Consider the following 533,172-nt stretch of genomic DNA (forward strand, 5'->3'; position numbering starts at 1 on the left):
AGTTGTATTTTTTAAAAGAATTAATCCATTTTGCAAGTTTTAAAACTTGTCACAAAGTTGTTCGTAATAATCATTTTCCATTTGTTTAATCATTACAGCTTTTGCAGTTATGACACCTTTTTAATTCTTAATATTGTTTATCTCTTTAGTTTTTTTTCTCTCCCGCCTCTTTATTTTCCCCTGATGAATCAGTCTCTTGAATTCTAATATAAGCAATTAAAGGTATACATTTTCCTTTAAATATGACTTTAGTAGTACCCCCAGAATTTTTATAAGGAATAATTTTGTTATCGCTTATTCATATTTCTGTTTTCTAATTTCCGCTGGAATTCCTTCTTTGACCCATGAATTTTTCAGTATTTTAAATTTCCAGGTATCTAGGTTTTTAATGGGTATATTTTTGTTATTAAATTTCGTACTTGAATATATTAGGGCCAGAGAATATGGTATTCTTAGAATTTGTTGAGGCTAACTTGATGGTCGAGCACATAGTCAATTTTTATAACTATTTCATAAATGCTTTGAGATAAATGTTTATCTTCCCATTGTTGGGTGCAATATTCTGTATATGATCATGAGGTCCTTTCTGTACTATTCAAATTTTCTATATTCTTAGTAATTTTTTGTGGGCTTGACCAGTAATTGAGATGGATGGATTAAAAATCTCTCACTATGACTGCATTTTTCTATTTCGTCTCGTATTTTTGATTTTATATTTTGAGCTTTGTTTTTGGTGCATAAAAGTTCAGAATTGTATTTTCGAGATGAATGAAACCTTTTATCATTAGGTAGAAAGTCTTTTTATTTTTAGGGGTACTTTTTGCCTAAGTCTATTTTATCTACAATAGCTACAACTGATTCTAATGGTTTAGTTTAGAAAGGATACAGAAAACAGTTGTTAAATAAAAATCGTATTTTTATGTACTAGCAATGAACAAATGGGAATTGAATTTTTCAAAGTTTTTGAAGTACCATTTATACAATTACTGAAAACCTGAAAATATACGTGCAAGGTTTATATGCCAAAACTACAAAGCATGGATGAGAGAAATCAAAGAAGATTTATGGCTTTTGCTTTGTAGGAGGGAAGGGCCTAGGGAACATGGATGGGGCTTTGAACCTACTTCTTCCTGCCCCTGGCATTTTGAGCCCTGTGGGTGAAAGGGTTTGCGGTCCCTCCACTGATGACTTAAGAGTTTGCTTTGTAGGAAAGAAGGGTCCAGAGAAATGACTGAGTTTTATGCCTTCCTTGCAGGTGATCACCTCCTGCGGGTCTGCACCACCGTGGGGACTTTCTCAGGCATCCTGCTCTGCCCCAGATCTTTCTCTCGGAGCACCTGGTAGGACTCGTGGGAAACAGCTTGTGAGTGACACAAGCTCCTATGTTATCACATTGCTCCCAGCTATTTCAGATTGAGACGCTAAACCACACTTGGCCAGGAGTTCTTTAAAATTTTAGCAGAGTTTTCTTACTATATATATGCTGTAGTAATAATACAGCACCTCTTCCTTCCACGTTCTGCCACAAACCAGATAATTCATGTGTCTCTTCTCTCCTTGGAGGGACTGGTTCCTTTCTGGATTTCAGGTTACTTGGTTGCCTTGTGACCTCAGCTCTCTGGAGGGTTCAAGGACATTTCTGATTCTGTAATTTATCTAACTTTTTCACGTTGTTAGGATTAAGAGTAATTTTTTTTTTTTTTTGCAACTTCCTACAAACTAAGAGGTGGAAGGTGCCAAACATCTTTTCAAGGCACCAGTTCTCCTCTCCGGGAATAGCAGCAAATTTTAAGTAGAACTTCCTGGATATGAAAATGTGTGCCTTGCAAAAAAAAAAAATCTGAAAGTGCTCAGCTATTATCTTTTTGAATTGTATCTTTTCCTCATTTTTTTCTACCATCTCCTACTGAGATTTTGATTAGACATTTTGATGTCTCGTTCTCTTTGACCTCTTTTTTTTTTTTTCCTTCTGGAGTCCCAACAGGGTAATTCTGGGGATCTTTGACTATTGGCCACCATATTCCTTAGAACTTTATAAAAATTCTAGGAAGCGTGTGGAAGTAGAGTTTCCCAGAGGGAACTTGTATTTGTTTCTTCTTTGGTCTCCCAAGCTTGGACAAGTTTAAATTTGATCTTCCTCTTTTGGTCTCTTGGACTACAGGTCTCTTGAATTATGACCACGAACCCACAAGAGGACTAGCTCACGGTTACCAAGTCTCAGGTGAGTTTATTTTTCTCCCTCCATCCAATGCCAAGGTTAAGCAAGAGGGGCACGTTTCCTCCTTGTCTCCCAGGCTGGGAGGACCTCTTTGAGGTCCCAGATTGATGTGAGGTTCTTTATTTTTTTTTTTAATTTTTATTGGAGTATAGTTGCTTTACCATGTCGTGTTAGTTTCTACTCTACAGCGAAGTGAATCCGCTCTATGTATACATATATCCCCTCTTTTATTGGATTTCCTTCCCATTTAGGTCACCCCAGAGCACTGAGTACAGTTCCCTGTGCTACATAGGTTCTCATTAGTTATCTATTTTATACATAGTATCAATAGTGTATATATGTCAATCCCTGTGTCCCAATTCATCCCACCCCCTGCTTCCCCCTTGGTATCCATATGTTTGTTCTCCACGTCTGTGTCTCTGTTCCTGTTTGGCAAATAAGATCTTCTATACCATTTTTTTGGATTCCACATATATGCGTTAATATACGATATTTGTTTTTCTCTTTCTGACTTACTTTACTCTGTATGACAGTCTCTAGGTGCATCCACGTCTCTACAAATGACCCAATTTCGTTCCTTTTTATGGCTGAGTTATATTCCATTGTATATATGTACCACATCTTCTTTATCCATTCCTCTGTTGATGGACATTTAGGTTGCTTCCATGTCCTGGCCATTGTAAATAGTGCTGCAATGAACACTGGAGTGCATGTGTCTTTTTTTTTTTTTTTTTTTTTTTTTTTTTTGTGGTACGCGGGCCTCTCACTGTTGTGGCCTCTCCCGTTGCGGAGCACAGGCTCCGGACACGCAGGCTCAGCGGCCATGGCTCACGTGCCCAGCCGCTCCGCGGCATGTGGGATCTTCCCAGATCGGGGCACGAACCCGTGTCCCCTGCATCGGCAGGCGGACTCTCAACCACTGCGCCACCAGGGAAGCCCTGAACATTTTTTAAAAAGGAAGTTTCTGGACAATCCATTCCAGGTTTAATGCACCCACCAGGCAGGGGTCGGGGGATGCAGGAGACAGAAAGTGGGGAGGCCAGATGGCGGCTGTTGGATGAACACCTAGGACAGATTGACCATTGCAACACTCAGACCTTTTGGCGTTGTTCCAGGTGTTTTAACTCCTCTCTACTCCCCTGATTCTTTCATCCTCAGGCTCACCTTGGGGCCCCAGGTGAGGTTGGAAGGTGGCTAATCACCAATGACTCATCTCCAACAAATCACGGACGAGATGCTTCCCCCACTGTTTTATCCCATAGTCGCGCCATTCCTACAGCAGAAAGACTGGCTTTCTTTATCCCCAGGCTGAGCGCCACTGCAGAGGAGGCTGCAATCACCAGTAACTTACTCAGAACTTGGACTCCCCACAGCCAGGCTTCCAAGGTCATGGGAGGGAGGGGCCTCCAATCATCTCTGACCTCTGAAGGTCCTGAACTGGTCTCTGTGGTAGATTGATTGTGTCAATGGCCCTGTGAATGGCCTCCCTGTGTCCAGGCACTCTGGCAGTGACCTTCCACACTCCCTAAGAGTCTCACGTTGATCATGTGACCTGCCTTGGCCAATGGGACAGTAGAGACAGTAGCAAACTTGATTTGAAGTGCTTGTGCATTTCCACCATGCACCTGTGCTTCCGTCATGAGAACACACCCAGGCTACCTTGCTGGAAGGGTGTGAGAGGTATATGAAGGAAAGCCAAGTTGTCACAGCCCAGGCCATTCTGGACCAGCCAGCCACCAGCCAACCCAGGTCACAGATACGTGAGCAGGCCCAGCTGAGATCAGCTGAGCCCAGCCCAGTCGACCTATAGACTCATGAGAAATAATAAATGGTTGTTGTTTTAAGCCACTATTATTTGGGATGCTTGGTATGCAGCAGCAGCTGACTGATACATATATCTCCTTCATCAATACATTAAAGCCATTCCAGAGATCAGCTTGAAGGAAGCCAGGCTGGGCCCTAGAAGAGACTGTATCTCTGATGTCCAAGATTCCATTTATGAAATGAGCCTGGAATTGTTCTATGATGAGCCAAAAATCGAATTTAGGCACTGAGAGTTGCTAGGATCCTCTTAAATTCTACTTATTCCAACGTTTTAGATTTTATCAGTTTTCATCAAATCGCATAAATAACACATGCCCTTTAGGTAACAAACAATATAAGAATATATAAAGTTAAAACTTCTACTTTACTGTGCCACCTACCTTACCCCTTCCTCTGCTTGTCCCCACTCTGATTTCATTCCCTAGAGGGAATTATTGTGAACAATTAGATGTGTGCCTTTCCAGATATTTTTCAAGGCATACACACAAAAATATAGAATTCTTTGTTTTGCAAAAACAGAATAACAATGAAATATTACTCTGAGACCTGCTTCTTTTACTTAATGGACCTCTGATAAGTCTATCTTGTTTGTTTTTAATAGCCGTACAGTCAGGGCATGGATGTGCTGTAATTTACCACATCCCTATAGATGTTTAGATTGATTCCAGTTTTGTTACAGTTATGAAATGAATTTCTTTGTATATGACATCTTTGTGCATGTCTGGTGATATTCCTACAAGTGGAACTGCTAGGTCAAGGGTAACCTCACTGTTTATTTGTAATACATATTGTCAAACCGCCTTCCAAAAAGAGCAGATGGCCTTCCATACTCTCACCCATTCTGTCTAGTAACAAACTTATAAACTTTTTGCCAATCTGATGAGGAAAAAAATTCATACCTGGTTTTAAATTATTCTGATTATGAGTGAGCTTGAAATAGCTTCAGATATTTATTGGCAATGTGCGTGTTGTTTTTGCTGAACTCTTGTTTGTATAATTTGACTATTTTCTCTATCAGCTTGTGAGATCGGCTTTTCTTATTGAATATGACCAGTCTTTATATATTATGGCTATAAACTCTTCACTGTATACATCCCGAATTTTCCTAAACTCATCATGCCTCTGCCTCTTGGACAGACAACCCCATTAAAAACCCCAGAACTGTGGGTCTCAATTTATCCTCCAGGCATATAGGCTCTTTGTTAAGATATTATGGTAGGAATATCTGGAGAAGCCAAAGCAAGAGGATATGCTTCTTCAGCTCATTCGCGCTTCTGCCAGCACCACCAGGTTTATTTAAATCCCTCTGTGGCGTCGGCTTCAGTGATGTTAGGGATTTACAGCAAGGGCTCTTCATATTCCATCCCATTACCTCCCAGCCCATCCTGAAGTTCACCCAAAGGCATGGTGGGCAGCTCCTGCTTAGGCTTTGGCCTCCGACCTCTGTGGCTCCTCTGCTTTTCTACCTTGAGATCTTTCCCTAAAGCCTGGGGCTCTTGAACAAAACACGCAACTTGGGTACAGGGCCGCCTAGAAGTGTCGGGGGATTTACTGCCCGAGGAGTGACCCTCAACCAATGCAGGACAAGAGTCAGAGGACTATCCTTTGGCTTCCCCAACCCTTGGGGGTGGGGGTGGGTAATCCCAAAGCACCCTCTTCATGGTTCCTCAGCAGGTCCCCTGTGGGACTGAGAGTTGGTTGCTGTATTAGTCAGGGTTCTCCAAACAGAACCAATAGAATGTATATATCTAGCTAGCTAGCTAGCTAGATAGATATGTATAGAGAGAGAGAGAGAGAGGGAGAGAGAGATTGTTTGTAAGGAATAAGCTCACATGACAGTGGAGGATGCCAAATTTCCAGGATCTGAAATTGGCTAGAGGAAGACCTATGAGAGCCAGTGGGGGAGTTCCAGCCTGAAAGCCACCAGGCTTGAGATCCGGGAACAGCCAATGTTTCAGTTGGAAGCAGGAAAAAGACCAGTGTCGCAGCTACAGGCACACAGACAGGAGGAGTTCCCTCTTACTCAGCCCTTTTCTTCTGTTTAGTCCCCCAAGGGATGGGATGAGGCCCACCCACATCAGGAAGGGCCATCTGCTTTACTCAGTCTAGATTTAAATGTTAATCTCATCCCAAAATACCCACACCGACAAGCCCAGAATAATGTTTAAGCAAATGTCCGGGGTGGGGGGGGGCACCCCATGGTTCAGTCAAGTTGATACAAAATTAATCTGCATGGGTGCCCGCAGTGGTTCCCCCCACCCCAACAAGGATTTTTCTCTCCTCCCTGCCTCAAATTCTCCACCCACTGGCTTATGCTTCTTGGGACCACCCTCCGAATCAGCTGCCCGCACCCAAGTCCCTGGCTCAGGGTCTCCGTGTGAGGAAACCCACCCTCGGGGAACAGAGGGCAGCAGAGCCACGTATGGATTTCTGTGACTTTGTTGTGCTTTTATATCCCTCTAACAAAAGCAAGATATTTCTCAAGCTCAGAGTTGGAGCTAGAGCAGCTTTTCCACTTCATTTTTTATTATTATTTTTTTAAAGAGTGTGAGCTGCTTTGTCTGCGGCCCTCCAGCTCCCTCAGTCTCCTTTGTTTTTATTTTTTTGGCTGTGTCACGCAGCATGTGGGATCTTAGTTCCCCGACCAGGGATCGAACCCGCATCCCCAGCATTGGAAGCGCAGAGTCTTAACCACTGGACCATCAGGGAAGTCCAGCGTTTCCACTTTAGATGAGCCAACCTGGAGCTGGAGACACAAGCCCATGGATAAAAGACAAAACAAAATTCAAGCCAGCTTTGGCCCCACCGTCTGTTCTGCAGCCCAGTGTGAAAGAGAGGAGGGGTCCCTGGCCACGTGTCTAAGGGCTACAATTGCCCAAACTCCCAACAGACGTCGGGCGTGCTGACATCAGAACTAGCAGAGGGTCTGTGGGCAAGGAGGCTTGGGGAAGCCCAGCGTTGGGGAGGAAAAACTTCCTTCCACCCTCTTAGGTTCTGTGACTGGACTCAAGAATTCAACTAACATAAGATACATTAAAAGAAGAAAAGTGCACAAGTTTTATTTAGTATTTTTTACATGCACACAGGAGTTTTCATAAGGGAAATAAGACCCAAAGAAGCAATTAGGTCCTAAAGCTTATATACCTTTTTTAAACAAAGAACAATAAATTGTGGGGATGTAAAAGGACAAAGGGGCTTGGGTTTGTGGGACAGGGACTGGGAAATATACAGGGGAAACTAATGGACGATCACAGTTGTTTTAGTAGGTTTGTTTGAGGGTCCATTTCGGCATTGACTCCCAGTGTCGGGCGATAAGAATGTTCTCATCCTGGTGTAGGGAGGGCGTTTTTCTCATGGGAAAGGTTATGACCTGCTTTTAGGTAGGAGGAAAGAGGTCAGAGAGCCCTGCCTACATCTGCTATTTCTCAAGCGTCTTCAGCTCAAAATAACCACTATGACAAAGTGGGGCGACACTTGACAATATTTGGGGGTGGCATGTCCTGAACCCCTTCACAGGCATCGTGCTGACCCCAGAGACCCCAGAAAGCTGGCTACTTTGTGTCCCGAAGGGCGACATGTCCGCTGGCCTCTCTTGAGTTCTTCTGGCTGCACTAATTATGTACTTGACACAAGACCGATTAACAGCAGAAAAAGAAACAAATTTTCATTTGCGCACATGAAGGTGTCATAGAAAATAGGACCTGAGGAGTGGCAGAGGAGGAAGTTTTCATACTTCCTAGATAAAGAAACAATACATTTGGGAGGAACTGACAGGACAGAGAAACTGGCTTTGGGTGCTTAATGGGTGAAGAAGCTAAGCAGAGTTTGGGCTTTTGGGGTAATAAAGTCAAGAAGTAACAAGGTTGGTTTGTATAGGCTTCTCTCCGCTCCGAATTCCCCACCTCTGACGCTAACAGTGTTTTTCTACCTTCAGATTCAGGGAGCACACCTTTCATATGAGAGAATTTCCTGCTTTCAAGGGGACAGAGGAGGTTCAGAGCTGTATTGGCTGCTTCTCAAGCAACTTCAATTCAAAATAATCAATATGCCCTTGTGGCATATTTGGGGGCAGCCCTGAGCCCCCAACACTTGGCCGGCCAGAGGAGGGGCAGCACTTAGACCAACAGGTCCCGACAGATGTCCCAGAGAGAGACCCCCACCCCCCCACTTCTGAAAGTACCAACTGGGTGAGCCTGACCCTACATGTGTAACCGGAACAGCAGGGGCTAGAATTGCCTGCAAGTCCTGGGCCTGGGACCCCTCAGACAAAATCACCCACCAGTCCACCCTACATGGATGCTGAAAGCGTTTGCACATGACGATGGGAGGAGGACGTCAGTCCAAGAATTCAAACTGCTACAGTATCGTCAAATAGCATCAGGCACTGGATTGCCCAGCCTGCAGCCCTGATCCACTGTACCGGACAGCCTGGGGAACCAAACATGTCTTGTCCCCAGGTGGCATTTGCTTAGGAAACCCTCGCCTGGGTAGGGCTCTCTGGCAGCAACTTTATCCCAAGACGTAAGCTGTGGATTGCAACGACGTAGAATGCCCAGTCCCTGGCCAGCATCTCCCGTGACTCCATAGGCAAGGTGGGAGTTTGTGGCCTAAGATATTGCTTCCAGGGTTGTGTCCATCCCCAGCATCGGCCCCTTAGGCTGCAGCCAGTCCGCTTTCGGGTTCCCCCTCATTCACCTTCCTCCCAGCTAGACTCCCTCCCAGTCACCACTTCCCATTCCTGGGCTGCTTAGGGAACCAGAACTTCCTTTATTTTAGGAAGAAGCAAAGCAAGTCAATGTTTTTTTGTCTCAATCTTCTCCCACGTACATGTACCCAGGGGCCAAAAGGCCCATTAAGGAGTTTTTCCCAAACAAAAGAAGGAGTAAATCTTCCACTGTCTGGGAGTAAAAGGTTTCTAATGCAGCCAGCTTTTAAAATAACTGTTTCTGGTCTCCCTGCTCCCTGCAGCTGCAAAGCACTTACTAGCTGCTAGGCATGGAGTGGGCCCAACATGCAGGAGCTCTAGGTAGGAATAGCAGGTGAGGGCACCGCAGACGAGATGCTTACTGAGCTCTAGGTAGGAATAGCAGGTGAGGGCACCGCAGACGAGATGCTTACTGCTGGCATGGGGAGATGGAGGCGAGGGGTATCGGCGGGACACCCCGGTCAGCCACAGAAGAGCTAGGGGGAAGCCTGAGAAAACGCAGGCACAGGGAGCCCCGGGGGTGCTAGTCAGACAGAGGCAGGGCCTCTGAGAGGTGGGCAGGAGGGTGGGGGGGTGGACACCTGGAGTCTGGTTCCTCTTTTCTTTTTCTTGGAGGAATCCAGCCGGCTGGAGAGAATGTCCTCACAGCCTTGCCAGGAAACAGACTCCTCTGAAGCCAACGGCAGGCCTTGGGCATCACCAGCTCACCTGCCCAGGCCAAAGCAAAAAGCCCCTTGGGAACAGGAGGAGGCGGAGGCCTGGGTGACCATGGGCAAGCCACCTCCCTTCTCTCGTCCTCCCAGCTGGCCTGGAGCTCCCTGGCTGGGGAACCGAACATCTAAGAAGGTGGGAAAGTAAGGAGAGCTGGGAACTACCCTGGAGAGAAGCCCCCAGCCACTCCCAGCCCCCTGTAGGACCCAGGCCCCCACTGGAGCCCAAAGCATCTTCACCTAATTGCAGCCGGCTGGGAGGGGCCCAGCAGGAAGGAGGGGGGCAGGGGGGCTGCAGAGCACCGAGGGGCCGGGAATCCGCCCGCCTCTTTAATGAGGAAGTAATTCAGTTAGCCCAGATTTCCCTGTCAGCAGCTTTTATTAAATGCAGGAACAGCGGTGCTATTAAGGACGCGGAGAGGCGCTCAGAAAGAGTGGGCAAGGCTTGGGGGGAGGGGGAGGGGCGCGGAGGGGGGAGGCGGGCGGGAGCGAGGCAAGTTGTTAAGCAGATTAGCAGGGGCAAGCGTGAGAAAAATAAAGAAAATAGAAAAAGGGAAATGGGGCCGCAGAGAAGGAAATGAAGCACAAAGCAGCCCAGATGAGGCAAAGGCAGGGGGCTGCTTTCCGGGCCGGGCGCCTCTATTGTGTTCTGCACCGTGTAATCAGGAGCTAATACAATCCCGCCTCATTGGAAAGGCCAGCATGCCTTTCAGGCCATCCCCAGCAGCACCGCTCTGTGCGGAGAGAAGCAGCATAATAGCCACGCTGATAAATAATAACACAAGCAGTCCGAGGTTTGCGGACTCCCAGACAAGAGGTCACGGTGATGTGCTTACTGACGCACCCAGAGGCGGCTGCTCTGGGCTGGGGGGCAGGGTGGGGATTTGCCACCAAATCCCCAGCAAAATGAAACCAAATGAAAACATTTATCGTGCAGTTTTAGTACTTTCATCTCGGTATCAATTCTCAGTGAACCTATTTCGGTATCATTATCCCCATTTTACAGAGGAGGAAACTGAGTCTCGGGACGGTTAATTCAGGGATTAGTAAACGATGGCTTATAGGCCAAATCTGGCCCACTTCTTGTCTGTGTGAATAAAGTTTTATTGGCATACAGCCGCATCTGTTCTTTCATGTACCGTCTGTGGCTGCTTTCTTTCACGCTGCAAGGTGGAGTTGAGTAGCAGTCACAGACCGTGTGGCCCCCCAAAGGCTAAAATATTTCCTCTCCAGTCCTGTACAGAAAATGTTTGCCGACCCCTGGGTTATACGGCCTGTTTGAAGTTACAGAACCGGAAAGAGGCAGAGCTGGCGTTTCAATCCAGCTTTGTTCCTGAAGCTTTGTAACAAAGGGGGGCTTTAAAGGCCCCAAATGGGAGGGGCTGGGTGGCAAGGGGAGCCATTGTGATGGGGGAGGGGAGAAAGTAGAACCAGCTCCGTTCCAGCGCAGCCCTGGATGGTGACGGGCCGGGGAGCGGAGGACCCAGGCAATTGGAGGTCTCCAGGGAAGTGAGGCTCTTCCTAACCTGTCCGGCAATGCCAGGACTCAGCCTTTCTCAGCTGCAGAAAGACAGACCAAGGTCTCAGCTTCTGCCACCCCCAACCCTGGAGCCTAGAGTGGGTCCAGAGAGCCTTGAGTCAGCCTGGCCAAGACAGCACTGACCCCGGCCTGGGTTTCCCTTTGCCCTCGTCTACCCCACTTTCAGACCAGCCGGTGTCCTCCGGACTGGAGTTTGCCTTGGGCTTTTCTGCCCAGGCCAGGCTGGCTGCATAATTAATGCTCAGTTGAAGCTGGAGGGGACTGTGTGTGACCAAGAACGGGCAATGGAGAGCCCCGCTCCCAGCCTTGAACGCTGGGCAGGGCTCTCGGTCCTCGTGGCTACTCCCGTTACGGTAATCGCATCAGAGGAGCTTGGTGCCAGGAAATGCCACGAGTCCATCTGGAAAGCTGCGGGCTGAGGCACCTCCCAGGTGGAGAACACCCGCCCTCCCGAACATAAAACCTGTCAAAAGGCACGGGGCGGCGTGAGGAATCAGCTCTGAAAACATCCCAATGTGCTGGGATGGTGGTCAGTTCATTCCAGACATGGCTGCTAACAATGACAGTGTACACCACGAATCATTACCGCCACGATGCTAGTTACCATTTCATTCATTCAGGAGGTATTGATCGAGCACTGACCACATGGCTGGCACTGTGCTGGGTTCATAGGAAACAGTGGTGAGCAAACAAGTCCCCGACTCTGAAACTCACCTTTCAGACAGGGACCAAAAATCCAACCCAATCCAATTAATTAATGCATGACCTAATTTCAGGATGTAGAAGTATTCTGAAGAACTAGGGAGGGAAGGGGCTAGAGCTGAGATTCGAGTGAAGCAAGGCAATGAGTCATGCGAAGACCTAGGGAAAAGTGTTCCAGGCAGAGGGAACAGCCAATGGGAAGGCTCTGAGGTGGGGAAGAGCTTGGCATGACAGAGGAACAGCGGAAGGCCTGCGTGCTGGAGCGGAGTCGGCCCTGTGAAGGGCAGTGGAAGATGGGGTACAGCAGTCAATGGGGCCTGGGGGTCATGGGGCAGGGGGAGCAGGGACTTTGGTGGTCACTGAGTGAGAGAAAGCCCTAGAGGAGCAGAGCCATGTGCTACTAGCCAGGGTTGGGGGGGGGGGGGACCTGGGAAGGTTCTGGGTTTTTTCTTTTTAGAGATGGAGCTCTTATGCATGTTTGGTGCTGGTGGAAATGACCCAGGAGAGGGAGGGACGATGACGCAGGAGAGAAGGGGAGTGATTGCAGCCTCAAGCCCCGTGCAGACAAGGGAGCAGGGGACAGCAGATGTGCTCCTACAGCTAGTTCCAGGAAGGGATCAGTGTTTCCCATTTGCATCCTGACAATGTCCCCGTGAGGAAGGTGACCACACACCTCCCAGACTTTTCTGGAATGATTCCCTATTAGGCCTGTTTCCTGCCATAATTAACTCTCATTACTGTCCCAGTTTGGACAATAAATTGCGTGGTCATTCAATCCACGAGGTAAGGATTGTGAGCTGAGTCGCTTCTGAGCTGGGCGTTTAATTGCTAAGGCTTATACAGACTCCCTGTGTGTTCATTTGAGCCGCACACGTACCTCATGAGGAAGACATTATAATTATGCCCATTTTGCTAATGAGAACATTGAGATCCAGGAAGTGTAATGCACCTGCCCAAGGTCCTAAAGCAGGTGAATCAGGTCAAATCAGGATTTTTTTTTAAAAGAAGGTATTTAAAATATTTTTTTAATTAAAAAATATTTTTAGCATCTTTATTGGAGTATAATAGCTTTACAATGTTGTGTTAGTTTCTGCTGTATAACAAACTGAATCCGCTATATGCATACATGTATCCCCATATCCCCTCCCTCTTGCGTCTCCCTCCCACCCTCCCTATCCCACCCCTCTAAGTGGTCACAAAGCACGGAGCTGATCTCCCTGTGCTATGCAGCTGCTTCTCACTAGCTATCTATTTTACGTTTGGTAATGTATATATGTCCGTGCCACTCTCTCACTTCGTCCCAGCTTACCCTTCCCCCTCCCCGTGTCCTCAGGTCCATTCTCTACATCTGCGTCTTTATTTCTGTCCTGCCCCTAGGTTCTTCAGAACCGTATTTCTTTTTGATTCCATATATATGTATTAGCATACGGTATTTGTTTTTCTCTTTCTGACTTACTTCACTCTATATGACAGACTCTAGGTCCATCCCCCTCACTACAAATAACTCAATTTCGTTTCTTTTTATGGCTGAGTAATATTCCATTGTATATATGTGCCACATCTTCTTTATCCATTCATCTGTCGATGGACGCTTAGGTTGCTTCCATGTCCTGGCTATTGTAAATAGTGCTGAATGAACATTGTGGTACATGACTCTTTTTGAATTATGGTTTTCTCAGGGTATATGCCCAGTAGTGGGATTGCTGGGTTGTATGGTAGTTCTATTTTTAGTTTTTTTAGGAACCTCCATACTGTTCTCCATAGTGGCTGTATCAATTTACATTCCCACCAACAATGCAGGAGGGTTCCCTTTTCTCCACACCGTCTCCAGCATTTATTGTTTGTAGGTTTTTTGATGATGGCCATTCTGAGTGGTGTGAGATGATATCTCACTGTAGTTTTGATTTGCATTTCTCTAATGATTAGTGATGTTGAGCATCCTTTCATATGTTTGTTGGCAATCCGTATATCTTCTTTGGAGAAATGTCTATTTAGGTCTTCTGCCCATTTTTTGATTAGGTTGTTTGTTTTTTTGATATTGAGCTGCATGCTGCATTTTTTGTTCTAGTTCCGTAAAAAATGCCAGTGGTAGTTTGATAGGGATTGCATTGAATCGGTAGATTGCTTTGGGTAGTTTAGTCATTTTCACAATATTGATTCTTCCAATCCAAGAGCATGGTATATCTCTCCATCTGTTGGTATCATCTTTAATTTCTTTCATTAGTGTCTTATAATTTTCTGCATACAGGTCTTTTGTCTCCCTAGGTAGTTTATTCCTAGGCATTTTATTCTTTTTGTTGTAATGGTAAATGGGAGTGTTTCCTTAATTTCTCTTTCAGATTTTTCTTCATTAGCGTATAGGAATGCAAGAGATTTCTGTGCATTAATTTTGTATCCTGCTACTTTACCAAATTCGCTTATTAGCCCTAGTAGTTTTCTGGTAGCACTGTTAGGATTCTCTATGTATAGTATCATGTCATCTGCAAACAGTGACAGTTTTACTTCTTCTTTTCTGATCTGGATTCCTGTTATTTCTTTTTCTTCTCTGATTGCTGTGGCTAAAACTTCCAAAACTTTGTTGAATATTAGTGGGGAGAGTGGGCAACCTTGTCCTCTTCCTGATCTTAGAGGAAATGCTTTCAGTTTTTTACCATTGACAGCAATGATGGCTGTGGGTTTGTCATATATGGCCTTTATTATTATGGAGGTAGGTTCCTTCTGTGCCTACTTTCTGGACAGTTTTTATCATAAATGGGTGTTGAATTTTGTCAAAAGGTTTTTCTGCATCTATTGAGATGATCACATGGTTTTTATTCTTCAATTTGTTAATATGGTGTATCACATTGATTGATTTGCATATATTGAGGAATTCTTGCATTCCTGGGATAAACCCCTGTTGATCATGGTGTATGATCCTTTTAATGTGCTGTTGGATTCTGTTTGCTAGTATTTTGTGGAGGATTTTTGCATTTATGTTCATCAGTGATATTGGCCTGTGGTTTTCTTTTTTTGTGACATCTTTGTCTGGTTTTGGTATCAGGGTGATGGTGGCCTCGTAGAATGAGTTTGGGAATGTTCCTCCCTCTGCAATGTTTTGGAAGAGTTTGAGAAGGATAGGTGTTAGCTCTTCTCTAAATGTTTTATAGAATTCACCTGTGAAGCCATCTGGTCCTGGGCTTTTGTTTGTTGGAAGATTTGTAATCACAGTTTCCATTTCAGTGCTTGTGATTGGTCTGTTTATATTTTATATTTCTTCCTGGTTCAGTCTCGGATGGTTGTGCTTTTCTAAGAATTTGTCCATTTCTTCCAGGTTGTCCATTTTATTGGCATAGAGTTGCTTGTAGTAATGTCTCATGATCCTTTGTATTTCTGCAGTGTCAGTTGTTCCTTCTCCTTTTTCATTTCTAATTCTGTTGATCTGAGTCTTCTCCCTTTTTTCTTGATGAGTCTGGCTAATGGCTTATCAATTTCGTTTATCTTCTCACAGAACCAGCTTTTATTTTTATTGATCTTTGCTACTGTTTCCTTCATTTCTTTTTCATTTATTTCTGATGTGATCTTTATGATTTCTTTCCTTCTGCTAACTGGGGTTTTTTTGTTCTTCTTTCTCTAATTGCTTCAGGTGTAAGGTTAGGTTGTTTATTTGAGATTTTTCTTGTTTCTTGAGGTAGGATTATATTGTTATGAACTTCCCTCTTAGAACTGCTTTTGCTTCAGCCCAAGGTTTTGGGTTGTAGTGTTTTCATTGTCATTTGTCTCTAGGTATTTTTTGATTTCTTCAGTGATTTCTTGGTTATTTAGTAGCATATTGTTTAGCCTCCATGTATTTGTATTTTTTACAGTTTTTTTTTCCTGTAATTGATATCTAGTCTCATGGAACTGTGGTCAGAAAAGATACTTGATAAGATTTCAATTTTCTTAAATTTACCAAGGCTTGATTTGTGACCCAAGATGTGGTCTATCCTGGAGAATGTTCCATGAGCACTTGAGAAGAAAGTGTATTCTGTTGTTTTGGGATGGAATGTCCTCTAAATATCAATTAAGTGCATCTTGTTTAATGTGTCATTTAAAGCTTCTGTTTCCTTATTTATTTTCATTTTGGATGATCTGTCCATTGGTGAAAGTGGGGTGTTAAAGTCTCCTACTATGATTGTGTTACTGTCAATTTCCCCCTTTTTTTTTTTTTTTGCAGTATGCGGGCCTCTCACTGTTGTGGCCTCTCCCGTTGCAGAGCACAGGCTCCGGACGCGCAGCCTCAGCGGCCATGGCTCACGGGCCCAGCTGCTCCGCGGCACGTGGGATCCTCCTGGACCGGGGCACGAACCCATGTCCCCTGCATCGGCAGGCGGACCCTCAACCAGTGTGCCACCAGGGAAGCCCTAGACTTTATTTTAAAGTCTATTTTGTCTGATATGAGAATTGCTACTCCAGCTTTCTTTTGATATCCATTTGCATGGAATATCTTTTTCCATCCCCTCACTTTCAGTCTGTACGTGTCCCTAGGTCTGAAATGGGTCTCTTGTTGACAGCATATATATGGGTCTTGTTTTTGTATCCATTCAGCCAGTCTATGTCTTTTGGTTGGAGCATTTAATCCATTTACATTTAAGGTAATTATTGATATGTATGTTCCTATTACTGTTTTCTTACTGTTTTGGGTTTGTTTTTGTAGGTTTTTCCTTCTCTTGTGTTTCCTACCTAGAGAAGTTCCTTTAGCATTTGTTGTAAAGCTGGTTTGGTGGTGCTGAATTCTCTTAGTTCTGCTTGTCTGTAAAGGTTTTAATTTCCCCATCGAATCTGAATGAGATCCTTGCTGGTAGAGTAATCTTGGTTGCAGGTTTTTCCCTTTCCTCACTTTAAATATGTCCTGCCACTCCCTTCTGGCTTGCAGAGTTTCTGCTGAAAGATCTGCTGTTAACCTTCTGGGGATTCCCTTGTATGTTTTTTGTTGCTTTTCCCTTGCTGCTTTTAATATCTTTTCTTTGTATTTAATTTTTGATAGTGTGATTACTATGTGTCTCAGCATGTTTCTCTTTGGGTTTATACTCTGCGGGACTCTCTGCACTTCCTGGACTTGATTAACTATTTCCTTTCCCATGTTAGGGAAGTTTTCGACTATAATCTCTTCAAATATTTTCTCAGACCCTTCCTTTTTCTCTTCTTCTTCTGGGACCCCTATAATTTGAATGATGGTGCGTTTAATGTTGTCCCAGCGGTCTCTAAGACTGTCCTCAATTCTCTCCATTCTTTTTTCTTATTCTGCTCCCTGGCCGTTATTTCCACCATTTCATCTTCCAGCTCACTTACCCGTTCTTCTGCCTCAGTTATTCTGCTGTTGATTCCTTCTGGAGTGTTTTTAATTTCAGTGATTGTGCTGTTCACCACTGTGTGTTTGCCCTTTAGCTCTTCTAGGTCCTTGTTAAACGTTTCTTCCATTTTCTCCATTCTATTTCCAAGATTTTGGATCATCTTCACTATCATCACTCTGAATACGTCTTCAGGTAGGTTGCCTAGTTTGTCTTCATTTATTTGGTCTTGTAGGTTTTTGCCTTGCTCCTTCGTCTGCAACGTATTTTTTTGTCATTTCATTTTTTTGTTTTTTGATGGGTGGGGCTGTATCCCTTCTTACTGTTGTTTGGCCTGAGGCCTCCAGCACTGGAGTTTGCAGGCAGTTGGATGGATCCAGGTCTTGGTGCTGAGATTAGGACCTCTGCGGACCTCATTCCAATGAATATTCCCTGCGGTCTGAGATTCTCTGTCAGTCCAGTGGTTTGGACTCAGAGGTCCCAGCACAGGAGCTCGGGCCCAACCTCCAGCCTGGGAACCAAGATCCCACAAGCTGGGTGGCGTGGCAAAAAATAAAGAAAGAAAGAAAGAGAGAAAGAGAGAGAGAGAGAGAGAGAAGCAGTACAATGTCAAAGAATAAAAAACAAAATAAAACTAGAAAGATAAAAAATATATTAGGAAAAATAAAAATATAATTGAAACAGCTGCAATGAGGTAAACTAAAACCACAACAAAAAAAGGAAAGGAAAAGTGGGGGGGGGAAGCCAAAAGGAGAGAGCAATAACAAAGTATAAAGAATAAAATAAAATTAGAAAAATAAAAGATTTATTAGGAAAAATAAAAATATAAATGATCAACAACAATGAATCAATAAGGTAAAACAGAACCGCAATCTAAAAGAGGAAAAAAGAAAGAAAAAAAAAATGGTGGGATGAATGGAGAGATTGGGATTGACATATATACACTAATGTGTATAAAAATAGATAACTAATAAGAACCTGCTGTATAAAAAAATAAATAAAATAAAATTCAAAAATTCAAAAAAAACCACCCAAAAATAAATAAATAAATAAAAGAGAAAAAAAGGAAAAAAAAAAGCCATGGCTATGGGGGCGGAGTTTAGACGGGGTGGAACTTATGCAGGGGTGGGGTTTAGGGTGGGGCGGGACCTGGGTCGGTGGGTGGGTGATGTTTGAGCGTGGGGCGGGGCCTACACTCAGGACCCAAGTAGCCGGAAAAGGCCCTGGGGATGGGGCCTAGGCAGGGGGACGTTCAAGCGTGGGGGCGGGGGGCTTCTGTTTAGGACCTGCATCAAGGGGAGAGGCAGCACGTGGAAAGGAGGGTCTCCAGAGTGTGGAGTTGGGGAATTTGGAAGAACGGCCCTGAGTGAGGGTGAGTGGGTGGGGTTTAGACCCCGTGGGCGTTGGAGGGGGTCTCAGAGGGGGGTCTCCGAATAGAGGTCAGGCCCTGGGTGGGTGGTAGGGGTGGGGCTTGGGTTCTGCGTGGCAGAAGGGAGGCTCCGAGGGCAGAACATTAGGCCCAGGAGGCTCCCCGGTGCCTAAGTGGACAGGGAAGGCACTGGCCACGTTCCCTTCCGTTCCTTCATGCCCCTCCCCACCATCTCCCCCAGGGTCTCCCCTGACGCCACTGGACCCCTAACCATGCGAGGGTCCCGCTGGGTGTAGGCACTCCTCCCATCCCCCAGCCAACCCCGAGGGGTGCCGGTCCCGGAGATCCAGCCTTTACTCTTGCTCCCCCTTCCCTCCCTCCCACTCCCTCAGGACCCGCATGGCTGGAGGGGGCTTAGGCTTGCAGAGGATCAGGCCCGGGATCTCAATGGCCTCCCGGGGGCCCAGGTGGGCAGGGGAAACCTGGCCACGCTCTCTTTTGATCTTCTGCCCTCCCAGTGGTCCCCCAATTTCCCCTTCGGGTGTGGGATCCCTTCCCCTCCCCCAGCTGCCCCTCAAGGACGCCAGTCCCTCAAGGACGCCAGTCCCATCCCGCCTCCACTTCTCCTCCTTCACTCCTCCCACACCCCACATCCTACCCGGTCCCTGGAGGTTCCTCCCGTCCCTTTAGGTGTCCGTGGTCCCCCACCGGTGCCTGGTAGGTGCCCTAGTTGGGCGGAGACGAGAATTCCGCGTCCTCCTCGTATGCCATCTTGACTCCGCCTCCTTAAAGTTTTTCACGCTGGAGAAAATGTGAAATTCTTTTGATTTTTAATCCATGGAGAGTTTACTCCTTGTGTGGTCACCTGCTTTTCTGGGTGACTCGTTGCCCTTTTGCACCTATGAGACCCTCCTGATTAGTAATTGGTGCTCAGTACTCTATGCGTTAGACATTCCTGTATCATGTTCAAGTATTTTTCATGGACAATAAAGTGTTTGATGCAGTAAAAATATATATATATATATATATATTTATTTATTTATTTAGGCTGCCCCAGGTTTTAGTTGTGGCATGTGGACTTCTTAGTTGTGGCATGCAAACTCTTAGTTGTAGCATACATGTGGGATTTAGTTCCCCAACCGGGGATCGAACCCGGGCCCCCTGCATTGGGAGCACAGAATCTTACCCACTGGACCACCAGGGAAGTCCCTCGAATCAGGATTTGAACTTGAGCAGCCAGGCTCCACGTCTGCGCTGTGACTGTGCTATGGTGTGACGTCCTGCTGGAGATACTGCGTGTCTCTCGATGCTAATACTGCACAGCAGCCGGATGGGGGCAGGGAGGGATTGGGACACAGAGGGAAGTGCAGACAAGCAGTTTTCTGAGGTGGGCGCTGTTGGCTGCCTGCCCTTCCAACTGCTACTGACTCCCTCTCCCCCACCCCACAGCCATCCCTTTCTCACCAGCAGAGACCTCTTTTAGTTAATTAATTAATTTGTTTATAGTAAGGTAACAACGACTTATCACATTATATAAGTTTCATGGGTACGACATTATATTTCTACTTCTGTATTCCCCTACAGCGTGCTCACCACCCCAAATTTCATTTCCATGTATCACCACACGGTTGATCGCCTTTACCTATTCCCCCCCCAGCCCTCCCCCTCTGACCACCACTACTCCTTATCTATGTGTTTATTTTTGGTTGCTTTGGTTTGTTCATTTATTTTGTGGGTTTTGTTTCTTTGTTTTTTATATTTTGCCTATGAATGAGATCACATGGTACGTGTCTTTCTCCATCTGACTTATTTCACTTAGCATAATACCCTTGAGGTCCATCCACCTTGTCAAAAATGGTAAGATTTCATCTTTTCTAAGGCTGAGTAGTTTTCTTGTGTGTGTGTGTGTGTGTGTGTGTGTGTGTAGCACATGTTCTTTATCCATTTATCTATCAGTGGACACTTGGGTTGTTTCCATATGTTGGCTATTGTAAATAATACCACCATGAACATAAGGGTGCATGTATCTTTTGGAATTAGTGGCTCTTGATCAAGTGTTTTCAGGGGTGGTGATCCCCGCCCACTGGCCCAAATTCCTAAGGTTTGAATTATGATGCAGGAAAACCTATCTGGTTCCCTTCTCTGGTGTTTGGTTAAGGTATGGACATGGGACCAAGTGGACATGAACCAGGGAGCTTTGAGGAGGGTTTTCCTCAATAATAAAAAGGATACAGGTAGTGGGGAGAGAGCAAGGGAGTGTCACTTTACAGCGGAGAAGCCTGGCAAACACTGCCTTGCCCAGTGATCCAGGTTTGCATCATCAGCGATAAGTCGCGTGCTATCAGGTACCCGCCCCCCCCGATATGATGTGACAAGGCCATTCCACACCTCTGCAGTCTTCCCAAAATCATATGTCCAGTCTAACCATGAGAAAAACATCAGACACTCAAATTGCAGTACCTTCTACAAAATAGACCAGCGCTTCTCAAAACTATCAAGGGCGTCAAAGACAAGGAAAGATGGAGAAGCTGCAACAGACACAAGGAGACTGAGGACACAGGATGACTAAATGCAATAAGTATCCAAGATGGGACCCTGGATCAGAAAAGTGAGTGCAATTCGAATGCAATTTGCAGTTTAGTTAAGAAAAAGAGGAGCTGGGTGAGGTGTATACAGGAGCTCTCTGTGCTACCTTTGCCACTTTTCAGTAAATCTAAATTTATGCCGAAGTAAAAAAAAAAAATTTTTAAAAAAGTAATGGGGGGAAAAGTTGCACAGAAGGAAGGACCCTCCTCTTTGTAAGACCTTATCCTGTGTCAAGGCCATCCTGACACCATGAAGGGTGACATTAGTCACCTGCTAAGGGCAGCAGGGTGATGAGAGAAGAGAGAACCTGAGTATCTGACCATATCGTCAAGCCTTGGAACTATCCAATTTTGTAACCCCCACCTGCCCCCACCTGCTTCTCTTTATGTGAGATAATAAACCCATTTTGTTAAAGTACTTTTAGGTTGAGACAGGTTTTTTTTGTTTTTTTTTTGTTTTTCCTGTTACTTGCAGCTGAAAGCATCCTACCTGGTCCATTTCAAGGCCCAGACTTGTCCCCTTGGCCCAGGTGGGCCTAGACCAAACTGTTGCCTGTTATTTACCTGTGCTGCCGTCCCTTGGTCACAGATTGTGTTGTCTGGGGCCAAGGCACCCTCGTGCCAGTCCGCTTAATTAATCTTGTGTGGAGCCCAGGTGCCAGAGTGATCCCAGCAGGGCCTGGGAGATGATTGTGCTGGAGCAAAACAAAGGGGAGCCGCTAGACTGTGACAGCTGATATTAAAATGACTACAACTCACATCATATCCAGACTCAATGCATTATATTCCTAATAAATAATGGGTTCCTGCAGGTTAAGTGTCTGTTGCCACATTCCAATTGTTGATATTTAATTAGCTCTAAAATTAAAGCTTTCTTTTATTGCCACACCGCTAAGATGACTCTCTCCCTAATTGATTGAGATTAAAGTACCTCCCAAAGATCCCGGCATTCCTTTGTCAGCCCAAAGTGTGAGAGGATTTTAATGAAAACGTTTGACATTTCAAAGTGTGGTGTAAATGTCTTTAAATTAAGCAAAAGATGGTGTTTTTGTTCTAGTTCGCAATCAGGGTGCTGATGGGCAAGGGAACACCTTTTAATAGGGATGAGGTTATATGGGTGGGGTGATGGCTCAGGGATGATTCAAGTTGGCTATGACAGGGTTGTGGAAGGGGCCAGTCCTCACTTATTGGGGAGATAGTTGGCTTGGAGTTATTTTCCAGGTTTGAGACATAGGGAAGGGAGGCAGCCAAGAGTGGCACTATCTCAAGGCCCCTCTGCTTGTCTGCAGGGTGGGGGGATTGGAGTAGAAAGAGGACTGGCTTTGGGGCCCAAAGTTGGTTAGAACCCAGCTCTGTCACTTAACAAGTTGGATGGCCTTCAGCGAGTTACTTCGTCCTCTGTATTTCAGTTTCCTAATCCTCAAATAAGGTTAATGGCACCTACGTCTCAGGGCCGTCACTAGAATAAATTGAATCATGTTGGCAAAAGAACTGAGTCTGGGCCATAGTAGCTGCTCAGTAATGGCAGCTGTAATTAGCTCCATTAGTTAATTAGGGCTTAACTGACTTACCCATCTATGAGTAGGGCAGAGTGAGACTCTCACTGGCCTTTGAGAGTTAGGCTAACTGCTCCATCCAACTCCAGATCTCTCTGCCTGGGTGACGTCTTGGGAAGGTATAAGGTGGCCCCAGCCTGGCTTGACAGATGAGCTGACCAACCCCTTTGCCTAAGCTCCTGTTAATGCTCTCTATCTAAGCTCTTTGAGCCAGAGGTTCTTGGCTTTTCTCTGTTTCAAAGTCTTTCATAAACTGAAATCAAGGTGTTGGCCAGGGCTGAGGTCTCATCTCAAGGCTTGACCGGGGAAAGATTGACTCCAAACTCACGTGACCGCAGATCGGGAACTAAAGCCTAACCCCAACCTCCTTAGCACCGTGGTATAAAGAAGGAGCCAACTTAGGGGTAACTAAGTCCACAACAGGAGTTTCCATATTGCCCCCTGCCTGACCCCAACCTCTGAACTTAACCTGTCTCCTGATTTCAGTTTTTCCTTTAGACTGCTCAGTCCTACAAGAATCTGAGTGACCAGTCTTTATGACAAGGATTATTTAGCATTAGGTGAGTGATGAAAGCTGATTTAACTCATTTGGAAGCGATCTTAAACACGTCATTGTACTCTAACTATGGCTGTGCCACCTCCCCTGGTGGGCCATTCCTCCCATAGAAGTTTCTGGAAGTTTGCAAGTTCTTCCTTAATAGAATCAAATCTGTCACCTCATTGCTTTCACCAGTCAGTCTCTCTGAGCTGCTTTAATTACCTTCGTGATAACCCTAACTGCCATTTGTCCAGTATTCTGCACACGTGGTAGTGTTATACTAACTGGCTCCTATGGCTGGACGGACCCAGGTGACCACTTCTGACCAATAAGTTGAGTCACTTCTGGGCTGAGCATTTACTTACTAATGTGAGATCCACTGTGGCTCTTTTCCCTCTGCCGTGGTGATCAGCAAAGTTTCTGTTGGTGGCTCCTCCGTCTGCCTAGATTCCAGAGCGAGGACAATGACAGTGCAGGGGCAGAGGCCCAGAGGGTATAGGACAGGAATTAGAAATAGACTTTGAATGTTTATGCAACTGAGATTTTGGAGTTGATTGTTAGTGGAGCCTCACCCATCCTATCCTAACGAATACACCCTGCTCTTCAGTACTACACTCTAGTTTAGTTGTCCTGGCCATTGCGGGAAGGGCACGCTGGGTAAACACTAGGGAAGCTGGGATATTTTCTTGCAAGACTACAGATGTTTCCTCTGTTGGTAGTCACTCAGCTACAGAGGCACAGTATGAAGGCTGTGGGAAGCCAGAGGTAACAAGCTGCAAACCTGTATCATCTTATTTCCCACTGAACATGGCATGCAGCCTACCAAGGTCCTCAAGACAAAGAACATAGCCTCCTGGAGACTGCACGCATGCTCAGACCTGATCCGGGCCGGCACGGGCGTCAGGTCCCCTCCCCTGCTGCACATCGGCTCTCTGTTAGCAGGCCCCGAGTTGCAGGGAGAGCAACGCCGCCCCCGTGCACGGCATGCTGTCCTCCGAGCACACTAGGATCAGCACATTCATCAAGTGGAAAACAATTCCTGGCTCCAGAGCAAGGGGGCTGATGGGTAGGTGGGGGCATCATACTCCTGTTTCATCTTCCTTTTATAACTTGGTCATTTGGTTGAGAAGGGATATTGGGCCAGATAAGATACGAAACGTATTATTCTCCGGGTTTCTGACTCTCTGCTAAAGTAAGTCTCTTGGCTTGTGAAATTCAAGCACACTTATGAAAAAAGAGCAGATGCCTGTTAAATTTGACAATTAGCTTTGGGACTAGAAAGCTAATCAGAAGCACAGCCCTGACAGTGGTGATTTGATCCTATCTTCCTGAGGATACCTACTGATGCTCACCAGCTACAACACACATAGCCGCGCGCGCACACACACACACACACACACACACACACGCTGGGTCCCATGTGGCAGCAGGTACTCGCCTGCTGTTCATTTCCTAACATCTCTGAACCATCACCTTGAGGGAACAGAAGAACAAAGGCACATACGTTCACATCCCAGGGGAGACCCAGGCGGGACACCAGAGATACCAATCCTCAGAGGCATCTGAATGCCCACAAGCAATTTAAAAAAGTAAATGGGAGTCAAACTCTATCAGGGGAAACCAGTGACAGGATCTCCATGGCCCGGGACATAAATTGTGCTCAGACTCTTGCTCTGAGAATGCATTCTTCCTTCTTAGCTTGTCATGCAGGATTTCCATCTTCTCTCCAATCCAAACCCCGGCGTCCATGCCTGGCCTGCAGACCAGCTCATCGGTTCAGGATGGAACAAATTTCCCAGTGCAAATTGGGGAAATCCCCAAGGTACAGAAGCCAAGGTAGGCCCTTGGAGAAGCGGGATGGAACCTTTCCCAGTGGCCACTCCCCAGCTCACTTCCCCGCCCCCCCCCCCCCCACACACACACAAAGGCACCTGTGCTCTAAGAGCCTTTGCTATCTGCCAGGCTGCCCCTAGGACTATGGTGATGGCAACAGGAGGAACCATTCTAACTCCAGAGCAAACTCTTGCGGCTGAGTCTGCCCTAAACCAGCACAGAGATTTCCCCTTGAAGATTCTCTCCCTGGACATGGGTGGCTGTGCTGCCGAGAGCAAGTGTGGACCCCTCTGGGCTGGAGGGACCGCTCAGCTGTGAGCACCCACGGCAGCGGAGCGATGGCTTTATGACTACGTTGGCGTGTTCCAGTTATCCATAATGGGATTTAATTGTAATGATTAGGTATTGAATTCCCCTTAACAACCAAGGGGAATGGATCCTGACTGTTGGTAAATGTGTTTTCAAATAGGGGAATGATTAGACCTGTGTGTGCAACTCCGCTCTTGGTGTGCCAAGAGCGGGGGCGGTCATGACACTGGGCAGAGGGAAGGAGGTGGGCTCTGAGGATGTGGGACTCCAGACATGGCCTTTTAGTCTGTGGTGGGTGGGTGTGGAAGGCTGCTCTCTGCCCCAGGGTCTTCCCTCCATGAGCCTGTGGTAGAGCTGGGTTATGTGGGTGGCGTGTGATCAATTGTATGTACTCATACAGTTGGGAACTTAAGCCACAATGGTTTAGAATAACAAACATCATCAATACTTATGTGATATAATGGACAGCAATAAATATTATAAATATTACTACTGCTGTAAGCATGTTACATGTACGATCTACTCTAATTCTCACAAAAATCCTACAACATAGGTAATGCAGTTACAGCCCCAATGAGAGAGCAGGTGCTAAGTAATTTGCCTGAGGTCGCACAAAGTAGCAGACTGGGATTTGAGCCCAGGCCTCTTGACTCTAGAGGTCGTGGATTAACTACTATTCTGTACTGCTAACCATACAGTTTAATATGACCTGGTGTCGATCAGAGATTGGGAGAGTGTATCAGTTATCTGTTGCTGTGTAACAAATCACTCCAAAACATAGCAGCTTAAGACAGTATGCATTTATTGTCTCGCAATTTCTGTGATCAGAAATCTGTGCGTGGCTTAGCTGGGCCCTCTGCTTTGGAGTCTCTCACAGGCTGCGATCAAGGTGTTAGCTGTGGGTGAGGTCCCATCTAAAGACGCGAATGGGAAAGGACTCACTTCCAACTTCACATCTGTGGTTATTGGCAGGATTCTGATCCTTGATCGTCGTTGGGCTGAGAGCTTCAGTTCTCAGTGGGCTGTTGGCTGGAGGTTGCCCTCAGGCCCTTGTCCCACAAAGAAGTCCAGCAAGAAAGAAAGTCCACTAGCAAGAAAGAAGCTACAACCTTTATAAACTAACCTCAGAAGAGATGTCACATCACCTTTGCCAAACTCTATTGGTTAGAACAAGTCACCAGGCCAGCCCACACTCAAGGGGAGGAGATTACACAAGGGTGGGGATCACTTAGTCCATCTTAGAGTCAGCCTGCCACAGAGGAGAGAGGGCAGCAAACCCCACTGCCAATCACCCAAGTCTAAGACTAGGTAAGCATTCTGCAAATCGTAGGGGCTTGGGTTTCCTCCCTGTGCCTAGAGCAGTTCTACTCCAAAGCAGCTCCTTGACAGTGTGACCTCCTTAGTTTTATCCTCTGTCTCCTTCTGTAGGAATCAGAATGAGTAGATGGAATCTCGTCTCTGAAAATGGTGCTGAGCGCTGCTATATGGTCATCAGTTTAAAACAATTTCCCACTGGCATGTCCCTGACTCTCTGTCTACCCCTCCTTATTGGGAGGTTGATCCATTTGTTAACTGACATTTATTGAGCATTTACTATGTAATTGGCACAGTGCTTGCTAGTAAAGACCTAGAGATAAAACACACAGTTTCTGGCTTTAAAGGAGCTCAAGTGCCATTATCCAGGCAGAAGATCTTCTTCAAGCACAACACAGCTCTAGGCAGAGAAGGCTAAAAAGAAGCCTTTGCAATGATAGCCCAGGTGACAGGAGTTTCAGTTGAGGTTAGTGCAAGATGCCATGGGAATCCAGAGGCATGAGCTCATCCAGGCTTGGAAGGAGCTGTGCTTATGGGGTTTTTCTCAGGGGAGGTGATGTTTGAGCTGGGTCTGGGAGCATGATGAAGAATTGGGGAGGTGGGCTTCCCTGGTGGCGCAGTGGTTGAGAGTCCGCCTGCCGATGCAGGGGACACGGCTTCGTGCCCCGGTCCGGGAAGATCCCACATGCCGCGGAGCGGCTGGGCCCGTGAGCCATGGCCGCCCCTGCGCATCCGGAGCCTGTGCTCCGCAACGGGAGAGGCCACAACGGTGCGAGGCCCACATACCGCAAAAAAAAAAAAAAGAAAGAAAGAAAAGAAAAGAATTGGGGAGGTGATGGAGGAAAAAGATGGAATCTCCAGACAAAAACCACAGCCCATACAGAGGTCTGGGGGCTTAAGAGAGCTCAGCATTTTCTGATAATGAGAAGTCAGTTGGTGGAGTTCAACTCAGTGCAGAGGGATGAGGGTGCCACAGGTCATTAAGAACATGTCCCGGGGATGCTGGCTCTATGAAGGAGGCTTTTGTCCCAGCAAGAACATTCACTATCAGTACTACTTCTTGAGTTCTTACTATGTACCCCACATGGTCCCAGGCCCTGGGAAGACAACTGTGAACAATACCGCAAAGGTCAGAGGTCCCCAAAACCACCTCTGTCTGACACCAACTACAACATTTGGGGGTCTCCAAGACCCCCCCTCAGGTTTAATGATTAACTAGAAGGACTTGCAGAACTCAGCAGAGCCGTTAGACTCACGGTTATGGTTTACTACAGTGAAAGGATAGAGACTGAAGTCAGCACTGGGAAGAAGTACACAGGGCAGCGTTCAGGACAGTCCTCTCCCAGTGGAATTGTGCAGACAGCATTTGCTTCTCCCAACAACAATATGTGACAACACTCAGGGAGTTTTGCCAACCAGGAATGCTTACCGGAACCTTGGTGTTCAGAGATTTTATTGGGACTGAGTCATATAGATATGGTTGACCTTAGTCTCCAGCCTCCCAGAAGTCAAGCTGATACCATATGGCAGAAGCCTCCCTCCCCAGCCCATAAATTACAATGAAGTGTAGACTATCTTGCTGGCCCAAGGTCCCCAGGTAACAAGGACAATCTTATCAGGCAGGACACTCCAGGGGCTTAGAGGTGACCTCCCAGGAGCTGAGGGCAAAAGTCAGATCTCTCTTTGGGCAAGATTAACCCTTTACTGCACAAATACAGACTAGGTTCCTGACCTCAAGGAGTAGGCATTCTTGTGGGGAAGACAGATCAACACACAAACACACACACACTCACACTCACGCACACACAGTACCATCAACAGTAATTAACCAACGATGTAACTACAGATGGTCCTAAGTTCTGTGAAAGAAATAGTCAGGGCTATCTCAGGGTGCTGAGACAAGAGCAGAGAGAGGCTTCATGAATAGGACGGAGAAGGAAGACTTCTCGGAGAAGGTGACCTCTGAGTTAAGATCTGAAGAAAGCATCATGCAAGGTAAGAGCTGGAGTGAAAGAATCCAGACAGATAGAAGAGCAAGGACACAAGTGTAGGGAACTTGATGTGTTCAAGGAACAGGAAGGAAACTGCTGTGGCTGGAAATAGGGAGGCAGAGGGAGAGGGGTACGTGATGGAGCTGGGCAGGTTCATCATGCACAAGCTTTGCAGGTCAGCATAAGAAATTGGAAATTTATTCCAAGAGCAATGGAAATAAAACACACGAGTGCAGCCAGCGGTTTGCATATGATTTCCAACTCCAAGGAAAAGGGCGATGCGCAAGGAGCATCTTAAAAACAAACTCCTGCACAATCAGTTATCACGCAGGGATGCACCCCGGGGAAAGGGTCTCAGAGAACCAGCTCAGAAGACCCTCTGGGGAGAAAGAAGAGTGATAGATGAGAAGCAGAGGCTCTTTCGAAGGCAAGAGCGAGAATCAAAGACCCTTTTCTCTTTGCAGAGCTAGAAAGCACTCTGTGTGTGTGTAGTGGCTGGGGGTGGGAAGTCTAATCTCTTGAGCCAATCTCTGAAATTATGTGAAATTTCATAGTCTCATCGACTCAACTTTTTTTTTTTTTTTTTTTTTTGCGGTACGTGGGCCGCTCACTGTTGTGGCCTCTCCCGTTGCGGAGCACAGGCTCCGGACGCGCAGGCTCAGCGGCCATGGCTCACGGGCCCAGGCGCTCCACGGCATGTGGGATCTTCCCGGACCGGGGCACAAACCCGCGTCCCCTGCATCGGCAGGCGGACTCCCAACCACTGCGCCACCAGGGAAGCCCCGACTCAACTTTTGTAGACAAGTCTGGGCAAGATGGAATGGCAAGATCTGCATGTAGAACCTCCCCAGGGGCACGGAGGGACAGCTAGAGAATCTTCTGGCAACAGCTGCACTGCCTGTAGCTCTCCACGAATGACCAGAGGAAGAAGGGACTGTGGCAGCCTCAGCTGTGGTCATTTCTCCCAGCGGCTTCCCCTCCTCTCCAGGGAACTAGCAGAGACCGCTTAGGGGAGTGGTGGTGACCCTCACGCGTCACAGAAACTCCCACTGGCCCAGGACGTGTCAGTATCTTGCAGCCATGATGCAGGTCTATCCCATATCTATCCCATCCCCACTGTAGCCTGGTCTTAGGGGAAGATCGTTCTGGTTCCTTCTTCCTTCAGGGCTGCAAGGATGCATCTGTGGGAGGTCATGATGGGGGAGAGAAATAAAGCAGGATAAAGGATAGAGGGTCAGTGGGAGGTCGAGCCTGGATATTTCCGGGTTCTGCTCCAATGTCACTTCATCAGAGGGTCTTCACCAACCACCTTACACAAAACAGTGGCAGCCCCCAGCTGCCTCTTCTCCATTCGACCCTGCAGGTCCCCACCCCATACTTTCCACCCTGCTCTGTGTCACAGGAGGCTGATGGAGGAGACTGCCCCCTTGCCCTCTGCCTTCCAGTTGGGCTTGGCCAATGGAAGTCGCTGGAAGGTGGGAGGAGAATCAGGTCTCTCCTTAGTGGGCTGGTCCGGGGTGATGCGCCCTCCCTGACTGCTTCCTCTTGGCCCTTCCCACGTCTTTGTCCCTTTGTGAAATCTCGTCTATTATGCAATTGAGGAACTGTCTGCTTCCTGCCTCGTCCCTGACGGACGCCTCTCCTCCCACAATTTTATCTCTTACCCTGTTTATCTTGCTTTGAAGGCTGATAGTTACCTGACACTGCATTATATAAGTATCAGACTATTTCTACGGTCTTCTGCCCCCACTCTATGCAGGCCGTGTGAGGGCAGGAGCCCTGCATTGTTCACTAGGGTATCCCTGGTGCCCAGGATGGAGTGCACAAGAGCTGAATGTTTGCTGAGTGAATCACCGATGGGAGAACCTGCACCCTGCTTCGTCATCCCTCTACCCCACTGGGCTTTTGGGAACATCCGCAGGGAGCTGGGGTTCGTGGAGGGGTGGGCCTCTCAGGAATACACGTCCTGGGGGACCTCAGAGGATGCAGGAGCCAGGGAGGGCGCAAGTTCATGGTGGGGGAGGACTTTCTCGCAGTCTGAACCACACGCAGACAAGGAAATAAAACGCTTTCCCCTTTATTAGCACTGATAAGAGTAATAGTCCATTGTTCAGGCTTTTAAATTTTACTCCATCATCATTTTCCAAGCTAAGCTGCTGAGCATTGCAAGAACGACAGGCTTGATGAGGGTTAAATCATGCTTGGTGGCTGGAGCTTCTGCCAACACAAGACCCTAGGGAGGGCCCAAGCCTTCTCTCTTCACCTGCAGACCACCTGGAGGAAGAGGAAGATTCCTGAGGGCAAGGGCTAGACCAGTGCTTTTGGACATTGTATCTGTGCCCCCAGCTTGACCCAGCCCAAAATATAACAACAATGGCAGGGGTGAAGCCCATGGGTACCAGGCCAGACTGCCTGGGTTCAAATCCAGGCTCTGTACTTATTAGCTGTGCAACCTTGGGCAAGTTACTTGACCTCTCTGGCCCTCTGTTTCCTCTTTTCTAAAATGGGGAGATAATAATGCTAGGTAATCATGAGACTATTGTGGGGATTAAAAAAGTCCCTGGAGATAAAGTGCTCAGATCAGCTTTGCCTGTTTAATGTTTGGCTATGAATATTACTAATTGGGAGCTCACTCCGTGTCAAGTATAACCCAGGCAGGCTCTCATCATCTCTAATAACCAGATAAGGACATTAAAGCTGGTGGCGTTACTCACTCACATCCAAGGTCACACACACACACCTTGCTGAGGGCAGAGCCTTGATTTAAGACAGGCAGGAGGCTTCCTGGTAGCTATCCCTGTTAAGTTGCCTTAGACACCGCTCCCCAAGGTGAGTGGCAGGCTGCAGATTGAGGGTGGAGCTGCTGGGATTCAGCTGAAGCCCTGGGGAGGCAGAGGAGGAGTGGGGCTGGGGACCCACAGGGCAGGGGTCCCTTCTCCTGGGAAGTGCGCATCCCAGTGTCCCCTGCACCCATAGGGACCACACGCCCACTTCCTTGGGATCAGGCTCCTTTCCCGAATGTCTTGTCCCTTCTGGAATGGCAAGATGGGCTAAGTGAAGGAACAGAGCGCAGATACAAATACGATGGGGAAGGATGGGGGTTGGGGGGTGGGAGGGAAAGTGAGGCCGGGAGCCGGGGGCCCACATCCCCGAGCGCAGAGGAGCAGGGACACGCGTGTCCCTCTGCAGACAGCACCATTCGTATTGATCTACCATATTTTCAGAAGCAAATTAATCTTGGCTTTTAACAACTTATTTAGGACAGAGAAGCTTCTCGGAAGCCTTTTCACGTGGTAGACTGCCTGGGGTACTCGTGTGTGTGAGAACACAACCACGAGACACCCTCTCCTAAGTGCCAAGGTCAGTGGAAAAGCCTCCAGCCTCAGCTGAGGCTTCACACCAACAGTGCCAGCAGGGCTGGAGTGTCTGCTCTTGCTTCTGACAAACCGATTTTCCCCAGAGGGCCTCAGAGCTCATGGCTGGGGAGGGAACGGGAGTCATCCAGGAGGGGCAAGATGTGGAGATTTGGGGGAGGGTTAGGAAAACGAAGACGCCTCCCAGTGAGGCAGTGCCTTGGGAAGGACTAGGGCCCAAGAGGTAGGTTCAGGTCAGACCATCCTGCATGACAACCTGGTCTCCCCTGTCCAGAAGATCGGCCCTGGGGCAACCATCTGCCCCTTGGAGCAGAGCCTGTTGCTAAAAATGTCAAGACTATTTACTTACAGAGCAGGTGGCAAGAGCGCCTCTCTCCAGTAATTAAGCAGGACGGGGCATGATATAGAGCGAGCATCCTGTGTCCCTGGGCAGAATGACCTGGGCCCCACGGATGGGGGGTCATGGTGGGGCCCTCCTGGTCCCTCCAGTGGTTGCCATGGCAGGGAAGCTGCGGTGGGTGGGCTGGAGGCCCACAGGGAGGACGAGGCCCTCGAGCTCTGACACCTGGGGCATGGCGTGTGCACAACTGTGCCCTCCCCGGGCCGAGAGACAGGCCGTGTCTCTTTATAAAGGGAGGGAGCTGAGAGTTATTACCCGTCACATGAACCCAGGATGAAAGTTAGCCGCCCTAGGTGGGCATTCACCACTGATAAAAACCTGTCTCCCTGCCGGCCTTAAAGTGCTGTTTAAAAAGCTAATGCATAATTTAAACTGTGCCACTTGGGACTGGGCTCCCACCAGGCACCGGCTAAGACTGCCCCATAGGCCCTGGAGGAACAGTCCAGAGTTGAGGAGGGGGGAGGGCGGGGAGGGAAGGTAGGGGCTGGTTCTTTAAGAGCAGGTGACCAAGGTGTGGAGGGGCCAGACAAGGAGCTGGAGTGTCTCAGGGCAGAGTATCCCTGGGATACCCCAAGTCTCCAAGGAGCAGTTAGAAGGGACGTCCCTGGCCTCTGAGCCGTTGCCATGGCGTTTCACCATTTACAGTAGGCATCCCTGCCCTGCAATGGCTCCCTGGAGCAGGCAGGACCAGTGTCACCAATCCTATTTTGCAGATGGAGAGACAAAGGCCTGTGGGAATAGGACCCAGGCCTGGCTTTCTGTGCCGGTCTCAGCCACAAGCAAACTGTGACACCAGGCAGGATGCGTGGTGATTCTCAGAGTCCCTCAGGCCCGGCCTCTCCTCACGCTACCTGGCTAAGCTTGGCCAGAGTCAGGTTGGGCAGCTGGCATTCATGTCCTGAGGCTCTCCCTTTGTCTCACAGGCACCAGGCTGATGCCCTGATCTCTCCTGGATGACAAGGGCTGAGCGCCTCTCCCTCCGCCCTTACCGCCACCCTCAGCTGCCCCGAGACAGGAAGCCGCGCTCTCCTTTGTCTCCCAGACGCCAGCTCCAACTTAGGAGGCTCCCCGAAGGCAGCTAAGGGGCCCTTGGCTAGTCGCTGGCGGTGTAGCATGGGTACCCCATAACCACATCGATAATCATAAAAGGAGGTAAAGTTTATTGTTTGGGCTGTTTTCGATACCGGAGGAAGAGAGCAAAGCGCGAATGGCAACCATGAAAGATTTACCGCATCTGTCAGCGCAGATAGAGGGGTTGGCTGGAATTATTGCAGCCGGGAAGAATTGTGTTTTAGGAGCTGCCCCAGGTATTAATTTGTGGCAGGCTTATCCTGTCAGGAACATACAATGCTCATGGTGTCGAGAAGTAAGACTTTAAAGGGCCTGCACGCCAATTGGATGCGAGCTGGAAGTCGGCGCCTGGAAGGCAACTGATCCCCTTAGCGAGGTTTTCCATAAGTTCCAGATGAAAAGCGTGAGGTTGCGGAGTAATGTCATCTTCGGAGACTCTCAGACTAGATCTGTCCCCACCCATTGTGCCAGCTCGTGGATTACCCTACTCCCTGGTGCCCGGAGCACCGCCTTCTCTCCCGCTCACCGGCGTCTGGCAGGCTGCAGGTACCGGGGGTCCCAGCCCAGGGCCTGGATTCCTGAGTCCCCTGTGGAGGTAGGGCATGGTGAGCTCCAAGTGGTCCCTTGAGGCTCCGAGTCCCACAGCCCTCCTCTCGCAAGTTCAAGGGAAAAGCAGAGACTGGAGTCAGGTCCCTGCAGCCCTCACACTATTCAGGAGAGGACGTTCCATGACCCCCAGCCACTCACCCTCAGTCCCAGGCGTGTCTTTTCTCGCAGCCTGGAGATGAGGTCTGTCCTGCTATCGCCATAGAGCCAGCAAGTCCTTGGTCTCAGGGGCGTCCAGTCCAATCTGATTTTTGCCAAATGCCACATCCCAAAACGGGAAGCGGTTCAGAGGCCTCTATGGCCTGCACTCTCTCCTTTCTAAGCCTTTTCAAGTTTGCATCTTCTTATACTCTAAAGCTTTACGTACCTCGTGAATTGCGTCCTGTTGCCACTTCCTTTGGTCCAGGCCGTCCTGGAGCTGAGGTACACAGTAGAGCCTGGAGCAGGGTGGGGAGGAAGCAGATGAGAAGGCTGGAGTCCCCGGTGTCCTATGGGAGCCGCCAGTCATCCTGCCAGGCCCCACTCCCATATTCTTTCTCACAGCAGCGAGGGAACCAGCTGAAGTGGGAGAACCAGCCCCAGGAAGGACCTTGCAGGAGGGAAGGAGTTAAAGTCCACGTGGCTCTGGTGGGCGCTTCCTGCCCGGTAAAGGGAGGATGTTCAGGGGCCAGCTCAGCTGAGCCGTCTGGTGTCTTGGAAACCGTCTGACGACCCAGGCGGCACCAGGCTATGGGCGTCCCCGGCCGATGAGGAAGGTGTACTTGGAGAAGCTCCATGGTGCTGAGTCAGGGCTGAGTCCTGGCTGGATTGGTTCACGTGGGCCAGGAGTACTCTGGAAGTTCGGCTGTCTGTCTGCCTTCAGAAAGTCTCTCTTCTCCATCAGGGCAGAGCAGCAGGAGGGTCCCGCTGAGCGCCAGCCATTGGGAGGGGAGAAGAAGCAAGTCTTCTCCACCGGAAGTGCTTGCCTGGGGGCAAATCGGCTCCTGGCCAGCGTCCCACGGGGCTGGAAAGGTAGCCTGAGCAGCCTGGCTCTGAACCTGGCCTGGGTTCTGAACCTGAAATAAACTGATACCTTGGAGTGTTCCTCGCTGCCATACTTGGGCCACAGTGGGCCGGGCTGGAGTGACACACGTGGAGAGTGGCCGGGGCTGGAGTTTTATCCTGGCGTCCTGCTTGGGATACAAGGTGGACACTCACGTTTCAGAAGCTGCGGTTGGGAACGGGGCTGGATCAGCTCCTCTGAGCTGGAGGCACGAGCCAGGGCTCCCTGTGGATGGGAGGTGAAGAAGGGTCGCTTGCTTTCTTGATGAAGCCAGGGCCACTTTCAAACGGTGACCGGGGCCGTTTGAAGGAGGGGAGCTCTCACCCACGTCACCCGCGAGCTCACCAAGGGCTGAGTAGCTGTGAACACCAGCTCCCACTCTTTCTGGGGCAGCAAAGCTCTCCCTCTCCACCAAGAGCCCCTGGGGCCACTTCTCAGGGGGCTTGTTAAAGGCCACAGCCCCTGCTGCTGCCTGGGAAGGGGCAGAAAGGGCTGCGATGGGGGAGGAGGGCAGGCGAGGTTAGAGAAGGCAGCTCTGGTCCCGGCATAACTCTGTCCTCTGGTTTGGAGCCCAAAGCAGAACAGCTGTAAAGGGTCCACGGGGTGCAGGTGTCCTCGTGTCCAAAGAGCAAAATGTAAACCTGAAAAAGCACAGTTTTCTCACATTGATCAGATTCCTCCAAGGCGTGTTCTGAGCCCCCTTCATGCCCCTTCCTTGCCATCCCCGCCCTTTAGACGCAAGGAAAAGGCATCTCTTTCCGGTAGGTCCCCTGCACTGCGGCTTCAGGGCTGCACCGGAGATGCCCTTGGTCTCTGAAGAAATCTGACCTCCAGTGCATGAGGAAAGGGAGGTGGAGGCGGGGGAGGTAGGGTCACCTGTTCCTAGAAATTCAGTGGCTGGGTTTTATTGGCTGGGTCTGCAGTTTCTGGGCCCAGACCTCCACTGGGCTTGGAGGAGTGACGATTTGTCACAAACTTGGTCCCGTCTCTGAGTTTGGAACCAGTTGAGAGGTGGGCCCAGGCATCAGAGAAAGTAAGTTCAAAATCTCAGCTTCATCCCCTGAAAGCTGAGCTGGCGCGGGCGCGGGGCCATAGTGGGCCGGGCCCAGGAGCTGAGGTGGGAGAGGGCGGGTCCAGAGAGGCTCAGATAACAGAATGCGGCAGGAGAGACTGAGATGACGCTCAGATGAGGGGTGAGAAGCCCAGTGTGAGGGGTGTGCACAGGATGCAGGAAGCTCTAGGGAGCTCTGGGGACTTTAAGGAAGGGTCTGGCATGTTTCAGCAGCAGTGAAACAAAAAGGGTTCTGCTCTAGTCAGGGGCCACCTTTCCTCCTTGGCTTCCAAACACCCCCAAATGAGATCCTCCCTCTGTGGCATTCTTGGGGCTCCCTTACTGTTTATTCCACTCTTCGGAGAACGACCTTTGGTGGTTGTCAATTCCTTAATTCACCCTGGAGGCAGGATTCCCTGAATCCCCTGGGGCTGGGGGAGGGGGAGTAATCCAGTGCTTGCATGGGGTAGAAACCCAGTAAGTGATTGTTGAATGAATGAATGAACGAGTGAATGAATGTTACAGCTTTTGTTGCCACACCACCCCTTCTTCCCACCTTCCAGTCCATATCTGAGTTTTATCTCTTTACACCTAAGTTTTCTGGAAGCGCAGGTCCTTTTCTTTTTTATAAATTTATTTATTTATTTATTTTTGGCTGTGTTGGGTCTTCGTTTCTGTGCGAGGGCTTTCTCTAGTTGCGGCGAACGGGGGGGGGGGGCCACTCTTCATCTTGGTGCACGGGCCTCTCACTGTCGCGGCCTCTCTTGTTGTGGAGCACAGGCTCCAGACGCGCAGGCTCAGTAGCTGTGGCTCACAGGCTTAGTTGCTCCACGGCATGTGGGATCCTCCCAGGCCAGGGCTCGAACCCGTGTCCCCTGCATTGGCAGGGGGACTCTCAACCACTGCGCCACAAGGGAAGCCCCGCAGGTCCTTTTCTGCTTCATCCCTGGGTCTCTCCAGTTTGGCTTCTGCTGGAAACAGCTGCCCCTAGTGGCCATCCTCCCCTTTAACCACGCTGGAGCCCCCTCTGGCCTCCGTCTACCGCTAGGAATGCTGATGGCTTCATATTTACTTTCTCCCGCCCTTCCTCCTAGCCTTTCCCCTCCACAAATCTGCTCTGGAACAAATTATCCGTCTTCCCCTTGACCTCCTTTTCCTGTCTGAAATCACCATTTCCTAAACAGCAACCCCTGGATCTTGACAACCCTCTCACCCCCTCCCTTGCTCAGCCCATCAGCTAGACTCACCCGCTTGCTCCATGGCCCCCTTCCTCTTCAGGGGCCCCCAGCACACGTTTGCTTCATTAAAACCATCCCATCTCTCTCTGGGAAGTCCCCACCATCATCCACCACCGCAATTAACGTTTTTAAAGGCTCCCTATTTATATATAAACGTGAGTGCCAGGCCTGCCTGGGGAGATCCCTTAATCCACAATTATTTTGATGGAGCAAGGGAGGCACTTTTGTCACCATATGATCTAGAGCTGAGTTTAGTGTTGTTTAGAGTGAGATCGCAGGACGCAGAGAATGGACTTGACGACACGGGGAGGGAGAAGGGTAAGCTAGGATGAATTGAGAGGGTAGCATGGACATATATACACTACCAAATGTAAAATGGATAGCTAGTGGGAAGCAGCTGCATAGCACAGGGAGATCAGCTCAGTGCTTTGTGACCACCTAGAGGGGTGGGATAGGGAGGGTGGGAGGGAGACGCAAGAGGGAGGGGATATGGAGATATATGTATACATATAGCTGGTTCACTTTGTTAAAGAGCAAAAACTAACACAACATTATAAAGCAATTATACTCCAATAAAGATGTTAAAAAAAAAAGGAATTTGAGAAAAAGAAAAAAGAATTGCTAGAACAATATCATGGGGTAGACAAAAGCATTTAATTCTTTATGAGAGAATTGATAGTTTATATCTAGTAAGGGAGAATATTTGGGAAGGGTGCATGGGTAGATATGTGTGATGGGTATGAGACAGGCCTCTTCTGACTGCCTTGTTTTCAGGGATATAGAGCAGTATCAGTAGACTGTGTCCTACAGACAGGAACTGGTCCACCACCCATTGTTTTCTGGCTTCCCAAAATGAGGACATAATTGAGAGTATGTGTTTAGAAATTATTATGACAATTTGTCAGAGTATTCTTCCATGTCTTCTGAATCTAATATTAAAAATTTAAGGTTCAAAAAAAAAAAGAATGAGATTGCAGGACTTCCTAAGGGGTAGAGCTGTCTGCAAATGACATGGGTGGGAGTGAGCTGCCCGTGGCTGGCTGTATTCAAGTATCAGGTGGCCCCTGAGAGGCCTTTGAGAGTTAACGGGGGTGCGCTGAAAATAACGATGGCAATTTCAAATCAGAAATCTTTGGCTAGGAGGGAAGAAGCAAATCCAGGCACACCTACGAGGATTTAGCCCCTTGCAGATGTGGGGGAGGGTTTCTGGGGCCAGGAAGAGCCTTGGTCCAGCTTCTGTGTGTGAAGGGCAGGAGCGGCAGGGGTCCCTGGCTCTGCTGGGGGAAGATGAATGGTGGTGTTTGGGCTGTGCTCAGTAGGAGGGGCTGGCAGGGACCTGGGACCCTGCTCCGTGGGGGGCTGTAGACACAGAATTTCTCTTCCTCCCGTGGACTCAGTGGCTGCCCTCGCCACGTGACAGGAGCACAGGCTCAGCCAGACCCCAGGTTGTCGTGGCAACACCATGGAGCATTCACCTTGCCCTTGCTGGGGGCGAGGGTGAAGACGCACAGCTTGTAAGGAAAGGTGTAAGCACAGATGTAAAGGTGATGGCCAGATGTAAGGAAAGGTGACTGCTTCTGAGGGAAAGACCAGGGGCCAGGGGCTGCCCCCCTGCACCCTCTCCCCCGGCACCCAGCTTCTTTAGGCTGCTTCTCCCCACAGCGCCCTTACAGCTGCCGGCACTTTTAAGAGATAGGAGAGCCCCTAGTGCAGTACTGGGCATGCAGTAAGTGCTCAATAAATATTGGTTTTTAAATAAACGAATTTGGTTAGATTGCTTAGAAGGAGCTGGTGCAGCACAGACTGCCTGGTCTAAAGACGGCCCTAATAATAGCTCCCACTCCACAGGCTGTTTTTTTACAGTCTGACCTTGACTCCAGCCCCCACTTCCCCCAGAACCTGGGAGGACCTTTTAGCTGTCTTGACGGGGAGAGTATATGGAAGTGACACCAAATGACTTTTGAAACGAGACTATAAAGATGCTACGCGCTTCCCCCTTGATTCCTGCAGACACTTTGCTCTTGGAACAGCTGCCATGCTGTTGGGAAGTTCAAATTAGTCCACGCAGAGAGACCCCATGTAGGTGTGCTGGCTGACAGCCCAGCTGAGGTCCCCGCCAACAGCCGGCACCAGCCACCAGACCCGTGAGGGAAGACGCCTCCCAGTGCTTTCAGCCTCACACTGTCGGGCTGCCCCCCACACCCCCATCTTCTAGTCTTCCCAGCCAAGTTCCTGACCCTCAGAAACTGTGAGAGATAACAAAGTGATGACTGTCTTAATCCAACTAGTTTTGAAGTGACTTGTTACCCAGTAACAGACCACTGATGCAATCAGCACTGAACACAAGCACCCTTGCAGGCCTCCTCTCTGTCTGGTTTACCCATAACTGCTGTTGGGCAGGAGTGTGGTCTCCCCTGCCAGTCAGTGGTTGCCAGGGTAACTGGGTCCCCTGCTTGAGGTGTGGGAGTGGACTTTTCAAGGAAGCGCCCATGGCTGCTTTTCTTGGAAGAGAACACTTGCGTTTTCAAGGCTTGATCAGTGCAAAAGACTCTAATGCTCTTCCTTCTAGTTCTTATTCCAGCACCAATTCTGACGATTTCAGGCCCATCTGCTGTAGACTGAATATTTGTGTTCCCCCAAATTGACAGGTTGAAAGCCAGTCCCCAAAGTGATGGTATTTGGAGGTGGGGCCTTTGGGGGGGTGATTAGGTCATGAGGGTGGGGCCCTCATGAATGGGGTTAGTGCCCTTATTAAAGAGACCCAAGAGAGCTCCCTCCCCTCTTCAGCCATGTGAGGACACAGCAAGAGGAAGCCATCTATGAACTAGGAAGAGGAGTCTCACTAGTTACTGAGTCTGCTGGCACCTTGATCTTAGACTCCCAGCCTCCAGAACCATGAGAAATGAACGTTTGCTGTTAAGCACGCTGGTCTGTGGTATTTTGTTATAGCAGCCCAAACAGACTAGCACCCCGTCCCTGGCTCCAGAGCTGTGTAAAGAGTAGGTTGGGCAGAGTGAGCTCTTGGGTGTCTCTTGGCTCCAGGCTTGTGTGAGTCAATTTGTTGACTCGACAGTGTGCATAGTTTCTGAATTCGACCATGAGTGTTTCAGTACTTGGTACAAGGAACGGGGGAGAGGCCAGTGACTCCATGGAGGAAGGGCGTCTCTCCTTCCTTTGGCCATTTACTAAACATTAAGGTGCTAGGTCCTGGATCTGAGTAATTAATAACGCTCTGAACACATTGGCTTTCTTTATTATTTCCTTGTCTCTGTTGATGGTCATTTGCAGACGATTAATCTAAATCACTATTTAGATTCTAATCATGCTTTCAGACCAACATTGCTACCCACAGCTGTCTAATCTGTCTGAGCGGTGATCATTTTCCTTGGGAGGGCTGGCTTTTTGATGTTCATCCTACTAAGAGGAAGGGTGACCCCCAGAGTCAGGAAACTTGTGTTGACCATGGCTTCTGCTTCCCCATCTGTAGAATTTCCCACCAGGGGACCCCAGAGTCAGGCTGGTTAAAGAAACTGGTCTCATATTCACTTCTTAGTTATGTGACTTGGGAATGTCTTGCTCTCTCTGAGCTCCAGTTCCTTGAAAAATACTGTCCCCTCCCTCGGAAAACATTGTTTTTGTATTTTGCCCTTCTTTAGTCCTAAGCTGGCCAGCTCGTATTCATCCCTCAGACCTCCAGTTCCATAGCACTTCCTCCAGGAAGCCTGCCCTGAATCCCTCCCCAGCTACTGCTGCCAAGGCTGGGAAAGCAGCCCACCTGCGGGCTCATGTGTGGCAGGTACCCGGCCTGTCAGGGCTGCAATACTTGCTTCTCCATCCCCCCAGAATATAGATGCCTTCAAGAGCAGAGACCGAGTCTGCTGTGCTTCTTGATCTGTTCCCAGCCCCCGACACTGCCCCTGGCTCATAGTACGTGCTGAATAAATATTTGTTGAACAAAGGAATAGAGATGATGCCCACACCCCCGTCTGCTTCTTGGGATCCTGCAGCGTGATGTACGGGCATGCTCTCCTGCGGAACGGGACACCAGGTGAAGACATCATTATCATTAATGATGATAAGCAGTCAGATGCTTCCAATTCCTCCCATGAAGAAAAAGCTGGCATCCAAAGGCAACCTGGATCTTATTCAGACCTGCAAACTCTGAACAACTTGGATGAAAATGTGGCTCCCCCACAGGTGCGGCCAAGGTTCTAGAGATGGAAGAGGGCGATATGGTGGCTCCTAAACGCTATGGAAAATCTTCCTTGAGAAGACAGGAGGGAGAATCAAAGTGGGCTCTTCCATCCGGCTTTACCTTTCCACTTCCTTAAGGAGGAAGAAGCCACACTCAGCAGGGGCTACGGGGCGTGGTGTCTGGGGAGGGAGGAGGCTGTGTTCTGCAGGGGGCACAGGACATTGAGTCTGGGGACGAGCAGGAAGTTGTGTTCCCCCATCTTGGGACTGCCAAGCGAGGGATGATTGTAAGTAGCTTTTCAGGAGATAAAGGAGGAAAAAGTGGCCATGTTGTGGGGTGGAGTGGGGTGAGGGGAGAGGTAAACTGTGAACTTCCTAAGTAATGTCCATGTGGGCTGTCTGTGGCTTCTAGGACACCGGGGAGGCTAGGCAGAACTGTGGGTGTCGTCTTGAGGACACCTCGAAGCCATTTTCTGCAAGAGGCAAGCTGCCCCTCCCCCGCCCCGTCCTAGGCTCCAACTTTATAAACTCTATCCAAGTAAAACCCCAGGGCATAATCGGGTGTGGAAGGGAGAGTCAAGTGTGGGTATTACGCTGTGCAAACCCCTAACTGCCTGGCCTGGCAAATGAATTAACTTGTTAACCAAAATGCATACATCTGCACACATTTGAATACATGAATAAGATCGGCTCAGACCCTGCCCAGGTCCAACTTCTCCCGGAGGGAGGAGGAGGGAGAAAAAAAGAGGTGGGTCCCGGAAAAAGAGGCTTGGACCACTCCAAGGCTGCACCTTAAACAGCCCTTGCCTTTGCAGACTATTTATAGATTAAACACAAAAAGCATCTCCCTGCTGCATTAAAAATTACCCATCAAGGCCGAGGACTCGGTGGGGCAGTAAAATCAATCTCATTGCATAAAGACAACAGCAAGCAATTGGCATGACATTTTAAGTAAATGCTACAGCCATTTGTAAATGTTCATTTTCCAGGAGACCCCATCTATTATATGACAGCTATTTTCTTAGCATCCCAGTGTGAATTCAGTCGGTTTACAGATAAGCCCGTTGAGGAGAATGGATATCAAGATGTAAAGTGCTATAATATGGACAATTTGTTACCTCTGCACCAAGTCGATCTGTCATAATGTATCTTCCTCTTGCAGGGGTTGGAAACCGGTGGGCTATTTTTGCAGGTTGGCATTCATGAGCAAGGGAGTCTGAATTGGGTGGAGAAGAAGCCAGTGGGGACGAAGGAGGCAGCCCTGCCCCTGAGGTGGATCACAGACTACAAACTCGGAGGCAAATGGAGGAGACGATGTGGTCCTCGGGGTGGGGACTTGCCCTTTCCAGATGCTTCTTCCCCAGAGAGGCCCAGGTGGGAGAGACGGTTCCTACCCCAAGCCTGGTTATCAGCAAGGTCCCACTTCCCAGAAGAGAGGGTCCATCAAAGGCCGGAAACATCCACTGCGAGGCTGACAGTTCTGCCATGCAGATGCCCATGCTTCCCAGGCACGTAGCTAAGATTGGCTCCTTGGGCTGGACTCGGGAGAGGATGCCCTCTCCTGGGGTTCCGTCCCCAGCTCCCCATACCTTCTGGCAGAGGTGGCCCGTTGGGGCCGGGGGACATCCTAGCAGTGCCGCCCGTGTTGAAATACGGCTGAAGAGAAACTGAGGGTCTCCCAGCCTCATAACTCACTGCTAACTCCGACAATCCAGATGTTTCCAGGGAGGAAAGAAATGACCCGTCAGTAAACCTGGAGTTGAGCCGAAGAGGTGCTGAGCAGGGCAGGTGACGGATCATACCGGGCTCCCCAGTGGGTGGTCGATGGGAAGGTACCCGGCTCTCAGGTGGTGAGAAAACTACCTGGAAATTCAAGTCCCATTTCAAGAAGGACAGGAGTGCAAAGAGATGGACCGCGGTACTGGTCATTTAAGGCACAAACCTCGGGGACCTAGTTACCAGGCAAGACCCTCCCAGATTTTATTGGCCCCTGGGGGTTCAGCAGGTTTTCTTTTGCAACTTGTTTGTTCTTTCATTCATTTAACAAACACTTGGGACCATCAGGTCTTTCTAACAGGCAATCCTGACCCTCCCTGGGCTTTGCTTTCAGCCCAGGGCAGGTCGTTTAGCTTGTTAACTCTTCTGGGGCCCAAACTCTATCCTCTATGCCTATGGCTGTCTGACACATAGTGGGACACAAAAGGCTGTTAAACACATGAATGAAAAAATAAAAGAATGAATGAACGAATGAATAAATGCATGCATCTACTCCTCAGGTACTGGTTTTCCCAGGTGGCAGGGCCACCTCTCGGGGTTAGGACACAATTCCTCAACAGGCACGGCTCATGGCCTGAGTTTTAACCCGGAAAGAGACCTTCCAGCAATTATTTATTTTTTATTCTTTTTGTCTGTGCTGGGTCTTCATTGCCGCGCACGGGTTTTTCTCTAGTTGAGGGGGCTACTCTTCGTTGCGGTGCGCGGGCTTCTCATTGCGGTGGCTTCTCTTGTTGCAGAGCACGGGCTCTAGGCGTGCAGGCTTCAGTAGTTGTGGCACGTGGGCTCAGTGTGGCACGTGGGCTTCAGTGTGGCACACGGGCTTAGTTGTTCCATGGCATGTGGGATCTTCCTGGACCAGGGCTCGAACCTGTGTCCCCTGCACTTGGCAGGCGGATTCTTAACCACTGCACCACCAGGGAAGCCCCCGCTTCCAGCAATTCTATCCTGTGACTCCAGCAGAGACGGGAGAGGCCGAGTTGGCACCTTCAGGGTTAGGGGCCTCTGAAAGCAACACTGTGTCTGGCCCAAGGTGTCCTCAGTGGAGATAGCTGCCGTTTTCATCACTTAGGATCCAGGCGAGGCAATGGCCGTCACTCACAGGCGAGTCGTGAGTCTCCAGAAATGCCCATCTGGACTCTGATCAGGCTTCTGGAAGCAGTTGGCTCAGAACTGCCCTTTCCTGGCCCCGTTTTACCCCACCTTTCAGCAAGAGTGAGGGTCCACTTGGTCTCATTCCAAGAAACTCCTCGAGGGGTGCAAGGTACTGAAGGTGGGGGACCCCAGTCCTGTGAGCTACCTTGGCAATGTCCTCCCTGAGCCCAGCCCTGTGGCTTCCGGGGCACTCGGCCCGTGAGGAGGGCGTGTGACTGTGGAGGGGGGAGGGTGACACGTCACAGGTCGGGCAGCTCCCCGCAGAGGGGAGTGGTGGTGTGATAGTCATTTGAAGGTGAGGAAAGGTCGCGTCCCTAGGCAGCCATGTCCAGGCCAGCCTGAGCTGGGAAGTGTCCGGAGTTCATGAAGAAGTGTGTAGGTGCAAACATCAGTTCTCCTAAGATAAATAAATGAACAACTGCTAGCTGAGGTGCTACCGTGAGTACTTAGGTTAATCAAGCAGTGTCATCCCCCAGGTAATTTAGCGCCTCCATTCATTACCGCACCTTCATCCTCTCTGTGTTACCACCACTAATAGTTCTCTCTCGAAGGCAGAAAATTGCCAAGCAAACTTTGAGTCATGTCCTCACGTCTACCCAACCCGCTCTTGCATCAGAGGCGGAGATGATATTCCAAGGGGGTGACAGCCAGGGAGGCCCGAGGACTGACCAATCAGAAAGGCCACTGGCCGCTCTCACAGGTTAGCTTCAGCCAAACATTAGACTGGGCAGAGGGGAGGTGGGGAGGGACCCCTGCCTTCCCTGTGGCTGGAAGCCCTTAAAAACGATGAATTCTCGTTTTCGCAGCAAACTTTGGAAGGAGAACTAAAGTGGACATGCTTCTCCCATTTCATACCTGGGCAAACTGAGACAGGAGAGAATGGCAGTCATCTGCTCTGCTCTTTTTTGTTTGTCTATTATTATTTTTAATTTTTATTTTCTATTTGAGTGTAGTTGATTAACAATGTTATGTTAGTTCCAGGTGTACAGCAAAGTGATTTAGTTATACATACACATGTATCTATTCTTATCCAAGCTCTGTTCCCACTTAGCTTGTTACAGAATATTGATCAAAGTTCCCTGTGATCCACTCTTTATGGACCACGGTGGGTTTTGAAAACTCTCAGGCTGGATTCAAACCCTGGCTCTGCTACTCAGGAGCTGTGTGACCTTATGCAAGATCGCAATCTCTCTGTCCCTTCCTTTTCACTTCTGTAAAATGGGGCTGATGGCACCTACTTCCCCGGACAGACATGAGACGATGAAGTGAGAATCCCTGCACCTGGACAGAACAGACATTTAAAAAGTGGGAGCTAAGTGATGCCAGCAAGATGGCAGGATAAGCAGCCCTGGACCCTCCTTCCCCCTGTGACCACACCGACTCACCCACAATTCACAGACCACTTCCTGTTGTAAGAAGGGGTCAGCTACAGACAGGTGGGGTGACTTTGCCTCAGGTCACACTGTGGGTCTGAGTGGGTGGCGGGGTCCAGAATCCCAGTCTCAACTCTCCTTCCAGTGGTTTCCATAGCAACAGATCCCAACCTGGTGACGAGTCGGGGGGATTTTATGACACCCCAGAGTATATAAAATTACCCGAAGGCTATCACAAAATAATCAAATCGTATGCTCTGCTGTGCTTTCTCTTGGCAGGGTTGTCATAAGGATTTGACAACCATGACAAGATGTCAGTTTGGTTCCTAAGGAGTCAGGCATCCCAGGTTCAGCCCGTTGAGATGATTTTTGCCTTAAACTCCGATATGGGGAAGTTCAAGTCAGATTGAATGATTTGTGCCTAGCTAATTGACCCCCAGATGCCCAAAACCAACTGTCCCACGTCCTTCGTCCCTAAATGTCCCACAAGTTTCCCCATCACCCCGCAGCTCCGGTCCCTTGCCTCCACTCTCACAAGCTCGCTCCTATCTTCTGCCCACCAGACCCGAAGAGAGTGGCAAAAACACAACTTTAATGGGTGAAGGAAGCACCTGGGAAGCTTGCAGAAATGCTGATTCTGAATCAGTAGGTCCTGGGGGAAACTTACGATGCTGCATTCTTAACAAGCTCCCGGTTAGATGCTGCTACAGGATGGCATTTTGAATCCAACGTACTCAAGCAGTGATTCTCCCACTCTGGGGTGCACTGGAATCACCTGGACGACCTGTTCAAACAGATCCCTGGACTCTTCCCCTAGAGTTTCTGATTCAGTTGGTCTGGGGGAGGACCTGAGAATTTGCATTTCCAACAAGTACCTGAGTGATACTGATGTTGCTGGTCCAGGGACCACACTTTGAGAACCACTGCACTAAAGGGTGGATGTGGCCAGGTGATGCAGAGAGCCTCCCCATCCTAGCTCTCTAACTTGTCACCCCTGTGCACGGACCAGGTATCTCTCCATGGGGCCCCCAGTTCCTTCCCCACATCTCTCCCTGGATGAGGCTTCCTCAGTGAGACCATCTCCAACGGCAGGGCAGAACCATCGCTCTGTCCCTGCGTCACGTACGTACAGAGACCTGCAAGGAGAGAGCCCAATTCAGCAAAATCGTCTGAATTTATGTTTCCCCAGCAAGAGAAACGTTGCCAAGTGGAAATAAAATGCAGGATTCCTGGGCACTTCTATTACCTCTTCACGTCACTGGCAGTGACTGATGGCGAAAAGTAAGATTGCAAACGGAATCGCTTTCACTTTGCCCAGAACACACTCCACCCGGTGACGGAGCCTCCTGCAAATCTGTGGTTCTCCCAAGTGTCACCGGCAGCTGCTGTGACGGAACCGGCCAGGAGAGCCGCCAACGTGGAAGACAGAGCCTTCACCCAGCCCAGGCCCAGGGGCCGTCCTTCACCTAAAAGCAGGGGCCCCTGCAGGCAAAAGGGAATCCAGTTTGATTTAATACAGTTCATTTTTCTTCCTCATTTCATTTATTTGTTTATTTTTTTAAATAAATTTACTTATTTTATTTATTTATTTTTGGCTGCGTTGGGTCTTCGTTGCTGCACGCGGGCTTTCTCTAGGTGCGGCGAGCGGGGGCTACTCTTCGTTGCAGTGCGCGGGCTTCTCATTGCGGTGGTTTCTCTTGTTGCGGAACGCGGGCTCTAGGTGCGCGGGTTTCAGTAGTTGGAGCACATGGGCTCAGTAGTTGTGGCTCGCGGGCTCTAGAGCACAGGCTCGGTAGTTGTAGTGCACGGGCTTAGTTGCTCCGCAGCGTGTGAGATCTTCCCGGACCAGGGCTGGAACCCGTGTCCCCTGCACTGGCAGGCGGATTCTCAACCACAGCGCCACCAGGGAAGCCCTCTTCCTCATTTTAATCAGAGAGTAATAATAACAATTAACTCACCTTTATATAGTGGTAAACAACTCCTCGGACAGCCAGCAGTGGGAAATGAAGGGGTTTGAAAAGGAGAAGGGAAAAGGAAAGAGAGACGCTCTCAGGTAAGATGTGAGCTGAGCCAGGGGGTTCGGGGTACAGACAGAAGGATGGGGTGTGGGCTGCCGAGGGCGGTGCTCCTGGGACGGAAACACTGAGGGGGGAGGTACGTGGTGTTGATTAGGGATCAACGCTGTGTAGGGAGGGGAGGAAACAGAGTGGAGCAGAGGTAGAAGGTGGGCCCACATGGCCAGACCTTTAGACCCCATCTGGTTGGTCACTGGATGCAGGGCTGCCCCAGAAGGTGATGGCCCCAAGGCATCAGCTGTCTGCCCCTGAGGCTGAGGCTGCCTGCACGTCCTGCTCCAAGCCTTCCGTGGTGGGGCATCTTTGTGTCCCCACAGCTACGGCCAGTGCATGTGTCCTGGAATCCGGCCTGGGAAGGAGGACCTTGAAAAGAAGGGAAAGTTGAGCAGAAATCTCTCTCAACAGATTGACTACTCCTCCCTGGGCCTCTAGCTGGTGTTGGGCTGGAGGGACCAGCAGTGTCAGAGACACGAGGGGAGTGGACGGGAACAAGGGACAGGCACCTGGCCCCAGAGACAGGACTTCCCTCTTGCTCTGTCCCCCTTGGCCATGGTACTGACTGGAGAATTAATCAGTGATAACACCAGCAGGCTGCGTTTCTCCCCTGATCGTTTTTTGCCTGGCGATATTCTAAGGGTATGGAATTGACCCTTGAACAACGCAGGGGTTAGGGTGCCAACACCCATGCCATCAAAATCCACGCCCTGCTATTTCTGCCTCAAAAATAAAGGAATTGATAAATGACTCGCCCAAGGGCAGGAAGCTGAAAGAGTTTGGGTAGAATCAGGACTCAGACCCTACTTCTTTTGCTTTCACATATTGTGATCTCTAATCGAACACAAACTTCACCAAATTTAAAGATCTGTAAAATGAAAATACAGATACTATAGTTATTGAAAAAATAATCTGTGTATCGGTGGGGACCCACCTAATTCAAACCCGTGTTGTTCAAGGGTTGACTGGATTGCCTTTCTTTTTTTTTTTTTTTGCGGTACGCGGGCCTCTCACCGCTGTGGCCTCTCCCGTTGCGGAGCACAGGCTCCGGACGCGCAGGCTCAGCAGCCATGGCTCACGGGCCCAGCCGCTTCGCGGCATGTGGGATCTTCCCGGATCGGGGCACGAACCCACGTTCCCTGCATCGGCAGGCGGACTCTCAACCACTGCGCCACCGGGGAAGCCCCTGCTGCTTTTTTTGTATATAACATTTTAGTGGAACATACCCACGCATTTTCCCATTGTCTGTGGCTGCTTTCGTGCTCCAATGACTGAGGTGAGTCATTGCCACCGAGACTGTTTGGGGCACAAAGCTGAACATTTTACTCTCTGGACCTTGACAGGTGATACTTGCAGACCTCTGCTCTGGAGCCCATGGCTCCTGAGAAAGCTGGCTGGAGGATGCTCCCAGGGCCAAGGTTAGGGCTGCCTACTCAAAGTCCAGATCTTAGGTCCTGCCTGGGGGAGACCTTGGCTGGTCAAGCAGTGTTGCTGCCTGCCTGACAGACCCCATCGTGGATGGAGAGAGAGCTGGCACCAGGAGGTAGAGAGTGGGGGCCTCCAGCTGGTCGAGGGAAGCCAGGCCCTGGCCCGGCCCCAAGCGTGGTGACCAGGCAGGGACAGGAAGTCAAGCCAGGGCCTGCCCTTCTCATCAGGCTCTTGGTGGGGGACACAGCCCAGCTGATGTCAGGTGCCTTCCAATCAGATCTTTATGGAGAAGTGAAAATTGTTTCCCCAACACACTCCCGTTGGGAGGGCCTGGCGGGTTCTCATCTTTAGACCCAGGCGGAAACTTAATGGTAGGAGGAGAATCCATGTGCCTGAAACACTCTCAGTGCTCAAGAATGCCAGCTCTTACTACTGTGAACTGTTATAATTAGAAGTCCAAAAGTCTCCTTGCTAATTCGACTTACTGACCCTCATATAATCTTCTAACAATTTAGAATAAATCTACTCCCTTTGCAGTAGGAAAACTTTAAAAAAGATGTGAAGATCTCTGCCTCCCATCACTAACAGGCAGGTGGCAGCTCACCCCACCCGAGTTCTAGCAGTTTCCATCGGACGGAGTCACCTCCCTATAAATGATCTGTTTCATTGTCTCAGAGTCGGGCAGATCTACGGTTGAAATGGATAAATATATCTCAAGTATATGCAACCTTTCATTAGAACGACCTGTTCGCAGAACTTTCTGGATACATTGAAACTTATGACACCCCACAGAGGGCTTGAGTTCTCAGCTGATCCTTGCCACTTAGAGTGGAAAAGGAAGCAGGTCAAAGTAGGCAACGGAGGTTTAATTCAGACGTTGCCTCTTTCTAGCTGTAACTATACACTGACTCATAGAGCTTGAGGTAGACACTTACCTATGTGCAGCTGAGATGTGAGATGGAAATAATACCACCTGCCCGTGGGGTTACAGGGAAACGTCTGTTCACGACTGCCAGCCTCCTGACATGTGCAGTGGCGGTGCTGGAAGCGGCCGCGTCTGGGTTTGCCGGCCCACGCCTCTCTGCGGTGCAGCCCGTGTATTGCTTTATGTGTACCTTTGATAAATGGCTGCACTTTTATATTCTAATTGGTAATAGAAACAGCACCTCAGAGGCGCAGGAGAAGTCCCGAGTCCCAGATCAAACAGAAGATGAAAGGGTTTCCAATGCGAGGGGAAGATGGTTACAAGGAAAAAAAAAAATGCAGGAAGCAGTTGGGAGAATTCTCAGAAAGTGGGGATCTGGGGAAAGCTTGTTCTTAAAGACAGGAGGTTGGGCTCCCCGGGCCTAGAAAGCAGACAGAACAGCTGCATGCTTGGGGGTCAGGGGAAGGGTGCGGGATCCCAGGAGGAGAATTCCTCAAGTGGGAGACCAGCCTTCTTGAATATCCAGAGAGAAGGCAGGGATGAGGCCAGACACAGGTGATGTCCAGCCCGGGAGGTCAGCATGTAAAACACTCCATAAGCCTGATCAAATTGGCCCAGACGCACACCGAACCCACCCAGTTCCGCTGGGTTTCTTAACACCTGGGACACACATCCTCATCCCCCTACTTCCACCCCAGCCCCCCCACCCTCCCGGAAAGCAGCATCTGTGCTCAGGGAGAGGGCAGATAGCGCAGTGTGGTCGGTCGCTGTCCTGCACAATCGTCACCAGAACACACCGCTGAGTCCCCTGGGGTCTTTAAGTTGCGTGCGCAGATTCCAAGTCAGTACCTGGTGGTGGGCTAGGACTCTGCCTATCTAACAAGCTTCTAGGTAACGCTGGGTGTCATGGCCACCTTGAGGGGCGAGGGGCAGTGGGGAGCAGGGCTGCTAGGAGGATGCTTTTTGGAGTCAGTCAAGGGTTCAAGTCCTGAGTATGCTGCTTACTTACTGGCTCTGTGACCTTGAGCCAGTTACGTAACCTCTCTGGGCCGAGGTTTCTTCATTAGTCAAATGGGGATCACATAGCATCACAGGATGGCCGGGAAGATTCAGTGACACAGCACATGGAGCTCAGAGGCTGGGATGTAATAAGCTCTCAATACATAAGAGGGTTTAAGTTATTACCAATAATACGTTATATCAATGTCAAAGCTTATTAGGAAGATTCGTGCAAGCAGGAAGAAGTGCGGTCTCAAGGCTACTGCCACAGGAGGTCACCCCAAGCTCTGAGCAGTGACCCCAAATGCTCTGCTCTCCCTATAGCTTCGGTGTCAGGGAGGGTTGGATCTCAGGGACATGGCACACACCAGCCTCACCCCCCGGGCCTGTTGGCCACCGGCCGGTCACAGAAAGATGTCTGGTCCAGAGCAAAGCCTGCGGGCATGGGCGCTGAGCGGGGTGGAGAATGACCGTGACCAGCTCCCGCCCACCACATCCCTGCTTATAAGGTGGATTTCCAGGGACCAAGTAAGAGATCAGGCCTTCAAGAAGTAGTGGAAATTTATCTCATGCATTTATTTCTTTACTACCTACCAACTGTTTAAATCGCAAAACTGCTGGGGCAGCCTGCGCGGAGTGGCATCATCACGGTAAGTACATGAGACCACGCCCCACGCCCACCCCGCCTCGAGGTGAACATCCTGCCCAAGCCAATCCCCAGCCCTGTCCGGACTCACCTAGCGCCACATCGTTTGGTACACGCGTGTGCCCGTGTGCACCTGCGTGGTACGGGAGGACCTCGGCAGATAGAGAACGCGCTAATTTGAGGACCGGGTGCAGATGGGAAAAGCCAGATGAGTCCACCTGGAGGGGGTCAGCCTGGGCACCTGGCTCTCCGTCAACAGTAGGATTTCTCAAGCCGGGCTCTATCGGCATTTCGGGTGGGATCATCCCGCGTGGGGGAGGCTGCCCCAGGCGCTGTAGGACGTTTAGCAGCACCCCTGGCCTCCACCACTAGGTGCCAGGAGCATCCTCCCCGAGTCATGACAACCACAACTGTCTCCAGACTCTGCCAAATGTCCCCTGGGGGCTGTCACCTCACTTGAGAACCACCGCTGTAGAGTCTTCAGACATCTTCTCTTTGGACCCAGATACCTCCGAAGGAAATGGAGTGGGAGGCCGAGGGTCCGTGAACTTGGCCATGGGCGAGGGGTTGAATGGACAGATGAGCTCCATTTCCTCTCTGCAAGCTCCCGGGAGTCCGGGCCTTACAGCATCTCTGAAGGCTTCCGAGCTGAGGACTCCGCGCTCGGCCGTCTGCCCGTCGGCTTCCCGGCCTCTGCTGGCTCCGGTTGGAGAGGTGAGCTGGGGCAGTGGGGGAGTCGTGGAGGAGGCCGGGGAACAGGGGAGCCTGAGGGGAGGTATGGGCCCGACAGGCAGCAGCCTCCACCCCACTCGCAGCACGCAGCTCTCCAGGGGCCCTGAGGTTCCCGGGAAAAACATCTTGTGAAGGGGCAGGGCTGGAGTTGGTGCCGGGAGTCCTTGCTGGAGAAGCTGCGGGCTGCAGAGGCTGAGTGGGGGAAGAGAACGTTATCACAGAAACCTGATTTTTCTACACACTATCAGCTCCCCATCTGTTTCTTGATTAAATGTATTACTGTGCTCCCTCCCCACATGGCCGCTGCCAGGACGTCTCCAGAGCCCTGATTACGTCTGTGGAGAGAGGCTCAAACCTCACAGATGAGCAGGCTATCGATCAGCCTGGCAGATGACGTTCATTTTCAAAACAAAAGTGGGGGCTGCCCTGGTGGCGCAGCGGTTGAGAGTCCGCCTGCCGATGCGGGGGACGCGGGTTCGTGCCCTGGTCCGGGAGGATCCCACGTGCTGCGGAGCGGCTGGGCCCGTGAGCCATGGCCGCTGAGCCTGCGCGTCCGGAGCCTGTGCTCCGCAACGGGAGAGGCCACAACAGTGAGAGGCCCACGTACCGCAAAAAAAACAAAAAAAAACGTGGGGGTTCGGACCAGGAGCAGAGCCAGCGGGGTGAGGGTCTCGGGGGTGGTGTGTGCTCTTACCCCAAAGGGAAGGCCCCCCATCCTCTTTCTCACCTTGACAAGCCAGAGCCCACCACTTAGGTTGGCATCAATACTGATTCCTAGGTCTGTGACCTTGGACGAGCCTCTGCCCCTCCTTGGCCTCCATTTCCTTCTCTGTGTCATGGGGGTGTCAGAGCAGGTGATTTTAGAGTTTCTTCCAGAAGCAACAGTTCACGGCTTGTGATTCCAAGCCTGGTGCATGGTTCAGCACGCCAGGCATCCCCAGGGAGCTTGTTAGGAATGCAGGCTCTCAGGCCTGGCCCAGGCCTGGTGAATCAGAGTCTGCCTTTTAACAAGACCCCCAGGGGCTCCACAGGCACATTAAAGTGTGTGAAGCCTGCTTCAGTGGCTCCGTTCATTGGGTTACTGCAGAAATGAACATGTACAAGAACTCTCTCGGGGGAACGATTCACCACCTTCTCTGGCCTCAGAAAACTTGCGTAGAACTATTCTTCCTGCACAAGAACCTTAACCTTGAAAAGGAATTTTCTCTGAAGTCCCAGCCAGCTCCTGTGGATTGAGCCCCAAGATGCCAATGTTCATTTAATCAACCATTTCATAAAAGTCTGGGGATAAAAAGACAAGCAGGACCCACTTCCAGCCCTCAGGGAAATTATTCTCCAGTAGGAATAGGTAGACCCCCCCACTCCGGGTTAAAAAGATGCCTGAGAGAAAAGCTAAGCCCCTGTGATGATCACCAAGCATCTTACTCTCTCTTCGGAGTCTGAGCGAATCGCCGAGAGCAGCCCCAGCCTCTATGACTGTCTGCATCAGTTTCCCAGGGCTGCTGTAATAAAGTTCCAGAAACTTGGTGGCTAAAAGCAACAGGAGTTTGACTCTCTTTTTGTTCTGGAGAAAAGACATGGACAGGGCCGTGCTCCCTTGGGAAACTCTAGGGAAGGTTCGTCCAGCTTCCGGTGGCTCCTAGCATTCCTTGGCTTGTGGCCGCATCACTCGGATCGCTGCCTTGTCTTCATGTTCGCCTCCTCTTCTCCGTGGATGTCAAAGCTCCTTCTGCCTTTTTCTTACAAGGACAGTTGCAATGGCATGTAGGGTACACCCCCGGATAATCCAAGCTAACCCTGCCTCAAAACCTTCAACCTAACCGCATCGGCAAAGGCTTTTTTTTTCCAAATAAGATCACATTGGCAGGTCCAAATTTGGCGTGACTATTTTCGGGGGGCTTTTGTTTCAGCCTGCCACACGCTCCAATCAAGATATGACCTCCCTGTGGGATCTTGGAGGGTCCCTCTACATGGCTGAGCCTCAGTTTCCTCTCTTGCAAATTGGTACAGTAATTCCTCTAGGGGGGGCTGTGTGCCCAAGTGCGCATTGGCATTCCCTGGAGGACTTGTTAAACATAGCCACGGGGCACCACCCTAAGTCTTTCATTCAATGGGTCTGGGAGAAGCCTTAAGAACTGGCGTTTCTAACAGGTTCCCAGGTGATGCTGCGAATCATTGGATTAACAAAGTGGTGATTAATAGAGTCCCCACCAAAACAAGTACTGAAGAAATCAATGTTGGTGGACAACCAACAAAACTGACACCCCCCAGGGCCACTTGGTAAATGGGGGAGACAGTGAGTAGAAGGGCTCCTCTCCCAGGAGAAGGGGAGCCCCTTAGGGGCAGGGCTGTGTCTACGCATCTCCATCCATAGTTTGCTGCCTGTGGCTCAAGACTACATCTGGTCATCAGCCATGAGCCAGGTGCTGTGCTGGGCGGGGCCTTGCCAATATCAGCCTTCGCCTGCCAGGGGCTTAGCACGTGGCACTTAGATGCAAGTCAATGCAAACATGCGTGGACCGAATGTATAGGAAGGTATGGAAATCCTACGGAGGAGCGAGTGTGATCCCTTCCAAAGGAGGCCCCAAGGACGTGGCGACGCCCACAGGGTTTTGGGGGGGAAGTAAATCGGGCAGAAGCTCTGGAGAGAGAGAGAGGTGCTCCAGGCAGAGGGGACAGCTGGTTTGGTAGTAGGAGACGTCAGTGTGGCTCAGTCACCCAGCCATGAGCTGGGGAGTATGTATGGGAGGTGCGCTGGGGACCTCAGCTGTGCCAGGAGGAGGAGAGCTTTTCCAGCCTTACTGGGAGCAAGGATCCGTACCCTGCAGGCACCGTGGGGACAGTCCAGGACTTTCTTCGGGAGGGTGACTTGTTTTGCTTCCCCGAGATTGCCCTGTGCCAGTGTGTGTGGGGGGGGATGGGTTGAGGAAGAGACCGGACACAGGAAGATCATTCAGGCAGCTGGTAAAACAATTCCGCCAACAGATGACGAGGGTCTAGACTAAAGCACGCGCTGTGCACTCGTCTGGCTTGATGGATGAAGGCGTGAATGAGCAAAACAGCAAATCCTCAGCTGAGCCAGCTTTACTGTGTCTTGGAAGATGTAAATTTGGGGGCCAGTGCCAGGGATGCCCTGGCGTCCTCGGGCAATTTACACGGGAGCAGTGGCTCTGCCTTCTCAGGGGAGGATGTCCGCACTTCCTAGGCACCTCTGTGCTTCCACCCTCCTCCCGGGGAAAAGGCACATCCTCTGTAATTGTGTAGCCAGAGTTCTGCCTAGCATCCCCCAAATGTTAAACTAGTTCATTTCTGTGGGGATTTTTCTTTAAGCCAGCATGACACAGGCTTTAAATCAATTTGAAATCCATTGTCTACAGATCCACACGGAGAGGGTCTGTGGAGGACGGGCAGGCACAATTATTCTCATCAGTCAGTGGGGACAGGAGAGGCTGTGATGGGTTTGGGCTGTGGTGGGGAGACTCAGGTTTCCGTTACGGGGGAGAGTTCAGAGGCCCGAGGCCACACCAGGAAGGCACAGTGCTGAGCGCACGAGGACACTGCCTAGGATGCAGGGGAGGGGCCCCCAGAGTGGGGCTGAGTGACAGATGGAAAGTTGTTTCAAAGGGCTGGGTAAGGTCTGGGGACGCTGAGGTCCCCACCACGTCCAGAGACTTTGGCCCTGGCTCTCACTGTCACGTTCCCTAGGATTCTTTACATGAAATACAACAAGTTGATAAAGTAGGGAGAAAGGGGCAGGGTTTGGTTAGGGCGGTGGCAGTGGTGGTGGGCAGAGGGAAGGTCAAAGGGACCCACTAGTAGCCACTTGCAGCCTGCTTTGGCACTCAAGATCACCGAGAGCATTCATGAACAAGATCAATCTTTCCCCCGGTACAAGGAGACAAGACAAATTCACCGGCTCCATCTTCCCGTCCAAATGGCTCTCTTCTCCTTCAGAATATTGCTCTGTAATACAGCCCATCCTGCCATTCTCCCACCCCAGGGAGGTTTCCAGTTTGTCTGCCTTAAAGTGAAGGACTTGGGACGTTGCTAACAGGACACTGACCTTGGCCAGACCAGCAGGTCAGCAGGGGAGGGGGTAAGGGGAAAAGCTTCGATGAGCTGCCCACTTTATATATCTGGGGTAGCCTGCCACTGTGGGCAGTGTTGCAAGATACAATTCTGCTCCATCCATTCCTCAGCCCAAAAAAGGGACCCCCCCGGACCCCCGCCTCCCCGCTTCTCCCTGATAGCCAAGGTCAGTCAGATGACCTGGCTTGGCCAAACCCAACATCCGGAGCCCAGTCAGGTGACCTGGCTTAGCCAATCTTGACAGCCAGGGTCCAGTCAGGTGAGGCAGCTTGGCCAATCCCAACAGCCAGGGCCCAGTCAGGTGACCTGGCTTGGCCAATCATACACTCCGCTTTGACTTTGGCGTATGTAGTAAAAGACACAAGGACAGTTAGAATATTTTTGGTGTGGCCTCTTGGGGAGGAGACATGGCCAGTGACCATAGTGACAAAAGTGTCACAACCAACCAGATCCTGCTGCCCAGCTTCCAGGACCCCCTTGCTCCTTACTTCCTAGGTATCTCTTCATCCTCTCAGTGATGCTGTGCACCCCAATACCCTTCCAAAACATTCCCTGAGTCTAGGTTTCTGTTGCTTGCAACCAGAACCCTGATGGATTCGGAAGGAAGTTCTCCAAAGTCTGTGAAAGGTAGAAAAAATATGTCCATGTGGAGGGTGGAATGAAATGTCCTTCACCTGCACAGAGGCTGGAAGGCAGTGCTGAGCCACCCAATGCCCCTTCCTGCATTTCCTGCTACTTTGATTCCGTCCTGGAGGGTGGATAGCAGAGAGCTGACTTTGGTTCTTCTTTTTCTCCCTAAAGAACATGAAGCTCTTTTATGCCCACTTCTTGCTTGTGGTCATGATGCCACCAGTATAGGAAGGGAAAGCTAGGGTTCCAGACTGCCACCACAGCAACTCAGAGGAGGCACAAAGACCGAAAACAGAACGTTTCCTCCCCACCCGCGGGCAGCAGCCTGGCCTTATTTGTGGCAGTGGTGGTCTCAGAGAGGTCGGTGGGGATGAATGATAACACCTTACCTGTCCAGAGCTCTCTTCCAGGTATGATTCCAAGCACTTTCCGTAAATGAATTCATCTCATCTTCCCCTCAGGTCCATGCAGCGGGTGGTGCTACTGTCCCCATGTTAGAGATGAGAAAACTGAGGCATAAAGAGGTTAGCTAACCTGCACAGGGTAAGCCAGGGTCGGGGGGGAATGTGGGGGGATTTGGAGCAGTGGGCTGCACTGGGAGCTGGCAGAAAAGCCAAGGAGGGAGGACAGGATGGATGAGGCCTCGTGAGCCTCGTGGGACAGCACATCCTGGTGTGGGTACTGGGGGAGGAGGGGGTCTCCCCGGCTTCTCCACTGACCCTCCTCAGACCACAGTGGGTCACACCAGGTCTGTGGGGTGCCTCCCCACTGGCCAGAGCCCAGCACCCCTCGACTGATTTGACACGTTTAACTAATGACTTATCAGCGTCTAATTTGGAAGTGGCCATGCGGTTGGTACTGTCATTGTCTGTTAGCAGGTGCAGTAACAGTCTTTCCGTTCCAGGCCTGTGCTGTCTGTTTAACTGACTTACACATGGCTCTTGACCTGGGGCAGGGAGGGGGCCCGGGGTCATGAATCCCAGGCAGCTGGTCCTTTGCGGTCAGCCTCCCCCCACCCCTACCCCGGCCTAATTCAGGGGCACGTACGCTCTCCCCAGAAGGGCGTTCGGGTCTGTGCCTGGGACCATTTGCACTGAATTTTAGGGAGGAAGGGGGACTGAGTCAGCATCTGGGAGCCCTCAGGGGTCCCCAGGGGTCAAGCAGAGCAGACAAAGAAGCAGATGTCAGATGGAGTCTTGAAATCTAGAGGAAGTGACCCGTGCCTCTTTTATACCCCAGGGAGGCCACATCCACGCCCTCGTGGTTCCGTCTGGCTCTGGAATCCTGTTTCAGTGGGTCTGACTTCACTTCTGGACTGAAGACCCACCTACGTCCCGTGCACGTCGTCCCGGACCAGGCAGGTCCTTTCTGAATCTCCATCAAATAAAACAAAGTCACCCTTCCTCCCCCTCCTTCAGGTTCTCAAAGCCATTGGGGTTTTGCAGAGAAATCGAGCAGTGCTGCAAACAGCTCTGCAACTTCCTGGTCACAAAGTTCTTGGGCCAACACGACAGTGTCGGTCTCCATCAGTCATTTTGTCCCCGGTGGTGCTCAGGCCTCCTCTCTCTGTCTTGCTGGCTCTTTTGATATTTCTCCTTCCCATCTCTTCCTAGTCTCCGTCCCTCTGACCTCAAAAGCTCTACATTTTCCTGTGACCATGATTTCATTTGACCTCATTACAGCTCCGCAAGGTGGCTGCCGTTCACCGTCCCGTCCGCAAAGTCTAGGCTCAGAGGATGCGACCTGCCCAGGGCTCGCTGCTGCAAAGTGGCAGAGACCAAAGGTGCTCCGGCTGGATTCCGAAGCGCGTTTTGCAGGAGACAGGACTAGGGGGACGGCAGCTGCAAGGCTTGCTCAGGAGGTGCAGATGGCATCTGGGTCCTGGGAGCAGATCTCTGGGGGCGGGGGGGGCGGGGGTCCAGCGACCAGAGAGGAGGCATCTGCGAGAAGGACAATCAAACTGCAGCCAATGGCAGTGAGGAAGGTCAGAGGTCAGAGATCAGAAGAGAGAGGCCAAGGGGAGCATGGAGCACGGAAGGGTCAGAGGCTGGCAGGGGGGAGGGGGCGGCAGGGAGGGAGAGCCTGGGGGTGGCCAGGCTGGGCTTGGGAGGCCCGTTCCTCGAATACCAAGCGCTCTCGATGTGCTGCCCTCGATCCTGTAGCTATGCTCCAGCCACATGGCGCCGGACATGGACCCGCAGTCTCCCCGGGGCTCCAATGACCTGCAAAACTAACAAACCTGGCACCCAGCTGCCCCCAACTTGGCCACACAGCCCCCTGCATCCAAGCCCTGCCCTTCTGCACCTCACTGGCTTGGATCCCCGGGCAGTGTCAGCGGAAGGTCTTCCAGATTCATCCTACTCACGCTTCGCTCCAGCCTCTCCTGGCAACGCGACTGGCAAATGAAAAACCCAAGGATCGATGCCAGAAAAATGACTGTCTCGTCTCACCCTCACCAGAGAAGAGGCTTTCAACTCACCCACCTTGGGTGTGAGGAGGGAGACGGAGTGGCGGCAGAGGACTCTGATTCCTTAAATTCTGTCTTCTCTTGGGGCAGGAGTCCCGAAGCTCGGGGCCGACTCACTTGTTTATCTGTCACCAGCCACTGAGGTGGCCACGAAATATTGAAGTGGCCATTGGGGTGTAAGGGCGGACAGTAAAACCTGCCCCCGGCCGGGGATGTGGGGCTCACTCCCAGCACCTCCAGCATTGATGCGCCTCTGTGTTAAAGCAGTTTATCGGATGCCATGTGGACCGCCCGCGCTGGGATGAACGCCCGGGCCCCCTGCAGCTTTTTCTCTCCGGCTTGTGAATATACGTTAGGGCTGCGTTCTCGCCACAACTGGAGTCAAAGAGCTGCCGACGCCTCCTTGAAGGCTTGGAGGGAAGCGTTTAGCTCAGAAACCATTTGGCTCCCAGGCCCAACTCTGCACAATGGATTTTCTCCTTCTCCTTCGCTCGTTGGTATAATTAAGGTGGTGGGGAAAGAATCCAGGGAGAAAACGGACATCGTGACAGCTAGAAACGCAGACTCTGAGTCACCAAGACTTCGGTTTGCATCAGAGCTCCACCCAAAGCTCTGTGACCTGGGCAAAATTACACAACCTCTCTGAACCTCAGTTTTGTGGCAATTAAAGCTGCCTTCCTCAAAGGCCTGTGGAGGGGGGGTGGGGTTAAGGAGATCACGTGGGTAGAATGCTGACTGCCTGAGCCAGTGTTGGTTACATCCGTGAGTGTTCTAGGTACAACACTGATGATTCTGGCTCGTTTAAGCGGCAAAGAAATTGGGTGAGAAGATGCAGGGAGGGCCAGGCTTTGCGATGAAGCAGTCAGAACCACGGCCGAAGTCACACCCCAGGACTGGTCCAGTGAGGATCCTCCACCTCCACGGAGTACCCGGGGCCTCGGGGTGGGGGCCTTGCATTCAGGGCAGCCCTGAAGCCACCACACGATGCTGTCCTCTGGGAACTGGATGGTGACCGCTGCCACCACCACTTCACGTTCTCCACGCGTCCTGCTTGTCTGCATGGCCACCTCCAGATGCAAAGTCCCGGAAGGGCGCATCTGATCGCCAAGTCTGGTCCTGGGCAAGGCAGGCTGGCGAGCGAGTTACTGGCGTGTTTACATTCTATACTGGGGACGTCTTCCAGACACAGGGAGGGGATTAGGATCCTGGATGGTCCCACGTAGCCACGACCTCGATGTTCTGTTGTCACTGGAGGTGGGCAGACCCAAGGCTATTTTCACCTGGCGTTTGTGTCCCGGGCCAACTCGGATCGGTCCAGCCTGTTAAGTCACCGCGGTCAGACCTCCAGCTGCTCTTTGCTGACACGCATCTCCAGGGCAGGCCTCCGCCAGTGGCGTCCCATTGACGGGGAAGTGGTGATGTCCTTGAGGAAGCTGAGCCCTTTGGTGTTCGTGAGGCAAAGCACACAATCCCATTCTATTAGATGAGATTCTCAGAGAAGCAGAACCCACAGGATGTGTGTGTGTGTGTGTGTGTGTGTGTGTGTGCGCGCGCGTGCGCGTGCCCCCGCACACAAAGATATTTATTATAAGGAATTGGCTCCCACGATTATGGAAGCCGAAAAGTCCCAAGATTGGCAGTCGGCAAACTGGAGATGAGGCAAACCCATGATGTGCTCGCAGCCCAAGTCCTAAGGCCTGAGAACCAGGAGACCCAATGGTGTGAGTTCCGGCCCGAAGCCAGCAGGCTCCGGACCCCGGAAGAGCCAGCGTTTCGGGTGAGTCCGAGGCAGGAGGAGTTCCCTCTGACTCAGCCCTATTTAGATCTTCAAGGGCTCGGTTGAGGTCCACCCACATTAGGGCGGGTCATTGCTCAGTCTACGGACTCAAATGTTAATCCCATCCAGACAACTCTTACACACTCACCCGGAATAATGTTTGACCAATAGTCCAGGCACCCCACGGCCTAGTCAAATTGAAACAAAATTAAGCATCACACCCACCCGGGGAAACATACCCAAGGTCTAAGCAGAGGGAAGCAAGGAGGAGAGGGAGATGCCAATTTCCAAGATCAACGTCAAGGGCGGTTGCTAGCCCTCTGGATCCAGCCTGGCCGAGTTCAGACCCCATCCCTGAGATGTCTTAGGTTCCTGCAGGCGAGGGAGGTGAGCTCTCTGTGTGTCCATTTCCTCGTCCATAAGGCGGGGATAAACCGCCACCTTCCTCACGGCTTTGTGGACAGAGGGGTTAATATCTATAAAATACTCACAACACTGCTGGGCAGGCCGTAGGCACACAGGAAATGTAAGTTATCATTATTCTCCTACAAGAAGCAGGATGTTAGCATGTCGGGTGACAGCTGCTGTGACGGGGTGCGTGGTGAGGCGGGGACGGTGAGGGCTCGTGATGAGTTTGCACGGAGGTGTCGGGGAGCTGAGGCTGGAGAGCGTGCACCCCCACCCTTACAGCCTGGACGGAGACTCCGGGACCAGAAGGTCTAAGCGTGGGAGGGTTCTGCCTGGTGACTCAGGCGCAGCCCTGGCTGCCTTGGGAAACATCAATTCCAGTTCGGCTCCTGCCTTGTCTTCCCGAGGTGTCCCCGTGAGCACGGGGGTCTGGCACAAACTGGAGAGATGTCGAAAATGCTTTCTAGAGCCTGCTTGAGTCTGTTGGCCCAAGCGTGCTTTTTCGTCTCCCTGATCTGGCCCTTGACCATGGACTTTTGTGATCCTCCTAAGGTCTGTCTTTTCCTAGCTGCAGGTCCAATTCCTGGCCAGTACTGACCCAGGATAATCTGCTCTCACCCTCTGCCTCGCTTCTCAGAGTGCTGTCCTGACAGCTGTTTTAACATAAAATCTCAGAGTTCTGATTCCTGATCCCATCAGATCATGAAACAGGCCGGCGCTTCTATCCACAGGGCCTGAATCCTACGTCAACTCTTACCGAGAGCTTAGGGGACGTCAAGGTCACGAGCATCTTCCATCCCAGCTACACGTGCCAGAGGGACCCTCACACGTAGATCCAGAGGCAAGAGAGAGGGTGATGACTCCTGGGGAGACAGACATCCGCGGCGTCCAGAATTCAGGTCCCCAAGTCTTTCTCCTTACTTTTGGAAAAAGGGGCGCTGCCCCTGTAGAACATTGTAGCTGAAGACATATGAGCCCCTGGGCCACTGAGCCACCCTGCTTTATTCAGAGAACGTCCGCTTCCACATAAGCCGGTGCCCACACGGCACTCAGGCGAAGCCGCGGCGGAGGGAGCCTCACGTTTGAGCTTCCGCCAAAGCAGACCCCGAGATGAGGATTTGGGTGCAGGTAGTTTATTTGGGAGCCAATCCAGGAAGTATGTGATATCGAGACGGATATCAAGACGGGAGGAAGGAAAGCTGGTGAAATGTCAGGGAGCGGGTTACCACCGCAGCAGGCACCCGAGGTTCATCCCGAGGGGGCTCTGGGTTGGGGGGTTGCTCCACTCATCCATCCGCTTGGGCTGAGAGTTGCCCCTGGAGGATGAGGAATTAGCTCCTGGGACTTGCAGGCCACTCTATGCCAGAGACGCCTTCAGGCCAGGAGGCATGGGAAACCAGGGCCAGGGTGGGATCTGCCTGCAGGGGGCCTCTGCAGCAGCCCAAGGGGCTATAGGGGGGGACTGGCCACCTCTGCTAGGGGACGGCTCCGGAAACTAAGGGACATTCAGACAGGTGGCCAGGAGTCATTCAGGACCTGCCCCGAGCAGGCCCAAACAGTGAGTCCTGGGTAAGACCATTCCTCCTGGTTTCTCTCCATCACCACCTCCCCCCTTGGGTGACCTTTCATACCGCCAAACCCAGGGACATTTTGGGTCCCAGGAGTGGTGGAGAAGCTGGCAGATGGCAGGAACCCAACCTCCAGAGGCCAAGGAGAAGGAGAGAATGGCAAAGGAAGAGGTCTTAAAATACGCCTCAACTGTTTAAGGACTGGAGATCTGCGCTAAATTTCGAGAAAAAGGAGTAATTACGCTGTCAGCAGAGGTGATACAATTCTTAAGACTCCACAGCCGTAATTTTTCCTCTTCCTCCCCGTGTACCCCCCGGGGATTCAGGGACGAATGACCTGTCAGTTTGCTGAGAGGTGCTGTTCCCAAGCAGGAAGGCATCACCTGCTGTGGCTTCTGGAAGCGATACTTGACAGCAGGTGTGGCTGGGTGGGAGGAGCTGACAGCTGGGAGGGGCGCGCTGTCTGTAGCTGGAGGCGAGGGTCCGGAGCTTCAGGTAGGAGCCCTGGAGGACAAAGCACGGCTGGACCCTGACCAGCCCTGAGTCAGGGAGTGCTGTCCCCATCTTTTCCCAGTAAGGAGAACACTGCCAGCGGCGTGGGGTGAGGGTGGGGGGAGGCAGCAGCAAGGGGCTGGGGTCTCTGCGCAGTGGAGGGTCTTCTAACAGAACTCAAGCATCTCAGGGCGGGCCAAACCCTTCGAGTCCAGTATGAAGTGGCCATAGAGAGGGAGTGGTAAGAACGGCTATAAATGCATGGGTTCTGCAGTGGGATTCAGCCCAAAGGGAGCCCAGCCCTGTGTGACCTTGGGCAGTTACTTAACCTCTCTGTTCCTTAGGGGGAAAATGGGCTGTGGGTGGAATCCAACTTATCCGTTCGTTGGTTATCACGATGTGGTCCTACCTCTTTCTAGTGCTTGATTCTTGCCAGGGGGTCACCCAGCCTCTCTTGAATACCTTGGCGGACAGGGAGCTCACTAGGTGGAGAGGCAGCCCAGGTCCACTTTGGCCCACTTGGCTGACCCTGACCGGGCCAGAGTCTCGCCTATGGTGTTCACCATTGGTGTCATTATAACCCTCAAGGGTCACTTGTGTGGCCCTTGCCAAACTCTAGGGATCAACTGTGAACACCATCAACCCCTCCCCATCCGCTAAGTGGAGTTACATGGAGGTTGCCTTTGGTCCTCATGCCTGAGAAACAGATTCTTCTCTGCCAAGAATGTCCGCCGCCCCCTGGCCTGGGTGACCTGACTCTGGGATACCCTCCCTGGATGTCAGTCCTGAACTTAGGATACACCTTTGAGGATCAGTGGGGTCATTTCATCTTTATCCCTTTCCGCACTTTCTCCTTGTTCCTGAAGCGCCAGGAATTCTTGGAGCCTCTTTCTAATAGAACATTATTCCAGAGGTCCAAACAGCTTGGGCTTCCTTCAGGCTTGGGCTCTCCCAGGATGTGTTCCTGTTCCAGCCAGCAGAGGACGCTGTGCTCCATGTCATCCTGCACCCCCAGGCTGCTGGGGCACTGCTGGGAGTTGGGGATTCAGGGATGGTCAAGACCCACCAGGAGCTCACTTCTCCTTTCGGGACCCCTCGTCTCCAGGAGCATCTTGTGGGAGGGGAGTAGGCTCTGATGAAGGTGTGGGCACCTTGGCAGATATCAGCCGGTATTAGCACAATATAAAGCCAATATTCTGCCACTAGAGCCTCCTTCCTTGCCCTTCTCCCAGGCAGGGCTCAGCTCCCTCATCAAGATACAACAGAGCCAGGGCTTCCCTGGTGGCGCAGTGGTTAAGAATCTGCCTGCCAATGCAGGGGACTCAGGTTCGAGCCCTGAGCCAGGAAGATCCCACATGCCGCGGAGCAACTAAGCCCGTGCACCACAACTACTGAGCCCACGCACCTAGAGCCTGTGCTCCGCAACAAGAGAAGCCACCGCAATGAGAAGCCCGCGCACCGCAACGAAGAGTAGCCCCCGCTCGCCACAACTAGAGAGAGTCTGTGCGCAGCAATGAAGACCCAACACAGCCAAAAATAAATAAATAAATAAAACTTATTTAAAAAAAAGAAAAAGATACAACAGAGCCTAGTAGTGAAGATCAGGGGATCCTGGAGCCAGACCATCTAGTTCAAATCCTCACTCCCCTGCTCCCAGGCCATGTGCCTCAGTTTCCCCATCTGTACAATGGGATGATATCAGGGTTCTTGTGAAAGTTAAATGAGTTAATACACGTGGCGCATTTAAGGAGTGTCAGCCCATATCACGACCGTTTGTAGCAACTTGTCAGTGACCCCAGACTTACATGCCCCTCAGGAATGCAGAAGTCCTGCAGGGAACCGCACCCCCCCCCCCCCCCCCCCCCCCCCCCCGCTTAGAGAGCAGTCTCATGATCATGGCCACTCAACTGTGCCCACCCTCCCCGAGCTGCTTATCAAAGGATTCCCTCCACCCTCCCTGGATTTCTCTCTTGGTGACATTCTACTGACTTTTACTGAGCCTTGTGGATTGGGCGTTTGGACACCTGCCCTATTTAGCTGACCTGCTTGCCCACCTGGCCCCTGACTGGGAGGGTTCACGTCCTTTGGGAAGCCTTCCTAGGTATGTAGGATGAGAGGAATGGGCTTCATCCATAGTAGACTCTGCATTGCATCCTGGTGGGACTTATATTTGTTAAGCTATTTGTTAAGCTATTCGTTGTTGGAGTCCTTATAGACCTGGGATTTGAACCCATGGCGTGAGTTACTCTTCCGTCCTATAACTACCTTTCCTTCTCCCCATCCGCTCCACTCCCACATAATTGCATGGGTTCAAACACACAAAGTCATGGAAGTCACTCATTTCTTTGAATTTTGTGATCTGGGTATTTTAGAGTGTTAGCTTCCTACCTCAGACTGTAGGTACTGTTTGAATTGCTGGCTGTGATCAGAAGGTTTTTTCACTGGAACATCCATTGCAACACCCATCCAAGTCAGCAATGGAAGGATTGTCTAACCCGTACTCCTTACTTTACAGGTGGGAAAACACTCTCCCTGTAAAAGTCACACGATCTGTCAGGGCAGAGTCAAGACCAGGACCCTTCACTTGTTCTGGGCTCCTGTTACCACGCTGGGCTGCCTTGGTGGTGGGTCCCACGAGTCCAGGTGGGTGTTTCCTCCCTCTTGTGGGTCTGAGGACTCACGGTCTGTCTTCTCTTGGTCTCACACCTCTGGCTCTTCCATCTCAGGCAGCTCTCCTTGGCCTAGTCATTCCCTCAGACCCAAAAGAGAGAAAGCCACAAAAAATGGGAAGGGGTACGTAACGGAAAGTGCTGTCCTCAAGCAACCCCTTCTATGTCATCACATCCTTCAGGTATTGCCCAAGAAGAGGAAGAAGTGGTAAGAGATGGAGAAGACTGGGGAAGGATGAAGAAGCTAGGAAAGCTACGTGTAGGATAACGAAAACTGTCAGCACTAGGAATTGGGAAGGGTTTTTCCTTCCTTCCTCCCACCTACCCACCCACTCACCGTTTACCGATAAGACACACCAGGATCCAGCGGACTATCTTTCCCTCGGCCGGCGAGTTGGGGGAGAATTGGAGTGGAGGCAGTCTTGGCCATCACCTACCTAGAACCCTTCCTTAATCAGAGCCAGCCTCTCCCAGCTTGAGGCTTCTGGTTGAACAGACCAGAGTGGTTAAAGGTATTGGCTTTGAGTCAGGCCAACCTGGGTTTACTCCCCAAGCTGGTGGCCTGTGATCTATATGACAGCTGTCATGACCTCGGTTCTATATCAGTAAAATGGAGATGAATCATGTCTGCTCCACGTGGTTACGGAGAGATTTAAATGTGACAAGGCATGCCAAGCAGCTGGCATGCTTAATAAATGTATGGTTTCTATTTTTACTGGAAAGCAGAAGGAGAGGACAGTTTGCCTTTATTTCTCTACTCCCCACATCTCAGGGTATCTGACTGCAGCCAGGCAGGGACACTCAACTTTCTGGATGGGAAACAAAGCAGGGACCCCCTCCCTGGTACCTGAGAGCCAGCACGGCTCCTACAAACCACGGGAACTGGGTCCCTTAACATCATGCATGATTGAGACAGTGGGGAAATTAATTAAGTGCTAACTTGTCATTTTTTTAAATGAAATCCTGGAGTTAGAGATTTATAATTGCTAATGAGCCGGGCTAATAATTAGTTGTTTTATAATAAAAGCGATGATCACTCAGACAGAGGCAGAGAGAGCCAGGCTCTGGCCTAATTTTTCTCCTGTAATTATGTGACATGCCCAACTGCCTGGAACTCCTCTCACCCTTCCGTCCTCCTGCTCCAGTGAGGCGCCAAGCTGCCCTGGCACTGTCGCCGCTTCCCACCACCCTCTGGCTGCTGGACCCTCGTGTCCGCAGCCTCCTGCCAGGCAGCCGTTTCCCGGGAGGGTTGGGATTGAGAAGATACCTGTCTCTGGGCTTCTCCCAAACTCCTGCACCCACCCTCCACCTTGGAGAGGGCGTGGGAGCTCCTGTCCTTCATGGGGGCTCAGAGTCAGAAGGCAGCTAGCAGTAGGTTTGCTCCTACAGCAGGCAGAGGGGGGTCCTGAAAATGCCATGCGTTACACCATGGCAGGTGAGGGGGCAGAGTAGTCAGCAGGGACAGAAAGCCAGTTCAGAGAATAGGCCGCCCACCCTCACCCTCAGGAGTCTTCCCAGCTTCTCCAAGGCAGGATGGAAAGAGCCCTGGATGGGAAACCGTAACACATGGTGTAGAGCCCATGTCAGCCAGCTAATGGCGGGCAAACCGCTTCACATCTCAGAGCCCAAACTGGCCTGGGTGTAAAGTGACAGAGCTGGACTAAAAAGGCTAAGGTCTTCTCCAGCCCTGAGCCTCTGGGGGTTGAGGGCTCCGTGCCATGGGCGTGGCTTTAAGGAGAATGCAGGAGTACACAAGCATATCCGCCTGCAGTGCGGGAACTGCCAGCAGCCCTTGGGACGTGGGAGCTCAAGGAAGGGAGGGTCCCAGGGGAGCCAGTGAGGGAGCTGATAGAGACAGACGCAGAGGGAGACCCCTCTCTCACTGTTTGCTTGCGGCCCCAGACTCAGGAGAACAGATATTTCTACTGCTTGGGGGTAGACCAGATGTCTGAGCAGTCTGTGTCTTTATCCTCAGGTGTTTGGCTTCTATTTTGAATCAAGCAGGTAAACCATCACCTGGAGAGTTCATTCATTCTTCCATGATGGGAATGGTGATCACCCCCGCCTCCAACCACACCTCCCGGGGTCTCCCAAGTCTAAGAGGGCTGCTCTCTGTGACGTGACTAGGAACTAGTAACGAAACAGACACTATGTACAAACCACAGAAGATCCACTCACCGGATGGGGGCTTGTATCCTGGGGTCCATGATAGAATTCAGGGGGTCTGTGAACTTAACTGGGGAAAAATACATCCTTATTTTCATTAACCTTAAATTAAAGTTATCATTTCCTTTAACTGTGAATATAGGTGACAAACCACAGAAATATTAGCAGCACTTGAAACTTTTGCACCGACAGAAAACACAGATATTTTCACTTCATATTTCATATATCAAACTCTAGCTGTGGCAGGTATCTCAAAACATTATTTATGCTCATCGCTGCTTTGAAACTATGGTAGTTATTAGACCTGCAGCTAGATCTTGTGTTTAATGTATTAATGAAAGAGCACATGAACTGCCATACATTTGTTTTTCAAACTACAAATTGCTACAGGTTTGGTGTGGTTTTTTTTAAATAGTTGATAACCATGTTTCCATATAATTGCTTTTTCAAATAATTCTATGTGTTTTGTCCTCCCTCCTCTCTCTCCCCACCCCACATTCAAGATCCGCCCTTCCTTCCCCTATCCCTTTACAACAAGGGGCAGGTTAGAGAATCACTGTGGATGGCGATTGACAGCTCATGCAGGGGGCATGACATAGAGGAGAGCTTCAAGAGGGAATGAGGTATTGATGCGACCCAAGGACGGGGAGGAGAAGACACAAGGGAGAAGGCTGGGGCTGAGACCCCTGACGCTGCTGGCCCCCTGCCGGCTGGGGTGGCAGCAGTGGGAGGACAGTAGGCTAAACTCCAGCCCACCGGGTCCTGGCCCCCACCACCTTTTGGATCCTGTACATGTTGGACTACATTGCTGGAACCAGAAAAGGAAATAGATGAAGTGCAAGTATACCGGGCTGTGGGATTTGGGGCAGGCGTTGAGCGCTCCCACTGAAATTCACCGCGGTTGTTGAATTCCTCCAATATGACGGCCATTTGCAGAGCGAGCCACTCGGGGGCCCAAACGGATAATAAGATTTCTCAGTGCTGACTCTCCTGCCCACTTCCTTCCAAGATAAAGAGCATGTTCCAGAGATAAACATTTGTTCACTCGTTCAGCAAATATATTGAGACTCTTACTAAGAGTGTGACACTGCATAGCCCTTGTTATCAAGCGCTCAGGATAAAGCTGGGGAAGAAAGCCATGAGGAAATAGCACACCAAGAGTTAATGACAGTTAATTAATAAATAATAATGACTAATCACTGCTGTCCAGGGCCATGAGCGACTCCGATAGAGAACGGTATGTCCTATGACAAGCCCAGCTCTCAGTGGGTCCCCAGAGACTTCCACTGTTTTGTGTTACTTGCTTCTGATTTTACGTTTTGCAGCAAACTGAAAACTTCAAGGTCAGATTCCCTGGACTTACCATGGTACCCACACATCCTGGATTTTTTAGAACAGCTCTGATTTCAAGAACACTGTTCCTTTGTGCCCACAAACCATTGACATTCCAGTATTTCAGCAACCGAACAATGTCTCTTAGATTGCCACCTCCCCAATATACTCACATGCAAAGCCTCCCAGGCTGTGGGTCCTGATTTGGGGTTTGGAAAGCGTATTGCTGGGGTATTATACTGCTCATCCACTCTGGCTTCTTCCCCTCCACCTCCCATCTATCTCAGAGCTATTGCAGGAAATGAAAAGTCATTCTGAAATTCAAGGAAGCAGAACAGATGAGGAGGTAAGGCTGCAGCATAAGGAGGTCAGAAAGTACATTCCTGAGCCCAATAGGGAAAGAGTTTCTTCCCTGCCATGTGTATAGACAAATGAGCATTTCCTCTTCCCTCCCCCAGTACAGTCCTGCTTTAAAGACTCTGTGTGTGTGTGTGTGCGTGTGTGTGTGTGTGTTGGAAGAGCCTAAGTTGTGAGCAGGTGGGGTAATTGGACAAATTAAGCCTGGATGTAAAACTCTTTCTGCTGGGAAGGTGTGGTCTCTGCGTGGGCTCCGGCAGGGGTGATTTGCTGTTGCTTTTCAAATAAGGACAAAGATTTCTTTACCAAGGGCAGTTGTGGATTAGACTTCCTCTAGGGAACCGCCCTCATTCATGGTCATGGGTCATAACAATGGGGGCTCACAGCTGTCGTTTATTGAACACGTACTATGTGCCTGGTCCCCAGGACAGCGTTTTATATGGGTTACCTCATTTAACCCTGATGCCCTAGGAAGCGTGCAATGACACTATGTCTTTAATGAGAAACTAAGAATGAAAGGGTTAAATATTTCATTCAATTTCACACAGCTGGGAGCTAAGATTTGAATTTCGAAGTCTGATCCCCAGCCCTCATTCTGAGACACTGCACTGTGCTGTTAAGGGCAGGGCTACCCCAAATTTAGTAACTTCTAGGCAGAAGGAAGCCTCTGGAAGCGATAAACTCCTGGGCAGATTTTAGAGAGCAGTGTCGCCTGGCAAAGGCCGATCGGGAAGAGAGCGGAAACTGACACTTGTCTTTAGCTCATGTATACTTGGTATTGTGCCAGAAGATTACCCACACTTTTATTTAATTCTGAAGATGATCACTGGAGTTAGGTGATAGTCCCACTTTATAGATGAGAAAACTGAGGCTATACAATAACCTGAGGTTATAGTCAGTAAATGGAAGAACCGACCTCCTGGTGCTAATCCCCATATTCTAGTCATTCCTTCATTTAACAAGCCACAAGATCAGAGGGAGAGGGGACGAGTGTGGTAAGGAACAGTTGGCAGAAGCATTAAAAATTAGGTTAAGAACTGGTTCCAAACGCCTCTTCTGGCAAGCCCACGAAGATTGGAATCTGCTTGGATTTGATACCATCCAAGAGCCTTGAGCTCAGCAGGTCCCTTAACAAAAACACTTGTTGAATGAAACTGGTGGAAAAGGGACCGAATGAACACACACCTAGTTTAATATCACATTAAAAAGAGCGGGTGCCCTCTCTTAATTGGGGTCATCCCACCCATCTCTTTGGCCCTGACTCTGTCTTGTCTCTTTCTGCCCGTCTCTTATCTATCACTGCCAAATTTCCTGTCTTATCTCATTAAGAGCTAGAAGGGAAAGATGCTACTCCAATTCTCAGCTGCCTCCTCACTGCCAGGTTAGTAAATTACCCGCGCGCTCACTCTTTAGGCAAAACGGACATCCCAGGTCTGCAGAAAACTGGCCATGGTCCTTTAACGGTGGAATTGAACAGAGCAAATGGTTGCACTTTAAAAGAAAGTTGTTCCCATTCAGACAAAAAGTTCAGCCTATTGCTCAGGAAATTTCCAGTTCACGGCCCATTTCTCTCCAGGTATAAAGGAGGAAATAAATACCCTTGCAAGGCAAGTATTAACTTCAGCCAGCACGTTCAAGGTTCCCACTGATGGCTGGCTCTTGGGCTCTTAATAGGTGTCCCTGGCCAAGTGGGGGGGGGTCCCATCTCCGGGATTTCAAACTGGCAGCTTCTTGGTGTCCACGTGGCTTTGGGGTGCAGGAGGAATAGAGCATTTCTCATGCTCCGAAAGATGGAGAGGCTGGTGGGCAGCGACTACTCATTTTTTCCTAAATCTTGGCGGCTTTGACCCTGGCTTTTGTTACTATCACCACTGTCACCACCACCTCCATACGTTTAATAGGCACCACTGTGTGCGTGAGTCCACATGAAGGTGACTGTGGAGGGATGCTTGAAGGCGCACGGGTGTGAACGCACTGGTGGATTCAGCAGCATTGGTTACTATTTCTGAGGGTGGCTCAGAAGATGTCCAGATGACCAGCTCACTAGCGGATGGTCCAGCCCTTAAGCCACTCGCTTTTGTTATACTCAGCAGCCCCCACAAGTGGTACCACCTTCCTCCATTGGCCTGGAACCAACCACATCTTGTGAGTCAGTCACCTGTTGCTGCGTAACCAATGACCCCAAACCTGGTGGCTTAAAACAATAACTATTCAGTCTGGATTCTGGGCTTAGCTGGTCTGGAGCTTCTGCTGATGTGCACCAGGTTTCCCTGAGCTCAGGAGCTCAGCTGGGTAGCTTAGCCAGGAGCTGCTTGGTTCAGAGTGGCCCCAGGGGCTTCCCTGGTGGCGCAGTGGTTGAGAGTCCGCCTGCCGATGCAGGGGACGCGGGTTCGTGCCCCGGTCCGGGAAGATCCCACGTGCCGCGAAGCGGCTGGGCCCGTGAGCCATGGCCGCTGAGCCTGCGCGTCTGGAGTCTGTGCTCCGCAATGGGAGAGGCCACGGCAGTGAGAGGCCCGCGTACCGCAAAAAAAAAAAAAAAAAAAAAAAAAATACAGAGTGGCCTCAGCCAGGCCATAAGGGATGATGGGAGCCCCTCACCATGTTGTGTCTCATCTTCCTTGGGCTTGTCCACGGGTGGTCTCAGGGTTCAGAGGGCAAGAGCAGAAACTTCACAGCCTTAGATCTGAACATTGTCACTTCTACCACATTTTCTTGGCCAAAGCACGATACAAGGCCAGTTCAGAGTCAGAGGGTGGTTGAATAGGGTTTCTCCAAAATTCACTTCCCCCTGGAACTTCAGAATGTGACGTTATTCGGAAGGAGGATTTTTGCAGATGTAATTAAGGTTCTCCAGATAAGATCATTCTGGATTTAGGGTGGGCCGTCAATCCAACGACTGGGGTCCTTATTAGAAGAAGAAAAGACACAGGGACAGAGAGACACGGTGGGAAAGACATGTGAAGTTGGAGGCAAAGACTGGAGTGAGGCACGTCCAAGCCAAGGAACGTCAGACCTTGATGGCAGCCCCCAGAAGCAGGGAAGAGCGTCTCCCCTAGAGCCTTCGGAGGGAGCATGGCGCTGCTGGGACCTTGGCTTTGGACTGCCGGTCTCCAGAACGCTGAGAGAAGAAATTCTGTTGTTTAAGCCGCCCGGTTTACGGTGATTTCTTCCAGCCGCCCTGGGAAACGCATGCAGGTGGGAGATAGATTCCATCTCTGGATGAGAGAAGCCGCCAAGGGTGAGGATGCAGGAAGGTGGGAGAAATGGAAGCACAGCCGCAATCTTACACCTCGGCTCACCAGTCCTCCCTCTGTTCCTGGCAGGCGCCTTAAGACCGAGGAACAGCCACAGCGCGCCAGGCACCAGACATTCACGACACCAAGTGGCTCTACCCTGCCCAGGCTCCAGAGGGAGGGCGTCTCTGGGAGCTGACGCTGTGTCGCCTACAGATGCCTCGCCTCCTCCAGTTCCAAGTCGCCTCCATCTCAGCACGGGCCAGGGAAGGCAGACAGCCAAGAAATCGAGGTCATCAGCGCACTGGGTACAGCACCTCCGGAGCATCTTCAACGGCTCCGGTCCAGGGGGCTTGGGAAGACCGGACCAGACACTCCCACAGCCTCTCCCCTGTACACAGGAAGGAGCATCCCTTTGGATTTTCTCAGACATCCTGCTGGAAAGGTGTTTTGACAGAGGCTCGTTTCATTCCACAGACACCTCAGAGAGAGGCTGCTGTCTTGGGGGTTCAGTCTGCAACTCCTGAGGAGTTAGCCCACGTGTTTTCTGACTACCCATCTGGCGTCCATGCTCGGCCTGGTGCGGGGTGAAGGTAGGGGGCTGGACCACCAGACCCTGCCTTTGAGAGGCACTGTCACTGAGGCTGTCTAGATGGGCTGGGGTTCCGGGCACCATCCAGGGATGGGTACAGGGTGAGGGGGGGTCACCACCCAGGCTTCCTCCCACTGGGTCTTCTCTTACTCCTTCTAAATTCCTAACAAGTTGCACTCCGTCCAGAAAGAGGCAAAGTCACCAGCTAAGACTGAGAAGGGGCAGGGAGGGCAGGTTAGGGGAGAAAGATGGTGTGAAGATGCCGTGAGAGAGCCGGATCATTAGGGGAGGTCATTTTTGCCCAGAGTCTCGTTCATTGTTTGTGTATTTTATTCAAGGGCTGTTGAGGGGAAAACGGATGCACCTCAAAGAGGAGACTATTCTTACTTCTGGAAACACAAAGGAAACCACCCCCCTCTCCCAACTCAGAGTAGACTCTAGGGGGAGGGGGGAGCAAAAGGGAAACCCCTTGGGCACAGCATTTAAGGAGGCACCTACTCTCAGGGTTGTGCAAGGGAGGGGCGGCCCCCGAGAGGGAGGTGCTTCCTTAAATGCCGCGTCCTCTAAGCCTTGTCCCAGCCTCCATCCCCACTGGGAACCTCCCCAGGCAACCCCTCGTGGGGACCTCTCTCCGGCCAGCTGGGGTATGGGCTCCTGTCTTCCCTGTTGGGCCACTGATTCCTTTTCCAACCCGGAGGCTCCTGAAGACAAGGATGTGGTTTCTCTTTCCTCCAGATGTGCTGGTAGGAAAGGCAGGACAAGCTCTGATGCACAGATCATTAGCAAAAAGGCTTCCGGTCCCCTTTAACTGTAGCCCGCTTTGCTTTACTTTTTCCTTTCCCCCACTGGCCTTTCTTCTCCCTTTTGCCCCTTCATCCCTGCAGACCCCTTCCCGTGCTTTGATTCCTTGGTCACAACTGTGAGACTTCCAGAAATCTCCCTTCTCGTAGGGGTTCAGCCTCCTCAGCCAGGACCCCAGTGAGCTCAGGCCTCCTCTCGTCCGAGCACCCCAGCACCCCTCCCTCGTCCTCTCGACACCAGGGGTCCATGGCCTTGGCACTGTGGATGTTAGGGGCTGCATCATTCTTTGCTGCAGGGCCGTCCTGCCCACTGTAGGATGTTTCCTGGCACCCTGGCCTCTACCCACCTGATGCCAGTAGCATCCTGCCCCAGTTTGACAATGAAACATGCCTCCAGACCATCGCCTCTGTCCAGGTGAAGGCCTTGACCTCCAACTTCCTGAAGCCCCTTCCTCAGCTGGCAGAGTAGCATCGATTTCCCAGAGCTCCTTTCCTCTTTTAAACTGGCCTGGATTGGATCCTGGGAGATCTGACCTGAAGGGTCCCAGCTGACCCCGGGTCTCCTGCTTCCTGTTTTCCAGGGTAAGATCCAGGTGGTTCTCAAATGCTGAAGCAATAGCTCTCAACCCCGGTTGCACATTTTAATCATTTTTCTGAAAATATTGAAGCCTGATGCCCAGCATGGAAGCTGATTTCCTCGGTCCGGGGTTGAGGCTCGGGCACGGGTGCTGTTTCTACTCCCGCAAGATGCTGATGTGCACCCAGGTGAGAAGCAGTGCTCTAACGTGGGTACCAACGCCCTGCACAACTTTTGAAGAATCAGATTCCTGCCCTCCAGAGATTCTGCTTCCGGAAGTCTGGGCTGAGGCCCAGGGATCTTTAATAAAACAGCCCGTGTGGGCATCATGAAGCACACGACGGAGCCGGAGAAACATGATACTCAGAGCACGGTGTTGGGGATTCCATGACCTTCACTTTCACCTGTCTCAGCCCCGCAGACCCGCAGCACACTTCCCTGGGCTGGTCTGAAGTCTGGGCCCTCTGTACCTGTGCGGGTCCTAGGGGAGGGATGCACAGGGCGGGGCTGAACTGAAGCTGGAGACCGGACTGGGGAGAGCCCAGCCTGCCTGGAAGGCTGAGGAGAGAGCCGGTGGGTGCGGGGCAGAGCTCAAGGGCCTGGGACCGGGGCCTGCTCTGCTCCAGGCTACTCCCTTCCCAACCTTGCCCCAAGCACCATCAGAGCCCCCCGGGGATTCTATCCTGAATCACTTTAAGGAGGAGGCCACAGAGGAGGGGGACAGAGACTCCTGCCCACCCGCCACGCCTGCCCGGAGTAAGGCCTCATGGGAACTAGAGGACGTCAGAAGAACCCCTCCGAGCCTGCGCCCCTCACTGGGTCCCGCAGAGAAGGTGAAGGAGTCAGGGATGGAGGATCAGGCAGGTGTTCTGGGAGAGGCCCACCCTGAGCCAAGTCCAGGACTTGGGTCCTCCTCCAGCCCCATTGCCTAGAGCATCCCGACTGTCATGTCAGAGAGAAGCAGGTGGAACCGTTAACTTGACAAGAGCTGGCAGGCACCAGAGTAACGGTTAGATCCGCTTCAGATCCTTTTTGTGTTTGTCTTGTCGCCCAGGCCCTGGCTGGGCTGCTGGCACGTGCAGGGAGCCAGGCCAGAAAGCCACCATTGGTCCACCCTGCGCTGGGACAGCTGCCACCCTCCAACTCCGGCTCCTTCCTTGTCCCCGACGCCGGGCCTGGGACCAGGATGGGACCAGAAACCGGGCCTACCTGACCTCTTAGAGCCACGACACCAGAGGAGCCACCTACAGCATCAGTGGAACCACCCTGCTTTCAGATACGAAAACCGACACCCAAAGCTAGTTGGTGGGCAGGCTGGAAGCAGAACCAGCCTCTGGCCCTGACGCTGGTATCCCGCCTGTGGACTCAACATCCATCCTAATCTCAGAGGGAGGACACAATCCACAAGGTCTCAGTTCTGGGCTGCACTGTTGGATTTGAATCCAAGCTCTGCCACAGACCAGCTGTGTGACTCTGGCCATGTGTCTCAACCTCTCTGTGCTCAAGTGTCCTCAAATATAAATGCTGATTGTAATAAAACCTACCTAGAGGGTTGCCATGGGGGTTAAATCTGGCCATTTCATTTGTTTAACAAACACTCCTGCTAGCGTTATTCATGCCTGATACTGTTCTAAGCACTTTATAGAAGTTTAGCCATTTACAGCGACCCTGATGAGGTAGGGCCCACATTTTAAGGAAGCTGAGTCACAGAAGGATTAAGGCTCTACAGCTGGGAAGTGGCAGAGTTGAAATTTGAACCCAGCTTCTGGCTCAAGGATCCAGGCTCTTAACTTACCCTCCACTGGAACTCCTGAGATAAATATCAGAGAACGGAAGCTATCTAATTGTTTACAGCATCCGTTTTGATCATCAGTAGACCTGGGCTGCAGGAGCTGTGGCCAGTGGTGGCTCTGACCTGTGGTCATTATCCGGTGGGCCTTCTTCAAGCCCTTTCTGTCCCGATCTTGAGAAAGGAGGCAAGCCTCGGGACACCTCTGCAGCTGTCTGCCTGTGCGCTGCTAGCATGGGACACAGGGTCCTCCTCACCTGTTCCATGAGAGACAAATTGCACTCATTTCATCCAGGCCCCTCGCCTCTCTGTAGCCCCTCTGCAGGCCCCCAGCACCATCTTCCCTAGAGGCCTGGGAGGTGTTTTGTAAAAACACCCGGGACAGAGCAGAATAGCATCATTGTGAAACATGTAAGAAAAAGGAAGCAACAGGAAGGCAGCATCACTGGAGTACACGTCAGGAGATTGCTCTTCGCGGGGCTGGGGGCAGCTGGGCGAGGGCTGTAAGTGGAAGCAGAGAAGGTGACTCACAGGTTCTGGTGGGGAAACCAGGTGGCCTCTTCCTGCTCCTCGGGCTGAGTCATGTTTGTGTCCCCTCCTTTCCTAGAGTCGCGGTTGACGTGGGGGTCAGGTAGCCTCTGTGGATGAAAGATCACAGGAAGGGGAGAGGCCACACGATTTAGCCCTAGAGGTCCCCAGCATCAGGTAAGGATCCAAGGAGCTAAATCGCTCTCTCCCCACGGCCCCCCTCCTCTGTCTCTTCCTCCCCACACCCAACTCCCTCCCTTTCTCTCTCTTTTCCGCTCCCCTTAATTGCTCTGGAATTGGAAAACGCTCCCAACACCTTGATCCCTGGTGCCTTCCAAGAAGCAGTAAGACCAGGGACAACTCAGCACCCCCCAGGCTGTCCCCTCTGTCCTGCTCCAGGCAGAACTGACTTTTTTCTCCTCCAAGGAAAGGGGAGCGGCCCGTTTGGATTCTCAGCAGGCACTGCCCTCTCTGCCGTCTGGGCCTGAACTACCTTGGAAGAGCCATGCGCATCAGGGCAAAAGTCAGCCTGGGTTCCAGGGACGGGACACGGGCGGAGACCCCCAGGGAAAGCAGGCAGCTCAATCCTGGCTTCCCGGGGGGTGGGGGGCGGGGGGCACCCGCGCGCTCACACCTGCCCCGCGCTTAGCTGGGCTCTTCCTTGCTTTAACACTCTGGTGTTGCCGTCTCGAAATTTTAAATCATGTTTTGCAAGAGGTTTTGCATTTTCATTTTACGCTGCTGCCCCTCCCCCAACGAAAGTTGCTACGGAGCCAGTCCTACCTGGCCCCACAGGCCCAGGACATTGAAATCAAGGGGCTCCGTCCTCTTCCCCGTGTCCCCATTTACAGTAGAGCTCCTCACCTACGGCACTGTTGACATTGGGGCTGGATAATTCTCTGCAGTGGGGACTGTCCTGTGCTTCGGGGGATGTTTAGCAGCGTCCCTGGCCTCCACCCACCAGATGCTACTAGCACCTCTCCTTCTGGAATGTGACATGCAAAATGTCCCCAGAGGTCCCCTGGGGGGAGGCAGAGCCCCCAGGGTTTACAGGCTCTGGCTTTGGGACCCCCACGGGGGGAGAAGTAGAGAGGTGAGCTCTTCTAGGTTAACACAGAAAATCCCTTGCTGGTCTGGCCCTAGGTTCACCTGACAGCACTGTAATAAGGAATTAACTGAGGAAGACCATATCTTCCGGACAAAGAGAAGACCTAACACATTTCTGGAGACCCCCAGGAATGTTCCAGAAGGCTGGGGAAGCAGTGGACAGTCAGTTCCCAGAGACCTGGACTCCCTGAAGGAGCCGAATCCAGCTCCTCTCCTCCCTCTCCTCGGCCTCTGAGCATCAGGATGGCAGATGGGAAACCACCAGGCTTTGATGGTGGTTTCGGAAGATGTGGGTTTAAATTCCACCCACCAGCTGGGACTACCCTGGTGGCGCAGTGGTTAAGAATCCGCCTGCCAATGCAGAGGACACAGGTTCTAGCCCTGGCCCGGGAGGATCCCACATGCCATGGAGCAACTAAACCCGTGCGCCACACAGCCTGTGCTCTGGAGCCCGTGAGCCACAACCACTGAGACCGCACACCACAACTACTGGAGCCCGTGAGCCACAACCACTGAGACCGCACACCACAACTACTGAAGCCTGCACGCCTAGAGCCCGTGCTCCGCAACAAGAGAAGCCACCGCAATGAGAAGCCCGCGCACCGCAACAAAGAGTAGCCCCCGCTCGCCACAACTAGAGAAAGCCCGCGCGCAGCAACAAAGACCCAACACAGCCAAAAATAAAATAAATTTATTTTAAAAATAAATAAATAAAACTAAATTCCACCCACCAGCTGGGTGACCCTGAGCTAGTTTCCTGAACTCTCTGAGCCTGTCTCCTCATCTACAAAATAAAGCAAATAATACTTGGGGCGGGTGCGGGGTTCTAAGATCAAAGAAAAACGTGTGTGAAGCCGCGGGCGCAGGGCTCAGGGTCTGGCAGCTGTTAAGTTTTTTCTAACCAACTACTGCAAATCCCTGACCCCCTGGAGCCCTCATTTATCCACCTCAGGGCCATGGAAAAATAGATGACTCACCCAGCGGAGCAGTGCCTAAAAAGAGGAACTTTCGTAATTAAAAGCCGTGTATGGTCTCCCGAGGTACCGCAGTGAAAGAGCTGTCACAAAATTAGCTTCAAAGGTGGTGGCATTCCCCAGATGTTTGCTCCAGACTCTTGGCTTCTGGCATTGAAATTCCCATTAAGGAGCTGCCCTGGCAGCCGGCAGGCTGGGCTCACTCTTTCCTTGAAAGAGAGCAAATCCTCTCTCAGAAACTTGATTTTAATTGTGATTGTTCTTATTCTTCTTGAAATTCATTTGAGACCATAAATCCACTTATCCTACTTCACTCTCTTAATTCTGTGAGGATTAAAGTGATGGAAAAAAATCATACTTCCGAAGGTTCTGAATTTGGGCACGAGTTGGCCCACGCAGAAGAGGGTCCTGAAAATCAGGTGTTAAAGGTTCCAGCGTCTGCTTTCAAGTTCAATTACGGGCTCCGCTGGTATGGGCTCAGCCCTTTCAGATGCTGCTGGGAATCTAAAAGAAGCCATGAAGGAGTTTACAACCTAAAGTTTTTAGGGAATGGGTGCTGACCGGTTCTCCAGCTCTACAGAGAGCAAAGCAGGAGAGAATCTTCCAGAGAGAAGCAAGTTGGATGGAAGAAACTTTGTTCCTGCAAATTGCAGAACCAGCCGAGTCCTGCCTGAAATGTCCTTTATTAGCTCATGCCCACCTACTCCTTCACTTGCAAGAATGACTCCTCTTTATTCTTCAAAACCCCGAAGTGCCACCTCCCCTGGGAAGCCTTCTAGGAATACCCCCAAGGCTTGCATTAATCTCCCCGTCTATCCTTCATTTACTTATTGGTGCTTATGTCTGTCTCCCTATTCATTCAGGAGTTCCTTACTGACTGGGATTTGTGTCTCACCTGTACCTTTGGCCTTTATCTGGTAATTGAATTAGACTGTTGAGCCGCTTAGAGATGGGACCCTGGACCGATGACTTCTGGAGGTCTTTGCATCCTCCTGGAGCCTCAGAATTGCTCCTTCTCCACAAGATGAATACGTTGGCCATTTAGTGAGGAAAGTGAAAGGATAATTTCCTGACCTTAATATGCAAACTGAGATTTTTCTCAGCGGCTAATGATCTAAGGGCTGCCCTGCCCTCCCTAGGCACGGGAGTGGGAAGGTTCTGTAGCTCCCAGGCTTTGTAAATGGCTTTAAACATTGCGATAGCCCAGGCTTCTGTAATTAAATTTATACGTTCATCTAGGAGGGATCTCTCTGAAGCGCTCCCTTTGAGCCCTGCTAATTCAGTGAAGCCAGTTAGGGCACAGCCTCTGTGGAAAATGGAAATTGAATGGCCACCACCCGCAGGTTGGGCGTTGAAAGGGGCCATATGCTAACGAGTGTGCCCCAAGGACCTTGAGGGGCATGGTGGGAACACCCTGTGTCCTGCCAGTGGGCTGTCACCCCACAGGAGCTATCACCTGCTCAGCCCCCATATTGCCAGGACCTTGGGCAGCTCAGCCAGATGGGCATGGTGGGAACACCCTGTGTCCTGCCAGTGGGCTGTCACCCCACAGGAGCTATCACCTGCTCAGCCCCCATATTGCCAGGACCTTGGGCAGCTCAGCCAGCAGAACTGTTGCAATTGGTTCAGGAGGATTCGATGACTCACTGCACCCGAATATCAGAATGAGTGGGAGCAACTCAGGTGAGCTCCGTAACTCCAGCATCTGGAAGTATTGACTAGGTTAAGAGTCTGTTGAGTGCGGCTGTCCAAGGTACCAGCATAACTAAATCAAGTCTCCCTCTGCGTATGTTGTAGCAACCCATAATTCTAGACCTTTTTTTGTTCTACCCTCATCCTACCACTCCTTCCTAGAAACTTAGAAGAGTGAAAGCCTCAGCCCCAGGACCAGGGACCTTGAAATTGCTTTGGGGCTGTTCCTTAAGGAAACCTAGATGGCTTATGCTTTCCTTAAGAAGCACCTCCGGACGCACAGGCTCAGCGGCCATGGCTCATGGGCCCAGCCGCTTCGCGGCATGTGGGATCTTCCCGGACCGGGGCACGAACCTGAGTCCCCTGCATCGGCAGGCGGACTCTCAACCACTGCGCCACCAGGGAAGCCCTTTATTGAGTTTTTCATTATAAATGACATCATGCAGCTGAAACATTCACTCTGTCCTCCAAAACTCTTGGACATCAACTCACATTTTTGGACAAAACAGAACAAAATGATGACAACTGTTTGGGGAAAGAGGAAGTAAGTTTTCTTAAGCGTCTCACCTAGAGCGGCGGGCTAGGAGCCCCATGTGTGAAATCTCATTTACTCTTCCATCAACCCAAATAGCTGGACATGATTATTACTCCCATCTTAGAGCTGAGAAAATGCAAACTCTAGCTGAGGTTAATGAATGGTTCAAAGCTGCATGTGTATGATCAAGCAAGGACTGAAATCCCTCTAGCCCGTGTTCTTTGCATCGTGTCCCTTTGCCTCTAGAATACCACTGTATGGGCTCACTGTAAACACTTTGACCCATTTGTCCAGACTGGTTGAATCCAGCGCCAGCAGGAGTGTCCGGAGTGGGTGATGAGAGACCGTGAGCGCACACATTCATTTTTCCATCCACCGAATATTGCTACCGGGCACCACGCTGGGCATTGCTACAAAGACGACACTCCCAGGCCCGCCCTGCCCTCCCCCAGGCCCCTCGCTGCTTGTGCCTGGTGTGAACTATGAACTCCCACAGGGCACTAAGGACTTGCCCAGACGCTGTGCTTAAGGAACTGGACCAGACTTCAGCCCAGCTTCTAGCTGGGCTATAGGGTGACTCCTGGTCCCGTGTTGAGTTTCTGCTCAAGAAGATGCAATATGGCCAAAATTCGTATTCAAAATGGGCCTTTTCACTTCCCCATAGCCCCCTTTGTCCCCTCTCTGTTCTCCCTTTAAGAACCTCAGTCATCTTTGTCTTAGCTGGATTTGAGCTCACTCTCTACTAGAGAAGTTGTCTGAATCAAGTCTGTCTTGCGCCTTTAACAAGAGTCTCTAACAAGAGTCTCTAACAAGAGCCTCATGCTGTATTCCCTCGACACTGGCTTCCTTTGGAACACAGAGATGACGTCAGAGAAGGCTCTGAAAACTGGATGCAGGTCTTGGACTCCACTCTAAGGCGTCTGGACCTCACGCTGTGGCCAGGGGATAGTTCTGCATGGGAAGCCATGCAGAACAAGTTAACATCCTCTTACCTGAGGACTCTGAATATTAACAAGAGGCAGCTAGCGTTCCCAGTCTTCTCTGCTCTGCATTAAACGCCCTGGTTTCCAACAATTCCTCAGATGATACGGTTCTGAGCCCCTCCCCATCCTGGTGTCCTCTCCGGATGCACTAGGATTGAGGAAAACCTCCACTGTCCTCTTAAAACGGTCTTGTTAAATGGTCCTTCTGTGCGGTGATACATGTTAAAGTTTTGGGAAATGTGACCTTTATAAGGAAGCATCTGTCTGCATCAGAAAACACATGTATTGACTCAAATATGGAAAACGGCTCGACATAGAAGGGGTTAAAGGGTTAACCAACCTGTAACAGATTTGGGATGTCTTCTAGTGCCCCTTCCCTACAACCTGGTCATGGACCCAGCTCCCTGAGTGAGCCAATCCTGGCTCTTTATCCAAGATGAAGCCATGAGAAGACTTTCTGGAGATCTTCCATACCGAGGCTAGGTGATAGACACCCTCTTTCCTCTTGGGTCTCTGTGAAAATGAGGTAATCCTAAAGCTGCCTATGGCCGTATTCCCCAGCAAGGAAATATAACTCATTTGCAATAGAGGAAAAGAAGCCAACAGGCAGACAAGATCCTGAATTGGGATAGAGAAGGGTCTGGACTTTAAACAATAACAACTGCCTTTAACCCAAGGAACATCCAGCTGTTCTGATTCCCAGAGATTTGGCGTAGAGGAGGTGGAGAGGGCGTGTTTGCAAAGTGGACCACGAAAACTCTTCTTTAGAGAAAGCAAAGAGGGTTGCCCCGAATTCCACGCTGGGAAGGAGGCACAGGGTGACTTTCTGCTCTTGCTTACAGCTGCCGTTGTCCCCGGATGGGTTGGGTTTTCCTTTATTGATATAGATCAGCTTAGCAGGAAAGTGCTTGTCGAAGGTGGGGAGAATCTCAGTGACAGCTTCAAAACATCTCAAGGTAGTAGAGACAAGCACCTACTTTCAAAAGGGAGCTAAGTTCAGAAGGGAGCCTGAGTGAAGACACCTTCTACATAGTCGTGGGCTACATCTGGGTCCCTCAGCCCTGGCTGTGCGTGAATCACCTAGGAAAATTTAAAAGAAAAAAAAAAAAGTCTCTTCCCTCACCAGGCAGATTGAGTTGCTTTGGGGTAAGGTCCAGGCAGTGAATAGTTTAAAGTTCCTCAGGTGATTCTCAAAGGGAGTCAAGGTCAAGATGCAGCCGGCATTTCTCATAATTCAGCAAACATCCAATTCACCTGGAGGGCTTGTTCAAACACACTGCTGGGCTCCACTTCTGAGTGACTGATTCACCCAGTTTGGGGAGGAGCCCAAGAATTCGCATTTGGAACAAGTTCCGGGCTGTTCGGAGAGCCACTGGCCTTAACTGTGATTGACAAGTTAAGACTCAATTACGAAGGTAGACAGGTGTCTTGATTTCTCTAAATATTGTTTTCATTAGGTATCACTATTGACATACAGTAATTCATGATCCTAGACTATCTTTTTTTAGCTGTTTCAATAAAACACTATAGTTTCTATGTTTTCAGGAAGGATACCTAGGGGGTGCAGAGGACTCATTTCTCTGCTAGCCCTGACTATGGGAAGGCGCTCCTTGACTCACCAGGCTGAACTATAAGAAGTCTCTCCTCCCCCGGGGTTAGCTTGCCTGAATTGCAGACAAGATACCACACAGGAAACATTTCTGAGTGCTGGGCTTCTGAGTCAATCCCTAGTGTTGAAAACACGAGCATTCATGAAAACAAATATAGTGAACATTGGCCATTTGTTAGCTGTCCAGAACATCTGTAGTCCCTTCTTAATGGACAAGAATTCCCCATTGTGAGTCCCGGTGGGTGGCAGGTGACCAACTTTTCCATTCTCCGCCCTAGAAGTAAGGTGAGCACACATGACTGGGGTCAAGCAATTCAGTGCTTTCAGAGGGAACTTGAGTATTGAGAGAGGGATGGATGCAGGCTCATGGGGAAAGGAGGGTCGTCATTACAACAGCACCAGCACTGCGTCCTGGGGCTGGGGGGTAAGTACTGGCCATGCAGCAGTGCCCCAGCTGTTTTGTCCCGCCTGCCTTTCTTTGGTTCCTCTTTATTTCCCCAGCCTGGTTCTCCATCCTTCCCATCAAACTCTGTGAGCTTCCTGCTTTCTTTCCAAAGCAATCACTTTCTGCAGAAGTTAGCCAGGGCTGGTTCCTGTGGCTTGCTACTCAGAACCCACTGGATGCACTGGAAAGGTTCGTGGTGAGTGAATATCACGACAGTGGCATCAGAATTTTCAGATGGCCGTGGCATGGGGGGAACAGAGCCAATGGGTAAAGAACCACCCCCAAGGATGCTCGTGATTTGTTGTTACAGAGGAAAGCCTGCAGGCGGGGAAGCTGAAGAGGCCGATGGAGGTCACTTGACCAAAAAGCCAGGGACTAGCCTTGGCCATACAGGGATGTGATATGAATACCAAGTATCCAGAAAGTGGTACCTAAGAAGCTCCTGGGCAGCTGAGCCCTCCCCAAATTGATGGCTGTGCGAGGTGGAGCATTCTAGGGTTGGGGTAGTGGCAGTGGTGATTTAATTAAGCCATTCCTGCTTTTTCTCTTCCTCCCTCAGCTGGTAGGAGGATTAACGTTTCTCCCTGTTTGTAATGTTGGTTAAATACCAGCAGGGCCTCACAGGAAAGCCGTGAGTGAAACGCTATCACCATGTTTCATACAATCTGAGACACCAGCGATGATAAGATGAGCCGTTATTTTATGGACCAAGAAGAAAAAAACACTGCCAAATAAATTGCGACAGCGACTGTAAAATGAGCCCAATTCCGGAAATATTAAAGTATGAAAAAAACTGTCTTAAAAATCAGTAAAGTATGGTCATAATAATAAAACACAAATCTCAGCTCTTATCTATTAAGCTCTATGCCATGTTCGTTGCCTCTGTTTTCTCATGGAATCCCTCAGGAGTGCTATGTAGCAGATGCAATTATGATCCAGCAGAAACAAGGTTGAAAAATCTGAGTCAATTGGTCTCCCGGCCAGTAAATGATGGGTGTCGAAGATTGGGCTCTCTGGCTACTTTGGAGTGAGCCAAAGGAAGATTTGGAGTCAAGAAAAAAAGAACCCCGTCTCATCGTATATTGCTAGAAACATCAATGCTCAATAAATAATTGAAGGGAATGGCTGGTCCAAACAGGTAAAAGATAGTCAACTGATTTTTGATGATGGAACAAACTCTGCTCACCTCTGCTGTTCACTCTTCCTGAAAATCTAAGTACAAGGGAATACGTGGCACACTCTCCTTTTGAAAAATTAAAGCACTGTAGTTAATGCTGAAGTCCCTTTGACCACTTACCTTAATGGCAGTCCTCTCCCCTTCTCTCCCCATTGGTCAGCAATACAGCCGTTTTGTTGTGCCTCTTTCTGGATATCTCTATACATTTATGTACTCACGTGGAAATGTGTATATTTCCACATATATGAAAATTATATGGTATCATACTAAGGGGTTGTCCTATTCACTGTTAAAGATTACCTTTATTGAGATACAATTTACGTGCAACAAAACGTATTCAGTTTGCTCAGTTTTTTTTTTTAATTAATTAATTTATTTATTTTTGGCTGTGTTGGGTCTTCGTTTCTGTGCGAGGGCTTTCTCTAGTTGCGGCGAGTGGGGGCCACTCTTCATCGCGGTGCCCGGGCCTCTCACTATCGCGGCCTGTCTTGTTGCGGAGCACAGGCTCCAGACGCGCAGGCTCAGTAGTTGTGGCTCACGGGCCTACTTGCTCCGCGGCATGTGGGATCTTCCCGGACCAGGGTTCGAACCTGTGTCCCCTGCATTAGCAGGCAGATTCTCAACCACTGCGCCACCAGGGAAGCCCTAGTTTGCTCAGTTTTGACAAATATACACAACCATGCAACACAGCTCCCAAAACCAAAGAACAATATAAAGTACCCTCATGACTATTTACAGTCGATCTCCATGCCCACCGCCAGCTCCAGGCAACCTCTGATCTGCTTTCTGTCACCACAGATAGTTTTGTCTTTTCTAGAATTGCATAGAAATGGAATCCTACAGCACGTACTCTTCGGCGTCTGGGGTCTTTCACTCAGCATAATGTTCTTGGAGGGGTATAGTTGTTGCACACATCAGCAATTCGTCCTGAGCAGCGTTGAGCAGAGTTTCATTAGGTGGATACGCCACGAGTTGTTTATCCGTTCTGTTGATGGATAAGTGAGTCATTTCTAGTTTGCGAGTTTGATGAATCAAGCTATTAGAAACGTCAGCATACACGTCTTTGGACACATTTTCACATGTACCTATTTACATTTCTAAATATGTAGAAGTAGAATTTTTGGATCATAATTTCAGTGTATGTTTGGCTTTATTAGAAACTGCCAGATTATTTCCCAAAGCGGTTGGACCCTTTCACCAGCAATGCATGAGCGTTCCAGTTGCTCCACATCCTCAGCAACACTTGGTGCTAAGTATGTCTTTTTAATTTTTGCCATCCTCGGAGATATGCATAGTGATATCTCATAGTGATTTAAATTTGCATTTCCCTGATGAATAATATTGTTGAGCATCTTTCAACAATGTGCTCCTTTATTTTGGTGAAGTGTCTGTTTAAATCTTTTTCCTTTTTTTCTATCGGATTGTCATACTGTTGAGTTGTAAGAATTCTTTGTACATTCTGGATACAAGTCTTTTGTCAGATAAATGTGTTGTGAAGATTTTCTCCCAGTCTGGTCTTTCCTTTTCATTTTCTTAATGATGTTCTTGAAGAGCAGAATTTAAAAATTTTTGTGACGTATAACATCAATTTTTAAAAATATTTTGTAGCCTAAGAAATCTCTACCTAACCTAAGGTTACAAAAGTTTCTTTTATGTTTTATTCCAGAAGTTCTATGGTTTTAGATTTGACATTGAGGTCTCTGATCCATTTTGAGTTACACTGGAAATAAAAAGATGACAAGATTCTCTGTATTCAAGGAGTTCATGGCTTAATGTGGGAGATACATAAGTCAACCAACAATTATCATACAGTGTAGGAAGTGCTAGATAGAAGTGTCCACACAAACCTCACTTCCTTTAATTAAATCGCCTAACTATAAGTGATTGCACAGAAAAAGCTAATAGTACAGGGTGTGGTTGCATCTGCTTGGTGTTGACTGAGCTGTGTATGGTGTGAGGTAAGGGTCAAGTTTCACTTATTTGCACCGTGCTGCCCCCTGCTGCCCCCATTCACTTTTCAATCCCTCCTAACTGGCTTCTAAACCTGCTGTCTGAGATAGGACTCCCAGTACCCTCCACGCTGACAAACTGGCCACCCTTCCATCCTCATTTTCCTTGGTGTCTCTGCAGGATTCCACCCCAAGCACCAGTCTTTCCTGCACCGTCTCTTTCTTCACTTCCAGCGCATCATGGTCCTCTTTCCTCCCACCTCCGTCTCCTTTACTGGCACCTGTCCCCACCAGAGTGCAACAGTATGCTCACCTCCTCTCTGTATCTGCTTCTGTCCATCACTTTGTCTCCCCTCTGTTTCTCCTGATCTCTCACTCTCTCTCATCTCTCTCTTCAGATGTGTCTCCTCCAGTCTCATGGTTTTACATATTATCCATATGCCAAAGACACCCCCATTATACCAGCACCAGTCCATATATAATTCCTGAACTCCCAAACTCTCTACCCAAATCCATCCCCCTCCACGTGGTTATCTAGCAGGCAGCTCAAACTTCGCATGTCTAAAGAAGGACCCCTGAATCCACTTCTTGCCCTCCTTGCTGCTCCCTGACCTCCTGAATCTCAGTAAATGGAACGCATCTCCTGGCTGATGGGACACATCAGGCTTCTTTGGGCTGAGCACCATGGCTGGGGAACATTAGTCGGGCAAGCTAACTCTGGGCATGCACACGTCCAAAGAAAGGGGGTGGAGTCTCCATAACTTTGCCCCTCCCCTTCTCTATCATCATTGTTTCGGGGCATCTTGAATTCCCTGGAGATGGACCAGCACGCTCATGATGCTGGTCTGCTTCCCCGATGGTGCAGGCAACCTGGATGCTCTTGGGTGGGGATAAAGAGGAGTCAGTATTCTGAGTATTGGCTTTCCTGAGTTCGATGCAGGGAAAGAAACCCACCTCTTCTCTCCCCAGTCCCAACTCCCACTCCTCTTCACTGCCTTTTGAACTCCCACCCATCCATCAGAAACTGTCTTTCCAGTGAACCTGCCGGGACCACCGTGTGCCATGGTGGGCTTGCCCATCTCAGAACAGTTCTAGCCTTTGCTGTCTGCACCGCTCGCTCAGCACCAGGCAGCTCGTAGGTTGTAGCCCCTTTTTATGTGCAGTCACTTAAATTTATGTGATTAAATTAAAGAAGGTGATGTGTGTGCATGCCCACCTCTCTCTAGGGCTTTCCACGCTGTATCCTAATTGTTGATTGCCTCGCGTGCCTACCCTTTTAAGCTGTGAGCTCCTTGCATACAAAGATGTCTGTATCCTTTATCTCCCATGCCTGGCATCCAGTAGGTGCCCAAGAACATTTGAACGCACGACTGTTGAAACGGTAATGCACGAAATACTCTTGGAGCAAGGTGATGACGACTTTCGATGGTGCTGTTTACAAGTAACCTCCCCAGAGAGGACTGCACTGCCTTCTTCCATGAGCTCATCCCAAGATGCACCAGGTTCCCACGCACCTGGTGGGCCGTGCCTACACCTGCCGAATTCACGTTAAGGAGACTCTGGTTGCCCCCACGTGTCCTGGCGTATCTCTCAGAACGTGCAGCCAGGGCTCGAAGCCGGAAGCAGACCAGAAGGGTCCTGCCCTGCTCTGCCACTTACCAGCCGGGTAACCTAGACAGGTCCCTCGTCCTGCTCCCCCATCTTGGTCCCTCAACCTCTTGGAGTCTGCTTTCTCATTTGAAACATGAGAGCTGGACAGATGGACCCCGAGGTGCCCCGGACAACCTCGCATCTCAGCACGAGGCTGTGTCACCAGCAGGGCCCAGGGAGGGCTGGGATGTCCTATAGATATTCACAAATGCCACCTCTTCCACAAGAAGCCTGGGGAGACGGAGGGCAGAGCAGGGGGATCGGTCCTCAAGAGCAGCCTGGCGGTGACAGAGAGGAAGCTCTGAGCAGAACCGATCCCCCTGTAAACTTCCAGACCGGCGGCGTGTGCCTTGGAGAAAGCGCAGGTAATTGTGCCTTCAGCTGGCCTCCCCCAGCTCCCCCACCCTCACCCCCACCCCACCCTGCTCGGCGCTGACAGAGTTATAATAATTGGGTGCTTCAACTTAAACTCACCAGCTCCGGCTTCCTGAAAGGAAGGTCGCAATTAGCCATCCTCACCCTGTAATAAAGTCTTTAATATCCACTTTCATGGATCATATTATGGTCATTCAGGGCCGTCCCCTCGCATGCAGCCTGTCAGGCGGGGGGGCTGGGTGCCCACGAGGGAGCTGCCCCGCTGAACGGCTCGGCAAACAACCGCTCCAAAGGCCCAACCTGTGGGCCAGGCAGCTGGGGAATGATGCCGGGAAGTGAAAAGGGCTATTTCTGCCCTCGCTGGCTCCAGAGGGCCGATGAGGTCGGGGGCGCAGGGGGGAGGGCACAGGAATGCTTGGCCCTCCACGAGCCGTCCAAGCTTCCCAGCGATGAACCTTTCCCTCTTCCGTGGGACGAGCTTTCATTCCACTTCTGGGCATTTTAAAAAAGCAGCAAGAAGGTGGAGGTGATACTGGGGTTGAATGGAAGATTCTGGACGCAGGGTCCATACCTGTGCCTACCTGGTGGGGCAGGTAACAGACCTTGAATGGGGGAGGCTGGCTGCCTCTGAACGGTGGCAGTTGGGGCACGGAGGTGCTGGGGCCTCCGGCCACGTTCACCTGAAGAGTGGCCATCCTGGGAGGCACCTGGCCTGCTCTGGAAAGAGAATCCCCCTGACAGCGGGACACGGTCATCCTCAGCCTCTCACTAATTCAGTCATGAATTTGCAGACATTTAATGAGCACTGACTATGGGCCAAGCACCAGGGTGAATAGAATACAGACCGTCCCTTCAAGGGACCAGACAAAAAATAAAAAATAATTGCAATACGTACGGTGGGGAATACAAGAGGTAGGCCCAGGAGTCGCCTGGAGGAGGGAAAGAGGCATCCAAGGGCTTCCTGGAGGCAGATTGTCTTTTTCCAAAGTGGCCACAACATCATTTCCATTCCGGATGCTCTCTCAGAACCTTGCCACTCCCTCAATTCAGAGATGGAGCCTGTGCCCTCCTTGCCCTGAAACTGGGCAGGCCCTTGTGACAACCTCGATGAATAGAATGGAGCAGAAGCGATGCTGCATGACTTCCAAGGTTATAAAAGGCCAATGAAGCTTCTGCAGTTGCCTCTCTTGGAATGCTCGTTCAGCAGATGCCATGTTGGGAGGAAGCCCAGGCCACACGGGGAGGCTGGCAGCCGGCATCATCAACTCTCGGACACGTGAGTGAGAGAGCCCTCAAGGGGACCCCAGCTCCAGCCACCACCTGACTGCAGCATAGAGAGACCATGAACAAGAACCAGCTATCTGAGTCCAGCCAGGCCCAGAACTGTGAGATATCGTAATACAATGATTGCTATCGTTTTATGTCACTACGTCTGGGGTGATTCATTGCACAGCGATAGTAACTAAAATACTGATTCGTAAGGTACGGCAGAGGCTGACCAGGTGGCGGGTGAGTGGTGTTCCAGGCAAAACGAACAATACACGCACAGCACAGAAGCACGAGTTACAGCCTTGTGATAGAGACCCACAGGAGCTGGTGTTGTGGGTGTCTGGTGCACAGGGGGTTGGAGGGTGGGAAAAGCTTCCAAGATTGGACAGCGCAAGGGTGGGGCTTTAGTCCTGTACGTCACAGGGAGTTTTTGAGGTTTTCAAGCAGAAGGAAGACCTAATCATCTCTGGAATTTGGAATGAGGACCAGTGGACAATGGAATGAAGAGAGATAAGACTGATTCAGATCTCTGTTACCATCCACCCAAGTGCCGTCTCTGGGTCAGACCCACAGGGCGGGTAGGAGGCTACTCCACAGATCCGTTCAAGAAAGATACGCAGCAGCGGTGAAGATAGAAAAGAGAGCCCTGGGTATTTACAGAACCAAATCAGTGGTATGGCCAGATGAATAAGACAGATGAAGGAGGGGAGGGATTTTGGAAGGTTCCTTGGATTTCTGAATTGTGGGAGCAAGACGCCAGTCCCGGAGACAGAGGACAGAAGGACAAGAAAGTTTAGGCAGGAAGATGAAGGGTGTGATCTGGGGCACACTGATTCTTAAGTAGATGAAGGTAACCCACGGGCATCTGGATTTACAAATTTTGCAGCTCAGAAGAAAGGGCTGGGCTTTTAGGACAGATATGAGATTTAGCTGTCCCCTCAAGCCATAGGAGGGCCAAGGGCAAAATCCTGGAGAGAGCCCGTGTTTAAGGGTGGAGAGAGGAAAAGACAAGGAGGAGCAGTGGGACAGCTGGGATGTGGCCAGACGACAAGGACAAAGGACGGAGGGCATGCAGGAGGGAGTGGCCAGGATGCCACGCCACGCGAATGGCGGCTTCCGGTTTCCAGTGATGGTGGGGAGGACACAGCATTCCTCTCCAGGGAAAGAGTAGTTTGGAGGCCTATCTGTTAAGGCGGGCTTTCCTAACTGCGGAGGAAAAGGGCCAGATGTGATGGCAAGAAACATCTCTTGTCTGAAGTGACTGGTGTGCAGAATGCGGGGCAGTTAGAACGTTGGAGGCCAGGTGCCCCAGCCGCCCTGCACGGGCACCATTTGACAGGTGAGGATACTGAGAGCCAGAGATGCAAAGTGCCTTTTGGTCTTTGGTCCAAAAGAGCTAGGAGGGGGCTTCCCTGGTGGCGCAGTGGTTGAGAGTCCGCCTGCCGATGCAGGGGACACGGGTTCGTGCCCCGGTCCGGGAAGATCCCACATGCCGCGGAGTGGCTGGGCCCGTGAGCCATGGCCGCTGAGCCTGCGTGTCCGGAGCCTGTGCTCCGCAACAGGAGAGACCCCAGTAGTGAGAGGCCGGCGTACCGCAAAAAAAAAGAGCTAGGAGGACCAGAACCCCGGGTCCCAGCCTCCAGGGCCAATGTTCCCACCCAACTTTGCCACGAAATCCCAAGAGCAACATGGAGGCTGAACTTTCTCCCCACTAGGCTGGTCTTGAACTTGGGCTGATTGTTTTGGCTCCAGCTCCCCTCCCCGACCCATCCATCCTGCTTCCTCCGTTATCTCCGGCTTCAGTGGCAGCCACTTCCTCTCGGCCTTCATACGCTGGGGGGGTGGCGGGGGCGGCGGGTTCCAAGGCTACATCCTTGCCCCTCCAGCCCACACCAGCTCGCAGAAGTACCCAGCAGCGGGTGACGGTGGGCTCAGGAAGGCAGGAAAAGGAATGGAAGGCGGAGGACTGAGGTGGGCTTGGCTGGGGGCGGGCAGAGGGCAGGGGAGGAAGGGCATTGGGCGCGTAAAGCTGCAGTGCTCTCCCAGGACGCCCCTCCACCTGCCTCGCCGCACCCCACCAGCCTGCGTCTTTCCCTTCCCTCCCCAGTACCTTGAAACCAGACCGCGTGAAGGGGAGCCGGGCAGGTGCTTACTTAGCGCCTCTAACGGGTTCCATTACAAATGCTCCACAATAAGGTAATTATGTTAGAAAATAACAAACGTGTCAGTTTTTCTGGAAATATTTTTACTTCGAGCGAGGGAGAAACAGCACTATTGTTTTTCAAGTGCATCTATCCGCCTGTACATATTAATTAACTGCACTCGGGCTCTACCACCTCTCGGCATTTGTATTATTCATAAATGTCTTGGGGCTGCAGGAACTTATGTACTCCCCGCCTCGGCTTGGAATCACTTTTAATTTCAAGTTCTTCTTTGACTAATTGCACTTGTGTTTTGTGCCTCCTGTACCAGAGAACTATTCCCTGGCTGTTGTTTCCCTCCATTCTTTTCCCTTCCTTCTCACCCTGCTTCTTCTAGGGTCTCTGACTTACAAAATCCTTGCCAGGTCCAAGAAAGGGGCAGATTTGGGCTTTGAGTGGGGAGGAGTGTCTTTAAGAAATTTGGGGAACTCACAGTGGTCTCCCCCTCCTTCTCCTGTACTTCACTCTCCCCCTCTTTACAACTCAACCCTTTCCAGGAATTCTGCCCAGAATTCTCCCACCCCCTCATTATTTCTTTACCTTACACTTCCCCTTGCACTTAAAAATTTTTTTAATAGACTTTATTATTTTGAGCAGTTTTAGGTTTAAAGAAAAATGGAGTGGAGGAAGTTCCCTGGTGGCCCAGTGGTTAAGACTCTGCGCTTCCACTGCAGGGGGCCCGGGTTCAGTCCCTGGTCCGGGAACTGAGATCCCGCAAGCCACACGGTGTGGTCAAAAAAGACAAAAATGGAGTGGAAAGTACAAAGATTTCCCACCCCAATTTCTTCTATCATTAACACCTGGCATTAGTGTAGTGCATGTGTTACAACTGATGAACCGAGGTTGATGCAGAATTATTAAATAAAGTCCGCAGTTTTCATTAGGGTTCACTCTGCGTTGTACGTTGTATGGGTTTTGACACAAGCACAATGTCCTGTATCCGCCATTCCAGGGACATACGGAATGGTTTCCCTGCCCTAAAAGTCCCTCTTCATCCACCTGCTCTCCTCCACCCCCAACCCCAGGACCCCTGATTTTTTTTTTTCACTGTCTCATAGTTCTGCATTTTCCAGAATGTTCTACGGTAGGGGTCCTACAGTCTCTATCTATTTAAGATCCCCTGGCACTTTTTGATTTGATCTTAGTTTTTGAGTTGGTGGGGTGTGGAGTCTGCCCTTCACCCAAGATTCAGACTCCCAAGGGTCAGGGACCACGTCATCTTGACGGCTCTTTCTGGCTCTCCCTGGAAATATGTAGGTAGGTGTACAGCAGGGTGCTACGGGCTGGAGGGTTCTGGAGGGGACCCCACCCTGCACTGGATGGCTGGGCCAGATGGCTTTTAAGCTCCGAGGTTCTGAAGCTAAGGCAGGAGGGTGGTCACAGCTCAGGATGACTTCCAGATGTCCTTCCCATCCCGATTAGCCTGAGGGGATAAGCGATGTTAAACCTCCGAGAGGAGCTGGTTGTGACATAGTTAATTTACAGGGGAGCAAGTGGGTTGGTGATTATAGCTGAGCTTTCTTGTGTGTGACGTAATGGGGCACGTGGTTCTCGGGCTCTGGATGAAATTCACCACAGTTGCCCCTCCTCTCTCTCCATCTCCCTGACTATTGCCTCTTGACAACATCTCTGGAAAGGGGACAATATTTCTGACCAAGCTAGATCTCTGCTCCATGATCCCAGGGAGCAAAGAGAAAACTGTTCTAGAAACAGCAGCCGTTCCTTCACGTTTTGTTTTTAAACAAAGTTGTGGGTCTGGAGAATCTAAGGGCCGAGAAGAAGCATGGGTATCTGCCTGGTTCTGTGCTTTTCCCCAGATGATGACAAATCCTTCGGAGTTTAAACCTCTCTGGAGACCAGGTGCGATACTGTTCTTGACAGTATCCATTTCAGGACCTTCTCGTTGAGAAGTTCTTCTTGACTGAAATCTGTATCCGTCATGCAAACACCGAAGTGTATTATTCGTTGCTCTGCTCCCTTTGGAGTAGAAACAATGGCTGAGAAGCAATAGCTGATAAGACTCTGGGAGGACTGTAAATCCAGGAATCCAACTAAGTGGGTGGATCTGAGATACTCAGATTCTCAAGTGTAGAGAAACCAGCTAAGACAAGTTTATTTGCAGAGTCTAAGTCCAGGTTGGAAGAGTTCTAGAGAACAGGGTGGTGAGCTCTGGCCCAAGGACACACATGGTTCTCTCTCTACCCTGACCGACCCTCAGAGCCTCCTGGGTCAACACTGTTGGCTGCAAAGGTGTTGAGTCCAGGAGAGGACTCTCCCTTACTGACTCTGGGATTTTTAAGCCTTTACACTCTAGGCAACTTCTCCAAGGGTTCTGTTCTCCCACTGCCATTTTTGTTTTCCCATAAGAAATGAACCTCTGGGTGATGGCTGAGACAGCTAGAGGGGAAGCAAAGGCTTTGGATCAAATGAATCTCGGTCAGTGTCCCCAGAGTCCCTCTATCAAAGGACGCGAGGAGGGCAAATAAGGTCCTGCTGCCCCACGAGTGCACACTGGTGTTTCTTCTTTGGGTTGGAGCGTCTGGACGAGGCTTCTTCCCACCCACGAAGACTGGATTACAAGTGGCAAGAATCCACCAGGGACAGCTTCTAGCTGAGCAGCTGCCGCGGCTGGGAGGAAGGAAGACCACCCCGCACCTGGCGTGCGCAGCTCCGGCTGCCTGTGGCTGAAGCAGGGGCCCAGCTGGTATCCGCCCTTCTGGATCCCTGGTCAGTCCGAGCCTGACACCCTCCAGCTCAGCCTGGCTCAGCCCCTCCAGTTCTGGGAGGAGGTGTGGATGGAGGTTGGGGGAGTAGGGGTGGAGGAGCCATGGCCCTCCCCATTGCCCCCAGTGCCACCCCACTCACTGGCGAGGTGAGGGGTGTGCTGCTCTGTCTACTCTGCCCCCAGCTGGCCCTGGTTATAGTCTGGGTGCCGAGGTGGAAGCATCCCTCGGACCTGCTTTTCTGTTCGCCCCTGCACGGCTGCTCGCCCAGCCGCCCACGTGGGAGGAGACCCGCTGGGAGCAGCGTCTCATTCCAGAGCAGATGGACGGGGACCCGAGCGGCAAGCGGCGTGCGGAGTCACCCTGTGGTAGGCATGGCCGCTTTGGGATTCCAGGGTTTTCCCGCTGTGCTGCAGAGGACGACCCCTCAGCTTTGAAGCCCCAGATCCTTGAACTCCAATCTGACTCAGCTACTTATGGGTTTTGTAGATTTCAGGCAATTTCGACTCTTCGACCATCAGTTTTCTCATCTGTAAAGTGGGAGTAGCCGACCGGCCTTGGAAGGATGTTGTGAAGATAAAACGGAATGCTGTCCGTCTGCAGAGTCTCTAGGTGAGATCTGGGTAAGTAGGAGCTGCTCAGAGTGTCTGTTTCTTTGGACTCCCTTCTTCTGAGGCTGAAAGGTGCCTCTGTCTTCTGTTCGACCCATTGCCCTTTTCTCCCCTCTGCCTGCCTTTCTCCTTCTCTACTCTTATCCTACAGCCTTTGTATTTCACTGAGCAGTATAGTTTTGCAGCTATTTTCATTTGCTTATCCAATAAATGTTCATCAGGTGGTTACTCTGCAGCAGGCCATGTGCTAGGCACTGGGGTTACACCTATGAGAAAGACAGACACGCATCCTGCCCATGCAAAACTGATAGCCAGGAGAGGAAGAAGAAAGGAGAAGGGACTTTGAATTCCTTATCACGGGACAACAGCCCCTCTGGCAGGGCAGCTCTGCTTTCATCCATCTTATAACTCGGGATTGCTAGCGAGTTCCTTAAGGTCTCATTTGAAAAAGAGTTTCTTCCGCTAAAGCAATAACTAAACCACAAAACAAAAACAAAGCCCTCCAAAATACTGAAGCCAGTGATTGAGACAAGGAACCAGCCACTGGCCCAGTGAGGTTCTGTGAACTGCCCACTGGCCCAGCCCAGCCTTTAATCAACCCTGAGCAGCAGAGAGTTCAGGCTCTGTTTTCTGACCCAGCAGGGCTCTGGGGTATGGATTTTCCGTTGCCGAATACGAGTGATTTGGTTGCTTTGAATGGCCCACGAGAAAAAAACCAAACCGAAACAAAATCATGTGCTAACATTTGAAGAAGATCCATCGCCTGGTGTTAGGCTTGGTATTTACCAGGGGTTGACTTGCCCCCTCTCCCCGCCAAAAAGATACATGGAAATCTTTACGCCTGTATCTTGTGAACTGACCTTACTTGGAAATGCGTCTTTGCAGATGGAATTAAGTTAAAATCAGGTCATACTGGATTCAGGTGGGTGGGTCCTAACACAATGACCCGTGTCCTTATAAAAAGGACATTTGGACCCAGACAGACACACAGAAGGCCATGTGAAGAGGGAGGCAGAGACTGGAGTGACGTGGCCACAGGCCGAAGAATACCTGGGGCCGCCGGAAGCTGGAAGACGCAAGCACGGAGCCTCCCCTAGAGGCTTCGGACGGAGCACGGCACTGCTGACACCTTGATCTTGGACTCCTCGCCTCCAGAACTGTGAACCAATAAATCCCTGGTGTTTTGAGCCCTCCAGTTTGTGGTGCATCATGACAGCCCTCAGAAACTGACACAGTATCCTTTTATGAAACGTCAGGCTCCCCAGTCCAAAATGTCACCCGCGGACAGCATCCCAGAGGAGCGGAAGTATCTAGGAGCAGGTCCTCCATAGGCAGGGGCAGAATCTGTCCTAAGAAACCATCAGGGCTGTAGTCACTGGGGCTAATCACAGCATCTGGGCTGTCGCTCCCTCTGGGAACTCGGCAGGATCGTGTACCCCACCTGTTGGGTCTCGTCACGTGACCTGCTTTGGCCAGTGACGTGTGAGCAGGAGAATGACTGTCATTTCAGGGCAGAAGCTCTAAGAGCTGGCGCACGCTTCGCCATGTTCCCTTTTCCCTCTGCCGTGAAGACGGCAAGTTTCCACACAAGTGGGTGGTCCGGCAGCCTGGCTCCCAGATAGGGTGGCGACAACGGGGGGCTGAGCCCCAGCTTGGCTGCATGGGCGTGTAAACCAGGGGAGACATACCCTTGTGTTTTTAATTGACTGAGGTTGAGGGGCTGTTTGCTACGGCAGCATAACCTCTCCTGTCCTGGCGAAACAGCCTGGCTCTACCCTGGCTGGGGAACCTTCAAAGTCCCAAGGTTTAACAGGATGACTTGAGTATGACTGTTTTTCAAAGCAAGAGTTACCAGGTCCTCACCATGGTCATCAATAAATGTCCAATGAAGATCACGCTTCCTCTGATTTTAAGGGGCGGAGCTAAATGTAAATCCTGCAGGGCAGTTACAACATGCATCCTTAGGTAACAAAAGAAATTAATTTGGAATATAGAACTACTGGGATAGGAACCCCTTCTGCTGGGTGGGTGGTAGGCGCACCTACCCAACACAAGCCACTTTGTTTCAGACTAGTTATTCTTAAGCCAGTCGTTCTGACAGTAGTTAAGTCATAGAAGCTGCTATCAGTTGGGTCCACTTCTGTCCTGTGACAATGAAGTGATAGCAAAGCAAACAGGAAGCTACTCACCCGTTTTCTATTTTCTGTAAGAGGAGGGCATGAATTGAGATAATCCAAAAGGAGTCTCACATCGTTAAGATATATTTTCACAAGGAAGAGGCCTGAGCACAGTCTTCTTTTCCATGGCTCAGAATCGTCTCCAGATCTGCTGGGTGACTTTTCCCGTTGCGTCTGACCCTTAGACTATGACCAAGCCGCCTCCATTAAGCTCATAACTGTTGGCCAGGAACCAACTTCCACGAAGTCAGTAGTCACGGCAGGTTGATAAAAGCCCCAAACCATCTGAGGTGCTTCTTATTCGATTTCCCCTCGAAATGAAAAAGGGCGTCAAAAAGTGATCCAGTGGTTTATCAACAAACTATTGAACATTATTTATTGATCAGTAAGCCGTTGACACCCCTTCTGCCCCGCTGGGACAACTACCAGTTTGAGAAACCCAGATTTATAGTGTATCTAGCAACCTATTAAACCTGTAGTTTTAGGGAGAGTCGCAAATAGACACTTCTTAAAATGGTAGAGACGGAATTCCTATGTCCACTCATACGCCGGCAATAATGAAGATGAGGGCTCCCCTGGTGGCGCAGTGGTTGGGAGTCCGCCTGCCGATGCAGGGGACGCGGGTTCGTGCCCCGGTCCGGGATGATCCCACGTGCCGCGGAGCGGCTGGGCCCGTGAGCCATGGCCACTGAGCCTGCGCGTCCGGAGCCTGTGCTCCGCAACGGGAGGGGCCACAACAGTGAGAGGCCCGCGTACCGCAAAACAAATAAATAAATAAAATAAAATAATGAAGATGAACAGATTGGCATCAAGTCTCTGACCAAATCCAATCCAAGGTAGCAAAGTTCCCTGATCTGCCGTGTTATTTCTTGGTTATAGCTTCAACTGGAGACACATTCAAATTAGGTCATTTGGGGAGGGTTTGCTTACAAGGGGATTAACTTCCAAGGTGAGGGCAAGTGGAAGCCAGGATTCCGGGATGGATGCAGTGGAGCTGTGACCACCCCAAGCTGAGAGGACAAGGGGAGGGGCCAGTCCACAGCTCAGGAGGGAATCTCTAGGGCAGAAGCTATCACGAGAGGAGCAGTGACCTTTGGTGGTGGGACCTCGGCGCCCTGAGCTGACCCTGCAGGGTGGCAGCCAAAGCAATGAAGACCTGGCCTCATTCTCCTTCCCTCTGATCTGTGGCCAGGGTTCCATCGGCTGAACCCAGCTGGAAGCCACAGAGCACGGGAGCCCGTGGGTGTGGTCCATTCGGGTGAGCCTCCCAGGGCCCAGAGCAGGGTGGCCAGAGGAAACTCCCTGGCCACCCTTCGGGGTGCCTTCTTCAGGGATTGGGGAAGGGGCGCTGGAGTCTCTACGCCCCTCCCTGGCTGGGCTCAACATTCAGGATTTGTCAAAGGACCACGGTGGTGGCTCACACGGGTCCCTTGGTGACTCCCAACTTGGAAGTGAAAGTGTGGGCCGGTCTGGGAGTTTCTTCACCGACATGTATATGTATTTGGGAGAAAAGAGGAAATAAGGTAGAGAGGAAGAGCTGATGCCTGGGTGGGAGGGAGGGGGAGAGAGCACAAGCATGGAAGGGTGAGAAAGAGAGAGAAATATCACAGATTTTAAATATAGGAGTATAAATAGTTGAAAATCTGGGGAGCTGTACATGTGCGGAAAATGCAGATTGGGGATTTGAAGTCAGATACCAGAAGCAGAAATGTTCATTCTCTTGAAATATTGTGAAGGGAAGACTGTCTATTAAGGAATCTCACACACACACACACACACACACACACACACAAAACATGTGCAATGACACCCAAACATAGAGACATAGAAATACATTAAAATACATACAAGGATCTGCCTTTTGCCCTAAGGCATCCATCCATCCATTCATTCACAAATATTTATCGGGTGCCCCCCCTGTGTGTGAGGGACGCTGCTGGGTTTTGAGGATACAGTGGTGAACAGGACCGCAGGTCATCTCCTAAGTGAGCTCATAGCCTACTGACGTGCTGAGACATAATGCCACAGAGGCATGGAGCTAGAGGAAGAGGCTGCTAAGGAGGTGGGCGAGGGAGTCTAGACCACAGTGGACTCACGCGTACTCTGAGGTCTTTGAAAGGAGGTGAAAGGTTTGCATATCTGTCACTGTCTCATTACCATGGTACGCACAATGCCTGAGCCATGAAGATGAATGAATGAGTTCAAGAATGAATGAGTAAGTGAGTGAATGAATGAATGAACATTCTGCCAACTAGCAACAAGGTAGACATGGCCTTGGGCTGCCCAGAACTCTGACATTCCATTCCATTCCTGGAGAAGAGGCACCCCCAAGGCGCTCAGCTTTGAAAGGATCAACCAGGGAAGGTGACTGGTCTTTCCAGGTCAGCCAAGCTACCTGCCAGCCTCTGAGCCCCTGTGATTGTGGGTGGGGCGGGGGAACAGGCTGCAGCTTGAAAGCCAGACTCTCTAACGAGCTTTGCAAACCTGAGGTCCCTTCCTCTGGACCCAAAGGGATGGAGCTCATTCCTTCCTCTGTCCTGGAGCAACCCCACCCTCAAGCAATCTTGTCTGGCGTTCTAAATTCTCTGCAAAGCCTGGTGGCAATCCTGCCAGCTTCGGAAGTAAAAGGTGTAGGTAGAAGATGGAGGGAACGCCTTGCTGCCCCCCGCATTACTATGGAAAGGTGAGCACTGATTATTGTCAGCAAGAGTGGAGCCTGGGGATGGAGAAGCGCGCTCTACTGAGGCTGTATCCCCACCCTTCTCACTGTGTGTGCATGCATGTGTGTGTGCATGCGTGTGCACCTGGGCACGCAGGAGTTAGAACAGGGCCAGGCTGCAGCAGCTGCTGCGAGTACCCATCTGTATCCCTCAGACAGGACCATTCTGTGATCCCTCGCCAACCTCCGACGCAGTATCTGCATGTTTCGGCCGGAGGGCGACAGGAGCACAGCAGGCCAGGAGAGCTGAGGAATGAATACCCTCTGCGAGCAGCCCTTAACCAAGGACTCTTGGGAGTTGGTGTTTAAACCCCTGGGCAACCTCATCCTCCGGCCGGGGGGTGGATAACTCTGAGGTGTGTTCCCAGTGTCTCCTGGAGTTTACCTACACCAGCGAGAGCTGGTCTCACACCGGGACAGCTGGCTTCCTAGAACACTGCTTAGTGGTCGCCGTCCTGTCCCTGTGCCCCTTCCCCATGCCCGCCCCACACCACCAGCGGTCCCTGTATCTCCCAACTCATCTCCGAGCACCCGAATCCTTTTGGGGAACCCAAACTAACACGTACGCAGACCTCGCTCCTTGCAAAGTCAGATGGACCCTAGTCTGATACTGACAAGACCCTCCTTGGGCAAGGTCAGCTTCCCCAAGGAGCCAGCCCTCACGGGAAGGACTAATGAGAGGCTCCTTCAGGGGGATGGGCTATGTCTGAGAGGAGACAGAGAGGGCTGCTCTCTGTCCTAAGGTGTGAGGTTTGATTCCAGGCTGGAGGAAGTTTTCTGGGGTCCCCATCCTTTTCACCATCATCCCAGACCCAAGAGCTACCTCCTGGGACCAGGTACTAAATGCAGTGACACAGCCAGCTGGGGCTCCCCGTGGCCTTTTGAGGTTCTTCTTGGTGGTCTCTGGGCAGAAGGAGGAACAAAAAACCAACCCCAGGGAACATCAGCGAGAGGCACATGGGTTTTTTGGGGAGTGTTTTTTTGCGACTCAATCTCTCAGTAACCCAAAGAGGCAACCAGTTACCAAATGCATATTAATATCCATTGATATTTAATATAGAGGGAAGAAAAGGCTTGGCTTTTTTTAGAAAGAGACTTGGTTAGAAGGTAGTTGGTTAAGGTTTAGGGGGAGGATGGGGCGATGAGGGTGGTAACTAGAGTGTACAGGGTTTCTTTTGGATGTGATGGAAAAGTTCTAAAATTGACTGTAGTGAGGGTTGCACATATCTGAGAATATACTAAAACCACTGAGTCTTACACTGTAAATAGGTGAATTGTATGCTATGTGAACTGTATCTCAAGAAAGCTGTTTACAGAAAGGGCAGTTGGGTGTACAAGGAAGGAAAACTATAGCTTTGGGGCTGGATAGACACGGCTTTGAGTTCCAGCTTTACCACTTCCTAGCTCCGATGACAAGACATTTAACCTCCCTGAAACCTCAGCTTCTTCGAGTGAAAATACTTAGGGTTGTTGAGTCGATTTAAGATACCTTATAAAGCACTTTAAAACTTCCTGGCATATAAATAGTAGTTTTAATAATTTTAATAATAATAATTAGCAGCTGAAAATTATACCGAAGCTGCTACTAGAAATTACCGTTGCATATGAAATTCTCATTCATTAGAAGAGGAGGTAATTAGTAGAAAAGGAAGTGATCCTTTCAAAAGTGTTTTTACCTAGCAACTTAGTTGGTTTAAGAACTGGGTAAGAAAAGGGCTGAAAGAGACTCAGCCTGGCCATAAGCTGTCTTTTAAAGATTCTGACCTCAAAGGGGAATGGTCACCAATGAAGGGGCCAGTGGTGTTAATACCAGAAGAAAAACCATTTCTCCCGGTCTGGAAAATAGGCAGGTAACACGGGGTGATCGTCTTCTGACGACAATAAGGTGAGTGGGGTTTGGGTGGTGAGGCAAAGCCAGGACCCAGACTTGCTTATCAAGCCTAGAGGCTGTTTTGATGGGATCAACTGAAATGTTCTTGAGAGAAAAGAGCAGATCGCTTAATCAAGTTCAAAATCAAGTGGACTTTAGAACCACCAGGTACCGTATGCGCCCAAGGTTTACATTTCTTTTAACTATTGATGCAGGTTGAATTTGTTCATTCTCATAGAAAGGGAGATGGGAACTGATTTGTATTATTATTTTCTATCTAGAGGAAAAGCAGTCATCGATCTGAAGTATGTATTTTGTTTTGTTTTAATATCACCTCTTGTTTTAATGCATCTCCTAAGTGCACCAGGTTTTAAAACAGATGTAGATTAAGACGTCCAATCCACCCCAAGTTAACAAGTTAGTCTGCCCTGCCACAGTTTCCTTGATATTAGCAGAATCCTTGATATTGAAACTCATGGGTCAGAGACACAGGAGAGTTTATCACAGCAAGAGTGATAGCCAGAGTGTCATTGTCATTGTTTTGGCATCTGTTCCTCAAGCCACAGCTCCCACAATGCAGTGCAAAGAGGGCCAGGTGACACCTGGGCATACACAGTAGGGTGTGTTACAATAGAGGACCCCTGAGCTTAGGGAAGCTGAATCTTTTATAATGGATAGTAAGCATGCCTACCCTTGGCTCCAAGAGGGTGACATTACGGCTTCCAATGCTGTCTACCATGCAAACATCCTGACAAAAATCAGAACAAAGGCAGTCTGCATCTCTGCTTGGAAGATAAACAGAAATGTGAGAGACCCAAAGAAGACCGTCTCCCAGTACTCAACATCTGTGTCTTCATCTCTGAGCCTCAGTTCCTTGATCTGTAAAATGGGGATAATACCCATCTGGCTGGAAAGAATAAATGAAATGTCAGTGTAGTCTTTCAAGCACAGTTCCTGCTGCACAACAGACACTCAAGAAATGTCGGTTATTTCCTCCTGCTGCCTCCCCCTGAACTAAATGATAGTTTGGTAAAGACTTTATTCTCTACGAATCCCACCCCTTCCTACCAACTCACATTAGAATCCATAAAATAATATCCATATGAAAACTTTGCCACCATTATTTTGTTTCAAGACGGCAGCCTACCAGCCAGATAGAATGTTAAGGGTGCCCTGATCCCATTAGCAGAGTATCAAACTTGATCCGTTTCAGCCCAAAGACTCACCATTAAATAGTTCAAAAATCCTAAATCCTCCAGCTCAGCAGTTCTCACTTTGCTGCATTTTTAAGTCATTGGGGAGCTTTTAAAAAAATTCCACTGCCTCCAATACTAGTGAAATCTTACTCTCTGGGGTGGGGGGACTCGGGTACCCGTAGTTTGAAAAATTCTCTGGGTGACGCCAATATGTAGCCAGGGACAGAAGTGTTGCTCCCGGTCTCACTCAGATTAACTAGAAGAGTTTGAACGTGCTACTTCGCAGTTCTTAAACTGTTTCACTGGAGTGTCATTGGTCTAACTCCCAAAAGGTCACCGAGCATTTGCAAGGACTTCACTGAGCCCAGCGGAGCTGCGGCCTGGGCAAGGGGAGTGGGCTCACAGAAGAAACTGAAAAGGGGGGTCAGTGGTCCATTCTCTAATAAAAGATAGGGGAGGGCTTCCCTGGTGGCGCAGTGGTTGGGAATCTGCCTGCCGATGCAGGGGACACGGGTTCGTGCCCCGGTCCGGGAAGATCGCACGTGCCGCGCAACGGCTGGGCCCGTGAGCCATGGCCGCTGAGCCTGCGCGTCAGGAGCCTGTGCTCCGCAATGGGAGAGGCCCCAACGGTGAGAGGCCCGCGTACCGCAAAAAAAAAAAAAAGATAGGGGAGTGCCCCAGAAATTTGGAATTCGAAGGAGCCTTGAGAACAGGACTCTATACACTCTGAGCACCCAAAGGATGCTTTCAAATGGTGTCAGGGTTCTGGGCTTCACCCCCAAGCAGCGAGCATTCTGCATGCATACTCCAGCTTGGAAATAGCTTTATCCTTCCTTTCTCCCCAGCAGACTAGATTATAGGATTAACTCTTCATCTCCTGGCTGGGCTATCGGGAATCCTTTCTCCTCTCTTTCCTTAGGTATAAACAATCAATAACAAAGATTTTTCTCGCTTTCTTCTCCCACTTTTCTTTGGAGCCGTTCTAGGCAGTTGCTTTGGGTTTTTGACAGATCCTGGAGGAGAAACTAAGGCAAGGTCCAGCACCGGGATGGGTTGGGCCCCCTCTGTCGCCTGCTCCGGGGTTACGCGATGCCACAGGCTTCCTCTGCCCCTCGTTCTGTCTGTGGCGAGCAAAGGTGCACGGGAGGGCTTCGGGGCCTCCAAAGTCAGAATTTTCCATTTGCTTTGAGCTGGTTTTCAATCCCCCTCACTCATAAACATGCAAATTACTCAGGTAATTGGGACACCTGAAGTCCCACGGAGCCTAATTTGTCTACATAATGCAGGCTGCAAGCAAATTACCTGAAACTCAGGTGAAAGTGGGCTTTTCAGACCAAGGAGAGCCTGCTGTCCAGAGCCTTTGTTTCCACAGGGAGGCTGCATTCTCGTCTGGGAACGTGGCGGGAACAGAAGGGACCAGAAACAGGGGAGGTGGAGGCACGGCTTCCCCATCACTGAACTAGCAGCCGTGGTCCCAGCTGGGGCTAGCTCTGACAGCCACTTGGCAGGGGGCCTCCTACAGAACCCAGACTGAGGAGGGAGCCCTGGAGCCCGCTTCTGCTGGAGGTGGGCCCACGAGCTGACCACGGCAGTCTCCCTTTGCATCACACCATCAGAAGGTGCAGGGCAGGCTGCGGGAAATGGCTCACTGGGGGAAACTGAGTCCCTCCAGGACTCAAGAGGCTTTTAAATCGTAGCTGTTCTGGTCAGGAGTGTGGGGCAGGGGCTTTGGGAAGGCTCTCTGGCTTCCACAGCGGAGCCAGGGCCACGTCAGAGCAGGCGAGGTTAGGCAAGGCTGCACCCTCCCTCCCCAAGTTCCAGGTAGGGCGATGGCATAGAAGCTAGAGCTTTGTTCTTTCCCTCTTCCTGGGCACCTGCTGTGCCCGTCCTACCCACCTGAAGGCTCACAGGCCTCCACGAGTGACATCACAGGCCTGTCGCCGCCGAAACGGGCAATGAGGTCAAGCAGCGGGGATGGGGGTGGGAGTGGGGGGTTGGGGGGTGATGGCTTCAGGCAGGGAAGGAGGGGCGGCGAGAGCTGGGGGGCCAGGATTGCGGGAGTGGAGCCCAGGGGGGGATTCATTTTGACACCTGACATCCAGAGAGCTGAAAACGCAGCCCGCGACCTTCCCCAAACAGGGGCAGATCCGGAAGGCGCGGCCCCGCTGGGAGGCGAAGATGATTGGTCACTTCCTGCAGAAGCCGCCCCCTGCCCAGGGCCACCCCCCAGAGCCTGATGGTCCATTCGGAGCTGGTTCTACTTGTCATTTGTTGCCACAAAGGTCGGAATGGACTTCTTAGAAAGACGGACTTCCTCTGGCCGTTCCTTGAGGACTGAGCTCTCGAAACCAATTGGCCCAAATCTCAGCCCGGTTTGGGCTTTATATTCCCACTGGGGGTGGGCGAGGCTCACAGGGAAAGGGCAAAATGAGCAGCCAGAGACCAGGGCCAGGGGCACGTGTCCAGAGGGCCAGGGGCACGTGTCCAGAGGGCCAGGGACACGTGTCCAGAGGGCCAGGGGCCAGGCTGTGTCGGAGACAGGAGGGACAGAGAGGCTGATGAAGCCCCAGGAGGCGAGGAGAGAGGGCACTTTACAAATCAACGGCTCCCTTTTAAAACTGGAGTTTAACCTCCCTTAGGTTTGCTTTCGAATTTATTAGCAGTTTCATTTCCTTGGGTAATAATTCATTATCTCATTCCCAAGCCTGGGGAGCAGCGCTGGCCTAGAAGTGGCGTTTGCCTTCCACAACTTTAGGTGGTGCTTTTTTAGCTGTGTCATCCTCAGATCACTCTCAGCCCTGGCCCCATACTGTTCCTGCATCCCCACGTACCCCAAGGAGCATGTCGACGCCTCCCTAGGTGCAGGCTGACTGATGCGCCCTTAGAGGGGTGAACCCCCCCGTCCTCCCCCTCCCACCCCCCAGCACTCCAGCCCATCTGTATTCTGATGCTATTTACATCAGGCTCTCTCTGGGGCCCGAGCCTCTCTCTTGTGAAGGGAGACAGCTGCAGGCTGCAGGGAGGTAGAGCTGTCCTGTTGGAGTCGAGATAACTGCTGCTGGGATGGAACCCAGTGGAGGAGTGGAGGGGCCCCATGTGTCAGCTTAACGGGAGGATCTGGAAAAGCTATTTCCATCCCGTCTCCAAGTGGGAAACTGGCAGATGTCCTTCTGTGGAAGGAAAGTTTTTCTCTTCCTCTCCATCCTCTCTGCCAAGGCAGAAAGCTTGATTAACAAGGGGCGTGAGGATGCTTTTTCACTAAGAAAAAGTCCTTTTCACAAATCCCTTCTCTCCTTCCATCCCAGAAAAGACCGCATTGTCACGCCCAACGTGGCAGGCTGGGCATGAGGATGGGGCCCTGTCCCCATCACCAGCCAAAGCCCCTTCCTCCATGTGTTGGTCCGTTGCTGCCTTCTTTCAGCACCTACTGTGTTCCAGACACTGGACACTAGATATAAAAAATGTAAGAGCCGGGCTTCCCTGGTGGCGCAGTGGTTGAGAGTCCGCCTGCCGATGCAGGGGACACGGGTTCGTGCCCCAGTCCGGGAAGATCCCACATGCCGCGGAGCGGCTGGGCCCGTGAGCCACGGCCGCTGAGCCTGCGTGTCCGGAGCCTGTGCTCCGCAACGGGAGAGGCCACAACGGTGAGAGGCCCACGTACCGCAAAAAAAAAAAAAAAAATACAAGAGCCAATGTGGTCCGTACCCACGGAGCTTACGGTCAAGTGGCATGTTTTTGCTGCTTAGCAAGTGACCTGGAATGTGTGGCAAATGGTGAGGAGAGAGAGGTTCTTCGTTAGTAATCTCCTGCATTACAGTACAATTGGCTGGCTGCTTACTCTGTAATGAGAGGTTCCCGATTCACCTCTGCCAGTGTGTGCAGCGGGAGGTCAGCACCACCTTTGTGGCTCCATTCTACAGATGGATATGTGGAGACTCACTGGATCAGCAACGTGAGTCCAGGTCTGTCTCCCCAACCAGACTCCATCCTCTATAGCATCGGGGCCTACACCTGCTGCATGGTGGAACCACCTGATGCCCAAGGCCAATAAATCAGAAGCCCTGGGAGTGGGGCTGGACATTGGTATTGTTAACGTGCCCAGGTGATTCCGACACGGGGCCACGTCTGAGGATCATTGCCCTCCAGTCTTCCGCCTTAAGTGTGGGCTGGGACCTCAGCCTCACCTGGGAGCTTGTGAAAAATGCTGGCTCTAAGCCCCACACCAGGCCTGAGGCATTGAACAAGATCCCCAGGTGACAGTTAAGTATCTTGCCGGAGCTATGGAGATCCCCTGTAGAGATGTAGCCTCGCCCCCCGCACCCGCCCCCCGGCTCTATCAGCCCTGCAGTGCCATATGTGGGGCCACAAGTTCCCAGGACAGGAGACACATCTTCCTCCTGGGTCAGTCATCAGCTTGCTCCAACTCAGCGCCACAGAGAAAGGGAGAAAAGGGGTAGGGAGGGGAGAGGGGCCCTCCAGACCCAGCACGCAAATCACACACAAATCAGCCTCCTGGCACCTTTGGGGATCGGGGCTGGGGAGAGTCTTGCAACCCTGCAGGTGAGATTAAAAACTGATGGTAAGGTTGGGGTCTGCCAGCGCCCCAGAATCTCCTCCTCCAGGTCATCAGCTCCCTCCGGCCCAGGACTGGCTACGGAAGCGTCCCCAGGCTCCTTGCAGAGGAGCGGCTGCCTGTGCCAGGCGTGTCTTGGCCAACGCCCCCATTCTGTGATCTTCCTTACTCAAGCCGGCAGATGTGACTGGACTGGGGGCTCTTGGCACCTCGGGCATTTGGGTCCTGTTGGTCACAATTGTAGCACGATGTCAAGGCCTTGATGGCTGAGTGGTTCCTTCAGATGGGTGCCTGCCCGCCTGTTAATGGGCAGCACCTGTTTTCTCGGCTGCCGGGAGGAAGGGCAGGGATGGAGGAGGGGCTGAGGAACAGCCCACCTTGTTCAGCTCAGTCGGGGGGTGGGGGGGCCCAGGCCACGGGTGGGCCGGAGCTGGGTGGCACTCCTGAGCCACAGGGAGCCGCCCAGGCCAGAGATCCGGGTCTCCAGCCGCCGAGGGCCGCTCTATGGCAGATTCCATCCCGACTCGGCGATCAGCTGGCTGAGCCCGTCTGGACCTCTTAGTTGGGTGTGTTTCTATCACCCCCACAATACGCATCACACATCCGTGGCCTCATCTGCCTGTCAGACGCCTTTCCCAGCCAGTTTCCTCCTCCTCAGATTCCTCCTGCTAAGGTTTCTATCCCCACATCGGCTTCCAAAAGCAATGGAGAAAGCAGAACATTGAAAAGGACACCCAGAGGTCAGAGTTCAAGACCAGCTCTGTCACTTACAAGTAACGTGGCCTTGGGCAAGCCATGTACCTTGTCTGAGCACTGGTCATTTCATCTTCCAAAAACCGGAAGAATGAGGCTGGCTTTGCTGAGCTGTGGTGAGAAATAAAGTGATATCTACGTGATAGCGGCTAACACAGGGGCAGGCACATTGTCAGTGCTCATCTCTGGGTCCAGTTCTAGATTTCGGCAAATAAAGTCTGAGTCTGAGTGATCCTCCAAGTGTGGTCCTCATACCAGGACCAGGGGCATCGCCACCAGCGAGCTTGCTAGAAACGCGCATCCTCAGGCCCTGCCCCGGACCTACAGAGTCAGAAATGCTGGGCGAGGTCCAGCAATCTGTACTAACAAGCCCTCCAGGGTGAGAACCATGGGTGAGACCACGAAATGCTACATCTATTAAGCCATAAATCCCTCCGCTACCTTCTAAGTCACGTGGATTTGGAGGAGAAATCACATGCGTTAGAGTTCTTCAGAGTAACAGAACCAACAGGAGAAATAGGTAGACAGGTAGGTGGGTTGTAAGGAATTAGCTCACATGATTATGGAGGCTGATTAAGAGACTTTCCATGATCTGCTGTCTGTAAGCTGGAGACCCAGGGAAGCCAGTGGTGCAGTTTGAAGGTCTGGGAGCTGGAGAGCTGCTGATGAAGATTCCAGTCCGAATCTGAAGCCCTGAGGACCAGAAGTGCCGAGGTCAAGGGAAGATTGATGTCTCAGTTCTAAGTCAGGCAGACAATGAATTCAAGCCCTCCGCCTTTCTGTTCTCTTCAGGCCCTCCTCAATGGCTTGGAGGAAACCCACCCACACTGGGGAGGGCCATCTGCCCTGCTTGGTTCACCAATTCAAATGCTAGTCTCTTCCAGGAATACTCTCGCAGACACGCCCAGACAGAATGTTTAGCCAGCAATCTGGGCATCCCGTGGCCCAGTGGACACATGAAATTAACCATCACACAAAATAAATAGTGAGAAGAGCAGCTTCCTGTCCACAGACCATGTGTGAGGCACTCTCCCATCAACTCACTGAATCCTCACAACCACCCTGTTACACAGATATTAGCCCCATTGTACAGAGGAGAAAACTGAGGCACCCGGAGGCAAGTTGGTGGGCTCTGAAACCAAGCATTCTGGCTCCAGAAGCTGTGGGCGGGGCCCACCCCACCAGCAGGCAGCCAGGACCTGTGGGATCCGAGGGGTCAAAGGCCAGGACCTGGTGGAGGAGGAGGGTGTGTGTAACACAGACAGATGGGGTCTTAGGGAAGCCGGTTTGGGGAAATTATTTAAGCTCGCAAGCTCTCCTGTGTTATACTCATAGCTCCCCGCATGTCTTTTCATGTGTTTATCACAAATGAAAATCAAAGATGTATTGTGTTTTTATGTGTTCAGTGTCTCCATTGCCTGCTGGGCTATAAGCTTCATGAGGGCAAGGGCCACATGTGTCGTGACACGTGGAATCCGTAACATAGCATGGTGCCTGGCACACCGCAGACCACAGTTGCTGGGTGAAAAAATGAATAAACAGTATGCCTACCCCTCCCTCCCCACTGTAATTACTTTCACGTCTGTTTTCCTTCTAGACCGAGACCCCGACAACTACATAGACTGTCTTATCCAGCTCTGTACACACAGTCCCTAGAACAGTGGCTGGCTTTATATGTGCTTTTTGAGTTGAACCCAATCAAATTCTGAAGCCCGGTGGACCCTGTCACTAATAAGATCACGCATCGTTCTCGCTCAGGGAAGAAGGGAACGCCAAATTCGGAGTCTCCCAAAAGCTGGACTGGGTTTTCACAAGCTTCCTTTATCATGGAGTACCCACAGATTATAATTCCCTGAGGGTAGGACCCAGCATCCTGGCTCCTGGGTACCAGGACTAAACCAGGGGAGGACTCAGTCTTCCCTGGCAGCTTAATCTGCACGGTGGAAAGGCTGGAGCTTTGAGGTAAGTAACTGCTGTGAAAGGGCTCCACTTAACCCTCTTTTTTGCAAACCTAAGACTGTGAGTCAATCTTCAATTAACCTCTTCTCCCAGATTCCACTCAATGCAAAAGGTTTTACTCCGAAGACGGGAAAGCTCTCTTGGGATTACCTTTGTGATGGTATTGATACCAAACCAGAATCACTCAGTGCCCTTCCTGTGCCGCCAGAGGTACGTGGTCCGAGTCGTCAACTGGAAGTAAAACGCCAGCATGCAGGGGAAGGCTGTCGCTGGGCGCCCTCCCCAGCTCCCCGAGCCCCTCTCCCGCATCTCCTTGGGGCAACGGCAAGGAGGCGTCAGTATTTTGCTTAGAAATTCTGTTAAAATAATGAACACCACCCACATCTTCTCTATTCGCTTCTACTGGCTTTCAACATTTCCAGTCCGACCCACACGCCATTTTTTTTTTTTTTTTTTTTTTGGTACGCGGGCCTCTCACTGCCGTGGCCTCTCCCGTCGCGAAGCACAGGCTCCGGACGCGCAGGCTCAGCAGCCATGGCTCACGGGCCCAGCCGCTCCGCGGCACGTGGGATCTTCCCGGACCGGGGCACGAACCTGTGTCCCCTGCATCGGCAGGCGGACTCTCAACCACTGCGCCACCGGCGAAGCCCCCACACGCTATCTTTGTTGGCCAAATGGTACATTCTCCCACAAAGAGACAGACAGCAAACCCTAGGGAGGTCTAGTTTTGGAAAATTATTAAGCTCCTATACCAACCATATTTTTATCCCAAATTTATTTTTTCATGAGCTAATAGGTCAGTTGGCTCTGCTCAGGGCAACTGGCAGGAAAGCGGGGGTGGGACGGGGGGAGACACGGAGACCCAAGTGAGATGACGCAGATAGCTGAGTGCATGTCATGAAGCTGAGGGCGTCTGCTCCTCCAAGGAGGACGCGTCATGGAGATATTGATTGGCTTGGTCTGTGTCCTCTTTATATTAATGAAGCAGCGACTCTGATATTCTCCGAAATGTTCCTGATATACATTCACTGACTGGGGACGGTGAAAGCCACCATTTCTCATCCAAGTAGCTAAGGTATTAATGGCCAGTGATGAAGAGGGTGAGGAGGAATTGTGGAGGGGGTGGATAAATAAATGATGGCATAGCCATGAAGGAATATTATGCAGCCATTAAAAATACATATGCAAAGAATATTCAATGACATGAGAGATGCTCACAATATAATATTAAGTTAAAAAAACCCTAGAACTTAGAACTGCATATTTAGGAAAAGCCATATGTTGAAGGAGGATCAGAAGAAATACACCAGAAGTTTCCTTCTTTATACACGTAGGGACTTTCCATCTCCCCTGCAATTTGCCTTTATCCCTTCTAGTTTAAAATTTTTCTTTATTTTAAAACCTTTTTAAAGTACAAAATAGGGCTTCCCTGGTGGCACAGTGGTTGAGAGCCCGCCTGCCGATGCAGGGGACGCGGGTTCGTGCCCCGGTCCGGGAAGATCCCACATGTCGCAGAGCGGCTGGGCCCATGAGCCATGGCCGCTGGGCCTGTGCTCCGCAACCGGAGAGGCCACAACAGTGAGAGGCCCACATACCGCAAAAAAAAAATAAAGTATAAAATAAAACATTCTCCATGTAGAAATAAATTCAAATTATATTGTAAAGGAAAGCTGTACCCTGCTATAACTATTGTTAGTCATTTGATATATAGTCTCTAGAACTTTATATATAATATCTATTTACCTATGCATATCATATACATGTATGTATAGATATTACACATATGGTAACGTATATAGGTATGTGTATATATATATGAATTTTAACACTAAAGAGAAAGTAATGAGATTAAACTATATGTATACATGTTATTTTATGAGCACATCATCAGGCTGCTTTTCATAGTAAACATTGTTTAATTTTTTTTCTGAAAACACAAGCAATTTATGTTCCGTGCAGACCACTGAACCGCCCTTTTCCCCTCGGCTCTCACCTCTACTTGCCAGGTTCATGGGAATGCCTGTGGCCATCCACTCAAGAGCTTCCTTCTGATTGAGGGAGTAAGGTAGGCACAGGCCAGAAGGGCCTGACGGTAAATGACCCTGGTAGCCCTCAATCCATATCACCCTAGGCGGGGGCTGCAGCCCATGTTCTATCCCAGGGGCTTCTCCGACTTCTACGAGCAGCAGAATAGCCTTTGCGTTTTGGGGGCTTTTCCTGGCCATGCCACAGTGCGCAGGATCTCAGTTCCCTGACCAGGGATTGAACCCGTGCCCCCTGCAGTGGAAGCACAGAGTCCTAACCACTGGACCGCCAGGGAACTCCCAGGGCTTTGTGTTTTTACCTGGTTCCCCAGGTGAGTTCCTGCTATGGACTGAATTGTGTCCCCCCCCAACCCCCAAATTCAAACGTTGAAGCGCTAATTCCCAGTGTGACTATATTTGAAGATAGGACCTTTAAAGTGATAATTAAGGTCGAATGAGATCATATTTTCTAGCAAATAAATGACTTGCACTGGAATCCTTAAGTGGTAGGCAGAATGCTGGCCCCCCAAAGAGCCCACTTCCTAATCCCTAAAACCTGTGAATATTTTATCCTCATGGTAACAGGGACTCTGCAGATGTGAATGAGGTAAGGATCTGGAGGTGGAGAGTTTAGCCTGGGTTATCCAGGTGGGTCCTTACAGGAAGGAGGCAGGAGGCTCAGAGAAGATGTGATGAAGAGGGGAGAGGGGCAGGATTGCTGGCTGGAAGGGAACCATAGCCCAGGAAGGCAGGGAGCCTCTGGAACCTGGAAAAGGTAAGGAGCAGATTCTTCCCTAGACCCTCCTGAAAGGCAAGCTCTGTGGATACCCTGATTTTAGCTGCACGAGACTCATTTGGAGCTTCTGATCTCTAAAACCCTAAAAGACTTGTGTTGTTTTACACCCCCAAATTTGTGGCAACTTGTTCAGCAACCATAGGAAACTCACACGCCTTCTTATCTCAGGGCCAGCTTTTGGAGGACCCCATCCCAAGATGCAGAATTTCAGTTAATTCCCTTCTGTTCAGTATGGCATCTCCAACTGTGCCTGGCCTCCCGCCATGGGAGCTTTTCTACATACCTTACTTATATGGTCAGAAAGACATTCTTTTTCTTTTAAAAAGTAAGTAAAATGATTATAATAGGGGGCACGAGGGACTGTATTCGTTCACTCCACAAATACTTTGCTGAAGGCTATGTGTTTAGGGGCACATCCGTGAACAAAACAAAGATTTCTTCCCTCTTAGAGCTTCTGTTCTAGCCATTCTGTTTGGGGGAGACAGATAGTAAGTAGTAAACGTAAGAAGCAAGTCAGGTAGGAAGTTAGAGGGCATCCACGGCAATGGAAAAACAGTAAAAGTACAGCAGAGGAGGGAGATTGGGGGTGGGGAGGTGGGGGTGAGGACCTGACTGCATGTGTAAATAGTGTGCTCGGTGTCAGCCTCATTTGATTCGTTCCTTTAGTAATCATTTATTTCACACTTGCTTGGTGTCAGTTTCTAAGAACTTTACGAATATTACATCATTTCATCTTCCGAATAGCCCTATGAAGGAATGCCATTATTATCTCCACTTTACAGATGAGAAAACTGAGGCACAGAGAGATGAAATAATGTTGGCAGCATGGGCAAGTGGCAGAAAAGGGATGTGAGCCAAGGTGGCGTGGTTCCAGTCTCTCCTCTTATCCTCTATACCAGGGGTCCCCAACCCCCCGTACTGGTCAACAGCCTGTTAGGAACCGGGCCGCACAGCAGGAGGTGCGTGGTGGGCAAACGAGCGAAACGTCATCTGCTTTTCCCCATCACTCCTCATAGCTCGCATTACCGCCTGAACCATCCCCCCGTAGAAAAATTGTCTTCCATGAAACCGGTCCCTGGTACCAAAAAGTTTGGGGACTGCTGCTCTATACAACAGTGCCTGATATTTGAGCAAAACCCTCAAGGCCATAAAGGAGTCAGCCGTGAAGATCTCAGTGAGAAAAGCATTCCCGGGAAAAGGAGCAGCCAGTGCAAAGGTCCTGAGGCAGGAGCATGCCTGGGTTATTTGGCCATCCTGACAAGGCAGCCAGTGTGGCTGGCAGGGATGAGCAGGGGGATGGTGGTCAGAGCTGTCACTCAGGCCACAGTGAGGACTTGAACTTTGCTCTGGGGAGAGGGGAGATGTGTGGGATTTTAAGCAGTGGGTGGCTTGCTCCAGCTGCTGGGTTGAGTTGTAGGCTGTCAGGGGCAGGGATGGATCAGGAAAACCAGCTAGAGATGCCGGTGGCTCTGCCAGGATGGCGGCAGTAGGAATGGAGAGGACCAGTGGTGGGATCGTGGACAATCTGAAGTAGAACCGACAGGATTTTCCAGTGCGTGGGAAGTGGAACGTGGGAGAAAGAGAAGCAACCCTGATAGCTCAGAGCCGCGGCCTGAGGAACTGGCTAGAAGACAGCGTTGCTTCTCCACGGAGACACAGGGAATGTCTGTTTTCTAACAAGTGTGGCAACTCCCTCTGAAGACAAAATCTCAGCATAACATGTTAGAATGATAATAACTGTCTTGCTAGGGAGGTGTTATGTCCAAGTGAGAGGGCTTTCAATGGAGTCTGGGATAGAAATAATAATAATGATTGCTTGATGCTTTCCATATCCAACAGGGCAGAAGGCCTCTGAGCGTGTCAAGAGGAACATCAAAGAACGCAAAGGGCTCAAGGCCAAGACCCAGTTAGCCTCCTAACAGTCAGCCTTGGGAGCTAGCAGGAAACCTCTCCTAATTGTCCCCTGGTTGGGAGCTGGGCAAATGGTACCATAGGACCCCAAGCTCAAACCCAGCTTCCACTGTTAGCCACATCTTGCTTCTGCCCACAACCCATCCACATGACTGCATGGGAATTGTTCCAGCAGTCAAGCCTCTGAGCTGCCACTGTCAGGGAAAGGGGTGGGAATTGTCAATGATTTTTAAATTGGTTACACACAGCGTTACTTCTTTCTTTGCAAAGGGGGTGGGAAGGAGGAGACATCTTCAAGTTGAACTCTGAGCAGAAGAGACTTTTTATGCCTAAGACACTTAAAACTCCACTCCCATCACCACCAAGCTCCAAGAATTCTGATTGTGGCAGAAAAAACACAGCCAGTGAAGACAGTCCAAAATAGGACAAAAATACAACACTCAGAGTAGAGAGACAGCTGTAGGGTCTCATTGTCACTGCCAACGTTTACAGAACATGCGGCAGGAGAGGCAGAGCCTGTCGAGGAAATTAACCCCCTAAGGAAATCAGTACTCACGCATCAGACACTTTGAGTCCATAAACAGGGACGAAGACTTACTAACAAAGGCTTCAATGCAGGGACAGAAGGCCCAGTTCAGACCTTGTACAATAGAATAATATGGGGGTCTCAAGGGAGGACCTCACGTTGCCAGCCCAGCACAGCTCTGTTGGCTGTGGTGATCTATACGAGTACATAGAATAAACTTTCCTTGCAGGGTATAGCAATCTATGATCATCACGATCTGAATGTGTCCTCCCTAAATTCATCTGTTGCAATCCTAACCCCCAAGGTGATGGTATTAGGACGTGAGGCTTGTGGGAGGTGATTAGCTCATGAGGGTGGAGCCCTCGTGTACGGGATTAGTGCCTTTTATATAAAAGAGACTCCACAGAGCTCCCTTGCCACCTTCTGCTGTGTGAGGTCGGAGAGAGAAGTCTGGGACCCAAAAGAGGGCCCTCACCGGACCATGCAGCCGCCCTAAGCTCAGCCTTCCAGCCTCCAGAACCGTGAGCAATAAATGTCTGTTGTTGATACGCCACCCAGTCTGTGGCATTGGATTAGAGCAGCTTGAATGGACCAAGACTGTGGACTTCAACCATCGCTTTCACCAACTCCAAGAATCTCCAGGTCAAAGAACCCCGCTAGGTACCAATACCCATTCCTTCAGGCAGTCACGTGATGAACATTTACTGAACTTTTCCTATGTCCCGAGCACAGCAAAGTTCACAGCGATGAGATGTCAAGCCAGGTGTTTCCTCTGACGGTGCCTACAAGTCTAGTTGATGGAAGGGACCATTTTTGACAAATTGAGTCAAGGTGCTGGTGTCCAGAATGTGATACCTGAATAAGCGACCATCTCTGACACAGATGTCTCAACGGGGCATGACGCGTGTTACCCAGGACCGTCCCTCTCGGCTTCCCCCGTTTGGGGTAACTCTATTCTTTCTCTAGAGGAGGGGCTTGGGTGAAGGGTGGGGAAGAAGTTTCCCCACTTCTTGGCTGGATCCTGCTCTAATCTCTTGCTTCCCCCTTACTGCTCCCCGTTTGTGCTCATGAGGACAGAGTGAGTTTTGGGGAGGGGTGGGAATCTTGAAAGCTTTCTGTTTATCAATCTGTGAACAAGTATCTATCTATGGCTTACTTTGTGCCAGGCCTGTGCTAAGCACTGTCATATAATAGGCTCTCAGTAAATATTTGTAAACCTTGTAAAGGGATGTAAACCTTGTGAGCCTACCTGGGCAGAAAGCCAGCTTCCATCTCCAAGTGTTTCCAGACATCTTCCCTTGAAGCGGTGTCTTGGGAGAGAGGGCAGTGGGGCACCCAGGACAGGAAGGGATGAGACCCCAGGTTCTCTGCGCTGTGTCCTCACACTGGGCGTTTGCCAAGCTTGCTACGGCAGTGATGTCTCTCCCTCCCTGTCAGTTTTCCATCCCTCCAGGAAAAGCACACTCCAGCCAAGGGTCTTTGTAAGTATCATCTCTCAGCTCCAGGCTTCACCCCTAAGCCTGACTCCTTGCCAGCACTCGGGCCTCAAGTGTCTGCTCGAGGGAACTTGATCTGCATGTGTGACCGGCCTGTCACATGGGTCCCAAGTCTCATGCTTTAGAGCTGATGGATCACATCTTGCTGGATAGGTGCCCCCACCTGGGCAGACGCATATCCGTGCAGTCACACTCAGTTATAATATCTATAGAGTACAATACCAAATAATTGTGGGGCATATTTCACCCTGCCTGTTGAACACATTGCAAGAAAGGAATTGATCCCTGCTGTTTCATTTATTAGATGGTGTAATACCACAAAAATCGTTTCCACAATATCCCAAACTAAATCATTTATTCTTGACAAAAATCCAATAAAGAGCTCAATCCTTCTCCATAGGCAGATAAAGCAGAGATTAATGGGTCTACCTAGATCAAAAAATGCCGGGAAAATGAAAGCAAGATAGAGAGAGAAGGCCCCATCTTCCTCACTTCCCCAAGGCTGCCCGGGCTCAGAGTTTTATTACAAAAAGCCGCCTAAGTATTACAGGCTAATCCGTAAATCCCAGCCTAGAAAAGTATGTGACGGATTTGTAAATTGTGCCCTTTACAAATCTGATTGAACTTTTTCTTTTTGCTGGGAGTTTTGCCTTTCTCCTGTTTCTCTTCTCACCTTTCCCACCACTCTGGGGCCCCGGCAGCCCGGGCTCTCATCCCTGACGAGCTCAGCCCCCTCTGTGACCCCTCTCTGACTTGACTCACGGAAGGTGGAGATTTTGGGGGGCACAAGAGGCTGAAAACTCTATCAGTCTCTTCTCATTCTCTGTCTACGGGGATATCAGATTCAGGTGTGGTCAGGGTGAGGGCCAGACGTGGCGGGTACCAGGGGCTCGGGGCATCCTTACAGCCAAGTGTTGGCCGGTAAAAGACGGCAGGGGCGGGGCTTATACATCATTTCTAGCGGAGAAAGGAGGGGATCAAGCTGGTGGTCCTCAGAGCCACAGATGAGCTGTCTGGTAGACACTTGGCCAGCAGCTCTCATCCTGCCCATGGACTTGAGCCTTAAACAACCTTAAACCCCCATGGCAGGTGGGTGGGTCTCCAAGGCCCATCAAAGTACCCATCCCACACTCTGTGTGCACCCCATCTAGGACGACCAACCATCTCCGTTCTCCCGGGACCGGGGGGCTTTCTCAGATGCAGGGCTTTCAGTGTTAAAACAGAAAAAAAGCCCCAGGCCCACTGGGATCAGTCACCTCCTTTGCACCCTCTGCCAGAAAGTTCTGGTCCGTCTGCCCCGACAAGAGCTAATTGCTCAGGCCGGCTTTCCTGTTTCTTTGCCTCAAACCACTTCCCTCACAGGGTCTGGGCCCAGCATTCGTCACTTACTACCTGTGCACGCTGGCAAGTTCCATAGCTTTCCTCAGCTTCAGTTTCCCCACGTGAAACATGGGGATAGAACTACCCACTTCGCGGCACGGCTGTGCGAGTTAGAGCGGTAATGCAAGTGAAGTGCTGAACGGTCGCCGGAAGAGAGTGAGCCCATGGCAACGTCATCGCCGTCATCATCAGGACCGTCATCTGAACACATCTCTTTAAGCAAAAGGCCATGAAAAAAGGAAGAGACTGGGGAAGGGCCCCTCCTGGAAAAAGTGACACCCCTCCCTCACCAGCTCACAGCAAATGCAGCCCTCCACCCTCCATCTGAGCACTGGCTGAAGCCCAGATGTTGAGTCTTTAAAGAAGTCACTAATGCAGGCAGCTGCGACGCAGATGATGGGCTGGGACCAGGGCCTTCTGCTTGGCGCTGTAGGCCTTGCATAGTTTTGATGCCGTGGGGCCGCATCCCAGCAACCCAGGAAAATGACTGCTTCCTCTCCTTGAAGGTTTCCAAAGGCAGAGGAAAGAGGGAGTTGCGATGGTCGCCCTGGCAACTTTACTCACGCCCCTCCCCACACTTCGCCCGGAAACTGGGCTGGAGAGGGGGCGGCTCCGGGGGGGGGGGGGCAGCAGTCTGGAAGGGCATTTTGCAGGACAAAACAGTAAACTCCTGAGAACAAGAGCGCCCCTCCCTGAGTCCCAGCTCATCCCCATCGAAGTCCCTGGATGCAATTGTCCCGAAAATTCCAGAGTGACGGCTGCTGGGAAGTTCTTTCTCCTGTTCCACCCGCATCCTTTCAAAGGAGAAAAGGATGCCTTTGGAGCAAGAAGTGAAAGGCTCAGCCCAGCTGCTGACCCCTGCCGACCACAGGACCTAGTGACATTGCATCTTGCTCGGGTCCTAAGATGGACCTCCTGCAGTCCCCGGGATGCGTGAGAAAACAGAGATGCAGGGGAAGGACTGGGTTAGGTTCAGAAGAGATGAGAGCCTCTTGGCGGGTCCCACAAGAACCACAGATAATCCAAGCTCTTGGGGGGAACAGAAAATAAGAGCAGAAGCTGTAATGAGGCAGGTGATCCAGGCGGTCTAAGAACAACTTGTGGATACGGCTTTTGCTCTCCAGGCACATTCTAGAAGAAGCGGGGCCCCCGTCTGCTGGGTTTGTAAAACCAGGAGAGCAGACCACGTGACCTCAGGCTGCTCCCACGGAGCTGAGATGCTGCCCTTTCGTCCCTGGGAACGGCCAGTCTGTGTGTACTCCCCTCCTCCCTCATTAACCTTTACCCCCCCACACCCCGTTTCCTGCCGAGGTTTAATCCTATTACCTGCATTCCAGGAATTTAGTCTGGCGACCCAGAGACCCACTCAGCCGTGCCTTTCCCATGCCCCCGTCTCCGCCGGGTGAGCTCAGAGAATGGCCTCCTGCAGTTGCCGCCCTGGATGGTGTCTCCCCAGTGGTGTCTCCTGCCCTTCTGGCTCCTGACCTCAAGATGCAATGATGCAAGTTATATCGTTGAGGTGGTGGTGGTGTCAGTGGTGAAGAAAGCAAATGATGAGCAGTGGGGTGCAGGGGCGGTACCCTGAGTTGTGTGCATCTGTGCACGTGTGTGTGTGGTTGGGAAGGGGGAGCCCACTACCCTTGTGGAATCGGAGGTGAGCCAGTCAATGCAGACATCCTCTTCTGTGGGCTCAAGTTTTAGGAGTATTTGAAAATTACCGCATAGAGATACATCTCCTTTTCTGGCATTGAGGAGGGGTGGCATGAAAGGGGAGGTTCAGAAGTATTGGAGGATGGGTTCCCCATTCCCTTGATGTGACATGATGTCTACCCCTCCACCCACCATTCAAAAGGCCCAAGTTGTCAAGACATGGGATTGGGTCCGTGCGGGGGTGGGGAAGAGGTCTCAGTAGGTGACACAACCTGGGGTCTGGGTGCAGGAGTCCCCTTTGTCACAACCTGGTCCCCATTTGCAGCCCCTGCTGCTGCCCATTGGGGCCCATAGAATGACCACCCAAGCTCCATTGAGATCACAGGGATCTGGTTCCCTCGTGGAGGATTTTAAAGGAAAGGAAGGCAGTTTGCAAGCCCCCGGGGCACAAGAAGCAAGGCTGCCGGCACACCAAGGCTCTTCTGCGTGGGGGTCGGCAGCCTGGTCTCCATGAACCCCTGTCATCCTCCCGCAAGGCCTATGGTCAGAACCCCAGAGGTGCAGGCAGCTGGGCTGCAGGCAGCGCCCGTAGGACCACGGGACGTGAGGGCGGAGGCACCGGCTGCACCAAACCCAGCCGAGTCAGGGGGAGCGTGGCAGTAACGCCTCACTTACTGGACTCCAGCCCCACAGTTGCTGTTTCTGCTCAATATTTCATTTTTGTTGCACCTGTCCAGGCAGCAGAGCTGCAGGCATTTTTGATAAATGGATTGAAAGGTTTGTCTAGTTTTGCTGAAGCTTCTGTAAGTGCCTCTGTATCTTCCACTGAAATTATATTTCTCAACTTCCTATGGTGATTTCTCTCCCCCAGCGACTCCTCTCTCCCTGTCTGCTGGCTCTCATGTACTCTCTTCCCTTCTCCCTCTCTCAGGCACACACACACACCCACACACACACATGCACGTGCACAATATGCAAAGATGCATATACCCACACACTCACAAACTTACTTGCACACATGATGACTGCAGGCACCGACATACGAGGAACCAGGGAATGAATCTTCCCATTGATAAGGAAGCACACAAAACAGCCATGCACACGGGCACACGCCCTCACGTGCACAAATGCAGATCCCGTGAAATCCCCAGGCTGCCTTTTCTGAGCCCATCTGGTCTCTGTGTTGTGAATGGGCGACCCCGAGGGAGGGCTGCAGAGATCAGAGGCTCACTCAGAGCAAGGGTGGAGAGGGGTGGGTAGACACTAAGAGGAAGGAGCCCAGTGATCCCTGCCCCCGCCCCCAGGGAGGCTTCGAGAAGCCCCCCACCCCACCAGCTGGCTGTCTCTTCCAGCCTTCCTACTTCCATACCCGCCTGCCCAGCCCTGGCAGCCCCCCACCAGACCAGCTGGAGGCTTCCTCCCAACCACGTCTGAAAGAGCTCAGGAGCTGCTGCACCTAGCCGCCAGCCTTTTCCATAAATAACTTGCCAGGCCTGGCTCCTTGCCCTCCTGGTGATGTCATTGGCCGTCGGCCCAGCCGGTGAGGTCACAGGCTTCCCTTCCCGCTGCGCTCCCTCCCTCCCTCCCTCCCAGGTGGAGCGCGAGACCCTCATCGCAGAGCCTGTCTGTGTGCTCGTCTTGCTCCAACGCAGCCAGGCAGCTGATGTAGGTTCTCCGCCATCTGGGACCGGCTGCGTGGTGATGCCAGACACAGCCTTCCCCCTCTTTGTCGCCAGTGACAGCCTCCCCGCTTTCCATGTCCTCTCGTCACGAGGTAGATTCCAGGTGACAGCAGACTCTCCAGCTTCCAGGGCCGTGGTGAACGGCTGGCACCTCGGTGGGTCCTGATTCAGCTCCAAATCCCGGGCACCCCACCGACGAGCTGTGTGACATCAGGCAAGCGGCTTAACCTCTCTGTGCCCCCTTTTTCTCATCTTTAAAGTGGAGATAATAAAAAATAATAGGACCTATATCTCAAGGGTGGTTGCGAGCCTTACCTGGACTCATGCGTGTAAAGCACAGTGCCTCGCACTTTAGAAAGCAGTGAATAAACTGATTCTGTGATCACATCTCTATGTCCGGAGACGGTAGGAAGTGCCCGTGTGTTGGGGAGAAGGGGGGCTCTAGCTTTGGGTCTTTTCAAATATGTGATGGGCAGAAGCATGGGTGATCTCTCCACCATCGCGGAAGCTGCCACTTTCCCAGCTGGACGTCTCCCAGGCTCCTCACTCTAGGCTAATGGTTTCCTCGGCTCCATCCTAGAACCATGGCCTTGGTCCTGGCATTGGGAAGAGCGTGGCTATTAGAGGCAGTTCAGGAGTAGGTTCTGTAGGGGGCGCTCTGAGACCCCACCCCTCCTGCTGTCCAACTCCCACCCCACCCCGCAATCACCTCCAGCTGCTTCCCTCCCTGGTCAGCACGAAAGGAATCAACACAAACCCGCACCATGAGACAACTTGACCAGCAGGCAGCCCTTGGCCATTGTTTCCAGATGTGTGTGTTTGGAGAGCCACAGGGAAATGGACCATCTCTGGATCCAACAGAGGAGAAGTTTCACTCAGTGATTTTTCTATTGCAGCACCGTCTGATAGGGTAGCCATAGGCCACGTGTGGCTAGTGAGCATTTGACATTGGGCTAGGGATGTGCTGCAAGTGTCAATCACACACCAGATTTCCATCACTTAGTATAAAATAGAGAATGCAAACTAGCTCATGAATAATTCCTTTAGAGTTATTACATGCTGACATGATACTATGACAGTATTTTGCCTATGTTGGGTTAAATAAAACATGCTATTAAAATTAATCTCACCTGGTTGTTTGTTGTTTACTTTCTCCGTGTGGCTAGTGGAAAATTTTAAACTGCATTGTTCTCCCCATCCTGAGGATTCTGACTTGGTTAGCGTTGTGCCTTCAGAAGTGGGGGACTGCTGGATTCAGCTAAAATATTCCCCCATATTTAGTGTTCCCATGGACAGGGCAGCTGAGCTGATAGACTTGCCTGCCCACCACCCAGGACCCTGAGCTCACCCTTACACATTTAAGAGGGTCTCGCCAAAGTTGGCCAAGACACCCCAGGACACCAAGCCTCCAGTGCCAGGCGGCCCCCTCTAGTCTTGCTGTCGCACCTCCATGGTTTTGCTCATCCTAGAGCCCCCGCCGAGAAGTTTTGCCCCTTATCTCCACCCATGTGGGTCTTATTTCATCCTTTAAAATCTAGGTCAGAAGTCACCTCCTCCATGAAGCCCTCCCAGACTGCTTCAATGAATGAATCACTCTGGGCACTCATAGAACCTTAGATAGAAAACCCTACGTGCCACGTCTATTCATATAAATCCTCAGAACAATCTTAGGAGATAGCTACTCTGGTTATGCCTATTTTCTATGTCAGGAAACTGAGGCACAGAGAGATTAGCGTCTTGTCCCAGACGGCAGAGTTCATAGTACAGGAAGTAGAATTCCAACCCCCAGGATCTGGTTCCCTGGCTACACTCTATCTAACATGCCTGATGGCCCCCATCACTGCAAGCATAATTCCTGGTACCCCAAAAGACAGAGGGTCTTGAGAGCAAGAACCCCAGTTTATCCATCACTATAATCCCCATGGCAACAAGCCAGGTCCTGACACGCAGTAGGTGCCCGATAAATGTGTTTACCCGCCTTTAAAGCCCTTGCCTAACTTGCTTTGAAACGGGGCTCCAGCGCCCACACCTTCCAGGACCAGCCCACAGCCTCCCACCCCTCACCCTACCCTCCTCTGCTCCTCCTTGGCCCGGCTGCCTCTTCCCTGCTCCCCCAGGGTCTTCTCTGCCTGTTTAAAACTCAGTGACTGTCGCGTGACCTCTGTCAGCCGGGAATTAATTCCCCAGGTTACCACTGCATAAAAACTAAACTCTCTTTTCATGGTCTCTACACAGCTTTGCCCTTTCCTTTTATGCAGGTCCCTCTGTACTTCTTGGGAATAAATAAATACAGTGTAACTTTTCTCAGCCTTGATCGGCTGGAGCCTTCGGGGCTGGGTGGAGTCTGGAGCTGCCTGGAACCCCAGCCTCAGGTGGAAGGAAGTTGGGGAGGGGGCGCATCAGGTCACCCTGTGCCCTTGAGCCTCATTCATTTCGTCCTGGCCCCCTGGGTCTTCACCCACCAGGCATCGCTCCCTCTTTGGTCCTCAGGTGCCCCCTCCTGCCACACGCTCCCTTGAGAAGCAGCCAGGTACCCCTGCTCGCATCTTACCAACCGACCCCTCGACTGTGAAGCGATTTGGAGCAGCTAAGAAGGAATGCCTGCTACACTTCAGTTGTGGGTCAAGACCCAGCGCTGATGGAGGCCAGGCCAATGATGCAGGGTCTGTGTCCACCCCGGGGAATGAGGGTCCCTCCCCATGTTCAAGCTGGGAGTCAACAGTCCCAGCACAAGCTCCCTCTTGCTGGTGCGGGCCCACCTGGGCTCCCCAGGCAGAACCTGACTTGACTCATATGCCTGCTAGCTTGGGGGCAAAGGCCTGTAGTCCCTGATGATGTTTTCCATTGGACAAACAGAGACCATCTCTGTTTTCCTGATTCCCATGGAAAGATCTATGTGAGGATCCAATACTCTGTTGGAAAAGGGAATGGGAACGATCCTGTCAACGTCATTTTGCAAAGCAACATCCCTGTCGACCACTGTCTTTTTTAAAAAAAAATTTCCTATACAGTAAATGATTACCACCAAAAACCAAGGGCCTCTTTCCCCTTCCTTTCTAGCTTTCTTCTACCTGAATCCAAAGGCAAAAAGTCACCTTGGCGGTTTGCCTAATACACACACCCACCTCGAACTGATTAACGAGGAACTCTCTGGTTTTCCATACGTCCTTCCGAACTAAAAATGTCTAGATCTCCAGCCTAGATCCCTTGGGCTGTCTGGGTTGGATCCAGTGACTGCCTAGGGACAGATAATCATTTCCTTGCTTGGGAATTGTGGGGAGAAGGTATGTGGAGTGTGGACCCTGGGTAAAGAGGCCAGATTTCGCAAGTAAAACTACAGAACGCCTAGTTAAATGAAACAACAAAACAATGAAACAGTGAGCGGGTCTGGGGCATAGGACGCCCTGTGCGGTAACTGGGGCATAAGGACGCCCTGTGCGGGTCTGGGGCACACTTGCATTACACATTTTCCCGTTGTTTATCTGAAATTCCAGTGTATCGGGGCCTCCTGTCTTTTCTGGCCAGTCCAGCCCTGGGCTGCAGGTTCAGCTTCCAGACTGGTTGGGGCATCTGTGGGTCGTCTGCCTCTGGAGGAAGGTTGAGCCCTTAACTACTCCCACCCGTGACTGGATGAAGTCTTTGCAGGAAGACGGGGTGAGCCTCGTGCCCCAGGACTGGCTCTTCAGGGTGGTCCAGCTCTGCCCTCCCAACAGAAGAACGAAGCCCACCCCACCCCCCTTTCTGGCCTCCAGAACTTCCAAGCCTTTTGTCGCTCGCCCTTGCCTGCTAAAAAGGACCTGTCCCCACCCTGAATCCAGGTCTTCCTTCTCAGCAGCCTTGGTGGGCTCAGGTCTCCTGTGATGAGTTAGTTGCCTTGTGCGTGTTTGGCTCGCGGGATGGCAGGGTTCGAGGCGGGTCGTGTCACTTTCCAGCGTGCCTTTGATGTCCACTGCACTCTTCCTGCCGCTGTGTCCATCGGCGGAGAAACTCACAGTTAGGGTGTTTCTACATCCGGGACTTCCCAAAAGCTACACCTCTGTCTCGCTCCTCGCCACCCTCCACAAGAAAAGTTCCTGGAGATGCGAGCATCTCTCTCCGAGATAATTGCTTAATTAGGGGAAAATTAAATTGCAGCAGCAGCAGCCACTGTGCCATTCCGACTATAAAAGCCTCTAAACCCAGCTGCCTTCCAAAGGAGCTCGCTGCCCACACAACACCCACTCCTGCTCTCCTGGAGCTGGATGTCACCGACGCTGTCGGGGCCATTTGCACACTGGCTGGCGCGCGTACGCGCCTACCTGCACACCACCCTCCGCGTCACCTCAGCTGAGCTCTGCGAGACTCAGGCAAGCTGATGGTTTTATCAAAGGCCGAGAGCTGACACGCTCTTCTGTCCAGGGTCAGAGAGTAAATCCTGCAGGTATGAGGAGCCATATGGTCCCTGTTGCAACCATTCAAGTCAGCGTCGGAGCACGGGAGCAGTGCATAAATGAACGGGCATAGCCGTGTTCCAACACCACTTCATAAAAACAGGTGGCGGGGCGGATGTGGCCCATGGGCCAGTCTGCTGAGCCCTGCCAAAGGCTAAGTGTTGGGGACACAGCTGGTGTGACTGGCTGAGGCGGCTCTTGGTGCCACGGGGCAAGGATCTCTGTCTGCAAGCATCCCACACCCACACCAGCCCAGGGAGCGCTGAGTATGACTTTGCAGCTGTGCCTTGGCAGAGTTGCAAATATGGGTTTTGAGAGGGGACAGCCCCCATCTCCAGTCTTTGCTGTGTGAACTTGACTCAGACACTAAACTCTGAGTTTCCATTTTCTCATCCCCAAATTGATAATGATAATCATTTTTCCTCCCGGGAGATGGTACACGTGAATCTGTGTTAGGTCTGGCGTAAGTGCTGAGCGGGTGTCAGCTTCTAGGGGTGATTATAATAGAGTGAGTTTGGCCTTGGTGTTTTGACTCTCAGAGGGGAGTCCTTGCAGGAAGGTTTTAGGACTTTTGTCCCCTTTACTCCCAAACGTATCGTAATCCTATCTTCCCTTCTGATCATGCTTCTGGGGGCCTGCTCTGCTCTTCCAAAGTTTCAGAGATGCACTTCCCTGGCGGTCCAGTGGTTAGGACTCCGCGCTTCCACTGCAGGGGGCGCAGGTTTGATCCCTGGTGGGGGAACTAAGATCCCGCATGCCACGCAGCGTGGCCAAAAAAAATAATAAAATAAATATGTCAAAGAGAATCGAGTGGAAAAGCACAGGGGTGGGTTCTGCCGAATGGCAGCACCTCTGGACTGCCTGCCAATAGAGGCAGAAGGTGGCCTGGGCGAGCTGACTGCCATCCCCTGACGGCTGCCCTTGCTTTGCTGACCTGCCCTGACGGCCCCCCACCTGCAAAGGGTGTTGTCCCTGCCGGAACGGCCGCCCAACAGGATGCCCACAGGGGGCGCTGGAGAGCAAGCACTTGGGCCCTGCTCCTTCCAGCACCCACATCCTCCTATGCTCTGTTTCATTCTCCCCTCTCTCTGGGCTGCTTCCTGCCCTCCAAGTGTCCTCCAGACAGGGTCACCCAGCCAGAGACACTCCCCTATCTCCCTGGGGTCCCAAACAGCCTCCTTTACAGTTGCCGTGGGCTGGGGAGAAAGCTTGGACGGTGAAACATCACTGGGCTTTAGAGCCCAGATGTCCCTGCTAAGGTGGGTACCGGGAGTGATGGTGCGCACCCGCATAAGGGCCGCTGCTAAACCTGGCACAGATGGGGGCAGAGAGGGAACGGAGAACCCAGTGGTGAACACGAGCGGGAGAGTGAAGCAGGACAGAGCATGAGGCAACTTGGCGCCGTGGGATCAGAAAGTCTGAAAGCAAGAACAATTCCAGGACCTGAGATCCTGGGGGTCCAAATGCTAAAAAATGAGTAGGTTCAGCGGATGGAGATCTTGCAGCCGACCCCAGAGAAGACACTGCACTGCCCTGGGGTGTTTCTGGGGAAAAAAAAATACAAACCGTCATAGTAATAAGGGAAGAGAGGATTATGACTGTTCTCTCTTGCAGAACCGTTTTAACCAGGAATAACAGTGCTGAGATTGAGACAGGCAGAACCCTGGCTTGGAGTAATACTTACGCACATTATTGGCTGGCCAGTATATACACAGACACCAGTCCGCTGGGGAGTCCATTCCAACGTGAGCTGAGAAACTGTGCTTCAAACTGTAACTAAGGGATGTCCAAATACCGGCTTCCCTTCAATCGCAGTTAAATATTTCCTGTACGTGAAATAAACTGTCGAGTGGGTCACAGGCAAGAACGCAATGGAGGAGGACGGATCAGGACTCAGGGTTAGGGACATGGCCTTGGGGACAGAGGCCCGAGAACCAGGAAGTGGGGAGAGGTGTCTGCCTGGGCTCCCTTAGCTGATAACTCTTGGCCACACCTTCCTGAGGTCTGTCTGCTCCCCCGGTCTCCCCAGCAGCCCTCTTCTCTGCTCCCAGGCTACTGCCAAAGCAAATGGGAGGGACCTTCTGCTGCTCTGACCCCTCCCAGGAGATGCTCCCTCCCGTGGCAGTCAGGCCAGCTCCCGGATCTGAGGCTTTTGGGCTAGGTCTGAGCAGGGCCCCTGTCACTGGGGATCTGGCCTTGGATGGAGGCTGTGTGCTTTGATGCTCCTGGGCCTGGGATGCAAACCACGGCCCGGCAACAGGGCGTTTTCACTGGGCTGGTGCCTCACCGCACACAGTGAGTCAGATTTTCTCCCACCTAGTCTGCTTGATTCACTGCCCTTGCATCCTCCTGACCTTCAAATCCAGGCCCATCTGCAGCTGCCACTGCCTCCCAGACCTGAAGTCTAACTGAAGGCGGGGGAGGTGAATGAGGCCCCAGCTCAGTAACCTGAGCTGGAACTCTGACCTCAGCCCCAATATCTGGCTTCTCGCCTTGTTTCCCAAGGAACTAAGCCTTGCATCCCACTTCTGATTTCCCTGCTCTGTGCTTCTTGGCCTTTGTCCATCACCTTCAGCAAATCCAGGACCATATCACGATTCTGCTACCCACTCCCCAACCTGCTGGACCAGGAACTCTGGGGGCGTGGCCCGGCATCCGCCTTTCAACAAGCCCCCAGGTGATTCCCATGGGCTCAGAGTTGGGAACCCCCGTGTTTAGCACATCCTCCCTGCAGCTTCCAGAGCGTTCTTTCTGAAACCCAGGCCACGTCCTCTCATTTTCAGCACCAATGTATAAACTCTCCTGTGCCTTCAGAATTAATTTTCAATTAACTTGTTAAGCACAGCGTTCAAGGCCTCTCACCGTCTTCCCCAAACTTTCCTTTCCAGCCTCCCTCGCCCCCTACGCCCAGCCCTTAACAGAAGTTAAGCCTCCGCCTCAACCTGCAAACTGAACCATCCCCACGTAGGTAGTTTTAGTAGTTGTAGTAATTTTTCCAGTGGGGCCTTCTAGGGGTTATTTTCACCTGTCAGTGGACTCCACCTTTAGGTGCATTTGGCGAATAAATGGGGCCCAGGCACGACACAATGGGGCTCTTGCCGGTGGCTCAGGCCCAGGTTGGGAGCCCCAGTGCATTTACGGTGGGGAAGCTCTGGGGTGGCACTGCCCCTTCAGAACTTGGTCCAGACCCTGCTGAGCCCTGAAGCCCCTCCCAAGAGCACCACGCCCTGGCAGTCCCTCCTGTGTCCTTCAAAGCCCAGCGTCCAGCATCCTTGGGGAAGGGAACGTGTCGTCCTCTCTCCATGACCTCCTGCGGCTCAGCTGCGTCACATTACGTCTCCATCATGGTTAAACACACCCGCGCCAAACCCACGACGATCCACAGGCAAACAGAGCCAGCCTGGGTCTCTACTGTAAGTGAGAGGAGTCTGCCTGGCCTCAGAGTCCATGGCACAGGCCCTGCGGAGACACGCCGAGCCCCATTCTATGCTGTGATGGAGACCAGCTCAGTCCTCACTCCCCAAATCTCCCACTCAGGTCGCCTAGCAACCTAGACAGGCAGCCAGCCTGGCCAATCACCTGTGGCTGCCGACATCCACCTGCTTCCCGAGGATGAAGAAGCCTGAAACTAAGCGCCTCCCCCGCCCCCGTCCGCCACCTCTCAACACCACCTGCCCCTTCAAGGCCCCTCAAGAGGCAAGCATGGCGTTTCTCACCTCACTCTCTGCTCCCCACCCGAGACCCATTCTGCGGCTTAATCGGTGACATTTAACATAAATAGTTTTCTATTCCCAGCTGACCTTTAATGGCTTTTATCATCAGCTGTGGTTCCTGGCAGCCGTACAAGAGCTGCTGCCTCAGTCTCTTCCAGCGCAAGGCTCGAAGAGGCCGCACGGTTTTCGCCGTGTGAAGCCAGGGCGCCCCTGGAGATGTCTGCCCAGACTTGGGCCTGCCACTCTCCGCCCGGAAATATCGTTCGTGTTTCAATTAGAATTAGTGGGGAAGTCAGTTATTAAGTGGTTAGTTATTATGGTAATGGAGACACTCCACATTAGCTGGCGCAGGCCTCTCGTGCTCTCTTCTCATGGCCACTTTTTAACCCCCCAATCCCTCGCCGATGCTCAGTTGCAAGTGGGGCAGGAATGGGAGACAGGAGGCCAGACAAGGTGGGTATTGCATCCCACCACTCTGCACCCTCTGCACCCCTCCCCCAACGGGCACCATCCCCAGGAAGTGACATGCTGTAATGGCATTAAATAAAACTTCCACCCGAAATCACAAGTCACAACCTCAGGCCACCAGAAGCAGAAGCCGTTGTCAAAGCCACCGTCACCACCACCACCCCTCAGCATCTTTCCTTCTGCTCACAGATGATGTGCTATCATCACAGAAAGGGTCCTACAGGACTTCTGCAGATACTGAGGGTTCAGAGGAGGGCCAAACAACCCTTAGGCTGGAGAGCAGGAGAGCCAGGCTCTAGTCTCACCCTTCCAGGTTATCTTGGGTAAGTCACATGACTTCTCAGAGCCCCAGCCCCTCCCTGTGTAATGAATTTTCTTTTTTTTTTTTTTTTTGCGGTACGCGGGCCTCTCACTGCTGTGGCCTCTCCCGTTGCGGAGCACAGGCTCCGGACGCTCAGGCTCAGCGGCCATGGCTCACGGGCCCAGCCGCTCCGCGGCATGTGGGATCCTCCCAGACCAGGGCATGAACCCGCGTCCCCTGCATCGGCAGGCGGACTCTCAACCACTGCGCCACCAGGGAAGCCCTGGGTCAGGGGTTTCTGACTGTTACCCTGCTCCAGCACACCTGAAGGGTGTGGCATTCCCTGATCAGGGATGATGGTCTGCTATGGACTGAGTTGTGTCCCCCCAAATTCATGTTGAACTCCTAACTCCTAATGTGATAGTATTTGGAGATGGGGCCTTTGGGAGGGGGTGGGGGGATTAGTGCCCTTATGAGAAGAGATACCAGATCTCTCTTCCCCCAAACTGCTCCCCACCCCGACTCAGGGCTGCACAAAGAAGAGGCCGTGTGAGCACACAGTAAGAGGGTGGCCACCTGCAAAGCAAGAGAAGAGGCCTCAGTAGGAAACCACCTTGCTGACACCTGGGTCTTGATTCCTCCAGGACTGCGGGAATAAGTGTCTATCATTTAAGCCCCCCAGTCCATGGTATTTTGTGATGGTAGCCTGAGCTGACTAAGCTAGAATCCATTGCAGCAGAAATTCTCCACCTCAGGCAGGCATATATCAGGGTCTGGAGTGGGGAGGTCCTGCTACCCTGGTCCCTCTCCCCCAATGCCTGGTCTTCTCTGTCTGAAGGAGATGCTCTCAGAGTTGATTTCCAGGCTTGCTTTCAAACATTCCCAGCCATCTCTTCCTCCTGCGTTACCCAGGCTAGAACGCGGACAGCAGGTCAACAGCCACCTGTGCTGTCAACAACTGAGCTCGTAATCCTGGTTCCAGCCCTTTCCATCCATGGGACCTGCAGCAAGTCACCACCGAGCCACCAAGTGCCAGTTTCCTTATCTGATGACATCTGGTGAGGCTGAATGAGCTCTCGCAAGAGATGCGCTCCACACAGGGCTTACGAGATCTAAGTGCTCAAGAATGGGTCTTTCTTACTGCTGTTATGATTCCAAAGACCACGGTGGGGCATGCAGGTAGAAAACCGAAAAGCACACAGTGGCTTCTTTTTCCTTGAGATCTGGTGGGTATTTAAGGAGGGAGAGAAAAAGAGAGGCAGGAACCCAACAGGACATGAGAAGGGGCAGAATGAAGTGAAGACAGCTAGGAAGGAAAAGTGAGAAGGGAAATCAAACGATGAGAGAAAAAGAGAAGGAGAGAGAATGAACAGGAGGAAAGTTTCCTGCTCACGAAGGGCTGTGCGTGGCGGGGTCGGGAGGCCATGGAGGGAGAGGTGCTTAATGGGTTTTCTTCTGCTCAGCTGTGCCAGCAGAAAAGAAGATGAATCCGAGGAGCCCTGACAAGGCCACCAAGATGCAGTGCTGGCGCACAGCTACTGAAGGCAGCTGCGGCAGGCCTGGGCCCCGTGGAAAGTATCTTCCTGACCACCAGCTCGGTACCGTGATCACCTCCGCGCAGCGGCCCTCATTCCTGGGGGAGGGGTTGCTGGAGAGCCACTTGGTTTGATTTCTTTAATCTTTGGACACTGCCTGTCGCAGAGGAGAGTGCAACGGGGACGCCCTGTACCTTCCCAGCAGCTCAAGCCATTCACGCCTCGCGAGATGAGAGCCGGTGACGCCCCAGCTGCCGGAACGAGCTGGCCTTTTAATTGGCTTATTTGCTTCTCTTGGAGTCTGTCTTGTTTTTCTAGGGATGAAGCTAATCCCTGGACCTCTGTGGGGATTGCCTCTCTCAAAAGGGACCAGGGACCCTGCCGTGATGCTGCTTTGGGGGTGGAGTGGCACCATCAGTGGCCCAAAGCCCCAGCTGCAGAACTGTCTACCCACCAGTGGCCCGAGAGTGCACCCACCTGCTCCTTGGAGCTCCTCTTGGCCACAAAGACTTGGCCACTCGTAGGTCTGAACTCCCAGCCCGGGAACCTGCCGCTTGCTCTAAAGAACTAACTGTGGAGCAAGGTTTTACTTTTTTGTGGGGAAGGTAGGGGTCAGCCTCTTGTTTTCCACAAGCCCCTTGAGCTGGCCAAAGGGTTGTGGCAGGGAGGGTGTCATTTGGGCAGAGCATTTCACAAAGGAAGTTCCCTAAAACAGGGCTGGGACTAGGGCGAGGCAAGTGAGGCATCCAGGATGAAAAATTTAAGGCAGCCTCACTCTCGGGGCTCCTGCAACTACAGGGTTGGCACCTGAAGTTGGTCAAGGCCTTCAGTTTGCACGCTGGGCGGGCTTCCCTGGTGGTGCAGTGGTTGAGAGTCCGCCTGCCGATGCAGGGGATGCGGGTTCGTGCCCCGGTCCGGGAAGATCCCACATGCCACGGAGCGGCTGGGCCCATGAGCCTGCACGTCCAGAGCCTGTGCTCTGCAACAGGAGAGGCCACAGCGGTGAGAGGCCTGCGTACCACAAAAAAAAAAAAAAAAAATTGCACGCTGGGCACCTCCCTCTTCTCCAGAGTCCTGGCCCTGCCCTAAAGAAGCCAAATGGGATGATCTCTACTTCCTTCTTTTGAGAAGTGTTCCAGAACTGAGCCACGGACATGAGGGAAGCTGCCTGGGAAAGGGAGGGGGCAGATTCCCTACACGTCTTCTGCAATGCAGCCCCCAGGTTCCCCACCAGGTTCCCAGGGGTCATGGCTACTGTCCCTGCCCGGTGCAGAGTCGGGGAGGATTCTGAGAAGAGGAAAGGAGGCACAGTGGTGAACTTCCTTTCCCTAGGAATTATTCGCTGCATTATTCACAAAGCATCGTAGTGCACAGGGATGGTGCCCCTGGCGCTGGGCAGTGGACAGATTCTGTGGTCATGGGGGGTGTTCCCAGGCAGAGCACACAGGCCTCCATGTCCCTTCCATGGACCTCAGCCTCTGGAGGCTGAGGGTGAGTCTGGCCAGCGCGGTGCCCTCCAGTCTTCCTGCGGGTGGTCCCCTGCTGCCACACCCGGTGGCAGGTCCCTGGAAGTTTATGTACCCTTCCTGCTTCTCGCTCACCCTCTAGGGCTGTGCTCATCATCTGTACAGCTCTTTAGCAATTTGCAAAGCAGTTTTCACCTCCCCTTCAATTAGACCTTCACAGTGACCTTGACATTCTTTCATTAGCCCCATTTAAAATGATGAACTTGGGGCTTCCCTGGTGGCGCAGTGGTTGAGAGTCCGCCTGCCGATGCAGGGGACGCGGGTTCGTGCCCTGGTCCGGGAAGATCCCACATGCCGCGGAGCGGCTGGGCCCGTGAGCCACAACTACTGAGCCTGCGCGTCCGGAGCCTGTGCTCCGCAACGGGAGAGGCCACAACAGTGAGAAGCCCGCGTACCGCAAAAAAGAAAAAAAAAAAAGATGAACTTGCTCAGGGACCGAGTAAGCTGGCCCAGGCTGCACGGCCCGGAACGGGGGCTCAGGCCTAGAATCCCTGTCTCCTCCTCAGGACAAGTGCTGCTCCGCCTGTGCCAGGCGTCTTGGACTACATGCCCGGCAGACGTGCCCAGTGAGTTCCAGCGGCAAGAGCGGAGAGCCGCGGGCGCTTTGTCCAGGCGCCGAGAGGAGGAATCAGTGAAACACAGGCCTGCAACCTGCAGGAAACTTGCCGAGAAGCTCAAGGAGACAAACAGCAGGTGTGCAGGCCGCGAGGGGCCAGGAGGCGAGTCTGCTGGTTTCCCGGTGCCTCTCCGGCTGCAGAGCTGCGATCTCTCTGATTTCACTTACAGTCAGCTCCTACCCGCCTGAATGTCTCCTTCCTGGAAACAGCTCACCGATGGACACACCCGTTTCTCAGTCTCCACGGACACGGGGCTGGCATCGCTTCGAGCTCCGTGTTCTGCGCTTTCTAACCTGGTCCGGTCCATGGGACAGAGAGAACTCTCCAGCTCTTTCTCCCTGGTTGGCCTCCGGTTCTGATGGCCAGGTGCCTAGAGCATCCGGCAGGATGGGCTCATCTGAAACTGCTTGAGAAGCCCCAGGGGACGTCTCTCCATCCGAGCTGGTGAAGTGAGCGTGGGCCCCCGCCTGGGCCAGACTCGTCAGGATAAATGCCACCTGTGGGTGCCTGGGCTCCAGGGCAGAAGGGCCTCTGAGCTGTGCTGAGATGACTCTTGCCTCTGCTGCCAGCTACAGCCGTATCCATCTCAGGGTGCAGGGGGGCCCAGCCACCCCTGGTCCTCGGGCCTGGTTCTTTAAGCCCACCTGGGTTTACTTCTCCGCTCCACGACTTACTGATTGACCTAAAACCAGTGACACAACTTCTCTGAGTGTAGGTGTCCTCTTCTGTTAAGTGGGAATAATGATGGGACCTCCCACCTCACCAGCTGTCATGTGGATCAGACGAATAATTGATGGATGGAAAAGTACTGTGCATCTGTTAAGTGCCTCACAAAAGTGGCTGCTGTCAACGTCATCACTGTGTATTAGAAGGCGTGGGCTGGACAGCACCAGTCCCCTCTGCCAGGGACCCACCTTTCTGCCCCCCCCACCTTCAGGATCCCACCAATGACCAAGTTGCTGGTCACAATGCTGAGATCCATTGCTATTGCTATGGGTTGAATTGCGTCACCCCCAAATTTGTACGTTGAAGTCCTAACCCCCAGGTCCTCAGAATGTGACTGCATTTGGAGATACGACCTTTGAAGAGGTAACTAAGTTAAAACAAGTCCTTATGGGTGGACCCTAATCCAGTAAGACTGGGGTCCTGGGGTCCTTTTAAGAAGAGGAAATGTGGGCACACACACAGGGGCAGCGAGAAGGTGGCCTAGGAGAGAGGTCTCGGGAGAAGCCAACCCTGCCGTCACCTTGATCTCAGTCATGCGGCCTCCAGAATTGTGAGAAAATAAATTTCTGCTGTTTAAGCCACCAGTCTGGGGTACTTTGTTATGGCAGCCCTAGGAAACGAATACGGCTGTTACCACCGTACTTGCGGGGAACGCTCATTCTGTAGGGCGTCCACTGGGTGTTGTGTCAAAACGCGGCTCATTGTCAAACACGTTTGGGAACCACTGGGTTGAGCAAAACTACGTGGATTTCTTGTTTACCGCCAGACTCCTTGCAGCTCTGACCATGCTCGCAGCTGCTGTGACTTGCTGTCAACAGGGGGCGGGGTAGGTGGCATTTCCTCACTTTCTGGACTTACTTGGGCATGAAACCCTTCCACTGCAAAGCAGCCAGGAGATTTGTGTTCTGGAGAGCATCCTTTCTGGCTCCAAGGATCGTTCTGCATCAAGGACTTGCTTTCTGCCCCCTCCCCCCTCCCCCTCCCCACCTGTTGGGGATCATTTGGGGGAAGGTCCAGGAGCTTGGACCAGTGGGGGTGGGACAGTGGGGTGGGGGACTCTGGTCCCGCGCCCTCTGCCTGCTACCGAGAGGGTGGCTCTCGCTTATCAGACAGGCAGCAGGGCCCGCCAGAGCTCTGTTTTATGGTCCTCTCATGTGTGAGATCTCGCCCATTAGGGAGAAGCTGTCAATGTAAAACAGATTTCCAGACATACTTTCTACTCCGGGATTATAAATAACCCCTCCGACCATTAGAGCCAGGGCATTTTTTAAAAATCCAATTTGTTTCCCACCTCGAAAACCATTTGCTTTGTTTCCTGCCTTCTGTGTTAGGAAGGGAGGCTGCAGCCTGGAACCTTCCAGAACCCTGGCTCCAAAAACCTTGCCCACCCAGAAAGAGGGCAAGCCCCTCATGTGAAACCTGCATTTTGCCTGCAATGATCTGTTATCCATTTCCCAGAGTGCAGCTGTGTGTTTCTGAGGGAAGCTATCCTCTTTATAATCAGACAGAGCTGGGCAGAGCCCTGCGGATCAGGCCAGCGTCCCCGAGAACAATGGGAGTGACCCAGGGGGCAAGAGTGCGACCACGGAGGGGTGGGTGGGGACATTCCCTTCTCTCAGCAGGGAGATTTGGGAAGGTGCTGATTTGGGTTTGGCAATCCTAAAGCCAGGCATAAATCCAAGAATTAAAGAAAGGAAAACTATTAAGTAGGCAAAAGGGCATGAAAAATCTCCCTTTCTGGGCTTCCCTGGTGGCACAGTGGTTGAGAGTCCGCCTGCCGATGCAGGGGACGCGGGTTCGTGCCCCAGTCCGGGAGGATCCCACATGCCGCGGAGCGGCTGGGCCCGTGAGCCATGGCTGCTGAGCCAGCGCATCCGGAGCCTGTGCTCCGCAACAGGGGAGACCACAGCAGTGAGAGGCCCGTGTACCGCAAAAAAAAAAAAAAAAAATCTCCCTTTCTGGCTCTCTCCTCACCAGCCGGGGCTTCTAGAAGAAGCAATGTATCCTCCACCTCCCTAGCTTCGTGAGGCCTCATTGCTCTGCAGTAAAACCTGACGTGAGAGATTCATCTCTCTGCCAGGAACATGTGCCCTGGTCCACCTCCCATCAGCCCACCACAGGGACAGGCGTTGTTCATCTTCCTTCTGGCTCAGCTTGCAGCCTCCAAGGCATGGGTGAGGGGCACCTTGCCTGACTCTGGGATCAGATGAGGCACGGATGTCCCTCCCCAAAGCTGGCACCCTCCAAAGTCAGTTTGTCCACTGTCTCAGGCCAGGCTGGAGTGGCCAGTATCTTCTCAGCAGGCAGGACAGCTCCCCCGGGAGGATGGAACTGCGGGGGTCCGGGCCAGCCTCTGCTCCGTCCCTCCCCAAACCCTGCTTCCTGCCCACCTGGCCCTGCGCCGTGCTCTGGAAATAGCAGTGAGCCAGACACCCTCCCTGCCCTGGAGAAGGTCAGTGTCCTGGAGGGAGAAGGATGCAGAAACAGCTGTTTACAAGACCTCTCAAGTAATAGGAGGGAAGACAGGAACGGCCAGGAGCCCGGAGGAGGACGGGACTGGCCACTGGAGGCACCTGGGAAGTGTCTGAAGAGGGTGCCTGAGCCGGGCCTTCACCCCAGCAGCAGAAAGGACGGGCTTCCCCTGTGGCACTTACGCTCCCCGAAATGACCTCATGTGTGTCCTGTGACTCAGTGGTTGTCCTTCCATCCCCCTAAAATGCCTGAAATCTCCATGCTCATAAAACAAACTCCATGGAACCACAAGGCCTTTGTCTATTTGGTTCATCTGTGTGTCCCCAGGGCTTAGCTCGGCCTGGCACAGGGCAAGTCCTCAAAAAGATGCCTGGAATGCTTGGGAATTAAGGCAGAGGGAAGTAAGGCAGGTGGGAGGGGCGGGGTGAAATGGCTCTGGCGGAGTGCCAAGTCCACCCCCACCCCACCCCCCACTGTCCTACGGGAATCTCCTCCAGGCTTCCCACCCGTGCAGGTACCAGGATGGTGTTGCCAAGAGATCAATGACCCTGAATTGCTTCCCTTCACAACTCCAGGTGCACGGCTGCTGCCATGAGGGGCCCAGGTGAGGTCCCGGGCTCCGCCCTCCCTGCCAGCAGGAATGGGATGGAGGGTGGGAGCCGCTGGTTGCCCCTGCACCCTCTCCATCACCTGTGTGGTCCAGCCCAACATCTTGGGCGCCTCTGGGCTCCCATTTCTGCCTCTATTAAGCCGTGGTCCCTTTTAGCTCTCATTTGTAAGTGGGCCTCAGCCCAAGCAAAAGATGCAGCAGGAATCCGGCCGGATTCCCAGACGCTTAATTGGAGCCGGGCTCTTCATTACCTGCACACCTGTTTCCCAGCACCATATGGTCTGAGGTAAATAGACTGTATTTGTTTATCCAGATTCAATTCTGCAGTAAGGGAGGGAGTGGGTATGGGGGCCGCAGCCCCCAGCTCCCCCGCCATCGTTCCCGCTGCGGATCCCTCCCCTTCCCCAGGCTGCTGAAGGACAGAACCCCCCGGCACAAGGTGAAAGTGTTTGCAGCTGTGGGAGCAGAGCCACCTTCCACATCCGGGGCCCACTTTGGAGCAGCTTCTCCACCGACTCCAAGGAAAGGGCCCTGCCCGGCCATGTTGGCTGTCGTGAGCTTGGCGGCCTGGCCTCTTGCCCTTGCCGTGAGGCTGGGCCGGCGGGCACCTCTCAAGGCCTGGGCTCATTTATCCCTTCCCCTTGGAGGCTGAAGGATGTCTGAGAGGCCTGGGCTTCGGGGCCTGGCAGGCCTGTGCTGGGTCTTAGCCTGCCAACCTCTTAACTCGGTGGCCTTGAGCAGGCCTGAATATCTCAGAGCCCTGGCTACCTCTAGCAGAAATAAAGGCAGCGACTTCCGCATCCCAGGGGTGTTACTAACGGATAGAGTGAACATTTAAGGGGTGCATCCACTGGTCGGGCAAGCTGCCGGGAGCTCTAGACCTAGGACGCCGCCGGGACCTCTAGACCTGGGACGCCGCCGGGAGCTCTAGACCTGGGACGCTGCCGGGAGCTCTAGACCTAGGACGCCGCCAGGAGCTCTAGACCTAGGACGCCGCCGGGAGCTCTAGGCCTAGGACGCTGCCGGGAGCTTTAGACCTGGGACGCCGCCGGGAGCTCTAGACCTAGGACGTAGCAGCTCTTGGAGGGACTTTGATTAGTCACCCTTTACCGATGAACACATTGAGGCTTAGGTGGGTTAAATCACTTACCCAGGGCCACCCAGCCAGAAACCAGGGGAGCTGGAATCCTACCCCAGCTCTGCTGACTCAGGAACCCAAGCTCTTGACCGTCATGCTAGATTCACGTTAGGAGATAACACATAAAAAAGGCCTGGCCCCGGAGCACAGAAGGGGATCAGTCAATGCCCATCCCCTTCTCTCTGCCCTTCCTGCTGTGCGCAGAGCTCTCCCCCACCCCAGCTCAGCCGGCTTAGCGCAGCATCCAGCTTCAGGCTGCTCGCGTGCCCTCCCCCCAAGGTATCCCTGCCCCCTCCCCAATCCCCTTGTCTTTGCTCCCCGGGCCAGCCTGCCAGGGAGCAGTGGTCCTTCCCCAAGGCATGGCTAATCCCTGGTTGCTGGCAATGCAGGAAGGGCAGACAAAGGAGAAAGATGGCTAGCAGTGTCGCAGACAGAGGTAGGCTCCTGACCTTGGAAGAAGTCCAAAGACTTGATCTTAAGAAAGACCCAGGGCCCCTGAGCATTTTCGGGGCTCTGGATGAAAAGAGGGCCCCATGCAGGAAGCAGAGCGCTCAGCACCTGGCAGGGAATCAGAGCCGCCAACGAGCCAGGCACTACAACCCCCTGGGGCCTCATCTCCAGGCTCAGGAAAAGGACTCCTTCTCACCAGGTCGCTACCTGGGTCCTTTCCCTTCCCCGCCGAGAGCTCCCCAGCCTGCGCCACCCCCCACCCCAAGCGGCTCCAGGAGGACGGATGGTTTCCCCAAACCCAAGAGAAGGGATGCCACGTCCTCTTAATCTGCGCTGAATTGGTCTTTAATAGGAAGAAGGGCTGCCAGGCCTTTAGGCCCTGATGGATCCTTTCTGCAGCAGAGACACCGGCTCCTACCTGGAGCCTGCCCGGGCTGGGCAGGCAGCCTCGTGGTGCGCTTGGATTAGGCCTTACACGGCCCCCCGCCCCCCAGCCCTGCCAGTTGGCAGCAGCCGCCCCTGGGCCCAGGCCTTGGATCGGGCTCTGCAGGAAGCTCGGAGGAAGGATGGGGCCCGACTCCAGTCCTCCGAGACGCTTTCATCCCTCTGGAGAGATGGATGTCAATTTCCCCACTCTACGCACATGCTTTTCAGACCTTGAAGACAGTCCCCCAAGTCAGGCATATGGCCGCCAGAAGCCCGCAAACCAGAGAGGCAGCAGAGAAAGCAGAGAAGGGATGCTGGAGGTGGTGAGGTAATTATGGAAGACTTCCTGCAGGAGGTGCCCCCAGGGGGCTGGAGGTGTCTGATTCCCGGAGGCTCCCTGATTGCTCTCTGGAAGCCAGGGGCTGAGGCAGGAGCAAGAATTCTGTGAAGGAGAAAAAATATGTCAGAAAAAAGGAAAAGAGCTTTTCCTAGCAAGTTTTCCATCTGCCCATGGGGGATGCCCTTTGAAGAAAAGCCTCAAGCCATGAGCGGCAATGGCAGACTCTCACGTCTCCAGGAATGAGAAGGAGTTTTAAAAGATATTTATGCTTCTGCATAAATTGGCCCCTCAGGGGATGCCGTGTGGTTCTGCCTCGGCCTGGTGAGTATGGGGATATTTTCAACCCCAGGCATCAGGAGGGAGGCTGTCAGAGTAGCCGGTCAGGGGCATGCCCTGCCCTCTGCGTGGAAAGGGTGCACAGTGTCCCGGAAGCGGGGAGTCCCTCACCCACCCCGGGGAATGTGAGCCTCAGAGGAAATTCTTGTAACTCGAAATATTCCAAAGAGGAAGTGGAGTCCTGGGTGCCGGTGCGGGAAGGGGTGGAAGGGAAGGGAAATTGACACGCGCTGGGCCCTCGCTCTGTGGCAGGCAGAGGACCAGGCGCTCTGTGGACAATACCTCACTCAATCCTCAAAAACAACCCTGCAGGGCTGTATTGCCCCCATTTCACAGGTGAGGAAACCAAGGCTCAGAGAGAATAAGTCACTCGCCCAGGCTTACGCATCCAGAGGCGCCAGAACTGGTACTTGAACCCGAACCACCTTCTGCGCCTCTCCTTGAATATGCTCCGCTTGGGGCAGGATCCAGGCAGGGGGAGCAGCTGGACAGGGTCCCTGGTCCTCCCCGCACTGGCCCGCACGATATTGGGCCAGGATCAATCTATAGAGATGCAGGGACAGTCAGGGTGAGCAGGGAGTGACGGGAGGAAGAAGGCCCCTCGCCCGGCCTTGTCCTTCAATCAAAACACCTGTTTCCAGACCCCACGGCCCATCCGTCAGCCACTGCCATCTCCTGGCCGCCCGCTGGACCAGCACCCGTGAGTCCCCAGCTGGGGCTTCTCTCAGCCCAGACAGGGGCGCCAAGGTCAAAGGGCTGGGAGCTCGAGCCCCTGGGAGCTCGGAATCAGAGGACAAGAGCTCTAGCTTCCTCGATCCTTGGGTGGAATAACTTTGGGGTGACCCTCACCCTGTCCCCACTTCCCCAGTGGAGCTGAATGTTCATTGCCCATGGCAGTGACCTGCCCAACAGTGCAGCATCCTGTATTGGCTTCCTTCCCTTCCTGGTCCCAGGATCACCTCCCCACACACACTCCTTGCACGCAGCACCCTGCCTCAGGCCGGCTCCCTGGGGGACCCCCACTAAGATCTCCCCTGTGTGTCCTTCCTCCAGCCTGCACACCCCCCAACCCCAGCCTCCTGGCCACCCGACTCCCATCTATCAGGAGAAAGACAATTGGTTTTCTCCTTGAGGAGACATAACTAATAACCAGATCACAAGGGACCAAAGACACAGGCATCAAGTATTACACAGACCCGAGCTAGATCTGTATCTCTGTATCTGTCGCACCACGCTTTATCGTTCCGGCTGCGGCCGCCCGGCCCTCTCATTGATGAAGTGCGTTGTAAGTGCTAAGTACTAATAATACCGTGGAATGCCTGAGTGCTCAAGCAGGGCTTTGAGCTCCAGATAAAATGCCAGACAGATAGATTAGCAGGCGGAGGAAATGCTCCGGGAGCCGCCTCCCCACAGCTCCCCGGGCCCAGCAGATAGGTCCAATCAGACCACTTCAATTACGACCCGGGGACTAACGGCCAAGAGTCTGGTTAGACGCCTTGCTCGGGCGCCTGTGCTGTGCAGAGCTGGTGACAGCGGGCGGTGGAGAGGCAGGGGCAGGGCGAGGCTGGGAGATGTGCTATCCCACGGGGCGGGGGCTGGAGGGGGGCGCGGCCTGCAACCTGAGCTGATCTGGGAATCATCCACCTGTGGCCCCCATCTGGTCCTTACTGAGGTGCTCAAGGATGCAGCAGGGCCAGCATCCTTTTCCGCGGTCCTTGGTCCCCTCCTCTCCTCGGGGCTCCAGGGAGAAGGCAGGAAACTTTTCAACCTCTTAGAAACTTTCCATCAAGGGAGATAGGAGTTTCTGTCACCTCTAATGAAGAGAAAAGGAAGGGGCTGGACAGGGTCAGGGAGAACCAGAAGTACGGGCCATTTGCTTGTCCCGGGAGGACAATTTAGGAGAAGGAGGTGGCTTTGTCTCCATGGAGAGCCATCAGAGCTGAACCCAGGTGGAGGGGCACCCAGGTAGTGAGCTCAGAGGTAAGCCGGGCAGAGAGGATGTCTGCCAGCCAGGTCAGAGGTCAGAGAAGGGCCCCATGGGGTGTGGGCTCCAGAGGCAGGACTTGGGCAGGGGCCGCGGGCTATGGGCGGGAGGGAGAGGTTCTGAGCCTCAGGGACAGAGTGACAGGTGGTAATGCCCCGGAGGTTCCAGCGGGCCCAGTGCCTGGGTTCCAGCTCCTCCAACCACCACTCCCTCTGTCCCGCCTTCTCCCCTGCAGGAAACGTCAGAATGACCACGGCTCCACGTGTCTGAGAAACAAGTGGGAACTGATCACGTATTTTGCTGAACCAAAGACCCTTTTTCCATATGGGGCCAATGACCCTCAGAAAAATGTCTGACTCAAGGTACGTATTAAAAAAAGGAACGAGAGAGGGGGAAGAGGGAAGAGGGGGAAGAGGGAAGAAGGAAGAGGAGAAAAAGGAAGAGAAGGAGGCAGCAAAAACCGTTTACACAAAATTTATATTTGAGAGAGAAAATAAGAAAATGTTTGATTCCTTCCTAGTCCTTCAGAGAACAGAACTGGGAATGTTGCTGAACACATACTTTTTTAATAAATGAGAAACAGAGAATTGAAAAGCTCAAGGACTAGTATTGGAACGCTCACAGCTGGGTTCCTTGATCCTCCAGGATGGGCCAGGAGGAGATGCAAGCCAGAGGCGAGGGGGAAGGGCATCCGGCAGACGCCGTCAGGGAGCACCAGGCCCCACGGGCAATGGAGCCAGAGAAACGCACCCCGTGTCCCCCCGTTCGGGAGGAGCATGGAACACGCCCCAGAAGGAAACTGAACTTCTACATTCGAGTGACTCGTGAGCCAGAGATGAACTGACGGGAAACAGAAGCAGCAGGAGCAGGGGATGTGGCGGTGCGGGGCTGTGGACCAGGGGACGGGAGGGGCCCAGATGGGAGAGGAAGCCAAGGGCGGGAGGAACCAGAACCGGGTTGGTGAAGGCTGAGGGTACAAGCGGAGGACGGGCAGCTGGAGGAGGCGCCGTCTAGGAAAGAGACCAGCAGAGCTGGACAGCTAGTTCCTCGCGATGGACACAAAAAGCCACGAAGGAAAGGCTCTCCTTATTCCAGAGGGTCTGAGAGAGGAGAAGCGAGGTCCCGTGGAGTGGGCCCAGCACACCCTGCCTGGCGAGGTGAGACTGGGCAGGGTTCAAGCTCTGGCATCACACAATGGTTTTCCAGCTCGTGCAGGTCCTGACGAAGTCCAGATTCCCCACCCACCCTCTTCCGGGCTTTTATTCTAGTAGCAGGAGGAACCACACTTGCATGCTGCTAGTAGGAGCAGGCTTTCCACCTCTCCCCACCTGCTCCACTCTTTTCTTTCCATCCACCTGTTGCAGCCCACAGGCCCGGTCAGCTGTCAGGACGCTGGGCTCGATGATGTAGTCGTTTGCTCAGGCTGCCCTGACAAAGTACCACAGGCTGGCAGCCTAAACAAACAGAATGAACTTTCTCACAGTCTGGAAGCTGGACGTCCAAGATCAAGGTGTTGGCAGGGTTGGTTTTTCCGAGGCCTCTGTCCTTGGCTTGCAGACGGCCGTCTTCTCCCTGCGGCTTCACGTGGTCTTCCTGCCGTAAGTGTCTATGACCTAATCTCCTCTTTCCACAAGGACCCCAGTCATAGGGACTAGGGCCCACCCTCGTGACCTCATTTTAAATTAATCGCCTCTCTAAAGACCCTGTCTCCAAATCCGGTCACATTCTGAGTCGCCGGGGGATAGGGCTTCAACGCTCTCTTTAATGTGAATTTGGGGGGACACAGCTGAGCCCATAAAAATGCACGATAAAGGAGGCACACAGCCGGGGTTTTAGGGCCTGATGCCCACACTGAAGTCTGTTGGGGACCCTCCTTTCATCCCCCCAGTGGCGGCGCCGCCTGTCACCAGGGCAGAAAGCAGGCAGCCCCTCACTCAAGGAGCCCCAGCTTCCAGCTCGTTCTCTTTTTTCTCCCTCTGCTTGGGCAGGGCCTGCCATGTGTGTCATCTTATGTCTCAGGCAGCAACTGGGACAGAGGCCCCAGAAGGGGGACTGGGCTGCTGTCATCAATGCTCTCCTCTGCCTTCTTGAGTGATTTTCCAGCACTGCCGTTTGCAAGTGGAAGACAAGGAATTTTAACCTGGACTTGTCTGACTAGCCAGCTCTTTCTTTCCCGCCTCACGACGCCAACCTGTCTCTGCCATTAGGTTCCTAAGCTGGAGGGTGGCAGTCGTCACACTGAGGCTGGAGATCGGTCATCTAGGATGTCAGGGCAGGTTCGGAAGAGCCGGCCCAGAAGTCAAGAATCTGGGCTGATGGAGATGTTCGGATGAGCAAGCAGGTCTCCCAGATCTCGACAGAAAGGCTAATTTAATCAAAATTGCAATTGTGGGAGCAGTGGGGTGTGCACCCCAAGCTCATCTGAGTGGGTTTCCCTCTAATGGTGCCGGGATGGAGTCTGCTCGGGGCCTGGTAGAGAACACCAAACCCTGCTTGCAGCCAGATCGTTCTAGACGAGGGACTTGGAGGTGAGACCAGGACATCTCAAATGCACCTGGCAAGAAGATGCTAACTCTCCTTCAGGGACTAGCCCAGGTGAGAACAGGGAACAGGAGCACGGGCAGGATGCAGACAGGTTACTCAGCCTCGACCCGGCGCTGCCATTGCCCTTGGAAGCCATGCGTTGTTGGGATGACCGGGACCAAAGTTCTTAACGGGAGCTGGGGTGTGACTGGGGTCGGCCAGGGTCTCTCGCTTCCTCTGGAAGGGTTCCCAGGGCGCTGCTGGCTGGGGGAGGGCTCTCAGGGGCCCATTTCCATCCAGTGTAATGGTCATGACAAGAGGACAGGTGCCGGATGGCCTGGGTTTACTGTGTGACCTTGGCCATGGGACTCAGTTTACTTGTGGCTTAGTTTTCTCATCTGTAAAATGGGGCAAGGACCGCACCACGTCACTGAGAGGATCAAATGGGTCCATACATGAAAAACCCATACACGGTGCCTGGCCAGAGGCAGGACCGCTGCGCGTTAACTATTAGCTTGTACGGCAGGATGGGTGTTGTTTCATTCCCTGAGCAGCTGGTAGAAGATGCCTCTTAGAGAGAGACCTGCCTTCGTAAGGCCACTCGAGGTAGAAGCTGTAACTTGGGAGCCTGGTGGGGGAACAGTCGCCTTGCAGGGACAGAGGAGGAGTTTGCCGGTTGCAAGGATAGAGGATAAAAGGAAGAGCCAGGATCGGGGAGAGGGTGGGGTGACCCAGGGAGCATGGAAGCCCGGGAGGTTCCCCCTGCATCCCTCAAGTCTTACAGAACTCACAAAATTCCTAAAGCCAGTGGATTGGCTTTTATGCTCATTTCTGCCCAGATAATGTCCCCAGGGGTGGCTGCAGGCACAACGTTGGGGGTCTGAGCCAAGTTTTCTGAAATCTCCGAGGGGCAGAGGGTGATGTATTCACCACGGGGCATCAAAGGGTCTGGATGAATCAGCCGGAGGCCAGAAAGTGAGCGAGGCAACAAAGGTGGCTTCCCACGGACACGTCCGCAAGGGGAAGGCTAACATCTCAATAACACAGAGTAGACTCCAGCGCCGAGGTCTCGGCCTCTCGGGCAACAGCACGGCCCACGTAATTCTCCTCGAATCGCAAATGGAAAAGGCAATTGAATGTCAGAGACGGTCTGAGTCTCGGCTCAGACCCAGACAGGTAACTTCTATGGAATTCCGGTGCGAGAGCCCCCAGGCTGGGGAGGCCAGTGGCAGCGAGCTCCTCCCCAGTCTGCCGGGAGATTGAATCCAGCCTGATTGTGTCCCCGGGCCCATGATGGAATTTCATCAGGGATACCTGGGACTGGAGAGCTAATTTGCAGCCTTCTGCCACCAGCGGCACCAGATAAAGAATGCAGAGTGTGTGCTGAGGTGTCGGAAACCGCGCCTGGCCACCATCCATCATCCTGTCAAAGCGTCACCTCGGAGAGCCCGGCTTCAAGCAGAATCGGGTGGAGGACTTTCCTTCCGAGAATATCAAACTGCAGCAAAGTCAGGTTAGGGAGTCTTTGCTCCCTCAGTCCCTTCACTACAGGTGAAGGAGTTCAGGGTTTTCCCAAGTCATCCCGACAGACAGCATCCCCTCCCTCCAGGTTCTCAGGGCCTGGGTGGCAAGAGTCATCAACCCTCATTTGGTTCTAGAAGCCTGTAAATATCACTGTGGGTTTCTGTCTTAGCAGGTGGGATATAGAGACTGGAATGATAGAAATTCTTTGCACACAGAGAGCATTTATAAAATTCATCCACATGCCTTGTCCTTACGGCCACCCTATCAGGGAGGTATTGTTATTTGCCAATTGGCAGATGAAATGAACGAGGCTCAGAGAAGTTGAGTGACTTCTCCACGTCACACAGAGTCGGGGAAGGTGGGGCTTGAATCCAGTTCTTTTGACTTCAAGTCCTGCACTCTTTCCGCTCTCTACATGACAGCTAATCTTTCCTCCCAGACTCTTCCTCTCTCCCAGCCTCTCTCGTGCCGTCTGTCCTGCCAGACCTAGTCCCCAGGCACGGAGGGAGCGGTCGGCCATCCCAGTGGTAGAAGGGCACAGATCTTCAGCCCATCTGCCCTCCCTCCTCTGAGTCACATCCGGCTGGGATGAGGGCGACAGGAGCCATTTCAGGGTGGGGGGTAGGCGGTGGTCAAGTGATTCTCTTTGATCTGATAGATCCAGGAGGTCAGGCCACACAGTTCACTTCCTGGTGAACGCGCAGGGAGACACAGGGGCTGGGGCCTGGCGCCCAGGGAAACTGTGACTCATCCGTTTGAAAATGGTACCAGCCGCCCCAATAGGAATCCTTCTGATGGAGTGATGGGATGCCCCGAGTTTCATGCTTGCTTATTCCAGTGACATGGGGCATCATTTCCAAACCCAAATGGTACCATGGACCCCAAAATGAGGGAGAAGAGGAGGGAGTCGGGAAACAGGAGCAAACCTGCCTCCAGCGTCACTGAGCGAGAGAGGCTACCAGACACATCACTCCCACCCGTGGACCTTTGAGGAGCGCTCATCTCATATAATCTGTAGGGGCCAAAGGGGAAATGGTAGGCAGAATAAGAGCCCCCCAAAGATACCCACGTCCTAATCCCTGGAGCCCGTGAAGGTTCCCTTACACAGCCAAAAACGAGGTGGGGCGGGGAGACTCTGTAGATGTGACTGTGTAGATGTGACTAAATTTCCCTTCTTGAGAGGAGGATACGATCCCGGATTGTCTGCGTGGGCCCTGAATGCAATCATAAGACTCGTTTAAAGGGAGGCAGACAGAGATCTGACCACAGACGGAACAGGAGGATGCAACGCGACCACAGGGGGAGAGACTGGAGTGGTGCAGCCCCAAGGCGAGGATGTGGGCAGCCACCGGGAGGCAAGGAACAGATCGTTCGCTCGAGCCTCCAGCGGGAACGTGGTCCTACTGACACCTTGACTTTGGCTCACTGCAGCTGACTCTGAACTTGCGGCCTCCAGAACTGGAAGAGAGTACATTTCTATTGTATTAAGCCGCCCTGTTTGTCACAGTTTATTACAGCAGCCCCAGGAAACCAATACCAGAGAGACGAACAGCACGGATGGTGACCACTGATGCTAGCAGATCTGTCCAGTAGAGCTGGGGCTGCATTCACAGAAGCAAAGCCCCGCGGAGAGCAAAAGGTCTGCACGTCCGGAGGGAGAGATGGCAGTTAGGTGAACGGCAGGCCTTCCACTTCAATCCTGTTGGCTGTGTTTCTCTCCTGTCTGTCCCACTCATCCTTCTCCGTCCCGCGGCTTCCCTGACGTTCACACCTGAGTGTCTCCACTTTTGCTCTCTCTACAGTGAATCAATACAGTCTACGTCTGTGTCTGTCTTACGAGACCTCATCCTGGAACACGGGTCCCAATTGTGTATCTTCAAGTCTGGCCTGGGGGATAGCTGTCCTCTTCACAGCCATCCCCGTGTCATGGGGCGGGGAGTGTGGCTGGCACACCTGCTTCATGCGGAAGCCCTCCTTGGACTCAGGACCCGCCCAGGGTCTTGTGGACCTTTCCCTTCACACACTCAGAGGTCAGGAGGCCCTTCTGGCAGGCCTCGGCCCCTGGTGGGGATGGTGACTGGAGGGGCACGTGGCAGGGAGAGGAAGAAGGGGGAGCCATTCAGCTGAAGCAGGTGTGCAGGTGGCATGGGGAGAAAAGAGAAAAGGTGGTGGGAACAGGAGCGCGTCAGGGGGAGGTTTCCGGGGACTCAGCTGGACCGTGGAGGGGGCGGCCTGGGGCCACTGGAGGAGAGTTACAACAGAGGGCGGGGCCAGCTAGGAGTGAGAATAAGGAGCCCGCATGGTGACACCGCGTGGAAGAGAAAAGTTCATCTGTGGAGGAGGAGATGGGCAGATAGAAACTGAGCAGCCTCCAGAGGTGCTTGGCGACAGGTGGCAATGGTGGAGTCTGAGCGGGTTGGGCAATGGAAGCACAGGGAAGCCGGTCATTCACTCACTCGTTCATCCATCCAGTAAAACACCCGTGGAGCTCTGACTCTGAAAGGCATTGGGCTGAACTCTGGAGACGCACAGATTGAGAGGTCCGATAGGGAGGCGGCGACAGGGCCCTGAGGTCTAGGAAGCAATGAGGGGTGGACGCTGATGCTATCAGCAAGCACATGGTAGCGGAGAGAGTGGATGTCTGAGGTTATCCGGGGGGGAGTGGAACTACGAGAAGAGCACAGGGCTTGAGCAGAACCCCAAGGAAATGCCATTTAAGGACGAGCGTGAAAAGATGCCTTTTCCCAAAGGACAGGTCAGTGAATGAATGAATGAATGAATGAACTAGGGTTGTATCTCAGGACCAATGGAAGGAGAGAATACAATCCAACAAAAGGGCTTCCCTGGTGGCGCAGTGGTTGAGAGTCCGCCTGCCGATGCAGGGGACGCGGGTCTGTGCCCCGGTCCGGGAAGATCCCACATGCCGCGGAGCGGCTGGGCCCGTGAGCCATGGCCGCTGAGCCTGCGCGTCTGGAGCCTGTGCTCCGCAACAGGAGAGGCCACAGCAGTGAGAGGCCCGCGTACCGCAAAAAGGAGGGGGAAAAAAAATTCCAACAGAAACCCCTTGCACCCCCAGACTGGCCATGTGCAGTGCTGGGCTCTGCGGGGGACCCCAGGGGCATAATCACAGCATCCGCCCGCAAGGCTAGGAGAGAAAAAACAGTGCCTCAAGGCTGCATGGTGCATGATTAATTAACAAATGAACTGCGCAGGCTAAAATCGCATAAAAGTTCAGAGGACAGAGAAAGCGCTCAGGGCTTCAATTGTCAGGGATGGATTTGCTGAAAGGTAAGATTTGACCTGGGTTTTGAAGAAGGTGGGGTAGAATTAGTGCAGGAAAAATGTAGGCTGGGGGCTGGTCAGGACCCGCCAGGCCACGGGAAGTGTGGGAAAAGACCAGAGTTCAGGGTGCACTTGGGGTTGGGGGCGTGGAGTGGGTGCTCAGGGGTCGGGCCTCAGAGACCTTGGTAGAATGGGGTACGTGAGGGGCCTGTGTGTCTGGCCAACGCTCTTGGACTTGGTACAAATAGAAAATTTTTCAATAGGAAGTGATGTAGCGAGGCAGGACCCATCAGAAATCCATGGCAATCGCTGGATGGGGAGGCGATGAACTGAACTGTATGCAAATGGGATGCTGGCCGCGGGAATGCAAAAGAAGAGGGTGGACCGAAAGAAGGCCCTGGAGGAAAAGCGGATGGAGAGAAAGGCTAGAGGTGCCGGCTGGGATTCTCCTCCTCTCTCTACACTAAGACCCTGTCATGGAGAGCCCCACAGATGACCCAGTCCTGCCCCACGGGGGCACTTTGTCTGCTTTTATCTTACGTTATTTTGTTTTAACTTATCTTGGATTTTTGCCCTGATGTAGACCAGCAGGGCTGGCTCAGAGCTCTGCTCAGTAGCAAGTGTCCAGGATGGTCCTCAGGGGCCGCGTGAAGAGTCCCAGCGCCCAGGGCTGGGCGGTGCCCATCCCCACCCTCTCCAGGTGACCCCAGAGGAAACACCTCCCTTCAGAGACCTTGGGGCACAAGGCTTCCACTCCTTAACACCTTCTGCGGTAGACATACTGGAGCAGGAATGGGAAGAAAGAAATTCATTCGCATTTCCTCTCCCCAGCTCAGAGCAGTATTTTGCCCGCAACCCTATTTTCCAGTCTCTCCTCTATTTACAGCTGTGTGTGTGGACAGAATGTGGAGTGTGAGAGCTTGTCGGCCCTGGGAGCAGAGGTTTAGGAGAGCTGTCCCCGACTTGAGGACCCACAAATCCACAGGGGCTGCCCCCAGGGCCATTCCCAGGAGCCCACCTGAGAGGGTCCCTGGCGGTGATCCGGTCACCTCCCTTGTATGCACCCAAGGTTCCCCTTGATTCTCTCCACATCCTGCATCTCCACCAACCCAACCCCAATCACTGACTGCACTGCTTGACTGCCAGGACCAATTTGCCTTCCTTCATTAAATTGTTTTTCCCTATGGGTATATTCGTTATCCACTGCTGCATTTTTAAAATGCCCCAAAACTTAATGGTTAAACCAACACGTTTATCACGTCAAAGTTTCTCTGGGTCAGGGCATGGCTTAACTGGATCCTCATGTCTAGGTCTCACAAGGCTGCAGTCCAGGTCTTGGCCAGGGCTGGGGTCTCCTCCGCAGGCTGCCCTGGAGCAGGTTCCACCTCCAAGCTCACTCTGTGCTTGCCGGCAGGATTCAGTTTCCGGTGGGCTGTTGGGCTGAAGGCTTTACTTACCTGGTACCTCAGCTGTCTTCCAGGGCTGCGGAGTCCTTTGCTAGGCTGTCTGTGTCTGGTTGGGCTGCCAGGGGAGGGGAGGAGCCTTCTGGGGGCCCAGGTTTGGAAGTGGCAGCATCCCTTCTGCCTGGATTCCAGAGGCCAGAACTCAGTCACCTGGCCCACCTGTCCGGTGGTGGAGACGTGGGGGAAGCCCAGAAATGTGGGGTGAGAAGGGAGAGGACAGACACACAGGTGAACAGTCCTCCAACCTCTGCCCCACGCAGGAGCTCACGCAACAGAGCGTGATAGTTAGTTTTATGTGGCAGCTTGACTGGGCCATGGTGGGCCCTCTGACGGCTGCCTAGACGGTATTTCTGGGTGTGTCTGGGAGGGTATTTGGGGAAAAGACTAGCGTTTAAACTGTTGGACTGAGTAAAGCACACGGATGGGTCCCCTCCAATCGCCCGAAGGCCCAAGCAGAACGTAAAGGCAGAGGAAGGGAAGATTTGTGCTCTGACTGTTTGAGCTGGGACATCCATCTTCCCCTGCCCTCAGAGCTCCCGGTCACAGGCTTGCAGACCCAGAATGGAACTGACACCACCTGGAACTGACAGCTCTCCTGCTGTCAGGCCTTCAGACCATACCTTCAGACCATACTATACCTTCAGACCACACCACTGGCTTTGCTGGGGTCTCCAGCTTACAGACGGCAGGTCACGGGAAGTTCCACCATCAGCCTCCACAATCAGTGCGCCAATTCCTCATAATACACGTCATTATATTTAATGATATACATATCCTATATAATATAGATATTATATGTAATATTATATATGCTTTTGGTTACATATCCTATTGGTTATGATATATATGGTTTTATATATTTGTGTGTATATATATATAAATAGTATACATGTATATATGTGTGTACATATTGTAGCACGTGTATATATAAGTAGTATGTATGTATACATGTGTGTAGTATATATGTATACGTGTAATATCTGTGTGTATATATATAGCATGTATATATGTGGGTATACAGTATAGATGTGTACATATAGTATGTGTGTGTGTAGATATATAAGCAGTATATATGTATGCATGTGTGCTTTGGTTCCGCTTCTCTGGAGAGCCCTAATACATAGAGTAAGAGGAGTGGGGACAGCCAGACCCTTCCCAGCCCAGGTCCTCCTCCCTCCTGCCCTCCGTCTCCTGGCCTCACCTAAGATGTCCTTCCCCAGCACCTCCACCCCATCCCCATCCCTCTGACCTCCTCCTGCCAAGACTGTCGACTGTAGATGCAGGTTCTCAGGTTCTGAGAAATGGCCTCTTTCACAGCCGCCGCCGCTTCCCCACCACCACACGCGCCCTCATCCTGGTGAAGCCTCCGCAGGCCGACTCTGTCTCATTGTCTCACTAGCAAAACGAACGCAGCACCAGGCTTGGCGTCCAAAATCCAACTTCAGGTCTGGCTGCTGCCCTTCTCTCTCCAGCTTCTAGGTCTTGCTCTATTAAACGGGGGGCGGGAAAGTGAGGGCGGAGATTTAAGCTAAATGATGTCTAGACTCCCTCCCTGTGTTTCTCACCTTAACTGACTCAAGCTTCGATCTTTCACCGGATGTTCTTAGGCAGCTACTTCCTGAGTGCCCCGTGCCCCTCCCCCGCCCCACTCACAGGCTCCCGAGTTCCCACGCATGCGTCTGTCACTTGCACGTTTGCCGTAGACACCCACCCTCCCTGCCACCCAAACAGGGAAGCTGCTGTTCGGTGAGAGCAGGGGCTGGGTGGGGACATCCACCACCCACGGCTACACAATGACCACTAGACCCACGCTGCCCAGCAGAACTTGCCCCGATGATGGAACCGTTCTATAATCTGCACGGCCCAGTATGGTAGCCACTGGCCACCTGTGCCTGTTTGGCACTGAGATGCACCTTCTGGGACTGAGCCACTAAAATGCTTCATGGTACTTTGTTTCCACTGCTTTGCATTTAACTTTAATAGCTACGGGGGACTAGTGGCTGCCGCCTGCCTTGGATAACACGGCGCCCGAAAGCAGGGGCTGGAGCTTAGCCGTCTGACTTGCGCCTGAGGTTCTCTCTCTTGGGTTCTGGAACCTCCGTGGAAGCTCAACACAGTCGGGGGAACAGAAACGCCCGCAGGCTGAAAGTGACCCTAGCAGTGCTTCGCAAACATGAACGTTGAAACAACCCATTAAAAAGCAGATTCTAGGGCTTCCCTGGTGGTGCGGTGGTTAAGAATCTGCCTGCCAAGGCAGGGGACACGGGTTCGAGCCCTGGTCCGGGAAGATCCCACATGCCGTGGAGCAACGAAGCCCGTGAGCCACAACTGCTGAGCCTGCGTGCCTAGAGCCTGTGCTCCGCAATGAGAAGCCTGTGCCCCGCGACGAAGAGTAGCCCCTGCTCGCCACAACTAGAGAAAGCCCACGCGCAGCAACGAAGGCCCAACGCAGCCAAAAATGATAGATAAATAAGAATAAATAAATTTATTTTTTTTAAAAAAAGCTGATTCTGATGCATAGTCTGGGGTCAGCCTGAGGTCTGCATTTCTAACAAGGTTTCCAGGTGATGACAATGGACCCCACCTTGGGTAGCAGAGCACTGAGGTCTCCGTCTTTCTGGCAGGCAAATAGCACCCCTTCCATCACCCCACCTGCCCAAACCGCTATCTTCTGCTTTTTCCCATGTCTCCCTTTTGAAGAAGAGAAGCCCCAAACACTCAGTGTCCCTCCCCTGGAGGCCTGGACCCAGGCGGAAATAACAGGAGAGGGACCTCCAGGTCCCACACCCCTGGCTTCACTCAGATTTGCGCATCAGCCGGGCTGTTTAATAACAGTGCAGCGTGGCCTCACCAGCCCAGCCTCAGCCAGGCAGTCCCACAGGATCTCTGTCTTACTTATACTCCTGGCCGCAGGACGGAGTGTTCACAAAAGAGCTCTAGAGACTTCCATGGAAAGGCTTATTTGAAACTGCCCAGCTCAGGGTTATAGGCTCCAGAAATCACTGGCCCAGCTGCTGGACTGAGTCCAGTGGTCCAAGATATAAATCCCAGATTATCCTTCCTACAACACGCCAAGTGGCGATCTCTGCATGTCACCAGTTTATCTCAGCCTCACCACCCCCCGTGCGGTGGGTACTGCCATCAGCTCCTCTTAACAAATGCAGAAGCCGAGGCACAGAGAGGTTGAGCATCTGGTCTGAAGTCACACAGCAGAGCCCAGGATCCAACCCACACAACTTGGCCCTAGAGGAGACCCGCCTACCTGCTACATTGTACCTCTCCTGTTAAATGGAGATCTCCATGGTAACAGCCTTACCTGCCGCCCAGGAAGTTGGGGAAGATCCGAGGACACATGACATGAAAAGCCTGGTGGTGTCGAAGCACTAGGGAAATGTCGGCTACTGCTGGGTGGGGCTTGTAGGTTAGATGTTCCCAGGGAACAAGTGAACACCCTGACCCCACACACACACCCATTGACCCCCATCTGCTGCCCTCGTGAGGCTGCACCCCAGTGCTCTCTCTGAACAAACCCTTCAGTGTCTTCCTATCTGCACGTGTGCATCTTCCTTCCTCTGTCCCACGGGCGCAGGTTTCTGGACACACCTCCATCCAAGAACTACTCTCTGACCCGTCCAGGTTGACACTGTCCCAGTTAATGGGCAGGGATGGTTCCTGGGGCCACCCAGCACCCACTCCCATTCTCAGGTCTCGGGCAACATCACCTTTCCCCCATCCTGTTTCCTGCGGGTTTGATCCCACCTCCAGTTCCAGGAAGTGGCAATCAGTAGATACAGGCTTTGTTCCTGGATCACCATGTAACTCAATTCAGGCCGAAGAGAATCAGGCTTGGAACCTGGCTTTTATTGGTTGAGGAGGAAAAACTCACTCTTTTCCCCAAGGCAGGGAGCTGGGAGCCGTCACCTTGCTTCAATTCCCTGAGAAATGGGGACAGGCCAAAATGACATCATCCTGATGACAGCATCCAGGCACCTGGGTCCAGCCAGGCATGGGTATTTTAGTGAAAGGAATCGGGAAGAGATATCCCCTCCCTTTTGGTTTCTCTTAAGCTGTTTTGAGGAGGGTTTCCTTTCACCTCTGATCAAGATGCCTGATATAACCTTTTTCTCTCTCTCCCTGCTCTTCCACCAGCCCCCCTCCCAACCCCACGCACAGTCCCCAGCCCACATCTGCTGACCTGGGCTCCGTGGAGGGAGGCCTGAGCAGGTAGGGTTTGCCGTAGTTCGATGGGCACTGAAGGTGCGGGGCCCAGGGAGTTGCCCGCTGCCCTCCTGCTGTTCACTTGGCCGGACTCAGCCGCTCACTACCAGAGGTGGTTGCACTTCCCTGGAAAAACAAACAGGGTGCATGCCCTCTGCAGGGAGGCACGCTGCCCACCTGGCCAGCCCCCTTGCACTCAACGTCCTGGCCCTGGGGCGTCCGGTCAGAGAGCAGTGACCCCAGGGACCCTGGGCACCAAGCAGGTTGGTTCTTGCTCCTTGCTGGGACCTTAATGAAGGTAAAGCTGCCTTATCGATCCAGCTCCGGGACATCTACCAAAACCCCTCAGACTGGGAGTCAGTAGCCTGCTGCATTCCGTGCCCACGTGGTCAGGAGCACAAAGAACTGCAATGCTGCCGTGTGTCCCAAGGCCCACCTGCTTCCCCTCAGCCTGGAAAATGAATAACAGCCCCAGGTGAGGAAGGACACGGGGGAACCCATCCTCCCAGCAGCTTTCTTAACTTCTTCAGGGCTGAAAACCCACTGGTCTGGAAGCTTGTCTGTCCTTACTCTGCCCGAGGGTGACAGAATCGGGGAGCCCCCAAAGCAGAGAGAAGCCTTCAGTCCTAGTGTGCTATTTACCAGCTGAGGGACCTTTCTAATTAACCTCTCTGTCCTCAGTGCAGGACTTCCAGCGGGGAGGAGGGAGGTGATGCAGGGGAAGGGGAGGGAAGGCAGCCAGAGGAGCGGGTCACCACACCAGCTCCCACGTGGGCAACTGGAACTTCCTGCCGTGGGGATCTCCAGGACACCCGTAGGAGGGACGCTGCCGAGTCAGCCCAGCCCAGGGGCAAGGCGGCTGGGGCACTTCTACGCTCCCTCCCCTCAGCCACTGTCGAGGGTTGCTTTGGAGGTGAGAGTTCATGCTCCCACTTGTGGCAAAACAAACTTTCAGGGCTTCAGAAAAAACCCATAAGCAAAGAGATGGAGCTCCCAGCAGGTAGAAGGCAACAGGAGACCCCCGAAGAGGTGAGGCCAAGGGGTCCGGTGGGCACCTGCTACTTCACCTCGTTTTCTGCCGTTGTGTGCCTGTCCTGTTCCAAGGGAGATTTGTATCCGCCCTTTTGCTCAATCCCAGTGGCCTCTGCACCCCTACTATGCCCTTCTTCCTGCTGCCACCTGGACCACAGAAGGCCGTAATACGCTTCTAGAAACATCTTGAAAGTCCTTAAATCCGGGACCCACATGCAAGTGCTCCTGGAACTGGAGACACTTAGGAGTGGTTACAAATGGGCCGCTGTCTCCTTGGCTTTCTGGCGGCAGATGTTGCTGTCACGTGATCTGAGAAGTCCAGATGCGTTTGCTCAGGAAACAGAGCCAATGCCTCCCAGGATCAGGAATGAAAGAGCAGAGACCCAGCAGCTGGTCCACAAGAAAGGCTGGTGCAAGGCGTGCCAGGTGGGCTGGGTGTTTCTACGGAAAAGGAGCCTGAGCTGCAGCACGAGGCAAAGAGGAAGCAGCCCCCATAGGCGCCTGGGCCCCGAGGTGGTGTTGGATGGCCTGGTCTCTGAGCCCAGGGCTAGGAAGGTCGCCTCGGGCTCTGGGCTGGAGCACACTGAGCCGGGGTTCACAGTGGACAAGGGCTGGGGGGGACCGGGCATGAGAGCAGGTACTTTCTTGTTTGCTGTGGCATTTGCAACCCAGAGACCAGTGCCAATGACACCTCAACCAGGGAAGGCAGGAGGATGCAGGGGATTGACGAAAAAGACAGTGTGACCCATCATAGCACTGGGTAAGGGGCCGTGAGGTAGGGGTGGCATGTGGGGAGCCCCTGGGACAGAGCTGTGGGTTAGAAGTGACATTCCCCCCAAGGTTCTTGCCCAGCTTTCTCCACCTTAGTAATCGGCAACTCTGCCCCCATCCCACCCACAGTTCTTGAGCGAAAACCAGAGAATCATCCTCCACGCCCCTCTTTCCCCTCTACCCCTCACCCTGAACGCTCCACCTTCAAAATACACTTAGAGTCTGGTCACTTCCTCTGTTGGCACCATGGTCCAAGCTGCCACCATCATCGTCCCTGTACAAAATCGATGCCCACGCCCACCCTCGCTCCCCCTTCTCGGGTTTAGGCTGTCCGTCTTCACTGGACACATGCATATTCCTGTGTGTGTGTCTTCCTGGCTATGGTCACCGTCTCTCTTTCTTCCCCGTAGAATGGAGGCTCCCCTAATCCTTGGACTTTGCCTCCTTTGGCCTTTTATGCTTCCCCGTGCCTAGAACAGTGCCCGGCACATGGGCAATAACTATTAGTTGAATTAATTTCAGCTGAAGACTCAAGACCCCATAGACGTCACTCTGTCACGGATTCATGTCGTCCCCTTGCTCGAGGGAAGCTCTTCCTAATCTTTTCCCCCTCGTGCAAGGAGGAAGAAGCAATCCTAACAGATACACGCACCCCAACATTCATAGCATCACTATTTACAATAGCCAAGACATGAAGCAACTTAAATGTCCATCAACAGAGGAATGGATAAAGCAGATGTGGTGTATATACAACAGAATATTACTCAGCCATAAAAAAGAATGAAATAATGCCATTTGCAGCAACATGGATGGACCTAGAGATTATCATACTAAGTAAGTCAGACAAAGACAAATATCATATGATATCGCTTATACATGGAATCTTTAAAAAATGATACAAATGAACTTATTTACGAAACAGATATAGATTCACAGACATAGAGAACAAACTTATGATTACCAAAGGGGAAAGGGCAGGGAGGGATAAATTAGGAGTTTGGGATTAACGTATACACACTACTATACATAAAATAGATAACCAACAAGAACCTGCTGTAGAGCACAGGGAACTAGTCTCAGTATTTTGTAATAACCTATAAGGGAAAAGAATCTGAAAAAGAATATATATATAATGAATCACCTGAAACTAATACAACATTATAAATAAACTATACTTCAATAAAAAATAAACAAATAAAACTTTAAATGTCTTTCCCAACCGAAAAAAAAAAAAAAGAAGCAATGTTCGACGGTGATAAGCAACGCAAGGGTGGAGACACTGTCGCTCACTGCTTTTGTCTCATCCCCATGGGGACTAGCGTAGTGAAGATGCTCTGGACACTTCTGTTGAATTGAGTTACCCACGTCCCTTCTCGTAGCCCAGGCCGGCTTCTTCCACCTCTGTGTTCTCTTTCCTCCCAGAGTTTCCTTCTAAGTTAATGCGTATGACACTGACTTAGAGCATGACTCCTGGGGTCTACCTGGTATCTCTAGGTCCACGTGTCTGACACATGGCAGGTGCTCAGTATTGCCAAATGATGAATGAATGAATGAATGAGTGAATGAATGAGTGGGTGAAGGAGAGAAAAAGCAGGATGGTGGACCCCAGACCAGTGTAAAAGTCTCCTAGAACCAGCTGGGCACACTCTACCCCCCAAAGCTGGGTAGGATTAGACGATCCAGGGGAAAGACACGCCCCTGCCCGGGTAACAGGAGAGGCAGACGCCCACATGAAGGATGCAGGTGGGTACTTCCAACAGCCTCATCAGAGCACAGGCGTGACTGAGGGCAGCTGCTCAGAAACAAGAACACCCCGGGACATCAGCAGGTGACAGGCACACCAGAGCCATCCAGAAAGGCTTCCTGAGCCCTGGCAGGTCCCGTGCAGGCAGAGCCCTCACTCTGCTCAGTTGCGATCTGTGTTTATGGGCCCATAATCAAATGGAAACTGAGAGTTTCTCGTGAGAATCATCTGTCACAATTGTGTGGTGTCCAGACCCCGGGCCGGGAGACTGGGTTATAAATACTGAGCTCTCTCCAGCTCTGCTCTCTCTCTGGGGGCTCGTGGGTCATTTTTCAGCCCAGCACTAATCCGAGGAACTCGATCTTCCATCAAACACTGTGTCTAACAGCCTGGGTATTTGGGATCCTGATCGTCCCCAGCGGATCAGAGGTAAGAGCGATCACAGGAGATGAATCCATGAGCCAGGCTCACCTCTGCCTGGGCAGACCAGCTCCCATGGCTCCCTGCGTCCTGGATGCAACCCGACGGCTGCCTAGCTCTGAAACAGACATCCTCAGGCGCCCACGAAAGCACCTGTCCCAGAACCGTCTTTTTGAAAATGGTCTTCCTTATGACAAATGGTACTTGATGCGGTAAACGTGGAAAGCCAAAAAGCGCAAGGAAAAGAAAAACTGCCCCTAAATCCATCACCTGGAGAAAAACTCCACAGCATTTTTGATACATAGATTTTCCAGACTTCTTTCTCTTTCCCCCCAATGTTTTTTCTTTATTATAATACTTAATATTGTCATACTGTTTTCCAGCTAGCTCTCCTGCCAAGCTCACTAAAGGCTATATTGCGACCTTCTGCCCCATCCCTATCCTTCCTACAGCATGGTTTTTAATCTCCACATTAATTTTCTCAGTCTCTTTTACTGAACATTGGTTTGCTTCCAATCTGCCGATAGTATAAAAGATGCCGTGAAGAACATATTGTACATAGATCTTTGTACAAATCAGGTTATTTCCTTAAGATAAATTCATAAGAGTGAAATTATGCCAAATTAAATTCTTAAAGATGTACATTTTCTAAGTCTTTTGATACCTTCTACACTCTCTCTTACTATGTGTCTTTAGGACTAGCCAAATATTTCTGGAATAACTTTGACCGGTAACCACTCCAGGATAATAACGGAGCACGGAAAGTAAGTTACCGTCCATCACAGACATGGCCGAATGATTCATCTCTCTGCTTACACTGGCTCTTTTCGGAATCATTGTTTATCTCCGTTGGCTACAGAAGAGCTGAAGGCAAGGCTGTGGTGGAGAAGAGTGATTCCTCTTAGAAAATTAACTCTGAGCCTCCAAACTCCTCTTCTAACTTGGTTGGAGCTTCAGAATGTATTTAAAAGGTAACATCAGACCTGCCCTTTGCTCTCTAAGACTATGACCTGAACATGATTTCTTAACTGGATGATCTGGGGAGAGACCAGTCCGGGCAAAGGTGACGGGAAGATGAATTGGCTTTGCTGGGGAAGATCCCACAGAAGGGTTAAGAAGCACAATTAGGTGAGCACCGGTCTGGAATTCCCTGGGACCAAAGAGAACCCAGAAGCCTCTTTTCCGTTGCCGAGCTGTGTGTCAGCTTGTGTACACATGTTGGTGATTGAAAGCTTAGGGTCTGCGTGGGTGGCCCATTTCAATGCACCTAAAAAGTCAGGGTTGGGGAGGGAAGCAAAGCAAGTTTGGCTCAAAGCAAAAAGAACTTTTTCAGTTCTTAGGCTTTCAGACCAGAGAGACCCGTGCCCCCAGTCCCAGCTCTCGCTTCACTGTGCAATCCCGGACCAGTTACTAAACCTTTCTGATCCTTGTTTGCTCATCCGTACAAATGGGGAAACGATGCTTGCCTCACTTCTTAATGCTGTTGTAGGGCTAAACAAAATGCCTAATAAATGTGGAAATGTCTGACACACTCCTTCCACTTAATAGATGCTCATGGAACATTATTTACCATTTTTTAAAATCTCCAAATCTGGGGCTGCCATTCCCAGGAGGGCTCTGAACCCTGTACTGTGGCCCCGGCTCCAGCCTGCCTGCTCCAGTCACTTTGGAAACGGTCAGATCTGCTACAAGAGGCTAAATGTTGGTACTGATTTGTATTTCTTTAATTGTTTAATGAATTGCTGGGCATTTAAAAAATTTGTTTCTTGGTTCATTGTGTCTCTTTTCAGACGCACTGCTTGCCCATGTCCTGTGTACCTCTTCATGTTTGGTTATTTTAATTCCTTTTTCTTATGGTTGCCTTAGCTCTTTGGACATTAATAAATCGACTTCTTGTCCTCTGATTTGTACTGTAAGTATTTTTCCCTGTTCGTCCCTTGTGTTTTGACCTCAATGTGTCCCTTGTTTCCTTTTTCTCACCCTAAAGTTTAGTTTTTCTGTGCTAGATTAATCAATCTTATTCTAAATGGCTTCCAGATCTTGTGTCCCACTTTGAAAGCTGGTTTCCAATGCCAAGGTTGTAAATCTATTTACCCACATTTCATCCATAACTTTCATTGTTTCATTTTTCTCTTTCACGTTGAAATCCTTCTCCATCGTGAATGTATTTTGGTGTAAATAGTTAGGTGGGAATCAGCTTTATGTTTTTTTCCCCAAAAGGTTAGCTAGTTATCCCAATACCATTTATAGGATAATCCTCCTTTCAGACACATTCTTTAAACAAATCCTCTTTCAAGGGGGTCGCAGAAGCCTTTGAGAATCTGACGGGAGCTATGACCCTTCTCCTTAGGAAAAGAAAATGTACATATAATACACACTAAATTTCACAAACAATTTCTGTGGAGCCCATGGACCTTTCAAAGCACGTTCACTGACTCCCGAGGGGTCTGTAATCACTGAAAATCCCTTACTTTAGATGGAAGAAACAGTGTTTATGTGGTGAAGACCCCTCGGCTGACCCTCAGGGCTGTGAGACAACCCAGGATGCCACCAGCCCATGTCCTTGGAGTTCAGAACATTTCACGTTCTCTTCTTCTGGCTCAGAGCATCCAACAGATGCCATAAAAGCCTCCCTCCTGAGCCCACGGTGGAGACAAGGAGAGGCTTCATGTGACTCAGTTTCCCTTGATTTGACTTAAAGGCTCAACCCATTTCAGACTCTTTTTTTTTTTACCCCAAATCTGCCTACCCTTCCCAGGGCCTGCTCTGTGGGGTCACGCATGTCCTTTCTCACATACGCTCACCCTTAATTCTCCCTCACCCTCATTAGCAAGCCCATGTGATTCCTCTGTCGACCAGAAGCGGTCACTGCTTCCATGTGCCCCTAAACTTCCTGGGCAACGGGGCTTGCCTCCAGCTCAACTCCATCCCAGCAGCAGAGAATCTAGTCTTCCACACCACACCAACGGCCACGTTACCTCCAGAGAGACGCGGCTCCGGATTTCGTCGAGCAAGGATGGCCGAGGGGCTCCACGCCAACAATGTTCTCATCTTACCAAACCATTGCCCTTTACTAGATTGTGGTCACAGTCTGCGGATGGAGCCTGGCCATTCTCATGGCTATTAAAAGCATGTTTAAATAATATTATGGGATCATCTTTTATGCCATCAAGATTGCCGCTTAGAACAGGCAGGGGAAATGAGGCCAGCTTGTCCTCTCGCCAACGCCTTCGTCATTCCAAGAGACGCCCCAAATCCAAGAAGGATTGAAACCAGCTTCTTGTCTTCTGCTGGAGGGACAGGCCTGGGTGAAGGTGTGTAAATAAACGGAAGAATGTCAACAATCCCAATGCCCGTGCCTGTGGCAGGCATAACTAATGGAGCCCCTATCTTTTTCCCCCGAGTCCAAATGCAGCCTCGCATCCTTTTCAACAAGCACTCCCAGAGTCACCACCAGGTTATTCATGCTAGAATTTGATATGAAACTATTTGCTATCCGAGGTCCAGATTAACCTTTCAGAGGCTGAAACCAATTGTGGAAAAATGGTTTTCAAACCACTAATCTGGGCATGAAGCACAGAGAAGCACATAATAATCGGTACAAAACACTGTGAAGTACTGAGACAATGGATTTAAGTATGCAATGCCATGCTAAATCATAGCGGATTTCATGTGAGATTCTGATATTGATGATAGGATGATGAGTCAAAAGACCAAAAAAATTGGGAAACCAAGCCAAAAAATCGAAGAAATTATACATACAAATGTATTCTATCTACAAATTGAGAAAAAAAAAAACCAGTCATTATCCTATTTTACCAGTAGAACAAGCCTCTCATTTCAGCCTGCAGTCCCCAAAATTGTTCAGAGCAGAGACCAGAAACCACAGCATCGAGGAAAGAGCATGGAATTTGAACTCAGGGGGTGGGATTCCGGTCCAAGTCCTGCTAGGAATAAATGAGACCTTGGGCAAGAGGCTTACCATCTCTGTGTCTCAGTTTCCTCATCTGTAAAATGGAGACTATAATGTCTACTTTGATTGGCTATTGTGAAACGTAAGAGCAACAACGTACACAGAAGTGCTGTCTGAGTCCTGAGTTGCTGCTTCCTGGCTGAGATGCGGACGCGACCCTGAGCTGAAGCAGAGAAGACAGGTGACCTCCTAGTGCAAATGAGAGATCCCTGGGGTCATGCGGCCAAGGATGGTTGGAGCACCTGCCCCTGTCCTCACTTTCCCGGTGGAAGACAGGAGCACAGTCTTGCACACCCTTCAGGGACAGGATGGGTCTGCTCAGAAAGGGTCCCATCCATCTCCTTAACCTTAACACCTTTGCAAGTCTTCTCTTTCTTCTCCTTCCTTTACATCAACAGAACAAGCAGGCATGGGGGCCACTAGGAGGTGAGGACCCAAGAGAATCACAGATGCCTGGAAAATAGAAAGAGAAACCTTTTTGGAGGAGTAGAGGGAGCCTGTGGACCACCGTTCACACATGTCCCACATGGCTCACATTCCAGCCTCCCTTACAGCTAGCTTAAGCACATGTATCACCTGTGACCAGTGGGACCTGAGGGAAAACTTTGGGGGCTTCTGGAAAAGGTTTTACTCCCTAATCTAATGACATGGAGGAGTAGAAACTGCGGTTGGATATGGCTGGGTGTGAGGTCAAGATGTTCAGAGCTATGGCAGCCACTTTGCAACCATGAGGGCACAAAGAGTCATGCTGAGAAGGGCAGAGCACAAAGATGGAAAAAACCTGAGCCTGTGATCACATGGCTGTATCATGACACAACTCTGGAACCACTTTGCCTGCAGACTGTGTGTTAAGTGAAGAAAGTAAATAACTGGCTTTTAGGTCACCTACAGTTGGGTCTTCTGTGACGCTGTTGCCAGTATCTCTGCTGATATGTTAATGCGGTAGGACTGGCCTGGGCAAGTGGACTATTGGGTGTTGGTGGCAGTGGCTCACCACTGTATCCCCAGGACCCTGTAGAATGCCTGGCATGTGGTAGGTGTTCACTAAATGCGTGTTGAATGAACCAGTAAAGATCGGAGGGACCCATGCCATGGGGGTGAACGCCCACTGCCACCTCACCCTTTTCTCTTCCCCTCTCCTGGCAGCTCTGAGAAACTGCATCTCCCTGTGGGAGGACCAGGTCAGGGACTGCCAGAGCATCTTCGGGGGCGAGCGCAGGAAGGCCAGGCTGCTTCGCACGTACAGGTGACTCATAAAGACAGTTTTTACCCCCTTCAAATGGTGATGTTCCCGTAATAAAGAATTTAATAACCCGCGGTGCCGATGTGGGGAGAAAACTCATTTGTTTAACAGGCAGCAGTTTGGCTTTGTCATGTTCATTTAGTTTTTAATGACACACAGTTGTGCCAATATTGATTTTAGCTTATAGGGGCTCAAAATTTTACTGTCTAGATGGATTCAGGATGTAACGATTTTTTTTAATTTCACCTGCTCTGAAGACACTCTCCACTGCCCCTCACCCCCCCGCCCCGGACTGGGAGGGGCCTGGCGGGCTAGGGGCGGAGGTGCTGGTCCAGAATGGATACCCTCCTTGTCTCATCCTGGATGCCCTGCCTTTTCCACGTTCCGCCAGCCTCACCCTTCGCCCTCATCAGACAGGAGCGAGGCTGCTGCTGGGGGCGGCGATGTGTTTTTCATCTTGGAAAGCAGAGCAGGGCCGTGTCAGGAAATGGGAGTTAGTTTTCCAGGCACACGCTCCGCAAGGAGGTGCATGTGCGCGCGCGAGCACGTGTGTGTCAGCCCACTCACACTCAAGCCCAAAGCGTGCATTCCAAACAGGGACGGGGCCCTGCTGGTTATTCTGCAAGGAACTTCAAATGTCGTTTGGAGCCACCGGGCTGGGGCACCTCTCTTTAAACATTACTTAGGATTGTGTTTTTGCTTTTCTCCGTCACCGGGGACAGTATCAAAATAGCAAAAGGGATCACGGTGAGGAGACAAACCTACTCTGTGTTTTCCGAACAGTCAATTTAAGCCTAAAGACATACAGCAGACCCTCGGTATTCGTGGGTTTGACACTTGTCACCTCAATTGTGTGTAGCTTCAGTTTCCCAAGAACAGCAATAAGGAAGAGGCTGGAAGAACAACGGCCAATGTCTACTCAGCACAGACTGTGCACCAGGCACCTAGCAGATCGTCACCACCGACAGGAATGATCTTGTTTAATCTCCACGTCGCCCCTTTAAGGTCGGGAGGTAGGTATTTTTATCTCCGTTTTAGAGGAAATGGCTGCTTACAGAGGTCGAGTGCAGGGACCAAGGTCACAGAGAGTCAATGACGTCAAAGCCGGGTGCCCTGCTGCTCACTGCGTTTTCAATGGTACTGAGTTTGAGTCTCAACGCAGTGCTGTTTACAACACTGCGAACCAGTCTTCGCCTGGTGTGAGCCTCCCTGGCCAGGCAGCGGCTGCACCTTTGGGTGAGTGAGCGGGTGGGCAGGGTCACGGCCAGTCCACGGCCACACACATAGCATCAGTTTCTCTGCTGTAGCTTCTCACAGCCAGACTCTCCCCAGGGAGCCCGGGCACATTTGCTCGGTGGCTGTCTTCCCTAACCCTTGTGTTGCCATAAAAAAAATAAGGCAGCGTTAGGGAGAAAAGAGACAGCTCTGTATATAGCACATTATGGTAATGAATCATATTAAATATAATTTCATGTCGTTGGCCTATTTAATCTATTTATGTAAGTTTTAGCGAATGCTTTATTCATGATGGGAAAGTCTTTGAGCATTGATTCTTAGATTCACAGAATTTGAAAGGACCTATAAATCATCCGTACGAGGCCTGTCCCCAGAGAGGTGCAGTGACCTACCCAAGGTAGTGCGATTAAATTTGAAGCGGCGGCCTTTTCTAGGAAAGGTAGGCTTCGGGCCCCTTAACAGGAAAGCGACCCGAGTGAGAAAGTGGGTCCTGCTGCATAATTGGGATTTGCACACGTCATTTCAACGGAGGGCGCTCACCGTGTTCATTCACCAACCCGGGCGCCGCCCACAGATGCTGCTTCCAGGCTCGGCCGTGGCCGGATTCCCATCACGCTCCTTCTGAAGGTCCAGGCCCTTAGCGTGGCACCCAAGGGTTGCCCTGAGGCTCTGGACGCTGTGTTCCTCTCTGGCTTCCCCTGCTCGGCATCCTGCAGCCTCACTGGCCTTCTTTCAGTATCTCATTCCTGCCACAGGGACTTTGCTCGGGCCAGAACTCTCCTCCTCTCATCCCCCATGAAATCCCTCCTTCCTTTAGCTCTCCATCAATCAGCCCTTCCTCTGGCAGATTCCCTGCTCTCACTGGGCCAATGCACCCTCAGAGTTTCTCAATGTAGCACTGACCTCAAGCATAATTTCATGTCAGTTTGGAAGAGACTTTAATATCTGTGTCTCCTACTGGACTGTAAATTCCACAAGAGCATGGCCCAGTCACCGACTGCTATGTAACAAATTACCCGCCGATTCAGCGGTTTAAAACAACCATTGCATTTTGCTCATGATTTTGTGAGTCAGGAATTTGGAGGAAGATCAGCCCGGCAGCTCCCATGTGGATCTCTTATGCAGCTGCAGTCATATGTCGCCCGGGGCTGTGGTCCTCTGAAGGCTCAACTGGGCTAGACATCCAAGATGGCGGGCACATTCACACACCTCGCACTTGATAGCTGCTGGAAGCTCAGGTGAGCTACTGACCGGAGCATCTTCACCTGGCCTCCCTAGCATGGCAGTCTCAGGGCACCAAACATACAGCCCCCAAAGAGAGATGTATGGCTTTTTCTGATCCAGCCTTGGAAGCCACTCAGTGTCACGTGACTTTAGCTGCACTCTACCAATGACAAGGGAGTCACCGAGACCAGCTCAGATTCAAGGAGCGCGGCGTGGACCCCACCTCTTGATGTGGGAGTGGCAAGATGACACAGCAGAAGAGCTTATGGGATGAGATATATTTTTGCAGCCATCTTTGATAAATGCAGTCTGCCACACAGCCAGAACAGTGCCATTTCCCCTCTTCCAGGGAATCCCTAGTACCAAGCACAAGAATTAAAAAATGATTTGATAAATAAGTGGATAGACAGATGGATGAATAAATATATATAGTGCTATGGTCTGAAAGCTCGTGTCCCTCCAGAATTCATATACTGAAAATCTAATGCCCAAGGTGATGGTGTTAGGGGGTGGGGCCTTTGGGAGGTGATTAGGTCATGAGGGCAGAACCCTCACGCATGGGATTAGTGCCCTGATAAAAGAGGGTCCAGAGAGATCCCTGGTCTTTTCTACCAGGTGAAAATGCCATAAGTCTGCAACCTGGGAGAGGGCCCTCACCCAACCATGCTGGCAGCCTGACCTTGGGCTTCCAGCCTCCAGAACTGTAAGAAATGTTTCTGTTTAAGTCGTTCAGTGTGTGGTATTTTGTTATAGCAGCCCAAATGGACTGACATATAGATACACGAAATCAGGAAGAAAAAGAAGGAAGGAAGGAAGGAAGGAAGCAAGCAAGGAAGGAAGGAAGGAAGGGAGGAAGGAAGGAAGGAAGGAAGGTAGGAAGGAAGGAAGGGAGACTCCAAAAGGGTAGTTAAGGAAAGAGGTGTACTTGAGCACGAGAGCGTAGAGACGCCTGGGGCTCTGAAGGAGCGCTAACTCTTTGGCAATCTACTTCCCATGTTCCTGTTTAAAAGGAGGCTTTTCTGCAGCCCCACCTGACACATCCAGGGACGACTCCTTGTCAGCTGGGGGTTTGAACCCAGAAAGGTAAACTCATTTCAATATCATTCAGTGCAAAATAAAACGAGGACAACAGATATACTGTTAAAAAAAACAAAACCAACAACAAGAACCCAAACAGTCTGCTAGTGCTTTTCAAGGCCCAGAAGAAATATAATTTAATTATCTACGTGTCCTGATTTTGCACCTGTCACCGTTGAGAGGCAATGAGATTTGATGCTGTGTCACACAGCCAGGCGCTTGGAGCCGAGACAGTATCTGTGTTCCTAAGGCCAGCGGTTCAATAACGTGGGCTTCTTTGATTTACTCACCTTGGTGGGTGGCAGGTTAATAAAACCTCAGTCAGCTTGGTAGATCGCCCACCCTGGTCCTCAGGACGCGCTGGAGCTCACGCGGACATCCAGGAGGTCAGTCGGGGGTCAGGCAGTGTCTCTCCTTGAAGGACAGGGGCCTCTGCCGGGCCTGCCTCATCGTCACCAGCATCCCCACAGGCTCCTGGCCATCATGAGTTCCTGTGTGGCTCCCGGGGACAGGTTCTGACCAGTGCGCTGCCCGGCCAGTCCTCTCTGGTTAGTGGGACAACAGGAGTCCGCTGAGCCTGCTTGTCCCGTGGGTCAGGAGCCCCATGGCCCTTGCTCAAGCAGGCCTGACCTCCACTATCAGCACCTCCACAGCCCCCGAGTCCACTCTCCCCCCCATAGCACAGAGTGACACGGACAGAAAATTATATTGACAGACCCTTATCGAATATAATTACCCACCAGGAACCTTCCTGAATCCATTAACCAGAGTGGAACTCAGGTGTGAGTCTGTGGGACCCCCCCACCAACGTTCAGGAAGATGCCCTGTCGACAGTCAAGTGTTATTCTTTAAAAAGGGCCCCAGTCTGGAAAAGGGAATGTAAAATTACACGTCCCCCTTTCTCATATACGTTTTACCTACTTTAATAGATGTTATGTAATAAATAGGTCTTATCTGCTGACTATTAATATTATTAGATACTTAAACTATTATGTCATCCCCACTATATAATCTTATGAGGGGCCTAGCATCATCTTTCACAGATAGACGAAGATACTGAGGGTCAGAGAGGTTAAATGACAAACTGTGGGTACCACAGCTGGTGAACGGCCAGAATGAGATGGAAGCCCACGCCTGTGATTCAGAAGCCGGGTCTCCTCTCTCTTTGCAGCGTGGTCTCCTGCCGAGAGGGCTTGTCCCTCCTCCTGGGGACGGGTGTGTCATCCTGCGGTACAGAGGTCTGCCAGGTGCTTCCCTGGAGTGAATGGAGCAGGTGCAGGGGTCTACGTGTACACCCAGCCCAACACCCACGCTGGGGTCGGGGGCCTCCGAATTCTCTTTCTCAGGTCTCAGAGGGAAGTAGTCCTTGACATTTCCAGAGCCCACCCTGAGACAGGAGTGATCTGGGAGAGGAAGGGTCTCCAGCCTGAGGTTTTAGAGCCCGACGTTATCCGCTGACACGTGGGGGGTGGAGCTGCCTAGTGCGGGGACTGTTTATTCCAGATGATTTCTGAGCACCCACACCCTGCGTCCTCGTAACTGCTCTGTGAGGTAGGTACTGTCATTGTCGTATTTTATAGATGAGCAAACTGAACTTGCTCAGGGCCACACGGCGAGGGATGGTACAGCCGGGATCGCCACTCCCTGGGGTGCCCTTCCCCACAGTCACCCCTACTCTCCAACACGGTGGTTGGTGAGATGGAGGTCACACCTCACGTCTGCTCGGGCTGACACAACAAAGTACCGCAGACTGGGGGGCTTGAACAACAGAAATCCATTGTCTCACGATTCTGGAGGCTAGAAGTCTAAGATCAAGGTGTCGGCAGGGTTGGTTCCTTCGGAGACTTCTCTCCCTGGCCCTTAGATGCTGTCTTCCTTGCTGGGCCCTCAAGTGGTCCTTCCTCCGTGCACTCACATCCCTGGAGTCTCTCCTCGCGTCCAAATTTCCTCTTCTGGTAAAGACATCTCTCGGATTGGATTAGGGCCCACGCTAAAGGCCTCATTTTAACTCAGTCCCCTCTACAAAGGTCCTATCTCTAAATACAGTCACATTCTGCAGCCCTGGGGCTTCGAGGGCCAAGGGATGTGGGCCTCCCGCTGCTGGCCTTACCCCACCCCAGCCCTGGGCCCCCAGGCCGGTGAGACCCCCAGGCATATGCCCGCCATACTGTCCATGAATGACATCTGTGGGCTTCCGTCTCCACGGGCTCTGCAGATGGAGCTTGGCTCGTGGGGAGCTCAGGTTATCACACCTTCTCATCACGTGGGCGGAGGGTGCTGGCAAGTGGGGAACCCGGGCTGTTTAGGGGGGTCTACTTCTCAGCTTCCGGGCAGGGGCAGAATGTTTAGTAAACGGGTTATTCATCCAAAAAAGTGGACCGAGCCCCTCCCCAGCAAGGGGAGTGCAGCTCCAAGACAGTTGTTACAAGCCCTCCTGTCTGGGCAGGGCGCAGCAAAGGGTGAAAAAAGCAAACCGAGAAACAAAGGAAACAGGTTGCACATTTTCAGAAGCCAGACGGAGGTCACTGGCTCTGAAGCCGGTTTCTCCCTGGGTCCCACAGGACGCTGGGGAGCCCCGGCAGCCCTGTCCCCTTTGACTCCGGTCACCGCCTCACTCGCCTCCTGACGAGGATCAACGAAAGAGGCGCTGAGTCTTTCCACGCCCTGGATTGGAAGCAAAGGGTGTGTGGAAATCAAGAAGTCAATTTCCAACCTTGGGGACTTCCTAGGAGACCTTCCTTCTCCCCAGAAAGTGCGAGGGCAAAGGAGATGGGGGTGCCGAGCCCTCGGCAAGACCTTGGCCCAGCGAAGAGGCCAGTGGGTTTGGCAATCCTCTCCTCTTACCTTCAAACGCCCGAGAGCCTCAGGACCCACGGCCCCTCAGCCCCAGGACCCACGGCCCCTCAGCCCCAGGATGTGGCGTGTGCGCGCGCGCGCGTGTGGGACTGTGTGTGCACGATACATGTGTGACTTGTGTTCGTGTATGTGTCTCTGTGTGCATGCACTGTGACTGTGTATATGTATGTACGATTGTGTGTGTGCCCGTGTACGCATGCGTGCATACAGGTGTTTGTGATCGTTTGTGCGTGTGTGGCTGTGTGTGCAGGTACTGGTGATTCTGTGTATGATTGTATGTGCATATGTGATCATGTGTATATGCATGTGTGTGTGCATGTGTGTGTATGATTGTGTGTGCATGCATATGTGGCTGTGTGCATTGTGTGTGATCGTATGTTCATGTATGTGTGTGGGTGGCTGTAGGTAGGGGCGGGTGATGGGGCGGATGGGGGTCAGGCTGGTGAATCCCGAGATTCACAGCTCCCCCAGAGCATGGCGGGCAGGGCTTCGGGCCTGGGTGCACACCCCGGCCATGGAAACCTACTGCCTGAGCTCCAGAGCCGGTGGGACGTTGTCTCAGGGCAGGTCTCTGACAGCACAGCCTGTGAGGGGGATTCTTGTGAAATGACTCGTGAAGTCGGTGATCTCAGGAGGCGTGTGTAAGAGGCAGTGACGGAAGTGGGATGGGGGGTGGAGAGGCAAAGACAGTCAGCGGGGTGCGGGGGTCCTAGCCCCAGCTGATCCCATGCGGAGCTCTGGCATGTGAATTGCACCACAGAGAGCGGCTCTGGGCTGCCCTGAAGGGGGTCTAGGGGAGAACAAGCCGCCAGAGAGGCTCAGGTGTGAGCCCTTCACATCAAGCACCTGCACCTGGCGGCACCGCCCGATAAGGAGACCCAGGTGCAAAGCCCGGGATCGGCGAGAGACGCTCTCGGGCTCCCGGCTGCAGGAGGCCGTCCGAGCATCCAGGCTGCAGCAGCAGGTCCCTCGGGCCGTGATCTGAGAGCAGCGAGGAGCTGCTGGAGAACGGCGCAGGGAGTCTTCACGCTCTGGGGCTCAGCTTCCCCCAGCAGCCAGCCCCCTCCTTCTTAGAAGGGCTCTCCCCCAGCCCAGACCTGCTCTTGGAGCCCCACGTAATCACAGACTTAGATTACGTGACTTTAGACTTCACTCTCACTCCACCCAGACCATCCCTCCCGGAGGCCGGGCTCGGAGGCTGCCTGGGGGTCCCGCAGGTGGTCAGCCGGAGGGAGAGGTTGGTGGAGCATCTCTCTTCACACAGGGACAGAGCAGCTGCCGCAGGTCGGGGCTTCGTATCTGCTGGCCCCTCAGACACAGGGGGCCCCGTCCGCTGGGCACCAGGGACCAGGCCTGTCCAGGCTCCACGCAGAGGGTGCCCTCCTGCGTATCCACCTCCAGAAACAGAGACAGGAGGAACCCCGTCTGCCTCTGGCCGCCTCTTTACCACGATCATCTCTAGTGTTTATTGTTATCTGCTCGTGCTGACAGCACGGCCCGCACCAAACAAGGCGGGCAGAAGACAAAGCCCCACCCCTAGGGGTTTACCGTCCAGCCAGGCCAACTGGCAGCACTGTCAGCAAACGCTTGTGAGACCCATGTGAACTCTCCCAGGTGGGCCCGGTGTTCTTTCCACAAGCTCCGCGGGAAGAGGGACGAGAAATCCCACCCCAACAGCCAGCGCTCTCTCCGCGCCATCTCGAACCCGGAGCAAGAGAGAGTAGGCGAATGTCACTCCCAAGGACAGGTGGGGAAGTGGGGTCACAGGAGGTGCAAGAGTGTCATAACCAGCTGTGGCCCTCGAAGGACAGTCCTGTGCAGCACAATCGTCCGCGAAGGACAGAACGAGACAAGAAGCTAAGGGAGGAGGGGACGCGGGCCAGGCCTGAGGGAGGACTTCCAGTGGGCTTGGAACCACACAGAAAAGGCTGCCAATCCTACCACCCACTACTCACCAGCCAGGTAAGAATTGCACCTCCATTTGCGTTTTCCACGTTGGAATGAGGGTAAACTCTAGGGTGAACAGACAATGAACGGATTATCGAGATCGTGATGAGCGATAGAATAAGAGTGTTTCCAGACACTATGGCCACCCCGTACCCACTACTTCCCAGGCTTGTCAAAAGGGGGAAATCAGACAATAACTCGTATGGAATAAATGTCCCCCAAGTGTCAGACGCTGCTCTGATGGCTCTCTGTGGGTGAGGTCCTTTGCTTCTCACGAGAAGCCTAGGAGGCAGGGGCTATTTGGTCCTTAGGGATGGATGAGGAAACTGAAGCATAAAGATGCTGAGTCATTCAACCAGGATGACGCAGCTCGTAAGCGGAGGAAAGGAGGACTGGCGAAGGCAGTGAGGTTTCAGGACGTAGCCTATCGATCCTTGTGTTGGGACTAAATGAGGCCACCTCTATAGGGGCATAACCAGCGCCCCCCACATTGTGACGTGCCAGTGCGGGCTGTCCTGGAAGCCCACGACAGATGGACTGAGGATGCTGTGATCCAGGGGGCTCCTGGCCCTCGGGGTCTCTGGCCCACCTAAAATCACTGGATATGATCTCTTGTGCAGCTGATTGAAGAGCAGGTGTTGGGACAGCGTTACTTCTCAGTCGACTTTCGGTCGTGTGTGAGTGTGTGTGTGTGTGTGTGTGTGTGTGTGTGTGTGGTTTTGGACGTATCATTTTTACCACGGTGGAGGGTGAGCTAAGACTTGAAGCAACCAGACTGTATGTGATGGTCCCCTGGCTTATGCTTCCCAACTGTTGTTGAGATGCGATCGGGCCCCAGCCAAGGCGAGGAGACAGCTCAGTACAGGACCCAGAGGTGCGTTGCACTCCTGGCCCTTTGTATCCCCCGGTTTCACCACGTACAAAAATAGGCAAGCTGGAGACAGCTCAGATGCCTGTGGCTCAGACAGTCGCAGCGGAGACAGAGAAGGGGAGGGAGAGAGGCGGAACACGAGGGAAAGGAGAAAGAAAGGAAAATCCACCACTTAAGGTCAAAGCAGTGAGAATAACACGAAAACACTGCCAACGGAGCGGAAGCAAGAGGTCTTCGAGGTGGGAAATGTGACAACAGAACTGTTGCTGCCTCTGGGCTGGTGTCACGGCCAGTTACCCTGAAGACTGGGATGCTTAACTAGAGGGCTTGGTGCGGGAGGCTGGCTGGGCTCGGGGTCTCAGATGGAAGGGGCCAGGGTCCTCCTAAGGAGGAGGGGTGGGGGCTACTGGCCATCGTGGCCTCAGGACCACAGAGGATGCTGGCACACTGGGGCCCCTCAATTCTTGAAGGCTGACGGCGTAGAGCTTTGATGGATGGCGTTGATGGGACGGCATATGCAAACGTATGCAAATGAGGCCCCAGAGAACCGGCGCAGTTTTACTTTATTTGTTTATTTAGTTGAGACAGAAGAAATATCTGCTCATTATAAACGAATCAGAAAAGAGGGATACACACAAAGGACATCAATATCCCTTCTTAGCCCACCACTCGGAGAGAAACAAAAGCCATTGCTAACATTTTGGTGTATAGCCTTTCAGACAGTTTTCTGCCCATACAAATATAGTTGAGGTTTTTTTCCTAACTAAAATAGGTTCTTATTTTACATACTGTTTTGAAACCTACTTTTTTGCATTGAAAATATAAATGTGCTCGTGGCACTGTAATTCAAGAAACTCCTATTGTTGGAAATACAGATTGTGTTAGGCTCCATGACCGAATGGCAGAAGACGGGCGGAACGTTCCGAGATGTAGGGGAACCCTGTCCTTTAGGAAATTGGGTGTGTGGCAGGGACTGGGGTGCACAGAAGCTCAGACTATAGGGTTGTGGAAATAGAATTATTTTTAGTCTCTTGGGGGCTCAGGGAAAAATGTGCTGCCCCAAAATCAGGTCTGAAGACCAGAAGCAAGTAACCCAGAACTCCTTTTTGCCACCCTTGCAAATAACTCTGTGGGAGTCCCAGCCAGCTGGAGGTATTGGTTAGGCAGCTTCCCAGGGACAAAGAGAAAGGGGACATGGACCAGTAATCCACCCATCTCCTCTCTTAGCATCAAGAATTTGGCAACCCCAGCGTGTAGAGCCCTACGTCAGCTCTAAGGAAGGACAAACAGAAGCATTCGGATGGGAAGCACACTGAAGGGACAGAGAACATACTCACTGTGACATGAGGACAAGAAGTGTTCACATGAACTGTGTCCAAGTCGAAAGGGGCAGATAAAAGGGCTGTCCCATTAACTTTAGTTGAGCACCTACCATGTACAAAACCCCTCTGCATATAGTATCTCACTTAATCCCCGGAGCACAGCTGTGAGGAAGCTGCCCTTCTGCACATGGGGACCCCGAGGACCAGAGAGAGGGATTAACTTGCCCAGAGTCACACAGCTCACTCGAGGGCAGAGCTCATTGTGAAGTCAGGTCCTCTGGGACCCCTGAGGGGCCCCGTAGGAAGGAACGTACAGTCTACGAAGGGTGGGATGCAGGAGAAGAAGCTGCTGGGAGGGGGCAACTTGGGAGACCCGCTTTGCAAAAAGGAAGAGGCATAGAAGGTGAGAGAAAGATACGGGTGTTAGGAGAGGGAAGGGAACAGGGAGCACGAAGGCAGCAAACAAACCGTGTGGGAGGGAAGGCAGCGGGTCAGGGTGACAGTGGAGGGAGGTCTGAGGATGGAGTGAAGAGCGTGCGTCGTGAGTCTGGAAGGAGCAGAGTGCAAGGCTGTCCCGGGAGCCCCAAAGGGCAGAGGTCAGGCCGGGATCGGAAGGAAGTGAGAGGGAGCTGTGGTCCCCGCTCTCTCTGGAGGGACCCAGGAATCAGCCCTCACAGCAAAGGCCGAGAGCGAGGCGCCTTCCAGAGCAGGCGGCTGGCTGTCCCACCCCGCCCCCAACTACAGCTCACGGCCCCAAGTGATGGCTACTTTGGGCAAGATTTATTAGGCTTCTCCCTTGGCTTCATTTGTTTTGCTCCATATTTGCTGGTGGCTCTGGCCCGGCACTGATGGCCTGTTTGGGGTCCACGAGCCTCCCGCGTCCTCTCCGTGCCCGGAGGGGGCATCCAGGCTTTGCATGTGCCCACGTGGCAGGCTTTTTAATTATGCCGAGCCGGCAGAGCCAGGGCCCTGGGCAGAGCACAGAGCCGCCGCGAATATTTATGATTAGCGTGAGTTTTTTCCCTACTCATAACCCTGGCGAATGAGAAATTGGAATCCAGAGGACTGGGGTTGTTCATTGAAACATAACACCGAGAAAAGTTACAATGTGGGTGGAGCCGCAAAAGGGAAGAGAAATGCCAGTTGGCTTCCTCCCTTGGAGGGGATGGGATGTGCCCCGGGAAGCCCAGTAAGCGTCATGATTCTTTTTGAATTCTGGAAAGTGGGGAATGGATTTGGGAGGATTTATGGGCTGCAGTGGACTCCCCAGGGAAGGTGAGGGTGGAGGAGACCAAGCTGGGGTCACGTCAGAAGGAGGCGTAAAGGCTGTCTTTTTTTTTTTTTTTGCGGTACGCGGGCCTCTCACTGTTGTGGCCTCTTCCGTTGCGGAGCACAGGCTCCGGACGCGCAGGCTCAGCGGCCATGGCTCATGGGCCCAGCCGCTCCGCGGCATGTGGGATCTTCCCGGACCGGGGCATGAACCCACGTCCCCTGCATCGGCAGGCGGACTCCCAACCACTGCGCCACCAGGGAATCCCGAGGCTGTCTTTGAAGTCAGCTCCTGGTCATCCACCACTATCCCCAAGCCTGTAGAAGGTGAAAGGGAAAAAGACAATAAGAATGTCGGTGAGGATACGGGACCGTGGCTTCCATCATATTCATTGCAGTGGTAGATGTTTTCTGGAAAGTGACTGGATAACAGGAATCAAAAAATCGTGGAAGTGTGCATTCCCTTCGACCCAGCAATTGTGCTTCTCCAAATGTATCCTCGGGAAATTAGAGACAAACAGGGACTTGGGGATAAAAGTCTCCCGGGTCCTCCCCACGTATAGAGAAAGGTCTGGAGCTGTGCTGTCCTATAAGCTAGGCACTAGCCACGTGGGCTATTTATATTAAAATTAGCTGCTGTCACATTTCAGCTGTCCAAGAGCTACACGCGCTGAGCGGCTGCCATCTTGGACAACAGGCATAGACATTCCAGCATCCCAGAAAGTTTTATTGGCTAGCTCTGGTCTGGAGACCCACCTTCAATCCCATCCTCCAGTTAGAAACCCAGAAGGATATTTTTGAGAATGTTAATGTTGTCACATCATTGCCCTGCTGGGAACCCTTCAGTGTCTTCTCGTTGTGCTTAGAATGGGGTCCAAACCCTTCTCACGGGCTCCTCTCTGACCTCACGTGAGGCCAATCTCTACCTTGTCAGAGTTCAGCAACACTGATCTCCAACATGTCTGGAACATGCAGACTCTGTACAACCCCAGGGCCTTTACACTGGCCATTCTCTGAACCCAGAGGCTCCTTCCTTCTTGTCTCAGGCCTGGAAGGGAGAGATGGGTACAAATCCGGGAAACAGGCCCAGGAGCATATAGAGTTGACCAGACCCTGGCAGGTAGGAGCCCCGGGTGCCTACTCACCACTCCCTCACTATGTCCACTGTAGAGAGGGGGATCTCCTTCCGGGGTGGGGGTCATCTTGGCCTTTATTCAACAAAGGAACGTTCAGACTCTGAACCAACTTTTGGTGCTTTCAGGACAATGACTGTAATGAGAGAGAAGGGTCCAGGACTGTGTCTCCCTCCGCCCGCCAGCACATGTACCGTTTACTTCTCTGCCTCGTGGAGAATACACAAGTTGACACACTGGGATTTCAGGGTCATTTTAGCCACGTATCCGTGATCATCATTGCAGGCAGTGCCCATGGACGTCAGTGATGGCTTCTATCAGCCTCTCTGGGCTTCAGTCTCCCTGGCCCCAAAACAAGCCGTGCTTCCCTCTGAGTGCACAGTGCTCAACCCCCACCCTGAGCCATCACTAACCACTCCCAAGCCTGTCTCCCCCACCAAGAAAAGGCAAGGCCCTCAGGAACAAGGGCCTATCTCGCTCATCTTTACAGTCCCAGGCCCAGCGGAAGGTGCGACACCCAATAAATGCTTGTTAAATGAAGGCCTCCAGACTTAGCTTCACGGATCAGGCTGTGAGGTCCGGTCTCACCCGTCTGAATGAGGCAGTCCTGCGAAAAGCCGTGAGGCATTACAGCTGGGATGCTAAATCAAGTTGAGGTGTTCCTAATGATCTTAATGGGTATTTTTATTTGTAATTAACGAATTAATCTGATTTGAATGTGCTCTACCAATGTAGGCTCCCCCGCATCATTATTTCATAGCTCTGATGAATCAAGTCTTACAGGATAACCGCAAGCGGCTCTGCTAGGCTGGGGTATTATTGTCATTGACTGTAGGCAAGTTTCCAGGTTCTACTACAGAAACCTAGGATTTTCCTTTTACTGAAGTATAGTTGATTTACAATATTGTGTTAGTTTCAGGTGTACAGAAAAGTGATTCAGTTTTATATATATATATATATATATATTCAATTTTATATATATATATATACATAATACATACTATATATTATTCTTTTTCAGATTCTTTTCCCGTATAGGTTATTACAAAATATTGAGTATAGTTCCCTGTGCTATATAGTAAGTCCTTGTTGTTGATCTATTTTATATATAGCAGTATATATATGTTACTCCCAAATTCCTAATTTATACCTACCCCCTACTTTTCCCCTTTGGTAACCATAACTTTGTTTTCTATGTCTGCGAATCTGTTTCTGTTTTGTAAGTAAGTTCATTTGTATCATTTTTTTAGATTCCACAAATAAGCAATATCATCTATTTGTCTTCTCTGACTTACTTCACTCAGTATGATAATCTCTACGTCCATCCATGTTGCTGCAAGTGGCATTGTTTTGTTCTTTTTTATGGCTGAGTAATATTCCATTGTATATATGCACCACATCTTCTTTATCCATTCGTCTGTTGATGGGCATTTAGGTTGCTTCCATGACCTGGCTATTGTAAATAGTGCTGCAGTGAACATTGGGGTGCATGTGTCTTTTCAAATTATGGTTTTCTCAGGGTATATGCCCAGGAGTGGGATTGCAGGACCATATGGCAGCTCTATTTTCAGGTTTTTCAGGAACCTCCATACTGTTCTCCACAGCACAGACACCTAGGATGGACATGAATGTCTGTTAATAGCCATTAGACTACCCTAAGGGAAGGCTGATATTCAAATTCCAATGTCTGGAACTTCATTGAAAAGTCACTCTCCAGGGGGTAAGATGAAGACAAGGTCTATGCGGGGGATCCTGAGATAAACTACGTAAGTTCTTCCTGGGGTCTCTCTCCCATCTCCTTTATTCCTCATTCTCTCCACTCAGGATGAGGGCAAGAGCCCTCACCAATGCTGGGGACACTGGCATCCTTACTAGTGGGTCTCCCTGGCCCCAGTCCTCCTCCTGAAAAGCATCATACACGGCACAGCCAGATTCACATTCCCACATCCCAGCTCCACCCGGGTCTCCAATCCTCTCTTCATCTACCTTCCAGCCCCTGCCCACCTCCAGCCAAATCCCCTCTCCAGCCAAACTCTCCTTCCAGGTGTCAGCCCCATGCTGGACACCAGACCAGCCAAGCCCCAACGGGAGCGCACAGTCTCCGGAGTAGACACACGTATAGAGAAGAGAGCACGGTTAGACCAGCACTGACGGCGGTGGGTACGGGGTGCAGAGCCTTTACCTCTTTCCGGTAAGGTGGCTTTGCAGCAGCCTTACTTGGCATAGTGCCTCCTCCTATTTCAGTGGACATTAGCTGGGGCCTCCATGAACCTTGGGGACCTGGGAAAACTTAACCTGAGCCCTCACGTTCTCTATCCTTGAGATTCAAAAAGCCCAGCCCATGATTGCTGTGCTGGGCTCCTGCCCCTCCCAGGCAGCCTGTCTGATTCCCATTAGATCCAAGGAATCTCCATGAAAAAACATCCCCCTGCACCGAGCATTTTGTGGGCAGAGGAGATTGCTGGGGGCTTGGGGAGGCCTGGGGACATCACCTCCCTCTGGCTTACTGGCTCATGTCCCCTCTCTCTGCTTTCTTCTCTCTAGAGCTGTGGCCACTTCCCTTCCTGGGTCTCAGCAAATCGGTTCTGCCCACACCCAGAGCCCCAGGTCCCCTCTTGAACCCTCCAGCGCTTCCAATCAGGGCATTCCTCCAAAGATAAGCACTTCATTACCTAAGAGGAATTCCAACACGACTAATATACAAGAAACTGGCTCTCAGAGATGGTAAGCAACATGCCCAAAGTCACGCAGCTCATCCAAAGCAGAGTCCTCCCTAGTTTCAGAGAATGAATAAAATAGGTCCCACCCTCTGCTTCACGTTCACAGCTGTATGCTCCCCCCACCACAACCTTAAAAAAAATGCTTAAAAGTCCAGCTTTGCCCACGCTCTCCTTTTTCTCACCTCCCACTCACTCCTCCAACCATGCAAACTGGCTTCAGCCCAAGTGCTCCCAAGAAAATTTCCACTAAGTTCAATTGTGACCTCTCAGTGTTACATCCCATGGGGATTTCTCAGCCCTCAATGACTCATCTTTCTAGCAACATTTGAGCCTGCTGACCATGAAACCCTCTGCAATTGCCCACCTCACTCCTCTCTCAGTGAACTCCAGTGCATCCTTCAGGTCTCTACTCAAGTGTCACTTCCTCAGGGAAGCCCTCCTTGACTACCCCTCGTAGGTCAAGTTCCACTGTATGCGTTCCCGTGCGTTCCATTCACAGCAGTATCCGGCATGTAGTAGGCACTCAATAAATATCTGTTAAATGAATAGAATGAATGGATGGATCTGTATTTTCATCTTCCAGAGCCTTTCATTTACATGTTCACTAACACATGTCTCCCCCGCTTGACCGTGGCTGCCCAGAGAACAGGACCCACAGCTGGTTTTCCCTCTAGTATATCACCAGCGTGCGCCCCAGGGCCTGATACTTGGAGGAACCCCATCAATATGTGTTGCACGGATGAAGACCTGGGATCCACACCCAGGTTGCCGGTTCCAAAGCCTGTGCCCTCAACAACTGGTTGATTGACTGACTGTGGGTGACCCTAACGGTTGATATTAAATCAGCCTTCAGCAATTTCAGTGTGCACAAGTATTACCTGGAGATCTTGTTACAATAGAGTCTCTGATCAGTAGGTCTGGAGGGAGGCCCGAGATTCTGCATTTCTAGCCAGTTCCCAGAAGATGCTTGAGATACAGGTCCATGTATCCTCACCTGCGCGGCAGGGGCTAGTGAGGAGTGCTAATCTACACGCAGAGGATTCCGGCTCTTCCCAGAATTGCGGCAAGGGATGCCAGGCAGGACAGTCCGCTATGAATCCATGAGGTGCCGAATACTGCCTGGAACAGAATTCATTACATGTGTCTCAGATATGGGTCTCAGTATTCCTCACGCTGGCGAGGATGAATAAAGCATGTTCAAAGGATTACGGAATTCATAGTAACTTTTCATTGTTATGCATTTTCTCAGCTGATAGATGCTAAACGTATGGGGGACGGTGGAAACAAGATCTAAGAGATCTTTGAACATTAAAAAAAAAAAGGTCTTGGGCTTCCCTGGTGGCACAGTGGTTGAGAATCCGCCTGCCAATGCAGGGGACACGGGTTCGAGCCCTGGTCCGGGAGGATCCCACATGCCGCAGAGCAAGTAGGCCCGTGAGCCACAACTACTGAGCCTGCGCGTCCGGAGCCTGTGCTCCGCAGCAAGAGAGGCCGCCGTAGTGAGAGGCCCGCGCACCGCGATGAAGAGTGGCCCCCGCTTGCCGCAACTAGAGAAAGCCCTCGCACAGAAACGAAGACCCAACACAGCAAAAATAAATAAATTAATTAATAAACTCCTACCCCCAACATCTTAAAAAAAAACAAAAAAAGGTCTTTAAGACCTGTCTGGAAGATTTGGTGGCCTTGTGTCCTGCTCTCTTCAGGGACTGGTTGGCAGGAAACGGGTTACCTAGAAGAGTTCCGTGAGGGAGGGAGGGAGGGAAGCATGGATACAGGCTCAGGACGTGAAGAGAGAGGCTGGAGGAGCAGCTTCTCCTGGAGCAGGGCAAAGGATGCTGTCACTTCAAGATGCTCTCCAGATTGGCACGGCAACAGTTGTTCATGTAAATAGCTGACCCATATTTAATTAACAAAAAGAAAACAAAGGGATGGGATGGAGGTGGAGAAGGGGGATAGACTGGGCTGGCTCCTCGTCTAGCATAGCGAGGAGCTCCTCGTCTAGCATAGCAAGGCCTCTGCCTGGGCAGTGGTTGCTGGTGGAAAACAAGACACTCGACATACCAGAGTTCTAAAGCAGGGAGCCCATTCCCTCTAGTGGGAGCAGAGCTTCCTTCAGGAGAGTAAAGCCAGGCAGGGCACCAGGCAGTGCAGGGGCTCAAGTAGCGAAAACACCAGCAATGCAATGGCGTTGATGATGATTAACACCACCCAGGGCCAGGCACTCTGCCATGCTCTTTCCATGTACCACCTTATTCAGTCCGAACAAGGACACCGAGGTACGTGCTAGTATTATCCCCGTTTTAAAGATGAGAACACTGAGGCTTGGAGGCGTTAAATGACTCGTCCAAGGTCATGTGGCTTGTATGTGGCTGTGGTAGTCTGTACATCAGACTGCCATCCTGGAATGGAGATAAGGGTAGGAGGGAGCCAGTTAGCAAAAACCCATAAGCAGTATATGGTATACCAAGTGGTAGCACGTACCATGGATTAAGCACAGAAACTGAAGAAGGAAGCTAGAGGGTGATGTTGTATGAGATGACCAGGGAGAACCTCGCTGATAAAGTAACATTTGAGTAGATATTTGAAAATGAGGAAAGAGGCTGTGTGGATGCCTGGCGGGGAGGTTGGCATAACAGATGCACAGTGAGAAGGTTTGTATGGGATGGGTCGGGTGAGGGGTGGGGCCAAAGGCAGAGAGATATGAGGTGTCAGGGTGGGTATCACATAGGGCTGTGTTCCGTAAACAGTTTCCACCACAATCTACTGGAAAAAACATATGCACGTGTGTGTACATACACACACACACAAGCACACACTCCAACAGAAAGTTCTGTGAAGCAACACTTATCTTCCTTATACGTATTATGCTCTCTAGTATTTTTCTTCATGACTCCTCTGTTCCATTTTGTTCTCGTTCATATAATAAAAATGCTGATCAGGACCCACTAGATTGATTTCATGACCTATTAATAGATTTCTGTGTACATGGAGAAGTTTTTGGATTCCACTCTGACATGAGAAGCTGCTGGGGGATTTTCAACAGAGGAGGGACATGACCTAACCTATGATTAATTTTTTCATTTGTTTTATTGTTTATCATTTTTATGGAAAATTATAAACAGACACAGAAGTAGAGAGAATAATGTACCCCATGTATACTTTTGTGCAGTTTCAACAGCTAACATTTTGCCATCTTGCTTTCCTCTATCTCTGACCACTTTTTTGCCGAAACATTTTAAAGCAAATCTCAGACATCATAGCATTTTGCCCTTATAGCCATCCACCCGTATTTCTAACAAATAACAGTAATTATCTAATATTTTCCATTACCTAGTTCATGATCCGTTTTTCCTGATTGGCTCAAAAATGGGTTTTTACGGTTGGTTGGTTTGAATCAGGTTCCAGACAAGGTCCAAATATTGCATTTGGTTTTCTTAAGTTCCTCTCCTTCTTCCCCTCCACTCTTTTCCCTCCTATCTCTCTCTGATGTTGGGGTTCAAGGTACATAAAATGAAATGAACACTTTGATGGGGTTTGACAATAGTACACACCCATGCAACCCCCACCCTAAGCAAAATATAGAACATTACGTGAGCTCAGGAATGGTTCTTACCAGTCAATCCGCACTACCCTTACCCAAAAGCAGCTCTTCTAATTTCTATCACCCTACATCTGCTTTGCCTGTTCTTGAAGGTCTTAATACAAATGGAATCGTACAGTGCGTTGTGTCTGGCCTCGCTGTTTCAAATAATGTCTCGGAGATTCACCCCTGTTGTTGTGTGTCTCAGTAGTTCATTCCTTCTTACTACTGAGTTGTATCCCATTGTATGCATGTACTATGGCTATCATTTGATTATCTATTCTCCTGTTGATAGACATTTTAGTTGTTTTCATTTGGGGGTTACTAAAAATAGGCCACTTTGAACATTCTTGTTTGTACCAGTCTCTTTGTGGACCTATGTTTTTATATTTCTCTAGTAAAACTTTGTTGTTGTTTTTAGGACTTTTGCCTCTTCTGAATCTTTTCTATTTTCATGTAAATTGTAGAACAGCTTGTCAATTTCTATTAAGAAGCCTGTTGGGATTTTGACTGGGGTTGTACTGAATGTGTGGATGAATTTGGGGAGAATTAGACATCTTAAACATGTTGACTCGGGCTTCCCTGGTGGCGCAGTGGTTGAGAGTTTGCCTGCCGATGTACGGGACGCGGGTTCGTGTCCCGGTCCGGGAGGATCCCACGTGCCACGGAGCGGCTGGGCCCGTGAGCCATGGCCGCTGAGCCTGCGCGTCCGGAGCCTGTGCTCCGCAACGGAGGAAGCCACAACAGTGAGAGGCCCGCGTACCAGAAAATAATAAATAAGTAAATAAATAAAAATTGTTGACTCTTTTAATCCATAAGTAGGGTATATCTCACCATTTAGATCTTTAATTCTCTCCATTAGATCTTTAATTTCTCTAAGAAATGGTTTGAGTTTTCAGTGTAGAGCTCTACGTCTTCTGTTAAACTTATTCCTAGATATTTGATTTTTTTCCTATGCAACGTTAAATGAAATTGTTTAAAAACTTGTATTCTCCAGTTGTTCACTGCTAGCATATAGAAATATAATTGAAGTTTGTATATTGGCCTTGTATCCTGCAATCTTGCTAAAATTGTTTACTAATTCTAGGAATTATGACATAAATTCATTAGAATTTTTATGTTTATAATCCTGTCATCTGTGAATAAAGACACTTTTCTTCTTTCTTTCCAATTTTTATAGCTTTCATTTCATTTTCTTGCCTGTTTGCACTGTCAGGCTTCTAGTACAAAGCTGAATAGAAGTGGTAAGAATGGATATTCTTGCAATCTTTCCAATCTTAGGAGAAAAGCATTAGTGTCTCAGCATTAAGTATGATTTAACTTTAGGTTATAGATGGTTATAGATGTAACCGTATAACCTATATAGATAGTTTATAGATCACAGGTGCCCTTTATTAAACTGAAAATGTTTGCTGTTTTCTATTTTTAGTATTTTTTAAAAATCATGAATAGCGGTGATATTTTGTCAAGTGCTTTTCTTTTTTTTCTTCTTCTTTTTTTTTTTTTTTTTTTTTTTTGCGTACGCGGGCCTCTCACTGCTGTGGCCTCGCCCATTGCGGAGCACAGGCTCCGGACGCGCAGGCTCAATGGCCATGGCTCACGGGCCCAGCCGCTCCGCGGCATGTGGGATCCTCCCGAACCGGGGCACGAACCCGCATCCCCTGCATCAGCAGGCAGACTCTCAACCACTGCGCCACCAGGGAAGCCCTCAAATACTTTTCTTGCATCCATTAAGATGACCTACTGTTTTATCCTTCTTTATTCTATGATCAATTACATTAATTGATATTGAAATGTTAAATTAACCTTTTCATTCTTGGGGTAAACCCATTTGATCACTGAAATATCCTTTAAAAATATTGCTGGATTAAATTTCATAATATTTTCTAGGGATTTTTATAACTAAATTATAAGGATATTGATATATATATACAATATACATTTTTCTCAGAAAGGGTTTTTTCAGCTTTTGGTATCAGGGATATGGTAGCCTCATGAAGGGAGTTGGGGAGTGTTCTCTCTTATCTGTGTCTTGTAAGAGTGGTATTATTTAAAAGTTCGAGAGAAGTCACCACGAAAACTCTCTGAAACTGTTACTTTCTTTGTGAAAAGGGTTTATTTTTTATTTTAATGTCTATAGTTGATATAAGGCTGTTTGGATTTTCTAAGTCTTCTTGTTACAGATTGTGTTTTTCAAATAATTTTTCAACTTCACCCAAGTTGTCAAAATTATTGGCATACAATTTTTATAATATTACCATATCATCCTTCTAATGTCCATGGGATTTGTAGTGATGATGCCTCTTTAACTCCTAACATTGGCAATTTGTCTTTTCTCTCTCTTTTTTCTTTGTCAGTCAGTCTTGCTGGGCTGCATCAATTTTATTAAATTTTTAAAAGATTGGTTTTTTTCTTGTTGGCCATTCTTATTGATTTTATCTATTGTTTTTCCATTTTCTGTATTATGGATTTCTCCTTTTAACTTTAATATTTCCATCCTTGGAGTTTGGGGTTGAATTTGGTTTTGTTTTTTCTTACCTTCTTAAAGTGGATTTAAAATTGTTCTTCTTTTCTGTTATGAGCTTTTAAAGCTATGAATTTCCCTTAGAACACTGCATTAGCCTCACCAGGAGCTGCATTAGCTTCATTTCACCACTTTTGATAGACTGTGTTTTACATTTAATTAAAAGTATTTTCTGCTTACTTCTAGGATTTTTTCTTTGAGCAGTGGTTACTTAGAAATATATTGCTTAATTTCCAACTATTTGCAGATTTTCTAGAATCTCATTGCTATTCATTTCTAATTTAACTATGCAAAGCTTAAAGAACATACTCTGTGACATTTAAATTTTTTAATCTTTGAAACTTTTTTTTGATCAGCACATGGTCAATCTTGATGAATATTCATGTACATTTGGAAAGCGTGTGTTTTCTACACTTATTGAGTGTAGCTGTGATCTGCAAGTATCAACTATACATTGATTGTAAGTATTGTTCAACTACAAGCTGTTTGACAGTATTTTTCCAACCCTATATGTCCATGACTGACGTTTTGCCTGTTTATTATGTCAACTGATGATCAAGGGGCATTAACATATTCAACTATTACTGTGTATTTGTCTATTCCCTCTTTAGTTCTGTTGATTTTTGCTTCACGTATTTTTAAGCTCTGTTATTACGTACATATAAACGTAAGGCTGTTAGTTCTCCTTGACAAATTCATCCTTTTATCGATATGAAGTGTAATGTGAGGAAATGGTTCCTATACAACTCACTTTGAATACTTTGTCTGATAAACTCTAGACACATTAAATTTCTTATGATTGGTATTTGCATTGGGATAGCTTTTACTACTTTCAACTTGTCCATGACTTTACATTAAATTGTGTTTCTTATAGACAGCATATAGTCAGATCTTGTCTATATCTATTCTGACAATCTCTGTCTTTAAATTTCAGAATTCGGTCTGTTTACAGCTTTTAAAATTATCGATATAGTTGAATTTAAGTCCACTTTCAACATTCTTGTTTGTCCTGTTATTTGTCATCCTACTCTCCATTCCTTGCTTTCTTTTATTTATTTATTTTTAATTAATTAGTTTATTTATTTATTTATTTATTTTGGGTTGCTTTGGGTCTTTGTTGCTGCATGCAGGCTTTCTCTAGTTGCAGCAAGCGGGGGCTACTCTTCGTTGCGGTGCGCAGGCTTCTCATTGCGGTGGCTTCTCTTGTTGCGGAGCACGGGCTCTAGGCATGTGAGCTTCAGTAGTGGTGGCATGCGGGCTCAGTAGTTGTGGCTTGCGGGCTCTAGAGCGCAGGCTCAGTAGCTGTGGTGCATGGGCTTCGTTGCTCTGCAGCACATGGGATCTTTCCGGGCCAGGGCTTGAACCCGTGTCCCCTGCATTGGCAGGCGGATTCTTAACCACTGCGCCACCAGGGAAGCCCTGTTGCTTTCTTTTAGATTAATTACTTTTCAGCGTTTCATTTAATCTCTTCCAAAGTAATACCTCTTTGTGTTAATTTTTAGTAGCTGCTCTAGGTTACAATACACATCTTCAACCTAACATAGTTTACCTTTAAATCATTTTGTACTGCATTATAAACTATGAAAAAATCTTGCTACTGCATAACGTGCTCTTGCTGTTATATACTTTACTTCTAATGAGGTATAAACCCACATGGTTATAATTTTTACTTTAGTCAATAGTCTTTTACAGAAATTTAAAAATATTTTTCTCATAAAATGTAAAGATAATCTGCAGTTATCCTCAGGTTTACCCTTTTTGCCTCTTCATTTCTTCCCACAGACATAGGATTCCATCTGGTATTATGGCCTTTCAGTCTGAAAATTTTCTTTTAGCATTTCTTCTGATACAGGTCTGCTGGAGATAATTTACTCAGCTTTGTCATCTGAAAATGTTTCTGTTTCCTTTTCATTTTTGAAGAATATTTTCACCGGGCATAACACTGACAGTTTGGTGTTTTTCTTTTTAACACTTTAAACATATCATTCTATTGTCTGTTGGCTTTCGTTTTTTTAAAATGAGAAGCCACTCAATATTCTAATTGTTATTCTTTTTAATGATTACATTCTTTTTTTAGTTGCTGTCTTTAAAGATGTTCTCATTGTCTTTGTTTTTCAAGAGTTTGACTATCATCTGGCTGGGTAGGCTTTTGTTTATATTTTTCCTGATTTGAGATTGTTAAACTTCTTAGATCTGTGGATGTCCTTGATCAATTTTGGAATATCCTTGACTATAACTGTTTAAACATTTCTTCCACTGAATTTTGTTCCTTTCCTTCTGGGACTTTATAATAAACATATTAGATCATACTAATATTGTCCCACAGGGTTCAGACAATCTGCTCAGTCTGTTATTGTAGTTTTCTCCTTCTGCTTAATTAGAGGATTTCTATTGACCTGTCTTCAGTTTTACTGAGTGTTTCTTCTGTTATGTCCAGTCTGATATTATGCCCATAGAGTCAAATTTTTAATTCTGATTCAGTAGCTTTCAGTTTTAGAATAACCGTTTGGTTCTATTTTATAGTTTGATGGTGACATTCACTATCTGTTCACGTATCTCGTTCACCTCTTGCACTGGACTCATTACAATATTTTAATTGTTATTTTAAAGCCCTTGTTTGCTCATTGCAGCATCTGGAATATCTGCGGTTCTGCCTCAGTAACTTTTTTCCTCTTGATTATAGGTCGCATTTTCCTGCTTCATCAAGTGTTTTTGTGATTTTTAATTACACTTCAGACATTGTATATAAAGGAAGAGTAGAGATTAAAGTATGTAGTAATTACTCACTAAAGGGGGAGGCCAAGGCGACTTCATCTGTGGTTGAATTGAGTTCAGTCGAGTCTGAACTTCTTGGCATCTTTAGTTACGTCTTTGGTTCACCACTGACTTTAAATGTTCTGAGGGTCGGATCAGGGCTTTCCCTGCAGCTTGGGATCTGCGTACCAGCAAGCCTTCTGAACCACAGTTAATCTCTCTGTTTCAGAGCCCAGATGTTGAGTTTTGGGTCCACTGGGAAGTTCTTTTGCTCTCCAGCTCTATTCCTGGCTTTCTTCCTTGGGCAATCTCTTCCCACCCTGCTTTCCTGCCCATATCCTTTGGCTGGACACTGTCATGCACTTGGTGAAGGTTTGAGGCACATGGAGGGCATCTCTCGGCTCTCCTGACCTGCCTTCAGCCACCTCCATGCTCTTGGGAAAGAACTGGAAGGTGTGCCGGGCTCTGCAGGATACAATCTGTTGCGTCAGCCTCCACGTGCCTATGAAAAGTAATTAAAGTTTGGTTGTTTCTTTTTCCTCCCACCTATGGTGGGTTTAGTCTTCCTCCTGCCATGCCCGCAGTATGGCTTTCTTCTACCCTAGGAAGAACTTGTAAATTTCTGGGATCTGTGTCCTCCACTCTTTGATGGGTTTTTAAAGATGCAGTTATGTAGTTTATCCAGCTTGTTCTCATTTTTAGGATAGAAGGGTAGAGTTGGGGAGGGGGTTGTCTCTTGCTGCTTTTACATCCTAACTGATCACAAAACTTCATTCTAACCAGAAGCAGATATTCTAATAAATAATGATTAAACAAATGAATGTTCCTTCTGCCTGGGCAGCTCCTGTGCTCCTTATCTGTCTGGAAGATGCTCGCTCAGCCTTCACCTCAAGACCTCCTTGAGGTCTTTCCCAAGTTCCCAAGTAGCCTAGGGCACTTGTTATTCTAGTCTCCTCTGTTCTTTGATCCTGCCCACATCAATGCTGTTTTTCTTACTACATCATAATGGTTTGCAAGCCTGTCTTCTCTGCTGAACTTTGATTCCTTGAGGGCAAGAATCCTGTTAATAAATTACACACACACACACACACACACACACGCACGCACACGCACACACACACAGATATATATTAATTACTAAACCAATATGTGCTTATTGTAACAATTAACACATGAATTTTCATTCTTTGTGCCCAGGTTCAGGTCCTGTTGCCCTGTCTGACACATGGTAAGCACACAATACATATTTGTGGAGTTAATGAATCAATAAATGAATGAATGAACAAACTCCCTGCTCTCTGTTCTGAAGCTGCATCAGCAGAAGATATGGTTACCACCTGCTAACATATGATCTACTTTCTGCTTGGTTGGGAGGGGGACTGTGTGTCAGGACAAGTATTGATTTGCATATGCAAATCAGTGATTCAGCCTGAGTCGTCTGAGTTTGGGGTGTTTGCTTTAGAGATTAGATTTCTGGCAGCATGAGTGGAGAGTCCAGAGATGGCAGTAGGCAAAAGACTTTGGAATCTGCCCAAAGCTGGCTCATGGTTAGTGAAATCTACTCTGAAAGGGAAATTGGGCTTCAAGGGCTGAGATGCTACGCCAGGAATGGCCTTAAGCAAGGCTGGCGCTCCTTCTATTCTTAGAGTTTCAGATCCAGGGCAGGATAAGGGCACCTAGGGTATCTGTTCTTACCCTTTAACCAAATCAGATGCTTGAATGTCTCCTTCATATTTCTCCTCTGCCCCCAGAATCCTTCAAACACAACTGCTTAGTTATGCATGGGATTTAGAATCAGACAGACGTGGGTTCAAATCTCGGCTCTGAAACTCTTCGAGCCTCTGTTTCCTCACCTGTAAAAGGAGGATGTTGATGCCTATCGCTCAGGGTTGTTCTGAGCACTTCCTGAAATGCTGTTTGTAAAATTCCTGCCCTGGGTCTCTCCTCTTTCCCAGCATCCCCCCTGCCTCAGTCTACGCATCTCTCCGTTATCACCAGGGCAAGTTCTTCCCGGATGAGTCACCACTCTGTCTATGAGGCATAGCAGAGTAGTCACCTTAATCCCTCACTCCTCCGTCATTACCAAGGCTACCTCGTGGCCATTACCACGGCCACTCTGGGCAGCGCATGACCTGGGGAGAAAGGAGCCGGGAGAGTTCCACCACCCGGCTGCTGGGAACTTCGATGTGACCAGAGAGAAAGGAAGTATGTAAGGGTGCTGAGCCTCCACACGCTGGAGGGAGGAGAACCAGTGCTGTCCAATGGAAGATGACCCCCTTCCCTTCCCCCACTTTTGGTCCAGAGAATTCTGCCCAGGCTCAGCCCTGCCCTCTTGGAGCCTCCAAGCCAGACCAAACACACCAAGATGGACAAAAAAGTGGGCCGATAGCTGAAAGCATGGCCAATAAACTCTGATAAACATGTGATTTGATAGTAAGGGAGTATTTAATCTCAGTCACATGTTCATTCTTTTTTTTTTTTAAACCTTCCTTTGAATTTGAAACAGATGTAAGTGAGGAGCAGAGAATATCAGGGGGCCGAGACTCCGAGTGGAGAGTCCTGGTCCCTTACCAGCTCCGCTTAGCTAGTAGAATCATAACGAAACAAGAACTGGGATTCATGTGATTTCCACCTACCAAGTACCAGGCTTCTACTGACAGCATCTGTGAGCACAGAAGGGCAGGTGGCACCCTTACTGTACAGATGAGGAAACTATAGCTTGTCAGTAATAAAACCTGGATTTACTTCTAGGAGGGTCAGATGCCAAAGTGTACGCTCTCTTAACTATACCAGCCTGCCTACTCTTCAGTTGGTTAAGCCTGGCTGGGTGAATTGGGTTTGTAAGGACACATGTGATGGGCTCCTAATAGCTGTTTTAGGAACCAGGTCTCTCTTTCCAAAGTGTTTTGGATCTTCTTCTGGGATTGAGTGTGACAGTGTGTTTGTCTGTGTGTGTGTGTGTGTGTGTGAGAGAGAGAGAGAGAGAGAGAGAGAGAGAGAGACAAGAGACAGAGAGAGACAGAGAGAGAAGATAGAACACACATGGGTGTTTCTCTCCTTTCATAATAATGGATAGTAATTCTGAGAAGCTTCCATTAACAGGATTCAGGCTATGTTGGGGAGTTTGTTTTTCCACTCCCTGCAGAAAAGTTAATCAATTTTAGAACCAGCCCCTTCTGTGTGAGATAACAACGAGGAGAAAAGGGATTGGTTTTGTAGCTGCTGGGCAGCCCCCCTCTCACTTCCATGGGGCCACTTATTGACATTGAAATATCTGGACAATAAGCAGCTATTGATGGCCCCCGAGGTCGATACCAAGATTCATTGACCCAGGCTGCACGTATGGAAGGCAGCGTGTCCAAGGTCACTATTTACCTGAAGGGATGAAAACTAAATCTTGATAAGAACCAAAAATAGAAATCAATATGCATACTGTGGTGTGCATTGCATTACTTCTTTCCAGCAGGAGGCTATTTTAGGAGGTTGCAGGGACTTCTCTGCCATCAGAAGCTGAGTTCAGGGCTGGAGGAAGTTGAAATAGAAAATGATCCTTCTCTCGTTGCCCTGACCAAGGAGAACGGGCAACCGACACCGCCAGCGGGGATCAGCCCCGTCTCACAGAGAATCTCAGCTTCTGTGGCTCCAGTCATTCCGGTCACATCCTTTAGAGAAAGAGCAGAGTGGAATTTCCAAACCACATGTGCCATGATGGGCATGGCAACGTGGGCATCTCCCTAAAGCGTATATCATTGAACGTTGCCACGAGAGGCATCCATCAGGGTGATTAGGATGACCTTCACCTTTTGGGACAACTTCTCCTTCTGACCTGGTGGGGAAGGGGAGGCCAAGGTCTAATTGCTGGACCAGGTAAAGCAGGATGGAGATAGCTATCTGGTAAGGATGCACCTCCTTTTATAAACATTCCAAAGCTTTCAGTTGCTCTGCTGTGACATTTCCTCTCCTTTCAAAGCTACTTTTATTATAATTATTTGTTGAAGCTTAATTAACTTTTTCCCCCCAATTAAAAGAGAAATTCGTATTCTTTGTAGGAAATGCCAACCCTGTTTATAATGATCCTGTTAATCTCACCCAGAAGGTTTAGGCTCTCTGATGCAATGAGGAAAGTCTGGGTTCTGAATTCAGAGAGGTCTGAGTTCAAGTACGAGTTCTGCAACTAAGTATGTTTCTCTCGGGCAAAGAAGGGAGTGATCTTCTGCTGCCATTTCTTGATATAGAAACCTTTTCTGTGAAGTTGGTGGGAAGATCAAATCAGGATTTATGTAACATGGGCATCAAAATGCTAATATAATATAGACAAACGTCTGACGAGTTTGATCACAAGATACGCAGACTTGCACGTAAACAACTTTAGAAACAAATGGAGACAATCTTTTAAAGCCTGAGAAAACAGTATATACAACTTTACTCAACAAATTTGAAATCAACATGAAATAAGTGACTCCCCCCAAAAAGTAAATCATCAAAATCGATTGAAGAAGAGGCATCAGATCAATACCTGTATGAGTCAGGAATCAGTCAGAATATAGACACTATGCTAGGTGCTTCAAACCAAGGGGTTTAATACAGGGGATTTGTTACATAGGTAGTGGAAGAGCTAAGAAACCTCCTAGTGTTCCCGGTGAATTTAAGGTTCTTTCTTCGTCGCAAAAGAATTTGGAGATGAAGTGATAGGTAAGAAGTACATTTATTTGGAGAGAAACACACTCCACAGACAGAGTGTGGGCCACCTCAGAAGGTGAGAGAGAGTCTCAACATATGGCATGGTTAGTTTTTATGGGCTGATGATTTCATAGGCTAATGAGTGAGAGGATTATTCTAACTATTTTGGGGAAGGGGTGGGGATTTCCAGGAATTGGGCTACCGCCCACCTTTCCGACCTTTTATGGTTGGTCTCAAAACTGTCCTGGCACTGGTGGGTGTGTCATTTAGCCTGCTAATGTATTTCAATGAGATATAATGAGGCTTAAGGTCTACTGGAAGTTGAATCTTCAGGCCTAGTTGGTCTTTGTCATGTACTATGGCTTTATCATTCTTTTAAAGGTTGTGCCCTGCCTCCTTCCCTCCTCTTTCACTAGGGTTGCCTAGCAACAGTGGGAAGCTGGCAGGACGAAGCAGAGAGGTACCACCAGCAGAGGCCAGTCTGGTCTTTGAGGGAGGGGCTGAGAATGGTGACTGAAGCCACACCACAAAGGGGATGCAGTTGCTGTCAGAGATGCTACCCAAACCATGGGAGAAGGGGAGAAGGGACACCCTTGCTTCTCCCCACTCCCCTTCTTTCATTTTTTGAACCAGCGCCTCCCTTTGGCCAACCTACCTGGAACCAGAGGGCAAGCGAGCCTGAAAACGTAGCTCCCTGAGATACAGAGCAAAGCAGGGAAGGGTGGGCAATGAATCTGATGGCAAACAGGGCATGCCTGGCTCAAGGTCATAGTCCCAAGGAGCTAATGGGTGAATTCTATTAAACCTTCTATAAAACCTTCCTATGATATATAAACTATTCAGGAACACAGAATAAAATGAAAATGCTTCAAATAATTTCTACGAAATAGCAGGGCTCAAATACCGAACCCAGAGGAGCCCAAAAGGCAAGCAAACACCTAAAAGCCAATTGCACTATTAAAAATTAGCGACAAAAAATGAATAACTCAAATTCACCTGTGTATTAAAAAATAATATATTATACCCAAGTTTAATTTGCTTTAGGAATGAAAGGATGGTTTGATACTAGGCAACATATTAATGTCATTTTTCACATTAACAAATTATAGGAAAAGTGTTCTGATCATTTCGGTGGATACTAAAGAGATTTGATAGAATCCAACACCTTTTCTCACTAAAGATGAAAAGCGGTGGCAGCTCTGACAGGGTTTTATTTTGCAGAATTCAAGGCCGTGGTGGGGAGTAATTTTTTCCCCTCATTCTCAAGAGGAAAAATAAATCAGCTTTGCATCCAGCCTTATCTGGTTCTCAGCTGGCCACTGGAAGGGAAGTTTAGGGTTTATCTGCAGGTTTATCAGGTCAAGCTCTCCTGTTTCCAACACGTCTCTTACTGACACTGAACCATCTCAATAATGAAAGACCGCTGGACTAGACTAAACATTTCTCAACCTGGTAAAGTTTCCTTTATACTATAGCAAACCGACCACTAATATTGTACTTGATAGTTACATCATATGACAGTCACCCCCACTGAAAACAGTTTCAGTCAAAGTTTAAATGCCTACCTCCTACCGTTTACCACTACAGACCAGTGCGAGAAGGAAAAAAAACAAGGTATAAATACAGGTAAAGGAGAGACCAAACTGTCACTCTTTTCACATAATGTGATTATCAACCTAGAGCATACAAGAGAATCAACTGAAAAGCTATTAGAACAAATAAAATTAAGTTGAATTTAAAGTCAACGTGCGAATTCCGATAGCTCTTCTATTCAATAGCAATGACCAATTAGAAAATCTAATAGAAAAATAGATGCCATTCACAATTACAAGAGAAACTATAAAATACTCAGACACACCTAATAAATATACATATGAAAAACATGATTAAACTTCACAGCACACAAAAGAGGGCTTAGAGAGGATTCCTCTATGGAAAGACTCACCCTTGAAAACACATGAATTCTCTTTATCTTAATATATCCGTGAAATGTTATCTTCGTTAAAATCCAGACAAGAGATTTGTAACTTGATGAGTCAATCCTAAAATCCATATGGAAAAAGCAATGTCCAAAAATAGCTAAGAACTTTTTGGGAAAGAAAGAAAAGCACAATGTAAAGGGTCTTAACACAATTCACAGGAAAACATACTATCCAGGCGTTTGTTAAGATAACTTAGTAACGACAGAAGAATAGACAAGTAGATCAAAGGAGCAGAACAGAGGCCCAAAACAGATACATTTATACAAGGTGATTTAGTTTAAGATTTAGGTGACATTGCAACAGGAAAAGGGTAGCATAGTCAGTAAATTATGTCTACCCCCTTTAGGGCAAGGGAGTTAGGCCCTGCACACACACACACACACACACACACACACACACATTCTTATGGTAGAGAAAGCTTTTCTAAGAAAAAACTTGGTAGTCATAAAGGGGAAAAAATGCAATCCAAGCAATTTTTTTCTTTTTTCTTTTTGCGGTACGCGGGCCTCTCACTGCTGTGGCCTCTCCCGTTGCGGAGCACAGGCTCCGGACGCGCAGGCTCAGCGGCCATGGCTCACGGGCCCAGCCGCTCCGTGGCACGTGGGATCTTCCCAGACCGGGGCACGAACCCGTGTCCCCTGCATCGGCAGGCAGACTCTCAACCACTGTGCAACCAGGGAAGTCCCCCAACCAATATTTTTTTTAAAAATAACGAGACCAAAGTGACAGTCTGGGAGAAAATATTTACAGCACAGTTACGAGCAAAAGAACAATTCATAGAATAGACAGAAAGCATCTATCTACAACTCAATAAGAAAAGCTAAAATACCCAACTGAAGAATGGAAGAAAAGACACAAGTAATTCATGGTCTTAAAGGACCAAAACAATGGCTAATAACTATTTTTCAAACTACTTCTTAACCGGTAATCAGAAATATGCAGATGAGGGTAGGAAGTTTGGGGGGGTTGTTTTTTTTTTTTTACCAGTTTCATTCAATGAAAACTGTGGCTTGCTGTGTACACCCACTCACCTTCCGCAAGTCTTAGGTTAGGGTAACCCCACTTCTTCCCTTTGGTGTTCCCAGTCCTAGGAGTGACTGCTGTTTCCTGCAGTTATGATACAATGATCTCAGCCCCGGGTGTGCATTAATACCTGAGTTATCTCAGTGTCCCCTTCTACTCTTTTGAACCTCCTAACACGTGTGAAAACAATTCCCTCTATTCATTTCCTTCAGCTTGAAATCTTTAATGTTGCTCTATCTTCCCACAGGGAAGTCATTTAATAAATTGTGGTGTGTCCATATATGCTGTACTATACAGCCATTTCAAAAAAAAGATAGACCTCTAGGTATTGTCATGGAAAGGTATCTGAGACATATTGTTAAATGAAACAGGTCACAGAAAAAATATGTGTAGAATTATCCAATTTACTTTTAAGTCTATATATACACACACACATACGCACATACATATATACATATATTAAATTGCACAGGAAGGAGACAAAATGGACACATCATCAAACTGCTGACCTAGGAAGGGCAGACGGGGTGAAGGTGAGGAATGGGAGAGGTTCACTTTTTTCTATATATTTTCCTGCTAGTTGAACCTTGAGAAATAGATTTTAAAAGACAGAGAACAGCGAGCGTCTTTTGTTGCGTTTCTTAGAAGCAGAGCCCAAGACAGGGATTCTTGTGCAAGTGATTTTTTGAGGGAGAGCTCCTACAGGACGAGCCTGGAAGGAAATGGTGGACACAGAGTAAAGAAAGAGAAGAACTCTAAGCAAAGATGTGGGTTTCGCTGAAGTCCAACCTCAGCCTGATCCCATGACGTTCTCTGGAGCATAAATGGTACCACGAGCTGGCCCTTCTCGAGGCAAGGGGGTTGGGCTTGTGTACCCCAATATCAGTGTCATTGGTTGCAGGCTTCCTCTGAGGGGATGGCTACGTGACCTTCCAGCAACTCCAGGCAAAGCAATTGCTGATGGTCAGGGTCTCCAGGTCATTCCCAAGGTCAACTTTCTGGACAAAGATACAGCTCTGAGCTGTGGCAGTCAATACCCAACTGGAGAACAGATGCACCTTCTTGGTGAAAGGATTCAGGGCAAGACACCAAAAGCATCTACTACCTGACCCCCCCGCCTTGCTTCTCCCATTAAGTTCACCCTATCTAGGTCCATTTCTCCGGATTCCTGTTGGGTCACAATTTGGGGAAAACCTTAAAAGAGGAGGGATAGGGCTTCCCTGGTGGTGCAGTGGTTAAGAATCCGCCTGCCAATGCAGGGGACAAGGGTTCGAGCCCTGGTCCGGGAAGATCCCACATGCTGCAGAGCAACTAAGCCTGTGCGCCACAACTACTGAGCCTGCGCTCTAGAGCCTGTGAGCCACAACTACTGAGCCCACGTGCCACAACTACTGAAGCCCGTGCGCCTAGAGCCCGTGCTCCGCAACAAGAGAAGCCACTGCAATGAGAAGCCCGCGCACCGCAACAAAGAGTAGCCTCTGCTTGCCACAACTAGAGAAAGCCCACGCACAGCAACGAAGACCCAACACAGCCAAAAATAAATAAATAAAATAAATGTATTTAAAAAAAAAAAAAGAGGAGGGATAGTGGGACAAAGACTTCCATCGCTGTTGCCATTAGTCCCAAGGCCATAACTAATGTCCACCATCTCCCTCCTCTGGTAACCTCTCTAGATTACCCACCACTGCTGGTCTAGGGGGCTTGCCCAGGGGCTCTGAGCCCCTGGATCCCATGCTTATCAGGGTTAAGCCATGGTTACTGTACTTGCTCATTTTCAATTAAAAATGCGTGAGAGTACTGGAGATGTTCCAGTTGTCACCCAAGTGTAAATATATTGCTCCCTGTTCCCATGGTGGAGCAGCCCTCGCCGTGCCGGTCAGGAAGAAAGCCCCTCAGTTTCCTTGCTCTCCTACTGGAATGAAGGTCCCCCAGTGACCTGGAGCACCAACCACAGCTTTGAATTTAGGGAGAACTTCCTGTGTCTCCTGGCGGAATCATCCTCCCTCTGGGCGCTGGACTCCTCCAGGCTCACAGACTGAGGGATGTAAGGGATCAAAACGCAAATGACCCAGGTGAGTCCTGGAATTCACAGTGACCAGAGCAACCCCTACTTCATCCCGTGGTTTCTAAGCCCATGTATTCTGTCTACAGAGGAGGCAGCACCACATGGTGACCGTTGGTTGGAGATGCTACAACCGGAAGTAGAGAGGCTGTCCTCTCCACTCAGCTGCACTTCCAAGAGGCCATCCCACTGTCAGGTTTGCAGCTTCCAAATGGCTCTGCGTGTGGTAGGAGGTCCAAGGTGCACCTATTTTTCCTTTGGTTTGGAGGGAATATCCTAGCACGTCCCAGATCCCTGGACCCCTAAAAAATTCCTCGATGTCACAGACTTCTGAATTCCTGTTGGGTTATTTCTGACCCTCTGGAGAACATATATCCTACCAAGGGGTCCGGGGCACTTGAACTTCTCACTTATTAAGTCCCATTACCATGATGCCCTCCATAGAGTAACCGGTGTAATGCGTGTGCGACATCCAGATATCCAGATCCTTTTGCATCAGAGCCTGAGAATTAACATGGCCCTGGGCCAAGGCTGTGAAAGCTGACTGTGGTCTGTCCCCTGGGAATGCAAACTGCTTCAGATCCTCCTTCTAGAAGGCTGTTGAAAAGAAATGCGTTTGCCAGATCTGTACCTGCATATCATAGATCAGAAGCTGTGTAATTTCGTCTATTAAAGATACTACATTAAAAAAAAAGATACTACATGAAGCACAGCAGCCACCGTTGGAGCTGCTACCAGCTTCAACTGGTACAAGTCCATGGCCATCTGCCATGATCCATCGGGTTTCATGGGGGTCAGACAACATGAAAAGGATGAGAACCACCACCCCTGCATCCGCGAAATCTCCGGGGCACTGATCTCCGCCCTTATTTCCAGTGTGCAGTATTGTTTTTGATTTACTACCTTGATCCAGTGGGGGTGGGTCGGTCAGAACTTCACTTGGCCTTTTCTACCATAATCACTCTTTCCTACTATAATAGCACTTATTCTGTAGGCCAAGGGATGAAGGTGAGGACTTTCCAGCTTCTAAGCATGTTCATTGTGATGACGCATTCTTGAACCTGAAAAAATGACCTCCCTTTGGGTCCATGAACCTAGAAGAGTCACTGTGAGATGACCCTGGGCCAGAAGTCCATTTATTGCCTGACCCCCTAGATATGCCTCTAATAGGGGCCCATGGTAGCACTGGGTACCACTGTCAACTCAGACTTCATTTCCAACCATTGAAAGACCTGGATATTCCCTTTTCCTGGGGTACAGTTGCCCACGTTAATGGACTATCTACTAACAGGGGGAACTGGGCCACTTCCAAAGGCGCCTGAGGGTTCAGGGGAATCCTCCAGGGCTCCTTGATCACCATCATATGGACGTCCCATTCCTCAGTCTCAGGTCCCACCCCGTCCCATCAGGGCCCTGACTTTGGCATAGGGGACTCCCTGAGGCTGAGACTTCAAACCTCCCCAAAGTCCTGCGTCTCTTAATAGTAGACACTGAACCTGGCTTTCAGCCTGATCAGTCTTTCCGCTACAGGAGATAAGGCCCTTCCTACCAGAGGTCCTATGACTGTCACACTTTGTTCTGAATTAAACTACTCGGGCCTCTCATTTTTCTTCTTTGATGCACCAGTGGCTCTCAGACACAGCCTCTCAATTCCACAGTCTTTATCATTACTACCTCTGTTTTACGGTTCCGATGCTAGAGATATTGCAAAAGCCAGTACATCCCCTTCCAGCTATTCGCGGTCACAGAAATTGTGTTTACCATGTGCCAGGAATTACCAATTCTCCTTCTACCACTGATGTCAGAGTCCTCATTGCCAGCAGGTCACCCAACTCCAAAATCCCAGCCTTAGAGTCTGCTTCTCCTGGCACCAACTCTCTTAGGTCAGGTCCCTAGAACAATGGTTCTCAACGTGTGGTCCCTGGACCAGTAGCACCCGCATCACCTGGGAACTTGTTAGAAATGCAAATTCTTGGACCCTCCCCTAGATCAACTGAAACAGAAACTCTGAGGGTGATCGATCTGTGCTTTAACAAGGCCTGAAGGTGATTCAGATGCTGCTAAATGTTGAGAACCATTGCCCTGGAGGCAGAGACTGGGATAAGATTCCGTGCAGGTGGTTTCTCGAAGACGTGCTCTCAGGAGGAGGTATAAGGAAGTGAGGAAGCATAATAAGGCAGAGGAAGAAGCAAGGCTGAGGTGTGGGTTCAGCTGAAAAGTTCTGCCTCAGCCTGATCCCACGGGGAGCTCTGGAGCATAAATGGTACCACGGAGATGTCCACCCTCACGGCAATGGGGCCAGCTGTGGAACAACTGTATCGTTAGCCATTGGCTAAGGAACCCCCCACTAAGTCCGGGCACCTTCAAGTAAGTCTGCTCCGGATGGCTGTGGGCAATTCTCTGAAGAAGGAAAAGCTGTGAGCTGTTAGCTACCAACACTTACAGTCCCCAGCGCGTGAGTACAAGGCATGGTGGAAAACATCTCGTTGTGGCACCAACAGCATCTCCTACAAAGGACCTGGAGCCGGTTAATTTTCTCCGTAGCATAAAAACACAGTGAGGCAGTGTGCGGTGGTAGAAAATGCACTGGGCAAAACTGTGAAACCAGTGGGATTTAAGCCCTAGCGCCAAACCACAGTCAGGTACCTTACGTTTAGCCTCATTTGTAACAGGGGCTAATACCACTCTCCCACGGTGGGGAATGTCAAATTGGGTAACATATGTGCAAATGCATTGTAAACTCTAAGGCATAAAGGAATATTATATATTTAATGCTTTCTGTTGAGTAGAAAAGAATTACATCATTTAGCTTTGATGATAAGGATTTTTTATAAAGGCTGGACAACTGCTGGACCGCAAGGTTGAGTGTTTTCATCCTAACTAGATATTGCCAAATTGCTCTCTCAAATGATTATATCAATTTCCACTCCCACCAGCAGCAGCATGTGAGAATTCCCATTTCCTTACAACCTGGCCAGCCCTGTCTCATTTATTTTAGCCAGTCTAATAGCGATGAGGGGGCCTGTGCCTAGGGAGACCCAAGTTCAAATACATTCTTCCCGGAATTCTTGTCAGAGATAAAATTGGAGATAAGCCAGAGGCACCTCATTAAGGGAATGAATAAATAAATTGTGATGTGTTCATACAGTGGATTGCTGTCTAACAGTTACAGTGGATGAACTAATATATAATATATATGCATAACACACCTATATATGACAATGTTGAGTGAAAAACATAAGCTGTACGATATTATGTAGCAAATTATGCCATTTCCATACATTTTCAAAAACACATAAAACAATACCATGGATGCACACATTTGTAATAAAAATGTAAAAGATATGCCCTGAGTACACGCCAAAATCATGATGGTCGTTACTTAGGGGAAGGACGGGAGGTGGCCAGGTGGGAGAGGGTGGGAGGATTACAGGAGACTTTAATCTTATCTCTCAATTTGTATTCCTTAATAAAATAGAGAACGATCATTAAAAAAATGAAAAAATGCTTAGTATTTTGTTAATCTGGCCTAGCAGATACATCGGTTCTTGCATCCTTGCTACCGTATTTTTCATTTTAATTATTGCTTTAATGGCTGAGGGGAGATTGCTTCAGAAGGGGACCGAGGGTGCGGTGACCACCTCACTTCATGTTGCAATGTTCTGCTGGATGCTGGACACACCAGTGAAAAAAGAAAGTCTGGACACACCAGTGAAAAAAGAAAGTCATGAACCTGGCCCTCATGGAGGGCATGGCCTGGTGGCGAAAGCATACTACAACTGGGCTAAGTGCAAAGATGGGAAAGTATAGGATGCAGAGATAAAGTAAAGTAGGGAGGTTACATTTAAACTGGGCCATTAGAAAGGGCGTTTCTGAAAGACTGGTCTTAATCGAGGCCCGGGGGGTTAGCAGGAAGTAGCCAGTGGGGATTGGGGTAGGAGTGGACTGGATTGGGGGTCTTGGGAATGATACGGGAGAAGCTTCCAGGCAGGTCCGAGATGACTTCCTTGAGGGGAAGGAAAATGAGGAGCTCACTGAGGGGGGTGGTGCGGGGCCAAGCCTCACAGAAGGACATTACTGGCAAGAGATGAGGCAGAAGCCCTGGCAGGGCAAGTGCAGGCTGGAGGATAGTTTTGGGTTTTGTTTTAATTTTATGAGTAATGGAGTATCTTCACAAGTCAGATTTTTTTTTTCATCTTATGAGTAACGAAGTATCCTTGCAATTTGTTTTTTTTAATTTTTTCATTATAAAAATGTTCAAACAGGGACATCCCTGGTGGCACAGTGGTTGAGAATCCGCCTGCCAACGTAGGGGACATAGGTTCCCGCCCTGGTCCGGGAAGATCCCACATGCCGCGGAGCAACTAAGCCCGTGTGCCACAACTACTGAGCCTGCACTCTAGAGCCCGTGCTCCACAACAAGAGAAGCCACCGCAATGAGAAGCCCGCACACCGCAACGAAGAGTAGCCCCCGCTTGCCGCAGCTAGAGAAAGCCCATGCACAGCAATGAAGACCTAATGCAGCCAAAAATAAAATTAATTAATTAATTAATTTTAAAAAATAATGTTCAAACACACAAAAGTAGACGAGCGTAATGAAACCCTGGGTACTCAGCTTCAACACGACCAATCTCACCTCCCTGATCCACAGGGTAGTATTTTGGAGAGAATCCAATACATCACATCATTTCACATAGAAATATTACAGTATGTACCTCTAAAAGAGAAGCACTTTTTTTGGGAAAAATAACCAAAATACAATATCATACCTAAAAACTGAATAATAATTTCTGAATAATATCAAAACTTTGAAGGGTTTTAAGCAGGAGAATCACATTATGTGATTTACTTCTAATAACCATCATGGGTGCCCTGTGCAGGTCAGACTTGGGGCTGGAGAAATGGAGGCAGAGCATTAGGAGGCCATGGTAGTGGTCCAGACTGCACTTAGTGGAGGACGGACTGGGGCAGTGGAAGGGGACATGGAAGGAAGTGCAAACGTGGGTCCACTTGGGAGGTGGACGCACAGACTTGGCGATGGATGGAATACAGAAATGAGAAGGGGAGATGCCCAGGGTGACCCTTAGGCTCCGTCCCAAGAATCAGGGAGAGTGGAGGTGCCGCTTACTGAGATAAAGACACTGGGTGAGCAGTGGTGGGGTGTGGGCAGAAGAAGGGGGATGAAGAGTTCAGCTTTACGGATCCTCCCTGCTCCTGTGAGTTTGCTCAGGGGGTGATGAAGGAGGTGCCTGCCATAGTCCCTGACCTCCCCTTCCCCTCCCCCTCCCCTCCCCTCCCCTCTCCCTCCCCTCCCCTCCCCTCTCCCTCCCCTCCCCTCCCCTCCCCTCCCCCTCCCCTCCCCTCCCCTCCCCCTCCCCTCCCCTCCCCTCCCCCTCCCCTCCCCCCTCCCCTCCCCTCCCCTCCCCCTCCCTCTCCCCCCCCTTCCCCTTCCCCACACTTGCCACACGCCCTAGGAGTAGGAGGCTTTGTGTAAATGCTGTGTGGGCTGAGGCTTTACACCAAGGGAGCACAGGAGCCCTCTGGCTTTCCAGAAGGGCCACTAACTGTCTGTGGGCAGCTGGGGGCTTCGTCCTCATCTGAGGAGTGAGTTCTGCCCTCGCAGCTTCAGGACACCTCCACACCCCGGCCCTGAGCAGTCACCTCTGACATATTTCCATGTCCTGAGTGAGAAAGGAAAATGGAGAGCTTTCCAGACATTAAAACAATCGCATTCACAAGATGGCCCCAAACGGGTATAAATACTCGAGAGAATGTAGGAGAGGCATGACCCATGCCGGGGACACTGCAGGCCACGCTGTGCCTTTGGGTGAATTAGAAAACGTCTCCTCTGGGCAGATGGCGCCCCCAGGCATGCGATTCTGAAGGTGGACATTATCCGTGTGAAAATGAAGGAAAGGCGTTTCTTTGGGGCGTGGTGCACCCCCTTGTCCAGCTATCCTTGGACAGTGGAGAAAAACAAAGCAACCATTCATAGTGGTGCTGGACCTTGTCCTTGCCCCTAACAGCTTTCAATCAGCTTGGTGCAATGAGGAGCGACTGCGGTAACTATATGATGTTACGTTTCTTCTTGGCTTTATGTGCGGGTGCACCAACAGGAGAGACTCAGGCAGGAATGGGGTGCATTCAGGAGATCAACCTGGAAGACAACGGTCAGAAAAAGCCTCTGAGAAGCGGTCATATTGGAACTGAGCACTGAGGGAAGGCAGAGGGAGATGACCCAGCTGACGTTTTTCCTACTCCTTCCATGGGATCAGACAACACCAAGGTGTCATGAAAGTCAAGGGAAAGGGCGATCCAGAAAGGCCACAGTAATCAGCCACAGCGAAAAAGAACGTTTAGAAAAGTTTTAAAAGCAGTGAGCCAAAAGCCAGATTTCAAGGGGTTAAGGAAGGGAGATACAGAAAGAAACCAGAGCCTGTTTTGTATGAATTCAGGAAATTTGGCAGGAAAAGGCAATTGAGAAATGGGATGGTGACTGGAAGAGGGAAAAGGGTCAAGCGAAACTTTTTCAGGTTGGGAATACCTGCTTCTGTTTAAAGGTTATGAAAAGATTCAGCAAAAAGAAAAAGAGAGGAACAAGTACATAAATGAGGAGGATCCCTTGGGAGTTAGAAAGCTTCTCACCTCAAAGAAGAGGGACACCGGATTTCTAAGCCTTGAAAGATGAGAGGATGGCTCCAGGGACAGAGGTAGTGGTATGCAATGGTTCTTCAGGTGTGTAGCCTTAATGGTTCCAATCAAATATGAAGTGATAATGATTTAAAGCAGCACATCTCAAAACGTGATGTATGTACACATCATCTAGGGATCTTGTGGAAATACAAATTCCGATTCAGTAGGTCTGGGGCGAGGCCTGAGAATCTGAATTTCCAACAAGTTCCCAGGTGGTACCTGTGCTGCTGGCCTTCATGTACAAGATTCAACTACTAAGAGTCTTAGGATACGGGAACAGAGAACAACATGGAAAAGAGGAAATTATCAAAAACCTAATCGAAGGAAACTTCCTTGAGGAGAATGAAGGTCTCCAGAATGAAAGGGCTCCCTAAGCAAGATGAATGAAACAAGACAACCCAGAAGGAAACAAGACATCCTGGTTAATTTCAGAACAAGGACCACAAGAACTTCTCTCCAGAGCTAACCAACAGGTTGGCTGCAAAGCTAGGAGAATAAAACTGGTATCATATGTTTCATCAGAAATGCAGGGGCTCCAATACATACAATATTCTGAGGGAGGATTATTCTGAACCTGGAATGTAATATACCCAGCCCAACTATCACTCCAAGAGGATACTCAGATCAAAAGCACAACTTGCTCAACAAGAACCTATGGACTTGCTTTCTCAGGGCTGTTTCTCATTTCATCTTTCCATGAGTCTACTGGAAAAATGGCAATCTGAAATTCAGTAAAAACAAGGCAGTAAAAGTAATGAAGTCCAGATATACTGATCTGATTTTCTGAATTTACCTAGAGGAAGTCAAGAGTTGAATGAGATACAGGAAAAAAAAAAATGAGGTACAGTCATTTAGGAATGAGGGAGTAGGTCGTGTCATCCAGGAGAGGCAAGGAGAGGTCGATGGCGGAGACTTGAAACAAAGAGGTCGATCCATTCCTCTGTCGATGGGTATTTAGGTTGTTTCCATGTCTTGGCTATTGTAAATAGTGCTGCAATGAACATTGGGGTGCATGTATTTTTTCGAATTAGAGTTTTCCCTGGATACATGCCCAGGAGTGGGATTGCTGGATCATATGACAACTCTATTCTTAGTTTTTTAAGGAACCTCCATACTGTTCTCCATAGTGGCTGTATCAATTTACATTCCCACCAACAGTGCAAGAGGGTTCCCTTTTCTCCACACCCTCTCCAGCATTTATTATTTGTAGACATTTTTTTTTTTTTTTTTTTTTTTGCGGTACGCGGGCCTCTCACTGTTGTGGCCTCTCCCGTTGCGGAGCACAGGCTCCGGACGCGCAGGCTCAGCGGCCATGGCTCACGGGCCCAGCCGCTCCGCGGCATGTGGGATCCTCCCGGACCGGGGCTCGAACCCGCGTCCCCTGCATCGGCAGGCGGACTCTCAACCACTGTGCCACCAGGGAAGCCCTATTTGTAGACTTTTTGATGATGGTCATTCTGACCAGAGTGAAGGGATCCCTCATTGTAGTTTTGATTTGCTTTTCTCTAATAATTAGCGATGTTGAGCATCTTTTCATGTGCCTGTTGGCACATGTCCTCTGGCCCACTCTTTATATTGTATAAATTCCTGCTGGACGCAATTGTTTAGCCAGATAAAAGTCAGGTGCAGGAAAGCTAGGAGCATCTCACATCACTGGACCGCTGCCCTCAGAGGACTTCAGGCACACACGGAAGGGCAGGCTGACACTCGAGCCTGCAAGAAAATGGTAAGGGCAGAACGGACAATCTCAGAATACAAAAGTCTAGGACACGTACGGGACTACCCGCCGTCATTTTCTTTTTGAGCAACAGTTGGCACATTTTTTCTGTTAAGGGCCAGGTAACAGCTAATACTGAACATTTGCAGGCCATAAAGTCTCTGTGGCAACTGCTCAACTCTGCTACTGTGTTAATTGCACGTAACCACAGACAATAGTAAGTGAATGGGCGTGGCTGCGCGAATAAAACCTTATTCACAAAAATTGCCCACAGGTGGGATTTGGCCCCTGGGCTGTAGTTTACCAGCCTGCCCTAGAGCAAAGCCTAGTTCTATTACCTGGAGAAGTAACTGCTGGATTGTTCCAAAACTCTAAGAGAACACTGAGGAATGATTGTCATTAAGAAGAGTTAGCATCATGGGACTTCCCTGGTGGCACAGGTGGTTAAGACTCCAAGCTCCCAATGCAGGGGGCCCGGGTTCGATCCCTGATCAAGGAACAATGTCCCACATGCATGCCGCAACTAAGAGTTTGCATGCCACAACTAAGGAGCTGGCAAGCCTCAATTAAGGAGCCCTCGAGCTGCAACTAAGGAGCCTGCCAGCTGCAACTAAGACCTGGCACAACCAAATAAATAAATAACTAATAAAATATTTATTAAAAAAAAGAATAGCTAATATCACTGATTGCTTGTTAGATGCCAGAGTTTCTATGTATTATCTCATTTAATTTTTACAACATTATTAGGCAGGTGCTTTTATCAGTCTTATTTTTACCTATGAGGAAATGAAGGCTTAGAAAGGTAGCATCTTCCACTAGTGCTGGTAGAGCTGGAATCTGAACTCAGATCTCTGAGACCCCATTCCAGCTCTGGCCACTCTTGCCTTTTGCCTTCCAAAAAATGCCTCCCTCTTAGCCCAAGCATGGGTGGACTTTGATCTTAGAATACAAACTGAATCCTATTTTATATGCAGCAACTTTTAAGAATTCTGTAATGTAAACGTTTACAAAGAGAAGAGCCCTCTTTAGAAGCCAAGTAAGGAGGCCTAACTCCGCCAGAGCACAACTTGGAATATTAACTGCATTGCAATGAGACGTATCCTCGTGCCTGAAATCCACAGCGCCTTTCAACTCACTTCGTTCTGCAAAACCTTACTTAGAAATTAAACGAATGTATGGGATTGTATAAATTACAGATGTTAGTTGGAGATTGGATTAATTTTCAGGCCGTAGTAATGTTTGCTGTAAATACAAATATCGGAAAACACACACTTGAGGTGTAAATAGCTTCATTTGCAAGGTCAGTAGAAGGAAAGATACCGTAATGAAACTGAAAGGCTGTTCACACTTCATATACATTTTCCCGTTGTTTTGATTTCATTGAACATATATTATCACTTGGTCTGATTGTGATTATTTTCCATGCCTGGAGTAAACCTGGTAAAAATCCCTGCCTTTAAGATGTTATATTCCAGTGGGGGAGTATGGGCAATAAATACACTAGCAAGCAAAATCTAAGGTATATCAGATGGCGGGAAAAGTGCTAAAGGGAAAGGAAGTCGGAGGAGACATAGGGAGTGTGTGTGTGTGTGTGTGTGTGTTCATGCGTGCACGTATGTGTGTATGCAGGGCATTATGTGCTCGTGGTGCGGCCCAGGCAGCAACTGTGCTGACCGGTCAGTGCCTCTGCCTTACCACTGGTGACTGTTTTGAACATCACCCTTCAGGTGGGATTGCGTTTTCAAAGTGATTGGCAGGGAGGCCTCACTGGCCGGGTACCATTTAAACAGAGACACAGTGAAGCTGGAGGGGTGAGCCAGGCGGACATTTGGAGGAAGGGCATTTCAGGCCCAGGGATCAGCAAGGCAAGCCCGTGTGTGGCATGGCTTCGAAACAGCCAGGAGGCGAGTGTTCCTGAAGCGGACGGTGCCCAGTCAGAGGCACTCACCCTTTAAGTTGTGAGAGCTCACCTTTGATGGCTCTGAAAGGCAGTCACAGTTTCCTCTCGTACTAGGCAGCTGAAATAAACCCTGCTCAAGTTTGAGTTCATTGCTCTGGGATTTTGAATGGCCTTAAATGATTCTAAATCCTTGTCTAATTTAAAGATCAATGTCCCGGCCACCCAGAGGCAGGCTTCTCTGTGGTGCTCTAGACCGTATTGTAGACACTTTAAGGACATTCTTGAGTAAAATGTGTACTGGTTTTACTTCTGAAACGACCACGAAGTACACACTTTGCCCCAACCAACTTCCTCCTTCCTGGACCTTCCAGCAGTGTGTGTTTACAGCGCCCTCTCCTGTCTGGCATCAGCACTACGCTTCTCCACAAGACTTGGCTGCACACCCACCCACCAGCCACCAGCCACCAGCCACCAGCCATCACATGCTGAGCCGGGGGCTCAGAGTGGCTGAAAATGGCCTAGACATAATAGATGCCTATGTTTCCTCATGCGTTCACTTCCTTTCCCAGCCTAGCCTACATTTAGCAGTTTTATTGTCTAAAAATGCTGTCTCCTGTGGTCTGTTAACCTCTATTCTCTCTGGCTTGCATCTGGCTCCGGACCAGCAAGCCGTGTGCATTTCATTTCTGCACCAGTATCGGTGGGTTTCTGCTCCATCTCTCTGTGTCTCTTTTCCTCTTCTTGGTGGGCATGGAAGGCAGAACCCCAGTCTGTTTAGGTAAATTCCTAGCCAATCAGATCCTGGGGCTTGGAGTCCAGAAGCTACACCCACGGTGGTTTGGACCTTAGCACAGAAAAGCCAGAGAAGCAGGCTTCTCTGAGCCCAGCCATGAACATGCACTGTGCTCTTAGGTCCTTTCTCCTAAGGGAGTAAAAGTAAGTTACAGCGGGTAATTGAGGAGGGAGGTACATCTTGCATTAGGGGATTGCTTTGGGGTAAACTGCATCCTCCCCAAGTTCACATGTTGAAGCCCTACCCTTCCCCAAATGTGACAATATTTGGAGATGGGGTCTTTGGAAGGTGATGGGGTCTTTGGGAGGTAATTGGGTTTAGATGGGCTCATAAGGATGGGACACCAAAGGTGAGATTAGTGTCCTTATGAAAAGAAGTGAGAAGAGAGCTCTCTCTCTCCCTCCAGTCTCTCCCCGCTACCTCCTCTCTCTCTCCCATGTGAGGACACAGCAAGAAAGTGGCCACTACAAGCCTTCACCAAGAATCAAATATACCAGCACCTTGACCTTGGCCTTCCCAGCCCCCAATCTGCGGTATTCGGTTATGGCAGCCCGAGCTGACTGAGACAGGGCCCCAGAGCCTCCCTCTTTTCCGACGGAGATTAATAAACCACTTCCGTCAACTCTACTCCATCCTTTCCTCCAACCTCAAAACAGAACAAAACGAAAAAAGAATGCTATTAATTATTTACTAGAAGCCGTGTTTCAAGGCAATTAGTTGTCTGAGTTCCCTTCAGGTGGAGGAGAGATGGCTCTGCTGAGCGTTCCTACTCAGGGGGGGGCCTTTTCCCAGCCCGACTCGCGGCAACCCTGAGAGCAGCCTGGAATGAGATGCTGGGGAGGAAGAGACGGGTGTGGGAAGTATTTTTGCCCTGAAACCCATAGTTAAAAGACCACTTCAACCCTGACTCTCCTTCTGGTCTCTCTTTCATCTTCCTTCTAGACTGAGTCGTGCCCAATCCTTTTCCCCTGCTCTCGAGGCTCACTCTTTCTGCCTTCTCATCCTCAGCAAATTTAAGCACCGGAGTGGGCTTCCTGGCTGCTGGCGGCACCTGGAGCACCTTGGGAAGCAGGGAACCGGGGATGAGGGGGTGGGGTCAGGGAGCGGGCACACGTGTCTGTCTCTCCCGTATCACTGCCGCCTGCCTGGTCCCCGCTGGTGGAGAATGTGCCCAGCCCTGCAAACGAACAGTCTGTTCTCGTTGCTGTTACATTTGAGATAGAAAATAGAAAAAAACTATACAATAATCACATTGAAAAGCTGACCCCGCCTGGCCTCCCCTTTGGTTTCTGTGTGTAAAATGGGGCGGAAGATGGGTCGCAGGCCAAGGGATGATGGGGAGGGAGGCTGTGATATTGAACAGCTCCATGTGACCGTCCTGGGGGTTGTCTCCTTGCTCCTGGCTGGCACAGGGTGTAATCCACCTCCCACTCCAAAGTCTCTCTGGCAAAGTTCTGCAGTAATGCTCTCTCACTGGCTCTATGTGTGGGATGGGAGGCTAAGAAAGTGGTCCCGTTTGGGGCTTAGCAAAGGTTTTTCTACAAAAAGGGTGATGTTTTACACGCACTTCATCCACTTGGAAAGGGAGAAGGGGCAGGGGAAGCAGAGGGACCCAGGCCTTTCCTTCTCTTTTGAAATGAACTGTGCTCATCTCCATACCCCACCCCGCCTCAAATTTACAGACTGGAATGGACGGAGAGAGCATCTCCAAGATGAAGAGCCTTCTACGCGCCAGCTCTGGGGATGGAGGGAGATGGGATGGAAATGAGGGAGAAGCCCCAGATCCTGTCCCGAGTTTTCCGGGAGATCTGTACCCACAGACTCAAATTGAAAGGGGCTGGATTGCATGAGGGCGGCAGAAGAGGGCCTGGGAAAGACACGTGGCCCCTCCCGATGTGACACCCACTGTAACTGCACCGTTTGCAACCTCTAATTACACCGCTGCTGGCAAGAATGAGGTCATGCTGTCTGCAAGTGACTTTCTCAGTAACGAGCCCCTCTCAAAGTGGCAGTCTCCCTGCTCAGCTGGCGAAACTCTAAGATAGTTTGTGTGTGTGTGTGTGTGTGTGTGTGTGCAGGCCGAGGCCAGAAACAGCCTAAGATGGATAGAGACAAAGATTTGCTGGAAGGGTACCATCCTCGCAGCTCTCTAACAAGCAGGCATGCCTGAAGATGTCCTACACAAAGGGACAACCTCCTCCCTCACCGCAGCCACTGGTTGGTGCCCTGCCCTGGCCTTTGGGAATTAAACTCCCAGAAGAAGGTGTATGGGGTTACACATGGTTGTGCAAACATGTCTCTTTCTACAAAGAGAACAAATGCCGTTCGGAGCCTCCAGTTCAGACTCCTGGCTGCTGAAGTCTGGGACTGGACATGAAAAGGGTAGGTGTTTGGGTGGATGTGAGCTCCCGCCCTCGGAGAACAGAGATACAGCCTTTCTGCTGGTCCTTTGCTGGCTGAGGAGAGGTCCCTGGCAAAGCTGGCTCTCAGGCCCCCTCTGTGAGCCAAGAGTGTAATAGCACCGTGGAGACAGCTGTTCTCCGAGGTCTGGGAAGGGCCTGCGCTCTGGGAGGGGGCAGTTAGAGCAGGCAGGGAGTGTGCAAGGCCCCAGCTGGGCATCCCTAAGCAACTGGCAATGGCATGGCCAGTAAGACGAAGGAGGGCTGGCCACACTTGGGCCACCTGCCCCCAAAGCCCTCCCCTTTACCAGTCAGCCAGCCAGAAGGACTTTGGTCTGGGATGGAGCACACGTTGCCAGGGGAAAAAGTTGCAAAATGATGTTCGAATTAGGCGATGGAAGCATGTAGGGAAAGTGGGCTGGCTTCTCAGCTGTTTTCAGAAAATGCCCATGGTTCTTTTTCCAAGGCAGGTGAGATGGGAATATAAAAGTAATGAAACGTCTGCAGGGCTGTGACCGCTCCAGAGCAAGCAGGAGGGGTGCCCTTGGGGCTGCAGTGGGCCGCCAGGGAGACAGAGGAGAAACGCGCTGTGCCCACAGGTGGCATCTAGTGGCTCTTTGCTCCCAGCAGAAACACCAAAGGGACAGGGAGACTCCACGCGGCTCCGCAGGCACAGTGCCGGGGAGCATGAAATGGAAATGTTTTCGTTTCTTTTAAAATCAAAAGAAATCAATGAAGTTTTAGGTTGAAGAAAATTGTTTTAATATGTAATATTAATATATTTGTGCCAACGCAGTCATAAATATTATTTTAAATATAGATAGATAGATTTCTTTTTTTTTTTTCTTTAATGGAGGAAGGGATCCATGGAAGCAAAGCTGTCTAATACCCAGGAATGTTTAACTGGGTCCTGCAAACCCCAGCTGGCCTTCTCCCTCAGCAGGGCTGCTGACTCCTGTGGTCCACAAGCAAGGAAGCCTCCGAGCTTCCTTTTTATAGCTTCCTCAATAATTTCCCATTCTTCTACCCTTTGCAAGCAGAGCTCAAAAGGAAAAAGAAAAGAAGAAACAAAGAATGCATATGCCTTGGCACCAACTTCACTTTCTCACTGTCTCTAAGTCCCAGGCCTCTCCTTTGTCTTGCTCTCCGCCCTGAGCGGTTCTTTTGAAAGCCTGACCTGGGAAGGGGAAACTGGAATCAACCAGTTGCCCGAACCCCTCTATCCAGTAACCCCCCCACCCCTATTACTCAACGTCCGGGAAAGGTGTCGGGGTTCCCGACACCCGGGGAGAGAGGTCCGATGAGGCCTTTGAGAGCGCGGTGCGGGGCCGAGGCTGGAAGGGAAGGCTGGCCGAGAGAGCCGAGGGGCTCTGGGCGCATCCCGCCCCGGCCAGGTTCGAGGTTAGCACTGCTGCTCTCCCGCGGCTCCCGGAGAGGCTGGGCGCCCGCGGCCGCGCAAACGGCTCGTGTTTCCACGGGGCTCGCTCCCGGGCCTGGCTCGGAGCCGCCGCCGCCGCCGCCGCCGCCCGCCCCCCCTTCCCAGGGCGCAGGCTGCTCTTCAGTCGCGGCCACGGGGTAGCGCTCGGCCCCCCTCGCCGCGTCTCCGCCTCCGCCTCCGCCGCGCTCGTCCCCGGCTCACGCGGCCCGCGCAGCTCCCGCTCGGCTCAGGCAGGAGTGGCTCTCCGGACGCCGAGCCCGGGAAGCCGAGGGCGGTGGGTTCTGCGAGCGAGCGGCCGAGGCGGCCGGCGGCGCGGCCGAGGCGCTGGGGCGGGCGCGGCGGCCGCTGCTTCTCCTGCCCGGGAGGTCGGCGCGCGCCGGGCGTCCGAGGAGGCGCCGCGGCCCCGGAGTCGGGGCCGCCCGCCAGGCTCTCCGCGCGCCTCGCCGAGAGCTCCGGCCGGGGAGCGGCGGAGGGCAGAGCCGCCCGGCTCCAGCCTCGGGCCAGCAGGAGGCTCCGCGCCCGGACGCCGGCGACAAGCCCTGGTCGCCGAGCCCAGCAGACGTCCCCGCCGCCCCGCAGCCGGAGTGGACATGGGCTCGCGGGGCGGCGCGCCGGGCCGCGGGACCCGCAAACTTTGCTAGCCCGCTGGGCGCGGAGCCGAGGGCGCGCCCGGGCCCGGCGTCCCCTGGAGGGACCGAGAGTCCCCGGATTAGGCGCCGGGGCGGTGGAGCCGAGGGAGGTGGTTCGGCCCCGCCAGATGCCGCCTGCAAAGTTAGAGAGAAGAAAACTTCAGCTCCAGGGAGATTCGGACCGCTATGCTTACCGCGCCTCCCGAACCCGGCGCCCCTGAAAGAAGCCCCGCACCCGCATCTGCCGCCGCACTCGCCTCTCGCGCGGCCCCGGGGGCCCGGCGCCCGGATCGGCGGTGACTGCGTCCGCGCGGAGCACCCAACCAGGGGGCGGGCAGGGGGCGGGCAGGGGGCGGGCAACGTGGCCACGGGAGGAAGTTTCCTGAAGTTGTCGCTTTATTCCGGAGCCCGGCCCGCGACCCGGTCAGATCGGTGAGGCCGCCTTGCCCGGTAGAAGAAGTCGGAGTTGGGGTGCCAAGCGGGGAGGTGCCCCGAGACCGAGAGCGGCTTCATCCTCCTCTTTGCTCGCCCCTCGCCTTCCCGGAGCGCCGCGGGGATCGGACTTGTACTAAAGAAGAGGAGGAAGGGTTGGGGTCGCCAGCGTCTCCCCTCCCCGGCGGATACCGCTCCGGGCCGGAGCCGCGTAGACAGCCTCCCGGGACGTAGCCACGGGGTACCGGACCTCACCAGGATTATAAAACTGTTCGGAAGACCAATCCCCCGAAGAAAACGCTGGTTGCCATGTGGGGACCACTGATCTGGACTCTGCTGGCCCTGCACCAGATCCGCGCGGCCGGAGCCCAAGGTACAGTGGGGCTGGGGAAGGGGCGCGGGAGGGGCGCGGGGAGGGGCGCGGGAGCTCGCTGGCCTCACGGTCGCCTCCGGGACCCCGGGCTTGGCCTGGGCAGAGCCCTCTCCCGGGAGTTTCAGGCCCCTTTCCCCGAGTTTGGGGGCTCTCTTTGGGGGGCTGGATTGGTCTTGCTGAGACTTGTGACTTCCGAATAAGGGAAGGTGGGGGTCCGTGCTGGGAGGCGTCGCTCGTGGAGCCTAAGAGGAGTCGGGGGGGTCGCTACCCCCCCCACCCGGGCTGTGGGTGCCCTCGGGCTGGTGTGGGAGGGGCGCGCCGTTCCGTGCCGGGCTCAGCGCCCGGCTGCACCCTGCTCCTCAGGCCGGGCTCCTGGGTCCCCGCTCGGTGTCCGCGGGGAAGGGCAAGGCCCTGCCGGGCACGCGCTGGCCGCCCCGGGGCGAGGCAGTGGGGCGGGAGGGCGGCGGGAAGGAGCCAGAGTAGAGCGCTGGGTTCCTGGATGGTCGCCCCGGGAGGGCAGTCTCGGGGCCTGGCCAAGTCTCGGAGCCCGCGCCTGGCTGCCTGGCCGGCCGCCGGGGCTGGGGGTGCTTCGCGGTGCTCGCCGGAGGCGAGGTCTGAGGCCCTCTCCTCTCGCGCCCACCCCCCTCCCCTCCCCCCGCCCCCAGACACACTCAGCGTCCCGCCTTTGCCTCCAGCTCCACTGGCCGCTCCAGTGTCTCTGCCGCCGCCGCTCTGACCTGTAGCTGCCTGGCGCAGCCTCAGGGTGGAGAAGGGCTGGTGGGTTTGGGGTGGGAGTGCTGGGAAGGAGGGGGAGGCGTGATCGATCCGCCCTGCCCCCCTCCAGAGGGCGGATGCCCAGACATACCGCCAGTCCTCGGGCAGGTCCCAGCGGGGGAGGGCGGCTGCACCCGTGCCTCCTTCTTGCCTTCGGTGTTCGTAGATCCAGACAGCAGTGCCAGCGGTGTCCGAGCGGCGCCTGCTGGGGGCGGCGGGAGACGAAGCCTGGACTGAGCTCCAGGACTCCCAGGGCTTGGCCTTCCTTCTTCCAGGCTCGGGAGGGGGCCTGGACCCACCCAGGGGGCGCCGGTCTGCGGAGGCTGCAACCTCGAAAGGGCCCCACCCCATCTCTGGAGTCCCAGAGTCGCAGGGACTCCAGTGAGCCCAGCGTCAGGCATCCCAGAGAGGCAAGATCAAACAGATAAAAATAATCAGCTCTCACTCACAGGGTGGAGAGGAGGGTTTTACAACGTAAGTTGCGTTAAAGCACTTAGAAATTTTGTAACGGGGCCCTGTAAATGTAAGATAATAAAAGTTATTATTTTTATGATCATCATAAAATCTTCCAGGAGGCAGGGACTTCAGAGGTCGTCTTATTCTAGTAGCCATTTAACAGATGGGAAAACTGAGGTCTAGGGGCATTAGGTGACTTGCCAAAGGCTGCTGGGTGATCTGGGGGCGGGAGTCTGGACTGGGACCAGGTGAGTTCTAAGCCCCTCTCTCCCTGGAACTAGGACCATCTGCAGGTGGGGTGGGCTTGCTGGGACGGGGCCCTTCTTCTAAGGGTCCAGGGGGAATGTGAGGCTGGCAGAATAGAACAGGTTAGGCCTGGGGCACCTCGCAGACGTGTTCTGAGATGTCCATGGGGTCACTAGCTGAAAGCCAGGCGACTGGGAGGACTCTGAGGGGTGTCCGTCTCTATCTGGCTGCTTCTGATTTCATTACTGCACAGACTCCAGTAACCCCACGATTTCCCTGGGCAGGTGGCTCGTTAGTTCTTGTCCCATCCAAAACCAGGCTTGTAAGGAGTTCCCAGGGCACCTGAAGTTCCTTCCTTCTGGGTCAGCAAGTCGTTTCCATGTCCCACCTCCACACCTGTCCCATCCACCGAAGTCCAAGATTCCACGCGGCCGTCCTGCTGAAGTTCAGGCCAGGCCACCTCATGTCCTTGTGCTTCCAGAGGGAGGGGCTCGCCCTGTCAGAAGTGGTGAAGGTCTCTTTGATTGATTCACTCTCTCTCCCGCTTCTCTTGTTTGCTGCGGGCTTGAGTGTGGCTGCCCAGGTTCCCTGCTGCTCCGTTGTGTTCTCTGGCTCCAGAGAGAGTGTTTTCCAGCATCCATCGGGTACTCTCCTTCCATTTGTCTCCAGGGCGGCAAACCATGCAGAGGATTATGGGAACTTGGTCTCGGCCCAGGTCTGGGGGCACTGTTGCGTTGTGTGTCGGGGAAACAGGGTCAAGCATGGGGTTCCAGGGGGTTGTTTCTCGTCTGCTTTAGGGTTAGAGAGTGGAGTCTCTCCTTTGCTTTTGTCTCCATTGGCTTTGCTTTTGAGTTTGAGGCGATGCCGTTAACCCTTTGGGGTGGTTAGAGCCACTGGCACTGTGTGTCACTTCTGAGCCCATGAGCCCCGTTCTCTAATAATGATGATACAGAGTGAGGGACCAAGCAGTCTTCCTCTCTTGGGACAAACCTCACATTGGCTGCCAGATTTATCCACACAACCTAGTTTTTTTCAGGTGCAGAACCTGGGTAACACTACCTGTTTATACTGAAAGCTACCATTTGATCGTTTCCCCTGAAACGTGATGTCACACGGTTCCCACTCTTTCCCCGAACTAAGCGCAGGGTGTTGTAAAGAGAGCAGAGCACGTATGAGGATACCAGGTATTCAGGGGGTGCCTAGCAAGTGCCTGGCATGTAGAAGGTGCTTAATAAAGGGTAATTGTTATTTTTGTTGTTATTATGATTCTTTGTACACTATTAGCCAAGGGGCCACGAGGAGTGGTTCCTGGGCACCCACTGAAAAGGCCTTGAATGCCTTTTCCTCACCCAAGACCCTTCTCTGACTCCCTTCTGTGGCCGCATCACCATGACCCAAAGTGGCCCTCCGGCGGTCCCGATCCAGACCCCCAGGCATTCGGATTGGAGGGTGTCTGCATTTTAACAAGCACCTCGCAAGATGTTTCACGTGCCACTGCTGGTGGACATCTCTCGGAGGCTGGGAGGCTGGAAGGAGGGCGGCAGAGCCCAGCCACCTGGTCCAGAAGCTTCTTTCAAGTGAACGGTGCCTGGGGGAGGAACAGAGGGGAGTCTGAGCTGAGGGAACCAGGCAGTGGGAAAACCCTGAACGGAGATTGGGAAGCCCAGCCCCGGAGGATCCCGAGGGCTCCAAACGGAGAAAGTTTACTGCTGGGAGGTGATCACAATAAACGCCAAACAGTACTCAAGGGAGTGGGATGAAAGTTTAATGCTGTGGCTAAGCTATAATAATTAATTACTGACAGCAAAAAATAACTTATTGATCAGGGCTTCATACTCATTACCACAAGGCCGACTGGCGTGCTTGCCTGCGGCTCAGCTGGTACGTGTCAAGAGCCCCCGCCCCATGCGAGGGCGGCCCCAGGGGTGTCCCTGTTCCCTACCTCCCCTTCTCCCAGGGCCAGAGAGGTGGCTCTCGGCCCCAAAAACCCCTCGCCCTCGCCCTGTGCACCCCAGGGCTTCAGCTGGGCAGTCTGGAACATTCTGGCTGTGGATTGATGAGTGACACCGTTTGGTGCTTGTATTGGCCGCAGAAGATCACCCCTGCCTGGGGTGGACAGACTCAGGACCCCCCCACCCAGAGACCAAATCATGCTGGCAGCCTGATACCTGCCTCAGAAACTCTCCCTTTCGTATATTTGTTCGGCAAATATTTATCGACCGCCTCTCCTTTATGTCCTCTGCTGGAAGGCCAAAGTAGGGGCCAGGAACCTTGTTCCGTCAGGGAAGGGAGGCTGGGAAAGAGGCCAAGTCCTTTACAGCAGTTTTCTGTTTAAATAGTGCCTGAACGGCCGACCTTAAAATAATGTGTTAAACTGCATATTGGTATGCACTCGATCTTGTACCACAGGACACAATTGGGCTGTAAGCTAAACGGTAATAGAGAATGAGCTTGTTCTCTGTCCTGAGGACTAACATGATCAGTACATTTGACTTGAAAGAAACATGAAAAATCATCTAGTGCTGTCCCCTGCCTACAAGCCTGGGACGAGTGGCCATGTGGTCTCTGCTTGCATACCCCTGGCGATGGGGGGCTCACTACCTCACAAAACAGGCTGGTTGTTAGACAGTCGTGCTTTATGTTGCTGAACCTCCCTGTGGCTGGTTATCCTAGGATTTGGCTGTGGGTGAAGGAGTCCTCTTATTGGCTGGAACCTCGCCCTCCCTGCCCTCTGACTCCTGGCCCCTCAGGGAGTCAGGACACTGAGTTGGAATTGATGCAGGGTGTTAGGGTGCTGCCTGCGGGATTTCCACCCTGGCCCGCCTGGAGCACATTGTTGCAGCAGACAGCCCTGGAGCTGCCTGAAGCGGTGGGAATTAGTCATCATAAATTTGGGGCCTTGGGATGCCAATAGCAACAAATGGGCCAGCAGCAGCCCCACTGCCTGTAACGGAAAGGAAAACAGGCCGGTTGCTGAGACATCCCCGCTACCAACCCCGCCACTCCTCGTCCTCCCACCCACTCCTGTCCTCCGGGGACAGAAGGTGGGGCCAGTGAGTAATGCTGAGCCAGGGACCCACCGGGACTGCTCAGGGTCCTGGAGGGAGGGGAGGGAGGGGCTGCACAGCTTGTCTCATCAGACTCCCCGAGCCAGGTGTCTGGTCCAGAAAGCCCCTCTCTGAGCCCGGGAGCCCCACTGAGGCCCCTCTCCTGCCGATACTGGAGGTGCCAACATGGCAATGGAGATGGCTTCCAGCCTGGTCCTGGCCTTCCTCTATCACTGAGCCACCGGGAGCTGAGGCCCAGTTTCCTCATCTGTAAAATGAGGAAACGGAGTTAAAAATAAGTCTTGTATACCACTCCTCCCAGATGTCTGCACAGCTCAGTCCTTAGTTAATCGGGCCTTTCCTCTGATGTCCCTGATCCGTCCCTAAACACCCTGTAACGTGGCATCTCCAAGCACCCATCCCTGAGCCTGCTTTCCTCTCTGCACAGCCCTCAGCTCCACCTGACATATATTGGCTTGTTTACTGCTGGTCTCTCTCATGTGGGCGGGGCTTTATATTATCCCCTGCTGTATCCCAGCTGCTAGGAGAGTGCCTGGCAGATAGAAGGAGCTCAACGAATATGAATTAGTGAACGAAGAATACATCACTGAATGTGTGAATAAGTGAACGCTTACCTACGGCGTAAAGCCCTCTGTCATCTGGTCTCTACCTGCTTCTCCAGCTCCTCTCCAGCCGCTCGCCCACTCTCATGGGCCCCTCTGCACATCACTTACGCCCCGTGCCGTGGAGCCTCCACTGCGACGAGCGGCCAAGCCCCTCGGAGATGGGAGCCCTGCCCTCCAGCCTGGGCTTCCGTGGAACAGTGTTTATTTGTTTTAACTTTTTATTTTACATTGGAGTAGAGTTGGTTAACAATGTTGCATTAGTTTCAGGTGTACAGCAAAGTGATTCAGTTCCACATATACATGTATCGATTCTTTTTCAAATTCTTTTCCCATTTAGGTTGTTACACATTGATAATATTGAATAGAGTTCCCTGTGCTGTATAGTAGGTCCCTGTTGGTTCTCCATTTAAAATATAGCAGTGTGTACATGTCAATCCAGGATAGTGTTTCTGCTGAACCAGGAGCCCTTGCTCAGACTTCCGCGCCCCTGTTGCCAGCCTTCTCACCTCTGGCCCTGCAGGTGAAGCTGCCTCTAGCAGTAGGGCCTCTGGGTTGCGTCCTTGCTGAATCTCTATCAGCTGAGCCCCATCTTTCGCTGGGGAGGAAGTTGGGAGGACTGGTAGGGGGCTTAGGTAATGCCCCCATCCAGGCGCGGAGGCACCTTTTGAAATACATGAGAGGGGAAGACATGCATTTACAATTAAATACTCTAGCCCGGCTCACTTCCCCTGGCAGCCCATTGGCCAGAGCTGATCACGTGGCCCCACCCAGTGGTCCTTCCCTGGCAAGGGAGCTGGGAAGTGCAGTCTTCTGTGTGCTGTAAAAAGAGCATCTCGACGCGCACTGGTGATGTCGAGCATTCCTAATAACTGCAGAGATGATACTGTGGTCTCCAGAAGAACATTTCTTACAGAGAATCACTTCACCCAAGACAGGGCCGTCCCTAAAGCATTCCCCTCCCTGTCTGTGCTCTTACTTTCCTGCCTTCTGAGGGTTTTTTTCCCTTAAGCTGTTGAGAAGTGGCATGTAGAGGGGCCAGTGCCTTGGAACTGGGCCAACCTGGGTTCCAGCTCTGTCAGTTTGGGTTAATCTCTGCTACTTTGCATTCCATCACTTACATGCTCAAGCCCCGTTGGCTTGTTTGTAATACAAGGAGAAGTCAATGAGATGACACCAGCAGAGCACTCGGCATGGAGCCTGACATATCAGAAGCACTTAATAAGCTAATGTAACTATATTTGTGCTTCTGTATTTGCCCCGCCAAAGGGTCTTCAGATTGGGTCTCAGGTTGCATTTTGTTTCCAGATTCTTCCCCCTGCTATCTTTTCTCCATATTTCCCCCGTATCTTCCTCTTGCTTCACTCTCTTTTGCTTCCTCCCCGGTGTAGAAAGATTTGGCCTCCTCTCCCCATGCTAGGCATCTAAAGAGGGGAAGCCAGCTCACAGTTGCCACCCAGTTCTTTGTGTCAAGTGCATTACAGTCATTACCTGCCTCTGACCTCCTTCACCTCCAACGTGTGGGTAACCTGAGGCTCAGAGCCATTGCCTGCGCAAGGCCCCACAGCTAGGAAGTCAGGATTTGTACAATAGTCAGGTCATGGAAGCAACGTAAATGTCCATCGACAGACAAATGGGTAAAGAAGGTGTGGTACATGTACAATGGGATATTACTCAGCCATAAAAAGGAATGAAATGGGTCATTTGTAGAGACGTGGATGGACCTAGAGATGTCATACAGGGTGAAGTAAGTCAGAAAGAGAGAAACAAATATCGTATATTAACACATACATGTGGAATCTAGAAAAATGGTGCAGATGAACTGGTTTACAGGGCAGAACTCAAGATACAGACGTAGAGAACAAACGTATGGACACCAAGGGGGGAAGGGAGGGGGGTGGGATGAATTGGGAGATAGGGATTCACATATATACACTAATATGTATAAAATAGATAACTAATGAGAACCCGCTATATAGCACAGGGAACACGACTTGACTTTGCTGTACAGTAGAAACTAACACAATATTGTAAACCAACTGTACCCCAATAATAATAATAATAAAAGAAGTCAGGATTTGAACCCAGGGCTCTATGGGGCATCTTTCCACTGCCCCCCACTGCCCTGCACCTACACCACATCCTTCACTGATATCTTCCCGATGAGAGATGCCCAGCCTGTTGTGCTGTGTGGCCCAGGGGCGGCAGTGGACTTTGGAAGTCGCCCTGGGAATTCATTCTCTTTCCCCTCCTGACCCTCCTGGTTCTTGCCTCTGCCCCAGTTGTGTCCTCAATGGGCCTTAAGCTGGCAGAACATGAGCGGTCAGGAGGGGAACCCCTTCCTCCCATGCCTCCTCTACTGCTTTCCCCTGTCCCCTCCCTGGAGATGTCTGGGGAATCTCCTGAGGGTCACCTGGGGCGTTCATGGCTGGCTGGCCAGTGACCGAGCTCTGGAGTCTTCTAAGCTGAATGGGGTGGAGAAAAGCAGCCATTAAACTTGGATGCCATTTAGGAAGCTATTAGTGACCTGCAGGGGTGATGAAATTTTGATGATGTGCTAATCCTGAAAGGAGGAAATATTATTGGCTGTAATGCAGCCCATTCAGGGAGTTCAGCTTCTGGGGTGGACACAGTGACTCTTCAGGGTCCGGGGGCCCCACACCTGGACTCCTCCACAGGGGTGCAAATGTGCAAATGGGGAGGGAGGTGTGTTGCCTAAAGTCTGAGCAGTGACTCCTGCACAACTGCCTTGTCCCATATTATGTGAGCCAGGTCTGAATCTGGTACAGATGCCCCATTCCTTGCTTTGAACTACGAGGGCCAATCCAGCGTCTACCATCAGAGGGTCCAGGTGGGACAGAACAGGCCTCTAAGGGGCCTGAAACATACACGACTCCTTGAATTCATTTACCCGTCATTTACTGCTTGGATGACCTTAGATCAGTTACATAGCCTATCGGTGCCACAGTTTTTCCATCTGTAAAATGGAGATAACAGTCGTCCTCACCTCCCAGGGTTGTGACAAGATTTAATGAGATATGCTAAGCTCTTAGGACAGAGCTCAGTGTATAGCAAACATGGAGTAAGTGTTCATCATTGTCATGGTTGTCATCTCGGTGTCAGCGAAGCAAGGTCAGCTTTGGGCCTACAATTTGTCATGCGCCCTGTCCCCAAATGCCGCTGCTCTCTTTCTCTTTCACGGACCTGCCGGTATCCTCTAAACTTCCATTATTAGGGATTTATTTATTTGGTTGAGACATTCCCTGCCTCCAGCTTAAAATGCAAATACGTCACTGAGAACCCACATATTAAGCTATTATCAGCTGTTCAGGCCTTGAGGTGAATGTTTTTACTGGATCCTTTCCTAAAAACTCAAATTTCTGAGGGTAGCGTTCACAGACATCTCATGTGTCTCTTCACCCCAACCTATGAAGGATTTTGGCCAGAAGGTGTTGGTATTAACCTTGTTAGCATTGAAGTTCAGAAACATGAAGAAACTTGCCAAGGTCCCTTGCCTTGTAAGAAAGAGACAATGAGAGGAGGTCAGCTGCCTCTTAGATCATTGCTTTTGGTCTGGTCAGAGCCTCCACCATTCAGGAATGGCTGACCATGCTGCTTGGGGATTTGGGAGCTGTCGCACTGGACCACAGGCTCTACCCCAGCTTGGGTGGGTGCAGGGGTAGGGCACGGGCTGTAGGCTGGAATGGCCTCTCCTCTCTCTAAAGCCCTTTCAAGATGCCCCGTCTGCTCTCCCACAGGGTCTTAGTGGTAGCATCTGAGTGCTGAGCCCCCTTGCATCTCCCCCTACCCACCCCACTGATAAGCCTTTACCCTCATGGCTTCCCCCACTGGGTGCCACCGCCAAGCCCTCCCCAGTCTGGCCCTGTGCACGGCTGCCATCTCACCTCTCCCTCCCCCCACTCTCATCCTCCACCATGCTCACTGCCCACCCCCCCAAGCCATCCGCGCCTTTCCCTCCTGCCTCCCCTCTGCACCCCATCCTCCCACACACCCCTGGGTCCCATGGCTGGAATGCATCCTCCCAGATGCCTCCGAGCCGTCGGGATGCCAGCGGTCTAGATGTCTCCTTTGGCACTTGGCTTTGTGGATTCTGAATTATCTTTTCGTGTGTGTGACTGATTTCTTTAACTACAGACTCCTTGAGTTTAGATTAATAACCCTTCATCAACAAGGAGAGAGGTATGAGACATAAATTATTGTTCGCCATTAATGAAGTTAACCCTTTAAAGCAGGGTGCTGTAGGGTGATAGTAACATCAGAGAGAAGGTAATAGGCTTGTGGGCCTCAGAGGCCACACCCCATTCTCACTGGGTCCAACCTGGCCCCCATGTCCTCCGTGGGAAAAGGTGGGTGCATATGTACAGCATTTCCAAGCGCTTCCGTGAAGGGCTCTCGCAGTGGAGGAGGTGGACACGTGCCCTGGGGGACCTGACCATGCGGCCTGAAGCTGCCCACCATCCTCACAACCTTTTCCTTTTTAACATTTTCCTTTTTAAATGCGTGAAGTTTTGCATTTCGTTCCACAGTCTCCCTGAGTTCTATTTTAACACACAAAGGAGATTTTCAAGCCCATTGATGTTGCTGGAAGATGTGGTATGTCTGCCCCCTGGCTTCCTGAACCCCCGAGATAGAGGGCAAAACTTGGCTTTGAAAAACTTGAATGAGGTGATCTCTTGGGTCACATCATCTGTGAGATTCCAAGATGCTTTACACATATATATTTCCAGCATTTGTATTTAAATGTTTCTGTAACATATCCACTTCGGAAAGTAGTTGTGTCCCAAATGTAATCGACCCCGGGCCACTCTGACCGTCCGCCGGGGTGGTCTGGTGCCTTCTAGGTCCCTAGAGGACCCTGCTGCTTAGATGGTTGGCGTTTGCTGGGTATTCCCTTAGCTTCCATACCATTAGTGGGCCTGTCCCCTGGCCTGTCCCTGGGCCCTCCCTCCTTTCCCTTTTAATTTGCACGGGACATGCCACCAAATGCATCAGACTTCATCAACTCTACCACTGTAGCTGTGACTGAAAAAGAGCTGGGGGCGGGGCACGGAGTGAGGGCCTGAAGACTCCCTAGTAAGAGGCGCTAGGCTCTGTGAAACTGTGCCCCCGCCCAGGGGTCTTTCTCACTGACGCGCCTCGGTGGCTTCCAGGAGAGCCGAGGTGACCAGAAGCCCATCCTCTAGCCACGCAGGGCCTTACCGTAATCTGCATCCCAGCAGCAGCTCCACGCCCGGCCCTTGCAGCGCTAACTAAATGTTCCAGATCGACTTCAGCCACCCCCTCCCGACTCCTCTTGAAGCTCTTGGGCTCCTGGAAGCAAAGCCCAGAGCATGCATGCCGTCCCAGACTCCCCCGGGGCAGCCAGCCTTCCCCGCCACGGCTGTTTGTTCCTCTCTGCCCCGGACTGGAGGCAGTGCTTCTGCCCTGAGACAGTGCCCAGCACTCACGCCTTCCTGCTCGGTCAACCTTGAAGCCTCCCCACTCGAGCGGATGCTCACTGGCTTTGCGCAGCTCCCGGCCCGGTGGCCCTTGACCTCCCAGTTTGGAACTCCCTGCCCTGGGGGAGCGGCTGTAGGCAGGGGGTGGGCGGGCAGGCCATGGAGGGGCCAGAGCTGCCCGGGAGGCCCGGGGGGAGTTCCTCATTAGCTCTGCCCCAAGCTCATTACCGAGCTGTGCATCACTGGGTGTCGTCAGGGCGGTAATAAATACGCCGCTGTCAGCGTTGATGTGATTTGCACTAATGAAGAGAAATCAGCCGGGGCGAGAGGAGGTGCCCCTGGCTGCGGCTCCAGGGGCTGCAGAGCGCTGTCCACTGCCCATTCTCCCTGCCCCGGGAAGACAGAGGCCAGGCGCCGTCCACTGCCCATTCTCCCTGCCTCGGGAAGACAGAGGCCAGGCGCTGTCCACTGCCCATTCTCCCTGCCTCGGGAAGACAGAGGCCAGGCGCTGTCCACTGCCCATTCTCCCTGCCCCGGGAAGACAGAGGCCAGGGCGTCAGGGAGAAGGAGAGAAGTGTTGGCATCTAACCGCTTTCTCCCGGGGCCTTAGCGGCTGAAGAGCCTAGAAGATGCTGGAAGCCTTCGGGGGAAAAAGGAGCATTGTTCGGCCCCAGGGAGGGAGGGAGGGAGGGTGTGATGGGGGGCCCCAGCCTCAGCCTGGGCCCTGGGCAGAGGCAGTGGGGATCTGCTGGGTGAACCGCTGTGCTCTTGACGGTTCAGCCTCCCTCACGGGGCCCTGGCTGAGAGCAGCCGCAGGAAGGTACTGGGGAGAAACACAGGCCCATTGTCTGCGCCCCCCTGCCTGCCACCTCGCCTGCCTGCGATGTTAGGACCCATTGTCTCTCCAGGAACTTGGAATGTCCAGCCCCAGGGTGCGGGGAGCAGGCCTCTGACTCCAGCTTCCCCTGTGCCTGTGCTGTGTGAGAGCTCAGGGGCCCTGGACCCGCTGCCTCTGAGATGCTGACACACAGCTGGGGACGAGGGAGCAGCCCCTTCGTGGTGCTAGGCCTTGGGACACCCGGGGACTGAAGAGAGTCCGAACGAAGGAGGGGTACCTTTGCATCTGGGGCCTCGGGAGCACATTCTTGGAGCCAGGTGTAACCTGCCTCGTTACGGGAAGTGAGAAGGTGGCCCGGAGCGGTGGGGCTCACACCTGAACCTGCATCGGATTCCCTGAAGGGCTCGCTAGGATGCAGATTCCTGGGCCCCGCCCCCAGAGCATCTGGTCTGGGGGCGGGGCCCAGGAGTGTGAGTGTGTAAACAGGTTCCCAGGTGATGTGCTGCCGCTGGTCCGGGGGCCACACTTTGAGAAGAACGAGCCTAGAGGTTTGAGAATCCGAGGTGCCACACTGGTGGCCATGACGAGCCACTTGTGCTGCGATGGGCTCTGCCCGTTCCCCGCCGCAGAGGACGGTGGTGAAGCTCCATTAGCAGGACCCGTGAAATACGTGCTGCACGTGGGAAGCAGGGACCACCTCCCCTTCCTTCTTCTTTTCTCATCATCAGAAGCTCTTGCTCCCAAAGTCCTTCCTTAAAAGGGAAAGAAAAAAAAAAAACCAGCCCAGAGGCCTCTTTCCTGGGAAGGGAAGGGCAGGGGGTGACGTCCTCACCGGCTGAAGCAGGTTTTGCTAGAAGCGCCGAGGCAACCCTAATGCGTCCGTGGATAACAAAACCCCTCTTTGCTCTTTGAGCGCTCTCTCAGCACCTACTGGGTGCCAGACACAGGGCCTGGGCTCCAGCACAGGTTAAGGCAGGTCCTGCCTCTCAGATTGTTCATGGTCAAGTGTGGGCATCAAGCATGTGGTCAGTAGTAGAGGACAGGGTGAAGGATGCTATTGCAGGTGGGAACCAGGTGATGGGGGGTGCAGAGGGGTAACCTGAGAATCCTGCCCCAGCGGCGGAGGCTTCCTGGAGGAGGTGACCTTGAAGCTGAGGTCTTCTAGGATGGGAGCTGCCCCCAGCGTCCTTAGGGAACATTGGGGGCTTTGTTTTTGTTTTAACATAATAAACTGTACCTATTTAAAGGGTACAACTGGATTTTTCTTGACACACGTATAACACCTTAAATCATCACCAAAATCTTGATGACACTCATCACCACCAAAAGTTTTCTTGTGCCCTCGGTCACCCCTTTCTTTTCCTTCTTTCTTTTTCAATGAATACATCCCGTTGTTCTAGCCTCATTTTTTGAAAACTTTCTTTTCGCCACTGAATTATCTCTTCACCTTCGTTGAAAATCAGTTGTCCCTATAGGTGCGGGTCTACCTCTGGACCCCGTTGTGCTTCATTTATCTATTTGTCTGTCTTTATTCCGATAGCACGTTGTCATGGTTACTGTTGCTTTGTAATAAGCCTTGAAAGCAGGTACTGTTAGTTCTCTGACTTTGTTCTTTTTCACAGTTGTTTTGGCTATTCTAGGTCCTTTCCATTGCCATGTGCATTTTATATTTTTCTTTATATGACATATGAATTTTAGAATCGGATTTTTAGAAATCCTGCTGGGGGGGCTTCCCTGGTGGTGCAGTGGTTAAGAATCCGCCTGCCAACGCAGGGGACACGGGTTCGAGCCCTGGGCTGGGAAGATCCCACATGCCGCGGAGCAACTAAGCCCGTGCGCCACAACTACTGAGCCTGCGCTCTAGAGCCCGTGAGCCACAACTGCTGAGCCCACGTGCCGCAGCTACTGAAGCCTGCGTGCCTAGAGCCCGTGCTCTGCAACAAGAGAAGCCAGCCACAGTGAGAAGCCCGCAGACCGCAACGAAGAGTACCCCCCCCCGCCGCAACTAGAGAAAGCCCGCGCGCAGCAGCAAAGACCCAACACAGTCAAAACATTCATTCATTCATTCATTCATTCAAAAAACACCCTGCTGGGACTTTTGAATTGCATTGATAATACAGATCAAGTTGAAGGGTGTCGATATCTGACCGCATCGAGTCCTCCGGCCCGTGAACATGGGCTGTCGCCCCATTCTTTAGTTCTTTGATTTCTTCTCAGCAACACGTTGGGGGTTTCACAGTATATGTTTTGTACATCGTTTGTCAGATTTATCCCTAAATATTTCAGATTTTTGATGCCACTGTAAATGCTCTTTTAAATTTCGACTTCCAGTGGTTTGTCTGCAGGATATAGGAACACAGCGGATTTTGACTCAGCTCAGTGATTGGTTCTAGTAGCTTTTCTGTAGAGTCCATCCGATTTTCTGCACAGATGATCAGGTTGTCTCCAAAGGCACAGCTGAACTACTTTTCCAACCTGGATCCCTTTCATTTCTCTTTCTTGACCTGTTACACTGATGAGACCCTGCCTGGGGCCTTTGTTTTCATCCCTTGCGTTGCTAAGCAGCACTTACGGGGAGCAGATGCCCGCCTTCGTGGTGGCTTCACCAATGAGGTCAGATTGTGCTTCCTCCCGTGCCCCCCACCCTGGGTGCTTACGCCCAGCCGCACGTGCACTCTTTGGCATCAACCAGCCTATAGAACCTCTGCAGGCTTCAGGAGGGGAGCAGGAAACAAGCACCGTGTCTCTTGTCTCTGTGTGTCCACACGTGTGATGAGCACGTGCATTTGCGGGGTGTGTCTTCCTCCCCAGACCCCTCCTCTAGCCGAGTCCTGGAGCCTCCTCCCTAAGGGGCAGTAGGTGAGCTAGAACTGTAGGGCAACTCAGAGAGCCACTAGGGTCAGATTACAAAGGGCTGCCCATTTCACAGAGGAGGACGCGGGACCGAGGGGCCCCATGAGGTGCCCTAAGCCACAGGGCTTCTGAGCTTCGGATTTCAGGTGCCCCTTGCAGGCTCCATCCCGTGGCAAGTGTTGGCATTTTGGTTTTCAGCTTAGCTGAAAAGCCAGCCTCTGGCAGGACTGTCATTCCTCTGAACCCTCTTTCTCAGCTCCAGCTGAGCTACGGGGATGGTCACAGCAGCTGAATTGGGACATGGGAGAGCTGCAGCCAGCTGGGGTCCAGGGGGTCTGGGTGCAGACAGCCACGGAGCAGACAGGGTCTTTGCCAGGTGGAGGGGGAGGGAGGTCAAGAATCAGCCGCAGGACTTCCCTGGTGGCGCAGTGGTTAAGAATCCGCCCGCCAATGCAGGAGACACGGGTTCGAGCCCTGGTCCGGGAAGATCCTACGTGCCGCAGAGCAACTAAGCCCATGTGCCACAACTACTGAAGCCTGCATGCCTAGAGCCCGCGCTCCGCAACAAGAGAAGCCACGGCAGTGAGAAGCCCACTCAAGGGAGAGCAGCCCCCGCTCGCCACAACTAGAGAAAGCCTGCGCATAGCAACAAAGACCCAACGCAGCCAAAACTAAATAAATAAAATGAATAAACTTATATATATATAAAAAAGAATCAGCCACAGGTGTGGATTTGGAAGAGGGGCCAGCCTCTCACATTTCCTCCCATAAGCCGCAGGGTCTCCTGGAGTGTGATGGGCTTGAATAGCCCTTTATGGGGTTGAGAGTCAGCTCTTAGAGCCCCCTGCCCAGACGTTCAGCCTAGGCTCCCCTCTGCTACCCCCGCTCTCAGCCCCAGACACACAAGGCAGCTTATCTCCCAGACAATGAGCTTTTGGAGTCAGGGCGTGATAACAAGAGGTCCCACAGACCGAGCCTTTGCCACAAACCAGACGCAGATTGTCTGGTCCTCTGGACAAGCCTGTGCGGCAGCATACTTTCCCCACTGTACAGATTAAGGAACTGAGGGCTCACCCCGTGCCCACCGTGCTCCTGACCCACCTGCCAAGGACTCTGCCAGCCTGTCGCAGCCTCTGCCCGTGACTTTGTGTTCATTGCCCCCGAGAGCAACCCCTGCCCCTGGGGACCCCAGGCTCCAGCCCTCTCCAGCAACCTGGGGTCTCCAGGCCTGTTTCCACATGGAACAGGACACTGGAGCACCCCAGACCTCAACTCCTACGGAAGGAGCCATCGCTGAAAAAATGCAGTCGAGATGTACAGTCACCATTGTCATCATCCCGTATTTGGTTGAACCTAAGACATCACTTGTAAGACACATCATTATTTTATGTGCCACTGAGAAAGAAAAAAATGCGGCCATTTCATCTGCAGTAAGATGCGTTCTGACTACAGAGATGTAAAAATGCATTTGGAATCCCTGAAATTGGATAACAGCCATGATTTATATAATGCTGCCCTACCCCCCGCCAGGTTCCGTCCTGAGGGTCCTGCATGTATTAATGCATTTTACCCTCACAGCAACCCCCTTCGTTTGGATCCGACCATTGTCTCAACCACAGAACGGGTCAATAGAATCGATCCAGAAAATTTAAGATGCTCATCTTGGCGGTGCTCATGGATTGGCCAACATCGTGGAGATTCCCCCTGGGATCCTGGGCCCCAGCCAGCACTTAACTCTGTCAACTGGGCCCAGGAAGGCCACCATGGAGAAGGGCTGCAGGGTTAAGAGGCCGCCCCAGTGGACTGAATGCTGCCCTCTCCAAACTCATGTGTGCATCAGAAAACTCTGGGGACCCACCATGGACCAGGCTCCCCAGGCTCAGACCCCTGGGTTTGCCTCCAGGGCTCTAGAACACTCTCCCCTCCCCCATCACCATCTTCCTGGCACATGCTGGGCCTGATGAAGTCTCTCCCCGTCCTGCCCCGGGCTCCGCATTCCTCCCGAAGCTCCGCCTGATGCCAACACCTGTCTCCTGGGGGACAGTGGCCCCAGAGGAATGAATGTCTGGCTTCGGTTCCTCCCCAGGCCTCCCCTCTGAGCTGGGACTTGCAGGCCGGGCCAGAGCTTCTGAATCAACTCCACTTGGCTCTCTCCTCCCCTGTGGCCAACCCCAAAAGCCCAGTGGAGGGCTCGGCTCTAATTACACGAATCCCTGAGACAGGCTGGCACAGCTGAGCACCCTGCATCTGCCCAGCCCTTGGGTGTTGGGTGGTGTTGCTGGTGGTTTCCATGGAGAAGCCGAGGCCCAGAAGACAGCTGGCCTCTCTCCACCCCTCCCCAGCCTTGGCCAACCCATGAGTCTGTTCTAGGCGCCCCCTGAGACACCATTCTGGGGTGTTACCTCCCCGGCCCTCAGAAGGTCCTTCCTCATGCCTTGACTGTCCAGAGGTTTCCATGTGTGGAGGTGTGGGCCAGCGCTGGCCTGCCCATTGGACGCAGTTCTGTCTAGCTCAGTCCTGCTCGTTGATGACGCCAGTGGGACAGCTCCGAAAGAGGGTCCAGCTCCAGCAAGACCTCTAACCCACTGGCAGGACCTGCAAAATAATCTGCAGGGCCCAGTGCAAAATGAAAACGCAGGCCTCTTGATAATTACTAAGAATTTCAATGTGGTGACAGCAAAACATTAAACTAAGAACAGGACCCCTGAGCGCGGGTCCGGCCTCTGAGGCCAGCCCCGCCCACTGGTGAGACCCTTCAGGGATTCCCCTCCCCTCTCCTGGCCTCCGTTTCCTGGCCTGTAAAAGCAGAGAGTTGACCCATCCAGGATCCTGTTTTCCTCCTGCCGTCGTCCCTGGGCCCCCCCCCACCTGTCCTTGGGCTGAGAAGGCAAGGCGTTCTCCTGTCTCAGGCTCTCGGGGTAAGAGAAGAGGAGGCAGAAGGGTGAGCAAGTGTAGACACTTCTCCATGAAGTGCGCCAGTTTTGTCCAGTGAATCGTGAATGGAGGGGAAGGATCTGGAATTCAGCCCCGTGTCTGGGGGGCCTGCTTGTCTGGTCCTGTCTGGAATGCACTGCCTGTCGCCTCATCCCATGAGAAGCCGTGTACAAAACGCCTGTGTCTTCGAAGCCAGAGCACAACCTCGGCTGGAATCCGGGCCCTGCTGCTTGCTAGCTGTAGGACCTCAATAAGAGACCCTCCCAGCCTCCGTTATCCCATCTGTCGAATGGGGCAGCAATATGCATTGCTCAGAAAATGTTAATCCGCCTATATCCAGATTCCTCCTTCCCTGTGACCGGCTGGCTCTTTGAGGGAAATCAGGAAGATCCTTCAGCAACATCGGATAGATTCTCCTCCTACAGTCGGCGGTGGCATGGCGCATCTGGCACATAGTAGATGCTCAGTAAATACCGGTGACTATTCACAGCAGTCCCGCTACCACCATTGTTAAGGTTGTGTCTTCCCCAGGCATCAGCCAGGTGAATTCGGGGCTTTGGGATGCACCAGTGCTTTGAGTGGCTGAGAGCGGTGCTTGCAGCACCAGCACCACTCAGGGTTTGCTAGAAATGCAGACTCTCGGGCTCATCCCCACAGCTGATGAATCAGAATCTGCGTCTGAAGATCCTTAGGTGATGTGTATGTACATTAAAGTTTGGGAAACACTGGAGTTCGTTTGCTGCTGTTGCTATCTTAAGATACATTTTAAGAGGGCAGAAGCCCTCCTAAAATATGTGCTGTCGGTGCCGTCAGCTTTCATGGAGTGGTTTGGAGGGGCTAGTGGTCGCCTAAACCCGGTCTGTTGAATCCCATTTCTCTTTGCTGAGGACAGCCCTCTTCCCAGCCCCAGCCCGGACTGGGAGGAGGGAGTGTGGGCCCTGAGCTGTCCTCCCCCATTCCTCCTCCTGGAAAAACAACCCAGAGGCTCTGCTTTGTTACTGGTCTCTCTGCAGTGCCATCTTTGATTCAGGACCATGAAAAGGAATCACCCCTTTAAATAAACAAAATGGAAAATTCTCCAGGGGACAAGCACAGGAGCGCACTTGTGAGAACTCATCACTTATTTAAGTGCAGTTCCCCAAACAGTGTGGACCCATTAAATATCAGGGAGAAAAGCACAGAGCAGCCCAGCCGGACCCACAGGCAGGAGGGAGCTGAGTGTGTCAGGGTCTGAGAGGGGGTGGGGTGCAGTGGAGTTGACCCGATGGGGTCCGAGTCCCCAGGGCGGCGTTAGGCTAGATCTGTGATACCCTCCCTGCCCATCCCACTTTTGCAAAGAGGGAACTTAACTAGGTTGGGGTGCAGTCTCAGTTCCCCAGTCTCTCTTCCCATTCAAGCCCTGGGGGGCCTGGAGGGGGATGGGAAGGCCTCCTCCCGCCCACTCAGGGCTCTGGACCGAGTGCGATATTCCCTACTTCTTGACTCAACCAACTAAGGTCGTGGATAAGAGCTAGCACCCTGGGGCCACACTGCCTCTGTGGCTGTGGACAAGCAACCTAGCCTCTCTGAACTTCAGTTTCCCCATCTGTAAGTTGGGGATGGTAGTACTTGCTTCTTGAGAATTAAAGCTTATTATGTCTTAGAAGAGCTTCTGCCATATAGTTAACCCTACATGAGTATTTGTTAAATAAGTTGAAATAGGAAGCAGTAATCCAGTGGGGGAGAGATGCCTTCCCCTGGGGAATCAGGAAGGACTTTGTCTTTCACCAGAAATTTGGGGAGATGTCAGCCATTATTTCTTCAAATATTTTCTGTGCCCCATTCTCTCTTTCCTCTCCTTCTGGAACTTTACTGTCACCTATATCAGATGCATTGATATTGCCCCACAGGTCCCTAAGGCTCTGTTAACTTTTTAAATTTTTTTCTCTCTGTTCTTCAGATTAAATAGTTTCTATAGGTATATTTTCCAGTTCACTATTTCCTCTGTTTTCTGCATTCTGTGGTTAAGCCCATCTACTGAATTTCAAAATTTCACACACTTTAGTTTTCAGTTCTAAAATTTCCGTATGGCTCTATAGATCATATGTATTTTTTTCTAGCTTGCTAAAGATGTATTGTCTTTTCTTTCATTAAGAGCATATTGTCGTTTATCTCACTGAGTGTAGTTAGAAGAGCTGCTGTACAGTCGGTGCCAGCTGACTGCAGCATCTTCATTTCAGGGTCATTCTCCATTGGTTGTCTTTAACCTGGGGAATATTTCATATTTTCCTGATCCGTTGCATGTGGTGTAACTTTGGAAGGTATCCTGGGCATTGTGACTGGTATGTTATGGAGAACCTGAATTCTGTTATATTTCTTCAAAGAGTATTGATTTTATTTCTGTTTTAGTGGGAATTCACTTAGTTGAATCAAACTTCAAATGCTGTCTCTTGGAACAGTTAGCTCAAATCTCAGTTCAGTTCTTTTATCTTCAGCTGGGTTACTTCCAGTCTGCCCTGAGCTTGCATGGTTAGAGGGTCAGCCAGAGATTTGGGCAGAGACTAGATACAGAATTTGGTGTTTCTCCCTTTGGCTCTCTCCTTTCCAGTATTCACCCCTCACTTTTCCAGTGGCTGTGGTTGCCCCATATTCTCTACTTCTTCAGGCAGAAAGACTCTGAGTTTTCTACTGGAGTTTTATTATTATTATTATTACTATTATTATGTTAAAGTTCACATGACATAAAATTAACCATTTTAAAGTGAACAGTGTTCACTTTAGTACATTCATAATGTTGGACAGCCACCACTTCTATCTAGTTTCAAAAGATTTTCATCAGCCCGAAAGGGAATGATGAAAACGACCCATCTGCAGTCCATATCTACGGATCTACTTATTCCAGATATTTCATGTAAACGGAGCCATACCATATGTGACCTTTCGTGTCTGGCTTCTTTCATGGGGCGTGACGTTTTTGAAGTTCATCCATGTTGTAGCATGTCTCAGTACTTTGTTCTTTTTTTATGTCTGAATAATATTCCACTGCGTGTATATTCCACAATTTGTTTATCCATTCGTGTGTGGTTTTTTTTGTTTTTTGTTTTTTGTGGTACGCGGGCCTCTCACTGTTGTGGCCTCTCCCGTTGTGGAGTACAGGCTCCGGACGTGCAGGCTCAGCGGCCATGGCTCACGGGCCCAGCCGCCTCGCGGCATGTGGGATCTTCCCAGACTGGGGCACGAACCCGTGTCCCCTGCATCGGCAGGCGGACTCTCAACCACTGCGCCACCAGGGAAGCCCCATTCGTGTGTTTTTTTAATTTACTTATTTATTTTTTTACTTTTTGGCTGCATTGGGTCTTTGTTGCTGTGCGCGGGCTTTCTCTAGTTGCAGTGAGCAGGGGCTACTCTTCATTGCGGTTTGTGGGCTTCTCATTGCGGTGGCTTCTCTTTGTTGTGGAGCATGGGCTCTAGGTGCACAGGCTTCGGTAGTTGTGGCACACGGGCTCAGTAGTTGTGGCTCATGGGCTCTAGAGCACAGTCTCAGTAGTTGTGGCGCACGGGCTCAGTAGTTGTGGCTCGTGGGCTCTAGAGCACAGTCTCAGTAGTTGTGGCGCACGGGCTTAGTTGCTCCGCGGCATGTGGGATCTTCCCAGACCAGGGCTCGAACCCATGTCCCCTGCATTGGCAGGTGGATTCTTAACCACTGCGCTACCAGGGAAGTCCCATATCCATTCATTTGTTGATGGACACGTGGGCCCTTTCCACCTTTTGCCTGTTGTGACTAGTGCTTCTGTGAACCTGTGTGTATCTGCATTTGTTTGGGTATCTGTTCTCAGTTCTTTGGGGTGTATACCTAGGAGTGGAATTGCTGAATCATACGGTAATTCTGTGCTTCACCTTTTCAGGAACTGACACACTGTTTTCCACAGTTCCTGAACCATTTTACATTTCTCACCAGTAATGTACCAGAGTTCCAATTTCTTCACATTCTTCACCAGCAATTATCTTTGAATTAATTAATTCACTTGTTTAATTCATTTGTTAAAGTATCTTAGTGAAGTGGCACCTCGTTGTGGCTTTGATTTTGCATTTCCCTGATGAGTAACAATGACGACCATCTTTTTACCTGCTTGTTGGCCATTTGTATATCTTTTCTGGAGAAATGTCTCTTCAAGTCCTTTGTTCATTTTTTTAATCATGTTGCTCATCTTTTTGTTGTTGCGTGGTAAGAGTTCTTTATATATTCTGGACACTAGACCGTCGTCAGATATATGAGTTGCAAATATTTTCTCCCATTCTGTAGATTGCATTTCCACTTTCTCGATAATGCCCTTTGATGCACAAAAGATTTTAATTTTGATGAAGTCCACCTTCACTATTTTTTCCTTTGCTGTCATATCTGAGAATCCATTGCTAAATCCAAAGTCATGAAGATTTAACTCTGTGTTTTTTCCCTAAGAGTTTTATGGTTTGGTTCTTATATCTAGGTCATTGATCCATTTTGTATTAATTTTTATAGGTGGTATGATGTAGGGGTTCATCTTCATTGTTTTGCATATGAAGATCCAGTTGTCCTGGCAGCATTTGTTGAAGAGACAATTTTTCCCCATTGTGTGTTCTTGACAACCTTGTCAAAAATCAGTGGGCCATAGATATATGGGTCTAATTCTTGCCTCTCAGTTGTATTCCATTGGTCTCTGTGTCTGTCCTTCTGGTGGTACCACACTGTTTTGATGACTGTAGCTTTGTTCTGTTGAGAGATTAGCTCTCTGTGCTGTGCTGACTTCAGCCAGCCCTCAAGTTAAAAGCCATATGGAATAAAGAAGATGTGGTGTGTATATATATATATATATATATATATATATATACACACAATGGAATATTACCCAGCCATTAAAAACAATGAAATGATTCCATTTGCAGCAACATGGATTGACCTAGAGACTATCATACTAAGCGAAATAAGTCAGAAAGAGAAAGACAAATACCATATTATATCACTTATATGTGGAATCTAAAATACGACACAAATGAACATATCTGTGAAACAAAAACAGACTTACAGACCTAGAGAACAGACTTGTGGTCGCCAAGGGGGAGGGAGGTGGGGAAGGGAAGGACTGGGAGTTTGGGATTAACAGATGCAAACTACTATATATAGGATGGATAAACAACAAGGTCCTACTGTAGAGCACAGGGAACTGTATTCAATATCCTGTGATAGACTATAAGAGAAAAGAATGTATATATGGATAACTGAGTCACTTTGCTGTCCAGCAGAAATTAAACACACCATTGTAAATCAACTAAACTTCAATAAAATTTAAAAATAAAACAGCAACAAAGCCACAGAAAGCGGGGGGGGGGGGGGCCATAAAAACAGGAAACTCACCTTGTGCCGTGGGCATCTTCAAGTCCTGTCCAGAAGCTGCTGCTTTGGTTCACTGTCCAGTGCCTTCAGGTTGTTGCTTCTTTGTACCCTGTCCAGAGTCTGTGGGCTGTTAACTGTGGGTTGCTTGCTCTGGCAGGAGTTTACTGGGCTGAGCCAGGAGCAGCATCTCCTCTTGACTCTCCCCTTCCTCCTTCCATTGCTTTCCTTGGCGTTTAAGTGAGAATGTTTTTAGTGAGGATAGCAGAAGCGATGGGATGGGAAGTTCCCTGCCCAGGTACTTTCTCCCTGGAGAAGACTTCTTGCTTGGCCCGTGTTCCCCTGAACCACGAATATGGCGGTGCGGGGAGGGGGATGCTGGGGGATGCTTTCCTCCTGTATCGTTCCTGGGCTCTAAGTGGATGGAGATTCCAGAGAGAAATGCCCTTGTGTTCCTAGGACAGAGCTGAAGTCTCCTCCTTTTTTCACTCTTTTCCTCCTTTTTTTTTTTTTTTTTTTTCACTTCTCAGTACTGTGCTGGGCACACGGTAGGCTTCCAGTAGCTCCTCATTGAAAAGTAAAGTGTTTGTGGCTCTAGCCAAGGTAGAGGAGTGACGTTTCCCTCTGGCTCTGCTGCCCTCCGGGGTTGGCCAATTGCTGCCCCCCAGGAAGATCCCGTTTGGGCAAATTATACAAGAATCAACACAGACCTGGAGCCCTCCCTTTCCACAGGGAGAGGCAAATTGGCGTGAATGGCCATTTATACCCCAAGCCAGAAGCAAAACTTTACATGTTGCTGGGCCAAGGCAGGGGGGCTAATTAAGAGGGACATTCCTAAGTATCCGAACTGTGTCATTTGCAGACTAATGAACGGGTCTTGCTTAGAAAATTACCGTTTTCCCTGCTTACAGGTGAGGAAACCTGCTTATTGGATCAAGGTCTCTCCGGTTTACCTTGGATTAAATTAACCACCCCCGGTTCCTTAACGGGCTTTCCCCTCTGACCCACTACATTCCACGGGGCTCCTGGCAGGCTGGGCTCCGTCTGGTGGTGAATTCATCTGAGAGCAGCTTGCCCTGGTTATGACTTGTTTTACTTTGTTCTGTTCTGTCTTGGGTATTTCCATCTGGGTGTCTTAAAAGGGGGATTGTGTGTATGTTTTGTGTCTTTGGTACAGCGCTGCCCAGGGGCAGGGGGCTGGAGGAGATGACTTCCAGAGAGGTCTTTTCAACCTCCTTCTCACATTATCCTTTGCTTCTGGAGATGCCTCTAGAATTCTTTAGTTAATGGGCTATAAAGTGCTTTGAAAACACAAACTGTTAAGTGGCATCTGGCTGGACTCACTAATTATTTATGATTTCAGAAGAGCCAGTTAATTTACTAGGAGAGGGGGTTATATTGGCAGGGATGGTGAAGCATTCAGGAGAACCGTGTAAACAGCAGGGACCCCCGTCCCCCTGAAGCTCTGTATCCCGGGGGATGCTACTGGTTAAACTGCACGGGGAGAACCCTCTGCAGCCAGGCGGACGAGGTCTCTGGGCGGCACTACCCCCCCTGCCACCTCTCTCCCCACGTTGCCTGGAGTTCGAAACCAGAGCCAGGGACCAGAAAGGGGGGGGGGGCCGGGGGGGGGGCGTCTCCAGATTCATCCACTTGCCTTAGAGCGAGACTGTGTTCAGACCCAAAGAGATGGGGGGACTCTTTCCCTGAGAAAGGCCCCTCCAGCAGCTCCGAGGTCTAGAATCAGAAAGGTGATGTGGGTTCTTCTTGCTGCTGCTAAAAGGAACCCCTGGGCCCCTTCCCCTCCCCCCGGCAGCCCTCTATACCTCCCTCACTAGGTGGAGGGCAGCTCTCTTACCCTCCCCACCGCCGCCCACAAGTGTGTTCACTGCCCCGGCCTTTCTTTCCTTCCTTCCCTCCTTCAGTAACTATTTGTCCGGCGCCTCCCGTGTGCTGGGTGGGCCTGTGAAGACCCTTGGCCTCATATCCCACTCCTTGCTCTCCACTCTTCCGAGGAGAGCACGCTTCTCAGCCTGCCCCGCCCGCCCCGTCCAGGCTCAGCTGTCCCCACTTGAGAAGGGGCCCCTCTGCCTGGCGCCCTGGAATCTGACCCCTTCCCCAGGCAGCCCATCCAGCGGAGACCTGGAAGGAAACCACGCAGGGCCTGCAACTCCACTGAGCAGACCACTGCTCCCCTCCCCCCTTCCATCTCTCAGGCACCTTTTTAAGTGCTGGGCTGAGGGAGAAAGTGCCTTGACAGCCTGGTGACTCATAATTTTTCTGCAGAAAGTAGCTGTACTCCAAGGCTCATTCGTTTCTTATCTTCCTTCTTTTGTACCGTCTTGGAACGTTCATTTTTCCCAGCCCCAAACACCCGGGACTAAGGCTCCGTCACTCCAGAAAAAGAATCTGCTGCCACGTGGTAATTCAGCCCCGAGAATGAAACAAAACAAAGACAGATTCCCAGCGCAAAAACTTACAGCCAGTGGCCCTAGAGGCAGTTGGTCAGGCTGCCCAAGTGGAATGAAGTCATGGTGGCTGGCCTGCTTTTCCCCTCCTGAGCGGGTGTCTGCACGTGCTGTTCAGAGCTAGGGCTGGTTGGAGTGTGGGGCAGGGGATAGAGGAATTTGCCCAGCTCAGGAGAGGAGGGGCTGCCCGAGGAGGGGCTGCGTGGGGAGGGAAAGGGGCCCTGGGAAGGCTGGGGCAGCCAAGCACTGGGTTTTGCAATGTCCTGAGGCCAGTTTGCAAAGGAATAGCCTTTCTGATCTCTTCACGGCATCCTGGGAAAGAGGCGGTACTGTTTCCACAAACTGGACTGTGTCCCTGCTCTGTGCAGCCTGGCGAGCCGGGATGCAGGGGGAAAAAGTGTGTATGTGTGTGTGCACTGTCTGGGTGTGTGTATATGTGTGCCTAGGTATATGGGTGCATGCATGAGTGTGCACGTGTGTATGTGGGTAGGTGAATGCCTGTGTGCGTGTGTTTGTGCACGCGCACGTGTGTGTATGTGTACGTGTATGCTTGCTTATTTCACATGACCGTGGCCCAGAAACATAGCTTCTGAGGGGCAGCCTGACCACCTTGCCCACTACCCTGTCTTCCCACGCCCCCCATCCTGGGCATCCCCACCCTGTGAGCTTTATTCTAGACCAATCCCCACAACGACCACTCAGGCCCTGGGACCACGTGTAGTGGTCAGAACGAGACTGGGGATGGAGAAAGGAACAGAGCTTGGGAAGATGTGTGTGTTTCCTCTTCCTTTGGCCAGTAGCACACACAGTGGGTCTGCCTCAGCCCCTAACCCCATGTCCTCTAAGCGTTATGCAAAGAACTGGGTTCTACAAAGACACCAGTGCAGACTTCCTTTGCCTTCGGGAGTGTATAGCCTGGAGTGAACTCCAGCTTGCAGTGGGGAGGGCCTCGGGCAGTGGGCAGTGCGTTGGCAGGATGCGCATCTGGTTCCAGGCTCAGCTCAGCCGGAGACCTACTCGGGGGGCCTCAAACAAGTCCCTTTACTTCTGGGGCCTCAAATTCATCATTTACAACGGAGAGTGTTCAAAGCAGTGATTTTTCAAGTTGTGTTCTTGCTGTACCTTTTCTAAGACCCTGAATAGAATCGCACACGATCGAGTCACCTGTTTTAACGTTTATCGAGCACGCACTCACTGTGGGCCAGGCACGGTACTGGGAGCTGGGGAGCTAAAAATGAGAACAAGAATAATGACAACAATAGAGGTGGCTGATAACTTACAGAGCACCTACCCCGGGCCAGGCAGATTCATACGATAGTCAAGACCTCTATGAACTGTCTTTGCACGATGCCTACTTTGACGTGTTTTGTGGTCCCTGACCTCAAGTGTAGCCTGGACTCAGTCTAGTCCAGGGCGAGACAAGATATGCCCAGACAGATCCCATAGGATATTTAAATCAAGTGCTAAGAAGGATGCGTCCTAGGGTCCTTCGGGAGAACAGAGGCAGCCCCGTGGTCCACCCTGGGGTTGGGGAAAGCTTTCTGGAGGGGCCCACCTGTGCTGAGTTGTGAAGCAGGGTGGGAACCGTGCTGGCACAGGAGGCTGGGAGGGCATTCCAGGCTGAGCGAAGGCCTAGAGGCTGGAAATGCCATGCCTGGCAAGCTTGGGAGACTAAAAGCAGTCGAGTTTCAAGTACAGGGGCCCAGGGGAGGGAGGGACGGGTGGGGAAGGGCGAGGGCAGCTTGCGGGGCAGCTGGGGGCACTGGATGTATCTTCTGTAGCTTGTGTGCCTCAGGGCCGGGGAAGGACCGGGCCGGGAGGGTTTTTCTTTTGTTTTTGTTTTTGTTTTTGTTTTAGTAGCTGATCTCTCTGCTGCACTAGGAGAAGAAATCTAGTTAAGTTCAGTTCCTGTCACTTCTCAGAGATCGCCCTCATCTAACCTCGCTTGCAGAAAATCCCCAAGCTTAGTTGATTGCTTCCCTGTGGAATCCAGGAGGTTCCCCCCTCCGTGTGCCCGCCCTCCTCTTTGCAGGGGGCTTGGCTAATGCATCCCAGCCCTGTCCTGCTGTGAGCCCAAAATAGAAGGGAAGGTGGGCAGCTGGCAGGGGGGTGGGGCCCGAGATGCCATTGGATGGGAGTTGGCTGGCCAACAAAGAGGTCCCGGACAGCGTGACGGATGGATGAGCACAGGCCAGCGGGGGAGGGGCCCGGCAATGGGGGTGGGACCACACCATGGCTCTGATTTCAGAAACCTGCCTCCCAAATGCCTCCCAACAGCCAACAGCTATGGGAAGCGGATGAGATGGGATTAGAACATCCTTTTTCAAAGAGAGAGCACGGACCGCAGAGCGTGACAATACGGTCCCCTGTCCTGCTGGCTTTGTGGCTAATTCCGCCAGCCTGGAACCATCTCTCTCCAGGGGCCTGGGGCCAGGGGAAGGGGGGAGGGAAGCCGGCGACTCACTGGCGTCTCCAGGGAGACAGGCTTGGAGCCAGAGAAGGCCTGAGCTGGTGGGGGGAGTAGGTTCCTCCAAAGGTCAACTTGCCCATGTCCCGGCCCCCTGCCCAACCACAGGATTATGGGAATCTTTTTCAGGGAAAAACGAGCTTTGCTGTTTTTAACCCAGCCTTTGTTTAACTCGGCAAGGAGAAAGTCTCCTGAGTAACTAAAATCTCCCATGCCCCCAGAAAGCCCCATTCAGGACTGAGTGGGGCTGGGGGGTGTCCACGGAGGCAGAGCCTGGGAGCCAGGATGGTGGGATCAGCCCCGGCTCGCATCCCCTGTCCCCGCCACCCCCCGACCTTGAGCAGGAGAAAGGACTCTCCGTGCCCTCGGTGTTCTCATCTATAAAATGGGATCATCTTTCCTCCCCCCCATAGGGTTAGTAGAAGAACGCATAGCACAGAGCCTGGTGCGTAAGAAACGCTGCTGCTGTTACTATTGCTTTTATTAATCATTATTATTATTTGCTGGCTAGTCCTCTGGGCCCCAGCTCTTGCCCATACCCCGCTCTGAGAGTCCAGCTGGAGTGAGGGGCCTGACCTGGGACAGACTTCAGACCCCCACCCTGGTCTTGTCAGCAGCAGCAGAACCCCCTTCCCTGGGCTCCTCCTCTGTCCCCACCCCAGCAGGGCCACAGGGTCCCGGAGAGATGGTGGGACCCCGCCTGGGCCAACTTGGAGCCACACGGGCTACTGGGTCACGGCCGTTGTATCCTTGCGTTGATGTTCCCCACTTGAAGAGGCTGCAGCAGGGGTGAGAGGAATTGATGTTTATTTTGATAACGAGTGCTCAATGCGTTTGCAAACTAATAAAATCAACTCATTAGGCTGCATGTTTAATTCACAACTGTACTGTGGGGAGACTTCCCTGGTGGCTGATAGGTAAGACGGGCTCCCTCCTGAGATGGCGGGAGTGTCTGTGGTAGTTAAAGTCTCCGTGACCAGTAGCACGGGGTGGGGACTTGCTTCTCCCGTTCCCCACGCAGGGTCCAGAAACCTGGGAAGGGCAGTGGGCGCCTTGTCCTGCAGGTGCTGCCCCAGAGACGCCTTCATCTGCTCCCGGGACCCTGGGGTATCTCCCTCCAAGAGGGCTTCGGGGGCGTGGAAGGAGGGGAGAGGCTGGGCGGGCCTGCCCCCCTTCAGAGCTGGCCGGGACGTGGTCCCAACAGGAGGGGTGGTGAGTGGTGGACCCCAAAGTGAAGTGGGCACGGGGGACCCCCTTCCTGAGCCCCGGTGACGTGCAGACCCTTGCTGGGGTCTTTCCGGGCCTCCCCTGGGGGGAAGCAGCAGGACAGCCCAATGAGGGATGGTGTCAGGACCACCAGTTTACAGATGGGGAAACTGAGGCTCAGAGAGCTTCGGCAGTTCACGCAAGCTGTCGCAAGTCTGTCGCACACGACAGAGCCTGGTCGTAAACTCAGGCCTCCATCCACTGACCACGTGAGCAGCAGCCATGGAGGGCCTGGTGTTGGGTCTCCCGAAGGCACCTGTCCCAGGGTTCCTGGGGTCCAGCAGGGAGGGGCGCCCGCCCCCAGCCCTTTCTGCTTGGAGCTGGTCCAGGCGGCTCAGAGCAGGCCTGACCAAGCCAGAGAGAGGTGCTGGCTCCTTCGTGGTCCTCTGGAAAGTGTTGGGCGCCAGGCTGGGAGGGCCTTCCGAGGGGCGGTCCTGCCCAGAGAGAGGCTTCCGGGGACAGCCTGGCTTCTGCCACAGCCCCACTGTCAGGAAAGAGAGGGACAGAGCCCAGAAGCCTGAACCTGGGGGAGGAGTCCTTGCCCCTCAGTGGCGTCAGGGGCAGAGAGAGAGCGAGATGATCCAAATATCCAGCTCCCTGGGCTCCGACTCCGAGGGGAGGGGCTGGAGGAGAATCAGAGGCTCATCTCTGTCTCCACACATCTGCCTCAGGGCTGTGACCTTGGCCGCATCATAGCTGCTCTGAGCGCCTGGGCGGACTCGTGCGTGATGACAGCAGGACCGTGGCATTGGTTGGGCACGATTTCTAGTAGAATGTCATTTCCTTCTGTGCAGAAAATAGAGAACTGAGACCCGTCGCTGATCTCACATTGTTTGGAGGGTGTTTCCACGTTTCTGACAGATCCTCGTGTTCATCCTGAGAGGCTGCGGGGCACGTCTCCCCTCCACGCCCCGTCGATGCCCCATCCCCTTCCACCTCCAACACACACATGCACGTATGCACACAGGCCCTCCCCGTCCTTTCTGGACACACGTAGCACACACATGCACGTATGCGCACACGCCCTCCCCGTCCTTTCTGGACACACATAACACACACTATGTACGCATACGCCCTTACACACACAGACATATCTCATGTACATGCAAACCCACGCCAGCTGCACGCTTACACACACTTGTGCGTGAATACGCGTAGGTGCTCTCCGCTTCCCTCCAGCCGCTCTGGGGAAATCAGCAATGCCATCAACTCTCCGGGCCGTCAGTGTCCTAACTGCAGCGAAGCAGCCCTGTGAATCAGAGACCCAGAGAGTGACCCAGATACTGAGAATCACACTGTCCCTGGGATCTGCAGCTGCTCAGGGTGTGTGATGGGGCCGGCAGCAGAATAGCTCATTGATTATTTTCCCCCTTTCTGCATTGTCTAGGATGGGGCAGGCAGCTCTGGGACTTGGAGTGGGGCGACAGGGTGCGTTTCAACGTTTCCTGAGCTCCTGTCCAGAAGACATGGACCCCTTTGAAGAGCCAGTGAACCCCATGGGTGCCTCTCTCCAGAAAAACACTTGCGTATGCCTGAGCAGGCAGCGTTTGGGGTATAATTTCAGGGGGGTTCAGCCCCATGTCTGGGGACCCCTGGGGGGCAGTGTTTCCAAAGCATCCTGAGCTTTCAGTGCCTCCAGAGGGCAGTGACATCCCCCTGGGACTTGGAAGAGGGAGATGGGAGCCTCCCCACGTCTTCTCAGGGCTGACGTGCGTCATCCATCCCCTTTCTCTGGTGCCATGATAGTTGTTTCCAATGAGTTGTTTCCAATGCTGTCCCACCAGCCCCAGCCCTGCTCTGGGCCCTGGGAGCTGTTCTCATCTCCTAACAGCTGCCTTTTGATGCTGTACCAGGGCAGGTGGGGGGTGCCCAGACGGCGGGGGCTCTGTCTCCAGTGCTCTCGGGGGTCTCCATTTCCAGGAGCATCTCCTGCAACTCCTCCCCACGGTGTGCCCGTTGGGGGGCTTGGAGAGCCTCTGGCACACAGATCAGAGGGCCCTGTCACCTCCCTCTGGGGTCACTCCTGATTTCTCCCATCTTGAAAAATAAACCTCTTGAGTCCACTTCCCCTGTCAGCTTCCACCCCATTTCTTTGCTCCTTTTGCAGCAAAAGGTCATGGAAAAGGTTTTCACGCTTCCATCTCCGGTTTCCCCCCAACCCCGTCTACTCTGAATGCTGCTCCCCTGCTGCTCTTATGGGGTGGCTTCCTGGTCCTTAACACGCGGTGGTCAGGACTCGATCTCTGTGAGGCACCTCCCTTGCTGGCCCTGCCTCCTGGTCCAGCCTCTGACGTCAGGGCGTCCTGGGACTCAGGCTCTCATCCTTTCCCCGTGTGTCCCCATCACCTTGGTGATCTCATCCGGTCCCTGCACCTGCGATGCCCACGTGTATCCCTCCAGCCCAGACCTGTCTCTCAAACTCCAGACTCCTCTTTCCGGCTCTGCCTGAACCCCAAACTTAACAACACCCAAGATCAGACTCCCTGTCTTCCCCCAACCTGCCCTCCTCTGGCAGCTCCGTGCAGGGCAGTGCCCAGCTGCAGTTGTCTACAGCCAAAACCCTGAGGCCACCCTTGACTTCACTCTCTGTCTTAGGCCCACGTCTCATCCAGTAGGATAATCTAATTAAATTAGTATCTTGTATTAATATATGAGGAGTCCAGCTGCTTCTCACCACCTTCTCTGCTGCTACACAGGTCCCAGCCGCCATCACCTTGCCCTGGGCTGCTGTAATAGCCTCTTAAGACCAGCCAGTAGGTACGACGGCCCTTTCCAAATAGACGTGACCCATTTCTCCCGGGTCGTGCTTGGCGCAGTTGCTTCTGAAGAGTAGGGTCTGGAAAGAGGAATTGAAAAAGTGACTTTACAGCGGGGGAACCTGACACAGCCCACCTCAGCCAGGTGACCAGGGTCCACATCATCAATGCTAAGTCACATCGAGGGTACGTACCCCTGATGTGACGTGATGAGAAAGGCGCTTCACCTTGGGGGTCTCCCTGCCCCGTACCCATAACCACAGCCTGACCAGGAGAAAAACATCAGACTAACCCACACGGAGGGACTTTCTACAAAATACCTGAGCGGGAGTCCTCTCACGCGTCCGGACCGTCAGAAACAAGGAACGTGTGAAACTGTCACAGCCCAGAGGAGCCCAAGGAGACATGACGACTAAATCCTGGATGGGATCCTGGAGCCAACAAGGGACATGAGGGAAAACCAGTGAAATCGCACACACTGTGGAGTGGAGTTCCTGTAGTGTAGCAGACTGGCTCCTTAGCTGTGACAGATGTCCCGTAGGATGTAAGATGGTCACAGTAAGAGAAGCCGTGTGACTGGGGTAGATGGGAGCTTTGCAACTTTCCTGTAATCTACAACCGTTCTGATGTAAAATACGATTTTTAAAACCCAGGAATCAGCGCCTCTGTCCTCTGCTCAAAAGCCAGCAGTGTAAAAACGCCAGAGTAGATGGCACTGTCCTTACAGTGGCTTATGAGGCCACGTTGCTCAGACTCTCTGCTGCTTCTTCGAGCCCCCCTGCTTCTCTCTCCCAGCTCAGCCAGGCGGCCGCTATTCTGCTCCTGACATGCGCCACGCAGCACCCCTGGAGAACCTCTGGGCCAGCTGGTTCGGCTGCTCTGAACGCTCCTCCCACAGAAAGCTGTTTGGTGCGATTCTGAGTGTCTGCTCGGGTGTCGCCTCCTCAGTGGGGTCTAGCCCGACTGTAATCTACCCCCAGCATCTGCTATCCGCACCCCCAGACCCCTCACCCTTCTCTCTCCACATCACGTATCACCTTCTAACATACCAGAGCACGTACCTATTTATCGTGTTTATTGTCTACTGTCATCCACCCCCGCCCCCACCGCCAGAGTGTCACCTCCCCAAGGGCGGGGATCTTTGTCTCAATGTTTATGGGTGAACGTATGCCCAGAACAGTGCCTGGTATGTGGTAGGCGCTGGACACGTACTTATCTTTGAGTGAATGAATGAATGAGGGCCTCCCCCTGCTTTCGGGGCAGGTAATAGTTAAAATAGTTAACAAGGGGACCAGCCATGCAGAGCGGGTACCTCACGTATGCTCATGTCCAGCAGTGCCTTCTGATTTGGGCTTGTTCGTGTCAAGACTGTCCTGGCAGGAAGCACGATTCCTCTCCTCCTTCTTGGAGATCTGGAAGAGTCTACAAAGCACTCTTGATCGCTTGCCATCCACACCTCTCACTTGGCACTTGAGTCAGTAGTTGCCTCTTAGGGACACATCTTATCTCCCAGAGAATGTGGGACAAGAGGCCACTCCTGGGAAGGGTATTGAATGAATCAGGGAGGAAAGGGACCGTCCTCTGTCACTGTCTAGCCCCAGGCTCTGGCTCGGAGCCTCAAATATTGGAGACCCTCACAGACGTTGGCTGTTGGGCTGTTCCACTGCTTCCTGTCATGGCAGCCTGGAAAGTTGTTTCTATACTCCCATCTGGGACCCCTCCGTTGGACTTGGCCTTGGGAATCTTCCCCTTGGCCTGGTCTTCCCCAGCTCCTTCCTGGACCCTCAGCCTGGGTGCTTCCAGAATGAAAAATACCAGTTTCCATGACTAAGAGAATCTGTTGCCTCTGTCTTTGATTTTTCCCTTCCCTCTCCATTCTCCAGACTGAAAATCTGGATTCCCCATGGATTTAGGTAGTGGCTGTCCAAAAGGAAATGCACTCCGGAGTGAGCCAGACGGGGGTTGGGAACCTAACGTGACCATTGACAAGCCACGTCACGTTGCTCAGTTTACGAAACCTCATTGAACCTCGTCTGCAAAATGGAAATACCGCCCCTGCCTGCACAGTTTGTTGTAAGGGTTAGGGGTGATATATGGAAAACAGCAGAGGGCCTGGAGCACGGCAGGCACCGAATAGATGGAAGCTGGTATAGTCATCACCCCCCTGGGAGCCCCTCCCAGCTGTCTGCTCCCTGCCCCGCCTCAGAAGAGGGGCTCCGCAGACCACCCTTTACCCCCTGCCATGTCCCGTGTCCCCAGGGGGCTGCCTGCACCGGCTCCCTGGACCCCTCCTGACCCCACGTGAAGCAAAGTAATAATAAAGAACAAGCATGACGGGCCCTCCACAAACAAACAGGATGTTTGCAAAGGAAAACCAACACAGCCCCATCTCTGCTAATTAGATTCATCAGCGCTTCAACAAGGCCCCCTCGTTTTGTGTGTTCGATGTGAGTGGATGGCTTTTTTCTTCTTTTCCTGAAAACACAGGAAGAAAAAAAGCAAACTCGGCAATTTACTGTGGTCTCACTGGATTGGCAGGGAAGTGGGGTGTCAGCTTTCTCAGACTCGGCTGAGTCCCTGAGGCTGAGTCTGTAGGTGGGGAGAAGATCTGTAAGTCACTCAACAAACATTTGGAGCATCTGTCGTGTGCCGGGCACGCCCCGAGGGGCTGGTGACCTACACGTGGATGTGACCTGTCGGCACAGGCTCAGAGTTAGTGAGGAACCCAGACACCCACACAGAACTGGTGCATCCGGCTGGTGCTGCACGGAGGTGTGCCGGGTAGCACTGGCATTTAGAGGAGTGACGGGAAACCCACGCAGGACTAGGTAGCGAGGAAGCGCTCCTGGGGGAGGTGATGCTGGGCTGATGGAGGAAAGGAGCGCGGGGAACTCTGGGACAGGAGTCATGGGTCACTCACCTCTGCCACCTCCTCCATCCCTTCGCCGACGGCCCCACCTGCCTTCTCAGAGAGAAGAGAACCCCTTGACTTCTAGCAGACCTTTTCTCCTGTGTTTTCTCTTCTGCTCCCACTTCCTATGGTCAAGGCCGGGCCCTCCACCTGAGCCCGTATCCCACCCCGCTCACTGCTCGGGTGCCCCGGCATCTGTACCTGCTTTCTTTCTCTCTCTACCGGGTCCCTCCCGTCAGCGCACACCTGCTGAGTCTCTCGCATCTTCGCAGAGACTTCTCCTGGCTGCTTCGGCCCCTTCATGCCAAGCCTTCTTGCTGGTACCACGTCCGTTTGCCCACGTCCCTCCCTGCCCGCCCACCATCACCTCCGCCCCCGCCCTTCCCTGAAGCTTCTCAGTCACGGTTGCCTGTGATCTCGTGCTGCTGAATCCAGCGGACCCTTCAGTGGCCTTGGCGTCTTGCCCATCGTTGCCCAGCGGTGGCCTCTCCCTTCTTCTTGGAGTCCACCTGCCTCTCGGAGTTTCCTTCCCAGGCCCATTTGGGGGCCTCCTCTTCCTGCATCAGTCCCCTAAATGTGGGTGTCTGCCCGTGTTCCACACCTCCCCCTCCCCCCACCATGGTTTCGGTTGCCATCGCTGTGCCAACGTCACCCTTGCCCACACTTCCTGCCAGGATGTCTGTGATGGCAGGACGTCTCTGTTTGAATGTCTCCTGCCCTTAGTACCACTCCAAACTGAGCCCCCAAGGTTTCTACACCTGTGTGCCTCCTGTCCCTGAGAGAGACCCACCTGTCACCCAGTGGCTTGGACCTGGTGCTGTCCCTTCTCCCTCCTCTCCCCTGGCTCCTCCGTTTGAATAGCTCAGAAAGTCTTGCCCATCCTCCTGGACTTGTGCAACAACCCCTGGCTGTCCCCGACCTTCAGCCCCAGGGCTCGGCAGGGCTAGGAAAGGAGATGTCCGTGGGACTCCCAGAGCCACCGCTTGTTCCTTCAAGCCCACCGCCCACTGGCCTCTCGGGATGTGCTGGGTGCTGTTAGGATGCTGTGTGTTGGGGGCCAGTGACTCCCCCGGGGCAGCCTGGGGCGCCACAAGCGTCAGTCCCTTTCCCATGCCCTGCACGTGCTCTGTCCTCTCGGGAGAGGCTGTGAAGGATGTGGCAAGGGTGGAGAGGGCATTCGTCTCTGAGTTGACTTTTCCACCCTCCCGGGAACGTGGGCTGCCAGCCACACAGGCGCCCCCGCTGCACGGGCTGAATGGGGCTGTGTTCCTGAGCAACGGTCAAGGGCAGCTTGAGACAGAGTGTGTGTGAGCGCGTTATTTCCACGGACCCCCACCTGGAAACCACTCCCGGCCTCGCCCTGGAAACCAACACTCCCGTGGCCAGGAGCTGGCCGGGGCGGGCATTCCCCCTGTGTGGCATCTCAGGGGACCTGCTGCCCACTTGGCCCTGGGTTCTGAGACAGCCATTGTCCTCGTGCCAAGTGACGTTGCCGGCAGGCTGCTGGGCCTCCCTCTTAGTCCCCAACCTCCTCCCTTTGACGCCTCTTTCCTGGGGCTCCTGTGGAAAGGGGGCTCATTGATGATTACTGGCTTCTGTTCTCCCAGGAAGTGGCCCAGGTGGGGGATGTCATAGAGGGTCCAGGTACGCCAGGGCCTGTGTTAGTAGGAGCCAGACAGACCTGGGTTGGAATCCCTGCCACTCACAAGCTGTGTGACCTCTGGCAAGTTCCTTAACCTCTCTGAGCCTTGGTTTCCTCTTCTTTAAAGTGGGACTAATAATACTCCTCCAATAGGGTAGTTTCAAAGAGTAGAGATAGTGAAATAATGTCTGAAGAGTACCTAGCACAGAACTATAAAATACCAGCCGCTGCTACTCTATTTATAGATTCAGAGTTGGCAGGGCGGTGGGTGTGGGGGAGCACTGGGGGCCCGAGCTCCCAGGCACTCTGGGAAGGCCGTCCTGCCTGGTGTGGTATCACAGGCATCCCAGGGCGTTGGCCGTCTTGGGGCCCAGTGGTGGCTGTATTTCAGAGGAGAAAGGAGTCATCTGCCTTCTCATCAGTGTGGTAGGAACACAGCGTATTTTAGAATCTTCTAGGGGAAGAGTGGATCGTCCCTCCAGGACAGGAATTCTTCTCCAGCACAGGGGGGACCAGCCTCTGCCTGGACACTCCCTCGGACTGAAAGCTTCTCCTTTGCCAGGCCGCCTCCTGGATCCCGGGCAGCGTGGTCTCCCCTCTTCCCGGATGCACATCCCTTGTTTTGTCAACCCCTACTCTTCACAAAAGGGAAGCTCTCTGAGGGCAGGGCCTGGGCTGTCTTAGTCTCTGCACCCACATAGGCCAGCACATGGTGGTCTCGGGGGCGGGGGGTGACTTGCCCCCCAAGGACTTGTGACCATTTCTGCAGACATTTTTGGATGTCCCGACCTGGGAGGCTGTGGGCACTCCTGGCCTCTAGCGGGTAGAGGCCAAGGAAACACAGGACACACCCCATGATTAAGAATGATCCGGCCCAAACTGTCAGTCGTGCCGAGGGTGAGAAACTCTGCCTTAAATCAACAGCCCACTTTAAGAGCCGTGCCCAGACCTGAACACAGAGCGACTTGTGTGGGTTTCCTGAGATTTAAAAGACTGAAAATGGAAGAAAACTCATCCAACTTCATTTCCATCTGGCAACCAAAAGGAGGATTTTGCAAAGGAACTCCACACAAAGCGCTTAGGTTGTCGTCTTCCTCCTGGGTATTCACTTATTGGCATCTACTAGGCACCCTGTGAATGGGCTGGAGAATCCGAGACACTGGGTCCGAGACGAGGGCCTTTTGTGGAGGCCCCATTTCAGGGCTGGGCTTGAAGCTGGGGACGCCGTGGGGGAAGATGGTCTCTGCCCTTCAGATGCTCAGGCCTTCCAGCCCCGGCCGCCTTCTTCACAGCGTGGCTGGAGTGAGGGGCCTGTGTTTCTTCTCAGCCTCCGGGACTCATGGAGGGATTCTTAGGGGAGAAGGGCCGGAAACTCCAGGCTCTGCGCTGTCCCTGCTCTCTTCCTGTGACCTCCGGGTGAACCGCTCCAGCTTCTGGGCCTCAGTTTCCCAAACCTGCCCATACCAGTCAGGGTTCTCCAGAGAAAGAAAAACCAAGAGACCATATAGAGACATACAGAAAGAACTTTACGTGAGGAGTTGCCTCCTGTTATCGTGGGAGCCGAGAAATCCCATGATCTGCCGTCCGCGAGCTGCAGACTGGGGAAAGCCGCTGGTGGTGTTCTGGTCCGGGGGAGCCTGGGGAGCCAGTGGTGGAAGTCCCAGGTCAAGTCCGAAGGCCTGAGGACCAGGAACCCGATGCCCAAGAGCAGGAGAAAATGGACGTCCCACAGCTCAACCGAAAGCCTCCACCCTTCCTCCACCTTTTTGGCCCTTGGGACCCTCAGTAGATTTGTTGATGTCCCTCCACACGGGCAAGGACCCATGGGCTTTGCTCAGTTCACCAATTCAAATACGAATCTCTTCCGGAAGCATCCTCACAGACACGCCCAGAAATGACATTTTACCAACTATCTGGGCACCCGTTAGCCCAGCCAAGTGAACGCATAAAACTAACCATCACACTGCCTACCCCACTCCCCGTCTGTGTGCGTTTCCTGTGGCTGCCACCACAGAGGACCACAGACTGGGCAGCTGAAACCAGTTCAGGAGGCCAGAGGTCCACAGTCAAGGCACCGGCAGGGCTGGTTCCTTCCGGAGGCCCCGAGGGAGAAGCCAGTCCGTGGCTTCCCGGCAATCCTTGGCTCGTAAGACGCGCGTCACTCCAACCTCTGCCTCCACGGCTACATGGCCGTCTTCCCTGAATCTCTCTGTCTCTCGCCACCTTCCCTCTGGGTGTGTCTCTGTGTCCAGATTTCCCTCTTCTCAGAAGGGCACCATGACTGGATTAGGGCCTGATCCAGGATGACCTCATCTTAACTGGATTACAGATACAGCCACGCTCTTTCCAAATAAGGTCGTATTCTGAGATGCTGGATGGACAAGACTTTGGGGGACACCCTTTAGCCCAGTTCCCCACCTCGAGGGGTCGACGTGGTTAAACTCAGCTCGTTACTAACGGTGCAGGGACTGAAGGCCTGGAGGCCCCTCTCTGGTGGGTTACCTTGTGTGGGGACCTGCCCCCCCAGGCCCTGGTTCCTGTCCCCTGGTGGACCAGCCCGGCTCGGGTGGAGATTGGAATGCACAGGAGCCAGCGGCCCTGGATTAGTGTGGGCCTGAGCAGCTCCAAGGACAGGCAAAGGATACCCAGGCAGGCGGGGCGCAGGGGGCCTGTGTGTTTTCACGACAATTAATGCCTGTCGATGGGCTGTGGTTTGCGTGGGGACTCGATGCCTATCGAGTTGTGCGCGTTGATTGGATGGCCACGAAGCCGTCATGCAGCAGGAGGGGACCTGGCAGGGGTTGCCTGAGGGCCTGTCCCCAGACTGTCCCAGGCCTCCTAGGAGTCACTCGGGGAGTTAGGGGTCAAGTGACCAGAGCCGGTGGGGCTCTGCCCTGGAGAGGCCTTGGGTGGGACGGCTCAGACCCTGTGACTCCTCCGTCCCCCAGAACCGGCAGCAGCCAGGAGGCCTGTTGGGAAGGCAGCCTATTTTTAATGAACAAATTACTGTCCTTGTTAGCAGCACGAACAGGGCTTTGAGGGATCAAGGGAACTGGGGCTTGGGAAACAGCCACTAATGTAATGGAGAGGATGCGTTCCAGATGTGGCCTCTGGCTCCGCAGACAGCTGCCTTGGCCTCCTGTGGGGGGAACCCGGAGCTCCTGGCTGGGAAGGAGGATGAGGTGGGCGTGCAGATGGCAGGAGCGGGGGTCGGGCTGCCCGAGGCTCAGGCCAAGTGGGACCCGCATCCCTCCTTTCCCGGCACAGGGACCCTCTTCCAGAGAAACTGAGGCATCTCCACGCGCTAGTGGTTGTTCGCGTAGCAGTCGCTGTTTGTGAAGACACGTGACGTGTGGCTGCTGTGAACGCAGTACCGCCTTTCAATGGGTTTTTACCTTTTCAGTCACGACAGCAGCCTTTCGCTTTTGACAGATGGCCATAGGTGTGTGAGACGTATCAATTCTGTCGGCAGACGGTGTGGGCTGCACATGTGCTGCCCTGGCCCCCGTGTTGGGGACCACTGGCTTACCTCTGTGCGTCCCGGGAGCAGGCTGGGTTGCTCGGGGACTGTGGAGGGCCTCCGGTTGTCTCCTGAGCCCCAGGAAGGCGAGGAGGGCTCAGGATGGAGGAGCGCATTTGGGCTTTGTGAGAGGAAAAACAAAAAGTGGCTTCACGTGTTTGCCTCTCTCTCCCCCTTTCCTTCCTGCCTCCGTCCCTCATGTCCCCTCTCCTTTGCACACATGTGTTAAGCCATGCTGGGGACACAGTGCTGGGACAGGCGCAGTGTGCAGGACACAGCAGTGAAACAGGCCCCCTCTTAGCCTTCCAGAACTCCTGGACTTCAATTGGAGAAGCAAAAAAAGGGCGCGGTTCCTACAAGGCAGGGGCTCCCTTTCCCACTTGCCCCTTAATGAGAAACGTCTGTTTTCAGTTGTCTTGTCTTTGGGGGATCTGTTTTAAAATTTCACTTAAAGAAGGGGTTCACCCCTTAAAAAAATTAAAAAGGAGGCAGAAGCTTCTGACGCCGAATCCACGTACTTGCTGTGAGTTACCAGGAGGCCAGGGAGGTGCTGGGACTCACCCGGAGGCTCAGAGTCAGTGACAGGCCTAGGCCAGCACCCGTGTGCCCTCACCAGCCCGTCCAGGCCCCTCCTTCCTTCCCCGGCCGGTGGCTCCCATGGAGGCTTGGGGGCCGGCCTGGAAGGGAGTCTGCTGCTCCCGGGAGGACCGTTCACGTCCCTGATAAAGGCAGAGGCCATCGATCCATGTTTTGCCCAGAGCTTCGCACTTAACTTGCAGCTTCTCTTCTGGGAGGGTCAGTTGCTGACAATTACCAATTTAAAGTGGGTCGAGTTTAGCAAGTGGTTTCTATGAAGAGCAGAGCCGTGTCCCCCGGGAGCCCAGGAGGATTTTATCGAGTCATAAACAAGGCTGGAGAACAAACAGTTAAAACCGGCTGGTGCACAGCGTTGCCTCCGCCAGCCGGCTGGCAGGAGGGCCTGTGGCGCCCGGGCCGTCCAGCACCGGCCCCGTGGCCTGACCCGGGAGTGCAGGGGGTCAGGTGCTAGGACTGAACCCTGACCCCGACCCCCAGCCCCAGCAGCTGCCCCTGAGCTCCTGCAGACCTTTACATTCCGCACGTGCGCAGACGGTTCCCGAATAGCGATGGGGGCAAATGGGGTGCGGCTTGGTGGTGACCAGCTTTGGGGCAGGGGGACCCCTGGCACCTGGGGAGATGCGCTGAGAAAAGGCTGAGATTTAGGGCACCTGCCAGCAGCTCTTCACTCGGCCACCAACTGGCCGTGCGACCTCAGCGCCGTGACCCAAGCCCTCTGAGCCTCCTTTTTCTCACGTGCTAAAACTGGAAGGGGAATATTTCGCCTGCAGGGATGGCCCCGAAGTTAAAGAAAACAGTAAGCGCAAAGTACGGGGTGAACACTCCTGTGAATATATAAGGATTCCCAACAGCCTCTTTATAGATATTGGTAAATAGATAGATCTGTATATATAAATACACATGGCTCTCACTGGGTGAGAGCTGAGAGGCAGAATGAAGGGCATGGACCGTGATGCCTGTGGTTCCAGGAATCCTACGCCTTCTCTCTAGCAGCCGGTTCCATACCTAATCCCAGAAAGCCCCGTAAGCAAATATTAAGCTCCCCCCGTTTTACAAAACGGGCATCGCAGAAGTTATATACTTTGCCCACAGTCAGACAGTTGTAAATGGCGGGGCTGAGATTTGACCTTGGGTCTCCTGTGTCCCGATCCAGAAATCTTACAGCATCAGGCTCTCATCTTCCACCACGTCAGCTCCTCCTAAGTCAGCAGTGGGGGTGGCCAGAAGCCCGTGCCAGGCAGGGAGGTACCGGGTGGCCAGAAGTGAGGGCGAGTCTCCGCCCTGCAGCCCCCCGTGAAATAGGGAAGAGCGGAAGGCATTCGAAAGTCGGGACTGTTCAAGGTAAAGGAAATACAGGTGAGCCTAGGAGCAGCCCAGCTATTGGCAGGAGTGAGCACAGGTGCGATGCAGGTGAGCTGAGTCCAGGTGCACTGGACCGGGCACCCAGGCGTGGACTTAGTACCGAATGGAGTTAGGAGATGGTCCCTGGGCCCCCGGCTGAGAACCAGGGTCCCAGAAGGAAGTTGTCAGGGTCCTGCCGTGCCTTCCTGGGCTGAGGGTCGGGGGAGGCAGGTGCCAGCCTCTGATGCCAGGGTCACCCCTCTCCTCCACCTGGCTCATCTCGCTCCTCTGCTGAGCCACTGCGGGGCTGTGACCGGGGCCTGCCATGGGGAGCCTACGGAGGCTGAGGGCTGAGGGCGTCACCAGATGAGAGTGGTGGCAGGAGGGTCAGTAGAGGCTGGTACCTGCCACCCTGGCCTGTGTGTCCTGTCCCTGTCCTTTCTCATTTCCTGGGGTGGGGGTGGGGGGAGCCTCACTGAAAGTTGGGGCCTGCTGGGAGGGAAGGTGGCCATGGGCTCTGGACACTGCATTGCAGGCACCAGACCTGCCATCAGCCGACCAGCACCGTCCCTTCAGAGGCCGGGGAAGGGAGGAGGACAGAATGACTAAATACACAGACGTGCGGAGATGTAAACAGTGCATCGGAATAGGTGCTTCTGTTCGGGTCACCTTGGTTCATAGCCCTGCCAACCCATTTTACAGATAAGGAAACCAAGGCTTACTAGGGTGAGTGAAGTGACCTGTCCCCGGTCTCTGGGCCAGGTGTGGAGCCCCACTGGACTTTGATGCCATGCCCTGCATCCTCTCCAGGTCGCCCAGCTAGGAGTCAGAGTAAGGACGGGACCCAGATGTGCCCAACCCTGAACTGATCAAGAGATCACTCCGCAAGGCTGCTTTTCCACGGAGGCCCCGTGGCCTCCACACCCACACATAGGCCCTCGCTCCAGTCCGCCTGGCGCGCCACATTGCCCAGCGGTTCCATTCCAGAGCTGCCCAGGACCCCCGTCTTGCAGGCCTCCCACTGCCTGTGGCCAGGACGCTCGACCTGCGGTCTGTGCCCAGAACAGGCCAAGCACGTTAGGACGGGCAGCGGGTGGTGGTGGGGAGACCTGCCTGGGATGTGAAGCTGGCAGGGCCTCGGGGTCAGTGGGCGCCCTGCATACCCCCCGCCCAAGGCCGGCACGTCTGATTTCTGTAATATCGCGTCTCAAGGGTTTCCTGGTCAGCACGCCTGGTCCATGTTCAGGACGCCCTCAGGCTGCTGGGCGGCCGGTCCTGAGGGGCAGAGAGCCCGACAGGATGGGGCCTGTTCCTCCCCTGCCCACCCCTCGCTGCCCTCCTGGCTGCCTTAGTGCATTCCAGGAGGATGGGCCCTGGCTGGGGCCTGGGGAGGGAGGGGTGGTGGGTGACGTCAGGCCTGCACTGATGCTGTCCCCCCCAGGCCCTTCTCCCAACTGCCTCTCATTCCCCCATCAGTGGCAAGTCCCGCTTCCTGCCCATCCCTGGGGCTGTGGTGAGCAGCTGGGGCCATCTGGGGCTGGCCTGGACCCCAGGCCACCTTCCCATGACTCCATACCTCATTAGGAAGCAGCGTGTGTCGCTGGCCATGCCGCTGAGCCTCCTGAGGTTGCCCTGCATGTCCCTGCGGCAGGGAGCATCCGGTCACATGCAGAGCTGAGCGCCACTCGCGCGGCTGCAGGGCGGGCGTCCGGGCAGCATGGGGGCCCCCTTTCGGAGCCTTGTCCCCCACTCCCGGGAGCTTCATGGGGGCTCTGACGCCATGCTCGGCTGTCCTCTGGGCCCACCCTCCATCGGGAGCCAGGCGGCAAGAGAATCACACGCCGCCCCCGACCTGGGCCCACTGCACCTGCCACTCCACCCGCCCCACGCACACCCTCTGCTGCGCCCTTTCCATGTCTGACTGTCACACGGCTGGGGCATTCCATCCACGCTCTTCCCGGGACCACCACCCAGGCCCCCCCCACATACACACCAACTACCCCCTTGACACAGCCCATCTGTGGCCCCCAGGCCTGTTTCCCGCGTGTTCATCTCACCATCTTCTCGGCCCTTCGCACAAATGCAGGCGTATCCTCCCCACTTTCCCGCTACCTTTCCTTCTCATGCCCCTTCCCTCCCCCACGAATTCATTCATTAGCATTAACAAACGCTCATTGAACAGCCACCATATCTCAGGCTCTGTTCTAGGAGCTGACCATTGGGTCATTGGACACAAAGAAACAGGCAAACACCCTTGTTCTCCTGCCGTTTAGCTTCCGGTTGGGAGATGACCCGCAGAACAGATAAGTCAGTTGTTTTGGTTTTTTTTAGTTTAAACAACACAGATTTATCATCTTACCATTCTGGCGGTTAGAAATATGACACAGGTCTCACGGAGTAAAATCAAGGTGTTAGCAGGTCTCTTCCTTTCTGGAGGCTGTGGGGAGAGTCTGTTTTCTTACCTTTTCCAGCTTCTAGAGGCTGCTTGCATCTATGTTGTACACCTGCAATTAATATGATATAATAAATCAACTCTAATAAAAACAAAAGAGAGAAAGTACGTCAAGACAACATTTTCAGTATAACGTAAAAGAAGTTAGAATTCTAAAGTGATCAGTATTTTAAGTAATATAAAGTCCTTATATTTTGAGACCACCTTACATATACAGTTGTAGGATGCTGAAATCTTTTGATGTGGCCGTCCTGTACCCAAAACACCCCTCCTCCTGGGGCCTCAGATGAAAGACAACCTAAAGTAACATAAGTTGTATCATAGGAGGATAAATACAATTTATATGTATTAGATGCTGATAAGTTGCTATGGGGAGGGGGGAGGAGGGGGAAAAAAGCAGGAAGGAAGAGAAGGCCTTTTGGGGTGTGTGTGTGGGGGGTGTCTGTGTGTGCATGTGTATCTGTATGTGTATCTGTGTGTGCACATGTATACGTGTGTATGTGTGTGTCTGCATGTGTGTGTGTGTGTGTGTGTGCACGTGTATATGTGTGTGCGTCTATGTGTATCTGTGTGCACGTGTATATGTCTGTGTGCATGTGTATCTGTGTGGGTCTGTGTGCATGTGTGTGTATGTGTGTGGGTCTGTGTGCATGTGTCTGTTTGTGTGCGCATGTGTATATGTCTGTGTGTGTGCACATGTATATGTGTGTATGTGTATCTGTGTATGCACGTGTATATGTGTGTGTCTATGTCTATGTGTATGTGTGTGTGCATGTGTGTGGGTCTGTGTGCATGTGTATGTGTGTCTGTGTGGATCTCTGTTGATCTGTGTGCATGTGTCTGTGGGTGTGTGTGCATGTGTATGTGTGGGTGTGGGTGTGTATCTGTGTGTGCATGTGTATATGTGTGTCTGTGTATGTGTGTGCATGTGTATATGTGTGTGTATGTGTATCTGTGTGTGCATGTATATGTGTGTGTGTGCGTGTCGGCCTTGAGACATCTGATCTAGGACAGCCTGATGACATGTGACTCAGGCCCTCTGGTACCCTGATGAGGAAGGCGACACTCCAGCCAGAGGTGGTTGGGCGTCCGGGCAGTGGTGCAGTGTCTGGCCTCTCTCTGGAGCCCATAAATCCGCACCAACTCCACCTCCTCCCCACCAACACTCGGCCTCAGAGGCTGGCGAGGGGGGACAGTCCATGGCTGGGCCCCAGAAGTTAGGGGGTTTGGCCATGACTAGGTTTGGGGAGATGGTTCTTGAGATGGAAGTAAGAGCAGACAGACCTGGACTGGAACCCCAAACTTATCGCTGCTTAACCGTGAGTTACGGAGTAATTTGTTTAACCTCTGAGCCTCTGTTTTTCCTTCTGTTCAGTGGGCAGGCTGAAAACTACCTTGTAAAATTCCCTGTGGAGATTAAAGGAGACAAAGCAAAGAATCTCCGTGGTCTGTGGTCCAAGAGGGAAAAGCGTTGAGACAAGAACTGGGTGGGTCAGTGAGGGGACAGGGACACCTTAAGTAGAGGGCTGAGGAACCAGCGCCGGCTCCAAGCCCCCTTTGCGTGCCCCTTCACCCTGCCCCGTCCCAGGAGGGAAGGAGAGGAAAGAGCAGGGTTGGAAACCAGCCCTCGTCACATGCCCAGGCCCCTGTGCGGTGCAATAGCCACTTCCCGCCTGTGTCTCTTAGAAGACTTCTGCCTAATCTAGTTACACCCCCTGTGATCCGATTACTCCATGAGAGAAACCCCAGATCTGATCAGAAGGCATCATGTGCGTGGCACGGCTTGGCGGTGGGGGACACTGCAGAGAAGGGGTTCAACTTTGGCTGCCACCTGCTCCTCCCTGAGGCCTCTGGCCCTTCCAAGCTGGGTGCCCTGCCTCTGGCAGGCCCGGCAGGTGCCGGGTGCAGAGTCCTGTGCCACCACCGTCCTCCGCTGGTGCCCGGGAGAGCAGGTGCTGTCCGGCTACCTCTAGCCCCCTGGCCTTGGAGGGGAAGCCTTCCCCTCACCCTGGCCCACCATCCTTGCTCCCTTGGGTGGGGCGTGCCTGCTTAGTAAGGAGGAAAGTTGCAATTGTGGCAACGAGTGTGGGCAGGGGCGGGGGGGAGGGTGAAGGGATGGGTGTTCCCAGTCGGCCAGCGACTTGAAGAACAGAGGTGTTTGGGCCCCTGCCCTGTGTGGACGCTTGGGAACAGCTGTGCATCCAGGCTGCTGAGGGACCTGCAGAGACACCCCTCCTCTGCTCCAGGCATCATACACCTGGCGGAGGGCGAGGGCGGAGCCACCCACCTGCTGAGGGAAGAGACCTGGAGCAGTAGCCGGTTATGTCCCTCGGGGAAGGAGGGGGCGGGGGAGGGGAAGGTCATGCTGGATGCTGGGATGCTGAGAGCTTAGGGGAGGCCACCTGGGCCTCTCACTCACCACCTGCAGAATGAACAGGTTGACCAGCTGGGCTCTGCACCCTCTCCCCGCATCGCCCTGCTCCGTGTGCTGCAAACACTGTTCCTGGGTGAACAGAGGTTTCCAACACCCCAAAATATTGGGAGAAGGCCATGGGGACGGGCCACGAATCCATGAGCCTTTATTCCGTACCTTCCCCAAAGCGCGTGGTGTCACCAGGGTCCTCATTCTGGAGAGGGGGACAGACCGGAAGCCACCAGGGCCTGCCTGCCCATCCAGTCACCCCTTCTTACCTGTGCATCCCTGGCGAGCCACCCTCGGTCCAGGCGGCCCCTCCCCGCCCTCTCCGCCCTCCTTCCCTCCGAGCTTGGCTCCCGGCATGCCCTGGTTGTGTAAGTGGGCTAACCAGGCAGGATGCTGACAGGGACAGATGGCTGGGGACATTGGCAGGGGCACAGACAGAGGCTGTCACATCCTCTACCCGCTAGCCTGCCTAAAAAATCAAAAAGCCTCCATCTCTTTCCCTCCAATGCTCCCTCTTTGATTGGGTTCCGCTTTCATTTCAATCATTTTTATTATCCCAATAAAATCTGCTCTTACACATTCGAATAGTACAGGTGTAATCCTGCTGACAGCTATGGGGCAGCAGCTCGTAGCCAGCCTCTAATTCCCCACCGAGGGGACACCGTGGCCTTGATGGTTCCCAGTGGTAGATGGTGCCCAGGTCACGGAGGCTTGTCTGTGGATACAGGACACAATACTTTTTGCTGGCTGTGGGTTACCTTTCTCTAGGTGTTGAGGGGCTGTTGGTGGAATACAAGTTGCAGTTCCCCGACTGCGTCTTTACTGACAGAGGAAGGTAGTCACCTGGAGTTACCATCAGATTTTTAAGTTGAACGTGGCCGGGGAAATCAACTCCCTCCTCTCCCAGGCACCCACCCTGTGTCCCCAGAGGGGCCAAGTGTGCTGCTGGAGGCCTTTGATCTCTAGTTGAACATCAACTGCGTTGCCCCCGGCCCCGCTTACCTTTTTAGTGCTTGGTCCTTTTCACCTGTAAGGTTTCCTAACAGCTGTGTGATCGCTGCCCTCTGGCTCTGTCCCCACGTCGCAGGTGAGCAGTCGCAGCCTCGTGGAGGGCAGGAGGGGCCCCCAGGTGTCCTGGCGTCCAGTGCACTTTTCTAGTTCTTTTCCACGCTATTGTGTATTCTTGCCCAGCTGGTCTCTCCAGGTGCCTAGGCTACCGGGTAAGATACAGGACGCCCGGGTAAATGTCCATTTCAGATAAACAAGGACTCGTCTCTTAGTATAAGTATGTCCCAAGTATCAGGTGTATATGCTGCGTTTCTTGCAGGTTTGGACTATTGAAAACCCCAGCTCTAACAGTCTGGGGTTGACATTTAACCGGGTGTCCTGTTAACCCAGAATGGGGCCCAGGAGGAGTGTGCTGGGAACCAGGGGGGCAGAGGCAAGACTGGGTGACCAGAAGCCCTGGCAATTCAAGATTCAAGGCCACGTTCATGGCCCCAACCATCACTAGTCACCTGTGGACTCCCCTGACCTCAGCAGACCCCTGCCCTGCCCTCTGGTTGTGACCGCCACCAGGCAACGAATCACCTATCAAGGTGGGCACGCCGAGGAAGGGCAGATTTATCGGGGCCCTCTAGCTCCTGAGATATAGCGTCTTTGATCCTTAGTTTCTGAAGGTTTGGAGTGTTGAAAATTCCAGGTGTAAATTTGGACTGTTGTAAATTTCAAGAGTCCAGGGTCTCAAGGGGCAGAGTGGGCTGTTCTCTACCATGGAAGGGTGGTGTTGAGTCTTTGGCATGTATCTGTGGGACCCGCAGGCGTTGGGGCATCATCTCCGATGGGGGAAGCAGGTGCCTGGGAAGGAGGTATCACTTACCAGGGCTGTCAGTTCTCACGCCTCCCTGGTAGCCTCCCACATCTGCTCACACCTGGATTCCGCTAACAGCCTCCTACCCGACCCCTCTGATCTGGCCTTTCCTTTTCTTCCACCCCGCAGACAGCTGTCTGAGCCTTCTTGCTAAACGTCCTCTTTCATCAAATGCCTTCTGCTTCTCAAAGGACCCACTGGCTCCCCGTTTCCTATTGAGCCAGGACGTTGACCTGCCCCACCTTTGAAGTCTAATTGGCAGCCTCCTATCTGCCCACTTGGCTGCCCCCAGGCCCTTGGCCATTTGCAAGAGGCCACATTCCAGAGAGGAATGGGCATGTTTGCAGGTATTTTCGGCCAGTAGCTGCGTGCTTTCTCTTTTTTTTTTTTCTTTACATCTTTATTGGAGTATAATTGCTTTACAATGGTGTGTTAGTTTCTGCTTTGTAACAAAGTGAATCAGCGATACATATACACACATTCCCACATCTCTTCCCTCTTGTGTCTCCCTCCCTCCCACCCTCCCTATCCCACCCTTCCAGGCGGTGCTGGTCACAGAGCACCGAGCTGATCTCCCTGTGCGATGCGGCTGCTTCCCACTAGCTATCTACCTTACGTTTGGTAGTGTATATATGTCCATGCCTCTCTCTCACTCCAACACAGCCCACCCTCCCCCTCCCCATATCCTCAAGTCCATTCCCTAGTAGGTCTGTGTCTTTATTCCTGTCTTACCCCTAGTTCTTCATGACATTTTTTTTTCTTAAATTCCATATATATGTGTTAGCATACGGTATTTGTCTTTTTCTTTCTGACTTACTTCACTCTGTATGACAGACTCTAGGTCCATCCACCTCATTACAAGTAGCTCAATTTCGTTTCTTTTTATGGCTGAGTAGTATTCCATTGTATATATGTGCCACATCTTCTTTATCCATTCATCCGATGATGGACACTTAGGTTGTTTCCATCTCCTGGCTATTGTAAATAGAGCTGCAATGAACATTTTGGTACATGACTCTTTTTGAATTATGGTTTTCTCAGGATATATGCCCAGTAGTGGGATTGCTGGGTCATATGGTAGTTCTATTTGTAGTTTTTTAAGGCACCTCCATACTGTTCTCCATAGTGGCTGAACCAATTCACATTCCCACCAGCAGTGCAAGAGGGTTCCCTTTTCTCCACACCGTCTCCAGCATTTATTGTTTCTAGATTTTTTGATGATGGCCATTCTGACTGGTGTGAGATGATATCTCATTGTAGTTTTGATTTGCATTTCTCTAATGATTAATGATGTTGAGCATTCTTTCATGTGTTTGTTGGCAGTCTGTATATCTTCTTTGGAGAAATGTCTATTTAGGTCTTCTGCCCATTTTTGGATTGGGTTGTTTGTTTTTTTGTTATTGAGCTGCATGAGCTGCTTGTAAATTTTGGAGATTAATCCTTTGTCAGTTGCTTCATTTGCAAATATTTTCTCCCATTCTGAGGGTTGTCTTTTGGTCTCGTTTATGGTTTCTTGAGCTGGAGGAATCAGGCTCTCTGACTTCAGACTATACTACAAAGCTACAGTAATCAAGACAGTATGGTACTGGCACAAAAACAGAAATATAGATCAATGGAACAGGATAGAAAGCCCAGAGATAAACCCACGCACATATGGTCATCTTATCTTTGATAAAGGAGGCAGGAATGTACAGTGGAGAAAGGACAGCCTCTTCAATAAGTGGTGCTGGGAAAACTGGACAGGTATATGTAAAAGTATGAGATTAGATCACTCCCTAACACCATACACAAAAATAAGCTAAAAATGGATGAAAGACCTAAATGTAAGGCCAGAAACTATCAAACTCTTAGAGGAAAACATAGGCAGAACACTCTATGACATAAATCACAGCAAGATCGTTTTTTGACCCACCTCCTAGAGAATGGAAATAAAAACAAAAATAAACAAATGGGACCTAATGAAGCTTCAAAGCTTTTGCACAGCAAAGGAAACCATAAACAAGACCCAAAATGCCTGCTTTCTCTTGAAGTCTGTCCCCTTTCCAGCCCTTTTCAGTTCACCTGATTACAGCAAGGACAAAGGCATAATTAGATGCTAATGGCACTTAGCACCTCTGTGACACCTGCGCATCCCAGTGGCTCTGCAGGACTGCTCAGGATGATCCAACTGCTCTGCCCTGCTGGCTGGGGATGGGGCTCTGTTACTGCCCAAACACACGCACTCTTGTCCCCCTTACCCCATCTCACACCCCAAGTGGGGCTCCAGTTTCCAATGACCAGACTGGAGTTAACCCTGCTTCAGGGCCAGGCAGTGCTGACATACGAACAGCACTGTGAACAGAGCTGAGCGCTGTCCCGTGACTTCCTGTTTCATCCCCACCCAATGCTGTGTGGCAGGTGGCAACGTCCCCACTTAGCAGATTAGGAAGCTGAGGCTTGAGGAATAAGGGAGTTGCTCAAGATTAACACCCCTGGTAAGTGGGAGAGCGGGATCCAGAGCCACCTCTGTCTGGTTCCAAGGCCACGTTCATTGCCCCACGCTCTTCCTGGTGTTTCACTTCCCCAGCTCTGCAAATCTGAGCTGCACCTCGAGGCCCAGCTCTCCCTCGGGGCCTCCCTCCCTCCTGTTCTGTGTCTCTAAATGCATTGAGCACCTATAACTGTGCACCTCAAAAGAGATCGAGAGAGACGCTGCCTTATGCTCCAGGGTTGTGTCTACGTGTGTGCGCTCATCTGAATCTCTCCCAGCTGGACTGTGCATTTCTGGTGGCCTGGTCACACCGTAAAGCTGCTGGCTTAGCAAGGAGCATGTCGTCGGCACTGAATAACCACTCCTGGACAGATTGAGTGAGTGGTTGCCATGCCTGCAGTTCTTCTTTCTTGCTTAAAGAGATCATTGACTAACAAGTGAACATCTCCCCGTGAGAAAGTCGTGCGTGCCATCGCGGGGAGGAAGCTTTAGTTACTCTGGGTTTCCATCCCCACTGTGCACTAGCTGTGAGACCTTGGGCTTCGCTGTGCCACAGGTTCCCGGTCTGTAAAATGGGCCACCAGAAGGGGCCTCCCTCTCCGAGGTTTGCTGTGGGAGCGAAGTGGCTTCGCGTGTCTACAGCACCTGCAGTGCGAGGAAAGGTGCCCTGTTACATCCAAAGCCTGGGATTGTGCCACCCTGGCCCGCGGGGACTCGGGGCCCTGTGACATTTCCTCACCCTCCTCAGATGGGAATCGCAAGGTAATCCTAGCCTGGGTGGGTCGAGAGCAAGATTTCTCAGCCTCGGCACCTCGGCACTTTGGACCGGCTCGTTCCGTGTAATGCGGGAAGGGAAGGGAGCTGTCCCGTGCCTTGTAGGATGTTTAGCGGCAGCCCTGGACTCTACCAGCTAGATGCCAATTATAACAACCAAAAACGCCTCCGGACATTTGCCCTGGGGGCTCAGGCTGGGTGACGACATTCTCCAACTGTGGAAGGCATCAGACTCACCTGGAGGGCTGGCTGAAACACAGACCGCGTAGCCCCGCCCTCAGAGTTGCTGATTCCTGGGGTCTGGGAAGGCCCCCAGAATCTGCGCCTCTAACGAGTTCCCAGGTGCTGCTGCTTCAGCTGTGCCAGGGACCCCCCACTTTGGGAACCATCGGACAAGCGTAAGATGGTCAGGCTTTAGAGATATTGAGGTTAGTGAACATGGTACTGAGAAGAGAGAGGACAGGAGAGGAGTTTCCGGGAGAGGTACCTCCCTGCAGGTGGGAAGCATTAGGAACAAACGTATAGATTTTACTGGAAAAAAACAAAAACAAACAGTAACAACCAACTCAGAAGCAGTGAGGAGACTTTGAAAGGAGAGCGGCTGCACGCTTAGGCAAGGAGAAGCTAATTCAGGGAGATTTCTGTGAGCCAGCTCCAGAGGAGCCTGACAGAGGGCCTGACGGGCGTGAGGAGGGCTGTTTGCCCAGGAGCCGAGGGTGGGGGTGCCTGGACCCAGACAGAAAGGCTCATTTCCTGAAGGGCCAGAAGAGCCTGGAGAGACAGTGACACTCAGCTCTGGATGGGAAAAGCAGCTCCAACAGTGGCCGCGGACTCCTGTCTCATCTGTGAATGAACCTGCGCCAGGATGACATGAATCCCCGCGAGAGTAACGGAGATAATGTACAGAGACGGCCACGGGCTTTCCATGGCCCAGAGGAAATCGCGGGGAACGCTCACCTACTCAGCAGAGTGGTGATGCCGGCGTGACCCAGGGGGACGGAGGGGGCACCCTGTGGTGGTGGCAGCTCAGAGTAACTTAGCAGCTGCAGCTGGGCGAGCAGGAGCATCTTCCATCCAGACTCTGCCTTGGCCCATCCGTGGTCACGTCCAGGCAGCTCCTGGCTCCGCCTCTGTCCCGTGGCTGGTGGACTCACATGGGAGAGGGCATTCAGCTGACCAGGAGTAGAAAGCAGGCTGAGCGGAACTTGCTCAGGGACCAGCCCAGTGACCCTGGACTCCAGAGTCTCAAGATGGAATTCCAAGGGTGTGGAATTTGAGTCAAGGTCTGTGTCCAGGTTCCTCTATTTGGAGCTAGATAGATGATCTTGGGAGGGGTCACTTAGTAAAAGGTCTTCACCCTGTGTGGCACCTACTGGGCCTTTTACATATTACCTTTATCCCATTTTCACATCAGAACTACAGGACAAATCCCCTTGGAGAGATGAAGAGACTGAGGGTCAGAGTGGCAGCTAGAATGTGGCAGAGCAAGAATTCCATCCAGATCTGACTCTAAAGAACATGTTCGACTTCATTTTTCTATCTCTAAAATGAGGTTCATACTCCCAACCCATTCCCTCCTAGAGCTGTCATGGGAATCAGATGGGATAAAAATGTATGAAAGTATAAGCTATAGGAACGCCAGAGGTTATATTCATGACGATTAAACTTCTGCACCGTCAGGTTTTAAGAGCCAGGCGTGCTCCGCTCTGAACATCAGGGGCGATGGTTCAGTCTACCCACTTGGTCGGCCAGGGGTCTGGCGCGGGAACTCAAGGTGGGGCTGCCCCCCAAATAGGTACCCCCCACCCCCACCCCACGCAGTCTGCTGAAGCATCAGAAATTAAATTTCACGGCTGGGTGCACAGAGATAGCAACTCGAGCTGCATGTGTTTATGGCTCGAGGAGGAGATAAGATTTGATTAAGAAGACTCTGCTATTAATTTATGGCAAGTACACTCGCTCTAAGGAAGAGGCTGCTTTTAATTAATAGCCAGAAGGAATTTACACTCTTGGTCTCAGCGAGGGGGAGAAGGGTGGACGGAGGCGGGTGTGGAGCAAAGTGAATGATGTGAATGGATGGATCCAACCACACCCGGGCCTTTCTTTTGAAGGGAATATTCACATACGTAAAGGGCAGCAGGAAGAAGAGAGGCATTCCAGCTCAGGAGACTGGCAGGTGGCTGGGAGAGCCAGCTGGCCAGAGAGGCATCAGGAGTAGGAAAGGACCCAGAAGAAGCGCTGACAGTGTACCGAGCGTTTACTATATGCCAGGCATCGTGCTAACCCCTTTGTCTGGATTGTCTTACCGCAGCCCTGTAAGCAGGTAGACAGTCATTTCTGGAAGACATTCCAAAAGGGTATTTAGGTGACTGCTGAGTCTCCCCTCCCTGCCATTGACCTACCTTCCCGCTAAATATCCAACTGTCCATTTCTTGTACCTTTCCAGAAGCATCCCATATATACATCTACACATATGAGCCTGTGTCAGTACACATGAGTGTATGCTTTGAATGTGGATGGTATCATTCTATATGTTGCTCCAGTCTTATTCTTCTTTTAGAGACAAGGTAACTGGGGGTCTCAGAGAGGTCTAGTAACTTTCCCAGAGTCACACAGCTCCTAAGGGGAGGAGCCCTGTTTCCAAACCTCGTTATGGCTTGCACTGAGCACTGCGTTCAAGGTGTGACAGACGGAGTTGGGGTTCTTCCCATGGGGTGGGGTTGCTCCCCATGGACAGGAGGGGGGTAGGTACTGAATATAGGGAGTGGCCAGGCCTGGTGGAGGGTGGGAGATGGTGAGAAAGGAACACCACAGGGTTGCAGCCAGCACATCCTCTGCGAGATTGATGGGAGATTTGGGGGTTTTGTCCAGAGCTTGCCCTGATCCAGTGTCTTGGGTCCCTACTTGCCCTCTCCTTATCCTAGGCTTCTAACGGTCACACATTTTGAGATTCGAAAGGAACCCAGGAGTGAATTGCAGGCCGTGGTCCGCAGGTCAGCAGCAGCAGCATCGTCCCATCTTGACCAACTGAATCAGAACATTTGGGGGCGGCCCCAGGAATCTGTACTGAACCCCCCCTAGGTGATTCCTAGTCACATGAGTTGAGAAGTCCTGCGTCATCCATCTTTACAGATAGTGACACTGAGGCCCCAAAAGGGGTCCCGAGTGGTCCAAGGGCACACAGCTTATTTATGGCGACTGTAGGGGGTGGAGGGCTGGTCTTGGACAGCCTCCTGGTTCCCATGCTCTTTTTACTGAATCACCCTAGACCCTAGCACCCACGGCAGGAAGTGCATGGCCTGGGGGAAAGAGTATGCATTCTAAATCAGACAGATCTACGTTCAAATCTTGTCTCTTGTGTCTAGTTGTGTAGCCTTGGGCAAGTTACTTAACCTCTCTGAGCTTCCATTCTTCACGTCTCCAACAAGAACAGCACCACCTTTCTTGCTGGGTGGCTGAGCAGACTCAGTGAATTGGTGCCAGGCGGTGTGACAGTGAGAAACCAGTGTTGGGCCACAGCTCCCTGACCGCCCCATGATGGAGAGTAGGACCACCTGAGCAGAGGGTGGGCTTGCACTGCAGCTGGATCCCCCGCCGCCCCCTTCACCCCTGCCCCCTTTAATCTCGCATCAGAGACTGTTTCTCATCAGCCGTAAGGACAGTGGAGTAGCTGCCAGCATCCATCACCTGTAACAGATCAACAGGCTCTGCGACCTTTGACCCTTCCTCTTACAAATCACCCTCGCCTCTTCTGCTATGGAGACCCGAGGGCTGGGGTGGGCTGGGGTGGCAGGGGGGGCAGGGAAGCCCCTCGGGCAGAGGGAGTCAGAGGGCGAGAAACGCCTGGAAGGTCAGAGCTGGGAGACCCTGTTGGCCTATGGCGTCTGCCCCTCGCATTTTAGCGTTGTGGAGGCCGAGGCTCAGACGGGCACACACCCTGCCCAAGCTTGTTCTGCGAGTCAGCGGCAGAAGGAGGGAGGGCAGGACAGGACGGAGGTGGCTCTAAAGCCTTTATCAGAAGGGCAAGGGAGATACCCAGGCGGGGGGAGAGCTCTGTGCTGGTCCGGAGGGGCCGGCTGAGTAGGAGGAGAGGGGGACCCCCAGGCACGGGGGTGGGCGCAGGCCGTTGCCCTCTTTTGGGAGGAGGGAGGGCAAGTTCCCTGGATATTCAGGCCTGCAAAGTGCTGCCCTTTTCTCCCGAGGACACGAACCTCTTTGGAAGAGATGACACCCAGTAGAGCTATGAGGAGTCTCCCCACCTCCCTAGCCCTGGTCAGCCACGCCCACCTCCGCCCCCACCCACACCCTCATCAGGGGCTTCCAGCCACCCGCCTTCACCCATCCTGGAGCTGGGAGAAGCCTGGGTGAGGCTGCATCCCCGTGCCCAGCTCTGCAGGCTGGCCCCTGTGCGGGACACAACCGGGAGGTGGGGCTGGCATGCCTGGGGGTGCCGCTGGGTAGGGAACCCCCTTCCCTAGAGGGCTCCTCCCCCACCCCAAGCCTCCTCTGCTGATCCAGCCATTCCAGGTAGACTCTGTCCCCGGCGCCCTGTTATTCGAAGTCAGAATCTGCATTGAGATGGAGACAGGTGCCCGGTGGCAGGCAGACCGGCACAGCAGCTGTGGGCAAGCCTGCCCTCAGCCCGTGTGCCCACTCATCTGCCAGGACTCCTGAGCTGAGGGCGGAGTCCCAGACGGAGCTGTGAATGGGCAGGGGCGCTCTCGTACCCAGGGGCATCCGCACAAGCCCAGGAACTCATTTGTCTGTGGGCAGGTGTGGGGACCGGGGACTGTCAGCAGAGGCAAGACATCCTGCCCGGGGGGTCGCATCTAACTTTTCCCCCCAGCCTTTGACGTCCGGGCGGGCGGGCGGGTCAGGGGCTGGGACAGCGACTTGCTGGGTGGAGGCAGTTGTTCAGAGCCCTCCTTCCTCTTAGCTCTGGGGAGCTGACTGTCTTACAATGGGGATGGGGTGCATTACAGAGATGCAGGGACTGTTCCAGAAGAAGGGGGTACCTGCACCCCCATATCAGACCCCCCAGCACTCACCAGCAGCCCAAAGTGCTCACTCGAGCAGGAGAGAAGACGGCAGGGCCACTGGTGCAGCACGATATAAAGTCTGCATGAATCAGGCCTGGTCCTTGGGCGATCATGCATTCCTTAAGTGACTACTGGATGCAAGAACACAACAGGGGGCAAAAACCACGGTTTGCTCAGGGAGCATACAGTCTAGAGGAGAAGGCAATGTTAGATGAAAATTATCTCATTGCTATAGTGATTGGCCTTGTAAGGCAAGTTACAGGATTCTGTAAAAATACTCAAAAGGGGATCTATGATCTAGAAGGGGGGAGTCCAGGAAGGCTTCCTGAAGGAGGTGACAGTTAAGTTGATCCACAAAGGATGTGTAGGAGTTAGTAGGCAAAGAGGTGAGGGATGAGTCTCCTGAGAGTGCGTGTAGAGCTCCAGGCACGGGCGGGAGGGAAGAGAAGGTCTCAGCCCCAAGGAGCTCACAGAGCGGATGGGGTAGGGGGCAGGTTGGCGAGACACGAGCCTCCACACACACACACACATTCTACACACAGAGGTGAGGGTGCAGTGCCGTGGCAGGGGCAGGGGGTGGAATCTTCTGGAAGGCTTCCTAGGTGGGTGGCTCTAAAAAGCCTTTATCAGAAGGGCAAGGGAGATACCCAGGCGGGGGGAGAGCTCTGTGCTGGTCCGGAGGGGCCGGCTGAGTAGGAGGAGAGGGGGACCCCCAGGCACGGGGGTGGGCGCAGCCCGTGTCCTCACACCGAGGCCGCCGCACAGAGTCAAGGGTGAATGGGCAGGAGAGCGGGACCCTTCCCGGCGCCCGGCTCCCTCGTTGCCTCGCGCTCTTTTTCTGAGTGAGAGGCTGGCGGAGCTTCTGCATTATTAATGGTGGCACAGTAAACATTTTGGTAACCGCCACAGCCGCAGGCTCCGAGACGCAGCGCCAGCTGTTGCCAGCATGAAAAAAGAAAGCGAGACGCTCCTGCCTGCGCGGTGCACACCCCCAAACGCTCGCGCCTGTGCGCCCCACTCTCTGCTTTGTTTCTCCCCTCCCCCAAGAGATCAGACACTTCTGGGGCTCAGCCGGAAGTGGGCTGCTGGGTAGTAGAGAAGAGGGGTTGTCCCCACCCTACCCATCGGAGCCCCAGGTCAGGGTTCCATAGTGTGAGCCGTGCAGCCCCCCAAATAGCCCCAAGAACATGACTCCCTCACCCCAGCTCCCAGCCCCGGTGCAATCCCAGAGGTCCTGAGTCAGGCTGGGGCCGGGCTGGAAGGGCGGTTTTCCCATGGGATACCAGGAGGGGCATTTGGCAAAGCTGGCACTCTGGGAGCGTTCCTCTTCCAGCGGGCCGTGGCGGCTCATCCAGGGACAGGTGTCAGTCTGGAGGGAGGGAGTCTCAGTGCGGTGGCGGGGACGATGTCCTTGGCCCTGCCCGGTCATCATTTCCATCAGTGACAGAGGGGCACATGGCAGGCGGGCTGTCAGAGCTGAGCTGGGCCCTTGGCAGTTGGATTACAGACCAGGATTAGCCAAGGTAGTCACAGGGCATAGGAATGCATGCAGGTCCCCTCAGGGAGGCTCAGGAAATCCTTAAGAGCACAGACTCACCTTACTAGCACTTTGAGGGAAATGCCTTGGGGGTTTAGGAGGTTTTCCTAAATTTGCTGTGAGACTAGCTGTATAATTTGCAAGACCTGGGGCAGAATGAAAACGTGGGACCCTTGTTTGAAAAGCAGACAAAAAAGTGCTGTTAAAGCTACTGAAATAGCCAGCTTTTTCCTTTCTTCTACGTGTCTCTTCTCATGTGCACGGGCCACCGTTCCAGTGCACAGAGGGTCCCCGACTTACGATGGCTCGACTTAGAATTTTTCGACTTTGGTCGCTGGCACGAAAGTGATGCGCAGTCAGTAGAAACCGTACTTCAGATTTTGAACTTTGATCTTTTCCCAGCTGGCAGTACGCCGTCCAATCCTCTCTCGTGATGTTGGGCAGTGGCAGTGACCGCAGCTCCCAGGCAGCCCCGCTATCATGAGAGTCAAAAACCAATGCGCTTAAAGCCATTCTGTACCCAGGCGACCATTCCGTTTTTCACTTTTAGTATAGTAATCGATCGACGATGTGAGATATTCGACACTTAATTATAAAATAGGCTTTGTGTTAGATGATTCTGCCCAACTGTAGCTGATGTAAGTGTTCCGAGCACGTTCGAGGTCGGCGAGGCTAAGCTGTGACGTAGGTTAGGTGTATTACATGCGTATTCCACTCACGATGAGCTTACTGGGATGTGACCCCGTCGTAAATCGAGGAAGCTCCGTGCTTCACTTGCAAAACGCCAGTTCAAAGATACAATGACTGAGAATTTCAAGACGGCGACCACAGAGCACTAAGCTAGGCATGGCCTCTTCTGAGCATGCGGCTCAAGTGACTGGATGGGTCTCACCGCCCGCAAAACCGGCCCTGGTTCGGTGTGAGCCACTGCGTCCCAGAGAAGCAAGTGCACTTGTGGGCAAGGAGGCTGTCCCCACGAGGGAGGGGACAGCCCACGGTTCCCTGCTCAGGGTGTGGGACAGGGTGCTGGGGGCCACACATCAGAGGGACACTGACAGCCTGGAGTGGGTGTAACAGATTTCAACACGGAGGGCAAACCGTGTCGTAGGCCGAGCGATGGGAGGAACGGACTCTGTGGTCCGGCAAAGAGGAATGTATGATGATGAACCTGCATGAGCGAAGAAGGAGAAGCACAGGATGAGATGGGAGTGTTACAGGGAGGAGAACCCACCCCCGATGGTCAGGGAAGGCTGCTTGGGCTGCTGTAACAAAGAACCACCCACTGGGCAGCTTAACAACTCTCAGGGCTCTGGAGGCTGGAAGTCCAGGATCAAGGTGTCAGCAGGGTTGGTTTCTTCCGAGGCCTCTGTCCATGGCTTGCAGACGGCCGTCTTCTCCCTGTGGCTTCACCTGGTCTTCCCTCTGTGTGTCTGTGTCCTAATCTCTTCCTACAAGGACGCCAGTCGCGCTGGATTAGAGCCCACCCGTAGGACCCCATTTCACCTTCATGACCTCTGCAAGACCCTGTCTGTAAATGCGATCATTGTGAAGTACTGGGGTCGGGGGTGGGGTGGGGGGGGTTAGGACCTCAACGTCTGAATTCCAAGGGGGACACAGTCCAGCTCATAACAGCTTCCCGGAGGAAGTGCTCTCTGAGCTCAGAGCTAAACAGTGAGTAGAAGGTTACTTAGGGAAAGGGAAAGGGGGTGCTTCTCCAGACAGGAACTTCATCTGAGAAGGCCTGGGTGAGCAGCTGCAGGGTGCTGCCGACGCAGGCGCTGTGCGGTGGGCAAGGGCACTGGGGGAGATTCCGGTGAGTGACACCTGATGAGTTTGCAGAGGGTGGCAGGGGTCTGACCCCACGGGCCCCAATAAGAACGGTGGTCTCTATTCTCAGGACCTGGTGTGAGCTGCTCTTGCAAAGATGGCTTTGACTCTGGTGAGGAGACTGTGTATCAGTCTGGATGCTCCAGAGGAAAGGAAGAAAAGGAGGCGAATTCCTCCTTTGGTTCTGTTCAGGCCCTCGGCCGATTGGACGATGTCCACTCACACTGGGGAGGGCGATTTACTGAGCCCACCAATTCTGGAGACATCCTAACGGACACACCCAGAAATGATGTTTAATCTGGGCACCCCGTGGTCCAGGCAAGTTGACACAGTGGGAATTAACCGTCACAGACTGGAAAGGCTACAGGAGAATGAAGGGGACAAGTAAGACTCTTGAAGGGGGCAGGCAAGAGATGGTGGCTGCAAGGGCTGGGGCTGTGGCAGCCGGGATGGAGAGATGTGAAAGAATGCCCGAGAGAAGAGGAAGAATTGACACAGCTTGGGGAGGAACTGGACAAGGGCAGTGATGGGCAGGGAGGTGTTGAGATGGCCCTTAGGACCCTGACCTGGCCAGCTAGGGGTGCCACACCCTGAGGGAGCCCAACTGGAGAGGAAGTCTGAGATGGAGATGGGGCAGGAAGGTGGGAAGAGGGGGAGCGCTTGGTTTGGGACATGGTAATTCCAAGGAGGTTTGGATACACCAAGCAGCCGAGATGAATGAAGGTATGGACCTGGGCAGGCTGTGGTGACCTAGGGGCACGGCACAGAGTGGAAAGAGGAGTTGGCCTCGACTGTGCCTCGAGACGGGCCAGCATTAGTGGCTGGGCAGAGGAGGGTGAGCCCACCCTTACCTGTCCGACCTGCTCCAGCTAGCCCAGCTCCTCATGCACTTGGGCCAACGCCAGTCCCTGCCCCTGGCCCTTTGACCTGGGTGCCCCACTGTCCCAAGGACTCCTGGACCTTCTTCTGTCTCAGGAGGAACCCCTACCCAGGCCTGGCCCACGGAATCTTGCCCTCACAGTTCCTCAAATAATAATACCCAGCAACAGCACTTGCTGTGTGTCATTAAGTCATTAATCTCCACAAAAAGCTACGTGAGGTCGGTACTGTGATGTATTAGTTTCCAACGGCTGCTGTAACAAATTACCATAACCTTGGTAGCTTGAAACGACACATTAATTTTCTTACAGTTTTGGAGGTGAGAAGTCCAAAACGGGTCTCACTGGACTAAAATCAAGATATCTGGAGGGCTCAAAACTCAAGGGGAGAATGCATTCGCCTTTTCCGTTTCTCGAGGGCTCCTGCATTTCATCTTCCACGCCAGCACTGGGCCGTTTGGTCTTTTCATGCTGTGTCCCTCTGACACTGACTCCCTTTCTGCCTTCCTCTTCTGCAGTTAAGGACCCTGGTAACCCAGGATCTTCTCCCTAATTTAAAGTCAGCTGATTAGCAACATTAATTCCGTCTTTCCGACGTAACGTACCGTGTTCGCAGATTCCGGGAATTAGGACGTGGACATCTGTGGGGGCACTATCCTGCTGACTACATATGATCACCATCCCTATTTTTATTTTATTTTATTTTTTTTACCATCCCTATTTTTATAAATGAGGATGCTGAGGCATAAGAATGTCAAGGAGTTACCCAGTGCCCTCAGCTAGCAGGAGAGGAGCCAGGGTTCATACCCCGGGCAGGCTGGCCGCCAAGTTGTGCACTGACCCCCACCTCCTTGCCTCTCTTAGGGAGGGGTGAGGGATGCCTGGATCTCTCAGGGGTACCTGACCCTTTGATAAACGGTCCTGTAGGGTGGTAGGGTGGGGACCACACCCTCCAGTCTGCACACCAGCTGGGGGGCCGTCTCTTCCCCACTCTCTCGTAGCTTTTTTTTTTTTTATTGTTTTGCGGTATGCGGGCCTCTCACTGTTGTGGCCTCTCCCGTTGCGGAGCACAGGCTCCGGACGCGCAGGCTCAGCGGCCATGGCTCACGGGCCCAGCTGCTCCGCGGCATGTGGGATCTTCCCGGACCGGGGCACGAACCCGCGTCCCCTGCATCGGCAGGCGGACTCCCAACCACTGCGCCACCAGGGAAGCCCTCTCGTAGCTTTTTGAGGGCAGGGGCCGTGTTAGCTTACTGCCTTCGTGTCCCTGGGAGCCAGCCAGGGGGGTGGTGCTGACCTGTAGCTGCAGGACCATATGGTAGCCACCCCTTCATTCATTCATTCATTCATTCAACCCACATACATCAGGCACCTAGGCACGTGTTGACACTAGAGATGCCCGTCCCACCCCCCAAGGGTCTCATAGTCCAGAGAGAAAGAAGCGAGGAGCCGTGACAAGGGAGTGTGTTGGGTATTTGATGGGGCTCGGCAGCTTCCTGGGGGAGAGTGTCTCAGCTGAAAGGTGGAGGACAAACGGGAGTGAATCAGATGGTCAGGAGGTGAACACAGATGGGAGAAACGTCGGCTGTGAGGATTGGAGTCATGGGAAAGGTCAGTGGCAGTAAGATGTAGGTACCCCTTCCCCAGGAGGCTTCAGAGCAAGCTGGACAGTACCTTCTTGGATCGATCATTCACTCATTCATTCATTCATCAGTCAGATCTTTACCAAGCGCCGTCCGTGTGCAAGCATTGGGCTCTCGCTGGAGATAAGGAGACGAAACAGACATGGTCCCCATCCCTGTGGAACTCAGAGAACAGTAGGGAAGGCAGATAGTAAGCAAATCACGACACAAAGAAATATGTGATTAGAAAATATGGTGTGTGCTCAGAAGGATGAGACCCGGGCAGTAAGGAGAACCAGCACGGCAGAGAGGGGGGCTTCGGAGGGGGACCCGCGAGGCCTGGAGGGGGACGGGTTCGAGGGCTCCAGGCAGAGAAAACAGCATGTGGGCCGGGTCAGTGGTTATTACACCGTGTCCTGAGGACCCCAGAGTTCACAGGTGCTCCAGCCATCGTGGCAAGTGGGGATGGGTCAGGGTGGGGAGTGAGGGGACAGCATCACGGATAGACCTTGGACCCGCCACCCTAACCCCTCTTTGCAGGAGGGCATCTGCGCTTTGCTCTGTTTTATCTGTTGGAACCCTTATGGGATTTTATTAGGATCAAGGCTTAAGACTGTTTGAAAGCTCTGATCTGGGGGGAGACTATATCTGGTCCCAGCCCCGGGGGTCTCACCTGCCTGGAGTTTAGACCCCAGAAATGCGCATCCTCTCTAACGACGGGCAGAACGTCCCCACCGCAGAAAGGAGGGAGTCTGTGTGGGGACCGGCCCAGCCAGTGTTTCTGGGGCGCCGGGCACACCCCAGGGGAGTCTGTCCAGCTGGCTGTCCTTCAGGTTGGATGTCAGGCCAGGCTGGGATGTGGAGAGCCTGGCCCGTGCTGTCACGGGGGGCACAGAGCCGCTGCCGTGGGGGGCCCTGGTCTCAGAGGGCAGGGCGGACGGGCTGGCCGGGCCCCAGCTGGGTTCACCTTTCCTGGAAGCCAGGCCAGGCGGGAAGCAGCATTTCCAGTAAGAAGAAGTCTCAGCCCCTGCTAGCTTGGCACAGCCCGCGCTCCAGGAGCAGGGCTCTCTCTGATGCTCAGTGGCCCTAATGAGCGCTGTGGAGAGCTGTTTATAGCTAAGTGGGCTGTAATGGCTTTCTGCAGTCATTAGACACAGGCCATTGGGAGTGCCTGCCAGGCCGCCGGGCTGGGCTCCCGTCTGCTCCCCCCAGACCCAGATCGATAAGCCAGGAGTGGACCTCAGTGGGCCACCGCCTCCCCGAGCACAGGCGGTCCCTGGGGACCACGCCGGGGCTCCCAGCAGCCACCCTTGACCCCAGGCCACGAGCTGGCCCGGAGTGGAGAGCTCCCCAGAGCAGGAACCCCAAAGTGGACACAAAGCATGTGGGGTTGGCTATGCTGCTGGAGGCCTGGGCTTGGCCAGGGGGCCCTTTTAGGATTAAATCTGATTCAGTCCAGTGAGGTTGGGGGGAACATGGGAATGGGAGAGTTAGGGCCGCCCCTGAGGGCTCCTGCATCAGAGACAGACCTGGCTTTGATCTTGGTTGTGCCACAGGCAAGCGATAGTCCCTCTCTGAACCTCAGTCTCCCCATCTGTAAAATGGAGCTAGAACAGCACCGTTGGCAGGGCGGGCCTGAGGATGCAGCGAGGTGATGCATGGGAAGTGCTAGCGTGTAGTCAGGGCTCAGTGGAGGGTGGCAGCTACGTCACCGTCATTGTCGTCTCATCATCACCACCGCCAGCATCACCTCAGTATCATCATCTCATCATCACCACCGTTCTAAGAGGGATGCTCAGTGGGTCTCACTGTCTTGTTTTTGGTTTTTGTTGTTGCTGGTTGGGCGGTTTGGCTAATCTAGCATCAAATGGCAAAGCTGAGCCAGCCAGCAGTGGGAGCCAGCCTCGCGCACCCTCACACGCATTCAGAAACTATTTATTACTCTGTGTTGGGCTTTGGAGAAACAGCAAGGAGCTCATAAGTGGATTCTGGGCTGGGTGCAGGGGGTGGTGGGAGTACTGTCCTGAGGCCGGGCTGGGTTTAGGAGGCAGGCATGTGAGCGTGGCTCGGAGGGGACGGGGATGTGGCAGGGCTGTGCCCATGGGGCGTTTGGCCTGCATCCGCCTTGCCCAGCTCAGGCTCGCTTTCTCCCCAGGACCGTGGGCCAGTCCCGAGGGCTCTGAGAGAGTAATGGGGGCTGTCTGACTCTCTGCCTTCCCCCAGCCAAAGCTGGGAGAGTTAGGGCTCTGAGGTCTCACTGCTCATTCCTCGCCCAGAGTTAAGTGTCCTGCGTCCGGCTCTGCAGCCTCCTGTAACTCACGCCCTGCTGCAGAGAGGCTCCTCTGACACTTTTATCACCCCCGTGTCTTCTGGAGGTGAGAGCGGGGGCTGGCTATGCATTTCCTAGAAATCCGGGAAAAAGATGAGAGGTGGAAGGTTACAAGCTCACAGGGTTGGGCTTGCTTTGTCCCAGGGGCCTTTACCGAGGGTTCTCACTGCCCACCTGTGTGAGCCAGCTTGACCCAGTTCTCTTCCTTTGTCTGGAATTTTCCAGACTGCAGCATAATGTCCGCAGTGCTTCTCAACCCAGGCCACACCTTAAAATCACCTGGAGGGGCTTTAAAAATTTCTCATACCTGGACCTGAACCGCCCCCCCTGCCGCCGCTGATTTTGATTTAATTCATCTGGGGTGGGGATTGTTTTTTGAACGCCCCCTACATAGATGAATCCAATGTGCAACCAGGGTTAACAGGCATGAATATAAAGGAAAGAAAATGGGCTTTGGAGTTGGGTGTCCAACCCCGGCTCCTCCACTTACTGTGTGATCTTAGGTGAGTTGCTCAGCATCTCTGAACCCTAGTGCTGATTTCCATTTTTAAAAAATGAATTAATAGGCAAATCGCAATGGAGACAAGAGTTCCCGTTCTTCAGGAGATAACTGTTGAGTGTCAGTTAAGAAAATGCGTGGAAAGCACGTAACATCTGCCAGGTGCTTTGTAGCCTCAGCCCCCTCTGTAGCGAGAGGGCAGTATATCGTCATATAATCTATCACAAAGCGTGCATGCAGCCTGCAGAGAGGTGGGCTCTGCTGTCCGGTGGTTTTTCAGGTAAAGTAGGCGTGGTGGTCACGCTTCCTGTGGGTCACTAGGTTAATGGCTCTTACTCTTTGTATATGTTCTATTTGGGGCTCCTTGAGCACCTTGAATCTGCAATTTGTCTTTCTCCAAATTGGGGGCTATTCAGCCCTTATTTCTTCAATACTTTTTCTGCCCCTATTTTCTTTCCTCTCTTTCTAGGACTTCATTTATATAGATGTTAGATGTTTAGATACAGTTCCTGAGGCCCTGGGTTTGGTGCTTTGTTTCATGTTTTTTTAGTCCTTTTTTTTTTTTTTTGTCCTTCAGATTAGATATTTTCTATTGATCTATCTTCACATTCACTGGCGTTTTCTTCTGTTCTCGTCAATGAATTGTTAAGCCTATCCAGTCAGTTTTTAATTTCAGATCCTGCATTTTTCAATTCTAGAATTTTTACTTGATTCTTTTTAATAGTTTTTATTTCTCTACTGAGATTCCCTATTTGGACACTCACTGCAGGTATATTTTCCTTTATGTCCTTGAGGACAGTTAGAATAGCTGTTTTAAAACAGTCTGTATTGATTTCTCTTATGTAGGGATCACACTTTTCTCTTTCTTTGTGTGCCTAGAAGTTTGGGGCTATATCCTGGACATTGTGAATGTTAGGTGGTGAACACTGGATTTTGTTGCGTTACCCTGAAGTTCATTGACTAGAACCAAACAGAAACAGTGAATCTGGCTGGACTCAAACTCCAAACTTTGTCTCTCCTGTGGTGGCCAGTAGCAGAACTCTCTGTTCAGTTTTTGTAGCCTTGGTTGGGCTGCTTAGAGCAGCACTTGTGTGGACATTTCAAAGGTTGGCCTAAGATTTGGGTAGAGTTTATACACGGAATTTGAGCCCCCTCGTTCTGGCTCTTTTTTTTCTGGGATTCCCACCCTCACTTTCCAGTTACTGGAGTCGCTCCAAACTCTGTCCTCTAGCTATTTAAGTCAGTAAGATTTGGGAGTTTCTCTCCGGATTTTAGTTGCCCCCCTTGGCAGACGCTGGAGCCTGCCGTCAACAGAACCCCATACATATGGGAAACTCACCCAAGTGCCGTTCCTATTTTCTAAGTATTGACTCCCCTCCCTTGTCACCTGCTTCTGGCTGCTCTCCAGTGCCTTCAGGCACTGGTTTATAGTTGTTCTCTGCTGGAGGGGGCTTGGTCTGATAGCAGCCACCTTTACCAGAAGCCCAGGCAGGCCCAGCTGTTCGGTGTCGCAGGGTCACAGGGAGTAGTCAGGCGGGACACCAGGCATCTCTCTGGGTTATACTTGCACCCAGTGGCATTCGTTGCAACAGTTGTTCATAACATATAGCCAAACGCTCCAGAGGCTCAGACCCAGGAGAGAACGCAGGAATGCAGATGAGACTCACTTTTAAGAGAAAGGGGACTTCATACTCTAAGCCGGCCCTGTCCAGTCGAACTTTCTATGGTGATAGGCACGTGCTATATTCTGCACAGCCCAGCTTGGCAGCCTCTAGCCACATGTGGTCAGTGTGACCGAGGAACTGAATTTTAAATTTTATTTCATTTTAGTGAACAACAAGGTCCTACTGTATAGCACAGGGAACTGCATTCAATATCCTCTGGAAAGGAACAGTTAAAAAAAGAGTGTATATATACGTATAACTGAATCACTTTGCTACACAGCAGAAATTAACACAACATTGTAAATCAACCGTACTTCAATACAAAATGTTTATGTCATTTCAAGGATAAGTTAAAATTTCAGTAGCTTCATGTGGCTGGTGGCTGCTGTTTTAGTATAGGTCTAAGCAAATTCAAGAAATCTGTCTGCATTGACCGAAAAACAGAAAACAGGGTAACTGTAAAAAAGAATTACAGAAAGATTTACTGTAAGAAAGAAGAAGAAAATAAAACTCAGGGTGTTTGAAATAGGATTTCATTTATTCCCTTCCCCCAAAACAGTACATATACCTAGAATAGACCCTTTCAGGGTCCTGTTGCCCTGCAGAGTTGCTCATGGCATTTCAAACTGAGAGCTATATTAGGGAGCAGTTGCAAAGGGACACAAAAGAGTGTTTTTAAGTTATTAATTCCCCAAAGATATTCGAGATAGGACATGATTTATAAAAATTAGATTTGCCTGTTACTTCTGGGGGAGCGTATCTCTTAACTTGAAGCGAAGTTATCCATCTCTGGCTTTGTCTCAGCCCAGCCTTGCCCAGAAGCCATGCAGTTCCTGGGTGGTGAGCGCCTGCCCAAGGCTCCCTGCCAGCAGTGGTCTGAAGACCACGCGGGGGGCATCGTCCCCCCACCTCCCGGGAGTAGTAGGAGTACTGAGGTTCCAGCCAGACTCCCTGAGATGGTATTCCAGCTTCAACACAGCGCTCTGGGCTTGGGTGCTTCTGTGTGCCTCAACGTACACATCTGTAAAATGGGGACAATAAGTCAGCCCACTTCCTAAGGCTGTTTAGGATGGAATGTGTAAGCATGTGTTGAAGCATATAGAACACAGACACATCATTTACAACAGCGCTGGGCACGTGGTAAAATGCTCAGTACGTCTTGCTGGTATTTCTCTTTCTTACTTACCCCTCCTCCATGCCCATGTTCTGTCTACCTCTCCCCTGTCTTTCTGACTGCCCCCAAACCCCACGGCTCACCCCTTGTCTCCCCAGCCCTCGTGCATCACCCTGGATAGACACTAGAACTGCCTCCACCCCCTTCTCCCCTGCCTGCCTGCTTCCCACCCCTTCCTTGTCCTCTGAGAAGCATCTGACCGCGTGTTCCGTTCAGATTCCGTGTGGCTCTCGCTCTACCGTATTTCCACCTGCCCTAATTCTTTCAGGGGACGTGGGAGGAAGGGGTGGGCGAATTGGATATAAAAAGAGAATAGAGCAAGACCGGAACAAGGGTCAGACGAGTGAGGCCCTCACTTCAAGTACAGCATTGAATGGCAGCCCAAGAAATTCGGTAATCAAGATGAATAACGTTTCAGTGCAGTATTTTTAAAAATCCAAATTAATGCAAAAGTTGCATGATGAACAAAATATCAAAATGTTCACAAAAGGGGCTTCCGTGGTGGCGCAGTGGTTGAGAGTCCGCCTGCCGATGCAGGGGACATGGGTTCGTGCCCCGGTCCGGGAGGATCCCACATGCCGCACAGCGGCTGGGCCCGTGAGCCATGGCCGCTGAGCCTGCGCGTCCGGAGCCTGTGCTCCCCAACGGGAGAGGCCACAGCAGTGAGAGGCCCGCGTACCGCAAAAAAAAAAAAATGTTCACAAAAGACCGGATCTGACCCTTCCCTTGCACGGCTCACCCCGGCCCCGCCCCCAGCACCAGCCCTGTCGGGGCCTGACTTTACTCAACGTTTTGCTGTTTTGCTCATCATGGAATGTCTTAGGTTAACTTGTATTTTTTGAAACATTGCATTAAAAGATTGATCTTGTTGGGCGCCCCTCCCTGAAATTTTCCCCGCTGCCTCACTTTCCTCACCTGGATCCCGGCCCTGGAACAGAGTCCTTGCGAGCAGAGGCTCATTCTAGGGGAAGCCAGCTGCGGGGAGGAGGGGGGAGGGTCTCAACAGTCCCCAGGGAGCCCTCTCGGGCCACTTGTTCCTTGTCCAGCCTCGTGGCCACTAGAGGCTGGGCAGGGGCAGCCCTGAGCCACAGGAAGAAGGAAAAAGGAAGAAGCTTCCCATGACGCAGTGATCTCGAGTGCCCCTAAATGACCCCTGTACCGTGTACCCTTAGGGCCCGCCAAGACCACCGCAGTGTATGGCCTGAAGAAGGAAGCCGCCTCTTCTCCGAGGCAGCCTGTGGAGGTGTGTCTTCTTGGCCACCTCTGTGCGGCCACCTCCTACTGGGGGCCTCCCAGGCCCTGGGCGTCATGACGGCTCCTCTCCCTAACCAGGCCCCTGTCTTGGTCTCTTCTTCCCCCTCCCCCTCCCCCTCCCCCTCGGCCTCTCCATCACTTGAGGGAGGTCGTACCAAGGGCTGGCCGCAGACAAGGGTGGGTGGTGTCAGTGGACAGAGGCCGGAGGAGGGGCCCCAGCCCTGTCATTGTCTCCCATTGCATGCTCCCCACAGCCCTTTCTCCAGACCCAAAATAGCTCCCCCAGCCCCACCCTTGGCGCCACTAGAGATACCCAAGCTGTGGGTGTCCGGGGCAGGGCGCTCACCAGATCCCCCAAAGCCTGGGCAGGGCGGCTAGGAACAGGGCAGGCGTGTCCCCTCTTCCTGTACCTGCGGGGGAGAAGGGGGCCCCTGACATCCTGCAGGGAGCCAGCCCGGCCTATTGGCATCGTCCCACCCTCTCTGCTTCCTGACCCCCACAGGTGTCCTAGCTCCTGTGACCGTCCTTGCCGGCACGTGGGAGCTTTGGCCCGTCCCCCAATGGGGGAGCCCAGGTGTTCCTGAGTCAGGCCCGGGGGAAGGTGTGGGACCCGGCATTTCTGGAGCAGCTGCTCTGTACCAGGCAGGGTATGCGCGCCCGTGATCTTAAGGCCACTTCCCAGTAACCCGTTAGGTGGGGCACAGGATCCCCCCCGAATCCGCCATCATCATGCAGCATGTTCGGCTGTTGAGGAAATAGTGCTGTCCTGACATCTCCGGAACATTCCGTGTTCCAGCCGCCGGAGGGTGGATGCCAGGCGTAGCCTCAGCAGTCAGGACGCCCAGCCCTGCTCCGACCCCATAGCCCGGCTGTCATCCCAGCCAAGTGGCACGTGTGTTCCTGTATTAAATGTCTGCAGTCTCGTCTCAGGATTTAAGGTAGTGGCACTGGAAGTGACTGCATCCCACAGATGAGGGCGCGGAGGCCCTCGGGGCTGAGCCATTTGATCAAGGCTAGATTTGAACTTGGCTCTCTGGGGGTCTGGAGCCTCTGTGCTGTTCTCTAGGTTACACTCCTTCTAGACGGGGCCAAGGCAGGACTCTGGGGCACAGACCCACCTCCCCTGCGTGACAACCTAGAGGACCCCCAACCTTGCATGCTGACCAGGGGTCAAGAGCAAATCCTTTAAAGGGGCCGCAGCGGCCGGAGGCACTCTGGCTTTGGGGACTAAAGGCTCTGAGCTGTCTCAGGTCCTGTCTTGGCAAGGTCTTTGTGGCATCAGGACCCTGGAGCACAGACTTTTAGGGCCGTGTCCCTGTTAGGACCTTACCTGCCCGTGCTGCTGAGTCTGCCCACCTGGCTGTGGGGGGGCCCTTCGCAAGCTGGAAAGCAGCCATCCGGAGGTGTAGTTGATCCTAGAGCAGGAGAAAGGGGGGAGGGGAGGGGACGAAGGGGTGCTGGCGGATGGGGGGGACCTGCCGCCCATACTGTCCTGCATCCTGGCTGGGAGCTTAGCGCCCTCACCTGCGTAGCCTTCCCAACCCCCTTTTCCTTCTCCCATGTCAGCAGAAAGTTCTCGATGTCAAGAGCCCTCACAAAGAACACACATTCTAATGTCATTTATATTATAATTGCTTTATTATATTACATTCTATTTATCCACTCCTTGCTCTGCGCCAGACACCGTGCCAACTGTTTTATCTGCAGTAAGCCATGTAACCCACCCTGTGGTATATGTATTTCTGTCATCTCTCCGTTACTAGTGAGAAAACCCAGGGCTCAGAGAGGTTAAGTAATTTTCCCAGAGTTGCATTGTCAGTGTGTGCGCTCAGGTGGTGTGCTGTCTTCTTGTAAGCGTTCCTCTATCTGGGACTTGGCCTCCTCTCCCAGCCCCTGTGCCCCCCAAGTCCCCTTTGGACTGAGACACACTTTCGGGGCCTAACCCTTGCGCATGCGGGGCCCTGGTGCAGGCGGGAGATTCCAGTTGGGCAGCAAACGAAAGCAGCGTTTAGTTTTTTCTCTCTCCCCACAGAGAAGGCTCTCAGTTTTCCTTCTCTCATGTGTTTTCCTGTCTCACTTTGTCTCTTGGTTGACTTTTCATCCTTTGAAATGAGACCCCATCCTGGGAGCCGGGCCACCGGCTGGAAGAGGCTGGAAGCAGACAGGTCTGGGGCTGCAGTGGGTGGGAATCCCTCCCATCTGGGGTGACCCACAACCCCAGGACTCAGGGCCAGGAACCCCCATGGCCCCCATGGGGGGAGGGCCTCAAAACCCCAGGCGGCAGCCTTCCCTTGGGGCTCCTGGGGGAAGTCCTGTTAGCTTGGACCCTGATTCAGCATGTGCCTGTGGAAGACTCTGTGGACCTTGGTTTCTTCATCTGTCTAATGGGCTAATAATGCCCAAGCTGTGACCATCACTGGCTGGATGATAAAAGGAGACGCAGTCCATGTAAACGTGCTGGGACGTTTGAAAGTGCCACGCAGGTATTAGAAGCGGGCTTGATTATTGTTCTATTCTCTCCTTCCTTTTTTTTCCCCTTCCTTCCCCCCCATCCTTCCTCCCTTTCTTTCTTCCAACTGAAGTTAGTTTCAGAGCAAAGCATCCATGTCCCTTTCCATGGCAGCCTGGGTAGAGTCATTGTCATTAATGGAGGAATTCTGGAAGGTTCCAGAGGAAACCCGGCAGAACCATACGCAGAGCTAAGCACAGGCGCAGATTGGCTGGCTCCTCCGGCATTTGCCCCGTGCAGCTACGGGCTGAGGGTCTGTATCCTCTGTCAGTTCACTGGCAGAACCTTAGGCTTTTCTGCCCTTTCACTAAGCAGCCTCCTTCCTGCTTCATCAGAAGGTGCTTCACCCATGCTCTCGGAGCCGGTGCTCTGCACCCCTAAGGCTGCCAGCCTCCCGGTGTTGGGGAGGGGGCCTGAAGCAGACGGACAGGGTGTCCGGGGGAGGGGTCTCCTGGGAAGGAAGAATAGGGCTTGGCTTTCCAGGGAGCCCTGGTGGTGAGGGGGTGAGAGAGGATGGAGAAGGCGGCTTCACTCTCGCTGCCATTTCCGCTGCTGGGTCCAGAGTTGCCCATCACGTCACTACGTGTAGAGGCTGCAAGCAGATCGCGGGGAGGGCGGGACATTTGGACTCACAGAATTCAAGGGACCCCTCTTAATGGGATAAGCAATGAGAATGGCAGGGCTTTGAGCTTTGGGCTGTCAAGGGTCCAGTACTCTACATCCTCTGTTGAAAGAGGAGCTTCTGATGAATAATAATAAAATAAGGAAGGAAGAAGAGGAAAGGAAAGGAAAGAAGGAGGAAGGGAGGGAGGGGGAAAGAGGGAAACTTCTTTTCAGGTCCAGCAACACATACAAGGCCTTTGGTCTAAACCTCAGCAAGGTCCAGCCTCAGTCAACCAGGCCAGTCACGTTTATTGAGCATGTACTGTGTGTCGTGTTATTCCGCGAGCTTCAGTCACTTAGGAGTATTGTGTTACTGCTAGTCCCATTTTACAGATAAGGAAGCTGAGGTTCAGAGAAGTTAAGCGACCTGCTCAGTTTCACAGCTGGAACATTCTGAGGAATTCAAATGCATGCACGGCAGGCTGAGTGTCTGCCCTTCCTGAGTGCTGCATGGCCTCTCCTAGATTCTAAGAGAAGACAGTAGTGGAGATTCAGTTCCCATCTCGATAGTAGCTTTATCCACTGAGTCCTGTCTAAATTCCTGGCATGTTTTAACTCATCATCTTCACAAAGGCCCTGTGAGGGAGTTTCCATTAGAGTCAGCACCCCCCTTTTACAGATAAGGAAACTGAGACTCAGAAAATCCCCCAAAGTCTCAAAGGCAGTAGACGGCAGAGCTCAGATGTGAACCCGGGCGGTCGGGCCTCCGTGCTGTACTTCTTCCCAGGCAAGCTGGGTTATTCCTCTGACCACATTCCTTTTAAAACTGGGAACGGATTTCCAAAGGGGACAGATATGGGACAACCACAGGACAGCAACGGCACGAGAATTAACAGGTATTTTTGACAAAATGTGTGCTTAAAAATAAAGTCCCGTGTAGGTCAAACATGAGTGCCCCAACTGAAGATGATTCATGGTGTGTAAATACCCAGCTGCAAACGGCCTGTGTCCAACCAACACCCAAGAGAATGCCACCTGTTACGGTCTGTGCCCAGCCACGCCTGGTCTTATATGAGGCTGGGGGAGAGAGCGCTTCTGCTTCTGTCCCGTCTGGGTAAGGCGAGCTCTGTGTAATCCACGGAAATCACCTTCCAGTGTTTAAGGAAAAGCTCATAAGGTAAAAAGCTCTCTGGGCTCTCAGAATTATTCACATTTAACGAAAGCTGTTTGCTGTTCTGCTCTGTTGATCTGTTTGTTTGGAAAGAGGCTGCTGCTTCCAACTGCGGTGGCTGGGCCTCCATCCCAGTGTCTGGTGTCACGAAAAGGGAGCGGAATGGTCCCTGAACGTCTCATTTCCTGGTGGCAGCTTCCAGCACGTGACAGGCTTTGCCAACTGTCCACCCCCAGCCCGAACCCCCTGGCCAATGCCCTCGTATCTCCCAAAGCCCTGGGCGTTTCCCAGCGCCCTCTGCACCTCCGACAGCCCCGCTCCCAGCGGGGACTGTCACTGCTTCCGGCCAGCAGGGAAGCCTGCTCCCCCGTCCCTCTCATCCTTCTGTCTCATTCCCAGGACCCCTTCCCCAAGGTGTGCGGCTTGGAGACTCCAACCCTCCCCAGGTGTTTGGAATCTGCAGCATTTCAATTCCATGCTTGCTTTTCATGAAAGGGAGGTGATCCATCTGCAGAATATTAAGTGGCTCAGGTGTCTCTGGGAGGCCGGCTGCTAATCCGCCAGCATCTGCTCCTTATGTGATCTTGGCGCCTAGCAGCCTCCCTCCCCGGCCCCCCACCCCAGGGCCTTGAGACGGAAAATGAGAGGATGATTTGGGCTAGCCAAGCGTGCTCAGCCCATGGCGGGGGCGGGAATCATGACCTCCAAGTCCCCTCTGAGGCCCAGGGCAGGGACCTGGCCAAGACGAGCCACCCTGGGCAGACTCTTCCCTCTCATGGGCTTTAGCTCCGTGGACAGAGGAGGGGACAGGCTGCATGCATCCAGGATCTAACATCGAGCTTCCAGAAGGCACCTCCTCGAGGCCGTGGGCTCCTTTCACATGCCACACCTTTGCATGAGCTGTTGTCCCCACCGGGGAGGTGCTTCGTTCCGCCCTCGACCAGTTCAAGTTCCAGCAGCCTTCGAGGCCAGGTCAAGACTCGTGTCCCCCATGTGGCTCATCCGCACAGAGGGTGCCTCTGCCCCTCCTCCTCTCTCTCTCTGGTCCCACGATCTCACCTGCTGGATGCGACTCTTCTTGGGAGCAGGACCGTGTGCCCGCAGCCCGTAGCTCAAGGCTGTCTGGGCAGCTAGGAAACAAGTGCTCTTGGATTAGCTGGGAGCGGGGATAATGGGGGTTTGCACTGTCAGAGGGACAAACCCAGAAAAGCTCCCCATTCCTCCTTCTTCCCAGCCTGGTTCCCCAGGCTGTCTGGGGACCAAGCCCCTGACTGAGTTCAGAGCACATAGAACGGCTTCTGAAGATGGAAGAGACACAGACCCTGGCAGGAAGAAGCTCTCAGCTTCAATCCTGTCATAAAACCCGCACCAGATTGACTTAGTGACAGGTAGAGAACAACCCACAAAGGAGTATAAATCTATACTCTTCAAACAGGACAGGCGAGAGCGCCACCAGGTTAAAGGGGAAAGAGCAGGTTTAATCAAAGCAGGCTTCCCGGAGAAGGTGGGCTTTGAGGCAGGACTGGACGAAGAGAACTCGCATTTGCAGAGAAGGAAGAGGATGAATTCCAGGGAAGAGATATGTATAAAAGTGTATTTGTTGGGCTTCCCTAGTGGTGCAGTGGTTGAGAGTCCGCCTGCCGATGCAGGGGACACGGGTTCGTGCCCCGGTCCGGGAAGATCCCACATGCTGCGGAGCGGCTGGGCCCGTGAGCCATGGCCGCTGAGCCTGCGTGTCCGGAGCCTGTGCTCCGCAGCGGGAGAGGCCACAACAGTGAGAGGCCCGCATACCGCAAAAAAAAAAAAAAAGTGTACTTGTTTGTTAGAAATGCTGTAACAAATACCACAGACTGAGTCGTAAAAACAGAATTTTCTTTTCTCACAACTCTGGAGGCTCAGAGTCCAAGGTCAAGGCGCTGACAGGGTTTGTTTCTTCTGAAGACCAGGTGGGAAGGCTCTGTTCCAGGCCTCTCTCTTTGGCTCGGAGACGTCCATCTTCTCCCCATGTCTTCACATGGTCGTCCCTCCACGCGTGTCTGAGTCCTGATCTCTTCTTACAAGGACACTGGTCGTATGGGATTAGGGCCCATGCCAGTGACCTCATGTAACCTTAATCACTGTTTTAAAGTTTCTGTCTCCAGTTAGTCACAGTCTGAGATAAACGTGGCGGGGGGTGGTGGTGGTTAGAGCTTCACCGCTTGAATTGGAGGGGGAGCCTAAGTCAGCCCATCCCAGAATGGAAGGTGTCCCGTGTAGTCTAGGTGCCGTGCTGCTGTGTACAGTGTTGATTCCCTTCTCCTACGTGCCTGGCGTTGTGCAAAGCACTGGGCTTCCAAGGGCAGGGACATCTTGTCCCTGTCTTCAGGAGCCCAAGGTCATGGGGAGAACCCCTCTGGAAGGAGCAAAAGACCTGGGAGGGGGTGTCAGCAAGACCAGCCTGGTGAGAGTTGGAGGAGATGGCCGGGTGTGTGAGTGCCCTGGGCATTTTTGGAGTTCCCTAAGCCCGAGGCTGGGGGAAGCCCCCAGAGCAGGGCGCCTGGAGTCACAGTCAGGTGGTGATGAGCTGGTAAGGACAGAGGGGCTGCTCAAGGGGAAGGCACAGGTGGCCTCAGCCCCACGTGAGGCTTAGGGCCCCAGCATTCCTCGTGACCCTCCCTCTGTCCTCCCATCCTCTCCCTCACAGGGAGAGACGGACCTCAGTGGGAAGGAGCCAGGCTTCCAAGAGGATGTGTTGGGGCCACCAAATGTCTCACCCCAATGAAGACTTCTGGGGACCAGACTTGCACCTGGGGTGGGAACCGTCCTGAGATGCTCCCACCCCTGTATCCCATCTCCCCCCGCCCACCCTCGCTGCATCAGGAGCTTCCAAAAGGGCTCGAGGAAAGCCAAGGCTTCAGCCCAGAGCTGGACTCACCCCTCTGCACCCACCCAGGAGGGGAGTGACTTGTGTCCCTGGGCCAGGCCTGTGCTGTAAGGAGTCAGAGGTTGAGGCCCTTCACCTGCAGGAGGGCAGCAAGCCGGGCTCACAGGCCAGAGGAAGAAGGTCGCAGGTGGCATGGCCAGTGTGGCCAGTGCAGGGGTCAGGGCTGAGCCTCAGACCTTCCTCCTCTCCATCCTCACCCGTCCAGCCTCGTGCCGTCCTGTCGTTCCAAAGGGCAGCTCCCTGCATGGGGAGGGGGGGACCCCATCATATGGGGGTGCACCCAGCAAAGGCTTATGGGTGACCCCCCCGCTAGGATGCTTACGAACTCAGTGATCATGGACAGACCTTGTTTGACCGCTTGGGGCCTCAGTTTCTTCATCTTTAGCCCAGGAATAATACCCACCTTTCAGGGTAGCCGTGGGGACTAAATAGGTAACGTGTGCCCAAAGGCCTTGACACTGAAATTGCTTCATCGATGTCAATTTCCCTACCGGAGGCAGCCCACCACTGGCTCCTTGTGTCCTGTCTCCCCACTCTTGGCTCTAATGGAGTTCAGAATGGGCAGACACCCAAGTGTGCTTCCATGCTCAGCATCACATCCATGCCCAGAGTGGGGGACCCCAGAGCTCCCCGCTGGCCCTTTACTCCCAGCCCTCACACCAGCCTCCACTCTGCATCCATCCATCCATCCATCCATCCATCCATCCCTGGGAGCGGCATGAGGCTGGGACCGTCTGCCCTGGCCTGGGAGCTGGCGCATCTCTGAGCCAGAGGCTCAGGGTGAGGGCTCTTGAGTTGAGAGCTTGCCAGGGAGAGAGCTTAGAGTGCAGTGTAAACGAAGCCAGAGCGAGAAGTGCAAATGAGTTGATTCAAAGATGAAGTCGCAGAGGGCACTCCGAGAAGCAGCCTGCCTCGAGGCCAGCTGGCACCGTCGTATGCAGCATCCTCTGCGGGCTCTGCGGTCAGCCTGGCCGGGTTCAGGGAGATCTGGGACAAGTAGCTTCATCTATGTGAGCCGTAGTTTCTCATATCTAAAGTGGGTGTGACAACAGTGCTCTGTTGGGTGCTGGGAAGTTAATCCGGCTGGGACAGGATCGGCACCCAGTAAGTGATGGTCATGATGATTGTCTGATTGGATTCTGGGAGGGCAGGGACGGAGGCTCAGGGGTCCCTGAGTGCAGCCAGCCTTCAATTTCCCAGCAACAGGCTGTCTTTTTTACGTATCATCTTTGCTCACTTTTCTTTGCTCCTCCAAGTGGCCCCGGGCTTTGGCTGTCCTACAGTTTAGCAGAGTGATTTTTTGGAGGATCTGAGCTCCTCCTTCCCTCCTGCAGTGCAGAAGGAGCTGCATTTCTTGTCTCCCCTTCCCAGTGGCCACGGGGCGCTCAGCAAAGTGTGAGTGGAGGATACGGCTGGAGAGATCGGATGAGCCTGGCGAAGTGAACGGAAGTGTGCTCTGGAAGGTTCTCCGGGGCGGGCGGGGGTTGACGCCCTGGCAGAGCGCTCTCAGTCATCACCTGGGCATGTGGACGCCCACCTCCTCGGGTCCCCTGCCCCCTCCAATTTTCACTCATGACACAGATGTCATGAGTCCCCTCCAAACTGCCTTAACATGAGGGAATTCTATCTCAAATATGTTGCACAAATGAATAATAAAAACAAAGGAAAATGACCCTCTTTATTGAAACTCATTTTATGAATAAAACAATTACTCTGGTAATTGAAAAAATGTGTCATTAAATTAAATGCGGTGGTTCCTATTAAAATTTTAGTGCGTTTTTGCCGCTGTCGGCTAGAGGCTGGTAGTTATAGCCGAGAGTTTTGATTTCTCTTTATTGTTTTTTAATCTCTCTGTGCTGCGGCCCTCCGACGATATTTTATGTCAAAGAGATTTAGAGCTGTGCTGCAGATGGGAGGGAGAAGCTGGCCGAGGGGTGGGGGGCGGGCAGCAGGGAACTGTGGCGGCATCTGCCTCGGATGCCAGGTTGACTGTCACTCTGGCCGCCCGCCCGTCTTGATTGGTCTCTTCAGCCATCTGTCAGCCTGATGGCAGCCAATCACAGCCCTCTGAATCCAGTGCCTCCCTCCCCACCCTCCTCTCTCTCCTCCTCCTTACAGGAAAGGGCTTGGAGGGAGAAGGGAAGCCCGGGAGTTGGGTCTCTGGGTGCCTGGGTCTCACCTTCTTTTGGAAGGCAGCAGGGTGGGGTGGGTGGGGCAGACCTGAAGTTCTCCCTGCCCTTGTGGGGGCAATTGAGGAAGGTTCTGGAAGCTCTGTGTGCAGGCACCGTGAGGGCAGGGAGCTTGCCTGCTGAATCCCTAGCTCCCAGCATCATAAGTGATGTAGTGGAGGCTTATGATTCTTGTCGAGGAAGGAAGGGTGGGAGGGAGAGAGAAAAGGCTATTCGTAGAGCCTGCTTGGTCCAGGATGGGCTAGGCAGAGAGCAATGAGACAGGAGAGCAGAAAACGGCCTGGAAAAGCTCTGGATTCCCTTTCCAGGCCTCCCTGCATCCCCTCCAGAGATGTTAGGAGGACGGAAAACCAAAGACAGGCTCCCTCTTCATTCCTGGCAGGAGCTGCAAGGCTCCTAGGCTGACTCACACAGTTGGTAACTGCCCTTGGTGTGTTATATGTCTCCATGGCTCGAACTGCGTTTCTGTTCTTTGTCTGGGAGATTAAGCTCCTGATGGGCAAGGGCTCTGGCCCTGCAGCCTGCCACTGTGAGCTTGATGAATCGGGCTGGGCATGGGAGCTCCTGGGCATTTATCACCGAGGCACCAGAAGCTGGTAGGAGCCAAGTGCCACTGTCCAGCACTGTCAGCTGAGCCCTCGGCGCTGGGCAGGAAGGAAAGCGGGGCGAGGGTCTCCGAGGCCCCAGCTTACGTGCTTTGTGGCTCAAGGCTACTGTCCTGTATCGCAGGGGCCCGCCTTCCTGGTTTCCCAGGCTCCGGGTCAGCTGGCCTCAGACTGGGTGTGGCCAACGGGAGGCACCAGCAGGTGGGAAAGAGGGAGAAGCTGGGGTGTCGCCCTCTCTCTGTGTCTCCACTGGCGTTCCTCACACTTGCTGTGCTTCGTTCATGACTCCAGCTCCTAGCGGACTGGCGGCCCTGTTCTAGCTGCCCCCAGTGACCTGCCTTGGGCTCCAATAACCCAGCTTCCTCCTGGACCCTTCCAGCTTAAGGGTGGTAGAGCTTTTCTGTGTTGTTCACTGTCCCCCATTTGCCTTCTCAGCTCTCCTGTAACCAGTTTCCTGTAGCAAATTCCTTGCGTTTTAATACATCAAGTTGGTCCTCTTCCTGGTTGGACTCCAGCTATAACACCTGCTCTGTGAACATTGCAGGGAGACAAATGGGGACAGTGGGACTGCCCTGGCAGGGGTGGGGGTGGGAGAGGCTCCCTGCTGCCCCTCCTGGCTGTCCCACTGCCCAGGGGAGGTTGCTGTGTCCAGACAGCTGGCCACTCCTGTCCAGCCCTCTCTACTGATCATTTTATGTTGATCCAGCCACATGGGACAGCATCTCATTTCGCAGTAATTGAGCTATTTTCCCAGTTGGGCAAAGGGTTAGCAGGTTAGGGCCCTTTCCTGGGAATGTAGCATCCAGCAGAATAAATTACAGAGCCATTAACCCTGGAGCAGAGCAGCTGGGGAGGCCAGGGAGAGCCATGCCCCCTGCCCCTTCCAGCCCCCCTACTTCCCTCTGCCCCCGTACCGCGTCAAGTTCAGCTTGAGTCCTCTTAGCCAGAACTCTATCAGGCATATTTCCGAGCAAGGCCAGTTCACCTTGATCTAGAAATAACCAGGGCACTAGACCAGAAAAGCAGGGAGAGTTGTGGAGGAAGGGAGCAGGTAGGGAGAGAGGCTGGGTGATGAAGCTAGACGCCAGCTGACCTGGAGCCTGGGAAACACAGGGCCTAGTCCACAGCAGAGAGGGGGAGGGTAAATGTTAGTTGAGCACCTACTATGTGCCAGGTACTCTCACTTTCATCATCTTACTGAATTCTCACTTTTTTTTTTTTTTGCGGTACGTGGGCCTCTCACTGTTGTGTCCTCTCCCGTTGCGGAGCACAGGCTCCGGACGCGCAGGCTCAGCGGCCATGGCTCACAGGCCCAGCTGCTCCACGGCATGTGGGATCTTCCCGGACCTGGGCACGAACCTGTGTCCCCTGCATCGGCAGGCGGACTCTCAACCACTGCGCCACCAGGGAAGCCCCTCACTATATTTTATGAAGTAGGAATCATTATTGTTATAGATTGAGGAATCTGAGGTTCAGAGATAGTCAGTGGCTGGTCCAAGGTCACACAGGACCACTTACTGCCCACTCTCATCCTGCCTCGCATCACTAATTCTCTTCCTTATCACTTCCCACAAGACTTACTAAGTACCTGCCCTGGACCTGAGGATGCTGGGAGCATATAGTCAGCCCGCCCAGAGAGGGGCACAGGTGCATGCACGGACATGTCATTCATTCATTGGTTCGTTTGTTCATTCACCAGATATTCACTGAGTAGTTACTCTTTGCCCAGCACCATCCAGGCACTGGGATTAGAATTGTGAATTTGTCAGGTATCTGTTTTCATGCTCACTGAGCTTACCATCGAGCAAGGAAAACTCACTCTAGGAAGACACGTGCCCAGCAAGTAATGACAATAAAGCATGGTGAGGGTCATGAGGAGTGATGCTCAGAGGGGACCATTTCCAACAGCCTGCTGGTTGGTTCCTTGTGAAGGTTGGGGTCCTGTAGGACCCTCAGACTCTCCTCTGCCCTGTCCCTCCACCCTGCCCCTCCCTGAGTGGCTCATCACTTGCTGTCACTACACTGGTCATCTCTAAATCCAGGTCCACCCCAGATTACTCTCCCGAGCACAGAGCATCCTCCAACATCCTGCTGACTTCCTCCGGTTGAACGTACCTGGGAGTGGAGGGGAGCAGCGCCGCGCCACGGAGTGTCTGACAACCGGCTCTGGGCTCATAGCATTTGCCAGTTTCCATGGGATAAGTGCTGCCACCATGGCCGTTTGGGGCCACCAACCTGACATTACTGAACAGAGAACTGGGAAGAGATATGCATGTGGCCTTTCACGAGGTGGTGCAAGGCAGCTCCAGCACACACCCCACAAGACCACAGGAACTTGCCATCTCCCTCCTCGAGCTGGAACCTTTTCCAGGGTTCCTAGTCTCGGTCTATGGCATCAACAGCCATTGTCCAAGCCAGAATCCTGGCCACTTCCAGCCAGTCAAATGCAGTCAGGGGGGACCTGCCACGTTCCCTCTGGCCTATGGGTCTTTGCACACGTCCCCGCTCTCTAGAGCACGCCCGCATCTCTGCTTGGCTGACTCCCATCTGTCCTTCAGGTCTTGACTGAGACACCTCCTCCTCCAAGAAGCCTTCCCTGATGCTTCCAGCCTGGATTAACCCGCTTCTCTTCCCCCCTAGCACTTCATGGTGCCTTGTCCGAGCCCCTGGTCTGTGAACAATTCGAGAGCAGGGACTGAACCTTTGTTGACAACGCCTTGGACATGCCAGGCTCTCGGAGAATGGTTTCTGGGTGAATGAATGAAGGATCAAATTACTTAATAAAAATTAATTAATCAAGTAGAAGCTAAAGGGCAAAGAGTACCTACAGAACCCTGAGTGATGAAGTTGTGGGAAGATTTCTTCAACAGAGAGCAGCCCCAGGTGGCTGGCCGCCTGCTCCACAGCCATCAAGGAAGGCTGCCTGGAAGAGGAAGCCGCCTCCTCTCTTCCCACTCCTCTCTCCTTCGCCCCCTCTCTGCTCCCCACTCTGGCTTCTCCCATCAGCCTAAGAGCTTCCTCACAAGGAAAGACTTGCTGGTTTTTGCCTTTGGCAGCAAAATCATTTTTTTATCAGCCGGCAGCAGGGCCAGGGCAGGGACTGCTGATGCCCAGTGTCTCAGCGAACAGTGAGAAGGCTGATGGTGGCGTGGTGACAGAAGTCCTTGACGTGTCTCTATAGGAGGCAACTGGGGTCGTCCCGAAACTCAGAGCGCTGAGGAGAAAGCTGACAGCAGCAGCTGCTGGCGTGGATGACACATCTCAGGGTGTCTGAGCCTGTGACTGGGGCCAGGTGCCTTCCGCTCCCTGGGACAGCGGCAGACCTGAGTGTACGGTCAAAGCCTTCAGTCACACAGGGGCTGAACCTTTGGTTGGTGAGAGGGAGGCCTGATTTTCCCCCTCACGCTGGTTCCTCTGGACAGGGCTGGGCACTGGGCAGTATCCATGGTCATGTCCTCAGGGGGGAGACAGGCTACGCTGCCCAGTGGGCACTAAGAGCCAGCCACAGGGAACCCCAGCAAGCTTGGGCCGTGGAGGGTAGACGGGAGGCCGGTCGAGAGAGAGCACAGCACACCTGGCTTCTGTACCAGACAGACCGTGGGCATCCGTTTCAATATCCCTGAAACAGGATCGGGCTTATTTGTGTGCCCACCCCGGGAGAAGCCATCGCCCTGTGCCCGGGGATTTGAAGGGAGGGGCTTGGAGAGGAAACAAGGAAGCCGGGTCTGCTGCTACAGTGGCAGGACATTCCGCTGGGGCCGGGGGAGTGTGACAGGATGGGGGTGAACAGCAGGGGCCTTTCCCTCCCAGCAGGGGCATCACGGGATCCTCCAAGCTTTGGGGGAGCAGAAAGGGCACAGGCCCCGGGCTTGAATTCCACCACTGCCACCTCCTAGCTCTGAGACATTGTGACTTAACCCCTGTCCACCTCAGCTGAGGACAGTCTGAAATGGGCTGAGAAAACTGAGCTGATATATTAAGTTAGATGAAAAATGTGAACAGCAGACAGCGCCGTGCCCGGCATCCTGGACTCTCAAAACACACTTCTTCTCCCCTGTCCCCCGCTACTGACCAGGAGCCTGATGGAGGCCAGTGGGAGCCTTTAGGGACGTCTTCATGGCGTCTGCTCTTCTGGGGTGGGGCAGGCAGGCCCTGACAGGAGGGGAGGGGATGCAGCGACTAGCTGCACTCTCACCGCCACCCTCCGCCTGCTGCAGACCTGCCCTCAGCTCCCTAAACGGACAGTAGGACGAGCACAGGCGATTCCCCGGGAGATGCACGCGGGGGGGGCCCGAAGGTGAGTACTTGGAACCTGGGCCCAGCTTCCCCGCTCCCAGGGGGACAGCACGGGGAAGCCATGAGGGTGCAGGCTGTGGGGCCAGCACCTGGGTCTGCGTCCAGCTCTGCCCCTAATGAGCTGTGTGGCCAGAGACATGCCTGCACCTCTCAGAGCAGCCCTGTTCTCTGATCTCTGGCACCGGAGTGGTCGGGCAGTTGGAAACCATCCACAGATTCTGAAATGTAAATTCCCCTCCAGACCACAGATCCTAGAATGTCAGAACTGGAAGGGGTTAGGGGCCACCTGGCCTGGCCCCTCCACGGACCCACAAGGACCCCCGAGGCCCGCAGACGGGAAGTCAGGTCTCCCTGCCAACCCTGTGCTGCTGTCCTCTGGTCACCCAGGGATGGAGGAGGTGCGGTCTGAGCAGAGATCGGGAGGGGGCCGTCCCTTCCCGGCCCAAGGACTTTCCCCTCCACTTCAGGGCATCATCCCTCCAATGGCTCCCCGCCTCTTGAGGTGAGTCTCACGCCATGGAAGGAGCAGCTGGCCCAGGTGTCATTTCAGAGCTAAAGTGCCCATTAAACCACCATTGGCTGCCAGGGCCGTCGAGTCCCAGGAGCGATGTTCGCAGACATGTCAGCCTAACGACTTAATTGAATTAATTGATCCTTTCCTCCCCCCGCCCCGCCCGCCTGCCAGGAGAGGGAAAGCAGGGCTGAATTCTGCACCTCAGTCTGCCACCGCCCCCCACTCCGCCACCAGGCTGGGGAGGGGAGAGGGCGGAGGGAGCAGCGTGGGTGATCCAGGCCTCCCTCCCCATCTCCTCCCTCTCCCTCCCCGCCCATCTTCCCCCACCCTCGCCTGAAACCCCCTTAGGTCTCCTTTTCCCCACCTCTCTCCAACTGTCTTCTTTTTAAAATTAAGACTTTACGTTTTTAGGTTCCCATCAACACTGTGCAGGAAGTACAGAGATTTCCCGGAGACCCCCTGCCCCCGCATGTTACAGTCGATGACCCTGCATCGACACATCATTACCACCCAGAGTGCAGAGTTCACCTTGCAGTGCACTCGCAGTGTTGTACAGTCTATGGGTTTAGACAAATGTATGGTGACATTTACCCACCATTACTGTATCATGCAGGCTAGTTTCACTGCCCTCAAAATCCTCCGTGCTCCGCCGTCATCCCTCCCTCCCCCTCCCCCCTCCCCCCTGGCAACCACTGATCTTTTTGCTGCCTACATAGTTTTGCCTTCTCCAGAATGTCATACAGTTGGAATCACACAGCATGTAGCTTTTTCAGATCGGCTTCTGTTCATTAAGTCAATGCATAGTAATTCACTCTGCACTTACGGTTCCTCCATGTCTTTTCACGGCTTGGTAGCTCATTTCTTTTTAGTGCTGAATAATATTCCATTGTCTGCAGGGACCACAGTTTATGTATCCGTTCACCTACTGAAGGTCAGCCTGGTTGCTTCCAAGTTTTGGCAATTGTGAATAAAGCTGCTATAAATATTGCATGCAGGTTTTTGTGTAATCTCAGGTTTTCAACTCCTTTGGGTAAAATACCACAGTCGCTGGGTCACATGCTAAGAGTATGTTTAGTTTAGTAAGTAACTACCGAACTCTCTTCCAGAGTGGCTGTACCATTTTGCATCCCCGCCGGCAATGAATGAGAGTTCCTGTTGCTCCACCTCCTTGCCAGCGTTTGACGTTGTCAGCGTTTCAGATTTTGGCCATCCTCATAGGCGTGAGGTCGTAGCTCGTTGCCTTAATTTGCATTTCCCTGATGACGTAGGCTGTGGAGCATCCTTTCATATGTTGTTTTGCCATCTGTCTTTCTTCTTCTTTGAGGTGTCTTTTGAGGTCTTTGGCCCGTTTTTTAATTGCGCTGTTTGTTTTCTCATTGTTGGGTTTTAAGAGTTGCTTGTATAATTTGGATAACCGTCCTTTATCAGACGTGTTTTTGCAAACACTGTCTCCCAGTCTGCGGTTTGTCTGTCCATTCCCTCGACAGTCGTTATCTTCTGAGGTGCGGTCCGAGTGTCTGGTGGGGCTTGGCCTCCTCTAAGTCCTGGGTTACAGAAGGCTCCGTCCACTGCCGCCTGCCTTTGCCAGAGCTCCTGGCTCCCAGCTCGTCCGACGAACCCTATTCCGAGAGGTTGAGTAGTGCGACCCCCCAGGCCCCCTCAGAGACCTCTCCCAGCCCCACGGCTCTTTCCCCAGATCTCTCCTGTTCACTGGGTGGGAATCCCTTCCGGGCCTCTCCCAGATGTGGTTTTAGGAAAGCCCCAGCTCTGTGGGAGGGATGGGGGTAGGCTGGGGGCGGCCGAGACCCTCCAGAAAGAAGGGTCATGGCCCAGGGCACACCATGAGGTTCTGGAAGAAGGAGGCCAGAGCCGTCCAGACAGCTGGGCTGGATGTCCCTGGGCAGCCTCACGTAGAGGAGAAACCTCCGCTGAGAGCGGCTGGCGGCTGAATCATCCCGCCACTGGGGCCTGCCATTCGTTGGCCTCAATCAGACTGGGCGAGCAGTGGGAGGTGGCACTGCTGTCCCCCAAACACCTCCCAGTGTGACATTCGTCACCCTTCTGGGGCCTGAGACTTGGGGATGGGAGGGTGGGGGGACCCTCCTGTGTCTCGTCCTTTTCCCACTTGAGGCAGGGCCCGTTCGGCTCACATGTCCTGGTGCCTCCCTCTCCCATCCCTGGTCCTTATTCTTGATCCCCTTGTCCCCAGTTGTGCCCCCCCCATTGTCTCTCAGGCACATACATTAATTAATTAAGGAGAAAGTCTTACTGAGAAGATGACACAGTTAGCTCTCCGCAGGGCCCCCTCCTGCTGCTGGGATGACCTATGTACGATGGGGGTGGGGATGGGCAGCTGGGGAGGAGAGGGCAGGAGGTTTGGGGAGTCCAGGGGGGCTGAACTCCCAGCGTCTCCCTCCCAGAGGCAGGGGTGTCCTGGGGGAGGGGAACCCCAACAGGACATAGAGGGTGAGACATCCAGCCTTGAGAAGAGGCTGTGAGGGTCCAAAGAGCCTTCTCTGCAGGGGGACAGGCAAAGAGGATGGGGGAGGTCTCGGGGGCCGCCGTCAGTGGTTGACATCTGTCTGCTGAGGACCTGCTGCCCAGCGCTCTGGGCAAGTGACCCGCCCTGGCGTAGGGGCTATAGACCTGGGCTCTGACTCTGGCCGTGCCCCTGCTCTCCTTAGAGGTCTCCTGTGAGCATTTCCCCTTCATGAGGCTCTGTGTTCTACCTGGGAGATGAAGGGGTTGGGTTTGATGATATCTGAGGTGGTTCATGGCACGCTGCTTGGCGTGACATGGCGGGATCCTGGGACTTCATGGTATCGCAGCCGTTTGTCCTTCCATCTATCCATCCATCCATCCATCCATCTATGTATCCATCCATACATCATCCACCCGCCCCTCCATCCATCTGTCCGTCCATACATACATCCATTAATCTGTCCATCCATTCGCCTGTCCTTCCATCTACCCACAAACCTGTCCATCTGTCCATCTGTCCTTATATCCATCTACACATCCATTTATCCATTCATCTGTCCATCCATCCATACATACATTTGTCTGTCCACCCATCTTTTCATCTGTCCATCTGTGTGCCTGTTCTTCCAACTACCCATGCACCTGCCCGTCCATCCATCCATCCGTCCATCCATCCGTCCGTCCATCCATCCATCCATCCGTCCATCCGTCCATCCATCCGTCCATCCATCCATCCATCCATCCATCCATCCATCCGTCCGTCCGTCCATCCGTCCATCCATCCGTCCATCCATCCGTCTAACAGATGAAGCACCTGCTACCTGCCAGATTCTGCTGCAGACTCTGGCGATGACCCAGTGATCTGTGAAGAGGGGGAGCCATGAGGACACACAGGACAGGCCCCAGCCCATCCACTGGGGAGTAGCAAGGAAGGATTCCCACAGGAAGTCCCCAGAGCTGCCACCTGAAGGACGAGGGTACCAGGCAAGCTTCGAAGTTTGTTGTGAGAATTTCAATGAGTTCACCGAAGGCAAAGGAGGTGGAAAGCCTCCATAAAGGCAGGTGACCATCCTCACGGGATAAACCTTTAGCATCTTCTCATCTCTGGGTCCCCTGACCTCCAACCCCATAAAAACCACTTCCTGTTCCCCAGTTGCACCACACTCATCTCTCTCCTTTGCTGGCCTTTCCGTTCTTCTTTAAGACCGCGCTGGTGTGACTTCCTTCAGGTGGTGTTCCTTGCGTCCCCTGGACACTTCTGCCCCCTGCAGTTTTGAAGCACTCGGGTATGATCTGAGCCCTGCCATGGGGCATCGGTCACAGGGCCACATGGGTGTCCTCACCCAGAAGACGCCCAGTCCATGCTTGCTAAGGGCAGGGCCCAGGGCACAGCAGCTGCCTTGCCTCCCCCTCCTCCTGGAGCTCCTGGAGGACAGGCCTGGCCCTCGTCCTCCCCCGGCCCCACCACCACTGGAGCTGGTCAGGCCAGACTCTGTGAGAGGGTGGGAGCACGGCTGACCCCGCCCCCAGCCCCTGCCCCAGGGCTGACCCAAATCAATAGCTCTGGGGTCAGACGTTCCGCCCCAGCCTACAGTCATCTTCTGTAATGATAACTCCTGCATCCAGTGGGGGAAAGGTTTGGGGAACTAGATATTCACCTCTGAAGAGAGATTCTCTGCGCAGTGGGAGAAGGGAGGGAAAGGCTGCCTGAGGCCGCTTGAGTAGACTCTGGTTCTGCACAGTCAAGGGCTGGGGGATGGGACGGGGACGTCTGTCCTCAGAGTGTGAATCCCAGGCAAGGTGGGTGTCTGGTGACCCCGCCCTGGCCTCCTCCTTCGGGGACACAGGAGGGACCCGCCACACACCACACCTGAGCGGGAAGGTGAGCCTTGCTCATGCCAGGCACCATCCCTGCCCTGGAGCCCAGGTGGCTTCCTGCCTCCTCAGCCCATCTGGAGCCCCGGAGGCCTGGACAGCAGGGCAGGGATTGCCCCTCCCTGGGTGTCCCAGGGCCCGCGGCGTCTGCTTCCCAGCGTGTGTCATGACTTCTGAGCATTTGTGGGACTCCGGCCACCTCTGGGATCAGAGGCAACTTCCCGCAAAGCTAATGAACTTAAGCCTCGGGGCCCCTCCGGGACTACACATCCATTTTGTATTGGGTAGTTTGTGTTCTTAAAGACAACCACCAAATCGCAGACGCTTCAGGCCCCTTGTGGGCCTGGGACGGTGGCCAAGTGCCCAGGGCCTCTCCGCCGGGGGCTTGGTCTCCCCTTGAAGCCTTGTAAGCCCGCCTTCCCCCTACCTGTTCTTGGAGGAACGGAGGCCCGGCCTGTCCGGCAGGGCCCTTCCCTGCCCGCCTGGCCCTGGCTGGGGGATGTGTCTTTTCTTAATGAGCTGCTTCACCAGCACCCTCTCCCAGGGCTATTCCAGGCAGGCACAGGTGGGAAGACCCCTGCCCTGTCTTGTTCCTCCCTCTGCCCCCTCCCACGGAACAGCCATTCACGTCAGGAACAGCCCCCGCTGCCATGGGGCAGGTGCCAACCTCAGCCTTGTTCTCCCAGCCGTGCCCCATCCCAGAACTGCTCAGAAGGCCCAGGGCCGGGCAGGTTGGAGGATGGGCCCTGCCAGACAAAGAGAGGCCCATAGAGGGTCTGAGAGCCTGCTCCCTCCCTCCACCATCCTGGGGCTGGTGGGTCCCTGGCTTCAGAGGCCCTGATACAACCTCCCAATGGGTGGCACTTGGCAGTTCACAGCAGGTGCTTCCCAGACTCACAACGACCCTGTAAAAGAGGTATGGTTGTCACCATTGATCAGCAGAAGCGACTGAGGCTCAGAGAGGTTAAGGGCTGGCCCTAAGGGCACACAGTCAAGAGCAGGCCAGCGCTGACACCTCAGGCCCCACGCCCCCTGCGGTTTCCACCAGACCGAGCCCCATTGACTAGGATCTTACACTGACGTCTAAATCCATCCCGATTTTTCCGTGGGTGGATTCCCTTGGTGACAGCCTGCTTTGAACTCCACGTCCGCTGCTTCCTGCCACTCAGCACGGGTCCCGCCCAAGCCCCCTTCCTTCTGCTGCTGTGCCTTCTGCGCAAACTCACTTTCCTATCAAACCAAACAAAAGCAGGCCAAATGGGGAAGGTAAACACCGGGGAGAAATGCTAAGCGAGCAGGGAGAGACGGGAGGATGGGATGGGCTGCGACCTTGAAGCCGCGCAAAGGTGTCTGTGGGCAAGTGACCTGGCCTCTCCGCAGGCTTCAGGTTCTTCATCTGTGAAATGGGGATGGGACAGCATCGCGCCTCTAAGACGGGGTGAGGATGCTGAAAGACGAGGTGGGTGAAGTGTTCAGCGTGGAGCCGCTCTTGGCTAAGTTTGCTCACTTTGGTCCTTCTGGTGTCACCTGCAGTTTGGGGATAATCTGTGCCTCTGCGTCTGCTCAGCCAGCCGGGAGAGCTAGGGCCGGGCGCTGCTCTCTCTCTCCGAAGGTCGCAGAGCCCTTGGCCGTCAGTCTTCTGCGCACGCAGCAGCCCGCCTTTCGCTGCTTCCCCAGCCCCCTTGGGCCCAGCTGCCTCTCCCCAGCCAGCACTGCCCTCATAGCAGCTGTGAAGCTGCTTCTGCCACCCTGGCCGGGAGTGGGGAGGGGGCATCCCACAGCAGCTGGCAGAGGCTCACGCCCAGGGCACTGGGCAGCTGTGCCCTGGCAGCTTGTTCTACCGAGATCACAGGGCACAGCTGTGTGTCCAGGCTGTGGGGTGCGGTGGCTGGGGAATGAGCTGGTAGCCGCAGCTGGGCACCTCCACCTCTGGCTGGGGTGGGGCTCTGGGGCGTGGTTCTTGCCCCTGCTCTAGTCAAGATGCTGGCCCACTGACTGGTCTCTTCTCCCTTCGCCTGCCTCCCAGACAGGGCTTGACTTGGGGAGTGGGCTGAAGCCCCTCGGGGCAGAGAGGCAGAGGGAAGGACTCTGACCTGGGGAGCCAAGTCTGGGGACTCTGCAACCAGTTGTTGGGTGTCCCAACTAGCCTCCGTGTCTTCATTCATGAAATAGGTGTTCTAATAATTGGCATACCTGGTACCATATTCTGTTGGCAACATCAGAGAGGTGTTAAAAGATAAACCCCACGGAAGCTACAGTAGTGTCGTTGTCACAGAAGGAGGAATTGAAGTCAGATGCAGTAAGTGTGTTTATTCGGCGTGTGTTGGGGGGGACATGCTTTCCCCCTGGTCTTTAAGCATTAAAACAAACCAAGCAACCCTAGTTGAGAGACCATCTATAAAATACCTGAGACCATCAAAACTATAAGATCGGGCTTCCCTGGTGGTGCAGTGGTTGAGAGTCCGCCTGCCGATGCAGGGGACGCAGGTTCGTGCCCCGGTCCGGGAAGATCCCATATGCCGCGGAGCGGCTGGGCCCGTGAGCCATGGCCGCTGAGCCTGCGCGTCCGGAGCCTGTGCTCCACAGCGGGAGAGGCCACAGCGGTGAGAGGGCCGCGTACCGCAAAAAAAAAACCCAAAAAACAAAAAACTATAAGATTGTCCAAAACAAGGAAGTCTGAGAAACTGTCACTGTGTCTAGGAGCCTAGGGAGACAGGTAAACGTTATGTGGGATCTGGGAGGGGGTCCCAGAACAGAAGAGGGCCGTTCAGGGAAAAACCAACAAGAATCTGAGTAGACGATGTAGTTTCCTTAGTAAGAAGGTATCAGTATTGGTTCCTTAGCTGTGACAAATGCACCGTGATAATGTGACATGTTAACATAGGGGAAACCTATTGGGTGTGTATGGGAACTTCTCTGAACTATCTTCGTAACTTTTCTGTACATCTGGATCTGTCCTAAAAACAAAAAGTTCATTAACAACGATCACCACCTAATACTCCTTCCGTCAGGACCGAGTGAGAGGTTCCTCTTTCTATCTCTGTCTTGTATCCAACCTTAACCTTGACCTGCAGACACAAGACCGTCTCTGCAAACCTTGCTTCCATGCGTCTAGTCGTCGTGTCCAGTTGATTCCCCGACTGCATAGCGACGGGAGGCCGCGGTGACACCAACCCAGGGAGAGGTAACCGTGGGGCTGGAGAGGTGGATGGATTCTGGAATATGTCTTGGAGGAAGTGACCACAGAACTTGGTAACTGACTGGACATGGGGCTGAAGGAAACAGAGGATCCAGGCTGACTCCTAGGTTGGGGCTGAAGCAAGCAGGTTGACGGCAGCACCTCCTTAGGTGGACAGCTGTGGAAGGTAGGGGTTCAGAGTTTATTGGAAAAAATCACCTCGGGGACACAATGCACTCTTGGGACCTGTGTGAGTTTTCTGGGGCTGCTGTGACCAAGTACCACAAGCTGGGTGACTCAAAACCACAGAGGTTTATCGTCTCCCAGTTCTGAAGGTCAGAAGGCTAAGTTCACGGTGTCAGCAGGGCTGGGCTCCCTCTGAGATCTGGGGAGCGTCCTTCCTCGCCCCTGCATCGCTTCTGGCCAGCCTTGGCTTGCAGCGCCGTCTCTCCAGTCTCTGCCCTGTCGTCACGTGGTCTTCTTCTCCCTGGGTGTCTGCGTCCAAAGTTCCCTCTTCTTACAAGGACTCCAGTCACGTTGGAGCAGGGCCCACCGTAACGATTTCGTTCCAATTTGGATACATCTGCAAAGACCCTATTTGCAAAGAAAGGTCACATTCACAGGTACCAGGGGTGAGGCCTTCGACACGTTTTTGCTGGGGGTGGGGGTGGGTGGATGGGTAGGGGGTGGAATGCAATTCAACCTGTAAAGGGGCTCTGGCTCCCGCCCAAGCAAATGGCTTGTAACTGTGATGCCGGATCCCATTTTTTTTAAACCGAGGCGCCCCTGGGCCTGAGCCCCGTGCTGTTTGTCTCCCCACCGGTCTCTCGGGGTCTGTCTGGCCTCAACGGAGCGGGCTTGATGTACGGCTGAGTGTTTAATCCCTCTCCCTTCCCGCTGACCCTGCCGGGCCCTCCCGGGCTGGTTCCCTCCCAGACTTTACCTCCCTTTGTTGACAAACGAATGATTTCTCACTCTTCCCACTAATGCTTGTTCTTCCTCTTTAAAGGGCCCGCTCAGCCTGGCTGGTGAGTGATGGCCAAACAAATTTCAAGCGACTAGGAAATGTCCCCAGGGCTTCTCCTTAGTTCTTTGGCAGATTGGGGGGGGGGGAGGGACACTTGGCTTCCTCTCCTCTTTGGGGCTGGAGGCGGGAGGCCTGGGTGCTACTCAGGACCACCTCACCTGTCCTCTGTCTGCCCTTCTCCTGAGGTCACTAGCCCCCTTCCTCTTGGAGGGTGGGGGGGTCACTTTAACCCAGATGACACTCCCAGGTGTGCAGAGAGGACCGGAATGACAACTGATGGTTGAGAAACTAAGCCCCTTGAAGGTTAGAGCAGTGATGAGGGGACCACCCGAGCACTGGGTGGGGGAGTCCGGAGCCCTGGGGACACCAGGGCCGAAGACCTCCCGATCCTTTAAGTTTGCGAAGAGGCAGCTGTGGCGTACCGCCGTGCCCACTAAAATGTCACTCCCTGCCCTCCTCCGCCTCTCCTACACCCTCGCGCGGCAGAGTTTGGTGCTTTCAAAGGACTCATCGTATTTCTCAGGAGCAGCCCCTACTAAACACCCACTGTGGGCCAGCAGGGCCTGGGTGATCTGAGCGTGACCTTGACCTTGTTTGACACTGTTCATTAGGAGGCCAGAAGGTGGTTCGCTCAGTGAGTTGTCCTTGCTAATGTCACCCACGCATATTTACTTATTTACGTAGTTATTGAAAAGCTGTCCTTGCACATTTTAAAACTGGCAGCCTGGTTTAAGGCCCCAGCATCACAGAGTGAGTTCTTGGGAGAAGTCCCTTAGTGACCCTTTTAAAAAGGGGCAGAGAGGGCTTCCCTGGTGGCGCAGTGGTTGAGAGTCCGCCTGCCGATGCAGGGGACACGGGTTCGTGCCCCGGTCCGGGAAGATCCCACATGCCACGGAGCGGCTGGGCCCGTGAGCCATGGCCGCTGAGCCTGCGCGTCTGGAGCCTGTGCTCCGCAACGGGAGAGGCCACAGCAGTGAGAGGCCCGCGTACTGCAAAAAAATAAAATAAAAAGGGGGCAGAGACACAAAGTGAGAAAGAGTAGGGGAGGACAGGCAGAGGAGGGGTACAGGGAGCCTGGTATAGGGTTTACCAACTCAGGAGGCAGACACACGGGTCTAAGGATCATCAGCTGTGTGACTTTGGGAAGGTAGTTAACCTCTCTGTGCTTCAGTCTCCCCATCTATAAAATGGGCACAGTCATGGCGCCTACTTGAGACCCGTCTGTGTGGCTTCTGAGTCTGTGTTCTAACCCCAAATATTCACTGGCCCTTCCTGCCAGGGGGTGAAAACCGCCATCCCTGGGGGTCATGGGTCTTCGTCTGCCAGGTACCAGCCATCTGCCCCCAGAGCAGGTTACCTGTTCACACTCTGGTCATGTACAGAACAGGTAGAAAACCACACATCCTACAGGTTGAATGGGACCACGTTCATCAGGCAGCTGGTGCTGTGGGCCAGGCTGGGGTCAGCCGTGCAGAAAGGCCAAGCCCATCCCCCCCTTCCTCATCCTCTTTTCCTTGAGCCACTGGGGGGCGGGGGTTGTGAGGGGAGAAGCTGTCCCCAGGCCGGGCACATGCCCGCTTGCCTAGGCCTCAGTCTGCTGCAGGAAAGCACCCCCCCACCCCGAGAAAAAGCCCTCCCTTTCTTCCCAGCCCCCACCCTGCTGGCTGCATGGCCAACCTCTCTGCCCCTTGCCACCCCCTCGGCCTGCCTGTCCATTATCAGATCTGGAGCCGATAAAAGGAGCCCTTATGAGCCGGGTCATTAGATCCCACTTTGGGAGACCAAAGCCTGGGGGCTGGGGAACAGCGTGGGGAGTGGAAGGCAGAGGAAGCAGGATTTGGGGCAGAGGGGGCGGGCGAAATCGAGCTCTGAGGCCCCAAAGTGAAATCGACAGATTGAAAATCTGCTTTGATGGCCTTTCCGTTTATCTCCGCCATTAGCAGACATGTCCATCCGGCAGGGCGGAGGGGAGCGGGGCGGGAGGCTGGCCGGGTTTCAGGTTTGATTTCTCGGGGCTTATGATTTATCGTCTCTGCATAAAAAGGGATTAATTAATATCTGTGGTTGAGGATTAACCGAGCACCCAGACACACGTGTGTACACACACACACACAAACACACACACGCACAGGCGTGCACACGCATCGTTATCCCGAGCCGCTGGGTCAAGGTCCATCCCCACTGTCCCCAGAGCCTCCGGGTGGGCTGTGCTCCTGCACTCCAGGTGCCACTCCTGCCCCCCAGCCCAGCTGCCCTCCAAGCCGGTCAGAGGAAGGCGTCCCCGTGCCCCTTAAGTAAATAAAGCGCAGGGAAAGAGACCTGAGCCCATCAGGGAGGGTTAGTGACCCAGGAGGCTGGGAGATTAGAATGTGAGCAGGAAGGGGCAGGGGGCCCTCGGAGAGAACGGGGCTGGTGCCTGCACCCTGTTCATAACCCCCCAACTTGGAAGAGGCCCCGGCAGCCCCTGGTCACCTGCCCCCATCGTGGGCAAGGGGTGGCAGGTGGAAGCCAGCTTTGTGCTGCTGGTTTCTTCACCTGTCTGCCCAGGGAAGGGCCCCCGCCGTGGGCCTTGGTGGGAGGAGGGAGGAGAAACTGATGAATGATTCTGTGACCCCCTCGTTCGCTGGGGGGCAGGGGCTCCTGCTGTCTCTCTGTGGCCCACTTGGCCCGCTCTCCCTTTGCTTAAAAAGGGGTCGGCACATCTCGTGGGCAGACGGACGATGGGAGGTGGGAGGTGCCCGGGTGGCACCCCAGGGGCTTGGAGAGATGGGAGGCGGATCCTTACCCCTCCCCAGGCTGGTGACTGTCTCTTAATTAGATTGGGGAGGGTTTGGGGGTGGAAGGCAAGTGAGGAATCAAGCCAGGCCTTTCCTGGGATGGAAGAGAGCCTCTGAACTCCGTCACCCGCGAGTCCTCCCAGCCCAGCATCACCTACCTTGCCGGGGTGGCAACTGCCTGCCTCCTTCTCTGGTTCCCCCGCTCAGCCAGGGGCTCTCAAAGTGTGGCCCCTGGGCCAGGGGCTCTCAAAGTGTGGCCCCTGGGCCAGGGGCAGCAACAGCACCTGGGAACTTGTTAGAAACGCAGATTCCACCTGCTGCATCAGACACCCTGCAGGTGGGGCCCACCGTGTCTTCTAATAAGCTCTCCCAGCGATTCAGATACAGGCTCAAGGGTGAGACCCACTGCTCTCTGGTCCAGGAAGTCTGTGGGGCAGGGATCCGGCCTGTTTGCAGGGTGGGCGGAGCACCTGGAACGTGGCAAGTGTTTAAAAGATGGGAGCAAAGGAAAGTGTCAGGATAGGTGCGGAGGGGAGGGGAGGAGTTAGGAAGAAAGGTGTGTCTGGTGGGTGGGCGTGTACCTTACGGAGGGCGGCGTAAGTGACCCCAGCTGCCCACAGCCCTGCCTTCCACGCCCACACAAGGCCAAGTGACCACCTGTGCTCTGAGCAGCTTTGGTTTCAGGGCCTCGGCTGGCCTGACCCAGGTTCCCGGTAAGCCCCGCCTGTCACAGCCACTGATAGATCTCTGCTACGTAGTCCTACTTTGGTGACATGCAGGCGGTGACTGTGCCTCTCCTCCCGGTTTGAGTCCAGCGATGTCCCCCTGAGAGCTTAAATTGGGCCATGCTGGGAATATTTACACAGTGGAAATCGGCAAACACCGCAACTCGGGGCTTTTTCATTTTTCCCGGAGAGAGGGTTGTTAAACGTTCACCAACGTGCTGCTGCAGGTGAGGAAAGAAGGGAAGAAGGAAATGGTCCGTGTTCTCTGTGGGCCAGCCAGCCTCCAGGATGCCGGACTCGCACCAGTCACCACCACACGTGGAGACCAGACCCCATGCTGAAAAGGGAAACGCATCTAATTTGTCCTAATGGCGCCTCCGTGAGGGAGATGTCGACATCCCCATTTTACAGATGAGTAAACAAGCTCAGAGAAGTTAGGCGGCGTACCCTAAGCCACACAGCAAGAAAGTGCACAGGGAGGTTAGACTCAGGCTGTTGTCTCCCATGACCCAGCCCTCAGGGAAGGCCAAGGTGAGACACGCATACAGCCTGCACGCTTGGACCTGAGGGCAAGCCTGTGTTTCCAACACACGGACTAGGGTTTGGAGTGAGGTGACCCTGGTTCCCTGGCCAGAGCTGTAGGGGTCAATGGTGTCTTCGGGGATGTCCCCAGGAGAGGGATGCCCCCCCCCCGATTCCAGCTGTCCTGGGGGCCCCCTTGGAGCAGCCCCAGCTCATGCGCAGAGTAAGGCCTGCCTCTCAGAGGCTCGTGCTGCTTCCCTCCTGGGCTCCCGAAACCCTGGACAGCAGCCAGCTGAGCTCATGGCGTGTCCCCAGGGAGGCCTAGAAGGTGCAGAAGAGTGCAGCGGCTGCCCCCCCCCCCCGCCCCAGCCCCCGCTGCCCATGCCTCATTACAGAAAGGGAGCTTTGGGGAAGAGCAGCAGCTCTCTCTGAGTCGAGGGGAAGAGAGGTCAGGGCCCGGACCCTCTCTGCTCCTCTCTGCTCCCGGCTGTTGTGCTTGGTTTCAATCAAGGCCACCCCACGGGCCACAGAGATTTCTCTCAGATGCGATCAGGCGTCCTCACCCCAAGCCAGGGCCGTGACTCCTTCCTGCGGCCTGCCCCCCACCCTGCTGACCCCGGCTCTGTCCCTCTCTCTGTCCCTCTGTCTGTCCCCCGTCCCTCCCTTTGTGACCTAATCTTCCCTCTTTCTCCTTCTGGTCCATCTTTCCTCCCTCTACCTCCGTGCTCACAGCCAGTACCCCCAGAGGCCTGATCTCCAGCCTGGAGCATCCCTTCCAAACTGCCCGCCCCTCAGGGATGCTTTTCCCCAGGCCCCTGCCCCGTCCAGTGTCATCCTCCATGGAGTCACGACAGCTTCTGGTCTGGCTGCCAGTGAGTGGGTGAGTTCTGCTCCCCTTTCTCTGACAGTACACAGGCCGCAGCAGCTACTCTTTGGTCCCCATGCATTCCTGCCTCCGTCGGTCAGAGAGACGTTATCGGGTCTTTACCACGAGCTGTGCACTGTGCTGGGGGGACCGAATGAAAGAGCAGGCATCTGCAGCCCCTCCAGGGGCTTATTGGAAGAGTGGGAAGGGGGAGGGAGAGGAGGGGGAGGGGAGGAGGGAAGGAGGGGGAGGGGAGGAGGGAAGGAGGGGGAGGAGGGAAGGGGGAGGGGAGGGGAGGGAAGGAGGGGGAGGGGGGAGGAGGGAAGGAAGAGGGGAGGGGAGGAGGGAGGGGGAGGGAGGGGAGGGAGGGGGAGGAGGGAAGGAGGGGGAGGGAAGCGGGAGGAACAGAATGGCGCCTTGGCTCCAAGCAGAGGTGCAGATGTGGCCCGTGTCACTGTGCTCTTCCTGCTGCTGTGTTGTGTTTGGAAAGTGATGAATTTCAGCACCAGTTAATTAGTCTCTAATTAGCAAGTGGAGTGTAAACAGTCACAACAGATGGGGGAGAAAAGGCATTAGCAATACTGACCCTTCTTCTGGGGCAGAGTCTCAAAAAGAGGCACTTCCTTGCAGGAGCTGGAGGGCAGGCTGGAGGAGGCTGGGGCCACGGCGGTACCTGCTGGCGACAGGTGCCCCAGCGGGGACGGTGGCGTCTGCAGAGAAGGTGCCAGTTGGCGCCTGTAGGGGTGGGTCTGTAGCTGGGTGAGTCCACGCAGCGGCACAGAGCACCTTGCAGAGGGAGTTTTGTAAGTGGAGGGAAGCCCCTGTGGATATGACCGTGGGAACCGGGGTGGAGCCGGAGCCAGGGCGAGGCCTAGAGGGCCTTGGGACCTGTGTCCAGGGACCTGGGGTTTCCCGGACTGTTTACACTCTTGCTGGGACACACACCCGACAGGCTGCCGGGAGATGTGCTCGCCTGCCTGCATCCGAGGGACTGCAGGACCAGGAATGCTGAGGAAGTGGGTTTGGGATGCGGTGGCTGGCACGTCCCCATCAGCACCACCAACTCAAGGGGACCCGGAAGGGACGACCTCTCTGGGTCTGGCGTGGCCGCGTGCTGCTCTGCCTGTGTCTGGTTGGGGCACGAGTGTTACCCGGAGGGAGTGTCCCCAAGAAAGGCGAGAGCCGGACGGGGCATCCAGGGAGATGGCTGGCGAGGGCACCAGAGGTGGGGCCTGAGCGGGGAGGAGAGGCCCTCCGATGTTCACACTCCTCTTTATTAGATGCCCTGATTGAGTCTCCTCTGGGCAAACCGCTGGGCTTGAGGCCACAGAGAGTCCCCTGGGCTGGGGAAGCCTGGGCCTGGAGACAGGCCTCCGACCCCGCCCCGGGCTGCAGCCCTGGCGACAGGCAGCCGTCCTCCCTCTCTGGAAAGCAACAAAGCCCAGCCTCAGGCTCCGTCTCCAGCGAGACGAGAGCCCCCAGCCCCCTCTTCCCTCGACAAAACTGTGCCCTCTGTGGCTGCCATCACAGCCTAATTAACAGGCCTGTTGTCTTATCGTCCTGGCAGTCCTTGTGGGTAAGAAGGGCAATTCCATTGTCTGGCAGCATTATCCCAGCCCTGGCAACTTGTTAGCGAGATTGGTGGCATCTGCCCTGGCTCCTGGAAGCAGCAGCTCCTCTCTGAAGGCTGGGCTCTCAGCGGCCTTCTTCCCCGGCACCTGATTCTGGGGCTGGAGATGGCCCCCAGCATCCTTCCTCTGTGGCCTCCCATTTGGAGAAGTGATTGGATTTCACTGTGGGGCCGTTTTCTCCGCCAGCATGTGCTGAGGGCCTAGGATGCGGCGGGCACCCAGGCAGGCCCTGGAGCACGGGAACACATGGATACGGAACCAGCCCGAGTCTGGCCCAGGACGTCTCACCATTGACGTTTTGAGCCGCGTCATTTTCTGTAGAGGCTCTCCTACATGTTATATTGTAAGATGTATCGCCGCATCCCTGGTTCTACCCACTAGATCCTGTTAGCACTACCCACCCACTGCAGTTGTGACAACCAAAAATATCTCCAGACGTCGCCAAGTGTCCCCTGGGAAGGTGGGCCCCCCTGGTTGAGAACTCCTGGTCTAGACAGAGAGAAATGCATAATGAGATCATTCGAAGGTGACCCAATGGAGGTGACAGTGCAGAGATGGAGGTGTGCATCTTACCTGCCATGGGGTTCAGGTCGTAGTGCCCAGGGGAGGTGGGTGGGGGGACCAGAGACCCAGGGGTAAGGCTGTGCGGTTGGGCAGGAAGCCACAGTTGCTGGGTTCTTCTGTTTCACCAGTATTTCCAGAACACTCATCGTGTGTCTGGTTCAGTGACAAAAAAGGTTTTGTACTCCTTGTTAGGGAGTATTTTATCCTACAGGCGATAGGGTGCCGTGGACAGAAATACAGCAGGAAGCACTGGGTTGGACATCCCTGAATTAAGTAGTGAGCTGGGTTACGGCGCTTTTCCCTTGGTGAGAACATCCGCTTTTCCGCTGTCGGCTGTCGCGTGGATGCTGACGCCTCCCAGATCTTTCACCCTCATCTCTTGCCTGAATGAATCAACCCGATTTTGATGACCTCCAGGCTCTAAAGGTCAAAAGACCCAAAGCTGAACTCGGGTCTCTGCAGGCTTGTAGAGTTCTCCCAGTTCTGCAGCGCAGTTAGTAGTATTGTTTGCCCCGGCATCCCCGCCAGAGACCACGGTGCCCATCCTCGTCCCCCATGTCCCACCCCGACCAGACCCTACCCGCGCCTACAGCCCCTGCACCTGTTTATCGGGTTGTCGGTCTTCCGTGGATCCTGGGGAGAAGGATAAGCACGCCAGAGATGAACTAAGCGGGAGCAAAGCGTACAGAATCTTGGGCCTCCCTTGTCTTCAAGCAATGGTCCAACCTGGAACGTGAGGCAGCAGCAGGACGGGGTCTCCCCCTCCCCCTCCCCCTCCATACAGAGCTCCGCTCAACCCCGCAGGCAGACGGGAATGGGTCCAGCCTTAAGAGAGTTCCCCTCCTATCTTATCCCCAGCTGCGTTTGTTGCCTGCGGCTGCCGTAACAAATTACCACAAAGTTTCTGGCTTAAAACAATAGAGATTTATTTGCTCACAATTCTGGAGCCAGAAGTCCCAAATCAACGGGTCAGCAGGTTGGTTTCTTCTGGAGGTTCTGAGGGAGAGTCTGTTCCAGGCCTCTCTCCCCCGCTTCTGGCGTTGGCCAGCAACCCTTCACGTTTCTAGGCTTCTGGACACACAGCTCCACCTCTGCCTCCATCTTCACATGCTCTTCTTCTTATGGTCTTATAAGGACACTGGGCATTGGATTCAAGCCCCACCCTAATCCAGGAGGACCTCATCTTAACTAATTCTATCTGCAAAGACTCTATTTCCAAGTTAAGGTCAGATTCTGAGGTTCCTGGCAGACATGAATTTGGGTGCAAGGGGGACCCTGTTCAACCCAGTACACCAACCTAACTAGCTCTCATGTATTAAAAGCCTTCTCTAGGCCAGCTCCCTACCCTATCCCGTTTAATGATCACACCACCCTGGAAAATTGAGGCCTGGAGGGGTGGTGTGGATTTTCCAAAGTCTCCCGGCTCCAGGCAGTGGCGACGGGCCAAAGCAACCTCTCAGCATCCAGCCCCGTCTTCCCTCTGCTACACTTCACCTGCTTCCATGCTGGCCGCTCATCAACAGGGCGCCCTGGTGTCCGCTCATAAGCGCTTTTCAATACAGGCTAATCCACCCACTCTCTCCCCAGAATCACCTTTCTTCTGGGCAGAGAAATATTTTCTCCTAAGGAATAAAAAGAGAGTCAAGTCTCCCAAAATATGTTTACAGAAGCCTCAAAATTGTTTAAGAAGACTCAAGAAAGAGAGAGCAGAGAAAAACAATAATCGAGGCCCATGAGAGCCACCCAAGGGAGCTGCAGAAGTTGGGGAGAGTTCAGGGACCCCAAAAGAGGCAGAGCTGCAGGGGCAAGGCAGCTCCTCCAGCTGCCCCCTCTGTATCTGTGCCTCAGTGCAAAGCAGACGGATGTACTGATTGGTCCATATGTTATCTGGGACGGGGCACGGCCAGAGGGACTCTTCTCTTAGCCCTCTTCTCACCCGGAAATAAACACTTCGACCTTGAGGGGATAAACGATGGGGTTTGAGTGGATGAGCCATGGAGAGATGGATCTGCCGTTGCGGATGGTGGCTCTGTGGTGTCCAAGAGTCAGCAGAGGGTGGGAGCGGGATGGCGGATGGGCGGACGTGGCCATAGGAGGAGGAGGGGCAGGACTGCGGGGGAAGGAGGCAGAGGGCCCCCTGCCATCCCCGCTGGGATCCTTTCTCTGGCCGCCCCTGTGGCCTCTTCCTGGAAGCAGAGGGGTGGTGCCACATATGCCCGGCAGCTGGGGGTCCTGGGGTTGTGGCCCCCTAAGCCCTGCTGTTACACCCTCCTGATTCTTAAACTCTCCTGGGAGAACACAATTCAGGCAGCTCCCTGTTCAACTGGAGCTTAACGGTGGGGGGAGGTTTCCTTGGGACAAGCGACTGGGCGTTGGACTTGCCCAGACTTGGGTGTGAATCCCTCCTCGGATGGTCGCACCCCCGTGGTCTCGGACAGATCCTCAACCTCACTGCACGGCTGTCTTTGCCGTGCAGATCTGTTGAGATGTGCATCTGAGGCCCCTGGGACCACCTGGCACAAGGCAGGCACTTCATACGAGTTAGTGCTTTCTCGGTGTGTGCGCAGACCATCAGGTGGGCCTCAGGGCCCAGAATGGGTGCATAGCCCCCTGAGGCTTCGGAGCTGTGCTCAGCAGGGGTCAGAACCCTTTCCTCGTCGCTCTCCCCTTCCTGTCCGGTGTGTGCTCCGTGACCCTTCTCCGGCTCTGGGTCCCAGACTTGGACATCCACCTGGATATCCACACGCACCTAAAACTAGACTCCGCATCTTTCCCCCAGAGCAGCGCCTGCTCCAGGGTTTGGGTCTTAGGAACCATCACCACTGACCTTCTCCCTCGGACAAGCCCCACAGTCTAACAAGGACCGTCTCCATCCTGCCTCCACGTCCCCTGCTTCTCTCCACCCCGACCGTCACTGATACCGAAGACTCGGCCTCTGGGTACCGGTGCCGAATCGAATCTCAGAGACAGAGTGTTGGGAGAAGTAGAAGAGAAGAGCGTTATTGTTCCGCCAGGCAAAGTGGGGACACAGCGGGCTCCTGCCTCAAAGACTGTGTGTCCCAACCTGGCAGGATTTGGTGAGGAGTTTTATAGCAATGGTTCAAGGGCGGGGTTGCTGATAAAATTAGGGTGTGTGCAGGGCCTGTACTCCTTTACTCTGGCCTCAGGTGGTCTCTTACTGAGCTTCTCTGCTTCCTTTAATGTGGCCTCAGGGGGTCTTCTTTGGAATGAAGAATGCTGACATCTTCCATTTGTTGGGGGTTTTAGTTCTGTAAAGAGCTCAAAGATACTGTTGTGTGTATCCCTTGAGGGGATACCAGGACCTGCCCCAAGGCTGCACTGTGGTTTCTTGACTGCCCCTCCCTTGTCTCTGCATCCCCTCCCTTCCCTGAGTAGCAACCGTTCTGATCTGCCCTTTGGGATTCAGGGAGGGTCACGAAGGCTGGAGCCTGTTCCCTACAAACAAGGAATGGGGGACACGAAAGGCTTCCGTGCCCAGGAGGCCCACAGGGTCCTGCTCGGTTTCACCACCACCAGGGTCCAAGCTAAACCACCTCCTCCAGCTCAGTGTCATCTCTCTCTCCCTGGACAGGGAAATACTTTCTCGCCGGGACTGAAAGATTTAAGTGAAGTCTCCAGGGACCTCCCTGGTGGCGCAGTGGTTAAGAATTGGCCTGCCGATGCAGGGGACACGAGTTCGATCCCTGGTCCTGGAAAATCCCACATGCCATGGAGCAACTAAGCCCGTGTGCCACAACTACTGAGCCCACGTGCTGCAACTACCGAAGCTGGCATGCCTACAGCCTGTGCTCCGCTACAAGAGAAGCCACCGCAATAAGAAGCCTGGGCACCACAACGAAGAGTAGCCCCTGCTCGCCGCAACTAGAGAAAGCCCGCGCGCAGCAACGAAGACCCAACGCAGCCAAATAATAATAATAATAATTAGTAAATACATTTTTAAAAATTAAAAAGAAAGTGAAGTCTCCAGAAGGACGTATTGCTCCCCGGAGATCATCTCTCCCTGGAGATCATCTCTCCCTGGACTCTCCAACAGCACCATGGACATCTGGCATCTGCTCTCATCTTCTTCCATCCCTGCCCCTCCTGCCGCACTGCAGGAGGAACAGAGGAAACTGCAAATGTCACTTCATGAACTCCAAGACTGCACGGTCTTGGTCCCCACTCTGTCCCAGTGTGTCACATGGAGGCCGGTGCGGAGCTGACAGTCCAGAGCCACTGGATTAATCCATGAGACAGTGACTCACAAGGATCGCCCTGACTGCCCCACTAATCCTCGGCAGCCCCCTCTGTCCCCAGGACCCACGGCACCTGGTCCCCAGGGCTGAGGTAGGCTGTGCTCCAAGGTGCCTCACCCGTTGGAATGCCATCTCTCCAGCCGGCCTGAAGGGCCTCCGGGTGTGGCCATGTCTTTGTGTTCCAGGGCCGTAATTGGTGTTCACTTCGCAGAAGGGTCAGTGAGATGAGTCATGACCTTGAGACTATCTGGGCTGAGAAGGTGCAGGTCCTTTATTCCATCCTCATCAAGGGTCGTTCAAGACCGTCCTCTCCTCTGGGAAGCAGGGAACAAAATTGACTAGAGTTGGGAGAGGCGGGAGATGGAGCTTGGGCTGATCCTACCCCCCCAACAAGCCCCCAGGATGCACGGGCACGAACATACGCACGCACGTGCGCGCACACACTCAGAAACGCCAGTGCCTCTCCACCGCCCTCAGGATGACATCCAAACTCCTGAGCACAATTGATAAGCCCTTTATTCTCTGGAACCTCAACCCTCCCCATTCATTTATTCAAAAACCCAGCTAGGAGATACCTCTGCATTTTCCCGTTTTTTCCTTGCCCCACTTCTATGAGGCAGGCACTATTATCTCCACCTCCTTCTCCTTAAATGAGGAAATCAGCTCAAAGGGACTAAGTGATTTGCCCAAGGTCGTGCAGCTCCTAATTGGAGAAGACAGGGCTTGAATCCAAGTTCACTCTGCAGCGGCCTGCGCCCATGGCCGCTGGGCCAGCTAGCCTCCCCCGGCCCTGCAGCCGCAACCCTGCACCCTCCATCCCCGCCGTCCGGGAACACCTGAAGTTCCCAGAAGCCACTGTTCTCTCACGCTTCCTGGCTTTTGCACATGTGGCACCCTCTGCGCATGACAGCCCCCGCCTGGTACACATCCTTTAGGATGCTGCTGGGACCACCTTTCCTGATGGTCCCTCCAGGCCTGGGGGGCGAGCTGTGCCTGCGCCGTGGGCCTGATGTGTCACGGGCGTCCCTCCACCGTCACAGGGCTTATCCATCTCCCTGTGAGCCTGTGAGCAGCTGGAAGACAGCGGTTTTCTTCCGGTTCACCGTGTCATCTCCCAGCACATAGTAGGTGCTTAAAAAAAACCGGTTGCTGAATTAGGGAGTTGAGTGAATGACTGACTGAATGAAATGTGTACCTTCTATTATGACTGAGGGCCACGGGCATTTGTGTGAGCTGGACGTCCAAGGCACAGAAACTCTAGGGAGGAGGGTGGGGGCCTTCAGTGGGGATGGAGGGGCCAGTGCAGGACCTGGTGTCTGGAGCGAAGGCTCTGATGCTGAGTGTGCTGCTTTGAGGGAAGGCAAGGGGGAGCGGAGAGTCAGGAGAGGCGGAGGAGGGATGACAGGAAGGTCAGGAGGCCCAGCCAGGCCCCCACCACCTCCTCAGCTTCCTCGGCCTCCGTGAGCCTCTTCCCTGCTCTCTCCCGATCCCGCCTTCTCATTCATTGCTGTGACAGTCTCACATGGGGCTTTTTTGGACCACATGTTTTATCCATTGTTACCAGCCAAACAGCCCGATTATTTTAATTTATTGTCCTTTCCCGTAACTTGGAGCCTTCCCGTCAATGCCTCCCTTTCCCATGCTGGGTTTGCCCACTGCCAAAGCACGGCTCCCAGGTTGCCCTCTGCTCCCCACGCCGGAGCATGGCCGGACAGGGAGCAGAGGCCTCCTGGGACCCTCCTGGCCTTGGCCCTTTGAGGACGGCTTCTGGAGCTCACCTTCTTATATCAGCTCCCCATTCTGGCAACAGGACCCTCACCCATCCTCAATTCTTGCCTCAAGCGCCATCCCTTGCTTACTCCTTGGCTCCCTAGGGAGGGATGGGCAGAGATGAGCCTGGCCATGACCTAAAGGGAAACTGAGGCCAGGAGACCTAGCCCGGTTTGCCCAAGGTCACACAAGTCCTGGGGAAGTGGATCTCAATCGCCCCAACCACGTGCTGTGTGTGATGGTTTGGCCCTGGGGGTCTGGGGGCCTGACCTTGACCTTTCCCTTGGTACCCCGGGCAAGCCTGTGTCCACGGGAACGATGTGCTCATGGAACTCTTGTCCCTGCCTCCCTGGGACTCGTGGGTGGTTGAGGACAGAGCACCCCGAGGTGGCTACCTCTCCTTTGCAGCCCACTTCAGGTGTCACGGTGGAAGGAGCCTGGACTTTGGGGACAGACACCCTTGTGTTCTGATCCTCGTGCCCACACTGGCCATCTGTGTCGCCTGGGCTAAGACACTTCATGAACTGGAGCATCAGTTTTCCTATCTGTACAATGGACAGTCGTACCTCCCTGGGCTCAGGGATCACACACACAGAGCATGGGGACACCTGGTCCTCATAACCAAGGACAGAGGCTGGCTTCGGGGGTGTGGGACCCTGGCTGGGGGTCACTTCTCCAGCCGAGCCAGAGGGGAGAGGGCAGTAAAGGTATGATTCCCAGATCGCTGTCTCTGGATGGCGGGTCCCTGCAGGAAAAGGGGGAGTGCAAGGAACATCTCATCTACTTTCTGAGCCCGGGAAAGCTAAATATCGTCTAGCTGGCTGTGCCCCAATCGCTGGGGGAAGGCGGGGGCTTCGGTCCTAGGAAGGGGGCTGGCCATGTGCGTGGGCGGGCGGTGGAGCGGCCACTCTGCTCTGCTTCCCAGAAAGCCTTGGCTTCTGGGGAATGAATTGGAAAAGGCTGTGCGAGGCCATCCATCACTCAGGTGCCTCCTGCCAACATGCCAATCCTGGCTGCCGTGAGCTCCCTGGCACGTGGGGTGTCGTCAGTCACCATTAGCGGAGCTGGGGCCCCAGGGCGGAGCAGCTGGCATGAGGCTGGGGTCAGGAGGGCATGTTGAGGACCGCGCATCAGAGGTGACCAGTGAGTCTGGGCAGCGATCGGTCGGGGGCGAGGCGGTCAGAGATCATAACAGAAGCCTCTGGAAACAAGAGAATTCCCTTCACTCTCTCTTCATTCGGTATTGAGTTCCTACTCTGTGCAAGCAGCCAGGGAAGGGACCGAGGGCACAAAAATGACTGAGATGTGTCCCCTCACAGCTTGGAGTCCAGTCGGGGCATTCAGAAGATGCGGGGACCCCTGAGGGTTCCTGTGGTGGCTCAGTGAACACAAAAGGGGGGCTCACTTCTACTGGGGGGAAGCATCTGTGAAGCCTCCATAGAGCAGGGGGCTCTGCTCGATGCTGGCTTTTGGGGAGGTCACTTTGAGGGGTGCATCAGGTTCTCGGGGCTGTCATAACCAAGTGCCACTAACTAGGTGACTTAATACAACAGCAGGTTTTGTGTCACAGTTCCGGAGGCTGCACTCTCTCTAAAGGCTGCATGGGAGACCCCTTCCTTCCCTCTTCCAGTTCCCGGTGTTGTCAGCATTCCTTGACTTGTCGAGGGTTTCCTCCAGTCTCTGCCTTTGGCATCACACGGCCATCTTCCCCCATGTCTCTCGCTCTGTGTATCAGTCATATTAAATTCGGACCTGCTCTGACCACCTCATCTTCACTTGATCACATCTGCAAAGACTGTATTTCCCAATAAGCTTATAATCACGGGTACCAGGGTTAGGACTTCAGTATATCTTTGGGGGAACATAGTACAACCATAACCGGGGGTATAACAGGAATCCACGAAGACCATTCCGTGGCACCCAGACCTCGCTCCATCAAGGAGGGTGGAGGCCAGACTTGGAAGACAGCAGTGGAATCTGTTAAGCCCTTGTGCCCATTTTATAGATGGGAGAAATGAGGCCAAGAGCTATCAAGTGAGACAGGGTGACTTGGTGTCAGAAAAGCTAGGCTTAAATCCTCCTTGAAACCCCTCGTCCTCAGTTTCCCCGTCTGCCAACAAAAGGGGCTGGACTAGGCAAGTTGTACGGACGCTCCCCGCTTGGGGTGCGTGGAGCCAGTGGGAGGCCACGGGCGCTCATCTGTTGGGGTTAGAGCTGGGACGGGCTGGCCTGCAGCCCAGGGCTCTGTCTGATGTCCAGCCCAGGCAGCCGCCTCCTTCCTCGCCCCCCGCACACAGGAGGGCTGGGGACCAGCGCCAGGAACATAAACCCCATTTTGACGTGAACCGCGGCACCCGTGGAGATGCTCTCGGTCAACCTGGCGTGTCTCTCATTAGTATGAGTTCCCTGGGTCTCCGTCTCTCTCATTTACTGTCGGCATCAGCTGCCGCCAGGCCCAGCCTTCTCCGGAGAGGGCTGGGGAGCCCGATTAGATCTGGGGACACGGCGTAAGGAGCGAGAGAAGGAAGGGGAGCCGCTGAGCGGAGAGGAGGCCCCTGACCTCCCTGGGTGGGTAACGGTCAGGGCATCAACAGCGGTGAGCGGATACCGGAGCCCCTCCTGCAGCCTCTGGCTTGGCCACCTTTCACACACCACAGATGGGCTCTGGGTTTTCAGAGTGACAGAATGAAGAGGCAGGATGGGGAGTCCCGGCTGGCTCCCGGGCAAGGATTATGAATGCAGCCTCTGGAGCAGGGTGGGGACACTGCCACCTGTCTCTGCCCCTCCCCACCACCCCCCTCCTTTCAGCGGGTTCCCTCTGCTTCTCCAAGCCGGCGGCCAGGCTGCTGTCCAGAAAGGCCACCTGCCACCAGGACACGTGAGCCGAGGCGGCCAAGCCAGGGCCGGGCGGGCAGCGGGGGCATCTGCAGCCTGGGACAGGGCTCAGACGCCCTCGTGACGTTCGGCCTCATCCCCCCTGCACTTGGGGCCGCCCACCCGCCCGCATCTTGGGCTCCCCTTCCCCTCCTGAGTTCACGCTCCGGGTTGGCTTTTGGTGACCCTGGGTTTGGTGGGAGCATCGAGAAAGCGGACTTGTGGTGTTTATCCGTCACTCCACCCTGGCCACTTCCCAGGCACCAGACGTGGGAGGGACTCAACCCTGCCAGACGCCATCCCGCTCTGGACCCCGGGACGGTGAATCCTACCCCATGCTGCTGTGTGGCGAGAATAAGAAAATGCACCTGCGGCCCGGAGCGGAGCGCAGGATCCTCACCAGACCCCGTAGGGTGAACCCTCAGCCAGGCCTGGGATCCTGGTCTTTTAAGTTCTATCCCAGCGAATCCTACCGAGACCTGGCAAGGGGAGTGACGCAGGACTCTGGTGCGCCGAGGAGGCACAAAGAGGGGACCCCATGGTCCACCTGCGAAGCTGAGGCTTTCTGCCTCATTCTTTTTTTTTTTTCTTTTTTTTAATATTGCGGCTGCACCACGCGGCGTTTGGGATCTTAGTTCCCCGACCAGGGATCGAACCCGCACCCCCTGCCCTGGAAGCGCAGAGTCTTAACCACTGGACCGCCAGGGAAGTCCCTCTGCCCTCATTCAAACAGCCTGTCAACTTGGGCAGCGGCTGGGGAGGGCGTTCACTTGGAACCAGGATGGGCTTCTAGCCCTGTGCCCGTGAGACTGCTGAGAAACCCAGCCCATCCTCCGTAACCTGCAGAGTGGGCCCCTCGCCCGAATTGGGAGACGCCCTGAGCATCCCATCAGGGGAGGGCAGGGAGGAGGTGAAGACAAGAGCCAGGTGACCTCTTAGGATGTGAAAGAGCTGTTAGAACTTCTCCCTGCCCTCACCGCTAAGGAGCATATGGGGCTGGGGGCAGAGTGGGGAGGGGAAGGGCTGGAGGGGGGTGAGTGGAGGTAGGGGGACAGGGAGAGACCTTGTCACCAGATTTACTTGTTTTTTTCTCAACTGAGATAGACTCATATTGTAAAATCAATGGCTTTCAAGTGAACAGTTCTGTTGCACTGAGTACCTTTGCAATGTGGTACAGCCGGCATCTCTACTTAATTCCAGAACGTTTTCATCTCCCCAGAAGGACCCCCTGTACCCATCAAGCAGTCACTCCCCATCCCCCTTCTCCCGCCACCTGGCAGCCGCCAGTCTCTGTCCTGTCTATGCATTTATCTCTTCCGGATGTTTCATACACATTGACTCATACATGTGCACTCTTCGATGGGAAGACGGAGAAATGTGGCCCGAGCCCCCTGCGTACTCCGCCCCAAAGCCCCTGCCTGCTGGAAAGTCCCCAGGCCCGCTCAGAGGAAGCCGGCGGGTCTGCCCCGGCCCCTGGGTGTGGCTGCCTCCACGTGGCTGTCCCAGGTGGTGGGTGACTGGGCGCCCCAGCCCTGGGCTTTGTCTCAGCGCGGCAGCTAACGTGGGCCCCTGGGCATCTCGCCTGCTAAGTGGGAGGTTGAAGGGCTGGGTCTCAATGACTGCTGTGCCACCGCTACCACCCTCGCCCCGTGAGGTTCAGAGGTGAGAAGTGGGACTTTGTGTGATGGCAAAGGCAGGCCAGATCAGAGATCCAGAAACTCTTTCTAAAACAGGAGGAAAGAGAGAGACAGCGGCGCCTCCTGCTGGTCCGGCAGGGGCAGCAAGGACTCGGTCCCTGCCAGGCCTGGGGGGCTTTCTGCCAGTGACCAGGGCCAGGAAGGAAGGCAGTCAGGGCTGCACCGGGGCCTGTTTCCCTCCGATTGGGCACGGCCCCCAGGTGGTGGCAGCTGGAAAGGAGGGTGGCACGAGTGCCCGTGCAGTGACTGGGGAGGGGCCGTGTGTGCCGGCAGGCGCAAGCGGGCTTCTGTGTATCATCCAGCTTGTAAATTGCTCGGCGCCTGTAACTGCGGAAGGGGCCATCAAGCTGCGTGGTGTTATTATTTATGATGAAGCGCAGAGGTGCCTGCCAGGGACTGGAATGGGCTGAGCGCTGCACGGGATGGACGGCAAATTGAACTCCAATTTTCTGCTCCGCAGTCTTTGTAGCACGCCACAAAGCGCCGGTACACTGGGGTCACCAGCCTGATGAATGTGTGCTCTTCCTGGCGACGGCAGCTCCATCTCGCAGCCTCCCCACAGGCCCGGCCGCAGAGTCCTTCCCTGTGATCCAGGCGCAGCGCTGACCTCAGAGGCCTTGCACAAGGAGGGCAGGCGGCCGTGGGTTCAAAACCCGGCTCTGACTCTCGGGTGACCCATCTCCTCTGAGCTTCTGATGAGAGAAATAAAAGGGCAGGAATCATAACTCGCCCCCGAGGTGGCCGGGAGGATTAAAAGAGAAAACACAGGGAGATCGGCGTGCATTAGGCCTGCAGCAAACACGTCCCCTTCTCTTCCCTTCTCCCAAGGCTGAGCTGCCCACCTGACCCAGGGAAGGGGAGGTGGGGAAGAGCCACTGTTAGCACCCATCTGGGGGTGGTGAGGCCAACTGCCCACCCAGGAAGTTGGGGCTGATGCTAAGTCACATTTTCCACCAGCTTCCCTCACTCCCTGTCTCCCCTTCCTCAGGCCCGGAGCACCATCTTTCTGGAGGGCATGGCCTTTCTCAAGGGTGGGAAAGAGGCAGAAAAGGAGGTTACCCTTGGGAAGCGTGCCACCCAAAGCTTGGGAACGCTGTCCACTCTCTTCACACAGCCCTCTGCGCCCTGTGTCCGGTGGGGCCGTCGCTGGCCAAGGTAGACACTGGGGATCCCCAGGCTTTGGGTCCTTGGAAGCATCCCCAAGCCTACCAGCCCTTGCCCTCGGCTTTTCCAGGCCAGCGGGTGGCGGACGTTTCTCCATCCCCAGAGCTTAGGGGACAGGCTGAGAGTGGTACCCACGGGATGGAGAGAACTCACCTGCGAGGGAATCTTCAAGAGAATCAGCTGGGGGAGTGACAGATGCCATGTGGGACAAGTCTCCGTGGGCCTGGCCAGGCAGCTGACCCCCAAAGCTGAGCTTCGGCAAGCCCTTCATCCCTGGGGGTCTCAGGTCCCAGCTGTGAGACTGGAGAATCGCTCCAAGCTGGTCACCCTCCTGGGGGTCACTGAGGGGAAGATGCGTGTCATCCCCACGGCATCGTGGAGCTTCTTGGAAGAGATTCCAGGAGATAGGGCAAATTTTATCACTGCTTTTATAGCTGAAATGAATCTGAATACACTAAAATGATAATAGCACCATTAGGCAAAAGCATTCTAATCGATGGTATAAGTTTAATCTCTGAACCCTCCAGCTGAAATGTATGACAGGGCTCCCTTCCCCTCTGTTAATTGCAAAATAAACCCATCGGAAATGAGAACCATCTTTTTTCATGCAAGGCTGGGGATGTTTCGGCGTTAATTTACCTGTGCGGTCCAGGCGGGAGGCCCCGGCTGGGAGATGGGCGAGCAGAGGTTACACCAAGTGAGGGTGAGGAATAATAGCAGACCCCCTTGTGTGGGTGCGTTGTGTCAGGCACTGGCCGAACCCCTTCCCCTCTCCATAGGCCTATGAGATAGGCACCACTATTATCCCATCTTTCCGTTGAGGACCCTGAGATGCGGAGGGGTTTCAGAGAGATGTCCAGGGTCACATAGCTAGTGAGTAGCCGAGCCAGGATTCAAATCCAAGTAACCCCACTCCCAGGTCACAAACCACTACTGCTCAGACCTGGCAATGCAAGAGCTGGAAGAACATAGAGGAATGTCGGCTCTCAAGAGGGAGGTGACCTGGCCGAGCTCAACAGCAAGTTCACTTGGCTTCTTCCTTCATGGCTGTGTGGCTTCCTGCATGTCAGACTCATCGCCAAGCTCTGGGACCCGCAGCACATTGGAGCCTCGGAGGGGCAGCGGGCAGGACTGTGGCTTTTTTTTTTTTTTTTTGGCTGGATATACAATCAGCGGAGCTGGCTTGGGGGAGGGTGGCTGGGAGCTTGGGACACACCCCCGCCCTTCACCAGGCTGGGGCCCTCGGCCCCACTCCCCATTCCCCAGGGCCGTGTCGGGGCTCAGTCGGGCTGGCTACCCTGGTGGCTGGGCGCCCCCTAATCAGATTAGATGTGTATTCAAACAAATTGATGATCCGTTCCATGAGATGCTTTTCTGAGCGAGAAATCCATTCGGCAGCAGCTGTGGAGGCCGAGGCATAATTGACTGTCGCCCCCCGCCAGGCCCCCGACGTCAGAAGGTGCCTGGTTCCTGAAGGTCACCGGCGAGGATTAGATTAAGGCGGGCGAGAGCCTCCTTTCCTAGCTAATGAAGCACTTGGCATGCAGGCAGCACCGAGGCTGGACCGGGCATCTGCCGGGAGACAGGGAAGGGGCATAAATTAGCATCTCATTTGTGGGCGAGGCAGTGAGGAGAAGGGAAGCCGGAGGGGAGGAACCAGGGGGCTGGGGGGCTTCGAGACCCTGGCTAGGTGGGCAGGAGCCAACAGGCCGTGTCAGGCATGGGAGTGGGAGGGGGAGGGGCACAGCTGGGGAGCCCGGGGTCCTCTGCCTGCTAGCATCTGCCTGCTGCGTGCACGCCGAACATTTCTTGTGGGGGCAGGGCTCCAACACCCCCATGCATGGCTGATCTTCCGGGTCCCACAGCTCCCTACTCCTGAGCCCCCGTCCAGGCAGCTCCCCAGGAGGAATCGCTGACATTATGCAAAATCTGCAGCTCTCCAGCCGTTCCTACCCAGGTCCTGAACCTTTGCTCAAGACTTCACCAGCCACCCCTAAGCCAGACAGCCGTTCCTACCCAGGTCCTGAACCTTTGCTCAAGGCTTCACCAGCCATCCCTAAGCCAGACTTGATTCTTGAGCCAGCCTGGAGTGGCCGTGAGGGAGCTGGATTCAGAAGACTCAGATGTGAGGCATTCAGGAGGCTATGGGCTCTGTAAGCGGGATGCCTCTGAGTCAGGGGAGACGGGTGGGGCAGCGATAGCGCCCCTGGCTCCCGTTTCCCCATCTCCTCCCCATGCAGTCACCTCCAGGGGTCTGAAGGGCAGAAAGAGCATCCCGTAGGTGCCAAGCGCTGAGCTCCGAATCTGACATACGTTCGCTCCCTTGGTCCTCCCAGCAGCCTCTGGGGCGGGGGTTGGAATCTCTTCCATGGACAGACAAGTGAGACGGGAGGTTACTCTGCTCAAGGTCACACTTTAGTTGGCATAGCAACTGGCATTTAAACCCAGTTTCTCTTCTCTTCCCCCACTGGGACCTTCAAGCCAGACCCTAGGGAAAGGGTGGTACCTGGGGGCTTACGTGGGGAGCAGAGCTTTGGGATGGGGGCCCCAGGTCAGCGGCTCCTTCCCAAGAACCCCCGGGGCTCCGACCCCTGCCTCGTCTTACTTGACCCCTCCTGCCCACATCTATTCATCTTCTGGACTCGGACCTCCCTTAATCCCAGGCTTCTCTCCCTGCACCCCAATAGCCCAGCCCTCCAAAACCCCACCCCTAGGTGGACCCGTCTCCCCTGGGCGGTTCTGCCCCATCATCCTTCCAGTATCCTCTGGACTTATGCCCGGTCAGCCTGCCTGGTTCACCCTCACCCCCAATCTAGTCCTAGGGCCGTGACATTGGAGGCTGGGGTAAGAATGCCCCTGCCACACAACCGGCGTGGCCCCTGTTGTGGCTTCAAAGCCACGACCCTGAGAGAGGCCACCATCCCTCACTTACCACCCGTGAGGGCACGGGTTGGGATGTGAAGAGTGGGACAGCTCAAGGAAGCCCCGTGCTACCTACAGAAAGGTCCAGGACTCTAGAACCTGCCAGATCTGGGTTTCCATCTGTGTGGCAAGGTCAAAAGACCAACCGTTCCTGAGTGTCAGCTTTCTCGTCTGTAAAATGGGGATAAAGGTAGTACCATCCTTGAGAAGTTCTCGTGACACTTAACTGAAGAGATGGACATAAAGCACTTGATGTGTGGGAAGTTGCATAGGTCGTATGAAATAAAGGCAGCAGGAATAGATGTGTAGGGAGAAGTGGGGTTTGTGGAGAGGGGCCTGTCCAGAGCCCCTGCTTCCTCTGACCCGGGGCCCAGCCTGCTTAGGTCTGTGGCCACCAGCCAGCTCCAGGGTGGGGACCAGTTAGGAGGGCATGGAGGTCAATCCAGGACAAAGGTGACGGTGCAGAAGCTAGGGGGTGGTGAGCTGAGAAAGTTTGAGAGAATCCCAACCTCCACCCCGTCCCCGAGCTTTCCAGAGACACTCCCGATGGCTGTGTAGTTACTGCGGGAGAGCTGCTAAAAGAGAAAGGCTGTGGGGTCTTTCAGAGCTGGGAAGGGGACTGGTCCAGGCCCGGTGCCCCGTGAAGCTGGCTCTGGAGGGCAGATGGACACCTTTTGGCCAACTAATTGCACTGGTGGTGGGTGGAGGTCTTCACCCTGACTGGCACTGCCAGCTGGCAAGGGTCTGGCTCCAGGGGAGGTGGGGTTCCCAGGCCTGGGCTGGCTGGGAAGTCAAATCCCAGGAGAGATTGGGGGGGGACCCCTAGAGAAAGATGACATTATTGTGCTGGGGGCTGAAGGGAGGGGAGAGGTTGAAGTTGAGATAAGCGTCTGTGTGGGGCTATTTCGCCTGGAGCTTGGAGTAGAAGGATGACGATAAGTGTATTTAGCGGGAATTTGGAGGAAAAGCCAGCCAGGGGCCCCCTGAGCTGTTCTGGGAAACGAGAAGGAAGCCCAGGACTCAGGCCTCTTGTCCACCTCTGAAGGCGGCTCTTCCTTCAAGAGGCTCAGGCTCTGGTGGTCAGGGACCCCCAGCCACGCCACACCCCCGTGTCCTGTGCACACGGAAGGCCTGTCCTTTCCTGCATCACCAGCAGGGCCGCCCGCGACTGTTGACCCTGCCCAGTCACATACGTGTTTGCATCTGTGTGTACACATCTGATTATAAATAAGCGATAAACACATTGGATTATGAATAAGTAATCCACACCTGTGGGACGCAACGGAAAAGTTGCAAAAAAGCGTAGGGTAAAAAGTAAACCCCTCCCCACCCAGCCCCCAGCCACCCAGTCCTCCTCCCTAAAGCGCCACTGAGCCCAGTTTCTTATGTGACCCCCGAGAAAAAGCCTGCGCCTATACAGGCAAATCTATTTTTATCCTTGAAAAGAAAAAAACAAACCAAACTTGTGCACAAGTGGTAGCAGATCACACACCCCATTCTACACCCTGCTTTTTTCACTTACCAGTAGCTCTCAAAATTTGTTCCAGAGCCTTTCGCTATAGAGAATTCTATTGTTTGGAGGTGCAATCATTTCTTTAACCATCATCACCCTCTTGACAGGCATTCAGGTCATTTCCGAGCTTTTGCTGTTACAAAACATAGCGTTGCCATGAAGTGCTGTCACTTCACTCGTGCACGGGTGTGTGTGGAGGAGAAATTCCTTGAAGAATTGGGGGATGGGGAGGTGCGTTTTTAGTTTCGACAGAGTTGCCACATTGTTCTGCATAGGTGGGGTACCAAGGACAGTCCCCAAAGCTGTGTGCGCGACACCCGGGTCTCCGCGGGCCGGCCAGCCCGGGGTATTATCGCACTTTCAGATCTTGGCCGAAGTGATAGGAAAAAAAAAAGTGTCTTATTGAGTTTCCCTTGCCTTTCTCTTATCACGAGGTTCAGCATCTTTGTCTATGTTTCAGAGTTACTTGCAGTTCTTTTCTGTGAACGGTTCATATCCTTTGCCCGTTTCTCTGTAGGTTTGTTCATCTTTTTCTTATTGATTTATGGGAATAGTTTTTATATCAGGAAGACGAGCGCTTTGTCCCTGATAGAAGTTGCAGATATTTTCCCCCCGTTTGTCATGTGTTGCCTTTGGTTTATGGACATTTTTTTTCCATGCAAGATTTTTATATAGTTGAAGGTATCAATCTGTTGTATGACTTTCTGGAGTTTGGGTAGTACTTAGAAAGTACTTGGCGAATTCTTTTGCTTCACCAAGATTGTATATTTTAAAACCCCGGTGATTTTTTTCTAGTTCTTTTAGAATTTCATTTTTCTTGTTTAAAACATTGATCCATCTAGAATTTATTTTGAGGTAAAGTGTGAGGAAGAGATCCCGCTTGATTTTTTTTTTTCCCCCAGATGGCATCCTGGTTTTTCCAAGGCCATTTGTTGAATAATTGATCTATTCCCCACTGACCTGAAATTCTATTTTCGTCCTGTCTTAAATATCCCATATATATTGGGGCATATTTCTGGCCTCTCTCATTCATTGCTTCATCAGTCTATTTGGACAAGAACACACTTCTTTAATTATTGCAGCTTTATAATAGAGTTCAATATCTGTGCTAGTCTCCTCTGCTTACCATTCTTTTTCAGAATTTTCTTGGCTATTCTTTTGTGGTCTTTTAAAATGTGCACTTTCAAATCACTTTGTCTAGTTAAAAAATCCTCTGTGTGTGTGCTTTCAAAGTGTTGATTCTGTCCACTGTTCTCCTCCATTTCCGGTTATCCCTTCCCACTGAGAACGTGGCTAGCAGGCCTGCTGTGTACAGTAGTCCAAGTTGTGTACTGCACAGTCCTAGAACTAAGGTTGAGAGGAGCTGCTGGCCCCTGCCAACAGGGTATGAGCTCTTCCCTCCAGGGAATCTGCCCATCTACATGTCCGATCAAGAATAGAATAGCTGCCTCTCCTATAGCGTGCGCCAGGCACCTTCCTAAGCACTTTATGTTTTTTAATTTATTTAAGCGTCACAACAAATATATCCCCAATTTACAGCTAAGGAAACTGAGGTGCAAAAAGTCGAAGTAACTTGCCCAAGGTCAATGATTTGTGCAGTCATGACACAGAAATCTGTTCCTGCACATAAGCACGCGCGTGCGCACACACACACACACACACACACACACAGATTCACACTCAGACATACAGATACACATGCCATCAGATATGCATGCAGACATACACAGAGACACACGTGAACACATACCTGCGTACATACACAGATGCACACAGGCACAGACACTCAAAGACACGCACACAAACGCACACACTGCTGTTCCCACCAGCATCCTTTTCCCATCAGAGTCTTTCCTTCGATGGCTCACACACTCCCACTCCCCCTGCTTTGGGGCAGGGCCAGTCCATCCAGGAAAACCGCCTGGCTGGACTCCCTGCCCTGGCTCTCAGTTCTGCATAGGGCCTCCCTCCCAAATCCCTGTACCCAGAGAGGAGGGGGCCTTTAGCCTTTCAGGAAAAGGAGGTATGACCGCATAGCAGGGACTTGGGGAGGGGAACCTCAGCTTCTGCCAGACCGCCTTGTTAGGATAACCTGGGATGAGGGATGCAGCTCTGAGCTGGGTACCCAGCAGGTTCTCAGGAAAGGCTAACCGCATCCCTCCCCCCTCCACTTCCCCCAAGTCATTGTCTCCAGCGGCCTCTGGAATCAACTCATCCAAGCAAAAGCCATTCGGCTCCAGACTGGCACCCCACCCCACCCCCGGGAGAGCGTGAGGAACGAACTGGCAAATGCAGACATGGGGGTGCATCGCCCAGGGAGCCGAGTTGCAGAGGCGAGGGTTTGGGTGCAGAGCGCGTGTGCCCGCGTGCGCGCGCACCGACTGTTCTGGCTCTGAGTCGGCCCGCCTCGAAGGGATTTAATCAGTGGGGGCTGGGAATGTTGTTGTTTTTAAACAAACAGGGGATGACAGGAACTAACAGAGTGTTTTTTTTTTCTTTTAACATCTTTATTGGAGTATAATTGCTTTACAATGGTGTGTTAGTTTCTGCTTTATAACGAAGTGAATGAGTTATACATATACATATGTTCCCATATCTCCTCCCTCTTGCGTCTCCCTCCCTCCCACCCCTCTAGGTGGTCACAAACCACCGAGCTGATCTCCCTGTGCTATGCGGCTGCTTCCCCCAGCTATCTATTTTACGTTTGGTAGTGTCTATATGTCCATGCCACTCTCTCACTTTGTCCCAGCTTACCCTTCCCCCTTCTTAAAGACTCGATTCAAAGGGCTCTTGAAAGCTGCTGGAGAATGAATGCGCCTTTGAAGTGCGAACGTGTCCATTTGTTAAACTGAGAGCGAGCCAGCTGCCTCCGAGGGGTGGGGAATCGTTTTCCTTGGCAAATGGGGGCTTGCCTCCCTCTCTGCCCTCCGCCACCTCCAGAGGTGCGCTAGGACCCCAAAGCGAGGGATCCGGCGTGGCGGCCACTCTCCCAAGACACACTCTAGAAGAAGCGCCTTTTCTTTTTTTCTTTTTTAACATCTTTATTGGAGTATAATTGCTCTACAATGGTGTGTTAGTTTCTGCTTTATAACAAAGTGAATCAGCGATATGAATACATATATCCCCATATCCCCTCCCTCTTGCGTCTCCCTCCCTCCCACCCTCTCTCTCTATCCCACCCCTCTAGGTGGTCACAAAGCACCGAGCTGACCTCCCTGTGCTATGCGGCTGCTTCCCACTAGCTATCTATTTTACATTTGGTAGTGTATATATGTCCATGCCACTCTCTCACGTCGTCCCAGCTTACCCTTTCTACTCCCCGTGTCCCCAAGTCCATTCTCTGTGTCTGCGTCTTTATTCCTGTCCCGCCCCTAGTTTCTTCATATCAGTAGGCACCTTTTCAACCACCTTGAAGGCAGTGTGCTCACATGACGGTCGTGAAGAGTGAGGGAGAGACCTGCGAATAGGTAGCGTCAACTCCGAGACGGGAACGCGCACGGTCACACAGAGAGACGAGGTGGGGCAGGCTGGTCCAGGGTGCGCCTCTTGCGCGTGTCTGCACCTGCCCTCCAGTGGCCCCCAAGGGGAGGGTCAGTAGCAGGGATGGGGTTCAAGGAAGACCCAGCCACACAGTGTCCAGTGGAGACGGAGGGGATGCAGATGCTGTGCAGCCCGCAGGTGGACCTGGGCCCCAGACCTGCGTGACGGCTTGTCTCGAGTTGTCAGTCTGTGTGTAAGCTCAGAGTGAGGCTTTGTCACAGATGCTGAACCTTATCTGAAAACCAAGGGTGCCCAATTCTGGTTAAATCTGAGGGTGAGGCCCCACTGACGCTCCAGAGATTCAACGTGTGACGCAGGAGGGGCCCCGACGCCCCCACCCCTAGTGGGCTGACCAGCCTGCCAGGCCGCGTCTTGATTCACTCCCTGCCACCCTTGAAGTCACCCCCTCCCCGACTCCTGACACGTGCCCCTTCCTCTTCTTTGGTTTGTTCCATATCTTAGGCCAAAAGAATAGTGTCTTATGGTTTTCACCCTCTGGACCCCCAGGGGAAAGTTAGCACTCGGACCAAGGCATATCTGGGGCATCGAGGATGATGGAACACCCACCCTGGTGGGGACACCCACTCTCTGATGTTGGGGAAGAAGTGGACATTTGCAGAACATTTACTCTGGGCCAAGCACGGACCTAGCATTTTCACAATTCCTATCTTATTGAACCCTTGAGATATCAAGGTGGCTGTTTCTCTTCCCGTGTCTCCTGGTGGAGAAACTGAGTCTCGGAAAGATGAACGCTTGTCCACGCCCAGGCAGCTGGGAGTCGCAGGCTGAGCACAGACGGGAACGTGGTGCCAGGACCCCTCCCCCACCACGGGGCTGGAGGTCGGGACGCCCGGTGCCTGGCTAGCCAACAGCTTCCCGACTTTGAGCACTGCCCGCCCCTCGGGGCGCAGTGTGATGGGTGGAAGGTGCTTGCACTTGCGTCTGGCAAGTCTGGACCTGACTCCCCTTTAGCGGCACGTGGCCGTGGGGTCCCCGAGCGGTATCCCTTACCACAACGGGAGCGCTGCTGTGAGCGCCGGGTGATACGTGGGTGAGCCGGTGAATGGTGCTTTCTGGAGCTCGCTCCCTCCATCTGTCAGATGCAAGGGCTCGGCGGCGGCACGAACTCTGGGAGTCTCGCCTTAAGCCCATCTTCTCCTCCATCCACGTTCCACCTTCATCAAGGCAGGTGCGGGACTCTAGGTCTAGCCTGCAGGGCTGGCTCCTCCCCTTCCAGCTGTGTTGCCCTGGGCGAGTTTCTAACCGCTTTTCTAAAAGGGGATTATGATCCTGTCTGGTTGTGGGCTTGCGTGTGGATTAAATGAGCATATGTTAAAGCCCCAGGAACAGCCCAGAACCTAGCAGGTGCTTCAGTCCTTGTGTCGTCTCCAGATCCTGGCTCCTCCCCCAGCCCAGCCCAGCCCCTAAAGGGCAGGTCTGCTCAATGATGGGCTTGGAGGCCCTCTCCCCGTTCCCCCCTCTCTCCCTGTCTTTTTGTCAACCCCCTTGTCTGTTTCACTTCTGCCCTTTTTCCCACTGGCCAGAGAGCGGAAGGCCTCTATTTCCACCCAAAGCTGTTGGTCTGAGTGGTCCCCTTAAGTCCGGGATCCGGAGTGTGTTGTCTCCGTCGAGGGCAGCCGCTGTGCGGGGGTGGGGGCTCGTGCTTGGCTGGACTGAGTCAGGTCACAGGGTTAGGGTAGGGAGCATAGCAAGCGCTGGACCCACACCCACGGCCCAGCAGTGCCATTTCCTCTGCCCCGACGGCAGCCTGGTGTGCGAACGGGGAGGCCGAGGCAGGACCGGGGATGGAAGACCCGGGATGGAAGACCCAGGACCCGGGATGGAAGATCAAGCAGCCTGGCAGTGGAGGGGCCCGACCGGAGGGACTCTGCCCTTGATGCCTTTGCAGGGTTTCCTCCAGCCTTGGGAAGCAGGATTCAGGGCAGCCCCGTCACCCGCCACTTCTGTCAGCGCAGGTGTCCCTGTTTCCCTTTCCCTTTGGCTGAAGTGCAGTAAGCGCCGTCGACCCCCCCCCCCCTTCTGCTCTGGAAGGAGAAACCAAAGCAAAGGGTATGGACGGGTTGGGGATCCCGAGGGGAGAGAGGTGGAAGGTACTGGAGCGGAGGGGTGGCAGCAGTGGCGGTGAGCTGGTGGGGTCTGGAAGGAGGGTGGCGGGGAGAACTCACTCTGAAGACAAGTTCTGCTCAGGCACGTGACCTTGGCAGGTTACCCGCTGCACCTGCCCCGTCTGCCTCGGGGCCTCCGGGCTCCAGCTGAGCCGCCGCAGGCAGGTGAGCCGGTGATAACCAGCAACGTTGTGTCTCTGTTTCCCGCAGATGACGTGGCCCCCTACTTCAAGACGGAGCCGGTGCGAACACAGGTGCACCTGGAGGGGAATCGCCTGGTACTCACATGCATGGCCGAGGGCAGCTGGCCACTGGAGTTCAAGTGGCTCCACAACGACAGGGAGCTGACCAAGTTCTCTCTGGAGTACAGGCAAGCGTGCCGCCCCTTTCTTCCCACCCGGCCTCCAGGGTCCTGCTGTGTCCTGAGGGGGTACCAGGGCACTGGGCAGGGGCGCCGTGTGGCGGTTTTGGTGGGGGAGCCCCGGCTCCAGTGTTGCTGGGAGGCTGGGGTGACAGAAGTAGGGGGCCAAGGCCGCCCTTGCCCAGGGTGAGAAGACGCTGCCCCGCTGCACCCGGCAGAAGATGGCTGGGTGGCCAGGCAACCGTGGACGGGGCAGAGGTGATGACTGAGGTAGGGGAGCCCGCTGCCAGCAGCTAGACTGTGGCCACGGCTGTGACCAGATCCCCACCTCCCCTCCCCACTGAGAAGAGCCCTGCTCTCTCGGGGGAGCTACTGGAGGGGCCTGGGTCCAGCAGATGGGTAGGGCATGCAGCTACCTGGGGTCTGTAAGGGGCAGACAGATTCTGTTTGGGAGGGCAATTCGGGGGGGACATGGAGGTGGGACCTCCCCCGCCAGGGCCTTTGCGCTTATCTCCACTCCCTGCTGTGCCCTTCCACTGGGCTCTGGGTTGGGCTGCCCTTCCTTCCCCAGGACACTGCCAAGTGGGGATAAGGGAGAACAGGGAGAGAGAGAGAGAAAAACAGGGTCTCAGTGAGAGCAAGTTTGCTACCAGAAGAGTGAGCAGTGGGGCAGCTACTCCCCAAGCCGGGTAGCCTCCAGCCTTTCTCCCGGCTCTCCTTCCCCCTGCTTCTGTCCTCCTATCTCGGCCTTTTTTTATTGGCTCCTGACCCTGTGCCTGGCGATTAATCCCCAGGCCTGATGTGCATAATTGGTTTTGTTGGGGAAACAAGATTGTCTTGCCCTGGGGATGTTGATACAAATCTGCCACCAGGGACAGGAATGCAAACGAGAGGAGGGGGATTTAATTGCTTGAGAATTGGTCCTTTCCAGAAAACCATCCTTTTCTTCATGAAGCAGGGAGGCCAGAGTTTGGGGTGACCCCCATGCCCAGGTTCCTTCTGCCCCAGCCCTGGCCTGGATGGGATGGTGATGAGAGCCGAAAATTCGGCCTCTGTGCACCAGTGCCAAATCTCAGACACAGAGTTTGGGGTGAAGTAGAAAAGAATAGCTTAATTGCTTTGCCAGGCAAAGGGGGACACAGTGGGCTCATGCCCTCAAAAACTGTGTCCCAACCTGTGATGATTTGGTGAGGAGTTTTATAGCAATAGTTCAAGGGTGGGATTACTGATAAGATTAGGGTGTATGCAGGGCCTGCACTCCTTTAATCTGGCCTCAGGTGGTCTCTTTTTTTTTTTTCATAAATTTATTTATTATTTATTTTTGGCTGCGTTGGGTCTTTGTTGCTGCGTGCGGCTTTGTCTAGTTGCGGCGAGCGGGGGGCTACTCTTCATTGCGGTGCGCGGGTTTCTCACTGCGGTGGCTTCTCTTGTTGCGGAGCTCGGGCTGTAGGCGTGCGGGCTTCAGTAGTTGTGGCACGCGGGCTCAGTAGTTGTGGCGCATGGGCTTAGTTGCTCCGTGGCGTGTGGGATCTTCCTGGACCAGGGCTCGAACCCGTGTCCCCTGCATTGGCAGGCGGATTCTTAACCACTGTTAAGGCCACCAGGGAGGCTCCTCAGGTGGCCTCTTGATGAGCTTCTGTGGTTCTTGAGGTTATCAAACTGTGACCTTCCCTCTGGAATGAAGAACGCTTCATTAGTTCATCTTCCATTTGTTGGGGGTTTTAGTTCTGTAACGAGCTCAAAGATACTGTTGTGTGTGTCCCTTGAGGAGGGACCAGGACCTGCCCCAAGGCTGCACTGTTGTTTCTTGACTGCTCCTCCCTTGTCTCTGCATCCCCTCCCTTCCCTGATTAGCAGCTGTTCTGATCTGCCCTTTGGGACTCAGGGAAGGTCATGGAGGCTGAAGGCTATTCCCTACATACAAGAAATGGGGGACACAGAAAGACTTTGGTGCCTAGGAGCCCCACGAGGTTCTGCTTGGTTTCAGTGGGCGTGGCCAGTTTGGCAAAGGAGGGGCCAGGAGAGGCCGGGGCAGGACGACCACCCTCCCCTCTGTGGCTGGTGAGAGATCGGGACCAGGATGCAGGAGGCCCTCCAGGGCTGGCCACTCTGGGCCTCGGTTCTCCAGGGAGCCTCCCAGGGTGGTCCCCGTGATGGTTTTCAGCTGGGGCCCAGAGCCATTCAAAACTGGCACCCTGGGCAGTTTTGACCGTGCCCATGAAAAGCCCCTGCAGCCGCTTAGATACTGAACATGCCTGAATGGGCACCCCAAGAGCACGCTGATGGCATGCCACGCTCTTAATGGTGCCCTTGCCCTCGTCTTGAGCTGGAGGCAGGACCCAGGAGGAGCAGGAGAGTTGGTTCTTGATCTGTTTCACAGCCATTCTTTTGGTGCCTGAAGCTGCAGGGACGTGGGGTGGGCTTTACACAGAAGCGGATCCTGGCTCAGCCTCCGGTTCAGACTTGCCCAGCGATGGAATGGGCTTCCTCGGGACACAGTCAGCAACCTGTCCCTGGAGGCATCCAAACGGTTGTCAGGGTGCAGCTGTTGATGATGGTAATGATGATAACAGTCATCAGCAATGAAAAAGAATGTATTACCTGGCAGACGGCGTGATGGGCGCTCTGAGAGCGTCTTGTTTAATCCTGCCAGCAATCCCACGGGTAGGTTCCAGTGTTTTCTCCATTCTACAGACGAGCAAACTGAGGTTTAGGGAGATGAAACAGTCCACCCAAGGTCAAGTTGTTGAGTTGGGCTTCACATATAAGTCACATAACTACAGGACTAGAATTCTTTACCATCCCCCACACGGCCTCCCGTTGAAGAAAGACTGAAGCCATCGCCTCCTCCGTGTGTATCCTAAGCATCTTTCTGCTAACTGTGCTCTGCACGTTCTAGAAAACAAAGCTCCATTTCAGAGCTTAGTTGGGTGGAAGTTATTCAGGGAGACGTAAATGGACGTCCATTCGGGAAACTCATCCTCCTGCCTCCTCATCCCCAGGAAGGCTGGCTGTTACAGCAGGGGATTCTTTTCTTTTCTTTCTTTCTTTCATTTATTTTTGGCTGTGTTGGGTCTTTATTGCTGTGCGTGGGCTTTCTCTAGTTGCGGTGAGCAGGGGCTACTCTTCGTGGCAGCATGTGCCTGCCGTGTGCCCGAGGACAAGTCAATCAGGATTTTCCTCTAATCAAAAATATGCTGTGGGCTTCCCTGGTGGCGCATCCGCCTGCCAGTGCAGGAGACACGGGTTCGAGCCCTGGTCCGGGAAGATCCCCCATGCCGCGGAGCAACTAAGCCCGTGCGCCGCAGCTACTGAGCCTGTGCTCTAGAGCCTGCGGGCCACAACTACTGAGCCCACGTGCCACAACTACTGAAGCCCACGCGCCTAGAGCCCGTGCTCCACAACAAAGAGAAGCCACCGCAATGAGAAGCCCGCACACCACAACAAAGACCCAACACAGCCAAAAATAAATAAATTAAATTAATTTTTTTAAAAAACGAGCTGTGCTCACAGGGAAAGATCTACACTCCTCAGTGTGGCCTTCAGAACTCTTCATGTTCTGCTCCTGACAGCACCTGCTTTAGCTCTTGCTGTTCCCATCTGAGGTAACACATTCCCACCAAACAGGACCCTCACACCACAGGTCCCAGGACAGTTCCTCCCACATGCCCTTTTTTCTGCCTTTGTCCAAACTGTCCTGTCCCCTCCACTTGGAATATTGCCCCTTTCAGAACCTTCTGTCTCTCTCCTGCAGGGTTCCAGCTCTTTTGGAAAGCCTTTCCTGATAGTACACATATGTGTTCTCAATAAATCTCTCTCTCTCAAACACACACACACTCGTTTCTGCCTCTCTCTGCCCTTTGTGACTGTCCATAATACATCCTATTATACTCTGCCTTCTAATTATTTACATGAGAGCCTGCAAATAAACCACAGAATGAAGTGAGAGCCTCAGGCACCTTGGAGGTTCCAGGGATCTCAGGTTCCTGGAGGTTCCAGGAATCTCAGAACCAAGAACTTGATACTACCAGGCCCTCTCCCCTCTGGGCTGCTCAGCTGTGCCCGCCTCTGGGTTCAGACTTCATTCTCATGCAGTGAGTGACACTGAGAAGTTTGGGAATCACAGGCTCACAGCCACATGATTTCAGAGTAGAAGGAATTTCGCCATAGGAGTTCCATGTAGGAAGTCCCAGGGAAGGATTCTGATTGGTCCAGCTTGGATCTGCCCTGACCAATCCCAATGGGAAGCAGCATGGAGTGCTGTGATTGGCCAGGCCTGCATCATGTGTCTACTCCGAGCCATAGGACATTGCGCAGCAGCTCCCACACTAGAGCCACGTGGTGGAAAGGAGGGTGAGAGCTCTTAGCAGAAGAAGGGAAAAGGGTGGTGGGGCAGACAGTAGCCCCCTGTGTCCACTTTACCACCCCTGCCTCCTGTGAGGGCCTGGCTCATGGCAGGTATTTTTCCTTCCTTCCTTTCTTTTTTTTTAATTTTGAAAATTTTCAAATCTTGGAAGAATTATAAGACAGTACCGTAAACACCTGTATACCTTTTTACCATTCCCCAGTTGTTAATATTTTGTATCATTTGTACTCTCTCTTGCTCATTCTATGCACACATAGATGCACGCATCTTTTTTTCTGAATTATTTAAGCGTTAGTTGCAGACATCACGTCACTTCACCCCTAAGTAGAATTTCCTAAAAGCAAGGCATTTTCCTACAGAACTACCACACAATTTTCACACTCAGGAAATTGCACATTGATAAAATACTACTGTCTGACACACAGTCCACGTTGAAATTTCTCCACGTGTCCCAATTATATCCTTTGTGGACCTTTTTATTGTTGCTGTTCAGTACAGGATCTGATCAAGGACCACACATTGGATTCAGTTGTCATGACTCTTCAGACTCCTTAAATCTAGAACTGTTGCTCATTTTTCTTTCCTATCTTTCACGGCATTGCCATTGTTGAGAGTTCAGCCAGTTTTGCAAGATGTCCTCCAAGGATATTACGTAGATATACGTCCATTTCAACGCTTCACAATTACAAGCACCTTAAGTCACTTTGCACCATTATCGGTGATGGTGGGTCTTACCAACTGGTCAAGGTGATGTTTACTAGATTTCTCCCTTGTCCAGGTATCGATGTATTGTCTCTCCTTTGAATGATAACTTGAGACTCTGTGAATATTCTCCTCCCCAGGAATTTCCCACCCAGTGGTTTAATAGTCATTGATGAGTCTTACCTGAATCAATTATTATTACCAAGGTGGTTATGATAAGCAGATTTTTCATCATTCCTTTTACTTATATTAGTTGGCTCGCTTTCTTTCTTTCTTTCTTTCCTTTCTTTTCTTTCTTTCTTTCATTTATTTTTGGCTGTGTTGGGTCTTTATTGCTGTGCACGGGCTTACTCTAGTTGCGGTGAGCAGGGGCTACTCTTCGTTGCAGTGTGTGGGCTTCTCATTGTCATGGCTTCTCTTGTTGTGGAGCACGGGCTCTAGGCGCACAGGGTTCAGTAATTGTGGCACGTGGGCTCAGTAGTTGTGGCTCGCAGGCTCTAGAGCTCAGGCTCGGTAGCTGTGGCACAGGGGCTTAGTTGCTCCACAGAATGTGGTATCTTCCCGGGCCAGGGCTCGAACCCGTGTCCCTTGCATTGACAGGCAGATTCTTAACCACTGCACCACCAGGGAAGCCCACTTGGCATTCTTTCTTGAAAGAAATCTCGCCTTTCTCATCCTCTTTAAAATAATTTAGCATCAGTACAAACTCACGGATAATTTTTTCTATTTAATTTTCCCTAATTTAATCCATTCCCATCATTATTTGGACACTCGTAATAACCCAGAGTTGGCCAATGGAGCTTCTTCAAGCTGGATCTTGAGTCCTTTTGACATGTCCCCAATGGATTTCTAGCACTTTCTTGCTTTTTGCCTCAACAAAATATTCGTTTCCCCTTTTGAATGAATGCCTACTGAAAATCCCATCATGGAGGAGCTCGGTCAGCAGCTTCTCATTATGGTTGTCTCACCACTGCTTTTTGCTGAGGACTTCCTATCTCACCCAAACCCCAGGTTTTTGTTTTTGTTTTTTTTATCAAACTCCAGGTTTTGAGTCGAGTGATAATATCCAATTTTCAGGCAGAAGGATGGCTGAATTGACTCAGCAGGTTGAGTGAAAAGAAGATTGGAAACACTGCCGTAAATTTAACTGTTTCCCACGCCGTCTCCAAAGGAAGAAGTTTGCATTCCCATTCAGTCTCCAAGGGTGTTTATTCTCAGTGGGATCTGTACCAGAATGGGCCGGGGTGTGCGTATCTGTGAGAGAGAGAGAGAAATCTAGAAGAAGGGAAGCCAGTGCCTCCTTCTGAGTACCGGTGACCCTGGGGAGTTTGTGGGTCCGAATCCATCCATGGGGACAGAGTGGAAATAGCCTGGACTTTGGGGTTAGGCCCGCGTGAATACAATCACACTCCTACCGCTTACTAGCTCTGTGACTTAGGGCAGAAATACTTAGCCACCCTGAATTTGTTTTCTCACTTTGGAACTGGGCACGGTAATGCCTACCTTAGAGGGTTGTCGTGAGGGTTAAATGAGATGCTATGGGACAAGTCCAGTCCCGGGTGCAACAGACATGAAATAAAGGGTACCTGTTAGGATTTTACAGGGTATCATCTTGATAGAATAATGGGGCAAATAACAAAGCCGCCAGAAATCTCGTGTGCAGGTGAGCACACCTTCCTCCAAGGGGTCCCAGGGCTCTGGTTATATATATGCTTCTTTAAGTCTCATATACACATTTAATGGTTATGAGCGTGCAAAGCACATAGATGTGTCTGCGTGACTTCCTGACTCTATGGGTTAGTAAACCCACATAAAGGTCAGGTCCTCTCTGGAGCCTCTCCCACCACCCCCCTTCCCTCCCATGGGGGGGCATCTCTCCAGGTTGAATCAGGTCAGCCTCCGTTTGCATCCATGTCACCAGCCAGGGCTGCGTGCATTGGGACTATCCCCCCAGCTCAAGAAATGGCAGGTCAGGCAGTGGCTGTAGGGGAGGAAGGGGGATGGACATTAACCTCCCGTCCTTGTGACCATGTCCTAGCAGAGTCTTCAACCAGATTATTTTGTCCCACCTGGGTAACGCCTTCTGCCATAATTAGTCTCACACTTAAAATCAAACAGGAAAAACAAATCAGCTAGGCAGACCACACACACACACACACACACACACACACACACACACACACACACACACACACACACACACACGTTCCCACACGCAGTCAGGCACGCGTATCCATAGAAAAACTGTTTATCCAGACTCACTCGCTTTCAAGAACTTAATATACATCATTTCACAGCAACACTAGGAAGTGTTATTACCCTCATTTTGCAGACGAAGCTCACAGAAGTTCCAGAATGTGGCTGGGCTCCTCCCGGGAGCAGCTCCAAGAGGTCCGTCACCTGAGTGCGTTTTGCCCTTTCTGCACAGATGCACACAGGTTCCCGATTGGGTTCCTTCTGCCCCACTTTTGTCACTGTGTGTCGTTCTCTGGCCCAAGAGACAAGAAGCCGAGGGCCCCTCAGACCCTCTGGGGGGCAAGCGTGTGGGTGTGAGACCAGCTGAGGCTGAGTCCATCCTCCGAGGCCCCAGATGGGCCCCGCTGGGTGTAGAGACGGGCAGGTGTGTGGAGGGGAAGCTCAGGTGAGCCAGGCCGGGCGTCTGGCTGGCCCCCGCTGTGTCCTCAGCCCTGCTGCCAGCCTGACGTCCTTTATGGTGGAGCTGTAGCATCTGGGAGGTGCACAGGCTCGGTGGTGGGGAGAAGAAAGCCCAGTCGAGGCAGAGACCCACGCGTGAGATGGCCCTGGCTGTGGTCACAAAACAGGGGACCCCTGCAGAGCAGCTGCAACCTTTGAAATCCTTCAGAGGAGAGGATGAAGAGAAACTCCAGGGCTTCCCTGGTGGCGCAGTGGTTGAGAGTCCGCCTGCCGATGCAGGGGACACGGGTTTGTGCCCCGGTCCCACATGCCACGGAGCGGCTGGGCCCGTGAGCCATGGCCGCTGAGCCTGCGCGTCCGGAGCCTGTGCTCCGCAACAGGAGAGGCCACAATAGTGAGAGGCCCGCGTACGGAAAAAAAAAAAAAAAAAAAAAAGAAGCTCCAGTGCCAGCTGCTTTGTCTCTGCCTTCTCCTCTGGCCTCCCCTTAGAAGTGAGAGCAGGCAGCAGAGGCCAGGGAGGCAGAGGCTGGTGGGCTTTCCAGAGGGCACGTGCCACCTGGGTGCCAGGAACCAAGCCACACTCTTCCCCACAGCGGTTCTGGGAGATTGGTGCTATTATTATCTCTGCTTCTTAGCTAGGAATCACAGTTCAGAGAGGTCCAGCGACTTGCCTAAGGTCACACAGCCAGATCTGGAGAGCCAGGTTTCACCCAGGATCATTCAGACCCCAAGCCTGTGTCCCACCCCCTGCTCCGAGCTGTCTTGCCGTGCTTGTCCTCTGCCAGGGCAGTGGCACTGCCAGGGCCCAGCTTTCTGGGCATGGCCCCAGCTAGCCTTCTCAACCACGGCAGAGGAACTCTTCACGGCTAACATATGGAACGTAGCATGGCCCAGCCCTGCTTTAAGTGCTTCACATACGTTAACTCTTTTTTTTTTTTTTTTTCTTTTTGCGGTAACACGGGCCTCTCACTGTTGTGGCCTCTCCCATTGCCTCTCCACCCCATGCTTGGCCTGAGAGGGCCACTTTCACCTAAGTTCTTGTTCTCAATCCCTGGACATCAGCAACTCCTAAGGGAAGAGACATGAGGGAGGCATCTTCCTGGTTCAGCTCCCCACCCAGGGCCCAAAGTCATAGGACTAAGATGGGCCAGGTCTTCTCCCTCCAAGCCTGATGAAGAAACATCAGGATTGGGCTTCCCTGGTGGCGCAGTGGTTGAGAGTCCGCCTGCCGATGCAGGGGACGCGGGTTCGTGCCCCGGTCCGGGAAGATCCCGCATGCCGCGGAGCGGCTGTGCCCGTGAGCCATGGCCGCTGAGCCTGCGCGTCCGGAGCCTGTGCTCCGCAACGGGAGAGGCCACAACAAGGAGAGGCCCACGTACTGCAAAAAAAAAAAAAAAGAAAGAAACATCAGAAGATGCTGATTCGTTCACCAGGCGGAGACTTAGGACCTTCTGCCTGCCTGGCATAGAGCTAGGCAAGGAGGACAAGACCAAAGGCGGTGCCAGACCCTCCCCCCAAAGCCCCCCTTCCTGCGGCCCTTTAGAAATGTTGGTTCCAGCCAAGGGGCAAGGTGTGCACTCATGACCTGTAAGCGCCTGGGCCGAGGAGCCACAGCAGGTGCTGGAGGCCAAGAGAGTATCCTAGAGAGGTTTCGGGCAGCCTCTGGAAGTCGTCGAGCTTGAATGGAGAAGGGAAGAGCCCTTGGGTGTGGCCAGGCAGTGAATGGGGGGCAGCTCTCCTGGTGCAGCAGGTGCTGGGTGCTGCTGACCTTGTGCTCAATAAGACAGGAAGACCCCTGCCCTCACAGATCATACAGTCCAGAGGGGAAGCAGATTTAAATAATTCTACAGGTATTAATGAACTCCAGTTTTTTTTTTTGTTTTTTGTTTTGGGGGGGTTTTTTCTTGGCCGCGCTGCCCAGCACGCGGGGTCCTAGTTCCCAGACCAGGAATCGAACCCCTGCCCCCTGCAGTGGAAGCGCGGCGCCCTAACCACTGGACCACCAGGGAATTCGCGGGACTCCAGTTTTGATAAGTGCTGTTGAGGGAAAGCACAGGCCAGAGAAGACGTTAGTGAGGCAGCTGAGACCTGGATGCGCAGAGTTAGCCAGGGCTGGTGGCGGGCGGGCGGGTTGCCCAGGGAGCGGTGCGTACACATGTTGAGGCGGGGGGGCACCCAACGAAGGCCAGGGAGGGCAGGATGCTGGAGAAGTGGACGGGCCGACCAAGGTGGGGCTTGTCCTCTGTCTTGGGGTGCTCTTATCTTCTGCGAAAAGCTGTGTGGAGCCCTTGAATTGTTGTTCACAGGGAAGGGACACAATCGGATGTCCATTTAAAAATGATTTAGCCCAGCAGCTGGGTGGGAAGTGGACTGGAGGAGAACGGTTAGGAGCTGGGCTGCTCAGTCACAGTGGGAGCGGCTGATGGCTTGCACCATCTTGGTGACAGTGGAGATGGGAGGAATGCATGGGTGTGAGACTTCTGTAGGAGATGGAATTGATGAGACTCCATCAGCTGGGCGTGGCCAGTAAAGGGAGGAAGGTGGGGCGGTTGAGGAAGGAGGCACCGGAAGAGCAGGGGCTTTGCGGGACGTTGCTGCTTGTGGTGGTGGGTGGTTGACCAGACATCAGGTCGAGAAGGCCAACAGGCAAGTGGATGTGAAGAAAAGCCCGAGCTGACGGTCTTGATTTAGAAGTCCACGTGACTGTGACAGCCATGGGGAGGGGGAGGGGAGGGACTGGACCCAGCACAGGGGAGAGAGCGCTAGGGTCCCAGAGGTGGACAAAAGAAAGGAGGTGACAGCCAGCCCAGCACAATGAGGCCAAGAGGCCAAGACGGAGGAAGGAAACGGAGACTGGGGTGTTATGGAAGGAAAGAGGGTGTTTCGAGAAGGACCAGGTGGTCAACTGTGTCAACTGCTGTGGATGCTAGCAACTCTCCGCTAGATTTAGGGACACGGATGTCCGGTGACCTAAGGAGAGTGGGGATGGGCAAGTTGAGGAGCCAGTGAAGGAGGCACTGAGCGTCGGGGATCCTCAAGGCAAAACAGGAGTGAAGAAGCGGACGTCGGGAGGAGTGTGATGGTGGCGACCGGCTGATGCCCGGTGCTGCCTTGGGAGCTGGGGGAGGCACAGCCAGCACGTGATGGCGGAGGAAGAACCATGAATGCCAGGGAGAACGTTCTGAGCTGCATCCTGCAGGTGGTGGGTGGTCTTTGGAGGATTTGGGTCGGGGCGCTCGAGACCCTGTGTAACCTGGTCCTGCCTCTCTTTCCAGCCTCTTCTCTCACCCACCCCCTGCACTAATGGGCTGAAGGATGGATTTCCTGATGGTCTCTGTTATTAAACATCGCTGTGCTTTTGCTCACCTCTCTCCTCCACCTGTGCTGTCCTTACACACCTCTTCTACCTGATACTCCAAGGTTCAGCATCAGCATCCCCTCAATAGCAATCTCAGTCCCGACCCTGACTCACTGTATGCCTTTGGGCAAACTACTTCATCCCTGCCTCAGTTGCCCAGTCTGTTAAATGGGAACAATAAAACGAGTAGCTACCTCCCAGGGGTGGAGAAGGTCCATTAGATCAAATATGCGGAAGAGTGTCTGGTCATCAACGGCTCTGTAAGTGGAAAGGGTGGCCTGAAAGCCACCAAATAAATCACGAATCCTGTCTACCTCTCTCCCCACCTTACTCTTTCTGGCCCCGGCCTCATCCCCACCCTCCTGGGAAGCCTGGGCTCTTCTTCCTCAACAAAGCCAGATCCCATCTGCCTACATGCAACCGCTTCGGGGTCGAACTGACTCCAATTTGACCATGAGTTTGGACATCTTGTCTGAAAATTGAAGGCTGCTGGTGAGAAAGCTGAAGTGCAGGAATTAGTTATGATGAAGCATAAATTGAATTTTAATAGAGATGTCCGTGGCATGGAGCCAGCTTACTGAGGCGGAGGGAAGGTAGTAATTAAAAGTTAACGAGTTTAGGGCTTCCCTGGTGGCGCAGTGGTTGAGAGTCCGCCTGCCGATGCAGGGGACACGGGTTCGTGCCCCGGTCCGGGAAGATCCCACATGCCGCGGAGCGGCTGGGCCCGTGAGCCATGGCCGCTGAGCCTGCGCGTCCGGAGCCTGTGCTCCGCGACGGGAGAGGCCACGACAGTGAGAGGCCCGCGTACCGCAAAAAAAAAAAGTTAACGAGGTTAGAAAGGTCGTAACCCTCCGGGAGGGGTGGGAAAGGTGGACCGCGAGGAGGAAGAGGCCCCCGGCCGAGCATGCTGTCCTCTCTCTGACCCGGAAGCCCCTCTCCCGGCTCCCAAGGATCCGGGGGTGAGGGGAGGCTGCAGCGAGTTGCCCTGCTCGCCCTTCCTGGGCGCCCAAGGGGGCCCGCAGCAGCGGGGTGGGAGCAGAGTTTGAGGGACCCTCCGAAGACACCCCGTGCTGCCCGTGAGGAAGATAGTAACGGGAGTGGGGTTTCTCGGCCTGGGCGTTCTTAACGTTTGGGGCGGGGTTGTTCTTTGGTGTGCATTGTAGGGTGTGTAGCAGCGTCCGTGGCCTTGTTCCCCTAGATGCCGGTAGTCCCCTCCCCGAAATGTGACAACCAAAAATGTCTCCAGACGCTGCCCAATGTGCCCTGGGGGGGGGGGGCGGCTACATCACCCCCACTCAGAACCAGTGATATAGAGTGAGGCGGCAGTGCGCCCCAGACTCTCCTAGCTGGAGCCAGAGTCAGGGGCCTGGCATGGGAGGGAGAAGCTGGAGGTGGCTGGCCACCCTCTGGTCCCTCTTGGGGTCTCTCCTGCCCCCAGTAGACTGGACTTCCTGTGGCACAGAGTTGCTTTCGTCAATGCTGCATTTGCATTTGGTCCTCGGTGTGGGATGCACGGGGCGGGTGTGACAGCTCCATTGCTCAGACGAGGCCAGAGGCTCAGAGACCCTGAGCCTGGCCAGCGCTCATTCACCCCGTGGATGGAAGGCACCAGCTCCCCCAGGTGTCAGTACTGTACCCTGGTCTCCTCTGGGCAGTCCCGCTCTTTGAAGCCTTGGTGAAGGCTAAGGCCATCGGTGGAAGGGGTCTCGGTTACCTGGAGCAGCCCTGGCCCGGTCCCTACAGGTGCCCTCCTGACAGGGTCCTGAGGCCCTAAGACCTGGCCTATCCCACTCCCGGGGGTGGAGGCCTCCCCTTGCTTTAGGACAGGTCCTTCCTGGACCCAAGGGGACCAGCCACTCTGATGGGGAGTGACAGGAGAAGCCAGGAGAGAGGCGGGCAGGAGGCAGAGAGGCCCCGGAGGACCAGGGCAGGTGGTGGGCAGTGAGGGGCACGGCTGGCTCCCCTGACCTCAGGGTGTCGTTGCGATAATGATGCCAATTAAGATGAATAAGTTCAAAATGTGAGGGGAAAGAGGGAAAAAAAGAAGCAAGAGATTCTAAAACACTGGCTGTCTCGGTTTCCGTGGCAACCTGTTTCCTCACTCTCACTAATGGGTCCTGGCTTGGGCAGGGGGTGGGCCCCCCACTGCCGGGGAAGCTGGAGATGGACAGTAGGTGGTACCTTGCTGGACTCGAGCAGAGGGCAGTGGGGGCCGGGGGACCCTCGCCTGGGGCCTTGGGACAGTCACAGCCACAGGACGGCTCCCCGGCCCCCGGGCCAAGCTCGCCACCTTACAGGCCACCATGGCCTGAGAGGAAGATGACTTGCCCCAGAGTCGGGGCGTGAGTTAACGTCAAGGTTAGAATTCACGCCCAGGCCGCCTGAGTCTCCATCCGGCGCTGCCTGGATTTCATCGGGCTACGAGTACGGGCGAACGCGAAGACTCCAAGACCCAGTTAGGTTCAGTGATTTTTCCTTCGTCAGGTTGAGCGTCTCAGGATGTGCGGGGGACACACCAAGCTAGGGGTGGGGGTCATTCCCAGGCCCTCGGTCTCAGGCTCCTTTCTCTCCCCTTGGGTATCCGCTGCGTCCTCTTGATGTCCCCGTGGTTCAGAACATCACTCCGAGGCTTCACAGCCCTGAGAACCCTTGGGAGTGGGGCAGGGAGGGCATTTCCCTGAAGCCGTAGGTTCCCCCTGAAGCTGGGGCAGGCCGGGAGGAGCTGCTCCCCGTCTCCTCACTGACACTTGTGCAACTGGTACAGCTCTGGGGGCCCATCCATGGCCCACGTGAGCCCTCGTGACTGAGTTTAATGCTCACTGGGTGGTTGGAGGAGGATGTTACTAGGCCTCCCATTGTATAGATGGAGACACTGAGGCCCAGGGGGTAAAGTGACGCGTCCAGGGTCATGCTGCAAATCAGGGCTGGAGCAAGGGACGTAGACCCGCTGGTGGCCCCGCTACACGGAACAGTCTAGAACACACAGGTGTGCACACGTGAGCCACACCCTCTCTCCCCCTCCTCTCCTGCTACTTTCTGATCCGGGCAGCCCTGGGGACAGGTGGCTACGTCCGCCCAGACTCCGCAGAGTGCAGACAGATCACGCACGTGCAGCATCGCCGCTGCCTTTCATGATAAGGTCCCTGAGGAAAGCTGCTCTCTGAGGAGCGGAGGCTATTTATTTCTACCACAAGGAAACTTAACATGCGAATTAGGAAGGGTCTGATCCTCTGTCACCCGAAATTGACATATGTAAATTTGGCCTGAATCCCTGGTAACCAATGCGCAAAGATGGGCGTAGGGCAGTGGACGTGTGAAGATGACCAAGGTCCTTGGGGAGGGATGGGAGGTGGTCCCCAGCAGAGGCACATATGTTTGTCATGAGGGAGATTTCAGTGCATGGAAATGAGATGTTCATTCTCCCTCCTCACACAGCTGGTCTGGAGACGCCAGGTTGCCCTGAGAGCCTCTCTCTTTCCTCCCCCTTCCCCAGATCTTCCTAGGGGCACCCCCCAACCTTGGCTCTCAGCCAGGACACAAAAACTAATTCGATCTGGACTCTGTTCTGCACTCAGGCAGGCAAATGGTCTAGACAGATGCCTGGGGAGTTGGTAATGACCCCTGCTTCTTGGGGGCTGACTCCCCTCTCCCCACCCATACCCCTCAGAGACCCATCAGGCCCGTTCATGGGATTTCTCAATGTGGGAGGATTCAGGTGGTCTCTCCCCTGTGTCTTTGTCCCGCCAGGAGGAGTCTCTGCTGTGACCCACTTTCTGCTTTCTGACTGATGGGGCGCCGGGGGTTCTGTGATTCTGAACTTCCCACCCTAGCCAAGGAAGAGGTCTGCTCCCAGCCGGCTGCCCAAGTCCCCTGGTGCGCAGAGCCTCCTGGGGGTGGGCTTGGAGGAGGGGTGGGGGGTTGGGAGCAGGGGTTACAGCTCCAACCCGCAGCCCCTGGGGGCTGGGAGATGCCAGAGAGTTCTACAGCTCAGTGTGAGCAGGGAGCAGGGAGGGGCTTCCTGCCTGCAGAACAGGGAATAGTACCCAAGAAAGACAGTCTCCCCAAAGGAGATCGGGCACAGTCCCTGGAGGTCGGCGCACAGTACGGCACGTCCAGAAGCTCCAGCCACGGCAGCTACTCCTTTACCTTCGACCCCTAGGGAGCATACAAAGAGCAGGGGCCACGCCCACAGGAGACACCCAGCCTGGCCTCTGCCACAGCTTCTGGTCAGTTACCTCCTGCCGTCCAGAAAACCACCCAAACCTCAGTCACTTAGACAGCCGTGATGTGTCGCTTCTGTGCTGGTCCCTCCTGCGTGCTCTCATGAAGTTGCATTCGGCGGGCTGTCATGGGAGCTGGACGTGGTGGGGACAGCTGGGCTGCCTGTCTCTCTTCCTGCGGTTTAACATCCTTTGTGGCATGGTGGTCTGGGGCAGTGGTCTGAGAGGGCCGTCGTGGACGCTGCAAGGCTCCTGAGGCCTGGGCTGTGGAATGTTCCACCACATTCTGTGGGTGAAGGCAAGTCACGAGGCCAGGCCAGATGTACGGGAGAGTGGACGCCACATCCGCACTGGAGTGGCTGCAAAGCATGCGGGCCCCCCTCTTCAGGCTCCCAGCTCCACCGAGGTCTGGCCGGTGCCCGGCAGCCCACGCAGATCACCTTTTCCAGATGGCAGCTCACAGGCGGGTCCCAGGGCCCCATTAACGCGGTTCTGGTCTAGCTCTTCCACCAAGTATCTCTGAAGTCACCTTCGCCGGTGACTTTGGAAAGCCCAGAGAGGATGGGCAGAGGTCAGAGGTGAGTCGCGCTGGACCGAGGCCAGAACGGTCTGGGCTGGTGGGCTTGTCTGTGGGGCCCCCTGTCCAGGGTCTGAGCAGATGTTGGGAAGGACAGAGAAGCGGGGGGCTGGCTCTGACCCTTGAGCTCGGGGCGGCCTCCGTCACCTGCTGACATTGGATGTGCAGCCGCAGCTCAGACACTGCTGCTTAGGCTAACTTGCTGGGCAGAAGCGTTGGGCCTGGTATTAGGCGGCTGTTAGAGGGGGCTTAGAGCAGTACTCCTTTCCCCCGGGACACGCTGAGCGAATGAGAAGAACGTGAATGATCCCAGTGGCAGCTAACTCTGGGCGTGTGCTTACCACATGCCTCATGCCAGGCGCTGTCCTAATAAGCACGTGACAGGTATTATGTCATCCTCACAGTGTGCCTTCAGGTAGGGACCATGGTGTCGTGGTAAAGAGCACAAAATCTAGGGGCCACCTCCTGGGGCTTTGCCACCTGCTGGCTGTGTGATCTTGGGCAAGTTCCTTAGCCTCTCTGTGCCTTGTTTTCTTCATCTTTTTCAGCTGCCAAATTTGGATAAAATGAATTCTGACCTCGTGGGGTAGTTAAAGAGGAATAAATGCATTATCACATGTAAAGTGGTTAGAACTGCCTGGTTTATTTACTGTAATTGTTACTATTACTCCTATTTCGTAGTTGAGGAAATGGAGGCACAGAGAGATTAGGCAACTTGCCCGAGGTCACACAGCAAGTAAAATACACAGACAGTCCAAAACCCTCCTTCTCCACCTGTGCCCACCACACCCTAGAGCATTTGCCTCCCAAGCCCCCCAGCACAGCTCTGGACACTAGTAGTTGTTGGTGCCTGTTTTCTGACTTCAGTGGAAGTGTGGCCAAGACTCTCCCAAAGGGAGAGGCAACCCAGAGCCGGGAGCTAGGGGAGGGCTCTGGGGGTGGACACCTTCCCTGCCTGGATGCTTGAGCCTTGGGACTCGGAAAGGAGAGATGCGGCACCACCTGAAGCCTTGCCCCAGGTAGAGAGGAAGGACATCAGTTCTGACCTTGAGCCAGGGCTGGGCGGGAAGGGAATGGGCAGCTCACCACACACCCCGCCCTGCCCGAGCTGCCCACAGTAGGCATTGCAGCACGGCCAGGGGGCCTCTTCCCAGCTCCCCTCGACCTGCCTGGGCAAGCTGGGGGGAAACCCGGGGGTACAGTGGGGCATCCTCCAGCCTAATCAGCATTCAGTAATCCCACAAACATCTGGCCTGGGGAAAGTGGCAGTCCGGTGAAGACCAGGGAGCAGGACTCAGCCATGCAGGAAGCTCGGGCTGGTCGGGCAGAGCGTGGCGGGTTCACAGCATCACCTGCACTCCGTGCCCACCGGATGCACGTCGGCCCCGCCCTCCTTAGTATTAATTAGCTTTTATCCCTTGTGGTAATTAAAGGGACCATGGCAGAGTCATTTCTGCCCTAAGAGGAGCAAGTCCTTGTTCCCTTCTGTCCCCTGAGATTCTGAGATGTCCAAGGGGTGGGGGCTGGCTGAAGGAAATGAGGGACTGGTCCTGGGACTGGGGAACAGGGCCTTTCTAAGCAGGTACGGCAGCAGCAGTAACATTTCATCTAAATGTAAGGAGCTGAGGGTACCCCAATACCACGAAGACGGTGGTCATGCTATTATTATGGTTGTTATTATCACTGTTGACACCCAGAGCCTAACGCAGCGCCTGGATCATTGTGGGCACTCCATTCTGGGTCAAATGATTAATAACGACGGCAAACACATCAAGACACATTTCTCGAGTGCATGTGGAATGTCAGACCCCGAGCTAAGCACTTGTCAGTCAGTTCTGCTAAAATGAGGTATAAAACGTTTGCAAAAGTCACCGCACTGTGCAAAATCGTGCAGTAGAAACCACAGGGCTAATGGGGGAAATGGGGTGAGGGAGCCACCCTCGAAAACTTCATTAGGGGGACTTCCCTGGTGGCGCAGTCGTTAAGAACCCGCCTGCCAATGCAGGGGACACGGGTTCGAGCCCTGGTCCGGGAAGATCCCACATGCCGCGGAGCAGCTAGGCCCATGCACCACAACTACTGAGCCCACGTGCCACAACTACTGAAGCCCGCCTGTCACAACTACTGAAGTCAGTGCTCTGCAACAAGAGAAGCCGCCGCATTGAGAAGCCCGCGCACCGCAACAAAGAGTAGCCCCCGCTCGCCGCAACTAGAGGAAGCCCGCGCACAGCAACGAAGACCCAACTCAGCCAAAAATAAATAATAAATAAATAAATTTATTTTTTAAAAAAACTGCATTAGGGGTATGTAAAAAAAGAGAGGAGAATAATGAGGATGATTGCTCGGGTTCACGAACACTCAGTGGTTTAGAAATGCGTAAAGACTACAATAAGTACGGTACTTGGCCTTTTTCGAAGGGCCTGAAATTTGCTGGTGAAAGCGGGCGGCGTCGGTGGGTTGCAGCCGGTGAATTATTATGCAGGGTGGAAGGAGGGTTGTCTGCAATGGAAAGGAGAGTTGTAAGACCAGATGTGGGTGGGTGAGCTCATCACACACACGGGAGCTGAGATCTCCCGGGTGTGCAGATTGTGGTAACTGCAGCTCCGCTCAGCTGCGTGCGGGTTTCTGGGTTTACCCAGTGTTTCTTGCGGACTGAAGCACACACAGCAGATGCAAAATTCAAGTTATGCGCCGATTGTTCCCTAACCTATCAATGGCATCGGAACAAATGCATGTTTTCAAAACAAGCCTTAGAGCAGAACTGCCCTTACTCGTATCTTCTGGAAAGCAGCCGCCCTTATTTTGCCCGTTACACAGGAGTGGTGTCCCCGGCTTCACGAGGTTCGGCCTCTTGTCTAAGATCCCTCGCTTATTGGCAAGTGGCACAGCGAGGATCGGAGCGAAAATCCGAGGCCAAAGTGGGGTTCTTCGGGACTGTCATTCTTTGGGACTCTGATCAGTCTCATTATCAGACAATAACCAGAGTCATCTCACAGAGGAGGAAACTGAGGACTGGGGAGCCCACACCCTGGCCCTTGTCCTCACGTGGGATGGTCACGTCTGAAACGTTAAATTCAGACTTTGCGATTTATGGCCACACACCCCAACCTCCCTCCCATCGCCCGCTGAACCTGTCCTAGACCCACCTCCTTGACCTCGTCTCCATCTGCGATGCACTTAGGAATCACTCTGGGAACATCTTTTCTTTTTTAATTTATTTTATTGAAGTATAGTTGTGTTAATTTCTGCTGTACAGCAAAGCGATTCAGTTATATATATTCTTTTTCATATTCTTTTCCATTATGTTTTATCACAGGATATTGAATGTAGCTCCCTGCGCTCTGCAGTAGGACCTTGTTTTTCCATTCTGTATGTAATAGTTTGCAAATGCTCACCCCAAATCCCAGTTCATCCCTCCCCACCCCACCTCCCCCTTGGCAACCACAAGTCTGTTCGCTACGTCTGTGAGTGTTTCTGTTTCGTAGGTGCCGAACTGATTTGAACTCAAATGAACTCATTTGTATCATACTTTAGATTCCACATGTAAGTGACATCGTATGGTATATGTCTTTATCTGACTTACTTCACTTAGTATGATTATCTCTAGGTCCATCCATGTTGCTGCAAATGGCATTATTTCTTTTGTATGGCTAATATTCCTGTATATATGTGGGTATGTGTGTGTGTATGTGTGTATATATATACCACATCTTCCTTATCCGTTTCTCTACTCATGGACATTTAGGTTGCTTCCATGTCTTGGGTATCGTAAATGGTGCGGCTGTGTACGTCTGGGTGCGTGTATCTTTTCGAATTATAGTTTTGTCCGGATATATGCCCAGGAGTAGAATTGCTGGATCATATGACAAGTCTATTTTCAGTTTTTTGAGGCACCTCCATACTGTTCTCCATAGTGGCTGCACCAATGTACATTCCCAGCAACAGGGTAGGAGGGTTCCACCCTGGGAACGTCTTAAATGCAGATCCGGCCTCAGGAGGGCCAGGGTGGGGCTCGGGATCCTGCATCCCTGCCCTGGTTCCGCAGGCTCTGCCCGTGCCGCTTGTCCAGCTCCAGCCTCTTGCCCTCATGCCGTCAGCCCCCATCGTCCATAATCAGCCCACACGTCACATCATCATCTCGGCTCAATCTTGCCAGTATCTTGAGCTCCCTGGCGTTGTGGTCCATCTGTTACGGCTTCCTGGAAGAACCCCAGCCCTGGGTCACTCTGGCTTTCCACCCGTCTTGCTCCCTCAGTAAGGCCACCGAGCCCTGCTAGAGAACACCACGCGCCTTTGGGGGCCGCCATTACACACTAGAGTTTGTACCACCTCACCTGGGCCTTCCAGGAGTTTCCATGTCTGCGTATTTATCCTCCGCCTTCACTCCATACACACCACCCAGCCCGCACCCCTTCCCTCACCCCCTTCCCTGGAGGAACGAGAAGCCACTGTGAGGAATCCCTCCTGCTTCCGGAGCCCTGTCTCAGTGAACCACGCCCGCTCCCGGCTTCTCTTCCAATGGTCCTTCCTCTGTGCCCAGGATCCATCGCTCCCAACTCCTGCAGGATCTGTGTGATCCGTCACTTACCCCGTCTCTCTACTTCTCCCTCGAACTTTCTACCAACTTGTAGACATTTTCAGGTCTCTCCCACCTTTAACAGAATGAAGCCTCTCCTTCTGTCCACATCCGCTCTCTACTTGTTATCCGTTCTGCTCTGTCGTGGCCCGAATCTTGGCACTCTTCTCCTGCTTACCCCCAATTTCTCAGCCAGCTGTGCCTGTGCAAACGGCCCCCCAGTCAGCTCCCTCCTGAGGCCAACATGGCAGACACTGTCCACCTTCCCTGGCTCCATCTTCCCTGGTCAGCCCCGCTGTCTCTACCCTGGTCTATGGCAAAGACCCATCTGTCCTCCCACTCCACAGCCTAGACCAAGTCCAGTTCGTCGTCCACCCTGTAATCGGAGCAGAGTTTGTAAGGAGTAAGGCTGCTTCCTTTACTCCAAGGGTTGGCAAACCCTCTTCTGTAAAGGGCCACATACTGACTGTGTGAGGCTTTGCGGTCTCGTAGGGTCCTTTGCAGCTTTTCAACTCCATGGTCGTATTGCAGAAGCAGCCACAGTCAGTTCGTCCACGATGCGCGTGGCTGGGTTTCAATTAAAGCTTTACTTACGGACTCTGAAATTTGCATCTCATATCATTGTCACCTGTCATGCAACAGGACGCTCCTTTTGATTTCGTTCAACTATTTAAAAATATAAAAACTATTCTTAGTATGCCTACCGTACAGCAGGCGATGGGATGTGGATTTGGCCCGTGGGCTGTAGTTGGCCAACCTCTGTTTTACACCCCTGCTTAACACCCTCAGCAGATTCCTACTGTCCTTCGGAGAAAAGCCCCAAATCCTCACGGTCCCAGGAATCTCTCTCTCTCTCTCTCTGATATCTACTCGTCGTGCCTGGCACCCCTCACCCACTTGCCTTGGACAGGACCACCTCCCAAAAGCCTTTCTGCCTTCCACTCCCCACAGTCTCCACCAGCCCTCCTCCTGTCCCCCAAAACAGATGTTGAAGTCCAAACCCCCAGGACCTCAGAATATGACCATATTTGGAAATGGGCTTATTGCAGGTGTAATTAGTTAAGATGACTTCATACTGCAGTGGTGTCCTTATAAGAGGAGAGACACAGAGAGGAGATGGTATGTGGAGACGGAGACACAGCGGAGGACCCCACGTAAAGACAGAGGCAGAGATGGGAGTGATGCGGCCACACGCCGAGGAGCTCCTGGAGCCTCCAGAAGCTGGAAGAGGCGTGGAAGGCTCCTTCTCTAGAGCGTTCAGAGGGAGCGTGGCCCTGCCGCCACCTGGATTTCAGGCTTCTGGCCCCCAGAACTGTGAGAGAAGAAATGTCTGAGGTTTTAAGATGCCCAGTGTGTGGCACTTGGCTCTGGAAAACTCATGCAGATGGTAACACAGGCTTTAAAGCTGGGATTACGGGAAGGACCTTGTGACGGGGAAATGACCTGAGTTACCCTGTGGGCCCAATGGGATCCTAAGGGTCCTTCTGAGAGGGAGGCAGCAGAGTCAGAGTGAGGGAGGGAGATGTGAGGAGAACAGCAGAGGCTGGAGTGAAGCGGGCCCAGGAGCCACAAGGAAGGCAGGTTGCCTCCTGGAGCTGGGAAGGGCAAGGAAAAGGTCCCTCCCCTAAAGGCTCCAAAACGAACGCACCCCCGCCTCGATGTCAGGACTCCTGAGCTCCGGGACTGTAAGAGAATCCTTTGTATTGTTTTAAGTCACAGAGTTTGTCATTATTTGTTACAGCAGCTGTAGGAAACTCATACAGCCAGGTCTCCTCCAGGTTGGGGACGGAGCCAGGGCCAGGAAAAGTCACTTAGACGGTGTGGGAGGGGTCAGTAGGTGGGGGATGAGGACAGATGCACCCCCAGATGCCCCAGTGCCCCCCAAACAAGCTGGGCCTCTCACAGCAGGGACCCCAGCTACAGTGGAGGTTAAAGCCTCCTTGGCCTCTGCACCTGGGCAGGTGTGATTAAGAGGCTGCTCTCTCGCCCACTCCCCCTGGGGCTAAGAGGTCATTAAAAGCAGCATGTCCCGTGGACACCCAGACACACGGCAGCCTGGGGAGAGCGGGCAGTAAGCAAAGCCATTAGGCCACAAAGCACAGGCAACTTGCTTCCATGAGGCCGACCTTCCATGCAGGCTCTTTATTGCCTTGTTTTAATTTGCTCTCTTTCTGATGGCTTGAAAAGGGATCACGTGGAATTTCAGCCAGGTGCCAGGAGCCTGGACACAGCGGCCCTGTGGGCCCTGAAGCCTGGAGAGCAGATGGAAGGGCTTCCCCCCGTCCTGCCCCCCAGAGGTGGAGAAAGCAGGGAGCAGTGGGGAAGTTTCTAGAGCATCATTGAGAGCAAAACGGGAGGTGACACGTCCACCCTCACCCTTCTGTCCGTCTTATTTTCTTTATGATTTTTGTAAACTAACCTCAAACCCAGGCTTTCTTCCTTCCCAGTCATTTTTTTAAAAAAATCCAAATGGACACCTCTGTAAGTTTTAACTCATTGCGCCCTGGACAAGTGTTGCCTTCTCTGTCTCTTCATCCCTCTCTGCTCCCTGTGATAAAATGTGATGTCCCGTGTCACTTGCCACTTTGCAAAATGATCCCCAGACCTCACTACCCTGGCCTCTCAGGCAGCAGGCGAATCTCTCTGAAGGGCGCTCCTGGGTCAGGTCAAGGTCTGGGCAGCGCCCGTGAGGCATCTGTTTCTGGGGTGTGAGGAGAGAGCTCTGCTGAGCCCCCAGACAGGCCAGCGGGTGGGTGGGGGGCGGGGACATGTTTGGGGTCGGATGGGCCTGCAATTGAATCTCGAGTTGCTGCCCTCAAGCTGGGTGACCTCAGGCAACTTGCTCAACCTTTCTGAGCCCTGGTCCCCGGCTACTATGGGATAGGAGTCCCTCCCCCAGCCCTCTGCCTCAGTAGATGTGGGAACGAACCAGACAACGGCTGTCAAGTGTATGCTCAGAACCCGATGCTGCTGTGACCGTTGTTATCAGAGGGAGGAACCCTGCTTACTCCCCAGCAGCGGCAGTCCGCCCACCCCCCGCCCGTGCAGAGGGACCCTTTCAGGCCCCTCAGCTTCCTCCCAGGCCTCCCCCTCCCTGTCGTCTCACCCAAGGTGTGTTGGGATCTCCCGGCTGATGGAAATCCTTAGTGACGTCCTTTTCCTTGTTCACTGAAGGCAGTTAGCCGGCCAGAGGTCACAGGGCGGGCAGACACCCTCCCCCACCCCCAATCTGAGCCAGGGCCGTCTGGGTGTCAGTGGTCGTCCCTCTCATTGACTATGGGGCCCCGGGATCAGTCAGAGCCTCGTGGCTTTCCCAGCTGAGCGGGGAGCACAGGGGCAGCAGGGAGGGGAGGCCCTTCTCCTGAAACGAACCGCCCATCAGAAGGTGGCCGTCCAAGCCCGCAGGCTGTGTCTCACCGGAGCAGCCGCCCTCAGGCAGTGCTGCGTCCAGCTCAGCTCAGCCCCAGCCCTCCAGTGGTCCGCAGAGAATGGACCACATGCGTCCTCATCCCCCACCCACTCAGCCCTCCCGCACTGTCACAGAGACTTTTCCTAGGTCCCGCTCCATACCCCACCTGGAGGAGACCTGTCACGGTAAAAAATAACTGCAAACTTTGTGACTTAACGTAGATGAGTTCTCTTACAGTTCTCAAGCTCAGAGGTCCTAAGAGTAAGGTGTCAGCAGGGCTGCGTTCCTTCTGGAAGCTCATGCGGCCACGATCGCTGCCTCTGAAGGCTCTGAGGAGATGCAGTCCACGCCTCTCTTCCAGCTTCTGGTGTTGCGGTAATCCTGGCGTCCTTGGCTTGTGGTTGCATCCCTCCAATCTCTGCCTCTGTCACCACATGGCCTTCTCCCTGTGTGTCTGTGTCTCTTCTTATAAGGACACCATTCATATTGGATCAAGGCCCACCCTCCTGACCTCATCTGAACTTGATCACATCTGCTAAGACCCTATTTCTAAATAAGGTAACATTCGCAGGTATTAGGGGTTAGACTTCAGCACGTCTTCTGGGGGTACCCAATTCAACCATCATACCCTGCAAGGTAAAATATTCCCAGGCTTTGGGAAGTAGGATGTGGACACCTTTGGGGGGCAGGATCTGGCCTTCAGTACCGGCTGTTTCATTCACTCATCCAGAGGGTGTTCACTGAAGCACATATTATTCTAGGAATGATACTCAAGGAGCGTGATGCCAATACACGAGACCTGGCCTCAGGGACACACATACAAGTACATAGAACATTAAATCGTGACACGTGCACCAGGTCTGGCAGGGGCAACCCTGGGGTAGCCCAGAGGAGATTCAGGAAGGCTTCCTGGACCCAACACGCGAGCTGAAACCAGAGATGTTCCCTGCGGGCTGAGGAGAGGCACGTGGAGAGGTGACAGTGGCTTGTCTTCATTAGAAACTGCTGGGAGTTTGGGAGAGTTGGGGCCCAAGGGGAGCCTGGTACTCCCTGGGGGTGGGGTCTCTACGAGCCCGATGCCCGGCTGTCCCCTGGATGCTGCAGCTGCTGCAGACCCCTGCGCGTGTGAGCAGGGCCTGTGCCCCCTATGCCTCTGGTCGTCCCCTGCACTGTGGCCGGGGGAACCCAGCGCTCGAAAAGTTCCCGCCACCCCTGTCCACCGGTGAGGGGGTGAGTTGAGGCAGAAAGGAGGGGTGCGTGGACCCGCATCTTGGACCCAGCATCACTTTATCCCCCATGTTCTGTCATCAGAGGCAGGGGCTCCTCCCCCTTCCGTCCACTGCGGTACAGCCCTCCACCCACCCTGCAGCCTCCCAGGGGCGGGGGGCACCCAGCGTGCCCAAGTGCCGCACCCCGCCGCCGGCTTCCAAGGGCCTCCTCCCTCTTTACTACACAAATGTCTGCACGCTGTGTGGGGAAGAGCCCAGGGCGCCCCCTGCCTTCCCAGGACTCTGAGGACGGTCTTACTTGTCCTGGGCCTCACCTGCCACCTCGCCAGCTCCCGCTCTGCTCCTGGGCGCCCCCCAGGACCCCCTCCTCCAGCGGGAGCATGGCGGCTCCCTTCCATCCCCAAAGCCCCGTTAGCAGAAGCCGGTTGTGTGTGGAAAGGACTCTGACTGAAGGTGTGGGAGGGGACTTACAACCCAGGATGGAAACGGCTTAAAAGAGAACAGACATCTGGGTTCCTGAATTGCCCTGCCAGCCCCCCAGGGGGACCTGCGGTCCTCAGGCCCCATCTACTCCCTGTGCAGGGCGGTGGGCCCTTCCCCTCTCTCTCCTCTCTGTCTCTCTCCCTCTCTGTCTGTTTCTCTGTCTCCCCTTCCTGTCTCTGTGTGTCTCTCTGTCTCTGTCTCTGTCTCTCTCTCCCTCCCTCCATCCCTTTCTTTCTCTCTCCCCTCCGCCACCCCCATGAGTTCAGGATCCTCAGTGCTGCTGACAAGGGAAGACTCGGCACTCCGGGGACCATCACACACAACAGTTTAGCTCCGGTCCTGGGCCCTCTCAGACCTGACCACCTTCCAAAGCCAAAAGTCCCGCTAAAGAGTTACCCTGAGCAGCCAAGCCCCTCCCCTGGGTCTCCGCTGTCACCAGGTTGTTACTCTTAACAATGGCGTCCTCTTGAACAGGCCCTAGACTAAATTCTCAGAAACACCCCTCTTCCCTCTGTCATCCACGGCCTGTGTGTGTGTGAGGGGGAGAGTGTAGCTGGTCAAAACGACCCTTCTTCAAGGAGAGACCCCAAGCTATCAGGTATGTGTCTTCTCTTTGTGTGGACTGTCCAGGCTACTAGGTACTTATTAGCTGTGTGACCTGAGGCAAGTTACTTGATCACTCTGAGTCCCAGTGTTCTCATCTATAAACTGAGGTTTCTGTTAGCATGAGTCTCCTACAGTATTGTGAGATTAACTGAGTGGATGCATGTTAAAGCCCTCAGAACAGGGACATTTCTTACACTACTAATAATTATGTTAATTATGTAATGGTATGTTATTATTATTATTACCTGGTACATGTACTTTCCCCTTTAAATCACCCTGGACAGAGTTTTGTCTTCCTTCCTGAAGGATCTCTGCAAGAGCAAATCCACAGGATAGGGCGCACGTCCAGCCTGCCAGCACCTCGGTGGCCTGTTCGTGGGGCAGCTGTACCCCTGATGTAGGCAGAGGCACATCTGAAGACACACACACGGGCACAAACACGTCCTGGAGTTGGTGTCTCGCCATTGCCTGGAAGCCCGTGGGAAGAGGGGAGGAGGCCGGGGCCCCCTGCACTCAGCTGCCCAGCCGTCCGCGGGGACACCTACGGCAGTGCTTGTGGGCGGTCCCCACTGCCCCCCCTCCCCGAGCACAGGTCACTGAGGAGCGGAGGCCCGGTGGGTGGGTGGCAGAGGGTTCATGCCTCAGCCATAGAGCCCAGGGAGGGGGCCTGGCTGCAGGAGCTCTGTTCCCCCCAGCCCTCAGTGCCGCCCCTCCCCCATGCAGGGCCTTTGGAGAGAAAAGCCCTAGGACAAGCCAGGGGGCCACTGTTGCAGAAATCTGTGTCCTGAGGGCCACCGAGACCCTAGAAGGTGAGGCTTGGGTGGGAGGGTGCCTGCCTGGCAGTGGCTGTCGCTCTCCTGGGTGCATCTAAATGAGTGTCTGCGGCCCGTGGCCTCCGTGTGAGGGCAAGAGTGGGGAGGGGCCTGGAACCGGGCTGGGTGCACCTGGGTGACCTCGGATGGGCATGGCCAGGGGCGTGTGTTCACCTGGGCCTGTTGCCCTTGTGCACAGGTGTGACTGTGTTTGCAGGAGTGAATGAGTGTGTGTTCATGTGGGTTGGTGTGTGCACACGTGTATGCAGGAGTACGCATACGTGGCTTGTAGGAGTGTACATGTGTGCATGTGCATACCCACGTGTGTGCCTTGCGTGAGTGTGCGTGCACGCGGGTGAGTGTGTACGTGTGCATGCGTATACATGAGTACATTGGTGTGACGAGTACACACGTGTGTGTGTGTAAGTTTGTGGGTATGGGTTGCACATGTATGCGTACACATACATATGTGCATGGATGTGTGTGGGCTGTGTGTGCATGAATATGTGCATGTGTGTGCACAGGGGTGGGAGTACACACGTGTGCCCATGCGCACATGCACCCTTCCCTCTCAGCTCCCCCCTCACCATGAGCATCGTACGTGCATCTCTGGCGTCTGACTCATTAACGAGGACGACACGAGGAGAGTGTGCCTGTTAGTTCTGGTGTCCGCATCAGCTCCTGACAGCTTTGTGGAATTGAAATATCTTATTTAACGTGAGTAAGAATCATTTTAAATATCAACTGTGACACTCAAGGACTCGAACCAAAAAGGGCGTTGTGCGTTTCCTCGTACACTGAAGACGCCACGTTTATTAGGCAGTTGTTTTCTCCCCTGTGCGTCTTGTGTCTCTAAAAATCCAGTTATCTGTCCCGGCTCCTCCCGGCATTGTTGTCATGCGCCCCCCACCCTGAGCCCAGCCCTTCATCTCGGAGGAGGGGACTGTGCCACCGGGGTCCTGCAGGTTAAATCAGGGCCCCTGTGATGAGCAAAGCAGACAGTGTGGGTTCTCGTGTGTCTCCCTTTCTTTCTACCCTGGCCCCCAAGGCTCTCTCTCCACCACCTGCTCCCTCTGACTGGGGGAAAGCCAAGCTTCTTCCGTCCAGGAGATTCTTCACCTTATGAATTTACACTTGCTTGCGTTCGCCTAAGAATTCTGAAAAGATACTCAAGAAACTAACAGTGGTTTCCTCCGTGTGTGTGTGTGTGTGTGTGTGTGTGTGTGTGTGTGTGTGTATGTGTGTGTGTGTGTGTTGGGAGCTGGGAATGACCAGGCAGCTGTGGGACAGGGATGGAAGAGATTTGTACTGTGTACTTCTTCTTTTATTCTTTGAATTTTGAGTTCCAGGAATATCTTTCCTATAATAAATCAGTAAATCAGCGGTCCTTTGCGGGGGATCTAGAGGCAGGTGAATCCAGGTGTTCCCATCTCCTGGAGCCACGCCCCTGCGCCTGTTCTTCATTGGATGGAGAACGAGATGGCAGGTCAGCCAGGACGAGGGTACAAACAGGTGACGGAGAGGTTAGGAGGTCAGGCTGGTGAAGAGAGTTTCCCTGGGACCAAGAGGCCAAGGGGACAGCCCAGGAAGAAGGATGAGGAAACCGACGGGTGTGGCAGATCCTTCGTGGGTGGCTGGGACGTGTCCACGGGGAAGCCGGAGAATTTGCCAGGGAACCTGTGGTCCCCTGATGCTTGGAATGGAGCCCTTACCGCATCCTCACGTGGGTGGGAACAGGGTCCTGCTCGCCCCCTTCATCTTCCTCTCTGATCCTCCCGACCTCACCCCACTACCTTCCACTCCCCGCCAGTGACTCATATATTTGCTCCCTCGTGTGACAAGCATTTGTGCAGCACCTGCCATGTGCCAGGACTTAAGTCCAGGACTTACAGCCCAGACATCCATTATAGAAACAACCTAAGTGTCCGTCAATAGATGAATGGATAAAGAAGATGTGGTATATATATATATATATATATATATATATATATACACATATATATACACATATATACACAATGGAATACTACTCAGCCATAAAAGAGTGAAATTTTGCCATTTGCAGCAACATGGATGGACTTGGAGTGCATTATATTAAGTAAAGTCAGAGAAAGACAAATACTGTATGACATCACTTATATGTGGAATCTAAAAAATAGTGAATATAACAAAACTAGTGAATATAACAAAAAAGAAACAGACTCACAGCTATACAAAACAGTTGCCCGTGGGAGAGGGAAGGGGGGAGGGTCAGTATAGGGGTAGAGAAGCGAGAGGTACAAACTATTAGGTGAGAAATAAGCTACAAGGATATATTGTACAACATGGGGGATATAGCCAATATTTTATAATAACTGTAAATGGAGTATAACCTTTAAAAATTGTGAATCACTATATTGTACACCTGTCATTTATATAATATGGTATATCCACTATACTTCAGTTTTTTAAAAAGGTGGCCATTATTGTCCCCATTTTACAGATGAGAAGACTGAGGCTTGCAAGGTTCTATAACTTGACCAGGCCACACTCCTAAGAAAGTGCAGAAGCGAAAATCAAGCTTAATTTTCCCTACATCAGAAGCCTCAGCACACTCTCCAGTGCCAGGCTCTGTCTTGGGCGATCACAAGTGCACCCTCCTGCACAGGGCATTTCAGCCATCCCCCTGCCTCTGGAAGGGACCTGGACAGGGCTGGGCTCATCCAGTTTCCTGCCAGGCCAGCAGCCACAGGTGGGTGGGACAGATAGAGCTGTAGGCTAAGTGCGTCCTGAGGGCCCAGGAGGGAGCACTGGGGGGAATACTGAGCTGTCACTGTCATTATCTCAGATGCTTGCATGCTCACAGCGCTGGCTGCGCTGGATTTGCAAACTGAGATGCTGGCCAGCTGCCTCTTCCACCCGCCTGCGAGGCGATCTGGGTGGAGCAAAGCGGGTTTCCCTGGTAGGAAAGGCGGTGGGCAGAAGGGCTACTTCAGATAACAGTTGCCTACAAGCCAAAAACAGTGCTCCCAGGCAGGGAGGGGAACGCCAGAGACAGCCCGGGGAGGGGGGCTGCACCCTGCTCTCTGCCCGGCCAAGGATGCCCACCTCCCCACAGTGGGGGCCGAGGGGAGGCCCAGAGCCAGGCCTCCTCTACTGACCTCAGGGTGGGGCAGACCTGCACCCGGCTGGCCTTCCTCGGGGCCCCAGATGGGGCCTGGGGCTTCCTGGCTGAAGCAAATGATCTAGAGCTTTCTGCAGAAATCAACTTTTATTAAAGTTGAAATTTCACCACACATCACTGACATCAGCAAACAAACCCAGATCTAGCGAGTCCCTGGTGTCTTTTTTATAACATATCGTGACATTATATGCTCAGAGTGCATTTTTTAATTTTATTTTTAAAATAAAAACAACATATGCATACGATAAAGAACATTCTGATGGCGTAGAAAGACATAAAATCGAAAAGTAGACGTTTCCCTCCTTCTGCGTTCCTAATACCTCTCCCAAAAGGCAGATCACGTGTTTTGGAGTATCCATCCCGAAAACATTTTATGTCCATGCTAGAGGGTATATATGGTTATGCGTGTGCAGATATATACAAATATGTACTATTCCAGTTTACCTGCATGGTATCATAACACACTGTTCTTTGACTTTTTTTTTTTTTTTTTTTTGGCTCACAAACTCAAAATTCTTTTGATTTGGTCGATTTGCATGATCCTAAACATTAGACTAAGGGCTTGGTAGCCCGTATCAATAAACAACAACTTATCAAGTGATAAGAATACAGTATCTCTCGTGTCCCTAACACTCAGCTGTGACACTATTTAGCTTATTTCTCGTGTTTTTAATTTCCATAAACATCGCCGTCTCCAGCTTCGACTTCCTTCCCATGCTTTGTGCATCTTGGAGACTGTCTCATCCCATACAGGTGTTCTTCGTTCGTTCTGTGACTACAGCATCATGAGTCGATTCAGTTCCATTTCTGATGGATGAGACAGAACAGTTTTGATGCCTGCTTCTGGTTTTTGTTCGTTTGTCTCTGTCATTACAAGCAAAGCCACAGTGAACATCCTCATACTTGTTTTTTGTCACTTTTTTTTTTTTTGCGGTACGCGGGCCTCTCACTGTTGTGGCCTCTCCCGTTGTGGAGCACAGGCTCCGGACACGCAGGCTCAGTGGCCATGGCTCACGGGCCCAGCCGCTCCGCGGCGTGTGGGATCTTCCCGGACTGGGGCACGAACCCGTGTCCCCTGCATCGGCAGGCGGACTCTCAACCACTGCGCCACCAGGGAAGCCCTTTTGTCACATTTTTGCAAGTACATCTGAAAGACCAGCTCCCTGGAGTACAGCCTCTGGGTCAAAAGACTGGAATATTCTTACTTTGATCGATTCTGCCCCAAAGGCTGGACCAATTTGCACTTTCATCGGCCGATCTGAGGTCAGCCTCCCTACCCCCTCACTCTTGCCATGGGTGTAATCATACAAGAAAATTTTTGGCAATCTGGTATGTGCATATTGTCTTGTTTTTTCATTGGACTTTCTTTCACTGTGACAGAGGCCGAGCATCTTTTGTGTTTGGCCATAGCTGTTCATTTTCCTCTCCCTGATGCTTTTTAATAACATCTGATTCCATTTTCAAAGATAGAGAGCTTTTCCAGCCAATCTCTCCTTCCATCTTCCTCTTGGGTCACCCCATCACTTTTAAGACCCAAACAGTTTACCCAAAGCTGTCCCCCCCCCTCCCCCAGGGAGTGATGGGGCAGAGGCAAGAGAGCCTGTGATGGACTTGAGGACAGAATAGAGGGAGAACAGGAAATTTGCCAGAGCCTGGGTACCCGCTATCTCCCCATCATCACGCCGTGCATAGTAACGAAGGACAGATAAGAGCTGCAGCCGGTGGCAGAGATAAGAGATTGGACAGCCAGAAGGTTCTGGATATTAATGCAGAGCCAGAGCAGGCTTGGCACACAGCCACCCGTGAGTCTGGGGCTCGTGCAGTCCCAGGATGGAAGGTGGGGCTCTTTGGGGTAGGATGTCCGTGTTGAACAGGTTAGCAGCTGGCCTTGGAGTCCGAAAGGTTCTTTGGGACCCTGGCCCTGCCTCTTACTGCCTGTGAGACCACAGGCCAATGATGGGATATTTCTGAACCTCAATTTCCTCACCTCTAAAATGGGCAGGGGGAGCTAATAAAAGTATTGCCTCCATAGCATTAGCAGGGAGATTAGGCGAAAGACTCCAATTCAGACCCACGACATTTTGCACGTGTCCACATCAAATGAGAAAAGGGAAGCTAGTGTCGTGGACGCGGCATAAAATTTCAGTTAAAAATGTGTTAAAATTGCTTTGATGCTGAGGTTACATGTCTTTTTTTGTGATCTCAAAAATGTCCTTTTTAGATAAAATACTGACCATTTCTGTTCCTTTTTCTCTCCATGCCTGTATCTTTTTTGAGTTTTATTGGTTGCTTGTTTCCCAGTTTGCTTTTTGGTCGATTGGTCTTAATGGTCTTACTTGGCCGTAAGTAAGACAATCTTATGTCTGGCCCCATTTTTTTAAGTGTTACTGGTCCATGATATCCAGTAGTCTGGGAACTGCTGTGTGAAATAAAGAAAGGAATGACGGGAATTCCCTGGTGGTGCAGTGGTTAAGACTCAGCGCTTTCACTGCCAGGGGCCCAGGTTCGATCCCTGGTCAGAGAACTGAGATCCCACAACCCACGTGGCACAGCCAAAAAAAAAAGAAAAGAAAAGAAATGAATGAAAAGTACTGAATACAGCGTCTGAAGCATGGGTGGTGCTCAGAAAGTGGTAGTTGTTTCCTCATTCTGAGATGCTGATGGACACTATCTAGAACTCACGTTAAAAGAAAACTTGGCAAATCCTACAGATGAGGTTGCTCTGTCCCAGGGTTGGCATAGCCTGGGAGCAGGTGGCAGTAAGCTAGTTCACCAAGTCAGCTGGACACCCTAGGACACCCAAGGGCAGGGGAGGTCTCCTAGGCACAAGCCCCTGGATCCTCAGAGGTCCCTGCCGGGCCATTCACTGCCCGAGGATCAGAAAGGTGATCACGAGATGGGTGCTAGGGGAACTAGCCCCCTCCATACCAGAGAGCACCCATCACCTGCCGTGTCTCGCTGCCAGAAGTTCCTTGCACTGACCTGCCTGGCCTCCTCCTTTCCTCCCAGCCAGGTTAGCGCCCCACACACCTGCTCTCCCCCCGCCCTCCCCCCAACACCAGATCCTGCAGCACTCGGGCCAGTGATGTACTCCCAAAGCAAATGGATTCACGCATTCTGGCCCCAGGGCCCACGCGGACAGAAAGCCAACTTGCCCTGCCCAGACGGCGTTGCCCTTTCCCTTCACAGAGCTTCAGTGGAGCTGTCTGCAACTCTAAGCATGGAATGATGCAAAGCGTTTGGGAAAACGTAAATTTCCCTGCCTCCATTTATTTATTTACTTATTTATTTATTTTAACATCTTTATTGGCGTATAATTGCTTTACAATGGTGTGTTAGTTTCTGCTTTGTAACAAACCTACATCTATTTAAGTTAACATTTATGGCGTGTCCCTGGTCCAGGCTAAAGAAAATGCCCCCACCTTTCTCAGTCATGCAGGTCACAGGCAGGGGAGGACAGTAGCCTCCAACAGACCCAAAACAGTCCTGGGAGGCCTGGTCACGGCCACAGTCAAGGGCTCAGGCACAGCATCTCCCGTCCTTGGGAAAGTGCAGGCTCCCTCCTGGGCAGCTGAGCAAAAGCCTTTGGGAGGGACCTCTTATTAATAAGGACCCTTCTGTGACCCCCATGGTAGAGCCAGGGGCTCCCTGGCACCTTTCATTATAGAAGAGGGTGATGTGGCGACCTCTGCCCTCTGACCCTGGTTTGACCTCTGCATCCCTGGAGCTGCCCGACTTGCTCACTGGCTGTCTCGTCTGCCCCCAGGTACATGATCACCAGCCTGGACCGCACCCACGCCGGCTTCTACCGCTGCATCGTGCGTAACCGGATGGGCGCTCTGCTGCAGCGGCAAACCGAGGTCCAGGTGGCCTGTGAGTACAACGCGGACTTGGGGCGGGTGGGGGGAGGCCGTGAAGCGCGAGAGGATCTGCAGAGTCGTCACCCATCGGCCACACGCTGGGCAGAGCCAGGTCCCAGCTGTGGCTTTCCACGCTCACTGGGTGCTAATGGTGGCCCTTCCCGCCATCTGGGAACCAAGGCCCAGAGAGGGGGCAAGAGCTCTCACAGCCACACGGCTGACACGTGACACACATCTGCTGGCTCTGAGTTCAGCACTCTCTGGATGGGACCAGCTGCTTCTGCTTTGAAAAGGAGGCCCTGTCACCTGCTTCAAGGGACTCCTCTGGGTTTGGCCGCCAACTTGGGGGATCTTCGTAATGGCAGACTTCCCGGGGCCCCCCCATGACCCTAACTTTTCCATCCTCCAGCTTGCTCAGCCCTGGAGCAGTAACAGCTTGGGGGTCCCCACGGTCTCAGGAGGCATTGGGAGATGGCTGGTGTGGGTACCATAGCTCTAAGAGGGAGAGGGGACCTGATGAGTCAGGGTTCCTGAAAGGACCAGGCAAGCAGAGGGTAAGGTAACAGACCCTCGCCGAGCCTTTGGGGTAACAGACTTCCTCCACTGCCACCAAGCCCCAAAGGGCTCCCTCAGATGGAAGACAAGAGGGAAGACTCAGGAGAACGCAAGGGCATCTCAGGGACCAGCGCACCAATCCACCCCCTCCCCCTGTGACTCAGTATCCCCTTCCCAGACCTGCCCCCCATTCTAAGATAGCTGCCTTAGAAATGAGCAGAAATGAGCCTCATTATGGGCTGTTTCGTTCTGGGATTTTTAGGGGGAGAGGTCCAAGGTGGCACCGTGGGCCACGGGAGTGTGGAACGCCTTAATGAGCCCTGAAGCTTTTTTTAAAAAAAAGGACACCCTCTCATCTGGGGCCCACTGGGGCTTGAGTCAGATTTAGCGCAGGAGAGAGCTTGCTACTTGGAGAGAAGTGAGGGAGAGAAATCGAGAAGAAAACCTCAAGTGAGGGCAAAGAGTGTTCATAATAATTATGGAAAACAACCGTAATCAGAAGTGGAGGACTGATTGTCCCATACATCAGCACTAAAGGCAACTCAGCTCACTCAGAGGAGTGGAAAAGCCCCGAATTAAAATGATGGATCAGGGCCGCTGGCAGCCAGCTGGAGAGCTCCCACAGAGCTCCGTTTAGCCGGTGCCCAGAGTCCAGCGGTGCAGGGGTAGTCGTGGGTCAGCCTGCAGAGAGACTGCTCATGCGTGTGTCTGTGTGCACTCCAGGGTGGGTGTGGGTTCAGGCATGTGTTTGTGCAAATGTGTGTGTCTGGATTGGTCGGCGTCTTTGTTCACCTGTGTGCACGTGAGAACGTGTGTGTGTGTGCAGTTGAAAATACCTTTCAGGACAGCGATCAGTCCAGGCTGTCGGGGGAAGCAGGCGAGTGTCTGTTCCAAAGCCTTCGCTCACAGGAGACAATAGAACTTTCTGGAGTTGAAAGCCGCAGAGATGGCATGAGTCTCCCCTGGGCTGGCTCCGCCGATCAGAAAGAGAAAGGGAGAGAAGCAGCGTCTGTGTGGCTGAGATGTTTCTTTCCTTGGCTGTGGTAGGGACCCAGGACCCAGGACTCAGCCCCCTGACCCCTCTCCCACCATCGGCATCTTTCTTTTCACATGAAGATGCTCCCTGGAAGCCGGATCCTGTCCCCAGATCCGAAGGTACCCTCCTGCCCCCAAGCAGAGGGATGGGTTGTGACCAGGCCCATGTGCAAAGCAAGCGAGCCTGTGCACTGATGGAGAGCAGAGGCCTTTGTGAAGGACTCAGGTGTCCCTGGTATTCCCTGCACGTGGCAGAGAAGGGCTCAGACCGACCTGGGGGTGAAAAGCAGATGGCAGAGACTCGAGCTAGCCAACACCCTAACTGTCTGCCCAGTCACAGACCCTCGAGGTGGGGTCCCCCCCCAACGTACACACACACACACACACACACACACACACACACACACACACACACACACACACACACACACACACACACTATGGGCTCTCTGGGTCCTGAGGGTCCTGGACCACTCCAAGTGATGCTGGCCGGAATGACCCCAGGTAGCGGTGACATGCAGGGGGCCTGGCCCAAACCCATGAGGGAGCCTGGGACTCTGCAGTGCTGAGATCCAGTCAGTGTTGGCAGGCTGTGGGGTGCCCATCACCATGACTGGCAGCACAGTTGATGAAGAGGTTAGGCTTTCGTGTTGGACGGACCACATTCGAATCCTAACTCTGCCCTCAGTCACTGTGTGGCTCCAGGGAAGTGACTGACCCTCTCTGAGCCTCACCCAGCTCAGGTTCCTCATCTGTAATGTGCATCTAGTGCTACCTCCCCCTAGGCTTTGCCCTTCCTTGAGCTCGTATCCACCAATGCACCTAGCCAGTGCCTACAGATAACACACTTTGATTCAGTGAGAGTAAATGCTACAATGAATATTCTATATTATCATTCTAAAGAAGGAAGAAACAGCCCACAGAATGGAATGGCTTCCAGCGAAAGTTGTCCTGGCCAGATGCAGAGCAGGGAGCTGCCACTGTCCCCTGGGCCATCGGCCAGCCCGGCCCCTTCCCCTCCACCACCTCTCACAGGGGCAGCCCTGCCCTGCTGCTCAGAGCTACCTGTCACCCTGGGCTCCAGGCACCTTCTGGACACAGTCACAACCACGCTTGTCACCATGTGGCCACCAGGCTACATGGCGTTGCTGCTGCTGAGCTGTGCAGATGTGGTTACAGGCCCCTGGCAGAGAGCACGGGGCACCTCGAAGGGGCCAAAGGGGCGGTGTGGGGAGACCCAGGTTCAGCCCTTCCTGACCACCAGGTGCAGCTCCCTGAGCTGGTACCCAGGGGCCGGTGCCGAGACCCCAGCCTCATCTGCCCCGGGCCGCTTTGCAAGCCTGAAGCTGTGTCCTCCAGGCGTCATCAAGCAGAGAGCGCCCAGTGCAGCCCTTTGGGCCCTAAAGCAAAAGAGTTAGGGGAGCCCTAGAAACTTCCATCTGACAGCTGAGAAAAGCGCTCATCCTAACAGATGGAGGTTTCGCTCAGCCCTGGTGGCCACAGTGGGAGAGAAGGGAAACTCACTCCCCTTCCCCCATCCCCACCTCATCCCAGCCTGCAGAGTGGAAGCCCCCATCCCCATTTACAGATGAGAAAACCGAGGCTCGGTGTGGCTGAGGGGACTCGCCAGAGTCACAGTTAGGAAGCACCAGAGGCAGGAGCCGAAGCCATGACCTGAGCCCACGCCTCCCCACACTGCTGCCTGAGGGCGAGAAGAGAGACATCAAAATGGGGTCCAGTTGCGGGGAGGCCAGTTGCTGCTGGGGCCAGGGGTCAAAGGGAATCAGAGGGACACCCCTGGACTGTAAGAATTCGTGCCCAGACAGCCCTGTGAGTAGATGCGGCCCCCACCTAGGCTGAAGGCCATCTCACGCCACCAGGTGGCCTTGACCCGTCGTCACCCCTTTTCTCTGCTCTCAGCAGGAATGAGCAGATGAAAAATGCTTACAGCTAGCTTCCCGGGTTCTTTGTGTGCCAGGGCACGACCCTTGGGAGGACGCGAGGGAGAAACCGTGGATTCTGGCCCCAGTCTAGTCGGCGACTAGCTTAGGGCTCCGGACACCTGGGGAGTAGGGGGCCGGGGTGCAGATAGAGAAGGAAGCACGGCTTCTGTTTCCCTGAAAAGATGTGCACGAGCCCAAGAGCCTTCAGAACAGTCACAATCACAGGTCCAAGCTGGACACCCGCGTCCCTAAGGAGATGCTAGGGAGACGCAGCAGAGCCTCCACAGCACTCTGCTCTCCGGTGAAATTGTGCAGAAGTGCACTCTTTCCTCCGTGGGTCCCTAGGACAGGCCTCAGAGGTAGGAAGGCGTGTCTAGGGAGCCACATCTTGAGATGGGGAAGTTGCGGCTCAGAAAGGTCAGAGGAGGGACTTCCCTGGCGGTCCAGTGGTTGAGGCTCTGTGCTTCCGCTGCAGGGGGTGCAGGTTCGATCCCTGGTATGGGAACTAAGATCCCACGTGCCTCGTGGTACTGCCCCCAAAAAAAAGACAGGAGCTCTTAAAAGAAAGGTCAGAGGACAACCCAAGTTCCCACAGCCAGGATTTCTACCATCTCCTTTCTCCTGCCTTGCCACCAGCAGCTGTAGAGTGGGGCCATGGACCCAGCCATGGACCCTGAGTTCACATCCCCCTCGCCTCTCCCTAGCTGTGTGACCTTGGGCAAATTACTTAACTTCTGTGTGCTTTTGCTTCCTCATGTGTAAAAAGGAATGTTAACATTAGTACCTACCTGGCCGGGTGGTCACAGTACGTAATCAGTCAGTGCACACGAACCATCAGAAATGGCGCCCAGCCCAGGGAACGCTCGGGGTGGCAGAGTGTACACGTCTTCTCTCCGCCAGGCCAACCAGGGAAGGCGTCCTGGAATAAACATTCGCAACCTCTCTCATCCTACCTTCGGAGGTATGGTCCTAGCCGCCACCTCTGCTCTCCAGGGCTGGGGCTAGGGTGAGGCAAGCGAGGCAAGGAGGACGCAGAATTTAAGGAGGCACTCCCTCTCATGGGACTCACCGTGCACCTGCAGGACCCTGACGGTGGGTACCTCCTTAAATCTTTCACCTTCCTCACCCATCCCGGTCCTGGGCCTCTCCCAGATTTGTGCCCCGCAGACCTCCTGCGTCTGTCTGTCCCTCCGTCTGTTTCTTTTACACAGACACACAGATGCTCACTGTTCTGAGGATGGATGGGGTACGGCTGCTTCTCCAAACCCCTCACCTTCCCTCCTTGGCTGTTTCTGCTTCCCGGGGTGGGAGGGTTTTGTCCTGGGGTTTCAAGCAGCCGGTTCCACAGGGACTGGATCAGGCCGGGCCAGGCAGGCCCCACCCCTGGCTCTCATCCCCCTTCCCGAAGAGGGGCTGTGAATTGGGTTCTAATGAGAAATTAATAAGGCAGCTGTGCTAACCACTAATGATAATAGCGAAGTCATTCCAAAAAGATTCTTTACGTGCTTTTTTATTTTAATAAGTTTATTTATTTATTTTTGGCTGCGTTGGGTCTTCGTTGCTGCGTGCGGCCTTTCTCTAGTTGTGGCGAGTGGGGGCTACTCTTTGTCGCGGTGCGCGGGCTTCTCATTGTGGTGGCTTCTCTTGTTGCGGAGCATGGGCTCCAGGCATGTGGGCTTCAGTAGTTGTGGCACGCAGGCTCAGTAGTTGTGGCTCATTGGCTCTAGAGCGCACGCTAAGTAGTTGTGGCGCACGGGCTTAGTTGCTCTGCGGCATGTGGGATCTTCCCAGACCAGGGCTCGAACCCGTGTCCCCGGCATTGGCAGGTGGATTCTTAACCACTGCGCCACCAGGGAAGTCCCCTCTTTACATGTTTTTAATTACAGCAATTAAGGGAAGTCAGTAAAATACTCACCCACCTCCCCAGCTCCCTTCCTGACCCCACCTCGAGTCTCTGTTGTTACGAAGTCGCCATAAATTTCTGACATGTGGACTGAATGGCTGAGAGGGTTGGGCACACCTTCCGGAGTCGGCATCCGGATCCTGTGGGCACCTCTTTGTCCTCCTCGCCTGAGCAACATCCCTGACCCCATCCCAGCCCTCACCAGGTGGGCGGATGGCTCAGACTTGGAACCCCCAGCCCCAGCAGTAAGCCCACCCACACTTCAGAGGGCCAAGAGCCCCTGCTCCACTGGGGAGCCTGGCCTGCCCCCCGTTCTACTGGGCAGCTTGGCAGCCACCTGTACAAAAGGAGAGCTGAGGGCATCAGACCCATTGTCACGTGGGCTGGAGTTCGTGTCCAGAGTGCCACCAATGGGCCCGTTTTTCTTAATCCTCAACCTGAGTGTGTCTATTGAACGTAGAATGGAGATGTGGAAGGAGATGTGGCGGAGGAGGTGAGGCACTGGGGACAGATGGTAACATTCTAAGATGCGATCGGGCGGTTCAGTGTGACTCAGGATGCAGTGGAAGTCACGGATGGTTAGAGGCAGAGGCACGATACAACTGATTGGAGGGAGAAACAGCATCTTCATAAGAAACCAACACAACCACAGTGAGGTACCATCCCACTGCAAAAACCGGAGTCTAGCAAGACAAGGTGTTAATACGAAGTCCCACCACTGCTGGTGGGCGTGTGAATTAGCAACTTGGTGCATATCAGGAAAACAGCTTGGCATTACCTCATAAGATTAACATCTGCACAACCTACAACCCAGCAGTTCCACCTTTAGTGCCTCCTCTAGAGATTCTCTCAGCCACATGTGCTAGAAGAGCCACATGAGACTGTTCTTAGCGGAATGAGTTTTCCTGGGAGATCCTGGATCCCCAGCCCCATCAGTGTGCACTTCCCTCTAGCCTTTCTCCTGCGCTGGCTGGCTGAGCAGACTTCTTCTTAGCACCACCCTTGCAGCTGGTGTTCAGGACATACGCGCCTGTGCGCTGGGCCCCCTGAGCAGAGGCAAGGGGCTCCCTGACCTAGGAGGCCCATTCGGCAAAGTGGAGTAGAGAGAATTGAGAGGGTTCTGGGGGCCTAAGAGCCATAGGGAGGGGAGACTGTGGGATGGAAGCGTGAATGAGAGCATCAACTGCAAAACTTGGACAAGGCCAGGTGTGCCCTTCCTTCATCTATCCATCCTGCCATATATACATATATACAGTCATCCATCCCTCCATCCACCATGCCTCCTTCTCTCCATCCATTCGTCCATCCATCCATCCCTGCCCTCATCCAATTACCCATCTATCCATCCATCTCTTCATTCATCCGTCCACTGAACAAACCCACCACCCGCCCTATTGGCATTTTTAAATTGCCTCAAACTAGCACTTCTCTCCTACCTCTTAGCCTTCGCATACTCTCTTTCCTCTGGACTATTACCACACCCACCCCACCCCCAACACACACACACACACACACACACATGGCTGACACCTACCCTTTATTTATGTCTCTGCTTAAAAAAAGCCTCACCTCCCAGTCTAAAGTAGGTTCCCTTCATGTCGCCTCTCATTAAAAAAAAAAAAAAAACCTGTTCCTTCTTCCTAACACTTGTCACAATATGTCCCTGAATTTCGTTGGGTTGGTTTTCTTATGCCTGTTCCCCTAACCAGACCATAAGCTCCACAAGGACAGGGACCGGGTCTTTCTTCAGCACCTTCTGCAGAGCCTGTCTGACCCATAGTAGGGACTCAATATAAGAGTCATTGCATGACGGCATTGGGTGAGTTTAGAGAGAACCTACTGTGTGCAGAGGAGGGGGCCTGATGTCTTATAAGGATTTGCTCATGAATGTAATTGAATAGAACTGCCTCTTGAAACTTTCAATGTAGTAGAAAGAGATAAAGAATGTGCATGAAGAATTTTAACGCAGGGGATGAGTCATGGAAGAGGCGAGGAGGAAATGCAAAGGGAGAGCCGGGTTTGAACGCTGGCCGGCCCAGCCCTAACTGCTGGCCGGCCCAGCCCTAACTGCTAGCCGGCCCAGCCCTAACTGCACACGTTGGATAAGCCACTCTATCTCCATGAGCTTTAATTTCCTCACTGATGAAATGGAGCTAATAAAACCCGAGAGAGGAGGAAAAACACGATTACCATGAAATTGCTTTAAATTGTTCAAATATATCTTCAGAGCTCTGTGAAAAGTTTTTTAAATAGATAAAATTATTGTAAGAACTGAAATCAATGTGATTTATTGATGCAATTTTTTTATAGACAGAGCCAAGTAACAGAAATTAGTAAACAATTTAAAAATGTGTATTTAGGAAAGTTGAGCTTTGTCGTGTCATTATGCGGATGAAATGAGACAAGCTGTGTGAAGTCCACCTAGAAGGAAACCTGACGTAGGGTCAGTGACTCTCTGGGTGGCATGCGATAATCTTTGTTGAAGAGGTTGATGTTTAAACTGTGAAAAATGTATAGGATTCCAGTATTTTAATACTATAAATATTAGACACAGTTTTTAGCACTTGACTATACTCTTCCTGTTTCTATGGCTACATAACAAATTACCCCCAAACATCATGGTGCACCACAGTCATTTATCATGCTCACAGATTCTGTGAGTCTGGACCAAGCACGGTGGGAACAGCTGGTCTCTGCTCTTTGATGACTGAGGTCTCAACTAGAAGACCCAAAGGCTGGGGGCTGAAATTATCTGAGGGCTCACATGTTCACTCACATGTCCAATGTTGATGCAGGCCATTCTCTGGGACCTCAGTTCCTCTGCACAAGAGCTGTTCCTTTGTCTGTGTGAGCTAGATTGAGCTTCCTTACAATATGGCAGCTGGATTCCAAGCAGCAGTGTCTGGAGAGCCAGGTGGAAGCCATATCCTTCTGATGACCCAGCCTTGAAAGTCACATAGCATCACTTCCAGCATATTCTACAAGTATAGTCACAAAACCCCCAGACTCAAGGGGGAGGGGTCTTAGCCCCCACCTCTCAGTGGCAGGAGATCATGTTGAATGGGAGATAAATAGTAAGGTAGCCATCGTTTTTTTTTTATTGAAGTATAGTTGATTTACAATGTTGTGTTAGTTTCAGGTGTACAACAAAGTGATTCAGTTATACATACATATATATATATATTATTTTTCAGATTCTTTTCCCTTATAGGTTATTACAAAACATTAAGTATAGTTCCCTGTGTTATACAGTAGGTCCTTGTTGTTTATCTATTTTCTATATAGTGTGTATAAATTAATATATATTTATTATATTTATTAAATATATATCATTAAATATAATTAATTATTAATATATATTAATTAATTATTAATAATATATAATTAAATTAAAATATATATTAAATAAATTAATATATAAATATATTTTATATATAGTATGTATAAATTAATCCCAAATCCCTAATTTATCTCTCCCCCCTTTCCTCTTTGGTAACCATAAGTTTGTTTTCTATGTCTGTGGGTCTATTTCTGTTTGTATATAAGTTCATTTGTATCATTTTTTTAAATGTAGACCATTCTTTTTTTTTTTTAATAAATTTTATTTATTTATTTAGGCTGTGTTGGGTCTTCGTTGCTGCGCGCGGGCTTTCTCTAGTTGTGGCGAGCAGGGGCTACTCTTGGTTGTGGTGCGCGGGCTTCTCATTGCGGTGGCCTCTCTTGTTGTGGAGCACGGGCTCTAGGCTCACACACTTCAGTAGTTGTGGTGCATGGGCTTATTTGCTCCGTGGCATGTGGATTCTTCCGAGACCAGGGATCAAACCTGTGTCCCCTGCAATGGCAGGCAGATTCTTAACGACTGCACCACCAGGGAAGCCCAGGGACATACTCTTCTTAACTCCAATTTACAGAAGAGGAAGTGAAAGCTCAGCGAAGTCAAAATTTTGCCCAAGGTCGTGCCTTATAAGTAACAGAAGTGGGATTTGAATTCAGGTCTCAGTGACTCCAAAGCCACCACCGTTACATTTACTGCTTGCCCAGTGAGGACAAGGTTGCCAACGTCAGGTTTCATTTCTTGAGACACTTACTTGACTAGATCCTCCCGGGATGCTATTGAATCGTGGTGCCCTGGTGAATCATGGCTTGCTCTGGTGGCGTTCCAGGCAGGGTCCCCCACACAAAGAAAGGCCCCGAGGTGAGAAGCGGGGTGTAAGTAATTCATTGTGGCGGGGGACGCAGGACGTGGTGTGGGCGATAGGACAAGAAAGGTTGGTTGGGGTCAAATTAGGCAGAGACCTTGAATCCAGGCGAGGGAATGTAGACTTTCCTGGGGCAATGAGGAGATACCAGAGGATCTGAGCAAGCCAGAAAAATTAATCGGGAGCAGTGCGGGAGATGGGGGAGGCGGATCCAGTGTAGGCGTTGGCGTAGGGGCGGAGTCCGTGCAGCCAAGTGATGGGGCGAGCACGTGGGTGGGGCCTGGGAGAACAGAGGGGCCGTAGCGTGGGCAAGGAAGCACCACGAAAGGCTCCAAGCATCTGAGCCCAGGTGATCTGGGCAGGTGCAGGTGGGGCAGCTATTAGCAGAGCTGTGAAAGCAAGAAGGGAGGCTTGGCAGGGAGGTAAGAATTACCCAGCATTTCCTGTGGCAAGTTGGGTGTTGAGTGTTGGAGCTCAGGGAGGAGCCAGGGCAGATGTGAGAGCCTGTGCAGAGAGACTATGGCCAAAACCATCAGATTAGGCAAGGCCTCCAAGGGGGAATGTGGCCAAGAAGAGATTCAAGCCCAGGGCTTTGGAAAACGAGAGTGTAGGCCGGTGGTCCTAGAACTTAGGCGTGCAGCAGAATTCTCGGGAAGGTGAGTCAAGGACTCAGAGACCCAGGCACGTTGAAGCAGGCCCTTTCCGTGCCCTAGGGGACGAGGGAAGGGTGGGAGCAAATTTCTGGGCTTACCGTGTTCCCTAGGGATTCTGAGACCCACCAAAGTGTAAGAACCACTGGCTTCAGCCCAGCGGTACTTCTCGGCCTTTTTGGAACACCCTGAACGGCTCTAGAAACACCGATGTCTGGACCCCAGCCACCCCAAAAGGCTCTTACCTCTGAGAATATTAAAGGGGGTTCTGAGGGGCAGTCATGTTGGGGACTCCTGGCTGAAGGAGACGAGGAAGAGCAGTGGTCTTGGAGGGGTTAAGAAACAAATCAAAGCAGCAGGAGACCCATACGGCTTAGCACGCGGCCCCCTTGATCCAGGAGGGAACAGGTGGGCAACGGGGACTCACAGCCAGTTTTCGGTGCTCTGAACCTTACTGCATGTGGGATTCTGATGGGAAGCCCACACCCCGTACCAGGGACATCAGAAGTTTGGGGATGAAACCCCAGCATTAGGTGCTTTTAACTCTTGACATGTTAACTCAGTGACATACAGCCAAGTTTGAGGGCAAACAGTACTTCTTACACTTGGATGTGGACACAGTTGACTGGGAGTCTTGTTAAAAGGCAGGTTCTGATTCAGCAGGTCTGGGGGGCTGGGCGGGCCTGAGGCTCTCCCTTTGTGGCAGGCACCCAGGTGGTGCCCATGTGCTGGCCCACGGACCACCCTTTGGGTAGCAAGGATGTGCATTCATTTTAAAGCATTCATTTGTGCTGTTGTGGCCATCAACACAAACACCCCTTCCCACACTCCACCCATCTCCAAGCCTCTGCTCTTAGAGTCAGAGCCCATCCAGATCCCAGCGGGCAGGTGGGCAGCCAGAACCTTCCCACCCGCATCTCCGCTGCTCCCCTCCAGGCTGACGGAACACCGGAGCTGGACCAACGGTCCCCTCTTTATCTGCCAACGGGGTAGGCATTCTTTGAAAGGAGCAACGTGGTGTTTGTATGCCACATCCATGCAGCCTCACACACTTCACCCAAGGGCACGGGAAACTGCTCCCCAGATGTGCCCTTCACCCCACACCTAAACCCCTGCCGCACTACAGGGCAGGGAAGGAGGGACAGCTCTGCCTGCCTCCAGACTCTGAGGTCTGAGTTCAAATCCTGCCTCCGCCCTGTTCCAGCCACGTGCCTTTGGACAAGTCAACGAGCCTATTTCAGAAGTTCTAACGTTGTAAACTGTTTGAAATAATGACGCGTGTCTCGTGGTTGTTGGATGAATCCATTGCTTCAGGGACATATGGATATAAATGGATACAAACCCCAGAAGTACAAAGCAGAGCGTGTCGTAGTGACGGATGGGGTGATGGGGCCCCGTGAGGTAGCCCGAGCATGGTGGCCGTGCTCCACGAGCATCCTGTCTGCCCCACAACTTCCTTCCGCTGCCACCACTCCCAGCCCGGGAGCCAGGCAGTCTCGGCTGCCGACCTCCGGCCCCTGACCCCTCCATGTGCCCTTCCCTCCCGCAGACATGGGGAGCTTTGAGGAAAGTCAGAAGCACCAGAGCGTCTCCCACGGAGAAGCGGCCATCATCCGCGCCCCACGCATCGCCAGCTTCCCACGGCCGCAGGTGACCTGGTTCCGGGACGGCCGCAAGATCCCGCCCAGCAGCCGCATGTGAGCATCCTGCCCTTGCGTGGGGGGGGGGGGGGGGGCTGGCCCCGGGAGAGGAAATGCGGGGCCACATAGCGCCCCCAGATGCTGAGGACGGAGGGCCCTCCCTGCTCTGGGAGGGAGCCAGATGGGGGACGTCCCCGATGAGGGAAGTCTGGTTTCCAGGGACCTTTCTGGGAGAGTGCGGCAGGAGTCTTGGAACCGTGACAGCTCCGTGGCCTCCCCGGGGAATCCCAGGCATTGGCTCCACTCTCGGCTGGAGAATAATTCTGCCTCTAAGAGCGCTTAAAGAACCCGAACTGGCACAGACAGAGGCTCTGTCACCGTGGTTACAGGCCCAGGGATCAGGACACATGGGAGGGCGCTGGCATCTCCCCGGCAGGGTGTCTCTGCGGTGCGTGTGTGGCTGGGTGTCCACCGGTGTGCACGGCTGTGTGTGTTCTGGCTCCAGGGAGGAGGTGAGGCCAGGAGAGGCGGGAAGAGGAACACACGGTCCTTTCAGCGCTCACAAGGGCCCCTCTGTGCTGCCCGGAAGGGGGTTGTGGCAGCCTGGCTTGTGGGCAGAGTGACAGAAGCGCCTCCACAGAGGGCGAGGGGCAAAGCACGGGGCGCAGCGGCCCTCCTGAGCCCCCTGGGAGAGCAAGCCCAGGCTGTCCTCTTTAGGGCCTGCACTCTCCCCTACACTCTACTCCCAGAAGAGAAGAAAGACCACCCTGGTCCCCGTCCACTCGGGCCGCAGGTCCATTGTGGGTGGAGCCCATTCTGGTCTCTGTAGGAAGCAGAAGCCGAGACGGACAGTTCTTTCCTCTGGGGAACATGAGGTCCAGTGAGAGAAGCGTGATCTTCGTAATATGATGATATCCTGGCAACGACAGTGCCTGCTGTGTTCTCAGGCCTGGGCTAAGCACACCCTCCATCACCCTCTCCTCCAGGACAGACACGCACTTCCCAGGGAGAGATGTTCTGTCTCGTTCCCTTTTCCATCCCCAGGTCCACCTCAAGAAATATTTGTTGAATGAATGACCCTCACAACAACCTTACGAAGTGGCTGGTTTTACCCCCATTTTATAGACGGTAAAGTGAAGGCCCCCAGAGTTTAACTGCTTTGCTAGATCTCACGCAGCTGGTTCCAGGCTTGCCAACTCCAGAGTCAGGTCCTTAATTCTGCCTTATGTGGAAATTATATGAGAACAGGTACAAAGACATGGGAGCTAAAAAGGATAGTGATTGTACTTTTGTAGAATTGGTCCTGGTGATTCTCAGCGTGGCTGCCCTCTGAGATGATCTGGGACCATTTAAAATATACTCATTTTCAGATTCTACCCTTCACACATTCTTATTTCATTGAAACGGGGTGTACCGAGGCCTTGGGAGTTTTAAAAGCTTCCCCGTGATTCCAGCATGCAGCCTCAATTGAGAGCCAGTGTCTAGAATGTATCTGTTACCGACAGACCCAATAGTGCTACGTAACAAGTGGTCCCAGTGGTCTGATGCAATAAGCCTGTATTTGTCATGTGAACCGGCAGATTGGTGAGCTTGGCCTGGCTCTCTCACTTGGCTGGGGCTGGCTGATGAGAATGCCTGGGTGACTCAATTCTGCCCCACGTGTCCCAGCCTCTAGCCAGTGGCCCCTAGCGTCTCCTCCTGGCAGTCTCAGAAGAAGCAAAACACAAGCTTCTGCTAATATCCCATTGGTCAAAGCAAGTCACATGGTAGAGCTCAGCTCAAGAAGCCAGGAAATTGATTCTGCTCTTGAGTGAGAGGACTACAGAGTCACCTGGCGAAGGTGCTGCTGCAGAGCAGGTGATGATTGGGTATACGCACACGCACACCTTCCTGGTCACGCCTACCCCCTCCCCACCTCCTCCAGTCGTACCGAACGCACGAGAGAACACTGTGGGGATTTCATCTCAGCAATTACAGCAGATTAATATTCATAACCCAGAGGAAAGGTCCCTGGAAACAAATTCCCTGGTGTCTGTTTGCTGGAGATACGCATCTGATGAGCGCTGTCAGTCAGTGGGGTGCACAGGGTGCTGAAGGCGTGTGCTATCTACAGAGGACCGCTCTCCCTCCCAGGGCAGAAGTGGAGATTAGTAACCCCTGGCCCGTTCCTTGATACTCATTGTTGAAAAGGAGACAAGATCCCCATCAAAGACACACGCTGGGGGCTTTGGGCAGCTTCTAGGGTGATTTATTTTATTCTTAATTAAATGATGAGTTGGGCTCCCGTGGAGCTGAGAAAAAAGGGCACACTTCATAGGAGTGGGAGATGGGAGGTGGGAGGGAGCTGGGCCCATCAAAGCAGCGGGAAAGACCTAGGAAATTGAAACCAGAGGAGTGTGGCTGGAAAATACAGCCAGCCCCCGCCTGAGAGTAGAGCACTGATGTCCACGCCCTGCAAGAGTTCCAGCGGCTTCCTTCAATGCGGGTGCCTCTGGGGGCAGTAGGCCGGAAGCCCTCCTGACAGCCACAAATAGCTTTGTGCACTTTGGAGGTGAGGGGCAGGGCCGTTCTAGAACCATCTCTCAAGGGGAAGGTCATCCTGCAGAAGGCTGCTAGCCCAGGGACCTTCCTTAGCCTCCTGCTGAGGACAGAGGGACAGCAGGTCAAAAGGCCGCTGGCCCTTCCCCGGCTCTCTGCCTCCTGTTCGCTCCGCACTGGGAACTCGAACCCAGGCCCCGGGGTCCCGGACACAGTGCTTTCCTCTAGTTCCAGTCAAGGCCATGCTAGCTGCATCACAGACAGACCCCCAAATCCCAGGGGCTTAGCGCCAGAGAAGTTTATTTCCTGCCAACTGAAAGTCCCACCGAGGGCAAGAGATGGGAGGGGCACCCTCCTCCACAGCCAGGCTGGTGGGAGCTCCACCCTCATCCACACTGGGCTCCCAGTGGCCCCGCTGGTCCGAGCCTAGAAGCGGCGCACATCCTCCGTATCCCACTAGCTCGGCCAACTGCCCACCTGTGTGCAAGGGGGGCGGGGAAGGGTGACGCCTGGCTTCCCAAAATCTTCAGTTCTCTGCAGGAGGGGAGCCAGAAACAGAGGTAGATGGTGAGCATCTCTGCCACCTGGATACGCCATCCCCCCCGACCCAGGACAGGGTACCACGATCCACACATTCCATGTTGAACCCCACAAACTGTTGTGCGGGCTGTCTGGTGCGTGGGGGGACACTGCAGCATCCCTGACCGCTACCCACTAGTTACTAGTACAGCCCCACAGCTGGGATAACCAAGACTTGTCCAGGCATTGCCAGATGTCCCCTGGAAGGTGAAGCCACCCCTGATTGAGAACCACTGACCTAGAAGGATCCATCATAATATAGACAAAATATAGGCAAAGGAGAGAAAGGGGGTGGGGAGAGTCTGTATGGTCAAGGAGAGAAGGAAGCGGAGGTGGGGGGCCTTCTCTGGAGGCCAGAAGAGGAGTTCAGGACAGACGGGTGTACTGGGGAGGGGGACCAGGCCATGCCCAGGGTGCCCACCTGCCAAAGATTTCATCTAGCTGGCTTCTACGTCACCAGGGCAGCGGCTGGGGAAGCTGGAGCCCAGGGGGTCCACGTGCACTGCTGCTTGTCGTGAGCCCTGACCTTGGACTGTGTGCCTGGAGAGGGCTGAGTGAGAGGGAGGGGACAGCCTCAGGCACCTGGAAACTAACAGAAGCAGCCTCAACCTCAGGGCTGGAAGCGGTCTTCACCCGCCTCTGCCTCCACCCCTTACACAGATGAGGAGACTGAGGCCCAGCAAGAAGGAGGCTGTGAGCTCCTTAGAGGCCAGAGCTCCACCCCAGAGCTGCCCCCCTGCCCTGGCACAGCCCAGCCTCCGTTTCACCAGCCCTCACCCACCCCGACAAGCTCCACTAAAGGACCAGGGCCCCTGCAGGAGAGTCCCACGTGAGGACATGGTCACCATCCCTGTCCCATTATGTCGATTTTAAAATATTTTAGCTGGCTCTGTCCTCACTCCCATCACCTCATTAGCTGGAGGTTAAAAGAGCTCTCCAGGGGAAAAGAAAACAAAAGAAAGGACATCATTAGGGTTCCCAGGAATTGGGGCAGGAGAGCTTTGTCTTCCTGCTTCCTGGAGCTCGGCAGGCAGCCTGGGACTCAGCACGCGAAGCCCCAAAACCAGGAGGAGGAGAGACCTCAGCACAGCCTGGCTGGGAGAGACCAGGCTGGAGAGACTTTCGTGGGGATGTTTATTTGAGAGCCCATTTAAAACTCTGTTACGTTCACCTAATGGGAAAATTTGAAAAGAATTCGACTGGATTTGTCCTTGTTAAACGAACATTAAGGATGTTTAACAGCTGTCTCGGGCACATCACATTAAAATCCAGAGAGAGACTTGACAAACTAGTGGTTTTGTTTGTCATCAGGAGGATGGGTGAGAGGAGGTGCCTGGCAGAGCCAGGGTGGGCATTGCTCCTGCACCCGCGTCCAGTGGGGTCCCCAAATTCCCGCCTGCAAAAGCCCTGCGCCCGGCCCGCGGACATGGGAGCCAAGGGGCTGCAGGATGGGATCCCAGCAGTGGGAACCAGGCTGGGAGCAAACAGCCCACGTCTACACCCCACTACCCTGCCCATCTCCTTTTTCCCTCTCCACCAGCCCAGGTGGCCCCTCTTTTATAGATCAGATTTGGGGAGAAGTAAACGGATACCCTAAGAGGGGGACGGGGGGAGATGTGAACCCCAGAAGGCTGTGTTACAGGCAGACTGTAGCCTTTGAATCAACCTAAACAGATTCAGGATTAGGTTAAGGCAGTGATTCTGGAATGATCGTGTTCATTTCTAAACTCATTCTCGTCTCTCATCATTCATTCATTCATTCACTGATTCTGGTGAATGAATTTCTTTAGTTCTAGACACGCCTGGTGCAGAGATAACCCCACACAGCCGTCCATGCTGTGACACAGGAAAGGGTAGAATTCCAGGGGAGCTCTGGCCCCTAGCCAGGCCTGGGGGCGGGGAGTGGCAGAGAAGTGTCACCTGGACAGTTTCAGACCCCTGGGCATGTTCTGTATTGGGGTGTGATCCCCAGCGCTGGTGGAGTATTGGGATTCTCTGCAAACTAAACACGGCTGGAGTTCAGGCAGTAAGTGGTTCCAGGGGGTGGGCTGGAGAAGGGGGTCTTGGGGTGCCTGGCTTCACGTCCCCGCTCGCATCCCCAGATGCTCAGGCTTAGCAGGCCCAGCAGAGGCGTTCTTTTCCTCTCCCCAGAGCCATCACCCTGGAGAACGCCCTTGTCATCCTGTCAACGGTGGCTCCCGACGCAGGCCGCTACTACGCGCAAGCTGTTAATGACAAGAATGGGGATAACAAGACCAGCCAGCCCATCGCTCTCGCCGTGGAGAGTAAGTAAGCCGCAGGGCCCGGGACCGGTGGTGGAGCCCGTCATTAAATCTTGGGAATGGGGCTCCGGGGGGTCATTGGGAAGATGGAATGGCGGTGGAGGGGGGAGGCTGGGAAGGGGCGGGGGAGGCGCCATCCCAAGGAGGAAGAGGCCCACCTGGGGGTGGGAGTGGGAGGTGGAGGCCGGGAGGGAGCTGAATTCCGGACCCCGTGCCCATGACGAGTCTGAGACCCTATCGGGATGGGGGGACACTTAGCTTGGCTGTTAGCTGGGCCCCTGGGAGCCCAGGGAGGGCGTGGGATATAGGAGAAAGTGTGTGCACTAGAGGATCACCACCACCCCTGGGGCTCAGGTGCTGGTGAGCTGAGCCCGCCAGGAGATGGGAAGCTCATTTTTAAAGAATGTACTGACTGCCTCTACTCCGCTGGCATGTAAAAAGCGCCACTTCTACTTGGAGCCAAGCCATCCTCACCGATGGGAACACTTGCTCTCTGCCCAGGCTCCTGCCTAAAAGGGCCCCTGTGTCCATCCCCAGAGACACCCCGCACCCCGGAAGAGAGAGGCAAGGCTCTCCCCAGTGGCAGAGCACAGAGGATGGCAAATGGAAAGGGTGACTCCTTGGGTGTCTTTGGCAAGAAGTATTTGTCCAGCCAAGGCTCAAGGCAGGTTTCCGATCGGTGATGGAGATGCTGGGGGTGTCCCCCCCGGCCTGGTTCTCCCCGGCCCGCTCCCTCCATTCTCCATCCCTGGGATGGAGAGGTGGGTGGGGGGTCACAGAGTACGCGGGACAAGGCCAGAGCTTCCCGCAGCGGCCAAGCAGCCACACAGGCTGGGGGAGCCAGATGCTCACGTCCCTCCACATCTGCACAACTGCTGCTCCGAAAGCCAGCCTCATTTATCATCCGCGGTCCTGCTGGGACGACCCGCCAGCAGCAAGAGAAGGGTGTCCGCCAGCTCGGAACCTTCCCGTGTCCTTCCTCTGATCCCAGCCTCTGTCTTCAAGGGCCCAGAAAGCCCGGAACATTCTCCAGTCCCGACCTGCCCATTCCCGGACCTCCTGAGCGCCAGCAGAAGCCCCTCCCATACGTGCAGTGACCCCCTCCCCCCAGAGCACATTCCTGTCTGCCCAGAAAGAAACCTGGGTGCAGGGAGCAGAGTTCCAGTCTGGATACCGACCTATCAAGGTCACGGGTATAACCTCTGACATTGACCTGGGCCAGGGTCTCAGTCTCGTCCCGGCAACCTGGGGCCTAGCCCATGACCTGGGGCTACTGTTTCTATAGGGAAAGGAAGGTAACCGTCAGAGAGACGTCTGTCCCCATGTATTTTCCAGCGCTTAGAGAGGCTAATGGAATTGAATCGTTTAGTGGGAGGGATGCTCACGGTCCGAGTCAAGGCCAGGCATCTTCCTGGGTGACTCGCTGACCCTGAGACCGTCCCCCAGCCCGTCCCCTGGCACCCTCCTCCTGGTGGGAATTGCACCGGCTGTTCTCCTGGCCAACTGGGCGGGCTCTTCACTCCCAGCTGCCTCCCCCAGCCCTCCGGCTGGCCCAAGAGAGGCAGGCAGGATCCCTTGGGACCCCCATGTGTGCCCAAGCCTCGCCCGCTGCACCCCTGTTGTCTGTTTCTCCCCCACCCCATCACCCCCCTCCACCTGCTCTCACGGTGATTTGTACTGGATTGAGAGCGAAATCAGCTGCTTATCAGCTAATTTCTCCTCCCACGAGTGACTGCACTTCAAATCCCAGTTACTGTCACTGACACAAATCCCCCAACTGCCGGCCTGCCGGCCAGTTTCCTAGGAACAATTGCCTCTCCGCCCACCACCGGCTGCATCTCCCCTCATCTGTCTCGCCCAAGCCTCACCTCTCCCTCTGCTCTCCCCCCTCCCCCCTTCCTCCCTCCTCTGCTCAGGTCAGCTCAGCCTCTTAACAGCCCTCAGGGGACATCCATGCTCTTCAGAAATGGAGAAGGAGAGAGAAAAGACCAGGGACACCCCCTGCCCCCAGTTGCTCTCTGCCCAGGTGTCACCCAGGTGACCTCACACGGACTGTCACAGCTCTTGAAAAGTTCATACCTGGCTGATGGTCCCACTGGATGGCAATCAGAGCTGCACTGTCCAATAGAATTGTAATATGAGGCACATACGTAATTTAAAACTTGCCACTGACCTCACTTTTTCAGAAGGAAAAAGAAACTGGTGAAATTAATCTTATTATATTTTATTTACCCAACATATCCAAAATATTAGCAGTTGAACATACAATCGAGAAAATACTAACGAGACGCTTTACACTGGGTTTCCTTTTCTTACTAAGTCTTCAAAATCCGTGTGTGTTTTGCACTTAAAGCACATCTCAATTTGGATGCTGGGTTTTCATCTGAAATACGTGATCTGTATTTAGATTTCATAAAATTTACAGCTGGAAAGGTGGGATCGTATGCCCAAGTTTTTCCACACATACAGTGTTCTAATCGGTTCTAATAACTGATTCGGGGATCCGCTTTTAATTAAATGTAAATTAGGTAAAATTAAATCCCATTGCGTCAAAGGGGCACCAGTCACGTTTCAAGAGCTCGTAGCCACCTGTGGTTCTCGCCCCACCCCTGCCCATGCTGGACAGGGTAGGTCTGCCCTGGGCCCGCGAGTGCCTGGAAGCCTGCCCGGCAGAGGGGAGCAGCTCGCCTCCCTGCTCCCCACCCACTTGACCCGTGGCCCCGTCACGTGGTCCCCGAGCCACAGTTTCCTCGCCTGTGGCAAAGTGTAGTTGGGAAGAGGATTCGATGAGATGACTCGGGGAGAATGGACCAGAGTGGGTGTCCCCCGTCGCGCCTGTTATCAAAATCGTCCTGGGGCAGCGAGACCCAACTTTGCCCCCATGTGGGGAGCCCCTAAGCTTCCTCGTGCCCCAGGACCCCGTCCACATCGCGAGCTCATGCGGAAGAGGCCCGTCCTTGCTCTGGTTTGCATGTGGTTTTCTTGCTTGATCTTTAGGGCCCCGTTCACCCCGCTGTCCAGAGCAGTGCCTGAGCATGGCCAGGCTGTCCCCGTCCCCCTGGCTGGCCCTCCCGAGACCCTGAGTCAGTACAGGCCTCCCTGCAGGGAGCGCCTGCTAGAAAGGTGCGTCCTGCCGAGGGTGGGTCCACCCGAGCGGTCCCCCTCTGCCTCCACACCACACCAACAGCCTCCCTTTCCGCCGCCCCACGTGCTGGGCACCAGCCGGCACTCTGGTGCTCCATCGTTACAGCAAACCCTGGAGGCAGTCTGTCATTCCCCGCCACGAGTTACAAAAGCGGGGGAAACAGGCCCAAGAGGTGAAGCAATTTACTTCCCGGCGACATTCACTAATGATGCGCAAACCCCAGAATGGAACCGTGTTTCCCTGGCTGCCGAGCTCACCTCGTTAGCAGCTCCCCAGACGTCCCAGAGGCAAACAGATCTCCCTCTTGGCCACTGCCGCCCCCTGAGAGGCACCTCGAGACTTTTCAGAAGTTACCCCACCCCAGTCTTTACCTCCCAGTCGTGGCTGCCACCGGCTCCCCTGCTTTCTCCAGCCCCTGCCACTGGTGACCTCCTGGTTGCAAACCCACTTCCTGCATCCTGATTCTCTCCACTGACCCCCCTCTTGGCACCCCGTAACCTGAGCTTCCTCAGCCCTACGTGTCTCCCCCTGTTCTCCCGTCTCCTGCTTCCTTCTCCCCTGATGTGAACTAGCTGACGCCTGGTTCTCTGCCCTTTGTGCCTCCCACTCCCCCACCCCTGGTCCCCGGGGTCCCCTTCGCCCCACCCTCCTGTCCTCTCCGGGCGCGTCACCCCCCGGGGCTCCTGCCTCGTGTTCCTGAATGTCCCCCCTTGAGTACCTTCATTCCGACATCCCACCGCCATCTCCACCCTAGGGTGACAAAATCCCAACCCATCTCCCTTCTTTGAAAACCTGTTCCTCTTGGGCTTAACTTTTCTCTGTAAAGGGGGCCCCAGGTCCAGGCATCTTTTCCTCGTGTCTGTCGACCCCTCCGTGTAATGTGCCCACCTAGGGCTGACTTCCAGCCCATAGCCCAGCTTGGAAATTCTCAGTAATCTGGCCCTGACCCAAATTCTCCCAGTCAGATCTACTCCCCCTAGCAGGGATGGAAAATGGGATTCACCTCATCGGCCAGCTCTGATCCATTGTTGGTGCTTTGTTAAGAAGGATTCTGAGGACACCTCTGGGCTCAGGCAAGAAAAGCACTGACCAATCAGGAGAGTGGGCTGGGGACGGGGCAGCATGTGGGCCAGGATCCGTCACGTCTGCTCTGGGGCTCTCCCCTCTCATCCATCCCAGTGCTCTGAGGCCACCCCGGCGTCGCGCCTACATTTACCTCCAGCTCCCCCCATTCAGCTCACCTTCACTCACACAGCGCTTCTGTTCTGGAATGTTCTTCTTCCTCTGGCTTCTCTGAGTTCCACTCAAGTTCCCCCATCTCCTGTGAGTCCCCAGGGAGCACTTGAGGCTTTGCCTGATCTCCTGTAGCCCTGAACACGTGTGTCCTCCTTCCCTCGGTCAAGAGGCCCCTGAGAGTCCATGACTTCCCCTCCTGGTAGCCTCTGGCTCCATCACTTGGTCCAGGCTGGGTTGGGGGTGGAGGGAAGAAGCAAGGAAACATCCCCCCACCCACGCTCAGGCAGACAAGTCCCCAGAGGAGGGACCGTCATCTATTGAGGACCTACTGTGTGCCAGGGACTCTGCGCTCACCCCAGAGCAGCTTAGCCGTGCCCCCCCCAGGACCCTCCTTCCAACACCCGTCATGCGCATCTTTAATCTCTTAGCCGTCCAAGCACAGATCTGACTTCTTCCCAGACTGCACGCCATGAGGACAGACCCCCCCACCCATCTCACTCAGCAGGGAATCCCTGGTGCCTGGTACACAGTCTGGCTCACACAGAGCCCTTACCCAGAAAAGATTTGTTGAGTCGGGAGCTGGTCCCACACAACCCTGAGAGGCGGTGATTTCTACCCCCTTTCTGCAGCTGAGAAAAACTGAGAGACTCGGGGGATGAGGTGACCAGCCGGAGTCACGCCCAGGACGCCTGGGGCAGAGCAAGAGTTTGGGCCAGGTCTTCCTGACCGCCAGGCCCTCCTTCACTGCATCCGGGGCCCCTTCCCTCGTACCCTGCAAGCAGCCACCTGGATCTGGGCAGGACAGGGTCCCTGGGTGGGTGTCAGTCACCCCTTTAACCTCCTAGAGCCAACAAGGCAGCCCTGAGGTGGGGGGGCAGCCCTGCTATTTTTAAACTCCGAGGGCTCTGTTTACCCATGACGCCGTGGGGCTCTAACTGTCTGTCTTCTCCTCGTGCGCCCGTAGTCTGGGCCTCCGTAGCTGCGCACTGCGGCGTGCGGTAGACAGCGTGGGGCACACGTTTATGGACTCAGCGACGTCAGCAGCTTTCAGTCCAGTCGCTCTTTATGGCGCCTACATGAGGCTCTTATATTGTTGCAGTCATTTTGGTTTATAAGCTTCCTTTCTTCCCCCCTTCATTTTAGTTTATTGTTTACATTTTATTCCCAGCAAGGCCTGGAGGCCCGGCAGGAAAACCCTTCCCGGGGCTGACTGGGGTGGACTGACATCCCCATAAAGCATGTCCTGTTGCTGTGGCCTGGGGGGCTGTGTGTTTCATTATGGCCTGCACCTCCAGAGCCTCCCGGTTAGGGGCCACCTGGATGGGTTTGTTGTGAGAGCAAGTCCTTGGTGGCTGTATTTCTGGGAGCCATAGAGCAGGTGTACAGAGAATATTGGAGTTTCTGCCAGTATTGGGCCTGTGCTGACCCACAAAGTTAAGAACCTGGCCACTTCTTAAAGAGCTCAAAAAATATAACAAAGGAAATGCTCCTGCCTCTGTTAGGAGAGTTTGGGGTGTTTTTGGGGTGTTTTGCTTTAATAAAGCCCAGTCATGATAAGTTCTCTTTCATTTTAATCGTCGACCCTGGAAGTTATACAACGATAGCTCCAGTCCCATGCGTTCGTTCACCTAACAGATGTATTTGAGCACCTACTGTGTGCTGTGTGGCATGGTTCTGGAAGTGGGGGCAAACAGGACTGTCTTGACTCAGGCTGCCGTAACAGAATACCACAGACGGTGGGGCTCAAACACAGGCATTTACTTGTCATAGTTCTGGAAGTCCAAGATGAAGGTACCAACATGGTTGGTTTTGGCTGAAGGCTCTCTTCCCTGGCTTGCAGACGGCTGCCTTCTTACTGTGTCCTCACATGGCAGAGAGAGAGCTCTGGGGCCTTTTCCTCATCTTACCAAGGCACTAACCCTGTTGGATTAGGGCCCCACCCATATAACCTTATTTAACCCAATTACCTCTTAAAGACCCCACCCCAAACACAGGGGAGTTAGGGCTTCAACATATGAATGGGGGTGGGGGTGGGGACAATTCAGTCCAAAGCAAAAACAAATGAGGTTCCTGCCTCATAGAATGTATTAATTTCCTAAGGGCCACAAACTGGGTGACCTATCACAACAGAAATTTACTCTCGCATAGAAGTCTGAAATCAAGGTGTCGGCGTGCCCATGCTCTCTCTGACAGGTGTAAGGGAGGGTCCTTTCCTGCCTCTCCAAGCCTGTGGCAGTTGCGGACAATCCTTGATGTTCCTCGGCTTATAATTCATTACTGCAGTCTCTGCCTCTGTCTTCACCTGGCCGTCTCCCCTGTGGGTCTGTGTGTAAATTTCCCTCTTCTTATAAGGACACATCATATTGGACTTCGGGCCCACCCTGATGCAGTAGGACTGCATCTTAACTTGATTGCACTTGCAAAGACCCTATTTTCAAATAAGGTGACATTCACAGCTGCCATGGACTTGGATTTGGGGGACAGTGTTCAGCCAACTACAGAGAGTTTGCATTCTGGTAGAAGAGGTGGCAAATGAAGCAGTAAGCCAACAAGATAAATGCAGGTGGAGGGAAGGATTTTGAAGACAAAAAACCAGGACGGGGGGATGGGGACGAGGGAGTGGTTGCATTGCCGGAGGAGCGGGAGAGGTCTTGAGGTCTCCAGTGCACTCTCCCTGGACACTGTGTGGAGACCCATCAGCAGAGGAGGTGGAAGGGACCCCGGGGTCCGTGTCTGGAGGTTCGGCTCTGGGGCTGCTGGGGCGTCTGCCCCATGGCCACCTGCCCCCGCTCCGTGAGGACAAAGGTCTCCCGTGGCATCCCTCTAAAGGGGGGTGGGATTTCCGGCCTCTGTTCCCAGCTGACACCTGTCCTCTCTCCAGATGTAGGGGGCCCTGCAGACCCCATCGCTCCAACCATCATCGTTCCTCCCAAGAACACCAGCGTGGTGACCGGGACCTCGGAGGTGACCATGGAGTGCGTGGCCAATGCCAGGTGGGCAGTGCCCCTTCCCCACTTTAACTCCAGCGAGCGCTCCTGACCTGTGGGCTTGGAGGAGACCAGTCGGAATTCAGACAGGCCCAGAAGTGTCACGTGAGGACCCATGAAAGAAGATGGGGTATTTAGCCTAGAGGAGGGGTGATAGGTGGGCCGTCACAGAGCCCTCGGATGCAAGCAGGGCCCGCCCGAGAGGAGAGCCCACGCCTCGAGGCGTGGCAGCAGTTAACGGGCCAGCAGATCCCAGCACAGGATATTTGGGGCTGGTGGGGGATCCACTCATACTTCCAACATTCAGAGCAGCCTGGAGATGGGTGGCTCACCTCTGCCAGCAGTGCCCTCTTCGCGTGCAGGCATGGGCAAGAGGAAAGCTGTGCTAGGAGACAGGTCACGTGATGGACTTTGCAGGAGGGTAGACCTGGGGTCAGGTGCAAATGCGGCCCCTTCTCAGCCGTGTACGACCCTCACTTCTCTCCCTTGGTCGTGTGTGGGCACTGTGCTACATGCCCTCCCACAAAACCTCCTTTCTTCCAACAGCTACCCACGTAGGTGTCACTACTCTGAAGCCCAGAGAGGGCAAGCAACCTACCCAAGGTCACCCAGCTGACCGATAGCAGAGTTGCAATACAACAAGCCACCACCCCTCGGGCCCATGCTCACTGTCAGCCTCTGGGCCTTAGTGTCCTCAGCTATAAAATGGGAAATGATGCAGCACTTACCTCAGCAGTGAGGCATGCAGGTAGAATGCTGGAGCCAGCCCGACCTGACACCTCCTAAGTGCTCCAGAAAGATGATCCAATGTGATGGAGTGAGCAGTTAGACCAGTGACCCCAAGGTCACCCCCAGCTGAAGTTTCCCGGACAGCGTGTCTCTGTAGCAGTGCTTCTAAAAGTACGCTTCTCAGGGACTTCCCTGGTGATCCAGTGGTAAAGAATCCGCCTTCCAGGGCAGGGGACACAGGTTCGATCCCTGGTTGGGGAACTAAGATTCCCACATGCCGTGCGGCAACTAAGCTCGTGCACCACAACTACTGAGCACGCACGCCACAACTAGAGAGAAGCCGGCGCGCCACAACGAAAGAGCCCACGTGCCGCAACTAAGACCCAACGCAGCCAAAAAAAATTTTTTAATACATAAAAGTACATTTCTCAGAACCCAAGTTTCTCACAAGTAGGGGAAAGGCCGCCAGGATGCAACAGAGCACGTTAAGGGAGCAGAGAAGAACCTACATAACACCATTCAGGCCAGGCTGCCCAAACTCACTCTACCATGAAACCCCTTTTTCATGGGACCCCTCTGAGCCCCCGGGGAGCTAGCACGGACCCCACTTTGGCAGATCCGCCCTTAGGGATCCATCAGGTGTTAAACAGGAGAGCCGGGCCAACCCCAGCTCAGGGGTCCTTGGGGAGCCGGGGTCAGTGATGGAGGAAAGGAGGCCCAGCTCACACCCTCAGCCCTCTCTCAGAGTTGGGGGTGCGTATGTCCACCTGCCTGCCTTTGTTTCCCCATCTCCAAACTTTGGGTGCTTCCCTCCCATTTCAACTTGTCACTTTCGCTCACCTTTCACACTTTCCTACCCACTGACTTCTATGGGATGGGGCACGGCACGCGGAGCAGAGCAGAAGAAAGGGAGATGTGTGGAAAGGACGCTTCTCTGCTCTCGAAAGCCCCCGAGCACGAGTTACCCCCGGGACCGGGTCCTGTGTGAACCCATCCACCCTCGCCACAACCCCCGGGTGGGCACGGTTGCCCCCATTTCACAGACGAGGAAACTGAGGCCCAGAGCACTGGAGGAGCCGCGCCAAACAACGGCTTCACCTAGAAAGTGTCAGGGGCGTGGGCAAACCCAGGCAGCCTGGCCCCGGACCTGCAGTCCTTACCATGCCCTGCCCTGCCTCTCGGGCCTCTGAAGTCTCTGTGGCTGATGGCCTGCCTCCCTCGCACCCCCCCCCACCCAGGCCCCTGATCAAGCTGCACATCACTTGGAAGAAGGATGGGGTGCTGCTGTCCAGCGGCATCAGCGACTACAACCGCCGGCTCACCATCCCCAACCCTACGGGCAGCGACGCCGGTTACTACGAGTGTGAGGCCATCCTTCGCGGCAGCAGTGCCGCCTCTGTCGTCCGTGGCGCCTACCTGTCTGTGCTGGGTGAGACGGGGTGGGGCTGCTGGGGTCCCCCAAGCATGGCTGGGGCCTACTTAAGGGTGACCCCCCAAACGGTGGCCATACCAACAGGAGCACAGCTCTGACACCCCCCCCGTCCCCCCTCCTGCAGAACCGCCTCAGTTTGTCAAGGAGCCAGAGAGACACATCACAGCAGAGATGGAGAAAGTGGTGGACGTCCCCTGTCGGGCCAAAGGTAACGCGGTGGTGTGGATGGAGGGGGACAGGGACCCCCGGACCTTCAGCCGCTCCTGTCCCTGACATGGACTTTTCTAAATTCTCATCCTTCTCATCACTGAGCAGAGAGTCAGTCTGGCTGTAGGCAGACACCCCAGGAAACAACAGGCCAAATTACCATAATCTCAGAGCTGGAAATCAACCCCCTGTTACCATAACTTGAAGGTTACAAATGAATCCAAATTACCGTAATTTCAGGATAGGTGACAGACCTAAATTGCCCATAATCTGAGAGTCGTAGACAATGCCAAATTATCGTTATGTCAGAACTGAGTGCATCTCTGCCTGGTGTCTGGGCCATTTTGCTTCACCTCCTCCCACCATTTTTACTTAACCCCGCCTTGTCAGAATTCTTGCAGACTTTCTACTTTTCCCATCCCCACCCCCCCCTTCAGGTTCCACTGAGCTCAAAGGCACCCCGAAACCAGGGTGAAATCTGGGATGATGGGATGATAGGGGAGAGCGTGCATGACGGGACAGGGTCTGACATTGAACAGAGAGGAGAATGTAGCCCAGGCAGGAGAGAGGGTCCAGTGGAGGGGGAGGGGGGATACTGACCCCGGTTCTGAGACCACACCAGGGGAAGACAGAGATCCGTTCATTTACTGAACAAAGGTTTTGGAGGGCTTATCATGTGCCGATACTGTTCTCGGGGCTGGAGAGACACAGGCTGAACCAAACAGCCCAATCCCCGCTCTTACAGAACTTACGTTCTCATGAGGAAGGTAGACAAACCAATAAGCAAATAAAGAGAGCGTATTTCACTTCATCTAAAATGCCATGGGTTGTAAGATGCCCCATTATTTCATGTGCCTCTAAGAAAGAAAAGGGACTGCCAATTAAATTATGATATGCTGTCGATTGTAAGACACGTCCTGATTTGAGACGTTACAATGTGAAAGAAGGCTCTGCTTGGACTGGATGAACTATTAGAGGACGTCAGGGTTGAAAAGTGCTGGGAAGGAAAAACAAGTAGGCTGAGGGGGCTCGGAGCCACGGGGTGGTCTTTCGAACGGGGTTTGGGGACCTTTTCTGTAGAAGTCACATTTGAGCAGAGACGCAGTGGGAGAGGTGAGAGGGCCAGGGAATACCTATGGGAAGAGCATGCCAGGCTGGGGACATAGCTTGGGGAAGGCTGAGGCGTAAGGGGAGCCCCATTCACCTCCCTGTGCGACCCGGTAGGAGGGGGCTTCCAAAGGAACGCTGATCCCATCCGCCTGCCCCTTGACACAGGGTTCTCTGGTCACCTGGGTTTGTGAAAGCCCAGTTGGAGGTTCCCAGAGCACACAAAAGACTCTGCTAAATATTGCAGAAAAAATATAGCTTGTCCAGTTCAGCCTTTCCAAGCTAAACTAACCCCAGAATCTTTTAAATTTTCCTGGAATGCCTACTCGATGAGAATTTGAGAACTGTCCCTCTGAGAAAATCTTTCCCCGCTCCCAAGACCAACAGTGGCACCTCTGAGAAGGTTCTAGAAACCAAGACACCCCAGGGACACCCCGCCCCCCCTCCGAGGACTTGCTGCCTCAGCCTCTACCTGGGCATCCCTCAGGGGCGGCTGACGGTGGGCGCTCATCTCCCACAGGTGTGCCGCCACCCTCCATCACCTGGTACAAGGACTCGGCCGTGGTGGAGGTGGGGAGGCTAAGCCGCTTCCGGCAGCGAGGCGACGGGGGCCTGCAGATCAGCGGGCTAGTGCCCGACGACACCGGCATGTTCCAGTGCTTCGCCCGCAACGCGGCCGGCGAGGTGCAGACCTCCACCTACCTGGCCGTCACCAGTGAGTCGACCTTTCCTGTCCTGCACGAGCCCCTCCCGCCCAGGACGCAGCTTTCCTCCAAGCCAGGGGCCTCTTGAGAACAGGATGCTGTGCGGTGCAGAGACAGGATCCCAGAAGGCTGTCCCCCGGGGCCGGGTGGCTCTGGCCAGTGACACCTGCTGCTTCTGCAGCCAGCACCGTTTTTTCTTTTACAAACCAGAGCCTCGATTTCACATTTGATGAAGGATGAATCCCATTTACCTTGTCATGGAGGGTGTCAGCTGCCCTTGGGGGTCCTCAGTTTCCCCTAAATGGAGACTTGAGAATCAAGGCAGGGTGGGGACAGGTGTCACCTGGGTCCTTCCACGGGGCAGGTGGTAAGGGGAGCCCCTCGTGGGCCTCCCGGGCTTCTTCCCAATGCTGGGGCCCTGTCAGGACACCTGCATCCTTCCCTGCAGAGGGACCCACTTCAGCCAGCGGGAGTGGCAGGGCAGAACAAGGACCTGGGGTGTGCCTAAGAGGCCCCACTGTCTCCCTTTGCAGGCATCGCCCCCAACATCACCAGGGGCCCCCTGGACAGCACGGTGATTGACGGCATGTCAGTGGTGCTGGCTTGTGAGACTTCGGGGGCACCCCGGCCGGCCATCACTTGGCAGAAAGGTAGCTGAGACAGATCTGCTTTGGAGGGTGTGGCCACGTGACAAAGTCTAGGGCAGTCCTCAGGGCTCAGTTCTGGAGCCAGCCGGGTGGGGTTTCCTATGTACAGTTGGGAAGGTTGTGCACTGTACAACCCAAGACGGTTTCTTTCACACGACGGTAGGTACCACGTGCCACCCTGCCGGGCTCAAGGCTCAGCTCTGCCTCTTGTGAGACCTGTGACCTTGGAGCCTCAAGGTTCCCATCTGTAAAATGGGGACAGTAGGACGCATACCTGGGAGTGGCATGAAAACTAGACGAGAGGATGCTCACGCAGGGCCTGCTCTGTGCCTGGGAAGTAGGGAGGCCCAAACAAGGATGGCTGATGTAACAGCCCGGTGAAGGTTGTTCGTACAGGTAGGAGGCCATCCCCACTCCGCAGGCAGCTTGCGGGGCTCCCGACACCTGAGCCACCAAAGCCCAAGCCGTCTACCTAGGTCCACCCGCCCCGCGTGACTCCTCCACACTCTGCATTGTACACTCACCTTCACAGCCCTCCCCGGGGACACACACACATGTACACACACACACACAGTCACTCACTCACACCCCCCAGGCCTCTGCTCAGATGAACCTTCTCCACAGGACTCACCCAGGCCCTCCCCCAACCCCCCGCGGCTTTATTTTCCCACCTTCTAATACGCAAGATCGTCTGCACCTTGGTTTTGCTTATTGCCTGGCCCCCCACGAGGTCAGGGCTTTCGATTTTGTCCCCTGCTATCTCCCCAGGGCCTAGAACAGAGTCTGACACACAGTAGATACCCCATCACTATTGGTGGGGGGAGTGTGGGCACACTCAGGCCCAGAAGTAAACACACCCACCTAACACGCTCACTTGTTCAGTATGCCCACACGTGTGTGCAGAGGGACCCGCTCACCCCCAGACTTGCACATGGACAGTCCCCTCTGTACAGACAGGTGGGATTTTCTCTAAAATAGGTACAATCACGAAAACCTTCACTCTCAGACTCACTCACACACGGCGTATCCTCTCCCTCCCTCCCTCCCTCCCTCTCCCTCTTTCCAGGCCTCCCTAGGTCCCACTGCAGAGGGAGGTCCGTCCTGACAAGGGCTGCCCCCGCCCTATGTGTCCCTCTCCGCCCCCACCCCTTACTGTTCCCACCCATCACTTTCCTCCGCTCCCCTGCAGGTGACTCTCCAGAAGCATCCTCCCACGGGATGCTTGTCACCACTTTGTCAGAGCTCTCTGTCCCCTCCCCCCAGCCCAGGTGCCAGCTGCCTCCGAGGGCTGTGCCCGGCAGCGTCAAGAGACAGTGCTGGCTTCCTCTGGTGAAGGGCAGACAGCGCGGTGGGTGGAGAGACATCAGGAGACCCGGGCTCTGGGCCACCCACTCTGTGACCGTGTGCTCTTGTGTCCATCACCAAGTCAGAAACCATTCTGGTCCCCAGCCCCGCTGCCACCACCATCCCCCCACCGGTGGCCCTTCCAGCCTTTCTGAAGCTGGGAGCCTGCCTGAGCTCACCCTGCCCCAGACGGGCCGGGGACGGGTGGGAGTGCCATCCAGGCCCTTGGCGATGTCAGTGTGCCAGGGCGGCAGCCTGAACCCATGCATCCCCCCCCACCCCGTGTCGCCCCAGGGGAGCGCATCCTGGCCAGCGGCTCAGTCCAGCTGCCTCGCTTCACGCTCCTGGAATCCGGCAGCCTGCTCGTCAGCCCCACGCACACCTCCGACGCCGGCACCTACACCTGTTTGGCCACCAACTCTCGGGGGGTCGACGAAGCCTCGGCCGACCTGGTTGTGTGGGGTGAGTATGAAGGGCAAGCGGGAGCTCTTTAGTTAGTTGGCGCTGAGCGCGCGCGAGCCCCTGCAGCTCCACATCCACGTGTCTGTCCAGCCGGCACGTCTTACAAGAAGGACCTGGATGGATCAATGCAGAGGACAGGCCACAGGAAGGCCAAGGTCCCGCGGGTGATGCCGTGTGAGCGAGGCTCTGGCCGTGCCCGGCCAAGCTGAGAGAAGAGAGAGCTGATGGGCATAGACTTTAGGGCCGAAATCAGCACACTTTTTCTGTAAAGGGCCAGATAGTAAATATTTTAGGCTTTGTGAGCCAAACAGTCTCTGTCACAGCTCCATGAACTCCTCTGTTTCATCAAGAAAGCAGCTGTAGACGGTGGTGAATCCAGCGGGTGTGGCTGAGTGCCAGGACGGGGGAATTTACCCAGCCAGGCCCCCAGCTGGGCTCGACCCCAGGCTGTGGTTTGTGACCCCTGCTCTGGGGCAACTTCCCAAGCCCCTTCCCACCCTCAGATCGTACCACTTGGGATCTGGTACCACACGCAGATGTGGGCCGCCCTTCTAGGCTGAGCGCCAGGGGCCTGGTGGGTGATAGTGGGCATTAGACGCAGAATCAGACAATCCTGTTTTTACCCTGGCTGGACCACTGGTGTGCTGGGAACACAGCCCTGATCTTTCTTCATCCCTTGCGTGGGTTTGTGGGAGCAAAATTAAAAGAGCCCCCACTGTGATCCTGGCTTCCAAGAATCCCATACCGTGGAAGCACGTGGTTCTTAACGTTCTGGGACATTGACCACAGCAGACCAGTCCACCCGTAGAATTCAGCCACTCGGGTGCCGTTCACCTGAAGGTCCCCCTCCCCTACACCTGCATCTCACCTGTCTGTGTGGGACCCACCTGTTTCCCTTCCCACCACGCTGTCTCCCTGCTCTCTTTCAGCCCGGACCCGCATCACCAAGCCCCCCCAGGACCAGAGCGTCATCAAGGGAACCCAGGCCTCCATGATGTGTGGAGTGACCCACGACCCCCGAGTGACTGTCAGGTACTCCTTCGGCTGTGGACCCTTGTAAGCAAAAGGGGAGGGGCAGCTTTAGGGGGTAGCTGGTTGCTGGGCGAGTGTCTACACGGGTAAGTGTGGCCCGTGCAGAGCTAGTGCAGGGCTGGGACATGGGGGATACTAAGTAAATGCCTGTCGGACTGACCAGCCTGAGTTGAATTGGGCAGGGTGGTGGGGGGAGGGGAAGGGGCTAGGGGGTGAGGAAGTGGAGGAAGGGGAGTGGAGGAGGGCGGAAGGGAAGGGATGAGAAAGAGGCATCTGTCGGGGAGAGGTGGAGGCTCCGGGTTGCTCGGGACCCCCTGCTAGCACCACCCCCCCAGGCCTTAGACCCTCCGCCCACAGCGTGGACAGCAGGGGGGTCTGGGTAAACAGGCGTGGGAGCAGTGACAGGGCTGGGAAGGGAAAGGGTCCTGAGGTGACCCTCAAAGGGACACATGTGAGGGACAGAGGCCCAGCCTGGGGCCACCCCTGCCATCCTCCTTGGGAGCCCAGACCTCGGCCAGCCACTTGGCCTGGAGGGAACCAGGTCCCGCCGTGGAACGCCCTGGAGAGGCCAGGGAGCACAGAAGAAGCCGAGAAAGTCACGAAAGCTGGGAACCCTCCCAGGCTGGGCACAAGGACACTTCCTGGAACTAAAACAGGAACAAAATGGTCCCTTCAGGCTCTCCCTTGAGCTCTGGGATGCTGAGTAGAAAACGTCACTGTTTCCTTAGAAATAAATACTCCCTCCGTGCTGCTTCTCTATTTTATGGGCAATGTCACTGCCAAAGCAACTGGCACGGAGCTGGAAGGGCCGGGCACTGATGCCACTTGGAGTAACGGCCCGCTCTGCTCAGGAGGCAGTTGTGTCCTGGGACCCCACCTGGTGGCCACTGGGTATATGACAGTCTGTATGGCCGTGACAAATGGGACCCCAGAAACCAAGGTTGGAGGCAAGGGTACCACAACTTTTTTTTTTTTTGCTTTATTTCCCCTTTTTTATTTTATTTTTTATTGAAGTATAGTTGATTTACAATGTCGTGTTAATTACTACTGTACAGCAAAGTGATTCAGTTATACATATGTATGTATATTCTTTTCCATTTGGGTTTATCAGAGGATATTGAACATAGTTCTCTGTGCTACACAGTAGGACCTTGTTGTGTAAAGGCTGTGTATAAAAGCTTACATCTGTAACCCCAACCTCCCAGTTCACCCTTCCCCAACCCCCTCCCCCTTGGCAACCGCCAGTCTGTTCTCTATGACCGCGATTCTGTTTCTGTTTTGTAGATAAGTTCATTTGTGTCATATTTTAGATTTCACATGTAAGTGATAGCATATGGTATTTGTCTTTCTCTTTCTGACTTACTTCACTTAGTATGATAATCTTTAGTTGCATCCACATTGCTGCAAATGGCATTATTTTGTTCTTTTTTATGGCTAATGTTCCATTGTGTGTATGTACCACATCTTCTTTATCCATTCCTCTGTCGACGGACATCCATGGTTGTTTCCATGTCTTGGCTATTGTGAATAGTGCTGCTGTGAACATAGGGGTGCATGTATCTTTTTGAATTATAGTTTTTTCTGGATATATGTCCGGGAGTGGGATTGCTGGATCATTTGGTAGTTCTACGTTTAGTTTTCTGAGGAACCTCCATACTGTTTTCCACAGTGGCTGCACCGCCTTACATTCAAGGGTACTAGGCTTTTAGATCCACACCCATTCTCAGAGGATCTGTCTCAGGCCCCGGTTGGAGAAACACCTCATTAAACGTTAAACATTGGCCCTTTAGGATACTCATCATCAAATGCAGACATGAGCCTTGAAATCACATAGATGGAGTTAGAACATGGCCAACAGATAATCTAGAAACATGAGCCTTGAAATCACATAGACGGAGTTAGAACATGGCCAACAGATAATCTAGAAACATGAGCCTTGAAATCACATAGACGGAGTTAGAACATGGCCAACAGATAATCTAGAATATGCTTATCCCAGGGTTTATTAGATTTTTATTTAAAAAGTTAATATACCAAGTGTAAAAATGTCTTCCAGGAGAACCCACATGTTCTCCCCATAGAACACTGTTGTGGGTCTCAGACCCATACATAAATAGCTGCTATCACTTTAGCATCCATTAATTGCAAATTTTTATTGTAACAAAAAGCTATATTAAGTCAGTAAAACTTTAAAATAAATTGGTATTTTATTAAAATGTTATCTACAAATACTTGGGGAAAACTTGCACATTTTATTCATCCTCTGAACAATTCTTGTGAACAGAGAGATTTAGGGACCCTTTGCAATATATCTGCAGGCCCACGTTCCGGGACCGCCAGTGAACTACAGATGGGAAATCACTGTTCCAGTTTACTGGAGGGGTCCTCGCCTTAGAGTGGAATTACCCATCTAGGACAATCATTTTTAGATGGGGGAGGGAACAGAATTGGTCCATCATCCCCCCAAACTGGCAAAATCTGTGGCCAAGACCACCCCGACATCTCCCACACACGCCTGGTTTCCATCACCTTGGGGGAGGGGAGCTTCCCGGCAGCCCTCCACCTCCTTGAGGTGAGTCTTAGGGGTGGGGTGGGCCCCAGACTTAAGTATTTTTTTAGAAGTCCCCGAAGTGACTCTGATGTGTAGCCAGAATTAAAAATCCCTGTTCTGGCGGCAGGAAACATACCAGGGGTTCCCTGAGTAGACGGACTGGAAAGGATTTGAACAACCAAAGCAGACTAAAGTGGTAGCCACTTAATCCTGGTTACACATCCTCAGAATAAAGCTGGGCTCCGGGGGACGCAGGCTGGGCAGGTGTAGGTGGCAGCATGAAAGGCCTCCAGAATTGCTTCTGTTTGGATCTGAACCCAGATCTAGACTGAATCCGAACAGGCCACCTTGTTAATATTCATCAGTACTGTTACTGTTTTTTCTTATCGTACAGCTAATAGGTATCCGTTTTGGGAGGACAATATAGAAAATGCAGGTAAACCAAAGACCATGGGGAGGGATGGAGAGAGAGGAAGCAGAAAAGGAGATTGATCTGTTTCCTTTCACTAGAGAGAGTAGTATTTGGGTGTCATTTGAAAAAACTAGAAACAGTGTTTTACTCTGGTTTTTCCCTTACGAACCTGTTGTGAATCTCTTCCTCTGTCAGTTATATGACTGTTCAGTCCTCCACTGTGTGGATGCCACAGAATTTGTTACCAGTTCCCTAATGCTGGGTATGTGGATGGTTTCTGAATGTTTGCTCATGTTAAGAAATATCATTCTGAATGTCCTTATAACTAAATATTTTTGCACATCTTTGATCTCCTGAGGACTATAAAATATTATTTAGGGCTTCCCCGGTGGCGCAGTGGTTGAGAGTCCGCCTGCCGAGGCAGGGGACGCGGGTTCGTGCCCCGGTCCGGGAAGATCCCACGTGCCGCGGAGCGGCTGGGCCCGTGAGCCATGGCCGCTGAGCCTGCGCGTCCGGAGCCTGTGCTCCGCAACGGGAGAGGCCACAGCAGTGAGAGGCCCGCGTACCGCAAAAATATATATATATATATTACAGGCTCATTCTCCCCAGCCATCTCACACTCCCTAAACCCAGAGAGTTCTAGGGCCTTGTGACTCAGCCCCATCACCCTGTCCCTTCATTGAGCGACTGATGGGTTATTAGGAAAGCATCCCAGCCCGACCGCATTCCTGCCCTGGTTGCCCTTCCCTGGGGGAAGCAGCCCAGCATCCTCCCGGGAGCTGGCACCCTGTGTGTTTCATGACAATGATTGTGTCTCCTCCAGGGCAGATCCAGAGCAGGTACTGCTCATTGTCAGGCACGGGCCCGTGTGTAGTTTCTCAAGTCCCCCTTTGTACTGACTGACCAAAGCTAAAGTGATTTTTCTAGATGCCAAAGTTAATTTGTCACAGTGATGCATTGATCTGATGATTCCCGTCATAAAACTAATCCCCACATGTAGTCTACGTGGAGACGTTCATTCTTTCTCCAGCCCTAATCTTTTAACCTCTTTGGAAGATACCTTTTGTCCACTCTGCACCGCTTGGTGATGGCTTCCGGCCAAAAGCGACCAGGCTGTGACCTGAACCTGAACTGAAGGTGTGAACGGTGGATAATGATGTGGTCACGCTCTTGGACCAAGGGCCCCACCCGCAGGCGTGATGGGCTGCAGGTGCCCCCGCTGTGGCTGGGGGCTTGCCCCCTGCCCACCTTCGGAGCTCCCTGCTCCAGACCAGCCCTGGGCTGTGCCCACCCCAGCAGCCCCCCCACCCTGCCTTCCCTGCCTCTCTTTACATAGCGGTCCTTCTTACTCTCAGGTACGTCTGGGAGAAGGATGGGGCCACACTGAGCGTGGAGGGCAACCCCCGCATCCGTCTGGACAGAAACGGCTCCCTGCACATCTCGCAGACGTGGTCCGGGGACATCGGCACCTACACCTGCCGGGTGCTCTCAGCCGGAGGCAACGACTCTCGCAGTGCCCACCTGCGTGTGAGGTGAGGGCAGGCTCCGGGGGGTAAAGGGGTGCAGGCAGCAAAGGGAAGGCTGCATCTAGGCAGGCCACCAGGCCAGGTGTGACCTGAGCCCGCCCACCTCACCCCAGCATCCTCCAGGCCTTCGCCAGCTCAGTTCGGCCCCTGTCAAGGGCGGGGAGTCTGGGTTATGGCTTTGGCCAGGTGGGCTCCAAAGCCAGTGCACAGAGTCTCCAGCTAGATGGCCCCAAAGGCTGGGTTCGGGGGCCGAGCCCCAGATATCATGGGAGCTCAGACTGAGTCCTGGGTGTCACCTGATTCTAGACCTCACGGGGGGGCCCCGCCACACCTGTCTCCTCCAGGCAGCTGCCTCATGCCCCTGAGCACCCAGTGGCGACTCTCAGCGCCGCAGAGAGAAGGGCCGTCAACCTGACGTGGGCCAAGCCCTTCGACGGCAACAGCCCGCTGATCCGCTACGTCCTGGAGATGTCGGAGAACAGTAAGGCTGCTCCCACCCCCTCCGCCGACCACAGCCAGGGCGACCCCACTTCCGTGCCTTTGAGCCAACCCTCTGGACGGCCCAGCTCCCTCATCTGTAAAATGAGCCATGGCATCCTGCCGTCGTGTGACAATTGAACGAGATGACGCACAGGCTGGACTTGGGACCTGCCACCCAGAAGCCTCCAAGACACTGGCCATTAGTTTTTTGTTTGTTTTCTGTTTTTTTTATTATTATTATTAATTTATTTATTTATATATATATTTTTGGCTGCATTGGGTGTTTGTTGCCGTGCGCGGGCTTTCTCTAGTTGCGGCGAGCGGGGGCTACTCTTCGTTGCGGTGCACGGGCTTCTCATTGCAGTGGCTTCTCCTGTTGCGGAGCACGGGCTCTAGGCGCATGGCTTCAGTAGTTGCGGCTCTCGGGCTCTAGAGTGCAGGCTCAGTAGTTGTGGCCACGGGCTTAGTTGCTCCACGGCATGTGGGATCTTCCCGGACCAGGGCTCGAACCCGTGTCCCCTGCATTGGCAGGTGGATTCTTAACCACTGCGCCACCAGGGAAGTCCCTGGCCATTAGTTTTTTTTTTTTTTTTTAATTTTTATCCTCCGTCCCCAAGCCATGAACTCCAAAATTAGCAGGCATCATTTGAGTGGTGTTTCAAATACAGTTTGCTAGAGCTCATCAATTTGAGAAAAAACAAAAAAGATAGAAAAGACAAATGCCTCTCAGTTCCCATGAGCCCTTGCTCCCTCCCCAGGACCCCCCAACCCCCTGGGACATGTGGGCTAAGGGGAACCCAGAAAAATGACGTGACCAGCCTCTACTGGACCAAGCTGGGGAGGTACTACCCTGCCAGCCCAAACGAGGCTGGACCCCTGCCGGGAATGGAGGGGGAAGAAGCGTGCACTCCCAAGATGCCTACCTCAGCCTCCACCCTCTGTCCCTGTAGATGCCCCCTGGACGGTGCTCCTGGCCAGCGTGGACCCCGAGGCCACCTCGGTGATGGTCAAGGGCTTGGTTCCCGCACGTTCCTACCAGTTCCGTCTTTGTGCCGTCAACGACGTGGGGAGAGGACAGTTCAGCAAAGACACAGAGAGGTGAGGGGAGCCGGGTGGGTGTCTGTCAGGGGCTCAACTCACTAACCCAGTTGAGTTGTCCCTCTCACTGTGGGCCATGCAAGTTCCAAGACTTAACCCCATTCTGCTGTACATCCCCATGGGTTGCCATCATTGTTAAACGCACGTGAATTTCCAAAGACGTCTAGGGTCTACACGGAGCTCTGTACGCAGTGCCTTGCATGGTGCCAGACCCCACGAAGCCTCCAACAAAGCTTTTCTTAAAATGATGAAAGTTTAATAAAAACAGCAGTTCACGCGTTTTAACACCCACTTGTGTAGGAGGCGCGTTCTAGCCGCCTAGACCCCCATAGAACAGGCAGCCTCCTCTAGTGAGAAAAAAGACATCAGGTCAGAATGATAGTGACGCCAATCCCATGCCCCAAAGCTGTGTGCTTTGCTCTTTATTGTTTTATGTGTATTTTTATTTTTTCCAGATGTATTGAGATATCGTTGACTTGTAACATTCTGTAAGTTTAAGGTGTACAATGCGTTGATTTGACACACTCCTCTATGGCAAAATGATTACCCCCGTGGTGTTAGCTGACACCTCCATCCTGTCACATAATTACCGTTTCTTTTTGTGGTGAGAACATGTGAGATCAACTTTCTTAGTAACCTTCAAGTATATAATACAGAATTCTTAGCTATAATCACCATGCTGTGTATTCCATCACCAGAACTTGTTATTCTTATAACTGGAAATTTATGCCTTTTGACTAACATCTTCCCCAGCCCCCCACCTCCTCTATTTCTCTGAGTTCAGCTCCCTTAGATTGCACGTATAAGTGAGAGCTACAGTATCTGTCTTTCTCTGCCTGACTTATTTCACTTAGCATAACACCCTGCTGGTCCATCCATGTTTTTGCAAATGGCAGAATTTCTTTCTGTCTCACGGCTGGAAAATCTTTCACTGTATAGCTATGTTACATCTTCTTTATCCATTTATTTGTTGACGGACACTTAGGATGTTTCCATATCTTGGCTATTGTGAATAATGCTGCCGTAAACAGGGGGGTGCAGATATGTCTTCGAGATCCTGTCTTCATTTCTTTGGGGTGAATATATACCCAGAAGTGGGGTAGCTGGATCACGTGGTAGTTCTGTTTTCAATTTGAGGGGGAACCTCCATATTGTTTCCCATCGTCCCTGTACCAGTTTTTACTCCCACCAACAGTGCACGAGGGGTCCCTTTTATCCACATCCCCACCAACACTTGTTGTTTGTTGCCTTTTTTGTTTTTGTTTTTGTTTTGCGGTATGCGGGCCTCTCACTGCCGTGGCCTCTCCCGTTGCGGAGTACAGGCTCCGGACGTGCAGGCTCAGCGGCCACGGCTCACGGGCCCAGCCGCTCCGCAGCATGTGGGATCTTCCCGGACCGGGGCACGAACCCGCGTCCCCCGCATCGGCAGGCGGACTCTCAACCACTGCGCCACCAGGGAAGCCCTATTTGTTGTCTTTTTGATAATAGCCATTCTGATGGGCGTAAGGTAATATCTCACTGTAGTTTTGGTTTGCATTTCCCTGATGGTTAGTGACGTTGAGCACCTTTTCATTGACCTGTTGGCCATTTTTATGTCTTTTTTGGAAAAATGTCTATGCAGCTCATTTGCCCATTTTTTGATCAGATTATTTCGTTTTTTGCTGTTGAGTTGTATGAGTTCTTGATATATTTTGGATATTAACCCCTTGTCAGATACACGGTTTGCAGATATTTTCTCCCATTCCATTATGTCGCCTTTTGATTTCGTTGTTTCTTTTTCTGTGCAGGTGCTTTTTAGTTTGATATAGTCCCACTTTTATTTATTTTTGCTTCTGTTGCTTGTCCTTTTGGTGTCATATCCAGGAAATTACTGCCAAGACCAAAATCAAGGAGCTTTTCTCTTATGTTTTATTCTAGGAGTTTTATAGTTTCAGGTCTTAAGTTTGTCTTTAATCCACTTCGAGTTCACTTTGGGGAGTGGTGTAAAATAGAGGTCCAATTGCCTTCTTCTGCATATGGTTATCCAGTTTTCCCAACATCGTTTATTGAAGAGACTATCCTTTTCCCATTGAGAAGAGTTAATATTGTTAAAATGTCCATATCGCCCAAAGCCATCCGTTGATTCGATGCAATCCCTATCGCAATTCCAACGGCATTTTTCACAGAAATAGTAAAAAACGATTCTAAAATTTGTATAGAGCCACAAAAGACCCCAAATAGCCAAAGCAATCCTGAGAACAAAGAACAAAGCCAGAGGCACCACACTTCCTGATTCCCAACTATACTACAAAGTTATAGTAAACCAAAAGAGTATGCTACTCATAAAAATAGACACATAGGGAATTCCCTGGTAGTCAAGTGGTTAGGACTCAGCACTTTCATTGCTGTGGCCCGGTTCAATCCCTGGTTGGTGAACTGAGATCCTGCAAGTTGCATGATGCAACCAAAAAAAAAAAAAAAAAAATAGACACATAGACCAATGGAAGAGAATTGAGAGCCCAGAAATAATAGCAAATAGAAATAGCGAACAGTACTTGCTAAGGGAGCCAAGAATGCGCTTTGCTCTTTAAAAGATGCTCTTTGGTGTGTACACAGACCCCCCCCACTGGGTTAAGTCAATCATTGTGGTTTCCCCACAGTTCCAATCAGCTTGAATCCCTCTGGCTTTTACGAGGGGGATGGCACAGGGGCTGTGACACTCTAACAGGAGGGAGAAGTGATAGCTAACAGCCTGGCATGGAGAGCAGTTATAGGAGAATTTATTCATTCACTGTTTACTGAGCACCTACTATGTGCCAGGCCACGTTTGGACCACGAGAGGTGGTGCAGGGGAAAAAAATGGACATAGCCCCAATCCTTCAGAGCTACGAAATCCCAATAACAAGAAACCTCGAAGTGTAGGGAAACCATCCTATAACTTCTCCAGTCCTTCGGGCTTCCCTGTGTAATGCTGATTCATCTTCTCAATGAATCGTCCTGAGTCAGCAAGTAAAAGGTTAGATTACCCTCACTTTAGGCTTTACAAAGCCATGGGAGGGTGCAGGATGTTTTGGAAAAGCTATCCATCAGGAAACAAAAACATAAAACGGGAAAGACATCCATAAAAAATAATCAACTTTTGTTGTTAATGGATGCATGTCAGTTATGTGAAAAATACAGAAGTGGAATGCTGTGTCCCCTGGCCATGCCAGAGAAAGAAATGCAGTAGCACTGGGCTTCGGGGGGTGCGGGGATGCTCAAACTCTCACGCACACGCCACGCCACCCCTACCCGGCCTGCCTCACCCCTGCCGGGGCTCAGCTGCTTCGTAAAGGAAGCGTGGTTCAAGTTCACCGCCAGCTGGTAACTGGGAGGTGAGTATTTGACACTCCTGCTTCTAAAATACTTGAACACTCATGACGTCATCAACCCCGACAGCAGCTTCTTTGACAAATGGGAAACCAAGGCCTGTGTCCCTCAACCGCACAGAAAATACATATATCTGATGCTTTACAGTGTTTTAAAAAGACTTCCATATACATTGTGTCATTCGAGCTTCAACCACTCATAAAGCAGGCAAGTGGACTTTATGATACTGCTTTTACAGGTAAAGAAGCAAGCTCAGAGAAGTTAAGTGACTAGCCCAAAAGCACACAGCAATTGTGCAGAGTCATCCAGGGACAGAGCAGGGTGTGGCCTCTTCCTATCCCATTAAACTCCTGTATTTACCATGGAGACTAGGAGTGAAAAGCCCTGCCCATTCTTGGTGTTTTCCTATCCAGGGTCTCCCTTCCTGAGGAGCCCCCCACGGCCCCTCCACAGAATGTCATCGCCAGCGGCCGGACCAACCAGTCCATCATGATCCAGTGGCAGCCACCTCCCGAGAGCCACCAGAATGGCATCCTTAAGGGCTACATCATCAGGTAGGCGTCCGCACCAGGGAAAGGAGGGGCCGCCCAGACTCAAGAGGAAAGAGATGAGGGAGGGTCAGGGAGTGGATTGGAAAACAGAGCAGATTCATGGCAGGTCCTTCCTCATCAACAAGGACCAGGCAACAAGAAATGCCTACACGACAGTAGGAGGGATTGAAGTTAGACATCTAGAAGAACTTCCAGCAGTGAGAGCCTTGGAAACCAATAGGAATGGTGAGCAGATTCATGGCAGGTCCTTCCTCATCAACAAGGACCAGGCAACAAGAAATGCCTACACGACAGTAGGAGGGATTGAAGTTAGACATCTAGAAGAACTTCCAGCAGTGAGAGCCTTGGAAACCAATAGGAATGGTTAGAGAGGAGATACAATGTAGCCTCCTTAAGCCTGTATGGATGGCAGGTCTGCCAGACATCAGGGCTACATAGGAGTAGGGCTACACGGAGACACGTTACTATCCAGGGGACCAACCACCTGGGAAACCAAGAATATTCTAGCAGGCCAGATTTCCCCAGGACAGACAATGAGTGGACGAATTACTAGGCCAAGAACTGGTTAAAAAGTGGAAGTCCTGTCTTTGGTCCCTACTGCCCAGTGGAGCCCAGTTATATAGCCTTTTATTTTTACATTTGACTATGGGTGCTTTACTGGTAACCTGAAAGTGTATTACTAAGTTGTTACTAAAATTTGGTATTCATAAAAGAAAATTAGCCTGCTACTTGAAACTTCTGAGAACTCGTGTCAGTATTCTGAACCCTGGCTGGTTGCAAGATGCTAGGCAACTTCACACGTCTCTTTCCTGAATGTGTACACTCACAGCACTGGAATTCCCCGATTTTGGAAGCAGTTACTGTTGGTTGGGCTGCTCTGTTATCGGTTAATTTCGTCATGGGCTTTTTGGTGAATCCTAAAGGGTGGTGGTTCTCAAAGTGTGGTCCCTGGACCAGCAACGTCAGCATCACTTGAGAACTTGATAGGAATGCAAATTCTCAAGTCCTACCCCTCACCTGTGGAATGAGAACCTTTGGGATAAGCCCAGCAATCTGTGTTTCAACAGGCTTTTCGGGTGTCTTTAATGCACGCTAAGGCTTTGAGAACCACTGCTGTGGGGTTTTGTGAAGCATCAGAATAAGTTGGGGCCTCTGATTTCCCCATAGTTAGACGCTAGAGTATGTGTGCACTGTTGTTCTCCTATGAGCTATCCATCCTCCAGAATTTGCCTGTACGTATCCCATTTCTTTATTACCCTGCATTCTTTTTTCCAGTGGAAGGTGGAACTTGGTAGAGTACGTAGCCTCAGGTTTTTTTCTTTCCACCTCAGTGAATGGCTGTCAGGAGAGGGAGCCCTTCTCCTAGAAGGAGAAAGGAAATGAGCTCAACCTTTGGAGACCACTCTCTGATCAGCGACCCCTCAAAGCTAGACCCGTGAGATCTTCCCAGGAGCTCTCAGCATCCCTGGCTAGCTATCCTACCAATGTCCTCCTCCCCCGTCAAAAAGAAGAGTCCAGACACGTCCCCTGGACTTGCGTTATCCCGTGGGGCAGCCGCTGGTCACTTGCAGCCACTTAAATTAATAAAAAAGTAAATTAAATGACAAACGTAGTTCCTCGGTTACATTAAGCACGTTTCAGGTGCCCAAAAACCACAAGTGCCAGCAGGTTCCATGTTGGGCAGCATGGATGTGGGTTTCCACCGTCACAGACAGCTTCCTGGGCACGAGGACAGCAGGCTGACTCCAATCCATGGCATCTTGGCTTTCTCCCCTCAGGTACTGCCTGGCCGGGCTGCCTGTTGGGTACCAGTTTAAGAACATCACGGATGCTGATGTCAACAACCTGCTGCTGGAGGACCTCATCATCTGGACCAACTACGAGATCGAGGTGGCCGCCTACAACAGCGCCGGACTGGGTGTCTACAGCAGCAAAGTCACCGAGTGGACACTGCAGGGAGGTGGGTGGGGACAGTGGCCGTGGAGGAGCTGGTACTTCCCCCTCTCCGTGCCTGGTGGGTCCTGACTGTCCAGTCCTGACTGCCTCAACCGTGTCACCTGTTTTATCCAGTCCCAGGCTGTCGCATGCTGTGCCCAGCTACCCCGTAGGGTGGGAGGACGGAGGGAAAGATGGATGAAGAGGTTGGGGTGGGGGTGAGGAATGCAGAGGCTTCGGGGATACGGGCCTCTGCAAAGTTACCCATTAACTGGATCATGAAACAGCTTACATTTAACGTTGCACCTGAAAACCACCCTGAGCATTTTCAGATCCGTCACTTTTATTTGTGGGTACCTGTGAAATGGGCCAGACCGGTTTCATTAAGCCCAAACTAATCTGCAGAAAGAGGGCATCTGAAGTCTCCGTAGCAGCAGGGAGGAGCTGGGGGGAGGGGTGTAAAGCAGGGTCCGCAGACCTCGTGTGTTTTCGCTGCTTAACCGGGCCGGACAGTCAGACGGTGCCCCCTCCACACACACCCCTACCTCTCTGCTCTCCTCCAGTGCCCACGGTCCCTCCGGGCAACGTGCATGCAGAAGCCACCAACTCCACGACCATCCGCTTCACCTGGACTGCCCCCAGCCCCCAGTTCATCAACGGCATCAACCAGGGCTACAAGGTACTTAAGGCCTCTCCTTGCCCCGAGAGGAAGCCTGGAGATTCTCGGAAGGACGCAGGCCGCAGAGGCAGGGAGAAGGCGAGGAAGGGGGAGGAGGGAGTCCCCGCTCTGTCTCTGAATCATTGCTTCAAGCCAAGCAGAGGACACGTGATCAAGGCAAGGGGCATGCGGGCTTTCCCCAGGTCCACGTCCAGGCCACGGGGAGTACGGACACTGGCCTGTCTGTGAGCCAGTGCAGGGAGCAGTCAGTCTCGGTGAGCCTGCCTTATGAACAAAACCAGGTTTGCTTCAGGTTCAGGGTCCCCGCACAGCCACGGCCCCATCAGAAAAATCCAGAACGGGGCTCCTCTGGTGGCGCAGTGGTTGAGAGTCCGCCTGCCGATGCAGGGGACACGGGTTCGTGCCCAGGTCCGGGAAGATCCCACATGCCGCAAAGCGGCTGGGCCCGTGAGCCATGGCTGCTGAGCCTGCGCGTCCAGAGCCTGTGCTCCGCAACGGGAGAGGCCACAACAGTGAGAGGCCCGCGTACCGCAAAAAAAAAAAAAAAAGAAAAATCCAGACCCTGCTTCTTACCCCCAAGCCATGGGCTAATGGGCACTCTGCAGGGTCATCTGTCCTCAGACTGTACTTGACCCTACACAGTGTGTTTAAGGGCAGGAGTAGGACTCAGAAAGCTTAGATTAAAGTCCTGGCTCTGCCTCTGGCCAGGCCCCTGGACAAGTCCTGTAAACTGTCTGAGCATCCTTCCTTCAATAAGTGTTTACTGAGCCCAACCATGGGCGCTGTTCTGGCTGCTGGAGAGCCAAGAGACATCCTGTTTTCTCCTTTGCACGCGAAGGTGATGATAATTTCTGTCCCTTAGGATTGCATGAGGATTCAATGAGAATATTTGTAATTTTTTCAGCAGAATGACACCTAAGAAGCATTCCGAAAACGGTAGCAATAGTAGTAGAAATGGATTCGTTGCTCAGGCTGCTCTCACAGAGTATCACAGACTGGGCGGCTTAAACAGCAGAAATGTATTTCCTCACAGTTCTGGGGGCCGGAAGTCCAAGGTCAAGGTGCTGATAAGGCTGGTTCCTTTGGAGGCGTCTCTTCTTGGCATGTAGACGGCCGCCTTCTCTGTGTCCTCACGCGTCTTCCTTCTGTGTGTCTGTGTCCAGACTTCCGCTTCTTAGAAGGACACCAGTTCTGTTGGATGAGGACCCACACTAAGGACCTCGTTTTAACTTAATTACCTCTTTAAAGGCTATCTCCAAACACAGTCACATTCTGAGGTCCTGGGGGTTAGGGCTTCCACATAAAAATTGGAGGGGAAACAATTCAGCCATAACAAAAAGCACTAGTAGCGGTGGTGACGGTGATGGTAGTAAATTTGCTATAATTGGAACTGTGCTGCAAGTCGGGACTTCTCAACCGTCCCCTCTGGCAGCCACTCCTGGGTCTCTCCTCTCACCCCACGAGGAGCACGGAGCTGACCTTCCCTAAGAGAATGGGAGATGGCAGATCACAGAGTGTGTGGTCCACGCCGTGTTTTACAGCTTGGCCTCAGCTGAGTGGGGCGGGTGGGAGGAGGGAGTGCGCTCCCTCCGGATGTGAGAGGCATGTCACCAGGAAGCCAGCCGTGGAGGGCAGGGAACCGCGGGCTCTGCTGGCCTCGAGGTGACCGCAGATACTTCCAGAAGATTCCCACACCACCCGTGTGTGACAACAAGGACCATTTCTAGGACTAGCAGCCTTAGCCTTTGTTGCTGCAACATGGGGGATGGCTGGACGGGAAGGGGCTGAGATTAAATCACCCAGAGAATGTTCTGCTGGTGTTTCAAGTAAAGGAGGGAGGGTCCAGATCCCGATACACCCCAGCCGCAGACATCTAGCTTCTAGGAAAGTGCATCACCGAAGCCGAGCGGGGCCCTCCTGGACCAGGGCTGTAGCTGCTCCCCGGTAGTGCCGGCTGGCTGGAGAAACCTCCTAATTGGGACTCTGGGGGGAGGCAGTGGAGGGAAGAGGGAGGCTTGCGTCATGCAGAGGAGCTGAGCTGGGAAGAATTAGCTTCTTGCTGCTAGTTCTAAGTTTCCTTCCACTTTGGGGAGACCTGGGCTGCAAACTTCTAAGGCAAATGGCTCTCAGAGGGCCAAGGAGACCAGCTTAGTGGCCGGGACAATTAGGGCAATGACCCAGAGCCAGAGGAAGCTGCAGAAGCCCCCCTGATTCCCAGGTCCAGTCTGTGCCCAGCACCCCATAACTGCTCCAAGAAAGTCAGCAGAAATGAATTGTCCAGATAGCTTGAGCATAGAAACTGGTGCGTAAGAAGAGCTCACGCTTCCAGGGCACTTTCTACAGGCCAGGCAGGATGCCTGGGCTTCCCTCACATCCTTGTCTCCTACCAGCTGCACAAGACCCCTAAGAAGGAAGGCGTGTTATCATCACCCCATTTTACAGAGGAGGAAACTGAGGCATGAGGACCAGTGACTTGTTCAAAGTCAGAGTAACTGCAAAGCTTGGCTTCGAACTCCAGAGCCTGCACTTTGTCTTGCATTAAAAAGAAAGTGTTGTATGATTTAATTGTAAATAACTATAACTTGATTTTTTCTAAGTATGAATGGATACAAGTGGGGATTTTATTTCCTGCTCCTTTGGCCTTCAGTATCACAGGGAGGGGAAAAAAGCAGCGTCTGTCCCTTCCATCCTTCCAGTGAGAAGGGACCGTTTTTTCCCCTTTGAATTGTGAACAATTTCAAACATCTACAAAAGTAGTGAGGAGACTAAGATGCCTTGATCAGACCATAACGCTCCCTGGCTTCGACAGTTACCAACTCACGGCCCAATGCGGTCCCTCTATTTTCCAGGCCTCTGCTTCTCCCCTAGAATATTTGTAAGGAAATCCCAGGTATTGTAGCCTTTCATCCATAAATATTTCTGCAGAGAAATATTACAGATAAAGTCTCTACTTAAAACCTAAACACAATAACCACATTCCCATTATAGTGCCTTGAAAAATCAACAGTCCCCTTAATAGCATCAGATACCCCGTCAGCATTGAAATTTCCCCAGTTGCCGCGGCATTTCTTTTACTGGTTGGTTTATTTGCCTCAGGGTCCAAATGAGAGCCACACAGTTGCAACTGGTTGAAGTTTTCTAGGTCTCAGTTCATCTACAGATTCTCTCTCCTTTCTCTCTCTCACTCTCTCTTCCTTTTAATTTATTTACTAAAGAAACTTAGTCAGGGCTTCCCTGGTGGCGCAGTGGTTGAGAGTCCGCCTGCCGATGCAGGGGACGCGGGTTCGTGCCCCAGTCCGGGAGGATCCCACGTGCCGCGGAGCGGCTGGGCCCGTGAGCCGTGGCCGCTGAGCCTGCGCGTCCAGAGCCTGTGCTCCGTAACGGGAGAGGCCACAGCAGTGAGAGGCCCGCGTACAGCAAAAAAAAAATGAGTGGCCCCCGCTCGCCACAACTAGAGAAAGCCCTCGCACAGAAACGGAGACCCAACACAGCCAAAAATAAATAAATAAAATTTAAAAAAAAGAATTAAAAAAAAAAAGACTCCTGGGGCCACATCAAAAGGACTCACCAACTTGGAAGAGGTGGGTGATGGGTCAATTTGGTATCAATAAGAGTAATAATGGCAGTGGATTGAAATATATCAGACGTATTAAAAATCCTTAAGGACATAATAATACTAACAAAAACAAAACGAAAAGATGCCTCCCTCTGCCCCCATCCAAACTCATCTGTCACCTTAGAAGATGCTATGGAACCAATTCACTATTCTGAAAATTGTTAAGTCATGGAAAAGAACTGAGCATTTACCATGCTTTTCCTAGACGAACTAAACCTTCAGGTAACCAAAAAGTTGTTAACGGAAAAATTCTTTTGGGGGGAAAGTATTTCAACTCATAAATCAAGGAGAAATCATAATATTCAAGTATCCTCATTTTGATGCTTGAATACATTTCATATCCTCAAGTACCCCCTATTGAGATAATAGAGCACCCAAGGGTGGTCAACGGTCACCGCATCCTAGTAAGAGAGACACGCAGACTCCGTGCCTTCTAATGAAAATGCACAGCACCATCTAGGAAGTAATATTTTGAAAAAAAAAAAATCAAATCTGAACATGATCAAGCCTCTAGTTCTAAATTCCAATTTACTGCAAATATAGTGTTCAGAGGGATATATTAAATGACCCCACAGGGATGCAGTTGCAAATCCAGGCTGTGGAAAACTCTATAGGACAAATGGCTAAGTTTCTTGCTTTTTTTTTTTTTTTTGCGGTACGCGGGCCTCTCACTGCTGTGGCCTCTCCCGTTACGGAGCACAGGCTCCGGACGCGCAGGCTCAGCGGCCATGGCTCACGGGCCCAGCCGCTCCGCGGCACGTGGGATCTTCCCGGACCGGGGCATGAACCCGTGTCCCCTGCATCGGCAGGCAGACTCTCAACTACTGCGCCACCAGGGAAGCCCGGGGACCACTCTTCATCGCGGTGCACAGGCCTCTCATTGTCACGGCCTCTCTTGTTGCGGAGCACAGGCTCCGGACACGCAGGCTCAGCGGCCATGGCTCACGGGCCCAGTTGCTCCGTGGCATGTGGGATCTTCCCAGACCAGGGCTTGAACCCGTGTCCCCTGCATTGGCAGGCAGATTCTCAACTACTGCGCCGCCAGGGAAGCCTGCCCCAGGAGTCTTTGATAGGTTCCTTGCTATCTGGTATGACAGGGTGGCCCAAGCTAGCTCCTTTTCCTGCCCTGTGCCTGGGATCAGCCATGTCATCAAGGAGCCCTTGTTTCTTTTTTTCTTTTTTTTTTTTTTTGCGGTACGCGGGCCTCTCACTGTCGTGGCCTCTCCCCTTGCGGAGCACAGGCTCCGGACGCGCAGGCTCAGCGGCCATGGCTCTCGGGCCCAGCCGCTCCACGGCACGTGGGATCCTCCCGGACCGGGGCACGAACCTGCGTCCCCTGCATCGGCAGGCGGACTCCTAACCACTGCGCCCCCAGGGAAGCCCCCTTGTTTCTTTTAATGATAGTTAGATACCAAAATCTGGGCACTGGGGCTGCTCCTGGTTCTAGCATTGGTTGTTGTTTCAAGGCCCTGTGAATGGACAACTCAGAAATACTTTTTTTAAAGATAAAACACGTACTGATACTTCCAATTCAATTTCAGGACTCTAACATTTTAAAAATAATCTCATTGGTCTTTTGTCTCTCTTTTCTCCATTCTGAAAACCTAGTTTCTTCCACAGCAACAGAATTACTCACTACTTGATCCCACAAATACCCACGACAGTTTCAGAACAGCAATATCAACACTGTGATTACTGAAAATAGTTTCAGATTATCTGTACTTCTCAGGAGGTATCCCACCAGGGATACAGTCCCCCCCTTTCTGTGCTGCAAAGTCTCTGAAATGGTTTCTTTCTGTGTAATTTTGCTACAATTCAATATACAGTGAGGTTCATTTGTTTCATTTGGGTTTCGATTTTTAGGGATTGATTTTTTTATTTAATTTTATTCTATAATTATGTAGCATATTTACATGGTTCCAAAGTTAAATCTACAAAGCAAAGTTAATTCAGAAAAAAATCAGCCTGAATTCTGGTCCTCCTCCTTCCCAAGAGAAGTGATTTCTTTTTGTTTGTTGGTTTGGTTCGGTTTTCCCTTCCATGTCTTTAACATAAACAAAAGCTATGCATGTATAAATGTATACCGTCGCCTTCTTAGATAAATGACAGTGGACTCCACATACATTCTCCATTTTGCTTTTTTATTTACATTGTATCCTGGAGGTCTCTCTGTAAGAGTATATAGAGATATTCCTTGTCCCTTTTTAAAAAATCTGTATCGTGTTCCATTATGTGGATCTCCCATTGTTTAGTCAGCCAGCTCCCTAGTGATGACATTTTGGTTGTTTCCAGTCTTTTACTATAACAAAGGTTTCTGCAGTGAACAGTTTTGTGCCTACATTGTTTCGTACTGGCACATATAACTCTGAAACAGATTCTTAGAAATGCGATTGCTGGTCAGAAGGTAAATGTGTGTAATTTTGCTGCTATTGCCAAAGCGCCCCCGTTATTTTTTTAATTTTTTAATTTAATTTTTAACTGGGAATATAGTTACACGATTCAAAAACCAACAAATGTAAAAAGATAAACTTGTAGCAGGCAGACATCCTCCATCTCACGCCGTGCCAGCCCAGTCCCTCATCTGCCTGGTTCTATCCCACCCAACCTTGAAATTCTCCACACTCCAGGGAACCACCGTTGTTAATTTCTTACATATCCTTCCAGGATGTTTTGTGCGAATCCGTGCAAAAGAGATAGAAAAGTAGAGGGAAAGACAAAGGGAGGGTGCAAAAGAGAATTTCCCCTACTTGTTTTTAACTCCAGAATCTAGCAGGTTATACTCTCCTAGACTCTCGAGCCCGCGATGTACTGCCTCCATCAGAAACAGGAGGCACGTCAGTTCAGCCGTTTTCCCCACAACCATTGAGGTAGCTAATACCGGCTCCTGTAATAGCCTGAGGCTCAGAGAGGTTGAGTGATTTTCCCAGGGTCACACAGTAAATGGCAAAGCTGTGCTCTGTCGTCCTTTCTCTCCGCTTTGGCTGCACATTCTGCACCCTGGCCCCCCCACCATCACACACACACACACACACACACACACACACACACACACACACATACACACACACACACACACACACACCCCTTTCAGTTACAGGGGTGACCCCCTGGGCCTCTGCTGTCTAAGGTGGAGTTGCCTGTCCCACCATCTAGATCTGAAGTCCCCCCACAAGCACACTCACCCACACACCCCAGCCATGCTCAGGGCAGCCCAGTCTGCTTAGAATCCAAGACCAAGGACCTGAGGAAGTCAATCAGCGCTGACCCCCGGTAACAAGAGCAGGCGTGGAGAACCCCCAGCCCTCACCTGGCAGCTGTGTGTACCTCGGCAGATAGAGGGCTGCGTCTAAGGTCTCAGGTCCACAAATCTGAAGCCAGATCCAGGTGGTCCCCTGTGCACTGACCAGTCCTCAACCTTCCTGAGCCTTGGTTTCCTTTTTATAGCAGCACAGGACAGTGATTCGCATGTCCTCCTCATTGTGATGGTGAAACGGGACTGGTCCATGATGGGCTTAACCCAGTGCCAGGCACACAGGAAGGGCTCATGGGACCAGAGCCCAGTGTGTGTGTGGAGCACAGCCTCCACCCCATGGCTGCCCAGAGCCCAGCCCCTTGGAAGCAATAGAGGTGCAGAAGACAATTCTATTGTCTTCCTGGACCTGAGGGAGAGGCCTCTTAACCCCTTAGCCTCCTCCTCTTTGGATGCAGCTACAGGACACGTGGTTCACATCCCAGAGTAAATGTTTTGAAGCAACCCCTGTCCTGCCTCCGTCTTGGGCTCTGGGCCTGGACCTGGAGGATGATGCTGTGGTCATGACTCCACCCAACCGCACGACCATCACCCTGTCCCCATCTTCTTTGTCATATCTGAAGACAATTCCCTGTGAATGTGCTTTAAGGCACCTGTCAAGACATTCTTTGTCCTTTTTTTTTTTTTTTTTTTTTTTTTTTACACAGGCCTCTCACCCTTGTGGCCTCTCCCGTTGCGGAGCATAGGCTCCGGACGCGCGGCTCAGCGGCCATGGCTCATGGGCCCAGCCGCTCCGCGGCATGTGGGATCTTCCCGGACCGGGGCACAAACCCGTGTCCCCTGCATCGGCAGGCGGACTCTCAACCACTGCGCCACCAGGGGAGCCCGTCCCTTATTTTTTTAAATAGTAGTGATCACAATTGGCCTAAACCCGAAAAAATAATATTTACCCAGATTTTGCACTTACTGGAGAAGGCACCACACAATTCTAATGGTGTAATTAATTCGCAATTACATTGATTAAAGTATATTAAAACATCAAGCTTGTTTCTTAATCTACTCCAGCGAAGTTCAGCGATTGAATTGCTATGAAACAAGATAACCGCAATAAGGATGGTATTTAACCTACGTATTAAATACCACTTAGTGTTTCTGATTAGTATTTTTAGGGTCTAATTGGTATCTAATTAACTTGCTATAGGCTATCTTTTCACAATACCAATTAAATTTCCAAACATGCTTTATAAACACACGGCCATGAAAAGGAGGAGATGAAGCACTGTCATGGGCCTGAGTTAATCAAGAGACATTGGCGTGGTATTGTTTTATGTCTATAAATACCCAGGCTTATTAAAATTCATCCAACATAGCTTTTCACCATTAATTGCTATTTAATCAATTTGAAATAATTGAGGAAATCTGTGAGACCAGCTGTCATTGTTAGAGACAGACAAAGGGCCCAGAAAATAGGAGTGTGGGGCAGGAGGTCAAGAAGCAGCAGGAACGTGCAGCAACACGGATGCAACTAGAGATGTTCCTACTAAGTGAACTGAGTCAGACAGAGAAAGACAGACACCACGCGATGTCACTCATATGTGAAATCTAAAATACGACACAAATGAAGTTGTCTACGAAACAGAAACAGACTCACAGAGGACAGACTTGTGGTTGCCAAGGGGGAGAGGGCTGGGGGAAGGATGGATTGGGAGTTTGGGGTTAGCAGATGCTAACATAGCAGATGCTATATTTAATGCTAAAGTATTATATATAGGATGGATAAACAACAAGGTCCTACTGTATAGCACAGGGAACTATATTCACTATCCTGTGATAAACCATATGGAAAAGAATATTAAAAAATAAGAATGTATAGGGCTTCCATGGTGGCGCAGTGGTTGAGAGTCCGCCTGCCGATGCAGGGGACGCGGGTTCGTGCCCCGGTCCGGGAAGATCCCACATGCCGCGGAGCGGCTGGGCCCGTGAGCCATGGCCACTGAGCCTGCGTGTCCAGAGCCTGTGCTCCGCAACGGGAGAGGCCACAACGGTGAGAGGCCCGCGTACCGGAAAAAAAAAATAATAATAAAAAAAGGATGTATAAATGTGTATAAATGAATTACTTTGCAGAAGTTAACACAACATTGTAAATCAACTTTATTCTTCAATTTTTAATAAAAGAGGAAGGAAGGGGAGGTGGGGCGTTTATGCAATTATGGCTGGGATATGTAGAGCGGAGATTAGAGGAAAATTGCTGCTGAATTTCCAGACGGGGTTTTCTTGCCAATGCTCCACCTCTAGAGGATGGTTACAGTTGAAATCCCAACTTGGAACAAGTTTAAAAGAGAGAGTTATCTACATACTGGAGTTCTTAGGAGGAACTGCCCCGGCCCAGGCAGAGAAAGGCATGGGAGCCCAGGTGTAGAAGCAGAGACCCTCAGCTACCCAGGAGCTGTGTGATATATTGTAAGTCACTTAGCCTCTCTGAGCCTGTTTCGTCATCTGTAAAAAACAAGACTGGCTTCATGCCTGTGTGGGGGTTCAGGGCTCCACGCTCAGAAGGACCCCACGTTCAGTTAAATGCTCTGCTGCCGTCTCTGGAAATTCTTCGTAATTTTTGAACAAGGGGGCCTCCATTTGCATTTTGCACTGGACCTGCAAATTATGTAGCCAGTCTTGGTCAAGTACCTCCCTGTGGGGTTGCTGTGGGAATCGAGTGGGAGACGACTCACTGAAACCACCCTGCCCGGTACCTTGCTTAGAGTCAATCACTCAGCAAATGGAGCAGCACACCAAAGTGAGCTCCCAGAGGACAGATGCTCCAGTGGCCTGTGGGTATCCGCCCGGCCTCCCCTCCCTGGGAGGAGGGACCCTAGGAAAGCTGGGCTCCCGGACACTCTCTGTCCGTTGGCCCAGCCTGTGGGAAAGCGCTGGGCCTCTGCTGGCGCGTGCTCGCTGCCGCCCTGCTTGAGTGGCTGCCCTCTCCGCAGCTGATGGCCTGGGAGCCAGAGCAGGAAGAGGAGGTTACCATGGTGACCGCCCGGCCCAACTTTCAAGACAGCATCCACGTGGGCTTTGTGTCGGGCCTGAAGAAGTTCACTGAGTACTTCACCTCGGTGCTGTGCTTCACCACCCCCGGCGACGGGCCTCGCAGCACCCCGCAGCTGGCGCGCACCCACGAGGACGGTAGGCAGCGCCCTAACCCCGGCTCCCTCTGCCCCCACCCCCCTCCGCGGGCCAGGCTGAGCGCTCCAGGCCCAGGACGGCCCTGCTCTTGTCTTCGAGCCGGGGGTCGCCCCTGGAGCCCCACGGGCTGTCTTGAGGACGGTGGTCTCTCTCCGGCTCTAACTGGCATTGGGTGGGTGGGGGACGCTTTTGGGTACAGTGCCAGGGCCCGTGGGACACCTGAGCTTCACTGAAATCCTGGACACCTCGCTGAAGGTCAGCTGGCAAGAACCAGGGGAGAAGAACGGCATTCTCACAGGTAGGCGCCACGGCATCGCTGCCCCGGGGTGAGACGGGCGGCAAAGGCCCTCCCGTCCATGCCCCTCCCTTCGACCTAGTGTGCACCCAGAGCCTCCCAGCAGGCCACTCTTTCTTAGAAAGGACTCATGGGAGGCTCTCAGCCCCCGTGCCCTGAGCCACATCCCAGATCTTCAGCCGCAGTGACCCACCCTCCCTCCTGCAATCCACACCCAACAAGGGGCACCCACCCAGGTTACACTCGGGGCCCCAGGCACGATGCTCCCACCTCCCTCGGCCCCCTCCTTCCAATGCGTGTCTAACTGCCAGACTAGTAAGGAAGTGAGAAGCAGGGCAGAAGGTTAAGGTCCCAGCCAAGCTCACACCACACTGGGGCCTCTCCCCAGGATATCGGATCTCCTGGGAGGAGTATAACCGGACCAACACCCGCGTGACGCACTACCTGCCCAACGTCACCCTGGAGTACCGCGTCACGGGCCTCACCGCGCTCACCACCTACACCATCGAGGTGGCCGCCATGACCGCCAAGGGCCAGGGCCAGGTGTCTGCCTCAACCATCTCCTCCGGGGTGCCTCCAGGTGGGTGCCTGCCCCCCGCGCTGGGCTCCTGGCCTCTTGTTCTCCTGTTCGGGAGGAGGCCCCTTCTTCAGGAAGATTGGCTTCTTCCCACACAGCTCTCCCCTCCCTGGAGTCTGGGGTTCCCGGGTCCTCCCAGGGCCGGCTGCATCCTTGTGATGGTGAGGCCGTGTGGGCTGCTGCCGCTTCCTCCCCTGACTCTTGGGGAGCCCGGGCCCCCGCAGAACCCCACCCTTGCCTCCTTCCGCCACTTCCCCCTCCCTCTGCTCCCCCATCCTTCTCCAGGCTCTGCATCAAGCAGCGGTATCTATGATTCAGGGGAAGAATTCTCACTGTTGCCCAAAAGGTCCAAACGGATTCCAACCAGTGGAAATGTTGGTTGGGAAGGGGATAGAGCAGGGTGAGAATAACCTCACCCCCGGTGTAAACAGCAAGCTTTGGCCCCCATCGCGCTTCTGCCAGGCTCTGTGACCCTGAGCAAGTCAGGCGTCCCCCCCGTGCCTCAGTTTCCCCATCTGTGTCTATGGAGAGACACACCGGATAGCCACGTGGTCCTGTCTGGGTCTGTAAGTCTGTGCTTGTGCGATGTGGCCAGAATCCCTCGACCTGCCCACCGAGGTGGTTGAGATACCTGAGCTTCAACTGACCCCAAGTGATACACTGTAGTGCTCACCTGGCCCAGAGCTCAGTGCATCCGTGCACTTAGCCCTCCCAACAACCCTGAGGTAGGCAATATTATTATCATCTCCATTTTACCGAGGAAGAGACTGCGGCACAGAAAGGTTAGGTAACTTGCCCAAAGGCACACAGCATCAGAAGCAGTGGAGTTGGATTTCAACTCAGACAGTCCGACCCCGGAATCTGTTCTCTCTCTGTTCACCCTGAACCCCAAGGTTCCTGGTCAGAATACAGGGACTTTGGGAATTCCCTGGTGGTGTAGCGGTTAAGAATACGCCTGCCAATGCAGGGGACATGGGTTCGAGCCCTGGTCCTAGAAGATCCCACATGCCGCGGAGCAACTAAGCCCGTGCGCCACAACTACTGAGCCTGCATTCTAGAACCTGCGAGCCACAACTACTGAGCCCGTGTGCCTAGAGCCTGTGCTCCACAAGAGAAGCCACCGCAGTGAGAAGCCCACGCACCTCAACGAAGAGTAGCCCCCGCTCACTGCAACTAGAGAAAGCCCGTGTGCAGCAACGAAGACCCAACGCAGCCAAAAACTAAATAAAGTTAATAATTAAAAAAAAAAAAGAATACAGGGGCTTCCTCCCGTCCTCATCCCTCCTTCTAACCTCCCTCAGCCATTATTGGTTTGGGAGGGCTGTAATGGGTTGTGTGTAGATGGAGAGAATTCATTCAGGAAGCCCAGCCCCCGTTTCCTGGCCCTGGGGGGTTCTCTCAGCCCCGAGCCTACCTCGGTCCCTGGTCTGAACACAGTGAGCCTTAGATGCAGGGCCGAAGGCCGTGTTGTGGGTTGAGGCCTCGGCCATGCTCCTACTCCGAGGTGTCTAGGAAATTGCGACACACAGCCCCCCCCCCCCGCCCCGTGCCTGGAGAGTCCTGTGGGGGGTGGAAGGACCTTCTTCTCACTCCTTTCCTGCCCTGTTTTCCTTTTCCAGAACTCCCAGGAGCCCCCACCAACCTGGGCATTTCCAACATCGGCCCCCGCTCCGTGACCTTGCAGTTCAGGCCAGGTTATGATGGGAAGACCTCCATCTCCCGCTGGCTGGTGGAGGCCCAGGTAAAGCTGCCGGAGGAGAGCCCTACAGCCTGGGCAGCCTGCTCCCCGGCCTTGGCCGCACGCCTGCTCTTGAGAGCAAATCACATGTGTGTTTCAATCTGTGTGAGTTTCACATGCAACTATCAGAAGGTCAGATACACCAAAAATGCCCACAGTTCCACCTCCACCTCACCTGCGTACACACACACACACACACACACACCCCTCCTCTGGTCAGGGTGGTGACTGGCTAGCCTAGAGAAATAACCAGCTGCTTCCTGCAGCCCTTTACACCCATGGGTCTCACCTTTGCCTGCACCAGGGGAGTGTTCAGAAGTTCCAGCACCTGGGTCCCACCCCCAGAAATTCTGATTTTGATTTAGCTGGGGTTTTAAGAAGCGTGCCAGGGTGTTGGGGAGAATCACCTGGGAACTTACTGCTGATAGATATGCAGGCGCCTGGGCACCACCCCCGGGGGTTCTGATTGGCTGGGTCAAGGGCAGCGCCCAGGAGTGGGATTATAATAAACATCCCGTGAGCTTCTGATGCAGGAGGGCTCGGGGTCCCACTTGAAGTCTTGTTTAAGGGCCTGGAAAGATGGGGGCCCCCTGTGGTGCCCTCCGGGTGAGCCCTGGGCTTTGTGTCAAGACCTTCCCTGGGCCGGGCTATACCTCCCGGGAGCTGGGGCTCAGAGCACCCCCATCTCAGCCCGGCAGGCTGGCCAGGTCTAAGGGTGTCTCCATTTTCAGGTGGGCGTGGTCGGGGAGGGAGAGGAGTGGCTGCTGATTCACCAGCTCCCCAACGAGCCCGACGCCCGGTCCATGGAGGTGCCCGACCTGAACCCCTTCACCTACTACAGGTAATGGGTTAGGAAGGGGCGGGGGCTGCCCGGCCTGGGACGGGCTTTGGCCCTGGGGTCCTGCCCTCACCATTTTGCTCACCCGTCTCCGCCCATCTCAGCTTCCGCATGCGCCAGGTGAATATCGTGGGCACTAGCCCACCCAGCCAGCCTTCCAGAAAGATCCAGACCCTCCAGGCGCCCCCTGACATGGCCCCGGCCAACGTGACGCTGCGCACGGCGAGTGAGACCAGCCTGTGGCTCCGCTGGGTGGTGAGGCTCCCGCGAGGGCGGCGGGGGTGGGACGTCTCCTCGGGCCTCAGCACCCTGCAGAGGTGCCTCAAAGCAGGCGTCCACCGGATTCCCTCCAGGCCCCTCCTCTGTTCTGAGCATCAGTCTTAGTCCAATGAACAAACGCCCCACGTGAAAAGAAGCTCAAAAATACTGTGTATTGAGCATTGCCACACGCCAAGCACTTTACATTATTTTTTCTTCCATTTAATCCTCCCAGTAATCCTGCAAAGGACATGGTACTCTCCCAATTTACAGCTACGAAAACTGAGGCTCCGAGAGGTTAGGAATTCACCCACAGTCACACAGCTCCCGGGGTGGTTCTGGGCTTCGGATGTAAGTTGTCTCACCCACCAAGTCAGAGAGGGAGGGGTTGCTTCTCAGGTTGAGGGGGGGGTCGGGGAGGCATTAGGCTCTGTCCCCACAGATCAGGGTTCCACATCGAGGGTCATTACCCCGGTGACCCTGCACGAGTGAGTAATACGTGCAGAGGGCTTCTCCTCCTGCCAAGCTGGGTTCTGAGTGCTGTCAGAGTTGGACCTTGAACCCTCTCCACGAGCCTGTGACAGTGATCCTGGCCCCCACCTTACAGATGAGGAAACTGAGGCAGAGAGAGGTGGAATAACTGGCCCAAGACCCCCCACACCCCCTAGTTAACAGCAGGGCTCGGGATCCCAACCCGGGGAGTCTGGCCCCCAGAATCCGCCGCCCTAACCCCTGAGCCAGCCCATCTTCTGGGGAACAGGAGAGAGCATTTCTCCCCCAGGACATCGCCTGGAACCGCGTTTCCCGGCGCGGTCGCCACAAAGCAGAAACCCAAGAGGAATTCCTAGACAAGCAGACGTGGGGCCAGCACCGAACAGCCCGGCTCCTTAGAGAATCCAGGAATGATAGCTTCAGGGGGAACTGCCTGCCTCCACTTCACCAGGCCCCTCCGGCCATGCAACTCTTTTTTGCTTCCACTAAAGATGTCTTACTAGTTGCCCCAAACTCAACTTGCAAAACCCCGAGCTGTGGGCTGAGATTTACCAGAAAGTCATCGCTGCCTTTCGCTTGCCCGGACACGCCTGATGGAGGCGCTAATGGCCATCAGCCCAGACGAGCGCTAGTTATGAATGACGACGGCCCTCCCAGGCGGCTGGGACCAGCAGCAGGCAGAGCCGTCAGGCCCAGTTCGCCCCTCGCCGACCCCCCGCTTCTCACCTCAGTTCTGCTCCCCTCCAGGCTGCTCCCCACGTCCCTTCTGCATCTCACTTTAAGGTTTCCAAATACTAAAAGGCTAAAAAGTCTGGTACGTAGGGTGGGAGCTGGAGGGGGAATAAAAGGCAGGGGTTGCACTGTGCGGGGCCCCGGGCCCCTCCGGCCCCACCTAATGGCGCATGGCCCGCTGCCTTTCCTTAGCAGGTAGGAGAGCATGTGCTCAAGGCCCATCTCAAGCTCTCAGGCCCATTGATTGCTGTCTTAATGGCCTCTAGTCTGCTTCACTGAGTGTCTGTAGGAGCGGGGGCTGGCAGGAGGGACGGGGGATGTAGGCGGTGAGGCAGAGGCCGAGCAGCCAGAGAAAGTAGGTCAGGACGTGCAGGGCCTGCGGATCACGGGCTCGTCGGAGCCTCTGGGGAAGCAGAATGCGGGCAGGTGAGGGCTGAGGATGCCCCAGCTCCAGCCCTGTCACCTTCAGAGGAGAATCTGAAGGCTGGGCCCTCAGCTCGCGCCTGCTTCAGATCCCAGGCTGCCCCCAGTGTACAAAGACCTCCACCGCTTATCAGCACTGCCCAGGTTCATCCGCATGACCTTGAGCCGGTGACCACAGCCCCACCAGCCTAATCATAGGCTCAGGAGATGAAGTTGTCTTTTTTCTCTTCACTGAGACTCAAACAAAAAGGAGGAGGCTGAAACTGCAGCGGGAGAGGCGGAGGTGTGCTGGATGGAAGGACCTCCTGACAGTGACTGGAGCTCCGCCCATGCCTGAGATGCTGCCTTCACGTGCTTGCTTCTCCAAGGGCAGACACAACCTGAGACCAGGCGTGCCGTAGGCAGTTACATACGTATATGTTGGCAGGCTGAGTGAGGGAGTTAAGTGGCAGAGACAGCCCCTGCCACAGGTGCTGAGTGTGGGACAGACAGCCTTTATGCCTCTCTTCACCAGGGCCAACTCCCCTGGCAGGGTCATAAATTTGTCACCTGCACAATGAAGAGTGGATGCCGCCTCTCCTCTGAACCCAGGGTAGAGAGACAGGGAGATGGTGGGACTGTCAGAAGCACAGAGTTACACAACTAAGCCACACCCAGGGGTGAGAGCGCCTCACGTGGGTGCTGACGGGCTGGACAGTGGGCTGGGTAATCCCGAAGGCTGCCTGGAAGAGGCAGCTCGAGCCAGGCAGTTCTTCCATATGCTAGGTGGGCCTGGCCTCACAGCTGCTTTTCCCACCCCTGCCCTCCCGCAGCCTCTCCCAGAGATGGAATACAACGGGAGCCCCGAGTCGGTGGGCTACAAGATCAAGTACAGCCGGGCGGACGGCCACGGCAAGACGCTGAGCCACGTGGTCCAAGACCGCGTGGAACGGGAGTACACCATCGAAGACCTGGAGGAGTGGACGGAGTACCGCGTCCAGGTGCAGGCCTTCAACGCCATCGGGAGCGGGCCCTGGAGCCAGGCGGTGTTGGGCAGGACCCGGGAGTCAGGTACTGCGCCCTCATGCCAGCTACCCCACCCGCTTCACCGCCCTGGGGCCTGGGGATACCCCCCCACCTTTGTCTCTCTGCCCTCAGGGCCTGCTAAGGGCTCAAAGGCTGGAGCTGTCGTGCGAAATGTCCTGGGCTCCTTTTCCTACTTGTGCTCAGCGTCCCGCAGAGCGCCCTGTGTGTGCGTGGCCGCGCCTTCCAGAACCTGATTTTCCCAGCACTGCTTCCAGAGGTTCCCAGGAGGGGCTTCCCGCCTCTGTGTCCCCACTTTTAACCCTGACACCCAGCAGTGCCTGTGAGACCCCAAGATGGAGGTGGGGGGGTGGGGAGAGGGTACGGGTTGGGTGAGCTCTCAGAACATTCCAGAAGCAGCAGCGGCTCATAGGGGCCTGGCAAGGGGACACCCACAGAATATGTGCTCCCGGCCTACAGGCAGCCCTCATCCAGCCGCGTGTGGCGTGTAGCTCTGTGGCTTTTTCCTAACGCCCTTTAAATGATGGCTGCTTTCCCACCCTAGCCCCTCCCCCACCCCTCGCTGCTACGCCGGCAGGAAATGCAGCCTCATCCTAACGTTAGTCTGAGGGGGGATAACGGGGAGGCTGATCTGAAGCCAGAAGCAGCATCTGCAACACTCCGGAGCCAAAGGCATCATCGTCGCAGAATAATTTGCTATTTGGGGACCGTGCCCCGTTTCCTTCCTCAGACCCCACTCCACCCCCTCCACTGTCGGGTCCGCTCTGGGTCGTGAGCTGCTTCTCTCCGCTCCTTTCTCCCCCAGTGCCGTCCTCGGGCCCCACCAACGTGTCTGTGCTGGCCACCACCTCCAGCAGCATGCTGGTTCGCTGGAGCGAAGTCCCAGAGGCCGACCGCAACGGGCTGGTGCTGGGCTACAAGGTGAATCCCAGATCCGAGCACGGGAGGGGGCTGGAGCCCCTGCACCCACTTCCCTGTCCCGGCGCCCTGTCCTCGTGACCCCCTGGGGCCCAGGACTCTGCCTTCTACAGTGGACACGGGGGATCTGCCGGTGGCATCCGTTGGTCACCATGACAACCAAGGAGTCCTCCCTTGGGGGTGGGGAAGCTTCCCATGAAGGCCTGAGGTCCTTGGGGCAGCTCTACCTCCCCCAGGAGGCCACACTGGGTGCCCCAAGCCTCACTCTCAGCCCCGATGGGCCCAGCTTCAATTTCCATTATCTTCTAGAATTCCTCCCAAAGCTGCACCTGCCACCCCAGCCTGGAAGTCAGGAGACGTAGCTTAACATCCCAGCTCTGCCACTACTGGCTGTGTGACCTTGGGCAAGTCACGCCCCCTCTCTGGGCCTGTTTTCTCAGCTGGATGCTCTCTAAGGAACCTTCCAGCTCCATGGCTGACTGCATCTTTGTGTCCCCCTCCCTCCCCGAGCACTAGGCTTGTGTAACCTGGGAACCAAGCCCCTCCAGGGAGCCCCAGGTCCACCCACTCATCCTCACCCACCTGGCTCCTGGGGAGGAGATAGGAGAGGTTCTGGTGGGACCAGACCCAGGCCGGAGGCCCTCACCCCTGCGCTGGGCTCCAACAGGTGCTGTATAAGGAGAAGGACTCAGACTCCCAGCCCCGGTTCTGGCTGGTGGAAGGGAACTCGTCACGCAGCGCCCAGCTCACAGGCCTGGGCAAATACGTGCTGTACGAGGTGCAGGTGCTAGCCTTCACGCGCATCGGGGACGGCAGCCCCAGCCATCCTGCCATCCTGGAGCGGACGCTGGATGACGGTACGTTTCCGTCCCTGGGAGCCTGGGGAAGGCTGAGAGCTGCGTTTTGTCCACCCCTACCCTGCCCAGCCCTGCCCTGCCCCTCTGAGGTCTCTCTCTGCCCCAAAGGGAACCGTGGCCTCAGGCTTCTGCTGGGGGAAGCAGGTCACTGAGGGCCACCAACCCCACTGCAAGGGATGCTAATTACAAACTGCGCATCCCTAAGGAAGAAATGACAATGCAAGGGCAGACTGGCATCTGATCCAGTCTCTCTGGGACAGGTGAACAGAGAAGAGGATTTGTACCCGCTTTGATTTCTTGTTCACCTGGGGCAGGCTCTCTCCGAGTGCAGGTCTGTGCAAGCAAAAGGCTTGATTTTTTCCTTTACACAAGCCTACGGGTCCTGTTAGCAAACGAGTGACCCCTGCCGGGCTCCAGGCATTCATCTCTGCAGCAAAACTCCCCATCGGAGGCTGAGCTGACAGGTCCTTTGCCCCCCTTGCTCCTCCCCACACACATCCTCACATACTGCTCACCAAAAACACTTGTGGGGTCGGGACGAGAGTGCAAAGCGAAGCCCAAACACCATATGTTCTAAAGAGATAAATGAAGCTAATGATCTGTTAAATTAAATGTGTTCTACGCTCCTGCCTTGACAGATATACCCTCCTAATGGCCTGGAAGGCCCAGTTCAAGTTTAGAAATCTCAGATTTCTTGGCATTCCGAATTAGATCGAGGCAGCCTGGGAAGAGCTGCCCCCCAAGCCGTCCCCCGACTCTGCCACCCTGTTGTCTCCCCTCCGCCCCCATCTCCTCTGGCCCATATCATTCCGTTTCCATCCATTTGCCCAAAACACCTGCCCCTTGGCCATCCCTCCGTCCAGAGGGACAAGTCTACACCCTCAGGAGGGTGGTTCCGGGCCCCTGTAGAAGGGAAGCATGCCTGGGGCTGCTTGGGCAGGGAGCTCCAGACCCACGGGTCCCGGAGTGAGGTCCAGAGAGAGGAGCGGTGGAGCTCCAGACCCACGGGTCCCAGAGTGAGGTCCAGAGAGAGGAGCGGTGGAGCTCCAGGCCCACGGGTCCCGGAGTGAGGTCCAGAGAGAGGAGCGGTGGAGCTCCAGACCCACGGGTCCCGGAGTGAGGTCCAGAGAGAGGAGCGGTGGAGCTCCAGACCCACGGGTCCCGGAGTGAGGTCCAGAGAGAGGAGCGGTGGAGCTCCAGACCCACGGGTCCCGGAGTGAGGTCCAGAGAGAGGAGCGGTGGAGCTCCAGACCCACGGGTCCCGGAGTGAGGTCCAGAAAGAGGAGCGGTGGAGCTCCAGGCCCGCGGGTTCCAGAGTGAGGTCCAGAGAGAGGAGCGGTGGAGCTCCAGACCCACGGGTCCCGGAGTGAGGTCCAGAGAGAGGAGCGGTGGAGCTCCAGGCCCGCGGGTTCCAGAGTGAGGTCCAGAGAGAGGAGCGGTGGAGCTCCAGACCCACGGGTCCCGGAGTGAGGTCCAGAGAGAGGAGCGGTGGAGCTCCAGACCCACGGGTCCCGGAGTGAGGTCCAGAGAGAGGAGCGGTGGAGCTCCAGACCCACGGGTCCCGGAGTGAGGTCCAGAGAGAGGAGCGGTGGAGCTCCAGGCCCGCGGGTCCCGGAGTGAGGTCCAGAGAGAGGAGCGGTGGAGCTCCAGGCCCACGGGTCCCAGAGTGAGGTCCAGAAAGAGGAGCGGTGGAGCTCCAGGCCCGCGGGTCCCGGAGTGAGGTCCAGAGAGAGGAGCGGTGGAGCTCCAGACCCACGGGTCCCGGAGTGAGGTCCAGAGAGAGGAGCGGTGGAGCTCCAGACCCACGGGTCCCGGAGTGAGGTCCAGAAAGAGGAGCGGTGGAGCTCCAGGCCCGCGGGTCCCGGAGTGAGGTCCAGAGAGAGGAGCGGTGGAGCTCCAGGTCCACGGGTCCCGGAGTGAGGTCCAGAGAGAGGAGCGGTGGAGCTCCAGGTCCACGGGTCCCGGAGTGAGGTCCAGAGAGAGGAGCGGTGGAGCTCCAGGCCCGCGGGTCCCGGAGTGAGGTCCAGAGAGAGGAGCGGTGGAGCTCCAGGCCCGCGGGTCCCGGAGTGAGGTCCAGAGAGAGGAGCGGTGGAGCTCCAGACCCACGGGTCCCGGAGTGAGGTCCAGAGAGAGGAGCGGTGGAGCTCCAGGCCCGCGGGTTCCAGAGTGAGGTCCAGAGAGAGGAGCGGTGGAGCTCCAGGCCCGCGGGTTCCAGAGTGAGGTCCAGAGAGAGGAGCGGTGGAGCTCCAGGCCCGCGTGTTCCAGAGTGAGGTCCAGAGAGAGGAGCGGTGGAGCTCCAGACCCACGGGTCCCGGAGTGAGGTCCAGAAAGAGGAGCGGTGGAGCTCCAGGCCCGCGGGTCCCGGAGTGAGGTCCAGAGAGAGGAGCGGTGGAGCTCCAGACCCACGGGTCCCGGAGTGAGGTCCAGAGAGAGGAGCGGTGGAGCTCCAGACCCACGGGTCCCGGAGTGAGGTCCAGAGAGAGGAGCGGTGGAGCTCCAGGCCCGCGGGTTCCAGAGTGAGGTCCAGAGAGAGGAGCGGTGGAGCTCCAGACCCACGGGTCCCGGAGTGAGGTCCAGAAAGAGGAGCGGTGGAGCTCCAGGCCCGCGGGTCCCAGAGTGAGGTCCAGAGAGAGGAGCGGTGGAGCTCCAGGTCCACGGGTCCCGGAGTGAGGTCCAGAGAGAGGAGCGGTGGAGCTCCAGGTCCACGGGTCCCGGAGTGAGGTCCAGAAAGAGGAGCGGTGGAGCTCCAGGCCCGCGGGTCCCGGAGTGAGGTCCAGAAAGAGGAGCGGTGGAGCTCCAGGCCCGCGGGTCCCGGAGTGAGGTCCAGAGAGAGGAGCGGTGGAGCTCCAGACCCACGGGTCCCGGAGTGAGGTCCAGAAAGAGGAGCGGTGGAGCTCCAGGCCCGCGGGTTCCAGAGTGAGGTCCAGAAAGAGGAGCGGTGGAGCTCCAGACCCACGGGTCCCGGAGTGAGGTCCAGAAAGAGGAGCGGTGGAGCTCCAGGCCCGCGGGTTCCAGAGTGAGGTCCAGAGAGAGGAGCGGTGGAGCTCCAGGCCCGCAGGTTCCAGAGTGAGGTCCAGAAAGAGGAGTGGTGTGTGCTTGGGGTTGGTGCTTTCATTTGCCCCAAAGCTGGAGCCTCGGCCCCGTCTAGTTCCTGCCAAGTAACGCATAAACCTCACTGATAGCATCTCCACGTCCTGTGTGAGGACACGGTGCCAAGCACAGACACACACTCCTCAGAAGTTCAGCGAGCAGAGTGACCTCTTCCCCTGCCCCCCTCCGTGCTGCTCTGCCGGAGCCGGGCTGGTCTAGGGGCTGAGCAGCAGCTGCAGTGTCCCCTGCTTCTCCTCTTACCCTCCAGTCCCGGGACCACCCATGGGCATCCTGTTCCCAGAGGTGAGGACCACCTCGGTGCGGCTGATCTGGCAGCCCCCCGCCGCCCCCAACGGCATCATTCTTGGTAAGCCTGTACCCTGCCTGGGCCCTGGCTGCAGGAAGAAGGAGGTATAAGGTGTAAAGGGGCAGATTCAGTCTTGGCAGGAGAGAGGCTAAGCCCAGGACAAGTGTCCACGTGTCCTCAAGAATGGTTGTGAGTCTAATTTCTCCTACTGGAAATCTCAGCCTGTAAGATAATCAGCGGGAGGGCAAGGTTGGGGCTCAGGTGTCTTAGGGACCATTGGTCAGCTCTGTGCCTCCACGGGACCCAGGTCCCCAGGGGACTGGCCATCTGGTGAACCTCGGCCGCTGTTCCTAAGTGTAGCCAGGTGAGGGCGCACGGGCTGGCTCAGCGCAGCCGCGCCCACAGGTGGGAAACGAGGCCTAAGGCACCCAGGAGGGATGCTACAGGTCGGAAGCATCATTTCGTAGTCACGGTTCCTACTAACACACACACACGCAGACACACACACACACACACGCACACACACACACACACACGCAGACACACACACACGCACACACACACACACACGAGAAGACTCACAGGCTTGAAATGAACAGCTGTGTGAACTTGAGCAAGTCGGCTTCCCTCCATGGCCTCAGCCCCTCACCTGTAGAACGGGGGATCGGACCACCTGTACCGGTCCAGGGCTCAGTCCTGGCATCGTGCAGCGCCCGCCCCCTGTGAAAGCTGTGCCTCTGGAGACAGAGTCGATGGGGCTGGGGGGTTGGGGGGTGGCGGGAAGGCATTTGGGCTTAGAAAGACCTGGGCTGGAATTCCAGCTTGGTCAATTCCTGGCAGGTGGCCTGGCCTCCCTGAGCCTCAGTTGCCTCATCGGGGGCTGGGCTGGGGGTTGCAGACGCTGCATAGAGCACCTGCTCGTGCCCCCCGCAGCCCCACCTCCCAGCATGGCCCGTCTCCTTCCTTCCCCGCAGCCTACCAGATCACACACAGGCTCAACGCCACCACGGCCAACGCTGCCACGGTGGAGGTGCTCGTGCCCAGCGCCCGCCAGTTCACGGCCACCGGCCTCAAGCCAGAGTCCGTCTACCTGTTCCGCATCACGGCCCAGACCCGCAAGGGCTGGGGAGAGGCCGCCGAGGCCTTGGTGGTGACCACGGAGAAGAGAGGTGACTGCCCACCGGGACTGGGGAGGCCTGGGGGGCCTGGGGGGGGGCACCCACAGCCGGCCCGGGAGCTCACACCATCTCCTCGTGCACGGCTGGGAGTGGGCTAGTTGTGAGTCTCTTGCCCTGGTCCAGAATGGAAAGTGGGCTCAAATCTCTGAGGCCAAGGTCAGCAAGGGCTCCAGCAGACTTCCAGAGCTGATCTGGGAGTTCCCCTCCCCAGCGTCCTGCCCTGCCCAGATTTTCTAAAGGGTGAGCCTCTGAGACCAGCTTCCTTCCTCTCTCCCCTCCTTCTCAAGAGGAGACTGTGTCCAGTTGGGTGGAGGATGGGACTGCAGCCTAGAGCCCTGGCTGCCGTCGCCCTGCCTCCCTGAGCCGGCTTCTCACACAAAGTTGGGTTCCCCAGAAGCAGGCCTGAGCCCCAGATCCCTGTGAGCCTGATTTATTAGTGTTCCCAGGAAAAACCAGGAGGACAGTGCTTCTCAGCCAGGGCGCCCTTGCCTCCACCCCGGGATACCGGGCAGAGTCTGGGTGTCACAGGTGGAAAGGAAATGCCCCTGGCATCTAGAGGGTAGAGGCCGGGGTGCCGCTACACATCCTGCAACGCACAGGATAGGTCCCGCAACAAAGCCTCATCCACCCAAGAGCCAGAGTGCTGAGACCAAGAATCCCGCCATGGGGCGTGGGGAAGTGAACAGAGGCCAAGCCCTCGCAGGGGACAAAGCCGAGTCCCACCGAGGGAGATGTGGGCTCAGCCCCACCCCACTGGGGACAGTGGAGGTCCCATCTCAGCACCGTGCAGACCGGGGCAAAGGAACTGGGGCGTTCACACCACCTCACTGTCAGCCCTGTGCTGGGGCTGCCCTCAGGGGGTGTAAATTCCCAGGCACCTGGGCCTCGAGTAGCCCAGGGACAGTCGCTGGCCAGGAGCCACGGTGCTGACTGCTGGGACCTGCGTGCAGAAATGGGATGGGATGGGGGGCATCAGTGCTCCCGGGGGCCGAGAAAGTGCACCCCCACCTCCGCCGTGGCCTCACCTGCTCCTCCCCGATCCACCCCCTCCAGACCGCCCGCAGCCCCCCAGCAAGCCCGTGGTGCAGCAGGAGAACGTGAAGGCACGCAGCGTGCTCCTGTCCTGGGAGCCCGGGAGCGACGGGCTGTCCCCCGTGCGCTACTACACCATTCAGACCCGCGAGCTGCCCAGCGGCAGGTGGGCCCTGCACTCAGCCTCTGTGAGCCACAACGCCTCCGCCTTCGTTGTGGACAGGTGAGGCCCCCCGTGTGTCCACCAGCACCTCCGCTCCGCCCCTCCCGGCCCAGACCCCGCCCACCCCCAGATCGCTTCCACAGCCGGCATCCCCCGGGACCTCTCCGCGTCCACGCTCATCCCCTCCAGCTCTGTCCTAACCTCCCTCCCCACCCTCTCTGGAGCTTGTTAGGGCTGCCTCTTATTATCTATTTCTGGAGCCTAGAAGCCCCCTCCGTGAAAGGCTCGCCATCCTTCATTAGCTGGATTTCTCCAGCCAGGCGGAGCCTCCCTCTCCATCCTTAATAGGGGAGTGGAGCTTCGCTCCAAAGTTCTGCCTTCAATTTAATTCCTAGTGGGATGTGGGGGTTTTTTGTTTTTTGGTTTTTGGGTTTTTTTTGCGGTACGCGGGCCTCTCACTGTTGTGGCCTCTCCTGCTGCGGAGCACAGGCTCCGGACGCGCAGGCTCAGCGGCCATGGCTCACGGGCCCAGCCGCCCTGCGTCATGTGGAATCTTCCCGGACCGGGGCACGAACCTGCGTCCCCTGCATCGGCAGGCGGACTCCCAACCACTGCGCCACCCGGGAAGCCCGGGATGTATTTTTAACATTCCAGTTGATGAGACCGAGAGTTTTGAGCAAGACTTTTCCCCTCACTCCCCCTCCCACCCTCAATAAATCAGAAAGGAAGCTGTTTGCCTGCAGAGGAAATGAGGCTTATCGAGATGAAGTGCTGGTTAACTCCTGAGACCCTCAGCCCTTCCTCAATTCACTAAATGCAAGAGAGGGCTGGGGGAGGTGTCAGCTCTGAGGGGAAGTTACTGGAGCTTTCCTACCTCCAGGCCCCTCTGAGATAGGGGATATGTGGACGTTTCCACTTGGGGACCTTTGGCATCTAGCTGCGGCCAAGGTGAGGCCACACCCTGAGCTGGCCTGGTCTAGGGCACCCCAGGGCCTGGCCCAAGCTTGTTGCCTGCGTAGCAGACCGTCCTTCTGAACCTCCACGTTCCCGTCTGTGTGATGGACCCACAGCTGCTGGGGCTGCCCTGGGGAGATGGGAAGCAGGGACGGCGGGGCAGGGCCGTTAGGGGGCACCTCTGTTCATCAAACCCGATTCCCCTACACAGGCTCAAGCCCTTCACGTCCTACAAGTTCCGAGTGAAGGCCACCAATGACATCGGGGACAGTGAGTTCAGCAAGGAGTCGGAACCACTGACCACCCTGCAGGCCGGTCAGTGCCCTCCACTGGGGTCTCTTTCTCTTGGTCCCCCGGGCACTTGCTGGGCACTGGGCATTCTCTTCTGGGGGAGGAGCCTCCAAAGATGGGTGGGGCACTGGGCCTGCTGGGCCCTTGGTCTGGCTCCCCAGGCAGAGTCCCAAGGAGGTTTGGGCCAGAGGGGCCTTTGCCATGGGCTCAGGACCCACAGCCAGCCTGGCATCCTCGTGTGTTTCTTCTCTGTCCTCGAAGCTCATGGCCGACCCCAGGAAACCTCAGTGGGAGTGGGGAGGCCTGTGGCACTGGGTGCAGAGAGGAGGGGATCGGGGCCCTTGGGTTTGGGCTGGGGTCAAGTTCCCGGCCCCTCTCCCACTTTACACTGGCTCTTTGTTGTACAGAACTTGGGGCGGTGGGCATGAGGAGGGGCTTAAGTGGGACCAGTGTCTGCAGAATCTGGTCCCATGGCTCCCAGGGGGCCTAAGTCCCACCCCACCCCCAGAGCTCACCTGTCCGCCTCTCCCCCCAGCCCCTGATGAAGCACCCACAATTGTCTCAGTGACACCGCACACCACCACCTCCGTGCTGATCCGATGGCAGGTACGGCCGGGCAGGCGGGGAGGGGCCCGTGTCCCACGAGGACTCAGACACACCCTGTGCTGGGACCAGAAAGACAATAGCCCCCGCAGGGCTGGAACACGGCACCCACATGCATAGACACGCACACGCACGCACACACACGTGTGTACACATACACACCCTTCATTCCACCTCCAGATAATGTGGTCCTACCCTATACCCTTCTGTGGATGAGGACCCAGACTCGGGGAGGTGACAAGAATGCCCCAGGTCACACAGCTACTAGGTGGCAGGGCCAGGTTCGGTGCCCTTACGTCAGCAGAATCCTTGCACAGAGAAGGGCTGGGGGCTGTCAGGGCCTCCAGCGTCTCTGTGAACCCCAGCCCCGCTCTGAGTGAAGGGATTCCCGACAGAGACCAGTCACAGGTGTGCCTGCCTCACCTGCACCCAGGCTGGGCTTCAGTCCTGTCACCATGAGCAGGAACCCATCATCCAGGTACAAAGAACCAGCCTCCCACCTCTCCTCCGCCAACCACCTGCTCATCCCTTCACGGCCTGAGGAAGACCCGGGACGCATCTCAGAGACCCAGCTGCCCGTGGGTGCCTTTAGGACCCCCGCCAGCCCCTGAAGCCCAGTCCTGGGGCTCAGCGGGTCACCCACGGAGGCCCCAAAGCCCTGAACTCCTATCTCCGTTTCTCAGGATTAGAGGGGCAGGTGCCAACCTTTGCCCACCTGCAGCCCCCCTGAAGGGAAAGCCCTTGAAGAGAAAACAGGAGGGACCCCCCCGACCCCTCCCACAGCTCAAGGCCCCACCTGAGAAGGACAGTCCCTTAAGTGAAAATGACCTAGTGCAGCGGGGAGCCGACCAAGGCTGGAGCAGATCGGGGCCATCGTGATGAAGGGGGCAGGGAGGCACCAGCTGCAGCCAGGAATACAGTTAAGGAGCTAATAAAAGGCTGAACCATTTCAGCAGGTTTTTTAGAAGAGTCATCATAACTAAGTAGTTTCTGGGACTTCCCTGGTGGCGCAGTGGTTAAGAATCCGCCTGCCAATGCAGGGGACACGAGTTTGATCCCTGGTCCAGGAAGATCCCACGTGCCGCGGAGCAACTAAGCCCGTGCGCCGCAACTACCAAGCCTGTGCTCTAGAGCCTGCAAGCCACAACTACTGAGCCCACGCACCTAGAGCCCGCACACCACAACGAAGAGTAGCCCCCGCTCACCGCAGCTAGAGAAAGCCCGCGTGCAGCAATGAAGACCCAACGCAGCCAAAAGTAAATAAATAAAGTAGTTTCCACCTTCTCCAGAACCCTGTTCTCCAACTCGTCTGAGGACAGGAGCAGGAAGCAAAGAGGAAAACGATCAAGGCAGAGAGGGGCAGCGCACGAAGACACGCCGCCCCCGTTCTTGCTGAAAAGCAGGGCGAGGACTCTCCCTAATTCCCTGGAAACTCCAGGAAATCCTGGCCAGGGCACGTGATCATATGAGGAAGTTTCTAGACAAGGAACAACTCTTTGAGACGGTTCTGCGTCCAGAGTCATGCTCAGGGCCCCCATGATGCTGTGTGACCTTGGGCAAGTTCCTCACCATCTCTGAGCCTCACTTTCCTCTCTGTTCAGTGGGGATGGCATGGTGATTCCCGCCCTGCCCTGCCTCCCAGGGAATGCTACAGGGATGGAGTAACCTCGTTGGAAATGCTTCGTAAATTAAGAATGCTCAATGCCACTTTGATTCCTTTTCCCGGTTAAGACACAGTGCCTGCTGTGTGGCTGCAGGACGCAGGATGGGGAGGGAGGCAGGGGCGGAGGGGAAGGGGATGCTCAGCCATGGCCGGCCCCACCCCCACTCCCTTCCCTGCAGCCACCATCAGAAGACAAGATCAACGGCATCCTCCTGGGCTTCCGGATCCGGTACCGGGAGCTGCTCTACGAGGGTCTGAGGGGCTTCACGCTGCGTGGCATCAACAACCCGGGGGCCAAGTGGGCAGAGCTCACCTGTGAGTGACAGTGGAAGGAGTCGGGGGCGGGCGGGGGCGTGAAGCTCTCAGCATCCTGGAATCACACTAACCCAAAACCCTGGCGCCCTCCCCTGTGTGTGCCTCTCATCCCATCCCATTCAATCCCCAAGTGCATGTTTATTGAGCACCTTCTATGCTCCAGACACTGGGGGGACACCAGTGAACAAGACAGACAAGGTCCCTGCCCTCTCAGACAGCTTGCAGGCTGGGGGAGGAGCCAGGCGCTGGAGAAGAAAAGCCTGCTATAGGTAATCTAAGACCGTCGGCATGGCCTCTGTGAAGCACGTATTCCAGGAGGTCCTAAAGCAGGTGTCAGAAAAGGCTTCCCTGGGGGTGGCTGTGGTGCCGACACTGATGGATGATTCCAGGTCAACCAGTCCAGAGGAGGTTGGCGGGGGAGGGTGGATCCTGGCATGTGCAAAGGGCCTGAGGTGGGAAGGACCCAAAGCAAAGCCTGGTCATGTCCCAAGGGCAGCAGTCTGGCCCCCTCTGGTTCCTCAGGGAGATGACCATTCTGCCCTGGGGTCCCCGGAATCCAGCCTGCCTCTGCAGCAGGAAGGAAAAAATTCAGGAAGCCAAGTAAAAATCCCAGAGAGTCACACACAAGCAAAGGGATGACACGTCGTACTTCTGGGTTAGGATGGTTACTTTGGGGTCTTGGGGGCCATGGCTGGTGATGGGGTCCAGAAGCAGTGGCCCCAGTTCGAGGCGAATACAGTGACGGAGGCAAGAGCATGAGGTTGGTGCCAGGACAGCCAGCGTGAGATGCAGTCGAGGGCCTGTTTGGGAGACGTTGTGCTCTGAGCCCCACCACACACACGCGCACTGATTCACGCTGGGGAGAGGGAGGCCGGTGGGACGGGGAGGGGTCTGGAGGATTTGGTCCCTAGGTGGGTGGTGGTACCAAACCAGAGACACTGGGAGAACAGGAACAGTTTAAGATCCTCTGCGTTTTGATTTTTCCTCCCATCCTTCTCGTAAACCGTCTGCACCTTGTCTTCTAGCAGGTATTAACAGACAAGATGATTGAACACGTAGCCAAGGAAAATTAATAGAAAACCTCAGAAAGAGCTGATACAGCAGCTTGCGTTATTTTGTTTTATTTTTTGGCAGACGTGCTGGTCGTTGTGATTTTATAGGCCTGTGTATAATACAGTCATACTTCCTGGTAGTAAAATGGTTTCTGGTTCATATGAGGAAATTAACGACACCACTCTATCACGGCAGGAACTCAGCCTTAGACAAGGGGCCAGAGCTGTCCCCATCTGGGGATGCTGGGCTCCCAGGGGCTCCTGTGCCCTGTGACCTCCAGCAGGTGCACACCAGGGCAGGATGGCACTGTCCTGGGAGTTGCCTCTTCCCCCCCCATCCCCGCTCCCAGCCTGGCCCCTCACTCAGGAATCTGGAGGGCCCTTCCCTCTGCATGCGTGTTCCCATCCCGCCCCCCTCATCGGGGTCTGTGTGGCTCGGGGGGGTGTGTGTACTAACCACCTCTGTCTGCTGTCTCCCTCCGGCCCCCTCCACCCCACCCCAACCCCGTAGCCTTGTACTCCGTGCGGGACCTGAGCCGGCCCAGCCTCACGCAGTACGAGCTGGACAGTAAGTCCCCCTGCACGGCGGCTCCCCGACGGGCCCCGCCTTCCACGGGGAGGGGAGAGGGGCCTCCGAGGACGCCTGACCACAGCTGAGTGGTGCGCCCACCTCAGGCTGCTTGAAGAAGGGGAACCCCCTGCACACGCGTGACTTTCCTGAAATACACAGAAAAGCAGGGGGTCGCCAGGGAAGGTCTGCTCCAGGCCACCATCCATCAGTGCAGGACAGAAAGGGAAATGGCTAAGGCCTCGTCCTCCTGGGGCGCGAGGGACGGCGAGAGGAGGTGCGCGGTAGGGGCCGGGGGTCCACAGGCAGGCGTCCACGTTGCTGCCGCTCTGTCTCGTCCCATCAGAGGCACTTGTCAGCTCAGCTTCCGTCTAAGCGTCTCCCCCCAAGCACCCCAACTGAGCAAAAACATCGAGTTTCTTCGCCCCAGATTCGCCTCCAATGAGCCTTTTCTCTTTAGGGCTGGGCCCTGCCCCCGCGTTAAGAGCTGGTTGATGGAGACGTGGGGGCGGGGGGAAGCTGGGAACTTGAAGCAGCTAAAGTGGCCAGTGTGTCCAGGACAGGCAGGGAAGCAGTGACCTGTGACCTGGCGCCTCTGGGACAGTTTTGGTTCACACCTGTTGTCCCAGCATAAATGTTAACAGTGCACCTTTCGGTCTCAAAAATGCCCAAGGTGGTCACACTTGGCCAGGACGCCACCCAGTGTCACCCTGTGTCCAGATTCCCAGAGCATCCCTCTCCCCAGTGTCGGCTGCCCCACCTCTTACCTGTTCTTTCCTGAACCTGCACTCAGGGGTCCAGACTCGCAGGGGTGCATCATCACAGCGCCCCCTGCAGCCGCCCCCCTCCACGCCGCCCCCGTCCACTGCAGGGCCAGTGACCTCTGTGTGCCTCTCCCCTCCCCCACTCTCACCCCCAGACCTGAACAAGCACCAGCGCTACGAAATACGCATGAGTGTGTACAACACTGCGGGCGAGGGGCCCTCCAGCCCCCCACACGAGGTCTTCGTCGGGGAGGCAGGTGAGCGCCACTGCCCTTCCAGCCCCAGCACAGCTTTCCCACGCCCCGCCCCGGAAGCCCAGTAGGAGGAGAGACGGGAGCTGGGGGACCACACCCCGCCCCCAGCCCACCTACTCTTCCTCCTCCCCGAGGTCCCCTCACGCACTCACCGGCCCTCTCACCCTCCAGTGCCCACGGCAGTGCCCCGCAACGTGGCTGTCCACGGCGCCACGGCCACGCAGCTGGATGTGACGTGGGACCCACCGCCGCCGGAAAGCCAGAACGGAGACATCCAGGGCTACAAGGTACAGGCGCTCCGGCAGAGAGCAAGGTTCAGAGGGACACAGGGCCGGGTGGTGGTTGGGAGTGACCCAGCAGTGGTGAGGCCCCAGGGCTACACCTGATCCCCTGGCTGTTTGCACCCAATCCCCTGAAACACCTACAGCTGGAGCAAGACTCCGCCCATCCCCCCCCGGCGTCCTTGGGGCAGGCGGCGCTCAGATGCTAGAAATTCAGGACACCCCCCAGCTTGTATCATCCCTGGGCAGTACACCCCCCCGCCCCCACCCAGCCCACCAGCTCCCGATGCCAACGTGAGACCTCTCAAAGTGGTTATCTGGCCAACCCTAGTTACCATATTGATGCAAATTGAATGGCCAGTTAGCAAAGGACCACCGGCCAGGTGTTGGTAATTTCTGTTTAACGTTATTTCTAGATTTTAGGCAACATCTTGTGTTATGGCAGGATTCAATTTGTCTCCAAACTTCGCAAAGACCCTTAGAGCTCCTTAATCCTCCTGAAAGCCCAGTAAAGCTGGTAGGTTATAATGTTTGTGCCCATTGTACAGATGAGGAAACTGAGGCCCAGGTTAGTGGTTCAACGAGGTCACAGAAAAAGCAGATAGATGGCAGAGAGTCAGATTCCAGGTCTGCTCGCCGTCACCCTGTGAAGGGTGGGGAGGAAGCGCTGAGCACACAACCGCTGGAGGAGGCGGCAATAACAGTAATAATAATAATCACGTGCTGCTCGTTTGGACGCTCAGCCCATGGCCATGTCTGAGGCCTACCTCCTGTGCCGCTGTCCAGCGCCGCTCTGATTCCTGGTGGTTGTTTGTTATTCCAGTGGGAAGGGTGGGAGCACCCAGGAGCTTCCCGGCTTCCCCGGCTCAGCCCTCGTCCCACAGGCAGAAACTGAGTTTCCACAAAGGTAAGGGCCTTGCCCGGTCCCACGGCTTGTGGAGACCCCATTTCAGACAGAATCTGGTACAGGAGTCTGGTTCTGTGTGGGGTGAAGGAGGCAGGAGAGAGGAAGAAAGGCGTCTCGCGAAGGATGCTCTGAAGATGGATGTCGCTCCCGCGCAGCGCCAGCTGGGAGAACTAAACGTTGCGCCACTAGCAGATGCCGCCCTGGGGAAGAAGGAGTCGGGCAGGGCCTGCAACAGTTGGCAGCCACCGGACCGGGGAGGTGTGGAAGTCTCCAGTTAAGGGACGGTCCCAGGAAATGTGTGGTTGCCCAGACACCACACAGCAGACGTCCACGTGCTCAGGGAAACATCATAACCAGCCATGGACATTGACAAGGGAAACAGAATTGCCACCTCCCAGACCTGCGTTGACATCCGCGTTCACTGACCTTAACATTAACCACACATTCACACCACCAGCCAGTGGTTGCACCAGAATGAGCTGTGACGTGTGCAGGGACGGGCACGTCCACGCATCCGGCCTTTCAGGGATGCGTGTTTATTGAGTAGTTACTTTGTGCCTAGCAGTGTCCTTGGTGCTGAGATGAAAGCAGAGACAACGTGAGCTTATTTAAACTGTAGGGGAGGAAGCCAGTGATGCAAAGCAAAGGGCACCTCCAGGTGGTGGTAAGTGGAACGGGTCCAGGAGCAGGTTTGGCATTTTAAATAGGGTCGTTGGGAGAGCGCTTCCTGAGAAGCTGCCACGTGACCAAAGATGAAGGCGAACAGGGCATGAATCACGTGGATCTGGGAGAAGAGTGTTCCAGGAGGAGGGGGAAGACGAGCAAAGGCCCTGAGATCCCTGGGTGCTTGGCGTGTATAAAGCCCAGCAAAGAGCCCCACGTGTCCCAGTGTGATGGGGCGCATCGCTTGGGGTCCTCAGGGCTTTGGCTGAATGAGATGGCAGCCACAGGGACTTGGGGACAGAAGAGGGACATGGGTGACTCGGGTTTTTAAAGGCTTGTGCTGGCTGTTGCGTTGAGAGTAGCCTGAAATGGGGAAAATGCAAAACATGAAGAGGAGGCAGCATCGTCCAGATGATGGTGGTTTAGTCCACGCAGTAGCAGGTAAGAAGCATCTGCTCTTGGTTCCATCTGAAGGGGGTAGAGCTGATAGAATTTGCTGATGGACTGAATGTGGAATGTGAGAAAAGGAGAAGCAATAAGGATTTCCAAGCAGTTGGATGACGGAGCTTCCAGTTACAGCGCAGGAAAAGGGGAGACGGTGGGAGGGGGAGGCACGGAGGGAGAGCTGGTTTGAGACGTCTGTTGGACTTCCAAGGGGAGACACCCGAGGGAGCTGGACACACAGGTGTGGAGTCCAAAGGAGAAGGTCCAGGATGGAGGTGTGAACGGTGGGATCCTCAGCATATAGATGGTCCTGAAAGCCCGGAGACTACATACAAAACACCAGAAGTCTGAAAACGGAGCCCCGGGACCAAAACAAGTGATCGAAGTCTCAGAGCCCACATGAAGAACGTGCTTCCAGAAGGAGGGAGGCAGCAGATGTGCCAACTACTACTGAGAGCTCAAACAAGATGAAATCTAGGAAGCAATTATTCAGGGACGGGCAGACAGCCCGTGAGCCTAATCCGGCCCCCCACTTGTTTTTGTAAATAAAGTTTTATTGGCATGCAGCCACACCCACTTGTTTACAGATCGCCTTTGGCTACTTTCAAGTCACAGGCAGGGTTGAATAGCTGCAACAGAGACCGTGAGGGCTGCAAAGCCTAAAATATTTCTTACCTGGCCCTTTACAGAGGGAGTTTCCAGAGCCCTGGATCAGCATTAAACAGGCCAAGTTCACAGGTGACTCTGATAAGAGCTGGGGGCGGGGAATGCCTGCTTGGAGTGGGTTCACGAGAGAATGAGGAGAGGCAGCCAGTACCGACATCCCTTTTGAGGAGTTTCGCTTTAAAGGGAAGTAACAAAATGGGGTAGAGACTGGAAAAAGACAGTCAACGGAACGGAGGCGGTTTTAAGATGGGAGGAATAACTCATTTGTGTGCTGATAGAAATGATTCTGGAAAGAGGAGGAATTTGGTGAGTCAGGGAAGAGAGGAAGCTGCGAGGGGGGCTGGGATTTAGTGCAGTAATGTGGGGCCCGCCTTAGTAGGGAGCCAGCGGTTCAGCCCTGGTCACAGGAGGGAGGCGGAGGGTAGGGACACAGGGCAGGAGGTGGTCCAGCCGGGGCAGGGAGCTTGTGGGGTCTTGTGTGATGGCTTCCGGAGCTCCGTGAAGGGTCCTGAGCCAGGAGTGAGGTTGGGGAGGGAGGGAAAATGGGGAAGGGTTGTGTGGAGCTGTGATGCCGGAGACTGCAGAGAGTGGACCAGGCCAGTGTATCACGGTGGCCGGGCCACGCAAGGCTGTGCTCGTGAACTGAAAGTGTGGCTTTCCTCCAGCGACAGCCAGCGTTGTGACATGTGGGCATGAACCTGACTTAACCAGGCTGAAGTTCGGCCTGTTGCCTGTGGTGAAGCCCGAAGGGGCAGGGAATTGAGACTAGGAGAAGGTGGTGATGACGATTCACTCCTACACCTGTTCCCGTCTAAGGACGGTGTTTATCCATTAGCAGATATTTATTGAGCATGATTCTAGGCGCTTGAGATGCAAGGCAGCCAAAGACGTGGGCCCTCCAGGGAGCGTGTTTTCTAGCAGACACCTGGCTACCCATCAGCGGGCACGGCAACTCGGCTGTGTGCCCTTGGGGTTGGGGTCAAGCCTCAGCCCCTTGTGCTATTTGCACAGATGTCACTTAATCCTCATCCAACAAAGGTCTGCTGAATTCGGTTCACACAGGTAAGACCTGCCTGCTGAGGGTGCCCGTTTATGTACGTGTGGTGGCCCTGCATCCTGGACCCCCCTCCCCCCCTTCCCAAGAACGTGACGCCGGCCACTGGCACCCCCTGTCCTGCATTGTCACTTTTCTCATGCTGAAATATGTCGCATCTTTCAAATGCCTCTTCCTGGCCTCACGTTTGCTTCAGCCATTTTTCTGGTTGGTCCCTTTATGGCAGAAACCCTCCCCAGAAATGTCTGCCCGCTGCCTCTGCCCCGTCTCTCTTGAATCCACTCCAAGTAGGTTCACTCATTCATTCCAAACAGTGAATGAGTGAATGACTTCATGTGTGACTATCTACCTGTATCAGAAGACTGAAAAAAAAAAAGAAGAAAGAAAAAGGGAGGGGTTAGAGAAAAGCAAGGATTTGATGGTACCGAGTCGTCCTAACTGCCGTTCACACATGCCAGGTGGGGACACTTTTATTAGCTTTCTCACTTTTACGAACTTTCTCCAGGCAAATTGAGAAATTGAGAAGCCAATAGCGTGCCGAAACCCCGTTGGCCAGCAGGTGGCGCCAAATGCCCTCTAGTCCTCTGCGGGCCAGGGACTTGTAGCTTTCCCAACGCCTCGATTCTGAGTTCTAAAAGTAGTGAAGCAATGTTCATTGCAGCACTATTTGCAATAGCCAGGGCATGGAAGCATCTTAAGTGTCTATCGAAAGAGGAATGGACAAAGAAGATGTGGCACATATATCCAATGGAATATTACTCAGCCATAAAAAGAAACGAAACAGTTATTTGTAGTGAGGTCGGTGGACCTAGAGTCTGTCATACAGAGTGAAGTAAGTCAGAAAGAGAAAAACAAATACCATATGCTAACACATATATATGGAATCTAAAAAAAAAAAAATGCTTCTGAAGAACCTAGGGGCAGGACAGGAATAAAGACGCAGACGTAGAGAATGGACTTGAGGACACGGGGAGGGGGAAGGGTAAGCTGGGACGAAGTGGGAGAGTGGCATGGACGTATATACACTACCAAGTGTAAAATAGATAGCTAGTGGGAAGCAGCCGCATAGCACAGGGAGATCAGCTCCGTGTGCTTTGTGACCACCGAGAGGGATGGGATAGGGAGGGTGGGAGGGACACGCAAGAGGGAGGGGATATGGGGATATATGTATATGTATAGCTGATTCACTTTGCTATACAGCAGAAACTAACACACCATTGTAAAGCGATTAGACTCCAATAAAGATGTTAAAAAAGATAATTTTTTAAAAAATAAAGTAAAATTTTGTGTAGATATCCAAAATAATAAAGAATGGCACAGTCAAAAAATAAAAATAGTGAAGGATCTGCTGCTTCGCTGGCGACGAGTGGGTGTTAACCCCTGGTGAATATGAAGTAGAGTCGTCCCTCGGAATCCGCGGGGGATCAGTTCCAGAACCCACTGTGGATACTACCAAAATCTGCGGGTGCTCAAGTCCCAGTCGGCTCTCTGTATCCGCAGTTCCACATCCACGGATTCAACCAACCGCAGATCCTGTTGTACTGCACCTGTCTATTGAGAAAAATCCACGTAGAAGTGGACCCGGGCAGTTCAAACCCGTGTTGTTCAGGGGTTCAACTATTATTGGAAGCACTGTGGACACCTGCTGTGCTCCTGGACTGAAACTTTCTGCAGAATTGCCATGTCTTCCTTCTTTTTACAACCTTTGCACGTCACCTTGGTTTTGGGAAGTGGGTGTCCATGACCCCCACTATACGGACGACACAACTGCGGCTCAGAGAAGTCACCTGGGCAAGTCAGTGGTGCGCTGGGGTCAGCCCAGGCCTGCCTGCCTCTACAGTGCGCTGTTCCAGCTGTCATGTGTGCCCCTGGGGGCCTTGTCAACCTGCAGATGCTGATGCCACAGGTCCAGGGTGGGCTGACACTGCATCCCTAAGCAGCTCCTAGGTGATGCCGATGGACCGGTCCTCAAAGTCGACTCTCGGCTGGGTTTGAGGTAGACTTCACACCAGCAGTCTACCTACACTGCACTCAGGGTCCTACAGAGCAGAATTGAGTTATTCCTACAGTGGCAACATTCTGAGGGCCACCCGTGCCCGCGCTCTGCTAAATCCTGCAGGCACTGCAGTGAACAGACGCATGGGCTCTCTGCCCTCATGGGGTTTACAGTCTAGCAGAGACTGAAGGATTAGCTGTGAAAAGGAACACTCTGGAAGGGTTTCTAAAACAGCTCTTAAATACACCTATACTATTTCTTGGGCGACTCACACCTCCCATCCAGGTGTGTGGATGGTACGAAAGCAGGTGTGTCTGAGACCCTGGGATCAGGCGGGGGCAAGGGGGGAAGCCGGGTGACTGTCTCCCTCACTCCAGATCCTCTGTGCCCACAGATTTATTTCTGGGAGGCCCAGCGGCGGAACCTCACGGAACGGGTGAAGACGCTTTTCCTGGCCGAGAACGGCGTCAAACTCAAGAACCTGACTGGCTACACCGCCTACATGGTCAGCGTGGCGGCCTTCAACGCCGCGGGGGACGGGCCTCGGAGCACGCCGGCCCGGGGCCAGACCCAGCAAGCAGGTGGGGGACAGACTGGAGGGACAGACGGCGGGGAGGGCGGGGGGCACCTGGCGTCCGCGATCGTGGGGGAGTGGAGGCAGCTGAGCGATCTGGCCTGGATCCCCGGGCCCCGTGGGACGTCCTCCAGAGTGGGAGAGCACCGCCCACCCAGAGGGGCCTAGATATGAGTGCCCAGAAGAGGGGCACTGTCCCCAGAAAGCCTTGGAGAGGCCCCCAGATCTCGCCCTTCCTCCCCCCATCTTCCCCCAGTAGCCCGCCTTGCCGATGGCCAGTCCATGCCCAGCCAGCCGCCTTCTGCTCCCGGTCTGTTCCCATCTGACTTTCTCATATCTCCCTGGCTTTGTTCCCTCCACCAGTATTTACTGAGCATTCTCTGTGGGCCCGCACCGGGCCATATGCTGGGAACACGACAGTGAATAAAGCCAACAAGGGCCCACTCCTAGGGAGGGAGTCGGATCGTAAGCAAGCATCTAGATGAATTAATCTCAGGTGGAAGTGGGTGTGAGTGAGCTAAGGACTGAGGCAGGGAGTGGACAGATGGCTTCCGATGGGTTTGCCCGCGGAGGGCTCGCGGAGTGGCTGACATCTGAGCTGAGATTTCGGTGAGAAGAAGCCAGCCGCGGGAAGTTCTGGAGGAGAGGGGTGTTCCGGGCAGAGGGGCCAGCAGGTGCAAAGGCCTGGAGGCTGGAGGGGATTAGAGAACAGAGAGAAGGCCAGGTGGCTTGAAAGAACGTGAGTAAGAGTCAGGTGGCAGAGGGTCTGGGGGCCTTGGAAGGAAGTTTAGGATTAATTCTAAGCGTGCCGGGGAGCCGTTGGTGGGGATGAGCATCTGGGCAACAGGATCTGTTTGTGTTTATAAAAGATCGCCCTAGCTGCTGTACCAGGGACAGGCTGATGGAGGGGAGAGGAGGGAGGCAGGGAGGCCAGTTAGGAGGCTGGACGGCGGGGCGGGGCAGAGGAGTGGGCGATGCTAAGAACCCTGCAGTCCACACGTGCAGAGCCAGCCCTCTAGATGGTATCTAGAGGCACTTCTCTGGCAACAGTACACTTGACCTTTCCGGAAGCCCTGAGGACGGGCAGGGCAGGAGTTACCCGGTTTCACGATGAGCAAGGGTGGCCTGGGAAGTCATGCTTCTCCCCTAAGGTCCCCCAGCTGGTCCATGGGGGAGCAGAGACTGGGGCCCAGGATATCTGAGCATGTCCTGGGCTGTCTTCCTGGCACTGGTCCCCTTCTTTGCCTGCCATCGAGTTTTCTCTACGTGGCTTTGAATACAGGTCTTTTGGCATGAAACATCTTTTCCAACCTTCTCCCTGTTTCCCATTCTGTCAATTACCTTTCTCTTAAAGACAGGGTGAGACCCCGTGGAGTCGGTTCCTAAGTATTGCCCTCTTTGGGGACAAGCTCTGGTTCCCGAGGGTCGATCTGCCTGCCTGTCTGTCCCGACCGCTCTCTGTCAGTGTCATCGGCCAGATGTGAGCTCCTGGGAGCCTGGACGCTTCCGTCAGCAGGACAAAGTGTTCTGTCTCACGTCCCTCTAACAGAGGGGAGGCAGGAAGGGCCTCCAGAGCTGGCCTCCGTCCTTCAAAGACGGCTCCCTGACGCTGCCTCCCGGGGCTGGAGCGGAAGCCGGCCCAGATTAGCTCCGGCTCCGTGGGCGGGCAGCTCCGGACAATAATAGCCCGGTCGTCCCGCTGGAGCCAGCTCGGGACGCTGCGTGGTTGATGTTCCCTTCCCTTCCTCTCTGTCCTCCCCCTCTGACCTCTCCCCCCCTCCGATGTTTCTGGGGTCACTCCGGGATTCTTGGGCCAAGAAAGCTTCTCTTCCAGAGCGTTGAACGTTCCTGTGGTGTGGTGTCTCTCGGCAGTAATCCCCGGGGCCCCAGGAGCAAGAGAAAGTCCACGTCCGTGGCAGTTCTGGCAGGTTGTTTAGGGCCCACCCGATGCTCTGAGGCCCAGGCACCCCCCCAACCTCCTCCACCAGGGAAGCCAAGGCATCGCCCGGCCCCGCAGTGACCCCGGGGCTACAGTCCAGGCGTGTCCTGCGCTCTCAGCCAGGGCTCGGGGCCACTTAGCAAGAGGAAGCCAGCGTTCTCCAACTTTAGGGAAAAGAAAGTCCCCTTTTCTCCCAGTACTTGGACTCTGATGTTGGAAAGAATGCTAATGACCTCAGCGGGGGAGGGAAGGGGGTCCAGTGACCTCTAGTGACCCCTCCCACCCTCTCTGGCACGAAGCCCTGCTTTCTGCTTCTTCCCCGGGCCCAAACGCCCCTGCTGGTTCCTTGGAACCAAACCCAGGGCTTTGAACCTCCAGGAAGGAGGAAACAAAGCCCCTCTGCTGTCTCCCCCCAGCCCCCAGTGCTCCCAGCTCCGTCAAGTTCAGTGAACTGACCACCACCTCAGTGAACGTGTCCTGGGAGGCTCCGCAGTTCCCCAATGGTGTCCTGGAGGGCTACCGGCTGGTGTACGAGCCCTGCACCCCCGTGGACGGTGAGTGGGGCCCTCCCTCCCGCGGGGCTCCCCAAACCCACCCTCGGCACAGGTCCCCTCCGTGATCACCACGCAGAGCCATGAGCCCCTCCCCGCTTACAAACGGGAGACTGAGACCCCGACAGGACAGGCCGGGGCATCGCCAAGGTGAAACAGTGGCAAGTTGGAGGCAAAATTGCAACAGTAGCCCCGGCCTCCTGACTCCTGGGAGAGAACTTTAAAATACATTCTCCCCTTCAGTGGATGGAAGCGGGGAGGAGTGGAAGGACCTATTCCGAGATGGATGATAGAGATGGGCCATCCCCCGATGGTCCCGTCCTACATGTGCCCGCCAACCTCAGGGGCTCAGCCTTCCTCCGGGTTAGTTCTTCTTTGCCTCTCGTGGGGGCAGGAACCCCTCTGAGAATCTGATAAGAGCCTTGGAACCTCTCTCCGAAAGGTGCACGAGTCCGGGAATCACTGCGGCCCCACTGCCCTCTGGGAACCTCAGCTCAAGCCTGTTGCTCGGCAACTAGCCTCCCTCCCGCTTGCCCTGAGCCCTGTTCCTCAGTGCCCTCCCCGCAGCCCCGCCCCGTCCATCCAGACCCCCGTCGGGACCCTGCCCCACTCCTGGACCCCTCCACCTGCTGCCCCCACCCGCCGGCCAAGATTAATGCTGTTTGCTTAGAAAGGCAGGAAGGAGATTGCACCCCTGGTGGCCTATGTCCAGTTCCAGAGCCCAGTGAGGCCTTGGGCGTATGGCTGGCCTACCAGGTGGCACCCTGGTGGCTAGAGGTGACCGCTTCTGGGGTCACCCCTCCCCGACGGTGGAGCCTGACCAGCACAAGGGGCGGAGCCCTGGGAGCCGAGGCGGCCAGCAGTTCTGGGTCAGCGGCGGGAACAATGGCCCTCAGTCTTCCCGGCCCAACCTGCGTGCCAGCAGTTCACCGGGTCTGGAGGTCCCGAGGGGGAGCTGGGCCCCAGGAAGAGGGGTGGTCAGGTGCAGGACACAGGAAAGGGGCCATCTCTCCCACGGAAGGATGGAGAGGACAGAGGTCACGGGGACAGGACGCAGGGGGACAGACGGCTCCTGTTGCCGTGGCACCAGGGGACCCACACCTGGAGAGGCATGGTCACTTGGCCTGTCTGTTCCTCAGTCCAGCAAACAGGCCCCGCGAGGATGCAGCAACCCCTGCTTCTCTGTAGGGAAAACCGAGGCCCAGGCCAATGAAGGGTTTGCTCAGAAAAGTCGAGAGGCCAGGTACCCAGGGCTGCTGTTCCGGGTCCCAGGGCACATCACCACGTGACCCCACGGGTACCTCGCTCCTTCAGGAAGCCCCTCGAGATCGCCCACTTTTCTGTCCATCAGGACTTCATTCATTCAATACACTGGGCCCCAACCCTGAGCCAGACGCTCTGTTATTTTATTTAATCTCGTGACACCTGGCCTAAGATGCCACTGATACCCTCAGTCAGTAGAAGAAAGCGAAGCCAGGGTAGGAGACATGCTCAGAGACCCCCTAGGCAGCTCTGGGGTCTGAGCCCAGCCTGCTGGCCGCAAAGCCTGTCTCCTGGGGGTGGCCGGCTGCTTGGTGTGCATGAGAGAGGAAACCCGGTCCTGGGGAGGCTGGCGGTCGGGAGGATTTTGACTTGGGAGTCACGGCACGCAAACTCTCACCTCCTGGAAGCCACCCAGCCTCCCGTCTAGTTGCTGAGATTTGGAGTGCTGTAGCGCCCTCACTGTTGCCCTGAAGAGCCTGGCGGGCTCAGCTGGTGGAGGGCCGGGCGTGGGCGCCTGGCGCTTGCTGGTACAGGAGGAAGGAGGTTGTCCTGGGCTCTAGGGGCAGCCGCACCGGCGTCCCCTCCAGCTCTGGACGGTGGTGTCTTTACAGAAGCACTCGCCGGAAGATGATCCTTGGGGTTTGAATTCTATGGGATGGAACATGGGGGACCAAAAACGGGGTGAAATGTGTTCGGCGTACGGTGGTTAAGTTAAGCGAGGTGGTGAGTTGTTTTTCCCTCCAGATGCTGAAGGACCCTCTGGGTTTTCAGTCAACAGACAGACAGGCAGGCAGGCAGGCAGGCAGGCAGGCAGTACATATATATTCTTGAGAACAGCCCGCGGGCTGTGTTCTGAGAGCAGTCTGGAAAACACTCTGTGTGGCCAAGGGTGCTTGTCCCAGCCTGACTCCAAGGGGGTGCAGCCCCTGGCCAGCTTCTCCCCCATGGCCTCCCCCGGCCCTACATGCGGTGTGTCCCCCTCCCCCCCAGGAGTCAGTAAGATCGTGACAGTGGATGTGAAGGGCAGCAGCCCTCTGTGGCTGAAGGTGAAGGACCTGGCGGAGGGGATGACCTACAGGTTCCGTATCAGAGCCAAGACCTTCACCTACGGGCCCGAGATCGAAGCCAACGTCACCACGGGCCCCGGAGAAGGTAGGGGAGCCTTGGGCGGACGCGGGGGCTGCTGTCTCCATACACGGTGTTCAGCCCCCCAAGTCGGAAGGGGGTGCCCAGAGCCGTGCTGGAGCCTGGGGGTGCAGAGTTGAGCAAGACGGGGTCTCTGGTGGAGCACGTGGGCCCCTGGAGTTGTAGGGGGTGGGCCTGGGGGGAGGAATGGGGGGAGGAGGGGGTATGTAAAGGGGGAGATTCCAGAAGACTCCATGGGGGTGAAGTCATCCATTCAGATGGCTGCATGGGAATACAGACCTGCATCTGCAGAATTCTGCTGTGGTGGGGCAGGATGGGAAGGGGTGGGTGTCCAGGTGTGAGGGAAGGCTGGCCGGCTGTGGAGTGTTTCTCAAGGTGCCACTGATGTCAGATCCCCCGGGGTTCCTGTGATAAGTCCAGATTTCTGGGTCCCAGGAAGTTCAGCATCTCTGTGCAGCCACCCTGGGAATGTGCATTTGAACGAGAGCTGAGGTAGCTCTTTGCTACCCACTGTGAGAACCCACGCTCTGGGGGTCTTCAGGCTTGGGAAGATGACACTGGGCAGGGCCAGGGGGCACCTGCTGGCTGCATCCTTCCTAGACAGAGGGGCAGGGTTGGGGGCAGGGCAAGAAAGGAGCCAGGCAGTTACAGGCCAGGCCCTGTGCACTGGGCCTGGGGGGAGGGGAGGGGAGGGAGGGGAGTACCGGGGACCAGGGAGGAAAGAGTGGCTTGGTTTGGGTTTTGGATGCCTCTTGGGGTCATTGTCAGGCTGGGGGAATTCTTCAGGGCAACTTGAGGTTGAGGCTTAGTTCCCCAGCGTCTCTGTCACCCGTGCAGTGTGTCCCAAACATAGAATCCACCTCCCAGCCACTCTGAACTTCCCCCTCGGAGAAAGTACACAGCCCACCCCAGACTCCCCCTGAAATCCCTCCTCCCCATCTTCCCTGAGGCCCCAGCTCAGCCCGGGGCTGGGAGAACCGGGGCTGGGAGAGCCGCTGCCCCCCTGCCGGAAGAGCTGGGCCTGCAGAGGCTGCCCCACCGGCCTGGCGGGTTTGCCCAGGGGCTAGTTCAAGGCGGCCTCCCTTCACTTTCTCTTCCTGGGCACTTTGTATTCCCTGCCCCTTGTTCTACAGAAAAGCCCTCTGGCCCCTGGGCTCTGTTGGAACAAAGCCTGCAGGGCTGCAGGGGGAAGATTGCCAGGGAGCTGCCCCCTGCCCCGCCTCTGCCCTCCCCCTGCCCCCAGCCTCCCCCCATCCCCCCAGCACCTCTCACCTGAGCCAGCTTGGTTTCCTTGGGAGACAAAAGCAGGAAGCTAGCCGGCAGGAACAAGAAGGACAGAGCGGTGGCTTGGGGACAGGAGAGGGCTGCCTGGAGGACAGGGGGTTCTAACCGGAGGCTTGAAGTGACCCGGCGGGGGTGGGGGTGGGATCCAGAGGGGGGCGGTACAGAGCTGGGGGGAGGGGCCTCTGAGAAAGCACTGAGCTGCGCCCACCCGGCAGAGGAGGGGTCAGCAAGGGCAGATTGCAGCTGGGTGTCCTTCTCCCTCCAGGCTGGGCAATGCTGGAAATGCTGGAAGCTTCTAGTCCAGGAGGAGATGACAGCTCCTCTCAGCCCCGAGGGCTGTCCTGTGCGGAATGAGAACTCAGGGTCCCAAGGGCCCCTGCCCCGCCCTTCACATCTCCCTCGGGCTGTGTCCCACGCCCTCCATCCCTCAGCCGCCTTTGCCCTGTGCTGTGGGCAGGATGCTCGTTAGGGGAGGAAGGGGGACAGGAAGGAAGGCAGTGAGGCCCTTTGAGGTCATGGGCGGTGCTGGACGCGGGCTGGGCAATGGGCCGCCACGCTCTGGTAGTGAGTCTCTGGCCTGCTGTCCGGCTGCAAGCCTTCACAGGCCCCGAGGATCTTCAGTCTGAAGCTGGGCTCTCAGCTCCTTTCCCCGCAGACGTCCACAGGGGCCACCGGGCCAGCCAGTCACCCACCCCCTCACTCCCTGGCTCACTCCCTTGTCCCATAAGCACCTAGGAAGCACCTACTGTGTGCCAGGCCCTGGGGGCACAGGGCTCCAGATGTCGTGGGGAACAGCAGACAGGGGCCCTGGGGGTAGTGGGAGCCGGTGCTGCAGGGCAACCCAGGGAAGAAGGGGTACAGGACTCTTAGCAGATAGCACGGGCTCACTCCTCTCACTACGGAGGCGAACGTCTGTCTCCTGCTCTGGCCCCTGGGGCCAGTAGCCCGCGTGGCCGACTTAACAGAGCCAGCAGCGGGGCCGGGTTCTTCTTCCTGTTGGACGCAAAGCTTGCAGATCCTCCTGCAGCCCTGGCCTCCTCTCTGGCCTAGCCTTAAAGCAAATGCAGCTGGGAACCTTTCTGGCATCGTCACATATACGTCTCCTGGAGTGCAGGGGCTCTGGGTGGCCTGGCAGAGAATAAGTCAGACCCAGTAGGCCTGGCCAAGAGGCACTCCTTGGGCCTCGGCACGCGCAGGTTCCTGGAGCCCCTGGCCGAGGTTGGTTTTGACGTCCAGCACCTCCTGCTGGAGCTCAGGAAGACAGCCTGGGCGCCTGTTCTGGCTCCCATGCATCCTCTCACCCACTGTGTGCCGTTCACAGGTGCCCCCGGGCCGCCCGGAGTGCCCATCATCGTGCGGTACAGCTCGGCCATTGCCATCCACTGGTCCAGCGGAGACCCCGGCAAAGGCCCCATCACCCGCTACGTCATAGAAGCCAGACCTTCAGGTACGTCCCGCCCGGGCCGAGCCCCCTTGCCCTCGGGAACAGAGCGCCTCCACTTGGGGCACTGATGTCGTGAGAAGGGGCTTGTGCTCCCCCAGGTGAAGCTAGAGGCAGCCCTGTGACGAGTGGGAAATGGGACTTGCATCCTTAGTTAAGGGAAACCCAGGAGGCCCCGGAGAACAGCTATAATCACCAGGTGAGGACCGACTCATGTAAGGGTCATCCAAGAAGCCAGAGAACAGGGCTTCCCTGGTGGCGCAGTGGTTGGGAGTCCACCTGCCGATGCAGGGGACACGGGTTCGTGCCCCGGTCCAGGAAGATCCCACATGCCGCGGAGCGGCTGGGCCCGTGAACCATGGCCGCTGAGCCTGCGCGTCCGGAGCCTGTGCTCCGCAACGGGAGAGGCCACAACAGTGACAGGCCCGCGTACCGCAAAAAAAAAAAAAAGAAGCTGGAGAACAAAGATTTGGGCTCCCATCTGCTAAACACCCATGTCCTCCACACGACCCCACTGACGAGTGCCCCACAAGGAGGCTGGCTGTCCCCCAGAGCCCCAGCTGCCTCTTTGAGGCCCGTCACCGCTATCATGGCTGTCACTGCAGTTCCTATAATGTCTCAGTCTCTCCTCTCAAGCCTGAAATCGAATCACAAGAACTTCCAAAGCCATCAGGAGATGAGCGGTTGATAAGTCGCTGCAGGGGGCTGTCCGCCGAGCTCCTGTTTCACAGTCGAGGTGACACCTGCTCCTGCTTTTCCGGCTCCCCTTACCCCCAGGAGCTCCCCTTACCCCCAGGAGCTCCCGGCGCGGCCAGCTCCCTCCGTTGCTAGGTTTCTGAGTTAATCAGAGATGCCAGAGTCAGCTCAGGCTGGAGGCTTGTTCTCCGTATTCCGTGGATCTGTGATTAGGTAATTGAAGTTGAGAAACAAACAAAAAGACTGTGTTGCTCCAGCACGAATAGCAAATACTAATCAGAGCGGGAAGCCAGCATCTCAGTAGCTAATACTTCTAATGGGGTGCTGACACATCCCAGCGACGTGGTTAGTACCGCGGGGTGGCTGAGCGCTGAACATCTCAATAGCAAATAGTTCATTCCAGCGGTTCCAGGAAGGCGCTACCACCCTGCCATTGCCTTAATCTTGGACTAATAACTGCAGTCACAGATAGCTATTACATCCAGCAGCTCAGATCCAACGTGTAGCCGGAAGATACGCGCAGCCTTGGCGCCCTCCCCTCTCCAGATGGTCCCTCCCTGGCCCGTCAGGGCCAGCTGCTGACTTGGCTGGGAGATCTCCGCGTGCTTCTCTCAACCAGGGCCTGTGCCTGTTTCTCCCATCCAAGTTGGCCTGCCGGGGCGCCAGGCTCTGGAATGTTGGCGCTGGACTTCAGCCCTGTGGATTTTCCAGTGTTCCCTGGGAGGCCCGGCAGGGGACCTGGTGTTCCAGGTTTGGGGGCCGTGACTCGGCGCACACACTTGGGGTCAAGGACTGAGTGTCAGAGGAAGGATCAAGCCAGGACCCCCTGAAGGGCGGGGATTCGGGGTGGTACCCGAGAGCTGGTGACGGGAACACGAGGGGAATGCCGTGCTTCTCCCCCCGGCTGTACATCGTCTTCAGGATGGAATCGCTCACGTCCTTGGCTCTGCCGGCATCGCCTGTGCTCCCTCCTGGGCAGAATCAACTAAACACGAGAAGCCAGACGCTGCAGACCAGGGAGGGATTCTTTCGGGCCAACTCCCAGGGCTGTAGGCCAGAGACACAGCATGACGCTCCCTCAGCTTCCGGCCTGGCCCCGTCGCCCCAGCTCCACCCTTTGCTCCTGTGTGGGGAGGAACAAGGAGGGTCAGACAGCAGGCCGGAGCCCCCAGCTTCTGGGAGGCAGCGGGGTCCTGGCCAAGCCCACCTGGACACAGTCATGATGGTCAGCGCCGTCCTGGGCACAGGGAGGGCGTTCAGCACTGGGACGAATCAGGCATCTCAAGGCTGAAGCACCAGCGCTGCCACCGTGACCTCGGGAGGATGAGCTCAGCTGTCTCCACGCCTTGGTTTCCGCATCTGTAACATGGGTACAAGTGTTCTTGCTTCTCACCGTTGCTGCCAGTAAAGCCCTTGGACAGGATGCTTGATAAGGAGCGAGTGTCGCTGTTTGATCATCATCATTGGTATCATCACCGTGCCTGTCATCAAGGGTGAATGAGAGAATTCAAAGTCACAGGAGGAAAATGGATTTGCACCCCAATACTTGTATTTCGGGGCCTGCAGTACTGAAATCGGGGCCTGTGTTTCATGATGCTATGGAAAGGCCAGGGAAGAAAGGTTTGCACTCACTGATTCAAAAACACTTCAAGTATGCCTGTGCTGGGTGCTGGGCTACAAAGACAGATTAGGCACGATCCCTGCCCTGGAGGACTTTCACAGCCTAGCAGGAGGAAGAGAGACAGTCAACAAAAAGATGTGATGTGTATGAGGCAGGCACCGAAAAACAAATCATTAAGAGGGAAGGTGAGGACCCTGGAGTCTTCTAAGGAGAGCAGAATGCAGACGGGCCGCCTTTCAAGCAGAGGGACCCAGGCAGGAAGGTGGCCTCCACAGGTGCCACCACACTCCTGGTCCAACATTCAGAAATGATGATGGAGTTACGGCCACTCCACCGGGATTCCTGACTTGGGTGGATCTGTAAAAAATAGTGTGGGGAAGGAAGCAAACAAAATCCATCCACCCCGGGGAATGGCCGAGCTGGGAGCAGCCTGTGGGCCAGAAAGACAGCTCTTACGCCAAGGAGTTGAGAAGCAGACAAGGAAGGACCGTGAAGCCGGTGGAGCGGAGGACGTGCTGTGGGAGCTGGTCCAGGCCAGCGGCAGCTGCTCAGGATGAAGACCTGGGCACTCAGCCCACCAGGGCCCTTCTGAGACCCCTGGGCCCCTGGTCCATGTGAAAACGGGTCCCGTCCAGGGCCCAAGTGGCTTGACACTTTGGTTGCTGAATCAGCCCTGCACTCACGCAGGCAGGACTCCCCCTCTTCCCCAAGCCAGGCCAGCCCCATGGGCCCCACACAGAGCATCTGCAGACGATGCCACTGGGCCCTGGAGGATGCTGCTGGCCTCTTCTCTTGCGTGGGCAGCACGCTCATTCCTTTTGAAGCAGGTGGAAATGAATGATGGCCCAAGAGGACAAGGCCCAGAGAGCCACAGACAAAGGGGGACAGGCCTGAAGGTTAAGTCAGGAGCTCAAAGGATGGGGGTGTAGGGGGAGAGCGGACGGAGTCCCCTCCAGCTCTCACTGGTCCCTCATTCTCCTCAGATCTCCGCTCCCAAACGGAGCCCCATCACATCCAGGCAACTTGACCAGAACCTCACAGGCAACCCCCGTCCCTCCTACAGAGATTGTTAGAAAGTCCTGTTCTTTTTGTCTGATGCCACTACTGTGGGTGTTTGGAATAGGAAGGGGGATCAGAAAAATAGGGGCCTGGTTAAGTAAAGGAAGGCCTACCCCCATGATACCACATTAGGCAGCCTCTTAAAAGCATCTGACCAGCGTGTTTTACTGACAGGGGAACGGATCTGTAGATGTCTTCTGCACAAAGTGCTGGAATGGTGAGGCGCCTTCTCTGCATGGTGATATTGGGTTGGGTGTTAAAGGAGTTTCTGCCTATTATACATTTTTTTATTATACCTTTTTTAATGTTTTACGGACATTTTAATTAAAAAGAGGGAGTTCCCTGGCGGTCCAGTGGTTAGGACTCAGTGCTCTCACTGCCGGGGCCTGGATTCGATCCCTGGTCAGGGAGCTAAGATCCCACAAGCTGTGCAGTGCAGCCTAGACAGAGAGAGAGAGAGAAAGAAAGAATAAAAAGGTCAGATACTTCTTTAAAAATGTCTCCTGAGGACCTGCTAGGTGCCGCGCACGGGAGATTCAGTGTCGAAGGGGCAGACCCAAAAGGCCCCGGCATCAGAGCACCAGTTAGGGTCGGGCAGGGCCCCTCCTCACGGGCCCCTCCCTCTCTGTGCCCCTGCAGACGAGGGGCTCTGGGACATCCTCATCAAAGACATCCCCAAGGAGGTGACGTCCTACACGTTCAGCATGGACATCCTCAAGCCAGGCGTGAGCTATGACTTCCGGGTCATCGCTGTCAACGACTACGGCTTCGGCACCCCCAGCAGCCCCTCCCAGTCTGTGCCAGGTACTGTGGCCTGCGGGTGAGGGGTGAGGGCGCCCCACTGAAGAGCCTTGTGGTGGAGTCTGGGGCAGGGATGAAGGAGGAGAGGTAGCAGCCCCAGAAGACTGGGGTGGGGACCGCTTCAGTTCTCTAAAGCAGAGAGCCCTGGGCCAGGGCCTGAGTCAGCCTTCGACTCTGGAAGGAGCTGGAGGCCAGAGGTCTTTTGGGTTCCTTTTCAAGCACTCCAGAAGCCCTGGGCAGGGGGCCCAGTGGGCTTGAGGATGAATCAGCGGAACCAAGATGAGAGTCTCCCTGAGCTTGTCACCCAGGAGATTCAAGGGCACCAGGCCATAAACTGCGTGTTTCCGTGGAAACCTCCCCCCAAAACAGAGCCAGCAGCCTGTGAAGCGCAGGCCTGAGCAAGCAGCTCCCCGATGGGGCAGGACTCCGTCCCTCCCCTGCCTCCTTGCCTTTCTCTTCCCACTGTCTCCGAGCTCACAGAGGATGCCAGTGTCGAAACCCATGACCCCAAATCTAACCACTAGCCACTTTTAAAACCGAGGCCTCTTCCCTCGAGGCAGGAATATAACTCAAAATGTCTACTCACCAGGCAAGTTTCACCCTTGCCCTGATAGAAACAAATCATGGGAAGTAAGCACTTCAAGATGAAACAGAAGAGCCAGCCCCCGCCAGGCAGCAGCATGGATTAGTACCGGCCGGGTGCAGGGAGCACAGTACTGGGGGCTTTGGAAGAAGGGGAGTCTCCCTGGAGGAGGCTTTCTGAAGGCCCACTCATGTCCACCCTCCCAGCTCCCCCTGCCTTCTGCTACCAGAAAAAGATTTCTGTCACAACTGAACCTTGGGAGAAACTCTCCCAGGCCCATCACAGACCAGGCAATCGCCTTTCCAACCACATTGGTGTCTGTCTGTCAAGGTAGCCCCTGGGCCACGGGTGGCAAGGAAAAATAAGAAAGGAAAGATAGCAATCACGCTGCAAGTCCTCCCTCCTGTGTCTTTAGCAGACATCACTAATCAATCCCAGCACTCTTTCCTAGGGAGTCTAGAACCGACCTCAGAACTTTTCTCAAAACAGCCCTCCAGGCAGCGCTTTACTGATTGCTCAGAGCTGGCGCTTGAGATGAAACCGTCCCTACCAACCTCAGGTTCTGCCTCGTGCAGAGGGCACAGACCCAACTACCCGTGAAGTGTGAGGGCAGGTGGTAGGGTCCCAGCTGGGGCAGGAGGCTTGGAGGCAGGACGCAGCTGAGCGGTCCTGGCCCTGACCCCCGCCCCGTGCTCCAGCCCAGAAAGCCAACCCCTTCTACGAGGAGTGGTGGTTCTTGGTGGTCATCGCACTCGTTGGCCTCATCTTCATCCTGCTCCTGGTCTTCGTGCTCATCATCCGGGGCCAGAGCAAGAAGTACGCCAAGAAGACAGACTCGGGTGAGCCGGCCCCGAGCCCTGCCGGCTGGACGGGGACTCTCACGCGGCCCCCTCCCTTTTGGCAAGGGTGGGGTCTTCCCTCTCCTGGAAACGCACTTGTTCTGATGGGGCGAGGGGCGGCGGCAGCCTAGGGTTCCTACCTGCAATCTCCATCTCCTATTATAACAAGAGAAGGGGGGCAGCCCAGCCATGGGGGCAGCGGGGAGGCCACCTGGTCTGAAGGGATGGAGTGAGCGGTGGATGTCAATCCCCACCCTCTCCCTTCCCAGGGACCAATCCCAAGTCTGGTGCCCTGGGCCATGGGGAGATGATGAGCTTGGACGAAAGCAGTTTTCCTGCCCTAGAACTCAACAACCGGCGGCTCTCAGTCAAGAACTCCTTCTGCCGAAAGAACGGCCTGTATACCAGGTAGCGGGGCTGTCTGCGTGGGGGACCGGGGGATGGAGGCTTGGGGGCCAGCTGTGCCCAGGGACTGGGGGACTCCTGGGAGGGCCACAGAGCAGGCAGGGCCCTGTCCTGGAGCGGCATCCACTGGGAATGGTCACGAGGAAGACAGAGCCGGGCCCAGGCAGCTCCACAGGGGCTGGGGAGAAGGTCACAAGGAGGTGAGTACAGAGAGTTTGTGCCAAACACAGCGGAATACAAATCACTTGCACCATTCTGCAAACCACCGGCTGCTGTGTGGGGCCAGCTGCTTCTAGTACAGGCCTGAAGCCGCGATGGTTACTGGCCCTAAAGGCGAGATGCGCCCAGCGAAGGTGGGCCAGGCAGGAGTCCCCCCATGACTGCTTATACCTTAACTTGTCCTCCTTCCGGAAAGAGAGGGCCATCGCAGTGTGGACGCCCTCTCCCCCGGGTACCTACTCATACCTGCTGTAGCTGTAGACAGTTTTCTCCCACCGGCCCCCCAAGTCCACAGGCTCAGCGTCATCCTCAAGGGGCAGGATCTTGAGAGCAGCCAGCCAGGGGAGGTCTAGGCTGTACAGCTCCTGTCTCCTCCTGACACCTCTCCAGCCCCAGGCCCCTCCTAGCCCCACTCGCTGCGGCGGGCCGGGCTGCCTGTGTCCAAGGGCAGGGGCAGCTGCTTTGGCTCGTGGGAGCCTCACCTGATTGACCCGGCAGTGTCAGGCTCCCGGGAGCGCGGGAGCACTGGGGCTGCGGCCCAGGGGCTCCTCTCCCCAGCCTCAGCCCTGTTCACATTCCCGGCTCCTTGGAGGTGCCCGCGGGAGTGGGGGATTTGCTTCTCCCAGGCACCGCTCACAAAGCTTCCCTCTGTCTGGTCCTGGAAGGAAGAGCGACGTGTGTCTTCAGCGGGAGGACAGCGGGAGGGGTGTGCAGGCCGGCCAGCACCCCCCCTCTTATCCGCTGCCAAAGCCAGCTTTCCAAAGAAAGAGCCGTTTGAGGCCGCAGTGGCCAGCCAGGCTCTGGGGCCCTGCCACGTGGAAAAAGAGGACGTTTCACCCACGGCCTGGCCTCGCCTGCCTCTCACACCCCCGGTGTCCACACACTGCGGCCCCTACCCCGCTGTGTATACACAGAAGTCCGTGGCCCCCAAACCAGCCCCAGGCTCCGGGGGCCTGACCCAATCACAGTGACACATCGGCGCCCACCCAGCCTGCATGTCGCCAAGACTGCATTAGCCTGGCGCCCCGTTTTCTCCCTCCTGCCACTGTCCTGCTTTGCCTGTCTTGTCTGCGTGAAGCTGCTGCCCGTTCTGCCGTCTGACTCTTAAGCAGTTTAAGGATGCAGCTTTGTTGATTGGCATAAAATCCATGCAGATACAGTACAAGAGGTCGGAGGTAGCAGGGGGCGTTGCTTGTGACACAGTCCCAGGCCACCAGATTGTTCTCGGAGTGGCATTTCGGCAGCAAACCGCCTCCAGCCCGGGCGGGACAGCTGGGGTTCAGGGCCTCGGGGCCATAAACGCTTGCTGGAGCAGGGTAGGCAGATCGTGGGGGCATCAGGCCCTGGGCAGGGCCCCCTTGTACCCCACCCTGAGAAGACACAAATAGGGCAGAGTCATGGGGGACCCCAGCCACCTGCCCAGGGCCCCTGGGAGCCTGCCAGCCTGCTTCCACTGCCCCCATCCTGTCCCCCACCCTCTCATGCACCCCACGACAGGCAGAGTGCCCGAGGCGCCCTGTCCTGGCTGTTTGTTCAGATGACTCAGAGCCAAGCCCCTGGGAAACGCACAACTTTCTCTAGGGCTGATTTTTCAAGGTAGGGTGTGACTTAGCCTATCTCTGGTCTCTGAGCAGATGTGGAGGGAGGGAGGCCGTGAGTCTCCTTTTTTCCCTAATCCTCTGTTAACTCTCAGAAGCTCACTTTGTGAGTTTAGGAGTCACACGGGGAGTTTGTCTGCAGGGCAGGTGTCCAGACCTCACCTGAGATTCCGATTCAGGAGGTCTCAGTGGCGCCCAGAATTGCTTTGCAACATTCACTGCCAAGCGCTCCCAGTGCTGGGGCCTTAGAGTCAAGGTTCTCCTTCCCCGAGCCCCCCATTTCCCTGAGCTGGTTTGGGAGGCTTGTCCTAGGCCTTCAAGACCTGGGGCGTCCCCAGCCAGACAGGGCCTCCAGCCCAAGGCCCAGGCCTGCCGGACGAGCAGACCCGGGGAGGAGGAACACAGGACGGAGGGGTCTGAGGGCCTCCAGGCTCCCCTGCGCCTTCTGGGCTGGACGAGGCTGCTGTGAGTAAGGCTGGGTCTCAGCTCTGCCCCCCCACCCCTGCTCCCACTCTCTAGGTCTCCTCCTCGGCCCAGCCCGGGCAGCCTCCACTACTCCGATGAGGACGTCACCAAGTACAACGACCTCATTCCAGCCGAGAGCAGCAGCCTGACCGAGAAGCCCTCGGAAATCTCTGACTCTCAGGTGAGGAGGGCCAGGTGCCCCGGAGAGGGAGGTGAAGCAGCCCACCCCAGAGTGTGAACCTGCCCATCACTTCCTTCCCTCTTTTCCTTTACGGGCCGGAAAAACCAAGGGGTCCCAGAAAACTATCCGGAAGGTGTGTGTAGGCCAGCTGCCACCTCCCAAGCTCTGCTCAGAGTTTGCACCCTGGGCTAGTGGGGTCCCTGGAACCCCCAAGAGCATGGCCCTCTTGATTTGCAAGGGTCACCCCACGTGCTCCGTCCCTCAGTAGCTCTGGGCTGCAAAGGAGCATGAAGACGAGGAGAGCGAGGTTGGCACAGCAGCCCTGCTTTACCAGAGCCCGGAGAACCACTGAACTTAGCTATTCGGGGTCAGAATGAGCCCCAGAAATGGGGGACTGTGTGCCCTGGACCCCCCAAGGATGGAAAGCAGTGTAGACCGTTAAAGCGTTAAGCTTTGGAGGTGCAGACCTGAGCTGGATCCCGGCTCTGCTGCCTAGGAGCCACGGGCGTCATGGGTGTGCTAAGTAACGTCTTGGACCCTCAGTTTCTCTATCTGTAGAATGGGCTCATGGGGTTGTGGGGAGGAGTTGCTGAGATTACATTCCATAAATGCCAGCTCTTAATATTGAAAAGGGGATGGTGCCTTTGGGAGATCCAGAGCTTTAGAGAGGCTGCCATTAGGTGGCCACACGGGGACACTGCCCCAGACTTTAGGGACAGGGGATAGAGTGCATTCCAGCAAAGTGATGTGACAGCCTCTTACCCCAGCCCGCTCGGCCTTGGCCAAGCCTGGCGGTTGCCGAGGAAGGGGCAGCAAAAGGCTACTGTGTCCCACGCCCTGGACCTTTCTGCCCGGTCCTGGGAGAGGATGAGAAGGAAGAGGCGCCGGCAGGGAGCGAGGCTGCTGGCCGGGCAGGATGTGCCGGCAAAGCCTGGGATCCAGTCGCGGCCCCGTGAACCGGGGGCCTCTTGCTCACTGCTGTTTTGTTCAGCCGGGGTTACTGCTGGGCTTGGCAGAGCCGGGGAGGCTGGAGTTGACACCCCAGCTCAGAGCTGGCAGGGACCGAGACCCCAGCTTAGCCTGGGTTACACGGGGACTCACATGATTCAGGTTACGGCATCCTGTTATGCGTGTTTAACTCTTTGCAGCCGCGTCCGAACTGGGGGCTTCTCCCCAAAGATGGTGATGGGCATTTGGCTTGCAGGTACCCAAGGTAAACTTCAAAACGATAAAGGGATCCCCTGTGCCCGTGGGGTGGTAACAAAGGGCTGCTTGAGGCCCACCCCTGTCTGTGGAGAAAGCGGCGTGGTGCCTGGTGGAAGGGTTGCTCTGCTCAGCCCCCCTTGACCTTCCGCAGAGGGCATTATTATCCACCCTCGTCAGCTGAGCCCCGACCTTTCAGAGAGTAAGCCACCTGAGTGCAGACGATACCGCCCGATGTCTCCGGAGCTTTCTGTGGCCATCCCTGCAAGAGTCTGGAGGACCTTCACATGGGACCTTCACAGAGCTGGTCCCTGAGACCATGCCAGGGTCCCCCAGCCTTGAAGAGGTTGCTGGGAGAAGAATTCCCATCCCAGGAGCACCCTGCTTCAGCAGTTATCCCAGGGCGGCAGAGTACCCGGAATCCTCCATGTAGCTATTGGTCTTCTTTGTTCAGAAAAAACCCGTCGCTTGAACACTGTTTCCATAGCATCCTGGAACGAACCACCCCTTCGGGGAGCACATACCCTAGAGAAGGGAGGCTTCCTGGTTCCAGAATGCCCAAACCGAGGACCACAGCCCAGGCCTGGAGTTCCACCTGCAGCGTTTGGGATGGTTCTGGATCTGATTTGGGGCTGGGCTGAGTTGAGTTGGGTCCATGTACTCTGAAAGCTAAGCTGCATAAGAGCAGGGACTCGTGACAGTTCTGATCACTGCTGTGTCCCCAGAGTCCTGCACGGCACTGGCATGTGGGCTCCCTGGGCGTATCTGTTGAGAGCATGAGAGGGTCACTGGGGAAGGTAGTCAGGTTGAACAGACTCAAAACCGTATATGGTTAGCGGGTTACAGAAACAAAGATTCGTGGAATAACCAGCATCAGATCTCAGACATTCATAGAGGCTCTTCAAAGTTAACGCTGATGACAGAAGCCAGCCACCCCTCACCCCGCCCGCTGGGCCACGCTCAGCATCCCAAGTGCCTCGCCACGGTGTATCTTCACACCGACACTCCAAGGCAGACCTTGGTGTCATCTTTTTTGTACAGATGGGGAAGCTGAGGCTGGGAGAGCTTAAGTGAGTCGGCTCAGGTCCAAAAGTGCAAACCCAGGCTTCCAGATTGTAGAGCCAGATGCTACACACAGGCCTTAGGACGTCAGAACCCAGATCAGCCCCGCGGTCCTACCCCTGTCCTGAAGCCGGTGACGTTGCCCTCATGGCAGACCTTTCTGGAAAGACCTTCAGAACTAGCTGATGAAACAGTCTTGAGGATAAGCAACTGGATTTTCTAAAAAATAAATAAAACTCCAGCCTGTCTTTAAAAGATAAAGACAGGGTTTCCCTGGTGGCGCAGTGGTTGAGAGTCCGCCTGCCGATGCAGGGGACACGGGTCGTGCCCCGGTCCGGGAAGATCCCACATGCCGCGGAACGGCTGGGCCCGTGAGCCATGGCCGCTGAGCCTGCGCGTCCGGAGCCTGTGCTCTGCAACGGGAGAGGCCACAACAGTGAGAGGCCCACGTACCGCAAAAAAAAAAAGATAAAGATAGACACTCAGAGGAGCGTGCTACAGGCACTAAAATTTTCCCCAAGAAAGACACCCTCGCAGCTTTGGACAATGGGTCACCGCAGTGATTCTCCAGCCGCTTCTGAGGCTGCTCTGAAGGGGGACAGTCGTTTGAAAATCTGCAGCACTTAGTTGTGGTTGCTGTGTGACCCTGGACTTGCATCCCAGCCCACCCTTTACAGACCCTGGGGTGGGGGTGGGGGAGGTCCTTCAAGTCCTCACCCACACAGCACAGTAGGACCGTCTATCCAAGGGGCGGTTACGGGAGTACGTTAGGTGAGATGCCGTCGGGCCTGTGCAGTGCCAGGTTCATCACAGGGGCCCTAGAAAAGGCAACCAGGATCACGTGGGTTATTTGTTCTAGAATTGTTCTTGAAAACCAGGCAGTTGGCTTTAGGGTCACGGCAGGTCGTACAGGATCCAGGAGGCTACTGTCAGAGCATTAGCGTCCTCTGACATGAAAGTGAAAGGGCCCGGGAGGACCCTGAGAGGTTCAGCCATCAGTCACCCACCCGTGTGACCCCAGCCCCAGGGCACTGGTACGTCGTGCGTCGTTAAATGGTGACAATTCCCTGGCGGTCCAGCGGTTAGGACTCAGCCCTTTCACTGCTGGGGCCCTGGTTCAGTCCCTGGTCAGGGAACTAAGATCCCACAAGCCATGTGGTGTGACCCAAAAAAACAAAAGAAAACAAAAAGTTGAATTGCTTCCATTACCTGTTGGCAAAGAGCCACCTCCCTGAGCCCCTAAGTGTCACCGGGGGGACCCCAAAAGCATGCTCGATGATTCTGCAGCTACAGGTGGGGTCATGCCTGGTTCAGCCAGGGCCGCTCCTCTGTGCCTCTGGGTCAGATCGAAGTTCCCGCCTAAGCAGCTCAGGAGGCCTGGGTGTCAGCATTTGCCCGGGGCTGTGAGGGCCGCTGCAGCCGGTGCAGGGGGCAAGCAGACCGTGACTTCTCAGCACTCACCGTGAGGGCCAGGAGGTGATGGAGACGCAGTCCTGCCTCCCAGCGGCTCCCTGTGGGCTGGAGGGGACAGACTGGGGACAGAGCAGCTGGCCTCGCTCTGATGCTCCTGGGGCTGCTCGCGCGCCCCCCACCTCCCCGAGAAGCAGCTGGACCGCACATCAGTGTCTGGAACGTGCGGCATCCACCGTCACGACTTTCAGCTCGGGGCTCACGGTGGACGCACTGTTAGCCCTGCCCGTGTCGGCTTCTGCAAGGGCACATCCCTAAGGGCTGCAGCCACACAGCCAGCCCCTCAGGCCAGCTGTCTTTGCGAAGTCCCCAACCCCCACCCCACCCCGGGTCTCCGGAGAGTAAATTTTGCCTGTGCTGCCTGGCTGGTATTCTAAGTCAGACCACCCAAAAGTCAGTCTCCAAAACTGGAGGAAATTTGCCCAGCCATTTTCCTGTGATATGGTAATAAACACAAAGTCGAGGTTTCTTATAAACAAACACACATGATACAACATGGGAAAGGCCATAACAGGGCTGTGGGTGGAGGCAGAGGAGGACGGGGCTGGCTCCCTTCAGGCGGCATGGGGTGGGCTGGCGGCTGCGTCTCAAGGGGTACAGGAGAAGGGGGTCCAGGCAGGGGGACCCACAAAGGCTGAGGCTGGTCTGAGGGAACTTCTAAAAAGAAAGTACGGCCACTGTCCTACTTCATTTCAAAGTCAGAGCCCACGCTGGGTAGAAAAACCACAGTGCACAAGCAAATCTCAGCGGGACAGGGACTCCAAGCCCACGGCAAGTCTCTTCTCGCCGATACGCGGTTCTTTGTGACGTCTGGGCAGCCCCTTTCAGCTCATTATAATGAAACTGAACCTATGAGAAAAAGGGAGTATATAGGCCATATTAGATTTTATATATTGGTTATTGAGCACCCCTTCAGAAGAGTGAACATTTTCGAAGGCCTTACTAGGGGCCAGGAATGGCTCTAAGGATTGTTCGAGAATGGTACCACTTAACCCATGAGCCCTCTGGGAGGCCTGGTGGTGTTAGTGGCCACACACAGGTTGGGCTCTGCGTGACACCTGGCAGGGGTAAGGAGCCCAGAGCCCCGGAGAAAAATGTGCCTCAAGGAGGCATCTCCCACCCCCCACCCCACCTCTAAGCCCCGGGAGGCAGCAGCCCCTGCAGGAGGGGCCTCGTGAGAGCATCCAAGGTGACAGCCTCCCATCTAGGCTTCAGGCTAGACTCCGCGCAGGGAGCCCCTGGACCACGGGCGGGGGAGGGGCTCCAGCTCCCAGTCTCCCAAGGAGCTGCACAGGGTGACCTGTCATCTGGGGCAACGCGTTCCTGCCGGAATTCTTGAGATTCAACAAGATAAGGGCACCCAGCCCCGCCCTGGGCTCTCAACACCGGTCCCCAAGCCCAGGACGGCACCCGCCCGCCCTGTCGCCTTGCTGAGTCTGATACAACAGTCCCTCCTTCTAGAAAGGAACAGAAAAGCTAAAGGCTTTCCATGGCTCCCTCTCTTTTGTCTCTGTCCTTGCTCCGGGGTCCTCCCTCCCGCTGGTCCCCATGCGCTCACTCCCATCGCCAGGCCTGCTGTCTGTGCTCCCTCCTCCCCAGACCTTGGTGATTGCTGATGGAGTGGCTTTGAGTTGCTGTTAAGAGGCCGGGGAGCTGAAGCAGTCACCTGATTGCTGGCAGCCTGGAGGGACTGCCCGTGAAAGGCCCTCTTTGTGCTGGGCCGGTGACTGGGAAGCTGCATTCAATTACCGAGGGCCGGGCGAGAGTTGAAAGCCGGAATGGGAGCCCCTGGTCCCCTCTCGCTTTCTTTCTTCTCTTCTCACCCCACCCCCATCCAGAAAAGAAACAGATGTTCTGGGAGGTGGAGGCGGAGAGGAGGACGGTGCAGAGACCCCATCCTTTGGCGCTGGAGAGCTGGGGGAGGGGCAGACCAGACTGTAGCCCACACCCCTCCCCCAGCGCAGCCTCCCAGCTCCTCCTCTGGCTTTCCCATCCCCGTTGGGACTGCTGCCCCACAGAGCGTCTGGTGCACAGTAGGTGCTCAACAGAGGGTAGGAGACCATTTGGGTGAATGGGCTTTGGTCTGGGCCCCCGGGAGGGCCAAGGAGGCCCATTCCCTACCTACTAGTCATCCTTGAGGGTTGGGGTTTTGCGGGGAAGCAGGAACCATACATTCTTTTCTTTTCCCAGCTGAGCCCTGAGTCAGCCTCCCCCATCCCGTGGCCCCTTCTGATCCCTCCTCTGGGGGCTTCGAGGCCCCATCTCTCCCAGACACCCCCCTCACTGTCTCCCTAATAATACCTTTCCACTATTCTCTCATCCATTAGCTCACTTCATCCTGCGAACTGCGGGATCTACCCATTTTACAGACAAGGATACTGAGGCTGAGAGAGGCTAAGTGATGGGTCCAAGCTTACCTACCTGGGAAGGGACAGAGTCAGGACTTCGCTGTGCCCCCGCCCCCTCTCACCCCGGAGACTCATTCACTCTGGGCCCACGGTGATTTGGGCGTTTCTCCTCAAGACTGGGGCCTGGGGCTGGCCAAAGTTCTAGAACCGCTAGCAATGATTCCGGCCAGTTGGTAGGTGCCCTCCCAGAGAGACCTAACCTGTAGGGAAAACTGTGGGGCACCCCTCTCGCCCCCCATACTCTCAGAACCTCACTGCTCCTGGACCGGAGGGACCCCAGCCTCGTCCTCCACAGCTCGCTCAGACTTTTCCTGCCCCTGGGCCAGCCTCACCACAGCCCCAGGCATCAGGTGCCCACCCCTCCGCCCCTCCCCTGGGCTCCTGGCATATGGAGCCCTCCAGTCTGCACAGCCCCTTTGTTCCCTCCTGGGCCGGCAGCTGGGCCGTAGGCAAAGAAAGGGCTTGTATTGTGCCGCTCTGCGTCACGGGAAGAAGGGTGAGGGACTTTCCATTGTCTTGGGCAACCAGCTCTGCCTGCCAAGACGATGGTGTCCTGGGGGTGTCTGCTGGGGGCAGTGGGGACTGTGGAAGGGCGGGGGTGGGGGGAGGAGGGGAGGGGCCAGGGGACATAAATTAGCAGATCAACCAGGGAGCAATTAATCCCCACGGGAGGGTAGAGGGGCTCTCCTTCCTGTCTCGTGACCTCCAGGCAGGAGTATGGGAGTTCAGAGCATGCGTGGGCTTTGGAAAATCAGGCAGATCTGCGTTCAAGTCCAACTCATCATTTCCTTGGGCAAAACCCTCACCCTCTCATCAGCGCTCAAGTAGGGTAGTAGCTACGGCGCAGAGGTGTGAAATTTAAATACGAGAATGCAAGTCAGCGTTTCCAGAGTTAGTATCGTTTTAGTTCTTTGCATTGTACCTATTTCTCTTGAAGGTTTACATGCCATAAAGAACTTTGAGTTCCTGAAAACAAGCGCACATTACCTTTCCCACAGCTCAGACCTTCTGGGCAAGGTCAACTCCCCATTCTCTTTACCTGTGAAGCAAAACACAGGTGATCGTCCCAGACTCGTTTGTATTGGACTCACTGGGCTGCAGGGGGTTTTTTCAACGTATATTTTACTTGATAAAATTAACCTACTGCCTCCAAGCTTGTATTCTCTGGGCAGAGACGAGGCAACCCGAGCGTGGTCTTCTGAACCATATTCATTGAGAGTGTACTCTTCACTAAAATCAGTGCATGTCTTCCAGAGAGTTCTCAGGGCCTTCCCATCTGTTGTCTTACTAGTTCTCAAAACATCTCTGGGATGGGGGAAGGGGTGCGTGGTATTTTTAGCTCCGCAGTTGGGAGCCGAACTGCCACTTTCCAACGCAGACCGACTCCTTTGCTGATTTCCCCAAAAGGCAGATAGAGCACTGCCAAGGACACCAGAGTATCACCGTGTTCAGGACAATTTAATTTTTTTTCTGTTTCTCCCCGACAGCCTCAGGGTGGTCATCGTGTGAATATTCTGAACTCCGTTGATCTTTTTCTCTTGCTTCTTTTATAACCGAGTGTTGCTTTTATTTTGGACCACACACGGGTGAGCATCACCCTTTGTTCAGTGCCAGGAGCCCCTAAAGGTCTTCTGATCTGGTCCCGGCTTTGGCCCCAGTCACAGTAAGTCAGAGGCTGGGTCTGCATTAGAACTCAGTATATCACGCATGAACCTCTGTTTTAAAATGTAGGTTTGTGATTATTCGGGTGTGATGAGGCCAGCAGATCAGGAGATGACCACCAATGAAAAGATAGTTATTCACAGTTCCCAAGAAGAGGGGACACACCAGGCCAGGTGGGACCACACAGGGAGACACCCGGTTTGGTCAGGAGCCGGAGGAAAACGGGGAGACGCGGGCAGGAGCCTTTATTGTGGTTCCCACAGGAAAGGCATGGCAGGGCAAGCAGGCTTAGGCTAGTTTGGATAAGTTCAGGGGGCCCTAGCGGGTAGGGGCTGCCCCTGGTTGTCTGGTACCTGCCCCTGGGTGATTAGGCACAGGGAATGATGGGCCCGAGTCGGTGTGTAAGAGCCCATTAGAGGAGGTAGTATAGGCGTGGACTCTGGGTATGAAAGGCGGCTCGCTCTCTCCGGGAACTGGCTAGTTCGGGGGGGGGGGGGGGGGCAGTCGTCCCAGGGTCAGCAAAGGCCCCAGATATCAAAGCATCAGAAATCCAGAAAGTGAAAAGACATGATGAATTCTACGTCGAAAAGAAAACATTATACTAAATGAAAGAAGCGAGACACAAAAGCCACCTGTGGTGTGATTCCGTTTTGATGCGATATCCAGACGGGATCAGTCCACGGAGACGGAAAGTGGACTGGTGTCTGCCAGGGGTGGGGGTCGGGGGGAGGCTGGGGAGGAAGGACAGAGGAGCGACTGCTTCGTGGGCACAAGGTTTTCCCCCGGGGTGATGATGAAGATGTTGTGGAATGAAAAGACGTGATGGTCGCACAACACTGCGAATGTACCGAATGCCAGTGAATCGTAGCTTGACAGTGGTTAACCTCATGTTATGTGAATTTCACTTCGATTTTTCGTAAGAGGTTAGCACTCAGGTCTTCTGCCATGGAGGGTCCTCAGGCTCTGTGCCAGCCCTGAGGTAGAGACTTCATACACATCACGAGCTCTGAAGGTGCGTAAGAAGGCGGGCGTTACACCCCCTTGGCAGAGAGGGGACTGAGATGCCCACAGTTCGGGGCTCGGAAGCGGCCGAGCAGAGTTTCAGGTCAGAGTGTTCTGGGCCTGTCAGCCCTGATCTTGCTGACCTGTCCCCGGGGCCCACTGACACCCCGATTCTCTGCCCTCCCAGGGAAGCGACAGCGAGTACGAGGTCGACCCGAGCCCCCAGAAGGCCCACTCTTTTGTCAACCACTACATCAGTGACCCCACCTATTACAACTCGTGGAGGCGGCAGCAGAAGGGGATCTCGCGGGCCCAGGCCTACAGCTACATGGAGAGCGACCCGGGCGAGCCAGACCCCACCGCCCTGTCCAACGGCAGCAGCGCCCAGCAGGGCAGCCTCTTTCGGCCCAAGGCCAGTCGGACCCCAACGCCCCAAAACCCCCCGAACCCCCCGAGTCAGCAGAGCACCCTCTACCGTCCCCCCAGCAGCCTCGCCCCTGGCTCCCGGGCTCCTATAGCAGGATTTTCATCATTTGTTTGATGTCATCCTCGTTGTCGGAAGAGGAAAAAGAAAGAAAACACAGCACCAAACTCCCCTTCCGCCCCTCCTCGCACCGCCTGCCAGAAAAGAGAAACACCAAGAAACCAAGTCAACTTTTCACCTCCTGAGTTTATTTTTCCAGAGATTCCAGGGCCAGCAAAGCCGGTGTTGAGAAGGATGGAGAAAAACCACGAGAGGACGTGTGTGGCTTCGAGACTGTGGGGTTTGCTGCTCCTTCGGGGGGCTGAGCAGAGTAGGGGGGCTGGCTGCGGTGGACACGAGTGGGTTGGGCCCCTGGAGAGAGAGGGAGGGAGGGAGGGAGGGAAGGCAAAGCCTGGAGGGCTGTAAGGCGGGCGTGGCTGGCGGTGGTGAAGAAACTTCTGGATGTCCAGCCGGCTGCTCCCTTCCGGCATGTGCTGGAGCCCTGGGCCTGCTGCTGCCTAGTGCTGCGCCGGGATGGGCGTCCCTGGGGGCAAAGCTCCCCTCCCCCCTGCACCCACACTCCCACCCCACCCTGTGCAGCCCTGCTTCTCACCCTCCACTACCCCCTCCCTGTTCAATGTCCCCACCAAGCATTTGGTTTATGTAGAAAAACGAACCCAGCTGAAGGATGAGAGTTTGCCTAGCTAGCTCCTTTGCTCCTAACAGACTTCTCTGTTGTGAACCCAAGGAAGAGGGCCCCTGGGGGTTGGGGAGAGGTCCCCCTGCCACTGAACCCAGCCATCCCTTTCCTTGAATTCACTTTCCTGAGCACAGACTAGGAGAGATGAACTCGGGGAACAGAGATGGGGGCACTGGCCCGGCATCACTGGGATAACTGGGCGTAAGGCAGAATTCGGAACCGGAAGGAGGAAGCTTGGACTTTTCCTTTTCTTCCAATTCAGGTACCACCTGACCCCCTTCCTAAAGGGAGAGGGAAAAGGGAATTACAGAGACAAGGAAAGTCAGCTTCTGTGGGGCTGAGGGGCTAAATGGGGGTGAGTCATCGCCGTGGCAGACACGCCCCTCTCCCTGGATAGACACCTTCACGCACACACACACGCATATGCACACACACACACACCCATGCACTGGCAAGGAAAAGGGTCCAGAGATCCTCTCCAAGGGAAATCCCTTTGGGTCCTCCTAGCCAGCAGGACACTCATTTTCAGATCTGTGTCTCTCGTTCTCAACCCATAGCCCTCTGTGTCTAAGACCCCCGCCTCCTAAGTCCAGGGGCCCAGAGGGGCGGGCCAAGTCTCCGGTTCCCGAGGCTGGATCTCCCAGCACCCGATTTACAAGTCAAAGACCATCCCAACCCCCATTAATGTCTTCCAGACTCGGCTCAGCTTGCCAGAGCTCAGAGCGAGGAGGGGCCCCATCCAAACTGAACACAAGCTTACAAGATGCACAGCCAGGCTGGCCGGGAGGAGCAGGTCAGATGGGACCAAGGGGCAATTATACTGTTGGGAGACAGAGCTTTAAAAAGCTCCTTCTGGCGGCCTGCATCTTCCCATCAACTCAGACCTTCCGGATGCAGGAGTTTAAGGGGGAGCCTTTCCAACTAGTGCCCTGGGTGCCCACCGGCCCTGCAAAGCAGCCCATCCCCCAGGGTCGGGGCCAGGCCCCTGCCTCTGGAAGAGAGGATGGCCCGGCTGGGGCACATTTAGTGCATCTCGGGGCCCCTTAGTGGCGCAGGGCTCCCTGGAGGCGCCAAGCGTGGGCACTGCTGCCCTGCCTGGGAGGAGGTGATGCCCCATTTTGAGGGGTAAGGAGAACAGTGGAGGATTTGGGAAACAAGCCAAGGAAAGAGTGGGCCTATACCCCTCCCCACCGCCCCGAATCAGGTTCCTGGGGTGGCAGCAGGGCCAGGGGCCTGAGGAAAGGGCACACCCAGCTCTGGGCTCCCAGGCACTGGGATCCCCCGAAACGTGATGGGGAGAAGTTGGAAGATGGCTCCGTAGACGGGCTGACCCGGCTCCGAGGTCCAAACAGCAGCTTCTCCACTAAGGGGTTCTAGAAAGGGAAGCACAGTCTTTCCCCTGTAGGAGGACACAGGCCTGAGGTTCTGCCCCTGTACACATCTGGCGTCTCCCTAGGGGAACGTGCACAGCTGCGGGGCATGTGGTGGTGATGCTGCTTTGTCTTTCCTTATCTCTCTCTCTCCCCTCACCCCCCCCCCCCCCAAACAGTCTCATCCTTTTCTCTATCTGCTGTGTGTTGAACCATTTAAAGCCCTTCCCGGTTCGGTGTTTGTTGCGTAGCCCAGGGAGGGATGTGGGAGGAGGAAGCGGGGGTCAGTAGAAACGCTCTGTACGCGTGTATGTATTTCACGAGGCCAAATTCCCTTTGCCTTCTGTGAATCACCTTGTGCATTAAGATGCCTGCCCTCCCCTCCCCACGTGCTCCTTCACACCCATACTGACACACACACACACACCTGGGCTCGTGCACACACACGCCGATATACACAGAATGCACAGCGTCCGTGTGTCCGCAGCCCCCTCGGAGGGCTGACGCCGTCTCCTGTGCGGGGCACAGGCAGCCTGAGTCACTCCCACATGTGGGGCGGGCTGGGTTCTGTTGTCTGAAAGGGCAGAGCTCTTAGAGGAGCTGGGAAGGCGGGCCGGGCAGAAGTGAAAGTCCCAGCCTCAGTCCATCCATCAGTGGAGTCTCCACTGCCCCAGCCACATCTGGAAGCCCAGGTCCCCAGCTGTGGACCTCTGGATTTCTAAGAGGACATCTCTTTGCCCTTGTTTACATACCTGCTGGGGCAGCGGAGGCTCCCGACCGCCGCCCAGACGCCTGGCTTCTTTGGAAAGGTGCGTGGGCACTGCCCACGGGGCACAGGGAGCCTCCCTGACCTTTGGTTTCTTGGGCCAGTGATGCCAGGGCCCGTGTTTGTGTGACGCCACCTGAAGCGGGTTCACATCAGGACACTCGCTCGCTGGCTCCTTCGGCTTTGCCTCGCCGTGCCCTCGGGAAGTCTGGTGTTGCGCCCCACAGCGCACACTTGGCACACCAGGGCTGCCTTTGCCCTCCTGGCCACACCTTCCTGTGTTCACATCAGCTCCACACCCAGACTGCCAAGGTGAACCAAAAAGCTGCTCCGGGTTCCAGAAGCACCTTCCTCCCAGGGCTCCAGGGAGTTTGCAAACACAGGCTGCCTCTCCTCCAATCACCCCATCTGGCACTGCCGTGATTCAGAGGAAACAGGGATGCTGCCAGCTGCCCCGCCCTGCGCACGCTGGCTGGAGGCCTTCTGTCTGTCCACACCTCCCTGGGCAGAGCTTTTAAAGGTGCCAGAGCCTCCCTAAAGCCCACTCTGGGCAGAGGCTCCCCTTACCTTCCCATGGTGCACATCTGAAGGTGCCCACACTTGGTGAGGGGCTGGAGGGGGAGGGGGGACCATCTGAACGGCAGCCGTCTGCCCCTGAGTGCCTCTGTGTGGTCCTGGGCAGCGGCAACCCTGACCACCACCTGAGCACAGGTGCCCTCTTGGGACCAACCCCCTTCTCTTTGTTTCTGTAAGAATAACCAAAAGCATTTAAATGTGTTACCTTCTTTTACGCATATAGACTCCAAAAACAAGAACCAACACAAATCTTTATTTTTTTGATTTAAAAGATACAATGAAAAATTATGGGGAGAGTATTCATTATGGCAGGTGTCTGTCTGTAAGAAAATATATATATATATATGTCATATAGCTTGTTAGCAGGTTTATTTTTTGAATGAAAGGTAACAAAAAAATTGATTTGAAATATATACCACGAGAAGTCCCATGTCCTGTCAAACTGGTCAGTATTTTATAAATAAACTTTTTTTTTTTTTTTTTTTGGAGTCCTGAAGCGATGTTGATTATTCTTCTCCCTGGAGGATAAATGCGGATTCCCCGGCCCCACATTGCTGTCAAGTAATCTGGTCCCCAAACACCCCTTTTTAGCCTTTCTGTGGTGTGGCACAGCCAAGGCTTCAAGTTTTTCTGCTATCTTAATTCACAGGTGAGTGAACATCTGTGCCTTCAAGTGCAATGCACTGTTTTATTTATTTTACACTTTTAAGAGAAGAGCTTCTCAGATTACGCCCACTTAGAGGCACAATGGTAATGATTAATAATAATAGCAATAGCAATAGCTAACGCTCCTATGGCATTCACCCTGTGCCAGGCACTGTTCTAATCACTTTACACTGATTAACCCATGGCATGCTGGTGCCCACCCCTTAGGAGGGAAACTGGATCAGGGAGAACGTAAGTGGCTTGCCCCTGAGAATTAGAAAAGCCAGGGTTTGTTCTGAAGCAGTCTGGCTCTAGAGACAGATGCTGCCTCTCCTATGTGTGAAGGCAAGTTTCTTGCCCGTTTTCACTTGAATTTCGACAAAGCCAGCACCTCAGGCCCTAGTGACCTTGATGTAATAAGAACCACCCTGGCATTTGGTGGATCTAACATAGTTAATCCACCCAGATTTAGAATTAGGGCTGGAATCGCTGAATTTCTGAGTACACTGGCGTTAGAATAGACCACGCTTACCTCCCAATAGTTAAGTCAGATGGATTCCAATAACAGAGAGTGAAGGAAAAATCATTTTAATGGTACATGTAAAGCCATTCAGTTTTACACAGTACACTTATTTTATATAGTCTACATTGTTTAATGCATATTAGACATTTATTCATACGGAGGCCATTCAACTAATCAAAACATAATTAAAGCAGGGAATTCAAAATACCTATTACGTAGGCACCTTCTCCACTTTGTTTTTACTTAAAACTCACCAATGTCAATTCATCCACCGATCCGTTCATGTTGGGTACAGCATTTTTCCTTTTTTTTTTTGAGAATGGGCTCAGTGTGTAGAGTTCTGGTCTTTCTTACACATCTATAATATATCATCAGTGGACTCCAGTTTCTATCTCTTTAGAGCAAAAATATACAGAAATTTTGAAGTGCAGACTTGCGGTTTCTGGCATGTGAGGAGCTTGGAAGGTGCCAGCCCGTCCTAACAATGGGTGGGAAACGAAGCAAATGGAAAAATCAACACCTCTTCTTAGATCCATGGAGAAGAGAAGTCACAGGACCAACTGCTGCTCCTAAAATTAGGTGAATACAGAGAGTCTCCACTTACCAGAGTAGAAATGATGGGTTTGATATAAGAGCAGGGATGTTATTACTCTTTCCCTAATATCTTACTGTACTTGTCCCTAATTCAGCACTCTTTTTATTTTTGCAACTTTGCTTTATCAAAGTAACTCCTTTTCCAAAGCATTCGATGTAATTTTCAAAGAAATAGCTGTCCTCATTCTGCCCGCTTATCCTATCCACTTAGATCATGTTTCATTAAATTACATAATTACTATAAAAAGCATGACTGGCATAAACAAGTTGGGAACAGTGATGAGTGACTCTGTAAACATACAACTCAATTTGGTAGGAGCAGGAATGTGTGGGCATCAGAGAAACCAGGACATAAGCCTTCGGTTTCCAGGCTATGATGGGTTTCTCCATGCTTTGCAGAGAGAATCAATGAATATCGCTAATATTTGTTAAGTGGAGGTCAGATAAGAGACCTTCTGTATGTATTACAGTACAAACCCTGCACACTGTACTTTATGAGTAGTTTTCAAGGTGGTTAAGGGATTTTCCAGGGCAATTTTGACCACCCATAATCTTTACATTGTACACAGTGTGGAACCCAAGCCCCACATTAGCTGTGACCCCCCACAACTGATTTGAGGATGTTTGGTTAAAGGGTAGTAAGGGGAAGACATTCCAGAACTGGAGTCAGAAGTGTGGGTTTGGTTCTAGAATGGTCACTTGCAAACTGAGACTTGAAATGCCTCTTTTTTTTTTTTCTTTTTGAAATACAGTTGATTTACCACGTTGTGTTACTTTCAGGTGTACAGCAAAGTGATTCAGTTATACATACATATATGTCTTTTTTTTTTCTTTCAGATTCTTTTCCCTTACAGGGTATTACAAAATATTGAGTCGAGTTCCCTGTGCTATACAGTACGTCCTTGTTGGTTATCTATTGTATATATAGTGGTGTGTATCTGCTAATCCCAAACTCCTAATAACCCCTCCCTCACTGCCCCCTTGAAGTGCCTCTTAGTTTTCTCATCTACCACCAACCAGACTGACAGGAAGATCCAGGGAAATAATGAGATTTGAAGGAAAGGCTTGCACCGTCAGAAGCGTGTCTTCCCGGTGGTAGAGGTGTGTTTGTTCTAGACCCGGGGGGGAAACCTCCTGGTATTCTGGAATTCCAGTCTTCCTCATCATCATTTCTAACCCCAGACTGGCCCCTCCCTAACTGTGACCAGTGGGCATGGACCTTGGCTGTTTCCAGCAACAATACCAGTCAAATACACTAGGAGGAAAAAAAAAGACAATACGTTTCTCCAAAACAATAAGGAAGGTAAAACTGCTGAGAAGGAAGTGGGAGGGCAAAGGAAGGTGCTTTCCAAAGCCAAGGAGACATCTGGTGATACAGTGTACTGGCTTGGATTATACATAACGTTCCTTCTCTCTACTGAGCAAAGGTAACCTCACCCAGAAAACATCAAAGAGGCCTCTCAGATTTTCTTTTCTCAGAACTCCCCGAGTTACCAACCAGGAAGAGCGCTTTTGACTGGCAAGGCTAATCAAAAAGAGCTTGGGGCTGGCAGACCTGGGTTCCCACAGATTCCAGCTTGAGGTTGAACTTGAGTTCAACCTCCACCAGCCTCCCCTCCCTCATCTGTGGAATGGGTGCAACTTCTACCTTTTCCAACCACAGACTCATGTCACGAATGAAGCGTAGGGAAATAACCTCTTAGACGGAGACGCCATCCTGACCCTCCCTTTCCCAGTTTCTCTGTCCTGCACGTGGAAGGGCAGGTCCGGAACTACCAGAGCTGCGTTTTTTCAGTTTCCCAATCTTGATGGCAAAGCACTTTGGCAGCGAGGCTTGGCTGGAGTCTGCAGGTGGAGAAAGCAAGCGATGTTTTTCTTTCTGTCATCCTAGCTTCTGGCAGGGAGGAATCGCTCAAAGCAGCTGGCTCTGGAGGTTGGGTATGGAGGAGGTCGTGTTAGCTGCAGTGTAAGGAGCGGGGATGGGCCAGGGGCGGGCCTCAGAAGTCGGCTCCAGCTCGGTCAGCCCATTGGCTCCATCAGACTCAAGAAGGGCTGACCGCCTGCCCCAAGGCTCCCAGCACAGACCACACCCACCCTGCTCAAACGCTGGCCCTGAGAGGCCCCAGGGAAACCCAGGAGGCCTTACCACTTCCCAGTGGGGCCATTCGGGTTGTCTAAAGCCAATTGCTCAGCAGCTAAGCAGCACCCTGGGAATGGAGATAACTAAATAGTGTTTGATTCACTTTCCTCCCAAAGTTGACCGTCCCAGGCAACCAAGCCCTTCGGGGTGGGGCTTATTCCTACTTAGCCAGAGCTTCAGCCAGGGCCCAGGTTACCCCAGAGGACACAGGAGGTCAAAGCTCAAAGAATATCACCCATTGCTCCAGAGGATCTGAACGCAGGGACACCCTCGGCCGTGACCTCTCTGGACTCTGCCCTGGAGGCTGGTGCGTGGACGTGGGACCAAGCTAGGAACGACCTGACTCCAAACTGAACAGAAGGGCTCCTTCTCGTTGCAGCTGGGCGCGGGGGGCTGCTGCAGGACAGGGGGGGACTGGGCTGGCTGCACCTTCCTCTGTTCCAACTGCCTGCAGCCTCCTAGTCTTGGAGGGTTTGGAATCTGCTCAGCAGCGCCTTGTGGGACCCGGATAAAGTCGCCGATGAGTAGGGCCACTGCAGGTCCTTCTCTGCACCTATTTTCCTTCTGTAATCATCTGTGGCGCTCCCTTTCACTTTGGTCTATAAATGATCTGGTCCTCCTACTGATGCTTGGTACTTGACGATGGAGGCAGCCTGCTGGCCCAGCTAGAAGCGCCTCCTACAGGTGGGCCCTGGGACGGCCATGTTGAAGGTCTGGGAGGACCCAAGGACCATCTCCTGGACACAAATATGATCTGAGTGGGACGGAGGGGCCAGCACGTCGGGTTTCGTCCAGCGCTGGATCTTCTGCTCAGTTCGGCCTCAGCCAGGAGGGGATGCTGTGACCCCAGGTTCAGAGGGAATCTCATCCCCCTTATAGCTTTCTCAGATGCTTTGTCCTGCCACTTGAGGGTCTGTGCTGTCCCCAGGCCAGTGTTCCCTACCGAGGGCTCCAGGACACAGGCACGAATGTCTGGGGACACAGCCTTGCCCAGACTTTTCTGATGGAGGGGGTCTTGTTCATAGACTTGCCTAAGAGAACAAGAGATAGATCCTCCTTCTATAGGATCTCCCCGCCCCCATCTCCACACCCACTCCCCGAGACTGACCAATTGTTGGTGACATCTGGTAGAAATCCGGGGGAAATCCATGCGGGTGCCAGGCCATCTTCAGGAATCTTATTGGTCAGTATAATTGATATGGCAGAAAACACGGGCCTTGGACATACCAAACCTGGGATCAACTTAGGGTTGACGGATAAAAAACAAACCAAGTTTTGCATGGGACATATTTATCCTAAAACGTTATGTGTCGTTATCTGACGTTCATACCTAACCGGGCATCCTCTATTTTTTATTTGTTAAATCAACCACCTGGCACAGATCCTCACTATATACCAAATGTGGGCATTCCTCCTCCAGAAAAGGGGGATGCGGAAAACTGCGCTGTATCCCTCACCAAAAGCGTGTGGGTGTTAGCAGGGAGATTACCCGTGAGCACAATCTGTAAGCCATACAACACGCTACACATGTAAGGGATCATTGCTGTCGTTCGTGGATAAAATGACATTTATGTGGATCATCGAAGAGCTCGTGGCTTCAAGCACAATTCTGATTCCGTCAGTCCCGACTTCCACGCCTTTACCATCTTCTACCCTGCCTCAGGACGCTTCCCAGCTGGAAATGTCAGTAGGAAACTTCTGCATCTCAGAAAGGGGGATTTTGCAGGGGAGAGTTAAACTGGCTTTCTAGAGCCATGTATCAGACATGCTGGAAGGCAACAGAGCCGTCAGATTCGGATCGTTAGAGGAGAGTTTCATAAAAAGACCACTCACCAGGTCGTGATAAGGTTTGGGGGAGCTAGAAGGGGCACTGCTGGACCCAGGGTTAGGGACAGCTGGGTACCACTACCACCCTAAGCCTGCCGTGGCAGACAGTGAAGGAAGTTTCTAGAACCTGCAGACAGAGAAGGCGGGATGGAGACAGATATCGCACAGGGGCAGCTCGGGGGCTGGAGAACCACCCTCTCCCCACTGGCTCTTCTTCTGTCCTCCACCCTCCTGCTGGTGTTCCTTGTGGTACAAACTCAGCGGGTAATCGGGGGCACTGGGATACCATCCATCCAGGCCAGGCTCCCCTGGGGGACAGCACAAGGTGGGCCCACAGCACCTGTGCCTTCTGATGGTGACAACCCCTTGGGAAGTCCCACCCTGACACTCAAGCAGAGGAGAGAGGCTCTCCTTCCTTTTCTCAGTGTTGATCAGGAGTGAAATTAGACCCAGGAGGCTTTCAGGAAGTTTTCACCAGGATAGGTGGGATTTTCTGGTAGGTTAGAGAATGTAAAAAGGTCTTGGACATTTATGGCCTGTAACCTCCTGAGCCAGCTGGAGCCGCACGACAAAATGACACCAGCTGATCTTTGTTGACTAGAGCCCCGCCCACCACTGTGCTGAAGGCGTTTTCTGCAGCCTTGCCTCCGTCACAGCAGGCTTACCAGGAATGCAGGAATTTCACCACTTCCCCGTTTAGCAGATAAGGACACCTAGACAGTGGAGAGGCGAGGGACCTGCCTGCTGGGTGAGTGCCAGAGCCTGGATCCCACCCCAGGCCCACCTGGCTCCACTGTGCCCCCTCTTTAACCACCAAGCAGCCTCACCCCTGGTTCAGACGCTGCTGGGTCTGGAGGAGGAGACCTGGGCCCTTGGAGAAGCCTCCATCCTCCCAGTGGCCACAGACCAGGCAGGAAACATTGTTTCAGGATAACGGATAACAATGTCCGCAGGGCTGGGCAGAGGTTTTTCCATACAGGGCCAGATAGTAAATGTTTCAGGCTTTTTCGGGCCGTGAGGCCTCCCTCCTAGCGAGGGAACAGCCAAAGGCAATACCTAAATGAAGGTGCCTGGCTGTGTTCCAATCAAGATTTATTCGCGAACAGTGAAGATAGAATTTTCTATCATTTTCACACACAATGAAATATCATTCTGGTTTTTATTTTTGCTGAATCATTAAAAAATGTGAAAATTCTTCTTAGTTTCCTGGGCCACACAAAAACAATCCGAGGTGCTGATTCCTGATCTAGTCCAGACTTTCTGGAAATTTACAGGGTTGTGGTGTGACCCCAGATGAGGTAGTCGAGGGTGCTGTAGTGGGTTGAATAGCGTCCCCCCCAAAATTCACGTCCACCTGGAATTGCAGAATATGACCTTATTTGGAAGGAAGGTCTCTGCAGGTGTAATTAGTTAAGTTGAGAGGCGGTCATAGGTCACACCAGATTAGAGTGGGCTGTGAATCCAATGATTGGTGTCTTTGTAAGGAGAGGAAAGGACCCAGAAGACCCACAGAAGGCCACGTGAAGAAGGAGGCAGAGACTGCAGGGATGCAGCCACAAGCCCAGGATGCCAAGTATTGTCAGAGTCGCCAGAAACTGGAAGAGGCAAGGAAGGATTCTTTCCTAGAGCCTTTCAGAGGGAGCGTGGCCTTGCTGACACCTGGATTTTGGACTTCTAGACTCCAGGACTGCTAGAGAACTAAACCACCCAATTTACCGTCAGTTGTTACGGCAGCCCTAGGGAACCGATGTGCAACATTTATCTCTGGGAGTTTCGGTTCAGTGGGCTCGCAGAGGCTGGCAGGGGCCCAGGACCAGGCACCTCCCAGACCTCGGGCCTCGTTCCCACTCCTCCCCCAGCAGTTTTAGATTTCTGTAGAAAAGCGCCAGCCAGCCCTGAATTACATTGGCAATTATGGGAAGCTTGTTTTCCTGTTTCTCCCCAACCTCCTCCCCTTCTCAAATTGTTTCCACCTCTAAGTCAAACAACAGTCGTTCCCTGAGGTCAGGAGAACCCTCACCGGCCACCAACCTGCAAAATATTAATCACAGATGCTGGTGACCGGAACTCTGAGGGCCTCTCTCCCTTCTGTGGCTGTCACTGGGTAAGCACAGGGGGTTGGGAGAGCAGCGGGGGGGTGGGCAGGGGGCTCGTACGTGTGTGGGGGCAGGACCCACCTGTCTTCTCGACCTGACATGGTGTCTGGTCGGTGGAGAGACTGGGTAGGCTTCTATCCTGGTACCTGGGACCACACACCCTCTCAAGGCAAAGATCCACATTCCCCAACTTCTACTAGGACCTGACCACAGAGCCACCCTGGAGGACCCCCAAATGCCATCAAGGACACACGTAAATAAGAATAAGAGCTCGCACTTAGCCAGACACTTTCCTAACTGCTTTGCATCGATGAGCTCATTCAGTCTTACAGAGGCAGGCACGGAAACACAGAGAGTCCCAGGTGACAGGGCCAGTGTCTTCAGTGACATCCCCAACGCCCGGGGACTGTCCGAGCTCAAACGCTGTGTGTCCCAGCTTGAAGGGAGCTCAGCGCTCATCAGGTTAAAGGGGCCTACCCACACCCTGTGGGAGACCCCAGCTGGAGCCCCGTCCCTGACTCCCGGTCCTGGCCTGCTTCTGTTCCACTGTCTCTTCTGGAGAGAAAGTCATTGCTCAAGTTCAAGGCTCTTGGGATGACATTGAAATATGAGCGGCAACCTTGGCATTGTTTACTTTAGAGGCATGTGTTGTAAAGGGACTTGGCCGATAGCAAGGAAGATCCAGGAAGGCTCTAGAAGATGTGGATGGCTGGGCATGGCAGGAAGGCAGGGAGACCTTCTCAGAAGGAGCCCCCATGTCATTTCTTGGAAGGAGACCCGTGCGGCGGGGGGCAGGCGGAGGCGGTGGGCTGCTGGGGCCCCGCGAGGGTGGCTGTGACCACGTTTGTTCGCATCACCCTGCCCTCTGTAATCAGCCAGCTGCCTGTGCTTGTCTGGCCTCGTCCTCCTGCCTGGACCAGCCCTGCAGACACGGGGGCCGTGAATCAGAGGCCGGCTCCTTTCTGTTGTCCTTGGGATGGGGGTGGAGTTGCTCCAGTCACGACACCAGGATTTCACCCCAGGGGGAGTTCTGCCCCCAGGAAGGTGCCTCTGCCTGGCCTGGACCTGGGGGCACACACAGACCCCCCTCCCCGGGGAGTGGGCAGCAAGGACATACAGGAGAGCGGCAGGCGGAGTGGGAGGGAAATAACAGCCACGCACAGTGATTAGACGTCAACTGACACTGGGCCTCGGAAGAGGGAGGCTCAGGAAGTGGGTCAGCTACGGAACCCGACGGCCTCCTACAAGGGGCAGCTCTCACTGCTGCCGGGGGGGAATGAGAGCCCCGTGTTGTCAGGTTCTTCTTATTCTTCACGAACCAGAAATCCACATTTGGGGACTTCCCTGGCGGTCCAGTGGTTAAAGACTCCGCACTTCCACTGCATGGGGTGCGGGTTCGATCCCTGGTCAGGGAACTGAGATCCCGCAAGCCATGTGGCACGGTACCCCCCCCAAAAAATCCACATTTTATGTGACTCCCCCTTATTCTTAGATATTAGCAACTAAAATATATATATATATACATTTTTTTTCTTTAAACATTGTCGTGGCCGACTGTATCTTCCAAAAATGATTATAACAGTATCTCCCATCTCATGTGCTCTTCTTATCGTGTATCTTGGACACTCCTCCAAGGAAAGGTAGAGTCAATGTTCCCTCCCTTGCATCTGGTGGGAGGGGCTTGTGACTACAGCAGAAGTGATGCTCTGTGACTTTCAAGGCTAGATCACATTACAGGTTGAATCGTTCCTCCCCCCACCCTCCCCCCACCCACCTGCAAAAGAAGTCGAAGTCCTAACTCTCAACACCTGTGAACGTGACCTTATTTGAAAATGGGGCCTTTACAGATAATGGAGTTAAGGTGAGGTCATTAGGGTGGGCTGTAATCAAATGTGATTGGTGTCCTTATAAGAGGGGGGAATTTGGACACAGAGACAAACACGCACAGAGGGAAGAAAATGTGAAGACACAATTAGAATGCCATGTGAGGGGAGTTTAGAGAGATGTGGCTACAATCCAAGGACAGCCGGAGGCTACCAGAAGCTAGCGGAGAGCATGGAAACTATTCTCCCCAGGAACCTCAGAAGGAACCAACCCTGCTGACACTTTGATTTGGGGTTCTGGCCTCCAGAACTGGGGGGCAGTAAATTCCTGTTGTTTCAGCCTCCCCAGTTTGTGGTACTTTGTTACGGCAGCCCTAGGAAACTAATACAGCCATAAATGGTCATATAGAGTTTTCACCTGGTTCTCTTAAGATGCTTGCGCTTGGTACTCAGCTGCCATCTTGTGAGGAAGCCCAAGCCGTCCCGTGTGCAGAGGGTACACTTAGGTGTCCCAACTGACAGCCCAGCTGGGATCCCAGATGACAGCCGGCATTGACCACCAGACATGCGAGTGAAGATGATCCAGATGATGGCAGCCCCCAGCCCTTGAGTCACCACCAGTCTTCACGTCTTCCCAGCTGAAACCCCTTACTTCATGGAGCAAAAGCAAGCCATTCTTTCTGTGCTCTCTCCAAATTCCTGAGACCCGTGGAATCCGGAGGCATAGTAAAAGGGTTGTGTGGGGAGGAGTTTTGCGGTAAAAGTGACCGGAATGATTGCGTGTGCCGAAGAGAATGTACCCTCAGGCTGCGTGCCACCCACAAGCCAGCAGTTTGCCTTCAGATAAGACCAGCAAGGCTGCCTGTGGACTCTGCAAGTCTAGAAAGGTGCCCCCCCTGGAGCCATGCTTTTTCCACCCCAGGTGAAGGGGGAGACAATGGTGAAATGAAAAGAGGGGAAGGAGGGAGGAGGAGATGAGACAGGGTGCTAGGACTGGATCATCCAGGTGGGCATGGTGTGTGGACTCATGAGGTCATCCTCAACTAGCAAAGATCCCATTTTAAGAGCCTGAGTGCCAAGAGACGCTCTTTGCCAGGGAATGTAGATAAGGGAGCTCTGTAAAGAACCTGTACCCCACTGGTGTAGGATCTCCTGGGGGCTTTTTTGGAGAGCAAATGAGCTAATACATGCAAAACTCTTTTTTTTTTTTTATGCAAAACTCTTAAAAGAGTGCCTGGTATCTTACGGAAACTATGTACTGAGGGCTTACTATTGCTAGGATTAGCGTTGGGGTTTTCAGACAGTGCCGTGAAGCCTCAGGGTCTCCCAGAAATGCCCCAAGAACTGCATTAAAAGGTAAAGCAGGTGGGGTTCTGGGACCCTTGCTCCACTTCAAACACAACAGAACCACCTGATCTGTTTTATATAATATCTTGTACAGTTTCCTTTAGAGGGTGGAGGGAAGGACTCCCCTGCTTACAAAAATAAAATGCTTGAAAAACCAGCCACTTAGTAGAACAAGAACAGCCCCGGGCTTAGAAGAGCTCACGTCTTGTCCCAGGTTCTGCTAGTAGCTGGCTGTGTGACCTTGGACAAGTCACTTCACCTCTCTGGATTTTACATTCTGTTATATAAAGTGAGTGGCCTAGGTGATTGCTAGCATTAGTGCAAATATCTGCTCAAAAAAAAGGGAAAAACCTTCTCTTCTGCAAATTTCCATGTAATTAATTTCTTATAGATTCCATTTCAAGACCTATAAGACTTCTCACCCCAGGTCTCTCTCCCAGTAAACTTCAGGTGGCCTTTTTTTTTAAATATATATTTATTTATTTGGCCTCTCACTGTTGTGGCCTCTCCCGTTGCAGAGCACAGGCTCCGGACGAACAGGCTCAGTGGCCATGGCTCACGGGCCCAGCCGCTCCGCGGCATGTGGGATCTTCCCGGACCGGGGCACGAACCCTTGTCCCCTGCATCGGCAGGCGGACTCTCAACCACTGTGCCACCAGGGAAGCCCTTATTATTTGTTTTTAATTTTTGGCTGCGTTGGGTCTTCGTTACTGTGCACGGGCTTTCTCTGGTTATGGCGAGCGGGGGCTACTCTTCGTTGCGATGCATGGGCTTCTCATTGCGGTGGCTTCTCTTGTTGGGAGCACGGACTCTAGGCGCGCGGGCTCAGTAGTTGTGGCTCACGGGCTCTAGAGCGCAGGCTCAGTGGTTGTGGCACATGGGCTTCGTTACACCACGGCATGTGGGATCTTCCCGGGCCAGGGCTCGAACCCGTGTCCCTTGCATTGGGAGGCGGATTCTTAACCACTGCGCCACCAGGGAAACCCCCAGATGGGCTTGAACAAGAAAAGGTTTTCTTTGCTGGAGTACTCCCTAGACGCCACTCAGCTGGGATTTTGCTTGCTACTCGGAAATCTGCTGCACTGGGCCTGGGGCAGTCTGCTGCCTGAAACTCACTCCTCGTTGCCCACTCACCTAACACATCTTTTGCCTTCAGCTGCGGCTGCTTTCTGGGGAGCAACTGGCTTGTGGCAGGGACAGAGGGCTTGGAGAGGGGACACAGCGTCCTGAGGCATCAGGCCATCAAGCTGGGAAGTGTAAATTAGCCTTGCCATCTGGCTAGGAGGCGTTATTGTTATGACTCAACGGCGTCACAGGAGCAGAGGAAGGACATACACACAGACACACGCACGCACACACACACGCGTGCCAAGACCGCACTTAGGAAACTGAAAACTCTGGAGAAGAGAAAACAAACTCTGTAGCCACCATGATGAGCTTTGACAATTATACCCAGCCCACAGACCTGTTTCTCTGCGCCTCTTATTCTCCCCACAATGAGAAGAGATACAGAGATGTCAGACCCTTCTCCACTCTCACCTCTTCTTTGCAGCCGTTGGCTCAAGACATAATGCCTTTGCCTTGAACGTGGGCAGCAGACTCAGGAGGGTAAGACAGATGTCCCTTAAAGCTCCTTTCTTGCAGAAGAGCCTCCCTTTGTGTGCCCAGGGGGCTAGGGAAGTGTAGCGAGACGCCAGGGTCAGACAGAAGTGCATAAGCAACAGATGTTCCACCCAAAGGTCTAGGATTTGGGGGGCTCAGTGCAAAGGAAGGGAAGGAGGTGGGAGCACCCCAACAAAATACACACAGACACCAGAAGCTGCGGATTTGAGAAGGCGGTTCCTTTAAGCGCTTGGAACATCTGGGCAGATGTGTCAAATCACACTGGGACAGAGAGGAGGCTGAGTGATGCCTTCAGTTCCTCTCCTCTCCAAGCCTGGGCTGTGCACTGGGCCCCAGGAACAGATTTAATTGAGGTCTTTGGCGTGAATGTGGGCTGGGGGAGTGTGGTGACAGGGCAGAAGGTGATGATATTATCGTAACTGCCTTGAAGCAGCGTGTGTCAGTTCTCCTTGAAACAATGTGGGACCTTCTTGGGCAGATGGGAGTCGGCTTGGTGATATGGTGCCCAGTCTCCTCTAGCGATAGTCCCTTGCCCGCCGTGGCTCTATGGTAACAAGATCATTCATGCTTCAGCCAGAATCTGTTTCCTTTCCTGCTGTCTCGTGGTTTTGTGGCTGGAGCTCTAGGCTCCAGAGCCCCACTGCTTAGGGTTTCCCATGTCTTAGCTGTGCAATCTTGGGCAAGTTGTTTAGCCTTTCCTGTTTTTAATCTGAATAATGGAACTCATGCATGATAGCAACGAGGATTGCGATGCAGAATTCCTAACCTCCAGTAAAGTCTCAACACATGGCAGCAGCCCTTGCCTTTTCTAAGTGCTTTTGATTTAGGCTGCATGTGCCTCCGAGCCGGTCTCTTGGGGAGAAGGCAAGCCTTTTCTGGGCACAAACAGATGCTCTTTCCTTCCTCCAGTCCCTTTTCTGTCCATCTCTCCGGAGGCCCAGGAGGGCATCTGGTTGTCAGGGGCTGCCCTGCAGCAGAGCTGGGGCTCTGCCCACCTCTCCCCAGAGACAAGAACAGAAAGCGCGGCCATCTGCGGGAGCCCCCTCCTCCTCAGCCCCAGAGCCCGACAGACACCTTTATCAGAAGCCCAGGACGGCCTCTTGCAGATAATGTGGTTCATCTTTCTGTTAGCTCAGTTCTGGGAAACACAGCGGGGATGGGCCCACTCTGTGCCCAAGGACGGACGCTCAGCAATAAATTTGTTCTAGAAAGTCTCACTTGGCCCTTAATTCTGAGACTGGGCAGTGTCCACCTGGGGGGCCCTCGGTGTGGTCTGGGCTGTACGCCGACCTTTGACCTGAGTTATCCACCAACCTCACACCACGTGGTCCCCATTTACAGATGAGAAAACTGAGCCCTGGGAGCTCAAGTGACTTTTCTCAGGTCAGAGAGTGACAGTGGGATTGTCACACCCAGGGCCTGTGGTCCTGATCCAGAGGCAAGGGGAGGCCTCGGGGGGGGGGGGCGTGCGGGTGGCTGGGGGGGGCAAGGCTAGGCTCTCTTGCTTGCCCCAGGGGTCACTGGTGGGTGAAGCTCTGGGCCTCAGGACTCTGGGGACCACATGGAACATTCCTTCCAGGGTCCCTGTTTCCCAGACGTCTTTAGCTGATGTCTATGCTAAGGCTCTGTGGAGCCCAGGGCTCTGGCTGTATCTTTCTTGTGCATTCTTTTCTCCCTCCTGGATAAACAAGACATTTAGTGTCACCACCCACCTTTCTGGAAATGTCCCAACTCCCAGTGGTCAGGGCAGCGTGCTGATAACATGATGATGAACAGTGACAGACAGGCCTCCTGAGTGGGGCGTGGGGCGGGGAGGGGGCTATGTCATCTGTTCTCTCCCTGGCAGGGGGATGGAGGGGCCACAGTCCCCAGAAACCTGAAGTTTGACTCAGCAATGATAATATTAACTGTGGTTCCCTTCCCTCGGACTAGACAGTTCACAGAGCAAGGCCACATGCTTGTCTCCTTCCACGCTCCTGATCACCTCCTGTCTGGATTGTTACCGCCTTACAGATGTGACTCAGACCAAGGTCACACAATCCAGAGGTTCTGACTCCACATCTGGATATCTGGACTCATTTCAGCAAACTCCATGGCCTCTGTGCCACCACCCCTTGACCCACAACCCCGTCACCTTGTCCCGGCTCAGCTCAACCCTCCTGCCACCTCCTGTCCCCAGCCTAGTGAACAGTGTCTCTCCCTCTAGGCCAGGGGTCTTCTGAAACCCAGTGTCTCCCTCACCCTCTGAGTCCTCGGGGGCTGCCATCTCAGGAGGGTAAACGAGACCCAGCGAGCTCATTGGGGGGTTACTAAACACGGCTCAGTTCCAACCCGCACTGGGGATTCAGACACCAATCAGACACCATCCTGTCCCCAAGGATCCCATGGGGACAACCTGTTGTTTTATTCTCTAGGTGCACTGGCTGCCCCAGAGCCCTGACGTGTTACTCTCAGGGTGGGTGAGGGGGTGGGTTCACGTGCCTGGAGCCTGGGGCAACAGAGCCCCCAGAGGTGGCCTTTGCAGCACATAGTGGAGGGCCTCGCCCTGAGCCCCAGGCCCTCTGCCAGTGGCCTGGTATCCTGGGGATTTTCCCAGGTTGCACTGCAGAAGTTGCCCAGGCCCCCGAGAAAGGGCCCCAGGTGATTCCCAAGAACAGGGAACCAAGGAATGAAAGAGCCTCTGCCCAGAACAGTGGGAGTGAAGGGCCCAGGGAGGGGGCAGGGCCTCAGGTCACCGAGGCTCCACCCCAAACTGTGCTGACGTCAGGCCCTGGTGACACCCTGAGGTGTCCATCCAAGACCTTCTCATCTAACCTCGGGAGAAGGAAATTCTGGGGGTGAGGGACTCAGAATAGATATGGGCAGTCATAGAGCATTTGTGTGGGAAGGAACCTTCCAGAAAGTGACAGGATCTGCCCAGCGTCATGCTTTATGGCAAACACCAGACCAGAGTGAGTGAGGTCTTCCAATTCCTCTATAAGGGAACAGGATTAACCAACATAACTGACCCTGCTAGGGTTGGGGCCAAATTATGCGAACCAAAATGCTCAGAACCCAGTGTTCACAAACGCTGGGATGTGTGTGTTTGGGGTGGGTGGACAGGTGTGGGAAGACAGGCCCGTGCAGCTGTGAGAATCACACACGCCCAAGTCCCATGGGCAGGTCCCAGCAGCTAGAACAGGCAGAGACACACGTCCCGGCCTAAAGGCTTATAGGTCAAGTTACACCAAAGGTGCAGTTAAGACCTCAAATCCTTCTCCAAAGTCAGGGGCTTGGAACTTGCCAGAAATTTCAAGGTAGGTATTCAAGCTTCAAGTTTTCCATTTTGTTAGTTTCCTCTGATTATCTGTAGGCAGCTCTAGTCTGAAAGCTCCAAGCAGAACTTAGCCTCAGCAAAGGCCCCTCGAATTTCACAGATCTGGGATTCCAACCATCAGAGAAAATTAGCACTTTGTTTTTATTTCATTTTTTTAATTGAAGTATAGTTGATTTACAATGTTGTATTAGTTTCAGGTGTATAGCAAAGTGATTCAGATATATATATATTTTTTCAGATTCTTTTCCCATATAGGTTATTACAAATATTGAGTAGAGTTCCCTGTGCTCTACAGTAGGTCCTTGTTATCTATTTTATATACAGTGTGTGTATATGTTACTCCCAAATTCCTAATTTATCCTTCCCAGCACTTTCTTTCAATCAAGACTCCCTGCCAGTGTGCTAGCGATGCAGGGGTGACCCGTCTCGAGAAGCATCTGCTGAGCTCCTTCCCAGAGCAGCCTGTAACCACTGAGGGCCTACTGAGGGCAGGGATTGAACTTAATTCACCTTTATCCCTAAAGGCAAACTTCAATGAACGTTCAATGTTTGTGGAAGGACAGACACCTGTTAAAGGAGAACCAATTACTAACAGCTAGACCTAAATACAAAATAATTGGTTAACAATGGAGGGAAAGAGAAGTGGGGGGGGGAGGTGCCTCAGAGAATCAGGAAAGTTTTAGGGCACAGATAAGACTTCAGCTTTGATTTTAGGTGGAAGGGACCTCAGATACCAGCACTGGGGGAGGGTTTACTGGGAGCCCTGTCCGGGAAGGTACAAGCCCAAAGGGACCCACTGAGGGGTCCCATTGAAGGTCAGTGGGAGGGAGTCTGGTGGCCTCTGCCACCCGGATCCCCTTCTCTTAAAACAAAAACCCAGGCGAGGGAGCTGCTAACAGCTAGGGAGCTTTCACTTTGTGCTGTGTACTCTCCTGGGCCACTTTATTAGTAACGATCATTTACCAATGGAAGTTACTCCTCTAAAAAGATTCTCATAGGATTCAGGCCGCGGGTCTCAGGAGTGCATCGCCCCTGAGGCTCACTTGGAATAGAACTCCGTTTGGGAGGCTACTCAGGAGGCAAGGGACACAGGGGAAAGCAGGAGGATCAAAGGCAGGTCACCAGGCCCAAACCCTTCTTACACCCGCTCCGGGCCTGGCCTCGGGGCCCGGCTCCTCCCCCATCTCGTTTCCCGTAAGAGGCTGGGATGGAATCCATACCCAGGCGGCGCCGACCCTGGGGGCTTCCATCTCCCTCGTCCTGGGCCGGGGAGGGAGGCAGCAGAAACGCCCCGGGGCGGGGGCTATTGTTGTCTGGTCACTGCTCGGAAGGGAGAAGAGCTTCAGGAGGGTCTCGTGCTAGGCCCCCGGGGGGAGTCGCGCCCCTGACCCCGTGGCCCCAGGTTGGGGGGGGGGGTCAGGGCCGGAGCGCAGCCAGGCGGGGGCGCCCCGGGGCCCCACCGGCCCAGGTCCAGGATGGCCTCCCAGCCCGAACCGCCCCCCGACGAAGCTCCCGGGGTCTTGGGCTTTCTGATTTGAACCGCGGAGGCCGAGCGGCCCGGCTGAGGTTCCCAACCGCCATTGGCTGCGGCGACGCGGTGACATCAGCGCGGAGGGGCGCGGGAGGAGCCTGGAAGGGGAGTGTCCGAGAGGCTCCCAGCCCCGAAAGCCCGAGAGCCAGAGAGAAACCGACGCCGCGCGGACATGGGTCGTCAGCCCCGGCGCCTCGCGGAGCCCACGGAGGGGAGAGCGCAGTCGCGCCGGCCCGGCGCTCACGTCTCTGCGGACCCAGGTAGGCGACGGGCACCCGCTTCTGGCCGTGACAGCCACCTGCGCCCTGCGGGGCCTGGGTGGGCTCGGTTGGGGGACCTCGAGCCGCCCTAGGGAGCAGAGGGGATTGAAAAAACCGCGATAGGGGCGGTGGGGAGGGGAGCGGGGCAGAGCTCCCCACTTCTGCGCCCGCCCCGTGTGGCAGGGCTGGGGCCCGGGCGAGTGCGGGGCGGCCCGGGTGTCTGGGACCGGGGCCACGCACCCTGTGTCCGTGCAGAGCGGGGCTGGGGAGGACGGAGTGGCAGAGAGTCCGGCGAAATCCCGCTCCCAATCGACTTCCTCTCCCCAGACTGGGATTCGCCGGTGCCGCCTCGGGCGCTGCTGGGGGTGGGGATGACGGTGCGGTGGGACGGGGGACCTGGCTTTTAACGTACCACCCCTTTGCCCGGGTGTGTGTCCCTGGGGGCAGGAGCACAGCCCTCGGCGGCGCGCGGCCCGCGGTCTCCCCGAGGGGGGCGTGAGTGCACAGAGTACTCCATGAATAAGAACCGGATTACTCGCCCGTAGTGGCGGAGGCGTGTACACTATCTCTCGTACGCGCGCTGCAGCACACGCCGCCCAATGTCACCGGGCCGGGGAGAAGAGGGGCGAAGAGCTGCCTGGAAGGGGAACGGCCGAGGGAACAAATGCTCTCTCCCCACCCCTCCCTCCCCGCCCGGCCCCCGCCCCGCGCGCCCGCCTCCTTGGGAGACCTGGAGGCCGAGGCGGGGGTAGGCCGAGGCGCCGACCGGCGGGGTGGGGCCGCTTCCGAGCCCGGGAAGGGGCTACGCGCGGGACCCGGCGGAGCGCTCCCGGCCTGGCCACGAGCCGGGAGCGGTCGGTTAATGATTTAATCGCCCGCTTGGGGCGGTGGAACTGGGATCGGCCGTCTTTAGCTCCGCCCCCTCCCTGGAGCGCCCCCCATCGGGGGCACAAAACTGCCCCCCTGCCCGGGCAGCGTCCCGATGAGCCACTCTGCGGGCCGGGCCGCCTCCGGTGAGTGCTGAGCGGGAATCGGAGCGAGGGCTGGAGGGCCGAGGCTAGGCGGGCTTCCTGGGGGAGGCCGGAGCCCGAGCCGGGGCGTGTGAGCGTGCGTGCGTGTGTGTGTGTGTGTGTGTGTGTGTGTGTGTGTATGTGTATGTGTATGTGTATGTGTATGAGAGAGAGACTGGGGGAGGGGTGCTCTCTGCTAACTCAAACCAGATTCCTTGTTTCCCGATGAGACGCCGCAGCCTGCGCTTTGGAAGTTTTCTTTTTTTCCCCGGGAGAATGGAGGGGAAATACAATGCTTTTTCTTTTCTTCTTGCAGCCCCTTGCAATCTGACAGGCTCCCACGTCCCCGGGCTGCGTCCACAGTGCCTATTCTTTGCTCTCTATCTGAGCAGTTGAACGGGGCAAGGGTCCCTGAGCTGTGTGAAGCCCCCAGCTCCTCTTTAGGGAGTTTGGGTGCTGGGGGGGGGGAGGAGACTCCCTCATCCTTACCCTCAGAGGCCATCTGGACCAGAGCAAGCTCTCCCCATCCAGCCCGCGTAAACAATGAGAGGCCCGGTTACAGGAGGGCTTCCAGCAATGCAACTTCTTTGCACAGTCTGGGTTTCTAATAACTCCCCACCCCCTCGGCCCCCTTTCTGAGGCTGGGGTGGAGGAGGGGACCACCGGCAGGATGGACTGAATTTTAAGAGAACAAAGAACAGGGCACAAAGGAAGGGGAAAGCCGAGCTGTGGATTTCCCCCCAGGAACGGGGAGTTTGCTGGACGGGGGCTGGACCCAGCCAAGCCTGTAGGTGGCCCCAGGGCTCCCGAAGCAGTAACGGGGCACCCACTCGTGACTTGGGAGGCTCCGTCCCTGGGGGGAAGCTAGGACCCTGTGTGAGTCTGGGGGTGCCTGTGGGTTCCAGCTTACATCAGCTGCCCTGTGTGAGCTGCCATGTGACGGACCGATTAGTGTGGTTTATCTCCTCCGAACTTGGACTCTGCCCCTCCAGTCCTTGGGGACAGCTGCTCCTTCCTACAAACAGGGGGTTCAGTGAGCCTTGGGAGATACCCAAGTGGGTTCTCCTGGTCTTCCCAAGGATCCCGGTGACCCCTGCAGGGACTGAAAATAAGACAGTGGTTTGGGGTCTCAGCCCCTCTGCCATCTCCCTGAGTTCCTGGAGTCCCTGCTCACTGATGACCATAGCTCACGTGACACTCCGTAGCTCAGGCCTGGACCTTGAGCATTCCTTCCATTTTTCTGGGATTCCCACCTTTCTCTTTCTTGACCCCACTCTTCCATTTCCCTCTCATTTCTCTCACCCCCGCCCACTCACCGATTCTCCTTCCAGTCCGATGTACGGACACACCCAGCCTGCTGCTGTCCTGCTGCCCTCACAGGACTGGAGCCCCCAGCACGTGAGAGTCTAGTCTACAAAGTGGGGAGGTGGGGATGGGCAGATGTTGACCTGGGAGAGGGCTCGGAGACCCTTCTTTGCATGTCAGGAACTTCCCCAGCAGGGCCTCGGGTTGGCTCTGGTTCAGGGATCCTAACCGCCTCCACCTTTGGAGTGGTTGATTGATTTCTGCGGCCAGGACAGGCTGTGCCCAGGTGTGGCAGGCAAGGTGTTTGCAGCTGGCCACCCCTCTGTCGCCCTCCTCCCTGCCCCCTCTCCTCTGATTTGGAAGGTGGGAATGGACACGGCTCAGAGGCCGGAACTGCCTCCTGTGGCTGGAGCTTCCACAGGCTCCGAGGATCTTGTCCCTGTGGGAGGAGGGAGGAGTCTGTCCCTTGGAGGAACAGGACCTGGGTTGATGCCAGAGATAAGGCTTGGGGGCGGAGGGAGAGGGGTTGAGCAATCTGGCCCTGGAAGCTGAGAGAGCCGCTGTCTTCTGACCTATGTACTGGAGGCTTTTCCTCAACCTTGGGAAAAGGAACCGAGCCCTGGACCCTTCTGGCAGAGTGTCCTGAGGGCCAGCACCTCGGGGGTGCTCCGGAAGGCCGGGCCCCTGCCAGCGTGCTCTGGACAGGGAGCTGGGGTGCGGGACTGTGCTGGGAGGGGCTCATGCGCATGGCTGGACCTGGCTTCTTGGCTTGCAGGGTGTTGGGAAGGAAGTTGAGCCGTGAGCATCCCGCATTCCCACTCACTGTGTCCCTGAAGCTCTAGCTTAAAATACAAGGAGGCTTGGGCTTCCTTCCAGTAATGTACATCAGAGTCTCCCCCAGGCACTGCCAGCTTGCAGCTCAGGACTCCCGGCCAGGGTGGCAGCACCGACATCCAGAGCCCTCCTTTGCCAGCAGGTGGGGCACTGGTGGTCTCCACTCAGCCTCCCAAACTGCAGAAGGGTCTCTCTTTTGGGTCAGGCGAGCACAGTTTGGGGTTACCCAGACTGTAAGAAACTGCTGGCATTTCCCCCTCATTCCTTCATCCCAGGGGCTGAGGGCATCTGAAAAGCCACAGTGCCAGGGCAAGAAAGATCCCTGGGGCTGTATTCAGGGACAGCATCTCTTGCTCAGCCAGCGCTGCTCAGACCACCGTCTTCTGCCCTGGCCATCAGGGGTGACAGATGGTGTCAGCCAGGGCAGCCTCTAGCCTCCCTGGGAGAGTCTCTGGGTTCTTATACCTGCATCCAGGCAGTTCTGGGGGTAACTGAACTTGGTCTGCAGACCCCAGCTTCGGATCTCCCCAATGTGGTGACAGTGAAGCCAGGCTCTGTGTTCCGGCGTCTGTTCCCTGACCTTCCTTCCCCTCCACACTCAGGTTTCCACTCCCTGCAGCCCTTCTCTGTTCCTCAGAATGTTGCCCTTGGTCCTGAGGGTTTAAGGCTCAATCAGATGGTGGGAGTAGAGAGCCAGAGGGAGCACAGAAGAAACTTAGGGCTGGCAGTGCCATTTGTGGACACCTGTAATGAGAGTCAGGTTAGGTCCAAAGGACCAGGCTATTTTTTATTGGGGGCTGACCGTGTTGAGATTCTCTGCATTACTTGTTGCTGGTAGCTGGTCCCCCAGATTCCTACGTTTGCTAACCCACATCCTAGGGAGGAATTGGAGGGCTTTCTCTTTTCCCACCTCCGCCTCATCCACCGTGTTGAACTGAGATCGGAAGGAGCTGAAGTCCTGTCTAAGAAAAGCCAGGCTCCTCCCGCATCTCGAAAAGGTTAAAGGAGAAGGGAAGGCAGATAGGGAAAGAGACCAAGTCTCGGGGCTGCTCGATCCCACTGCTCGTCTGGACTACAATCTATAGCTGGGCTTCGGACGCCCAGAGGACACCCACCGCCCCGCCCCGCAACAGTTCATCTTGGGGCCCCCAGGGACTTTGAAAGGGGTCATCCTGGGAGCCTTTTGGATTAGGTGTCCTCAGGTGACACTGAAGGTATGTGTCCTCTTTGAACTAGGGGAGTGACCGTGGCCAGAGCGTCACTGGGGATGCTGGAATTCTCCTACCTTTCAAGGTATAGACATAAGGCACCTGCTGAGAAGGAACACGTTATAGCATCATTGTCGCAGCAAACACGTTACGAGTGCTCATCCCTTATGCATCCTCGTGTAAGGGCTTTACCTGTGTTAGCTTATTTAATCCTCACAGTAGTTCTAGGAAGTACACGGTATTATCAGTGGCTTTGAAAACTAATGAGGAAACCGAGGCACAGGTAACTTGCCCGGTGTGGCCCAGCCCGCTCGTGATCAGGGTGTCTGGCACCGGGGTCCCCCAGGCTTGCACGTTCCATCTTGCAGGGTCAAGGTGGAAATTCACCAGCCTGCCCCAGAGCAGCACCAGATGCACCTGGCTCCCTCTGGCGACCCACTCCTCAGCTGAGCACTGTGCTCTCCGTAGAAGCGAAGTGAAACCAAGCAAGGTCGGGCTGATCTGATTTCAAGCCCTGCCTTCTGAGGCCCCAGGCAGGAGGGAGGAGCAGTGAGGCTCCCACCAGGCACCCCTTCCCTGGTTTCTGGCCACACACACACACCCCTCCCTCCCTCCGTCCCTCCAGGAAGAGCCTGTAAACAAGGAAAGTTGCTGAATGCCCTTGAGCTCTGGAGTCTTGGCTCCGGAGCTGTCACTTCCTGTCACTCCCAGGTCACGGCTCACTCCTGTCCCTCTGGAGCTGTTGTAATGAGGGGGGTGGGGTGGGCGTGGTCCATATTTCCCAGCATTTATCTGTACTTTCCCTGGAGTGTGGGAGAGCCCAGACTCAGGATATTTTAAGCCAAACGCTATGCAAAAGTGTTTGCCCCGTGGATGTTCACGCGTCCATAACTTTCATCAGATCTTAGAGTCCAGCGCCCCAGTGATGTTTATGACACGCCCCCGATACACCTTTGGGTAAAGTGGGAAAAGCCCAGGGTTCAGAATCAGGCAGACTTCAACAGCTCTGTCCTTAGCAGCTGTGTGACTCGGGTGAAGCATTTAGCTCTCAGCCTTAGTTTGCTTGTCTGCAAGATGGGGACGATGATGATAACTCCAGGGGATTGCTGGGAAGAGTACATGTGATAAAGTCTTTCAGATGCCTAGAACAGAGTTATTACTTGGCCCCCAAAAGGCAGTTTAATCAAAATGAAGCAGCTAGCTTGGTACAGAGTAAAGGCTCAGTGAGGTTCACTCCCTTTCTCATACTTCCTCTGTGACCCATGGTCCAGGGAGGGCATATCCACCTGGGCTCCATGGGTAGGATCTAAGATATCACTTCCCACTCTTTAAACTAGACTAGACATTACATTTTCCAGCAATCAAAGGGTAAATTAATTATCCAAGCTACAGTGTGTTTTCCCACAACTCAGCCTGTCTAAGTGACTGGTATCATTTTCCTAAAACTGTAAGAACGGTAACTTCTCTGAGATGGTTGAGAATACCTGCGTGAATCCAGTGGTGAGTATCATGATGAACAGAAGTACCCCTAGAGCAGCACCACCGTCGATAGGACTATAAAGCCAGGCACATAAAGAACTTTGCAGTTTTCGAGTGACCACATTTTTAAAAACTACAGACAGGTGAAATCAATGTTAATATGCTTTACTTAAGCCAGTGTGTCAACAATACTGTCCTTTCACCATGTAATCATAAAAAAATTAATGAGATATTTTACATTATGTTTTCATACAAGGCCTTCAAAAAGCCATAGCTATAGCACATCTCAACTTGGAGGCTACATTTTACAAATAACCAGAATTTGGATTTCCTAAAATGTGCAGCTAAAAGGGCAGATATTCACACACTCAGGGTGTTTTAAACGTACTTCAGTTTTCCAATAGCTGAACCAAGCATTAAATTTTCATTTAAAATAATTAAAATGAAAGAAAAATTAAAAATTCAGTTCCTCGGTGGCACCAGAAATATTCCAAGCATTCAACAGCCTGATGTGATTAGTGACTACTGTGTTGGATGACTTAGGTTTTGAACAGCCCTGTAAACGCCAGGAACAGAGATCTTCATTGTCAGTAGTAGTACGCAACATTATGTTGGCAAGTGGAGCAAATTTAACGAGATAAGAATGAGGAATGGGGGAGGCAGAATTATTATTAGTTGCAGATGATGGGCTGGTCTACTTGCAAAGCCCGAAAAATTTAATTATACAGTTGATTAGGGTGTGTAAGATAGTACAAGCTTAGTAGGGTGTCCATTAAAGAGAGATAAATTTTATTTATTTATTTTTTCCTTATACATTTATTTATGGCTGCATTGGGTCTTCATTGCTGCACGCAGGCTTTTCTCTAGTTGCGGCGAGCAGGGGCTACACTTTCTTGCGGTGCACGGGCTTCTCACTGCAGTGGCTTCTCTTGTTGTGGAGCACGGGCTCTAGGCACGTGGGCTTCAGTAGTTGTGGCACGCAGGCTTAGTAGTTGTGGCACCCAGGCTTAGTAGCTCCGCGGCATGTGGGATCTTCCCAGACCAGGGCTCGAACCCGTGTCCTCTGCATTGGCAGACAGATTCTTAACCACTGCGCCACCAGGGAAGCCCGAGGTACAAATTTTAAAATTGTAGCTTTCCCACATACCAGCTACAACCAGTCAGAAGCTATAGCTACATAAAAGGGGCAGGGTACAAACCGCTTTCACAACGAGAGGCCATAACATAACTCAGGATAAACTTGCAAGACGTGTGTAAGGCTTGTAGGAAGAAAACCCACAAAATTTAATGGAGAATGTCTAAGAGACTTGAATAAATGGATATGAAGGCGTGATGCTGTGATAGTTACTTCTTCCCAAATTAATTTATTGTTTGCTTTCAATGCCAATGTAATTCCGTCAGGATTTCTTTTGGAACTGAATAAAATGTTTCTAAAGTCCATCTGGAAGACTAACTGCATTAGAAAAGACAAGACATTTTCAGAGAAAAGTTAGTGCAGGGATATTATTCTACTAGATACTCAAAACATATTTTACAGAGTTGACAGTATAGACCTGGTTTAGGAATGAACAGAGATCAATAAGCAGAAGAGGAAGTTTGGAGAAACCGTGGGGAGTATCTGTATATATCTGACGAAGGTAGCATTTGACTCTTCACTCATATTTTATAGCAGTTTTATACAGAACCAGTAACGCACTTTACTGTTATATTTTTAATTTCTTATAAAATTGCGGGTCATTTAAAATAGATAAGCCACAGACCTATCTTTGTATTTCCTTTGAGTATTTTTTCTCCATGAGTAGTTTTTCATTATTACCTTACCTAGTCGTTTTAGAAGGAGTGAATATTTTCATAAAACTTGGGAGTGGGGGAGGTCTTTGCTTCATAGTACTAAAGCCAGACATTGTACGACAGATTTGACCGTGTAAAAATTAATAAGCACTCTACGGAAAAGAAAACAACAAAATCACCACATGGAAAATGGGCCTATGATACATTTGCAGGAATGTTTGCAAAATATAGTCAACATTTTTAAGAGCCTTCATATTTTAAGTCATGCAAACCCATTGGAAAAGGTGAAGCCGCCTTGCCCCCGCGCAGAAAACATGCAGAAGCCTTCGACAAGCAGTTCACAGGGGAGATGATATTTTTTTAAATGCTCACCCTCTTAGTAATAGAAGGAATGAAAATTATAAGTTTGAGCGTGGTGCTGATTGTGGTTTTTTTGTTTCCAATTCCGCTGAGGACACAGTAACACCTGTTGTTGGACACCATCGTCCTGTGTTGGTGAGACTGCAACTTGGTAAAACCTTCTGGAGAACAAGTTAGGAAGAAGAAACAAAAGTAATTTTACTCACTTATAAGTAGGTATCCTCCAGAAATAAGGACTTGGACAGACTTAGCTGGAAGGCTATTGGTTACAGCGTTTGAACAAAACTGAAACAACTAGCATTCAGCAGTGGTCTGCTGGATGTAAAACTGAGGCTCTTAGGACCTAATCTAAAATAGTGTAGCATTAGTTATGAACGTGTAACTGTTTTCACTCAAACATAAACAATGGCTGGCTTTATTCATCCCTCTACAATGGAAAGTGCTGCTTGTATTAAAAAAGAGGGAACATGTCTAGATCAGCACAATCCCAGAGAAGCAGCACACCAAGTCCCTTACAGAATGTACAGTTTGAATAGATACACTTAGAAAGTAACAAGAGATAGGTGATACGAACACTTTCTTTAACCCAGTATATAGGTGAAATGAACACTTTCTTTAAGCCAGTATATTCCAAATTTTTTTTTTTTTTTTTTGCTGTATGCGGGCCTCTCACTGCTGTGGCCTCTCCCGCTGCGGAGCACAGGCTCCGGACGTGCAGGCCCAGCGGACATGGCTCACAGGCCCAGCCGCTCCGCGGCACGTGGGATCCTCCCGGACCGGGGCACGAACCCGCATCCCCTGCATCGGCAGGCAGACTCTCAACCACTGCGCCACCAGGGAAGCCCGGGCCCACTCTTTTAACTTTGCTGGGTGAGCCCTGGCTTCTGCTTCAGGGTGGTCCTCCCCACCTCTCACCTCCTGGGGGATCAGAACATTGGGAGGGGTCCTCAGAGCAGGAAGCTGGGATGAGAGCTTGTGTAAGGAGGAGCCCATCCGAACCGTCCCTGGGAGCAGGTCTCTGATGGGGGAGTCAGTCAAGTGAGTCTTGGCCCCAAGGTCTTATCTTAGACGAACAGCCTCCCTAATCCCACCCTACCCCCATCCCTCCGTCCATGTGCCGTGTTCTCAGCTGCGGACATCTGAATAAGCCACAGAGCATCACCTCACACAGAAAAGCTTGTGCTCCAAGGTCTGCCAGAAACGGGCTCACACCACCATTTAGTAGCTGGGAGAGTGAGCGAGGGCATTCGTTCCACGTGAGCCTCCGTTTCTCTTTATGATGGAGGCAATCGTGACACCCTCCTTGCGGGGTCAGAGGCACAAACTTAACGAAGTCTGCACAATGCCTGGCGTGCAGCAGGCACCCAATCAATGAGAACTGCTGACAGCACTGCTAGTTCTGCCTTACTGGTGGTCATGGGCAGCCAGTGGCTGGAGCGCGGGGGTGTCCTTGTGTGACCCCGCCCCTTCTCGTTTCCTCTGCTCCTTTGTAGCCATCAGGAGAGCTGAGCTGGGGCGGTGGAAGCAGCAGAGACCCAACCTTCACCTGCCCAGGGTTCCACTGGGGGATGGCCATGTGGGAGGGAGGCTGGCCTCCAGCTTAGGGCCTCGGTGTCGCTGGAAATTGGCCATTCTCCGGGGTGTGGGGGGGGGGTGTGTGGGGATCGTTATTTTTCATCTGCTCGGTTGTGGAGGCTCAAGCAGCTGTTGGGAAGCTGGTTCTTTTGGGGGGGTCCTAAGCTCCCTATTTCCCCTGCCACCAGGTTTTATAATAGATTGCCTGCTTTCTCCTCCCAAACAACTTAAAAATAAAACGAGGATGTGATAAACTTGTCCATCTGGGGTAGATGCAGATTTAGGGGGACGGGAGAGAAAGAGAACAGACCTCGACGGGAGATTTTTCGATATGAGAGTGTGTGGTCTGAGCCCCGCGCTCCCCCGCCCGGCCCCCACCTGGCGCCTTGTATGGGCTGCAGCTGCTGGACCCTGAGAACTTGAGAGTTTAAAGCTGGTTTGGAAATTAAGATTTTTTTTCCTTAAGCCTTTGATGCTTCGGGATTTTTACTATTATTATTATCCAAACAGCACTACCACATTAAAGGAAACTTAAAAAGAAAAGAGCCCGTTTTCCTCTCAAGCCTGACATCACTCCTGAATCTCTCTGCCTGCCCTTTTGCCTTTATTCGTGAACGTGTATGTGTGTGTAGTGTGTGATCACTGTGTAAACAAGCCTGAATTCTGCCTTTTTTCCTTCCACTCGATGTCGTCTGGTAAACAGTTTTCCACGTCCTGCGTGGTCTTCGCTGACCCTGCATTTCATGCCTGCAGGACAATCTGTTGAGTTAATGGCTCCTGGTTTTCTCAACCATTTTCTTCTTGTTGGGTGTTAGGTTGTTTCCAGTCTCTTGCTATTATGAATAAGGCTTCAGTGACTGTCTGTGTCAGGGACTTTTTTCTGCTTTGAAATAGTTCCATAGGGTAGGTTTCCCACCACGGGCGCTCCTGAATCATTCTCGACTGAAAGTCTACTCAAAGAACCCGCCGTAATTGCCGATGCCCCAAGACCACCCTGTCCTGGAACCACTGTCTCTGAGCAGCATTTGACCCCTGTTTTTTCTTTTCTTTTAAAATTAATTTATTATTTATTTATTTATTTTTGGCTGCGTTGGGTCTTCGTTGCTGCGCGCGGGCTTTCTCTAGTTGCGGCGAGCGGGGGCTACTCTTCGTTGCGGTGCGCGGGCTTCTCATTGCGGTGGCTTCTCTGATGGCGGAGCACGGGCTCTAGGCGTGCGGGCTCTAGAGCGCAGGCTCAGTAGTTGTGGCGCACGGGCTTAGTTGCTCCGCGGCATGTGGGATCTTCCCGGACCAGGGCTCGAACCCGTGTCCCCTGCATTGGCAGGCGGATTCTTAACCACTGCGCCAGCAGGGAAGCCCTGGTCCCTGGTTTTGTACCACTCTCCCTGCCTGGTGGTACCTAGTACCTGCTGTTGGGTGGGAGGGAAGTCCTTCCCCTCCCCTTTCCAAGCTCAGTGCCACCAAGATGGTAACAGACACAAGAAGGTCTAGCCAGGTGCCTGGCAGTGAGTCAACCCCCATGGCATCTGCAAAGGACCTTTAGCGATTGGGAGACAGGGCACCTGGGCGCCAGTGCCATCTGGGCCCCTCACCAGCTCCTTGGCCTTGGGCAAGTACTTTTCTCCACCCTAGTCGCCCGCCACCGGGCTGGATAATCTCTGGGTGTCCTCCGTCTCAGTCTTAGGAACCGCTGAAGTTGAAAGCATCGTGGATGCCTCCGTGGGAGTCACGTGACATCATGGGTACCGTATTGTGGCACCCGCAGGGGTGTGCAAAAAAATCCACTGAGATGTGATAAGAAAACACCAGAACTTCTGTGTCACATATTGACTTTCTTTAAAAGAAGGAAAACTGAAACATATTCGTTGCTGCATGGATTGACAATGGCCACGTATATAAGCTATAAAAGATACACGTGTGTGTGTGCATAGATTACACGCTCCCTGTTTTGACGTGTGGAGGCCCCTGCACTTTGGGTCCTGCGGGGCTGTTTTCGTGGCTGGAGCCCGGGTGTGGGAATAAAGCCTTCCATCCATGACCCAGGGCAGATCTCTGAATTGATCCTCTCTATCTATGAGTGGGGTTGCTCCACACGCAGGCATTTTAAGGCGATATTTGACACAGATACACAAGTAGTACAGGAGTTATAATAGTGATATTTCACGTTTCTATCCTGGGCTTTTTATTTTTTTTTAATTTAAATGTGGATATTCAGGCTCAGTTTATTTTAAGACGGTGCTTCCTACCACCCTGGTGCCAACGGCGCACTCTCAGATACGAGAGGGCTTGCGGCAGTGTTAGTGAAGGAACTAAAAGCTTCTAAATATCCTGAAGTCAGCTAAAAATAACCACGCGGCCCCCACTGAAGCTCCTCCTGCTGTAACAGTGTGCATCAAAGCACCCACAGTTCTCCTCCTTTCCCTGTGCTGCCCATCAGCTGTTGGAATGAGACAGTCTTCCCCTTTCTCTGGGATTCCTTATCTTCACAGGATAGGGCTGGGGAGCATTCCAGAAAGCGCTGGATCTTTCTCTGGCGACAGAAGCCAGAGCCCCTCACCTCTCACAGGGCATCGTGGCCCGCGTCGCGCGGCGTGTCTTGCACAATGCCCTGCAGCCTGTTGTTCCAGCTGACAGATGCTGTGTAGCAGAACGCTTCCCCCGCTTTGGCAAAGTCAAGTTCTTCCTGGCAGCAGAAAGTTGCTTGCACCCCGAGGGAAAGGTCCCTGGCCTGCCGGCTGAGACGCACCCCTGGCAGAGGACTCCTGGGCTCGAGCTCCCCTTTGAGCCCGCCCTCCCTCTCCTCCCCTCTCCGGGCCCTCAGCTCCTGGTGTCTCCGGCTCCAAAACCTGCCCTGGATGTGCCCCACTCTGTCCATCTCCTTAACCACACCCTCGTCCTGGCCCCCATCCTCTGCCCTGAATTCCTGCTTCCCCTCCTCCGTGCCTCCCATCCAGCCACTGCCATGGGAACCTCCAAACACGCAGATGGGATGGCTTCCTGCTTAGGGAGGTTTCCTTTGGTACCTAGAACGCCATCCAAACTCCGGCCTGGGCTTCCTGTGAGGGCCCCGTGTGACCTGGCCCCTGGGTTTTCATTCCGTTCCTCAAACACAAGCTTGTTCCCCCCTCAGGGCCTTTGCACGTGCTGTCCCCACAGCCCGCATGTTCTTGGCATGCCTGGTTCCTTCTCGTCACTCGGTTCTCAGAGGGGCCTCCCAGAGCCCGTAACTCCCGCGCTCACCCTCCCTCGTTACCCCCTTGACCCTGAGGACTACGAGATACTGTTTTATTCGCTTGTTTACAGCCCCGTCGCCCACCCACCCACACTCACACCACAAGTGTGCCCAGGAAGTCTGGGCTCATCCACCTCGTTATTTTCACTGCTGTGTCTCCAGGGCCCAGAGGAGTTATGGGGAAATTGGTGGGTGTGCAGTAAGTCAGTGAGTGAGTGAGTGAGTGAATGAATGAATAAGGGAACGAAGCCACTTGTATCCAGTCCAAGCCACGACCGAAGTCATCGTGTCAAATGCCGCGTTGCTGGGGGCTAGAATCGGACAGGATGGGTGGTGAGAAGGGGGCATGGTGATGGAGGGGCTGGCTGCCCAGTGGCCGTGGCAGTGGGCATTGAGGCATGTGTGCTCTCTGTGCCAGGGTGAGCTTCCAGGTCAGCTGCACGGCGGGAGCCCTGCCTGTCTTCCCCGGGAGAGCTCGGGTCTGTCTGGGAGCTGCTGGGCTGAGGTGGGAGGGCAGTGCTCTCTGGACGGCCCGCCGGGGAGGATGAGAGACGGTCCAGGCCAGGGCTGTCCTATCCCGTCCCGGGAGCTGAGCTGAGCTGAGGGTGTGCTTGGTGTCGTTGCAACCGGGGGCCTGGCCTTGCAGGGAGGGCTCGTCACCCCTGGCTTACAGGAATGTCCTGTGGTCAGTGGGCCGAGGGTAGCAGAATCTGATTCCAGCAGAGGCTGGAGAGATGCGAGTTGCTGCTCCGTTTTCCCTTGCTCTGCCAGGAAAGGGGGATGTGGCTTCCGGGGTGGCAGGGTTGGGGAGTCCCCCCGAGGGCGGGCTGTGGGGAGCGGCTGCCTGTCATCTGGCGGCCTGTTTTAGCCACTTCCCCAGAGCTGGGTCACAGGGCTTAGCCACGCCCCCTCCTGAAGCCGCGGCTCTCTGTGCACAGCCCCTTTCCGGGTGGGTGCTCAGGTCCCCCCATACTTCCCCCAGGACTGGCCCAGGGCACCTGCTCGTACTTGTACTCAGAGTTCCACCTCCTCACCCCCACATTGCTCTGTGTTCAAAGCTTAGGGTGACAGTGTCATGAGGGTACCATGAAACCAAGGATTGAACACAACCCGGTGAGTGAGCTCTTGCCGGCCCTGAAGCCCGGCCTGACCAGCCTGAGCTCTAGCTGTAGGGCCCCAGGGCTGCTGCAGCCCCTCCTGGCTGGGCTGGGGGACCAGAGGGAGCTTCTCCGGAAGCTCAGGACTCGGGACATTTTCATGCTGGATGCTGAAGATGGTTTGCTTTTTCACAAGCTGCAAAGCCTCGTTCCCACACCCCCAGGGAGCGAGACCACAGACGGCAGATAAGCGCTGGCCGGACCTGCTCTACCTTCCTGGGCTGTGGGGCTGTGCAGGGGCCTAGGCACCTCCCTGCCGGCCCCTCTTATCCAGATCTCGAGCTCTACCCTCGAGGACGTGCCAGGGATGGGGGCCCTTCTGTCCTGTAGCCGCGATGGCCAGGATGCCTGGTCCCTGCCGGTGGCCACAGGGGTCTGCACCATCTCTGCCGAGCCCTGGGCAGCTGGGCCTGCGGTTTCCCTTTCTGTTCTTTTTAATAAGCACTTAAGATCAGGGAAACCACAGCGCCTGGCGCTTACTGGCTCTGGGGATTCCTGCCGTTACTTTGAAACCCTTACGCAACTCTGGAGCTTCACGTCACTGATCCTTTACGTTCCCTCCCTTCCCTCCCTCCCTCCCTCCCTCCCTCCCTCCCTCTCTCCCTCTCTCCCTCTCTCTTTTTTTTTTTTTTTTTTTTTTGCGGTATGTGGGCCTCTCACTGTTGTGGCCTCTCCCGTTGCAGAGCACAGGCTCTGGACGCGCAGGCTCAGCGGCCATGGCTCACGGGCTCAGCCGCTCCGCGGCATGTGGGATCTTCCCGGACCGGGGCACGAACCCATGTCCCCTGCATCGGCAGGCGGACTCTCAACCACTGCGCCACCAGGGAAGCCCCTCCTCCCTCTCCTTTTTATTCTTTCTTTTTTTGTTTTCTTTCTTTCTTTTCTTTTTTTAAATTTGTTTGTTTTTCTGTTCACCTGGTGATTACTATGTGTTTTATTTTCACATGTGCGCGCTCACTCCAGGGCAGGGTTGCCCCCCAGGGGACACTTGGCATTTCTGGAGACATTTTGGTTGTCACAAGCAGGGAAGGGATGCTACTGGCATCTGGTAGGTAGACACCAGGGATGCAGCAGAACATCTTATAATGTGCAGGACGGCTCCCACAGCAGAGAATTCTCTGGCTAAAGGTGTCAGCAGTGTCAGAATCCGCTCCAGGGTAATACAGGAATCTTCTTGAGGCAGCGGCCAGGCTTCTCCTTTCTCTGGACTCTTCCAGCCAGAAGTGGGGAGGGTAACTGACCGGAGATGCTACCCACCAAAGACCAGAAAGAGGCCTGGCATGGAGTAGAGAGAGCACTGGACCAGGAGACCGGCTTCCAGCCCAGCTCTGCTCTTAGGCACATACATCTGGATAAGTCACTTTGCTTCAGTGAACTTGTTTTCTCATCTGGCAAATGGAAGAGCTGAAGAACACAGGATTCCGTGACCAGAGCCAGGAGCTGAACTGCAGGCAGGTTGATGTGGACCCTTTCTATTCTTGCTTCACTGCGCTGGTGGCAGCAGAAGCCCGAGGGATTCTCCAGTACCAAGAGTGCCTTAGAAACCTGGTTTGATTTTCTTCTATGCCGAACGTGTCTGAGGCCGACTCACTCCATCCTCCTTCTCTCTTGTTTAGCCAAAGAGAGTTTTCCCCAACGTTGGCCTGAGAGCCCATGGCTGGCCCAGAGGGTCACATATGGTGACTCTCTCCTGGAGTGATGTGGAGGGGATGACCCTAAGGCCAGTACTTTTCATGTGTCTAGTTTAGGCGTCAGCAAACTATGGCCCAAATCTGGCCCACCACTTGTTTTTATATATAAAGTTTTATTGGGACACAGCCATGCCCATTTGTTTACATACGGTCTACTGCTGCTTTCCTACCACTGCGAAGGTGGAGCTGAGAAGCTGGGACCAAGACCGTGTCAGTCATGAAGCTGAGAACCTTTGCTGTCTGGACCTTTATGGAAAACGTTTGCCAAAACCTGGTCTAGCTGTTCCGTGACTTAATTGTTTAGACGTTAGGTCCCAGGGCATGGGCAGGAGCGAAGGGCCGGCTCAGAGGTAGGGGAAGAGAACTTTCCTGAGGGTCTCGGGGGAAGGAGGAGAGAGAGGAGGGGGAGCTGACCGACTGTAGTGGGTCATCTCAAGGCCTTTCAGGAGTCCTCACCTGAGTCCGCCCAGCCGGGCTCACCTGTGTGGCAGGTGAGCCCCGGTGTCTCGCCACCCTCCCCTGCCCTGGAGCGACAAGCGCTATGACTGCCTGGGGGTTGGGGGGGACCATCTGGCTGGGCATCACCAGCGGGACAAGGAACAAAGAACGAGAGCGAGGGGAGGGGGTTAGAGGACACAGAGAGGTCAGGCTGGGAGCCCTGGAGCCGGGCTGTAGGCTGAAGTGACCTTGTCCTTGGGCTCAGGAGGGCAGAAAGGGAGCAACCCAGGGGCTGGGGTGGAGGTGGGGGGTGGGAGGGAGGTGTTAGCCTTTCAACAGGTGTTTGAGGATCGACTGTGCCACGCACTGCTGGACGGGATTCAGCGGTGACAGGCCCTTTGGAGCCCTCCGGAAGCTCATAGTTCAGTGGCAAGATGACAGTCAGGCCGAGCCGGCAGTGGTAGAATGACAGAGCCAGTGCCTGCTGGGAGCAAGGGCGTCCACGGTGCTGGGGGTCGGGCAGGAGGTGGTCGGGAGGTCTCACCGGGCTGAAGCAGCTTTACTGGAAGAAGTGACAGCTCAGCTGAGCCCCGGAAGACGTTGGGTGAGCCAGGTGACAGGTATTCTAGCGGGGAGCTGTGCATGTCCAGCCCTGGAGTCCGGGAGACGGAAGCTCAGGGCCAGGGTGGACCGCAGGGGTAGGGGAGCAGCGAGGAGTGAGGCGGGGACCGGGTGTCGGATCGGGGGGTCTGCACTGGGGACCGGGTTTTGATTTAGCCAAAAGGTGAAGGATGGGGGAAGGGGAAGCAGGGCCAACTGGGAGATGGTGGCCTAGCTTAGGGCAGCATCGAGGGTGAGGAAGAAACCCGGTGGGACATCCTGGGTTGCCCTTGGCAACAGGGAGGATGGGCCTGGAATGTGGGGGCCGATGAGAGCTGTGCTGTTAGCAGGACTGGTGGCCCAGGACCACCCCCTCACCCGCCAGCCTTGGTTAAGTCCCTGCGCCCACATCACCCCACTCTGCTCAGCCCTGCGCTGCTGGGTTTAGCACTGGGGGCTGGTCTGGCTTCAACACTGGACTTCAGCTTGGCCCTTGCCAGGAGCTGCATGGGTGGTACCTGCCAGGAGATTACAGAGGCTCTCCTGGCCTCCCTGCTGATGCTTTTTGGCTCAGGTTAATCACCTGGGGGTCTGCATTCCCAGGGCGCCTCGGCCATCTAGGGTTTAGTCTCCGCCTCCCTGCACCCCTAGTGATTGAAGACACTGGGAGTTTCCCAGTCTTGGTCTCTGAGAGGCGGAGGGTGGATCCTTGGCAAAGAGCTCGGGGCTCCACTGTGGAGACGTCGCAGGCAGGATCCTCACCTCCGGGATCCTCGGGACACCCACCACGGGCCGGAGGGCTGGGGAGCTGGTCCTGTGGGTCCCGGCAGCTCCACCCGATTCTGATTCAGAGAGTGAGCTGCCGCCCACGTCTGTGGAGCACGTCTGTCCCAGGCAGCGCCTCCCTGGGGCCTGTGCTGTCCTCTCCCTCCTCTAAGGACCGTGACTCAGAATGAGGTGTCCACTGACTCCACAGGGGCTGAGGTCAGGCAGCAGGGAGAACTAACTTACAGCGTGTCTCCGGACCGGCTGTTCACTGGAGTCACGTCTCTCCTGGGTCGGCTGCCTGGAGCTGCCTGTGTGCCTCCGCCTCTAGGGGCGTCCTGGTTGCGAGGTGCGGGAGGCACTGTCCTTTAGAAGAAGGCACTCTCGCTCAAGTCTCAGGGAGAGCGTGCCTGTGGCTACTTGAGCTCAGAAGAGGTGAGCGGAGGTTTAAATAACAGCCACCCCTGAGCAGATGGCCTTTTGTGCTGAGCGGACAGCTGGGTTAACCCTTTCCCTGCTGTTCTCTCCTTGCAGCCCTATGATCTCCTTATCGCCCCCTCCGCCCGCCGGACTTCAGATCTGACCTCAGATCCGCCTGCTGTCTCTGGAGGGGACCCCCTCCTCCCCTCCCCCGCCCCCCGGCAAGATGCCGATCCTCAAGCAGCTGGTGTCCAGCTCCGTGCACTCCAAGCGCCGCTCCCGAGTGGACCTCACGGCCGAGATGATCAGCGCCCCGCTGGGCGACTTCCGCCACACCATGCACGTGGGCCGCGCGGGGGACGCCTTTGGGGACACCTCCTTCCTCAACAGCAAGGCTGGGGAGCTGGACAGTGAGTCCGTGGACGAGCAGGCCGCCGCCTCCTCCAAGCGCGGCCTCCTGTCCCGGAAGTTCCGGGGCAGCAAGCGGTCGCAGTCAGTGAGCAGGGGCGACCGGGATCACAGGGACGTGCTGGGCCCCCTGCGGGACTCGGCCCTCTTCGTCAAGAACGCCATGTCCCTGCCTCAGCTGAACGAGAAGGAGGCCGCCGAGAAGGGCTCCAGCAAGCTGCCCAAGAGCCTGTCCTCCAGCCCCGTGAGGAAGGCCACGGGGGAGGGCGGCCCGGAGGAGGCGGGGCCTCGGCGGAATGGGGCCTCCGCCCCCCACTCCCCAGACCCCCTCCTCGACGAGCAGGCCTTCGGGGACCTGGCGGATCTGCCCATGGTACCCAAGGCCAGCTTTGGGCTGAAGCACGCTGAGTCCATCATGTCGTTCCACATCGACCTGGGGCCCTCCATGCTGGGCGACGTCCTCAGCATCATGGACAAGGGGGAGTGGGAACCGGAGGAGGAGGGGGAGGCCGGTTGCCATGGTGACGAGGACCCAGCAGGCGGCCCCACCCAGGCTCCCCCGCTGGCGGCGGCAGCCCCTCTCCCGGCAAGGCAGGAAGGAGCGGGGGGCCCGGACCTGCCCGCGCTGCCGTCGCGTGCGCTGCCGGAGGAGGGCTGGGCCGCGGGGGCCCCCAGCCCCGGCTCGGCCCGCAGCGGGGGCAGCAGCCACACCACGCGGGACAGCAGCTCCCTGTCCAGCTGCGCCTCGGGGGTCCTGGAGGAGCGCAGCCCCGCCTTCCGGGGGCCGGACCGGGCCCGGGCCGCTCTCCTGAGGCAGCCGGACCCCGAGTTCTCCTTCATGGACGAGGAGGAGGAGGACGAGATCCGAGTGTGAGGCCGGCCGGAGGTGGGGGCTCTTGGCTTTGTCTCCTCCCTGTGCCCCCAGCCCTGCAAGGTCAGCCAGGAGCTTGGCTGCGGGCCCCAGACAGACCCTGGACCTCATGGATAAGGGGCGCTGGCCGAGCCTGGGGGCCCTCGTTGGACTTGGAGCTGGCTGGGGTGCCTGACTGCTTTGCACACCCTGCCCTGCCTGAGCTCGTAGGACGGGGCTGTGTTCTCGCAGCGGGACTCGGCTTTCCTCTCCCTCTCCCGGCCTCCAGTGGATTTCCGCTGTCAACTTGAGTCTCTGCCACGTGCAGCGATAATAGGGCAGCCAGGGGCGCAAGGGCTAAGGACACTTGACCTGCCTCTTTACTCCTGGCGTTTCTGTTGTGACGGAATAAACGCCCGTGACGGGTCACAAGTCCCGGCCCCTCCCTCCCTCCCTCCCCAGCTCCTGCACGGGGAGCCCCACGGAGGAAAGGCGGACCGAATGTGTACAGTGAACGCGACCCCTTCCGCGGGGTGAGAACAGGATGCAGAACGGAAGGAAGGCCCCGGGGCATCTTGAATTTTCAAGAGGGGGCCCTTGCAGGATGACACTAGGACAGGCTGCAGCCCTTGCTCAGTCCCTCTGGGTTTGTTTGTTCTTGTTGTGTTTAAATCTTTTTAGAACGATACCAGGAACGTGTTTGTAGGCCTGCCACCAGAAGGAAAACGAATCCTTTTAGAAAACCTTTATACTAAGTACTTCCAAACTTTATTTAGAACCGTATGGGGTGGAGGTCTGTGCGTGTCTGTCCTCGGCCCCCTCCCGCATAGCTATTAACAACAACAGGCAGCCAGTGTAGAAAATTTCTGGAAAATGATTATTAAAAAAAATGTCATTCCTATGGGGGGATAAAACCTCTTTTGACTGGGTTGTTCAGCCTCCGACTGACTACGTCCCTCTGCCAGCAGAGCCCCCTTCCCCACTTCTGAGTCAGTGGTCCTGAGGGTATAGGGTTGCCAGATTTAGCAACAAAACAAAGACCAGAATGCTGAGTTAAATTAGAGTTTCAGGCATGCAAAGGATGATTTCTTAGTGTAAGTATGCCGCATGCCATGTTTGTAATACACTCATGCTAAAAAATTAGTTGTTGTCTTTCTGAAATTCAGCTTTCACTCTGCGCCCTTAGAACCCCACCCAAGGGGATCGAGTGGAGGTTGGGTGCGAGCCCCCAGGATTCACAGATGAGGATTTTTCTGTCCTGGCAACAGGCTGACTTCACCTTCTCCTGTCGCCTTGTAGCCAGTGGAGGGAGGGGGGCGGACAGAACCGCCACGGGGTCCAGCCAGGGCTGGCGGCGGGTGCAGCTGCCCTAACCTCCGCCGCGGGGTCCAGCCAGGGCTGGCGGCGGGTGCAGCTGCCCTGCCTCCTGAGTTTTGCCAGATCTGGACTCAGATACCACCTTAGTTCTTGAAATGGGTGCTCACTGGTTTCCAGCCGTGCAGCCCCTGCCAGCTGCCGCCCTTGAAACCCATCTAGACAGCGCTCAGTTCCAGATTCTAAACTGTGTATTTTTTTTTTTCCGTGAAAATGTTAAAACAGCAAGGAAACATTAAAATAAAAGGCCTTACAGCATGCCTGGTGTCTGTGTCTGCTTTTTGTCGGGGAGGGGTGGATAGGGGTGAGGGTGCGGATTCAGGGTGCTGGGGCTGCCCGAGCCCCGACGGCACTCGGGGGCCTGAGGGGGCTTCTCTCTCTGTCTCTTTGGGGCCCGCCCCTCCTGCACTACTCTCCAGCTTCTGGAAGGACAACGCCTCACGTGCCCATCAGCCTGGGCAGGCCCTTGTGGGCTCTGGGATTTGGTGTCCCGACTGCCACTTACCACTGGGGGCCCTCGGGCACTTAGTCATGCAGCCACTCTGTGCCTCATCCTCCCCATCTGTTAAATGGGCATCGTGCTGTTCTTACAGGGCTGGGCTGCAGACACAGTCACTGCCGTGGTGTTTGCCAAGGTTTTTTTGGTTTTTATTTATTTATTTATTTGTTTGGTTGCACCAGGTCTTAGTTGCGACAGGTGGGCTCCTTAGTTTCGGCTTGCCGGCTCCTTAGTTGCAGCACGTGGGCTCCTTAGTTGTGGCAGGCAGGCTCCTTAGTTGCGGATCCAGGGCTCCTTTAGTTGCGGTTCGCCAGCTTCTTAGTTGGGGCACGCAGCCTCCTTAGTTGGTGGCATGCAAACTCCTAGTTGCGGCACGCATGTGGGATCTAGTTCCCTGACCAGGGATCGAACTCGAGCCCCCTGCATTGGGAGCGCGGAATCCTATCCACTTCGCAACCAGGGAAGTCCCCCAAGTTGTTATTAAACCGCGGGAGGTACCGGACCCGGACCCGGACCGTGTGGGGCTGCAGCCGGGAAAGGTGCCGCCCTCCTTCCCCTCGTCCCTTTCACCATCTGACCTGGAGAATCAACTTACAGGGGGTGTGGTCTCCGTTCAGCCTCGTGGCCCTGGTAGGTAGACTCTGGTGTCCCCATTTTATAGCAGAGATGTGCTCCAGAGGCCACATGGCCACCTTCTCCAAAGTCACCGAGTGGCAGAGTCAGAACGTTACTGATTCGAAACCCTTTCCACACTCACAGGCACTTCAAAGCTTCTTTATTTGGGGAAGTGAGAAGGGGGTGTGTCAGCCCTGGGTGGGACCTGGGAACCCCTCCAGCCCCTGGTCCAGCTCCTCCCTCACCTCTTCCCCTCTGACGTGGGCACGTCTCTAAGGAGAGAACGTCAGCCTGGGTGGGTCCGTCTCTGCCCCTGAAGCCCCTTGTATGCCCTCCTTTTCACCTGGGGGCCCCAGTGCAGCTGAGTTCCAGGAAACCCTGCCCCTCTCCCGGGGAGAAATTTGGGCATGTAGTCAGCCTCCCCCTGGGAAGCAATTAGAAGCATAATTAAAATGTCGCCCAGGTCCCTCTGTCCCTAGATTGGCTCATTAGAGGTAATGAGGGATGTGGCTAAGACAAGAGTTATGAGTAGGTGGGGTGGTGGCCCCGGGGGAGGGAGGGGGGATGGGCACACACCCAAGCCCAGCGGGAGTGATGGGGTCCCCCAGCTCTGGGGGGAAGGCTCAGGGGGATGGTACCTGGGTGACAGCTGTGCCTCCCAGAAACTGTACCGCCCACCCCCCATTCCACCCACATCCACTCACCCAGGTTCTTGAGGGTCTGGGAGCAGCCAGCCTCCCCAGGGCTGCAGACCTGCTTTTTGACTTGATGGGAAAGCGCTAGCTGTTTGGGGAGACCCAGGGGCCAGCTGGACCCACACTTTGGGAGCACGCTTTCTGACTGGGGGCTCAATGGGCGCGCCAGACAAGCATGGGATAACCAGACGGGACGAGCCTAGCCACCAACTCTAACCTTGGTTTGCTGTGTGGACTTGGGCCAGTTATTTTCCCTCTCTGGGCGGCTTCAGTTTCTCCATCTTTACAGTTAGGCACTAGCTCAGTCGTTTTCAGCTTTTTACCAGAAGTTCTGTTTGTCATGAGGTACCCAAACAGACTGAACAAGAGCTTCCCTGGTTGGGGGCGGATCCTTTCTCCCTCCCCTTTGTCTCTGGGTTTTGCCGGAGAAGCCTAGGGCCCCCTCAGGGCACATCTTACCCTAAAGATGTTCTGTAGGGCCCCTTCTACCTCTGACAACTCAAAGCAAGAGCTGGGAACTCTTTCTGGGTAATCATTTAGTAATTTTAATTCAGATCGCAGCGAATACTTCCAAAAATGTGATGGGACCCCAAAACCTTCTGCTTCAGGCAAGGCTGCAGTCATGGCCCAAAGATGCTCTGGGATGAGTCCCACCCTGGTCCAGCCATCACTGGGGTGTCTCCCCGCCGCCTCCCCAGCTCCTCAAGGAGTTCTGTTCTAATCTGTTGGGTACATGCTGTTCTGCACTGTTCACATGATAAGGGCTGTGTGTTCTAGGACTGCCACTGGCCCACCGGGCTAGCAAGTGGAGGAAGTGGATACGGACCCACGCGCGGGCTCCAAAGCCCTTCCTTGCAATCACTGTCCCAATCTGGTGATGTCCGCTTTGGGGCCCGAAATGACCAGGCGGCGCCAGTGACCTGCTGGGCAGAGCAGTGCAGAGAGAGGCCGAGCTGACAGCCCCGCTGGTAGGGGTGTGCCCAAGAGAAAGGGGGCTGTGCTTCCTGCCAGGTGAGGCGCTGGCAGCTCCAGGACCCTTTCAGCAGCTACTGCTGCTTTCCATCATCCAAAGGGCCCCGCAGATAGTGCCAAGTGTGCTGAGCAGAGCAGCCCCTGCCATTCCCAGGGTCACTCAGGGCTGGCCTCTGTCTCTGTCCACAGCCTCAGGGCCGTGCTCCTGCTGGGGTCCAGGCTGGTCCCATAGGGCTCCCCTTCGACTCCATTCTCACACCCCAGCCACCCCCTCCTCTTCACCAGGTTTGCACCATGTTCTCAGAAGAAAGTGGACACAAGGGATAGGAAGGGAATAGAGGGGTTCAGGGCACCTGCGGGAAGGGGGTTCGTAGGATCTTCACATTTTAGCATCTGGTTCACCACCAGCCTCCACCCATTTTACAGTTGGGAAGACAGAGGCTGGAGAAGGCGGCACTGGCTGAAGTCTGGTGAGTGGAGCAGAGCAGAGGCTGTGAGATGGACGGGGCTGGGTTGGCTCTGTGGTGTGACAGACGAGGGAAAGGCTGAGCCGGTAGACTGCGTGGGGCAGAGCTGGGAGTGCGGTCCTTGTCGGGGTGGCAGAGGGGGCGGGGTTGGCTATTTCAGGTGTGTGTGTGGCACCCCCACCCTTCCCCGGCTTACCTCAGCCTTCACACAGCAGCCTCCCAAATGCCCGGACTCCACACTTGGGCGGGGACCCTTCCTGGCGCAGCGCTAACCTGCATGCAAAGTATCCCTGGACCCCGGAGACCCTGAGTTAAGATGCAGGAAGGCGTGGATAAACAACAAGGTCCTACTCCATAGCACAGGGAACTATATCCAATCTCCTGGGATGAACCATAATGGAAACCATAATTAAAAAAAGAACGTATCTATGTGTACAACTGAGGCACTTTGCTGTACAGCAGAGACTGGCGCAACACTGTAAATCAGCTCTACTTCAACAAAAAAAGAAAGAATTTTAAAAAAAAGATGCAGGAAAGCAAGTTAGGAATAAAAGCAGGAGAGCTTATCTCTCTACTTCCCCTTTGCAGGCTTCTCAAGGCCTTGTGGCTTCCTGCCAACAGCCAGATGGGAGACTGGGAAGAACGCTTTGGGGGAGGAAAGGTATTTGCAGGCAGATGGAGGTTGGAGGCAAAGCCTGTTGCTCTTACACACGGAGCTTCTGTTCTCCAAGACGGAGACTCCCAGGAGAGGCAGGAGGAGCCAGGGAGAGCTGCCTTCCCGGCGGGACTCCAACCCTGAAATGAACTTGCTCTGTTAAAAAATGCCCACCAAGGGCTTCCCTGGTGGTGCAGTGGTTAAGAATTTGCCTGCCAATGAAGGGGACACGGGTTCGAGCCCTGGCCCGGGAAGATCCCACATGCTGTGGAACAGCTAAGCCCGCGGGCCACAATTGCTGGGCCCGCGTGCCACAGCTACTGAAGCCCGCGCGCCTGGAGCCTGAGCTCCGCAACAAGAGAAGCCACCGCGATAAGAAGCCCGCGCACCACAGCGAAGAGTAGCTCCCGCTCGCCGCAACTAGAGAAAGCCCACACGCAGCAACGAACACCCAACACAGCCAAAAATAAATAAATAAAATAAAATCTATCTTAAAAAAAAAAAAAAAAGGCCTGCCAAGCCCACAGGGCTGTGCTGAATTTTGTTTTGTTTTGTTTTGATTTGTTTTTACCCTGCTTTGTTCCAAAAAGGATTGGAGGCAGCTTACAAAAATACTTAAAATACAGTAGGACAAAAAATAGATCAGAGAGAAAACAAGCCTTGAACAAACAGAACAATGAACCAAGAGTGTGGTACACAGAAATGTGCTCAAAGTGGACTGAAAATTGGGCTCTGAGCTTCCTATCAGTCAAAGCGAAAAGGGAAATCCACCCGTTACAAGACTCATGAAGTCTATGAGGTTGGAACAATCCCAAAAGAAGCTTTTTCTGACACTGAGGTCTGAGAGGGATCCCTGTGAGATCTCTGAAGGGGACAGGGGTGGGGTCCCAGTCAGTGTCTTCAAAACAGTCTCATAACAGATAAGGTCATCAAACCCCATGAAGCTGCATTTCCGCTCAGGGTAAATCAAAGACTTGATGCAGATCAATAAAACCAACTCTATGGCGCGTCAGACCCAAGCCGTCCAAGTCATTCATCCAAGAGATGCAATTTATTTATTTATTTACGGCTGCGTTGGGCCTTCGTTGCTGCGCGCGGGCTTTCTCTAGTTGCGGCGAGCGGGGGCTACTCTTCGTTGAGGTGTATGGGCTTCTCATTGCGGTGGCTTCTCTTGTTGTGGAGCACGGGCTCTAGGTGCGCAGGCTTCAGTAGTTGTGGTGCATGGGCTCAGTAGTTGTGGCTCGCAGGTTTTAGAGCGCAGGCTAGAGCTTAGTTGTGGCGCACAGGCTTAGGTGCTCCGTGGCATGTGGGATCTTCCCGGACCAGACCTCGAACCCGTGTGTTACTATGTGGGTATTATTTGAGAAGCAGCCACACGGAGGTGGCTTTCTAATTTCTCATCCTGGGGTCAGAGTGAGGAGTGTGTTGAGAAGGTCGTCCCACAGTGTGATGGTATTAAGAGGCGGGGCCTTGGCGAGGTGATTAAGTTTAGATGAGGTCATGAGCGTGGGGCCCCCATGATGAATTAGTGTCTTTATAAGAAGAGGAAGAGAGACCAGAACACGTTCTCTATCTGCCATGTGAGGACACAGTGAGAAGGCAGCCCTCTGCAAGCCAGGAAGAGAGCCTTCACCAAAAGCCAGCCATGCTGGTACCTGCATCTTGGACTTCCAGCCTTCCAAACTGAGAGAACTAAATATTTGCTGTTTATGCCCCGTCCGTGGATCCCGAGCTGACTGAGACAGTGGGTGAGTCCCCACGTGCTTGGAACTGTTCATCTAGATGGGGAGTCGTGGGCCAGAGATGGAATTCAAAGCCAAGTCAAGGAGCGAGAGCAAGGGCAGCTGGGTGGATTTGATGAACACCCGACAGGAGGGAAGGTCAGGGTGGGTGAGCTTCTCCCCCGGGGCCCTGCTGTATCCCCCGCCCCCTACCCAGGGGTCAGGGTGGTTTGTCCAGGCAGGGAGCGGGGAGGAGTTGCCCTCTGCTTGCCCGCTCCTGCCACCCACACCCGCTGGGCTTTGTACACAGCGTGGGCACCATTGACTCCCTGTCAACAGTCAGGCCCTGGAGGGTTTTTCCATCTGTACCCTGTCTGTGTGCCTTGTGACCCAAGAATCATTTAGAGATAACAGACCAGAGGGCAGTCTTTTGTGATGAAAATGGACTTTTTCTTCCCAACTCCATTGACCCAAAGGCAGGTCAAACCTGTGACCTTGACCCCAATTCATCACAGTGAGTGCACCAGGCCGGGGCAGGGAGAAGGAATCCATCACGGTGTCGGCAACCAGCTGGCGGCCTGTGTTCTAGAAAAACCTTCCCCTCCCTCCTCCAAGTGAGGGTGAGGGGCTCATGCACCCCAGGAGGTACACAGGACCATTCACCGGGACGCAGGAATAGATATTAGAACTTTGCTCATAATTATGGTTTATCTTGACTTTCTACCCTGAGCAGACCCAGTGCTGCCAGCTCCTTCTGTGAGTCCCAAGGCCTCAGAGTCAAGGCCCTTCCCAAGCCCCCAGCTCCTTGAACCTCTTTCAACAGCCGACCTGCCAGATTCAGCCCTGCAGAACCAGAAGCGGTTTCCCAAATGCACTGCTGCTGCTGGGAACATTGTCCTTTACCACCTTGACAACGCTCTACCTGTCACAGCTGTGTTTCTCATCCTCGCAGAAACCTGTCCTTGCCATCCAGGTGAGAGCTAAGTGGTCTTGTAGTAGTTCTGCAAATGCCCCTGTGTCCCACATCGTAGGATTCAACTGCCTGTTTATCAGTGACTTTCCCCTCTGTCGTCATTTCCTTATTGTTACTGTACCAAATTACTACAAATTTAGTAGCTTGAGACAACACAAACGTATTGTCTTATAATTCTGGAGGTCAGAAAGGGCCTTCACCGAGCTAAAATCATGGTGTTGGCAGGTGTGCTTTCCTTCTGCAGGTTCTAGGGGAGAATTTGTTTCCTTGCCTCTTCCAGCTTCTGGAGGCGCCTGCATTCCTTGCTTCATGGTTCCACCTTCCATCTTCAAAGCCAGCAGTGTAGTATCTTCAAACCTCAATCTCGGGACTTCCCTGGTGGCGCAGTGGTTAAGAATCCGCCTGCCAACGCAGGGGACACGGGTTCGAGCCCTGGTCCAGGAAGATCCCACATGCCGCGTAGCAACTAAGCCCATGCGCTACAACTAATGAGCCTGCGCTCTAGAGCCCGTGAGCCAAACTACTGAGCCAGCATGCCACAACTACTGAAGCCCGTGCGCCTAGAGCCCATGCTCTGCAACAAGAGAAGCCACCGCAGTGAGAAGCCCGCGCACCGCAATGAAGAGTAGCCCCCACTCGTCACAACTAGAGAAAGCCCGCGCGCGGCAACAAAGACCCAACGCAGCCAAAAATAGATAAATAAATAAATTTATATTTTAAAAAATCTCAACCTCTCTCTCTCTCTCTCAGTGGAGGAGAAAAGCTACTGGGACACCCCTGGGCCGAGACTGACCCCCTTGAGCCCAAAAGGGCCTGTCTCCTTGACTCTCTGGCTAGAAATATAATCCACATGCCCACTGATAGGCCCGGGCACAGGCCTCAGGGGTCTTGGTCGTCTCACCAGCCTGGCAAGGGGTGGGGCCCTTTCCTGCACTGCAGCTTGGTCAGCTGGAAGGAGCTTGGCTTTGGGGTCATGCAGACCGAGCTGATGGTCTTTGGGAAGCTCGGGTAAGCCACTGAGCCTTGGTTTTATAGACTGTAGAAGAGAAAGAAGAATGCCTCTTTCTGGGGTTTTGTGGGAATTAGAGAGAATGCAGTGTACATGGTGACACTCCCCTGATGAAGTCCTAGTAATTAGGAGCAATGGTTGGGAGTCTAGGTCCCCATTCCGACATCTACTGGCTGTGTGAGCTTTAAGCAGTTGCTTCACCCCTCCGGGACTTGGTTTCTTTATCTGTAAAATGGGCAGAAGCAACTTGAGTGGTTGCAGTGAGGACCAGAGGAGGCCCTGATGAGAAATGTGGGCAGGGTCATTTGTCCTGTTACTGGGCCCACGCCCCTAGGGAAGAGGGATGCCTTTTCCAGAGTAGAGTTTCTAGAACCACCGGACTCCCAGAGGCCAAGCTCCCGGGCAAAGACAGAGCAGGACCATCCCAGCTGCTGGACCTCCCTGCCCTGCACTTCAAGTGGCTACTGGGAGGCCAACAGCTGTCCCCGCCAAGTGGCATCTCGGGCACAAAGAGCAGTGGAGGGGGCAGGGCACGCTGGCTCATTGTTCCTGGGCCAGAGCAGCAGCTGTGGGTCACCCGGGGCTCCTCTGACCTCCGGCCCCTCCCAGCAGCTCTCCAGCGGCAGGCCCGACCCTACGGGACTTAGAGCGGCCCCTCCAGCGGCACCTGGACAGCGTGGAGTCCCCTGCCCCTCACAGCACCTTTTATCAGCGGCCTGAAGGAATAATACATTTGGAGAAGGGGTGGCCCCATGGACCCAGGGGCGGACACCTGGGGCCTTGAGCACCAGCTCATACTTCACGGCACGTACCTCCGGTGTCAGGCTTCCGCGTGGACTTCTCACTAACCTCAGCCCCCCAGGGAGGTCACATGTGGGTCCCATTTTACTGATGCAGAATCTGGAGCTCAGAGGGGTGATTAAATGACTGGCCTGGGGTGGCAGACTGGGGACAGGCAGAACCAGGATGTGAACCCCGATCTGTCTGATGCCAGCCCGCCCCTTTTCCACCAACTCAGGTCCCGAGTGGGGAGTGAGGCAGATGCACGGGTACCGGGGTGGAGGGGGCGTGGCCGCACTCTGCTCAGAAAAGCACGGGCTGGGACTGATCCATGGCTGGGCCGGGCGGGATGACCTCGGCCAGTTCCAGGCAGCCAGAGAATTCCAGAGCTCCCTGCACCCACTGCTTCTCAGAGCTGTGCTTTTATAAAGGGAAGGGAGCTGGGGAATGATGATTCGGGAAATCTGAAGCCAGAGTTAAACGAGAACCGCATAATGATGGTGATGAAAAATTCACGCCACTGTTTGCGCAGTGACTTGTGCGTCCACTTCGCAGCCGTGAATTAATTGAGAAATGAAAACACAAATGCTCGGGACCAGCTGCAGGGCGCAGAAAAGCGGATGGGGAGGTTCCAGAAGGGACACCCCAGAGCCGGGCCCCCTGCTCCCAGGCCGGCCCCTCCTCCAGGCATTGCCAGGGTTCCTCTGGCCTGGGGCTCGCTTTGTGTCTTTGCACAATGAGGGTGATGGTCCACTTGGGAGCCATGAGGAAGGAGTATAAATGGGGGGTGTCAGGTGGGCAGCTCCCCTGGTTCTGAGAGAGATAGAGGAGAAGCAAAGTGCCTGGGAGGCGGGAGACCCAGATCCGATTCTGATGCTCATTAGCTGTGGGACCTTGGCAATCACCCAACTTCTCTGCATTTTTACTTGCTCATCTGTGAAAGGGGTGAGGACTTCCGAAACTCAGTTTCCAAGTGGGAAGGTGTATTCGTTTCCTAAGGCCGCTATAGCAAATGGCCACAAAGGTGGTGGCTTAAAGCAATAGAAATTTACTCTCAAAATTGAGGTGTCATAGGTTGGTGTCTTCTAGAGCCTCTTTTTTTTTTTTTTTTTAATATTTATTTGGCTGCGCTGGGTCTTAGTTGCAGCACGCGGGATCTTCATTGCCCGCGTGGGGGATGTTTAGTTGCGGCATGCAGACTCTCAGTTGCGGCACGTGGGATCTAGTTCCCTGACCAGGGATCAAACCCTGGCCCCCTGCATTGGGAGCGTGGCGTCTTAGCCACTGGGCCACCAGGGAAGTCCCCCTTCTGGAGCCTCTGAGGGAGGAGTGGCCCGTGCCTCTCTCCTGGCTTCTGGTGAGGGCGGCCACCTGTGGGGTCCCTCGGTAGCTCTACACCACCAGTCTCCTCCCGTCTTTGCGAGGCTTCTCCTCTGGGGCTCTTCTGTATCTCAGCGTCTCCGATCTCCCTGTCTTTTCTCTTACAAGGGCACCAGTCATGGGTTCAGGACTCACCAGAATTCCAGGATGATCTCACCTTGAGATCCTTAACTTAATTGCATCTGCAAAGACCCAGTTTCCAAATAAGGTCACGTTCACAGGTACCAGGGGTCAGGACTTGGTGTATCATCCTGGGGGAGACAAGTCAACCCACTGCAGAAGGTATTTTGGGGAAGCAAAAACCATGCATGTGGGCCCGCTCGCCGCAAAAATAAACAGTGAGGCAGCGGGAGGAGGGAGTCCCTGGATGCCACACCCTGTGCATACCTTCTGGGACGGGAGCCTGTGTTGGGCGTGGGACCCTGGCTAGGAGAGGAGGGGAGCTGCC

At 53.5% G+C, this 533,172-nt stretch overlaps 2 protein-coding genes and 1 long non-coding RNA gene across 8 annotated transcripts; 2 read left to right on the forward strand and 1 right to left on the reverse strand.

Moving 5' to 3' along the window:
* The first annotated feature begins 217,716 nt into the window (after positions 1-217,716).
* SDK2 (sidekick cell adhesion molecule 2) lies at positions 217,717-485,215 on the forward strand. 2 transcript variants are annotated; one of them, XM_067715828.1, is made up of 45 exons: positions 217,717-217,961; positions 339,845-340,004; positions 373,918-374,024; positions 385,846-385,993; positions 391,205-391,338; positions 398,598-398,709; positions 400,671-400,861; positions 400,989-401,072; positions 402,699-402,893; positions 403,416-403,532; positions 405,168-405,335; positions 406,265-406,367; positions 410,686-410,862; positions 411,201-411,337; positions 412,287-412,434; positions 416,196-416,336; positions 418,112-418,293; positions 418,832-418,947; positions 428,798-428,993; positions 429,193-429,291; positions 429,677-429,868; positions 431,485-431,606; positions 432,335-432,444; positions 432,546-432,696; positions 435,159-435,396; positions 436,175-436,290; positions 436,955-437,144; positions 440,503-440,601; positions 441,516-441,710; positions 442,773-442,974; positions 444,080-444,183; positions 444,695-444,765; positions 446,605-446,740; positions 448,304-448,360; positions 449,280-449,381; positions 449,550-449,665; positions 455,784-455,970; positions 458,319-458,456; positions 460,707-460,868; positions 463,468-463,593; positions 467,603-467,767; positions 469,046-469,186; positions 469,456-469,594; positions 471,928-472,054; positions 481,049-485,215. In XM_067715828.1, exons 1-45 carry the CDS (start codon positions 217,898-217,900, stop codon positions 481,400-481,402), a joined length of 6,519 nt encoding a protein of 2,172 aa, XP_067571929.1. In that variant the 5' UTR covers positions 217,717-217,897; the 3' UTR covers positions 481,403-485,215. The 2 variants fall into 2 exon arrangements, with proteins under 2 accessions (XP_067571929.1, XP_067571930.1); XM_067715829.1 differs by lacking the exon at positions 448,304-448,360.
* On the reverse strand, positions 459,837-470,599 carry LOC137212437 (uncharacterized). 3 transcript variants are annotated; one of them, XR_010937517.1, is made up of 6 exons: positions 470,293-470,598; positions 465,491-465,764; positions 462,893-465,406; positions 462,135-462,487; positions 461,142-461,324; positions 459,837-460,364 (listed from the first exon to the last, which is right to left on the reverse strand). It is a non-coding gene; the product is annotated as an uncharacterized lncRNA (long non-coding RNA). The 3 variants fall into 3 exon arrangements; XR_010937516.1 differs by having other exon boundaries at positions 462,135-465,406; positions 470,293-470,599; XR_010937518.1 differs by lacking the exon at positions 470,293-470,598 and adding an exon at positions 470,057-470,264 and having other exon boundaries at positions 462,135-465,406.
* Positions 485,216-501,973: 16,758 nt separating the features above from the next.
* On the forward strand, positions 501,974-523,216 carry CDC42EP4 (CDC42 effector protein 4). Of its 3 annotated transcripts, XM_067717166.1 has the most exons (3): positions 501,974-502,461; positions 520,118-520,341; positions 520,441-523,216. In XM_067717166.1, the coding sequence occupies exon 3, from the start codon at positions 520,553-520,555 to the stop codon at positions 521,606-521,608; it is 1,056 nt and encodes a 351-aa protein (XP_067573267.1). In that variant the 5' UTR covers positions 501,974-502,461; positions 520,118-520,341; positions 520,441-520,552; the 3' UTR covers positions 521,609-523,216. The 3 variants fall into 3 exon arrangements, with proteins under 3 accessions (XP_067573267.1, XP_067573266.1, XP_067573268.1); XM_067717165.1 differs by lacking the exon at positions 520,118-520,341 and having other exon boundaries at positions 501,976-502,461; XM_067717167.1 differs by lacking the exons at positions 501,974-502,461; positions 520,118-520,341 and adding an exon at positions 503,220-503,474.
* Positions 523,217-533,172: the final 9,956 nt, after the last annotated feature.

Source organism: Pseudorca crassidens, chromosome 19, assembly GCF_039906515.1.
Source record: "Pseudorca crassidens isolate mPseCra1 chromosome 19, mPseCra1.hap1, whole genome shotgun sequence".
Classification (NCBI taxonomy): Eukaryota; Metazoa; Chordata; class Mammalia; order Artiodactyla; family Delphinidae; genus Pseudorca; species Pseudorca crassidens.

What these genes read in the sequence shown, in the direction of transcription:
- CDC42EP4 (XM_067717166.1), top strand. Translation starts at nt 520,553, where the DNA reads ATGCCGATCCTCAAGCAGCTGGTGTCCAGCTCCGTGCACTCCAAGCGC.
- SDK2 (XM_067715828.1), top strand. Translation starts at nt 217,898, where the DNA reads ATGTGGGGACCACTGATCTGGACTCTGCTGGCCCTGCACCAGATCCGC. An exon ending in TCCGCCTTCGTTGTGGACAG is followed by an intron (nt 442,975 to 444,079) that starts GTGAGGCCCCCC and finishes TCCCCTACACAG; the next exon opens with GCTCAAGCCCTTCACGTCCT. An exon ending in GGGCCAGACCCAGCAAGCAG is followed by an intron (nt 455,971 to 458,318) that starts GTGGGGGACAGA and finishes GTCTCCCCCCAG; the next exon opens with CCCCCAGTGCTCCCAGCTCC.